Genomic DNA, 576,716 nt, shown 5'->3' with positions numbered 1-576,716 from the left:
CACTACAGCTCAGGGGACAGAATTAAGGTCTTTCCAGAGACATTCTTTTTGCAGGTTCCTCCCCAATACCTTTGTGATTCTCTCTCCCTCATGCACGCACACAGAAAAAAACCTAAGCAACTAAATAAATAACAGACTGACATGATGGCAGGGTTGAAAGTTAATCTGACACTCGGTTTGAGGCTAACCATAACTGATAGCTCAAGGTGAGAGAGAGGCAGAAAGGTGACAGGAGAGCTGGAACACCCGAGAAAAAATTTCATTGCTTCTTCTTCCTGCGGTTTCTGGAGGGCTGATGAGTCAAGCCCTGGGCAGAGCACAATGAAGGTCTCTGGAACTGCCTACATGGAAATGTCCAGAGAGAGAAACTGCCCTCAAATGACACCGCATCAGAGCTGAGGAAACCAGTGCTTACACTGAGCAACATCAATATCCCACATGCCTTTCTTGGCAACCTCTGCCAGACCAGCCTAAGATAAACACAAATCTGCTGAAGAGATTCGGGTCAAGAGCCATGAGCATCAAGCACATCCCTGGCGTGGGGATGCTCGTTCTGCAGCCTCGGAGCTGATGAGCTGTAGGTGGAGACCAGCCTTGGTGGCTCCAGGGAACATCAGCAAGCCCTGCCCTGGCTGCCCCTCCACGAGACTCAGCTGATAACCCAGCCTGAGTGAAAATGAGACCAGGAAGAACAACAGCAGGGTGGTAGGGAAGAGGCCAAGGAAGCTGCTCAAGCAACAATTTAATGATGGAGGTCATCAGTCTTCTGCTATATCCAATGAGCAATGAATATGTGCATCTGCTGCCTTGTCTGGAGTAAGCTGACACTGGATAAGAAGTTTCTCAGGAAAAAAAAGATAGTCATTTAAGAAAGACTAATCTTTTATTTTGTTAATTGCATTTCATTTTAACTCATTCCATTCTCCACTGACATTTGTCTGCCGTACTTGAATTGCTGTATCTGAATAAGCTTGAAAAATAAACAAACAAAACAACAACAACAAATAACCTTACATATTTTTTTTTGGCCCAGGCAGTTTTTCTTGTCTCTTTTATGTTTCCTCATTGGGATGAAAGTTAATTCAGAAGTTAATTTTTCCACCTATCCATCTAGTTACCTATCTGCTAGTTAACAAAAGGCTACCTAATAGGTAATAGAGTTGGTTAAGCAAACTTATTTTAATGGAAAATAAAGCACAGGGAATTTTAATGACATTCTTTGTCTCTCTGCATTCCAAAAAGTTAAATCTGTTGAGCAATTTTGCAGCTTTTCATTATTATTATTATTTATTTATTTTATTTGCTACCAGGAAACTATGGAACCTGTTTAATTTGGCTGGATTCCTGTTGTTGTCTTGAACAATGTACAGAGGAGGGTTATGCAGATTGATTGTATTAATTACAAAGCACTGAAGAATATTTGAACTTTTTTTTAAAGCAGTGGAATCCACTGAGATATTTTTAGGATTTTTGAAACAGAAATACTGTCTGAAAACGCAATTGAAAGAAGCAGCCAGAGAACCTACTGGTTTCTATTAAGGAGACTATAGGCAACAGTCCTCCAAATAATAATAATAATAAAAAAAAAATCTCATTTATTCACTGTAAGTCATTCCCCAGCTTTCAGTGATAGTACTCAAATGATGTAAAATTAAGCGCATATATAAATCTGGAAGCAAAAAGATCTGTGTGCTGCAGCACAAAAGCTTTATACTTATAGTGTTTCCTGCAACCTCTGGCATGGGACCCAGAAACTCAATGTGAGTCCTTACTGCAGTATGGTGAATAATGGTAACCTGTGTAGGTTTATCAACTTGAGCTACATTTTTTTCACCTGTGCATTGAAATAGACATTATCTAGTGCTGAGCACAAACAGAGCAACATTTTAGCCTTGGAAACCTAATGATGGGCAGATAAATCCAAAGCAACAGCTGTAATGGGAGAACAAGATACATTTCTGATCTGCTTTCCAAGGTACCTGCATCATTATTCTGTTACTTAAGCAAGTGTCACCTCACACAAGGAAGGAAGAATGGTGAAAAGGATGGGATTAAAGGGTTTTCCAGTTCTTTGGGGAGAACACCTATACCGGCACAGATGTCAGCCCTGCATCTGGCACAGCTAGTATTTTCTGCTCCCTTCCTGGAGCAGGAGACAAAATGCAATTATTCAGGGATTCCTGCCATTCTGTGATACTTAATTGTTGCCATATTTTTCACAGGGAGTCACTCCAGTCATCTTATGCAAAGCATTAAAAATGGTGTTCTCCAAACTACTTCTTCAATGAGTGTTTGAAGGAGAAGGAAGGGGAGGGGGGTAAAAAGAATTGTCACAGAACAATTATGAAGGCAATTTGGAAGCAAGTCTGGAAACAATCTTGTAACAGAGCCAATAGCTGATGTTTAAATTGCTAGTTTTCTCCTTTGATCACCTGTTCAAACACACTTCCATTTAGCATTTAATTGAGTCTACAGTTTAGCACATTATTAAACACCTGCTTGTGGATATTAATTTTTATTGCTTGTTAACAGAAGGATATATTTGACTGTGTAAGAACCCTACTCCTACTCCCAAACACAATCCAACTGTTTTACTAGCATCACACTGTGTTTTCAATCCAGAGTATGCATAAATGTATAAACACTTAAAAAAGACTAAAAGGTTGAAATTTTTCATATATGTCTTTCATGGGTTCTGTCTACTTAAAAGACATTGCACTTCTTGTTATCATACACCTTACATTACTATGCAGAATTCTGTGACCCATGCTTCAAAGATAACATAAAAGAGAGAGGAAATGCCGACCTTACCTGTCCTCGAAATGGACAATTTCAGATTTTACCTATTCTAGCAAAAGGAGAGATTGCTAGTGCCACCTCTTGGTGAAAAGGGCACAGAAAACCATTTATTTGCATAATCCCAAAGCAAGGCGTAATGGGAAAAGCAACATGTGCTTCCAAGAAGTGCTGCCTAGAATTTACAAGCACCCTTAATTTGAAATAAGCTGATTGTCCTATTTAATCGAATGAGGTGTCTTGTAGCCCCAAAGTTAAGCACATACAGAAATGTTTGTCTGGATTGGTGTTAAAACTCAGTCCTATGAAAGTATTAAAGAAGTTAAATTCTATGTAAAGTGATTAACTTCAACTGAAATTTAGACTATTTTTTCCTTAGCTTTCGTTAGGTTCTTAAACATCTTTGTTGAGCTATGCTCCAAATACATTAAATGTTGAACTCTTCAATAGTAGCTTAATGCTAATGCCATTGTGGATGTTGAGTGTTAATCATTAAGATTGTGTCAGATTTTGAGATCCAGGAAGAGCTTTGGATAAATGAGTCAATATGCACAAACTTGTCATCATCAGTCACAAAAAGTTCAAAAGAAATCTTAAATATAAAAGAGGATTAGTTAAGTGCCACATCAGCATCAAGTAGGCTTGCACAGTGCCATTTATATTTTGCCCTGTTGAAATATTATCTGGAGAATGCTGGTCACATTTGTCTTGCTGAACTAAACCTATGAGTCACTGTATTGTAAGAAAGATTTGATCATCATAATAGAAAAAAATCTTTAAGATTATTTCCGTTGAATTTCAAAATAAACCTTGCAGTGGAATCAGTGTGGTGACAAAAGCATGGAGGAAAGCAAGGAAATCTCCTTCTTGAGAAAGTACGAGCACTTCGCAAGACATTGCCTGCAAGTCTTCCCTCATAAAAATCAGAAAGCAATTATGGCCTCTGAGCATTGCATGCATGAATAGTAATGAACTGTAAATAAAAGTAAGCAACAATACAAAACAATGACTCCGCACCCTATTTTCAAATAATGATGCAGAAAAAAAAATGCATTTTGTCTGCACATTTACTTAAAAATAAAGCACACATACTCTACTAACTACCAATGTCCATGGTAAGCTTTATTCTTAAGTTAATATTCAAATATAATAGGAAGGGAAGACAAGGTAAACGTAAGTAAGGGAGCTGTCCTACCTTGTTTTGGAATGGTTTTGTTTGCAGGGGTACCACATCCATGTAATTTTTGGCTGAGGAACACCATACACAGTGCATGTCAGCACTTGTTTACTGCCCAGTGAATACAGATTGGGATCAGGGAATGATGATACGGCATTTTCGTATATCTGGGGTTTCACTGTAAAGAGTAAAAATTGGAAAGCTATTAAAAGCAACTCATTTCCAATGTATTACATGATCATTAAAATCCTACATTCCTGCAGGCTGAGTAACAAAAAAATCCCCAGGAGGACAAAGAAAAACAGCAGGAATAAGTTGAGTCAGATGAGCAGTTACTAACACATTTAAGTCATCAGGAACAAGTATGTGACCGTGAAAGACAGAAACCCTTCTAATGAAAACCAGTGTCTGTCTGCTGATTTTAAGAAGGGTCCGTCACCTCACGCATGGGGCCTGGATTTGTGTCCATGAAAGTCAGTAAGAAAGTGCACAATGTCCTGGACCATGCAAGATCAACTGTTCAATGAAAATTTGATGTTTATGTTCAGAAAAAATGTGGGAATGTGCTGTAAACTTACCATTTACTTTAAGAGTGACTGTAAGATTCTTAGATAAGTTCCACTGTCGTATGCTCAATATTATAGTGTAGTTTCCAGCATCTTCCTCAGCAACATCTTTGATGATTAATGAATAGTCTTTAACCATGTACCGGGCACACTTTTCAGCAGCAGGTAGCCCATCTTTTAACCTGTTTAAAAGAAATCCAGAAATGAAAAAAAAAAAAAAAGAAAAATAGTGCTGCTTTAACAGTCTGTGCTTCTTGGTTTCTCGACATTTCTTGATCTTTGAGCAAGTTTTGAATTTACTGTCCAAGATTCTGCTTATCAGAGGATTATCCTTTCCTTACAGATTGCTGATATTTATGGAGATCTCTGAAGAACACCATTCTATACATTAAAATTTATAAGGATATAGCAGAGTTCTATAACATCTGAGAGTTGCTAAAAATCACAACTCTACCTCTAAAGATCCCAGCCTTCCATACTTCTGCTGCCATTTATTCAAGAAGACAACCATTTTGGCCAAAAGTCATTCACACAAATAAAGGTTGCGTCATCCAGCACTGACCATTTCTTATGAGCTCAGAATACAAACCCAGGACAAAGTATTACTGTAGCCTAAGCACAGTTGTGATTTTAGGAAGAGGAAGAGTAAGTAGATTAGATAAGCACTTAAGAATCAGATGTCCTGCTATCAAGTGAATGTTTTTAAAGATAACAGAAAATCAACACAGAAAGTACGAAGTGTTGCTCACAAACAGATTCCTGAATAAGCAGAACATTTCTTTTTTCTGAAGTGTAAAATATGGCATAAACCATATTTTTGTAGGTTGCTGTATGAAGCTCAATGTGAGTGCAACTGAAATTCACTGTGGTGATGGACTTAATTACATTGATTCCCAAGTTTTGGTAAATATTTACAGAAAACATTTTCAGTCATTGAAGGAGCATTAAAAGTTATGTCTAAGGGCCGTAGATTTAGACATTTCACTGCACATATGTTTCACAGCACCACTGAATATTTGAGGCTGAATGGGCCTCTGGAGATTGCCTGGTCCAACCCCCTGCTCAAAGCAAGGTCAGCAAGTTGCCCAGGACCACGTCCAGTGAGATTTCAAACATCTCACAGGATGGAGAAACCACAGCCTCTTTGGGCAACTTGTTCCAGTGACTGACAAACCTCACAGCAATAAATAAGTAAATAAGTATTCTTATTGTCAAATGGTTGTTTTTTGTTTTTGTTTTTTTTTTTTGTATTCAGAAGTTTTATATCTAAGTGTATAGTCAACAAGCCTAATCATTACAGAGAAAAAAATACCATATAAATGGCTAGTATCAGCTGCACTTTTGCCCCTTAATTTTCCACATGGAGCTGCAAATGCAGAATGGAGAGTTAAATAAAACAAAATATTTGGAGCAAAAATAATTTCTGTCTCTGAGAAGCAAGAAAACTTACTGTTCATGTATGTATGGTCTGTTTTCTTAATCATTCTTGTCATAGACTTCTTGTTAAAGTGTAATGAATTGAACCAGAACTATTACTATTTAAAATTATATAAAAACAAACAAACAACAACAACACACACAAACACACACACAAAAAAAACACCACACCACCTTAAGATCATGAATAGATAACATTGTTTTCTAGAAAGGTGGTTGAGTTAATGCAAAAAAAATGCTTAAAAGATTTGTTAGCTCAGTATACTTGAGCCAAAGTGAAAATTCTGGTCACTAAAGCAGATCTAAAACCTACAGATCTCCATATAGTAAAGCAATCTTCCACTGGTTTTCTAGTAGTGCATGGTTGTATGAATAAACTCAGACAGTTATTTTAATAAAGACTTTCTTTTCTCTTTCTTTTTAAAAGACAAACTAATTTCTCATATTTGGGTCTGCATAAAGTTGGATGAAACAATTCAGAAAAGATTGGTAGAGGGATTTATCTGTAAAGTGTCCATTGATTTCAACAGGAGACATATCTAACATATTTGAGGGTCTGAACTTCAAAGTTTCCAGGCATCCTATTTCATACTTGCAAAATGAAGATAATGGTCTCTTAAATTTTTAAAACTCAGGCAGACCCTGAAAAGTTCAATAAAAATCAACAACTGTACTGTCCCCAGTTTGTTGCCATTTTAAGGGGTCTTAAATTGAATATTTGACCAACATATTAATTTTCATTTAAGTGTAGGTCTAGTGTGCATATGTGGAAATAACTTGTCCTACCATATAACCTCTGGAGAAGGAAATGCCTTCACTTTCATTGACAGACGATAGGACTTTCTTCCTGCTACAGCCTCCAGCACAGTTTTTCTTCGACGTTTCAAATTAATGAACATTTTATCTTAAAGAAATAAAAGAAAAAAAGTGTTCTCATGTTACTGATTTTCAGCCTGCAAAAAGAGTCACTCTTCTAAAGAGAACAGGAATTCAAATAAAAATGATCTTTAATAATTTTGGTGTTCCCACAAGATAACAGCAAGAATAAAACCCACCACAAACATACAAAAGTGAGATACAGTTCCCAGGCCATGAGTCTGCCTAAACAAGATACACCCTAGCCAAATTCACATTGTGCTTCAGTCAAAAAAAAAAAAAAAAAAAGCACAAGAAAGAGAAGGTGGTTTGTGGTATGTGGGAAGCTGAACTAAATGAGCAGGTGACCCCACCACCCCTGAAAGGCCGAGAATCAGTGGATGTTCCAAAAGAAAATATTTGGCTGGGGATGATTTAAGTGATCTTCAGAGAAACAGCAATGGAAAAGACAGAAACTTTCTGTATCATTGGTAAACAGCTGTTTCATCGAACAAACAAATCTTTATCACTTCATTGGAACAGTCTCAACCTGCTGGAATTCATTCTTCTCCAGTTGTACTGCCCAGTATTTCAAACTCTGACAAATCGATGGGTTTCACCAGAAGCAATAAAACCACAATATTTATAGAGTATATTGGAAATATTTTTTTTCTTCCCAAAATGCAATTAAACAAAACATTCAAAACATGAAAAAAGGTTTCAATGTCCTTTGACAGTACACATAGTACAACATTTACTCACATTATGAATTGTGTATAGATATTGTATATATATTAAGTGCAATATTTAGTTATATTAGTCATATTTGCAGCATACTTTGAAACTAACATGTGCAAGATAACTCAGTAGTTAAATTACACAAATTAGATTATACTTAAAGATACAACCCTGATTCTGCAAACCATTGTTCACACTGGCTCTGTCTAATGAGTATCCCATAGATGTGGCTGCTTATGTGAGTTTACAGGCTAGCTTCAACAGATCCAGCCTCTCTGACTTTAATTTTAATCTAAAACTCAGTTTTTGATAACTTCATGCTTATTTATTTCAGAACAAAAGAAGTGAATATAATGATTCATCCTATCTTCCCAGTGTCTTAGTCCAAGGGCTAAATAGAGAAAAAGTACTTGAAATACTCTCTGAGAATACCACCATCTGGTGCTTAGACCACAATTACAGATGAGAGAGAAAAAGTAGACCACCTGAACTGTGGAACAAATCAATATTCTGCCCATGAATTGTCTGTCATCAAGGAGCCACCAACCGTTTGACTATTAATACCAACAATGCTCCGAATATTCTACATAATCATAATTGTAACAGGATGCCACAAAGATGGTAGCTTCTCATGGAGTCCCAGTGCACAGAAGTCCTAATTCACATAAGCTTGAAACAGCACAGGGAATTTCCAGATCTCACAGGAAGCCTGGGCAGACCACAGAGAACTCATTCAAAGCTCCCACTGTAAAACCACATTGATGAGCTGCAGTGTTATGCTTGTTTCGGTTTTGTGAATGGTTTACCAGCAATCTTTTCCATGTAGAGCTAGCTTATCTGTTTGGTTTTTTTTTTTTTTTTTCTTTTGCTTCATAGGGAGCAGTGGATAGGTATTGTAGAAGAGGAACTGGAACAGACAGAACTGAGGATGGAATCATCGCAGGACTTAGCAAACAAGGGTGATCAAACTGAACATTAATGTGTCTATTGCTAAACAGGCAAAACAGTCATGGAAGAAAAGGTACACGTTCTTTCTTTCTTGTCTCCCTCCATTTTCTATCTTTGATGATCATGCTAGAAATTCGTTTCCACTTTGTGTCAAGATATAGATATCATGTGACTGAACTTGGTAAATGAGCACTCAGTATTCTACAAATTCAAGGTATTTCTTACCGTAAACGAGGACTGTTGTGTTAACTGATTTGATTGAGGGCCCACTCTTCACGTGACAGGCATACTGGCCTTTATCAATATCACGCACTTTGTCAACAACTAGAATACTGTAAAAAATATTGGCTTCTGTATTCTTCTGGTCAATGCGTTGTGTTATGGAGCCTCTCTTCTTTGTCTATAAAAGCAAAAATGAACGAGAAAGAGCTTAATCAAATTTTTATGAATATTATGATTTTCATTTTACTGTTCTGCCACCAAACCTCCAAAATATATATCCAGATCCCTTTGCACATGACAAACCTGAAAAAAAACTAATATTTCCAAAGAGTCAAAAATAAGATAGAGAAGTAACTTTATCTGGCAATTCATTCCTATCTCCATTCAAGTTGTAGAAGTATCCAAACTCGTTCTTTCCAGAGGAAGGCAACCAATTCTGCATGACCTACTATAGCAACATGCCAAGCTCCCCTCTGCTCCTGGTACAGCATTGTTCATAAAAGTCCTTGGAGCCAGCACATGAAGGGCAGCACACAGTTTGTTGCCTTGGTTCAGCTTCCATAGGCAGAAGATGTATAGAAGACGAGGGCATTAACATCAAAAGGGGAGAATTCTGGAAACGCTATGGACGGAAAAGTGACTAGATTTGGCAAAGGAGTAGCAGGGTGGAACTGAAGATAATGTGAGCCTGAGGAGTTATTTCCTGCAACTCCCCCTCAGCCTTTGGCCTCAAAGTTTATTTAACCCAGGACATTGTTGTTGTCTTACAAACACTGAGCACCCTTCAGTTACCATTCAAATAAAACCCAAGCAGAATTTCACAAGTGTGGTGCTCAGCTAGGGCTTGGTAACGTAACAGTGACCAAACGTAAGATATTTGGAGTGTTTCTTGTTGCTAGGTTGTTTACTTCTGCAATGAAAAAATGCCAAGGAAAATGGCTACAGTATGCAAGAAACGATTGCATTAATCTTCCTTATATAATGTAATCATAATTTCAGCTTGTGATTAGACACAATGAGTGACATAATAAATGATCTTGACTTGAATCACCAGCATAAATCAAACTGACATGAAAGGAATGGGAGTTGTAAACCTTAAACTAATGTCAAATTTCTTATCAGCTTTACACGGGCTCCCTGGCAGATATTTTGTAAGCGACAAATATTTATGAGGATGCTCCCAATGTTGGGGGAGGAGAAGCACATTCAAGATCATTCCTGTAGTTGTCAAAACAAGCGGATTGTTCATGTGACACTTAACAAATGAGATTTTGGCTAACTAAATCAAAATATCTTTTCTAAACATGCTTGAGTCGGGTGCCTGACTGTCTGCCAGTCTTTTAACTGAATGTGTTAAGAAAGACAGCCTCAACGAAAACTTTTTTGTCACGAGAGATCCCCTGCCTGGGACTAGGTGATAAATTTCTGTCATTTCCCCAGGTCAAAAAGAAGCTCCCAGGGATGAAATTTTTCCAGCGCTCGCTCGTGGTTATGCAATATAGCAGAGTGCATTGTGTAAACTTGTTTACTTATTCAATTAAGCACCAGAAGAAAAGAAAAAAAAAAAACAAAAACCACAACTTAAAAGCCATGTCAGCAAGGTTCACAATGGTGGAATGAGAAACACAGCAAGCATTTTGAGGCAGAATTCCTCACGGGATGCTAGATGCAACGCGATCAATGGGAACCCTCACCCAGTTTCTTCCTTTTATCCCTGGCACTCACCTGTCCAGGGTAAGTCCATGTCATCTGCACACGGGTGTTCCAGGCTGCTGTAACGGTGCAGTTAATTGCCAGGCTGTCTCCTTTCAGCAACTTGACGAGGCGAGGGGTGCTCAACTGAACATCAAAAATTGTGTTGGCTGCATGTCACAGAGAGAAGGAAATGTGAGTAACATCACCAGGGCAGAGGGCTTTCTGAAAGATTTGGAGTGGAGAAGGCTACTTACTTTCTCGGTGCGTTAGGTACTTCGTGCTATACTTGTGCCCAGCAATGGTTGTCTCACAGCTCAGGAGCCCTATGAATCTGTAGGTTGCCTTGGGTATTCTGAAACCTTTCGTGCTGTCCCAGATTATCGTCTTGCCATCAGGAATTAGGGCTTCTCCGGGAATCTGGAAGTGGAAAACACACATCATAAAAACAACTTATCCTCATGCCACACTCTAATCAAAACAGCCTCATAAAAAGGAGTGAAAAAAAAAACTTGAAAAAATGCCAATCAAAGTAGAAAGGATGACATTTAATTATGCAGATTTTTCAAGTCACGTTTTCACCACAAAATAGAGGAAAAACATGGGTGAAGAATGTGAATGTTTTATTTGTTTCCAAGATTTCATTATTTATAACAGGATGTAATTTATGACACAATAGATTGACACTATCATTAGCCTCAGTGCTTGGGCTGCTATTCTGTTGGCTCCCAGTTGGCAGCTAAAATGCTCATCTTAGAGAACCTTTGCAATTAAACGTCCCGGTGTTACCACAGAGATACAAATACACTTTTTTCAATGGAGGTGACAAATGGACTTGATATGCTGTCATTTGGTGGCTTTAACAAATTCCTGCCAGGATTCAAGCTGAGGCTTCTCATGTTTATGTTGTCTAAAGGACTAGATTGTTAAAAAAAAAAAAGTGAAGCACATGGATGCTTATTCCAGAGCTGACAGATCACAGAGCACGCGTCTCTAAGTCATTACATACAACATAAAGCACAAATTTTAAATCCGCAAGGCTACCTTGGGCACTTTTATTGAGAACTACAGATCATACTGAATGAGGAAAGTCATATCGACTACAGATTTTGAAAGGATGCCTTGAAACAAAGTATGTCAAATTTCCAGAGGAAAAGAATTCATCACATTTTAAAAAATTGGCACTTCTAGGTCCCTCAGAAGTTGAGAACCCAATAAGTCATTAGTGCACAACGATCAGATGTTTTATAAACTTGTGACCTGAAATCTAAAATTTTTTTTCAGACTAAAGTTTTGCCATGTGGGATCAAGTGTCCGCTTTGTCAGCAGGACAAGTGATATTTTATGTTGGCATCCTTTGAGTTTTAAGCCCCACTTTATAAAAAATAAAAGAAAATAATTTTTTAAAAAAATGAAAAACAAAGCATGACATAGGCATTGAGGCCCAGGCAACGCCTCTTTTATTTTACATCGATTCTCTTTTATCATTATTCAGCCTTATTGATAGAATAAATGCCACTGTTTGGATAACACAGAGATCAACCACCAGTACAAATCCTGGCTGCGACTCTACTTTTATAAATCCCACTATTATTTTGAAAAAAATATATATATTTTAAAGACACGTTATAGCAGAACTTGAGTGAATCAGTGCCCTAAGCAAAGAGCATTTCTATGTACTTCCATCCATGGGTCTACCTAAGCACCTCGCAGCCCATCACCTCTCTCCATGCTCCCAGCCTCACTGCACCCCTTTCATCTCCTCCTTACCCCTTTATTTGAGCAGAGGGCTGGTGTGCTGGCCAGCCCTCTCTCTTCCTACAGCCAAAGCCACTGCAGGTGGCTACCAGTGGCAGGGGGAGGTGCAGCTGCCTGGCACCTTCCTGCGTGGCTCAGCTTTTCTGAATGTGGCACCCTCTGTGCTGCCTGCTCAGCACACACTGCGAGCTGCCCTTGGGATCACCTCCTCTCATCTCACACCATTTCCTCTGACTGAAATGCAAGGTGAATCAAATGGACAACAATTACAGAGAGCGTGAAAGTGCTGCGGTAGAATTCCTCATCTTTATAACAGCTGATAAGATTTTATAATAAGCATGCAAATCACAAGCAAAACCCACTACGTTATAGCGTGCTGGCTATCATTCAATGATGTCTTGGACTCTAAGAGCTCTGTTGCCATTCCTGTCTCCAAATAAAACAAATATTCAAGCTTTGGTTTAACTAGTTCATAGTTATGCTTTCAAGAGCTTCAGCTGCATTTATCCTCTGCTGCTTTGTTAGAAACTAAACTGCTTCATAACATACTCCTTTATAGGTTTTCATATATAACAAGAAAAAAAAGAGTTAAGTTAGAGTGTCAGAGCCTAAACTGAAGTCACCCAGGGAATAAATTAACTCCACATTAATAAGTTAATTGATGGGTTACCAAATTTGTATTAGTCTTGCTTGAGGAAAGGAAAAGTAGTCAGAATACCCAGGAAGTGTCTGGATCTTGGAAATAAAGTGCTTATAAATATGGTCCTGATTTGCAACATAGAAAGCTGTCAGTTTTCTGCGTGTCCAGCAGGCTCACCTGCCCTGGAGGCAGACCCTTACCTGCACAGTTTACTTGCCTAACACCAAAAACCAGACAGAAGTACACCTGTGGCTTTGAGAATAAAAAGTTGCATGCACTCACGTGTAAAAGTGCAAATTGACACATTTCAGTTGCTGTAAGGAGAATTTTAGAAAACTGAAGTCCATACACTAGAAAAAGATCCTTATGGCATAGCTGTTCTCTGGCTAAGATACTGAAGATATAAAGGTACCAAACCAAGATTCTACAACAAGTCCATTTCAGGGGGCAGAAATGCCAGGATTTTGTCTCAGGGCAAAGGCTGGGTGCTCACCCTCATGGCCCTTCACAGCTCAACCCTTCCTCCTTATGTCTGCTTCTTACCCAGTTCTCCTCCATGCTGCTCTCTTCTGCCACCCCACTGTTTCATGTGACCTGTTTCCCACTCTTGGAGAAATGTTTAGGGCTTTATTCTACCCTAAGCAGAGACACCAGCTTGTAGGCCACCACCTAGTGATATGGCATCATCACTGTGACTATTACTGCATGGATGGTACAGGACGAGGATGACAGAACCACACAGTAATTGAGGTTGGAAGAGACCTCTGGAGGTCACCTGGTCCACGCCAATACCAAGGCAGGGCCAAGCAGCTCAGGGCCTTGTCAAATACTTGGGCATTCGGTCATCACAGACAGAAGCAGAAAATCCGTGAAGCAACTTTGTGCTGGAACAGCACCATCTCCATTGAAGCAGCAGAGGATAAAACCAGCTGAAATAATAGGTTACAGCAGATAGTGAGAGGCATTCAGAGAAGCAGTTTGTTGTGATGGCTGCAGTAAACTGGAATTTACTGTCTACATACTTATCTGCATGAGCCACGGCGCTGTGGCTCCCACAGCAGTGTTGAACTTTGTTTCTTTGAAACCTTCTTTGTTTCAAACTAGATTTCAGTTTCTCTTGGCACAGCCTGGGCCTCCTTCTTTGCTCAGCACTGGCCACTGAACCTTTTTGGTTCCAAGTGGCATTAACATAGTACTACCACAAGGTTTTGGGTCAAGACATAAGGTCAAGAGTACATAGTCATGTTTTGGTTCCCCACATCTCCAAAGACAGATCGTGTTGGAAAGAGCTAGCTGAAAGTATAGCAAAAACTGTACATTAGGCACTGGAATATTAGGCACTGGAACAGGCTGCCCAGAGAAACTGTGATGCCCCATCCCTGGAGGTGTTCAAGGCCAGGCTGGATGGGGCTTTGGGCAACCTGGTCTGGTGGGAGGTGTCCTTGCCCATGGCAGGGGTTTGGGACAGGGTGGGCTTTAAGGTCCCTTCCAACACAAACCATCCTGCGATTCTGTGATTCTATAATTAGAGTCTTGAATGCTTGCTTTTTCTTTCTTGTTTCCCTTTCCACCAGCTTGGGAAGGATGATGTGGCATTATTAAGAATTAGACTGTCCAGGTGTCTGGCTCTCAGCATCCTTGGGGTTCCTTTTTTATTATTATTTTTTAATCCTTTTATTTAATACTGAAACATATTTAGTTCTATTTCTATGAAGGGCATTGCTGATTTTATGACAGAGAATCCAAAAGGGGAGTGAACAGAGGAATCAAATCATTGTACCAAAGAAAGATTATTTTCTCTGTTTAGTAAGACAAGAGCAAACGAAGAACCAAGGGAAGTGCATACCTTAGTTGCAATAAATTTTATCATATTTTAGGGATCTTGAATGAGGCTGCCAGAATCATATTGATAGGGATGATGGTTTCAAAGGCTCTGGATATCTTTCTATTAAATATTATAGCAAAATAATTAATTGATTTTACAGGTCATCATATGGTGAGGAATAGAAAGGGCCACCAGCTGTTGCAGATATAGATTGTAATAGGACCTGAAGGCTGGATTTCTAACAGGAATGAAAAGTTTTATCCTCATTTCCTTCCGGACTTTTAAGACTTTTTAGATGTTGCATACGATTACAATGCTATACCATACAATTTGTAGAGATGTTCAGCCTGGAAGTTAGAACAGCACAGTATCTCAAAAGGGTTGAACAATGTAAAGATGCAGTTTTAGTAATAAAACCATGTGTAATGTTGAAAATGAATAATAAAACTTTCCCACACTAGTCCACTACTGCTAAGAACGTGCTTTTCACACGAACAAAACGCTGGAGGCAGTACTCACGTGACTTTACCAATGAGTTCTTTCAGAAGAGAGATATTACAAAAAATATTCCATATTCTAATGGCTCTAAAGCTGGGTCTTTCTTTCCAGCTCCAGGGGACTGCATTATGGGGACACTGACTTCTTCCTTTATTGCTAAATGGAAAACACAGAATAGCTTTTGCCAGCTCTACAGAAGCAGTATGCCTGCAGCTGGGAAACGCATTTAACACATCTCTTAATTGCTATGAGAGCAAAAACTTGATGGAATCTTCATACATGGGTGTCACAGATGATAAATAAAGTAAGGTATGATGTAATGCATTGTAGCTTACATACTTCAGGAAATTCTGGGATGAATTAGGGAACACATTTATTTTTCCTGGAATGCAAAACATGTAAGCAACCAATCCTTTCTTTCAAGACTTGGCTCCACCTCCTCTTTCTTCTTCCCAGATTACTACATCTGGTTTTGATGGTGTAAAGATGCATCATACACTGCAACCCCAAGCTAAAAGCAAGCCGATAATGAGAAAAGACAGTAGATATGCCTCAATCTCCTCCAAATAAGGAGAAAAGTTTGCTTTTACATTATTTCATAAGAGAGAACGCTGATGGGAATTTTCTCATTTAGGAATTGAACATGCTGAGATTTCAGATGCAACACTACAATGTCCAGATAGGCTCTTGCTTTACATCCTGCACCTTATAAAAAGCCAAGCCTCATTTACTTTTGATTCTATAGCCACAGAATCTTGTGCATCATCCATCTCTGATACAGTTCTTGCTAGAAAATTGTGTGTTTGTGTATATACATGCAGATACATTTCTTAGGTCAGATTACTTTCCTCTCTCTGCATTTAGCTTGCTTCCATGTGATTTAACAGCTGGGAACAGAGATATAATCAGTATCAATGTTAGCAAAACACAATGTTAACAAAGGCTGGGTAAAACTTTTAAACCCCCATGTCAAGTTCAAACACATGACCAAATCCATGGCTGGTGTAAATCTCTATGGTCAAAGAAGAATCAAAGTCTTTTATTGATCTGGATAAGCATTGCAAAATGATATTGTTTGGCAATTGCATGCTATTCTATAGAAAAAAAAAAATCTCTTCCTTATATCAAAGCTGAACATTTATGTTACTATGCACAGATTTCTGTTTGTTTCTGTTAGAAACAAAACATCACTGGCACCTCTGCCTAACTTTTAAGCCAAACAAAGCAACTTTAAAAGAGAAGCACCTCTCTGACTTGGCGCAAGGTACTTTACTGCATACATGAAGGTCAGTTAGCTCTCCAAGTAACTCTCAAGCAACTTAGGAAAGAAATGAAAACATGAAAAATGTTCCCAAAACATGAAAAATATCTAGATTTTCTGTAACTGCTCACACCATCTCAAACTCTGCACAAGTTGCCCTACAAAGAGAAGCCATCCCCTGTCTGATAAGTGCATTTGTATGGAAAAGTAGGCAGCAAAGTTGCTGAAGGGAGAGGTAACAGGCAAAGTCTTGAAGAAATGCCTTGTGCAGCCCCAGCACATCTCCAGCCTATTCCAGAGAACAGGGGGAGAGGAAAGGGGAGGAAGAGCAGGGGAAGAAGTGGGAGCAAATCTCTTCTCCTAACAAGAAATTCCCTCCTGGGTTTCAGAAAACTTTCTCTTGAGAAGTTAAACTTCAATAAAGATGAAACTTTAATGAAATGATATGTAAAGCTTAAATTTCTTTAGAAAATTCAAATCCAGTGTAAGACATGAAGCTTCCAAGGTTGAAATATTTTTAGACACACTGACACCTAGGAACCTCATTTAAAAACAACTAAATGGTTTAAATGTTCCAAAATCACCACAATAGCTGTAAACAAAACCAAACAAAAACAAAGAAGCAGCATCCATAATAGCAATAACACCTTCAGAGTATTCTCAGATCGCAGTACCTTTTTTAAAGTGACAGCAATGTTTGGTGCTGTGACTCTGCATGGAATGATCATCTCTCTTCCCACAGTCATGTGTATTATTTTAGGTATATCACTGTTCATCTCTACAAATGGATTGCCTGTATCTGCAGGAAAAGAAAAAGAAAAGGTTAATTTCTGAAATTTTGCAAGAGTGTGTGGGAATTGGAATGATGCATACAGCTTCACTGATCAAGCCTATTTATAATGAAAGCTAGACATCATCCTCAAATTATTCCTTTGTTTACTTTCATCTAAACAACTTCAGTAGAATACCAAAAGCAGGAGTTTGGTACCTCCTTTAAAATCCAGGGCAGTTCAAGTACCTTTTTCTCATTACAGCATCACCTCTACTGCTGGGAGATGTGGTTTTATTTTCAGGACATTTCAGGAGAAGTAGTTATGGGATATGAGCTGAAATTCTCTTATCAGGAAACCCTTACACAAGACATGTTCCTGCCTTCAACAAGGAAATCGATGGGAAAAAAATATATGTTGACTTCACCAGGAGAAGGACTCTACTATGATTATTCAGCCATATTTTCAACCACGTACTCTAAGAAAAGGGACTAGCAAGAGTTAACTATTCTTCTCCTTCCTACTATCACAATACCTATATGTCTCTTTTGTAAGTGACAAGGTAAATGAAAATGCCAGGAAAACATTCATTCTGTTCGACTCAATAACTAAAGCTTGGCAGAGTAATTTACCGTCCCTTGAACAATCTCTTTAACAAAGGGCATTGTCATAAATAGCTTGCGCTGGGAACAAGGAACATTGCTGCTGCTATTGTTTGAACCAGTTAACAAAGAGGGGCTCAAGCCACTGACTCAGGCTCCAAATCTTCTTTGCAGGTGTTGAGATCTGGAGGTTTGGTTTGACTCACAGTTCAGATAGGCTACCTCCAAATTCACATAAGGTCTGGCTTTTAACTCTTGAAAAAGTGGAACATTTAGATCTCAATTCCATGCTTATCTACAGCCCCAATGTTTTTTCAGGCAAATCCTATTATTTTCACTGAGTCAAAAATCTTACAAGTAACAATGGAAATCTTTCTTGGAAAAGAAAGAAGTAAAGCTAGCAAGAATTGACCCTTTACAAAACCTTAAATTGTAATGTTTTGCTAAAGTTCTGGTCCCAGAATTCTGCACGTTGACCTATGTTCACTCAAGTGGTTCTTTAAATACATTGCTTTCGTTTCTCCTTCAGAAGTATGATCTGCACTTCCCAGTGTCATAAAACTGTTCTGCCCTTAAGATCTTTTTTATTATATGCAAAAATATTTTTGTTTGAGACATAAAACAGGAAGAGAAGCAAATTCCACCCTAATTTATACTGGGGAGAATCCTAAGGACAAATATCTTAAATATACAAAAATGTACTAAAAAAGTGTTCCTAAAGAGGCTTAATGAATTTGTTACACAAATTTTCTGAAATGAAAGACTATCACAATGTTTTACTTAATAATAGGTGTTAAATGTCCACCGAGATCGCAAAAGGAACTTATGAGTAATAGAGGATGCGCATGTAATAAAAAATACCCTAAGGACTTGTTAGGCTAACATTTCCTTTGCCATATGATTCAAGGAAAGACCAAGAAAGAACCTGTTTGTAGCATGGCGAAAAGAACCTTTTTTGTTTTTCAGGGGCTGCAGCCGTGGAAGAGGTGACCTGCCCCTTAACATCACCAGACAAACGGATTTACAACTCCCCGAAGACTTGTTCGTCTTTGTCACAAAATTAAGAGCTCCTGCCCAAAACCAGCAAGCTTTGCAAAGTAGTTTCCTGTATTATAATCTCGAGATCATTACAAGTGCGAGGAAGAGCTGCTCTGGAGATTACCGGTGCTGTCTGCAGACAGAGTGTCACCACTGACTGATGCCAACAACGAGGCCACGGGGGCTGTGCAGCTCAGACCTTGCAGGATTCCTGTCCATCCGAAGGCAGGGACAGGAAACGAGCACAAAACACCACGCTTAGGCTTTTTTTTTTTTTCCTTCTTCTTCAATGGAAATTAGCATTTGCGCCTGGAGGAGTCAATGAAGTGCTGCATAAAAGTCGACAAAATGCCCCAGCTCCTCTTGGTAGGCTTCAAATCTCGGCGACAGCCTTCCTTGCTACGTTCCCTGCCATGGCATGCCAAGGCACCAGGACACCAAGGGCTGACTCCATGCCCCCATGATTCGCGTGCAGAGCTCCCATTGACATCACCGGGGACTTCCGCCACGGACCAGAGGGCAATTGATGGCCCCAAGTGCTCCAAATGTCTTCCTGCTTTTGATTAAAAGGAATACGCATCATGTTTCCTAGCACAGTTTTGTTTTCATAATGAGTGTGGAGGCTTTTCCTGATTCCCTTTGATTTTATTCTCCTTCTGCCTTAATGGCCTTACGTGGATATTTTCGGTGCTTCAAGACCAGGATCTGTTCAAGCTGAACCCACAGCAGCACCAGGGCAGGGTATGCCAACAAAGTGGAATCCTTCTGCCCCTCAAATAACAACACTCTTTGCTTCTTTTTTCCTCTTTCCCTCCCATCATAGCCATTGGCAGTGGCTGCTGCTACATTTCCTCCCAATTCCTTCCTGAGGGGAGGTAAATGCCAGCCTTCCTTGACCAGCTGGCTGGGAGAACATCTAGGATGACCTAACCTCCCACCCCAGCAGTCTCTGAGCCAGCTTCACACACATTTGTGTTCAGAAAGCTCTACCTATAAGAGGAACATGGTAGATTGACCAGTCTTGAAGACCACATCCAAGTCACACATTCAGTTTCATCAGGATTTGGAATACAAGACCTAAGTGAGCTGACCTTCCTTTTTTTGGTTTTGTTCATTTATTTGTTTTGTTTCAGAGCTGCTTGCAAGGGTAAGGAGGTGAAAGAGGGATTGCCAAAATGTTTGCGTATGCCAAAGGTTGCTTTAAAAGTCACTTTAGAATATTTTTAATTGTGCCTGGAATTAATGACTGTGTGCTGGTTTGACTGTGTTCCTTACAATATCTCTCACTTACAATCAACATGAAACCACAAAGAGAAGTCAAGAAATCAGAAAATCCGAAGGTCACTTGCTATATTGTTAAAGAACGTAAATAGCAGCTTTTTATTAAGCTGGTTGGCAGCCAGATACAAACTTGATAAGAGACTTAACACAAGCAATATTATGTCTGGTATCAGTAACCTGTCTAGGCTATTTATGGGTTTTGCACAAACAACTAATAAGCCAACACTGAAATGTCAGATTCAGAAAAGATGGGGAGCCTCATGCTTTTTTTCTGCACTCTTCAGCTACTGTTCTTGCCTTTTTTTTTTTATGACTTGAACTATGTAAGTCAGAGTACTTATACATCTGCAGGAAGAAACATATCTGCAGGGAAGTGTGAGCTTCTTGAAATCTCTGCAAATTTGTCCTAAAAAGCTCTTCCAAAATACCTATACTTACACGTGGCTCATCATTAACTTTTTTTTTTTTTCATGCTAAAAGAGCCCAAACAGTCTTTTCCCCCATGCATATGCACTAAAGTACAGACATGAACTTTGCTAAGCCTAATGGGCCAATTGCCAAATTCCCCTTCCCTTTCCAGGGATTCACCCTGACTAATTGCTGTTATCCTGGCTAAATTAATAGGCTTGTTCAAAAGTTACTCAAGGAGAGCTTTGCACACTGAGAGTGGATGTCACCTCACACATCTGAAACACATACATCCTTCTCTGAGCTATGTGGACAAACAGTGTAGATACTGGAGAGCACGGGTTTTCTGGCATGGGATTCATCTGACCTGGTTTAGACATCTGTTTGATGGTGAGATGAATCAAGCCCTAGGAAAGGCACCTATTCAACCTTTTCACACGTAGATGTCTATGTTCATTAAGAAATAAAATCCCATTTTGCATGCATGGAAGCACAACATCTTTCTGCAATAAGGGCTTTTCCACTCTTCCCTCTTCTTAGCCTGTAAAATAATACTCTCTGAATACAAATGATTTCTAAATCTTGAAGGAAAACAAGAGCTATAAATTAATAAATGCAGAATTCAGGCAAAAAAAAATAAAAAGGAGGGGAATACTTTATAACTGGAGCACATTCAGAGACAAAGCATTGCTAGCATAATTGTACAATGATTTCTAGGCAGGGTTTGTTTGTTTTCCTTTGAGGCTAGTTACACTATGCTATCATTGATGTAGGTCCATCACACATTTAAAAAGTGGTTAAAGCTCTTAAGAAAAAATACTTTAACCAGGAAATTCACAGTGCAGTAATTACTATGTTCAGAAAGTTATCTCTAGAAAGGCTAACAATCATTAGAAACACTTTTTTGGCTGTATCCCTCCTTCAGGATGGGTCATCTTGGAAATGTATTTCCATTACAGTGGCAGCTATAAGGCTTGGTGAGGAAACAGGAGGAAACAGGACCTCAGAGAGCTGAGTGTGCAGCCTTTGATGCTGCCAAAGCTTCCATGCATGCTCTGCCCAACACAGTGAAGTGCGATGTGAAGTCCATGTACATGCAATGACACTACTCGAAAGTACAGCAATTATAGGTGATTTACGTCAAAGGCTCTTAGAGGGCTCTGTTTTTTAACAGGAACCTCATTAGACACTAAAAGTGTGTCCACATACTTGATACAGCTGTAACATAGTTTAATTCCAACTAGTTTCCTTTTCATAATAGAAGTGCTATCATACCAATGACTTTGAGAGTGTAAGCCAAAAAAGCACTGCTCATAGGTTAGAACTGTGCCAAAAACAAAGGCAGGGAAAAGGCACAAGAGAAAGAGTTTCCTAGACCTTGTCAGGTTCATCTGTTGGTACATTACGTCTGAAGAAGAAGAAGAAAAAGGAAAAAGAAGAAAAAATTCTCCTTTACTGTTAGCTTTCCACATATTTTGTCTTCCTAGTGTTTTAATCAGATTTCTTTTGACTTTGAAGCTTCTTAGATCTTAGAGACCCTTTCAGGTAACTCTTTTAATGCCCTCCCTGTTCTGCAAAATGGTACCTTTGGTGTTTCAGGAGTCAGTCTATTCAAGCTAGACTTTAAATCTATGTCAGTTCAGGGGCTGGATACAGCTAGCTGTCAACAACTGGACCTCCCAAGGAGACATCATACTTCTAGCACTTGCTGGATACAACTCTAGAGTTTGAAAGTGCACTTGAATCCCCGGATGTTTTGGCATTTCAAAAGCTTACATTTTGAAGCATTCAGTGATGATAAAGCCCTTCATTTTGGGCTGTCATTTTGGAGAAATGACATTTAGAGACATTTTCTTTTTGGAGAAAAAAGTTACTTTTTTCTCTCTGTTAAGTACGGAAAGAGAACAGACAACTGACTTAGCACAGAGGTCTGTTTTTAAAACAGAATGTTTTAAATGGTGATCATTTGAAGTACCAGTAAATGTATCACTTTACAACGAAAAGTGTGTGGTCAGATGATATGCACCATGGGAGTGTGAGGAGAGACAAGGAGAAGGAGAACTGCGGCTAAGCAATGGGCTAATACCTAAAGTCAAGTACAACTTCATTTAGAGAAAAATTCTCTGCTGCAGAAGAACTAAAACATTGTTCTTGTATATTAATAGCTGAAAGCTATCTTCATCACAGGAAATAGCAATGTTTAAACTTGAATAAAAATTTGTTTAAATTCCCACAAAAATCTAAGCTTGCTATATTAATGTAATTGAACTTATTTGCTTTTCTCTGTTGTACCATGGGAACAGGTGATCAAAGGCAAAGGAAGAAAGAGATGAGAGTAGAGAATGAAGAGGCCTGCACATTCTTGAAGAAGAAAGAAAATGAATGAGCTCCAGCAACTGGAAAAGAGTGTCTTGGAGCTACCGGAACAAAGGCAGACAGAAAGAAAAGCCTTAGGACTGTCCCTAGGGAAGTCTGTGTAGGTTTCAAAATAGCCTGCTGATAATCTGGTGTTTCTTAAATGTCTTTATTCCATAATGATCTCTCTCCAAGCAGAAAATTCCCTCTGTCTTACTCCAATGTATGCAGTCACTATTCATTACAAATCTTTCCATTTAACTTCCAGGCTGCAATTGTGTAACAAAACAGTTCTGGGTCTGCGACAGTGGATAAATTGGCAAAGAGGCATATGCTTCATCTCAGATTTTTCCCATGGCTCATGGTGGAAGTCAGGACATCAGTTTTCTTAGAGCAAAGTCCAAGGCTCTTGAGAGAATTCACTTCCCTCGCTTGATGTCTCAATTCCTGAGCTGTGTGTGGTCAAGAGTTGCTGCAGGGCACACTGCACACTCACTCCCCTGTGCAACTCAGTAGTGACCTCTCCAGCTGAAAGAAGGGTGGTGTCAGGACTAGCTCCTGAGAGAAAAGTCACCAGCCTGCAAGTTCTTGAGCACCCAAACTCCACATTTCAGAAATGTTTTAAATCGTCCAGGGGACCTTGAAATTTGCAGTCTCCTTCTCATCATCTTGCATCTTATTTTTACCTGTAGAAGCTCATCTTCTACAATAGCATGCTCTCATTTCAAAACCAAAGGACTTACTGGGTTTATTAATTCTTTATTTATTTAATTAATTTTATCCAGTTCATTTTCAGTATCACTCTAATTACGGAAATGAATATCATTTTTGAAACAATAAGTGATGACTTCCTGTACAAACAATATCAGCTTTCCTGATTTGGATTCTGTGTTTGTAAATAGTAACTATTTGTTCTCATCTGCAGCATACTAAGACATGGGAAACAGGCACCTTGGTGATCCACATGCAGCTAATATGGGAAATGGACTGACACAACGTCCTGCTACAGGAAACAATACAAAACTGGGAGGGATTCAAATTTTACAAATGTTTATTTCCTAAGCACCCACAAATCCCTCTAAGATAAAACTAAACTCAAGAAAGTTAGTCTTGACAGAGCATTTTCTTTTCTCATTTTCACCCCACTCAAACCAGGTAATCAAATTCCTGTGTGTTCACAGAAACATTAACTTGTTTTAAGAGATTCCTTATGTATTTTCTTTCTGATCAGTGTAGCACTAGCATTGGAAAGTATGAGTTTCAGTACTCTGAATCTTGTTTCTTTTCAATCTACTCAACATTTCTTCCTGAAGTTGTAAAATTTTGAAGGACCAATACACCTTTCCTCATCTTGGGACAGAGTGACACTTTCAACTGTCCATATATGAGCAGCTACATCACAGCCTCCCTTGTCATCAGTAGATTACCATACTTTTATATGTCCTTAGTAGGACACAACATTTAACTGTTAAGAATTTGGCTTTCAGACAAAAAGATTGTCGAATTCTGAAAATTAAGAAGCTGAAGATGTCTAAGCTTAATACAGGATTATCCCTTTTTGGCAAGTAAAGTAGAATGAAAAACACAGTCTAAGCCTATTTCAACACCAACATCAACATTTAATAACTGTCCTTGAAAAATCAACATAACTAAAGCACTCAGGCACTTTACCTTATCTTTAACTGATTTGGGGGAAGGTAGGGGTTGACCAAAAACTATTCTCTAATGACTTGCTTCTTTTCTGACATGTGAATTAGGCAGATTAGCCGATTCACATTTATCTGATTAAGGCTATCTGTCAGGTGCAAAGAAGACACGTACAGCTCAGGAAACAGTGAAGAGTTAGGAGGACTGATTGTGTTTTACATTTGCAATAATTCAGGATCCAGAAAAATTAGCACTTCAAATGGGAAAGAGACCAAGGGAACATGAAGGAATCTCATATAATATATCCTACAGAAGGTTTAGCAGAGAGGTTCTCGGCCAAGGTCACTATCATCCTTGCTCTTCTCGTGTGGTGAACAGAGAGGACTGTGGGTAGATCTCAGCTAAAGATGTGGTCCAAGATGATAGGTTCAAGAAGGTCCCAGGATGGGAAATTCAAAAAAAGTCATCCAAGCACATTGTAATTTTTCCTAGGCAGTGGTGAATGTTGATTGCTAAGTTAATAACCTGCTACTTTCATCACGCTTCCTTGGATGCACCAGTAGTTGGATATCCAGAGGATTACAGGTAAATAGCTGGGTGAGGAAAATACTCTGTGGCGTATTCCAGATGAAGCAAAGCTGGATGAACAGCATGAATTGTTCAATAATTCTCAGTAAGGCAACACAAATAATGGGTGAGCTATCTTATTTTCTGTCACCACAGTGAAAGGTCCACTTCATTCTGTTTTTCCATAGCACCAGTCCCACTCTTTGTGTCACAGAATGAAAACAAAGGCTAATTCACTCTGATGAGAACTCGTTAGAAGCAGCAGACACATCATTTGGAAAAGTTCCAGTTGCACATTCTCTCTAACACAGGCTTCCAAAATCTGTGAATCCTGATACCTCACAGTAACCTATTAACTTTCTGCTGTAAAAATCAAGAAAAGCTATAATACAAAATTGAATGAAAAACCTAAAGGGTTTATAATTTCTCCCTTTATTATTGTTTCTATTGAGCTGTTTTGAGAAGAATCTGATTGATATCCTGGAAGAAAACAGGATCAGAAAGTAATTTCTGTTATAGCCTAACTGACCTAATTCCAGCATTTCCCATATATTGCACAATACTTGTTTGCTGAACACAATTCTGTATTTGGATTGAATCCAATTATTCTAGATTTTTACAATTGGTGTAACATGAACTGCAGAGTACTTTTATGAATGTGACTTGCATACAAATATTAATTTTCTACAGCATGAGAAAATCAGTGATCTAGCAAGACTGTTTTGGTGTCCGTCAGCTGTCTGGAGATGTACAGTCTTATACAGACAGGTTGAAGTGGACGTTGCACCAGAAAAATGGTTTTCATTAGTCATCGCTGGATTAAAATATGATTTCTATAACATCCATTACACAAAGTCACTTCTAGTCTACTTCTATGTGGAGTTCTAGTTACTCCGGGGGGCTGGCTGGATTTGGTCTTTTTCCTTCTTCATTTTTTTTTGTAACAGAGAAAACACTAGCATTTGCATTTAGAAGCTCTGAGAAAGCAGGTTTTATACATAAATTGGTAAATTATCATAACATTTTCCAAGGATGAAAATATCATTCAAAACCCTGTATTTAACCACAGCTGATGTTCATTTTTATCCATTTTGCTGTACTGAAATGAAAGTACCAAGAACTGTTAAAAAACACGATCTTACCATTAATAAATACGTAGACCGTAGATTCCTTCTTCTTTTTCGCTGCACTTGTTGGGTATTTGCAGCTATAGTTTCCAGTGTCACTTGCTTGAGTTCTGCTCAAGGTCAGACTGCTGCAGGACTGCTTCCCATTCCTTCCACAGGCATACTTAATTACTTTCAGCCTTTTGCTGTCCTTACTTAGAGTTTCAGGCAAAGACCATGAATGAACCATTTCCCCCCTGCAAATACAGATAAGGAAGCAGAAACAATTATGTTGGGCTGCAATTATATAGCTCCAGTTCCCAAGCTTTCTTTTTTATTATATCAGGCTATTTCTGGGGCTCTCTTTTATCTTGTTTTCCAAAAACAACAACAGAAACAACAAAGAACTACTAAACAATTGCCATTGAAGTTCACTCCCCACCTTTCCCCACAACATAAGCTTTCATTTTTTTCTAATTTCAGTTACAAAAAAAAAAAGTATCAGGTGTATGAATTCCCAGCCAAATTATCAGAAGCCAGCTCAGCTGGTTACCTGCATGTGAGATTTAAAGTCTGGCCTGCTTGAACAACATGCTGTGTGCCATTTATGCTCAGCTCAGGAACTTTTAATTTTGATCCTGAACTGGATCCTAGAAAAACAAAGAAGAAAGTCATTAACAATGACGAATCATCCAGCTCCCAATCTGCTCACATTTATGATGTTATACTGGAAGGAGAAAAGAAAGCAAAGGCGTGCCCCCCCTCACCACACATACACCTTTTCTCTGGACGAAATCCTGCTGTCCTGACTCAGGACTGACATCCTTTCTAATGAGAATTACTCAGGAAAGAAAGAAGAAATGGAAGCTATGCAAGTTTTGGTCAACAACATTGGTCTCAAGTTGTTCGCTGAGTGTACCATGAAGCTCAGGACCTTGTGGCTGCACACCTAGACAGGGAAGTGTGTCCTGCAGCACTGCTGCTGCATTTCCTTAGGAAACACTACCATGGCAGCCGCTTGAATGGGAAGGGCAAAAGTCAGACACAATCACAGCAAGAGCCACATATTGATCTCTGAGATACAGAACTCTCACTCATAAAACTCACTGCAAAGCTGGAACTGCTTTGGAAGGAGGCAAAGTGGATTCAGGACCTTCCCTTCCTGACCAAAGCACTGTTACCTACAGTTGCTCATTAGCTTCAGGATTCCCTATGGTAAAGTGGTGCCAAAAGGCAACTGGACAGCTCTGCAGTACATTTTAAGTAAAAGTTCAAGGCACCCTCCAGATCAGACCCATTGCTTATTGGGGCCAACAAGGCCCCAGTCATGACCAGACCATTCTGGTGTGATGGGTGACACCCTGGGTACCCAGTATAATGCGGGGTGGGTTAGGGTGTTTGAAACATTGAGGCAGGTTTATCACAAGTGATGTGAAGGCAATTTTTAGGAAGTCTATGAAAAAGCATCATGGTCAGAAGTCTAAAGGACCACAGGACCTTTCCTTGCATTAAACCAGCAAGTGCTAGGAAAGCATAATGTCTTATCTTTGCACCATAACGGGCTATGGCCAGAAAAGCTTTTGTGTCAAGCAGACAGAAAGGCATGCCTTAGAGAAGAAACAGTCCTTGATCCCACTGACCTCGCACCAACAGCAAAGTGTTCCAGAAGTGAGGAACATAACAAGAAAATGTTTTGAAACATTAAAAACCAGTTTAAGTCTAAATCTGAACCCCATATGCAATTTGTGAAGATTTGAGTATTGTGAGAGAAGATCAGGGAGTGCCCCAGATCATTTTACTCCAAGAGAAAGTATTTCATTGTCAACATATGAGAGAAGCAGCATCGTGTAAACAAGAGTACTGCGGATTTTCCCCTACAACACAGTCAAGCACAGTTTGAGTTTAGCTATTATAAGCACTTCTAAGAGATCCCTACCACAGCTGAATATGAACAGCTGTATGTACCAAACACAGAAGACATCGCTAATCCTTGCGTGGCTGCTATGAATCACCTCTGGAAAGGCCTCTCTCTTTCATTGACTGTAGAAGGAACTTTGAGACACCACCTCTGGCTGAAGCGAGCAACTAAATTTTGAGTGTATAAACTTTCCCAGGTCAATTAGTTACTCCAAATTCAGCAGCTTTCACCCAGCAGTATATGCATCTGAGGACATATCTGAAGATACGTCTACTGCTGAATGTCAAAACTTTGTCCTGAGATGTGAACTTGTTCAGTCCAAGAAAGGCCTAGAAGCCAAGTCTACATTTTTGGAGAGAGATGCTAAAACTACGAAGACTTGGTACAAAAGGTAAGGAAGCGCGGCCCTCATCTGCTCTTACTTAACTTTTTTGGAAGCGTCAGCTGTGCTCCATTTGTCAGTAAGTATTTCCTACTGTGGCTGTGGCTGTCATGCTGCTCCTGTATGTACTAACATCCATGCTTGTACAAAAGAAGATTTAAAGCGTACACTTAAACAGATGCAAACTAAGTTATAGCTCACTTGAACAGGCTTCAAGCAAGAGCAAAACAAGTTTTCAGAACAAAGCGATTCTTTGAACTTCACCACAAATATTACCAGAAACTGAATGGTGATACTGTACAAATACACAGACTTCCTCTGTGATTTGTCTAGACAATCATACTTTTAACTAGAAATTATATATTCTTCCTGCTGCTAACAGGGGAGAAAAAAAGACAGCAAATCTTTGAAGAACAATTTGTTATGTGATATATTCCAAGCATATGTTTTTCTCACCTACCATTTAAGGATCTCAACTCTGAAGCGTTGGGTCTGCCAAACAGCGCATTGTGCTTTTAGGGGATGGTCTCTTGTAGATGCATACGGTCTATGAGCCTACTGAGTTTCAGTTCTGTAATAATGTCCCTAAAGGTAAACACTGGGAACTTGAGATAAGACGTTACAAGAGCTCAGGCAGCTTCAGGCTCTTTGGTTGACAGTGTTTGTCAGTGCCCTCCAACTAAGCTATCCGACATGAAACTACCACATTCCTGCATTTCCTTTATACTTCTCTTGTCATCCTGTCATTGGAGGCTGAGAATCTCTGAGCTGAGTGCTCAGCTTTGCTCAACACCACCAGCAGCACCCTGCCCAGGAGCAAAGTCAGCCAGACACCAGCATGACCATGCCTGAGACATGCTGGGAGCAGAAGACCAGCCCTGGGAATATGGGCTGCTGTTGTGTCCAAAGTCTGCCAAAGGTGAAGGGCAAGAAAACATTATAAAGGTTACAGACTTCTCTCTTGGTAACTCTATGTTAATATAAGACATCCACGTGAAAATCTCAAGATGAGTCTTAAATTAAACATATAGAACAAGAGAGCCTGGTAGTGTGCATGTCAGAAGACCTGCCTTAGAGTTATTAAAATCGAATGAAAAGAAAAAAAAAATCTTTTCACCCCCATCCTGTAGGCAAAAAAGAAAGCAAGATATGCTGGATAAATATTGAAGCTTTTGCCTTTTTACACGTATTACGTGTACCTAAAAGACACCACAGTATTTGTAAATATTATGGGTGGGATCGTAAGGAGTGTTTAGTGTTTGTCTAACTTTGCTCCCATTGATATAAGCTGGAGTTTCACCATGGATTTAGAGCACATTTTAGACACAACTCCAGTATTTAATCATATTAATATTCAAGACCTAGCATCGGTGCTTTTGGGATGACATATCAGATTTGTTATACGTTCATTCATTTAGTTTTCCACTGACAAAAATCCAAAGTAAAAGATCTTATTTCTGGCCAATATTGGTTCTTTTGCAAGTCTGCTGGACAGTATTTTTACCAGCAAAGATGCTAGGTCTGAAGTAAAATAGCTTTATTTGACATCCTATCTATTCATGGGTAATTAGCTTCCTTAAATTTTTAAATGCTACAAAACTGATGCACAGTACAAATGCAATGGAGTTTGACATGCTTACCAGAAAAGAAAAAGAAAGGAGAATAGCAAGGAAATTCCTACTGTCAATATTTAGAAGTGGGTTATACCTTCTCTGAGTCTTCTCCGGGCATTTTACTTGACACTGTCTTTTCTGAAGGGTCATGGCTCAACAGGACATGTTCACTTATCACTATGCCTGTCACTAGGCGACCATCAGCAACCTACCCTCACACTGACCTACATTGGGGGGTGCAACTTCTTTTTGTGTGATAACAAGAGAACTAATTAATCCTGATAACTGAGGAATCTCCTCCCATAGGGGAAGGGGTGATATTTTTTTGCATATTCTATTTGTTTCGGAAGGCTTATTAGATACATGTGAAAGGCAGACAATAGGCTTGCTTAATTAATAAGCAAACATCAATTTAGACTGCAGAAGTTAGTCTATATAAAATGAAGGAAGGAAAAATAATATTTTCAGAAAGTAGAGGGAATAACCTGTAATTTGCTAAGGAACAAAAGAGCAAACTTTCTTTAATTATTTTCTGTCTTGCAAAAAAAGGCAGTGTTTTTCCTGAATTAAGTAAACAAATTTTAATTATTTTTTAACCAAAACCACTGATTACAAGTAATTAAAAAAAATAAATAAATAAAATAAATGAACCTGTATATATTTTCCCAGTATGATGTGTGAGTTCATTTCAGCAGATAACCAAGTAACCATGCATATATGATGTACCTTCCACTAAACCTTGATTTCTCTTAAAGGGATAGATCTGCTGAACTCAAAATCAGGCCCATGTTCTGAATTGTTACCTCTGTTCTGATTTTTCCAGCTTCTTCTTTTGAATTTCCTTTTAAAACTTAAAATTTCTGCTACCCTTGTCTAAAGAAAGTAAACCCAAAATCTAGCTCTATGTCTTAATTTAAAGACAAATACTACATTACAAGTTATTAGAAACTGCCTTGAGGTTAACACGTTTGGTGGTCTTTAACTTCTTTTTCATAATTTGAGGCTAAGTGATTTTCCAGCCACTCCAGATATCCTGAATATGTTGACTGATTTTTTTCCCCTGCACTACGAGATGTTAAGGAGAATGATCAGTTTATCTTTGCAACTTCAGTGTATACAAGGAGTCTGACCTTCTGTGTTTAAAGTGCCATCTGTGGGCAATAAAGTTATCCATCAAGAAGTAATTGTTTCGGTCACTGTTGAGGTTGCACGTGTGTTGAAGCTTGTTAAACATAACTGATCCTTTGTAATTTTTACCAACAAATATGATTTCCTTCTTTCAAGCACATTCAGCAAAAATGTCTTTTGTATAGGACAGTCTCGAAGTAGAAAGGGAATGCACATGATTTCTTAATAGGGTCTTCACCTCTCTCTGTTCTTTAAAATGTGGGTCATTTGGTTCAAATGCAGCCCAGGACTTTACTCTTGTTTCTGAGCACTTCCTTGTGAGTCATCTCATTGAAGGGAATGGTGACACCCACACGTGTGCAACTAATAAGCAACCACAGGGTCTGGCCAAAATGGTTAGGAGCATGGTAGTCACCCAGAGGGTTGACCTTCATTGTGTCCCAGTGAAAACCAGCTGACTGATCTGAAGCACCTTAAGCAGAATACAGCCACCAGCTAACCTCATATGCAGAGAATAGGTTTACTCCATTTTGTAAAATTAGAGATAATGGTAGTTCTCTTTATTTCAGGGTTCTTTGTGAGATATTGTATTACCATCTCTTCTAAAGGTACTTTAGGCCATTTTATGGTTAAATACAACTTTTTTTTTTTTTTAAACATCATTATGCCATATCACTCTATTAAAAGAAAAAAAAAATAAAAGAAGAAAGGGAGAAAAATGAACTTGTGGTGAACTTCGAGGAGCTATTTAAAGTTGTAATTTACATCTGACCATACGGAAAAGTATTGACCAACACTTCCTCCTAGTTTAATCAACACTGAAATTCCCATCAGCTTCAATAGTTGCGGTTAGAAAGAAAGAATTGCAAGAAAGTTTCCGGGCAGAATTCTATCAAAGTTTCAGTAGTGACCGGAAAAAAAAAAAGATTATTTTCCTGCCCCAAATGTGAAAGTCCAGCCTGTTCCTTCCACAGGACAAGAGGGAGAAAGCATCACCCCAGAAAATGAAGCTTTCTACTTCTGTGACTGCTGGTAGCTGGGAAGAAGCTACTTGTCCCTCCCCATGGCATCAATATCCCCCACCTCATCTGCATTGACTGGTTCTGGCTCCTGCACACAGAGGTAAAAGCGCTGTATCCACTGCCTACACTGAGAAGCAGCATCCAGGGAAGACTTAGAGTGCCAAACCATCAGCCACCCTGAGGGTCAGAGCAGCATCTCCAGGTCTTTCAGGTGCCATCGAGGCCTCTGTTCTGAAGGAAGCCTCACAGCCCTTCATACACCTAAGTGCACAGCACGTCTCTGAAGCAAATCCAAATGCCACACCTACAGTTGGCAGAAGAAAAACCAGGACAGATTATCTGCAAGGGAGCATGGAGGTATGCCTGTGACACAAGATAATTGTCCAGCCGAGGAGGCTGATGATCTGAAGCAGCAAAATGTAACCACTATTTTGGTCCAAGCAGAACTCTGCAGGGCAATCCGGGGCCATGGGGACCTGGAAGGGTTAACAGACATGGGTCCATGGGCCATAAGTGGCTTTGTCCTTGTTTCCTGCTTGCTCTGGTGCAAAGAGAGGCTCTGCATGTGCTGGCAAAGAGAAACACGCTGTGGGCAGAAGAAATGGTTCATGCTGTCTCACTTCTCAACAGATCCATCACTGCCACATGCCTCCTCTGTGACTGAAATGTGTTCTCAGTGCTTTCAAGATCAAGAAAGTTGTTAAAAGCTGTTTACTAACAAAATATGCACTGATTCATAAAAATCATCAATCTGTTGATTCATCCCTTTCAGGACCAGAAGGGACATTCCAGTTATCCCGTCTGATTTTCTGCACAACACACACCCAGTGATTTCTGAATTGAATACTTGAGAGTGATGAATCTCAACTATAATTTAAGAATTTAAAGTACCACTGGGATGTAACATCCAGCCCAGAAAATGTATAGATTAATGGATGAAAGAACTGGGATCCTTTATGATACAGTATTGTAACAGAGTCTGAAAAGCATAAGGTTTATCACTGTAGACTTGAAGAGTCTTGTGCAGGCTAAAATGCCCTGACCCTGACTCCATACCCTGGAATTAAAAATGACAGCAGGGCAAATGGACACATTACTGACCAAGAAATGTCTTCACAGGCACAGAAAGATGTGTGTGTCCAATTTTTCAGCCAGTGTCCTTCCCCGCTCAGTACTGGATCTCAGAGCAAGTGATAAGAGTTTATTTACTGCATGTGTGCACTTACTGTGCACAGATGTGTAAACACGCTGATACAGGATTAGGTGCTATAGAGGCGAAGCATAACACCGGGTACCTAAAAATAGAGCGAGTACAATTCTGATAGCACGTCATCAGTGCATCTGAGCAGCACACACTACCATGCCAATGTGGCCAATAGCTGTAAATATAAACAAACATATATTCCCCCAATATTTGCCACTCAATTGCCAAATATTTTGCTGGTATTTCACCCTAGATAAGTAAGGCTCAGCTTAGTGTTTACAGATGCCTGTGGTAAAGTCTTTTCATTTCAGTTGTTCATTTAGATTTTTAGAAATTTAGGTCTAGAAATGTAAAAGACTGAAACCACAGTTGGTTATCTGAAATAAATGTGACTCTGGTTACAACCTATTGAAAGCACTACCATTTCCTGTCATAGCCAGGCAGCTGGAAAGCCACAAAGATGGCCAACACGATGCAGTTCAGTGCACTGTGCCCCAATTACTGCTTGAAAGCACCTGCTCCACCAGCTCACCAAAACCTTGTGTCCCATCTGCGCTAAAGTTACCAGGTGACAGTTGTGCATGGTCACGGGCACTTTAAAACCAAAGCCTGTTAAAATCAATTTCAAAATTCAATATTCAGGGAACCTGAGAAAAATAAATAAATAAATAAAAATCTTAGTTTCATCTTTTACCCATTCAATCTAATAACATCTAGACACTTAGCATCTGAAATAAGCACTTTTGCCACCATGTAGCATGGCAAAGGTTCTTGTTTCATTAGCTATGTAAAGAGAAAGTCATTAGCAAAGTAAAATCATCCGCGGTCAAAAACATTTTTCCCCATTGAGCATATGAAATTGGAAGTGTGAACCTGAATGAATAACCTAATGCCTCCAGTACAACCCCCAATGGGACCATTGCTGGAAAACCAGCTAAGGCCATTGTGGAAGAGAAGCTGTTCTCTCTCTACCAGATGGTGAAGCTGTGTGGTTGGCCACTGGAATTCACCCGGGAGGACGTTTTCACAACTCCACACATGACTAAGCCCATGCTGCATGCAGGATCCTGTGTGGCCCTACCCACAATAGGTGCAGTGGGCGACCAGGTCTATCTGTCATGTGCGGACACTTGTCTGTGTTCCCTGCCCCTCTGCTCCAATTCCACCTTGAGAGGTACCAGCGCGTAACCATCAGTTCAATACTTTCATTATGAGGAAAGTTTATCCCATTAACTAGTGCGGTAGGAAAGTACTGATCTGATATAAAGGCAAAGCAAGCATATTAAAAACACACACAGAAATTATTTTAATTCCTATGTTTAGGAGCTAAGGGGGTAAATTTTTTTGACCAAATTCTATTTCTTTACCAACTTGATACTTAAGACTCGTTGCAGATTCTCTGGCAAGACAAACTCAGCAATAAAATAGGATTGAACATGAAGATTGATTCATATAGAAGTCTGAGCAGACAAACTGCCTGGCTGCCAATAATCTGCCGGCTCAGCCAGCAGCACAGGCCTACCAAATCCATTTGGGACTGTACTGTTCATTAAGCTGTGCACACAGGAATAAATTCAGAACTAAATTAAATAAAACTTAGAGCAAACTGCAGGATTTCCACTTTGCTCAAGGCTGCCAATTATTATTTCCTATGCTCCATCATTACAGCTGAACTGTCCTATAACGCTCCAAGAAAGAATAAAAAGAAACAGAGTTGAAACTGACTTTCCATCCACCCTACTTTAACCTATAAAACAGAGTTACAGAGTACAAAATAAGAGAAAATAGCTAATGCAGAGGGCACCCTCCATCTTTCTTCATTACAGAAGGCATCCGTCTTGCCAAGGGCTGGCCTGAGGACTAGCCTGAGAGCTTGTCTGAAACAGGTCACTGCTCCATTTGGCCTTGGTAGGCTTGTGGATTTTAAACCAGCCAAGGTGAGGACAACACTAATGAAGAAAATTGGACCATGTTTGGCTTTTTTGGCATGCAAGAAGTGCATCTTGATGAATGGGTCAAGAGGCTAAACCCTTATTACAGTTAAATGTCATGTAAAATACAAAGTTTATGGTAGGTACACATGCAGAAAGTTTCTGGCAAGCATGTCTATGGCTCAATTTACACTGAGAAATTATAACCATTAGTACTTATAGATTAGGACAAATGTGAATTACAGTGCTGCATAGAACAAAGAAAAGTAAGTTTCCACCCCAAACTCTACCAGCATAAGAAAAGAAGAAAATTCTCTATATTATATAGCATAATGCAATATAATCTCACAATGGTATATCCATTTTCCATAAACATAGACAAGACCTAAATTTTGTCAGACTCTAATTTATTACCTTGACCCTGAGACCTACTGTCTCTTAGTAAGTCATAGTGGGTTTTGGATCGCACTTCCAAAAAAAATCATCTCTAGAGAATGTTATGAGGTAACTACTTTTCTTGCAAGGTTTCTTGAATCTCCCCTGAAGTCCAGATGTTGGACACCACCAGAGACACAACACGGAGCTACAGAGAGCCTTTGTCTGTTCCAGGATGGCAGCTCTCACGCCTCTGTTAACATTGGTCCGCAGTGACTCTGACGAGAGGTTTTTCCACGAAGGAATGACAATGGGAACAAAGGGAACAAATTCCTTCATCCCATGGCAGAGAAGAATCCCACAGGAAGGACGCTTAAGTGAGCTATGTGAAATTGTGGAATTCCTCTCACAAAGCGCCCTTGTGCTCATCCCTTGCTGCTCCCCACGCACTGAGCAGGGGGTCCTGTTCCCAGGACACGGGCTTCCCAAGGGAACTTCCGAGGAGCAGAGGACATCTGCTCACAGGTCCCCGGCTCTGCTTTGCCACAGCATCTTCAACCCACTGAAATCCTGGAAACAGCTTCTTCCTAAGCATTTCCTCATCCTCCAGCTGCTAGAGCAGTAAAGAACACCTTGTTTCAAGGCAATAGCTCCAAAGGTGGGAATAAAACTTAAAAGGGATTTTAATAACAGGGCTTAGAGTCACGGATCAGTGGGTGCTAGAAGAGTATCTCTACCATCTAGAGAAATATTGGAGTCACACAAACGTAAAACTATGTCTATCTTATCACGCTGGACTGTCTTTGGGTGACTTAACACCATGAGTATGGACAAAACTATTTTGCTATTTGGTAGAGTTGATTTGATGGAAAAACAGCAGTGACAGTAAAATCATGTCATCTGAGCATGAACCATTTTCTTCTCCATTAATGGAAACCAAACCAAATTCTGGGAAAGATGATGAATATATTGGTTAACTGTTGTGCAAGAATCAATCTCCATCTTGAGCAATACAGATGCATCATCAGCAAGATCCTCTTCCTCGTCTTCTTTAGTGGCACATCAAAAAGTGGTATATCTCTACCCAACATGCCACCAAAGAAAAAAAAAAAGAAAAAAAAAAGCCAACAAGCCCAAACATCACCAAACATGGCATAAAACAGAAGAAGTAGTCATCTACAGTCCCAGTCCAAGTTCTCCGTACATCCTGATGGTTCAGGGCTCAAGGTTCAGGCAAGAGTGCCTCTGACATATAGTTTCTAATCTTTTCTCCCACACTCTTGTATTTCTTAATCTGTTACAACTTTGCTTAGCTCCAGCATGAATTTGTTCTGTCAGTCACAACAGGCAGGATATAACCACAGAGACTTTCGCAGTGCTGACCTCCAGCCGCAGCGGAATGAAACTGAACTTCTGCATCTTGATAAAACTGTGGGCACCTTCCTGTCCATCCCTGAACCAACTCTAGGATAAGCAGTTCCCACATGGTGGAATAAAAAGTCAGGCCATTCCTAGCCAGGAGTGCTTGGGGAAGCTTTTTTCCCATTTGAAGGACTGTGTAGTAAGGATGCATCGTAAGGACCAAAGGAAAAAGAGGCTGGTGCTGTCCACGGGTGGAATTCATGCTCAAATATGCACTGAAATGTTTCCACACGCTCTTACAAATATTGATAGAGAAAAAAAAGAAAAAAAAAGCTGCTGGGGGGGAGAAGTAGGACAAGAAGTTGAAGCACGCCTGAAGGGAGTAGGTTGCTGCTTGAAGGTGTCCCACCAAGGGGAGAGGCTTGCCTCCAAGAGCAGAGGTGGCCGTGGTGGCTGAGCATCCTATTCTTCGCAGCAAAGCTACTCTTGCAGCAGTCTGGTTTTCCGTGCCTTCTGGGGCTGCAACAGGAAGCCTCAATCCCTACTTTTAGGGGATTCAAAGGAGGAGTTTTGCTGATAAAGCCCCACCACTGCCCCACTGGATACGTATTTTTGAGACACCGAACCTTAACCTTCATCTGCTGAGCCTCTTCCTTTCCCAATCTCAGTTGGACACAAAAACTAGCAACTTGATAAACATTTGTGCTTGAAGTTTCCAAACCACATTAAAGTGTAAGGACTCAGCAACTGCCATGAAAATCTGGACAATTTCCTTTTCTCCTATACACCCACACAGTGTGAAGGGCTACTGGTTTGAGTCTTTGAAGCATCTGACAAAAATAGGCTCAGCTTGTTTGCTATTGTTCACATGTAAAAAAAAAAAAAATCCAAAAAAGCACCATCAAACCACAACCAAACAAATCTCCAAATCTCCCCAGTAATGATTTTTTTAGGTTTTAAATATATTGAGTGCTTCTAGATGTGAAGATCACATGTGAAGGCACATGCCAAGTCCGGATTTCCTCATGCATGAACCATAAAGCTGGAACGTGCTAGTTTAGCCCAAAGGAATTGCTCCAGATTACACCAACTATAAGAGGAAGAAATCTAAAATTCTGTAGAGTTTATGAGCAAAGCACCTGTCTGGTAAGGCATTCGTAAGTGATGTAAGTGATTTTCTTTAGTAATGCCAAAAAGCATGCCAGTACATGCATCTTTTTAAAAATCTCTTATACAACAGCATCTAACTCCTCTGCCTAACATGAATGTAGTTTGAAATTTTTCAGGGAGCCCAATTTCCATGAAGATCCAGAATAATTGGAATAACCATTTTTTCAGCACTCTGTTGAGATTTCTAACCCTAATCCTATGTTAGACCACTGTAGCTGTGCATCTGCACAGCTGTTTCAGCTGAGTAGTCAAATCAGATAGAAACCTTAACATGTGAACTTCAATCTGAACAGCATTTTCAGGGAAGTCAGGTTAGTTATTGTAAGAAATTAACCTCAACGCTGTTTAGATTTGACCTGGAATTTCTTCCTTCATTTTTTCCAGCTGACCATGAAATTGAAAAGTCCATCATTTGCTGGAGATTTTGATGATCTTCTTCCAACTGGAATAACTCAGGTTTGTATAGCACCGTCCACAGATAAGATTGTAATAGATTCTATTTATCTTCTAGCCACTAATTGTGAGGTATTGCCAGTGTGTTGACAGCTGGAAATAAAGCTGATTTATCTGTCTCTAGTTTCTGGAAAAGAGGACACATAATCCTTGATCCAGCCTGCAGAATCTGATCTTTTTGAGGTTTAAACCCAGTCCTTCACACTCCCAAGCATTAGTGATTGAAACTGTTGTGATATAAAGTCTGCAATTGGGAGATCAAACCTAAATAAGGCACCAAAGTTTTTATGTTGACCATTACATATCCAGTCTTCAGCATAAATGTGTGCAATATAATTTGTGGAGTACATATATACAAACAATAAAGGAAACATATGCAAGAACTATGAAAAACAGAGACAAAAAATATTGTTCTTTCCGCGATAGCTAAAACGCAAATGTGCATAGAAATACCAGAGGGCTGAAGTGCCCAACACTCCCATGTCAAAGCATATCTCATTTCTCGAATGGGAACTCTTTTTGTAATTTTTTGTAATTTGCATGTTGCTTTGGGGAAATTTGAATTACTAAATAGCCGTAAACAAGCTAAAAGATCTCTTTCTCTCTCTTCCTTATGAAACTCCCTGTGGTAACTCCTGAACCACTGACTCATTTGTGAATCTTCTCTGGTACCTATCAGTAAATGGAAGCTCAGCAGACACCCGCAGACTGAAGTACAAGAGTAGTCCATCAAGAACACTTAAAAGGGGAAGTGCTGAACAGCCTCAGTAAGAGTTTCGGGTAAGCAGTGAAGGAACATGAGATGTGAAGAAGCACATAGAAAGACACATAGCACAGAACCTCCCACCACTTCACCGATAGTTTTGAAATGCTCCATGCAGATGCAAGTGTGGAGAGTTTTGCTACTGGATTAGAAGAAATATGACCAACCAATACGTGATGTCCAACCAAACCTGTGCAAGGATTACTATCCAAGAAAGAAAGAAAGAAGGAAAGAAAGAAAGGAAAAAAAAATCAAAGAGGTTGGAAAAGTCTGAATTCTGACTTGGAGCTCAATCTCTCATAGTTTCAAGGGAGGAAAGAAATACAAGTTTCCAGCAAACCAGTTGCAAAGGCACTCAGCTGAACAGCAGAGAAGCTCATGACCCCAGGATGTGTGTCCCCACAGCCCAACATCCAGAACACCAAAGTTTTTTCGCTAACCAAGCCGGGTTTTTCCCATTGGATTTAACGTAGCGTGCTCATGCCCCTGACAGTCCCTGGAACAGGAAGGTGAACCAGGGTCTCGTACAGCTCAGATCACGGAGTCCACCTTCTCCCAGGGCAGTGGGTTTGCCACAGCTTGCACAATGGGAAACCTTTCCGACAGGAAAGAGGAAGCCGGTGCCCCAACGCGGCTCGGCACCGCGGGAGCCCTTGTGGGAGAGGGACACTGAAGTTCAAGCTCAAGCTGTGAAGGAAGCCAGGCAAGGATTTGAACCCACATTTCCTGTAGCCAGGGTGGGTGTCCCATGCCTGTGTCTATTTCAGTGTTACTCCAAGGAGGGCACAGGAACCTCCTTGGCAGAGAAAAATAATGTGGGGAAATCGGCACTTTCCTGAGGAAAAAAATATAATAATAATAAAGACGACGACGAAGAAGAAGAATACCTATATATCTATACCAAAGTTGATGAATCAGCGCTTCCCGAGCCGGAAAATGTCCCGGCGGCGCGGCCCCGCCAGCTTCCCCCCTTGGGCAGCACCGGCAGCGCCCGGGGAGCGCTCCGTCCCGGGGGGGCGCGCCTGGCCCCGCACGGCACCGGGTCGCTCCCACGGGCTCAGCAGGGCTCAGTGGGGCTCAGCAGTCCCAGCCCACGGCCACCCGCTCGGGTTTTTGCCTTCTCGCCCCCTCCCGGGATTTGCTCACATGGCCGAGAGCGGAGATGCTGCGCGCAGCCCACGCGGAAGAGCCGGGAGCACCTGGGGAACCCATGCGGGGAAAGGTTGTGGGGACGCGGATCTGGTCCCGGAGGGCTGTCCCGAAGTGCCGAGGGACCACCCTAACGCAACCTTGCTCCCAGGTGACCGGCGAGGCAAAGCAAGGGGACACGGTTCCCATCGCGGCGCTCCGACCCTTCGGGGCCGGCTCCTCTCTCAAAGTGGGAAAATAAAAAAGAAAAAAAAAAAAGGAAAAAAGGAAAAGGAAAAACAACTCGGGGAGGAAAAAAATAAATAAAAATTGAAAAAAAAAAAACAGCTCGAGGAGGAAAAGCAAAGCTTTGCGCGGACCCATCCCGGCACACGCAGCCTTGCGGGATGCAGGCGCGGCGAGTGGCTCCATCCCGCCCGCGGTACGGCCCCGAGAGATGCCCCCGGGTCGGGTCCGTGGGGTTTTTGGCCGAGGAAACGGGCACCTTTTCCGCCTAACGGGCAGGACTGGGAGAGGCTGACTCTCGGAAACAAAGCGGGCTGGAAAGGAGCCTGCCCTGCAGCCGAGTCTTGTTTGCTTTCCGCGATGCACCGGCTCGGACTCGACTCGGGGGAGCGGCTGCTCCCCGGGTTGCCTTGGGATTTGGGAGGGGGGTCTCTCCAAACAGCCAGCATCTCCTTCGGGACCCTTCCCCGGGGTGGGGGGACAGGGACAGGGGCAGGTGCCCTCCGACCCCCGCGGGGGACACGTCGCGGCGAGCCGGTGGCCGTCCGGAGAGGGGTGTGGGGGGGGACAACGGGGGTCGTCGGAGCCTTACCTGCGAGCAGGAGGGCGGCTGCCAGCAGCACGGTCCCTGAGAGCGGCTGGCGGGGCATGGTCCTGCCCGCGGCCACGCAGGGCTCTTCCCCTGCCCGCGGCGGCGAGGCGGAGGCGGAGGAGCCGGCTGGGCTCCGACGGGCTCTCCTCGGTGCCGGGCTCCTCCCGCGGTGGCGAAGATAACGGCGAGGCGAGGGATCAGCATCCAGCGGCCCCACAGCCCTCCCCGCCCGCCCCGGCCCGCGGAAAGGGAGTGTCCGCCCTGCTGCCAGCTTCACCTCCCGCGGACATCAATCCCCAGCCAGCCCCGGCCCCGCTGATTTATAACTTCTCCACCCCTCGCCGCGCACCCCCATCCCGCCCCTTCTCACACCCCCTCGCCCCCGCCCCACATCCTCCGCCGCCAGCACGCCCTCTCCCCGCCCGACGGCAGCCGCCGGGGGAGCTCCCCCAGGGTCTCCCCGCACGCCGATGGGGGGCTCGAAACCCCCGGGGACCCGGGGTTGCCCTCCCCGTGAGCAAATGTAGCTGAGGATGTGCCAGGAGCCCGCCCTGCCAGCTCCGGTGCTGGCTCTCTCTGCCCCTGGGACGCGCAGGTCTGAGCTGGGAAGGGAATTCTCCTCCCTGCACCCTCACCTCGTGTGGTCCGTATCTTTTTTTTTATTATTTTTTTTTTGGGGGGGGGGCGGGGATGGGAAAGGCCAAGGGGAGCCTGGCAGCAAAACTCAAGTCCCATCTTCCCGCCCGTCCCCAGAGAAAGTCTATGGGGTGAAAGGCAGGTCTTTGGCCTGACCCATTTCACCCCTTCCTATATTTTTACAATATGAAGTAAGCCTCGAGAGCATCTGCAGGAGGCAGGTAGATGTGATCACCCCCAGTTTAAGGAGAAGGAAATGGAGGCACATGCAGCCAGTCCAAGGTCATAGGAAGCTGGTGACAAGAGCCAGAAATAGAACTCAGATCTCCTGTGTCCCACCAGACCATCCTGTGCAACAAAAAAGATGAGAAGTTGGTGTTGTTTTTAACTCTAGAGCTGTTTAACTTTCAAGTTTAAAGTCGGTGAGAATGTTTCCTGCATGCTTCTGCCTGACTCCCATTCAAAAGTGACACCCTATGCTAAGAATTTAAGGCTGCGTTTTCCAATCTTCCTGCTCCCAGCTGAGACCTTGAAAACAAAATAGCGATGGATACCTTCCCCCTCATCTGCTCGCACTGTGGGGGAAAGAACCCAGAAGTTTCTTTCCCGAAGAGGATGACTCATAAGACATCACCTCCTCCAGAGGAGAGGACAGCAGCTGGGAAAACAGCCGACCAGAGAGGACAGACCAGGCAGAACTAGGACACTGGGCATCCTGACAGCTCAGACCCCCTAGGAGCAAGGTCTCCCTGTGGAAGGAGCTGAGGGAACTGTATGTCCCTGCCTTTGACCTACCCGGTGCTGAGTACGTGCTGAGTCTGAGATGATGCAGACCCCATCACGAGCCCGGCAGCCATGCCACACCAGCTCCCCACCCTCTTCACACCTCCTACATCACAGCTGTGTTCAGTCACGGCCCTCCAAAGACCACAGCGCTTTGGCAAGGTGTACCTCCTTCCTTCTCCAGTGGATGTCATCAGCTCCTGACCCACCCAAGGAGCCGAGGAACGGGGAGGGCAAACCTGAAGATCTGCTCATAAACCCTTATCATGCTTCATATGCCAAAGCCAGGGAGAGAAGAGTCGTGCAGCCTGCAGGAATGCTAGGAAGACCCCAATAGGACACAGGGATGAAAGAGGATGCAGGCATTTCCATGAAGCAGAATGAAAATGCAGAGGGAAGCCTGTGCCTGGATGAAGGACATCCCTAAACATGCAGGCTGAAGCAGCTGGACAGTGCACTTATGAAGGTCAGGGCAGTGTGGAAGTCGTTCGCCCTTATTTTTGTGTACCACGGCATAATGGCAACACCTAATAGGGTGAGAACGTATTCTGAAGAGCAGCTTCGGTGCTATGGCCATACAGATCCCAGCCAGCCACAGACCTGTCCCAGGCAAATGTTCATCCCACAGGCAGTATGAGCTCTTCACACCCAGGACCTTAGGCCTAGGTGTGATGCTAGGAATTGGGTGGCTTATGTGAGGACAATTTTTCTCCTTGGGTGTTTTAGGGGCAGTTATGTTTCCTTCAGCTGCGAAACAGGGTAAATTTCCTTTTCCTAGCATATGTTAAAAAGACTATCACTAAATACTCAAAAGGAAACCAGCCAAATTTAGCAGCTGAGAGTGAGCCCCCTTTGAAATGTATCAGGCAAACATCTTTGCTGTTCATCTGCTCAGCCTCCAGCACTCCAGAAGCTGCGACAGACGGGGAAGGAGCAGCCTTCACAGCAGACAACATCAGCTTGTCATGTTTCCTCACAGCCCTTGTATTGTGGATGAATTTTGCCCTGCTTGGGAGGAGGATGGCTTCTGCTGAGCCTTTTGCTTGAACAACCCCTACATCTGGCACCTGGATGGTTGAGTTGTCAAGCACCAACTCCCTGGTATGCACCCCTTGCCCCTCCCTGGCTAGCAAGAATCACTGGCACAGCACAGAAAGTGAGCAATGGGAAATTTGATTGAAAAGACGAGTAATCGGGGCATTCAGCTGGAAAAGGGTCAAAACCAGCTCCTAGGGCAGGCTGCAAAGGAACACAGGCACCACCCAGAGCACATAGGACCTGTCATAGCTGAACACTTAACCAGCACATTCCCTCTCATCTGCTCTCTGCCAGTCTTTATGACTCTCGTGTGTCTGGTTTCAAGAGCTAGGTGGGGTGGAGAGTCCTCTCAACCCGGATATGACTTAGCCAAGTCACTAAGACACATCCTGAGGCTGTGGATTCTGCTCCCCGTTGGAAGCAGGACACTTGGAACATCCTGAGTTGAGGCTTTAGCCAAGTCTCTTGGGAGGAATCGTGTGGACAGTTCCCGCGGACCTGGCAAAAATAAAGAGCCTGGAAAATCCCACTCACACCAGTAGCTGATACCCTCCCAACCTGACCTGACTCTTTCCAGTCGTGGAAGCAATTTTTTTAATTACACTGGTGCTCAGAATAGCTCCCAGTGGCACCAGTTGCAATGTTCAGAGCATTACACAAAAGGTTGCCCCAGCACCTGTGCAGCAGGTGCCTGCCCTTAGAAGAAGACTTCATGGGCTGGAGATGGAGCTGGGGGACCTAATAATTTCTGTGTGATCCCTGTACTCAGAGCAGAGATGCAGAGACCTCGCAGAAGTGGACTAAATTGTCTCAGAGATGTTCCCCAGCTCCAGCTGTTGGAAGGGAGGGAAGGATGTCAAAGCAGAGCAGATTGGATCTCCCTCTGCAGGTCTTCCACGGAATCTGCAGCTGCCAAATGACTTCTTTTAACAGACAGAGTGCTCCCGGGACTGAAAATTTAAGCAAAGCAATATTTCAGTCAATCACCTGAAAACATTTACACTTCCCAGAGCCAGCAGGCAAGGACCCAAAGCTCCCTGCCCACCGGTGGGATCCCCGTCCTTCCCCATGCTGTAGTGCCCTGTCCCTCAGTTACACAGGCACAATAGTTTCCGTGGCTCAGTGGAAAAAGAGTTTGGTGAAATAATCCAGAATATAACTTGGATTATAACGTGGAGGGCCATTTATAACCCAGGTCATTTCATGGACACAGCTTCCAGCACACCCACACAAAGGGACACAGTGAACTGCGGCAGCTGGAGGAATATCGGAGATTTTTACAGTGATCTACTGGGAGACTGCAACCTGGAGCAAGATCCTGGGTGAAAAGGACTGGGCATGCTCCACCCAGCACCTTTCTCTGTCTCTCTTTTCCTCTCTCTTTTCAATGTGTTTTCGGTCAGCAGTATTTTAATGTCCTCGAGCTCCATCTCCCTATGGCTGGCACAGTTGAAACAACAAGTCAATCATTGCCATCATTATAATTCTAGCTGCTGTTGTTCAGATTAACCATGGATGAAGAAGAGGTGCCCACTACATTCAAAGCTGCATTTAAACCAAAGTAAGGTTCCTTAAATTTCTTCAGTACTGTGGGAAGAGAAAGCTGAAAGTCCTTTTCCCTGCATCACAGTTTTGATGTAACATCTACTTGCTCAACAGGCACGTGCTTGGTAGGTGTATAGGTAGACACCAACTGCAGCCGTGGTTGGGCTTTCCCAGCCTCTTTGCTCCATATCTGGCCAGGGTGTGTGGCCAGGTCAGCCGAAAGGATTAGTGCTTGCAGGACAAGCTCACAGCACTGCTGCCCAACGGGGTAAGACAGCTCAGAGCACGGGTTGTGTCACCTCTTCTCTCCTGCATCAAAGCCAGGTCTAATTTTGAAGGCAGGCAAAACAGGCAGCTGTCTAACCACAGTGAGAAAGGAGAGGTAACAGGAGTTCATAATACATTGCTGCTCTTTTTTTTTTATTATAATCAGTCAACTGGCACGAGCAATTAATCAGAGGTATTATTGGGAGGTTAGGAAGCTGATTAGTAAGACCTCCAACAATCCCCTGGGGCAGGCTCCAGGACATCCCATCATGGCCCGGAGGATACCTACATTGAGGTTTGTTGGCTGAGTTCAGGAGTTTAGCTGGCAAAGTCGGACCCGTTGCTGGTAACAGCTGTTGTGGGGACAGGTAGAGGTGAGGGGCTGCCCCTCCGGTCCCCGGGGGCTGCTTTTGAATAGAGGCCGTGCCATCAGTCCCTGCTCATGCTGCGTGGCTGCCGTGCAGCAGCAGCTGAGCCAGGTCACGTACCTACGTGATTTTGACTCTGTCCGTTCCCCTGTTCCCCTGCCTCTCGGGTCCACACAGCAGGATGCCAGTGATTTCGCTCCCCTCACTGAAAGCAAACTCCATTACAATACAAGTTTTCTTTAAAAATACTACACAATTGATTTTATATGTGTATTCAGCAATATTTCGCTAAACAGGAAAAAAAAAAAAAAAAGAGTGGAACGAGATTTTTTGTCCCTGAAAAAAAAAAAAAGGCAAGCACAATAGAAGAATGCCAGTAAGCATTTCCACTACATGAACACGTACGCGGGCCGGACCCCCCTTGCAGGCAGGCACACCTGCATCAATATGGGGTTGACCTACTTTGGGACCGGCTGGGGCAGTGATGGGGATGTAGTGCTGTCAGCTGCACCCTCCAGGCTCCTCACATCCAGTCTCCAACCATCGCTTCTTCCCATTATCTGGGAGGATATATATAATATATATGCCTTTCCTGAAGCCATCGCTACGTGAACATACCAAGCGAAGTGTTTAGAAAGAGGCAAGACCACATGAAAGGAGCAATTGCATCTCATCCATGTGGAACTGGGCCAAGGTCACTGCATTTCAGTGGGAAGACAACCAGAAGGTCAGCAAAAGAACCACAAAACCAAACCAAAACATGTCAAAAAGGGAAAACTACCCAAGAAAATATTGGGCCATGAAAAGAAAACCAGCCTTACAATGAAGAGCTCTTTTCCTCTACCACCCCAAACACTCGCCCCTAGAGGCTGCGTTTCCCTCCCCATAATATAAACCAGGCCCCCGAGCCAGGAGCCCGTGCAGCTGCTGCTTGCAGAGGAGCTGGTGACTCAGGGATGTGCATGAATGCCTATGTCCTGATTATTTTGGAACAAGTCGGATACAAAATGTGAACAAAAGCAAACAGCTCTCCGACCGCAGAACCAATGTTCACAGGAGCATCCTGGGAGCCGTACTGGGAAATGTGGGATACATGCAGGGCTGTCAAGGTCCTGCAGCACTGGCACAAAGCATGTGGTTGTCCCACGTGTCCCAAATAGCAGGGCTGGTGTGATCCTTGCTCCACGTGCTAGTTCACTTACACACCTGCAAAGAGAGCAGTTGCAGGAGGGATGATTCGGGATGCAAGTTTGGAGCTCTGGTGACATCCAACTAAGCTAAATCATCAGTGATGTAAGTCCACCAGACAAGCAGAAAGAAAGAAAAGAAGAAAGGAAGGAAGAAGGAAGAAGAAGAAAGAAGGAAAGATGGAAAGACAGAAGGAAAGAAGGGAAGGAAGGAAGGAAGGAAGGAAGGAAGGAAGGAAGGAAGGAAGGAAGGAAGGAAGGAAGGAAGGAAGGTAGGAAGGAAGGAGGAAGGAAGGAAGGAAGGAAGGAAGGAAGGAAGGAGGAAGGAAGGAAGGAAGGAAGGAAGGAAGGAAGGAAGAAGGAAGGAAGGATGTAGAAGAAAGAAAGAAAGAAAGAAAGAAAGAAAGAAAGAAAGAAAGAAAGAAGAAAGAAAGAAAGAAAGAAAGAAAAAGAAAAAGAAAGAAAGAAAGAAAGAAAGAAAGAAAGAAAGAAAGAAAGAAAGAAAGAAAGAAAGAAAGAAAGAAAGAAGAAAGAAAGAAAGAAAGAAAAAAGAAAAAGGAAAAGAAAAGGAAAAAGAAAAGAAACAAGAAACAAGAAACAAGAAACAAGAAACAAGAAACAAGAAACAAGAAACAAGAAAGAAAAAGGGAAAAGGGAAAAGGGAAAAGGGGAAAAGGGAAAAGGGAAAAGGGAAAAGGAAAAAGAAAAAGGAAAAAGGAAAAAGGAAAAAGGAAAAAGGAAAAAAAGAAAAAAGAAAAAAGAAAAAAGGGAAAGGGAAAGGGAAAAGGGAAAAGGAAGAAAGAAAGAAAGAAAAAGAAAGAAAGAAAGAAAGAAAGAAAGAAAGAAAGAAAGAAAGAAAGAAAGAAAGAAAGAAAGAAAGAAAGAAGAAGAAAGAAAGAAGAAGAAAGAAGGAAGGAAGGAAGGAAGGAAGGAAGGAAGGAAGGAAGGAAGGAAGGAAGGAAGGAAGGAAGGAAGGAAGGAAGGAAGGAAGGAAGAAGGAAAGAAAGAAAGAAAGAAAGAAAGAAAGAAAGAAAGAAAGAAAGAAAGAAAGAAAGAAAGAAAGAAAGAAAGAAAGAAAGAAAGAAAGAGAAAGAAGAAAGAAAGAAAGAAAGAAAGAAAAGAAAGAAGAAGAAAGGAAAAGAAAGAAAGAAAGAAAGAAAGAAAGGAAAGGAAGGAAGGAAGGAAGGAAGGAAGGAAGAGAGAGAGAGAGAGAGAGAGAGAGAAAGAAAGAAGCAAAGAAAGAGGAAAAAAATTGGGTCTGCTGCAGGAGTTTGCCCAGAACTACGCTGGCTCCAAGTGTAAGCAGCAAGGAGGAAGGATGACGCTTTGCAGGGGAAGGCTAACAAGAGCTGCACCAGCCTGGGGGAATTAAAGGAGCTTCCCTTGTCATGCACAGAGATTTGTCTTTTCTTTCATTGTCCAGACATAAACAAGATTTTATCAACTGTTTCAAGATAGCTATTTTCTGTGATGGTTTTCTTGAAAGTAATTTTAAAATGTAGAGGGTAAAACAAAAAAACGAACCACAAAAAAAAAAGAAAGTAAAGAACTGAAACTGGCAGATAGGAAAAGTTAAAAGGCTGCTTAACTTCCAGTTCCACGAGATACTTGTGGTGACGAGGGAGGTTATTACCTGGGTGATGCACGCTATGAAATTAGCATCTTCAACTCCTTCGGCGCAGGAAAACCATAACTGGCAGGTCAGCACAACGTGGGGGCAGAAAAGGGCTGCCTGCTGACTCTGCAAGCCTCAGGACTGCCCATCTGGAGCTGTGAATCCCTGCCTGGGAAAGCTCCCTTGTCACCAGGTCCAGCAGACAGGACCCAGAGCAGGTCTAGCAGGGAGAACGGTGTGTGCCTAAGCTCAGCTCGCAAGCGCTGGGAGTTGCTGGTGCAGTTTGTGTGTGTCCTTACCTCTCAGAGCTACCGACTCACCTGAAGCTGGGGTTTAGTTCGTTTGTGCAAGAAATAAGGCCAGCAGAGCGGACCAGAAGCTTTCGGTGGCAGGACCATTCCCGGGCTCCCCAGAGCCTGCACTGATTTCTCACCAGCCCCAGTTAGGGGCAGCCAGGGAAGGCCGAGAAGCCAGCAGCCAGCTGCTACCAAACCCACCCTCAAACATCGCGGGGCAATGAAGAGCCCGTCCTTGAAGGGCGGGCATGCCATGGGATGCTCATAACACCATGGGATGCTCGTAACACATCATACACTCGGAGCTGAAACTCCCCCTAAATTCTGCACCTCCACAGGCCCTGCTATACCTCCTTCCCCCCTGCAAACCCTGAAAGCCCCTGCCGGCTCGGGAAAAGCTCTTTCCCTGCCCCATTACCACGCGTGGCCGGGGCGGAGCGGGGCGGAGCGGGGCGGAGCGGGCAGCGGAGCCGGGCTCGGGTCTTCCCCTGCTCCGGGAGGATGCGGAGAGGAGGCAGTGCCTCTCCCCTTCCCGAGAGCCTGCGAGCCCAATTTCCCGGGGTGTGGACGATTCAGCAATAAAAAGAGAAACGCACGATCCAAGTTAATTTTCCACCCCCGAAAGGAAATGCTGCTTCCTGTATTATGCAAGGCCGGTGCCAACAGCACTGACACAGGAGTCTATTGTCCTGTTCACAAAGCCGTGGTGGGGAAGGACGCCTGAGAAAATAGTCCTTGTGCAACAGCAAGGAGCTTTTGATCTTTGGGGGAGGAAAAAAAAAGAGAGAGAGCTGGAGGCCGGGAGGGAGGGATGCTGCGGGCGGGCGGCGGGTACCGGTCCCGCTCGGCCCTCGGGGATGCACCGAAATGCCTGCAGATGCTTTTCCTTTTCCACAAAAAAAAAAAAAGCCATCACACTACTTCAACCCCGCTTCCGACGTGTGAGAGCCGGAACAAAGCCACCGGGGATGCGGAGCCTCTTCCTGCCTGCCCCCCCCCGGCTAAGTGCGGAGGGGACCCGCAGCCCCTCCAGCACCGGGACGGAGCTCACGGGGCCCCCCCGCTGCTGTCCGGGGTGTCCCGGTCCCCCCACAGTCAGCCCCGGCCCGGGGACACCGCGGCCCCCTTCCTCCCGGGGGGAACCACGGTGCCAGGGCCAGCTGCAAAGTCCCAGCAGCTTCTTAGCAGGAAAAGATCAGTAACATCTGAAGAGGAGCCGCGCTGTTTGCAAAGGCACTTTGGGAGGCATGCTTTCCTGCCAGAGGCTTTAAAAATATAATGGCTTTCTTTCCCTTAAATAAGTAATAAAGGCTGAAAGACTTTATTCCTGCTCTCCAAGGATCCATCAGTCCGAAAGAGGACATTTGGATCCTTGGCTATGTGGGTTCATTCAATGCTGCTGATGCTATCCCTTGCTGCTGATTCCTTGTTAAATAAGTCCTGAAAAGTTAATCTTTCCTTAAAAGAGCTCTCAAAAGAAGAATTCGCATTCTTAAAATAGCTCTTATAAATTTTCTTATTAGTTCTTATTAAAGGTGTAACTGTTCCTGCCTTTCCTAATAGGATAAAGAACCCATTTCCAAGGGAAGTCTATGCCCAGCAGGAGCAGCAGGGTCAGGCTCCTGCTCTGACCGTTTTCTGGCAGCTCTGTCTGCAGGATGGAGTTGCTCTGCCCGACCCATTACAAGAGAATGGAAATCATTTTCTTTAAATGTGTCTGTTTGCCATCAAAAGGAAAGCCTAATGTCCCTCTTCACACATGTAGATGGGCTGCTTTAATGGCATTTTAGGGAAAGAGGGTACAGGAACTTTTAAGGATAATTATGTAAAATAGAATGGGTTTTCTCAGGTCCAGGAGCAGGGTTCATTTAAAAAAAATGCTAAATCTCACTCAGTTTTTGTGTCTGCTTTGCTGTGAAAACAATAGAGAACAAAAACCCCAAGGCAGAATAGGTCACCTGGGTTTGCAGCAGCTTGCAAGGTGCTGACTGCTGAATACAGCTGGTTGGGAACGATGGTGAACATCACCGCTGGCCCTACAACACTACAGCTGTCTTTGCACACCCTTGCCTCCCTCCACCAAGACCCAGGTTTGGGTCTGCTGTTTCTAACACTATGCCCTACTCATGTGTATGGCCCTCAGCCCCCATGTAAGCCCAGCTCCAGCAGTTTTTAAGGCTGTCAGCACACCAGTTGCCTGAGAGCAGGCAGGAAAAGCCGTGCTCCTCCTGCCTGCGGTGCTGCCTCCCTTCCCCCAGCCCTCAGATGTGGGCAATTCGAGTTTATCTCCCACAGACTCCGCCATAGACTTCTGTTATCTAGAACGAGCCCCAGAGGCACAAATCCTTAAAGGCATTGAAGTGCCTAACTCCCATCAGAATGAGGGATAGAGTTGTCTAAAGACCTCTGATAATCGACAGAGTTGCTCACGATTTTTGGAACAGAGAGCACGTAAGTGCCTACGGGCTGCCACGGGCAGGGTTTCCCTGGTTATTGCTGCTGCTGTTGCTGCTGCCGTTGTTCAGCATCTGTGCCGTGGTGTACTCAAGCTGATCACTGGGTATCAGACGATCCGTACTGAAACCGCTATCACCAAGCCAGGGAAAAACACCCAGCTCAGCTCAGGTCCCAGTTGGGAATGGGTTGGAAGTGGGAGGGATGCCCTCCTTGCACCTGGCTATGTCTTACGTGCCTGAACTCTTCGTGGCAGAATACGAAGTGCTCTTTTGAATTTAGAAACGTGGGAACCAGCTAGCCTCTGCTAGTCATCTCCGGCTTTACCGTGGATTCAGCCAGCAATGAAGTTAAGATGTCCATCATTTTGGTGAGATGGATGAGGCTTATTAAGAGAGGAAATAGGCACAGCCCTATGGGATAGGATATACCAAATGAGCACCTAAAAATAAACTCTTTGTTTTTCCTGTTCCATGAAAGCTATTGTTGAAGTTGCCACAGAAATATTTCATAACCATGAAACAAAAAAACACACCCAGGAGGTAATCTCTCCTCTACCTGTGATTTCTTTGTACAGTACAAACTATGTAAAAAATTCAGTGTGTTTGAAATGATCAATATGTCTGGATGGGGAAAGATTTGTAACTGTTCACGATCAATATGACCCCCCAAAAAACGTCACTGCTATTAAAAGATCTAATTCAAACACTGTAGAACATGATCTGGCTGTCGTTGTCAGCTGTCTGCTTTGTGAGAGGTAAATTTGTGCTAACGTTGTAGTTCTAGAGGTCCCATACAGACAAAATGATGTGCCCAGTTGCACACGGCATGAGTGACGGTGTCAGAAAATGAATTCTCTCAGTCAAATCCTCAAAAGAACTCCTCCTGCAGACAGACACGTTATTCAATCCCTTTCAGTATATATCAGGCTCCAGCGTTAGAAATGCAGTGCTGTGACCACAGGCATGACGGAAACCTGGTTTCCTATGTAGCTTGAGGTTTCGGTGTTTGAGAAAGTGTGAGCTCTGTTCGATGCTTTTCCCATGGGCGAGCGTTCATACGGCATTTAAATGCCCAGGGACTCGCTGATGACTAATGGGGTATGACCCCACACCAAAGACTTTCCCTCGGTTGTTTCCCTTATGGGTTGTTGTCTTTACTTTACCTGGCCCTCATTTTGATGAAATCTGCAGAAATATAATTAGCCTTAAAACCCATTCCTTTATATCAGCTTTAATTAAAACTGGAACACATATTCCAAAGTGCTTTTTTGGTGAGGTAGGAACCGTGTGGGTACACACAGGTGCTCACACAACTCTCATTTCTTTAGAAAACGGTGCTATATGTTTATGTTTTCTGCTGTCCCTGTTCTTTCTAAGCTGTATCAGAACCTTATTCCCTCACATTAGAGAAATTACTCTTATTTCCAGCCTAAGTGAATTAATTCCAAGTTTACAGTTTTCTGTTTTTATGCTCACTTTGTCTTTCTAACTTAAATACCATCTATTTACTGGTATTTATTCCATGATAAATATTTATTTCAGATGTAATCAGTTTTATTTTTATTATAATTGCCTCCTTTCATAGGACAGGATTGCTCTAGCAGATGCTCCCTACATCTATCCCAGTTTTAACTCATTTTTCTTGAGGATATAAAATCACCACATCTTTTCATGGAAATTTCATACTCATGTGTTGTGACCATTCTGAGACACTGACTACATCCAGATTTTTTTGCTCGGTCATTGCCAATGTACGTTTGCCAAACTTACAGCAGATATACTTGAGGAATCAAAGCAGAGCTCACTGAACCATCCTGATTTCCAGTCTCATGGGGCTGTGACTATAGCTTGGCTCAGAGATTTTGGTGAGTTATTTTAAGTGTTATGTACAGAAATATTTCACTTTGAAATGTGGTTTTATTGGAGATCTACTCTCTCCTACATATCTACATAGCAATTTGTAATGCTAGGTAAGGATCAAAATGTTTTGTTTCACCTTGCTAAGGCAAGAGATGGGTACTCTGCAGAAAAGAAGAGCATATTGCAAGGTAAAACAAAATAAAACACACGGTTGTACTGTAACAGTCTAGAAATGTATCTGATAGTTTCCAACCATCAGAACTGCATACTGTTTCAGAAGACAGCTGCACAATTGAAACAAGAAGAAAGGTGCCTGTGAAGCTCCAATCTATTCAAAACCAAATACGTGGATCTAAAAGTGAATGTTTAGTTTTGTGACTCACAGGAAATGTACCTGCTTGTTTTTCTGTTTCTCCTCCCACCGGAGGATCCTGAAGCTCTTTCAAAGAATCAGCAGATGAAAATGTGCAACATTTCTGTGAGGAACATGCTTTGTTCTGAACCAGCCTGCTTCTCAGTGACTACATCCTGCTGAGGGCATCGAAAGGCTTCCCCAGCCTCTCTATCCAGGATGGAGAGCTCCTTGAAGCTGAAAATAATGTGATGTGAAATATTTTTTCCCTGAACCCTGCTGAGGAGTGGAATACTTCATGTTCCTTCAATAACCCCCACCATTCTGGTGGACATGCAGGGTTCAGTTTGGTGCCAAACATAGGTGTCTAACCCCACCTCTAATAACCTGGGGCATGAAAGTCGTTCGCCAAGGGATGGTATAGGTCAAGGATGCTCAGGTTCCTCAGGAGCAATGTCTAGAGTTCACTGGGGCCTCCACAACCCCACTACATCTCCGGATGCCAGTGTTTGGGCAAGCGAATTGTCCCTCAGGCTTTCTTATCAACATATCTCAGAAAGTTCCATCTTCCCTTCTGGCTCATGTTAGAGATAAGACCCTGCTGAGTTCTTTTGAAATTTCTTGTAATTTAATACCACTTAATACCTGATACTTTCTAAGGAATTTACTTTCAAAGGCATTTAGGCCTAGATTTAGACTAAGTCCTTGTAACTGATGTTTTCTACTGTCTGCACACCTTTGAGGGCCTATAGAGAGACAGCAGGAAACACAAGGCACAGAGACCAAGTGGGCTTTGGCTTGCCTGGCTCAAGGATGTGATCACTCCACTGGGTGCAGACAGACCTGGCCTCACAGAGGTAGTATCATTAACCTTAGAACTGGAAATACCAAGGAGATGAATGAGTTCAAGTGACTGAATAGAGCCTGCTTGGATCTGGAAACAAAGCAGACATGTTCGGTTGAGGCTGTTTCTGAGCTAAGACACCCTACTGCAAACTGTTGCATGGACTGTGCCTGGCCTCAAGGAGGATCTGCCTTCCAGGCTCTGGAGTTTGGTGGAGATATGATTTTTGCATTCTCTCAGTATTTTCCCCTAAGTAAAGGTGGGACAGCACTTAAGTTGGAAGGACTTTAGGTTGCATTTCAGCAACCAAGTCATGTCAAAGATGGTGAATGCAGGTGCTTCATTGTCAACTAGTGGCATTCTTCCTGGGTGGCATGAAAACTGAAATTCTTCCTGAACTTTTTTCCTTTCTGAGAGAATGAGTTTAAAAGCTCTGGCATTGGCTCTCCCATCTCTTTTGCAGTGATGAAGAATCTTCTTTTGTGAGTTTATTACACTATCTTGCCAGCACCATCAAGATCTTCTAGCAATGTCTATTCAGTAGAATAGACTTTTTCTCTTAGTGAAGTCAGCATCAATACAAAACAGGAGTGGAAAGTAATTGATATTGATTTTTACTCCTGCTGAAATCTAAATTGGATGTAACTTCTAATCCCTGAATCTTGACATAAACCACTGACAAAGTTCGTCAATATAATGGCATACCACAACACCTAAAATATTCCCGAATGTATTGGTATGGTGGTTGCCTAAACATCATTTTACACCTATAAACTGAATGAGTACTGTCTCCTTTTTTTTTTTTTTTCTTTCCCATTTAACACTCTGTTTAAGGGTTGTTAATCTTTTGTTAATGCAAAGAATACTTGTCCTTTTAGAAGAAAAGAAAATCTAAAGAGAATTTCTTGGAGGGTTGTTACATTTTTTTTTTCCACTTCAGTGAAAAGTAGGCTGAGATGCTTTTATGTTCATTTTCCCCTGATTCACTTGGCTTCCCTGCTTGAGTGGAGAATGTGTGTGTGTGTGTTCTTCTGGCTGAAATATGGAAATTAAAATTATTCTGTGGTTTACTGTTTCCAGAATCAAAATTAACTCACAGGCAGTAGCTTGAGGAATCGCGGTTGAAGAACTGATCTTCCTTATTTTGAAATTCAGTCTGTGCTTCCCTTATTTATTGTAAGTTGTTTCCTTTATTCTGCTTTGGATAATATTGCAGAAAGCTCATCTGTCTCTGAACAGAACATAGCACACACTTAGATGCCACAGTCACTTTGGTCACCTTTCTTTGTCATTGTGTTTACAACTTCCTTTTATTTAATAGAACAGAGACTTAATGATGTTTCCTCATCACTGCCATCCAAACTTTTAAGTGTTTCCCCATAAGTTAATCTTCACCTGCACCATTCTTGTGAAAAAAAAAAAAAAAAAAAGGCATCTTTCACTTCAATTGTGGTGGGAAATATTACAGCGTCTAGTACGGTGTTTCATTTTTGGTTGGCATTCTTTTAGAGTGTTCCTCCCACAGTCCCTCCCTCTCTCTCCTCTCTTTCCAAGGACTTGTTTAGTATGGATTTGCAAGCCTGGAGGCTGCAGATCTGACAGAACATTTCCCTTTTCTCTCTTTCACAAGCGACTTCTTTGGTTACATTTTCATTATACTACTTCATCTTTGTTTTTTTTTTTTTTTTGTAGTGCTTTGCTATTGTTTTTTGTTGTTGCTGTTGTTTGTTTTTTATTTTTTATTTATTTTATTTCATACAGACTTTTAAGTGCTTTTTTACCTAAAAGGGATGATGCTTTCTTTCTTTGGTTTTCCTTAGTTCGCACTGTTCTTAGTTGTCTAGACTTAAGGTGTACTTACCCACTTACCCAAAAACTATTATTGTGGGGTCAAACCTATCAGTGTCAGCTGAAAGAGACCTGGCTTTTTTTTTTTTTTTTTTTTTTTTTTTAAGGAAATAGAAGAACAAGAAGAATAAATGTCCATGTAATAAAAAAATATCTGTCATATACCAGAACATAGAGCCCGTACCATCTGGATAAAGTATCATAAGTACACATTTACCTTTTCCTCAGTCTCTCTTTCAAATTGCTACAATTACAGAAGAAAAATGTCCAGGTCATAAATCACTTCACCCTTTTAAATGTTAATGATTTAAATCTTTAAAACTTTTAAATAGCTTTACAAACTACTTCCTCGAAGCTATACCACAGCCACTGCTCCAGAACATAGCAATACATCATTTTATGCTTTTCTGCATGGTGTTTTCAGCTACTAATTAAAAAAGAAAACATGAAGTATGCTGGCAAACAGCAGTAGCCCTGGGCACAGAGACATAAAAACAATAGTAACATGATTGCTATGGAAATGGAAGTAGTCATTAAATAATCACAGGGAGAGAAAGATAAGACTAGCATCAGAGTCAAAGAACAGGAGAGAAACTAATGCTGCAGAAACAGGAAAGATGTAAAAAAGAGTCCCATAAAAGTCAACTGAAAATACTCTTTAAATGATTCGATGGTTAATAGCAGGCAGATGAACCAATCCTTTGTCAGTACACTTTTTTCCTGAGATGAACTATGGAAAATATACCTTAAAATCTACCTCTTCTGAGCTGGAAATTCCTAGAGACAGCTAAGCAAGAATTCATATTTTCCTCTTCCAAATCCCAGAACTTCATTTAGCCAGCAGCAGTTAATAATGTCCTTCTGAGCACTGTGAGCAGAATGTGCAGAACAGACATTACAAACAAAGGAGGAAAGCAGATTTAGAAAAATATCAAAATGTATACAAACACCATTTATTTAAATATCTGCTTACCCACATTCATTTGCACTTATCTTTCTTCTTTTTTGAAGAAAAAGGCCAAGAAAAAAAGCTATTTATCCTTTTCTAGCCAAGAAAGACTGGAGATACCCACAGACCCATGCTGCTGTTGAACCACCTTCCCTAACCTAACACAAGCTTCTTATTCAACATGATTTTATTCAACTGGCCAGATTCTTGAAAGATGTTACCTACCTCTTGTGCCTTGTAAATAAAACAATTTATAGCAAACCCAGATTTTGGTAAATACAGAACCCGGTAATAAAAAATCAGAAACTCACATGCCTCTCCTGTTCTGCTGGCAGTGTATCACTGCTAAAGGACCCATAAAGACTAGAGCAGAGCTTGACATTTTTAAATGGGTTTAAAAGCTGGGAGGAAATTGATTTCCTTTGGGTTAATTTCAATAATAGTAGTATTGATCTGAGGTTCCTTTAGCTTTAAGTTCACTTTAGCTTAATTTCTGAATTATAATGGTGAAGAACTTAATAATATAGAATTTCAAATAATGCAGTGCTCTTTATTGAGTAATACCAAGTAAGTTATATTACCATTGTCAAAGATGCTTCTGCAATATTTTAGAGTAATTTCATACTTGCCTGTATTTCACACTCACAGGGCCCTCTTCCAGCTCTGTGCATTCTGCCAAATGCAAGTAATAATTCAGAAAAAATACTAAACATATCCTAATTCAGACACGACCAACACGGATTTAGTTTAAGGACATGTCCATGTCTCCCTAATCACTATTACAGTGCTGGAAATGCATTCTACATCAGCCCCTTGCCAAGATCTCCACCGAGCCAGCTCTGTCACCCTTGAGTGGATCCAGCTCATGCCACCAAACAGGAACACCCAGGTGGCTGTGTGAGTCCATCTGATGAATAGTTCTTCTACAAGGTCCTCCATGATGTGGAAGTAGCAGAACAGGTCAGCACCAATTTTGACTCCTCTGTGCTCTGTAATCAACAGCTGCACTGCATTTCCTTTTCTCTGTTGTGTGATTATATGCTCTTATAAGCTAACTGACCGATGTTTGTATTAGGTGTGGTTTTTTGTTTATTTTTTATTCTATTTTATTTTATTTTAAATCTGGATTATCTCCCCTTCTCTCTTCTCCCTCCCCCCAGTTAATCAAATATTAACTAGAGCAATGGATGACCAGTGGATTTTCCTTTGGGCTCACGAAATTCAGTAGAGGAGCTGCAAGAACCTGCAAACAACAGGAATGCCTTTATAGAAAAGGAAACAATCAAATGATGGGCTTCTGGATTCTTGCAGGATCTTGGCAATGATAAAGCTGTTCTACGTCAGATGCTCAGTCAGGAAAAAAATAAATACCCTAAAACTTGCTATCAGAAATGTTATAGAAATAGATCTGAAAACACCTTCTAAAGGAGATCAATGTTATTATTGAGCTTCCTATGCTGCAAAAGTTAAGAAGACAGGAAGAAGGCTGAACTGAAATCATCATGAGGTTTTCTTCCTGTATGAGAGAGAAAACACCACTAATGCAGTGATTATGGTCAGTATAATAAATGTACCTGGACCATAAGAAAAGTAAGATCCCAAATCCAAACCTCAGCTTGGATAATGTGAGAACACAGATAAAAGCGAAACCTTGGCACACAGTATTAATGCGGTGAGGGAATGGATGCACCCATTAGAGCCAGAACTTCCACAAGCGAAGTAGTGGTGTTGGATGCTCCTAATTATGAGTGTCCAACTAGAATTATATTAGGTGGACCCGATCTTCAAAAAGTACCACTTTCTGAAATTCAAGATTTTTGGAGACTATCCTGTAAGCTGCCTACAAAATTAGGCAATAAAACCATCTCTGACAATCTGTAAACACTGTAGTTACTTCATAACTTGTTGAGGAGCAGCAGCAGGAAAGACAGAGATGACAGTAATGTCAGGAGATAAGACTGCAATAGTGGAAAAGGGTAGTCCCTAGCTGTAAAACAGAGATATTGGCGTCAGCCAGGAAACTCTTGAGCTAATGAGGAAGAAACTTAAGCAGAAGCATAAAATCTTCTCTGTGGCAGCCCACACAATGACTGTAGAATCGCCCTTTCCATTCCTGCCAGCAAAAGCAGTAAGCTCTTCACCTTAGACTTTCCGGCAATTAACAAAATAAAACAAATCAAACCAAAATAAAAGTAGAATGGAATGGAAAGAAATGGAGTGCATGGGTTTATCAGGGGACCCCAGAGGGTTTTGTTTCCCTGGCTAGCACTGTCTGGTACACTGTAAGCACACTGTAAGATGTGATATTTTATCCTGTAACATGGCTGCAAAAGCTTGACATCCTTCCAACCCTCCTGAAACCCGCTTGTCATTTTGATAATTCCTTTTCTCCTGTACTGCTGGTCTAAAGGGATAGCAGAAACATTTCCATTAGATGTAAAATGCAAGTTATATAGAGAAATTTGTAAAAATATTCTTTAAAAGTCCCAGTATCTCCTGCCTACCATTTTTGCTGTCAGAGTGACTATATTATTTATTATTCAGTATGACTTCACTCCCTCTTCCCCTTAATTTAGATAACATAACTTACTGTATATGGTCTATCTGACTATTTTTATTTTACCTTTCTGTATGATCCCTAATATGTATAAAATTGTGTGGCATCTCTGTAAGCACTGTGGAAGACCTTTAGCAAACCTCTCTTTGCATTCCTTTTCTCATTGAAAACCATCCAAGTGGAGCCTACTGGAGCAGCACTGCAAGAGGCAGGTAGCAACACAAGACTTCCATTGAACTTCTTATTTTCTAAAATAAGACAAAAATCTACTTTGTAGCCTGAACTAAAGGATTAATAGAGTTCTATACAACTTTTTCTGCTTGTGCACCCTTACCTTGTGACAAAGACTTGTAAGAAGAGGCACAGGCTAAGAAGCTCATACTGAGGTTCTTGTCTTAGCATGAAAACATTTCCTTAGTTCGAAAGGTGCTAAGAATTGGCATTGTTAAATGAAGTTAACGGGAGGTGCAAATGTTCTGCATCCTCTGGAATAACAGGACACAGTTATCCCCTTGGTTGTCTGGTTTTAGATATCTACGGTTGAAGCAGTTTTATACAGTATATCTTGCAGGGTCAGAACTTAAAGAAGGTAAGCCAAAAGGAAGTGGCGGCTGAAGTAAGAGGTAGGATATAGCCTCAGAATAAAAGGGATCAGTGCAGCATATTTTTAGATGCTTGGGAATGAGGCCCAAAAAGAATAAAACTGTGCAATCAAGGACACTGCTTCCCCTTCCAATCACACACACACTCTCTATATTGTATCTAATCACTCACAGTTATGGAGTCATTTCCTTAGGAGTTCTAAGGGAACCACGTTAGGATTCCAAAATGTGTAAGCAACGCATTAATCTTATTCTATAGAAACCTACATCAGATGTCCACGATCAAAATATTCAACATTTAGAGTATGGTATCATTCTTCCAGTCCCTTCACAGTTTTTCACCTGGTACATTTTCCAAGGATATACATTAGCCTAGAAAATAAAGAGAATATATATTAAGTTGGACCTAAACTGACAGTGAATTCTTGCATGAATTCATAGTCACATTAAGGAATATATTTAGAGACAAGTAGAAAGAATCTTGACTAATTTGTTGTTTCTGAGAAAAGGATTGTAGAAGGAAGAGTGGGTGGCTGAATAAGATCCCACAAAACATTCAGAATTTATGACATATAGGCAAATGAGTTGAAAAGTGAAGTGAAAACTCAGTGTGTTATCACTGAGTCACACATTGAGAAGTATTTCTGTTGACACATAACATACAAAATATCAAAAGAATAGAGCATAATGCCAAGAAAGCCCTTACAGAAGCAGCAGAATGTAAGAGGCTTTAAAATCATTACGCATAAAGAGTAAAATCATGTAACATCCACACAATCTGGTACTTATGCTGTCATAAGAACAGTCAGAACCAAAAATACAAAACCGTTTAGAAGCAATCGCTTGTGGACGGAAGCAAAGCAACCATATCTTTGTATTTTTTATTAGTATTAATACCCCAAATTCCACCTTGTTTGAAAAAATCAGTACAATTTTAAATGGCTGCCCTCTGAATGTCTGATGATATCAACTAGACGTATGCTACAACACAGGCATTTCAATATATATATTATATGTATGTACATGTATATACAGGGAGACATAACGATTGTTATTTCACTTTTAAAAGTCACTGTGCCCTAGGGCACAATTAACAGGCAATAAATTCCTACATGCTACTGAAGTTTAGAGATTAGTGTTTGCCAGTCAGAGCATGGAAAAACATTTACACCTAATAAAATAAGGCTGATTAGCTGTTTAAATAATAGGAAATGTCAATCACGGACCACAAAAGGCTACGAACAATAACTCAACCCATCACCAGAAAATTAATGTGTGTTTAAAGAAAAGTCAAATACTAAACATCTAAAAGAGCCTTAAGGGTCATCCAAAAGAGAGGGATCTGTACATAAATGATGAAAACAGTGGAAGAAACTCACTGGAGCACGTGTCACTCCAGCCTGTGTAGTTCTCTTCCGTTTGGTTTAGGAAAATATTTTACATACTAGACAGGAATTCGGTGAGAGTTTGGAGCACAGTCCAGCTAATTAGGACATGTTTTGGCCTTGCCCGGTTGTAGGACTGCAGGTGACATCAAAGGCTATGTCTGAACCACAGGGCAGACGCGCTTGGTGGTGTGCCCTCTACTTCCCTCTCCCTGCTACCCGCAGTGACCAGGAGACATACACCTCCCCACCACATGCAGCCCTGCACGTCCTCCCTAGGGAAATGAAGTCACAGAAGGAAGGTTAGATGGCTGTGAAGTCTTGCTCGAACATGAAGTTAGGATGTATGAATTCCCAGGTGCAAAAATCGGAGAAGTCCAAGCCCCTCATTTAGATATACTGACAGGAAAATATGATTTAGGAGTGCTCACCTAGAAGACAGGTAATGCAATGGTGGACGATAGCACTGGTGCGATATGCCATTCAAATGGACACATGATTTCTCTGTGCTTTTGTGTTTCGAATCTCTGCCTCTTCCTGAAGAGACACAGAGGGGACAGATGCAGGTCTTCTCTCCAGTGAACAGCCTATTTGGTAGCAGTTAGGATCAAAACCCAGATCCTAGCTGCTGCTAATGTTGGAATTTGTCCACTCAGGTATCTGCTTAGTTCTAAAAAATACTTTCAATACTTTTCTGTTAGTTTTTTAACATCTGGCAGTATTCTCATTCTGTTTTCTCCTATTTTTTTCTCTCTAGCTTTGAATTTTAGAGGGGATGAAGCAATTTCCCAGCACCTATAAAGAGACTAAAAAGATATTAATAGCATCGTTTCTGATTGATTTCATGATTTGGTCTTCTACTGAGCACCTTCAATCTGACAAGCTTAAGCTTTACCACTCAAAAAAGAAACTATGCCATGAAAACATTTTTTTTTTCCTGGCATGAAACCCCAAATGTAAAATAAGGTACAACAATAGTTACTTTTTGCCTGGCGTATTTGTGTTTGCCATAATTTCACTGACTAAAACCCTCTCCCCAAAGCATTCAGCACTTGTCAAGATGCTATTGCCTTACAAGAGCAAGACAGTTTTGCATGGAGAACAATTCACTGTTCAGCTGAGACACTGGAAAACATGCATTAAAATAATGCATTGCATTAAACATTGACAAAACAGAATAAATCACCTAATATGGTTTTGAAACCAAACAGGGTTTGGAACTGAAGTCCAAAGGCAGGTAGCATGTGCTGAATTTGTGGAATTTTCTCATACGAATTTCTTGTTGCCCATGGCCGGGCTATAGTCCTTCGACGACAAAGAGAAATGATCTCACATGGTTATGAATAAAAACAGGACCTGCACAGTACTTGTGGTATTTGTGCCGTATTGTCCACTCTGCAGCAGTGAATGACAACCATGTGCTGCATTAGTAAGAGCATAGCCCATAGACTGAAGAAAGTGTTTTTCCCCTCTGCCAAGCACTTATGAGATAAATCTGAACCACAGTGTCCAGTTTGGGGATCTTCAGTACAAACACACAGACAAGCTAGAGACCAGTATAAGAGGGAACAAAATTTTTAAGGCACTGGAGAACATGGCATAGGAGGAGAGGGTGAGAGAACTGGATTCGCTCAGCTTGGACAACAGAAGGCTAAGAACGGATCTGATCTCTCTCTCTACAACTAATTAATTGGTGGTTACAGAAAACAGATTCTTCTTGGAGAGGCAAGTTGCAGCAACCATGGAAGATCCTATTAGACATAAGAAAAAAAATCTTCCCAATGAGGTGCTCAGGTAGAACAGGCTCCCCATCTTCAGAGATACTCAAGGCCATAGGCAACGTAGTGCAATTGCAAAGTTGACTCCATTTTGAGTGTGGCAAGGGGTTTAGACCAGATGAGGTCCTTAAGACCCCTTCCAAGCTAAATTATTGTATTATTTACAACATTGTGACAAGGGCATAATTCAGGGAAGAACCTAAGCCACGTGATGAAATCCACTTTAGTTTCAGTGGTATTTAACCATGTGTTTGAATCAGAAGTAAATACAGCTGCATAACATACAGAGATACATACAGAGATAAAGTTCCTATATATAGCTTCAAAAATTCAGGAAGAAGGGAAGGATGTTCTGTCTAGTCTGCAAGGTTGAAGCCAAGATTTTTTTTCATTTCCAAAATTTCTTAAAATATCTTTTGTGATTTGGGGTAAATAACTTAATCTCACAATAAGTCAGTTGCTGATCTATTAAGTAAAAGGATAAAACCATTAATACTTAGATATTTGTGGATCCCACAAATAATACTAAAATGACGTTCGCAAGTGGAATCCAACAGGGCAAAGGATAGGATGCATTTCCTTAAGTTTTTAGTCATCCGTCTTAGTGTAAGACAAAATGTTCCATAAGAATGCCATTGACAGCAAAGGTAGGGGGATTAGCTCCGGGGTCATGCATCATGTAGGCATCTGCAGTTGGTTAGAAGGATCTCACCCAGGAAGATATAATGTAAAACTGCTTCCTATGCCAGAAGACTTCAGATGCAGCATTAATCAGAACAGAGTTAGAATTGGAATGAATATATTATATTACATTGATAAAAACACATGATAATCTCTGCATTAATATATATATATACATATTGCAATCACAAAACTATCTCAGTGATTATCAAGAAATAAATTTGGGCTAAATCTGAATAATGGTTGGGAAAAATACCTTTGGAATTGGCTTAAGACAAATACGTTGACTGCTACATATACTGAGGAGATCTTTGCTAGTTCTTTAAATGACACAAATCCCTTGCAGTCTTAAATTTGCACTGCACTATTAGAATGCCAGGATCACCACAAAAATGAGATGACGTCTTCCATATGCTTAGTAGAGACTGCATCCTTTTTTTATACCTGGCGGTCTGGCTGCCTGCACTTTCCATAATCCCACCTTGATTATTACTTTTCCAGGTGTGGGGCAGTAAGCAAAACAACATATACGAGAAGCAAGAGTGCACCTCTACCACAAGCTTGAGTTCAATAAAAAAAAAAAATCTTCTCCAACTACTTTATCTTTGATGTAAAGCTATTGAGTTCTCTCAAAAGCAAACTGAATTTACCAACTTGTTATCTGCTGCCAAGTCTATTTTCCTAACCATGTTTCTAGAAAGTCCCAGCTCAGCTCTCTCTTCTGATGTCTTCCATTTGACATTCTTCCTGGAATCCCAGTTCCTATTATCCCAACTTAATTTAATCAGCGTAAAGATGATGCACACACATTCTACTGCAGTATTGCTTACATTCTTATAAACATGTATCTCTGCCTCTAAATGCATCTTAATCTACACCTAGGGCATTTTAAATCCATGTCACTCACTCAGCTATAACATAAAAAGATTAAAGGTGGTAGGGCTGGTCTACAGACTTCGCCTCTTGACATTTTGCTTATGCTTTGACTGTAAACATGTTACAGTAGAAAAGATGTTTTCATTCTCTCTGTGTACACCACCTCGCACAAGGCAATCATTGTCCAATATCTGATTGCCTGCATATTTTACACTAATACAAATAATTAATAACAACAAACAAAATCTTTGTCATGTGTCTGTGTAACAGGGAAAACCTGCATGGGAAGGAAATGGCTTACAGTTTAAGAAACCAACAAAATCTACACATACAAGGATAAATCTAGGAGACAAAATTATCAACATTTGTTGTCATTGTTGGCACATCCTAATGACTGGATGCAATTTAAAATCATTAAAAACAAAACTGATTGGGCCTCAGGAAAGTCATAAGGTAGATTCGAGCAAATAAGAGCAGCAAATATATCACATTTTGGGCTGATACAAGGCCTTGGGCAATCCCCTTGGAGTCTGACAGAGTCCACCGAGTGCACGTTTGAAGCGTGCGTGCTTCCTCACGCTGCTGCCTGGTTTCCTCCTTAGGGTGTCTGAGAACAATGAGGCGAAGGGGGCAGAGGCGGCAGGGCAGCCTTCAGCCTGGAGGACAGCTCGAGCCAGCGGCCTGTCAGCATTTCCACTCTTTCACACGCGCCTGAACTTCAGACGGGGATTACATCATTTTGACCACTTTTCTCACATTTAAAAAAAAGTCAAAATTAGTCAAAACAAAAACAGCAACCATGTGTGCTCAGGGATGTGAGCGGAGAAATAAGGATAAACAAATCTGCTGTCTTGCATATCCTACCAGCAGTTCGTCTCAGCGTGATCCTTAAAAACAGCAGGGTGCCCAGCCTCAGCTTTTATCAAATAACATTTATAGGGCACCCCACATTCCCTACCAGTGGACCACAAAGAATCAACAGGGAACTAATGGGTCGTCCTTTATTTTTGAAAAGCTAGGGTCCAGCTTACTCAAAAAATACTATGATGTGTTTTGTTTTGTTTTGTTTTGTTTTATAGCATGGGAAAGAAGGAATGAGAAGTGACCCATAGAGGCTTACATATTAAAAATTAAGGTTTGTATTACATGCATATTTATGAAGAAACTTCATAAAAATTGTGTGACAGCATAAAGACAAATACCTTTAAAAATCACAGTTCTGCACCATACTTCTTGGATACATGAGGTTTTCTATAAAGCCAGTTTTAAAGAAATGACCATTATTGAGTATAGGAAGAGGGACGTAGGCTCTAGTGTGTCTAGACAAATGTGTCCAGGGGTGTTGTCCCTAGACAGCAGAGGATATATGGCCTTTAAAGAGGACAAAGATTGGCTTTGCTATAAAAGAACAAGCCACTTCCTGGAGAGGAAGATGCACTGATTTTTTAGGAAAATGCAGACACATTGTGAGCGCCAAGGAACAGTGATCTAGTGAGGAAGGAAGAGGCTGCGATGTGAGGACTAAACATCACCTACCTATAAACTTTGTAATTAAGGCTCACAGCCTGTTATAAATGAGTCTTTCTACAATCTTCACCTAGATGACAAGAAGCAAATGCTTTATTTTATGTCTTTATTGTTTTCCTCTTCTGCTTCTCTCCTGCTTGATGAAAAAGTCTTGTAAAACACACCTGTAATACAGATTTCACTGCTGGTAAGGAGGAAGGCCAAGGCTGAATATGGATTCTAAGAGAAGAAAATGGCTCTGCACTCAGGAAAAGAAAAAGAAAGTAAAAGACTATAGAGATATCCCTGAAGTGGGATTTCCCAACAAAGTGCCATGACTCCATGCTCAGACACTGATTCCCTCAGTGTTTCAAGGAAAAACTGGCACTGTTACATTCACATAATTTGTACAGAAAACAGGAAATGTTTTCCAAAATTTTAACAACATATTTTGCAAAGTCAGCATCTTACATTTTGCTACAGGAAAATTCTCAGAAAAACAAGAAAAATATGTGAGACGGAGACAATGGAAAACTGTTTTCTAGCTTTCATATTTCAGTAAGTGAGCACGTAACATCCTCCCCTTGGCTATAAAACAGTTAAATTCTCTAGTGTCTTATTGTGAATAAGCACAGATACAGGTTCAAGGAGTTCTCTTCTGCAATTCCTGCTGTGGCTTTTAACTTCTCAGTCAGCTTACTGAGCTTACTTTCCTTCTCCATCATTTTCCAACTGATGAAAATATTTTAGGAATAGTATGAAGATTGATTCTGTGATATTTTGCCTATCATCATTTCATAGCTTGCAGTTTTAAAATGCTAGGAAATGTGTGGGGAGAGGGAGTGAGTAGGGGTAAAACAGGCACAAAATCTTTTGAACAGAGAAATAATCCTGAAATCCACTCTTCTCTTTCTTATCTCCAACCATTCACCTCTTATTACATTCATATACACCAGACAGTAATTAATAACAGATAAGTGTATCTAAGAATGAAGGACAAACACATAATTTCATGCTCCTTATCTCTGTAATCTTCATTCAGAGGAATTCTCTTCTTCTGGAATCTGGGGCAACTTCTCTGGAAACCACAGCGATAACAAACTGCAGGGAACTCGGCAAGTTTATCAGTCCCCACAACATATGTGAGTTGTAGCTGAAAGCAGTGCAGATGAAGATATCAACCAACAACAGATTTTTCCATAATATATGTCATTAGACTAAAGAAAGCATAAGCTCGCAGCACATTGGGCATGAAACTAAGGATGAATAACTTCACAAGTCTTTAAGGAAAACTGCCAGAAAAAGGCATGTGGAAATGAGGCATTAAAAAAGAATATTAATGTATTGGCTTCTCATTTTCAGACTAGCAAGAAGCTATCTGGGATTTATTAATGAAATTAACCGGTGATCTCCTCATAGTGGACGTTTGGGTGCATATCTCTAAGATGCATTGCGATTTTCAGTCTGTCTTCAACAACCACCTAGTGAAAATGCAGGGACACATGTTTTAGGCTGGATCCGAGGACTGCTTCAAGGAACAAACTAAACTTTTGGCAGGCAGAGCTAAACATGGGTGATGTAAAATGCTAAAGTACACCCGATGTCTGCAATCTTTTCTTTATTTAAAGGGTAGGCAAATGCTGCTCTGTAGAGCTTTGGAAGCGTACTGGATATATTTTGTTTTAAGAATTGTGTGACTAACACTGGAACGGCACAGCTATCGCCTCTGTATGGTATCTGCATGTGAGGCCTGGTCTTTAGTCTTGCATTTATAAAAATGGGTGTGAAATGACAAAGAACATAAGCATACTCAGAAATCTCTCCTGTACTGAGGGAGAGAGAAGTTGAAACATCTTGCCACCCAATCTCAATGCTACTTCTCAGCATATAATGAAAATGAAGCTGTTTCTCTTGGACACAGAGCAGATCCCCATGTCACCTCATGACTTTAAAAAGAAAATTTTGATCTCCCAGAGCAAATCAGTATTGCACTGAGAAGCTACAATACTGCACACCTTCTAGGGTAGAGACCTTATTTATGCTCTTTAGACAGAAGAATCCCAGAGGAGATGGCTCCAGACACTCTTCCTTCCTTTCTTTTTCAAAGGATTTTTTTCATCTTTTCAGGATGGTCAGCATGATATTCTCAAACAGAAGCCAAAACCTGTAGCTTTTACTACAATTAGATTTAGTAGGAAACCAGAGGGAAAATTAAATTTGGAAAAAATAATAATCATAGTTTTAATGTAGATATAGTTGTTCATGAGATCGGGTAGAGATCCAACTTCTATCTAAAGCAGAGCCCCAAAAATGAGCATTCTGACTCAGTTTTCAAGCACAATAAGAAGGTAGAACATAGTAGTAGGGCTGAACGTTAAATTTGAAGAAAACATAGAACTGGAAATGTCTAATTTCCAAGATGGCAGAAAAAAAATAAAAGCTGAATGGGCAACATTTAATCATCTAAGTAATCATCCTCAAATACTCAAAGAACAAGCACAGCAATCACAAATCTTACAATAAGAATGTTCAATAAATTGTACAAATCTGTTGACTACTGGTACACCTAGGAGCAATATTTTAGAAAGAGAGGGAAAGGGTATTCTAGATAACAATAGAGTCAATAATCTGAACTGCCTTGAAATTGGATGAATCATGATATATTGGAGTTCCTCAGGGAATGGTTTTAGGGCCACTCTTCTATAATATTTCCATAACTGATGGTGCCACAAGAAGTAGAATCTGTTAATTATAGTTAATGGTTGCCCAGAGAGTCAGGAGATCTCAAGCCAAAGGGAAGAACATCAGACCAATCACACACAGATGGCATTAGAATAATAGCAATGTAACAGAATAAAACAAGGACATTGTCAAGAGGCTAAGAACAAGAATCTCCTTCGCAAACTAGGAGTTACCAATTAAAGATCTCAGGTGAAGAGAACGTTTGACACTAGCCTATGAAACACCAGTCTGATGCAAATGTGATCCTAAACTGTATAAAGAGAATTGCATTAATGAAACTGAGTAGGCACTGATGTGACCTCATTTGAAGCACTGTACAAAATTCTGATTACTCATTTTCAAGATATGTAAAATTGGAGCATGTTCTGGGAAGGGTTACTGGGATTAGTAGGGGAACAGACAGCCTAGAGGCTTCATGTCCCCTTCGTGGAGGAAGAACCATGCAAGCTAAAAGCCAGCATAGCCACAAGAGCAAATAGGTATAACCTGGCTGTAGAGGATTTCTGCCCAGACGTGAAATTTTTGTAACCAGAGCAATGAGGTTCCAGCACAACTTACCAGAATAAGAACAGTAAGGGAGGTAAGAAGAGGAACGGGATCAAGTTAACTTAATATGGAAGTTTATTAACATGTTGTGAAAATAATTATATAACAAGGCTCTTTGTAACAGCAGTGGACAGGACTCAACGAGCCAAGAGGAGCCCTTGAATCCAAATGCGATCCTATGTCAACCTCCCTTCCCCCTCCCCGTCTCCCTTGAGCCTGTATATTACTTTGATCTGCCCACTCAGATCCTCCACCACAAAGGTATTCACACAAATTTACTCTCAGAGGAGGATATGACAGTCTCTCATGAAATGTCCACTGTATATTTTTCCCAAACCCTTTCAGGACTGTTTGCCTCTTTGAATAAACGACTTGGGGTTTGTTTTTCCGGTAATCTTTTAAAACTTAAAAAAGTCCTTCCGAAGAAGAAACCACACAAGTTTTCTCAGTTCATTTGCATCTTCTTTGTTCCAGAAATCTAATTCTTCAAAATATTTGCTTTAATTTTTTATTTTATTTTATTTTATTTTATTTTATTTTATTTTATTTTATTTTATTTTATTTTATTTTATTTTATTTTATTTTATTTTATTTTATTTATCTTATTTTATTTTATTTTATTTTACCCAGAAGGTCCCTCTGAACCCAGTTCACAATCCTTCTTTACAAAACAGAGCTACAGATTTCTTTTGGAACTGAAATGGGGAATTTTCCTGGTGGTACTATCTTAATTTGCCCCAATTCCCTTTAGTTTTAGTTCAATATGTTAGCTAAAATTACCTCTACAACACTGTAATGCCGTGCTGTAATACCTCAGTGTAAATAAACTTATATTGGCTATCTGCTGCAACATTGCCCATTCAATAAATATAGGGCTGCCACTGTTTAAATTCATTGACAGTTTCTGTCACAAGCACTTCCTAATGATGCTATATAAACCGAATGGGAAATCTCATTGTAAAGCACAGTTTCAGCAGCATATTTTTAGCATCTTTCAACCATACATCTGAGCACAGGAACATGACTTATGTGATTAGTATAACAACAACAACAACAAAAAGTAACTAATTTCATAAAACAGGTAGCTGTAGAGACTCAGAATGAAGAGATGCACTACAAAGAGCAAAAAAATGTTAAGGCCATTGTGCGGAAAACCTACAGTAAGGAAGTATGAATAAAATCACCCATGGAAAATGTTTAATCATAGTTTCCAGAAAAAAATGAACAAAAAATTCACAGTACATATTTTTCTCCTTAGAAACAACTTATTAACCACTGATACCCTTCAAAAATATGAAAGCTTTGAATTTACTAAAAGCTCTTCCTGAGGAAACACGATAATTCCTCTGTACAAAACCAGCCTTGCCGTTTTGCTCCCATCTTGACTCAGTGAATCAGTGGGATCACTGCATCTGCGTGAAACCCTCGGAAATTCAAGAAAGCTCCCTGCAAGTGCCAGGCTCGGCGCACAAGCTGCTTACTGTAAGCTACTACTTCTGTTTATGTACATGCAATCAAACCATAGTTTTCTCTCCGAAATGAGTCATCAGATTCAGACCTAAGCTTGGCCAAAATTCAGGAGGCTCTAGACCCACTTCTGCTTTTGCTGGCTAAAAGTAGGCACTGTTGGCTCACATCCTGGGGAGTTCAACACATAATTACCTTTCACGATTAGCCTTAACTATTTCTGAGCCAGCCATCATCTATGTGACTAATTATAACATTCTTAAGAAGCACTTTGTGGTTGGATCAGAAACTTTCGTCACTCTGTTGTTTTATTTTTAAAGTGACAGAAGAAGAAGAAGATTTGGAAAATTTTCAGTTTACAGTTTCTTATGGTGAAAAGAAATATTATTTTGAGTGACACATATCTTTTTGCTGAAAAATGTCTGTTTTCTGGCAAAATATCGGCTTTTCAGTTTGGCGGTTGCTGGCTCACGTACTGCTTTCAGCTGTAAGAGGAAATTAGGGTTACTTCTGATTATCTTGATGCTTAATGGATATGGTTATGACTCAGAGCAGTCTCAGACTCCCCTCTTGCAGCTAGGCATTTTGGCAAACTCTTGGGGGATTTTTTTTTCCTGCACAGCAGCAGGAATGGGAAGTAATGTTCCATTCAATTCTTTCAGCTGTGACTACTATTAATTATTTTCAAGGCTTCCCTTAGGAAGACACTCTCACAGGAAACGTGCTCTTAGTCTCACCTATATGTGCAGGGCAGTGGGGTTTCTGGGAGGCTGAGGGGGCAGACAAACATGTCTTTCTGTGAGGTCTCAGGAGACACTTGGTTTTGGTGCCAAAAAGAGTTTACAGAGCAGTGAGGTCCTGGCTACATGAATACTGGATAGGTTAAACACTGGACTCGGGCTGAAGGCTTAATTTAAGATTAACAGTATCACAAGGAGGTAGCAGAGCTCACTGAAAATAGTTCATTCAGCCATTAATAGAGGCATTTCCCCTGGTACTGCCCTTGTAGCTTCAGCTGTTTCATACCTTGCTTTTCCCCTTTTGACCCTATTTTTTCATAATCCTCATAGCATTGCGAATAAAGGGGAAAACTACTTAAAAAATGCCACAAGCACCTAGCTGCCGGCTAGACTGAGCTGGCAAGCAAGGAGAGGGAAGGCAGGGCCAGGGACTTTGGCTCCGGAGCATCCTCTAGCGACTGGCTCTGCCCCTTGCAGCCTCCTCCTGCTTTTTTGGCTCCACATCCGCAGCACAGAAAAAGAGAAGCCTGGATTTCTCCGAGTCTCAACAAGGGATTACTCCAAATAAAGAAGAAGGAGTACAGATGCCAAACCCGGACTTAAAGGAGCATCGACATTCTACAAAATAAGCCACCACTTCAAGACAACGAGGACCTCTTTCCAAGAACCTAACTTGGATTAAAAACAGGCAGCCCCTGACTGATCCACCAAAACGGGAACTAAAGACACTTCTAAAGATACACTTTATCTTTTCATTTAAAATTAGTTATGACTTATACATCAAATAAGGAAACAGAGATTGTTGGCATCATTTTCCCACTAGATCCCAGAGCACATTAACAAAGTTAACTTTTCAGTGAGAGATAACAATGAACTTTTTTGTCATATATTGGACTGCTTGCTGCATGTGAATGATGAGGATGGGTAAGTTTTGACTCAAGAAAATCCTGCAAGCTGTAGAGTTTGCTGGTAAACAAACAGGAAAAAATCATCTGCTTTGGCAATATGTGAGATTCTTTTTTTTTTCCCCCTGCGACAGTAACTTTTTTTCTAAATACTTTCACCAGCTTCAGGAAAGGGTGGGTTAGAGTCAGGGGTTTCCTGAGCCTTTTCAGAACATGGTTTTAACGTAGCCGTGTGTTCAGAAGAGCCCCTAGAGAGTCTTGTTTTGGAACACTCTGACGCCTACACATTATTATCTTTGCTACGTTTTGCAGTTTTGTGTGAAATTTATTTTTAATCTTTAACAAAACATGCCCCTGTTTATCTTAATTCAGAAAAGGTTTAATAATTTAAAACAAAATAATTTTTAAATAATTAGATTTACAATGAATGACAAAACATAAAAGTATAAAGCAAGTTAACAAGAATGGACTTCTTAAAGATCAAAGAAAATGTGTTTATTTGATTTGATTAAAAACAAATAAAAAGTACTTTCACTTTAACAGGTTATAGCTGGCTGTTGACAGAAACCAGGGAAAGAGTTTCCCAGAACCACAGGATAAAGGTTTTCTGCTGGTAGAGGTTCACGTACTCAGAACAGCTTGCCCACTGATACGTCAAAAGAATTATATTTTGAAAAGAGACAAAGCTGCATCAATATTAAAGGCTATGGATAAAAGGCACGTTTCCTTGGACAACATACTCCTTTTGCTCTTACTAAGTAGGACTGACGGTGTACATAAATGGTTATCTCTATACCTTCCATCCCTTCGTACAAAAAAAAAAAAAAAAAAAAAAAGCTCTGGGAATGGGAGAGATGGGAGAGGTAAAAATTTAATTTACTGGAGGTGCAGGATATATTAGCTCAAAAACTGCTGTAACATGGCAGTAGAGTTCCCAAGTAAGAGCTGCCTTCCACAGGTCTGGGCAGAAGCTTGGATGTTCCAGCCTTTGTCCAGCTGGCCATGTTGTACCTCTGTCATCACAAGTTTCCAATCCACCTGGAAGGTCTCTTCCCCGTGCTTTGATGTGACCGTATAGACCTCACGTGAAATGATGCCATGCTGGGATCCAGGCAGGAAAAAGCTAAGTAATTGAAACAGGAATTTACCTTAAGTCAGACTGTCTAAAACCTAGCTTAATGAGGTTTTATGTTTGTTAATACCAATTTAACTGCTAAAAGAGCATTAGAAACAAAGTATGTTTTTTTAAAAAAGAATAGGTACTTTCCCCATTTCTAAAAGATAAAACAATTCATGGTCTATATATCTCTTGTAACCTTAGGGAAGTTCCCCAGCTAAACCAAAGAGACCATATTTGACATTCCAAAAATGTTGAGGTAAAAAACATGCAGGAAAGAATTTAAAACATTCACACATTTCAGACCTTCCCTATGCAAAACGTTGAAAAAAAAAATCGTTCTTAAAAAATAATAATTTTCAGGTTATCTTTAAAAGCAACACGTGAAGTTCACCACCTCAACTTTGCAAAAATAGTAATTTTAGAGGAGCGGTAGTTATTTCCACACTAATTTTAGAGTGTCCACAAACACTAAAAGAATGGCCTCTTGAGCAGCATCCCACTTTCCACCCTGTTACCATCAGCCTGGAAGATGCCTTCAGACAGACAGACAGACAGACAGACCTGCAGGCCAGCAACTTGCCCCAGCAGCCTGGCTTCAGCACATGGCGCCTTGTGCGCGCCTGGGGGCTGCCGTCTGCGCTGCGGTGAGCCTGGCTTTGGGGCAGCCTTGAAAACATCTGCAGCACTGAGGACAGCCATACCCGTTGCTTTTGAGTAGCTGAAGCACTCGTCACTCACCACATGCTCTTTTTTTTTTTTTTCCATCAAAGGCTTGGTCAGCCTGACAATCACTCACGTAACTTCTGTTAACTGGCAGCAGAGCCACAGATAGGAATGCGATACTACTACAGCCATCCACCGTTGAGATGCTCACTGTAAGATTCATTAAAAGAAGCCTTACTCAAATCTGAAATACTTGATAATTTGATGAGAAAATATGTGCACAATTTGTGTTTATGTCTGGAAGTTTTCCCTACCGTGAAAGCCTGTCTTTAAAGGAAAACCAGATCTTTCTTGCAATGTACGTTCTTTTATGTTATGCAGCCTCGACTGGATTGCAGTGATGTCAAAAATGTACATGGAGTGACTGTATCCTGTCTGTGTCCTGCAAGAATGACTTTGAAAGTTAAATGTTTCATCTCTAGTCATATCCTGATCAACAAACTCAGTCAATAAATAAATACATTTAGTGACAAACCTAGCTTTTCTGTAAGCTGCAGTTAAACAGGAACTTGATTTGTTTTTTTGTATTCACGTCTGTTCTATAATAATGAATCCAGCACCACAATATCTGAGTACCCATTATAAGATCAGAGAAACCTTTGTGGTACCCATTTTCCTAAAATTGATTTAAAAAACCCAAACCTCCATTCCCATTCTTTTGAAGTCTGTGCTTTAAGCCTCAGACCTTAACACAAAGGGCCAGAACTTGGAGAACTTGGATTGTTTTTTTTTTTTTTTTCTTCACTAAGCGGTGATCTGATTTTGCTCAAGAAAGAGGAAAGCTGAGTTTAAAGGGTTTGTATTTCTGAGTAATTATTATGCAAAGCTGTGTGACATAAAAACATATATAAATTTCTCTTGTTGATATCATTTTTTTGCACAAAATTTAATGTTTAATTGTCACATATGAAATTTATGGCACCTCATCAATTTGGGGCAAAACTGTTAAGGGCTTCAGTGAACTACATGTCTCAGAAGAAATATGTAATATAGATAGGTCAGATGCACATCTGGAGCTTTGCAGGAAAAACTGCGGCAAACTTTATGGCTGTCAGGAAGCTTTTTAAACTTCTTTAAGTACAAGCTAACATTAACCGAGTTACCACACTGTTATCGTGGCTATTAACGCCTACTAACCCAGCAGCCTTTACTGAAGTTGTCAAAACCCCTTTGGTGCTGGTGTCTGACAGTGGTCAACCGAGGGCTGCCCACGGGTGGGCAGCGCACCCTGACACCCCTTGTTCACCCTGTGCTGCCCCCCGGGGGTCTCCCCAGAGGCCATGAGGCCATGTTTCCCCCTGGCAGCATCACATCAAGCATCGCTGCCTTGACGCACTCCCTCAAGCCACCAGCATTGACGGGGCTGAGGTGACCCAGGAACGGCCACAGAGGGGCGAGGCAGGGTGCACTTGCCCCTCACGGCACCTAAAGGCCTGGCATGGCCGCCCCTCTCATGGCCGCCCCTCTCATGGCCACGCCAATGCCTCCCCAAGCAGTGGCTGCCCCTGTAATGGCGGCCCCCCCCCCAACGGCCGCCATCAACAGCCCCGCCCCCTGCGAGGCCCCGCCTCCCCTCCACAAGCCCCGCCCCCTCCACGAGACCACGCCCCCTTCCATGAGGCCCCGCCCTCCCCGTGCGCGTGACGGGGCGGGGCGGAAGTGGCGGGGGGGAGGAGGCGGAAGTGGCCGGGATCGCGGAGCCAAGATGGTGAGCGGGAAGGGTGGCCGGGAGCAGCGGCGGCGGCGGCGGCGGGAGGAGAGGGGAAGGAGCTGGGGGTGCCGCCGCTGCCGCCTCAGTTCCCTTCCGTGAGGGGATGGAGGGCGGCTGACGGCCTGCCCCGGCCCTTGGGCTGCCCCGCTGGGGGGCGGCGGGGCCGTGCTGAGTCACGGGGGCGGCGCGGCCTTGGTGGGGCCTCGGGGCTGGCTCCGAGGGGTCCCTGCCCTCGTGAGGGGCCCGGGGCTCCGGGGGGGCCTCACAGAGCGCAGAGGGAGAGTCCCCTCCCTCACCCTGCTGGCCTCGCTGCTGTTGGCTCAGCCCAGGGTACGGGTGGCTTTCTGGGCTGCAAGTGCATATTGCTGGCTCGTGTCGAGCTTCTCGACAACCAACGCCCCGGGTCCATATATATTTATGCATCTTATAACAGGTTTTAGGGGTTTTCTAATAACTGTTAGGTTATTGGCTATTATTCGTTGCTCTCTTGCTGAGGCACGTCGGGTGAACAATCTGAAAATCATCTCATTAAAACCAAACAGGTTAGCTTTAAATTGCTGGTGTGGGTGAAGTTGGTTTTACATTGTATATCTGTGGAGGCGTGGTGTTCTCCTTTTCCCCTACAAGTTACTGTTTCTCCTCTGTTCTTTCAATGAAGTAATACTAGAATGCTTGAGCACACCTTCCTCTTTATGTGAGCCTTAAACCATTTGTCCATATTCAGGTAGATCTTGCTTGATTTTGCCTGTACTGAAATAAATGAATGCTCAGAGCTGTCTGCTCCATCAGCTGAGCATGACCTGCAATCTTCTTTTCCATGCCCACAGCCCAGGGTGGGAACAAAGAAGGGGTAACTGTGAATTTCTGTTCTAGCCATGTCCCCAAAATGTTTCATCACTACCTTTGTCCATCATTAGACTCTCCAAAAGAATTTAGTGGCAGTTTTTTTGTAACTGTGAAGTCTGGGATTCGTGTGTGAGTAGTTTGGGAAGCGTTTTAGCAATTTGTTTCATTTACCTGGTCTAAGCGCATATGCAAAAGGAGGCTGATTTTGTTGAAGTAATGCTCACTTTGTGTTCCAGGATTCCCGAGGAGCTGCTTCTCTGTTGAAGGACAGTATCCCAATTACTGATTTTTTAGCTTCTGGATCATTTGAAGGTCATAATCTTCTGCGCAGAGGGTACGCTTTGCTTTTTGTTGTTAAATTCTGACATAGCTGATGTTGAACTTTAGATAAAGGAAGAAAGCACGTATTAAATCTTCTGTTTTTTAAAGAAGGTTCTTGGCAGGTATATTGCAAATGCCATAGCCTAAAGCCCATGTGTTTAGTCAGATTGTCCTTCAAGCTTAAAATTTCTGTTGAACATCACTTTGACATCTAGGTAGTATTAATGGATTTCCACCCGTTTGCTTCCTTTTTAGAGAAGTGATGTCCTAATGTTAATCAATATGAAATATATCCTAGTTATACATATATACAAGTGTTCTGTAGCAGTGCATGAAGTGGTTAATTTCAGCACTGATACAAAAATTAAAGTTTATCTAAATCTATATATCTAAGCATGCCTAAAACACACCGTGTATTTCAGCTGCAAAAGCTTGGTGATGTCTAAAATCAGATATCTAGCTGGGACATAATTAAACCTATACAGTTTTCATTTATTAATGGACTTCCCTTTCTGAAGGGAGTCAAGGAAGAACAGCTGTTGCTCTATTTTGTTGAACTTAAAACCGAAGGAAAAAAGATGCCTGAAGTTAAACATTTTCTGTCTTCTGACAGTGCTGTAGATAGCTCTTATTTGTTCTTTGCCATTAAGCATTAATTCTTTTTAATAGTTCAAACTGTACCAGTCCTGTGTCTCTGAGGATTGATGCTTGTATCTGGGGTTAGTTTGGAATACAACTTAAAAATTGGTGTCCTGATTAATTTTTTGAGGTTCAAATTATCCTTGTGTTTTTAGCTTTACAAGTGTGAGAAGTGAGTTGTTGCCCAGCCACCCCCTGGAGTTGTCAGAAAAAAATGTAAGTACAGTGTTACATGTACTGTAAGTAAATGTAAGTACAGTCTTCTTCACACTTAACTAAATTACTGATTGAATTAGCAATGTGGTTGATTGGGCTGCTTTGTGCAGCTGCAAGTAATGAGCGAAGTCTTGCCTTTAAGAAAATAAAGGTGTTTAGCAACAGTAACACTGTATTTATGGAAGTAACATTGCTGGCAACTGTGTTTAGGTTTTAACCTCCCACTTGTGACTCAAGTTTGTAGGTGGGCTTCCAAGTTGTGGTTTACTTAGTAAGGTGTAGTCATTTAAAGGTTGTGTATGCTGCCTCTCATTAGGTGGCTGGCACTCCTGCCACATCTGGAAAGCTGATCCTCCTATTTTGCCGTTAGGTTTGCCATAAACCTTCATTTTCAGGCTTTCAGACTGTGAGCCCATAAATACTTTTCACTAAATTACTAGATTCCATGTAGAAATTTTACACATGCAATTTGTTGTAGATGTAATCTTATCAAACTTAGCCATCACTTGTGGGCTGCTTAAGAATGGTCTGTGGATCGCAGGTTCAAGGTTTTGTCATGCTCACTGAGTACAGGTTTGAAATAAGACATTTGTATTTTTTGTTTTCCTTTACAGTAGTGTATTGCGTTAGCATTACAAGTGTGTAGTCAGTGTGGCAAAAGCCAGAGCTGAGGATGAATTATCCAAGCTTCAGAAGCATTGAGCAGAAGTTTCTTTTGTATACTTGAGTAGTCACAAGACAGCACTTTTTCACTTAAAAAAATACTCCACTGGGTAGAAAAGCACATTTTCTTCATGTTATTGATCAGTTTTTGAGCAATTGGTAAAATTGAGCCTTTCTTTGTTTCTTTCTTTGTTTCCTTCAGAGTTGTACAGAGTATATATGATGCTGTCTTCCCATATGATCAGAAAATAAATAGTTCAAGTGATTTTATGTAGAGTCTTTTAATAGCTAAAACCAACATAAATTGTGCCTTTCCACTTTGTGGTCTGTCTTTAGCCCAGACTTAGCTTTCCAATTTCTGTGCTTGTAATATTGTAGCAAAGTAATGCTCAACTCCACCACTTGGTGGAGTTACATGTCCTGATTGTTAAAAATAACAAAATAAAATTGCCACTTTTGATTTATAATCAAATCCAGCAAAACTCAATTTTAGTTCTATAAAACAGATGTTAGTGCATCACTACCCTCCATGTGCATTTCAGATGTATGTGATGGTATCCCTGAATTTGTACACGTAGATGTTCATTTAAGTAAATGTTTATTTAAGTAGAATGTCACAAATCTGTTCTGTGGTTGTACTTGAAAATAGCTATTTAAAAAAAAAGTGTTGTTTGTGATAGTTCCAGTTAAATCAAGACAAAACAAACTTTGCCACACTGAGAAATATTCAAGGACTCCATGCACCACTAAAGCTGCAGATGGAACTCAGAGCAGTGAAACAGGTAGGCATTCTTATCTAACTGATATAACTTAAAAATATTGGGGGAATCTTTATCTAGGAATATTTAGTTTCAGAAAGATGCCTTTCTGTCTTGAAATACAACCACTTTGTTTCCGAAAGACTTTCATGGAACTGCTTTTGTTTAAAAGCAAAGTTTGCAATTAATAATTTCCAGATCAGTCAATATGCTAAATGCTTTCAGCTGCAGTTCTTTTTCTTGGTTGTGTGGTGAAGTGGTAAGCACTCTAGGTTTTCTGTGGACAAGCTTCCTGTAAGCCTTCAGAGAAAAGCAGGAGGAATTGAGTATGAATTCTACAATTAATACTTCCCTGTGTGGAACATGAGACCTTCATAGGAAGGAATCTCTGCATCTGTAGAGAAAGGAGACCTTAAGGGTTTGAAGCAGGTAGTGATGTGGGAGTGGATACAGAGGTTATGTAAAAACTGAAGCAGAAAATTTGTCATTATTATTGTTCTGCAGCTGTTCTTGTAAGATCGGGGAGGTCTACTGAGAGCTAAGTTCAAAGGTTTTAACTTTTAATTGGGAAGCTGAGGCTCCCTCCTCTTCCTTCTCATCTCCTAGGATGGAGAGTAAGTAGAGGGTGGGTGACTTGGTCCCTTAGGATACACAGAAAGCTCAGTGGTCTTAGTGAACTTCTTGTTGGGGCTTGTTGAGGGTAGTCCAGCTGTTAGTTGTCTCTCCAAGTGAGTGGGAGCAATTTTACACTTCCTTTCTGCGGATCAGTTGCTACTGAACCACAGGGAGTGATACTAAACTTGGTAGAAATTTCTTGTCCTGAAGATGCAAAAGGCAAACAATGTAAGAAAACATCCCTTGATCTCAACATTGCTCTCCTGTGAGGAAACATCTTTTTCTTACCGATGTTAGCATGTGGTAGAAAGTGACGCAGGTGAAGACAAAGATCCTTTAAGTGTCTCCAAAATGTGTTTCTGGGGGTGGTGGGGTGCAAATTGGAGATTAGAAGATTATTCACCGCTGGCTTTTATGTATCATGTTAGATATATAAGCTCCCTTTTGGTTTAATTTCACCTTTCACCTAAAATTTAAGGGAATAAATAGTATGTGTATTTGAACTTCTGACAATGGTACTGTTAGTTATTATTAGTTATTATGGAAATCTTGACAGTTTGTGTGTAAAGAGGTAGTTACGTGATACTTGTTTGTAAAATGCATTCATGGTATAACTGAGGTCTCTTTATTAGTTGTACTACTAGTAGTGAATGTAATTGTGAGGACAGATATGCCATTCTTGGAATACTCAGTCTGAATATTGTATGTAACCACTGGATTTTGTTGTTGTAATACTGTAGGTGAAGGGCACAGAAAATAGGCTTTAAAGTAACTGGGAGTGGACTTAAAGCTTAAAAACTGTAGGGGATCTGAGAAATAGATTTAGTTTAATTGTAAGGAGGATTATGCTTAGGTATAAAAATTAGTATAGCTCTTTCATATATATTTCTGACTTGTCAGAGGTAGGAAACTTAGAATGTAGTTTCCAAACATTGCAAGGTCAGTCTCCAAAACTGACTTCAGGGTGTAGATGTGTTGCAGGGATTTGCCAGCTATGTGGGAGCAGATCAGGGAAGGGGACAAAACCAACTTTTTTTTGACTGCTGCACTTTTTTTAGCTGCACTGCAGTGAAACCTGCAAATCTAGTGAAAGGCTGTTCTCAAAACAGCGATAAAAAACAGGATGGTGGTGTTGGGTAGGTTTTGATATTGTTGTGTGCCAGTAATTCTTATTTCATCATTGTGCTCAAAGGAGGAGGTGGCTGTCTGTCTCTCTTCTCAGCCAATTCAGACAGAAATCCAAAAATCTCAATTTCAGTTTTGCAAAAACTTAACTCTTGTTGTCTTTTTACAGGCCCAGCGTCTCCCCTTTCTTCACAGCTCAAACATGGCAGTGGATACTCTGAGGGGAAATGATGAATGCATTGGCTTTGAGGATATTCTTAATGGTAAATACTTTGTTTTAATGTTATAGAAACATTTAAAGGTAAATTTTGGGAACTGTGAAGTTCTTTGCCTCTAGGGTGTAAGACCTTTTAAACACATAAAATGCAAATAAAAAATTGAATTCCTAAAGGCAAAGAAACACTGGGGGAAGGAGGAATAGATGTGGTTCAGCTGCTAGTTGTGTGGAAATCACTCTGAAATACTGAATAAATCTGTTTGCTTCTGGTCTGGGTTTCTTAAGGAGCAGAAGACTATGTATTGTAATGTGTAGCTTACGTTATATGTGTGGTTCTCCAGAAATTTTTGAACTAGTTACACAAATTTTGACAGGCAGAGGTTATAAAGATAAAAGGTTTTTGTAAGTTCTATTATTAGAAAGAAAGGCAGAAGGAGATACTGAAATAATGCACCACAGATGAGGGAGTCTTCCCACCACTGCATATTAATTCAACAGCTAACAGCTGTGTGATGGGCTACTGACTGACAGTATGTGTGAAATAGAATAAACCTGGAAAAATAGTTTAAAGGGGGGAAAAAATGACTTTCTGACTTCTGTCTAGCCAGCTGTTAGGGACACAGGAGGAAGCAGAGGGTGTTTTGAGGTAGGATTGGGGAATGGAAAAAGACAGGGATATGGGAAACTGGGAATAATGGAGGAGCAAGTGGGGAATCTAGAGACATGAGGTAAATCTGGTGTTGTGTTCTGGGGTGGATTTACAGGGAGCAAGGGAAGGAATCTCAGGTGATTGCGCTTCAGGGGGTGAAGCGATAACCAAACTCCTATAAATTGCTTGATGTTTGCAGTAGCTCGTAACAAAATGTTGCATGTTTATAGAGTGCTATGGAGTGAGTAGTTAGTTAAAATCCTTTATAGTAAGGCTATATTTATCACATGGAGCTATATTAGGTAATTTTGGTGTCTCTGGACGAACATCAAAAAGACATTAATATACCTTAGTTACAGGGGAACAAAAGTAGTTAAGCACACCTGCAAAGAGAGGTACCTTTCTTCCAAGGTGTCTTTTTTGGCCTTGGTTTTCATATGGAAATGAAGTTCATACTGTCAGTAATTGGCATGTCTTGTGTCATCTGCATGTTCCCTGCTAACCTTTGAGTATAGTGGCTAATATGAACCATACTTTATAGAGTGGAGATCTCAAAGATACTTAAGGGCATATAATTTTTGTGAAAACAGGCAGTTAATTGGAGAAGAGAAACCACAAGTATGTCCCAACTAGCAGAAGGGCTGGAGTGTGAGCTCCTATTGTGCTAGACCCCAGAGAAGCTGCATTGGAAAGATGTATGGCACTTATGGGAAGAGCTTTGGTCAGAGTTGCTTTTTATTAGACACAAAGCTCAGCCTGGAGATTCAGGCTATAGGAGACTGTGCTTATGTAATAATGTTTGGTTTTACTTGAATTGTTCTTTCCCCTACCCCTTCACAAAACACTTGTACCAGTGTTCCACTGAAGGTGCGTTGCTTATCTGATTATTGCTTTGGACAGAGGCTTACAAGTTAGAGAGACCTGCACTACACAGTACTGTCAAGAATCAGTCAAACAACTTTTGCACTAAGCATTAAAATGGAAAAAAAAATGAATGTGGTTATCTTTGTAGTCCCTGTTGGTCTTTGGGGCAAAGTAAAAGCCTAATGCTGTTTACTTTTTTTTCAGATCCTTCACAGAGTGAGGTTATGGGAGAGCCACATGTGATGATGGAATACAAGCTTGGTTTATTGTAACAAAATGTACTCCTCAAACGCTCTGTGCATGTCTTTATACCGCAGATCTAAATACACGATTACTAAATTGACACTCAGTGTTAAGCAGTCATACAGGTATCATTTGCCTTCCTTGATGAAGAGGCACATTAAATGTTTAAAGTCTATAAATTGTTCTGTGCTTGTTGTCAATTATATAAATGTCCTGTAACTAAATAGTTTAAATGTCTCTTTGTACACTGCTCAGGACAATAGCTTCTTAACTATGGAAATCCTGTGTATACAAGAAATCCAGAAATACCCATGCATTTTAAAACTGATTATTGTAGGTAAATGCACTTAATGGATGTTCTTGCAGAAGAACTTTTTAAGGGGGGAAAAAAGGTGTTTTCCATTGAGTAACTCTGTTCGTGAAAAACTTCCATACACTTTTTTAAAGTATTGAATAAAGGTTTGCTATAAATACTGTTGCGTTCCAAAATATAATTACTCATAAATTAAAAGTCTCTTACAGAGTACAGATTTTACAGACCAGGGTTTTAAATATTCATCTTTTCCAGATTTTACTGTATTGCTTGTGATGGTATCTGACACTATACTGACTATATATATGACACTGGTGACTCCCTTCCCTTCTTTTTTAATGGAGAAAAAAAAGTCTGTGGTTCAAAAGGACCAATTTCTTGTCAGCTACAGGGAGCCTGAAACAATATGTGTAAGGCAGGAACTATGTTTATCCAGCAGCTTTTAATTATTCTTAGGTAGAATATTAAGTGCACTTAGTGTCCTGTTGTAGATCATTTTAGCAGAAATGTTGCCATAACCCTCCTCTCACAATCCCAGAATCTCAACCATCTCTTGTACTTTTCAGTACGCTTAAAGCTGCCACCAATTCCCTACCCATGTGCACCAAAGCCTCTAGCCCCCCCCCTTGTAAATTTTGCAGTGCTTTTTTGCATATTGATTGCAAAACAAGTTAAAAACTGAGATGACACAAGGTACTTTACTGGCTGTTTTATTTGTTTTATATATATTCATTTAAAAGTGAAACTTTAAAATTCTCTATTGAGAGTTGGGTAGATTGGAGGCTTTTGCTATGAAATACAAATTAAGACTTTTGTATTTTTTGCCTCAGTGAGGTTAAACAATAAGACTAATAAATTTGGCATGAAAGCATAGACCTGCTCACTATCTTACGTTGCTCTTCTTTCAGTGAGCTGGTATACTTCATTGACGATTGGGATTGGCTGCTAATTTATAAGTGGCTTAAGTTTCTTGGCAGTTATGTATAAACCAAGAGTAAGCTGTTGTAAAGCAAACTGGCTCAGGGGTCAGGCCAGAAAGGCTAAGAGATTACCTAGGCAGGTCTGGGATGATTTAAGATACTGTAGGAGGATTTTCAGGTCTGCCTTCCTACTGACGCTGTTCCAGGAATGGGTGTGCAAGAAGCAGTTGGCCCACAGTTGTTCAATGACTGCTACTTTGTAAACTCCCTGCCTCTGCGTATGTAGCTGGTCAGCCTTTCCTAGTGAGGGTTGAGAGATGGATGCTGTTGCACCTGAGCAAAACTACATAAGACTTCGTAGAGTTTCTCATTAGTGAAAGCAGAGTGGACATGTTAGGAGACCTGACTTAATTTCTAGGTGGCTTTGTTCAAGGTTTAGTATACTTTATCTTTGGTGAGATCAAGCCATAGTCAGAGCAAGGAAGCTGCATTGTTCATCGTATCTGTAAGGAAGCTGCTTTTAAGGGTTAGCAAGGCTGGAAAGCAAATGGTATATTTAAGAGGCACATCAAGAATTTATGTGGTATGCTGTTAACAAAGTTATGGGAGTCAAACAGGACTGACGCAAAGTGCTTTCAAGACACAAAGGAAGGGCTGCACTTGCTAAATGTTGCAGTGGATTGATGTGAGGGCTGGTCATCCTGGCCCAGCCCCTTCTCCCTATTTCACACAGGCTTCACTGTGTAAGGCAGGTGCTGAAGGAGCAACCCACAGCGCATGGCCTGAGCAGAGGCATGCTAAGCAAGGTGTGCAGGCAGCTGGGTCTCGTGCTGGCCCCAAGGTGGGCCATGGGATGGAGGTGCTTCTGAGCACGCAGGTGTAATGTGCAGCTCCGAAGCACCCCCATGCTGAGTTCTTGCTGACTGCTTGCATGCAGCAATGTTGTCCCTGCACTGCACTCCTGTTGATGGATGTTCTGGGCAGCAGCCTTGCCTCTCCCCCAACACTGAAGGAAAGCCGAAGCACATCTTCCTGCACTGCTGTTTATCACTGCAAAAATAGATGACACCATAGTGCTGCTGCTTCTGTTTACATAACATTATTCCACCTGTCCTCCTGTCGACCATTTGTCAAAAGCCACATCAAGAACTACATACAACACAGTTTACAAGACCAAATTTCACTATTAATTCATCAAAATAATTGCATTTATATAGAAATAAAACAACTACAACAAACTTTTTGATTTTGATTTAATAATATGAAGCACATTAGTACCTAGTTTCCTCAACTCGTACCATACACTTTAAAAACACAATTTGTATCGATGTGCTTTGATCTGAACTCGCAGCCAGTCCTACATTCTGTCTACCAGAAATACTCTGCAAACAGCCAATGCTTCATACAGCAAAATCAAACCTCATCAAAGCCACTTCCAAAGTGCACGTGCACCTTCTTGTTCTCGAAATGAATGCTGCTATGGAACTGACTTGTTTTGTTGCTACCTGTAGAGTGCTGGCAGAGGTCTGCATTGAAGAAGTGAAGGCATACACCCTTTCACATGCTTTACTTTTTCCAGGCAGTTTTGTGCAAAATAGTTAATTTCATGAAATCTTACAAAACTGCATAATGAAGAGGAAAGGATGACAATGTAGTCTTTGTGCTGAAATCCCTTACATCAGTGTATTCTTAAACTCTTTACAATTACTTACTATGTTTTGGACCCAGTGATTATTCTAAAACTCAGCTCATTTCAACAACTTGGCAGTAACTCAGAAGAGGAGAGTTCAGCAGTTTTATTTACTGGCTAGTATATAAACTAGCTAGAAAAAGCTAACGACCTTTAATTGCCAACATCAGCCTTGGTCCATGAGAACAGAAACGTAAGGGCTAACTGTTTAATAGCAGTCCCCTGTATTCAGAGGGTGGTGAGGCCCTGGCACAGGCTGCCCAGAGAAGCTGTGGATGCCCCATCCCTGGAGGTGCTCAAGGCCAGGCTGGATGGGGCTTTGGGCAACCTGGTCTGGTGGGAGGTGTCCCTGCCCATGGCAGGGGGTTGGAACTGGGTAGTCTTGAAGATCCTTTCCAACCCGAGCCATTCTGTGATTTCCTGGATAGTACATACTCTCCCTTACCTTCTTTGACCCCTCTTCCAAACTTCTCAGTGATCAAGATGTACAGTATGGAAACGATCTTGTTCAAACAGAAAGGATCTGCAATAGCATCATAGCATCATCATGATGAGGTGCTAATATTTGTTGGTGGAGTACCTCTGAGAAGTACTCTGTTGATGTGACAAGTATTAATGGCTGTAAGTATATCTTTCATAATACAGCATATGCTATGGCTGGCCTCATTTTTATCACGCACTATGTGCAAGCGAAGTCAGTTCCCATATCACAGTTGCTTTCCTAGAGCTTTCCACCTGTGAATGTCAGCCACTTGCTGTTCTTTTGATTTTTCTACCTAATCCTCTTTGGGAGTAGAAAGTCACATACTACCTCCCTGTAATTTCAAGGATCAGGGCAATATTAGCTGTAAAACTCTCCTAAAATAATACGTGGCAGTGGTCTTCAACATGGTGTTTACATTCACACTTCTGCTGTGCTGTGCATTCCAGAAGCTAACGCTCTGGCTAGTTTCTACACATAGATCTCAAACAAAAAGCTGAAGAATCAATACAGAAATTGATTTCTAGGTTTAGCGCTCTCACCAATTTGCACTGTGGCCCAGGGCAAGTCACTTGTTCTCTCCGTTGATTCCTCTGTCTCTGAAACAGGGAGGATAGTATCTATTGTGGAGGGAGGTTCTCAATAGCATTTTTAAAGTGTCTGGGAGATAAGAAATACTATTCAAATGCTAATAAATTATTGCATTCATTGCAAATGCTTAGATAAGTAGTTCAGATTTTTGATTTTTTTTTAATAATTTAAAAGATCTTCTGAAAATAATGCTATTACAGCCTTTCACTAGGAAAAAAAACCACAAAACTTCAGTAAAGCCAGCTTAGCTGGAAAACATCTATGGGACAAAAAAATAGAGGTGTCTGGACGTAGTCCCTAATATATAAAAACAATGAGAAATTTATAATCTAAAAATAAACGTGCAATATGGCCTCTGTAAAATGTAGGCATAGGCCTAACTTCACACTCTGCAAGCTGGAAATTTTCTAAGTATGACAGTTCTGCGTGAAAATCCATTTTAAGAACTAAGTCACAGGCAAGGTCCACACATCATACATTAAACTTGCACAAACATTCTTCGCTAACTGCAGAGCAGTAAGTCTCCTTACAGTAGGTACAAGTACCACTTCCAGTTTGTTTGCTTCCTGAAAAAAAGTACCTTTAGGTTTAGTAATTTTAGACAGATTTCTGGGCTTCCACAGTTAAGACAGACCTTTTCAGATGTACACAGTGGACTGCACGCACAGCTGGCATGAGCTCCAGCAGCTTCAGGAGAATTACCAACACCCTCTGGCTAAGGGGCTGATAAACTTATCTCTGTCACCCCACTTAGAATGACACAAGATGTATCACAATCCCCAGCTGATGTTTTCAAACGTGAGAAAGGGTAAGTGGCAGAAGAGTATCATCCTACCTTACTACTTCTCCATGCTGAAAGCAGCATGAAAATCTCCATTGCCAGCCTACTTGCATAGTTAGGTACAGGAGATTGCTTTATTCAAGTGCTAAAAAAGAGACTGGATATAGAGTGCTACCAATTCAGTGCTAGTTGTAGATTTCATCTGCAACTTTTGTGTTATCTCTGTGGTCTCGATATGACATGTGGTCTCTGCCGCTGCATGTCAGATAAAAGTCAGGTAGCTGAATCCTTTGTTCAACTATCAACACTGTCAATGCTGGATACTTCGTCAGGTACAAGCAGAGCCAAGTCCTCCCCATTCCAGCTTGTGCACAGAAGCCAGCTGCAAGACACAGATAAGACAGATATCTTTAGCTGAGATACTTCAGTATAGCGTGCTGATTCAGCAACAACGAACACACCCGATAGTTCTGTTACAGCCATCTTCTGCAGCACAAAGCAGCTGACATATCTTAGTAAACAAAAGCAATGACAATTCTTCCCCCTTATTACTCAAATTAGGTGAAGTCATTTCTGCTGTCTGTGAAAGGCACCAAACTACCAGGCCTTATATATTACAGACGGGAACTAATACCATTCCTGCTCTCAAACAGTAAGATTACATGACACGCTCAGAAGAAAGGTTTTAGAGAGAGGTTATTGAAAGGGTGGCATATTGGAGACAATAATGATGGAAGAAGAAGATAAATAGCTTTCCAAAATTTATGATGATGATGGACTAGTTTTCATTGCAGGATGGTGGTGATTTCATAGTAAATAGTTGTTAACTTTTGCTCAGGACATTCTCCGGAGAGAATACTGATTTAACAGAAACTCTTTTATACCATGCAGCACTGAACTAAACTAATATTTCATAAAACAAAAATATGTACAGCCATATAACTGAACTCCTCTACTTTTATTACCTTCCTAAAAAGTATTCTCAACTCGTAGCCCAACGCCCCTTTGCTTCAATTCCCTCAGGTATGAGACCCATCACTATCTTAGTCTTCTTTTAAGTTGCCATTAGTATAACTTCTCTCAATAGACTGAGTAAAATACTGGGGGCAGGCAGGCACAGATTTGGAATTATGTGAAATGTGCTAAATCTACAGCATAATCACTTCCTATTTAAAACTGAAAATGCAGCTAATGTAGAGATAAAAGGTGACTGAGGTAAAGGCTATGCAAGGCGTTTCTGCAAGGTAAATGCTTCTGCTGCAGATACAATTCTCTAGCAGAAGCACCTTCCTCTTAAAAAAAATAGCTTTTTTTCTTTTTCTGAATATAAATCTATTTAATGAAGTGATCCTTTTGCCATTTAAATCTATGTTCCAGCATCATAAAAAGACATAATTTATACTCAAATAATGTAAAGTGAACTCAGCTTTTGTGAATACTCATGAAAAATGATCTTTCACTGACTAGATGGTCATTAAATATGATTATATGCAAGTACTGCAGACTAACGTTTTTTAAACACGTCTAGAGGTTTATTCATATGGGGCTTAAAGTTAGTGCAGATCTTTTACAGGTTTCAATGGCTCTACGTCACAAGGTATCCATGACCAATGACATGGAAAGATAACTTTGCATGGAATTCACTGGGTGTTTGGTCATATTTATAACCCCCTTTAGCATCTGTAAGGGCTGCAAAACTACGCTCGTGGCCTTAAAGCAATCTGTTACTTCAGTTCTGTGTGGAAGGCACGTGTAAGTCTCAAACCAGTGGAAGGCACACACATGCAGTCAAGAGTACAGCGTATCCATCTCGTAGTGAATTCAGGACAGATTTCAGTTTGGGGGAATTAGGTGACAAATTCACAGCGTGAATTTGTGAGGAGGTAGCTGGATCATGGTTCAAACTGGACCGATGGTGGGAAATCTCTAGCTAGGTGTTGGAGGGTAGGTGTTGAAGAGAGAAGCAGCATGAACTACAGCAACTGTTAGCAGCTCTTGGAGAAGCGATCACAAGCTTCATGAGACAAAACAACTCTCCATAGCCTGGGCTCCCTCCCTCCTGTCCTGTCCTGTCCCCCGGTCACATCTTACCCCAGTCTCAGCTCTGCCCCACTCCAAGCAGCTCCCTGCGCACAAGTCTCAGAGTACCTTCCATAGGCCTGATGTATATAAGCTATATATAACTGGGTGGGAACCAGAGGGAAGGCTACACAAAATACATCCAGTACATTACAAAATAGGGATGTTTGTGAATGTATTATGTCATTCAGCTTCAACTCACATCAAAACAGAAATCACCAGTAAAAGTAGCCAGAAGGACCCTCCTGACATGTACTCACCACAGTGCACTCAGTGGAATTAGACAAAGGCCTGCTGATAAGAGGAAGCTAAAGCCTGAAAACCATGCAACGGTAGCTGCATAGAGAACATTAAAAACTGAAAGTGAAATAGTGCCGGTCACAACTTCTAAACAGGCAATACAAGCAAACACAGCACCTGCCAAAAACAAATGAATGGATTACAAACAAAACAAATTAAAGCAGAAACCCTTTCAAAGTACTACAGTTTTAAAACTTGTTTCAAAAGATCTATCTGCAATATTTTAGCAAGTTTGCAAGTAACAAGCACCTGAGTATAATGTCTTTGCTATGTGTATAGGAACTCCTATAAAAGACTTCTTAAATGAAAAAAAAAAAAGTTTTGCTAGTGAAAACTATTCTTCTTTGCTGCTATCCTGTCACCATACCTACTCTATGGAATCTACTTATTACATGAAATGCAAGCTGTTCAACCTCACTCAACATCCTCTGCACAGCTCCATCCTTTACCTGTTCCAGTAAGCCTCTCTGTTCTCACTCTCCCCTTTCTTCTTTCCTCCTTTCCTAATTTTTGTCCATATATATGGAAGAAGCTCTTTGGAATGAAAAGTAACAAAGACTGCTGGTTCAGCACATAACCATATCCCTCTCATTTTTGAAAGAAAAGAAGCAAACTTTTTTTTTTTTTGTGCTGAACACTGACACTGGGGTGTCAGTCTATCCCATCAGTGGACTTTTAAACATTTTCCCAAGCCGTGTTCATGTTCATGGGACTATAACAAAAATCACAATAGGTAAGCAGAAAAGGACGGCAAGAGGCAACCTGACCCCTGCATCAAACTACTCAAGAATCCCAAGCTCTGAAGAATGCCAAGAAACTGCAAAAACAAGTGTATGTTAGCATAGTTCAGTACAATGAGATCTTTGTTTCAGCGTCTAAAGAAATGCTTTTTCAAAAATAAAACCAAACAGCTCACAAGAATGCTTCTAGACAGCCTGTGCTCCTCAAAATCTGGTCACAGCAAAATATGAGACACGAGAGGCACATTTTGAAGCCCCACATGCTTTTTTTTTTGTGTTTGTGTTCCACTACAGAAAGTACCTCTAGAAATAATATGTTATATCCTTTGGGACAAGTACAAGTAGCCAAAGGCCCTTGCTAGTAGCCACCTAATGCCTACCTCTCTAAATTATAAAGTGTGACAGTGATTAAACAACAAGGGCGTTATCTTTCTCTGCCAAAAATCTTGTGAATGTAGAACCTGTTCTACATGTCACATTTACAATGAATATCTGTATAAATCTTGAACATCTTTCTGCTTCGTGTTCTCCATAATCTTTATTTCTAGATCAATAACTCCTTTCAAGGTTGAAACTTGCAGTAGTTTTAAACACAACTTTTTAAATATTAAATTCAAAATCAAAAGCCATCAGTAGCATGATGTAGGGTCATATTATATGGAACATAAAGAAAAAAGAAAGCAGTCTTAAAATACCAATTCTGTATCTGTTTGTTTAAAGGTAACCTTGATGCATCTCTGTTCTGAAATACCATTATTGTATTTTTTTTAAAACAAATCCCACTCACCCTGTTCACTGGCGAAAACCACTTTTGACAGCATGGATCGGAGAACAGGAACAGGCATAAGGCAGAATAAAGATGGAACTCTTACTGTAAAGCAATGAATCAGTAGTGAGACGTTAAAGTAATAAAAATCCAGGATTTTACAGACACACAGTAAATGAATTGTAAATTCCTAAATCCAATATATCTATATGGCACTAAAACCAAATCATAAGCAAGTAATTAGCTCTCCACACTATTCATTTTTTAATTAAATCCTAAATCAGTGTGACCCAACCTTGTATATTTTACCTCATTATGACCCTTTCAAGGTGGTACATCCAATATCTACCAACAACACTTGCTAAAGATAACATAGCACTATTTTCTTTTATGTTTTTGAGCATGGACTGAATGATTCTGAACTCACCTAGAAACATGAGCAGGGTCGTTTTGGCAAAGGCAGCCATGATTATTCCTCCAATGTAAGAAAATATCCCAATAAATACAATATAAATGTCTTTGAGACGTTTTGAAAAAAAGTAAACTCCTAAAAAACTGGTCAGAGAGACAGAAGTGAATGCAGCTGCTCCATATCCAATGTATACTTCATTCCAGCAGAGTGGCTCATCCAGTTCATACAGTGTAAAAAGTGAACTCCCACCAAACACAGTAAACAAGTAAGTCATAAATGTAAAAAGTAACACAATTATTAAAATTCTCTTTTTAGAAGGGGCAGTTTTAAAAAGCATGTACACTCCAGAAAATGTTTCTTTTAGAAGTTCTTTATAAGATACTTGTGCCTGTTGCTGGGTTTCAGATATGCTTACTGTGTCTTCCAGAAAAAATATAATATAGATAATATTAACAACATGAAGCAGAGATGCTGTCACAAATGTCCACGTAAAGCCTATTTCTCTTAAAATGTAGCCAGAAGACAGTCCTGCCAATCCGGATACAACTCCAAAAATCAAGTCGACCACAGCTATTCGCGTTGTTTTCTGCTTCTCATCGTGACACAGATCTGCTATGTAAGCAAAGCCTCCTCCAAGAAAAGTTGCCATACTCCCAAACAGTCCAGAAATAAACGTAACCGCAAATAGGATAGAGAGTGACAAGGAAAAATATGATATTAAAGTCCGGAAAATATCTGCAATCAAAGCTCCCATTGATGGTAAAACTAAAGATCTTTTTCGTCCCTGGCGATCGCTGTTAGCTACAATGATAAAGGCAACTATGAGGCTGGGAACTGCCCCAGTTAAGTCCAGCTGCATATTAAATAGAGAAGTCTTTTCTTGAACTCCCTGCAAAGAGAAAACAAAAAATAATAGTTAACACTGTAATACATTGTAAATATATATGTGTAATACTACACTTAAACAATAACAAGCATGCAACGGATTCAGATCATGCTTTTAATATATTCATGCAGGCTACACAAACAGCAGTCCCAGCAGCCCCTTCAAAGAGAACAAGCAGATCAGATAAAAGAGCAGCAGCAGAGAAGGCAGTAATTTCGTTCGCACAAACCCTTCCTCCTGAATCATCCCACAAAATAAAACCTTCAGATGCAGGGAGTAAAGTCACTCTCTGACATTTCTCTGAGGTATCACACGGAGCTGGGCAGGGGGCTGCACTCTCCAAGAATCAGGAGAAAGTATAGGCATGAAAGTCTTTCCTAGCTTTCTAAGCTTGTCTTCAAGCCATCTGTTTTACAAGTTTCTGGTGTTTCCTCTATAGCCAACTTAATCCCCACCAAGCAGCATCCAAATGATGGAAAAAACACACCAGAATTTTAAAGAATGTACTTAGGGCAATTTTTAAGGCTGCTGAAGACCTTATTAATTCTTATTTATATTTACAGGCAAAGACCATCAGTTTCTAGTTCAACATCTTTCTTTGTTTACAAGATATAAGGTTTTATTGCAAGAGGAAAATTCAGCTGATGCTGAGGCACTCAGGGAAACCCTGCAAGTCCCTTAACACTTTGGAGTCATTTACTTTCTTCTCTGATGGTATCTGACTACCTTAGGATTCATGATGTCCACTGGCCAGCACTGTTGCCACCCTGGAATGGTCTAAAACATTTAGACTGAACAAACTGAGACGGAAAATGATATTCTGATCTTTAACTCCTTCCCTGCTGACAGATTTTGGGACAAGTAGCGGATTTTGGGGGACAAGCAGTGGATTTCATTCTGCATTCCTGCTGGCTGTGCTTGAGAACAAGGAATAAAATGTGGCCTACATGCAGTGGGTAAGGAAGCCATCGGATCATAGAATGGCTCGGGTTGGAAGGGACCTTAAAGATCATCGAACTCCAACCCCCCTGCCATGGGCAGGGACACCTCCCACTAGATCAGCTTGGCCAAAGCCCCATCCAGCCTGGCCTTGAACACCTCCAGGGATGGGGCACCCACAGCTTCTCTGGGCAGCCTGTGCCAGGGCCTCACCACCCTCTGAGTGAAGAATTTCCTCCTAAGGTCTAGTCTAATTCTATCCTCTTTTAGTTTAAGACCATTCCCCCTTGTCCTATCATTATCTACCCAAGTAAAGAGTCCTTCGCCATCTTTTTTTGGAAGACCCCTTTAAGTGTTTAAAGGTTGCAACGAGGTCACCCCAGAGCCTTCTCTTCTCCAGGCAGAACATCCCCAGCTCTCTCAGCCTTTCATCATAGGAGAGGTGCTCCAGCCCTCTGATCATCTTTGTGGCCCTCCTCTGGACTTGCTCCAGCAGGTCCATACCTTTCTTGTGCTCGGGGCCCCTGTCTACAGAATATAGCAGTGCAGGGGGGAAGCTGGACAGCCCAGAGAAGAAAGCTGTAGGAAAGGTAGCAATTTAAACTCCTAAACTCAGAGGAGAAAGGCAGCAGGACTAGCACGGGATGGGACATTATTTTCTCTGAAAAGATAGTGCCAATGGCAAGGGAAGCGACTCAGCAAATGGGGCGTAGCACACAAAGCACGGGCAACTCCAGGGCAATGAGCAATTGCATTTATGAAGCCTGAAAAAAAACCAAACACATTCTTTAACAGGTTGTGCTTTTTGTACAGTTTATCAGGCAAAGAGAACTCTTGTGTTGTCACAGGCATTGCTTCTTTACTAGTATCAGGTTCTAAGAAAAGACCATCATAGAAATGCTAGTATACTGGAAATAAAACTAAATCTATCTAAATCTATCTATTCTAGACCATGTTAACCATACTAGACAAATATCGCCAAAACATAAATAAGTATGAAATGGGAGGAATAAAACAACAAAGACTTGGGTCTTTTAGTTTAGGAAGTAGGTGTGCAACATAAAGAACGTGGCTACAAATCCAGATACCCCAAGTGACCAGAACCCTGCTGACATAAATGACTCGCTGTCTACTGACAAGATGACTAAAAGACAGAAGTAAAGAAAAACTCCTGTTAGAGTGTAAGGAACCTGCCTTCAAGTTTTTATAAAGTCAATGGAAACGAACACAGAAAATGACTGCTCAAACCCTCAGCTCCTTTACAATCCCGTAACTATTAAAGTCAATGTACCTAAATAAATTCAAAGGCCTAGTCTTTCTAATCTGTAAATTCACTCTACTCTGAAAAAAATGTTCACACTGCATAGAAGTAATTCTCAAAAATACAGATTTCAAAATTAAAAGCAAGAAAATGAAGAAATGATTCACTTATATAAGAATTAATTTACGAGAGAAGAGTTTTGCCTGAAGCTACAATGTACAGGATAAGATAAACAGACAGGCTCATAAAATTAAAAAATATTAGTGTGTAGCGACAGAAAACGCATGTTCTGAGTGATAAACAAAGTTTAATTAATAGTACAGCTCTTCCTGAGCTAGAAAAAGGATTATTCAAGCCAGTGATTAGAATGTTCCAGCTTGTATTTTAATTACTTTTCAATTATTATAAATGACTATGGTTCCTTCAGATCCAAAAAAATAATCAATTTAAAAACTGCCAAGACTATCCATTTTGAATTACAGTCTACTTTTTTTTTTTTTTGCAGGCTTCAATTGATTTTGACTTCAATTTCTTTTTACGTTTTGTTTTGAAACAGATGAGATTAGTAAAGAGCTTCTCCATTCTGAAAACTGAAGGACTTAAACTAAACCAACCGATAAAAGAGTTGTCCCTCTAAAAGTTAACACCAAACACTCCCACCAGTAAAATTTACAGTATGTGTATATATAACCCAGTTAGGAGGGTCTTGGAAAATCCAAAACACCTACTTATATCATCGGCAAAGGGCATGGGACTGCATTACTGGATCTACTCTTTTCACCATACATGGGATTATTGCTCAGCACAGATACCAGGTTCTGCTGAAATTAATGGGCGTTTGGAGAGTTTTATATTCACATACTATGGTAACAAGTATGGTACAAAAATACAGGCTAGTCATCCAGACAAGAGCGTGACTGTTCAATAATTCATGGCCTGTGGACAATCGCTTAAATGAAGGGAATGGAAATTTGTCAGGAAAGGGAAACAAAGAAGTTCTATTGGCCATTACTCAACCACCATCCTGAAGGACTTTTCTTCTCAAGTATCGTTTCCTTTGTTTATGGAAAACACACTTTGTTTCCTTTATGCCGCAACTACTGTAATTTGTAAATAATAATGACAGACACCATCTAAAATTCATGTGAAATTAAGTATTCTGCTTCAGTGTTTTGCCAAAACAGAAGTCTAGTCTTATATCCCGAAACATCTGGGATCACAATTTGAAGATCAGGCTGAATTTAGGGGGTACTAGCAAATGTAAAGTGCAGAAATGTCTGTGAAATGTAGGTTTCTTGATGGGATCTGTGATTGGAATTGCAAGCACCACGTATAATTCTTACAGTTGCCCTTTGCATTGACACAATACTGTCTGACAAAATGTTCACATAGAGCACCAAATGAGGAGCCGACACTAAAGAAAAACACTTTGGGGGAGGAACATACAAACATTATGGAGCCAATAATTGGTTATTATCTCCAAGTCAGTTCTAACGAGTGGCATATATTACCTTCCTTGGCTGATCAGGCAGCCCAGAACCCATGCTGGACTGGAATTCTATTCACCATTTTATTTTTAAATTCTTTCTACTTGTGTCACCTGAGGAAGAACCAACTCCATGCTAAAAATTCTGAACTATTTCTTTAATCACCTTCAATGGAAGCATGAATCATTTAAAATTTTCTTTTATATTTGACAAATGAGGTTGACAAGCTCAGCTGTTCAGTCCTGTGCATACGCAGCACGTCAGATTCAAATCTCGGATGTGACTAAAATTTTCTAGTGCCACCTGTGACACTGCAGCAATCCCTTTCAGCAGCATAGAATACTGGCTGATAGTTTCTATAAACTTCATTTTCTCTGTAATTTAACTCCACATTCTGTGTAATTTACAGTCCAAGCCATCTACTTTTCTGACTCTACTGTGTAGTTTCATATTGCACTTAATCCAGTCTAAGTTCCAGTTGTTGTTGCCAAGGACAATTCTGCTGTATTCTTCTGTAAATACATTCCCTCTGTCATCCCCGTGCTAGATGCTGCAATCATGTGGCTACAGAGTGTGTCAGAGCAATTCGCTGCTTCAGAAAAACAAACATGAACTTGAAAAATGATGAGCCTTCTGCTGAACCAGCACTCTGATCCAACACAAGCTGTAACCTCTAACTGTAATAATTAACAAATACAACATGTGGGGAGAACAATGGGGAGAGAGGAAAGGAAAAGTGGAGTATGATCACCTCTTCTGTTGACAGCCCACAGCTAGTTGCGCTTACACGAAGCATTAAAACTGAACTGAACTACCACAGCAGAGATTCCAATCAACATCTAGTTATCCAGCATGCTAGACCATGAAAAAATGCTAAAAATGTAATTGACCATGGGATGCCGTCATTGTGCCATCTTTGTATTTCAACAAGGCAGACACGTGATTTTCTGACTGGTTAAACATCAATTGTATTTGTTTGTGCAAAGATTAGTGGAATCATTTTTCATATTTTAAAATCAGAAAAAAAATATTTTGGCCCCTATCCTTTCGTTCTTTTAATTCTTCTGACATACATACATTGTAAACTAGACCTGAAAATTACGGGACAACTGGTAAACTACATACTTAGCAAGAAGACTAGAAGTCACAGTCACTACCGGTGGTGCATAAACACTTGCACAGCTGTTACTGAAGTTATTGGAAGGGGAGCCTTCAGCTGTACACTTTGACAAGCAAGGCCAGTGCCAGCTTGGGCCCGATCCTCTAAGATGTTTTTCACCCATTAAGAGATGAATTTATCTCAGTGTCTTCCTGGACATACTTCATAGTCTAGACAACTATGTACAGTGCAACACAAGAGCAAGGAGACAGTAAAATGACAGCAGTTTGCAGATCTATTGCTTTTCTACATATACAAGGTTAAATAAGTTTATAGACAAGGAGGTTATGTTGAGGCAGTACCTACTGGCTGAAAGTTTCATTTCATATACTTACAACTGTAGTTTTTCTTCACTCTTACCTTCTGCTTGATATAAGCTGGGCTACTTTTGTTTTGCTCGCAGTAACTAGTATTGCTACTGCTAATGAAAGTGGAATTGTACTCCTCTTCCCACAGCCTCCGGTAAATAAACTGCTGCACCACCGGGCTGGTCAAGTAGGAAGCAAACATGTAGATGAAAATGACCGGCTCCACGAAGAAAACCTTCCTCATTTCGGGATTCGGCTTTTAAATCTGTGCACCAGAAAAGAGGGAAGAAAATAAAAAAGGTCACGAGAATTCACTGAAGGAAAGCAAAACGACTGTCATACCTGCAGGCTCAGCTCCGGCGTGTGCCAACCACCCCGAAAGGGCAGAAGTCCGAACTTCACCCACAAAACACCCACCTCGAGCAGCACCCGGTAATTTTATCTCCCTGCAGGAGCCCCTCGGCCTGCGGCCGCTGCACCTGCCCGCCTCGGCTGCCTCCCGGCTCGGCGGCTCCCCTCAGCCGGCCGCCCCCTGCCCTCCGGCGCTGCCCCCCGGCCCCGCGGCCCGCTGTGCCGGCGCTGCCCGACACCGAGAGGCGGGCCGGCGGGGGCGGCCTCGTCCCTCCGCCGGAGGAGTGTCCTCGGCGGGGACGCCGGGCCGCTCCCGCCCCTTGCAGCCGGGAGGAGGAAGGCGGGCGGCGGTGGCGGCGCCGCCATTTCGGGGGCGGCTGGGGGCGGCCCCGCCGAGGCCGGTGGTGGCTGAGGGGGCCCGGGTGTTCGCCCCGCTGGCAGCCTCCTCTAGTGGGCTGAGCGTTACTGCTGCTTGGGCTTCTCCGCTTTCACGCGTTTGGCTTGTCATGGTGTGTGCCAGCAACGTTTGGTAGCCACTGGTCCGCCTCTGGTTCATACGCCTCATTTTCCCAGCAGTTGGGTGTTGGTGGTCTCTGTGGAGCTGTGGTGCTGCTGTTTAGAGGGGAACTATTTACACCTTCAAGGGCTGGAGCATGCTAATGTGGACAAGGACAGGAGACATAGTTGCAAAACTGAAGCCCAAAGGACCTCCTTTCAGCCTTAAATACTTTGGGGGCTTGGACCCAATGATCTCTTGAGGTCCATTCCAACCCCTACAATTCTGTGAATCTGTGATTATTGATGACCAATGTTGCAGAAAGACGTATTTGCTGAAAACATGTCAAAATTTCGAAGGTTTCCTGATGTAGTTTTTCTCTTAAAACAAGAAGCAGGGCTTCATTACCTCACGAGTTTTCAGTTCCTTCATAAACTTATTTAAAAACAGCAACATGGGTCATAAGACCTCAAAGCTTGAATGTGTTTCACTGGCACGTGACACATCAGTCAGCCCCAAATTTTGGGGCAGCGGTGGGCTGTTACATCTCTTAGTGCAGGATCACCCCAAAGTATGAGCTCAGTGGCCTCGATCATTTATTTCGGATGGTTTGGTCTCACATGAAGGCTTGCTCACAGGCACAGTGATTCAAAAGAAGTACGGCTGTGGCCTGAGATCAACTCTAGAGAGTGCTGTCCTCCTCTGCCCATCCAGGTCCAAAGTCTGATCGGTCCTGTGACAATGTTTTGTTCACGAGATAAAGCAAAAGTGATCGCTTGAGGGTTATATGCAAACAGGCTGCAAGATGAGCGGGGCTGTTCGGGTCACTCAGCCAGTGGTTAACATTTCTTTGGATGGGGTGAAGAAGGGATTTTAAGTCCATGGAAGCTTCGTGTTGTTTGCACAGAAGGATGCCAGAGCCCCACTAGGTTTCTCGCTAGGTCCAGCATGTCGTTCATAAATGCAGCAGGCATGATTTTAAACCTTTAAGGTCAGACTTTGTTGAGTGGTGTTTATCCTCTGAAGCAAATATGTAGCAAAGTAGCTGCTGCTCTCCCCAGCCACCAGTAGTCAAAATTTGGCCCAAATCTGAGTGATGTGCCAGTGAACAGTCTTCCTGAAGGTCACAGGCATGTGGTATCTGTTCTGGAGTGTGTATTGTTTGTTTACTGACATCCTCAGTGCATGAAGAATTGAAGCAGTGTGTGTGGCATTCATTGTAGAGGTCACCTCTCTGGGGGCACTTGCTAAGCTTTCCGTCAAACAATCTTAAAAAGCAAACAGATTACTGATCTTTGAAGGTGGTACCTCGCTTGTCAGGGCACAGAAAAAAAATGCTAGAAGGATTTGAACCATTTTCATTGCAGGCAGAAATATGTTACAGGAGAGGTATGTAATGAAATTCAAAGTTCAGAACATTAGGAGCCTTTTAAGAGATCACACCGGCACTGGTCAAAGGGCAAAGACAGTGTTAGAAATCTTCAAAGAAAGCCTCCTGCACTTCAAAAAATTGTGCATAATTTCTGTGGCAAGATCTTGGCATTCAGTGATTGCTATGATTACACTCACAGATAGTTTTATGAAGAAAGGTATATTTTCAAAAATCAATAATTCTTTAAATGCATTTATTTTTTCTAGCGAGTTCTTCCAATGAAAATTAATTTGGAGGTATTTGGGTCATCTCATTTGTTGAACTTTTTGCTCAGAGAATTAGTAGTGATTTAATAAATAGTACTGCCATGTAAAATGTGACTTTAATTGCCTTCTAAGATATTAAGTACTTCTTTAAATTGAGGTGACTTTAATTTTCCATGTTAACAATCTACTGAGTTCATGGAGAACCTTAGCCTTCTACATATCATAAGTGGATTATACAATGACAGTAAAAAGTACTCTATCTGATAGTATTCAGCTCATATTTTCAAGACTGTCTTGATAACAATGTTTAGCACAAATTAATAAAAAAAACCTCAAAGAGGGAAGAAAAAAGCACACTTTCTGCACAGTCAATTTTACAGAAACTCAGCTCTGCAGAAACCTTGCATACCTTGCATCTTGCTCACTAGTGTGGCAAATGGAAATACATGACAGAAGTTCTCCAAATAGTACGGCTGCAGAAAAGGAGAAGGGAATAAGCTGTGTAATTCTGCAGAGGCATGCAGGGTTTTAGGTGCAACTGTTCATTTTGTGTTTATTATAGCATAGGTGACTGATGAAGCTTGAATGCAAGCCATAACAACAGAGAGTAGTAATGAAGATTTAAATAAGAGGCTGAAAGAAAACATGCTAGAGAAAAATTGTGCAAAAAAAAAATCCACACATTTTTGAAGTAACTTTCTTTTGTAAAAAGAGATAATTAATTACCATCATCCAACCCAGAGTTTCAACCTGTGCCAGTTTCACGTTGCTAATTTTCATTCAATGCAGTTCATCACTAATTTTCATGGTTTAAAGCCAAAAAATGGCATCTCCGGTCTCTGACTGTTTACTAACGGCATCTCTCCCATCAGGTGGCCCTGACCTGCAGCCCAAGCAGAGCAGAGAGGCTCTCACCTTCACCCCCATCTTCTCCCAGAGCCAACTGGCTCCATCCACACTGTGTAGCATTTGGTCTGAGTCTCCTTTGGTCCCAGGGTATAACTAGATGTAAATAATCAAAAACAGTAACATTTTTGTCTTTTCGCAGTCCAGAATATCTGAAACAACATGACTGAGTTCATCTGGCGTGGAAGAAGATGCCGGAAAGGTAATACCTACAAACGAGGGCATCCCACCAAGCCAGTGTTGCTGACTACAGAAGTGTTGTTCTGAACTCCTCTGTCACAGGTTGAGCACTAGGATTCACTGTAGTTTCCACGTCACATGGTACTTGTTGCTGTTCTTAAATACTGTGTTGAAAATTTGTGCGTGTTTGAGTCCTCAGACATTTGTAAGGCCTCAGGATATATTTGTTTTCTCTGAATTAGATGATCTTAACAAAGCAAATTTTCTTGCTGGCTTCTCGTTCACGCACACCAAATAACAGCAGTCATCTCCAAATCTATTCAGTATTTCTGCTTTTTAGTTACCTTTCCTCTCATACTTAGGTATTTACAAGTCCTCAGTTCTTATTTCTGATTATGTCATATCTCAGATTCAGGTTTTTGCCTTCAAAGCTGTTCACTCTGGTGGATTTTTTGTTTAAATAACTTGGGGCAGAATTGTTCTTTAAACCGGGTTCAGGTGTGTCCTGCATAGATAGCCCTTTGTGTTTGCATCAAGTCCGAAACAAAGCTTCATGGAGCTATGAAACCTGCTGTGGATGCCTTTCAGACACCTCGATGATCTGAAATTTATTTTATGCAGCTGCTTGGTTCTGCTTGTGGTTTGTTTGTTTTCCTTCCTATGTTGCTTCCGGTTGCATAGAAGTAGTAGACATATATGTTTTTTTTTTTCCACTGTATGTACATGAGGTAGGTTGCACAAGTCAGACTGCATCTCTTAATTTCTCCATTCCAGCACCATCTTATAAGGCAAAACCACTGTTAAAAATAAACATTGGTATTGCTGCCCTGCCTGTCACTCTCTGCCTCCTCCCTGCTAAGCTACTCGCTGGGTGGGGTTGATCAGCAGCGGCTGCTGGCATTCCTGCTCAACGTGAATCAGCAAAGTGCTTTCTCTTTGGGACTTGCTCCACTCCACCCCTTTGCAGAAGTGGACAAAGGCATTCTGCTTGCAGAAAAATTTTGAACTTGATGGGTTTCTTTTTTTTTTTCCCCTTTTTTCTTTCTTTTCTTCCTTTTTTTTTTTTTTATTTTATTTCATGTAAACAATACCTTGAAATGAGGAACTGAAAACAGGCAGCTAAAGCAGGGCTGGAGTAGCTGCCACTGAGTCACTCGCTGTGCTGCTGCAGAATGCCATTAAACTTTATCTGCTCTTTTTCAAACATCTTGCGTGCTACTTTTGAGTTGGTGTTCCTTGTTACCTGATACAAGCAGAGACCTAACTAAGGTCTAACTAAGGGACTTCATCTCCCATACTCCACAAATATTGCAGTTTGCTAGAGAAAAGTGCTCTTCACTCCTAGCAAACTTGGTGGGCCTGGCTGGCTGCACTCCCTCTTCAGAGACGAGGACTTACTGTCTCCCATCACCCTTAAGAGAGGCACATGGATCCAGCTTTAGGCATCATAAGAAGTGAATTGCTTTTACAATAGTACTGAAAGCTGTTTACTAGCCCCACAGGGAAAGTAAATAGTAGATAGAGCAGCTCCATTCCTGGGGAAACATTGCTACTTGTTACTGGGAGGTCCTCAGCTTACCTGGTTTAATAACAAGTGTGACAGCCAAGTTTAAGCACCTGGTAACACGTCCTCTGGGGACACATTCGCCACGGCAGCCTAACCGTGACAGATGCAGCTCCTGGTTCAAACTGTTCCTGAACTGCTGATTCCTAGAAGCAGGGAAGGTACACCGAGAACAGTCAGTACAACATTTGCTTGGGTTTCATCCCGTTTCCTAAGCAGCTCTCGTTAGTCAGAGAGGGGAATTTGAAATACATTGCCTTCTGGCTACTCAGTATGCGATGGGAGAGGGTCGCCAAGTTGTAGCACACAGCTGAGGTGGGCGATAGCAGACTGGAAATTTCTCCTTTAAGATGTACACATCTTGCTCAGAAAACCATCTTGTTATTTCATGCCCTTTCTTTTTATTCCATGCTAGGGGCTGCCTTATTTTCGTCAAGATACAGGCTCTCAATCATATCCAGAGAGCGAGTAGAGATCATCTTCTATGACTTTTTATGCCTCTGGGAAGGGCCAAAAGGCTCATGCTATTCAGTGGTTTGACTGTGGATGTGATAGTATGTGAATGGGAAATCTCCCATTTTATACTCAATTTTACATATTAACTTGGCACTGTTAAAATTGGGGGATTTGTTACAGTAGGAGCCAGTGTATTTTTTTTTTAAATGTGGTCTAGAGCTGTATTTTTTATTTATTTTATTTTTTTTTTCCTTTTTTTCCAGAAGGCTGGTGAGAAGTTGAATGGCAATACTGGAGAAACTTTTAGCTTTCTGCATAGGCCTGTTCGAGTTGCTTTTTTCTAGGAGAAGGCACAAGTATTTTCCAGAAAGCTTTGCAAGTGGCTCTCTGAACTTGATCAGAACTTGCTGAGCACGAGGTTTGCCTCACTGTGGGCAGCAAGTTTTGCCTTCTGTCTATTTTTGAGGTAAGGTTTGTGGTGGGGAAGCTAACAAGGGTTTTTGCAAAACAGACTTGACAGTGACCTCCTGTTCAGAGCTGTGCTGTCTGCTCCCCCTGACTGTGTTTGAATATCATGCCTTAACTGCTTAATGCGAAAAAGGATTGCTAGCAAAGCACTTTGGGACTTGATTGCAAAATTTATCCAGCCTTCTTGAAAAACAACCAGGAAAAACATCGTCTGACTCTTTCAGCTCTTTGTTCCTTTTCTTTCCAGGCAGCTGTTGTCTGCTGCTTACTTTCTCATTCTTGTTGACTATGTCATGAGGGTTTTCTTCATGACTACTTCAAGATCCCTGCTATCCTGTGCCCTCCTTTGGTGCATCTTCTGCCCAGCTTCGTACATCCCTTCTGCTCTGACCACTTCTCTTTGGCTGAGGTCTTGCAATGGCCTCAGCAGCTCCTGTCCCTCTGGCATGCCTGTGACCTGGGAATAACTCCTGGTTTTCCCATGCCTGATTCCCCAGCACTGACACCTCACAGAAGCAGCTGGGTGCCCTTGGTGGAGGCAGGAGGAATACAAAAAGGAGCTGGAAAGCAAAAAGTCAAGCTGTCACCAGCAGGTCTGGCTGTTCTCCACCCCCTCTAGGTGGAAGCAGTAAGGTTTACTTACCTTCACTTTTGTTTCGCACCAGTTTCACTTTCTGTCTGTCCTGCTCCATCCGCATGCATTATTTCGGCACTGGAGATTCAGCCTCAGTATTGAAGTGGTTATACTTTCTTGTACCTTTTCTTTTTAGAATTGACAGAGTTTATTCAAGTTTATGTTGAGAAAAATTCCTCTACAAGAAGGATTTTTTGAGCACAAACTTGTATTCATTCTCTGGGACAATGCAGGAAAAGTTTCTCTTACAAAACTGAACATTTCTGTTATTTTTAAAACAGAAAGATGTTAGTGAAGACACTACTAAATGTCTTCAGTAATTCAAAGAAAATAATAAAATTGATTTATAAGATCACATAGTGTATTTGAGTACAAATAATGTGCATCTCAGAAGAAGCTGGCCATGTGAGACTGAATACTTGAATTTTCCCTCATCTATGGTTTTAGGCTTTCTGATGACTTGACTATAACATCACTAGATAGATACATTGCTATTTTTTTTTAAATACATAAATAAATGAAAATGCTGTAAGAGTTAAATGGAGACATGCTCATTCAGAAATATCACAGCTTGAAGCTTGTCTTTTCTATTGCATATTTCCTGGCTGCGGCTTTCATTTAGTCTTTAAATGACTGTGCAGAAATTGTTGGAGGCACCAGCTTCACACCTGGCTCTGCCTTCTCGAGGGCCTGGAGCTCCTCTGGGATGCCCCTGGAGCTCTACCAGCCTCTGCCCATGTGCACAGCTCGGGTGTAAGCTGCTTGTGTCGGACTGGCAGGCTGTCTGACCTGACTTTTTGGCATGTGCACAAAGTATCACTGATGACTATAATTATTTATAAGATATTAATGGATTTACTGTGAGAATAAAGCAAAACATTATCTTACTTTTTGTCATCTCCCCTCCACCCTTAGCTATTTTTTTTAATCTCTAGTCAGGAATAACATTTCCAACTGGCACCGGTTTTGTCCTTAGGCCTTGGGCTAACAAAACAGGAAATCCAATTTCAAGGGCTTCATCCAGGATCCAAACCACCAACGCTGCTTTGGCTGGTTAGATTTATTGCAGGTCAGATGGTGCCTGAACACACCACTGCCGTGTTGTGCCTACACGACAGCTACAGGCCATCTCCCTCTGCCATGCAGAGCCAGTATGAAAACACGACTTCAGGAGAAAGCCTATTTAAGTTGATTTAAGTGTGATTATAATGCCTGCAGCTACTCTGGATCACATTTCTCCTGCATCATGATCTGGCAGTCGGTGGCAGAGCTGCGAAGGAAAACCCCTGCCTGCTGCCCATCAAGATGCACCTCTGCTGCTTTCCCCTGCTTCTGCAGTCACTTGTCCTCTACAATTATTTTTCTGTCCCTTAATAAACTAAAGTAGGAATTCAATTTGCCTAAGCACTACTATTTGTCATGCTGTGGGACATGCAAGCAACAGGATTGTAGTCAAAAGTAATGGAACATCAAGGTGTTCAGCCCCATGAGGTGGGGTTGAATTGTTTTCTGGAGCTTTCAGAAACCGGTCCACACTTGTTTTTAGTGGTTACAATAAAGGCCCTACGTGAAATATTCAAAATACTTTTATTCACTGTGAGGATGAGAAGATTCTGCAATTTATCAGGTCCATGGGCACACAGAGACTGGCCAGAAAAGACAGATGACAAACACTAGTTTTCCTGAGCAGGCATCTTAAGAAATACATGGCATTTGGACCTGGTAGCTATAAATCAAATTTGTCAGTGCATGCATTAGGCTGACACTATTAATTGCAGCTGTAATCAGCACATCAGGATTCTGCATTTTCTGGTGAAAATTTGGTATTCTAACTATTCTGCACTACACGAGTCTTCCTGCTTAGTAAGATTGGTATTATTTACATGTCTTTGAAGAGCTGCTAAAATGAATATAGCCCCAAGACTGCTTTAATTGAGAGGAGCAAAATACATTTTAAAATAAGTATCCCAAAATTAGCGATCAAAGACTGAATTAATTTTTCATTGTAGTGCAATTCTTCAGCCTAAGCCCAATACAATTTCGCAGTTCATTGCTGATGAGTTCCGTATAAAACACTTCACACTTTTTTGGTGAAATCACCTCAGACTTTTACAAACCCATTATACTAATTACCTTTATAGCAAGAACAACTGAAGGAAATGGGTGTACTTTCAGGGTTCAGAGAACACCGCATGAAAGAGAGAAGGCTATTATTCTCAGCATTTCAAGAGCGAGTGGATTTTGTTCCCAAGCTAGTAGAAAATTCAGCTCAATTTTGGGATCACATAGTGTGAAATATAATGTGAAGTGGTAGAAATTTAGAGTAAATTTTAAGATAAAAGAATCACACTGCCTACCATAAAGAAAAGCAGGGCATATTTTCCAGAAAGTCCCATTTGATTACATCCATTTCTGTGGTCAGATTTGTTAAAAGAAACAGCTTTTGTGAGGGCGCTGGGAGGTCAGAATGGTGAAGGCAATTCCAGGGAGAAGCCTCAGAGACAGAAGCTGCTCTGCTGGTGTTTCTCTTAAGTTATATACTTTATATTAGCGATAAAGATTTTCTGATGAGGTAATCTTGAGGTCACAAAGCTAAGGCCACCTGCATTTTGTTGGTTCTTGTTCAGCTGAAAGGCTGCAGTGGGCTCTAACTGTGATGAAAAGCCATTCATCTTTGGGAAAAAGGGAGGGAAGGCACAGCCCCAGTGTCGCTGCTCACCACCCTTAGGGGCTGGTCCAGAGCAGCCCAACGCAGGTGAGTGAAAATATCCCAGTTCCAGGGAGACCTGCCCTCTGAGCAGCTCTGCTCAGTGACGTGGTGTTATGGTCCTGTATGAAGAAACCATCTCAATTCAGGTAGAAGATACTGCATGAAAAGGAAGGAAGGACTCTCCTCTCCTCTCCTCTCCTCTCCTCTCCTCTCCTCTCCTCTCCTCTCCTCTCCTCTCCTCTCCTCTCCTCTCCTCTCCTCTCCTCTCCTCTCCTCTCCTCTCCTCTCCTCTCCTCTCCTCTCCTCTCCTCTCCTCTCCTCTCCTCTCCTCTCCTCTCCTCTCCTCTCCTCTCCTCTCCTCTCCTCTCCTCTCCTCTCCTCTCCTCTCCTCTCCTCTCCTCTCCTCTCCTCTCCTCTCCTCTCCTCTCCTCTCCTCTCCTCTCCTCTCCTCTCCTCTCCTCTCCTCTCCTCTCCTCTCCTCTCCTCTCCTCTCCTCTCCTCTCCTCTCCTCTCCTCTCCTCTCCATTTTTTATATGGGTACAACTCAATATATGTAATTATGAGCCGGAAACTCATATATGCTGTAGTTTAGGAAGGGCAAGAGGGAGATAAAGAATCACTTGCTGTGAAGCGAAATTTTTCTCTTCCCGCTTACAACAGATCTAAGGAGGCTAAAGCAAAGAAAGCCTTGCTGAAATCAGAGCATTTCACATGACATCCCCGTTATTGCAGACACGGGGCATCAGATAATTGCAGACATAGGGCATCAGATACTGCTCGTGTCCCTGCAGCAGCTACACCCCAGCTGTCCCATGCCGCCTCCAGGTGGCTAGAGAAGAAAAGCAACACACTAACCCTCTACTGAACGATGAAAAATCAGCAGGCTGTTGAACAGTAATATTGTTTTTGAGCAGTGTATGGGAAAAATGTTGTTAAAAATGCAATGAAAATTCTCTTCAAATATGACTTTGCAATGGAAAAAACGTGAACAAGGTGGGATTTGTAGGACTACTGATTTTATACCTCCTCCCAAAAGTGCTTTGTGATGTTTCATGGCAGTTAACAATAATACCTGTGCAACGACCATATCGTCACAGCCCGTAATGGAATGAATGCCACGGATGCAGATTAGGACATGAGTGTAGCTATTATAATAAATTAATGTGTTCTGCAGTGATAAAGGAATTTAGGAAGACAAAGCAACTAGCTGTTTGCTTGTTATGACATCTTATTCATTCCCCCTCGATACTGGGTGTGCTGTAGAAATATACGCTCTCAGCAGGACGACAAGGTTGCAGGTAAAAAATGGTTGCAGTTCCTTCAGAAAGGTGAAAAGCGATGGATGCTCTAACATCCCCCGGGAATCTGCTGCATGCAGCTGCAGCGAAGTATTAAGGGCTTTGCTTTCCTCATCGCTGGCTCTTGTGAGATGGTATGAGTTAGTCCTCTATGTTTCAAGCAGTCATGAGAAAATAAGCTGTCAGTCTCAGAGCGTTGTGACACTGCTGGCATTATCAGAGCAAGCCTGTCGCAGTCACTGAGTCCTACCAGACAGCACATCTGAAACTGAGATAATAATTACCCCCAAAAGCCATTTTTTCCCGACATTTTCTTCAGCTAGTAAAAACTGACGGGTGATGTTTATTTTCTGATTGCATTTTGAGTTTTTATTTTCCAAATTACTGCCTATAGATCTTTTTTCCCCTGCTGATGAAAATACGCAAAGTGTTGAATGCGATGAAATTTACTCCAACAGTTTGCATAAAAGCAATAGCATTTCAGCCACGACTAAGCTGTAAATTTCTGTGTAATAAATCTCCCTCCTTCCCTCCCACCCTGTTTTTCATGCTGATCAACTTTCTGAATGCTATGCGATATCACACGGCACATAAAGTTGCTATTACGGAGCAGTGGTTATCATTTCCACCATGCCTTACATGTGACTGCGGTGGCATAGCTGGCAGTATTTGATTTCATGCCTATCATAATATCTTGCCTATCCCCTCGAGGCTATTATTATTGTTGGGAGTGATCTGCATGCAGACCGATATTTGTTGCAAGTAGACGGCTCTGAGAATGTTTTGCCTTTTCATGCTTTGAAGCTTTGCTTGCCAAAGCTCTGCTTTTATCCCTCCTTTTCCTTAGAGCTGTTGTCAGCTATCCTCTGCAGTTCCTCAATTTGATGGGAGAGTGCCAAGCAGTGCCCCAGCCTTATCTTCCCGTGGCAACTGCAGTCCTAACAAGCTGTAGACCGTCCTCTAGGCAATATATTTCTTCCTATTAGCATCTCATTGCCTCCTCTTCCTTCTGGCCTTCCTGTAGCTTAGCCACCGAGGCTGTGCAGGATCCCTCACCGGGCTCTGCCTGACTCTCTGCCCTGACCCTTGGCAATTCTGCTGTAATAACTGGTACAAAGTACGATGGCTGGTGGTGCCCAGCTGCTGAGCACCTTAAATAGGGTGAGGCGGGTTGTGCCAAAATGTCTGCATGCAAGAAGAGGAGTTTCTTCACCCTTGTGGTGCGTACATCTTTTGTGCCCTCTGTGCATCGTCTGGGTCCAGCTGTGGACCCTTCAGTGGGGATGGATGGCACAAAAGTAAGGAAACACCAAAGTAAGCCAGGCAGGGCACACAAAAAGAGGGCACCAAGACAGCATCACGGACTCAGTGATAATAGTGGTAAAATCAGCACCTGGTTGTTGGGTATTATTTGGCCATCGCTGCCCTGCATCGCCCTGTGGTTTACAGGAGCCACTGTCCCGTGCTTTTCTGTTGTAGGTGTACAGGGAACGTATCTGGCAGCTCTCTGGGTGCAACAATATGTACAGCTCACTGATGCCCCTAACTGTTTTGCTTCCCAAAAAATCACTACCCGCTTTCAGAAGGAAAAATCTAGGTATAAACCAGAGCTGGCATCACTGGATCACCTAAGATTTACTCTCACCTTTGCCATTTTTTTTGCTATTTAATAATGGGAAAAACAGGTAGGCTAATACTTTACATTTAAATTCTAATAATAAATTATATTCATATCAACTGTTTTCTGGTGTAGACGCCAGAAGCCAGCTACATCAGAAAGTGATTGGTGTGTGTAGGTCCCTTTGATTTGATAGTTGGTATCCATCAGTGCTGGGGATCTAGAGGGTCTTATAAATTTTAATGTAGTCATCACAAGTTGTTTTAGATCGCTTGACCTACAGCCTTATTGAAATCCTTTCTATTTCAGGATTTTCCCTACATGACTAGTATGAACGTGGTGATATTCTTCTGGTACAAGCACTATAATGCAAGTTCAATTGTGCACAACTGCTGTTCTAGAGTAAGAACATAAAAATTATCACCAAACCAAGGGAAAATGATGCAAGAGAACCACCTTTAATTCTTGTCAATTGATGGGAGATATTCAGCTGTCAAGTCATACAGAGCAAAGTATAGTCCCACTTCCTCTTTAATATATAGAGAATAATTTTCCACACTTCCCAATTTCAGTTTTATGAGTAATTGTTTTATTTCTGCCTACCAAATCACTTACTGTGGGTTTTACCTTCTTGTAAAGTGTAGATTGCAGCCACAGCCTAAAAGTTCCCTTTGAAAGGAAACTATAGTGTCCCAATCTGCCTTTTTGGCTTTATATCATTTATAGACAAAATTAACAGGATCAAACCACAGCTTGAAGAATCGTGGCATTTTTAGCTAAGGAAATGTTCTTGATGAAAACCCAGATTTTATTAGTGATACTACAATTAAATAAGCCATTATCAACTTCCTACAGATCTTGTAAGAGCAGCTCTCTTTCATTCTGGAGCCCAAATTACGGAAGCAATCTTCATAAAGGCCACTTCCCCAGCTATAGAGCCTGCTGTGATATGATTCATGCCTTTTGTCTTCTGCTAGGAATTTGGGGATGTTTATGAAGGGCTGTTATAAATACCGCATCTAATTCCTCTTTTCACAAGATGCTTTATTCACAAGAAAAAAGAAAAAAAAAGAAAATCGCATCACGTACGTACGTCATATCATTTCCATTCCCATTGCCATCTGGCACTATTCTTGTTGCCTCCTTCGTATACATATCGAAAGGATGTGACAGCAGTGTCAGGCAGACACTCTGGAGCACACGTTGCAGTGCTAGAATTGGTTGTTGAATGGCACACAGGCACTTTTCTTACAGCGAATCTGTGAAAATGCACGTATGAAGGCAGGAAGTGGAATAATAAATGTTCAGGAGCAGGAGGAGAAATACTGCCTCAGAATCCTACTTGCACACTGTGCATTACGTGTGATCGTATAAAGAAACCCTGAAGGTGAGCAGTACAAATATCTCAGCTCTTTTGTTTACTTTCAGACTTTTATTTCCAGTGGGGCAACAGCAATACCACCTGCACTGGCTGTTGATTTATCTTAAACTCCTACCTAAAAACACGGCTCAGATCTTTTGGGCATGACAACATCTCTGGGACAATAAAACACCGCAGTATGTCAGGGCACTGCTACTTACAGTAGGATCCCTTCTCAAGCAAATAAGGGTTTGCAAAGGCTGAGCAAATGAAGATGAACAATCACTAACAGACCCACCGCATTCGTCATGCCTGCTGCAGGTGAAGAGCGACAGCCATGGCTGCATTCATATTCAAGCAGTCTATTTATGTGAACCATTATGCTAATACGCGACAAAATTATCAGTTAGGAAATTCAGATGGGTTTCCAGGTTACAAAGCAGCTGTGGCCACGTGACAGGAGAAAGCGATGAATTTAGGAGTCAGGGATTTTTTTTTATTTTATTTTTTATTTTTTTTCTGTGCGAAACACTTCTTTGAAAAGCAAGAGAAGTAGTGGCCAGAGATTCAAACACAAAGCTGATCCTTTTAGAAAATATACCCAGGTGCAGGTTGCACAATCACAGCTGCCTCCACCATTTCATTTCTCTGTCCACCCTCGAGTCAATGATACCTAGCAGCTACGGCAGAGCTGGACGTGGGTATCAGCAGGCACCCAGTGAGCAGACGGGTTAATGGTCCATGTTTGCTGCCTCCCGCACCTGACTTGGGGCTCCAGAGCATCGATTTGGAAAGGCAATTCAGCAGTACCAGCCCACGTAGCCTAACAGTTCTCAGGAGTGGGTCTGGGTGGCCAGAGTCTGGGAGGAGGTGCGTGGAGTCCCACTCAACATGTCCCATGTCCCACCGCTCTCTGGTGGGATAGGTCACGAGAACAGCATTTGCCTTATCCCAAGGAGTGAAGCTTGTTTAAGCAAGAAGGTTGAAACTCCAGGGCCTGCAGGTGAACAAGCCTCAGCAAAGAGCATCAAGGTGTTTTTTTGGTTTGCTGTGATTTTTTTTCCCCTCTGGCTGAATAAAGGATTAGTTGGATTATTACACATCCTGTTTTGTGGTCTGGCATTAAGTCATTGACAGGATTTATTTTTGCGAAGGGTGATTTTTAATCAGCTGAGTACAAATTAACCAAACTACAAGAAACAAAACAATAACTTCTGAATTATTCATAGTTTGTGAGCCAAAGGCTGGGTTCTCATCTCGGTGTCTCCATTTTCTGCCCTGAGACCTTGAAGAAGAACATGTAGTGCAAACATGCCCAGTTCTGCGGTTCCTCTATCTGATGTGTCAGTCCTGATACACAAGGCATGTACTGCAAGAGAAACAAAGGCTGAATAATTCCAGGAAAATAAAAAAAGGTAGCAAATGTGTCACAGGGAGCTGCACGACCTCTGATATCCTTAAAGCATCATTTGGTATTATCAACTACAAAGGTATTATCAACTACAAATGAAAAATTTGTGATTAGCCAAACTTCAGGAAGTACTTATGGAGAGTCCCCAGAGTTTGGGTTCTTCATTTGCAGACTCTTGCAATGAATAATTCAAGATGTGGAGTGCCACTCAAACAGCAGCAGCGCGTGCATCTTAGGGCAGAGTCTGCTACGGCGGTGAATGGAGCACTTTCTGACAGCACCTGTTGCTCACCACGGCCCATCAAGGGAGCACTGGCAACAGATATACGGTGGAGGCCTGTTTCTAGAGGGCAGATTAATTCTAGATTTAGATTAATTGGTTTTCCAACTGCAAAACAAACTTTCCATTCATTAGCACTGATGTGATTAGGAGCAGGAGCAATAAAGTCGGTCTAATCCACAGCAAACACATTTCCATCCCTGAAGCTGTCAGTAACAGTTCCCCGTCAACTGGATAACATAATCTACATAAAAAAAAAAAAAGAAAAAAAAAGAAAAAAAAAATGTTCCCGAATTCTCTTTATTCTGCAGGAGTTGCAGGGCTCGATACACACATTCTCCTTTTCCAAATGACTTTAAAGTATTACCAGGCACGTTGTTCCAAATAGGGCAGGAAATCACAAAGCTCCCGCTGGTAAAACAAAGATGGTTGAATAAAGTCTCTTGCTCTGAATCAGTTCTAAGAGTGATACTTTCCCTTGAGTTATGGGGGGAAACAGAGAGGATTTCAGCTCGGGCAATGCAACACTGCCTCCCTGCGCTGCGCCGGCAGAGGATGCGCAGCTCAGGACATGCGGCTCCTCCGAAGCCACGGCTGCCCTTTGGTGGGCACAAGCCCACTAGCACACTCAGTAAAAAGGGAACGGGACACTCCAGGTGAATGCTGGAACCTTCCTAATGTGATCTGTTGCTGTTGCTGTTTTCCCGTGCTGTTTATTCTAAATATTCACAAAGGTGTTTCTAGGTCCTTGTGCTGGGCATAAGCTGGCAAACATCAGAGCACTTAAATACCACCTCCCCTAGTGAAAAGGGGATTTCAGGGAGGGAAGACATCCAAATTAAACGTCTCCCAGGGACAGTACAGGAGGGGGGTTCTTATTTTTTTCTCATCAAAGGACCATGACGTCTGCTGGGAGATCACAAGCACACACCAGCCTCCATGGTGCTGACACAGTTTTCACATACAAACAAAATGCTAGGCCACACAGGGTATTTCTTTTTCACCTTAAATAGCCAGTGTTTTGTGTACTTCCAAGCATCAGAATGCAAACCTGCGTTCTTAAATATATCTGTGCCTCCTCACTGACCATGCTGGGGGGCTGATGAGGACCCTCCCACACCAGCAGATTGCTGGAAGGGATTTTCACGCTCTGCAGCAGTGCAGTGGCTCCCTGTGGGAATTAGCTGCTTTGGGGAATTTGGGGCTTTCCTGGCCCCATGGCAGGCTGCCTAACTAACCACAGCGATGTGTAACCACATGCTCCCAGCTCCCAGGACAGCCCCGTACACCCCCACAGATCTTCCCACAGATGAGAAGACACTGAACATACTTTTGAGCCCAGCACTGACCAAAGTCCATTTTTTTTAACAGGGATTTCCATCCTCCTATATTGATTTGATGGAGCAGATTGGACGATATCCCATTCCAATATTCCAAATCTTTCTTTTGACCTACCTAGGCTGTAACAAGCAAATCCAGAGGTGCTCTTCCAAATCATGCTTTCCAGGTTCAGCCCCAGTGAGGGAAGGACTTCTGCTCCTCTGACTACCACCACCCAGCCTGTGGGCGGCTGGCAGGCATCACAGAACTTTACCCTGGTTTGCCAACTCATTATTCACTCAAACAGGTCCAACTTGTTTTGTCAGATAATGATTATTCTTGTTTTTATTTAATAAAAAAGCACTCACATTACTTTCACTATTTTCTATCTCTTCTATGACAAAATCAGTGTTCTCTAGTCAAGCAGATGCTTACCAGCTGAAAGTCTTTTCTCTTACACTGAAGTGAGTGCTAGCCGAGTGCTAGGGTGCATCACTTTTACACATTTTGGGTTGGAGCCTGATATTTTGACCCTGCTAATTTGAGTAAATGTCCCCTGACAGCCTCCAGTTTTCTTCTGATTTCACAGGCGGCTCTGCAGTGACATGCAAGAGGCAGTCCGCTGTGTCTGGTCATCCTTTGGCGAGGCTGCTGGTTCCTTTGACCCAGTGGGATGCTATATTTTCCCTGGCAGCCAACAACGTAAGAGTCACAAATCAGTTTTTAAACTCTCCGGCATCAATTCAGAGATAGGGTTCAGTAAGCAGCAAAGGGTGCTGTGGTGTTTGCAGAAATGCTTTTGGCGGCAGTGAGCAGCCTGGTAGCAAGCAAAGCTACAGATTGCATTTATGCCTTTTCCCGTTCCAAAAATGGAAATTTCTGTTCAAAAATCTTCAGTAGCTCATCACGCTTCACAAAGAGAAGAAGAAAAAAAAAATTAAAATGGGTGGCTGTTTGGTCAGAACCCCTATGGAAAATGAGAATTGGGTCATCAAGACCTGAAGAGGCACCAGCAGTTGCCTCTGGTGTGCCAGATGCTGGAGACACTTCCAAGCCCTGGCCATCGAGAAGCATGCTGCTAAACGAGCAAGAGCCTTTAACAGCAATAGAGAAGCTGAATTCCATAGCAACTGCATTATGTCTGAAATGCTGGCATGGCACAATTCTGAGGAGAGCAGAAAAGCTGTGCATGGCTTGGAAACTTGGAACTGCCGCTCCGACCACGGGAATGGGATGCGAACAGATGCCATTGCGGTAAGATGCAGGATGCTGTGTCGCAGAATGGGAAAGAAGGCGGTCGCTTGCGAGATTTTTCCTCTCCAGGATGGGGAATAAAGAAGGAAAGATAAAGGTCTCCGAGAGTTTAAAGAGTCACCAGGGGAATCAGTGAAGGGCTGGTGAATACCACCCATCATGCAGGCAGTCCCTGATGCCAAATCTAGTACTAGGAACTTAAAGGGGATAGAAACCATTCCCAAATTTAGGAAAAGCTCATGGGATAGTTACAGTTGTTTTCACCTGAATATCTAGGCTGGAGATTGACAGAGAACATACATGGCTGCAGGATATTCTGGGCAGTATCTCTACAGAAGTTTCCTTGCCTTACGCATGTATCTAGGTGTCTACTTCTGGTCATTGTCAGAAAAACATAAATGGGCACTTGATCCAAGCTGATATGGTTTTTATGTTCTTTAAGACTTGGCATACAGACAGCGGCTATTTTTAAATAAATAAATAAATAAATACAAAAGCCCAGAAATCTCCCATGGATGCCTCTCTCTTGCCACGTTTCCTATCTGCCATTTCCTCCTTTTTCCACTGAGCATCCTCACTGCGGACGTGCCTGCCCTCACCTGAACCCCAGTGAGGTCCGTGCTCCAGGAGAGGAGCATCCCGGAGTTGTACCATTGCCATCAGTCGTGAAAATTGCTTTCTTACAATTTCTTTTCAACCTCACACCAGAATTTCCATTCGTTTGCTTCTCCAGCTTAGCGTCTGCCCCATTTTCATGCAGTGAACTCATCCTTAAAGTGCATGCAGCCGGCTCACAGTTTTTGCCGTAGCCTGCTGCTGGTTGGTTATTACAGACAGAAAGTCTGTAATATTTTACTGGGATGTTGATAACTGTATGCAGTTTGCTTATGTCGTGCTCTTTCGTCTGTTTATCAGCTGGAAGAACGAGTTTTTACTGATACAAAATGTTTCGTTTGCTGCGGTAGATTGAAGCCTCATCCTTACTCAGGTTAGCAGAGGGAGGTGTGGGCTGGGGCTGCGCATTCCCTGCGAAGTTTTCCCGTGTTTTTTGGGATTGCGTTGCCCCCTGCTGACCGGGGACAGCCTGGAGGAACAGCAGGGTCCCTGCGGGGTTCCTGGGGTGCCTGCGGACTGCAGCTTTCCCCAGGGACCACTGCTGTGGAAGCAGCTGCAATCCTCCCCGAAGTCAGGTTTATTCTTGGGGATTCCCCAATAACTCGACAAATGGAAGACCATCCTCCCCGCAATGACGTTTGCAGTTTAGTTGACATTTTACTGAAGTTCGGGTTTTAATCAGCAAGTTAAATGCCATTGGAAAGGCTTTAAAACAAGCTCCTTGTCATCTGGTGCCTCTCATCAGGCGGTGTAAGAAAAGCACAATATGACATGCCGCGTAATGGGAGGCTGGAATCTGACTTTATTTCATACAAGAGCTGGTTTTCAAGGACAGGAGAATGAAATTACAATTATTTGAGAATAGATGCAAGTCTGTGCAAAGAGAGAAAACCAGAAGGAAATGTGAAGCCAGAGGCAATTATGTGCTCAGTGTATGAACCACTCCAAACTCATTTTCAGAACTGAAAAAAAAAGCCAATACTTGGTTAAAATATGCTCTCTCCATCACTCCCCGAAAGTAGCAGTCCCGAACCCACACCCTTTCTCAAGAGGTGACCAAGAAGTGGCATTTATTAAAATGCTATCAGGAGATTTGTGTCAGAAGCAGAAACACAAGCTTGCTCTTTGACATGACAGGTTCCTATCTTAAACACGGGATCTCACATGAAAATTGCTTTGAATAGCCCTACCTAGATTTCAGCAAAATCTTGTTAGCAATGCTTATCTCCTATTTGTTGCCAGCTTTAAGACCTGCAATTGAAAAAGCACAGTTTAAGCTCAAGGCAGTATTTACTGTATTTATAAGAACTGAATGCAGAAAGCACAGAGATTGAATGGCGCTGGCAGACAATGCAACTTCGAGTAACAATACAGCAGGCACAGATGCCCTAGATCTGGCTTGCAATTTCAGCCTGGATCATAATCCTTTTTAAATCATCCAGACTCAGGACAGGCTGAGCTGAGCATATATGACCAATTTAGCCGAGATCTAGCATCTCAGCCACATTGAGAGAAAGAAAATCCCTGCAGAAACAACTGTTAGCTCAGAGGGTATTATTCACTCTTGCAATTGAATAAAGCTGTACAGAAAAGCCCAACTTTTACAGATTTAGGCGGTTGGTTTTGTGCTCTAGTTAGGCTATGAAATAGTTTTTTGCTAATAAGTGCCATCTAAATACTAAAGGCAAGTGCAGCTGCTCAGCCATTTGATAGCAGAATGGCTATGAAATTCCAGCTTAATAGCAACATTATCTCTTCACAGAAGATTTCACCTTTCGGTATATAATTTCATACCTGACTTCAAAAATGGAGAAACAAAGCTAAACATAGCTCCCTACTGCTGCAGGCAATGCTGAATCATACTCGGACAGGCAATAGCTGACTGATGCAGGGCAAGACCCTACTGCCACCAGGCTCAGCATTGACGTAGCTTTTTCAAGGGTGAGTTCTTTCCCTGTGAGCATCCGAAACATGGGGGTGAGGCCCCCTATAATGAGTCTTACCATAGCTGCAGCTAGCAAAAAAATCAAACTGTTTGATGCTACAGGCTTTTAATACGTTTAATACAGAGAGAGGGGCTTTAGAGAACTGTTTTGGCTGTGGTAGCAGAGGAAGAGATGTGCTTTTGGAAAGACGAACAGTGTCAGTGTCACTTCAGTTAAAGAAGTTTATTTAAATATGACACAACGATTCTCGCTCTCTAGATGAAGATTAACTCCTGTGTTAGTTTTACTTCTTATTTGAAATGTGATTATCACTAATTGCCTGCACATTTTGGAATGACTTCTGGTTATGTCAATACAATGCACATTTTGGGGGGAAGAGACATTTTCAGTTATCACTCATTAAGGACAAAGCAGATGTCACTGCAGTTGGGAGCTATACATACTGCTCATTTTTAAGAAGATCAAGATGAGCTTGCTCAAGTTTGTATAATTTCTAGCTCCAAGACCACTCACAGGGTAAGAACTGATGCCAGGTCCTCTCACCTCCTGCTCCTGATTTATATGTATATTTTTAAATACAGATGTTCTCCTTACAGGAGATGTTTCTCACACTTTCTTGACTTTTCCACAACTTCCCCGCCACCACACACACTCCCTGCTCCTGTGCTCAGTGCACTCTCTTGGTGCGGATCTCCTCCAGCTCCTTCCTGCCCCAGCTGAGCTGCCTTGAGCTCCACCAGGCCCCATGACCCTTTGTGGGCACCTGGGCATCATCAGGGGTGGGTGGGCAGCAGCCTGGGCTGGAAATGCGGTCGGTGGGAGAGTGCTGGTCCCCCAGAGCCCCCGTTGTCCCCCTGGCCCAAATGTGTCGCCCCCAAGCTGCTGGGACACGGGGGCAGAGAGACGGCAATCGTCTGTTCTGAGGGGCTTAGAGGTGGATTTGGTTAAATGCAGCACCCAGAACAAGAGGTCAAGTGCCAAGAATGAAAACGGGTCCACCTCTGAGGTTGGTGGAGCAAAGCTTTGCAAAACCTGGGTGTGCTAATTAACCAAGGAGGTAAAGAGACGAAGAGGGGGAGAAAAATCCATTTCAGACCTCTGACCCTATCAGACTTATAGAAATATATTCTTTACAGAAGAGCAAGTGCATTATAGTTTTTTAAATGTGGATTTCTTTTTTTTCCATTGCTTCATTGCTTCAGTGTTCACTTAGCCTTGTTACAAAGCAAGGTCAAGTACAAAAGATTATATCCTAAGGGAATGTCCATTGGGAAGGAGGTGCCAGGTGGGCCCCCTGGGGAGATGCTCTGTAAGATGGGCTTGCCCCTTGAGCAATTTTTTCCCCTTCCCCTGGGACTGTCCCTCTTCTCTGCTGTGGAGGCTGATGATGCCCCAGGACTGGGATAATCCCAGACAAATTCCAAAGAGGCTGAGAGAGTTGGGGCTGTTCAGCCTGGAGAAGAGAAGGCTCTGGGGAGACCTTATTGCAGCCTTTCAATACTTGAAGGTGGTTTATAAGAAAGATGGACAGGGACTTTTTACAAGGGTATGTAGTGATAGGACAAGAGGTAATGATTTTAAACTAAAAGAGGGGAGGTCTAGATTAGATATCAGGAAGAAATTCTTCCCTCAGAGGGTGGTGAGGCCCTGGACCAGGTTGCCCAGGGAAGCTGTGGGTGCCCCATCCCTGGAGGTGATCAAGGCCAGGCTGGATGGGGCTTTGGGCAACCTGGTCTGGTGGGAGGTGTCCCTGCCTGTGTCAGAGGGGGTGGAATTAGATGAGCTTTTAGGTCCCTTCCAACCCAACCCAACCCATGCTGTGACTCCATGATTCCATGAAACCATCAGCCATGCATCAGCAGGTAGGCAGGGATTCAGCTAGTCCCAGCCACCCCCTCTTCAAAGTGAAGTCCCTGGTAGCAAGGAGGTAGCCTCAGCGTCCACAGGGAAATCTTGAACCTTGTGTTGTCTCTGCAGCCTGGTGAAGCCTTGCAATAGTGGATAGCAAGTGAGGGAAGCACCTCAAACATTCCTCGAATCCTAAGGGAGGTTCAGCTCTGGTCCCAGTTGCTGCTCTTTGGTGTTTGAGGCAGTGTGAGATTCTAAAATCTCCCAGTAAAACACTGGAGTGTTACTGCATGGTACCACAAACCCAGAGATGCCTGACGGATAAGAAGATAAGAGGACAGCATGAAAGAACAGGCACAGGTTTTAATATAACCACTGTGTAAATAAAGGTCCTTGCTGTACAGCTCATAGCACAAGATCTTCAGTTCCCTGCAGCATGAACTCTATCACAGATGGGCTCTTTTTTTCCCCAGCTCCCTCTCTGCGTGGCTGCTGTGCGGAGCCACCTCCATGGCAAGGGCTGCAGCCAGCACATCACTGCTGCTCACCAGTCTGTTTAAGCAGTTTCTGAAGCACTCTGCTGCCTTGAAGCTTGTCAGAGTCACTGACATGATTTTTTCTTCTTCCACTTCATTTGCAGTATTGCTCCCTGGAACAGCGTCCCTGCCAGGCAGGGAAGCTGTAAGCCCCCCTGTCAGTCACAGCTCCACCAGCCTCATTATCCTGCATCCACTCCTTCAGGATCTTACAGGGTCGGTTCCCTTCCCTTTCCTGGCTGTGACTATATGACTGTTGTTTTCTACCTGTTCTTCATCTGTGCCTGTGTTTTCCCCCCTCAGATACCTATTTCACACTGAGCTTTTCCCTGCGAATTATCCATACCACAGGTGACGGCAGCTCTACTGTAAACCAGCTGCTGCTTTCTTCACTGCTATAATTTAACACACTCAAAGGAAATCTAGCTGACACCATGACAAAGCTGAGATTGTCATCTTTTCAGTGCATTCTTCATTTTGAGGGTTTCCAGCTCCCCAAGAAGGAGACAGGCATTGACAGAGCTGCAGACCTAACATTTCCCCTGCTGTGCTGGCTGAGGCCTGCCAGTCCTTGGGCATGTTCTGTTTTCTGATCACTCTTTACAGAGCATGCTGAGCTGTGAGGCTTCGGAAGAGACAACTCTAACCGAAACTAATGTTAAGAAACTATTCTTCTCTGTGACTACAACACATCTCATTTATCACAGGCCCAAACAGTGACAGCCAGAAGGAATTGGCTGCAGCTTCCTGCTGCTCACGTGCAAAGCCCCGGTGAAAATCAGACCGGTAGGAAATGGAAGAGTTTGTCCTTGAATGCCATTCCGCAAGAACCTGCTCTGAGCATTGCATTGCTAGTGACCTGGATGATGGGAATGTCCATGGGTCTGACAAGGCCCACAACCCCTCTGCACCAACACCTCTCCCTCACTGCAGTGCACCCTCAGAGCCAGCCTTCCCGAGTCCCCAAAATCAGCCTCGCTCCCCCACAGTGCAAACACCATCAAATACAAAGCTCCATTTGTGGATGTGCTTGGGTTGTCCTGTTCATCCTGCAGCAACATTCAGTACCTCAGAAACTCAGATCATGAGTCTGGAGGAGCTGTGAACTGTCTTCAGCCTTACTCTGGCTAGCATGAAGTCATACCTCACTTCCCACCAAGAATGAATTCCTGAAATGTGTGAGGTTTAGCCCTGCAACGGATAGCAAAGCAGTTTTTCCCACCAGAATTAATGAGCAGAATACTACTTGAAATGATCTTGGCTGCTCTGTCTGAGAGACTGAGCTCCCAACCATGATTCACCTTTCTGTCCTTCACACTCGACTGACCTCACTGATCTTGATTCAGCCGAGGAAGATGATGCTGAATGTGACTGTTCAGAAAGAGGCACTGAAAACACTCACAGGAAAAGATTTGTGCTGGGTGTTCATTCTCAGAGATAAAGCATCCAAGGCCTTTTTTAACACTGAACTGCTCCAGAAAGCCTGTGTCCCCTCCAGGGGATGATCTGGAGGATCCTGCTTTTGCCTCTTCATCTTCTGCATCATCATACACCATCCCTATGTATTTAAGCTGTATTTCTGAAGTCCCTGACACATCCTCCTCTATGTCATTAATTCTGATGGGAAAAACTGCTTCACTGTCCACTGAACTCAGTCATTTCTCCTGCGAGGCTGAATGCTTGACGTAAAATTTTTGAGAGTGTTGAACTGCTTCTTTGTAATAGCCACACTTTCCTCCTCTCCCTCATCCTCAGACAAATTAAGAGCCAGTCAAGGTGAAGGATGGAGAACGCGGTAGTGAGGATGGTGAGTGGAGCAGGAGCTTAAATGACGGACCGTGGATCTCCAGAGTGATGGACAGGGATGTGATGGACAAAGAGATGCTGCTGGAGGACAGCTGGGTGTGTGCATGTCCCCAGCTTGACTTTAACACATTGTTAAGTTTAGATCCAGGTCCTTTCTCCTACCCATGGTTTCTGAACAGGGTGGTATCTGCTTTCTGCTGGTCATACAAGACAACTCTGCTACATGTGTCCTTTCTTCCTGCCCTTTGTTTCTGCAGCGTGGACTGTGGGTTTAATGCTTGAGCTACAGTTTCACAACCATTGCCAGGTGGAGAAGGAGCTCTCCCTGCTCATCCATCCCCGGCCTCCCTCCAGCCCATTTCCTCATGCAGCTCTCGAGCTGGGTGCTCAGGGAGGAAAGAGAGCTGGCCTGGCTGGCTGCTACGGCAGGTTTTCTGTGGGACCAGCTGCCTTCTAGCCCCAGAGCTGCATGATACAGCCGAGATAATCTAACAGCTCTGCCAGCTACAGCAGCTGGGAGAGAGGGGTGAGAGCTGAGAGAGAAGCAGCCCTGCAGCCCCCAGGTCAGTGCGGCAGGAGGGCAGGAGGTGCTCCAGGCACGCAGCAGCAGTTCCCCTGCGGCCCGTGGAGAGGCCCCTGGTGGAGCAGGCTGTCCCCCTGCAGCCCACGGGTCCCACACGGAGCAGATCTCCACGCTGCAGCCCGTGGAGGAGCCCCCGGTGGAGCAGGTGGATGTGGCCTGGAGGAGGCTGCGGCCCATGGAGAGCCCCCGCAGGAGCAGGCCCCGGGCCGGAGCTGCAGCCCGTGGAGAGGAGCCCACGCAGGAGCAGGGGGTCTGGGGGGAGCTGCTGCCTGTGGGGGACCCGTGCTGGAGCAGTTTGCTCCTGGGGGATGGACCCCGTGGTACGGAGCCATGTGGGAGCAGTTCTTGAAGACCTGCTGCTTATGGGCAGCCCCCGCAGGGTCAGTTCGAGAAGGACGGCATCCCGTGGGAGGGACCCCATGGGGAGCAGGGACATGAATCAATGAAAGTTCATAAAATGTATAGAGTCATATTGCTCAGACTATCACAATATTTTCCTTCACTATAACGGTCCCTTAATAAAAATCAGAAAGAAAATTGAAAGAACTGTGTATTTGTTACTTAAATTGAGCAGTCTTATTCATAATGATTAGAAATCACTCACATGAAAAGTCCCCTTAGTCCAAGCAAATGTATTCAATTTTATTTGTTCAGACAGGAGGTCGATGCGCTGAGCAAGCTGCCATTTTTATCTGACTGCAATTGCTCTTCTTCATGACTGGGATTCCTTGGCTCTCATGGGACGGATTTCTTCCATGGTGTCATTCACAAGAACTCACATCAAACTGCTTTATCATCTGTCTGCAGTGTTTTTGCTGCTGTTATCAAGCAGTAACACAGCTCAGAGAGGCAACTGTTGTGATCCCAGAAGACTTTGAATTTACAGCTTAAAATAATCAGAGCCATTTAAAAAAGAGTATTTGCACTCATCCTCACCACTCGGTTGTACTCCACTCAAAAATGATCAGGTTATTGCTGTTTCTGTGCCTAATGCAATACGTTTTAGCAGGGTATTCAGTCACTAGTAATTTCAGTGTACAAGATATTCCTCCTCATTTTGAATCAAGGATCAATTGGCTTGATGGATGAAGCTGGTATTTTTCTGGCCAGACTGTTTGCTTTACATGATAGATTTGCTCTGGCTGCAACATTTTATTTCTCATTAAATTAGCCAGCCAACATTCACAGATGAGGGAATCAACTGATTTAGCTGTAAATTATATAGAGCTCCACTACATCTTTCCAGCACAGGTTATGTAGGGGTTTGCGACGAGCCAGGTTCTCTCCTGTTGAAAAGAGCAACAGCCACAGTCCAAGCCAGCTCCTTGGTGTTTATTTCGGCACAGTATTTGTCCCACTTTAATTGCACTGATAACAGTTTAAGTGTCATGCTCACCCCTCATGCTGATGCAATATAAGAGAGCTTATGTTTTTACAGCTATTCACGACCAGAAGATGCTTAAGTCAATATCAGATGGCTTCATTCCAGCACAAGAAAGTCAGCACTCAAGTTTTAGCTGGTGAAGTTTAAGGTGACATTTAAACAAACATAGCTGGCCCCAGGAGCCACACTGGGTCCTTGCCCTGTTTGTAGCATGCTCTGCTTGGCACCCACCTGCTCACTCACCATTTTCCTTATGCATGCTTTGGCAGTGCTCGTGCTCCTGGGGAGGCATCCCAGGAGCTGCTCTGTGCACCCTCCCTCGTGCAGATCTGAGATGCATCTTCGCTGGTGCAGCAACCTTTGAAAAGTCTTCCAGGGCTAATAGCCTTAATATGGTGCTGCAGCTTGGCCTAAGCATGTGGGGAGGCTATGTATCTATGCATCTATCTATCCATCCATGTATCTGTCTATCTATCTATTTTTTTTGACTCGTGTTTTTCCCCAGAGCTCTGCAAAGCTGAACTCTCTCATTCCTCTCACTTATTTCTGCAGAGAAATAAGCCTTGTGCAGCTTTCTGGCACCACCAGCTCTGTATTTACTACTAAGTAAACACAGCCAGGAGCCGCTCTGTGATCCCAAGGCCAAATGACACAGACTGGCTATATCCACGCTACACATTCCTTGATCCTGCTCTCCCATCTGGTGCCCCTGTGGCCCTAAGACAGTGTTATTAATGTGAAGATGATTCCTTTTTTTTTTTTTTTTTTTAATTTATACTGTCTAAACTAATAGCTGTGCTTCAGCCCGCGGGCACAGTGGTTTATTGCATGAAGCAGGGTATATCTTGCATGCATTGGGGTGCTTATTTGAACACGAGGGATGAAGTCTGGGTGCCTCCACTGTGCCTTCCATCCGTGCCCCTATGACAAGAGAAGGAAGGCTTGGGGGGCTCATTATGGCCATGACGTATGGCCACCCAGCCCCATCAGGGTCACATCCAGCCGCGATCACACCCCGCTCACTCACAGGCTGCTCTGGGCCACGGGTTCCTCACTGCATTGTATTTCCAGGTCCATGTGTGAGGCTATTCTGCCACCTCTCTGCAGCTGCAGCAGCTTGCTCTAAAATGCACTGACAGTGGTTTTGGCTTGAAACGGCACTGGACAGTGCTCTGCCCAGTTTGTTAAAGTCACCCGCTGCTTCTCATCACTTTCTTTTACACTTTACAATGCAATCAGCATATTTTTGTTTGTTGGAGTCGTGAAATATTTCACTGTTTATTTGTATGGGCTACAAATCTCTCTCTCAAATGCTTAAGAAAAACAAGTTTAGGTGAATTATCTCCAGCAGATAATTTCACCTCTGCATGGAATCTAAAAATAAAGCAGAGCCCACATTCTGCAGCTAAGTAGCTTTTAATTAGGTGTGATAATAGCATGAATTATCTTTTAGAGTGCAGTAGCTCTGTGATCAGAAGTCAAGCGCTCGGTGTGGTAATTGTTTGCTAAAATGTTCTTTTGAGGGGAGAAACTCAATGCCAGCACAGATTTTTTTTTTTTTTTTTTTTTTCATATAATAGGTCTTGGCAGTCTGATTAATATCTTGTGTGAATTTGGGCTTCCACAGTTATGCCAGTGTTTTAATATAGCCAGAGGGTCCTTTCAAGCTCTAGTGTAAAATGAAGGCAGTGAAAGGCTGCTTCCCATGTAAGTCTCTGACATCAGGGGTCTCCTGGCGATGCCTTTGGACATGACAAGCAGCCTTGCTGCTTTCTGAAAGTCAGCGGCTGAAGTGCTGGGGGAGTACAAGGTGGCTGGGTAGCTGGGCTGGAGTAAACGAGAGGGAAACATCAACGGTGAGATTTCTCCATCCCTAAACCACCACAGCTAAAGCTGCCAGAGCCTGTTTTGTCAGGGTCCTCCTTCGTGCCGGCCAGAGGGATGCTCTCAGCCACTTCACCAGCTGAGATGTTTCATCTCCATTGTTTTTTTAACTCCAGCATATCATTTAGTCCACACGGTGGTGGCGGTGGGGGTGAGGGTGGTGGATACAACTAATTTTTTTCAGCAGGGAAGAACAAACTCTAAACGAAGGTCCTTTAAGGATAGAAGACAGACTGATGGTGCCACAGGGATGTACTTGGCACTTTAAACTGCAGACAGATGCAAGCACAGTGTGTTTGAGCACAGGCAGAAATAAGGAAGCTATTGCATTCCTGGGAAATAAGGATACACCCTGTGATACGACTGTCCTGCCATGTGAGACCATAACATCAGCCTGATCAGGTGGGCACCAGGCAAGGGACATTTTTCAGGGATGTTCTCTCTACTGGATCCCAGCTGCCAAAGGGCTAGGTTTGATTTGGGATGTAGACCATGGATATTCCTGCCCAGGTCTCCCCAGTCTTCCAGTTACATGTCATTTCACGCCTCTGAATGCATGTCCTGAAGTCCTGGCTCTTCTCCTGGTGTCTCCAAGAGCCATCACAGGGGCTCCTGGGCAGGAGGAGGCCGTGTGGCATCTGGCCAGCATCCTCCTCTTGAGCAGCTCCGCATGCATCTGCCTGGAGGACTTTGTAAAAATTAATTGAGTCGCCCAGCATTAGACACAGGTCATAAAACTCCCATCTGATCTCGTGCCTGCTGCTGATTTTAACAGCTGATGGATGCAATGAGCACTAGCTCATCAAGAATACTACAATACTCACCGAGATAGCTGTAACACAGTGCAGATAAGGCTTTAAACGTACAACAAAGAGACCCTGCCTGCACCACGAGGCTTACTCCACTAATAGGAGTAAAACCCTGGGGCAAGAATTTGAACATAGCAAAAGTGATGGGGGTTACTGTTCGACTTGCAAGTTTCACTGACAAGCAAATTTGTGCCTCTGCTTATTCCTATGTTTTATTGTTCATTTTGAAGTGAAAGAGGTGGGAACTCAGAGAAAGGGAGAACTGGAGAACAGCCAGACAACGCATGGGAAAACTTGCCATGGACAAACTCCATTTCTGCCCGATGACATGTGAGGCCTCATCGTGCCTTCCTCGGCAGATGCTGACCTGTGCCTGGATTCCAGACCTGAGGGAATGACAGCGCACAGAGGCTGGTTTTCCCTAGAAAGCATGGAAAGTGAGGGCCCAAGGTCCCCACTGAATAATCCGCTATGACCCATTTATGTGTTACAGAGCCTTAATTTCATAGAATCATGGAATCATAGAATGTGTTGGGTTGGAAGGGACCTTAAAGGTCATCTAATTCCACCCCCCTGCCATGTGCAGGGACACCTCCCACCACACCAGGTTGCCCAAAGCCCCATCCAGCCTGGCCTTGAGCACCTCCAGGGATGGGGCATCCACAGCTTCTCTGGGCAGCCTGTGCCAGTGCCTCACCACCCTCTGAGGGAAGAATTTCTTCCTAATATCTAATCTAAACCTCCTCTCTTTTACTTTAGAGCCGTTGTCCTTGTCCTATTGCTACATGCCCGATAAATATCCTCCCCATTTTTCCCTGTATCCCCCCCGCACGTGTAATTTTCACGTGCAGCTCCCACCACCACCCTGCTCCCCACGCAACCCCGCTAACTTTCCGCCTTATCTAGCCCCCCCCCCCCAACCCCGACGCCCTCCCCTCACCTCGCGGGTTCCCTTTTTTGGGGACCAGCTGCTCCTTTTTGCTTTGAGCATCCCGGGGCCCGAAGCGGGGTGCGTTTCCCACGCGCCCCCCACCCCCCCCCCATGGTCGGGGCGCGGGGGCGGCGCGGGGGGAGGCTCGGGCCGCGGGGGGGCGCTGCGGCTCGGCTCGGCTCGGCTCGGAGGCTGCGCCCCCCCAGCCGCTATATAAAGGAGGCCGGCGGCGGCCCCCGCTCCGTCCTGCCGGCAGGAGGAGGAGGAGGAGGCAGAAACGGAGGCAGGTGAGAGCCCAGCATCGCTGCCCCACGCGGGGCAGCGCCACGGGGGTGCCTGGGGTTTGCCCTCTGTCCCTGCCCCGCATCCCCGTGGGATGGGGAGGCTGGGGATGGGATGGGGAGGTTGGGTGGAAAAATCCGCCGGGGATGCGGAGCGGTCCCCACGCCGCCAGGGATGCGCAGCGCTTCCCACGCCGCGGTGCCGAGGAGGCAGCGGGTGCGTGGGAGCCTCCCCGTGGGGTGGGAGAGCAGCGAAGGATGAAGCCCTGCTGGCCGGGGTGGGCGCTGTCCGGTGTCAGGTCTGCTCCTCCGAAAGTTTGGAGGATGCTGATAAGCGGGGCGCCGCTGCCTGGGGGCCTCCGGCCGGTGGGTGCGAGCGGGGCAGGGTGAGAGCATCCTTCTGGGCACGGCCCCAGCCCGGTGACCCTTCCGAGGAGGTGCACCTCGACTTTCCTCACTGCTGAAAGGCAAATAAAGCCTCTACTGTGACTTACAAGTCAGTGCTTCCCCTCGGTGCGAAGGGAAAAAGCAAAACTGTGGAGGGCAGGGCAGTGAGCGCAGCTCTCCCTGCTCACATAAGCACCTCTACTTGAAGAGCTGTTCATCTAGGCTGGCAGTTTCTAACCCCACTTATGCTGCTCCCATTCCCCTCCTTGATAGGGAGCAGCTAAGCCCAGTTGCTATGAGCGTGAAAAGAGCAAGGCTCTTTTCAAGATCCTGATCATTCATCATTGCATTAAACTTCAAAGATCAAAAACCTAATAAATATTTCCCAGCAAGTCAAGCATTAGAAATATTTACGGGTATTCAGGTAGCGGTAGCACAATAATTAAATGTCAAGTGTTTGCACGCAGGTTGTAACTTCGCAGTGGATGGCTGCCTTAAGGAAGCACTCGGCAGCAGTTGAACTGGATGTAATGTGATGCATAAATGCCTTGCTCTGGTTTGCGTGATTTCCTACAGGAATTATTATATGCTCTCTATGTTCTGCATAGTATCTGTGGGTCTTACTGTTTCTCACCCCCAGTCTGAAGCAGGGGTGTGGGCTCTTCTATATCCTCTACTCTGTAAACTCTTAGCCAGTCTGTTGTTTTCCAATGCCATTAAATATACCCGACTGCTTGTCTCCTTCCATCTCTGCAATCTGCTGGGGAGAGCAGCACAGCCTGTGCTGCAGGAGTGTGGTAGCAGTGAGCTACGTGTACGAAGATGGAGATTAACTTCTCACTCTTGCTTTATTTATCAGTGCCTTAATTCGAGCAGAATAGAGCTGCATCACAATGTACGAAAGGGGAATTTTGTAAGTGAGCCTTTCAGCAAAGTATCGTGAGTTTGGAAATCACTGCATGAGACTGGGGGGGCTGAGGAAAGCTTTGCAAGGCTGTGTCCATGTCATTAATTTGAAGTAACCTTTGATATGATACCAAGTCATTCTATATGTTCATCTCTTTAGGGACAGAGCTGATATTCGGCTACTGATCTAACAAATGACAGGTAGAGGTTTGGGTCTGATAGAAAAACTACTTCTCTTTACAGCAGAGTGTTTCTTATGGTAAAGTTTTGTAAGGGGTTGTCTGTAGTGATAGTGACTGTATAAAGAAAGTAGCTTAACACTTAACACTTCTGGGCTACACTTCTGGAGTGTGTATTTCTATGCAAAATATATTTGGATATAGCAAGCAATGCTAGATACTTAATGAGATAGCAGACAAGAGTTAGCAGCACAGATATTGCAAAATTGCAGTTTTTCCACATCTGTAAAGCGCAGCAGCACATCAGAGGCTGGGCAGGGAATTCAGTACCCTGTGAAAAATAGTCTTCTATCACCATAAGTAAAACTTCCAGCTTCTTTATCTCCTAAGTTCCTGAAGGAGTCACCAGAAATCAGCATAGGACAGAACTGCAGACCAAATAGCAGGCTCCAAAAATGTGTTTTCTAGAAAGTCATACATTGGTGAATGTGAAGCACTTGTACAGTGGTTTAATATTTGATTGAGCACAATGGAGGAGAAAAAATTGAGGCATAGTAATGGACATGTCAGTAAAGACGTTGAAAGTCAGCAACAAGTGGTACAAGAGGATATACCTTGGCTGGATGCTGAGGTTTGCTAACAAGAATTATAGAATATCTGAGTTGGAAGGGATCCACAAGGATCATCGAGTCCAACTCCTAAGACTACTGAAGCACATCAGATTTAGCAAATGCTTTCCTGACAAAAAGATTGTGCTTTATCATGTTGTTTATAATTATATTGGCCTTGCTTAAATGCAACTTTTGCTGAAAATTCTGCAGCCAGTTTTGTTGAGGAGGTCATAAGTAGCTAAAAGTGGAAAGTAACAAGCAGCAAAGCTTAGGTGCATGATGATTTTGCAATAGCAAGCTCCTTACAAACTCAAACCCATTGGAACAGTCTTCAGGAAAGTAATTCAGATGGATTTTTGTAACTTATTCCAGCACTATCTTACTACAGCCGGGTATGCTTTTGATGCTTTGCTCTCCAGAAGCCATATTTGTTCTGTCCATTGCCATTATAAGGGTGTCATCTGCTGTTCTGGATTTTTCAGTGAGGAGCTGATTTATGCCAACTAAAGATCTGTTAGTCTGTTGTGCTATAGAATCAGATTACCATTGTGCAGCTGAAAGGCATGTCTGAAAAACATTGAAGACATCTAAAAAGTACAAAGACTTCCTTGAGTACAAGGAAGGGCAGTCTGAAAGACTTAATTTAAGCAGTCATCTTAGTAATTTATTGGAAGAACTGTTATTGCAATTAAGTGGCTATAAAGCTGGCTGTTGGTCAAACAGGTTCAAAGCTCCTGGTCCTGTGAACCTTCACATTTCAGGGCAGAAATTGGGTTTTGATAAAGGTGGAAGTTACTGCTACTCTTTTGGGCTGATGTTTAAAGGTGCTCTGCAGTGCAGAAAGTGGCCTCTGTAGCACCCTGGCTGGAAGACAGCAGATCTAAATTCCTCTGTAATTGTGTTAAAGTTTAAGACTGCCTTTAGCTTCCTCTCCAGAAATGGGAGCAGCATGCCGGCCCACTCTTGCAGGGCATTTGGGAACTGCATGGAGAAGCCCACTTTGTTCCAGCGGAGACATCTGCATCAAAACTCTGCAAATAAGTTAATCCTTAGAAGCATCTGGTGTAGCAGCAGTTCCCAGGCTTTGCTGGTAGTGACATCACATGCAGATTAGTGATTTTATGCAAGCCCTAAAACTACCAAAAGCATCAGTTACAAAATTCCTTGGATTCCACTCCCAGTCTGTGACTGTGACCCTTAACTGAGCTGATGGTGTGCTGTACAGGTTGCTGCTCCTTGTGTGAGCCTTCAGGCTGTTCTACCCAGAGATAAACTTTGAGGCAGCTATTGCATTGGATGCAGGGCTGGAAGAAAGGCATAACTTGTGCTTTTTCTCTGTGCAGCTGTGAGTATCACTTCAGCAAGCACTTACAGGAGAATGACTTCCCTTTGAAATCATAGCTTAAAAGTAAACAAGCATCCAAAACACATGCTGGGCTAATTAGGTTCTCTATTAAGTTTTGCTTTTGGATTTTAACTGTTTGATAGCTTATCCTAAATGAGTTGGCTTCTGTGGTTATTATCCCTCCAGGCAGCTCTAAGTTATGGCAAAATACTAAGGCTGCCAAGAAGCCAACCTGGCAGGCAAGGGTAGCTTGAACAAAGATGCTCCAGTAGTGCTGGATGTTGAACAGAGATGCTCCAGCCCTCTGGCATGTTGTCTCTGCCAAGCTTTGCACAGGGCATGTGGAACTACCCTTTAAGCCACCTGAGATTTGCTTGCAGTCCTCATAATAATTCTGAAGCTTATACTATTAGAAAATTTCAGAGGGACTGGATGACTCCGGAGTAGTGTACTTCTATGCTACAGGGTGCATTGATGTTAATGAATAAGAATTAGATTGATGGGGGAAAAATAAAGCTTTGTATTCAACATTTCTGAGTCTGATGTAATTTGTTCATGCCAGAATGCCAGGAGGAATCGCGGCATGCTGTGCACAGGGAAAGCTGGCAGGATGCTGTGCTCAAAGACATTCACAAGTAAATTGCAGTCAAGTACACCCGGCAGAGCCGTGCTCTTGGAATGAACATGTTTGTTCTGGTGTAGCAGCCCGCTGGGATCTGAGGTTCTTCTCTTGCTGTTACGATGAAAAGGCTGCTTAGCTGTTGGTGCAATGTGATAGAGCGAGGCTTTAAAAAAGGGAACAGTAGTCAAATAATATACCTGAGCCTTGGTGAATTCAAACTGCTGTACGCACAAGGCAGGGAACATTGCAGAAACAGGAGCTAATAGCTAGGACAGTGTTGCTTTGTCAACACAGCAAAGTTCAGGTCCAGGCCCTCTGCCTTTATTTGTGTGAGTAATCCTTTAATGTCAGCAGAGCCAGCCAGCCACTGATACTGAAGAAATGAAAGCCCTGAGGCTCAGGTCAGAAGACACAGAGCTTTGCGCTCCCCTGAGGACCTGGTGGGAACGTGGGCAAATGTTGCTTTATTTCACCTTCTGGATTTCGATGCCTTGGGCGACGTGCGAGCTGAGTCGCTGTGAGCTGCAGCAGCTTTCAGGTTAACCTGGTAGGAGCAGAAAACACCACGGCACACTCATTTTTAGCTGCTCAGCAGTTTTAGAATCAAATCTCTGAAAAGCTGCCTGGTTTGATTGTTCCTGTTACATAACAGCAGTGTCTTTGGGATTTGAGAGGAGCTGGGAGCAACATGTCTCTTGCATAAATCCCAGTGGCTGTGATGATCTGCCCTGACCCCTGGGCGGCCAGGAACAGCCTCGGCAGGGCTGAGCTCCTGGGGTGGAGCTGAATCAGCCTTTACACCCTCATTTCCAGCTGGAAGCAGATAATTGTGTGATTTTTGGCACCTTTGTTTGCTCCTGTGCTTGCTTTAAAAAAAAAAAAGGACTGAAGGTTAGGTCAGACCCTTGATTAAAGGCTGCTGGAGAAGGTCTTCCTGAGGGTTTCTGTCTTGTGGGGCAGTGCTGTGTCCTGTTGCCTATGAGGAAATGGTCTCACTTGGGGGTGCTTTGTGGGAAAAGCTGCAGTCAGGCACAAATCCTAAATTCAGGGGTCTCTGATGTACCCCTGACTCCAGTGGGGTGGCAGAATCTCCTTCCTGCCCTGTGTTTGTGTGCTGGGTGTGAAGGTGGTGGACCAGCAGGTGAGCTCATGGAGCTGGAGGGGAGCTGCAGTGAGAAGTCAGCTCCACATGCTTGGGGCTTGGTGTCTGTGCAGCAGGTTTGAGTCTTCACTTGAGCCTATTTCCTGATCTGTTGTCTTGGTTGAAGTGGGTAAGACAGCATGGAAGAGCATCTAAATCCCTAGACCTGCCCAAAGGGTGCATGTGCCTCACCACCTCCAGCGCTGGCTGCACCTCCTGGCTTTTCCATGGGAGAGCTCTGCTCTGATAGTGCTGGCAGCCCCCAGTGTAATTAGGAGCATTTGAAGAATGATACAATAAAAAGCAGCGTTACGGGATTGTTTGGGGGAAGGATTGAGGTAACCATGCACAACGACTTATCTAACTAAAACTGCAGGAAGATAGAGATAGTGGTTAATGAGGCTGAACATGCAACTTAATTTAACAGTTATTTGAAAAGAAGCAACCTGCCTTGTTGGGGAATGGAAGGGGAGGAATAGAACATACCTAGAACTTGTTGCCAAAGTATAAATTTCACTGTAATTAGTACAAGTTTTGCTACGGGCTTTTTTGGATTTGGGATTTTACCACATTTATGTGAAATGCATCAAGAATGGTGACCACAAATTGCATGTGAATAAAATATTTAAAGACTGCTATTTAGCTAAATCTCTTACCTTAAATCCCATCTGTGTATTCATCTTCTAGTATGTAAGTTTTCATCCAACTTTTCTTTGCTTGCTTCGTACCACAAGGAAGAAATTGTCTTATGACTTCACTTCTTCCTCAGTTGTCCTTCCTTCTTTCTCTGCCCTGTCATACAGGTCTCTTCTGTTGTCCAACTGGTCTGCTTGTCCTACGGTCACATCCCCCTTCGTGGTCTCCCTTGCACTGGTGCCTTCTCTAACTCTTCACTCTAATCTCTTCTGCCTCCTTTTCTCTCATAATACAGATAAATATAACTGCACTAATGAAAGAAGCTGGAAAAGCTTCTTAATTTACGGGACTGATCAGTCCTACTTGGAAGATCCTCATCTAGTTTCACCTAGGCAGCTTGACTTTAGCAGATTTTACCACTTGTAAAAGTACATCCCATGACCTCTTACCACATCTCAGGACTGGCTTTCTTTCCTTCCCTGGCTTGAGCTGTCATCTCTGGTACCATAACCACTGTTCTGTGATGTCTGTTTCTTGTGACTGCAATCTTCTCTTGACTTATGTTTTCTGGATGATCTTCCTCACCCTGGCTTCTCCTTCCATCTCTGCTCTTCCTGGATTATCTCATCAGAAACAAATTCAGTTAAATCTCGCGGAATTAGCAATGCATCACTCTTATCCCGTTAAAAAGTGGCATGTGAACAAGGGGACAAATAGCACAAAGTCCTTTAAATGCTGATCTCTGTAAATACGTCAAAACCTGACTAGGCTTAATCTGTGCTTCCCCTTCAGCTTGTGCGTCTAAACTTCACTTAAGAGCATTGACTTACTTTAAAGGTCTCACAGAGGAAGAGGAACAGAAAATGTAGTGTTTGTTTCAAAGCTTTGTAACTTTTCCCTTTTTCCAGAGTAGGTGCACTGCTTCATTTCAGTCACTTTTAACTAGGATCAACTTATCTGTGAGTTCATGTCAGGAAATTGAGACAGGGCGGCAATCAGAAGTGCAGGATGTTTGATCTTTAGCAGAGTGTTTACAAAAGGTTTGATGGTGTTTGCCCTTGTTACCTGCTCTAATTCTAATGGGCCTTTTGTTTGTTTTCTAAAGGTTTCCACCCTGGGACTGTCTTCTAGGGTAAACTATCACCAATGGAAGTAAAATTTGTTTTTCCAGCATTCTGGGTAAGTGTCTTCTGTTTTTTTGTCTGATTTGATCTTATAAATGTTTGCCACCAAAGAACTCTTTTTGCAAGTGGTCTTTGATTTTTATATTAGTGTTATTCTGTCCAACAAAAAGAAAACGCCCTCCAACAATTTTATAAGCAATGTAGATAAAGAGGTGACTTCAAAGTGAACCATGAGGCTCTTGTACTGGGGGAATTATCAAATGTAAATAGACGTCTTCCCTAATGATTTTGAATTTTGTCTGGTATGTATAATGTATATTGGAAAACATGGCATGCTAGTTTAGATTCATATCTAAACTAAATCTTGTTACTTCCTTTGTGTAATTCTTTGGACCGGCAAGAGTTCTTTTTTAAAGATATGACAATATTTGAAGCTGGTCTTTTATGTTGGGATGGTAGGGAAGGTATAATTCTGCAGGCTGGGAGATGACTGACACAGATCCTAGTAAAGTCATGTTACGGTGACATGAAGTTGTGCCTGGTCATTGTGAGCAATAATGGTGCTTGCTGAAGCCTCTGGGAGGTCAGCAATGATATTATACTGTTCAAAAAAACCCAAACCTTGTGTGTCAGTAGGGCAAGACAGTCTAGTGGGTGACCCTGAAGGGCTTGGTCAAATTTTTGTGCTATGTCATTCCTACTACAGTAGCTTGAACAGCAGGACAAGGAAAAAAAATTGTCCACATAATTGTGTGTGACTTCCTGGGTATGTATCTCCTGCAGGCAGGTCTGATCCTGCCCCTGAAGTGATAAAACAGCAGCCTGGCTAGAGAAGATCTGGTGACCTGGCAAAAACATTGCGCTCTCCTTTGGGGAGACTTGGATCTGGTCTGGCCTGGAGTCGGGAAGGTCTGAGAGCTGCCAGCACTGGGAGATAGCCAGGAGTCGAGCAAAGCCTGTGGGATTGGCTCTAGCATGCAGCATGGTGAGGAGTCACTCAAGGGTGATGACTCTGTGATATCAAACTGAGGGAAGAAATCACAGGAGCAAAAGACACAAGCCCAGGTCATTGCCAAGGGCATTCCCTGATCCCACTCATTGATGTAGGAAATGCTGTCATGTCCATCTTCTTCCACAGCCTAGACTACAGGCACAGTAAGGACTAGTAGGGCTTGGAAAGGTGAAGTAAGCATCAGAGTCAATCACAGCATGATCTTGTCTTCCAAGGGGTTCTTCAAACGAGCAGATGCATGAGACAGCACTGGGATAGGAACTGTATGGTCGCAGGAGCCTGGGGAGGAATAACCCACCCTTTACCCAAGCTGAAAGCTACTCCTCTGGAATGTCATGCTCACTCACAGATGTGCATTTGGCTGAGAAATGGGTGGTTGGGTTGGGTGTTACTGTCTCTGGGTGGCATGTGCATCCTGGGTACAATCCCACAGCAGTCAGACAGCTTAACATGCAACGGGGGAAAACACCTGCTGGGCTTACAGGTGGCACATAATGCTCCTGCACTGTCTGACACAGAAGGACTTTTCTGAGGACATTTGAAGAACTTTGTAGTAAAGGATGCACAAATGCACATCACTTACACATTTCCCAGGTACAAATTATTTCATTTTTACAAGCAGATAACTGTTTTTGCCTTCTCATTAGTGGGGTTGTAAGCCTTGTAACTCTAGCAGTGAAGTTAAATCCGTATAACTCCTGTGCCTAGGAAGAGCTGCTGCTGAGACCCATGCTCAGCTCTCACTGCCACTAACTGGACCAAGTTCAGGGTTGGACCCTGGCTTGGAATTTGGCTATGGAGCCAAAAAGCACAAGTGACCTGAAGTGAGGAATACATACGAGTCCTGTTGAGTGGTCTTAATTCTCTGTGCCTGTGAATTTCCTAGTTTGAGGACTCCAGTGTTTAGAAGACAAGTACAAAAGACTATATCAATATATAAAACAGGAATTGTTTTAGAAATGTTCCAGTATTGTGTAATTAAGTTTAAATAAGATAAAAAAGAGCAGAGCAAGTAATTTCTTAATAGGTGTCTCCAATTTCTTTGTAGGTGTCTCCAAAATGTCCCATTAAGGTGTTCCCTTCCCTTATGCATGTTTCATTATCAGCAGGTGTTGAGTCCTTGTTCTTAGTAACGTCTTCCTTTCTGAGCTGACATGTCTACTGTATTCAAAGTAAGACTTTGAATGAGAATGAAGTTTAATAAAGAGAATAAAGTAAGAAAAATAAAGAGAAAGTAAGACTTTGAATAGTTTCCTGGCTAGTTTCAAACTCCTCTATTCTTTTCTTTCAAGAGGACCAAATGTTGTGTGTTTGGAGACAATATGCTTTTCACCTTTCTCATACTGATCTTAGAGCTTTGTGTGGGAAGATGCAGGGTATACAGAAGCATAACCCCGCTCAAGAGATCTGAGTTTACAGTGCATTGCAATGGCTTGATGGGAGGTATCTTGACACCACTGCAATGCTGTCCTGATAGGAAACTATTTTCAATAATGCCAAGGAGTAGCTTGAAGTGGTCTGCATGGGAAGCTGTGATCAGATGGTTGATGCTACACATCTGTATTTATACAAACAGCTAGTGAAATGCCTCAAATAATAGTTTTTTTTACTGCTTTCAGCTATAAGCAGAAACTCAGGAAAGCAACTTAACAATATTTAAAGTCACCCAGTAATTTAACATGGGATTACCATTGAAATCTCATAGAAATACTCAAGACATCCTATGCTATATCAGATGGATTATGCATGATTCACTTATTGCTTTAAATTCCAGGGGGATTATTAATGTCTGGGTCATTGTTTCCTAGATTTACAAATTTAAAGGCCAGAGGGGACCACGTGAATAAGTTCTTTCTGCCTGCTCTGCACAGGTCAAGGAAATACAGGATATATCAGTTGTCCTTTAATTCCTTTGTTCAGCATATCTTCCTGAAGGAGATCAAGGCCTTGATTTAAAGGGTGTCAGTGGTAACAAATCTGCCATGTCGCAGGTAAATTGTTACAAAAAATAATGAGCCTTGCTCTTGGAGGCAGTCTGTAGCTCTCTTCAGCTTGCAAATGTTGCACCTTGATTGTTTTTCCTGCTGGACTGACAAGGTATCTGTTTTCTGGGATGCTGATTCTCCATTTAGTTAGCCACCCCTAAAATTCATTTAGTAGGAGCTGTGTGGAGGTATGGTGGATCTTTGAATTCAGGGCTTTATGTACTGCATGACTTTAAATTGATGTATGGTGTGAAATTAGGAGTAGTAATGTGTCATGTCAGCACTCTGCACTGCCATTATCAAATGATGATGTAACTGCATACAAATGATCAGATTTACATGACCAGACCTATTTTCCATACAGCTGTGTTGATTGGCGTTAATTGTGCTTCTGTCTTTCAATGCCTTATTGATTGTGTCCCATGATAACCTTTCCCTGATGCTGCTTACTGCTGATGTCAGTTGAACTGTTCGATAGCAGCTTAGGTTATCCCACTTAACCCTTTTCAGTATTGCTTCAATTTCAACTCTTTCCAGTCATGTTGTTAACAGCAGTCATTGCATCATGAAACTTATTGGCACGTCTGCCCTGTGGCAGTGAATTCAGGTTTTTAATTGAGGGGCTATTTAAAGCTCTCCAATTACTGATGGCATGGGAGGTATGTCATTATCACTGAGATGTGAATGTAGCATCCTGCATCTTGTCGAAAACAGAGTAGAAGCAGTTGTCGAGTACATTTTTTTTCCTGATTTTTTTGATAGTTAGTCTGGAATGATTAGTTATTGAAGCCATAGCTTGGAATGCACTTCTTGTTACATTCAGGGTGGTGCTCCTATTGTTGTAAACCTTACCAGGCTTCTCTATTTTTTTGCTTTCTTTCATCATTTGTGTGCATTTCTGCAATGTTAATTTGTATTCATTGCTATCAGTGTCTTTTCCCCATCTGTTATGTACTGTGGGTTTGTTTTACAGATTTTTTTTGCTGCTGCTGTCATTTTCCTTAGCTAGAGTTCTTTAACCAAAAAAGCTTTTATGGCTGTAGCACAGTGATTATTTTTTTTGACATGTAATAAAGTATCCCTAGTTAAATGGTTCACCTGTATCCAGTAGGAGTTAATATAACATTAGCTGGAGCTCACTTTACTACTTCTGGTGCTAAGCCATGGACTAGTACTTGTAGACTTTCCAGAAATCTTCTAGTAAGTGCTTCTTCCAGAACAGATTCTCTGCTAGAATAAAATTCAGTGTGACAGTATTTTTTGTAACTTTGAGTATATATGCCTGAGGAGTGCCTCATTATGTTCTTACCTCAGTTGAAGGACTTCTAGCAGACTCCAGTCTGTCTCATCCTGTGACTTGCCAATAGTCCAGATCTTGTTTTCCTTGTACATGTAGTATCCATGGCTTTTATCTTGTCCATACTGTTTCTCTTAAATACAGTAACTTTTTAGCATGATCATACCATGTTTTTTATTACCTTCTCAACCTTTAGTAGAATTAAGCTTCCTTTTAAATAGGCAATTCTTATTTCTATTAAAATTGAGCCCTGTCATTGCAATTGTAAGCAAGTATTCAGAGGAATGAATAGTTTGCCCTTTTTAAAAAAAGCTATTGAGATATCAACTGGTGAAGGCATTGTTTTCTGTTAGTGCTGCAATACACAAGTCAAGTGTTTTGAGAGTTCATATTGAAGTATATTTGAAGAAGTACATAGAAGTTATTTGTCTAACTTCTGCAGTCAGCAGCTCCCAATCCATATGGTCTTTTGTAAGCCTGTGGTTGCTGCTGTGCAAAGGTGGGAGAAAGCAGACGTGGTGAACTTCATGAGATGGAGTTCATGCTGTGGTCAGCTTTGGGGCTCACTCTGTACGCTGGCAGAGGGAGAGGAAAGTAGCTGAGGTTAAGTGATTTTTTGTGAAACAAGCATTATCTTAAGTGGTTGCTTCTCAAATCACTAATTAAAAAAAAAAAGGTTTTAAAACAGCATACATGCAGAAATTAGCTTATGACTATTTGACATAACTTGTCAATGTAATGGTGTTGCTATCCCCAGAACTGACTCTTACTGATCTAGCCTTGGTAAAAGCTTGTTCCCTTGGTGGAGGGCTGCACAGGCAGATGATGGATGTGACCATCTCATGCAAACCAAATACCTGGGAAAGATCCACATCTCCCAGTGTTATACTGTACTTAGCACGAAGGTGTCTGGTTAGCAGAGTATCTTGAGCAGAGAATTTGCAGAAGGGCTTAGTGAATGTGTTCAGGCGGATTACAGAAGTTACCAGGTTCCCACACTGTTCATGTATTGTTTCTGAGGTGCTGCATCTCAACTAGGATCGAGTCTACGGAGCAGGAATCAGCTTGTAAATGCTTTGGGACAGGAATAAACTTTTATCATTGCCTTGTAATGTAGTTATGAGGGATCCTACTTTATGGCATGCTTTCAGTACATCAGGTAAGTCAAATAAAATGGAGGGTACGGACAAGGGCTAAGAAATGATCCTTCTGCAATGACAAAATAGCAACAACTTCAGAAGCCCTTGGTTTAACCCACTTAAAATTACTTGTGAAGAACCTTCTGATATGATAATCACATTATTCATACTGTTTTTTCTGAATTTCAAAACAAAGTGTGACCTTGATTTCAAAGGAAAAGTGCATGAAAGCATGCTGTGCTTATTTTTTGTAATTAATCATATATAAGCCAATTTTATGGCAAAACAGATAAATGAGATGTCAGAGTATTTGTTTGTAAATACTTTGCTTCAAGATGTTAGAGCGATTTGTGTTTTAGCTTTTTAAAAAAAAATCCAGAAATCGAGTGTTTCTTTCAGTTTCACAGCAGGATGAAAGCGCAGCATGCAATGTATACTGCAATTAAGCTCTAAATGGATACACCATAACTGGTGTATACATTCTGCTTAGCTATTGCAGTGTGCACTAAAACATAAAACTTCCTTCTTTCTGTAGTGGGTCTGGGGGGCTGTTACTTGTCCACAGCACCCCTGTCCATCTCACTGGTGCAGCTCTGCTTGCATGAGAATCTACCTCGGCAAGCATCAGTAGTTTCAGGGCTGCTGTGAAGCAAACATCAGAAGGCTGATTCAGAGGTGGCTGTGGCTCATCAACCCAAGAAATGCCAGTAACCTATTCTCTGAATGCTGGGGGCTCCCGAGCCTGCCTTGGAGGCTTAAACCAGAGATGGTTCAGAAGATGAGTCACCATCCCTAGAGGTCTTTAAAAGACGTTTAGATGTAGGGCTTAGTGATACGGTTTAGTGGAGGACTTGTTAGTGTTAGGTCAGAGGTTGGACTAGGTGATCTTGGAGGTCTCCTTCAACCTAGATGGTCTTTCAGAAGAGATAAGCCTAACAATGTCCGCATCTCTGAAGGAGAGTGTGTGCATTGATGATGGCCCTTGGTCCTCCCTGCAGTGGTGAGGTAGGTTAGGCTTGGGGCCAGTGCAGCCTCCTGTCCTCACCCTGAGGATGATGGGGTTTCTGTGGTCCCCTTGAAGGGGACACTTTCAGGGTGTACGTGGCCTATGACCTCAAGCCCACGCATGGATTTTGGCATCACACGAGTCTGGGGATGCTGCAGGACAAGCACAGGTGTGGGATGGCCACTTCCAGCCCTGGGGTGGGTTTGCACACCAAGTGGTTTTTGGGCTCGTTTCTAGCCAGGGCTTTGATTATGCACATCTCCACCAGGAGAAGCAGAAATGGTGTTAAAATGGATAGAGACACTTAACTTGTAGCAAATGCCCATGGACATTGGTTATGGGTAACTTTGCATGACAAAGTTAACACTGGCAGTTGTGAGTACTGTAAGTGCCTCTTTACAGTAGAACTCAGTAAATCCTATTAAAAGTACCACAGGACAATATTAAGTTACTTTATAGCTCACTTGTCTCTACCTCTAACAAGTTCTGGCATTTAGTGTCTGTTATATATGCAGTATAATAGGTTTCAGAATTAGGCTGCCTTCAGTGTGTAAACTACTATTTGAGTCTTTTAGCCCTTCCTCCTAAGCTGCCAAGTGGTGGAGGATATAGCTTGGATAAGAAAACAATTTAAACTTTCTCAGTGAACCAGTTTTAAGAGTTTCTTCTCAAATGCAGAGTTTCACGCTGGAACTGTGTGATTAAAAGCCTATGGGGAATCAAGCATTGGGATGGTTTGAAGGAAGATCAAGGGATTGAATGCAATTTTTCTGCAAATGATAATTAAAGAAACAGCATTCTCATTAGCATAATACACTAAATGATAAAAAGAATTGGACAGATGCCTAATCTTGAAATGCTTCTTAATTTACAAGTACACATTTTAAAAAGGAGGCAATTGAGGTCTGTTCTTCCTGGCTGCCTCTCTGGATCATCAAAACTACTTCTTATATAACTTTACTTTTTTTCCCTGTATTTTTCCTCTTCAGGGCAATACGTTACACATTCCAGGACCCCATCCATCCAAAGTCAGTTGCACTTTTACAGATAATACAGCATCCGCAGTACTTCAGGATTTCTCAGGTTGGATGCCTACCAGACAAAATTACACATTTAAGCAGAGTTTCTCAACTGGGGCCATATGCAGTCCTGAAGGGGTCCAAAGGCATCTACTGCAAAAATGGATAGAGAATGGTTCATTCCTGACTCTAATCCTTTGTCACCAGTCCAAATTTATCATGTGGGTCCACAGAGAAATGTATTTGAGAGCCCCATCAAGGAGTTAAATTGTTAAGAATTTCTGAATTCTTGTTAAGGGCAAAAATGACTTTCAGATTTTAATGAAACTGTGAATCAAAAGTTGTAATGAGAAATAGGTGTCATCTGTATTGATGCTGTTGTCTGACCTATATTCTGTTCTTGTCCAGAGATGCAGCTTCTCTGTTTCACTTTAAATATCATGCTACTTCTGTTCTTTTACCATCACACTTATAGGCTCCCAAAGGGTTTTGAACCAAAATATCATGTAATCTCAGAACTGTTGCCACCTGCAAATGTGGGATGGCCCACCAGGTCCCATTAAATTACATCTACACTGCTGAACGAGAGCCAGGTATTCATCGGGGAGACATGCTTGCACTGCTCAGTGCACTCAGCTCAGGGTCTCTTCTGGGACCCGTACAGAGCCCTGTAACAGAGTTACACTATCTGCATTTTTTCCTGTTTGAAGCTTATGAAATATGGTGAGCAAAAGAGTGCTTTTCACACTGTGAAAGGGGGTATGTGGTGTTGGTACGTGGGGTCAACAAGAAGGTGCTGGAAGGGCTTAAACCCACTGGGTTGGTGATGGAAAACTGTGCTGGGGTGTGTGTGTGGGAGCCAACCCTGATTTGGCCTTGTCCATTCTGCTACTGAGTGACCCTGGAGTGAATGGTCCCCTGGACCACACTGGGGTGCTTCCAGGCTTTTTAAAGAAGACTTTTTTATTAATTAAATGAGCCCCCTTTTGTCTTGTGAGGCTAGGCTGTGCCTCTCAGACTGCAGTGGGAATTGCACTTTTAGTAAGGTTAAGTATATAGAGGAGAAAATGTTGTTTTAGGAATGAAAAAGATTTCTCAGTGGGAGCTGACTTCTGAATTACTCCAGTTACAGCCCCAATGCAAGGTGGAAGCTGACTGCAAATGGATGCCATATTTTCTAGCTGGAAGTAACCGTCCTTTTGCCAAATCCTAGAGCTTCTCTTCAGATAGAGAGCTAGTAAGCACCCCTTTGTGAAGGGGTTGTGACAGCCAGAGCTGAGAGGTCAACTGGAGTACACCATCTCTACCAAAGCAGCATCCTGCCTATTTGAAGTTAACATATTTTGATAAGTGCAAATCCCAAATTAATGTTGGGCAGTAACATTCTCAGCTGATGAATAACTTGACAGCTACACTCCAAAAAGTCAAGACACTTTTCCACTCTCTGCGAGGTGGTTACTGTAGGTGATAGTGTCTGCTCTGCTGCAGGCTGGGTCTCTATTTTGACTTGAAGACAGTTAAGAAAAATGTGGATGATTTAAAGCTTTACAGTAAATATTAATGTTCAGAAGATGTTATGGCAGGAAACTTGTTCACTTTTCACCTCAAACTCAAGTTGTTTGGAATCAATGTCCCCTCTCCCTGTTTGATTTTTTTTCAGTGCCTTAACACATCAAGCTGATCCTGATCCCTTTATATCCTGCTAATCTCTTATATATGCTGAAGTAGCAGCTGTGGAGCCGGAGACTTCTGATATATAAAAGGCAGCGCTATTGATCTTGCTGATATAAACATTCCCATGTAGGGCTTTGAACTTGTGATAGTACTGGAGAAGGAATATATTTCTGTACATAGTGGTACAACTAAAGTGTGTGTTTTTGAGGGAAATGGTGTATCTCATCCAGCTGTATAGTAGCCACAAGTGATTATTAGCACTAAAACACAAGCATCCTCTGTGTTAGCTGGTCTGAATGTTGTTGGTACTTCAGCTATACAAAATCCAGCACTGTAGTTTGTAGGGCTCTGCAGACTTCCTTGGGGTTCTCTTTGCCTGCATCACTGTTTTCTGCTTATTGTGCCTGCATGATACGGGATGGTGGGTGACCCTTTCTCACCCAATTCAAGGACTTTATACACTGGGGCCCTGTGCTGGTGTTGTATCTTTTCTTTCTCGGATGAAAATGTGGACAGTGCATCATAGAGGTGTGTTGCTCCTCTGGAGGCCAGGGGACTTGATTCTTCCCAAAGTGTCTCACTTTTATCTAGTCCATATTCCTGGAGAGCTTACTGTGGCTTGTGCGTGCTACACGGACTAAGGTCAAAAGTTTTCCCCCAAAACAGTTTTTCCCGTGTTCAAGTTTCCTAGTAGATTCCTAGTATTTCACAGCAATGTTACTCAACATTTCTTGCAGATCTTCTGCTATGTAATGGGGTTTTCTTTTAAAGACTGATTTACATACATGCTACTCATATGCATACATTTTTCTTCTAACCTCTACAGTCTGAGGTCAGGTGGTGGTGGGGGAAGCTAGAAATGCTAATGCAACTGCTCTCAAAGGCTAAACTAACACTTGACAAATAAATGCATTGTAATTTACTTTTAATGATGAGGTTTGGAGGAGGGAGTGACTCATAATTCTTGAATTGCAGGGCTTTTCAAAGATAAATTTCTTCTAGTCATACTTGCCTTAATGACTTTTACAGGTAAATTAATGTGGGCTAGGTTATTTTTCCTGGTGGAAATAAATGGGATCATAGTCCAGCATTTATACCTTTTCTAGCATTTAGATAATTCATGTCAATTTCATCTGATTTGTCTGTGTTCCTCTGCTGGGATCCATCACTACAGTAGCTAAGAAAAACCTCAGCAATGATTCTCCTTTCTTCCTTTAAAGGAGCTTTAACTTTTTTCTGTAGTGTTTTGATATTACATCACTGAATAGTGCAACACCATCCTCTATAACTTTGATTTTTTGGAGATTAAAAAAAAAACAACACCCCACCTAAACTTGCCAGATCTAACTTTATTGTAAGCCTTTTTGTCCACCCAAATATTACTCCTGGTGTGAATAGTTATGTATAAAATTATGTATAAAGGTATCTCTGAAGGAGAGATTGAGGTTGCTTCTTATATGAATTTAACTTGTAAGGAAGAGGCCTCTGACACAAATCATTCAAAAAATAAATGTAGTAAACTTGTAGCCTGTCCTTAGTTTTGATTTGTGAGAACATTGCCTCTGATACTGCTTAAAAATCATTCCTGTAAATTGCAGTGGTATATTAATCTGACTTGCATTCAAAATGCTGCTTCTGTGGAGTCAAAAGCATGCTTTGCATGCTGGTTCCACAAGAAGCAGAAGAAAAGTAAATAGATCCATTTCTGAATATGAGAAAAGATAGTGTACCAATAGCCTTTTTTAAAAGAAAAGAGGGAATCTCCAAAGTCTTCCTGAAGAATATATTCTGACATTAATTGATATGTTGCTTATGTTGAGGATTTTTCTCAACAGGGAAAAACCTGAGTTTCCTCAGGTGTACATCTTTAGAACATGTATTTCTCCCTTTTTGCTCATAAGGGTAATATAAATATTTCATGTATTTAGGGATCTATGCTACTTCTAAGTTAGAATAGAATACATGAAACCACGAACATGTCACAGCTTCTAAAAGAAACCTACATTGTTCTATTTTTGCTGTGAATACATGTTCCACTCATACTAAATTTCAAAGACTACTCTGCTAAAATTTTCTGGGCAATTGGCTTGGCATCTGTTAGTTTAATTCCCATGTAACACTAACAGGATACAAATTAGAGCTCTGGGGACTTCTGATAATGTTCAGTGAAGATGAAACTTTGAAGGGTATGAAAGGTGTAGCTTTGCTAATGGTGCAGGCAGTGACAGAGGCAGAGGAAAGTCTGGAGGAGCAGGTAAAGGGGCTCAAGCTTTTTTGACTATACCAGCCTCAAATATGAAGAATTTATCTGTACTAAATTTTTAATCTATCATTTATATGATAAAGAATAAGCTTGCTGTGATGAGTGGTGGTGGTGGGAAAATGACAAGTGTTGATTGTCACCGCATTCTGCAGCCCAAAAGTCAGCAACCTGTGTCACTCATGCTTTCTTACAAATTTCTGGCCTCCCTTATCCTTCTAATTTATTTTACTATCAGCAAGTCTTCATGTGTTGTCTCTTTGATTCCCTGTCTACCTGGTCATTTTTGTCCCTCCCTTCACCTTGTCTGCAATCACTAAGGCTGTGAATGTTCTGGCAGCTGGAGCTCCTCCTTGTACCTCCCTATCTGTCTGAGTCCCATTCCCTTGGGCTTTCTTCAGCATGGGTCTCCAACAGCCTCTCAGAGCTTCCTAGCCACTTTCCTTTTTCCTTTTTTTAGCCTAAAACATGGGAAAAGTATCAAAAATGACTGCACTGCTTTTTACAACTATTGACGAATCTCCTCAAACTCTGCCCTACTTGACACTTCCTTCCTCATTTTTTTCCAGCATTTTTGCTTGGAAGAATTAATGTTCTTATATTTAGATTCCTGCTGTTGACACTGCACTTGCTTCCAAATAAAATGTTTTTCATAACACTGATTTTTGCCTGGCCACAGCTCATAAGTCCATCCCTGGGCAGGTTTTTTTGTTCCTGACTGGGGCTGACCTGGATCTACCACATTTCACAGCTGCAGTTACCACTGCTCAGGTCAGCTCTTTCTGAGACTCCTTTTTTAATCCTGACCTGCCCGATCTCCTACCGTGTTCATTCTGCACCTCAGCCTGATACCTTTACGAATTGCTTGTAAGTACTCAAGGCATGCAACCGAAATAGACTTCTTCATCCTCTTCTGTGCACTGAGCAGAGGGCACAGTTGGCTACTTACTGCCTGGGAGTTAGTTACCTGCAACTCATCCTACTTCAAATTCTGTCACTTTTCCCATAATATCCCTTAGATTTTCAGCACCAAATTTCTGGTGTTTAGCTCCCTGCTGGACCACCTGTGCCAACCTCTGCCTCCCCTTTGTGGTCAAGAAAGTAGATGGTGCTTATTCTCAGCCCTGGACACCTTTTATGTCTTTACTATATCCTGTGTATTTGTTCTAAAACCATTCTTGGCCAATTTGCTTCTCATCAACCACTTCTGTGCCTCTTGCAGATTTTTTTTGTTACACTTCACTGCTTGAATCTCCAGAGATGCTAACTGGTGATGCTAGGTGTGGAGGATGATTGTGGATGATTTAAACTCTTGCTGTATACTATTTGTGCTTTTTCAGCAATGATGAGTTGGTTCTACTTTATTTTCTAATTCTGCAGAAAATTACTAGCAAAAAAAGTTTAAAGAATAATTCTATTTTTCTCCCCTTTCAAGTAAGTCTTTCCTGGTAATGGCTATTCTCTTATAAAAGATGAATAAATTATGTGAACTCTATGGATTCACTTCAGTATTTTGGACTTAAACTAATTATTTCAACAGAACATAGACCATGAACATAAAAGGAAGCTGCTGGTGCTTGAATGCCTTCTGATACTTGCTATTGAAACAGCACCAGCAATTTACCATGATGACCTGACTTGTGTAGTGCTCAGTTATGTACTGACTTACTGGGCAGGGGAGCGTCTTTGCTTTGAAATGGTATGCTTTAATGTGTAGTGCCTGCAAAGGGCTTTTCAAATGCAGGAAAATTATATATAATGTGACATTCCACTCTGAGAAGTGGGATTTGCCAAGAGGCTCAATTTCACTAACTGCTTGGAAGGACCTGACCCTTCTGGTTCTGCCAGGGTTTGCTGGCTCTTCCCACCCTGCCTGTTGTAGGGTTTGTCATTGGACATCCTGCCAGAACTAGTCTTTTCCTTCATATTCGTGATAACATTTCGAAAGGATTTAATGTCTCCATACCATCATCCTGTCTTCATCAGTGAAAAAAGATATTCTTTGTCTTAGAGTTGCTGCTTCAGAGACTTTTTTCTCCTTTTTTTTTTGCCAGGGGCTTCAAAGGCATCTTGAATTGCTTGGGAATGCAGTCTTCACATATTCCATAAAAAAGTCTGTGTTGAAGAGTATTGGATCTTCATTGTTTTATCATATTGAGAACACAATCTGTGCCCCTGGGATTATAAAATCCTCAAGGATCCGTTTTGTAAATGTCATTAAAAGGGATTTGGATTTAGTTTTAGACTGCTGGTTTATAGCAATGCAAACTGCATTTGGAATGATTGTTACAGTAGCAGTATCCTTTAAGCTGGCCTAAACTATATTCCTGGAGTACAGTTTTTTGCTAGAGATACAAAAATTGCTGTGGCTGCTTGACCCATGGGAAGTATTCATTGTACTAATTCCAAGGAAATGTCTGAATCACTGATAGGATGGTGTCCTGAAGAAAATGCTACAGGACATAGTGGATCTTATGCTCCTTCAGTCTTGTCTATAGATATAAAAGTTTCCATGACTCAGAGCTACCCTTTGCAGGACATGTGGCTGCTTACACATGGTTTAAGGGCATTATAAGGAATATCTGTTTCCTGAGTCTCTGAGGAGCAGCTGAGGGAGCTGGGATTGTTTAGTCTGGAGAAGAGGAGGCTCGGGGGAGACCTCATTGCTCTCTGCAACTGCCTGAAAGGAAGGTGTGGGGGGCTGGGGGTCGGCCTCTTCTCACAGGTAACTAGTGATAGGACTAGAGGGAATGGCCTCAAGTTGTGCCAGGGGAGGTTCAGGTTGGAAATGAGGAGACATTTCTTCTCAGAAAGAGCAGTCAGGCACTGGGACGGGTTGCCCAGGGAGGTGGTGGAGTCACCGTCCCTGGGGGTGTTCAAGGAAAGGTTGGGCCTGGTGCTTAGGGACATGGTTTAGTGGGTGACATTGGTGGTAGGGGGCTGGTTGGACCAGATGATCTTGGAGGGCTTTTCCGACCTTAATGATTCTGTGAATCTAGTCATCCAGCTGAGCTGAGGGCTGGATCTGGCCCACCTAGTGACATGTCCTTCATGGCAGGAAAGGACAGAGTAAAGCAGTGAGGTTCCTCTTCGCCTTTGTGGCGTGAGCTTAAAGTTGTAAATAATTGCTATTCACAAGAAGAAAATGGCTGGTCTCTATTCCCAGTGTGACTGCTGGGCCTTGCTGCTTAGTCTGCAAGCCCTGTTCCAGACACCACTTCCTTCATCCAACTCTATAGTCAATGGAGGAACTTATCTTCTGCGGACATCATCAAAGTGAGGTGGAAGAGTTTATGCAGCCTTGTGTTGTTGCAATGATGAAATAGGTGCTCTGTAAAATAGCTTTAGATTGTCAGAAGAGATCTTTGAGAAGTCAGCTTCCCACAGACTTGACAGAACTCAGCCCTCTCTGCTGCTTATTAACTTCTATATTCTAAGAGTTCATCTTGAGTGTTGCGCTTCTGAGTGACCAGAGAACTGCGTGGGGCGTGCAGAGGAGTGAATATGAAAACTTCTCTGATTATGTGCAATATGTAATCCTCTTATTAAATATCAGCATTAAGCAGAGCCTTGATTTGTATATGCTATGGTCCTTTTTGTAGTTAAGATGTTCTGTTAGCGTGGTGACTAATGCTTCACTTCCCAGTTACAAGCAGGCATCTTATTTGCACAGCTTCAGCTCTTTATTCTCACTTCTAACTGATCATTTAGCAGGCTGGCTGCTGGCATGGCTGGGCCCTCCAGATTGCAGGAGGGTGCTCAGAATGACACACATCATTACACAGGCACTGGCCCTGTCTGCAGGGAATTGTGCAGAAATGTATTAATGTCTGGCTTACTAAGGCTGATAAAACACAACACCACTTGCACTGGCTGTTAGTGTCAGTGTCTTTGGGCATGATGATATGCCACAGTAGGTGTAGTGAGTAAAATGAAATCTATTAGTGTTGCAGGTCTATCATAGCTAATTTAACCTAATTATGTAAGAACCTTGGCAGCTTCAACTGTCTTAAAATGGTACTTATCATTTGTTTTCATACATAATTTAATGAAACAGTACAGTATGACCACAAGCACGGTTTAAAGCTAAGTAGAAATATAGAAGGGAAGATGTGGAAACGAGGTTAGAGAAAACAATCTAAGGAGAACAACTAGGTGAGAAAACTGGAAGGAGACTAAGGGATGGATAGGCAGAGGTAGGATTTAGAGGGTTGAAGAGGAAGTAAAATCCAGGAACCCAACAGAAACTTTGAAAGAGAAAGGGAAAATGGTCTGTGATATGTTAAAGTCTGTGAGCACTATCTCAATGGTGTATTTTGTAGTCCCAGATCTGGAAGGCACCTCAAGACATTTTTATACTTCTCTTCCCCAGGGCAGGGTCATGTGCACACTTTAAAATGTTGCTGACCCATTTTCATGTGCACTGAAGAGAATGCATGGCACTCATTAATTGCATGGGTACTCTTTTAGACTGGCTTTGCTCAGGCATCTGGAAATATTTAATTGATACCAAGCATGACTAGAGGCTGAATCCAGGTACTGGAATAGTCCCCTCAATCCATGTAACTTGGTAAGTAGCCACGTGTGCACAGCAGATACCAGTAACAAAGGAAAAAACAGTTCTGGGTATAATTTAGTCTTCAATGTCAGTAAGTGAATTGAGGTTGTTTTTCTTTGAGGATGCTTTAGGTTTAGCATCCACAGAAACGGCAATGAGAGGTAGCTAGAAAACGACACTAAACTCTAGTTCTCACCAGAGATCTGTTACTGGTGCTTCATGACACTTTGTCAGGTCAGTGCACATCTCTGCTTCTGTTTTGCTACTTGCCCTATGTTTGAATTATAGGTCTTTAAAGCTGGAACTAGAAGAAAAAGTCCTGCGCTTGTAAATGAGATTTCCTATGTAGAGTTTCCAGTACTTATAAAGCTTTTCTTGCACACAGCATGTGCTATCATGTCCAAATAAGAGTATCAGTAAAAACAAGGAAAAGAAGAACAAATTGTCGCTGAACTGACTAGAGTTTCCACTATGTTCAGATAACTTCGGGGAACTTGTTTGAGTATTAGGAGCTCCAGTTCTCCCTACTTTCTAACCCAAGCAATGGGACATTATTTAAAATTTAGTTGGCAAATCCAAACTGATTCAGGAAAAAAATAAATCTAAATCCCTTTCATATACAGATGCAACCGAGCCATTCATCAATTGTAGCTTGTATGTGAAGTGGTATACACCAGAAATCAGTACAATTAAATAATTCTGAAGTTTTGAAGCCCATAATTACACTAGTGATCACAAAACCTGCAGCAGAGCTAATGAAGGTTGGTTTCCATTGGGTTTGTCTCATGACTAATTCGTATTTTCCCTGGGTTACACTAAGCCCTCATGTATCAGAAACCACATGCAGGAGGGCCCTTAGTGGTACTGTAATTGGTGGGGAAATATCAGTGACAGCTGCACCTTATTAGGTAACAGACTGTCACAATGGGAGAAAAACCTTGATGAAGAGATGAATCCCTTGGTGTCTCAATCTTATTTCAGTTGTGGCTTTCCCATCATTAAGGAAGAACTCTTTCTAACAGAGGCTTTATTTTCATATGAAGTTAAAACTTACAGCCTTTATTCATACTATTTTTATAGAGTTCTCTTTTCCATGCTCATCAGCTTTCACAAACCTTATGGAAACTCAGCTGATCTATCCAAGTTGCTTGAAACAGGACAGGAGGTTGAAAAGGACGCATGGAGCATATACATGCTCTAGTTATTTACGACATATTCAGAGGGATGTGAAGTAAAACCTCATACGTAGGAGCTCATTCCATTTTTAATGGTGGAATCTGCGATGGGGGAGTGTTTATTCCTTACATGTCTTTTACATCATCCTCAGAAGTATCATGTTCATATTTCATTCTGCTTCTGACCGCGAGGCAAGATGAGCATTCTGTAATCTGAGAGGACAACTGCCATGAAAAATAACTTCAACTTTCTTTATAGGAAGATGATCAGAGCATGAAATACTGGTGATAAGCATCTGAATACAGTAAATGGCAAACAAAGTTAATCCTTGTTGGCAGTTTTCTCAGAAAAGCCGAAGATGAATGTGCATGAAGAAACTGAGGAGCATTTCTGGACCGCACATTGGCTGAGGACATCTTCTGTGACAGTTTTCCAGTTTTAGGAGGACTTCCATCTCTACAGCCTCAATCTAGCAGACCCTACAAACACCAAATTAGCTTAGATTAAAAGAAAAAAATCAAAACAAAAATCTTCTTTTTAAGATTCAATGTTAAAATACATTATAGACAACTGGGCTCTCTTCCAGACTTGTTATTCTGTAGTGGTAATTGTATGTATTGTTATCAGGAATACTGATTCTGCTGATGATCTTAGCTTGTTGCATGTGTTGTCTGCAGTAGACAATAACTATTATTTGGGTGCCTTTACATTAGACAAAAGATGATTAAACATGCAAGTGTATTTAGCTAAAATAGGGTTTTATGCAGCAAATCAGTGCTGATGTTTTTCCAGAAGCTATACTTACAAAAGCACTTTAAAATGTAGCATGTGATATTGGTGAGACAAGTTCTTTCCAGGTGAAGAAAGCCTCTTAGATTTTTTTTTTAGTGCTATTGCCTCTGTTTTCATGAGTTGCTTGGGGTCATGGTGTTCCTGTTGTCTGATTTCTTACTTACATGATTCTCTGGGCTGTATTCCTGTTTTGGTTAAAAGAAGTTTTGTATGCTTTTGTGTTGTTGCAGTCTGGTTCACGAAGATTGCTGGTACTTGTCACCAGTTTTTCCTAGAGGTAAACTGGGTACCCTCTCTTTTAATGACTTGGTACTGTTTGTACAGGATTGGAATTCATGGTAGCTCAGTAGGTGGAGGAGCATCTGTTGCTTCAAAACTGTGCTGATAAATAAGTGGCATGTGTGTCCTTACTTACAAGGAGATTCCCAGCTACTGTTATCACAAGTCCTTATCTGGAGTAAAACAAGGAGCTTAAGATGGAGCTTAAGATGGTTCTCTTCCTTTGGAGGGGGGAGAAATTGCAGATGTCCAAGGCAGGCTTTTAACTGTTATAAAAGATCAGCAACAAAAGCTTTCTAAAAGGGTATAAGGTTTTAATTGCAAGTAGCCCTCGATTCATCAAACTTGGGAACTAAAAGCACAGCAGTAAGTTGTATTAACATACCTCAAATAGGACTCCAGTTCAACGTTATTTCAAGAAATTTAGGTGTTAAATTTCAGATGAAATATGTATCGGGGAGGCACACTGCTTACTTTTCTGGTGTTTTTTTAAATCATAAATAGCTCATAATAACTTACAAGACAAGCTTTTAACTAAATGTTACTGTTCTAGTTTTCATATCCATCATTTGAGTGATAAACACCAAACCATAAATACTTCAACCAAGTTCTCCCCTTTAACAAAGAAAATGTGATTAACTGATCACCTTACTGTGAAAGCCTTGCAAAGTATGTACACGGAGGAGTGAAATCATGAGCTGCTTTATGCAAAATAACTTTCAATAAATTGTCAAATGGTTTCTGGTTCATACTTGCTTTTCAAACTTACCTTCTTTCAGATCAATGTAGAAATAACCTTGACTGATATGAGTATTTAAAAGGGGGGGGGGATTACACCCTGCATATTTTTCAGACAAATCTTTGATTTTACTTATCCACACACTTTCTATTTAGTGAATTTTAATTCTACAATTTAAACTACAGTGGGTTGCTGTAGCACCACCTAAGTACTGTCATGAGGCCCTGGTTCTTGTCTACCAAGACAACAATCAGAAAAATGAACAATAATTCTTCAAAAAAATTTAATTTCCCTAGAAAACAGCAAGAAATGTGCCTGAAGAGGGTGTTTCTGGGCACAAGTTGTTTAAAGGTAGTTATCGCTGTTGCAGTTATTTGCATCCAATTTAAGTTTCCCTTTGTCTCTGCTGTCATTCAGTACTTTTTCTTTCTGGACCTCAAGTGTCTTGTTTTCAGCATTATTTCAACAGCAATTTATTTTAGACTTTCAAGTTTTGCTACCATAACAAACATATCTTACTGATTTTTTTATTATTTTGAGGTAGCTGAGACAAGTGAAGGGAGATAAAGACAGTAGCTTTTGTGAAAACCATGTCATGAGCTATGGCTTTGGCTGTGTTAGCAGATGAGGAACAGGGGATCCGGTCAAAAATGTGCCAACCACCTCTTTCCCAGTTACTTTCCAGGCTTGTCTGGGGAGTTCAGGATGTCCTGTTAGAGAGTTTGCATGTAATCACTTCTTTCAGTTGTACCTTGGAAGGTAGGAAGGTAACCTCATCTCTTAACTTCATCTCTGGGAAGCTCCCTGGGCATGTTTAATTTACAGGGATGGATCTGGACTTTCTCAAGGGACCTGAGCTTGCAGCACTGGCTGCTGTCCTATTGTGGTCACTCAAGGCCATGACCACTGCCCTGGGGAGCCTGTCCCAGTGCCCGCCCACCCTCTGGGTGCAGAACCTTTCCCTAACCCCCAGCCTGACCCTCCCCTGTCCCAGCTCCATGCCGTTCCCTCGGGTCCTGTCGCTGTCCCCAGAGAGCAGAGCTCAGCGCCTGCCCCTCCGCTCCCCTCGTGAGGGAGCTGCAGGCCGCCATGAGGCCTCCCCTCAGCCTGCTCTGCTCGGGGCTGAACAAACCAAGGGAGCTCAGCTGCTCCCCTCTAGACCTTCTACAATCTTCATAGTCCACCTTTGGACACTAATAGTTCACTAATAGTTTTGTCTTCATACTGTGGCACCCAAAACTGCACACAGTACTGGAGGTGAGGCTGCACCAGTGCAGAGCAGGATAATCTCTTCCCTTGGGTGGCTGATGTACCCCAGTCTGGCCTTTTGTCTGCCAGGGCACACTGCTAGCTCATACTCAACTTGCCATTAACCAGTGATATACCACAGGAGCAGCTCTGCAGCAGTTAGAAGGGAGCAAAGAATGAGGGATTTGGGCCGTGTATCAAGAGCATGACATTTTCAGGCTCAGGAGACTAATACAAGTTTTTACAAAGGGGCTGGCTTTTGAGGGGGCTGCCTGCCCCTCTCAGGACTTCTGCTTTATCACTTAGTCACTTGTCTGTGCATTGGTCCCGATCTCCTAAGGTCTGTATTCTTTCCCGTGAGCACCTTATCATGCCCCCTCATTGCCCTCACCCCCCAGTAAGAAAACAGCAGTGATGCTTGCACCTTTCTCCTTTCTTTATTTTACTCCATCACTTCCTTTTTTTGTCCTAATCTTTTGTTTCCTCACATTTGCTTAGGATTGCCCCTCCCTAGACTGAGCTCTAGGTGAGCTCAAAGGGTCCCTGCCTGTCTCAATGTTGTCCAAGCCATGGGGTTTCTCAGGATTGTCCCATTGCACCAACAGCTGCAGACCTTGGTTTCCTGGGACTGATAGCCCACAGTGGAAATGCTGGCTTGTTGTTTCTGCCCAAGCAGCATCAGAAAGTATGATTTTTAATCAGGGTTTTTAATCTTTCTTTTGTCAGCACAGGTGCAATTGGGTGAGGCTGTTTTCCAGTTTTAGAAGAAAATTATCCTTTGCCATGTAGGAGGAGGAAACAAAGGGTTATTAAATGGTGGCAGCTGAGCAAAACCCTAATGTCTATTTTGTATTTCTGCAGATAAGTTGCTTGAGTGACAGGTGACAGCTCTATTTGTCCCTGTGCAGGCTGGTAAGAGCAGCAGGGAGAACGAACTCACGCTGCTCTTGCGGGAGAGGTGAGGGGCTGCCCAGGTACCTCGGGCTGGTGCTTTGGCAGCATTTTGAGATGGAGTTGCAGGATTTCCCTGGCAGTGTGGGGGATTTGCGAGCAGCAGCTTCCCAGAAGGATTTCTGGGAATAGCACCAAACCCCACGGCACACAGCAAGAGCATTTTCTCTTCAGTCAGAAGCAGGCAGAGATGATGCAGTTCCCCACACCTCCACCCAAGGCAGGGATGGGATCTGTGTGAGAAGGTTTTCCATGTGAGGCTCAGAGCCTGGGGTGACCTTCCTGCCAGCATGCTTGGCGAATCTGCAGCTCAGCTATTGCTTTTGGTGAAATCACAGGAGAAGGAAGATCACTGCCATTCACCAGCACCCTGAGCCAGCTCATCCTTCTAGCTATTTCTGTCTGCACTTATCTATAGCATCATTCCCCTTGCGCCTGTGTACCTGCCAAGCATTCAGAACATGCACGACTGTGGCAGCCTCTTCCTTTCTCTACAGCCTGTAGGTTAAATGATCGGATTTTTTCTTAAATTGTTTCCCTGCATTGAGAATTTACCGTGGGAAAGCTAAGCTGGAGAAATGCTTTCAGGAGCAAGTGGGCAGAGAGCTGCTCCTTCTAAGCCTCTAGGGAGGTCCTGCAGCATCCCTTTCTGCGCTGTGCATCATCTCAATCTCTAAAAGTGATGGTTTTCTGGAGTGAGATGTAGTCACAGGTAACAACAGCCTATCCAGAATTTGAATGCAAGAGAGAAGGCCTGGATCTGACTTGCTTGCAAAGGGACCTGGAGCAGAGAGCTGGGTACTCAGGTGAGTTCATACAGCTGACCTGCAAAGTGCAAGGCACTGTGCTCTTCTTTGTTATAGACTTTGAGTTATTCAGTGTAAAAGATGGCAGTATCAAAATCCCAGCATCTATATGCTATCAATGTACTATACTTTCTGTATGCTGTGTGTGTTGTTTTTGTTTAGTGTTTCTGGGCAATGAAGTAGACCACTCTGAGTTTAGTACATCTCACTGTGGCTTGTAGATTTGTTCCTAGCTGGGAATCTCAACGTTCGCATCTGGAGTTGTGCAAACACGTGCAGACTTGCAAAACTTACACACTGCCTGAGTCTCTGTGGTGATATAGGTTTGAGCCAGTGTATTTCACTTAGATCGGAAAACTGGAATTATGGTATGTCTCTTTCACTTCAGTGTATGACTTCAGAGGCAGAGAAGCAAGGGTAATGTGTATGCTTATAGCATAGTCCTTCTGATCCTTAAAATACGAGCTTTGGGCTAAATGAGATCTTCTTTTAAATGATCAGGTTCTAAAGACAAAAATTGTTTTCTAGGTTTTTTTTAATAACCAAACTGTATTTCAATATGAGGCTGTCAGGACTCCCCAGATATTTTCTTCTAATCTTCCAGTGGTTGAAACTGTCTTTGTAATATTTGAAATAAGACTTGGATTCAAGTATCCTACATTAATATGTTTGTCAAGCCTGTGATTTATTTAGGAATTCTTATGAAAATACCTACGCCTGCAGTTCTTTTGATGAGAAAGAAATATCGCAGAAAGCGGAGTACCTAAATATGTAAATTGTTTCTTTGTGTTTGTAAAATGCCTCTGTGCTATAGACAACTGTTGATTTGCAAAATTTAACTTTAAAACATCAATATTTTCTAACAACTTCCACAATAGTGTAAGGTTATGTGTAGTTGGCTCCTGCCCAGATAAGACATTTGGGCTGAAATTACTTTGCCTTCCTAGCTATGGTCTGAATGATGCTTCTGGTCTGAAGGTGAGTCTTCAGCTTTTTGGCTGAGTTAGCTGTGGGATGATGAAGTTAAGCCTAGCAGATCCAAGGAACAGTGTGTGTTTTACTGATTGTTTCAATTTAGGTCTTAAGACCAGTCAGATTTGAATACTAAGGGTTTTTTTCTTATAAATTAAACATACAAACAAAACAAAAACCAAGTTCTACTTTTATCTCAATCATAAGTACAGGTAACTAGTTCTTACACATCACTTGTTATGAACTGATGAAAATGACAGTGATCCCATTTGTAAATGACACTACACCATTGTACATATTCAAGAAAGTGCAGGAAATGGAGTCATTTAGCCTAATTTTCACTATCTAAAAGTAGAGCTGGTCATTCAGGCTCTTGCCAAGTCCAAGAGAGAGGTGCACATCTCATCTCACGTAACCACTCTGGAGGAACTTTGTCCCCTTTGGGTACATGATGTCTATGCAGTTAAATAGCTTAATTCTCCGGCTCAGTCCCAGGTTCTGGTTTCCCGGCTGGATGCATGTTTCATGCTTCATATGCTTGTCTTCTGGAGCAATCTAATTATCTCCTTCTGGGACAAAACCTGTTCTATTTTTGAGGACAGCTTACTTGAGGGGCTGCTTACTGGAGGACTCCTGGGTGACACATAGCAGGTCTGTTTCCCCACAATGTTCATGGTTCTACCCCCTGTGCGAGGGTTACCAAACACACCCACATGCCCACACCTTGCTCTAGGACATGCAGCACTGCCTTCATGCAGTTAAAAGTACTGCTCGGGAGAGCTGCAACACAGACGTGCTGCTGTGTTGGATGATATTGAATGGAGAAAAAGAATCAGTTGCTACAGGGCACCTTGCTGTGGGCAAAGGGCTTGACGTGTGGGTGTAACCAAGGGAGTATAGGCCAGGGCAGCTGGGTGGGTGCTTTGGGTTGAGAGATCTCTGTGGGGTCTGTTTTTGGCAGGTTATATGGTGTCTGTTGGCCAGGGAAGTGCTTACCTGCAGAGCTGGACTAGATACATCAGGCAGCCAACAGATAGAGCAGATCTTACCTGGCGTGCCTTGCACAAGGTTGCTCATCAGGTGGGTGCCAAAGATGGATGTAAAAGCCCAAGTAAAAGCCAAAGATGGATGTAAAAGCCTAGTACACACCACCTCTCCAGTATCCACATGATCCTGCTCTTTGAGCTGTCCTCATTCTCACGTGATTCATGAAATGCCTGGTAGAAACCCAGGTGCCCTTCAGCCTGCTGGTGGGCCTGGCTGGGCAGTGCTGAGCACCATGGCTACGGGAGGATGTGAAATCAGTGTCTGCAGGATGAGAGAGAAAAACAAGGGGAAAACAGTACTTTTCTGAGATTTTGCAAACATTATAGCTAAGGTTGTGTAGTGCAGCAAAGGTAGCAGGTACATGGCGCTGTCAGAGTGGTCACGGTGGCCATAACCAACCCTTTACAAGCCACTAAACCATGTATTTGTGAACACAGCTACAGCATGCTCCTTTGCATTCCAGTTCCTATGGAAACATGATGTAAGAATGTCTAAAATAGGTACAGTGCTTTGAAACTATTATTTTGATCTTTTTTTCTCCCCCAAATCTCCTTCATTACCTTTCTAGCTGAACTTTAAATACACTAAAAAGGTCACTGTTGTCATCCGTCAATGGTGTGCTACCCTGGGTGCCCAGGTCTCTGTGTCCTGGGACCTGATTCCCATATGGAGATAAATATTCACTTCCCCATCCTTCTTGCTCAGAGTGGGGGGTAGGCTCTGTCTCTAAGTGTTAAACATACATATATATGTATACAAACATATGTACATACATGCTGAAGTGGGCTTGGCTCCAACTCCACCTCTTACCCATGAACCAAATGAGAAATGTATGTCTTATTTACAGCAACAGGTGAAAGTACGAGCTTTTTCCCAGCTCCTGTTAGGATCATGACATTATGTTGGCTGAGAGGGAATGCTGGAGGTCACCTCGTCCAGCTGCCCATGGAAGCAGAGTTGTCTTCAGTGGTGTTGCAGGAGGTGGCGATGCACCAGACGGAGACATCCTGCAGGTCTCCTTTGCCTCCCTGGGAGGATAAGCGTTGGAGCAGGCCATGGGCTCTTGCTAACAAAATTGTTCTCCCCATGATGATGTGCACCCTGGTAACTGAAAAGGGGACAGTGTCTTTTAAAGCATGTTCCCACAGAGCTCCTGTGGTTTCTTTGTACATGTTGTAAAGCCATTGTCTCTTTGAGCAGTCTCGCTGACCTAAGTAATGTCAAGGATTTTCAAAATAGACAAATCCTGTTTTCAAAAGCCTCCTTTGATGGGAAAGCCTTATGAGAGCTAGGGCTAAATCCAGTAAAGGGCTAAAAAGCCTTGTTTAAAACCAGGTGCTAATTTTTCCTCACTTCTAGGTTTCTGCCCTCTTGCAGTACTGTGCCCTAGAACTCAGTGTAAGGCACCAGGAGAAGAGCTGGAGACAAGTCTTTGGTATTCTGGGGGAAGCAGGTACTTATATCCAGAAAAGTGATTCAGAACATTTTGGGCAGTGACAAAATGTGATCCTGTATGCTGGATACTTATTTCCCTTGGTATGTGTCATCTCTGGACACCTTCTGATCTAAGGAGCTGCCCACCTGCCACTTCTGTCTGGCCCTGCTGGATCCCAGCAGTGGAGGCAACAAAAGCTGGGTTGAAATAAAAGGGAGTTGACATTGGAGCAGTATTTTTCCTGACTGCACATCCTAGACAAAATGTATTACAAAGGGTTCTGATGGTACAGGTCTAGCTGACGTTATGCTTCAGTATTAAACTGTTTCATCCATTTGAGAAATGTGGCCGTCTATCTGAATCCTATTCCAAATCATCAGGCCAGATTCTGCTCAGGGTTGCATTTGTATATCTGGAGGGCAGCAAGCTGTGAGTTGTGCAGTGTTCCACTTTGTTGGGTACGTAGCCTTTGCACAATGCTTTTACGTGCTTGTGGCAAGTATATACTGTGTTGCCACTCTGTTTTATTTAGGTGCAACACCGAAGGCCAATACAAGTGGTATTTCATCTTAAAGACAGGACAAAACTTTCCAGACTTATTTCAGGGTTATTATAGTGGAGTTTGAACCATTCATTAACCAAGCAGACAAATTCAGATGTAAATACTGGCCAGAAAGGTATTCTTGAGTGTGGTATTTACATTTTGTGTCTGCTAAGGTCCTTACTTGCTCGAATAACATTTGCTGGCTCCAGCACTAAAAGCAAATACCAACAGAGATCAGAATCATGAACTCTGGAGATGCTGTAGATTACAAAGGGAAATTGCTCTGTTCTAACATGGAAATGCAAGGGTGAAATTTTGATTGTGAAGTCTCTTCTCTAACTGCTTTGAAGCTGGGCCAATGTAGATGTAACCTTTATAACCTAACCTATCAGTTCATACACATGCACAGTATGTAGGTTGTTCACATTTATCCTGAATAGCCCAGAAATGAATGCAGAAAGACTTCAAAATATATTGCCCTGCAACTCTTTCATTATATATATTTCATCTCTTTCCCACTCCTTGTTCATCTACTCATTTTATACTGAAAAAAAAAAAAGCAACAAGATACCTGCTAATATGCACAAATAACTGAGAAATGAAATGCTGAATAAAGACAGCTCCAATGGCTAACAAGTAAGGGGCAGTTGGAGAGGCGTAGACTTGCAAGTATGAGTCAGATGCTCTGAAGCAGGGAAGTATTTACACTTTTACTAAGTCACTGCAAATTTTTAACAGTGTTATAAACTTCGGAAATGACTTCAGTTTGAGAAAATAAATATTGCAATGATTTAAAAGAAATTATTGTGGCACATGTCATTAAGATTAATATTAAATTCAGACCACAGTCAAATAGTTGTTGACTTGTAAATTGTTCTCTTAAGAGATTTTATCTTGAAGGTAACTGTATTGAAACCTGTTCCTGTATTGAAACACTTTCTAGCCTCCCAGTCTTGCCTACTGCATCAAGTTTTCTTGGGTCCCGGTGCTGTCAGACATGCTGAACGTGGTGTGAACAGTAATGATGGCTTGGCAGACCTGTAATTGAGACATGCTGTCCATTAGGTTCCCACAGGAATTCGCATTAAGTTTGGTCATAACTAATGATCTGCAGCTACAAAAATCAATTGAATTCAAAGGGAGCCCTGGGCTGGGAGGCAGTGCAGGCTCTGATGAAGGCAGAATTTTATAGCTAGGGAACTGAAAATGGTAGATTTCCTGTCTAAACATTTCTGAAAATATATAAGCAACAGAGCTAGGAAAGAGGTGATAATGTTCAAGCTGTAAGCAAGCACCTTAGCAGTGGAGAAGTGTTGACTCTTTGTCCATTTGAAGGCAGCCCGGGGCAGGGAATGGAGCCAGACCCTGAAGAAGGGCACTGTCCAGTTGAGCCATTTCTGAAGCCACGATTCTGTTAGGTCACGTTGGTTAAACTGGGAAAGCCAAGGGACAGCTGTCAATACGGGTTGTGATGTCAATTAATTTTTGCTGATCAATACACGTTGCCTAATCAAATAACTACATGCCGTCAAGGATTAACACTTTTATATTGAATTAATCTGTCCCTGTTTAGGGTCAGAATTGGGGTAGGTTATAATAATTTCTGGTTTAGCTTTGATCCTGCATTTTCTCAGCTAAAGCATGATATGTGCTTTGTCTCAAATGCTTTTGGACAGACCTAGTGCACGTGTGTGTGGTGTGTGAATTCTCCCCCTCCTTTCCTAGCCACAAAGAAGGTTTGTTTGCATAGATGCCCTGGGGATTTACATTTTAGTGTACCATTGTGTTTGAAATTCCAGCTTTCTTAAAGTGAGCATACAGTGTAGCATCTCTTCATAACGTATATTTTTAGGAGAATACCACACAAGGTATTTTTTTTAAGGAGAAGGTTGGTGTGCTTAAAAGAAAGGAAGCAAGCTTTGCAAGTAAACAGAGCATTGGGAGGTCATCATCACTTCCCCCGTCCTGTTATTTATCTGTTTGGTGATCTGGGACAAAGCATTTCACTGTTTTTTCCACCTGACTTTGCATTTTCCCTGTGCTTTATCTCAGCCTACTGTAATCTCTTTGAGGTTGTCTGTTTCTTACCATGTGTTTGTGTAAACCCTACCGTATCTGACTGTCTGCCTGTGAGCAATTGAAAATGAGGGCATATTCTGGAATGACCAAAACCAGAGTAGAAAATGCATGTCTCAGGAGATTAAACATTGAGTAATTGATATGAAAAAAATATTTTTCAGGTCTGAAATGCCTGGCCTAGTTCTAGAAGGAAACTTTCATTTCTGTGAGCGGGAGTACATTGAGTGTAACCCCCAGGAATTTAGCCTGAGAGAAATCCAGTTGCTAAGAAATAATTGTTTTGCTGAGGTGAGTTTCTACATGTTAATATGAGCCATAACTTCCCACCTGATTCTTTGGTGGTGGTTTTCTAAAAGGCATGGTGGACCTGCACTCTCTGGGCTTTGCCCCCTCCAGCAGGTCCCTGTCCCTCCCTGCTGGCGTGGGGCAGCTGGGGATGGAGCAGGGATGAGGGTACCACTCCTGGAAATCTCCCCCATCCCTCTTCTCTGCTGGGTGGCTGAAAGCAGTTATATGGCAAAGACTTGAGGGCTGCGAGAGGGAAATAAAGACTGCATCCAGACCAGAGAGGCTATAAGAGTCCGTGGTAAAAACTCTACCTTTTGTTTCTCTCTGCCTCTGGAAAGGGCATATCAGGATATTTTGGGTTGTGTCACCTTACCTTCAGAGCACTGCAGACACTACTGTAAGTGGCATTATTGCATTGTTGCATATGGGGAGAAGCTATGGTAGAGCTTGGTTGAAACAGTATCTTGCTTCAATCTGATCCCAATAATTTCCTCAAATCCGGTTGATAAATCAAGGCCCAAACTACCCTTAGCTCTCAGAAGTGCCAATCCACCTCTGAGTATGCGCAGACCAAGCCCTTAAAAGAGTTAAATTTCTAAGCTAATTCCTCTGGCCTGTTTCCTTCCCCCAAGACCTTTCGTTATAGGACAGGTTGAAAGCAGGGGAGAGACTAGTAGGTTTTTGCAGTTTTGATGGCATGCGTGTTTGGATCAAACTGTTATAACATTTGTTGTGAGATCTGCAGATTGCTTTTTGAAGTATATTTAATCCCTTTGAGCATACTGTGCACTTTGTAGCTCTTAAACAGCGCTTAAGCCCCAAGCTCTGCCATTGTTTATGGAAACCAGGTTGTTGTCATTTGTAAAACGATGAGCATCTTCTAAGCCCACTGGCTCCCATTGCAGTCAATGGGATGTCGCTGCTTTGGATGCCAGCTGGAAGAGGATCAGCTCTTTGCCTCTGGGAAATGTACCTTTAAATTGTCCTGCATCCTATTTCATTAATTAATGCATTCTGCACTAAGCCGTGACATTTTCATTTTCTAAACTGTTTATTAATTCCAACACTGAATAATTAAAAAGAAAAAAAAGAAGCTCAAGGAAGTGTACAATTGAATACCCTCACAGAAGCTGTATATACCAGAAGGTATGCAGCGTGTAGGGTGGATTGTGAGAGTAAACCAAGAGCTGTCCAAGAGCCAACATAATGCAGAAGTTGTACCCCCCCAATTATGCATGGGTAGTGTTTTTAAACGAGTGCTGCCATATCCTCAGAGTGCTTGTTTGTTGCTTTTAACTACAGAGCTTGGTGTAGAGTTGCAGGCTTGATGTAGCAAGGCGGCATCATTAACCTCCTTTCCACTATAAGATGTGATAAATGCGGGCCAGAGTATTCCCTGAACATGATTTTTTTAAATGCTGTGTCCCTAGATAAAGCACATAGTGGTGTCCTACCGTATTTCTGCAGCAAATTTCAATAACAACAAAGGAAACGAGGGAAAAAAATAAAAAAGCTGTACATTTTTAGGTACTGTGAGGAAACAAACTGGAATTTGTGAGTTAGCTGCCAAGAGCCATCATTCTGTATCTTTGAGAGAACAGTAAGCATTTTAATCTTTTTTTCTCTAGTGTTTCACTTTTTTAAAAACACAGCAATGTGTTTTAATCTTTTGCTTCTCCATGTTGCACTTTTTCTTTTCTCCTTAGGTTCTGAGAGAAAGCTGGGTTCAAAAACTTTGATAGAGGAGCAGATCAGATAAATCTGTGCAGGTTTTCATCTGGTTTGTACTGAAATGACACTGTGGTGTGGCAAAAGCACTGGGAAAAATTAAGAGTGCGCAGCCCTCAGGAAGTATTAAGATTTAATAACAAGACTGAAACCTGATGTGCCATTCCTAGCCCCGTGGAGCTTTGCAGCGTGGCATTTGGATGTTCTTTTAAGCATGCTTCAAAATGAGCCTGAGCTTGGTTATGCAAATTATTCGTGTATCAAGGAATCACTGTGTGCTACAAAATTAAAGCGGGGAGGAAAAATAACCACCGTGGGATAATATGCAATAAATCCACTGAAGCTGCTGGCTCTGGTGAGGTAATGTCTTGTCCCTATATGGGTGGAACATTTCTCTGCGGAGTCATTACGGTTCTGCTCAGAAGCATCCAGCTGGTTGAACCACAGTGGGAAAAACAGCGATGCCGTGCAGCTCTCGGGTTTTCCCAGTAGGAACGCCCTGCTGGGAAACGGGGTGCGCTGGCACGATGGTCTGAAAGGCTCAGCTGCGGCGGCTCTTTGTAATCGCTATCCCCTCCTGATTTCTCTGCCGAATGCACAAAAATGCTCCTTGCAAACAGATCTGAGAACAAAATACTTGACTTGTCACCAGAATAATACTCGGCATGCCAAGCTGTGGTTTGCGACTCGGTCACCTTCCTTGTTTCTCGGGAGCGCTGTTTGATACCGCATCTCTCATCTGCTGTTGTGGTGCCAAAGCCCGACACTGAGACGAACGCATCTGTTTCAGTCGGTGATGTTTAATATTTTATGACCCGAGCAGCTTAGTGCCTCCCCAGGTAGGAGGCTCCGATGCTAATGAGCGAGGAAGTGTTTTCTGGCTTCCCAGGACACACGTGCACTCCGCGTTTTGGTAGGTAACCACACCACGAGTGGTGCTGGTGGTGCTCGCTGCTGCCTGCACCGAGTAGCCTTTTCCTGCTACTTCTGCTGGAAGAATACGTTGCTTGGTTTTCTCTTCTGGCCCCCACAGCTGCCAGAGGAAGCCTTTTCTGCACAGAGGCTGAGACTGGTGGAGGAGCAGCGGAGTCCTGCTGGAGGTTGGTAAGCATTGCGCCCCAGAGAAGTGCGGTGTGAGCAAAGGGCAGCTGGGGATGCTCATGTTAGTGGCTAGGGTTTTGGTCCTTTCAATGGTAATGATACGTTGCACAGTATTGTTTTCACTATAGAGCTACAGCAAAAACATCTCAGGTCTTCTATGATCAAGTTTTGTTTTTCTTTTTTCTTCTTATTTTGGTACACAGTTTAAAATGACTGCCACGTAAGATCTATTTTCTATTGCCACATTGGGTAGAAAAGAATGGTAAGGTACCTTCCTGTGAGCTTATATCAAGGCAATGGCATAGCACAGCAGTTGCTATATCCCATTGAAAGGCTGTTATATAGAGTACTCTCAGCATTGCTTATAAGGGTTTGTTTTGAATGCATACTTACTCTTTGCATAATTTCCTAAGCTGTTGTTTAACCTTACCATTCATTTTTCAACAAGTCATGCTAAATTCTGTTTTTTTCTCTTTGATCTGGTGGTGTTTGTCAGGAGGACTTTTCGTGGCAGTGTATCTTAGACTACTGCACACAGAGACTACTGTATTAACAAAGAAATGGAAGTTGATGAATTAGAAACATGAAGTGATGGTTTTTTTGTTGTCTTGTGCTGAAAACACAAGCAGAGGTGGGTCCTGTGACCTCAGAGATTCCCTTTGGCCTTGATGCCTGTGGGGCATGGGATATAGGTTTGACTTTGGGGGGGGGGCTCTTGACACATCTTACCCCACTTTTTCTCTGTTTCAGGGCAGACAGATGACAGAGTAGGTAATGAAAACCCATGAAAACATTAGGGTGTACGTGCTTTCCACAGAGGTTCTCAGAGCTGCTATAATTAAGCTTAAGAGATTCTTAGTCTGGAAAACAGCAATTTAACCTCAAGTCTAGGGCTGGGATTGCTCACAGCAGAGATGCCTGAAACCATAGACTGAGTGTGGCGGAGCCCTGGCACAGGCTGCCCAGAGAGGCTGTGGGGTCTCCTCCTTGGGGATCTCCAAAAGCCGCCTGGACGTGGTCCTGGGCAGCCTGCTCTGGGTGTCCCTGCTTGGGCAGGGGTGGGAACAGGGGCCTCCAGGGGTTCCTTCCAACCTCAGGCATCCTGTGTGACTCGAGCAAATCCTAAAGCTGCACCTTGAGCAGAGTTAGGGATGTTATGTCTGAATGTACGCAGCAGATCAGAGCCTTGGGACTTTAATGAGGCCCTAGAGGACTTCCTGAGCTAAAACACCAGGTTTGTGAGTTCCAGCTGGCTTTACACGGGAGGTAGGTATAGACAGGGACAGCCTCGTTTTTCAGCACTGAGTAGAGCAGGATTATGAGTACTTAAGAACACGCTGAGCAGAAACCTGAGTTGTGCATGGTGTGCTGTTGCCCATACCTGGATCAGTCAGGGCTTCTTGGATCACTGCCCTCCCGAACTCCACCTACACAGTTCCTGGGGGTTTGTGCCTGCTCCTCCAGGTCGTACAATAGGTTTTGAAACAAAATAAATAGCTCTAGAAATGACTCTTCTTCCTCCACAAAATTACAGGGAGCTCGTTAATGTCTTTCAATATTTCAGATTTTTTTGTCAGACTAGAAAACTTGAACAAAAATTAACTTTTTTTCCCAAAACAAAGCATAATGATTTTATTAAAAAAAATCTGATTTTATTAAAAATAATGTGAGTACCACACGGGCAGTGGTAACATTTTCCCTAAAATTCTGCAGTTTGGTGTGTTCCCTTATGCAGCCAGGCATACCTACAAAGGTCCCACCTTAGCCTGATGACACAAAAGTCAAGGCCTCATAGCGGAAAAGTTGAAAATATGATTCACAGGCCCCCAAAGCTGGTTAAATAGAAAGTTGTCCCAAAGTGTGTTATTGAAAATAAGGAAAACTTCACTTTTAAGGCAGACTATGAGCTGAGCACTTCCTGGTTGTTGGGCTGTGACATGCTGATGCAAGGGGGTTTCAGAGCTCTGGGGAGCTTTTTTTCTGCAGTGATGGAGGCAAGAAATTTCTGTTCTTTTAAATGAACATTTTGGTTCTTATTTAATCTCATGCCTCCTGGAGTCAAGTTCTTTAAGAAAAATACTATCATAAAATTCATCAATTCGTGGCTGTTCCTCAGGGATTTTTTGGTGGAATTGGTCTTTATGTTCTGTGGAAATTAGCGAGCCTCGCTTGCCACAGAAAACCAGAGGGATTTGCCAGCCCCCAGCTCCAGCTTTGGGCCAGCTGAGTTCCTGCTCCTTGTTTTTTGCCTATATGGACCATTACCCAACAAAAATAGTTGATTTTTTTTTTTGGCTGTTTCTAATCAGTGTTTCCTATGCTCAAACTGTAGGTTGGAGAGGTTGCTTTCAAATAAGCCTGCCTTTCAGCTTTTTGTCTCTGGGAGCTGCCAGCCTTTCTCGCCAGGGACTGAGGACCAGCTCCACCAAGCTGTGCGAGGTGTGCAGCTCCCAGACGAATCAGGAACTGAGACAACGTGGTTTTGTAGAAGTACATTTTATTATTGAGTCATACGATGTGCACCATGTACTTCAGCAGAGATAAGCATCCTGTGCACGGGGGAAACACTTCCAGCAGCAGCCCTGCGCTGGGCAGGTTTTTCTTTCCTGTAGCCAGGAATGTCTGTGTGTCATTGATGGATTCTGTCAGCTCACACATCGGAGTTCAGGGTTTAATATCTAGATTTCATTTCCAAAAGGGTTTACTGCTTCAGCGCTGCTGTGGATGGGGAAGCACGTGGGTAAACACGGATTAATTGGCTCGGGAGAACCGAGCTCCTTGCTTCGGATGAGAGCAGGATTGTGCGATGGATGTCCTGCTGTCTGGCTAAAATATTGATCATCATTTCTGTGGTTCAGCGGATGAAATTGTATCTTACAGAAGAAAATAATTTTGCATTCATTCCTGTATGGGATGCACAATTAAGTAAAAAAGCTGTTTATCAGAAGACGTAGTGCTGTCTCTTTGCTGATTACTGTAATATTTTGTGTGCTCAGTTTCTGCAGTATTTTACCTGGGACTTTTTAGAGACATAAAAAATGGCTTTCATAAGTGCAAGAATGAGCAAAACAGTGAAAAAAATAATCTAATCTCATGTAGTATCTAAAGTGGCAAACCTCCAGGAATTGAGAATTAATAATACTTTGCAGCTAATACTGGCTTGTTGAAGATTTGTGACTTTAGAGCATCCTACTGCATTATGTAGGGACAAATAGGAATTTCAGTGCTAACTTGTCAGAATGCTGATTTGACAATCTATCTCTCTTTATTTTTAGGTAAAAATGGCCAAAAAATGGAGGGTACTTTTATTCAAATGCACAGTGAAGTAGTTAGGCCTGTTTCCTTTTTAAAGCATTTAATATTTCATGTCTCCTGCCAGCCCAGCTGGGAATCTTTAAAAGCACATCTTTACAAGAGCTGACCAGGAATTTTTTGGCATATTTTTTCTTTTTTTCTTAGAAAATGCTGATGGATCAAACTCAAAACTGTAAGGTTTAGATGAATTTTTCATTTTACAGAAAGTCAAAATATGTTTTGAAACTAAAATAGGGCACACCTTCATTTTCAAAATAAAAGAATCCAATTTTGTTATTTTTAGTTTAAATTCCAGATAATAAATACACCAGAAATAAAAGCGAAAATGAAGCAAATATTTGGTGCTGTTCAAAATATTTTATTCTCCCAAATGCAGATTTTACAGTTCTTTTCTGGGGAAATAACAGCAAGAAAGGCTTCAGCCCCCAGAACTGGAAATAACAAAGACCCAGTCCATTGGGACTCTGCGTTTGCCATTGATTTGACATAGAAGACAGGCTGGGGCCACTGTGAGGGGCGGCCTCATGAAGCTTGTGGCAATTATAAGAAGTATGCGATAATGATAAATGAATATGGAAACATACAGATGGTACCTGGTGGTCCATGAAGGAGGCAGGGAGCCACATCCAATTTGCTATATTGGTTAAAATAGGTGTATTGCCCACCAGTGTACTGCATGTAGTGCATTGCCAGTGGCTGGCTGCTGCATGTTCCTTCCCCAAATAAATCTTAGACATGCTCTGCTAGTGACAGATAATTTTTTAAGTACATAGCTTATTAGCTATGCATTTCCATCATCCGCTTTTAGAAGGCCATGCCCCATTTCCTCCATAATAAACCTTTCTTACCAGTCTCCTTTCTCCCCTCCTTGAAGTGAAGCAATCACTAGTGTTTTTCATGGGTTTTAGTCCTTCTAGGAACCACATTTTCTATTTTTCCTTGGTTTCGGCAGTGTAATGAGCAGGAGAAGATGCTGTTTCGGTATGATGCTGTCAGACCCTGTGGTACAGGGGTGTGCGTGGGCAGAGCTCTCCCAGGGCAGCCCGTGGGCCCTGGCAGTAACATGTTCCTCTTGCTGCGGCACGGTTGGTGTGAGCAGCTTTGGAAACTTGACACAGGATCCAGTTTAATGAAAATGGACATCAGTCCTCTTCTAGCATCTCAGCACTCTGAACCATTTGAATAATTGAAGGTGGTGAGCTCCTGGGATTAAACGTTTGTAATGACAGCAGTGATGTGGTGATGCAGGCGGTGATCTGGTATCGGCAAGATTTGCTATAGCATTTGCTAGATTTCTTCTTCATTTTTTTTCTTTTATTTGCCTATCTGATTTCTACATAGAAAATAAACTCCTAGAGACAACTCGAGCAGCAAAATGGAAACTGTAAGGTGCATTTATCTTACTGCTAAACTGCTCTAGATAGAAGTCCTTCTAGCCTTACTTGGGTAAGCCACACTACTTCTCCTTGACCTGCAGCTACGAGGAAAATAAAATGCTTTTTGTGAAAGATTTTTGTTCTGCTCAGTTTCTTTATCCAAAAAAATATTGGAAGTGTCCTGCTTTTTCTCCCTTCTCTAGGATCTCAGAGGTCTCAGATGTGAGTATCTAGGGTTTTTCTTTTCCTCCTTTAATTGAAAGCCTAGAAAGTTTTGATCCTTAATAAGCATATCTTTTCTTCCGGCTATTTTTATGGTGTCCATACAAAATAGATTTTACCCTTGTGGGAAAATGGTTTTAACCCATTTGATCAAAACAATTCCTTTTCCTCAAGCAGAGGTCACTGTTGTGGTGTCATAATTCTCCTTGTTCCCCACTCATTAAGGAAGTTTAAGTAAATAATGCAGGCAAGAACTGAGTTAAAAGAAGATGTGTCAGCCTACTCTTTGAAGCCCTCTGCACATTTTAAAGGAGTGTTTCAGTCTAAGCAATTACTGTTTCTGCTGCAAACTATCTTTAATACAGCTGCTCCAAATATCTAAACCTTGTGGATGACATCTTCTGAAACAAATGGGAAAACTCCCCTGGGGAGCAGGGACTGGGCTTTCATCTAGTACTGCACATCTTGATTTCTCCCGGCATGTCCTCTTCTTCTTTAGCACTCAGGACACCTCAGATGCTCACAGCTGGTCTCTGGCTGCTTATTTGTACACCCTGGGTTTTCTTCTCTTCATTTTATCCCATACCCCAAGTTCAGATTCTTCCTCTTCTTGGCGAGTATCACCATTAGTCAGGGTTGTTTAAGCACCCATCCTCTCTGCTCCCACCCTCTATCTAGCGGCTAGGAGCCCTGGCCAGGCATAGTTCCCTTCCCTTCCCTCTTAGATGACATGCAAGTTTTGCTATAGTTAGCTCATTATTATTTGTCTGTTTGGGATGAATTATGGCATTTAAATTTGTGTCTTCATCAGACAGGGTGTCGTAGTATCAATAATAATCATTTTGGAGCCGCTGTTTGAGCAATAATGGAAGTGTTCTGGTCACTTGGGACTGGGTTGCAAGCAGGGAACCAGCAAATGATCCTCATTTTAAAGGCCCTACAAATTCATTTGAGAAGTATCCTTGTAGGGGAATGGATTAGCTGCACATTCACTAAAATTGGCCTTGGATGTGAGGATGTGCAGAGCATAGGTCATGGTAAGATTCAAATGTGTTCACATTGAGCCTTCAAAACATAATAGCTTCCAATACCACGCGTTCTGCTTCCTGCAGCCTTTAGCAAACAAATGCGAGAGGGGAAAATTAGTCTGAGGTGATGCCCACGTTTTCCTTGGAGAATCAGACTGTTCATTTTATTTGAGCCACTCATTTTGCACAGGTGTCTGTGTTCTGTGTGTAATCCCTTACTTGCAGAGCCAGTCAGGCAGCTATTGTTCCCTGGAAAAGGCAGAAGCTAAAATCTGCTCTGGATTTATGCCTTGCTGGTTCCTTCTTGTCTGACTGACTACTGTCTGGGTTAATACATTATACATTCTCGTGTGTAATTTTGTCACACCTTCCTGGATTTGGATGGCCAGAACTTTCTGAAATGTCTGCCCTTCTGGGTGAGATATCCCAAATGTGGCTTATGTCCAAATATGACAACCTGGTTTTAGAAATTTTACAGATCTCCTTGCTATTCTTGAGGGAAATTAAGGTGGAAAGGGAAGTGTTTGTGTTTTAAGTAATTTTTGAAATGCGTCCTCAGGCAGGTGAGGATCATGCGAGACTTAAACTGGGTGGACTGATCGTGCTCATACAACTGGGGGTTTGGCGTGCTGCAGATTTGGGGGAATTTGTATTAATGATCATTTGAAAAAACAGCTGAGGTTCGTACACAGCACAAGCCCCACGAGTCCTGATGTAGATCTCCATATGTATCGAGTGTCCATGCAAAGTCAGTCAGTTTTATAATCAGCCACCTGATCCGATGCTGTCTCAGAAAGCTTGCCAAGCGTTTCAGGGAACGCAAGGTCACGGCAAACAGACCCTCCTGGAGCAGCACGAGCCCTTCTGCACCCTCTTGGCTGGAGGGGATCGATGTCCTCAGAGTAAATAAACTTGGCGACATGCAGGGAGCTCGCGGAGGAGCCTTTGAAGGTTGAAGCGCTGTCATCTCGGTGGGGGTGTTGGAGCCCCAGAAGCTTTTCGTAGAAAGGTCTCCAAACAGGCGTCCTCCATCATTGTCCCCCCAGGCATACACAGAGCTGTGTAACCCCACTGCAGGGAAACTACTGAAGTTGCACAGTGGAGCACTCAAAGCCAAATATGCGTCAGGAGTAAGGTTAAAGATACGGTTCTGCTCCCGCTGTTCCCTTCCCACCCCACATTTGCTATGTTGCAGGTGCCTCACCGCAGTGCTTTCTCTCTGGGAAGGCACGCGTAGGTTTGAGAAAGAGAGTGCCCAGGGGAAGCAGGAGCGTGCAAGCAGGTCCCGTGCGGTGAGTGGTGCTGGCCCTGGGGACAGCCCTGGGGACATCCCAGGGGACGGAAGTGGAGCAGTGCCATCGCAGATTTAACAGTGAGTGCTCCTGGTTGTTTTTAACCAGGAGTGAGAACACCTCCTGGGACAGGTTGAGAGCAGAGCCAGGATGGCTGCTCCAGGGGGGCAGAGGCCAAGACAACATCGGCACAGGATGCTGAGGGCTGGCAGCATGACTGGAGACAAAGCTGAAGGGGATGTGCGGTGGTAGGGACCAAACTGAAATGATTTATTGCTGGAAAGGGACTGCACACACTGCTTTCTAGGGGGAGGTTGCACCAGGCTGGGTGGTGCGTGGGCTGGGTTTGTCCCTACCCCTGCCTGAAGAGTTGATCTGCAGAGGTCTGGAGGTAGGGTGACGGTGGCATCCTTTGGGAACAGGTTTTCCTGCCACTTAACTAGCATGATTGTTTCCCACGAGACCCAGGAGAGATGTCAGCCTTTCCGTAGCTGCCACTGCAGATGGGGAGGCACGTCCCCACCACGGCAAGTCCCACCAGCAGCAGAGCTCTGCATTAGCCGGGCACCACGCTAAGGAATAAGCGAACAAGTAATGAGCTGCTCCATTCCCCAGGAAATTCCAGAAGCGGCTTGCTAACATTTAGCCTGCAGCCCTCTGCATCACACCTTGTGTGTTGTAAACCTGCTTTTCCTGTCTCCTGACACCTGGCGCACCGGTTCGCTGTTCCCCAGACTATTTGTCATCCAGCAGCAAGCTGCAGGAGCTGCCTGGGACCTGCGGATTCACTCCAGGAACAGTGGCTAGAGCAGCGCAGGTCACATCTGCTTCGTTTCTCCCCTTCGCACGGTCTGTGTGCATGCTGCCTTGCTGTGCCAAGCGGGGGAATTTGCTATGGGAAAGCACCTCTGTGCAGCTGGCTGTGAACACTGCTCAACTCTGCAAGCAGCGCCTGGTTTTTCCACTGATGCCAACAATTTCACCACTAAAAGCTAGAGAACGTGAAGCTCTACATTCATCTTGTCAGAGTCGGTTTCACGTCCTGCAGATCCCCTGCCTGCATGGGATACTTGATGCCAGTTGAAATTCTCCATCAGATATCCACAGAGTTTCCTTGGGGAAGCCTCAGACGGAGGAAGAGGCATCGTTTGCTTTCCGTGAAGCAATCCACCTGCTTTTTGCTTCCTCGAAATATTTGGGGTATAGCTGAAGCATCTAGTGGTATCCCTTTTTGTCAGATAGCCAAAGGGTGATTGCAGTCTTTAGGTATATAAACCAAGGGGCAGCAAGAACGGATGATTTATGCCTTTCTTTAAAGGCTTTATATTCTCATTTTAAAAATAACATCAAAAATTGAAGAAGATGCAGGAAGGAACCATAGAAATAAGACAAGAAAATACAGTGACAGGCATTAAACACTTCAATATACTGAACAGATCTAAAAAAGCCTGAGAGGTGACTTGATATCATATATGAATGTGGCCATAAAGGACTAGAGGAGAAAAGATTGTCAAGGACTAATAACTGAAAGCTGATACTGTTGAAATTCCAGGTGGAAGTAAGTCACCACTTTTGCAGCTCAATAAAGGGGCTAATGAATGAAATTTAATAACTCGTGATGTACAGAGGTCAGACCAGATAATTGGTTCATTCCTCTGGGCTTACGTTCTGTGAATCCAAGATTTTATTGATGTATGTCCTGCAATTACATGAAGGAAAAAATATGTGCTAACTAGCATACACAATTCTGTAAATTTGAACCAATCTGAAAATGTTGTCTACAATCTAGAAGGCAATATCAGAGGCTTAGAAGTTCAGAGGCATTTTTGTTTCACTTTTTTTTGGGGGTAAAATTGTTCTGAGGTCAATTATCTCCAAATTATTACTGTGTGTAATTTGGCAATTACTCATGAATTTAAAAAGATTTAAGAAAGTCTTTCCAAAATAGTATAGATGAAGAACTCAATAAAAACTAATGTTTCTGAAGTGAATGGTATTTTTGTCCTTCGTGAAAATAAACTATTTTTGCTTTCATACTGGTATAAATTAGGAGGAATTAAACTGAAGTCAACAGATTGACATTTGTCAAATTGGATGCAAGCAAGTTTATACTGTAGTCCACTGACAAGGAACCTTGTAACATGTGCTCCTTGTGGGTTTTCTGATTTCAGCTGTTTATTTGGACTGCTTGAATTATTTGTTCTGTATAAATTATCGGATAAAGTTAAATATTTTTCCTGTAGGTGAAAAATTTGCAGGCTGCCTCCGAATGCTGGAAATACTGTGAGTGAAGTGTTTTCAGCCCCTGCGTGTTTGTGGATTTCACTTGGAGGATTTGCATTTTGCCACCTGTGGGCTGGTAGCGTCATCCTGTGTTTTTGTCCCAGCTTGTGTGGAGAGCTGAAAGCTCATCTCCTCTGCAGGAGATGCACAGGGAGTGAAATTCCCTTTAGGGTGCAAGGCTCTGTCCCAGCCCCTGTGCTCAGCTGGTCCTTATGTGCATGTGGAGTAGCCAAAGTCTGGACAAGAGAGGAAAAGCCTCTTCTGCATGGCCCTCCTGGGAGCCTTTTCCATAAACATTACTCCTGAAGTGGAGAAAAATGTTGGGAAGAGCCACACACTCATCAGTATGCATTTAGGGAATTGGAAATGCCGGTGTGTTTGAGGTAATATAAAGATTAAAATGTGGTTTTAGTTTCATGGAATGGTTACAGTGAAGCTCTGCTTTTCCTGTGTCCTTTCCATTAGCCTCTGTCGATTTTATCCTAGAATAGCCTCAGTCTTGCAGCTTCTGAATTTAATTAGTGTTAATACTGGAGATATTTAGTCCCATTCAAGGGAGGGGAAAAAAAAAATCAGAAAATTTGGAGATAGCTTGTAAAGATAGCAGCATGGAGAAGTTTGTTAGCTGGCCTGTAGTAATTAAGCTTATTTCCATAGCAACATTATCAGTTCAGCTCTAGAATTTAGAGATTTTTGTGTACCCGGTAATTAGAACTAATATCCTAATTTTAGCAGAGAGATCACATTTGTATTTGGCGAGTCTTGTAACTAAGCACACTGATTGGGGAGTGCAGTAATGTTCCATTTTCCTTGATTTCTCTTGCTCGGATCCCTTCAGACTGCTTAAGTAGCTATAAGCAAAGCAGTGCAGTCTGTTTTCTCAGTGCATTAGGCTGCTTTTACCTTTTGGGGGAATCGATGCCTACACGCACACACGTGCGATTACTCGCATACGTATAATTTACTTATTTATAAATATAGTGAAAATCTTGCCCGTCTGTGCCATCCTTGGCAAAACACAAAGGCAATGCCAAATTACAGCAATTCAGAGAACCCAGATAGTCCTCATCTGAATCGACTCGATGATTTTAGCTGTCATTTTCCAACCTAAATGATTCAGCGATTCTATGCTCCAATTTCACACGGCCATGGCCTCTTTCCCTGATGAGGGTTTTGCATGGAGCCCAGGAGGGCTGGGTATCCCGCTTGCTCACAGGCCTTTCCAGCCATGGGGTCATGGGATTGGCATCTTCTGGGAAGGGAATCTCCCATCCCATCTTGGTCTCGCCCCCACCTGCTCGATCTGCTTGGCTTGACCTCCATTCCCAGCCTGGTGGGCGAATGTCAGCCCTGGCTGTGGCTGGTTTGGGGTTACAGGTGTGGGGACAGCCAGCAGGCTGCTCCTCATAAGGTGAGCAGTGTGCTGCTCTGTATCATCTGTACACAGCCTTCAACTGCCTCAAAACTTGTCAAACTTCAGTTTCTGAGACCTCTATCTTCCCTGTCCCACAGCCGTCATGTTTACTAAAAACTGGCCATCAGGCTCACAGGTTATTAGGGAAAGATAGTGTGATCATATAAGCCTCAATTTTCTTAGAAGCCAGGCTAGAAAATGAGTCTTCAGTGTTTCGGAAATAAATCCCCATGTCTAGGCAGAGTCCACGAAGACCCATTATATGATCCACCTACTGTGTCAGTCTTGTTTTGATTTTTCTTCTAAATATTTTCCCCCAAATTTTTATTCCCTTTTCCATATCACTCTTTTAAATAAGGATAAAGCTGGAAATACAACAATCTCAAGTGGCACAGCAGGTTCAGCATATGCAGTGGCTATGTAGTGGAAAATAGCATCCAAAGAATTGCTCCTGTTGCTAATGAGTTCTGAAGGTAAGAGAACAGTTAATGTATTCATAACAGACTTATACTCAAAGATTTGTAAATAATTTATGGCTTACCGTGAGTGGGAAGCCAACTACCATAAAGCTTGGACCCAAACAGAAACTAATTTTATATCAGCAAAGGACTTTGGATTTTGCAGATGCAGCATCTCAGCTGTAATCCCCCTGGCAGGGAAAAAAAAAGTAACTTAGTAGACTACGGTAGAATATCTGGGGATTTATAATTTAGTCTTTGTGGCCTCCTGGGGTTCTATTACAGTTTGGCATCTACTTCCCCCTAAGGAAAATGAAACTCCTTGCAGTTTGACCAATGTTTTGCTAAGCTGTGTTTATCTGCAGAAATTCTATTATAAATCTAAATTAAAGACAGTGGAGAAACTCATTGTTGGCACAAGAACCCCCCCGCTGGTGATGGATTTGTGTGTAAATTGGCAGATAGTAACTATTCATAGGAAATACTAGTGAAATAGGCATACATACTTCACATGTGAATCATAGTGGCCTTTGGGAGTCTACAGCACCGACTTCTCTGCCATGGATTGAAATGGCTGAACTAATGTTTAAGTACAAAATATTTTGTGTAGGTGCTTTTTGTAAGATTGCACAACTGCTCAGCAATTGGCAGTGGCATAGGGGATACCATATGGGAGGCAGAATTGCCTTTGTTCCCACCTGAGCTGTTTTTATAGCTGTGAGAGGAGTGCACTGCAGTAACCAGGACCTACCCAAAGTCAGGGCTGTGACCACAGTCTTCCTAGCTGCAACAAGGCAGCATTTCTTGTGGCTGCTCTGTCCATGAAAATAGAATGACTGCAAACACATGTATGTCCTCACCCTTCTCAGGGTCCCCCAGAGACAGACCTCTGGCACCCTGCTCCTCCCCGTCTTGGCACTGCGCTCCCTTCCCTTTACATGAGCTCAAATTTTAGCTCTGAGAGGGAAGTGGGTTGAGGAGGGTCACCGTGGTGAGAGATGAGACAGTCTAGTTGTCTTTTCCATTGTTAGCAAGCTTGGACATGGGCACAGCAGTTCTCTTGCTGGTCTAGTCCATTCAACCAGGCTTCGCTTGGGGAAGCTCTCCTGTCTGCTGGGGGCCAGCGACAACCTCTTGAAGGAAATGCAGTTATAAGCCCCTTACTAACAGCCAGAATATAATTCTTCTTATATTCTCTATTTCTTTCAAACTTATTTGGGCTTTTGGACACATCTCTACTGAATAGTGCATTTATCTACAGCTCATGTGAAACTGGAGAGTGTTTTTCAAACATGTTAATTGCTGAAGAAGTAAGCAAGAGTTTTCTTTTTCCTCCTTTTCCTCTTTTTTTTTTTTTTCTCAATTTTAGTATGCAATAGAGAGGCATTTTATTTTTTTAATTTTTTGGGGGCCTTTTTTTTACAGTCCTTTGGGCTTTGAGGACATCGGTTGAGTTGCTACTAGAAAGTAAATTGTCCTGAGGTGTGATTCAATGTCCCTTGACCCCAGGAAGGGGGTCAGCATGAGGAACAAGGAGATCTCTTTCCACTGACCTCACATTTTGATGAGGCCATTATTCATGGGCATACGGTAGAATAGGCTAGTGAATCCTATGGATTTGTTTGATCCTTTCTTTAGTGAAGACTTGAGATCCAGAAGAGATGCCTATGGCTGCCCATAAGCATAATTTGCAACCTTTAATTTTAAAAAGATTTCATGAACCATTTATGGGCACTTTCTGATTTCCAACAAACAAGTAATTGCTGTTTTTAAATTTCTGCTTTCCTAGGAGACTGTATCCAAAGCTACAGTTTTTCAAGCTCTGGTGTCCCTAGCAGCAACACATAATTTGCTGAAATGAAAGAACAGCTGAAAAAAATATATTCATATATTTATTGTTTCAGCTATTACAAAAGAAGTGGGTCAAAATGCTATTGTACTAATTAAACGTGGTACTTGTTTGCCTTTATGATCAAGATAAATCACGTTGGCTATCTGTCGGTGATGCCTATGTATTAGGGCTGACATTTAGGTACAAACTGGTGGGAATCTGGTTTGCTGCACACAGATGAGGAGTCTTTGGCTTCTCTTCGTCTGATTCTTACACCTCAGGCATGAAGAAGAGGATAGTGGAAGGGTTTATAAAGGGTGCAGTGTATTGTGAGATTTATTGCAAGGAGCAGCAAGAAGTGGAAAGCCAACAAAGTGCCCTGTCATATTCTGTCTGATAAAGGGTTTTGTGTGGCCATCTGCTGCAACAGACAGGACAAGTGGAGTAATATTTCTGACTTACTGGGTAGTGCGTAGCAGTAAATGTGAAAAAGAAGAGACAGTAGTGTCTTTAGTTTAGCCACCCCATTTAAACTTTTCCTTTAATCTCTAGTTGCATAATACGTCATCATAATCTATAGTGCAGAATCAAAGTCCTCCCCTAAGAAAGCTTCCTGTAAATTCATGGTGACTGCGGGGTTTAATTTTATAAAATATGTTTAATAGATATTTTTTCCTGCTCCCTCTGCACTGTGACCCAGCGGACTGAAGTAGTTAAGTTCTCCTGTTAGGTGGGAAGATGAACTTTTAGGCATAGTGAATGTGCACCGAACCACAAGGGAGGCAGATGGGTTTGCAGGTATCTGCTCCTTTCTTAGAAGAGTTTAGAGGTGATCAGCAGTTTCTGTTGGTTGAATGGCTATTACAAAGGGAACAGATGATCTATGCTGTGATCTGCCAGAAGAGTGATAGGAAGAAACGGTGATACCCAGCTAAAGATAGGGACATGGTCTGAGAGGGAACATTTAAGCTTCACAGCATGTTGGAGTTGTGTTACGCTTAAATACAGGCCTTCTGGCCACACCGATTAAGCACCTGAATTAAGAGTGTGCTGTTGCTTATTGTTATCGAGAACTTATCTGGGTTCTCTTTCTGGTTATTTTTGTTTCTAATACCTCATATACAACATTATCTGGCAGCTTACTTTCATTGCAGTGCCTTGTTATCCTGGTGATTCATTGTCCAAGATAAAGTGAAAAGGAGATAAATTGTGTGCGTGTTTGGTGCTTTTCACTCTATGCGGTCTCTGAGTGCTCAACGTGAGGATGACCCACTTCAGACACCGGTGAAATACAGACACCAAACAAACACGTAGTGATGTGCAGGTGCACTTGGCAGCAGGTTCAGAGTGTAGGTGAGAAACACCTAGGGTAAAGAACAAGTAGGTTTGTATTCAGCTTACCAAGAAATTGTGTGTTCACTACTGGAAACAAATGTTACAGGTAAAACTCTGATCATAACTATGGTTATTACTTCAAAGCAATTACACTGGTATTTATAAAATCAGTAATGTAGATGTAAAAGAGTGTCTCCAGCCCAGATATGATTTGCTATAAAATAGTTTTATTATACTTTTATAGAAAGCAGCAGTTCTTAGTAACATGAGTTAAATCATGCAGAGGAATTAAAGTGCTGACAAGCTAAAACTAATCCTTCTAATTATTGAAGGGATTAGCATAAAGGAAATAAATGATGCATTTCTGGATTTACATATGAAGGTTATTTTATTAGAATGATAATTTCTTGAATCTAGTTGTCTTTCAATGTTCAGGTGTGATTTTCTTGCAGCTGGCAGTGAGAAATATACATAGAAATGAAAACGTATTTAAGAAAAGAATGTTTTATATATGTATTTTTCTTCTGTTTTACCAGTCATGTGGAGTTGGTCATGGACTTTGTAGATTGCCTTCTGCTTGCATCAATTGCACAGCTGAAACTTACCCCTTTTGATAGAATTTTGCTGTTTGACTCAATTAATATATTTCTTTTCAATTAATTCCTGAAGACAAGTGTATTTATAGAAGTTTTTAAAAGTTTGCCTTTTCAGACTTACATCACTGTGTTGCTTGGATTAACAATGCACCCACATTCCAGAAGTCCCATTTCTTCCAATAAAAATAGATGAAATCATGTTGACAGTGTGGAGGGCTACAAAAGTCACAGGATTCTTTGTGTAAGCTGTATTCTGCAGAAGAAATTATAAAGTAAAGATGACCATTTTTTTAACCTCCCCCCCCCCCACCTGCAGTTAGCTATGTTTTCTGCTGCTTTTTTTCCTGTTTTGTTAAATAGGCAGGGTGCTGAAATAGCTTAAATAGGGTGCTGAACCTGGTGCGAGCACAGTTCTGTGCAGGGTGTGAGAGCAACAAGTTGGCTTTGGTAGTTAGACCATGAAAGTCTCATAAATATCAGATGTTTTCAGCCATGCACTGAAAGAGGGAGAGGAAATGAAAATAAATGAATGTTATCAGACTTGCCGTTTGGTTCAGAGGACCCGAATTAATTTGAAGTCTGCGCACTGATCAGTCCTGTGCTTGGATGACTGGCACTGTGTTGCAGATAGCTTTAAAAACTGCTGAGCATAGTGTATAACCTTTCCTTCTAATGGTGGAATCAATCACCCTGGGATTAGCATGCTCACAGGCACTTTTTTTCATCTTCTGCCATAGTATTTCTTCCAGTAAGAGGATGGATTACCCACTGAACACTTGAGGAAAAGAGAGGAGTCTTCTCTGAAGGAAACTATATGAAAGTCCATAGAAAAGCATAATTTGTCATGTGTCACTTGATATAAAGCACAGAGAAATACCCTCCTCATCTTGCAGAATTGATTTTTTTTTAAATATAAATGGAAATATTTAACTACGAATTTGTCCAGTGAATACCTATAACCAAGTTAAGTAGTAACTTTGATTTATAAATGCATTTTTTGGATGGGAGAGATCAGTCTAACCATATCATACTTTCATTTCAACAGTCAAATTCACATTTGTGCAGTACATCAGCCACTTGCCTCTTCTCACAACCATGTCTTGAGTATAAATAGTTACCTAGGAAGATACAGGAACAGAATGCATCAAAGGAATCCAACTGCAAATAATTAGATCAAGCAAAGAGAGAAAAAAACTTTGCTTACTAGAATACAGCTTTCTGTTTGTTAAGTTCACAGAACGTCCTCTTGAAGAAGCAGTCGGTTTACATCACTGCCTGTACTCTAAAAAGCAAACACCATACACAGTAGTGTAAAGGATGCTTTCTTTTTCTGTACTGGCAGAATATTTTATTGGTAATTAATCTAATAGTGGTCTTTCTCAGTACTGTCCTAAGAGAGGCTATACAATAGTTTCCAGAGCCAGTAGAGTTTCCAAAGCATGTGTAAATTTTTCATTAAAACAATTCTGGGAAGTAGGCGTGTGATTTACTTAGGCTACCTCCATCACACAGAACTTCAGGTGGGTCACAAACCCAAAGATTGCATCCTCTAGGGGTGCAGAGTCACTAAGCCTCTGAGCTTCATTTTCTTTGACTTCTAAGACCCAGAAGTTCATGCTGCCACAAAGTGCCGCATCCACGTTTGAGAGTTGCTCCCAGTGTTCAGTTTCCATAGCACTGGACAGGCCCAAAGCTTGTGCTGTATTGCAGCCAGCAGCTCAGGCAATAAAATAAATAGAAAATGTTTGATAAGGTGGTTCAAACGCAATCTAGATTGGTGCTTTTGTGAAAAAAAATAATAGAAATGAACTGACAGTTCAATAAATATTCTATAATACAGAGAACCTCCCTATTAGCCTAGGGTGAATTTTTTTCTTTTCTTTTTTTTTTTTTTTTTTCCATTTTGATATCTTTTCAAGGCTTTTGATGACCAGAGAGCAAGAGCCTTCCCTCAGGAGCATCTTCAGCAGAAATCAAGTAAAAAATACTGTAATACAGTAGGCTTGTGAGGTACACCTCGCAGCTACTGGGTAGCACACAATCTGACAGATTCCCCCAGAAATAATCCATATGTAAATGGAAAATAGCATGTGATACCCAATTTACAAACAGCTCCATGCTCTGTTCTTGGATTTGCGCTGTTGGGCCAGTAATCAATCTTTCACAGCCAGCTTTTCGTCTCCTTTACTCTTTGTCAGATGTACAAACTAAACAGGAGATTGCGAAAGGGAGATATTTTATAAACAGCTGATCTCTTTTTTCCCCTCTTCAGCTGGCCTGGTTTTAGGTGCTTCATATTAGTCACTTTATAAGAAACAAGCAGCCATATTTAAATAGAAACTAGGTCCCCATTTTAAACTGAGTTCTTAATCCCATCCCTAATTTCCAACCAGGGAAGCCTAATCTTTCTGGATGTTCATGTGCTGAATCTGTGTGGTGAATAAGGGATTTCTGGGAATTTTAGAAAAAGAGATTTGGGTAAAATTGTGGAAGTTCATCTAAGTTCGTAGTCAAAAAGTCTCTGTTTGGGATCTTTGTGCTACTTCTGGAAGAGCTGGCCTATATATTCCATGTGAGCTTTGCTTTCCCTGTCTTAGGAGACTTCCTCTGGGCTGTGAATGTCTTGTACGAAACAATAGGTCACTTGCAGAGATGTACAATAGACTCAACACTTAAAGTGCAGAAGGAATGTGATCAATTAGATTTTTTTTTTTTTTTTGAAACTTAGCTGTAAAGGTTTGTCCTACTTTGTGACTGACATTTTATGCAAACTATTTAGAGCACTTCTGTGTATTAATTAGAAGTTGTATATATGATCATATTTATTATCTTCTTCTTGACAGTACATGTTCTGAGCACTGTAAAAAGTCTAACTTGGCACTTCAGCTTTGTACTAGAAGTTGGCAAGGTCACTGGGGAATTTCAGAGTTGTCAGTAGGTGTTGGAAGTATTCAGATTCTTATGGGAAGCGTGTGTGTGCATTGATAAATTATGCCCAAACTCCTGGTATGGGTGAGAAGGACACGGGAGTCATGAAGCCTGTTCCCCCATAAGAGTAAGGGCTGGTGTGCACCTTGCCTTCTTGATTTTCCTACCTGGCTGCTGTTTTCCTGCCGTGATCCAACATGGGAACAGGTAAAGAGATGATGTCTGGCTCACCAGCAACTACAGCAAACGTCTGTCATCTTCTGTTTCTTAGCTAGCCCTAAAGAAGTTCAGTTTAGTGCAGCTGGATGCAGCAAAATCCTTGTATCCTACCTGGGATACATTCTAGATGGGTAGACAGCTAGACAGATGAAAAGCTGGCGTGTTTTTTGGGCTCACAGAGTGGTAATTATTGGTTCACAGTCTATCTGCAGGCCAGTTAGGAGCTGAATTCCCCAGGTGTCCATGTGGAGAGGTACCTTGTTTAATATTTTCATCAGTGACCTGGAGAAGGAGACTTAATATGTCCCCTCATCAAGTCAGTGGGTGACACAAGACTGAGGGGAACCACATGATATGCTGGGGGGCTTGGCTGTCTTCCACGGGGACCCGGACAGGCTGGAGGAATGGGTCAGTGGGAACCTCATGAAATTTAATGAAGACAAACACAAAGTCCTGTGCTGATGGACTAAATTCCCTGAAGGGTATAGGCTCAGCATCCTGGACTCTATTAAGAGGAGCAGAGCCAGAAGGAAGGGATTATCCTCTCTACTCAGTACTTGTTAGACCGTGTGTTGTTACTGCATTCAGTTTTGGCCCTCCCAATACAGCAAAGACATTGATGAACTTGATATTTGAGGGAGTTTGGCAGAGACCAAAAAGGTGGTGGGGGCTAGATCATTTGTCCAGGGAGGAAAGGCTGGGGAAATTGAATTTGTTCTGCTTGGAGCACAAACAGCTTGGTGGGGGACTTGAGAGCAGCCCCCAGTGCATACAGGATCACTGAGGAGATACAGCTGGTATCTTCATGATGGTATGTGGCAGGAGGACAGAAGATAATAGGCATAAGATGAAATGAGAGGTTCAGACCAGGTATAAGGAAAACAGGAGACTGTCCCATGAGACAGTCAAGCTTGTACAGTCTCACTGTCATTGGAGGTTTTCAGGACCAAGCCTGAACAACCTGGTCTGAGTGCAGTGTTGACCCTGGACTAGAGACTTCCAAGATCCCCTCCAGCCTGAATGGCTCAATGATTCATTGACAATGGGCCTTTAAATGAACTCAAAAGATGCTGAAGGATGGATCTTTGCAAAAAAGGGAAGTAGGAACCGCCTGCTTGTATCTGCAAGAAAAGAATACGTTTTTTTTACATCTGACATTATGGTATTTTCTTTCCCATTTGCTTTGGGATTTTTTTTTTGTCGGTCTTTCTTTTTGGATAAAAAATAGAATTATAGATGAGGTTTTCCAAATTTAGGAGATGATTGCTCTCCAGTTTTGGTAATTATTTTATATACCAATTCTTCCAGTCTTTAGGCATAAATTGCAGTACTTCGCAAACAGAAGATCTGACTTATTGTCTGACCTGACTAGTAATGAAGCATTTTGACAGCATCTGGGCTAATTCCCTGCTGTGTAAGCATATGTAGCTTCTTTGAAGTGAATTGCACTACATGTAATTGTACTAGTGGCAAGTTTGGCCCATTTTTAATAAAATACAACTAATAGGTTTTGTGCTTGTAAATTATTTAAATATTCAGACAAGGTCTTGCTGATGAGCAATTATAAGAAAATCTTTCCTCTGACACAAGGAATGTCAGATATTGCCAAGAAAACCAAATGGGTCTAATCTTCAACTCCCAAAGTGTTAAACTGCAAGGCCATCTGCACAATAGATGCAGCACCCTGATTGATGCAAGATCCTTCACCAACTCCACTGCTGTTAAAACACAAAGGCTTTAAGAAGCCTTTTCCTGTCAGTGTTCCAAGATCATAAACCAATTTTTGAGTGGCACCATAGAGCAGGATAGAAATATTTTACGTGTTATTCTCTTCAGGAGCTTGTCTGTTCTGACACTTTCTTTGGATGTTTCTTCCCACCTTAATTACACAACTAAAATGCTTTCAGAGTAGTTTCAGTTTATAAAATCAAAAATGTTTGGATCTCAGAGCTGTGTATGAGGAGAAGGCAGTGCAGCCTAAAAGGCTGTGGAAGTACTTTCCTTCTCTTGGGAAGTACCTCAATGAAAAGTTCATCATCAGGGTCAGATTTTAACTTACGTGGTATGTAGATTGCTATGTAGGTTGAGAAACTTGTTGATCTGTTTTTTTTTTTTTTTTTTTTTACACATAAAAATAGTAGATTGTTTCTGATTTTTGAGTTTTACATGGCACATTATAGAAATTAAAATCTGACTTTCATATTGTTAATGATCCTGTTTTAAAATCAGTGAGTTTTGTATATGCCACTTGTATACTCTTCATTGATGGTAATTTGAGTATCACAAGCTAAACACATATGCAACTTGTCCTTACATCTGCAAAAGTATTCATGTCACTGTCTCTAGCTCATCATATCCAAATCACACCTCCTCAAGTGCACAGGAGAAGGAACATCACTCTGAATTACTGTCAAATCCTGTTTACCATTACAGCAGTAAGATTAATTATTTAAATGTGCAGATTGCACAAATTATACTAGAAAATTGGAATATTCCCAGGCATTGGAACTTGGTCACAGGTACTTTGGGGCACAGTTTGTGAACTAGGGAACCAGGGAAATGCTCTTTCAGAACTTCTCAGTATCTGAGTGAAAATGAGGGTGGGTCCATGCCAGTTATCCTCTGTGTGGCTGAGGACATAGTGACGTGTATTGAAGTTAGGAGTAGTACACTGAAAACTGAGCTTTTACCATACAAGACATTTTTTAATGTCACCCTACCAGTGACCCTCTGTTTAGCTGTCTCAGGAAGCTGTGATATGAGCATAGCAAAAAAATATATAAATAAATTTAAAAAAAAAAGGAAAATGTAGTGTGAAGAGGCTGTAGCTCCGGAGTGCTTCCAAACCCAATGCAGTGATAGTCACTTTATGATTGACAGCTGGGCATATAGGTTGCTGTAGTAACTTCGATATATCAGATTCTCCAAACTAAACCTTTCAATGATACCCAGACGACAATTATGAGCATAGAATATGTTAAAAATCTGTAGCAGATCTATGTGATTCCATTTTAAATGCTATTTTTTGTTTGTGTCTGTACTGCTCAAGGTACTGGGAGTATCCATGGCTCTACTAACAAATGGCACAGGCAAACTGATTTCCTCTTGGCCACATGTTTGTCCCAGTTGGAGCAAGTCGGAGTAATCCACACATTACCAGGGAGTTAACTAATGCTTAAGCAGCGTGGGCAGCTTGGTGCTTGTGCTCATGCCCTGGTCTGTTCCTATTTAGTAGAAGAGAGTCAGCCTTTATTCCTGGCAGCTGTGCTGTTGTGTTTCACTGCATTTCATGGCCAAGCAATTGAACATTAGTCCCTGAAGTGTTTCCAGTTTGCTTTTTGAGTTCGTGTTTTGGTTTCCTTCAGCAGAAACGAAGGCACTTTTTTCAGTTCTACAGATATGGTTTCATCTCACCTGACTTTAAACCATCCAAAAGTTAGGTATCTCCTCCGAGTCCATCATCTAGACTGCTGTGATATTTGAGGCAAAGCATGATGCATTGCCATGTCTTAGAGACCTATCTTAGGAGTGGTTGAATCCCCCATGGAAGTGGCTCATGTCTCTGCTCACTATATGGAGACAGTTAAGATGATTAGCTTGGACTAGACGCCTAAGTTTTAAAATGCTAAAATTAGCTGGGATAAGTCCTACTCACAGCTACTACATTTATCTTCAGCTTCTCTTTTTCTATTTTGTTTCAAATTTCATGCATGTACTCATCAATTTTCCACGTCTTCTAGCTGTTTTTCTTTACATTCTTTGTCCCACATGTACATGTTATTTCCTTCAACTTAAACCTGATCTCTGATTCTGGAATGGCAAATGGGATTCTACAATACTTCTGCTTCAGTCAATTTGCTGAAGCACTGACTTTCTTAAAGCATTTTTGTACTGAAAAAAAAAATAAATCGATAAGTCAATATACGAGGCAGAAGCAATAATGTAAAGGCATCTTGCTAACCTAAAACAAAAGAGCAACATCCAGAGTTGAACGTCATTCAGTGAAAGGGAAACTTCTGGTTTCTAGTTGAGGGAAAATGATATTGGGAGTCTCTGACACCCTGCATTATGCACCCATCCATCAAAGGTAGCCACAATTCAACAAGCTGCAAGAAAAGAGAACAAACTCAGGAGAGCAAGCTCTAGAGAAAATAAGGGACTCTCACCTACAGCTTGTTGGCCATAGTATTTTTCAGTACATAATGAATATGCAGAATCAATCTTTTTAGATGAATGCAAGTGTGAACTTCTGTTGAAATCAGTAGATATTTTTGGGCTTTTTTTAGTGGGGTCAGATTTTTGTGCAAGGTCTCTATCTCCCCTGAAAGAGGGAAAGACAAGCTAATATATCATTTTGTTTGTGGAACAGCCACTAAGTTTGGAGCGTTTCAGCTGGAAAAAGGATATTGGCAGAATGTGGCATTCTTATGGATGAAACTTTATCAGTTCAGTGGTGAATCTCAGGTACACTGTTCTATGATGGATGAGTAGCCAAAGAAGATAGAGTTTGTTTAATGCTTATTTTGGACCTCATTCTCTGAAACTGCTTGACAGTAAATATCTGTTTAACTATATGCAAGTAGTGCTTGGTGAGGAGGAGAAAGGCAGTACTTTGGGATTTAGCTTGCAAGTTTCCTTGTTTCCCATCTATTTTTGAAATGTTATCAGCCAAAGGCAACTAGAAAAAATGGTTTGGGAAGCGTGTAACATAGCTGCAACCATGTTTTTATATAGTGCTTGTTACCGACTTTTTCTGTGCACCATTGTAGCTTCTAAAGGGGTCCTTAAGACATGCTGCTGAGAAATGAGTTGCATAGTTGTTCATTCCAGTCTCATTAAAGACTGTTAGCCAGGGAAGGAGGGAACCCCACAGAGGGGTCCTGGGGAGACTGCAGGTGTTACAGACACTGCAAATTAGACAGGCAGGTGTCTAGGGGAAGGCTTTATGTATTGCAAGGGCTGTATGTGTTGGAGGGGATAAGTGGTGAGAGATCTCACTGCCAGTGCCCTGAGGCAGGCCAGCAGCTGAGGCAGGACCTGCAGAGGGGTTTCTTTACAAAATGGGTCTTCCACCCATCTGCCCTGTGCACTTGTGTGTGCTCTTTTGAATGCCTGAGCCTCTCCCCCCTCTCAGGCACCGTGTCTGGCCTCCAGGTGGGCTGTGGCATGCGCTAGGCCAGGCTACCATAGTGTCCCCATCAGGCCTTTCAACAGGGATAGCCCAGCTCCTCGTAGAGGAGCTTTTGAACCTTCACAAATGGCATGTTGGGGCAGGAGGTAAAATGGAAACCAGCGCCTGACGCAGCCAGGGAGGTGGGTCACGAGATGTTCCTGTGGCTGGCACCTGGGAGCTGGGCCTCAGCAGAGGCTACGCGCTGCAGGGAACCGTTTGCCTCATGCCTGGCTGCCTGTGTGACCTGGAGAGGTGCTACACCTCACGTGTTGCTTTTGCTTATTTGTTTTGGAGGCCTAATATTTGAAATTTGTCATTAATGACACAAAAATTCAGAAACCACAAAATAATCTGATGTCTTAGAGTTGTCTTTGTGTCATTTGTTGCCCGCATTCTGAATGCAAAGGCAAATGTGCAATATTTTTGATCAGTGAATCTGCTGCCAATGTCAAAATATGTTGTGAACCAATAGCCAAACATTGCACAGATGTAACTCAATATGATCCAAACTTCAAGGCCAGAAATACTTGAATGCAAAGATAACTGATGCTTGGAGAAATACCTTAAAACTTTGTTTCCCAGTGCATGTAATATCATTTTCTATCTGTTTGCTGCATAGCTGAGGAATACAAAAGCTAACGTACTGTAAGATTATAATCACATTCATTTGTTTTTCAATTACTGGTAGGTATATTTTATTTCTGATGTTGGGACAAAATCCAGTATTTTTAGTGAGAATGTGGATAATAAAGGTTACAATGTATTCCTCAAAACGGGGGGCTTCTTATTTTTCCTATATTTGACATACAATCACAGATAGCATAACTAGAGGTGTTCTTTCTTTGCAGTGGAATGTGACTTGTGTAACAACATTCTTTAAATGGCTGTTTCTGTTTCAGTGAGAAATAAACATTTGGCAGTGTCCCTTTGTGCCATTTAATTAACTTGAGTCATGTGAGATAAGTGAGCTGGGAGACTGCTACAAATTCTTAAAGCCCACAGCACATGAATAGGACATGCGTGTTGTGGCGCAATCCTGATATTAGGGCAAGTGTTTTTGATGCTGGCTTAGAGGAGCTCTAGTAACATAGGAAGACATCCAGGCAAGAATAAGTTGGCAACATGAGGGAGATGTTATAATACAGCCAAACACACCAGCTACCTCCTCGTGTCACAGTCAGCCTGACTGAGTCCAGTTGTGGTAGACCGGTGGTAGGAGCTAAATGATGTCTTTGCTGATGGATTTCTCATCCCACAAAGGTGCATCATTAGAGGCTTCGGTTATCTTTGCAACTGAGACAAAAACCTTTCCTGTTTTCAAAGTTCCTTTCAAAATGGGGATAGAGACAAGCAATTTCTGGGTGTGGATTTCTTTGTTGGGAAGAGGTTTTTTTATTAACTTATGAGCCAGAGTTTTATTATTTATGCAAACTCATGGAAGCATGTGAACCCCATAATGGAAACAAGCTGACAGATTTCACTCTGTTTGACACCTGCAGTTTGCTGTACCAAAGCTCTGTATTGCTTTAGATCTTGGAGTGAACACCTGAGAAGTTCTTACAGAGGCTTGCTTTCTTCTTGTAACATGTTTTCTGTTTGCCAGTCTCAAATCTGCTTTTTCTCCTGTATCTAAACCCAGAAATCAGGTATGGGAAGGCTAGTCAGCAGTACTACGTTAAGCAGTGAAAAGTCTTAAAGGAATATAGGCATATATTAATATAGGAAATATATAAATATAGGAATATATATTTTTTTCAGGTATGCTCTTCTTTTTGCTTCCTTCAAGGATAATGCTTGATGATGCTTTGCTCCAGAAAACATTAAATTATTAACCTCGCTGATGCAGTTCCCTGGGATACACTACAGGATCCACGTTTGGACATTTAGACAGATAATCCAAGCATTACTCTGTGGAAGATTGTCTGTAAATAATGTAAGAAGAGTAAAGCAAAAGATATCCTCTTACACACATAACTGGTATGAAATGTCAGGGTGGAGCTGGGATGTAGGTGCTTTGATGGCATGTGATTTTGCTTCCCTAAGTCATTTCTACATAGTTTTCATGAACTGATATTATGAAGTACTTTGTGATCTTCTCCTTCCACATATACTTGCTACATGTCATTTTCATCTTACCCCGGGACAGAGCCTCAAGCCCAGTGCTGGAGGGAGAAGCTTCCCCTAAACGCTCAGTAACTCAAGGCTTAGGCATATACAACACTCCCATTATAAGCCAGGCAGAAGTGAGAAAGGGTAGTTGTTCTGGGAAGGAAGTGCTGTTGTTGGACCTCCTGATGGTGCCCCTGGGAGCCTGACTCAGCCAAGAAAACAGTGGCATTTCTGCGAACAAGGACCCCCTGCTATTTGTTGGGATATTCCCATTATATCCCCATCACCTCCCTGCCTGGTTGAGTGCCTCTGTCAGGCAGTCTTCCCCAGCCAGAGCAGCCATCCTGCCCTTTACCAATGCACTTTGTCTCCTTTAGCAAACCTGGTAGCCAATTCATCCCTTCGGGAGGCCTCACCACTGGACTCTGCATTGCTCCTCTTATATCGTTGTGGTTGTCTTAGCAACAGCAAGACTTTAGGGCAGGGGTGAGCTCTGATCTCTCTTCTGTACAGTGCAGTGCAGAATCCACACGGGCATGCAAATGTTTTATGACAATCATTTCCCTTCCTTCAATGTATTATTCTACTTTTCTTTCACCAGCTGAACCTCATTTTGTTATTTGTTGCCCATTAGGATTGCTTCTAGGGAGGCCTGACAAAACTGTTACTGAAATTGTCCACTTAAAGTTATAAATGGTGTTCAAAGCACCCGCTGATTTGTTGAAAAGTGCAGTTTGGTAGTTTTCTAGCCTCGCATTGATTGTGGGATGCTGTCCTGGTGACAGCAGCGTGCAACAACATAAGCACCACTGCTTGTACCAAATGCAATCATCAGTGTGGCATCAGAAATGAAAACCAACTAAGAAAATGTTATCTAGTGGTAGAAAAGTGCTGTTAATAATGAAGGACAAGTATGGGCAGAGAGCAGGACATTATTCCTGAGAGAGCTGGCGAAATGGAGACATAAACTGCCTCTTACGAAGACAGAAATCTCTGTAAAAATAGGTCACATAAGATTGTTTAGTGGGGAAAAAAATAAGTGAAGATGAGACCCAGCATAAATGCAAAGGAAGCAGAATTACTTCAGAGCAGTTTCTGACTTTCATGACACATTTCACTTGCAGTGTCCCCTGCCTTTTCTTGCACCTTGTAATTTAGGACCTCCACTTCTTGCCCTGGCCCTCCAGCCTAGGGGCTAGGCTGCCTCCTCTTGTTTCTACCATTAATAGCTTTCTTCCTGCCTCTAGTCATGCCAGCATGGAGATTGTTTGCCCAGGGTAACATCAGATGTTGGAAGTTTGGCTGGGTTGGCTCGTTTGGTCCAGCATCACCTGTGCTCCTTGCTTCCCTCAATGCTGGCCCTCAGAGTGTAGCACACAGCTATCCCAGCCAGGTAAAACAAGTTACAGGGCTGCTACTGCACCTCACTGGTGAGATGTAATTACCCAGTTGGGAGCCATGGCTCCAGAGAAAATTTTTGTCTTTTTGTACAGAAGAAACAATATTTCTCCTGAGGGATTTCTTTCTTGTGTTGTTCTTCAAAGACGGTGCCTGTGTTGTCTAATCAGCAGTGGGAGTTGCGTAGGGACAGAGAATGTTCAGAGAAGATTAAATCTTCACAGTTTCCAGCTGCTGAAATCTCTCTTTAGCTGTTAATATCTTGACTGAACATTTGTGAACTGTGGTGTGTTTTTTTTTTTTTTTTTTAAGATGCTCATAAATTGGCTGTATTTTGACCTCAGAAGGACAAAAATTACATGCAGGTCGCAAATCATCCTCTGCAAAATGGTAAGAAAGGACATTGAATGAGAAGTTCTAGTGTCACAGAGGTGTCTCTTAGTGCGCGTTAGTCTAGGCTGAACCCTATTTCAGTGAATATTTTTGTAAGGCTCTGGCTGAAAGGGTCACCCACTGCTTAACCCCGGCATCCAAGTAAGCCCTGGGACTTCCCTGAGCCAAGCCCTTGAGTGCTGCTCGCTTTCACCTACCTGGCACAGCAGAGCTGTTGCTCACAGTGTTTCGGATTGCAAGAACTGAAACATTTCTAAATGTGCTGTTCAGGTGGTTTTCCTTTTGGGGCCTCAGTCAGCATGGAGAATGAAAATTGGCTAATCAGTTTTGCTTTTGTTTACAGTCAGTTACTCTCTCTCAAGTGGTATCAGACCTCTCCAAGGTTTGAATTATAAACATTGGGAGACCACGTTTATTTGTTTAGAGAAAGCCATGACTCATATAGAATTAAAAAAAAAAAATCATATGAACATTTGTATTGCTCTCATGGAGTGTAAATTCAAAGTTTTCCATGAGAGCATTTTTTCTAACCATAGCATCTGTCACTCTTTGAAGTTATGAAGATATGTTCATATAGGGAGATAAATATGCATTATCTACGTGCCACTTATGATACTCAGTAGATGATAAAAATAAACTAGAGAAAAAGAAAAATAAATTAATAGAAGATGGAGAAGGTGGGCTGGCAGGTATATTACCGGTGAGAAGAGAAAATAGCAAGACGGGATGACAGCTGAGGACATGCTGCTTGCTTTTTTCAGAACAATCGTTATTTCTGCAGGGAGTACCCGTGCTGTGAGAATCCTCTGCAGCAGATCCTCCGCAGAGGTGAACAGCCCCAGATTACCTCGTCTTCAATGTATATTGCACTACATCCATGTTTCATTTGATTGTGGCTCCTTCAGTTTTCACATTTAAATACAATTCTGGGGGTGCTGGCTGAAGTTTCCTCTGGTCTGTGGACTACAGGTGCCGTGAAACCAATGGGATATTTGTGCCCAAGTTGGCCAGGACACACGGATCTGCACGGCGCAGCCTCTGCCCCAGGCAGGGTTTTGAGCTAGGTCAAAATGTTGAGCTGCAGCAGAAGAGGGATGCTGGGGGCTAAACTCTGTCCAGGGATGATTAGCACAGCATGTAGCTGTGCACGTGAGGAAGGTAACCTTATTAAAGAAAGGTCACTGCTCACACAGGAGTGGGATCACATAACACGACCATGTTCCCTTTTGAATAATGAGAGTTTGGTAAGATGGTCAGGAGCTATTCCAGGGCAGCCTGCTTCAATGCCAGGGAATGGTTTCATGCATGTTTAATTTAATTTTATATTAAAAAAATGGTGTGATTTTACCACTGCATAGATGTAGTCTTGGTGGTTTATGTATAGAACTGCATAAAGGAGCACCATGTGCCAGGTGCTCTTGGACCAAAGCTGTGGGAGCTGATGGTAGTGGGCAGCACTGGTGCTCCACGTAGCAATCCAGTGAGGGAGGGTCACCGTTGGAGCAAGCCGAAACAAAAGCAAAACAGAAGTTAATCTGCACAAACAGTGCTGAGGGTACAAAACATGGGATTTATTTCCACTAATTAAAATCATGCGTAACACAGGCATCTGTACCAGAGCTGTCACCCCGAACTGTGCACTCCCTTCCTCCCCCTACATTTGATGAGGAGACATTGGCAATTTTAGAGCCGCATTCATCTGTGACCTATTTTAGTTAAGAAGAGATGACTCCCACTCCAGAAGTTACTGCTTTTCCCTCATGTGGACAGAGGGAGTTTAGCCAACTGCCTCATACATATTTACCTGCACTGTAAATATCTAACATGAGTTCAGATTAATCCTGCCCTGGAATATCTATTGATTGTGTCTTATGACTCTTAGCTTAGGAGTTCCTGAAAAGCTGCCCAGGTCTTCCTTCCAATCCTGTATTTCTCAAACTCTGTAGAAAAATCCAGCCCGTTAGTTTTAGGTTACAATTTTACTTACAGAGGAGAAAAGGCTTTGGCATGCTGAGCACGTTAAAGGCTTTCTCGCCACCTGAGAAGTTTACATAATGATTTTTATTTGTTACATGAATTGTTCTGTATATGAAGGCACTTCCTCAAACCCACGTAAAACCAGTGTACCTAGCAACAAAAACACAAATACCCTGCCTTTGATATCTGCAAGGGAGTTAAAGCAATTACTGTTAATCACTCACAGATATGGAAATGACTTATCCAAGCAAAAGAGAAAAGCCATTTCCCAGTCAAAGATACAGTGCTTGAGTTCCTTTTTAGCTACACTGGTGCAAATTGGGAGTTTTTGGTGTCAATTACATTTTGTCTGGATTTTCACTGACTTAACAGAGATAACAATCAGGCCCCCTGGCTTCTAATCAAGTTTGATATTACCCTGGTGAGTTGTTATAATCCCTGAAATGGCACCATGTGTTAAGAAATCAATTGCGTTATGAAAATTACTCAGCTTTTCGGTGGTGCTAATGTAATCTGGTCTAATTGTCTAATTTTACCTACTAAATAAAGAAAATATTCAGAATTCTCTCCAGTGGAGATTCATATTTGTAATTATCAGTGTAAAAAAGAAAGACAAATATTTTCCATCAAGGACAAGAGTTTTCAATGTGCAACATAGAATAACTAGTCACTAGTAAGTACATTGTCTTAAAAAATGTAGTTAAATTAGCATAAATACTCTTTGATTGCAAACATCTGAAGAGCATTATGTAAGGACAGAAATATGTAAGTTACTGTACCAGTGAAATAACAGAGAGAATTTATATAGCTGGTGTAAGAACTCTGTTGCTGCTATCTTTGCATGGCACTCATTGTTTTAAGTTAGCACTACAGCTTTTGTGAGTTGAAGTACTTAGCATTATGTTTTTTGGGGGATATATTGAACCAGAAATAGTAAGTAAATAACAAATATTTACTTTTATGCTGACTGGTTAAAGGTGAGTTGCCTTCTTCTCCATAAGTTGTTCTTGAAAGTTATGTGGAAAGTGCAAAGATCTGGTTAAAGTATTTACTGTATTTTTTTTTCTTAGCACTTATGAATATCTATCTGCTTTGATTACTTAAGAGGGGGATTCCATACTTAGAGAGGTCTTGATGTTTTGGAGAATTTTTTCAGAGTTTGGGCTTCTGAAGACAAAATCTCATTTTTTTGCCTTTGTATTGTTCAACTCAAAACAATTGGTAAAGCCTAGAATGAATCTTTTCAGAATTTTAGTAAAAATAAATAGAAAACAAGAAGTTGACAAATATTTCCACCTTTTCCTGTTAGACGCTTCCCAGAGAGCAGAACCAAGCTCAGAGTTTTTTAATTCAGTACCTTGAAATAATGCACTATATGAAATGAGCTGTTTGAAAAAATAGTATTAATTGGTTTATGGTTCTCAAAATCTGGTCCAAAAGATCACACACGATACCTCTGAATTAGGATTTTTCTACTTGGATCATGATTTGATTGAAAAGAGAAAAAACAGAAGATTTTCATCTTTTCTTCTGTAAGTATATAGCCGGACTGGTTTTGCTTTCATACGAGTACACAGGTGGCTCCAGAGACACTCTGTTTTCCTGTCTGCTCTACTTTGTGCACAAATGGGGATTTTTTTCTGACAGGAACCCAGCGCAGGTAGCATGGGTTATTTCTGCTACTGCATGCCTGTGATTCAGCTGGTGGAAGATGAGCATAATTGAGCAGTAGTCCTAAAATTCTGCTATGCCCAGAAGTTGTGTGTGTGCGCTTCTCAGAAACAACTGCATCTGGAACACATTTTTGCACACTAAAACTTTCACGCTGGAAGAAAATAGCAAAAATAAGCATGCTCCCATACATAGTCAGTAGGCAGCTGTTCACTGTTAGGGCTAACAAAAATGCAAATTTTGGTCATTTGGGAATATCTTGTTATCCTTGTATCACAGATTTGACTGTGTCTCTAAAACAAAAACAGTAGATGCAGTTCACTTAGGTGTGGTTGGCTATCCTGCAGCTAAGACGGATAGTTACGTGTTTATTTTACAAAGAAATACCAACGTGAGTCACTGGACATTTTACTTTGTGCTTGGAGTACTCTCTGCGGTGCAGAAATGCCTCAGAGCACAGTGAGTAGAGTTGCTTGCATAAGCCCTGAAAGGTGACTGGGGCATTCAGAAGTACTATGAAGTGAGAAACTTGCAATAGTTTCTTTTTTAGAGAGCCACATTACGTTGCAAATGACCTGTCATGCTTTTCACTCTGCTGGTGGGTCACAACACAGCATCATCCTGCCTCACTGAACTGCTATAACATGTACCAATTGACTGCCATATATGATGTAAGGTGTGGCTGCAGGATATTAAAATGACAGACAAGATACTGTCTGCTTACTGATGTGCTGGATATCCCATTGGATTTTTCAGAGAAGGGAAAAGCTGTTTTATTTCTCACACACATTTATTTTATGTTGAACTAATCCAATCTATAAGAAATGCAGAAGAAGAATTTCTGCTCTCAAGACTGAGAACAAGGTGAGAAGCAAGCATACCCACACATTAAGATTCTTCTGTAGTCGTGTGTGTAATAAGAAAGACCAGATTTGTTGCACTGGGGAAGCCCTTCACACAGATATGGATATACACATTTTCAAAAAAAAAAAATCGGTATTATTGGCATCACAAACCGTTTGGACAAGTTTGTGCTTCATAAAACCTGTCAAAGCATACCATCAAAACAACAGATATTTCATGGACTTTGGATAGTATTTTGTGATTTCTTAAATCCTTCAAGGCACAATCTGTTTGTAGAACTAGACCTGATAGGAGCTATTAGGAGTAGCAACTGGTAACGTTCTTCCCCCATATACTTCTCGCACATTGATCAGTTTATTATCTGCTTGTGTTGTGTTTTTTACTTTGTTTCCTGTCTTTTTTTTCTTTTTTCTTTTTTTTTTTAATGAGGAAAAATATGGTGTGTGGGAAGGAGACATTAATACTACTTCAGAATAATAAATTTAGTATAATTACTTTATTGTGGTAGAAATGAAAAGCGCACAACAAAGAGAAGGTGTTTCAAGGGAAAAAGACAGTTGACTTTTTGCTCTGCTTGCCCATAAAATACCTCTTTGTCACAACTGTCTCTGAATATCACACTTTATTTTCCAGAGAGAAAACTCCAAGCTTGGGGCACATTTCATTAAATCTTTGCAAACTACCGATGCCTGGAATGTTCTGCTTAGCATAATCATATTAATTTCAGTTTTCACAAATGTATGTGTTCCACCCTCCACATCTCTTAATCACTAATCCCACCTCCATGAAGAGCATTTTGGGAGCAGCATGCCATGAAAGATGAAGTTAAATTGTTCGGGGGGTAGTTTCTGACTGCTACATGGAAGCTTTTACACTGGCATCAACTTGCATTTCCTTCATATGTGGTCTAGATACAAAGCAAAAATCCATGCTCCTTTAAAGCCTGATACATTGACAATGCAGGGACTAGGCATTTTCTCAGTGTTGTTTCGTCCTATTCACTACTGGGAAATCTGAACAGGGTGGTTGCTCTGGACGGGGCTGGTTCCACTGGTCCCATCAGTTCAATCCTGGACAGGGATTAGCCCTAACGCTGAGCAGTCACGGTACTGACACTGAAAGTATTGACTGACACTGCAAGGAGTCACTTCTTTTAAAAATGCTTATGTGTTTATATTTACAATTGTCACTCATAAGCTTTCCCTTTGTTATTTTTTTGGGGGAGGGGAGCAAAAACTTAAGGGTATGGGTGAGGAGGAAAAAAAAGATAAAAACAATGTCCCAGGCTGGGACTGTTAAAATAGGAGATAAGCATTTATAATAATGAGGAGGCATGGTGGAAATCAAGTCCAGAAAAGACCTTCAGGACTGAGTATTCCAGTGACAGCTAGCTCCTCTGATGTCTTAGGATATTGGGCCCAGGTAGAGGATTAATAAAATATTAACCTGACAATAACTACTACTGCTGAATGCAATTGTTCATTATCTGAAAAACAGTCCAAAGAACTTAATAAAAAAGAAAATATCATTATTTAAATTGTCTTCCTGAAATGATTTGCACAGGGAAGAATCATCTAAGGATCATTTCATCTTGATTGTGCGCCATGCCATGTATCAAGTTACATCAGATTTATGCTGTAAGCAGCCATCCTTCAGGAGCATCTGTCTGGCAAAAGCTTATTCTAGCCAAGAGGCGATGCAATTGAATAAGTCATCACATTTCATGGATACAATTCTTCAATCAGTCAGTGGAATGGAAAATTCTGAATGCATTGGCTATAATACATCTATCTAACGGGATATTTTCCCCTTGTATGACAGTGACATTTGAAGCTGTACGGGGCAACTTGTTTATCTGTGCAGAGCTGGATCCTGCAAACAATACGTTACTCCATCAGTAAATATAATGGGATTGCTTGAAAAATGAGACCCTGCTTAGACTGAAAAAAGTTAGTTTGTTCCTGAAAAAGCTGAACGTCAGTTACAAGAAATTTACGTAATGTACAAGAAAAGATAGCCCTTCCTTTCTGATCTCTGAAAACTTTTATTAGCTTGCAGTTCGTGACTAGTGTTTCCATAAAAGTTACATGCCAACTCCCATAGACCCTGCTGGAATTTCCCATTCCCTTCTCATACATATTGTGGCAAGAGATTTTGTATGGAAGTGCAATAAATTGTTAAAGGTCTTCCATTTCATGTACAAGTTTAATTACTGTAATTTTCTTTGTGCAATTTTTCACTTTCTGCTATAGGAATAATGACATAGATAAGTAGTAATAAGATAATACAATGAGGACAAAGGATTATGACATGAAACAGGAATAAAAAAAATCAAAGTTTCTGTGTCAGCAACACAGCAATAAAAAAGACATTAAGAAAAAAATCTTGGTCTGAGAGGAAGAAGCAATTTCTCATCTGCTGAAGCTTTAATCTAAACTATGTTGAATAATGCAGGGATTTCCCCACGGATTTTGATAAAGCTTGTACAGGTGCCTAAAACAGTATACGTAATCTTCAAGACAGCAAGATCTATTTGTCTGATGTTGGCTTCTCTCCTTTCCAGTTTCTGTATGCATGGTTTCCAAAGGTTGATTGGCTCGCAGGAGAATCTGGGGTGATCCATCTGGGTTAACAGAACTAATGTTTGATTGTTTTGCTCCACATCTTCTACTGGCACCACCAGCATGCCTCAGCATGAGCCAGGTGGCCAACAACTGCCCCACATCATTCACTCGTCTTCCTTGCCTGATACATGTTCTTTCTGAAATTAGAATCACAGGATGGTTTGGGTTGGAAGGGACCTTAAAGCCCACCCAGTTCCAACCCCCTGCCATGGGCAGGGACACCTCCCACCACACCAGGTTGCCCAAAGCCCCATCCAGCCTGGCCTTGAGCACCTCCAGGGATGGGGCATCCACAGCTTCTCTGGGCAGCCTGTGCCAGGGCCTCACCACACTGAGTAAAGAATTTCCTCTGAATCTAATCTAAATCTTCCCTCTTTTAGTTTAAAACTGTTACCCTTTGTCCTGTCATTACACTCCCTGACAAAGAGTCCATCCCCAGCTTTCCTGCAGGCCCCCTTTATGTACTGGAAGGCCGCAATGAGGGCTCCCTGAAGCCTTCTCTTCTCCATGCTGAACAACCCCAACCCCCTCAGCCTGTCTCCACAGGAGAGGTGCTCCAGCCCTCTGATCATCCTTGTGGCCCTCTTCCCTCCAGGGTTCTGTCCCATGGTACTCTACCAAGCAGATCCCTGGAGAGGCAAAAGCCTGCTCTCCTGAAAAGCTGGGGTTGCACCTCTTCCTCTTGCTCCATGATCCCTTTTCTCCTCTTGGGGGAACAACCCTGAGTTTTCATGAAGAAGTCTTTGATTCAGTCTTTGCTGAACTTAACTCATAAAGTAGAAAGCAGAAAGTTGTCATCTTTTGATCACTCTAAACACTTACTTTCATTTTTATTTATTTATTTATTTTTAGTTGAAACAAAAGCCATAACTGTTCTGCAGCACATGGTTCAGACCCCCCTGGCAGTCACTGCCCAAACTGGGTGTTTCCCTGTGTCACACTGGTGCATCAGGCTGGATTCAGGAACAGGCAGTGTGTTACACTATGGCACTTCCATACTAAGTCTTACCTTAAGAAATTCGTAGACAAATCTCTTCCAAGAACCTATGAGAGTGTGTAACCCAGCTCTTGTTGCCCAGAGAAGCTGTGGATGCCCCATCCCTGGAGGTGCTCAAGATCAGGTTGGATGAGGCCCTGGGCAACCTGGTGTGGTGGGAGGTGTCCCTGCCCATGGCAGGGGGTTGGAACTGGGTGGGCTTTAAGGTCCCTTCTAACCCGAGCCATTCTAGGATTCTATACTGGACTGAATTTGCTTGCACAGAGGCAGCTGTTCAAACCTGCCTTCCCGAAGGTTCAAACCATGCCTTCCCAAACCTTCTGGCAGTGCCATAAGCTTGGGGACCAGCCACGTGAGTGTCTCAGCAGCCACTGTGCAGAGAAGCCCAGTGCTCAGCAAGCCTAGTGCTGTGTATTGTCAGGACTCAACCAGTATTTCTCATTCATTTCAAGTGGGGCTGGAAACAGACTGCACAGTCTTATCTCAGAACTTGAATTCCTTATATTCTGGGGAATGCTAGGTGATATTTGAGGTTTTGAAACAGAGTTAAAATTCTATGTTCATTGTGCAGAAAGAATTAGGGTTTTATACAATACAGCGTATCTCTGCCGTAAGTTCAAATGTAAAATACAGTAAATATGAGGAAATAAACAGGATTTTTTTTTAAACCCAGTACAGATCTGAAAAGTGATTTTTTAAAGTAACTGCTCTGTCCATCTTTACTCTGAACATGCTATGAGTTAGAGTCAGAGGGAATTTAATATACTTTATTTTAATGCAAAGTTTTTTCCAAAGGGGTTTTTATAGAACCAATGTGGGTCCAGACAGACATAACGAGTCCTCCGAAACATGCTAGCCTCTTTCTTGCCTAACTGATGTTTGTCCAGGAGGGACAGATGATGTGTGTCTACCACTCCCTGCAGCTGTTCTCAGGTGACACTATGCAATATTAATCACCCTGCTGTATTTACTGAGCTGTCAGGAAGGTTTCATGGATCCCAGAGGGGTGTGAAATCCCTTCCCCAGGGCATACAGTCCTCCTCCCATTCCTGGGGCAGCAGAGATGCTGTGGGGTGGGGGATGTGAGCTTCAGACAGATAGATTTATTAAAGGGAGTTACTAGCCAGCTTAGTTATTCGGGGACACAGGCACCCCTACCTTCCTCACAGATATCACGATCTTAATCAGAAGAGAAGATCCTAGCCAAGAGTGGCCAAAGGACTACAGAAAAGTGCTGTCTGGCTTCCGTTTCTCAAGGAGCTCCGAAGCACAGGGTGGCATGACCAGTTTGAGGCTACCAGCTCTAGATAGGGGTTTGCTGGGAACCTGAATGCACCTCAGGACTGGGGAGGCAAGGACAGTGAGAGATGCCTTTCATTTCTTTGCTGTTCTTTGTCTGGAATGCCAGTGTTGATCAAACTAATTTTTGTATCATCTCTTGGCAGATTTTCCCAGTGTGCAGCTGTTGGTAGCGTACAACAGAACGTTTTTAGCAATAACTGTAACTGACACCTGATTAGTTGTTTGTACTCGTTTAAAAGCGTGATCAATGCAATAGTTAGGCAAGGTTTGCAGGATAGGTAATACTGCTTGTTGTAATAGCTGATGTAGTTGAAAAGGCACATCCACGTTTCCAAACACCTAAGCCCTTCTCAGGATTGCTGCAGAGAGAGAAAGATCATAGAGAAAAAAAAATCGACCACATCCCTTTTAAATGTGACATTTCTAAAATGCCTTCCAATGCTGCAAATTAGTACAAGTTTAGAATAAGTCTGATTTATTGCCACAGCATATGCTGTGAGTCTGGAAACTCAATAACATTTTATTACCTACTGGAGAAGTTGTTTATTTAAATGATTACTTCTAGTGGCATATACCAGGAGATAAACAACGTATAAATGAATAAGCTGTGTGACTGAGTGCTTTGTGACTAACCTCTTCTGTTCATTGTATGCCATTAATTTCTGAATTTATTCCACAATAAATACAGATACTGCTACTGTGTGTTCAAAAGAAAAACAAAAGTCTCTTCAGCTGAAGGAACCAGTGCACCTTGCAAGCGCCATGTGTTTTATCAGATTTTCTTTCTGATAATCAGTTGCAAATGAAATACGGAAGTTCCCATTTTCAGTGTGAAAAGCACTGACAATTCATGAAATAATTCCTCCAGCTAAAAACAAACAAACAAACAAACAAACAAAAGTAGGAAGCTTAATGCAATATGAAGGGAAGATGTGTCATTCCATGACCTCACATTTCCTTCCCTGTTAGCATAATATATATAGGGGTATAAAGGGGAAAAATCAGTCAGGTTTCTGACCTGACAAAATGTATTTGTTTTATGCTTATAATCTTGAACTAGCTTTTTCTCTTCCTACTCTGTTCTGGAAAGTACCATTCAGTGTAAGTTCATATCATCATCTGTTGTGTAAACATAAAAATTTGCTCTGCATTTTTTTATAATCCCCCTTTAAGTACTGAAAAGCTGAAATGAGGTCTCCCTGGAACCTTCTCTTCTCCAGGCTGAACAGCCCCAACTCCCTCAGCCTGTCCCCATAGGTGAGGTGCTCCAGCCCTCTGATCATCCTCGTGGCCCTCCTCTGGACCTGCTCATAAACAAGTCATCTTTAATTATATCCTCTTTGACTGCTTTGTTGCCTGAATTGTTCATTGCTCTCTCAGAGAAAATGAAACCCCAAATTTCCCTGATGGTTATTGTAGATGTCAACCACAGCGTGCAGACTCTTCAAAGGATCCCTGCCATGACCTAATCTCCGTGCTCTCCAAAGCTCGCCAGCGATTACGGTGTCATTTTAGTGGTGACTGTGAGGTGAGAAGTGCTCACTGCTACTTTTCATTATCCACAGAAAAAAATCTTTGTACCACTGAAAAATGCAAGCTGCATACTGATTAATTTACCAAAGGCAACTAAGGTTATGGCTGCATATAAAGTGGAGGCTGTAGCATGGAAAATCCCCGAAGCTGTCTGGACATTACCCGGCAGGGTTGGATGTGTCGGTCCCTCTGTCACTGACTGGCCAGGCTTCGTGCTCAGGCCAAACTCTGGCAACACAGCAAACCTCCAAGGCTAACTCTGGCTGGGACTAGGCTGGCGCACAGCTGAAAATGATTTGTCTTGTACCAGGCACTCGGTGACTGTCAGCATTGAATCTGCAAAATCAAAATTCTTTTTCCACATTCAGACCCGAGATGACTTTCTGCTGAAGACAAACTCACCTAAAGAACCCTCTCGCTTTTTGTAATCGCTGTCCGCAGGAGAGTGTGCAGTTGTGGCATTGCTGTTGACAGCTGATGAAAGCCAAGCAGACAATGCTTCCACTTTCCCCTCAGCCTCCACAAAAATAAAAACCAACAGATTTGTTTTTTAGAAATATATTTGCACTAACACTAGAGATTTTCTTCTTTCCCTATTTTTTTTTTAGCAACTTGATTCAGTCTTTCATTCCTAAAGGTGTCAGGTAAACTCTCTGGGCCAAGTTTTAACTTGCAGCTTGTATTTATAATGGAGAAGTAAGACGTGGAAAACCCAGCTTTGAAATGGAAATTCTGCCACAGCTACAGCCACAACAGCGCTGCTCACTGCCCTATTTTGTTTTCCTTTTCCCATCACCAGCCAAATCAGGCTCGTTGCTCCTTGTTCAAAGAAGTGTTAACTTTCCAGAATTCCCTGTGCTGCTACTTATGAGCTGTCAAATGCCATATCCAGTATCCCATGTGTCTGAGCATGAGAAAATACTATTCTCTTCTGACTTCCAGAGCCTTGGAGCTAGCTCTAGGATGCAGGGAACCCAAACAAAATAGAAGGTATGTTATCATCCAGTGCTTGCATGTTATTCTTAGGCCAGTGTATGTACTTCTGCTGGATTGCCCTACACCAGTCGAATGCTTCTGCTGTACCAGGCATCCACTGAAATCAGTAGCTGATCATATAGCATGTGTAGAGTAAAACAGTATTGTATACTTGTGGGAACAGTGAATATGTTTCTTAAATCTTTGCGCAATAGCAAAGTGAAGTGAGGTAAAGCAGAGGTTAGCTGAACATAAAGCTGGGCCTGCTACACGACTGTACAGCCACCGTGAGCTATAATTAACATATTTCTCTATTTAAGCAAGTATGCTGTTTCTTTTGGAGTCGAGTCTGCTTCTAAATATATGAATCCTGATCTCATTCCCTTCAGAGAAGTACTATTTTTTGGCAGATGGCAAAACTTTCTGCAGAGCGGCTTGCAAATTTCGGGGTGTGAAGCGCGCTTGGCGGCGATGCTTGGAAAAATGATCTGATGTGATCTGTGAAACATGCCGTACCGGTATGCAGTACCTGGGAGACTGAAACCTCTTGCACAGTGTAGTGTGCCCAGATCTCACACAGGATGGCATAAAGTGCAACTCCTTGGCATTTTCTCCAGTGCTGAAACAGCGTGATTTTAGCTGACGATCTTCCCCGGCCATCTGGTGAAAGGGTGTGAAAGAACTTTGCAGGGACTAATTATTTCCTAGATCAATGTTGCTGACAAGTACTCCATGAGGCAGTGTGTATATTTGCAGGGTGTTATGCTACTAGAAATGCCATTAATTATTTTGCCCGCAATTCACCGAACGCTGTGATTCTGTACAGTGGCATTCTGCCCCTACATCACCATTTGTGTACATCACAGGATATACCATCGCATTTATTTAAAATCTTTCCCGAGATTTTTCCATTTTAAGATTTAAGAATCTGGTTAAGTAATTTTTAATGCAAGGCATTATAAAAACCTAACTTTTTAATCCAGTTTTCCTCTCAAAACTTGTGAAAATCTGTTTACTAACAATATACTAAGTAGGATGTGCTCTCAGTCTAACTGCTTACAGACATTGGCATCTAAACTGAATTTAACAGTTATGCATTGATTAATTTCTCCCTTTCTCCACAAAAAAAAATACTATGACAGTTCATATTTACAAAAGCCTTCTTAATACATTTAAAATAATGTATTATATTTAAATACATTGTAAATATGAAAAATATGATATTGGCTATCCATATTAAAAATGCATATGATGACATGCCAGCAGTTTGATCAAAGATATCAAAATAATTAGTGTAACTGTCAGAACTGTTAAAACAGTGATCGAAATTTTCCTGGTTTCAGACTACTTGAAATATTTTGAATAAGTTTAAATTGATTTTGCTTTTACAGCTTCACCCAATTCTGACTGATAATGATCTTCTTCCCAACACAGAAGTCTAATACAATTTCCCAACTAGTCCAATAACTCTTGCCTTTTCATTGATATATCTGTAGAGCTCTTATCGAGAATAATTTCAGATTAAAACGTCTGTAGGTTCTTTTCGACCTTCTGTGTTGTTTACTGTGGCTTCAAGGTCTTTTAACACTTGAGGTGTACAAAACCAGTCTGATCTGACAAACTCCTGTAGGTTTTTCTGTTGTTAAAACAGATGCCCTGCCTTATTTACTGTAAAATGGAACAATCACCCGGTGGAGCAACACATATGGTCTAAATTCGCTGACCTATATTCACTGGTAAAGAAAAATCTCTGGTAAAACCTCAGGGAGGGAAGAAGCATCATGTTATCTCTTCATAGAGAAAAAGAGGAAATCAAAGATTCTATAGAGCACTACAGATTTTACAATAAAGAAACATATTTTGAGGATTGATGCCTGTATGGAAAAATGGAATGGATTTTAATCTCTTACAGTGGAAACAGAGGGAAGTGGTGAAGTTTGGGAGTGGACAGTGGGTAACAGAAAATGGAAAAGGCAAGATTTACGAGGGGGCAGCAAGAAGCACCTTGTTAATGGAGCAGGGATGTGGTCCTCAGGGAGAAGGGTGTTCTTGCTTGGAAGAAGCCTCTGGGCTCTGCAAGCTGTGTTTGGAAGAATCACCCCCTCAAATCCCAAAGCAGGTACATGAACTTTTCAGTAAAAATAAAATGTTGCTGATTATCAAAGATGAACAGGTACGATGAGACTACACAACTCAGTATCTTAGATTATTAAACTGCTTCTGTTTCTTGTCATGAGGACTAGTGCAGTCAACCTAGAAATCTCTTAAGAATGCCCAAATAACACTTTTATCATTTTTCTTTTGTTACCTTTGCATTTGGCAAAGGTTTTCCTTATTTGTATTAATTTCTTAGAGCTCTAATGCAACATGGCTCAGGAGCTTGCTCTTAGTGTAGTCCTGCCTAACCCTGACTCCAGCTGAAGGGGTTCTTTATACTCCAGCAAGGGGACCTGTGGGCTAAAGCCAGAGAGCCACTGACGCAACTATTTAGCAATGGCACAGAAATCTGCTCTGTTCCTTGTGCAGTAACCCTCTGCTCCCCGTGTGGTGTTTCGCAGTGAGTCTGCCTTCCTCTGTGTGATTTTAACTCCGGAGCAGGGAACGTGAAGAAGCTGAGTCACTACTGCAGCAGAAGACAAACTCTTGAGCAGTGTGAAGTGTGAGACAAGTGGTGTCACAAAGCAGGCTGTAGGATTGCAGTTTACTTTTAGCTACCAAAATTCTAGGTGGAGGTTTTCCTTGAAGGAGTCAAACCTGTTTTTCAAAGGCTTTTCCAGAGCCCTGCCCACAGGATTCACCACGCTAACTATAGGAAATACTATTGCAAAGCAGGGAGCCAAGACTTACCTGACTTTAACCGTATGAAAGAGTCAGGATGATTCAGGCCACAAGTCCAACTTGAATTTCCGTCGAGAAAAGCCTCTTTCTCTCAGCAGGCTGGGGAGTGTGCCTGCATGACTTGCCTAAGCTCAATCCTTCTGTTTTAGGCAGCTAAGGTTTGGAGAAAAGAAACCTCTGTCTGCAGAGGTGAATTGCTTTGCCCACCTCTAAAACGGGCTGGGGTCCAGAGACCGGAGTTCAGGTCTCCAAGTTTGGGACTCTGGCCAGACTGAGGGCACCATAGGTGTCTGCGCCTGAAGCCCTCAAGCACCACTCAACTCAGCAGAGAAAAACATCTCATCTCAGTCTAAGCTAGGTACATGGAATAATCAGATTAATCGTGCCCTGAAAATACTACATTTTCTCTGTTGTTTGTGAAAGGACCTTGAGGTGACTAGTTCAGTTGTAGGTGGTTGCAGAAAAGTGAGATGAGTCCAGCCCTTATGCCACAAATGCTGCCTTTAAATACCGTCAGCAAGTTGCAGCTTCTGTTGCATCTGTATATAGGGTATGCTGGTGTAGGGATATCCTTGGCTGGCCAGCATACTGCAAACTGGGACTTCAGTCTTAATACTGATGAGGACTGTCTGCTTCTATGTGTTTGTTGGTGGTGATGACTCATCGATAAGCTAATTCCTAAATCTTGATTCTAGTCACTTTTACCAACAAAAAAGCAAAAGGTAGGTTGTTGCATGTTGTTGCAGATAGAGCATGAAGAAATAAGAAACCGCTTTGGTGCCAGTGGTTAAATTTTGAGATAGACAAGGGGATGAATTCATTATAGAGATATCAGTGTTGTTTAAATTTAAGATCCCCATCCACACATTTTTCAATAGTCTTCAGTCATCTCACTTTTTGCCCAGCACTCTGGAGACCCCTTTTATCACTCAAACGTCCTCCTGCTGCCCCTTCTCTGGATTAGAAGACTGGGACTCTTTCTTCCATTTGTATGTTTCTCCTTATTCTGGGAGCTTTTTTCCTTTCATTTCAGGACCAGCCTGTTGTCACAGCAACTTGGGTTGGCTTAAGCAACATGCAAGGCTAGAAAAATTGAAATACAGCTGAGTTGTGTAGTGTGAAATGTCTTCCTACTGAAGGGCTGAATGACAGAGCATTAGACAGAATAAACCTGAGCATCACAGATGATTTAAATGTTGCTCTCTCACAGCATTATGGTGCCCTGTGTGCTTGAACTGCCTGTGTGCAAAGGTTGGACCTGAGGTCTGAGTGTCCTGTCTTAACTTTCCAGCTGCTATTTATATTACATTAGCTCACAGAGGATCCAACTAAGAACAGAACCTTGCTGTGTGAAGTACCGTACAAGGAGTTTTGTACAGTCTTTGACCAAAGACCACAGTATTTTTGTGAGTCTTGAACAGTCTTTGAATAAAGAAAAATATGCAAGCTAGACACACAGGGCAAGCAAGGGCCAAAAAGGAAGAAAAGTCTGTGGGGAGCTCACCATGGATCAAAAAGGGGTGTAGTATATACACCTCACCTGTTTTGGGGTGATTGATCTTATGCTTCCGTCAGTTTTTTCTCGGGTAACCTTCAATGGCCCATGAAAGTTTGAGGCAGGTGAAAGCCACCTGTAACATGAGAGTCAAACACCAGGAATGAATTCAAAAGTGCTCCAGGAGTAAAGGGTCTGGTCTTATAAATTACTTAGCACACCTTCAAGTTACCCCTTTTAACAAAGACTGAGCCAAAGCACCCAAGAACGCGTAGGCCCAATATCACTGAAGATGTAGCTAACCTCGTCCCCACTCCCAGGCCCCGGCTCCGTATTGCAGCATTTCAAGAAATACCTTCTCACCGGATTGCACTTCTCACTGGAATATCCGTAGTGTGTTTCATGATATTCTTCTGTCCCAGCTGGGTTGTGTCATAGCTGAACTCTGAGGTCTCTTCATATTAATGGGATTAGGCTGTTTCTTTAATGCTGGATATTTCTAATCAGGCTATTCAGTTGCCTTCCATACTCCAAATACTCTGGTGTTATCTCCCTCTCTTAGTAAAAGCTGTGCCTGTTAGATTCTCAAAGACTTACACTGAGCCATACTTATTTCTTGAGTAGTTTTGCTTGCATAAGGTGCTTCTCCACATGGCTTAAACACTGTCTCTAGTTAGGAGATGCTTCTTCCCAAACTCATTTTACTGAACTATGTTGCTTTGATTTCATTTGGGGTGGTGGTGTACAACTTCTAAAAAAAAGGCATAAAAGAAGATGGAATGGCTTCTTGCAGGAAATAATCGTTTATGATAGTGGGGAAGGTTCATAACAATGTGTCTCTGTAACTGCAGATTGACTTTGTATGGCTTGGAAACCCAAATCTGAGCCTTGTTTAACTCTTCAAGGGAGCAGTGTACCAGCCACACAAGAAAGTGAGTTCCCAAATGGATGCATTCATGCCGAGAACCCAGCTCCCATCAGGAGCTGTGTACGAGGGTTGTTGTTGGTTGCGGACGGGAAAGGACCCCCAAAAGCAGGGTCAAATTGTCCACTTTTTTTCTTAGCGGAGCATCACTGTGCCACTTACTTTTATCTGGAGGGCGTTTTCTGGTCTGTGAGTCTTGTCCTACATGCCACACTCATCACATCATGTAGTTGTTTCAGAATTTACCAGTCTCCCTTTTAGAAGTAACTGGCTACCAAGAGCTCTCTTTTGTAAGGCTAGGAATTGTCTTCTACTTCCCACATGGATGTACTGATTGCTAATTTGTACTCTCTTCCTTCTGTGACTGATTTAAGTACCTCTTCTCAGCTACCATTCTCATAGTAAATATTCTTAGTTTACCGTAGAGAGATCAATCTGTCTCAGCTTTTTTTTTGACTAGGGTAAACAACCCTCATTCCCCAAACAGTTTTTCATTTCAGTTACCTTAGATGCCATCACCTGTGTGCTGCACTGAATGTGACCTGCCAGAGTTGTGTTGCTGTCTCACCAATGCTTTATACAGAGACACTCGTGTTTGTGAATCTGTGTTGGAAATGGCTCCAGAACATTGCATTTACCTTCTTTATGGCTGCTTTAGGTCCGAAGCTCACTGTGGCTCTAAGATCAGTTAGTTGAAGAAGTTGCATTTCCAGCTGAGGAGTGCTCAGATTTTAGCTAGTACTTCCATTATTAATCCATTAGGACAAGACAGAAATGCTGGGGGCTTACCGACTGCCACAGAAAGCAAGTGCTGGAACGAGGATGGACCTGGACAAGGCCCGGACCCACCAGAGCCAAATGTGACATCAGACTTTGCTTGCAAAACTTTCTGGTTTTAAGCAAGATAACACTGATACCATGAAAGTCATGGGAATAGATTATTTTATTATTGTCCTTGTCTCCAAGATAACATACTAGATTTGTATAACAGCACAGAATAAGGTGAAGTCACATTCAAAACAGTCACTTTGCTTATCAGAAGGAAGCAGTATTATTTCTGTAGGCCACAGTCATGGCTAATCACTTTGCTTGCATTTGTGTTTCTCAAAAATCTCCTACGGTATATGATAAGGGTGATGGCTTCGTGCCACAATTTCTCACACAGAGATCCCTTTTCCAGGGACGTGGAAGTGGCTGATGGCAGGAGAGCTTTGGACCCTTTGCTCGGGAGGTGTCTGTGGTAGGTGCATGTGCTGCTGATGATTATCCAGTAATTACAACAGGAAGGCAGAAGCCAGCCTGAGTGCTCACATGCTGTATTCAGATAGGAAAGCTCTTAGTATAATCTGCTGCTGATCAAACAGGGCTCGGGCTAAGCCAGGGCTTGGCTGACCGTAATATTCCTCCTGCCAGGGAGGTCAGGGCTAGGCCAGGCTGGCTGGGAGCTGGCGGAGAGACACCAAGGTTATTTATTAATGGGGCAGGGCTGGCTGAGGCTGCTCAGCCTGCTGTAGGACCTCCCTGAGCTGAGCAGCTCTCGCTTTAGGTTCCCAGGTACGTGCAAGGGGCACAGGCTGGGCCTCATTGCAAAGGAAATGGATTAAAGTGAGAGAAGTCTGCTTTCTAGCTCGAGAACAAAGAAAGGGAGGAATATCTCAGTGTGTAGTTCAGAGGAGAAAGGGGTATGGTTGCCCTGAGTGTCTCTCTTTGCAAAATACTAGGAAATGAGATGAAAGAGGGAGTTGTTTAACCTAACTCCATACTTACTTCTTCACTCTTAATTGCATACCTTGGGCATTTCTCACTTGTGAAGCTTTCCCAAAATATGAAGGGTTGCCTGGGAGTGACAGTTCTGTCTGAGAAGGACCAGGGCTGCTACTTGCATGCTGGTACAATTTCCTCCTCTTCTATTCTTACACTTTTCTGCTGTCTTCCTGTTATTCAGTATATTTAAGTTTCTTTTCTACTGATTTTATTTTCGTTTTTATTGAAAATAACTGATATCTCAACACTTTTCTGTCTTCCAATTTTTTATAATCTCTTTATCCATCAAGATTGATTAACTGTTTCCTGCCTTCCTGCTTTCCCTCAGCTTTCCTTTCATTGACTGTGCAAATATTCTTCAGCACTCTGATACTGTCCTCATGTCCACTGTGGTATGATGCTAATTAATATAGCAATATCTTTGCACTTTCTTTGTAGGCCATGGTGGGGCTTCATGCCAGCTGACTCAGACCCTTTTGTCCTGAAATGTTCAATAAAAACAGGGAGTCAAAAAGTGTTAACTATATTAAGTGAAGAATGTATAAAAAGCTCTTTAGATTTTTTTTATCTATTCTTGATGATCTTTAAAATAATTATTCGTAATTAATTTTTTAAGTACTTATTTTTTTAAAACATCTCTTGGGCATTGTTATTGCTTCCTTTTTCACTTCTCTCCCTAGGAAAAAAATAAATAGAAACTTCCCCACAAAAACATATTGAATTTTTATGGAGCGACAGGTCTATTTTGATGAAAAAAAATATTAACTTGCTTTAATAACCCCACAGGTTCTCTTAAAGGCAGCAAATGTTTTGCTGTGCATGTTTCTTGCCAGGAACTTATGCAAGACTCAGGTGCATCTGGAGGACAGAAGCCAGCACTGCATAGTGCTCCAGGCAGTTGGGCGGAGAAAGGCATTTGCATTCGGAAGTGAATGGGGTCCCACCAGTGCTGTGTTCCCTCCCCACAGGGTTTGGCTCTAGCCTTGGTACCATGTGAGAGATAGGGGGATTCCACTGACCATATATGTTTTTAAGAACTGAAGCCACAAACACCATGTGCATGTATTTACTGTAGTATTTCTTACATAAGCTGTTTTCCAGAATGCTCTATGTTGTTAAATACTCGCTGCTAAATGCAGAGTGAAGGGTCCTGAGGACAGAGAAAAACAGTTTCAGGTCCCAGCAGGCTCTGAAGAGGACAATAGCCATCACCATTCAGTGGCTGATTCGTTCCTGCCAGGCTTAATTCATTGGGGTTGGGAGCCCAGGAGTACAGTGAAGTTTTCCACAGAATTCCTGGAAGTTACAGTTTTATTGGCAATATTTTCTTATACTTGCCCTGGCCATGTCTATGTAGGTAAATTAAATAGGGAACCTTCTCCTTCTCCTTCTTCTCCTTCCCCTTCCCCTTCCCCTTCTCCTTCTCCTTCTCCTTCCCCTTCTCCTTCTCCTTCTCCTTCTCCTTCCCCTTCTCCTTCTCCTTCTCCTTCTCCTTCTCCTTCTCCTTCTCCTTCTCCTTCTCCTTCTCCTTCTCCTTCTCCTTCTCCTTCTCCTTCTCCTTCTCCTTCTCCTTCTCCTTCTCCTTCTCCTTCTCCTTCTCCTTCTCCTTCTTCTTCTCCTTCTCCTTCTCCTTCTCCTTCTCCTTCTCCTTCTCCTTCTCCTTCTCCTTCTCCTTCTCCTTCTCCTTCTCCTTCTCCTCCCTCTCCTTATTGCTCTCTCTTATCTTTCCTGGCTTAATATTCCTTTTTGAATCAAAATATGCAATTTTACCAAGAGAGCAATGCTATGAGAACACAAATGAGTATATTTTATGAAAAACTGCATGTCAAGGGGCATTTTTGTTGTTTGGAAAAAATCTTGCCAACATCACTTGTAAAACAATACAATTAAAACAAATGGGTGGAAACATTTGCACAAATAGCAGTAATTGCAACTGAAAGGTATAATTGTTGTATCTTTATCTGACAAGATGAATTTGAAATACCATTCATTATAAAAAAATTAAATGGGACATTCTGTGTAAACAAAGTAACCCAGTTCACACACGGTAATTTTCACAGATAATTTCTTTTTATGTGCAAAACCTGATCCAGAGATACCATTTCTGGTGATAAGAGATATTGTACAGAAGAGCTCACATGTGCTTCCCATAGGAGTGCAGTGTAGTCATTCAGCTGAAGCAGGGCACTTTATGTTTAACAAGTAATCTGGTTAAAAAATGTAGGCATTTTGTCCCCAGAGTACCTCTGAAGAGACTTTGCTTTGTACGAATTCATCTGTCGCTTGAAATTATTTCAGTGCTTGATTTGGATGCATTTTTGTCTCCAGATCCTTACTGAAATACTCATTATATCCTCTTCAGTACGCAGGGCTCAAACAGGGCACGTTTGAACTTCTTGTGAGCCCTGTCTTACCCAGGGCTTCTGGCTGCCACGTTCAAGACTGCTCACATGGTGGCTTCTCCCACCACCTGCACTGTAATATTTAAAGTCAGAGAGAGAGAAAATTAATTAATTCCAAGTGATCTCTGAGCACTGAGATGTCCAGGCATTCCCAAGTAGCAATATACAAACCCAGGGATATAATAGCTTAGAATTTAAATTCCCTTGACATGAATATGGTAGAGGATTTCTGCTAATAGACTTCATTGATCTGGTGGTACTTTTCCCCTAACATGCCATTTGCCACAAGTTTTCTTGATTTATTTGCATCTGTGATTGGGGTGGGAGGAGGAATGCAGGTTGCTTTAACTTGTGGGGTTTTTTCATTCTCTGAAAAATCAGGGATGAAACATTGGTGGAGATGGGACACAAGTGACAGAGACGAGGTGCAGACAATCTAAGTTTTTAATTACTTGGCTTATGAGTCTTTGTTCAGATGCTCAGCTTCCAAATCCTGACCAAATTTTGGACTGAGAAGAAATCAGCATGATCAAATTAGCAATGACCCGAGAATTCATCATTTTTTCTCTGCACCAGGGAGCACCACTGCCTGCTTGGAGCACTGAGGGGCAGCATATCAGCTCCCTGCGTGGACCTCAGGCATCTTTATACCTTAATCTCACGTGTCTCTGCTTGGTTTCTCAGGGGTTGGAATTTCTCAGAGATTTCAGCATCTCTGAATTGCTTTAATTTATCCACAGTCTTGCTATCAACATGTAGTGTCTTTATATAGATGAGACTGGACTGTATGATCAAGTACTATGGACTCTGTGATCTAATATTCCCTTTATCCTTAAATCAATTCACAGAGTCCCAGCCAGGTATGCCCTAGCACACGTAGCCTGTCAGTTCTGAAATCCATACCTTGTAGTTCGTTGTTGCAAGCTGATTTAACTGAGCCTTGTGTTTTAACAGAGGTTCTTATTTAATCATATAACCATATAGAACATCCTAAAAATGTAAGTATGTGCAGTACAACTGTAACACAGAAAACTTTGATTGCATTTCATTTGCTGCCAGTGCAGTTGTATAGCTTTTGCTTTTATGTCTGTGACAGGGGCATGGGCTTCATATCAAGTAGCAGACATTAGATCAGAGACACCATCCGATGCTTTACGCACTCGCACCACTAGATTTTTGCCCGTTCCTGCAAAATATGAAACTGGATGGTATTTCTCAGTTAATAAAAAGGATAGATTCTGAAGGGACCTTGTTACCTCTGGTTGATGCTTTGCACTTTCCCCAAGGATAAGATAAAAGAATTTTGCTTGCTCGTGCTTTGAATAGAACATTAGATGTCAAGACTATGGGAGAGGGAAGAGAGAAGATGAAAGCTGAAACGTGATTAGGTGTACATGTATTACAGAGGAAGCAATTAAGGCCTTGGATAGGTTTTGCAAGGATTCAACATCTGCAGAAGAGTCCCCACAGTTTGTAACATCCTACTTTTGCATTATAGCAATGCCCACTACCATTGTACAGTGAAAGGTCTTTCTCCATTTGTCTTTTTAAAAATCATTCCGTAAATGGTTTGTAGTCATTCATAAAAAATGAACTCCGGGATGAAATTTATCATGTAGCATGTCGTTCATGAAAATATATTTTGCCCAAGATAGCAATCATTTTGACCATTTAAACTTGCAAATGAGAAGAAAACTTTTCATGTGGCTGTTCCACACTTCTCAAATTTCCATGTATACAGCAATTCACATGCCCAAATTCCTGCATACACAGTCTTTTTTCAATGCTGTCTGTAGCTTGTGTAAGGTGCAGCTCTGGAGTGCAGTGAAAGAAAAGGGGGGAAAAAGTATTTCTAAATGGCAGCATGGCTAATAATTGTGTGCAGTGGCTTCTGTCAGAAAGCTTTCCAAGGGTTTTCTCAAGGAAGATGTCAGCTGCGTATATCTTAGTTGCACTGAAGTATGGGGAAATATCTCCATGGCAGCTGTTACAGTATGTCTTAGCAATTGTATACATATTTCTGCAATAAACAATAGATTCTCCATTCTAAGAAGTTTTTAATATGTATTTACAGTACAGTTTTAAAGTCTCTGCAGATCAGATAAGGCTACAAAAAGTTTGCCAAATGATACTAGCGTACAGATTTTGGCAACAAACTGTTGGAAGAACAAAAATAGTTAATACAGTGAGCACAGAGAAGTTATTTATAAATAGGTCTTCTTGATGTTTTTTTTTTCAAACCCAGCAATAATACATTAGCTGATTGAGTCCTTGTGAGATAATTTAATATAATGCTACAATGGTATTTAGATAGTTTGCCAAATAAAAGAAGACAAACCACAGAGTTATTAAAAATGCATCCTTGCAGTTTTTGCACAGTATTTACTGCCATCAATGTCAGTTAACCAGTGGAAACTTTCTCAAAAGATAACTCATTTCCAGAGGGGTGGAATAACCAAGAGGCACTCTCCTTCTTTAGGTTTTTACTCCTGGCAAATGGCTATTTCTTTCTTCAATTATGCTTTTGGATATTTATATTCCCTTATTGCCTCAAATAGTTTACTGTAAGTAAACAATGAAACTAGATGAACAAACCACTAAGCTCTCCATACCTAATCCATTCTGTAATGTGAGGGCAATAGTTTCCTAATGTTTATTTTCCAGTGCTCTCTCTTAATCAATTTTTAATGATTAAAGCAATAGGCTTGATCCTGCTCCATTGGAGTCAGTAAAAATGCCCACAGTAATGCCTGCGGTGCAGAGCTGAGTCAAGGCAGGAGACATGCTCATTTAGCTTTATTTTTCCTTTTCTCATTTTCATTCTGCTACCGAGTATTGTCCATTAGACTCAATTTAAGTGCTATTTCTTTTTCAGATTCAATCCTCTAAGCAATTACATAGAAGTTATTAAAGCAGTTATCGGACGTAATGCATATTAGTCCATTAGAAATAAACCAGGTGTGACTTAAAAGTCTTTATGGCTCCTTTCGTGTAGGCATTCCAAGAAAATCCCTAGCAGCCTGGCCTCACGTGTACTGTCTTTGCTTTGGCAAAAGAGATAACAGCCCCCAGAGGTCTCAACCTGGGAAACAAGCCCCGGAGTAAAGTATGTAACCAGTTGGATATATACCCCCAAATCATCACATTGACTCTCCCATTTTTAACTAGATAAATGTATTCTGTAATATTCATCAAGGTTACCTCACTTCACTTCAAGACTGACAACACTGAGGTCTATTGAGAGATCATGGTAAGAATTTGCCAGTATCCTAAAATATTTGGTGTCAAGACATCCTGACTTCACCAAGCGAGAGCTTCTAATACTAAATCATCCTTACTATTTCATCTCCATACGCTGCAAGTGAATGTACAAAAGCATTGCAGTGCTTATGATTCATTGCCCCATTACTTTTTCTGTGTCCAAAGTCCTAGAAATGTTCCTTGTACAAACTAACAAAACTCTTCACTGGCCAGTCTTTTCCAGACATTAATTATTTTGATTTGAAGGCTCTCATACAGGCAGCATAGAAGTGTAAACAGTTGTCTTTCCTCATGCTGTACAGAAGTGAGAGTTATGGCACTTGTAGTGCAAACACTTCAGCACGTACATAATTTTACTGTCCTGAGTCAGCCTCTTGACATCTGTAAGATGACTTAAGATAGTAAAGTTCAGCATGTATGGAAGCATTTGCTGGACAGGAGCTTATAGTTCCCATAGTCATTATTTATCCATGTTGTGTATATTTATTATTATTTTTTTCCCCCAAAAGTTTCATAGATGAGTTAAAAAATAAGACTGGAAGGGAGGTCACAGTATCCATTCATCTTCCTCAAGGCAAGATAATCTAGAATTTCATCATTTCTAAGAGAGGTTTGTCTAAAGTGTTCTTAAAAATGTCCAGAGATTGTTCCACATCTCCTATGAAATCTAAGTGCAATGATTAGTTACCTACCTTAACTACGTACAGTTATTAAATATGTAACCCTGCTATTCTATTAAGCACATTTCTTGCTTTTTCCTTTATGTCCACCAATTTCTTATTGAGCTTCTAAAAATGGCATGCCCAGAGCTGTACGGCAGGTGCAGATCTCTCCAGTTTCAAGAGAAAGTAATATTTAGTTTTCCTGTTCATGTAGCATTCCTACTTCCAAGCGTTGTGTTACAATCTGCCTAATGCTCCTAACAGCATTTATGCATATTAAAAGTACTCAGAATGTGTTTCTTAGTCCATATTCATGTCTTCTGTAGTTCTCTGAGAGCACGTAGGTAACTTGAGGTCCTCTGTTTTCCATTGACATCTCTTTTTATGACTGTTTGCAAGCATCTACAGTATCTTTCTAGTTAAGGTAATGATGGGTGAATATTGCTGACGATGTGGCTACTGGTGCACTGTGGATCATGAGGTGGAAGGAAGCCAGCTGACAGCAGACTTTTTTATATGTAGATCTCATTTTTTTCTAGTTGCTGAAGTAATGGAAAAGAAAAAAGAAAAAAGAAACTTTTTATCATTGATACTTTGTTTGGGGAAAATAAAAGGCATGGTCCCACAGACCTCCTGAAAGATTTTATATTGCCATACTTGGAAAGTGTTTTGTATAAAGCATTAAAATCGTAGTTTTAATGGCATTGAAATAAGTGAAGGGGAAAAAGGCAGATGGGATGGCTGCCTTACTGCAAGTTAGACCAAAGCCTGGCCATCTCCAGCAATGCATTCTTGCTGTAGGAGTCATTGCTTTGCTATCGTCTGTATCATTACATATTTATTCAGATTAAAAAATACTTCTTACATTTTGCAAGTGGTAGAGATGGTTGTAGTATTAATTTTTCTCCTTCTAATGAAGTGAAATGGTCCGCTTTATTTTGTTTGGTTCTTTTTCATTTTCCGCTTATTTTCATCTGAGAAAAGATTTCCCATTTGGTAACATACAAGTTGTCTTAAAACATGGAATTTATGTTTCTAATCAAATTATAATCTATGGTTTAATTAAAGAAATACGCCATTGAATCGGGTAGAATGTTTTACAGAATTTTGCCTAAAATTTACTGGCCTTGCAAAGGTGAGGGTGAGCAATTCTGCCCTGTATGTCATTGAGAGAATGATTAATTTAACATATTAAAGGAACTGGGCAATTTTCCCTATGGAATAATATGCTGACAAAGAAGTCACATGTGGAATGGAGGGAATTGCTTGTCCTGCTTCTCTGACACTTTTTGCTGAAGAAAGATCTCAGTGTACCAGGTTCAGCAGTGCTGATATTTAAAGTTGGGAGCCATTTTTACCTTCCACACAGATGTTAGCAGGATCCTGGGACTTCTGGCTGTTGTTAAATGCTTTTAACATAAATCTTTAGTTTAGGATATGAATATATGAGATGAGTCTTTGGAGTGTTCTTCTTGTTCCATGGAGGTTCCAGCAGTGTGTCATGAAATAGTCCTTTGTTTGTCTTCCTGTTTAACAGTTTAACAGTTTCTATTAGAATCATGCAATAATTTGGTGGGAAGGGACTTCTGGAGGCCACCTAGTCCGAACCCTGCTCAAAGCTGGACCAACTTCAGGTCAGGTTTCTTGAGGCCTTCTTGAGTGAAATTTTGAAAATCTCCAAGGATGGAGATTGTATAACCATTCTTGTTGACCTGCATCAGTGCTTCACCCCTGTCATTATGAACGTTTTCCCCCCTTATATTCAGTTTAAATGTTCCTTATAGCAACTTGTGTCTGCTGCTTCTTTTCCATTAGCTGTGCATTTATGAGAGGAGTCTGACTGTCTTCTCTGTTATTCCCCTTTTTTTGGTCACTGAAGACAGCTGTTAGGTTCCCCCCAGACTCCCCACTTCTAGGCTGGACCAAGCCAGGTACCTCAGCCCCTCTTTGTATATGATGTACTGAATGATGTACGCCAGATCTGTAACCATCTTGGTGACCCTCCTCTGGATCCTCTCCAGTACCAGCATTGTACTGAGGCCCCAAACTTGGACACAATGCCCCATATGCCTTATGTATACTAAACAGAGGGGAAGATCACTTCCTTAACCTGCTGGCTACCCTCTTGCTAATGCAGCCCCACATATATTTAGCCTTCTCTGCCACAAGGACGCACCACTGACTCATGTTCAGCTTGTCTTCCACCAGCAGTTGTCCTCCAACCAGCTCCACCAGCAAAGCTGGAAAGTCCTGAGCAGTCCCTTGGGAGACTACATCCTTCTCCTTTCAGTTTGCAGACACAAACTGGAGCAAGAAGGAAGAGAATTTGTGGATGCTTCCTTTGCAGTACCCTATTCTTTGGAGGTCATTTCTTTGCTTTGCCTAAAAGCCTGTTTGGTCCTTTGCACAAGCTGCAAAACCTAAACTTCTTCCTAGCTCCTGAAGGAGGGAAGAAGATTGCATGGTTGAGGTAAGTAGAGAGTGGGGTGATGGTAAGGTGAGGTATGCAGTTTAGAAGAAACATCCATTTCTTTTTGGGCTGAGCTGCTGAGTGCTTGCTATTTTTAATGCAATGTATCTAGTACGCTTGCTAGTTTTCCTGTGTATCTGATATGTGCAAAAGATGCTTGATACACAGCTGTGGGTTCTAAAATAATCAACAATATCAAAAAATAAACATGAGCATAAAGATCTCAAATCCTATATGTTTGCTGTTAAAAAAATACAGTGTGTGAAAAATCCCCAAAACTCACAGTAGAAACATTTCTCATTTTCTGTATACATTGAAGGAGTGTGTAGTGATAAAGTGCCTGGTAAATAGAAAGGTGATAGAATGCTAAAACTGAATCAAGTTTGTGTTGATTTATGAAAAGGGGGATGCAATCTTTTGACCAAAAAAAAAAATATATCCTCCAAATGTTTTTGAGCAATATATACACATTTTTCTAAGCAGAACAAATGTAATTGTTTACAGAGCAGGGGTCACTGTGATGTATTTCTACTACCCTTTCAGGATCAGTAGCAGCAGGACGGTAATGCATTAGTTGTGCTTGACTTTTCTGAATAATAAGATTTTGCTGTTTGCCTTCTGTGCTCATAAATGAGAACTTCCTTGCCAGTTCGTCCTTGGTGAGCCCCCAGCCACGATGGACACGTGGTGCTTGTGGGGCAGGATGGTGTTACTGCTTCTGAATTGTACTACAGCTTCTAGGTCAGTCAGAGTGTCGGGAGTGTGATAATTACACACATTCCTTCTGCCTTCCTCACACCTGGAGTTACACCTAGAAATCTACTTCATGTACTTCACAGATCCTGGTAGGAAAGTATGACTGTGAATAAAAACACACTGAGCTTTATGCCCTTGAATAGGTTATTGTGACTGGTGTAACCAGGGTCCTCTAATCCACAGTCCCGTCTGGATTTTACCAGTTTTCATTTCCTTGTCCACTTTTTTTTTAACAGATTGACATTGTTTTTTTCCCCTTAGGTCTCAAGTCACGAGGAAAAATATTCAGGGAATGTAGATCAAACTAATTATAGAAGATGTTTTTTGCTGGAGTTAAAGAATATACATAGAATTTCTGATAATCCTTTATATTTGGTTTGTTGTTTTTTACTGATGAGTTGCCCCAGTATATCTACAGTGATGTTTTTGAAATTTTGACAGCATTATAGAACTGATGCTAGTTCAAACTCAAATGTGCAAATCTAGCAATCTAAAACTAGGGTCCTAAATTCATATTTAGGTATTCAGTTAAGAACTGATGCATTTACCTGCCATTGAATTCAGTAGAATTCAGAAAATGATGTGGAAAGACGGTTTACCCTTGGATACACTTGAAGTTAAACTGAGTTCAGCTCCAGTTATAACTGCTTTATCAGCAGTGGGTAGATTTGCTGGAGTAGACAAAGCTTCTGAGTTTCTGGTTTTGCTCAATAGGAAGCAAATTTATGAACTTTTTGAGTGTTATAACTAAATATATTTTTTCTGTCTCCCAGATGTTTTTTTGGAAAGCAGGAAAGATTTAGCAGTCTTAGCAAAAAAACAATGATCATTTTGGAAACATTTCACAATCTCCTCTCTATGTCAAAATTTTGTGCTGTACAGAAATAAATTAAGTACTGTTTTGGGGCCCAGCACATCCACTGTCCAGCTGTTGCAGATTTTCTGATAAGCTGCTTGTTTGCATTTTTGGGTAGAGGGGCACATGTTCAATTGCTGGCTTGGCTCTGCAGGGTCAAGGTGCTCAGAGAGGACAGGCAGGATCCCTTTGCTGCTCCCTCCCATCCAATGGAAGAGAACAACAGGAGCTAGGGGTGCATCTCCCACCTTTGCCATTATCGCCTATACATTTTAGGGGGACTTTTTTCTCTGCTGTGCTCAAGACTGCCAAGAGGCAAAATGGTGCATGCATGGAGGATGCCAATATCCAGGGACAAAAGGAAGAGTGCAGAGGGTTGTGTCCATACCTGGGCTCAACCCTAGGGTGGTATGTCCATACATAACTGGTGGGTTGAGCTGTGGCAGCACTGACTTGGTCTGATGTATCATTTTTCTTCCCATGTTTGGTTCCACTTGTTGGGGAGGAATCAGTTTTTGTCCAGACTACACTTCCCTCCAAGAAAACTTCCTTATTGTGTTCTTTCTTTCCATTTTCATTTGCTCTACAGTGCTTTTGGGTGTTCAGTGATAGATTTCTCTCCTTTGGCCCTCTGATTCAAGGTTTTCTTGTACTGCCTGAGTTTTGCTCATGGCTGTGACATTATAGATCTGTGTGGACTGAAGCTCTGAGCTGAGGTCCTGCCTCTCCTGATTTACCAGCTCTTACAACTTAAACAACCATTATGCCCTCATCCAATACCACCTCTCTTCACAGTGTTTTTTTCCCTGAGGTTCTGCTGTTTGTTCTTTGAAGTCCTGAATTGAATAGTATTGTGCTTCAGAAAGTATGAGCTGTTCCTATACCACTAACCTGGTATACTTACCTGAAATTAAAATAAAACCAAACATCTGTTTGAGATAACTTGCTGCGGTTATCAAATTGGCTTCCTGGTTGCCGTTACTAAGACAATCACAGGCCATTTGAAGGGGAATCTGATTAACAGGATTGCTTATATCAGAGTGTGTTGTCTTATCCAACAGTGAACATTTGAAAGCAAATGGAAATGTAAAAAAAAAAGGAGTTTTGAAAAACCACAACTATTAAGGCTTATGCCTTGTGGAGACTTGATTGATGTTAATAATTAAAATAATTTGTCAGTTTTGATAATGAGATTCTTTAATCCCAAATCCTGTACTCCTTTGAAATAGCAGTAAGCAGGATCCTTTCCACATAATGTGCTTTGGGAATTTAGCCCTCACAGGTAATAAATTATTAGGGTAGCTCTTCACATTTATATTACAAAATGCAGTTTTAACAAAAAAACATACATTTACAAGTTTCTTATGAAAAGGAAATAATTTATATACATTATCTGAGAAGGTTTTTGATCTGTTTGCATTTAAGATGTACCGATCCCCAGAGTGTAACTGGAGGTAAATTAAGATTTCTGCTCTTTGCATTGCCATGGCAAGAAAATTTGTGGGTCTGTTCCCAAGCAAGACCAAGCAGCTCCAGGTTGCTTTGGCCAACAGCAGTTGTGTGTGGTCATGGGTACTTCCCATCCACAGTAGGGACTATGAGATAAAGTGCCCCAGTTCTGAAAATGGGATATATAGCCAAAGGGAAAAGAGTGTAATCCCTTTGCTCTCCCTGCTGAGTTGGCATCCTCCGATTGCCATACATAGGCAATTAAGGATATATCTAAATGCTTCTAACGTGGTGTTTATTTTCCATTTTTCCATTTTATTCAGAAAGGAAAGTAAATCTTGCAAGCCAGTAAGGAACACATTGTGATACTGCCAGGAGCTACGGCTGCAGCTACAGGGTTTCATGGTGGCATGTGGTTCTTTGGTCCTGTTGCTTCAGGTCACGGAGATGCTGCCATCCCCCTGCCCATGGAGAGGAGATGTGCCTTTGGCTGTGCATCAGGCAGTGACACGCGGCAGTGATTACCAGCAAACAGGGAATTGTACTGCTTCCCAGCGATCTCTCAGGGGTGTCCTATATGGAAATTACATAGAAGGGTACTGTAGGCTGGACCCCAAAAAACGGGCTCAGTCTTCAGGAGCTCAGGAGCTTGGCGAGTGGCAATGTGTGTATCATGTCATAGCTGGCACGTTTGGTGTGTGCAGTACGCTTCATGTGACATGACACCGGGCAGGAAAAAGAAAATACTGACCCAAAAAAAAATTGAAAAAGATACACATCCTCATAGGCCTTGTGAAAGCAAGAACCAGAGCGCTACACTGGGCTTGTTATCACACAGTTATTTAGGAAAAGTAAGTTAAAATACTAATTTGCGTAGAGCATGTAACCTTTGTGTTTTGCCTAGGACAGGACAGCCTCATCCAGAGTGACAGGGGCCTGCTTTAACAGGAGATTTTATTTAGTAATGAAATGAATACTTATTTCACACTTTCTCTTTTAAAATTTTTAAAAAATGCAAACACGGAGTAAATTTGATCTTGAAATGCTATTTTAAACTGTAAAAAAAAAAAAAAAGTTAAACAGAATAAGTTTAAGTTGAAGCTAAATGTGGAAAATGTTTAAAACCTATTTTGTTACTAAACATTTTGATAAATTAGTTTAATAGAAGAGTATAAATTCATTAATAATTTCAATGATCTAAAACCTGTATTTTGGTGAAAAATAACTGAAAAGCTTTGCTTTTGCATATGAAACCTCTTACTCCTAACCAATAACTACTTTATATACAGTTTTTATATCTAAATTTATACAGATATGAAATAGGTAATTATGTAAAGAATGAAAAGATTAAAATTTATTGACCATAAAGGCATTAAACCAACTAAAACTGAAATTCTGGAAATGTTCAAGAATCCCGCTCTGCAAAAACCACTAATATTTTCAGGTCATTTCAGTTCCACAACTGAATAGGAATTGCCTTCCCATCATTTTCCAATGTGTAAAGACCTAGCATTTGCTCCACCATTTCTTGTCTCTGCCTATGTCTGAGTTGCTCTTCAGGCAGACAGTTGCCTGTCCTGAAGTACTGTCCTCTTCGTGATACACAGCAATGTTTCCATAGGGTCTGCCAATGATGAGATGATACTGTAATTTCCCCAAACAGCTGGATCTGCTTCTTTATGAGTAGAAACCAACTGGGGAGTCTATCCAAATGTTAGTTCTCAGCCTTCCAAATCACATTAACAAAATTATCACATGCCTGGGTGAATGCTTCTCCACAGCTTTTAATTAATTCTGATTGTAGTTTAACCACTCCAAGGAGTTTATTGGATTTTTTTTTTTTTTTTTTTTTTAGTGTCCTGGTATCAGCTTTCAAATTCCAGAGCCATTGGAAGAAGTAGTTCGTAATGATTTGGACTTTTCAGGAAGATATTCATGCCTCCTTCCCTTCCAGCACTGTATTTATTTCATCCATGTGGCTCAGTTCTTGGCAACTTGCAGCCCTGATGTGTGGTGAGGTGGTATCCCTTCTGCCAGAGAAGTCCTCAAATAGCATGTGCCAGGCCTTCCCAGCAGCATTTCTGCATATTGGGAGCCTGTTGTTCATGCCAGTTTTCTGTAGTAACTGTAATAACCACATCTCTTTCACACCTCGTACAAATGTGCTCCTCGTGTACTTTCATCAGTCTCCCTCAGCTACTGCATTGCTCAGACAAGGGGAACTTCTCTCCCATGAGCCGAGATTTCTTTCTTAGGACCTGTTTCTGCAGGAGTTTATTTGTGAATGCTGTAGTGCAGCAAAAACCTGTGTCATCCTCACCCCAGAGCAGCGCAGCTCACTATCCCCACCAGCTCAAGAAGATTTGTCTTGCAGGAACGGGTGGTGATGGGTGGCTGCTGGTCTGTGGTCTGCCCCTAGCTGTTAAAATCCATTGTTGTTTTTTGTTTGATTGTTTGTTTTTTAGGATAGTAGCAAACAGGTATGACAGAGGCATGAGTTCAGTGGCAGATGGTTAATAAGGTATTCAGGTGCTTCTCTTACTCTTTAGAATTTTAGAAATCAGAAAACGCAATCAGCCCAAGCTGTGCACAGTTTTAGCAGTACAGCCAGATGTTTTTAGCATATCTTGCTGTAAATATTCTGGTTTTAGTGTTTCAGTGCTGGGATGGAGAAGCAGCTGTGACAGTCTGAACTAGGAAATGTTTATACAGGAGCCAACCTACTCAACCCATTTTGGTTTTATATCTTTATCTCCAGTTTTACTTTTCCGTATGTTATGATCATTCTTTTGTATATCTTCTAGTTATTGCTGCTCTATTTTTTGTGGCAAATTGAAAACCAAACAACCAGCCAAAAGACTGATAATTCTTTACATTTTTCTTTTACTCAGTGCCTACTGAGAATAATATTTTCACCATTATTCCTACACTGCCTGTTTTACCAAAAAACTACTGTTATTATTTGGAAGAAGGCTGCTGCTTTTCCTTTCCAGGCAGCTATATTTTACAAACTTGAGTTCTGCTGCTACAGTCCATGCTGTGCAGGGGGCTGATATCATCCAGCTCAGCTTCATCTTCTCCCTAGGGTCTCCAGAGGCTGGAGTGGGACCTGCTGGCTAAATGTAGTTTAGGATGGAACAGAATGTAGCAATAGCAAATGAGAAGAAACTCTTGTAGGCTTCCTTCCTACAGCATCATTACATGGACTCAGGCTTAGAATAGAGGCTATTAAAGATGGTCATCACAGAAGGAAACTGATACTGATGAGGTGAAACAAAAGCATTTAATTATGTTTCTGGCTCCTTGAACTTTTCTCCTCCCTGTTGGATGCACAGTTTACCATAGTCTGGTGGATATCATTTTATTCTACTGTCTAGTATGCTCACTTCACATCTTCACATTGTAAAGGTTTTTTTTTTTTTTCATGAATATAGTTATTGTATCCTGCCAAGATGCAGTGACATGGAGATATAACTTGGCTATAACTTCATTTTTCACTTTCTGCAATTCAGAGGGGACATTTTTATGCTATACAGCATCAAGAAGTGTTTACCCATATCAAGGCTTACGTATACCATATCGAGACTTTTAAGACTTGCAGTCCTCTTTCTTGTCCAGGGTCCTTAGCGAGAAACTGCTAAGTGATGAAGTGGTGCCATTGCTGGGATCAAGTCTCCTCTTACATCTTGCTCCTGCTAAAGAGGGCATCTGAAGAGGTAGGAGGTTCACATATCCATCATCCCTGAGCCTTCCTGCACAGCAGGAAGTGACTTTGGGTGTGTTTATGTCAGCCAACATCACTCTAAAGAAGTGAGCAATAAAGAACAGAGGAAGAGGCAGCAGAACACAGGCTCTTCATCTCACAGTCTTTTCATGTCACTGACTCCAAAGAGCATAGCGAAGTTGAGACTAGACAGTGCCACTTAAGATAAACTTATCGGCAGAAAATCCCAGCAAAAGCTTCTCAAATAGAAGTTATATACAGAAAAAAAAAAAAAAAAAAGAAAAGATAAAATCTTCTAAGGTCCCAAATGTATCACAGAACCATATATCTTACTGCCAAATTTGCCTATCACAGTATATAAGTCTCTATTCCACTGAATGAACCAAAACCAAAAGCTTGTATTCTGCAACAGGGAAACTGAAATAATAAGGTACTAATTGACATAGTTGCTTGATTATATTTTTATATTAAATTAGGAGTCCTGTTCTATTAATATGTTTTATAGCAGAATGAAAAGTTAATCAGACAATATTTTGCAGAAGAAGAAAATAAATTTATGTAATAGTATGAATGTTAACTGTAAGGTTATAATAGATTCTTCAGGTCTGTGACATCCTTAATCTGGGACTGGACTTCATCTGGAAGAGTTAAACTTCAAATATCTGGTGTGTAGGCGTTAGTACGGGATGAATCACCTTTCCAAGGTGCCCATCCCTCCTCACTGACTCTGGAGGTAGCACAGGTACAATGCTAATGCTGCCTGAGATTAAGCTCTGCCTAGACCATATTTTATTGTGCCTTCTCTTAAAAGCAATGTAATTACATACACATTTGAAGTCCATGTCTCTGGTCAGCACTGGCTGCTTTAAGACGCTAATTTCAATCACACATAGAGACTGTGTAGTGCCCTGTATTTGAGAAGGGACAGATCTTTTCTCATCCTCAGGTTAATCAATTTGTACCAGCAACATTAAACCAAATTATTTGGTCTGCTTCCTGCTTCAAGCAGAACGAGCTCCCTGGATGAGCGTGTCCTGTCTCAGCATGTGGGAAGATGCTTTGAACAAATACAGGTGTTTCCACAATGTTTTTTTCAAACCTGTCTTCATTTGCGGTGAGTTAGTGCTAGTAATCATATTGGGGGCAAGTGTAGACAAGAAGAACAAATGACCTCTTATCACCACGTTCATAATCTTAAATGCCTCAGTTAGCTTTATTGTAAACCTGTGTAAGAGATTTCCAAACAAGCAAACAAACAATCAAACAAAAAAGACAAACTAATGTATTGCTCTCGTTGTATATTTGAAATGAGTGTGACTCCAGGGCAGGAGCAGCTGGTGGGACACAGGAGTCTCCAGCCCCGAAGGGCAGGCAGAGGGCTTGGGGCTGCTGTGAGCCCACCTCTGTCTGAGATCTACATTCACAGTTGACCCCTCTGCATTTCCACTGCAGCTCCATGGTCACAGCAGGCCTTTAGGAAACAGCTCTGTTCCATTTCATGAAAGAAACGGAGGTATTTGTATATAAAGATCAGTCCCCCAAAGGGAAGAGCCTTTCCTGAAAAGAGGGGAAAACCATTCTGCAGGTTTCACTGGAAGGGAATGCATCTCCGTCATGGAGAATCTGTGCTCCCACTGACTGACCACATGCCTTTCTCCATGCTGGCTATGAAAAGCTTGTCCCTTAGCTGAGATGAGTACATATGAAATCTAGCTCATCATTAGCTGAAAAAGATGCAGTTTTAGTGAGCTCAGTGGAGAATTTGCTTTCCTTAATCTCCCTCAGCAGGTGGCACGTCAGGAGGAAGATGTTGCTAGATAACCCCCCCTCACTTTCTACGTTATTGCCACCCCAAGTGCATCTGTGCGTGGTGTGTCCATGGCAAGGTGGTGGTGGTGTGGGGCTGCAGGGTGGCCTCTGTGAGGAGAGGCCTGGGCTGCCCTGTGCTGGCCCTAGCCAGCTCTAGCTGGCTCCAGCTGGTTTCAGCCAGTTGCAGTCAGCTCCAGCTGGTTCCAGACGGTTCCAGACAGTTCCAGACAGTTCCAGCAGCCCCAGGCCAGGACACAGCTGAGGCCCGCAGCCATGTTGGTTGACCGCTGTGAGCAGTTTCTAGCATTGCTGAGGAGGAGTTTCCATTTTTTTGTCTTTGTTTCTCACTATCCAGCTCTATTTTAATTGGCAGTAATATAAATTACTTCTCCCCAAGTCAATTTTTTTTTTGGCCCATGATGGTAATGGGTAAGGGACAAGTGACCCTGCTGCCTCTACCGTGATCCATCAGCTTTTTCATCACATTTTCTCTCCTTGTCCTGTGGAGGAAGGGGGAGTGAGAGAGCGGCTGGCTGGGTGGCTGGCAGCTGGCCAAGGTCAACCCCACCCTACACCCCATTAAAGTTTTGCATTGTTGGGTGACAGATTTGGTGAGAGAAGATGAGAAAAAAATTTGGCAAGAAAAACAAAAACAAAACGAAACGAAAAACACCCCACCACCATCACCAGAAACAAACAAACAATCAAACAAATAAAAAAACAGAAATAAAAATATATATTTAATTTAATAAATACTCCTTTTGTGTGTGTGTGAATAAAGACAGAACACAGTAGTTTAAAAGTCTTACTTTACAGTGCTTTGAGGATGAGATCTGCAATAACACATCCCTGTGGTGCTGAAGTGAAATTCTTACTGCCGTGTTCTGTTTCATGAATTAATTTAATTAGCTGTTGTTTGCTGAAGAGATGGACCTATGCCAGCAGCGCCAAATCCAGACTCAAACAGAATGTGTGTGTGCACCATGTGAAGGGACTGGGTCTGAGCTCGGAGGCAGATGTTGTGAGAAGAGCTGGGCTGAATGCGAAGGCAGGGAGGACCTGCTCACAGCAGGTGCTAGAAATCTGAGCCCAGACTCGCACCTAGATGCAGCAGACAGAACAGGGGACTTAATCAGCACTTCTCATTAGAGCCCCTGTGGGTGTCTGATCAGAAAACCAGCACAACTGGGAGCATCACAGGTGCTTTGAGTTCAGCCTTCTGGGAAATGTGGAGCATGTTCCAATTTCCACTGTCTGTACCATATTGTGAAGAGTACTGAGCTACTCAAGAAATATCTGAGAGTAAATTTAAGCAAAGCATGGACAGAAGATGTGTCAAGGGCCTTACAGAAGTCCAGGCAGATGATACTGGTTGGTCTTCCCTCGGCATTGATGCATCCTCACCTTGAACATTGTGTCCAGTTCTGGGCCCACAATATAAAAGTGATGTTAAGGTATTTGAATGCATCTGGAGGAGGGCAAAAGCTGGTAGAAGGGCTGGCAGGCATGTCCTGTGAGGAGAGGCTGAGGACACTTGGGTTTGTTTAGTTTGGAGGAAAGGAGGCTGGGAGGTCACCTACCTGCAACTCCCTGAGCAGGGGAAGCACAGAGGGAGGTGCTGGTCTCTGCTCCCTGGTCGCTGATGGCAGGACTACCTTTTGGTTATCCCTGAAGAGATCAGGCAGTTGGAATTGATATTTGAGGGTCTCTTCCAATTGAATTATCCTGTCCTGTCCTGTCCTGTCCTGTCCTGTTCTATCCTATCCTGTCTCCCCTTCATCTTGTTGTAGGTGACAGAGGGCAAAACTGGGGCTCCCAAAACCACAGGTGACAGGGAACCAAAAGGATCTGCATTGTATCGGGGCTGGTGTATAATCCTGTATAACTGAGTGTACACGTATGCAACTGTCTCTTAGAATAACATTGTTTTTCTTCGCAGTCCTCCGTCCATAGTTCTTGCTTTCTTGGCATCTATGGACCTGGCTGAGGAGTATCAAAGGGGATGGGAAGTCAGCACAAGCACAGCGGTGATTTGTACAAGTCAAGGAAAGAAACCCATAAATGTCCCCTAATAGAGCTGGAATTTTAATACTTATGGCTTGTCTTTACAATGGTGCTTTAAATGCATCAGTAGCTACTCTTGGTACAATAAAGACATTGTTATAGCAGTATGAAAGTGCTCAGATCCTTGATGTGGAGGTTTCATCCTCACCTAGCTATTTATGGCTATTTACAGTTGTAAATACAGTTGTAAATCTAAGTAGTGAAAAACAGTAGCAATTACTCTTCTAACAGGACAGTTTTAACTGCGTAACTTCTGAAGTCAGAGATCAGGATTACACCAGAAATCTTTGCTGAGGCCAAAGTTGTGACTGAAACAGCATCTGAAGTGTTTGAAAGTACTCTAACCTGTGAGTGCTGCTGATTTTCACTTTTTTTAATAAGCATAATTCATGACACTGGTGTAATGTCTTTTTTTTTTTTTTTTTTTTTCCTCACAGGTTGGCTGGATTAACTGGCTGTCATTCAGACGGAACTTGGCAGATCTGTTTTGCTTTCGTTGAACCTCTCTACTGCATGTCATAAAGATTTCCTGGGTCCAGAAGCTGCACTAAAGACAACTGAGCAGCTCAAAAATGTGACTTTGACAAGGGACTCCAAGCTTTCTGACAAGGAATTTTTTACTGATCAGTTTATAATTTAAACCTATAACTGAAGCATGCATAATAATTAGTTAACCTGATAGGGGAAAGAGGCTTTCTCAGTAATTGGGGCTGCCAAAAAAAGCAGTCACTTGAAGTTTCAAAATGAGTGCTCCGTTAATCCCAAACAAGTCATGTTATGCCCAGCTTCAGGACAACAACAGCGAAATAAAAAATAATAATGAAAGCACAGTGAGTATGGGGGATACGAATGCCAACCAAATTGTGACAAAAGTTAGAACCACTGAAGGAGATATCAAGAAACATGATTTGACAGATGAGAGTGGGAATATACACCGTGGAGGATCAGAAAAAGTTACTCATCTGAATACGGAGCAGAATAAACTGGCCTTCAGAGACTCTCGGACCTGTAATAGCAGTGTACAGGAAAGTAAACTGCCCTCAACCACAAGCAGGGAAATAGGGAAAGACTATAGAACCAGCGAAACTAAGGATATATCAAGGCATATCACGATTAGCCGAGGACAAAGTCTGTCCAATTTAAAAAGCAGCACAAATGATGCTAACCTGGAGGTTATTTCAAAAGGAGACGTTGACCTCACCCATAACTTTTCTAAGGGTAAAATGTCCAGGACTGTGGAGATGGAGAGAATAAAAAGGCTTTCTCTGGGCAGACCAAGTAAATTTTCTCCTCAATCTGAAACATTTGCAAAAGAATGTGTTGGCCGCGTGTCGTGTAAACGTCTGCTTTCTGCATCATTGGATTCCATCGACAGGTCACACCATTTGATTGGAAATACAGAGAAATCACAAAAAACATCCACAGATCATTTTCTTGGGATGGTGTTTCATCCACTTGACAATACCTCAGAGGAAAATATTGTGTTTTATTCCAAACCATCTACCTCAGGGAACAAGAAAATAAGTAAACCAGAAAATGTACCAAATGTTAACACTGAAAGCACACTGCATACTTCTCATACCAATCATCATTCAGCTACTAAGCCCAATGAGACTGCTAGTAAATCAGAAGCACAATTAGGTCAGGGTGATAAAAGTAAGAAAATAGATCTTAAGACTGCACCGTCTCTACAATCTAAAAACACGTGCCAACAGAAGATTGAGAGAATTATGCTGGTAGAGTTACTGGAGTGTCAAAAAGATGAAAGTACAATAGTGCAAGAACAGAAAAGGTCTGCGTCTGACTCATCAAAATTTCCAGCATCCCATTTTCAAGACATCTGTAATAAAGTAGAGGATCCATTGTCAAGCGAGGTGGTAACCTATCCTGATGACAAATTGCAAAGTGGTAACTTCACCGTCAATGGGGAAGGGAGAGGAAGTAATGACAGTGACAGCAGGGCAACTAGCCGGGTTAGTGAGGAATTTTCTACTGACAAAGAAGTGGAAACAGTATTCCCACTCACATTTGATAGTAAATCCAGTGGCAAAGTGACACGTAGACAAAATGAAAATTTACGTGAAGTTGATGCAGGTTGCACTGAAACAGTTGGCGAACAGATATCTCGGATACATAACACTAATATAACTGACAGCAGACCCTTGCAAGATAATGAGAATAAACTGATGCTAGTCAAAGGAGTCACTGAGGATGCTGCCATTCCTGTTCCTGATCTCTCAGATCAGCACAGAGCATGCAGTGCAGAGACAGTGTCGAACCAACAACCTGACAACCACGACAGTGATGTGGAAACCTCAAGCTTTTTGGTTCCAAGTACAAAGACAGCTCATGCACAGAAACTTCCTCCAGACGAAGTACCAGAGAGTTATAAGGTTTCAGCAAAGGCTGATGCTTTGTTATGTGTTCCCACTCCTGTGCGCCCAGTGGCAATTCTGGATGTCAATAGTCAGCCCACCCTATCTAACAGTAATTTGAAGGACCTTTATGCACTTCATGTTGACAAACTGTCACCCCCCTCAGTCCTACCTCCTGTTGACAGTACACAGTTGTTAAACATATCCCCTAAAGTGCCTCTCAAGATTGCTTGCAGCAGCGCAATCCCCAAACCTATCCTGGTCCACTCCAAGGGCTCCCTAGCAGATAAGGAGGACGTGGACAGCGACTACAGTGAAAAACTGGAAGAAAGCATTGAGGTGAAACCTGCAATACCCAAGCCCAAACATGTGAGACCTAAAATCATCACATACATTAGAAGAAACCCTCGCTCAATAGAGCAGCTTGACCCTTCATTTGCACCACCGGGTCTGCCTTACAGTACCCCTGCGTGCGGCGTGCCAATCTCTACCGAGCAGAAGGCATCCAATGGAGGGGAGGTGAAGCCCCCCACCATCCTGTACGACAAATTTAAACCCGACATCCAGAAGCCAAGGCTCTTCAGTTCTGGATTGGTGGTGTCAGGAATTCGGCCCCCGGGACATCACTTTGGACCGATGAGTGAGAAGTTTCTGCAGGAGGTAAGGAGGAAGCTTTGACAGCCTCATTTGTATGCCAAGTGGTGATATTTGCATACTTTTTGCTGCCAGAAGCTAGTTGTCAAACCTTAAATAAGAAGTATATCCTAAATCAAGGAAATATGTGATCATTAGAAATACACTTAACTGTTTCTGGCATCAACCCTGTTGTGGTGTCTGATCTGTGACTGGAAGTTGTCACTGTATTCCTCCAATGTTTCCTAGCAAGCCAGTCCCTTCCTAGTAGTATAAATAGAGATGTTTAAAAGGAGAAGACATGCTATTTGAATTTATCCATAAATGGGTCTTCTGTTTTTGTTTGTTTGTTTGTTTGTTTGTTTTTCCCAAGAACATCTTTGGGAAATGAATATAATTTGCTCACAGAGAGACTTTTCCTCCTTAATGGGAAACTTGGCAGATTTTTACAGATAGAACACCAGAGGTCTATATGCATCCTCTTCTGTTTAACTATACAGAAAACCAGGGACTATCAGAGTTGTTTTTAGATTATATATATAAAATGCCGGAAGAGATTCACTTTGACTCATTTTAAAGCAGTGTACTATATTGACAAGCTTCTTAAATACAAAAACTTTTCTGGGAAAGTTTTCCTGAGTAGCCAAAATGTAATAGAAGCCCCTCTACACAGTTCTGAGCCCTGACATCTCATTGTGTTTCCACCTTGGCAAGCTGGGCAGGAGTGCTGGTACCCTGCAATTCCTCCTGGGAGGTGAGCACAGTGGTTGAAGGTTGACCTTGCTTGGAAGGTAGACAAAGGACAGGGAAGAGGACATTATATTCAGGTCTGTGATGTGCCCTTGAGTCCACTGTTTTGGACCAAGGATAGCTCAACTAACAAGCTTTTTATGTAAATACCGAAGATCACACAATTGTATTTAATTTGAAACAGTCTTTAAAAAAAAAAAAAGTATATATATATATTTTTGCTGTGCCTCATGCCATGTTACTAAGGCTCTTTTAATGCCACATCATTCTACATACAGTATTTATCTAAAGAATACCATTGAAATAACACATTTGGTGACAGTGTTGACAATCAAAAGCCAGCAAATACCCATACTAAGATATCATGTGTGATTGTAGATTGATCCTTCTGGCATGTTAACAGGCAGCCTAGAGACTGTTGAATTGATCATGGACTATAGTTTTTAATAGAGTACCATCTCATCCCAAACACAAGAAGGACAGTGCTCGCTGCCCTTTTCCCTTCAGCTTCCAGCTCCATCCACTTCGCATTCAGAAGAGGAGTTATTAAAATCTTTGGGAGCTTGTATATGCCAGCCATTACTGTGGTATCTTCACAATCTCCCTGTAAGGTGGGGGAAAATTACTAGGTTATTACCATTTAACTGAAATTAAAGCCAAAATAATATTGACTGTGCAGCTATTTGGCTGGTTATAGGGTGACAAGACCTTCTGAAGACCATAGGTTTCTATAGCCCATACAGTTGGGTTTGGGAAAATCAGGCAGCGTCAGCAGACAGAGCTGGAAGCAAAACACCAATTTCTAGGTGCTGTGGAAGACTGTTCTTAACATGAAAAGCACTCAGGTTGTGGCAGCAGGTCTGCAATGTGGTTTATTTTAGACAAGAGTTAGAAAGATGACAGTTATGAGCTGCAGAAGGTCCAAAGCACCTTATGCCCCCAAGGAAATATGACTTTGGGTGGATATTTCAATGGGGTAGTGTGAGCCCAAGCATGCTGCTGCTTCAGAGAAGCTGGATTGTCTGGGGGAGACACTGGGAAAGAAGCCGATCAAACTGAAGTTCTGAGTTTGCATTAGCTCGGGAGTCAGGATTTCTAGGAGCAGCAGCCGATAGCAGGGGATGACATTTACTCTCTTGTGCAGTCACCCTAAAAGCAAGTACCTTAATCCTCTGCTGGTAAGGGGATGGCAAAGAGGAGTGCTTTGGGTCCAGAATGAATCAAAAGAATGGATAAAAAGGGATCTGTGCAAGTGGACAGATGCTTAGAAGAGTGACTTTGCACAGTATCTGTTCATGGCAGATGACTGATGTGTGATCTGAAGGAAAACAATTAGAATGGGCTGAGGCAGACCAAAATCACCCCGGCAGATTGACAGTGCTGAAGACTCAGAGCTCTTGTAGACAAGGAGGTGCTGGGGCAGGATGACTACTCTACATCACCTTTGTGAGGGAAAAACTCCCAGAGTACCCTATTTCACATGTCCAATTTGGGCTTTGGAGTGCTTTGATTAGCATTTTATAGATCTTTACATAGGTATGATAGGGAGTGTTGATAGCTGCTATCAATCAGACCAGTAATCTCCAAGCAGCCTTCAGCTAGCTAAACGGTAGGCATAGTTAAATACCCCTTTGGGAGCCATCAGCTGGGAAAGATAGGGAGGTGTTGTCTTGGACAGGAGACTGCAGGGCAAGACCTAGCTGAGGAAGACTCCAGGGCGAACCCTCAGGGCTCCTTGTGTTGCTGGTGCTAAGGCAGAGCAGCTTAGATGAAAAATCCAGCTCTTTGGAACATCAACATGGCATGGAGGTAGATCTTCTATGTGCATCTTCATCAAAAAAAAAAAAAAAAAAAAGAAAAAAAAGAAGAAAAAAAAAGTAGAAAACCCCGCTTAAAAATGCTAAAAAAAAATAGAAAAAAAAATGTTTAAAAAAGCTTATCAGCAGGAAGACATAGCTTTCAAGGCTCACACAAGGTTGTCGATATGGCACTGGGAGTACACTCCCCAGCTCAGCTTCCTCCTCTGCCAGCGTCTGCTCACCCAGAACCTGTTCCCAAGGGCCAGCATGGACAAGAGCAGCCTGGTGTGGAGGGAGAGAGTTTACCATATTGGTATGATCCATGCCTTGCTGGAGAGAGGGCCTTGGCCCATTATATTTGCTACCTTATGGCTGCTCCAAAGAGCCCTGAGTCCAGCAGGGGTCCATAAGGGGATCCGCAGATCGCCGGCTCTGCTGCCTTCCTTCCCAAGGTTGTGCCTGCCCAATTCAACCGTTTCTGGGACCGTTTGCCAACAAGGACATTTTTCTGCTCCAAAGAATATGGACTAAAGCCAAGTGAAGACATGTTAAAGGGGTAGGGGAAGTTGTATTATATTTAGGCAAAGCAGTGTTTTTATATTTAGTGTTTTATATTTAGGCAAAATTTTATTTTGGTTTAATTATTTAGGTTCCACCCCCCCACCCCCAGTCTTATGATGTGAAATGTCTGAATCAGTTTTGCTGACTCTTTTCCCAAATAATTGCCTGAAGCAGGCACTTGACAAAAAGGATTCTTGCTTGAGGCTTTAATGTTTGACAACGTTATAAACAAGTAACATGAAGGAAAATGTTGAGCAACCTTACCTGCTGGAAGCACTGCTCAGAATTACCCACATTGTGGAAATGCATGAACATTTCATGTATTTGCTGCAGACTTTCCAGCTTTTTCTAACAAGTTCATTAATTGTGGTGAGTGGGGAACTTGCAGACAGGGATACACACTACAGTTCTGAGCTGAGCTTCCTTTTAGCTGACAGGCTGCCAAAGATCTTTTCTCTAAAAATCCCTTGTACAAAAATCTGGTACAGGACACTAACAAGACTTATATGAATCCAAATCTCTCTTAACTGCTCTAAGATGGACTTATAATCAATAATTGCACATGATTCCATTGGGACCACTTGAATTCCACACTTGAGGAATTCACTGTTAAATACAAAAGAAAAAGGAATGTATCTTAGCAAGTTTATGTCTCCCTATGAATTAGGCTCTTTGAGAACCTGAACCTCTATTTCCTGAGAGATAACTGGGTAAATCCTTCTCACTTCTTCCAGTGTGAGAAAATGTTTTATCCTTCTGATTGGTTTTGTGTGCAGATTCCTGTGTTACTTGTAGCATACCATCAATAAAGATGTAACTGATGTGACTGAAGGTGTGGTTAAGCTGACCCAGTTTATCAAAGTTGCGTGGTTTCTATATTTAAAGATTATCTCTATTCCTTATACTAAAGTACTTGGCATTGGCAGGTTTGCTGCCAGTTAAATATGAGATGATAGGAAGAGTATAGTGAAATCTGTTTGAAATAAATTCATCAGGGAGAAAAGAAAAATAAAATTGAACCTTATCCAGGAAACAATCTCATATCCAGAAGTTGAAAATAAGAAGCTAAGAATCTGCTACAGTCCAGGCATAGAAGATCATCTGTACCGTAAAAACCTGCATCCTAACTTGTAGAAATAGGTCATAGAAGTGTAATAAAAATGGAAACTGGTATATCATATGGCAGGAAATAGTACTGCAAACAAAGGAAAAAATATAGAGCAAAAATGTAATACTCAGTGCTTGTTGCATCTGTCTTCCTAGTTCCTGTACAGACGCCTCAAAGATTCTATACTTAATAGTTTAAAGCTAATCTTGTCTCTTAACAAATTAAAGATTTGCTAAATTAGGATTAAAGCTCTTGCAACAGCTAGGATCAAAGCTTTTATAGCCAATGTTAAACTGCATATTCTGAATGCTCATAATTGCTAAATAGAAATTGATTTGGCATATTATATGCATCATAACTTGCAGCAGAGTTAATTAATTGCCAGTTACATTTCTTCCTAAGTAGCCTATGGCACTTTTTTTGATTAATTTTTAAAGAAATTTAGTTCAGATTTCATATTTCCTAAGCCATTTTTTTTGCACTGAAAATGCACTGAAAAAATATTCATGGGTCCTTGCTAGATTATGATGATTATGCATTTTATAAGGAAATGGTAAAGAAGTTGGACTCTACCCAGAAGAGCAAACAGTTCTTTGCAAATGAGAGAGGTGAAAGCTCAGAGAGTTTCTGGCATTGCTCTGTGCCCTCATCCTGAGATGGGGAAAGAAACATGCGGAGGTGAGGGTCAGGGCTTGGCTGGAGTATAGAGGGATGCATGGACTCAGCTGGGGAACCAGGTCATTGCTCGACTGCAAGCTCTCCACTAACAACCAGCTTGCTTGAAGTACATCCAGCGTGGGACTTACTGTGCTGGCCTCACAGAATATGCCCTGTAAAGTACTGAGAGATTTGTCACTGACTTTTAGGAAAGAAGCATCTATTTATGACTAGCAGTAAATGTTTCATATCTACAGATTTGCTTTTTTCACGAGATCAAATGGGTAGCTGTGTTTTATAGCTCTGATTTGGAATATTCTGTCAGCCCCCTGAGAATATAGCGTAAAGAAACATGCAAGCTTCCACAACTGTGTCTCTTCAGGAACTTAGGGGCACAGATTACAGTGCACGTTTTGCAGTAAGAGCACATGGAGTTTTTTTCAGACATAAACAATTTGACAATCCCATTTCTCTTATAAGGTGAATTAAAATAGCTTCAACTTTATTTATAACTATTGCATTAAAACAGACTCCCCCATATTGTGTCTATCTCAGTAAGAGTATTTTAAATAACTTCTAATAATAATTCCACTTGCACACTCTATGTGTGTATGTACCTCTGGGTGTATGTACCAATGGTCTGAAGCCCAGACTCATGAGGAGGGAAAAATAGCCTTTATAAGCAATTCAGAGATACATATTCTCTGTATATATTGATTTATTGCATAATATCTGTGTTAATGATTTTTATCTAGGTTGGGGAAAGGCCTGAAAAAGATGAATTTTGTCCTCCACCATATACCCACTATGAGGTTCCACCAAGTTTTTATCGATCTGCCATGATACTCAAGCCACAGCTAGGACTGGGTGCAGTCTCCAGGTTACCATCTGCAAAAAGCAGGATTCTCATTGCAAGTCAAAGATCCTCAGGTACCTGTCTTCATCAGCAAGGAGAAATAACAAGTGCTCCCAGCCTCTATCACCCCGATGCTTCAGGTAAAGTATGAACTTTCTTTCCTTTCCTTTAACTATAGTCACCAATAAGAACCTTTTTTCAGACATAAATGTCACAAAATATACAACATCTTAACATGACACTACAAAACTCCAATAGCACTCTTTGAGAAGTGTCCTTTTATCCTGAGGCAAGGCTGACTGCAGAATCTGGGGCTTGCACAAAGGTTGTTTAACAGGTCATTGCCAAAGGAGGAGGATCAATTTCAGTAATAATTCTCCTTGTGCTCTTTTTGATCTTTCTCCTCCTTGTAAATGCCTGAAAAATCTTTGCTTCTGTTGTATGGAAGATAATGGAACATTTTCTCCCATCATGAAGATCCCGTTTTTCAATCTATGACATTGTCCACCATGTTGTGCTATGAAAGTGTTGGTGGATGTCAGATGTGCTAGCAGAGATCTTGATTCTCTGAAACCCCAGTATACACCTCTTTGGAGACAACGTTTTTGATACCTTTTGATTCCCAACTACTATGCAGGGCACAGCATGACCCCAGGCTGAATTACAGGGGAGGGAAAAGTCAGAAGTGTGAAACACCAGAAGACAGAGAGAATAATCACCTCTATAGGACACTTCTTGGTAGCCTGGAATAGCTTGGACGTTTTAACAATGTACATTTAAGCAGCAAGTTCATGGACAAATGAAAATCAGTAATTGCCAGTGAAATGTAACAGCTGTTTAACAGTCTACAGCTCTGCAGAGATCTTCAGATAATAGTAAAAAAGGATATAGTTAAGTAATGACTTGGGTTCATGCAGTCCACCCTCTTGCCCCAGGACAGAATTCCTTTGGATAAATGTTTATTTAACCTATTAATGAAAAACTATTTATAAAAACCTCCAATATGAGAGATTCTACAGCCTCTGAAAAAAGAAAGCTGCTTCGAAGCATGGTGATGCTTTCAAGTTAAAAGTTTTCCCTAGTGTTTTGCCTAACATTTGTTGCAATTTATTTCCCCTCCTATCTGTAGTAGAATCATAGAATCATTAGGGTTGGAAAAGACCTCCAAGATCATATGGTCCAACCATCACCCTACCACTGATATCACTCAATAAACCACGTCCCTAAGTACCACATCCAACCTCTTCTTAAACACCCGCGGGGATGGTGACTCCACCACCTCCCTGGGAAACCCATTCCAATGCCTAACCACTGTTTCTGAGATGAATTTTTTCCAAATATCCAACCTGAACATAGGTCTCTTCCTTTTTGCAAGTATCTGAAAGCTATTTCTCTCCCTGGTGTCCATTTCCGCATACTAAAAACTGCATTAGATATTTAGGTACAGAATGGAAATGGGCCAGAGTATCTTGACTTAACGTGAAAAGGGAGTATCATCCAGTAATACAGATTACCAGGATTTGGCATTTATCAGAAAATAAAAGTTCTCTGTTATACAACACTTCTCTGGATTTTATCTACATTGATGCTGTTAGCTAAAGCTGGCCAAGCTCAGCTGTGTGTAACTTTTGAGACACTACAAGATTGTGCACTATGTAGCAAATAATAGTTCAGCCATATATGTTGAGTTCAGTCAGCACTGAATGTGGGAATACAGATGCAGAGAGCAATTGGCTCATGCTTTCCATTTAAGTGAAAATGCAAGAAGCTGCAAGTTCAGGATACAACTTGGGTAAGTCCTTGTGTAACATGAGCAAGTTTGGAAGACAGAAATGAGGGCAATATACAAACAGGTCCTATTAACAAATCCAGTGTCTTTTCTTCTCCTTGGAAATAATATCACCTTGATTTTTATTCATCCAGCGTAATTATCCTGAATCACTGATTATTGCAGACATGACTTTCCTCTAACCATTTGTTATCTATATAGGACCATACACTGTATATATTGTGTGTATATATGTATATATATATGTATACATACATTACATTTATTAATTTGCTGTCTTCCTGTACTGAAATTCTAAAATCAGTATCAGCCTACCCTTCCTATATATTGTCTGTAGTATCAACTTCAAAAATTCCAGTGAATGAGAAATATACATGAGGAAATTGCAATAGCTGTTAGTGTGATTCCTATTCCACTGAAGTTCCTCTTTCCTGAAGTTTCCCTATTTCTCAAAAGTTGGGGGATTTTTGAATCTTATCACTGATTATTTCTTGGACCTTGCCTGCTTTGGAGGTCAATTTAAATCAACAGCTCTCTGTAATTTCCTTCCTACAACCATTATTTTGTTTGTTTCCCTCTAGCCTGTTGATACCTCACTGTTTCAAAGATTCTATTAAAGATAACTCATGGTCGTCCAATAATTTGTCTGCCTTCTCCTTCAGGATCCCAAAGTGTACCTCATCTGGTCTTTGGGCTCTAACTGTTTTTATTGATTTGAAATTACCCAAGACTTGTTCTGGAGAGGTTGCTAATGTCTCTATTTTTTCACTGTCCACCCCAGGACATGTTTTTTTTTTCCTTCTGGCATCTCACTTTCCATTTTCCTTGTGAGATGAAGAACATGTTTAACTTTTCTGCAACATCTTGTTCTGCTGCAAAGTACTTCACATTGCTTTCTGGTGATTCTGTGCCTCCCGTTACCGATCTTTCATAAATTTCTGATACCTTTTAGTTAGTTTACATTACTTTTAGGTTTTGCATTTTATTTCCCATTTATAAATTCGAGTTTAGCTTATGATCACCTTTTCTTTGTTCAAAGCCTTTTCTTTGCATATCCTAAGTGACTTAATCTTTCATCAACATGTAACTTCATAAGTCAGCCTATCAGTCTTTTCATCTTTACTAATTTCTTTTAGGAAGAATGAATTGCTCATGAAAGAGGATCAAGTGACAACAGATAAGACAATACCGGTGTAAGATTGAGAGAGCAGCAGAGAAATGCTTTCTGCAGCTGTGCCTGTGCTGCTGCACAAATACAGACCAGTATCATTTTCAGCTTTTTGTCAACCATTTTCCTATAATTTGGCAGTTTATTGTGGTATTAAACTTTGATCTGCATTATTGGTTTTGATGCAGTATTTGAGAAACACGATTAAATGTACCTTAGATGGAATCATACTTACAAATATAAGGAAAAAAATGCATGAGCATGTGGTCAGCATGTTGGAAGTGGTGCTGGTAAGACCCTTACTCATGGATACTGTGGGGAGTAAGGGCTTGGCTGACAACACTGAAAGCAGCCGAGGACTAGCAGGTATTTTTCTTTCAAGCATACTAGTCCTGCCTTCAAGAATGCTAATCAGCATCTCTTGCAGCTCAGTCCTGAGCTTTTAATCCAGTTTTTAATCCTAGTGATTTCAGTCTTGCCCTGAGGTAATGGAAACAGGGATCTAGCCAGTTGCCATCCAGTGACAAAGTGTGGGGTACCACTGAGGATTTTAAAATTAAAATTGCCATGGCACAGTATTGAGGACAGAGCCAGGGCCTCATAATAAGGATTTTATTCCCCTCTGCCATGCCTTTCATAATGTAGCAGCCTGCTTAAGCAGCACTGATAAGATGAGTGGTTTGGTCCGTGTATAATGCTAATACTCATAAAACTGGCTGTAAGGTAATTGATAATTAAATCCCTGAACTGCTGTGATGGATTGCAAGTACTGCTAGTACATTAAGGGCTTTGTTAGTTTTAAGACATGCCAGGTAGAAAGTGAAATAATAATGAATGTTCCCACTATTCTCCAAGTGTGATGCCTAAAATGTGGCTGGGGCCACGATCATTCATCTGTACGACATTGAACATACACATTGACAGTGGCTGCGAGTTCTTTACTGACCAGTAATGCTGCTTAGGTGATGCTTTACACTGGATGGGTCTGGCAAGCAGTCTGACTTGTAAGGAGAGGCATTGTGCACTGTAGGTAAGATAGGAAGCCACTGAATTGGGGTGTATCTAAGGGTATATTAAGTATCTGAAAGCTGAACTTTTGTTTATCTTATGTAAATTGACTCTGCTCTTTCTTTGGGAAACTTGTAATTCAAAACAAGCATTGAAGGATATTGTGTCTACAACATATAAATGATGAATGTGCTTTCCTTGGTTATGAAGACTTGGAGCAAACATGTCAGGATTTACATTCATTAGCTGATTATTTTAATGGGATTAATGTCTGATTTTGAGAAATATGACAGAGGTCTCATCATTAAATCTTCACTTAATTCTACACTTTTTTGAGTAGTGTTTATGGTAATTTTTTCTCAAAGAGTGAGTTAATGAAATTTTGTTTCCTTATTACCTCTCCATCGATTGAATTTGCCAGTCCTGAGGGTCTAGCAGTTCCTTTCATTTCTCAACAAGTCAACTCTTGTTGAAAATTAAATTAACATGCACATCAGGACAGCAGTGTTTCTGATTTACTGAGACACACACAGACATATGTATTTGTGTATTTGCAAATATTTATTGTAGATTTCATCATTAATGCTACAATATGTCTTCAGCTTTTTCCTGATAGGCTTTCAGCTTTGCTTTTGTGCTGATTTTCAGGAATACCTAATACTTGAACAAGTAAATGAGTTTTTGTGATAGAAAAGAGGTTTTGAGGTTACTTCCTGAAGTATTTCATTACTGCTACTCCACCTGCATGCTCATTTTATAGGTTTGCACTCTGATGTACTTGGATTTGAGCTGACAAACTTAATTTTTTTTAAGAGAGGTGAGAAGTTCAGAATCAAAAATATTCCGTAACCCTCACTAATCTGCAATGGTTTCACTTGTCACTCTCAGCTGTCTTTGGGTGAGCAATCTGATTGCATTTCCTAAAGAAAAATGAAGTGCTTTGAAGGGAAACACACCTCTTCATCAAAGTATTGCTGAGGACATTATCATCATGCTCCAGATTTATCCATATGCCACCTCTCAGCTCCCAACAGTTACTGACTCTTCAAAGACTCAGAATACCTCTTATGAGAAGGGTTGTCTATGTGGCTGTTATAACAGCAATGATCCAGGTGTAGTAGCAGACAAATACCTCATCCCCTACCTCCTCCCTGAGGAGAGCTGATCGTAGCTGGCTGGGCACCTGCAGCACATCTGAGCAGCTGATGAGCAGCAGCTGGGTGGAAGATGTGGCTCCAGTGCACTGAAATATGTTCTTGATGCCCTGTACTTTGAGAAGAAAATGCAGTGAGCGTGGCTCAGGCACTGACATTTCCTGGGCTGGATGCTTCTGTGGGCTGCTTTGCACATCAGTTCTAGAAAGCAAACACAGATATTTGCAGCTTGAATGAAGCACAAGCTGACAAATTCTTGGGGCAGTGAGAAAGTGCTAAACGGCCTTGGGATGTCTGGAAGTTAGAAAGGCACAGAGCAGCTTTTGGGGAGGTTTAAATATGAAGCAGGTGATGCTGAGCATTTTCTGCCATGTGATATTCAGCAGGGACAACTGTTTTGCCTTTGGAACTGGCCAGTCCCAGGCTTGACAGTAGATGAGAGAGCATCAGGGAAGCTGGGCGTAATATGCTCACTGTTGTAAAACCCTCTGGTTTAAGGTGTAGGTAATTAAACCTTTTGTTTTCAGGCCCCTTTCCTCTGTTATTGTTCAAAGGAAAAATAATTATATCAATAACAGGGAGAACACAAGGGTACTGGGAACAGAATAGGTTTCTTATTTGGCAGATTTGTTTTTAATCTCTGAAGATATCAAAGACTGAGTTAACTCCAAGATGCCTTGAAAAACTACTTGTATTATCTCTGACTAATTCTGCAAACTTGTAGGTAATTTCTTTGCCCCAGATTCCCCAACACAAACAAGGACAACAATGTTCAGAGCACCATCTAAAAGAAGGTGAGCTCTTTGAGAGCAAGTCACACCTAGTGGTGGAAGTTTTAAGGGAAAAGCTTGTCCAACAAAAAAATAAATAAGAGGAAAAACAAACAAACAAACAAACAATAACTAAGAAAACAAAGGCTTAGCATGGATCCCTAAATCACAGGTGGAGTTGAAGTCTTGAACTGCTACTCTTTCTCAGATGAATACATCTATGGAATTCACTTCTATAGCTTTTCATTTGCTTTAGCTAAAAGCTATATCAGCTGCCACAGAGAAGTCACAGTAAAGGTGCTCGTTAGTTATACATGTGCATGGAGATGTGATTCGTGTGCAGTGCAGATGCATAAGAAGTCTCGCTCAGACTGTTTTTAAGGCTCCGCAGGCATGTCTGTTTTTTGTCAATCAGTTGTTACCTCAAAATGTTTTTGTCTTCCTAGATGGAAATAGTTTGAAGTGTCATACAAAATCACTTGTGTGCCATACAGACAACAATACTTAATTCTATAATTAGCTTCAGGCAGTGAGGCAAGCTGGAAAGATCTTTGCCAATTTTTTGTTAAGCTTATTTTGGCAGATTTTTATTAAAATGAAAGCTGCTCATTAAAATAACTTTTTTTTGTACTCACAGACCTTGTTTGCAGGAGTGCTTCTACACTTCTAAGAAACAGAAATAGAGAACAAACACGCATCATAAAACTTGATGATATTTAGAACAGAAAACAGGTACAATAGGCTGATGCCTCATGTATTTTAATGGGAAAGAAGACACAAACTGACTTAGCTTTAAGGATTTGAATGCATCCTCAATGAGGTTAATGTCCTGCCCCCAGGTTCTTGTGAGGCCCTTGTGGTACAGAAGAGCTGGATTACAAAGAAGGAAGGGAAAAGTAATTTAAGGAAGATGATGAGTTCAAGACACAAAATATTGTTAGTTCAGGGGAAATGTGAATAGGAGTCACAATCTGAGAAGTCCACAAGCACAGAAGTGTGAGAAACACCGTGAATAATCTCCACAGAACTGAGAGAATTAATTTGAAGGTAAAGGTAGAGATGGGTGGGCATTGTCTGCTGCAGCAAGGCGCCGAAGTTTGTCACTAATTTGTACCTCCTGACTTTATGAAATTTCCTCTTCAGCAGCAGCATTGGTGGCTCCATGCTTGCTCTGCAGTGCTCAGTGCCCTGCTGGCTGCAGGCAGGTGGTCGCGTGGTGGCGGAGAGAAGAGACCTTGGGGACTCAGTGCGGGCAGCCCTGCAGTAAAGCTGGGGACGTGGGAGTCCCACGTGGACCTCACAGTCCTAGGGCAAGTGCATTTCAAATGCTTTTTAAACAAAACTATTTCTAACCACTTCCCTCCTTGTCCCAGTGGATTTTCCCCTATTCTGCTGCAGGAAATCTGTGTTATTTATAGCTTTTTGCTCTAGAATGGAAAGGTTTCTCCTTCCACCTCGATTTTCAGCGGTTCTTAGGAAAAAGAAATCTCAACTATCAGCTTGAGTAGTGCAGGTCTAGTTGTGCACTTTTTTGGAAGCCTGGAGAACCCACAAGAGACAGCCCCATAGTTTTTCCCTGCTGCCACTGACCTAGGCAGGTTCGTTGCTCTGCAGTTGAGCTTACGGCTGCTTGCTGTGGGTCCTCGTGTTTGCTTCACATCAGGCTTGGGTTTGGCCCTGCCATTGATACAACACAGGGAATGTTTTGCACACTGCGACTGTGTTGTGTGCCTTTTGTCATACACAGTGTAATCAGTATAATTAGTCCTTTAGGTACATGGCCAATATGATGTTTGGTCATGCCCTTGCTGCAACATGTGTGTGGCTTGGTAAGCAGGACATCTGGCCCATCCAAAAAATAGCTGCAGTGCTCGTATCAGCATTTGTGAGGCCCTGGCGAGTCTGGCTGTGGAAGGGAGAGATCGTGGGGTCATCCTTTTGTAGCAAAAGTGCAATCTCACACTGGCACAAGCTGATCTGGATCCCACTTTGAGCATTTGTCAGTGCAGGAAGATACTAGTCCACTCAGAGGGATTCTGACCAAAGATAATAAGCGTGTAATTCCTGGCATTTGGGACTCTTAAAGCCTCTTGCTCTACACTTCTTATTATTCCTACATGAATATCAGTTGATGTGATTCACACCAAGTGCAAGCTGTGCTGGTAGCTCTTAGGGAAAAGTTGGGAGCAGGTTCTGTAGCACCTTGCTGTGTAGTCATTTAGATGTGAATGTCAAGACCCAGCAGCAGGGAGGGAAGAAGTCTAGCTTGGTTTTGCTTTACAGGGAACCATAAAACAGCTGTAATAGACTGCTGTCAACGCAATACTGCACAAGCCAGCAGGAATCTGTTATCTGTTCTCCTTGCTAATGTGCCTGCACTGCCCTTCACCTGCACCTGGAGCCCACAGCTCCCTCGGGGCACTTCATCACATAGTCCAAAGGAAGCCAGATTCAACATCAAAGTCCAACATCGTCTCTGGTGGTGAAAAAAAAATCATCAGGGAATTTTTAGACTTTTGTTACACACTGTAGGTATTTGTTACTTTCTTTTTGGTTACTCTCCACAGTACATCATCTTCTGGGCTGTTAAAGGTGCAGCGGTCAGACATCCAGTTCCTTGTGTCTTAATAGAAGCCTGAACTCATGAAAAGTGGCTGCAAAAATACATTTTTAAGAGTTTAAAGGATATAAATTATTTCATTTGTTGATCAAGAAGCATTTTCTATTTTTTTTTATAGGAATGTGTTTTATAGGAAAACCACTCTTTTTTTGCTTGGTGTTACAGACAGAGCTATTTCAAAAGAAACAGCTTAGTTCTGTAAAACAAAACTTAGTATTGTTACTGTCATGAGGTACACAACTATCTTTCAAAATCCCTGTAACATTTTTCTGCTGAAAGGAGTTAGTCTTGTTTTCTATAAACTCTCCTCGAAGTGCAATGCTTCATTAACATTAATAAGGCTGTGACCTACATAGTTTACAATAGAATTAGATACTGTAATAATGTGAAGACCATATTTTTACTCTGTGGTTAATTTTTATCTTTCTTTTATATTATGAATGTTCACTGCACCCTTTGAAGTATGTGTCAGGCTAAGGCATGAATAGCGTTGACCAGATGAGAATGGAAAGAAGGTGACTTTGTGGCTTTTTCTGGAGGAGTATATTGATAATTGTAATTCTGCCTTGTCTTCTAACCTTCTGGTCCTGGCTGTTGAAGCACTCAAGCATCAACTTTTAGAGAACTTATTTTTTTCCTCTTCTTCTCAGGATGCTACAAGGAACAGAAATCTGTTAGTGTCAAAAATACAAAGAATGCTCTGTCCAAATATATAGTTGAGTTATAGATCCACTTTGTATCCAGACCTTCCAAGTAAAACCAAACTCAGAGCTTTAGTCCTTCCATGAAGACAATTTGAGACATTTATGGACTTGTCTTCTGGATTTGCCTGAAAAAGTCTGCCTAAGCAAGAACAGCAGAATATGGATTAGGTGGACAAAGGGAGACAGATGACCAGTTGGTCCTTACCACAGGCACACATGGTAGCCAAACTGTTGTTGTTGCCTAATTTCATCCTTTATAAGCCCTCTATTGGCAGTTGTCTGGTACTTGGTTGATGTCATCCATGTAAGCTGATGATTTACAGTGAGTTGAACACTCTTGGTATAAATGGCTAGTGGTACACTAAAAAAGTACAACTTCACAGGGCAAGTTCTTGTTCCCAGGCATGGTGTGAGAGAAGGGCATTTTCTTTTAGCAAAATATGAAAGAAAGACCTCAAAGAAGTATTTTCTTTGATGGAATACAAAGAGGTCCTGTGTCCTTGAGGAGGTTGTTACTGTTCTACAATAGCTTCCAAAACTGGAGGCTATGCAATGACATGTTTGTCTCAGAGTGTGAGTTTCTTTTAATTGGCATGTAAGAAATGTAAAATTAGAAAGTGATACAGCATAAAATAAGATAACTTTTTTAAAAAAAAAGTAGCAGTCTTGAACTACATTACTTGCTGGAATTTTGACTCTGTGCCTCATGGGTTCTTGCTGTATTTCACATTTTAAAAATTATGGCAACCTGTAATTGTTTCTTAGAATTACTTTCTAGTCAAGCAAAGAATAAGACATTACTGCAGTTTGAGCAGCCCTCAAAAACTGTATTCAGTCTTTTACTGACTTTATGTAGTTAGTTGGTACAAGTAGTATTTGATATGTCCCAGTTGAGTTTGTTTAATAAAAGATTCTCTATTTTTCCTTCTTTCAGTTGATCTTAAGAAAGGCCCATGTCCAAATGCTGCAAAGTCAAATCTCCCCAAGCCGTGTCAGTCTGGACTTCGTCCTCCAAGTTATTCGCGGTTGCCAGCGGCTAAGCTGGCAGCATTTGGTTTTGTCAGGACCTCAAGCGTATCCTCCGTCTCCAGCAACCAGTCAAATGACAGTGCTCAGAGTGATCAAAGCAGGACAACCAACCGTAAGTTCAAAAAGTGGTCTTCTTTTTGGGGGGGATATAAAATAGATGTACTCCGGGATTGTCCAGACTGTAGTCTGCATACAAGGACTAACTTAATCTTTGCAGAATTTACTAATCTGTTCTGTGCCACTGAGATGTGGCTTTGGTATCTTGATTTCCCAGAGTAATTCTTTAAAATATTATTAATAATAGATGAATAGTTTCTGAATGTACATTGCACATAGAAGGAGTTACTTTCCCTTTTGCGGAGAAAATTGTGTTAAGAGTGAACCTGAAGCATTTTTCTATTTGGTTTCTATGTAAAATATCTCTTCGTACAAGCTGAAGTAAGTAAATAATCACAGTAAACTGTGTTTAGTAAGCACATTGCAGCCATGGAGAACAGTTTAGAATAAATATAATCCAAAATGAACAGCGGAGTCTTTCTCATCCATTTTTTTTTCTGCCTCTTAATATGCAGAATAATAAACATGTTTTAGAAAATTAATGCCGTTGGTATAAAATGTGATCAGAACTGGTGTCGTAGCTATTGTCTCATCTCCAGACTTGGAAAGATCCCATGGCTGAAATGTCATTTCAAATCCTATTTTCTGTAACGACTGTTAATTTTATTAAGTACAAAATAATACCCACCGGAGTGTGAAGTCCTTGGGAAGTGTGTGCGAGCCCTGGGCTTGGAGCAGAAAGGGGGATTGAGGGATTTTCATGCCCATTTTTCTTGCTTTGAAGACCAGATTGAGACAGAAGTGTGTCAATATCAAAGCAAGTGTTATCAGCTGGGGAGGGATGCAGACAGGGGGACCAGGTGACATAAAGCACCAGAGGAGACAAGATGCTGCAAGCTCCAAAACCTTTCACTGTTTATATTAATTCAAAATGAAAGACAATAATAAATAAAATGAAAGTAGTTAAAAACTCTAAGGATTTTCCCTCTCCTGTCTTATATGGAATCAATGAAATGCAGAAGTGTCAGAACTCCATTGAGTTCTGACTTTTCCAATGTTTCCAAGCAAGCACTTGTATCCTTGTTTTACTCTTGGACTGATGGCTCATTTCTGTTTAGTTCCTACTGAGCTTTACATTGAAAGTAGTCAATCTTTTTTGCTTTGCATTTTCACCCTTCATCCTAGGTCTTTGGAAAGCATTTCCTTTTGTCTGGTGGTATAATCTTTTGGTTACATAAAGCCATTGCTAGGGGTAGAATTACCTAGTTTCTGATTAGTTCTAAGCTACATGTCTGCAAGAAATGTTGTCTAGCAATTTCAGGTGTGAATCTGAAAAATGCACCATATGTAGTTGTAGGACTATCCTTGAACACAGCTGGTACAAACAGGTACATTTCATAAATTTGTGAATTCTCTAAAAGGAAAATGCTCTAAACTGTGGAACCTGAGTCAGCTGATTTCAGTTCAAAAACTGTATAAGAAGCATTAGTCGTCTGAGACCCAGAAAGCTACATTTGACTCTTCATTCATCTTAAAAGAAGTTGATTTCATTTGTATATTATGTTGTATTTTTGTATTATATTTGTACATTAAGCCCTTAAAATCTGAAATTGTATTTCAATCCCCACAAGTGGAAGTATGTGTTGCATACATTTTGTTCCAGTCCACCTAGTTGAAGGTGATAACCATCTTTAACTTATGATTAGGATTTCGTGACCAGCTTCTGCATGTTGCAAGAATATCTCTGGATGGATATGAAGATTACCCAGGGGAAGTGTTCTGCTTGTACAAATTCATGTAGACACGAGCTTGGCCTGTCACCTGACGAAAACTGGGACCTATCATTTCTGTTTTTGCACAAAAGTTAGATAGCTCATCTATGCAGTCTTCTAGTTTCCCATGGGAGAGCAAGAGAATGGACATTTCCAGAGGGCCATCTGTCTGACATGGTTTGTGACATGCACCGCTGTCTGACACAAAAGTCACAACTCTTTAAATTTCTCTTTAATTCCAAATGGATAATGCTTCTTCATGGAACAGGGTGAGAGAGTGAGAAGGGGCTTTTCCAAGGGGGTGAGTGCACACCCTGTATTTGGGGCGTATGCCCTTGGGTAAGTCATCACACAAGAAGTTACCAAATGTCACCCATTTTCTTTGTATTAAAAGCAACATAATTCCCATTAATCACTCCTGATAGGACATCTTTCTTTCAGGTATGGCAGAAGAAAATTTGTTTCCTTACTGTTGAATTAATAACTGTCTCAGAAATGATATCAGTATGAAACTAGTGGGTTTTTTTTCCTATTTATAGTCTATGTACCAGCAAGAGTTAAATTAGGTGCCCAACACCCAAGGAGCACAAATTAGTTGCCTTCCATTCTGCTACAGCTTATTTAACAGAGATCAGCAGCGCACTTCAACATGCTTGGAAAGCAACTGAAGAGTGGATGTAGGGAGAAGTATTGGCTCAGGAATCTTAGCATGACATGTTATTTCTTCCTTTCTCTGTCTGCTGGAAGAATGGTTTTATTTAAATTAAATAAATAGCTGATTCTGTAGTTACTATCTGAGATCGTGTCTTTGACTAAATCAGGCTTAGTAGAGGGCAGGGTAAAGTTTTACTGTTAATTTCCTAGCTCAGTAGGGTAGAAAATGCAAAATGATCTAGCTTCAGAAATCTTCAAAGATATATGATAACACCATTTCCTATTTAAGCAGCATCTCTGCGTGTCAGAGAGACAGAAGTAATTGAAAACATCTTACAAGTCTGCATATGTTAAAAATAGAGGGCCTGCCACTGTTGAAAGTGAAGGGGCTCACCTCAAGATCTTATATCTGCCAGAAAAAAAAATCACCATGTACTGGCAGTTTCTAAAAAGCAGATGGCTTTAGCCGGGTGGGAGGAAAACATAGGTTTATTCTGGGGGCAGAGTGTTTTATGGGAAACAGCAATTCTTGAAGAGGTCCTAGTGTGATCCTGTGCTTGCTTTTCTCTCCCCTGCCAGATGTCTCATGGTGTTAGCTCTTCCTGAACTCGTGATTCTTACATTTCTTTTCAGCAATCCCAAGCGGTGTCTCTTTTTGGTGTATTAATACTGATGAAATGCTGTCTAGAGAGCAAAACCACACTTAGAGTTTAGAGTAAGGAGACATGATATTTGTGTTGCAGGGAAGTTTGTTAAAGGAGTTGTGATGCGGCAGCTTTGTTTCTAACCAGACTTCTCCCCTTCCCCTGACCTTTCTGCAAGCAGTAAGCCTGGATGCGGTGTAGAGCTTGTGCTGTGCTCCTCAGCTGACTCTTCCTGGCTCGCATATTCTTATTGACTCAATTAAACAGATTTGCAGTGGTGAGACTGTGCTCTTTTAGCATGGTAGGGACAGGGCAGGCTGTGCAGCACTCGCCTGCTTGCCCTCTGCTCTTTCTTGGACTCTCGTCCCTGGGGTGCGGGTATAAGGGGGGCTGTGGGTATAAGGGGGCTGCAGTTTGCTGATAACACACCAACTTCAACTGCCGTGCCGTCAGCTGCTCGTCAGGATCAGTTGTAATGAGGCTTTGCTCCTAGATGGTCCTGCCCAGCCATGTGTGGGTCTGGAGGGACATCTGTGGCATCCAACCTGTCCAGCCCATCAGCAGCTTCTGGGTCAGGGAACTGACCTGCAATGCAGGGTCACTGCTCCATTCTGACATTTAAAATCCACTTTCTGGTGCTTACACACTTTGCGCACAGGGCAGCCAGAGTCCATAAAGCTCTGTAGGGATAGATGATGGTGGCATGTGAGGCAGCTTCTCACCTTGCTGAAGGAGGTGGGATGCAATGACAGAAGCCAAAGACTGCTCCATTTTGAGAGATGAAGCTGGGTGCTAGGGTTGATCAGGAGAGCTGACCACAGCAGAGCACTTGCTGTCCTGCTGTGTTCAAAATAAAATGGTTAAAATGGTTCAGGGTGAACACTTTGCTTCATGTGGTGAAGAAGGGCAGTTGTTTTTGAATAATACATCTCAAGCAGCAAGAGCTTGCTGTACCATATCAGAGGGGGTCCATTCTTTGTTGCTGCGAATGTTTCTTTCCACTCGGTGCAGAGCATGCATCTTTCCCTGCCACTTTCACACCTCCCATCCCATGACTTTCCACATGAGAGTATCTCTGTACCAACCCGCGGCAAGGCCCTGGTGAGGTCTTGACGTCTTCTGCTGGTACAAAGCCACAAGGTGTAACACTGCTGCACCTGGCCCAGCTCGCGGTCCTGCCAGCAGACCCCCCAGATTTGTACTGTGCTGCAAACTGGCTTTCCTGTAACATCTTTGTTCAAGGTGACTTGAAATGTTCATGCTGACCCTCAGTTCCTGCCCACCACTTTTGAGATTTAAAAATATATAATATTCTAAACTATTTTTCATTATTTATGCGGAGTTTTGGTTTTTTTTATGTGTGTGTATGTCAAACAACTTTTTGATGTTGTTCACTTTCTAAATTGGCTAGAATTGAAAAATTCAGATACTTTAAGAGGGCCATCACTGTTCTCTGCTAAATATGAGAAAAATATGTGCAGGGCTCCAGGTGGGGTCTCACGAGAACAGAGCAGAAGGGCACAATCCCCTCCCTCACCCTGCTGACCATGCTGCTTTTGATGCAGCCCAGGATACGGGTGGCTTTCTGGGCTGCAAGTGCGTATTGCCACGTCATTTTGCATTTTTCATCCACCAGCACCCCTAAGTCCTTCTCTGCAGGCTGCTCTCTATCCGCGCATCACTCATCCTGTATTCGTGTTTGGGATTGCCCCAGACTAGGCACAGGACCTTGCACGTGGCCTTGTTGATCTGCATGTTGTTCGCATGGGCTGACCTCTCGAGCTGCCAAGGTCCCTCTGGAAGGCATCCCTTCCCTCCAGCATCAACTGCACCACACAGCTTGGAGGCATCCACAAACTTGCTGAGGGGGCACTTGATCCCACTGTCCATGTCACCAACAAAAATGTTAAATTACACCTATACAGAGGTCCCAATACAGCCCCCTGAAGAACACCACTCGTCACTCGCCTTCCACATAATTACTTTTATGTACTTGATCAGAAGAGACAGTAATGTGGTGCAAGCACCACATGGGAAACACTTCATTAAGCACTGTGGAACAGTTTGATATGTGGAGCAGTGGAAGAAAGAAGGATCGTTTAGAATGAGTTAAGGTACGATAACTGCTATGAGTTTTGGAAATGGAAAGATGTAGCTATAATACCAGGAAATACTTCTTAGTCATGAGGTCTACTAGTCTGTTAAATAATCTTCCAACTCAAGTGATGAAAGCCACGTTGCTTAAGATTCTTAAAATAGAATAATAGCCTGGTGTTAAAGACAATTCTTCTCTGGTGAGGTGCTAGACTAAAAGACATAATGCTGTTCAGTATCTTCCCACAGTTCTGAATGCTGAAGCAATTTCTTTTCAGATAGAGCAAGAAAACTGTGACGAATATTTCAAAACTTGTGTTAGTGTCTCATGACAGATTTTTTTTTGTTTAAAATTACAGAAATATGAAACTGTGTGTTTTGTGTAAACTTCCACAATCCCTTCTTCATCAAATAGATTTCACACCGGTTTTGGGTCTTTTATTGCTTGGCCTTTCTAAATGCTGAGTTTCCATTCTAGTAAGCAGATGTCAAAGTATGTCAGATTTGGGTGGGTGGAGGAATGGGGAAATTAAAGTGAGCACAGAAGTCTTGAAAAGACGGCTAATTGCCTCCAAAAATGTAGAACATCCCAAATTGTGGCATGGTGGACAGATACACCAATCACATTTCTGTGACTGATTTTCTGATCATTTTTCTACAAAGTAAATTCGATTATTTCATTTTGATCTTATTCTGATATTAACATTTTGATGGAAGAATCACTTTATACCATCACTTCGCTCTGAACAGAAGTAAAATAGAACAGTGCCAAGTTAGGATTTTCAGCTTTGTGGGCAATGCATCTGGAAAAGTGCAGTGTGTCAGCCAGGAGGAGCAAGGGCTGAAAAGACATTTTAACTGCCTTCCAGACTCCCAGCATTTACTTCTCATACTCTATTTCTTACTGCTGTGAAAAAAACCTTCAAAAGTGACTTGGAGGTATACGCACAGCAGTCTCTCCATGTCTGCAGATCTTGAAACAACAGTGATGATGTATAAATTGTCCTTTAATTTGTGGTGCCTGTGAAAGTATTTTAAGTGTGATAATACTTTAATGGTTTAGATAATGTTTTTCCTGTTTACACTGTTAACCTCTTTCACTGCTTGTCAGAGCACTCAGGATGAGGGAAGCAGTACCACACTGTAAGGATCTGCACCACTCTTCCCTACGATGAACAAACAGGGGCAGGAAGATCAAGATGGTTTGGAAGTGCAGAACTATTTTTATATGAAGACTCCAACATGAAACATTTGAGGGGTTGGCAAATTTTCCTCTCCTGAGCTGAAACGTTTGTCAAACCTGAAAAAAAAAAAGTATGTAATTCAGTTCTGCAAAGTCTGCTTTTTATAAGTGAAGAACAGTTGAAAAACTTTGCCAAGCTCTATTGCCCACTCAGCTTAACAGAGCGCTTAATCTTGATGTTTGCTATTGTAGTAAAATGCAATATAAAATCTGCATTTTTAGAAGCAAGAAGGCTGGTCTCAGAGATGCTGTGCCTGTGTGCTAAAATTGTCCTGGCTCAGACCTGGCAATTGTAGTTCCAGTTTTTGGCACTTATTTCTGTCTGGCTTTTCAAAAGTGACTTAAATGATCCACCTCACTTTTCCCATTTGTGAAATGGGGTGGGAGGCTGCAAATGGTTATGCAGGTATTGGATAATGGAGTGACGAAGAAGAGATGGATAGTGACAAATCCTCTTTCCTGGCCCACTTCCACACGGGATTATTTGACTGATTACAAGTGCCTAATTTAGTCACTGTGACTCTTAGTGTTTAAGCTCTAGAAGGTAAAAACCAGTTCAAGCCACCGCACACCGGGCTGCCAGACACTGGTGTCACTGGAGGGGGAAGAGCATCACCCTGTGATTAGATTATTTCCATCACAGGCACCCAAACTGCCTCTTTCCTTTGACTCTATGGGGAAATGTTGGCAGCTTGATTCATTGATCAGTCTCTTGAATTCAGCTACTGTAACAGCCTGCTTAGGTGCCCCTGTTTCAACAGCCCCTTCTTTCTCCCAAAATGTGGCTGTTCTTGTTCTGCCCTGGTCTGTAGGAGATCCTCATCACTTTTTTGTTGCAATATAATGTGCTTCATTCGTTTTTTAGAGGGATACAAAGAAATGAGTGAAGCCATTTCTGAAATAACCATTTTTTTTATTTTTTATTTTTGGTATTTAAATCCAAATTTTCTAAAACATCTAATCTTCAGGGAGCCTGAGGGTAATGCCCTCTTAGAGTGATGTGAGGGGGACAGGAGGCTGCTCCCCTCTGCAACTGGGCTTAAAAGGGAAGTGCCGATGGAGTGCAGCTTCCAAGACTGGGGAAAAGCCGCAGTCAGACCAGAGGCTGTACCAGGGACAAACACAGCACACATCCTTCTGGGGAGCCACAGCACTTGCTTCAGTAGCACTTAAAATGACCTTTTGAAGATAGTAAGGCAAGCAGCAGCTGGAATATATCTGTCACATCCACATAAAAGTGCTTCTGAAGAGCAGAAAACTCATTCTAAATTGTCTCCTTTCCATATTCTAATCTTCCTTTCTATCTGATGAGGGGGGCAAATAGGCTTTTAGAAGTGAACCTCGTGGACATTCATTGGAATAGATTAATCTCCTTATTTAGCCCTAAGAAAAATGCAGCAAATTAAGAAATACAGCTTTGAAGAAGTGAGATCTCTCCCCACTCCACCCCCCTTTTATTTTTTTTGCCTTCTCGAATAATCTGTCCTCTAATCGAATCCCAGTTAAAAGTCTTCAGAGTCTCCCACTAAAGAAGTAGGTCTTTGCCAGGGCACTTGAGAAATTTTCCTCTTCATCTTGTCTCCATCATGTATTATCATTACAGTACATAAATCAATATTAGACAGGGTTAATTTCAGATACCTAACTATTGGGGCTTGTTCCTGGAGGCAGCTCTCACCTGGATATTTCATTGGATTCACCCGCAGTTTTTGTGCTCTTTCAAATTCAAGCTTTTGGAAATGTAGATGCATTCAAATCTGAAAAGATGCTTCACCAGAAAGCACTGCATCAGGTTAAATTCTGCATTTTGTATAATCCATGAGAGCAGAGCCACTGAACACAGTGAGGGACTCTGGTTTTAAAATACCTGAGTCTAAATGCTGCCCAATTAAACTAATTACTGCCAATGACAAAAATCGTTACAAACTTCTTGATAATAGGCTTTTTTTTTTTTTTTCCCCAAAGATAGCTTAGAAATAACCATTTATTTAAAGATACCAGAAGTTTGATATGGTAGTTACGAACCAATTCTGAGTCACAGTGAGGCAAAGAAATATATATGTCAGAGTTTGGAATTATGGAAATTTAAAAATTAATTTTGAAATGATATTTCCCCATCTGTAATTTTTCTTTACGGTCACATACCTGAGACTGTAAGGTCACCTACCCTTATTTCCATACACAAGAGGCTGATAACCTTGAGGTTCAGTGATTCTCTGAGCTCTTTCAAGAAGGGCCAAATTAAAAAAGTGAGGCTGAGATGATCTCATTGCAACCCTATCAGTAATAGCTTTTGTCAAAGGTGAAATATTATGAATTTGTTATGCACACAGTCCGATCCACTGTGTGCCTCACTGCCAATAAACAGGACCAAAGTTAAAAGTACTGTAAATATTACCGGCAAATCGCATTTAGCCCAACAGGTTTCAGAAGCCAGAGCTGGCCTCTTCACAGTGTATGAAAAATCAATTAACAAAATGTTATGCCCTTGCAAAATGAAGTGTGGATAATAGACATGAATAAATGGGGATGTGAAAAAAGCGTGTGTATACTTGTCCCTTTTGGGGAGGGAGAGTGACTGATTGGTTTAGGAGAACCGTGATGGATTAGTGCAGGTATGTATTAATAGTGGAGCAAAGGAAGACAAACTTCAAAGAAGTGTCTAATCTTTGATCCCATTATGAGTCCTGCAGAATACTTGTGAATTCTAATTTAGTAGCGAGAAAACTGGTACAGCCAAAAGAGTGCAGTGCTATTTATAGACCAAAAACTTTTCCCGTGTAGAGGTTGGGCTGGAATCTCACCCCTGACATTTTTTCCATCACACTAATCTAGTCCAAACAGGTTAAAATTGAGGTCATTTGTGTAAGTCTTCCAGGTGCTCTTGAGAATATCTGCAATAAAGGGAAGAAACAGCATCTTTTGCAGCTTTCAGTATTGCCACAAGTCTGTTAAGTTGTGATCCAAGAGCTTAAAAGTTGCGGCTTAAACTGACTTCCCTTCCAGCTTGCTGCTTGACAGCCTCTAGAGGCCTATGTAAGTTTACACGAGGCTGTAAACAGCTTAAAATGTTGTGGTTCTTTGTCTTGTGACAGGTGCAAGACCACAGGCTTTCAATTTGGGATTTCCTAAGTTAATTTAAATGCTAGAAGAAAGCTGACTGAGGTCTGAAGTTAGTAAAACAAGCACTGGCAGAAAAAAAAAAAAAAAAAAAGACAAAGTGAGGCCCTCCAACAAAGAACACTAAGCAGAATAAAATGGAAACAATTGCACAGTATTTTCATCCTGGGTGGCAATTATTACAAAATGTAAGTTATTCTCACTCTAGACATCAGCAATACCACCATCAGCAGCTAGCAAACGTTCAGCCCTTTGGACATGAATTTAACAAATTGTAGTATGCCTCCCATGGGGTAGACTTAAGGGTACACCTTTGATGCCATTGTTCTTGGAGGAGAAAGCTGCTGCTGTTCATTTTGACTGTGAGCTGCGAACAAGCCTTGGATCTGTGTTCCTTGTGGCAAGGAGTCAGTTAAGTTGGACTGCATGATATGTGTTTTTAATTTATGTTGTTCACAACTTCATGGGCTGCTGGTATGGTTTCATGCACTTCATGTTACCATCTCTGTGCTTACAGAAGGCTACACAGTCAGAAGTATTTATGGAGAAATATTAGCATTTAGGATGAGTGAATAAAGTGCTCTGATACATGGGTGTGAACTGGATCTTGTCAGAATAGCAGCAATCTTCCCACACAGACCTTGACGTCTGATCGTGTGGTGGTGAGGTCTGTCTTGCCCTGTGTGGATTCACCAAGTCATCACGAGACTGCCTTGTCATGTTAGTGCCCCTCCTCACACTGTCTGAACTGGGCTATCAGGTGTTGCATCGTGCATGTTTCTATGTAAAAAGGAAGATGTTGCTATCCAGAAGGCAATGGAGATTGTGCCTACACTGGCCAGCTGGTGGACTGGTGCCAGAGGCAACCACCAGCAACACCAGCTCTGTACAGTGCACCGTGGTGGCGCAAAATGGGCCCAGACCAGTTAGTTCTTGCATGTTGTGGACCTTTCTCCAGCTGAACATGAAGTTGGTCTTCTCTTTTTGTTTGCTTTTTTTGGAGCAACCTTCTCAAAGAAGACAAATTACATAATTTGTCTCCATAATTAAACTAATAACAAAGAAAGAAAATAGCTTCTAATTGGTGAACAAGAATTGGGAGTCACCCCTCTACCACACCATTGGAAAAAAAAGAGAGTCAATACAGTAAACCAAGGAACGAGTGGTTTCCTACTCATCTCAGAAATAGTGTCTATTTCAGGTGCTATGATAGCTTAGTTTTGCATTTAATCAGTGGCTAACTTCCTTTTTATCACACATTAGAGTTACGCTGTCTTCCAGTCAGTCATTTCTGGAAAGATATGTACAACCTCCAGGGAAAACTAACCAAAGGTGAAGGAGCGATGGTATATTTTGTATAAAAAGGCATGTCCTGTTCTAAATATCTTACAAACATGTCAGGACTACTTATGGGAAACCCTTCTGTTCTTTTCTCCTGCTACTAAACTGTATGGATTAGGAAAGGCCAGAGCTCAGTCTGTGCCCTGAAGCATGTGGTATGACCTTCTTGGGTTTGATGAAACAATTAAGAATGCATGATTTTTAACTAATATTTTTCTCCTTAAAAGGAATGTATAATTAATTTGGATCTTTTTGTAAATCTCTACTCAGTTCTTACTACAGAACATGAGGTGATCTAGGAATTAATATTACTTCTGCAATCTGAGGAAAGGGGATTTCCCAATGAACATTATTATAATAATTTATTTAAACTGGAGTCCTATTTTTAGATGCGTCCTGGGATAAAACGTTCCTTCTCTGACATGTTCTAATGTTGACTAAATGTATTATGTACTGCAGCTAGGTATCTAAGGAATTTTAATTGTCTCAGAGGTACACAATAGCTTTTTAGAATTAGGATATTTATCACTTGTCACAGCTTGTAAATTTAGATACGGAACAGGCCTGTACACTGTCAAGCTGTGTGGGAAAGTAAGAAGAATAAGAGGTAGCGTCATAGTCTCTGTATGCCATCCAAACACAGTAATAGCTAGTAAGTTCTAAAAATATCTAATATGTAGATTAAAAAAGCTTAAACCTGAAAGTAAGATGCATGAAAATAAATTAAAAAAAAAAAAAAAAAAGATGCTAAGAAATTCTCTCCTACACACACAGGTCAGTCCCACTCCTTTGGGAAAGATAGCTCCAAGAAATGTGCTGAATTATGCAGGGTTTACCAGTGACCCAGTGCAGGAGAGATGCTGGAGCTCAGTGGTGATGGTGGGAAGCTCTGGTGAATGCCTGCACTCCTGAACTGTGGTCCATCTGTTGTGTGTATCAAAAGTAGGTGCAGATAAAAAATTCAGACTAATTGAACAAAGCCCCAAGCAGCTCGCTAAGTGATATAAGCTTGCTATCAGTCACAGTTGTAAGATCAAACTATTGACTGTCAGGTTGAAAAATTTCCTGCTAAGATTAATTTGGTATTTGCCACTTCAGGGCATGCCTGCTATCATGTTAAAAAATAATAATAATAAATATATATGTATATATCAAACCTTGTCTAAAAACGTCAAAGATTGATACATTTTAAAACAGACTGGCTTTTTCATGAAGCCCACAGTAAGAGTGCTCCCAGATTTGTAACCACTTCATTTTTATTTTATTTAAGGTTGGTTAGGATGGAGGGGAAACCTTTCCATAACTGGTATCCTGCCAGCTGTCATAAGTTGGCTCCTGCCCTTCGCTGTGGGCTGGGGCAAGAGCTGCTCCAGCTCCACCTGGGCAGAGGTGAAGCAAAGCAGCAAGGTCAGGCCCAGCCCTGGTGTGGGTGAGGACGAAACATCACGGTCCTTGGTCCAGAGGGCAGAATTTCCTCTCACAACTTTATGGGACAGAAGCCATGCTGTAATAGTGTAAATGCCTCCTGTTCGTATTTACACAGTGCTAATTTGGGCAATAGGGATTTAACAACTATCGATAGAAGTGCTGGTTTCCTAATGACTATTATTGTTTCCACATGAGAAATATTTGCATAACAGAAGAATGATTAGGCATTAACTTCACTTTCTAATGCTTCTTGTGGTCTGATACATGTTTGCACAGAGCCTCTCCTTCATCTTCCTTTTCTCTCTGTTCATCAACAGTGACCCTCTACAATACTCTTTTAACAGCTTTAAAAATTTGGATGGTGTTTCATTTCATAATACTTGTGCACTGTCTCTTCTGCTGGTTTGTCTCATGCCTTTAGGCAAGGGACTCACTGTCTTACTGGTGCTGTGCATCACTTGCCTTGCACCACGCATGATCCCAGTCATGTATCTGATTTGGAAGACTGGAGCTAATGTGAAAATTGTGGTAGCATTTACCTCCACTACAGTAAAGCTTTTGCAGTTTGTAGTTAACTAATGAAATGTATACATAATTACCTTTGATAATGCTTACTGCATGCTTGCTTGAAACTTTTCCTCATTGTAAAGGTATTTTGGAGGGAAGTTTTGGAGGGAAGGAAGCTCCATTCGAATTTGAAAACATTTTTCTCCAGGTGGATTGCAAAGATGTCAAAGCTTTCTCCAGACTTGGCCACCTGAACTTTTTGCAGCTTGTCTCCATCACAAGGTTCCCCTATCGCTTGAAGCAATGCCCTGGTTCACCTTGCAGCAAGGCTAAGGTGTGCTGGTGTCTCACATTGGCAGCTGGGGCTGAACAAACCGATTGCAGCGGATAACTTGCTCAATCAAATTAGCCCTGCAGACTCTGAGCATGCATAAATTTTGCCTGTGGCTAACAAGCTGCTGATGCCACTGACGTGCTTCCTCTGCCTGACTGTGGGGGTGAGGAGCCGTGCTCGTATGGTGTTGATATCTGCTGCTGTTTCATCTCACACAGCCACAGTGCTCTGAGATGTCCACTGAAACTGGGGGTCCCAATGTGAGCAGGGTGAGGCTGTGGACCGAATGCTCTCCACTTTCTCAGCCCATGTCCTTGCCTTGGTATTGGACCTGATAATATTAATACAAATCTGCCTTGAGTGTGAGCGTTAAGATGCAGAAGCACAGCATAGTCAAATAAAACCATGAAAGCTAACCTGGTACAGCATTTAATGTATTTTATGCCCCATGTTATGTAGTTTATATTCCTGCTTATCAAGTGATATGTTATTTACAGCATTTTCGTTATGCTTAGAATAAATTTATTTAAATTCAACTTCTCTTTAACAGTAGCTTGCAGACTTGGGGCAGGGGAGAGATAAGCATGCCACAGTTAACATTGGACTTTTGTTGCTCAGCAGTCTAAATTCTGCTTGGCATATTTCAAACTGTTCAAGTGTAGCAACATTTTAGCAAAGATATGATAACAAAACGCCTTATAACTTATTGTTCATGCGGTGGCAGGCTCAGGTTTTACTCTCCCTTTTTATCTTTGTAGTATTGTGCTGTTGTTCAGGCAGTTTTTCAGGTAGAGATTCAAAGGAAGTGAATAAAAGGGTACGAACAGTTTCGGAGCGATGTGAGGGCACCGAGATATGGGAAGGGGTGGCTCAGCTGGGGGTGGCCCTGGGATCCATCCTGCACTGAGAGTCCTAAGCTGTTCAGGGGTCGCGGCCCTCTGCAGCACGGGCTTTCAAGGCAGACTGCCTGAGATCTCGGGGTGGTTCATAGGAATAAAAACAGTAACAGTACAGAGAGTAATTAAGGGCTTAAGGATCGCTTGCACTTTTATTAACATGAATAATTTCTTTAATTGGCTTCACGGAGCCTAATTGGTGCCAAATACCTTGGAAGGAGAGGTCTCTAACAGAGCGTGCTGCAGCACCAGCTGGCAATCCGTACCACTCAGGGGTTTGGGAACAAGGTGCTTCCACTGTGCTCACTAGTGGGAGGTCCAGCAAGAGCAGATAAGAAACAACCTACATTTGCAAATATCTCACTTTTGTTTTAAAAAAGTATCAAAACACCTACAACACAACAAAACACAATAGATTAGTAGCAATACGAAGTGTAACTTTTTTTACAGATACATGCAGTTCCTATTGGAAGGCATTGGTGAATATTGTATTCATCTGTTGGTTTCCTTTCAGGAAACTGCTGGATGTCAGGCAAGTGTTACCATTATTGTCTCGTGGAACGGAGAAGTGAGGAACATGTGAATGTGCCATGTTTCTCACGTGAGCCATCTTGGAGCACAATGGAAAAAGGTTTACATGGGATATTTGGAGCCCACATGCCTCCAGCCCTTTGGATCTGCTCTGTCTCAGCGTGGCCAGTCTCAGAGACCTGCAGATGAGCTTCCTGGGAGCACAAAAGGGAAAGTGGCCATCAGCTGAGGGAATGATGTGCTAGAAGAGATGATTTCCCTAAACCATACAGGGGGGAACATGATAACACTGCAGAATGATGTTTGAAGCATTTCAACACAAACGTCATATTTATCCACTTCCTCTCATCTCCAGTGGAATAAAGCTTTGTGTCCTTGGGGAAAGTTTTAAGAACATTCGTGCTTTTGTGTGACACAACCTTGTCCCCTCCAGGCCCGCTGAGGAGAACTTGCATGGAAGCATCTCAGCAGTGAAGTACGTGTAGTCCTTAATGTCTGTAAAGTTGGCTTCGGTATTTATCATATCAAAGTATTCAAATTTATGAAGCAGTTTCTTGGAGCTCAGTTAATCCCATGGGTGACTTTTTTACAAAGACTGGCAGCTGAGCTGCCTCTCTGTTAACACTGCGTAGGGAAAAGAGAGAAGTGTGTCATGTGAACTGCAGCGAAATTAGAACAAGCTAATCAAAGAACAGTGAGGTGAGAAGTCAGACATTAAAGGCACTTTCTTACAGACCACAGGACTAGAAATGTGGTCCTGGTGTGTATTATATTTTGGTGCACTAGTGAAAGTCTATACAGTCAGAATACAACCAGAGAGGACCATATTTGATAACAGTTACTTTTTTAATTAGGAAATTATAATGAATATGTAAAACATTTCACAAAGCTTTCTCAGGAAGATCAGAGATGTAGGATCTTTGAAAATAGGGCAGGAATGTGAGGAGAGGGACTGTGAGATATCCATGTCCCAAAGCGTGATCAGTTATCCTTGAATGATTTGGGGCAGATTTCTCTCTTTTCTTATTTATGACAGGTTTAAATGATGTAGGGTCCCCATCTTGGCTATGAAAACTATCCCTCTTCTCACTTTTTGAAAATCATTAATGTAGTCTACCCTATATTCCTCTAGCAGGAGTTTAGACCAGTTTCTCATGTTCTATCTGCAAAGGATGCAGAGAATTGTTTCTATTGGCCTAATACATATTTGAAGACTGTTGTCATGTCTCATCTCAGTTCCCTTCTGTAGAAATGAATCAATCCAACTGCTTCAGCTTTTCCCCCTAGACCATACTTTCAAAGACCTCTGGTCGTTTTCTATTCCTCATCTTTGGACTTTTTCTGGTATGTCTCAGTGTGGTTCCCAGAACTGGATGACTCACAGAGAGTTAATATAAACCTTATTTTGCACTTTTTTTTTAATTTTTATTTTTATTTTGTAACAGAAATCAGTCTGATCCCCTTCAAGGACAAGAAAATTAACCTTTTCAGAGTTGACATGACTTGCCCAAGGCTACCCAACAGGGACATAGCAGAGCCAGAAAGTGGACCCAAGCCTACAAACTCCCCAGTCAGGCCCGGCATTTCTGTGAAAAATGGTCTTCTTTGGCAAACACACAGTGTGCAAGTCTTTCACTAATGAAATGTACCAGGTATCATCACTAAAAAATCCAGACTGTCCCCAGTAAGTGATCCTTTTTCTTACAGAGGGTGAGATGTAGTACTGCCTCTTGTACTCATGTGCTTGCTGCTGTTGGAATGGCTTTAACCCATCTGAACTCCTACAGGCTTTGGTCTCTCGCAGGTTGAGGACATGGCACTTCTAAATGTGTTTTATCCTCTCTTCTGTCACCTTCAAAACTTTCCATAAATGAATATAAGCATCCAAGATCTCTTAAGCTTTGTTTGGAGTAAATTTGTTTGTGTCTTTTAGTGATGGATTAGCAAAGAAAACCAGAGCACTTAAAGAAAAGCGCTGGTATATTCCATGTGTTCCAACCAAACACATTTTACCCACCCAATCAAGTAAAAATACAAGTAGCTCTAAAATGAAGTTGCCCAGCGTGAGCTGCAATTGCAGAAAATATATTTCTCCTTAATTATTGTGCAGTAGTGAGTACATTGAAATGTTCAGCCTTTTCCTTAGTTGTGTGGTCTTTGCTGAAACACAATCAGCTCAGCTCAGCTACACTGAGTAAACACATACTTATCTATCTGATTTAAAAATATTCCAATTATTATTCAGCCGATCTATACATCATATCATTGCAATTGCTCAGACGTATTTATTTTTTTTTTTTCGCCTGGAGTACATTTGTTTTTTCCTCTGCTCTATTGGAATAGTTTATCTGTAATTTAAAACTCGGGAACCTTCTTACCAGTGGAAATCAGTGTGCTAATTTAATACCAGCAATTGCTTAACCTATCCAATGCCACAGGGACCCCAGTGCAAGAAAGGGCGTACTAATATAGCTTTATGAACATGCAGCACTCATACCAGCACACTGCTGATTAAAAAACACAAGAGGCATTTCTTCAAAGGATTCTGAATAAAGCCTTTGGTCCTATTTCCACACAGGGAAAAAGGATTTTTTTTTTCATTGTCCTAAATAAATTTGTTATACTCCCTCATTTTCAACTGAAACTACACAAGGGAAAGATTTTACATGTGGTTAATCTATAACTGAAAAGAATTGATATATATATTTGACCTGACAAATATTTCGGCATTTAAAATACTTCCAAATCCTTGGAGAGTGCTACTGAATCTCTCAAACATGCACTTACAATGATTTAAGGATCCAGACTCTGGAGATTTGGTGACCCACTTGTGCTCTGCACTGCTGTGCACAGGATTTGCTTTGGATTTTATTCATCCAAATAATTTTTGAACCCTGTAAACATACTCAAGACTTTGTGAGTGCTAACGAGCACTGCCTGTGACATAACAAAGCAATGTTCTCCAGCCAGAAGCTTTGTGATGGGTGACTGGGTGAGTGCTGGGCCCCGTGGTAGATTGCCCTGTGGCAGCCTCTGTGCTTGTCTTTTCATGGGCATGGCTCAACTTCCCCGTCTTTCAGGCTGCTAAACTGGCATCTACTCTCAGACATTGCAAGATCTTTTAAATGTGTCATGGTTACTGAACGTTTCACTTGTATTGGATACTGTGACTTAGGAACAGCCTGGAAGTTTTGAACTCAATTGCTTCTTTAAATGTTAATCTTCTCTATAGTTCAGAACAAAGCAAATACTTTTACTTCTTTTGAGGTACGATGATGGTTTTAACATGCTTTAAGCTACATTTCAGGGTTATATCAGTCTCTTAATGCTTTATCATGTGACACTAGCTAGGACCCCCTGATATGACTTCTTATCTTATAGATAATACTCTTATCTATGAATTATTTCTGTTCCAGAGAGGGAGGAAGAGATTATTATATGTGAAATGATATAACGGTTAGCAATTATCTCTCCTGAAGCAATAGAGGTGTATTTACTGGGATAAATGAACCAATCTTGGTCATCATAAAAACCACTGTATCAAGCTGTAAAAAATTATCTGTTACTGGCAAAAATAAGTGCATATTTATCAGCAACTCTCAATATTTTAACATACTGCCTCTAAACTAGTAGTCTTTAAGGAGACACACATTAAAAATTCATTCTTTATATAACAAATGGGACCTTTGATAGTTAAAATGGAAGAATGAAAAGTCTAAGATTACAGTTCATTTTCACCTATGACAGTCCTGCTATTTGGATTGATTGTTTACCATCTAATAAATGTAATTCCAAGCATCCTGGCAGGGTATTTCTGAAGTATGCTTCCCAGCTGCACACCTGTAGCAGCAAACCTGCTGTTTGTTTAAAAAGCTGCTCCATTGTTTATACCACTACCCAGTTTATTTGCTCCATGAATGCTTTGGGACCCCATGTGTCAGCCCTGTCCCTGGGCACTCTTAGCAATGATGCTTTTGTGCCAAGCTGGCTTCCCAAGCTGCTGCTGGGGGAAATGAAAGGGCGAGCGTCACCCCAGAGGAGCTTTGGTGGTATTGTGATGCCGGTTGCTTAAACAGCTGAAGCAGTTCTGGCTTTAGAAGGTGAGAGCCATTTGGGGCTCTGGTCACCGGCAGATGGAAGACAATCCTTTCTGGAAGCAACCTAACCAGTGAGGATTGCTAGGTGTCGTACACTGGAGACTTTGCATGATGAACAAGAACGATTTCTAGAGCAGCAAAATGCTCTTTTCCAGGCATCAACTGCAGCTGGCCGTACCAGACTAGTACATGACACTGCAGATAGACCTTGGAAAGCCCACCATGATCTGTGTTTGCCTACTGATAGCTGCTATAGGGTGCAGCAACCTATAGAAGGTTGCACATGCCCCAAATATTGCACCCACATACTTCCTTCTCTGAAGACACATCCGATCCTCCTCCCTTACACTGCAGGTAAAAAAATCATGCATTGTGATCAAGTATTAAGTGTATTTTTCTGGCAAGGGCAAACAAACCTTTTTCCTTCACATGTAAGTAGGCTTTGGCAGTGAATGATCCCTTTAATCTAGTTGGCAAATAATAATCTACACTATAGGACGGAGAATTCTGGTTTATGGAGAAAAAAATAATGGAATGGAACAGTGAGAATATATACATATGGATAGACTATATCTTTTTAGCAGTTCTGACTCAGAAACCACAGGTAGAGCAGGGCACTCTTGATTAATTGGACAAGCTCAGTTTACTTATGGATTTTTTGTTGCTCACAGGCCTCTCTTCCATACACCTCTGAAGGCAGCCAGAGTGTGGTCAGAACAAGTGCAAGTGCAGGCCCTTCCCTAGTGAGAGCCTTGGACAGCTCGCTCCAGCATAAGGGGTATTAAAAAACTCCATGTTAGATCTTGGCCTCCAAACCAGCTGAAATATAAACAGGATGTCTGTAGCACCAAGCTGTGTCCTTAAAAGTACCATAAACAAAACCCAGGGCCATGAACCTGCAGTGCCTTGGAGCTCTGCCTGCAAGTGCCAGGGACGGGATGCTGCTCATGTACTCGATGAAGCGTGGCCTTGTCAGAGGCATTAAAGTGACATGTTTAGCCAATAAAATGAAGTTAGAAGTTACAATGCCCTTAGCCACCTGCCCAGTCTGTCTAAAGATTTTCTGAGAACATCTGGTTCGAAAGAAACTTGTTTGGACAGGATGGATTTTGCTGAGGGATAGTTTAGCAATAATGATAATAATAATAATAATAATAATTCCCTCTCCCATCTGGAAATAAATGTACTTTTTCATTGTGGCAATTGAGATTTTGCAGGGTCATTTTGTTTTTTTGTGTGTGTGTGTGTGTCAAAAGAAAGGTTTCTGTCAGAAATGATATGTGCTGTATTGAACACACAGTGAAGTACATTGTCTGGATGAAGCACAAAGAAGATGCTGAGGCGTGAAATGAGTTGTGTGGCTGTAGGGGTCTTGTGCTGCCTTCCAGAGCCCAGGGGTTCCCCCCAGCCTTGCATTGCCCGTGCAATGATTGCAGAGCTATGCAGGTGTCTCGGGTGCATTAAGATGTCTAAAAATGGCATTTGGACACCTCTGATTGCACTGATGAATCTCATTTCAAAGATTCAGAAATTCAGATGCATAGACCCCGGTACTTGCAATGCTCTTTGCATGTGAGCTATGAGTGGCACTACACGTGAGCTGGCTCAGTATGGTCAGTGAAGCCTGCAGAGCTACCTGTCTCATCCCAAAGTGGCTGACAGTTTTAGGGCCATGCTGATCTGCTGCGGGTCCATACGCACCAGACACATGGGAGCCACATGAATCTGCCCCATTTCTGCATCCTGAACAGAAGAGCATCCTGCTTTTCTGTACCTGCACATGATCTATCCCTCTTAACTAATTCTTCATGATTCATTTGCCCTTTAAAACATAAGTTTTTACTCTAGCAGGTCACAGGGTCTGCTTCATATGCTATTTATCCATTTGAAGCCTATCTCAGTGACTCCCTAGATTTTTCTCCCTCATTAGAGTCATTACTATCTTGATCTATTGACAGAATGGAATCCAAAAAATGTTTTCCATTCTGATATGCTGTGTCATTTCCAGTGATTTTTGAACCTGAGGTACTCCAGCCTCTTTTGTGTTTTCAGACATATTTTGTAGAATGTGTGTTTATCTTAGTTCTCGGGAGGGTTTTCATGGATTTATGTCCCAAAGTGGTGCAACATGGGCTCTTGTGTCCTCAAACATGGCGTGAATAGGATTCTGAGAATATGTTGTCCATGTCTGACATCAAGAGTAACTGGAGGATGTCCTCACAGCCCATTCTGCTTCACTGAAAGGTTCCTATGTGTTTTCTTCTGTTGTTTCCTTCACTAGAAGATGGGCAGCACAAAATGGCCAAATCCTTACAGGTCTTGGGCATGGTTCTGGTGGGAAAACATAAGCAGGGCTGTGGTTCTTTGCTGAGCTCAGCAACATGCTCTGCTGGGCTCAAAGGGCATACTTGTCTATGAGCTAAACAGCTCTAAAGAACTGTGCTGAGGTAGAATGTGGGTGGCTTTGGAAGGATTTGAGGCCACATCTCCTGCCTGAGTATCTAGGTGGGCACCATCAGTAATGTCACTTCCTTCTCCTTTTCCTCTGTCTTGTTCTGTAAAAGGTGCTCAAACCTGGTCATTTACTTCTGCTGCTTTACTTTTATCCAGAATGCCCCAAGTGTAATGGCATTTGATTGCTCCCAAAGACACAGGAATATTGTTTAAAACCAAAAATGATCGATCTCATTATGTTCCCTATGCATTGGGCCATGCCAGAGCAACCTTGCACGTTCTTCATGAGACCAGTCGGGACCCACCCCTGCCACTTTGGGGACATTACCACGGCAGGAGCCACCCTCAGCACCAGGTGCACTCTAACAGCCTTTGTGCTGCCCTGAGCACAGTTCTGGAGCACCACCGTGGTGTCTCAGGGCCCAGGAGGCCATGAGGTACATCAGAGCCTGGCCGGGTTTTGCCACAAAGCACTTGGTCAATGCTGACGACGCCCAGTAGCCACCAGCAAGATGCCACTGAGAAATCATGGTATGACACAGAGGGTCACAGGAGATGTCACAGTGTGCTTTAGTGAAAGCTGCTGGTGGTAACTTCATCTTTTTCTTATTAAACACTGGGAATCTAATAATTTGATCTGAAGTGTATTTATTATTAGCTGATGGAAATGTGTTAGAAGAGCGTGAGCTTTCTCTTTCACCACCAAACAGCTTGTTTTCACTTCTGCTCTTAGAGACTGTGCCACTCAAGGATTTCATCTGGTGGCAGTAAAAAAAATAATAAAAAAATTAAAAAAAATAGGGAAGTAATTAAGACGTTTGAACCTGAAGTTTTGATATAAAATCAGCTGGATCCAGGATCTGTGTTGATAATGTGGTTTACAGCCGTGTTAATGTTTGGAAATAGAAGCTATTTTTTTCAGCTACACGGATTATATGATGGAAAATTTGCGCAAGGAACCCACTATTTCTAGTTTATTCTGTCTATGTACCATAATAACAGCATCTACAGACAAGGACTCACCTGCACGGATATGCCTGGAAATCATTGTCAACTTAGTCTGTCCCTGCTGTTCCTCTTACTAATTTATAGTTTATTCGACAAGCGCAGATATTTTGCTTAGGTGCCTTTGGGTCTCTCAGCTGGCTCCTAGCCAAGTTTGTTTGTCAAGTAACCTTTCTTTTTTTTTTCTTCGTGTGCAATACGTTTGTGCTGGTTGCTAAGCAGATTACTTCCTAGTTGCATGTTTAACAAGAATGAAAATGGTAACAGAGGGTTCAGAAGTGCCAGATAGCAGCATGGTATTTTTCTCAGTAAGGAAACAGTAAATAAGGGACTAAAATAATGATAGCTTCTGCTCCCGGGGATGGATTTTTTATGCATGAAATCCTCAAGATTCTGCTATTTGCTGTATTTCATGTTGTGTCTTTACTTCCATTAATGGCTGAAAATGTTTGCACAGACAGCAAGAAATTTCAGCTGAGAAAATGTAAGTAATGTGGTACTTATTATGAAATAGATGTGTTTGAAAGTTTTACTATTTCCCTCCAAAATCTTTTCTTCAAAATCCTTTTGGCTCTTGAGCAGTTTCACTTACCCTCTTTGTTTAACCCTTCCTTTATGAATGCCTTCAGGTGTAGGTTGTTATAATGAGAAGTTACCATGTTCTTTGAGCACAGTGAATCCTGATCATATTTCCTACTCACACTATTGCAGTATAAAAACATGATTATACTGATGGCAACTTCCAAGTCCACAGAGCTTCTATAAGGTGCATATCCTGAAGCAAGGGGAAATCAATCAAACAGTATTCTCAGCTTAATCTTGCTCTTGAGGTTGGTTTGAGGCTCTATCTGAGAAAGAACTGCAGGAATTTATAGTAAGACTCCACAGTTTGAGTATTATGCAGTACTAAGTCAGATGCTAGACGGATAACATAATAGCTTTATCCAATTGCACTTACATCATTACAGTGATTCCATATTTAATATGTTTTTGTTTTCCTTTTTTAATGTTCCTAAGCTACGATTGATGCAAATAGTTAATATTCAGTGACATACCTTTTCTTGTACTCCCTTTCTTCTCTTATTTGTGCCTAGATTTTTTCTTTTATGCTACAATTCAGCTAGGGCAGCAACTTTTTTTCCAGCACACGACGAGCCCAAGCCTATCTAATATGCTGTAAATACCATAAAGCCATGTAAAATCACCAGGGAAGTTAGTTTGGTGGAAATCCACGTTTTAGGTGTACTTGTGAAAATGAGGATCTTCTCACCGAACACATTGAACCACAGCAAGGCCCCAGGTTGACATGGAGTGATAGTAGCCTGGAAGTCCTCGAAGGGCATCTGCAAGGAAGGCTCTGAATTCAGAACCACACTCTTGTCCTGCTCTGTGAATTTCACCCCCATGAAAGGCACCTGTGAGGCAGGCAGAGCCACAGCACACTTCCTCCATGCATCCTTTAGGATGATGGCACCACTGTTAAATCAGCCACTCTTTCCACTAGAAATACCCTTGGGGAGACAGACCTTTGTGGACAGTTTCCCTGTAGAGAGGTGTGGTAGTTTGTGGATATGATCCACAAATGTTTTGGTATTTACCTCATCTAGGAGGCAAGATCCTACTGATCCTCTTACTGAGGTAAAGCCTGCAAGATAAACTCATCATCTTTAATAGCAAGAAACCATCATAGGAGAAAGTTGACAAAAGTGTTCCAATCAGCAGAAACCTTCATTAAAAAAACTAGCCCTGTTAGACACCACAGGGTCCAGGATGATACAAGGGACCAGGCTGCATTAGCTCCATTACTGATCAGACTTTTTATTTTCCCCACAAGTTTGGAATAGCCTAATTGCCCAGATACCACTTTATTCTTCACAATCCTGTTTCTTCCACACATATTAGAAAGCTGAAAAACAAAAATGGGATATATTAACTTTTTTTACATTCTCAGTAATTTTATTCTTCCCTGCTCTCCTTCTCAAAAGCTGAACAACCCTGTTTCACACAGATTATAGACACTAAACAAATTAACAGCATATACTGGGAGAAAATAAAATTAAAAAAAAAAATACACAGAGAAACAATTTTTTCATTGGCCTTTCCTTATCTGAGAAAACGGTAGACAATCTTGTCATTATTGCTAATGTATTTCCCCAAATGTGCTGGCTAATCAGTAAGTATAAATAGTTGAAATGAACAGTTTTACCTGCTAAGCATTGCCTCATGCCTACCTTCATTAAAATTTATCTACTGTTGTGTTTCCCAATCACCCACTTTGATTAGATCCTCCTGGAATTCCTCTTCATTCTCAGTCATTTTCTGTAACCTAAATAATTCTGTATCCTCAGCAAATTCAACACCTTGCATATTGCTTCCTCCTCAAGATTATAACTGAAGTTGTTGAGCTGTACAGAAGTTAAGAGCACCTACATGTTCAGCATGAAAAAAAAAAAAGACTATTTACTCTCCTTTATCACTTCTTTTCTCTTTTTTAAAACTTTTGCATTTCCCCTGTAGTTACAAACTTCCATTAATATTCTCCCATGGGTGACTTTGCCAGTAGACTTGGGTAAAACCAAGTTAATGTGTTGCCTAGTAACTTTGTGACTTCATAGAGCTCTGCCAGGTTTATTGCAGATAATGTCTTCTGACAGAAATTTTCCTGCTAATACTCTATTTATGTTTAACCATCTGAGTTACTTATGTCTTCAATGATTATTCTTATGTTTAGGTGAGTGTTTGTATTGTACAGTGCAAAGTGAGAAAAAGTGTATTCCAAAGCAGAAAACAGATTCATACATGTTCCTTGCAACAGAAATATTAAAGAGACAAAACCACAGTGATGGTCCTCACCATCATTTCTGTAAAAGAAAGGGGCATATTCACATATAGCTGAAAATCCAATTAGGAGAAGTCCCAGGTGCTCTCACTTACAAAACCGTCTTTATGTTTTTGCTCTTTTCTAAGAGTGTTTGCGGTTTGTCACCTAGCATTTATTCAGTTGTTTCCTTTGTGTAGTGATTAATGAGTATTAGGAGAATGCATATCTAGCTTATGTACTATTAAAGGAAACTGGGGCAAAGCTGTTTGAGGATACCCAGTAATGGCTAGATATGATTTTCTCTCCTCATATGTGGTTATTATTATTATTATTATGTGGTTACAAGTCATACAAATAGATTAGAATTAGAAAGTCAAATTATTTTCCTCCTTCTACAGTGATTATATTCATTGTAAGTGAAAGAGCTGTAGGAGCATGGATGGGCTATTTGCCAGCTGCATGAAAGGCAGATTAATATAGGTGGGTTTGTCCTGTGCTGACTTCCAAAGCTGTTGTTGCTGCCTGTTCTGCTGCAGCTGCATTTGAATTGTCTCATGAAAGCATGTTCTGGGTCACCAAAATAAAAAAGAAAATCCATCTTGGTATCCCAAAGATGGAGCCATCAGAACTGCTAGTTCACCAGTTGTTCCACACCAGAAAGAGATCTTCAAAGAGGCAAAAATCCCCAAACCATGTTGGGACAATTTTCTGCTTTTTAGTAGTTCTGTGGATCTTAGCTGCTAGAAATAAAACACTAGTGAACCAAGCCACCCTTCTACCTAGGGTGTACAGTGTTTGTGAGTCATTTTTCATCTGGAAAAGTTCTTAGAGCTTAGGTGGAAAAAGAAAATGTATGGCCACTGGAAGTGAGGTCAAGCAACATGGGAGGACTATAAGGATGCTGTTCTCCATTGTAAGGAGAAAATTCACATGGCCAAAGCTCAATGAGAGTTGAAGCTGGCCAGTACTGCGGGGGCTAATAAAAAGGGCTTTTTAAAATATGGGGTCTGATGGGATTTCATTCCAGGGTACTCAAAGCTGGTTGATGTTGTCATGAGACCTCTCAATTATTTTTCAATGGTCTTGGGAATCTGGAGAGGTCCCACTCAACTGGAAGATGGCAAATGTTGTCCCAGTTTTCAAGCAGGGCAAGAAAGAAGACCCTGGCAATTACAGGCCTGTCAGTCTCACTTCAGTGACTAGTAAAATTATGGAGAAGATTATTCTGGGTGTTACTGAAAAATACCTGAAAGACAATGAAATCATTGGTCATAGCCAACACGGGTTCATGAGGGGAAACTCCTGTTTAATGAACTTAATTTCCTTTTATGACAAAATTACCCACCTAGTTGACCAAAGGAAGCCAGTTGCTGTGATCTTTTTGGATTTCAGTAAAGCTTTCCATACTGTTTCTCACAGTATTCTTCTGGACAAAATAACCAGCGTAGAGAAATAGATAATACAATGGGTGAACAGTTGGCTGACAGGCCAGGCTCAAAATGTTGTAATAAATGAGGCTGTATCAGGCTGGTGGCCAGTCATTACTGGGATTCCACAGAGCTTCATTTTAGGTCCAATTCTCTTCAATGTTTTCATAAATGACTTGAATGTAGGTCTTTAGGATATACTATGTAAGTTTGTGGATGGCTTTAAATTGGGAAGAGCTGTTGACTCCATCGAGGGCAGAGAGATCTTGATTAAGAGGGCTGGACAATTACAAACCGCATAAAGTTCAACAAGAGCAAGTGCCAGATTCTTTACTTGGGCTGGAGTAACCCATGGATATATGTACAGACTTGGGGATGAGAGGCTGGAGAACAGCGACTCAGAAAGAGATCTGGGGGTTCTGGTTGACAGCAAGTTGAATATATGTGTCAACAGCGTGCCTTGGCAGCCAAAATGGCCAACCATACCCTGGGGTGCATCAGGCACAGCATTGCTAGCTGGGCGAGGGAAGGGATTTCCCTGCTCTGCTCTGCGCTGTGCGGCCTCACCTCGAGTACTGTGTGCAGTTTTGGGTGCCACAATATCAGAAGGATATAAAATTATCAGAAAGTTTCCAAAGGAGGGGTACAAAGATGGTGAAGGGTCTAGAGGGCAAGACATATGAGGAGCATCTGAGGCCCCTTGGTTTGTTCAGCCCAGAGCAGAGCAGGCTGAGGGGAGGCCTCATGGCGGCCTGCAGCTCCCTCACGAGGGGAGCGGAGGGGCAGGCGCTGAGCTCTGCTCTCTGGGGACAGCGACAGGACCCGAGGGAACGGCATGGAGCTGGGACAGGGGAGGGTCAGGCTGGGGGTTAGGGAAAGGTTCTGCACCCAGAGGGTGGTCGGGCACTGGGACAGGCTCCCCAGGGCAGTGGTCGTGGCACCGAGCCTGCTGGAGTTCAAGAAGCATTTGGACAGTGCTCTCAGACACATGGTTTGGTTTTTGGGTGGTCCTGTGTGGAGCCAGGGTACTCAATGATCTGTGTGGCCACCTTCTAACACAGGGTATTCTACGATTCTGTGATTGTATAAGAAAGCATCCTGCTCCTTTGCAAACTTTTAAAACGTCACAACTCAGAAAGACGAGTTTAGTGAAGACCCTGCCTCACAATTCCTGCTTAGCTTTGCTTGAAAACTGTAAGAGTACAAACACTTATGATGGTTCAAACTACTACTTTAGCAGATTTTTGCTGTTATGTGTGCCAGTGAGCACTGTAATATGATGTTTTCCTTTGTATGTTTATCACTGAGGAAATTACTTCTTGAAAAGTGTTTACTGGACTGTTTGTGATGTTTAGCCTCAAGTGATTCCCTGCTGGTTTGGGAATATGTCCCCTCAGTGCAGTTGATACTCACAGCTGCTCAAACAGCTACCATTTAAATATAATTGCAAATAATGTCTTAACATCATGAAAAAAAAAGAGTCAAGATTTGAAATAGTTACCTCCTTTGCTTGTAGACTAAGCATTTTACACCTGCAAAAAAAAAAAAAAAAGAGTACCCAGCAAACACATCTGTAATTGTCTAAAATAGCAAATAAAGGGGAAGTTGGTGTTTATTGATCTATGCTGACTTGTAATATTTGAATGGAGAAGGGCTCAGACTTTTTTTGTTGTTAAAAAAAAAAAAGGCTATAAAACTGGCTTGGGTTTCATACTGTTGTCTCAGCCTTCTCTGTGCAGTGTTGTGTAGGGCATACTGCCACTGATTTTTAACATTCTTCTGGTGTCTGAATAGATTAGAAGTAATTTTGCATTTCTGACTGGAACAAGATCTAATTGACTAACTGATGATGATAAATATGACTTCCCTTGGAACAGTTTATTAGTGCTGTCAGAATTTGTTTAAATTCCTTAATCTGCAGCATTTCTACCTGTTCCCATCCCATGCACTCAATGTGTCTTAGAAATCACAATAACTAGACCAATAAGATGAAGCTGTTGAAAAATGAATGTTAGAGATATATGGACCTCCATGCTAGAATTTCACAGCTCCCAAGATAGTTGGGCTTTGAAAATACCACTCTGTTTTAGGATTTCTGATCCTAACACTGAGGCACAGCCTGTTAATTTAAACAGTTTGTAGGTCCTGGTTTATTTAGGTAGGCTTTTGGAAGTAAATGGAGTAAGTTTTATACCAAGAGAAGGAAGAAGATGTTGTGTAGTTTGTACACATTGTGGGCTAGGTAGAGCTCTGGTTAGAGCTGTCTTGATAAAGATGGAGCAGATAGAGGTCACAGAAGCTGTAATGCATGGATGGTTATTTTTGAAGACCAGAAGCTGAAGAGTGTTCAAATTTGCCAGGCAGTCAAGGATTGTTTCTGCAAGAGGTTAAATAGCTGAAAATGGGTAAAAAGATACAGAGAAACAAAATAAAGCCCATGTTGGACCCTTTTCTCCCATTTCTGAAGTGCTTCCTCCTAGATAGATTTTATGTCCATTTGAGAACTCTTCATGTTGTATTTCGGTTGACTAATAACTAATGTGCTGTTTTTGAAAGCCTGCAATGTGCAATGCAATTATTTTCATTTATATCATTTTTTCTGAAGGGATTAATTTCTCAAAATATGTTACAGTTCTTTTGGGCTTCCTGTAGTGATTACAGGAAACCACAGGAGTGCTATAAACCATTACCTTAATTTCAGAGCTGAAAAAGTTTAGCAGCTCCTAGTTCTGCAGAATCTGTGCTGATAGTTTGCTTTAAAGGTGCACTGAGTCCACTTGTAGGTAAAAGTACTAAGTAGAACATTAAAAGATTTTGACAGATATTCCTCCTCTATCTTTCCAACCCATCCCACATTACTGTGCCACGTACATAATTAATCAAGTCCATGGTGATAAGGCAGGTCTGAACTCAAGGAAGGAACATAAGTCAGTGAGGCAGGGTCAGGATCAGGGTTGGAAACCATAACCAGGGCCAGATCCAGCCCAGTGATCACCAGGAAAGCCCATAGCAATGAGGCAACTCCAAGGCAAGCTGAAAAGGAGCCTGTTAGGTCAGGGTCCTGGTCAGAATCAGCTGGGCCCATGGCCAGGGATGGACATGGCTGTGACAGCACTGTGATGGAGCTCAGGTGAGGACCTCAGCCTGAAGGCAGCTCCCAAGAGGAGGAGGGCAGCCCTTGCCATGGTTGCCCTGAGCCTTTTATTCACAGCTGCCCTTGCCAGCTGTAAATACAGAGAAGCAGACAGAAAGAAAGTAAGGACTAGAAAGGCGAATTTTCAGTATATTGGGGGATTAAACTAGTTGCTTGTACTTGGACTACGTAAAACAAAATCAAAGGACATGAGGACGATAATCATTTTCCACAAGTATGAGAAAAAAAAGAAGGAAGTATTTCAGGATGGCACAACGACATGCAACTACTCTAAGAGATGTAAGTAATATTATAGGAAGAAAAACAAAAGATGCAGTCAGAGGAGATAACATACCCAAAAGTGACATATGTATTCCTGCAGGGGTGTCTATGAAGGAGGTGGTGAAAGTCTGTGGCTCAGAACCTTTTAAAAATGGCCTTGCTGAAGCTTTCTACCTCCTCTTCTAAGGAGGAACCTGTGACCAACCGTAGCCTCTAATCTTTTGCTCCTTTGTTAGTGCACTGGACAGTGATAGCTCTTCCAATTTCCTGTCAGAAAACTAAAACTTCTATTAGCATTGAAGCTCTATTAGAAGGATCCTCATGAAATATTGCTGAGGCTTGAAAGATGTTTCAGCTGTATACAGTGTCCTATTAGTTTCCAGAGTCAGTAACTAATAGAAGATGACTGAAAGTAAGAATAATTCTTATGCCTGCTATTTGAGAACATCTGTGAATAGATATTTTTATCCCCTCTTCTTCTAGTTACATTAAATTTAGTAACATCATTTCTTGTGTTTTGGTTATTTGTACAACCATAAATTCTAAAGATAAGAAGGAAGAAAGAAGAATAGGAAGTTTTATTTAGTTGAATGAGCCTACAGATATATGAATGAGCCCTTATAAGTTTCAGATTAGCATGAAGACATCCTGCAAGTGACTCCAATTGCAAACTTATTTAGAAGAATCAGAAGAATAATCACCAATTATTATTTTTTTTTTCTCAAGTCTTGAAGATAAGTATTGGTACACAATTAAGCATTATGTTTGTTCTGAATTACTCCATCTTAATAATTAAGATACAGCCTGGCGGTGAAGTGGTGGCAGGACAAATATTATCTCTGGTTTAATCCTTCTTTGTATCCCTTTTTCAGTATCAGCATCAGTATCAGCTAATTTTAAGCTTGCCCTTTGAATCTGACCAGCAATCAATTAGATATACTGACCTTCCTCCTGCTGGCACTGAAGGACTCTTTATTGCCTAACGACACTTCTTGTGATAAGATGGGAACACTGAGGAGCACTGGGTAGCAAATACACTGGGAACCAAGTGAAAGAGTGGCTCATTTTGTGTGAAGGGAAAAATAATTTTTCCATGTTCCCGTTTCTCACCTGTAAAGTAGAATTAGTGATGTATTTTTGCTTTATTGAGAATGGTTTCAATGAGAAATCCTCAGTATTTTGATGAGAAGGTCTTGAACTGTGTCTGCTCAGAGAGGAGGGGTAGGATTCTTCACTTATTCTCACGGTATTGCCCAGGGAAGCTGTTTTCACTGCTTACACTAGCTTCTGACTGTCAATAATTGCCATGCTCTTTTGTGGATAAAAACCTCTCACATCTGACTGATCTTCTGCTGTGGTGGAGACAAGCATTGTCCTAAATGCTGTTTTCCCATCTTGAGCTCCAGCCCCTGTGTATCAAAAAAAAAAAAAAAAAAAAAATCAAGAGCTGGAGCAACATAGTTCAAAGTCAGATCAAAGAAATAAAACTCCCCTGATTGCATCAGCTGATGATGTCCTACTAGTGAAAGATAGTCTGGTGTCTGCAATGACCATTTGACATCACAGTTGCCTGACACAGCTCATGCTGTTGATCCACAAAATTTTTATTGACACATCTTTAAACTCCCGTGGAAATCTGTAGAGATTGCCTTGGGAGGGTTCTTTCCTTCCCATTCAGAGGTACTACTAAAGGTGACAGTAGGCAACTATGTACTTACACAGAACTTTGTAAGAAGATGTACTTATTGCAGAGCTTTTCTATGAATTACTTTAAGCATCTGTCTTGTCACTTTGCCCCTACTGTGTATTCTGCCTCTACACCTGCTATTGTCTGTGCAAATGAATAATGAAAGTAGTAGGTATTCCTAATAAAAGCAGAATTCAGAAAAATTCCATATCCCTCCTAGCTGGGACTGTAAGGTTGTATGCTTATAAGGTAGAGTGAGCTAGAAAAAAAATTAACCCTGAAAGCTTTAAATATTTATTCAGCTTTAATCATTCTCAATGTCCTTGAGGATTTAACTCAATGTCATTGACAGACACATTGTTCTTACTTTGTCTTAGCAAATCTTTAAAACTGCTCTGTAAGTGAGAAAGACAAGAGGGCTGGTGATACATCACACTGCACGTAATGCATTTCTTTCCCTTTTCATGGGAGAATTTACAATTCAGAGTGACACTCCACATTTTTTATCTGTGCGGAAAGAAAATGCTGATAATATGCTATAGCAAATGAAGGAATGATTCAGCATTTGAACATGCTTCAGCAAAGATGACTTCATCTTAAAACAAACAAACAACAACAACAACAAAAAAAAACTTTCACAGATTCAACACCACCATGTAGACCAAGGTGGCCCACAACTAAATGGAGGTGGCTCATGAGCTGTTCAGGTGCAATTCTCATGGTCAAGGCCCTGGTGCTTGCTCTCTGGGCAGTCTCTTGTCTGGCTGTAGATTCAGTGAGCTGCAGGGGCCTGGGGAGTTTTACACAATACTAAGTAAAGGAGAGGCAGGGGCTGATTTATGTCTCAGAAGTCAAGTAGTATGAACCGGCACCATACTACCTGGAACTAGCTCCCTTCATAGCACGTCTGTGTTGGAGAGAGCTCATTGAAATAGCTGAAAAACAGATTTAGCAGTTGAGCTGATAGTAAGGATGAGTAGATACCCAGTGCTTGAGCCTGGTCTTTGGTACTCTTTTATTTCACTGTGTAAAGACACAGCCTACCACCCAGGAATACCCCCTTGAACTAGGTCTATCCCACAGTGAAGCGAGAGGACCTTTGGGAAAACACTGCTATCTTCTGTATCTGGAGATCTCCCCTTTTTTGCCTCTCTGAAGTGTGAGATCTCATCCACCTGGAGGTTTTGGTATGCCCATAGCCAGGAGAAAGTAACTCAGTTCAGGTTTATGCGGAGTGGCCTCTCTAAAGGGCAGCTCAGGTCAGCATGAAGTCAGATCACGTCTGGAGGAACTGTTTCCAGTTATTGCTGTCCCAGACCCTGGTGCGAGACAGCAACATTTGGAGGAGCAGAGCAAAAGTAGGCCCTTTTCTACATGTGGATGCACTGTAATAAGAAAATAACTTCTCTAACCAGTTAAAACAGATGGCACAGACTGCAAGCTGAGGACAGTCTAAAACGCTGTTCAGCTGACCATACATAGGTGTCTATTTGAGGCTGAGATGGATACCCACTAAACGCCTCCACCTGTGTTGGCCAGGTTGTCATTGATATTCTGGGAGCAAGCCCAGCTCACACAAAGACACCTGCGTTGTTACACCTATGTGCAGGTGTCTCACCTGGAGCTGAATCCCACCCTCCGCTCTCTTGCGGTGTAGATCTTCAGCTTTAGGTCACGTCTACTTCTGTGTTCACTTCCCATTGCTGTTCAAGGACGCTGGGATTTTCCCAAAGAAGGTTATTATTTGCTCATGATTCCAGCTATCCTGCCATCGGATGTGTGGTTGTCACGCAGATTGATATGCTCAAGCTAGCTGGATAATCATCATCTCGGCGCTGCTATTAGATTAAATCTAGCTTGGGCATGCAGATCAACTTCATCTCCCAGCTGCAGCACCGACATCCATCCATCCACCATAGCCTGGAGGTAGAAAACGGGGGCTTAACTGGAGCATTATTGAAATGAGCTCTCCTCCATCAAGCCACGTTCATGCTCAGTGTTACGGCTTTTGTTAGAGGGGGCTGGCGCAGGTCTCTGCTGGGGAGCTGGCAGGCACTGCTGCTGTCACCACACTTGTCATTGTAGCCGTTGTTAATTTTGAGGGAAATCTGGACACAAACGTTTTTCCTTTCTTTGTTTTGTTCCCCAGTAGTCACTTAATTGTCTCCATTTTTGGAAGATGTGCTTCACTGAGTCCAGATGTTTTCCTGCATCCTTGTAACCACAAGAGACATGCACCATTTATTTTGCATAACATAGTGTTTTTTGTTTTTTGTTTTTTTTTTCTCCACACAACAATGTTGGGGTGCATACTTCTCATACATTTTCTTTACCTTTGAGATTGTTGGAAACCAATTTACTGACAACAAAAGGAGAAGCGACCCTTTGTAGTTTGCACATTTTTATTTATTATGGTACCCTTGAGAAATCCTTCTCACACTTCAAGCAGTGCTGTTAAAAAAAAAAAAAATCAGTGAGCTATCAAAAATGGAGCAGCAAGTAGTGCGCTCCACTTATTTGTGCATCCAGACTCTCCATGTTGGATTAGGGAACATTAAATATTTTAAACTGAGGAGGCAAATGAATTCTGGGCTTGATGCTAAATCCTGACCATACCAGCAAAAGATGTATCAAACTTGTGGTGATACATAAATGCTCAGAGTAGTTTAAAAATGCATAATTTGACATTGTTATGGACTCTTTTGCCATTAAATTAACTCAGCCTTGAGGAAATAATTTAACAGCAGAGAATCCGAAATGCTGTCTCTCTAAAATTTCCAGTGCATGATCCAAGTCACTTGCAGACCCATTCCTGTTCTCTCCTTCCCTTGCTGTCATATCAGTAAAATGTTCTATGTATTTGACAGTGTTCTCTATTTTCTTTTTAAGTACGTAAGTCTACTGAATGTATTTTTAAACTAGGTTTAAATTATTTAAAAATAAAATATCCCAGGGATTACACAGTATTTTTCTGTGGCCCTCAAAAACATCCACCGAAGTTGATTCTGGTTGTTATATATCACCTGTCATAAGCCTTCCATGTATTTCTCAGCCTGTGCTCTGGTTATTAGTTATCACAGTGCAAACTGTTCATGCCTTCGTGCTGTTCTTCTGGCACACAATGCGGTCACTGTGCAGTGTTGTCAGGGTTAGAGTCTGCCTACATCTTTCAGATGGAAAGGAACAAAATTTAAATGAATTATATTAATAAGCAGTTTCATAGAATGAAGGTGAATAATTAAGTGAATAATTCACTTAATTACTTGTATGGACCAACTGCCATTGTTATCCCTCACTGCTTAAATGAAAACATTTACTTCTGCTCCTGCTCAAAAATATTGTCGGTTCCAACATGGCATAATACTGACAATAACAATAAGCACAGCAATAACTTGTAGCCAATGTGTAATCTGTGCTTGATGAGTGTGTAATTGATAAAAATTGCTTTCAGTTGGTAACAATAAAAGAATACACCATGCTCCATATATCTGTCACTACAGCTTTGTACTGGCTTTTGATGGTCTTTGGAAGCATTGCAATAAGACAGAAGGTCAGTGCACTTCATTCCTTTTAAATGAGTTTCCATATGGTCTTTAGTGTGCAATATAAGAGGTGAAGGCTCTCCAGGCTTTCTGATGGAGGCATCATTTAGGTGAAGTTAATGCTAGCATGTTGGGGCTGTTGTGAACCTCGAGTCCGGCTCTGTGTGTGAAGAAGGCTATCAGCCAGTATTCAAATGATTCTTGTTTGAATAAAGCTCCTCTGTCAGAAAATAAAGAAATAAATAAATAAACCATGAATTATAGATGAAAAAGCCACCATTAAGTGAGCATGCATGTGGTAGCAGAGTGCTCTGTCATACTGGCAAGAAGAAAAAGAGAGGAATCAAGGTATCAGGGTCTTTTACGCAGGTGGGCAGAGAAACATCCCCAAGGGACTGATTTAGGCACAGCAAGTAAAGGCCAGGAGTTATATTCCCATCTCCTCTTCGAGGCCCTCTCTCACAGGCAAACAGCAGCTCTGACCTCTCTTCCTGTACGTGGCTTTGTGATCGGAGCAGGAGGAGGTACGGCTGTCTGCTAGGGGCTGACACTGAGTGCTTGCTTTCACGTCTGGGAAAAGCTATTCCCCTTTCTTCCAGACTGACTAGGATGGGGTGATACTTTTCCCTGTGTTTCACTGGACAGGAGTGCAGCTGGATGTCCAGGAGGGTCAAGTTCTTGTTCTTGGTGCTTCCTTCCAAAGGGTTCAGCTGGCTCTTTGGTAAGACAACAGGGTTTATGGGCACAAGAGACGCTAGTTCCCTGAACTGCAGTAAATCACTGATACAATATCAGAGAGAAAGTGGGAGTAGTATAAAAATTGCATTTTGGGTGAGGAACTGGCCAAAGAAGAGACAAGACCAGGTGGTGCTGAAAAAGGAAGTATTAGGCCAAGGGGAAGATATTAATAGAGTCCCTCCAAAACTGTTTTGGGGGCTAATCTTATTATTTAGTATTTTAATTTATGACCTTGGTAGATGTGTGCTAATGAAATTTGCTGACCATCTCAAGTGTGAAATCTGCATCAATAAAGAAGAGATATGGTTATCGTACAAAGGGAGCCAGATGACCTTGAAGTCTCTACTAGAAGAAGTGGGGTGGAACTCAATTGTATAAAAATACAAGTACCTATAGTTAGGAAATAATAATAATTTTAGCTAAGAGATCATCCTCTGAAAAAAACTCAGCAGGTTTATTGGCTACCTAGTGGCCATTAGTATGATCAAAGGCACGTGGTCCTGAAAATATCAGAAACAATCCCAGAAAGTACTAGAAGAGACCTTTTCATCACAGGAATGTGAATTGCATCTAGTAAGACTTTGGGGAGACCTCCTTTAGAATTGCATCTTAATTGGAAGAGATTAACCCCAACCAGGAAAATGCTGCCAGTGTGGTCATGGGAGCAAACGACCCATTGCAGCAAGTGAGATGAAATTCCCTTCTCTCATTTGGTAAAGTGAATGCTCAGAGGCGATGTGGCCTGTAAATACGTAGATGTGTCCATTTAGCAATCAGTGGTTTCTTCATTATAATTCATCTGTTTGGTTTCACCATCATTTGCATGAGGACTGTTGGCAAATATTGTAAGGGAGTGTCGCAGTTACAGCTGAGTGAGCTTGTGGCTGGAGAGAAGTGACAGCCAGTCCTCTCTGGGCTTGCTTTTCTTTCTCCTGGCTTCTAGCATGAGTGTGTGATTCACTCCAGAGATGCCAAAAAAAAGGGCTACTAAAGGGATCACGGAAATGAAAAAAAAATGGCATTAAAAAAATGGGACTTAAAGATTTGGCTTGTTTTAGCATTGCAAAGCACTGCATGTAAATATCAGGGTGGGGGGATAGAAGTGAGAAAGAACAATTTAAACTAAAGGACAGTGCTGGCATGAAAATATCTGTGTATATATGGCTATGAGTAAATTTAGAGCAGAAATTTTAAGAGACTTAGAAATCAGAAGAAGGTTCCTAAATATAGGAGGAGAGAAGCTCAGGAAGACCTTCTACATAGAAGAAGCCAATAAGAGAGCCCCACAGCTTTTAAGATGGGGCTTGTTCAGCCTATGAACAAGCTGTGACATGGTTGCTTCCCATATCAAGACACTGAATTTCAGTACGGAGATTCTCCAGTCATTCCCTGCATTCTGTTTATTTTCCTACTCAGGTGTGAGATGCCTAATCAGGCCAGAGTAATTTTAAGCATCGTAGGAACATCTCTGCAGCAGTGAGTGAACAGAGATTCTCCTGCTCTGATTTTTACACATACATAATAGCCAAGATTATTTCATCAGTGCTTTCATTCATCTCAGTTTGCTCAAGTATAATGGAAGCTCCCTACACTTACACAATTTTCTTTTCAGAATTACAAATGTGTCATCATAATTGTAGCTGTATCCCCTCTCTTATTTTTGCACTCAGTAGGAATAGTTGCATGTTCATAACAATTTTTTAATATGCTGCTGTATACGTCCAACTTGTATGTTAAGATAGCAGAAAGCTACTGCTATTTTTTTTTACAGAAAATCTGAAAATATTTGTAGTTTCACATTTTTAAAGGAAAAAAATATTTTGAATTATTTTTGGCAGGCGTTTTCAGCTTTCTGAAATAAATTCTCTTTAGGATTTTAACTTTTGGATTCTTTTTTTTTTTTTTCTTCTTCACTGTTACTTTCACTGAAAGAGAAAGTAAAAGAGAAAAGGAGATAGGCAGAAAGAGAAATGAAATGGCTAGGGCAGTAGATGAAATAACAAAAGTTGTGAAGTTGTGTTGTGTTGAAACATGGGGAGGAGAAAGGCAGAAAAAGGCCATTCCTATATGATGTAAGTTTGGTGTCAGTTTGACAAGAATGGGGTTCCTAAGCCTGAGGAAGAAAAGAATGATCTGATACAGCGAGTCTACAAATCATAGAGATACATTGCAAAATTTGATAATCTGTTCTCCATGCCCATAGTGGATAAAACAAGTAATAACGGGTGAGAATTGCAGAATCACTCACGTTAGACATTGGAAAACTTCATTTTAAATAGAGATGTTGTAGGGAGGTTGTGGAGAAGGCTGTGGAAGCATTGTCATCCAAGGTCCGTGGTTGGATGCAACCTCTTCTGGTTCTGCCTCACCATGGTGAGATGGACCAGGTGGCCTTGCTGAGTCCCTCCTGTTTCTATTTATCAATTATGCTATTTGCAAAAAATAAGCCATTTTTAAAAAGAAATGAGGCTTGTCTTCAAATTTATTCATGTTCTATACCTAACTGTAGGGCATTAATGCATTTAAGGAAGATCAGTCTTGATACCTTAGACATTAATCTACATGTTTAACATTGCTATCAGTAGGGCTACTGCAAATAGCATAATTAAGCCTAAACCTTGGTTTTCCCAAAGGCATCTCACATGGCACATAGAGGTCTGAGAATACTTTTGTGTAAACAATAATCCTGCCACTAGAGTAGCTGAGTGCTTAACACTGGTACTGAGTTTCAGATCCCCGGTATCGTACAGATATTGTAGAGGGAAAAGATACAAGAGCTTTGAAAATATTTTGATTGCTTGTGAAGTTATATTTAGTTTTAGGCATATTGAAGCCAGAAGGGTGTATTTCCACATCGCTGCTCGGGGTTTAGACATGATACAGCTGTGCCACCCTTATTAACACCACCCAGATCCTTTAAAAGAGAGGCAAATGATCTGAGTATCTGAAGTCTTTGTGGAGATAAAAAGTCTGGAGAGTGTTAATACACTTTATTTTCTGAGACATTTAATTGAGAACTTGGAATTGATAACGCATAGCAACCGTATAATGCTTTCATTCATCGTGTGGAGTGGTTGTTCTTATGCCACAGGTGAATTTCTTGTTATTTGAATTGTTTTTGTTTCCCAGAACACTAAATTCTGACATTATTGCTTCTGTCAAATGGTACCTTACTCCTTTAATCATTCCAGTAGAGTCAGTGGGTAAAGTACTTCATCTTCCGAGCAAAGATAAAAGGATCTGGTCTGTAAGGAAAAGAAATCCCAGTCTGCTGCAATTGACAATCCAGTTTTTTTCCTCCCTTGCTCATTTTCTGATATATTGCAATTTTTCAGCAGTAAGCTATTCCTTGTGTAATTGCATTGGAATACCTCAGGCTCATTTTTCTAATAACACTGCATTTTGTGGGGAGATTAAATTTCATGGCTAGTTACAGCATATAATCTTTTCAGTTCTGAGAGAATATAACAGTCAGAAATTAAGCTGGAATATTGATGCCTGCTATGAATTTACTGTGTCATATTTTGAATTACTACCCTCTTTTCAAGTAAAATTTTGCCCTGACTGAACATTTGAAGTTCTACCAAGAGCTCTTCAGCAATTGCTGATGGTGATAATGCTGTCAGCAGGAGATACTGGTTTAGAAGTCTACTGGGATTATATCTGGTGCCAAGCAATTAGAAAATGAATGCATCTGGGAAATTAATTGATGGTTTCTACTTCTTCCCCGACTGGTATTGTCTGCACCGTCCATAGCTTGCAGACCACTTTTATTAACTGCTGCATTAGACATAGCTGTGCCTGACTAAGGCTGAGGCTCATGGGTGGACAAACACATCTCTGGTCCCAGCTGCAGCAGTGAAGGCAGGAGCATGCCTGCTTCCAGCATCGATCTGAGACAAGCGATCTGCTGCAGAAGTAATCTGAGCTGCAAGCCTTGAAGCACAGGTCGCAGCAGCAGGAAGAGAGCAGGCTTAGGTACCAGGCTAGACAAAACAAACAAATCGGTGTGACTGCAAGCCAAGAAGTTGACTTGAAGTTAAAAAACGCGAGGTCAGGAAAATAAGAGTGAAATAACGCAACACTGGAAAGGTTTTCAAGGGATAAAAGAAAGATGCTTAAGTAATGATACAGAAACTCTGCTCAGATAATTCTCCTGGTGGAAAGGGAAAGCTGTTCCTCTGGGCACTGTGGTTTTTCAGTCTTCCCATCCTGCAAGCTGTGTTTATCCCATAGCTCACAAACCATCTGCACCCCTGGGCTGTGCAGAGACACTGAATGTTTCCCTGGGGCTCCTGGGGCAGCTGGAGGCAACGGGCAACACTTCCCACTGCTGAAACCTTACTCCTCACTTCCCACTAAGGGCCTGTGGGAGGGATGCAGCACCCTCAGACCAGAGCCCTTCCCTTTCCCCGGGAAGGATGGGACTGACCTGGGGAATAGAGGATACAGGGAGACAAGAGAGGTGGGTGGGGATGCTCAGAGTCATGCCATCAGGCAGGACTGAAGGTGAAATGAAGTAGGATGGTGCATGGAGACCTCCACTCATAGCAGCTCGTCCTCCTTCCTCCTGTGTGATTTCCCCAGGACATCAGGAGAATGAGCCAAGTGCTGCTAATGATGCTCACTGCTGCAGTGAGCGGTCTGCAAAGCAGAGACACATGCTGTCCGTGCACGGCTGCTGTGAATTGGGCTCTGGTGTGCCATTCAGCCACGGGAAATAAATACAGAAGTGCTTAAAATCACACAGAATAATAGAGGCACGCTGTGAGGTGGAGAAATGTGTTTAATGATCCCAGTGGGGCATATAGTGCTGTGGACGGAGAGCTCATCACAGCAAAGACCCAGTGCAGCCCAGCAAGCTTCTTGGCACTCTTCATTCCCCTTCCCGTCAGACACCGTCCTTTCTCTCACCCGGGCTTCTAAGACCTGTCATAGTTTGTCCATGTCCCACCTCACAGCAGCCTAAATGTGTTATTCGTCACTGCCTCCAGGTCAGCCGTGGTCAGCTCTTTTCACCCACATGGCTGCATCTGCCACAGGCAGGTCTGGCTTTGTTCCGTGCCCTGTTTGTGCCTGGAGCACTGGAAAGAAAAAAAAGAAAAAAAGAAAAAAAAAAAAGCAAGAAAGCAAGCAAGCAAGCAAGAAAGAAAGAAAGAAAATCACTGCCTCCTGAGAGCCTCTGCTCCATGAGCACTGCTGTGACCTGGTCCTGCTGTCTAGGAAGAACTCAGAACTCACTCTTCTTGTACGTGCTTGGGCACCCAAACTCAGCACAGCACCTGTGGCTGAAAGAGCAACCCAAAGAAATGATAGGCAAAATTTTATTTACTGTTTTTCTTTATCGTAGTGAAATATATTAATTTCTCCTGAAACTGATGTGACAGGAGATAGCTTTTAGGAATCATTTTCTATTCTCCAATGCAAATGTGAGTAAAAATTTAGGTATTAGAACATAGTTACATATCTGGGCCTGGCCTAAGGAGAGTATTTTAGAGCTGAGTTGTACATACTTTTCTCAAACTTGCTTCATCATGGAAATTATTTAGACAGACATAATGATACCACTGTTGGTGGTACCAACCACACAAATACACACATGGAGTGAAGTGTTAGACAAAGCAAAGTATATCCTTTACTTTGTCTTTAATTACATTCAGGTTTTAGAATTACATATAAATATTTTTCACGGTGACTAACTAGTTGCTTGTGATTTTTCATGCAGAGAGTTTGGCTGGTTTGCTTTCTCCTCAACTGAAAATCTGTGTAAAGGGCAGGCTAAATAATTTACACATGTTTAATATTGGAGTGGGGAGCTATTCCTTAAAGGCCAGAATTCCCTGACTTCTTTTTCATGCTTGAACTGATCTCTCTGCACAAACCAAGAAGCCTTCACGAAGCACGCAACCAGCTTTCTCACTTAGCTGCAGTGCTTTTTAAAACAACAGAGATGGTGGTCGTTCCCACAACCTCAGCACGTTTCCCCACTCCCCTCCTTCCTTCTCATTCATAAATACAGTACCTGGTCATGCCAGTCACATTCACCACTATTTCCTTAGACGTGACGATGTATAAAACCAGCAGGAAGCTGGGTTTCACCCCCTGATGCTTCTCAAATGGTTTTGCTCTAGACCATAACCACTGATTTCTTTTGGATGTCTTAATGTTTCCCTTCGTTGGTTCAGTGTGAAGACATCTTTGTCTGGGCAGTCCTGTCAGAAAGATCTTTCATCCATTCTCAACCATCACGTTCACAAGGAAGACAGAAATAGTTCTTTCACTTGCAGCATTTATGATTGTTTTTTAAAAATACCTTGTGATATCTGCAACAAGAAGAACTGAAGATGTGTGGCACATCATTTTGATTATAAATGTGAAATCTGATGAAGACATATAGAGAACCTAAACTGTACATTGCCACATACACCTCTCTTTTCAGGACAAAGCCACCAGCCAAGGCACCTGCATGTCTGTATGGAGTCATGTACAAGTTAAATGATATCCCAGGCTCTCTTAAACTGCACAAAGGGGAAAAAAAAATGTGTATCCATAAAACACAGCTCTTGGACCTACACCAAACTGAGAGTCTATACCCACATCCCAGTCTGAGGTAGCAGATTTCTTAAGCAGTTCTTTATTTTGTTGTTCCAAGACTTTTGCCAGGCCTTCAGCTTCGTGTTTTCAGTCATGAGACATCTCATGATGCTCATGCTATGAGCCATGTCCGCACAGTATGGAGGCTCGAACCTTATTTCATTAAGTTAACACAAGTAAGGAAGCATCATGACCCATTGGCTGTCCTGCAGAAGAAAGGCTCGAACCTGATCTGATCAGTGCTAGTGTGGAAAGCGGCCTCTGCACTCCGGCCCTGGGGAAATCACACCTTCATCCTCACTGGGAGGTGGGAAGTGGAAGTCTTCACAAAAGCCGGGTACAGAAAACCTTATCCAAGCAGAGAGAGCCTGTGCCCATCCTCTTTCTCCACTGTGGGTGTCCTAGGGCAGGGGAAGGTGTCTCCCACCACAGTGTGGTCACCACAGCCCATGCCCACGTCAGACTCTGGAGGGGGGGAAACTTGCCATCCATTGTGAAGTGTCAGCTAGGGCTTTGTGACACGACCCCAGGTGATCCCAGTATCACCCTCATTACTCCTCACCATCTGATTGCAGCCACAACAAGGGTGGACACAAGGGTGGACACAATTTGTCGGGAATTGGTGCGGGCTCACAGTCTGCTACAGGAGGTACTCACTGTAGGAGCATGCTACCCATAAATACTGAGATTCGAGTGCATAAATGACTTTTTAGTGTCCTGGCTAAGCAGATAGATTTATATGATGAACAATAAGTCTGTAGAAAAGCTAGGAAACTGATACTGTACATCTTTTAAATAGACACAAGCCTGATTTACAGAGAACGTGTTTTGGACTGCACCATTCTAGTGTAGAAATGCTAGTGTCTAACTTCTTCTGGGTGTAATTTTCATTGACTTCAGGAGAGAAGTAAATGCACAAAGAAATGAATGAATACATTCAACAAAAATGCATTGCGCACGGATAATTATACTAGCTAAAGGTTTTCATGTTATGTCTAATTGCCCATGATGTATGGTTTTACAAATTTCCTTGATTTCAGCAGCTTTCATTGTTCTGTGACTCTTCATATGCTTGTAGATTTTTCTCTTTTTGTCTGCACTACTTCTTTGTGAAGTAGTTTTACCTATTGGCTCATAGTTATAACTTGTCTCCCAGTTTGGGTGTTTATTATATGCACACACCTCTAATCTCCTAAATATTGGGTACACACATACACAGTATACATATGTAACCCATGTGCATACACACATAGAAATGCTAAGATAATTCTGCAGCAAGTTGTATCCTGAAGAGAAAAGTTCACAAGGACTGTAAAAAAATGCAATTTGTCTGCAAAGCTCTTTTATTTTGGCCATTGATTAAAAATCAATGTTATCTGGATCAGATATATATACCCAACTGTTCCTCTGGATCCCAGTTATTAATTACCTGTTTGGCTGATGGTGAACCTTCCTGTTACTCTCCTGCTAATGACTTACCTCGATGTGTACTTGTTTGCTGTACAAGCATTGACTGTGCTCATAGAACTCTGAGAAATTACTGAGTGGCTTCATTTGTATCACAAATAAATTATCTGACATCTTCTCAGGGTATTTCCTTGTTTGTTCTTACCATTGATCTTCAATTTAATTATTTCTGTTGAACTGATTCTAGTTACTTCCCAAAGAAACTACTTACATATTAAACTTGTCCCTTCTAGCTCTTGCTTGTCTTTCTTGTGCAGATTCCCAGTCCCTAATGAGACGTTGCCTTCTTCTTTCTTAAACACTCATATAAACTCACAATCTACATTATCCATATGTGTATTTTCTCCTTTCTCTGTGAACTGCTGGATTAAGGGCTTCCAACTCCAGTCACTTGTACAGCAGTCTTTCTGCACAGTATAATTTTTGATTATTTCTGATCAACCCAACTGGGAAAGACTGTAAGGCAAATTACTCATTTTTTTTCCATGAGCTCTGATTTCTCCTTCAGGCTCAGCTTCAAGGGCTGAAACATGAAGCCATGCACTCCCTAGAATCAGTGCCTGTCGGGATGATCTAATAGACAGGCTGCTCCAGAAACCATTAAAGGCTTTCCTCGTCATTTGGTTGATGGCCTACAGGTGGTCCTAGGAACTGGGAGAACCCAGATGTAACAAGGCACGGTATCTTCAGATGGGCAGCATATGAAAGGGTATTTTTGTAATGCTTGTTATTATGTGGTGGGCTGCCTATGTTACAACTGCCCTGCAGAGAGTACCTCCCCCCCCCCCCCCCCCCCCCAAGGATGGGTTCTGGCACACTGCTGAAACTGGGATCTGAAAAGAGCAGTGGAAAACGAGGATTTGGCTGTGTAATTAGAGATTGCACCATAATCCCTTTGCACAGGAGGCCAGAGTTAATATTTCCTTGGCAACCTTTTATGTCTTCAAAAGTGTTCTCCATTCTGCAACTTAAACTGTTTGTTAACTTTGCTGCTGCTGCTACTTTCTGGAAATACATTTCTTCTTCTAAAGTCTCATTTTTGTACTTAAATATATAAGCATTTTAATTTAGAAAGGTTTTTCTTCATATGTCTTTTGAACTAGGCCACAATACTTTCATGCCATTTTCAGGCAATTGGAATATGAAAGCAAAGAAATATTTGACTTAAAAAAATATTTCTGGTGAAAAACACAAAAAATATTTTTTGTTGTTGCTCAGAAAGTATTCAGGGGAGGTTCATGTTGAGATTCTGTAAACTTGGCTGTAAATGAGCTGTGACTTTTTAAGGTAGAAAGAACCTGAGCTCACAGATAAAAACCGAGTAATCAGAAAAAAATATTGCTCACTACGGGCAGTCTGATGCAGTGAAAGGATAGTGATGGTATTTCTAAGGAAAGCGGTGTTAGAAAATTAAAATACAGCTAATAGAGTAGTTTAGCTGCATATCACCTTGGAATAAGCTGAAGATATGAGGGAATTGCCTGCCTTTTCATTGTTAGGAAGCCTTTCTTTCTGCACCTGGGAAGCAGTCAGTTCTGGGGTGACTGCAAAGAGCAGGCCATGCTTACCGCCCTGCTCTGCTACAGTCACCAAAGATCAGCTGTCCTCTGGGGTCACATCTGATGTTCTCAAGATGGGAGAGAGATACACTGGCCATGTAAAACAGTACTATTTATTGATATTTTCCTCCATCCTTTTGGGGGGGATTTAGCGTTCAAGTAAAACACAGTGGCGGAGGAGAATCAGAGTGAAACAATACTGTGGGAAGCATTTCATCATTTTCCAGTCACTTAAACACATCTTGTATTTGAAAACCCCATCTCTGAAGTGGTGACCAAGGAAGCAATTGTGTGATTGCCTCTTTTTATCAGACAGCTTGCTTTCTAGCATGGGCAATTTTCCACAGTAATCTATCACACCAAATCACTGCCCCTCTGAGCGCCACAAGACCACGGATAAGTACGGCAGCAGGGAACCCATATGTAATTACTAAAATGATATCCTCTACCAAATTGCATGAACTAGTCACAAAGCAAGGTCAGAAAATATATGTTGTTCCTGCTGCCTGCCACACTAAAAGGAGCTCAAACATCAGGACCCTTTTGTAGCTTGCTTCTTCAGCTCTGCAGTTTGCTCACAATCTCCCAAATTAGGCTAGTGTTTTAGCTATAATGTTTTCAAATCAAGATTTTATTTATCCACTTTGAAAATATTAATGTACTTAAATGAGGAAAACACTGAGATGCAAGATCTGTCTGTTCCTGTGCACACAAAAAGTACATGAAAGCCTTTCACACAATTAGCTCGATTTATTGTTGTTGTTGGGAGCTTTTTTTCAGCATAACAAAGAAAAGAGCAATCTAACAAAGGGAATCAAACAAACAAGATGTCCTTTATGAAGAGGAGTTGATAATGAATATTTGAAGACTTCTGTTTCCCTCTTTGCATTGATATGAAACAGCAGGTGATTTCCTTTAACTATGAATGGTGCAGTAAATTAATATTGCCAAGAGGCATTGAGGAAGACACGTACCACTAATGATAAAATATTGATAAAGATGTGAATTTTTTGTCACATTAAATATCCTTCACATTTAGTACTCGAGAAGAAAAGCTAAGAGCGCAGCGTTTAATCCAGTCACAATCCATTAATGAAAATTTCATTTCAAGAGATGAAAACAGTTTGGAGTAGAGGCAGTTTTTAACAGATGTGTATCTTTCTTTAGTTTTTAAGCAGACTTCATGCCTGTTTGTTCAAATGTGTGTCTGTATATCAGTACACAAACTATAGGTATAAGAATACTAAGGTTTGTACCCAAAAAAAAAAAAAATCTACTCTTCAGTAAACGCAATTTAAAGCTTAAAACTCAGAAGAGTTCTTCACCATTTCATGGCAGTTCCTTTACGTAAAGTGTGACCTCTGTCCTTATTTACTGTATGCTCTCGAACCCTCTTACAGATACACATTGACTAGCTGTCGTCAGCTCCAAACACAGATCCAGGAGAACTTCTTTTTACGACCCTCTTGTTATTTGCTGGAAGGTCATTTCTCACCGACCTCTTTGCAGAGACTGAGCAACCATTCCAGAAACCACATGAGAAGGTCTCGGGTCGGATGCTCAGAAGAGGAATGTGCAAATAACAAGTGCCTGTAAACACATGGTTTGGGCAGCACATCACCTTCCCGTGGGGACTGGGGCTTAGAGGCAAGGTTACAGCATAGCTCTGCAGAGCAGCAGCAGGTTGTCTTAACCGCAAAACTCTTGTCCTTTACTCATCCTTTAATCCCCTGCCGTGTTGACTGCCAGCCTTACATTAGAGTTGGTCAGTCCTCCCCATCCTGCTGAGTGCCAGGAGAAATGTGTTTTCCAGCATCTGCAGCAGAAACTTCGCACTGGGGGGCTGCGAAGAACAACGTGCTGTGCAGAGCTCTTTCTGTCTGCCCAGCCTGGATTTATTCCTTGAGTATAATCCATCCCGTGGGCTGGGAGACTAGAACTGCTTAGATTAAAAAACAAAACAACAAAAACTGAACTCTTTTAGCTTAAATTAAATGAAGTCTAATAAACTGGTTATGGGTGAAATAAAGTACTCCGAGATATTAAAGATTATTAAGTGCTAGATTTTTTAAAATAGGGATTTTCTGGAGAAGGTGTCAGCTCATCCTCAGCAGCACTGCCATCTTGGCTTATATATAAATTTTTTAGTTGGTGGGCAGCTGGGGGAAGAGATGTCTCTCTGGCAGAGTGCCCCTGGTATGGATACGAACATGCCTGGACACACCATTAGGCTGTGGCGGTGTCACGTAACCCCCTGCCCATTAATCCAACGTGTGTGCGAGTACAGTAGCATCGTATGCTCTGGGGAGCTTCAATAGGCTACAGTGATTTAAAAAAAAAAAAAAAGTTTGAAAGAAAACGACTGTCTAGAAAATGAGCATGGCCAATTCTGTCCCATTGCAGGGATCGAATGGCCCTGCCTGCTTTGCAGCCCTCAGCAGCCTTGAAGTGCAGACCTTGTCGCACACGGTGCGCTGGCCTTGCTCTGTGGTTCAGTGCCGACGGCTTTTCTCTGCTTCTCTCCTGTATTTTCAGCTCAAAAAGGCAGCCCACAGGGGACCCTGTTGATTTTCTGGGCATGCTTTGCATGTGGCACGTGGGACAAGTGCGCTCTCAGAGTGTGTGTGTTGCAGCGAAAGCACAACACAGTGAATACGCTGCCAAGGACCCCCTTTGTCGAACTGGGATGTTTTTCTCCAAGTGGAGTATTGACAAGGGATTTCAGAACATAATGGACCACTTGAGAGCTGAAAAAACACAGCTGTTAAAAGAACACCTTTGCTTAGTAGTCCCTGGGCTGTGAATACTGTAAAAACTGCAGCGTTTGAAACCCATACTTGGGAAATGTCATTTTTCCTTGTCATACATTCCATATCTGTACATTTTAGAAACCCCTGTTTGATTATGTCACGCATGAGTTATTTCCGTGCTCACAAAATTGTTTGGAGATTTGTTCAAGATTATATAGTAAATAATTGATTTGTCCCTCACACCATATTTTTCTTCTAACTGTCTTTTGGAGCATACAGGGAAAAAAAAAAAAAAGAAGAAGAATAAAAAAGGAAAAATAAAAACACGTCAAAAAAGCAGCAATTCTTATAACCTACTGCTGAAAGGTAGAATAGGTCTCTCATTTTTTATGAACTTTATTTTCACTATTTTCACAGCAACACAGTGTTACATTCCTGCAATCACAGATTCTGTACAAAGGCACTGATAAAAAACTGAAAGGAAACATAATCCAACATTTCTTCGCAAAGACTAGGGAAGCCCATAGGCTTCTTATGTGACTTTTCTGCTTGTTAGGGCTTGTGCGTGCCCTTGCGGGAATTGGTATGGGTTTTGCCATTGCTGTGTATGAGACTTGCTGGTGTTTGTCCGGGAACACTCCACAGATCCTGTACTGGTAGGAGCAGAGGGAATGAGAGGTTACTGATGATAATCTTTTGAAGAAACTGTGAGGAGAAAGAAGCAAAAGTCTCTTTTTGTTGTTGTTTCCCTTTTTTTTTTTAATTTATCATTTTTTAAAGTACAAATATTTTCGTTGTTTTAAACTGAAAGCAAAGAGGACCCAGTGGTGTAATACGTGGAGATGTTCACTAGGAGACTTCACGTAATATTAAAGCTATAAACCTGTCTTTGTTTTAATTAAACTACTAAAGCAGTTAATCTTTTAACCAGAAGAATTAGTGTTCTGAAGTGAAAGAATGGAAGAGAACAGGCAAAAACCATGATAAATTAAATCTCTCATCTTTAATTATTTAGCATGCCATAATATTTGTGTGAAGCTTCCGATTTTTACACATCTGTATGGCACGGTGCCGATAATCTATGACGGGATCGAGCATGGGGCACTGCTCTCATCTCCTTCCCCATGGCAGGCAGAAGGAGGTGGTTTTTCATTTCTCATTGACCGATGTCTTGGCTTTCAAGCTCTGTGTTGTTGCACCCATCCTCCAGACCAGCTCCCCCCCGCTCAGTGTTTGAGAATTACAAGGTAGTTCGGGTTACCATGGGAACCTTAATTCAGACTTTGGTGGGTTGTTTGCTGGTTAAGATTCCAATCTTTAAAATTGCATTAATTTTTCAAAGTGTAATATTTATATAAACACATTTCTTGTGCAGTGTTTAAAAGGGTTCACAGCTGACATTGTGGGAATCTAATTTAGAGTAGGGGTTTCATGTGGCTGGCAGTGATGATTAAAGAGAAGCTACAGAAGTGACCTCTACACCTATTTACCCTTGATACTGAAAGGGCTACATCTTGGTTGCTCGATATATTTTTGTAAGTCTGTGAACATTCTTATATTTTCCTGCAGAACAATTGATGTCATCCCTTCGGGATGTGCATATTGTCTTTGGAAATTCTGACTCGTAGCCTGTTGGGCAGCGAACAATAAAAGTCTAGAGAATTTAGCCTGAGATCTATTTTATATTTGTTATGGTTTTCAGCAACTGTTGTGAAAATCAAGCAGGTTTATGGTTTCTCAACCACATGCCCCAAATGGAACACTTTTCACAGTCTCAAGAGATGCAGAAATGTGACTTTTGGTAATTTCTCAACGTAATACTTTGCATGTTAGCAGCATGACCCATCTTCAAGTCACTGGGAGTTACTGTAAAAGAATGACTGTGGCATTTTGGAAATGCAAGGATCAGACCTGAAGAGACACACAGTTCTGGTTTAAATTCAAAGGAAAACTACTAAATAATTGTAGATATTTTAGATCTTGTGGCTTTTTATGAAAACTGAGTTTCATGTCTTCACGTTGAGAGAGGAAGGAAACAAAAACTCCACATCCACCATAAAATCAGACTGACTCCTAAAATAACAGTAGTTTGTAATTTATAGTGACTTTGATGCATATCTCCCATATCACCCATCTAGGAAAAAGGGTAGCAATACCCACCTCCCTTACAAACAGAAAAAAAACATGGGGCAGAAAAAATATCACAGAGGCCTTGCTAGCATGCCCTCCTGCACTCTCCCCGAGAGACTGAGGTGGGAGAGGAAGCAAAGCACGAGATTATTTTCCAGCTGTGATTTGCAGCTCATGGATATGGTCTCTCAGGTGCACAGAGCCATGGCAGATGATCCACGATGACCTCTTATGTCCCCTCCATGTCAATGCAGCCTGCTGAGAGAGACCCCCAGCCTGCAAAACCTGGTGTTGCACACCGCGATGGGAAACGTGGCCCCACGAGGAAGGGGACACCAACCCCATCTCTTCCCCAAGGCAAGCTTTGAGCTGCGTACCTGCATTCTGTAGCTGGCTGTGGGTTGTACTGTGAGAATAATGGTACCCACACGCATGTATAATGGGTTTGCACACCCTGGTGTTATCTTCCTTCTCTCCCTGTATCACATAACTGGCCAGAGACATCAGCATCTTAAGGGACAGTCTCCATCGCTCTGGTTTGACAGATTCACAGAATTCCAAATTATTCAGAAATTTCATGGTGACCTCTGACATCTCCATTTCATCCCAGCTATGATTATATTCATAGCTGAGGAGTATAGATGGTCATTGCTGCCACTTGCCACTTTTTTTCTGGTTGGGCATATCCTGCAGTACTGGATATTTCTGTGATCCATCTGCATAGCTGGCATGGTGTCTGGCTTGTGTCCCCTCGCCTGCTTCGCTTGCATCCTCCTGGCTTGCAACCTGCCTGTGTGGATCCTCAGGGAATGTGTGAGTGCATGGTCTGTGTTTGCTGTATTTCCAATGTTCCCTGACTGCTTCTCTGGCTAACTGATCTTAAAGCAAATACTGCATGTCAACACAAAACCAGTGACTAATTTTTCAAAAAGCTGTAAGGACAGCATATAATCTCCAAATCCTGTTCTGGACTAAAGATTGTGCTGTGAAAATCGGGGTAGTTATACGAAGTTTATTGAACGGTAAGTGGCTCAAAACCTCTAGTAATATCCTCAGACCGTTATTGATATTAAGTGAAGTGACAACCATGCTTTATTAACTTCTGCATAAGAACAGTGCTCTGCGGCAGTGTAATCCTCCAGCCTTACCTTCTGTTCTGCCATCGCGTGTTGATGAAATTGCCACTGACATTCTTCCAGTGAATCATATCGTGAGCCACCAGCTGAAAGATTATTTCAGGAAAGATGATTAGGACAGAAGGATCTTGAACAGTTTATCTGAGCTGAACGACATGGACATCGCTGATAGGATTAATTTGTATTGAAAATAAATAGTCTTTATTTTCTGGTAGCCTTAATAAAATACAGTCAAAATGACTGTGCTGTTTTGGTTTAATCAAGCAAGTAATATTTTTAAAAAGCATAATGGTATAAGAAGCCCTAAGTCGCATTTCACTGTAAGTGCTTGAAAGAGAAAAAAAATGAAATGCTATTTTCTGATGCACTGAAATATGTTTAAATTTCAGATAATTTTATTCAACCTAGGGTACATGCTTTTCCTGCACTTCATAAATATTTAATTTAATTGAAAATAAGTGAATTGTTGAATCAATGGTAATCTGAGGAGGTAGGCGATTACTCCCTCTCTTGTTCATGGCTTTGGATTCATTAGTTTGTGTATGCTCAGTTGCAAGAAGTGATTCACTTAGAATTGATAACTAAGTAAATGCTTTAAAATCTTAAAGCAGACTTGTCTGGTGGGACAGGCTCTGCTCTGCTCTGACAACTGGTATTCTGTGACTGGAAGTGTTGCCAATATCTGCGTCTTGAATCGGTCTTGAGCTTCCTGGGTTTCAAAATTTGGTGCTCATGGCTGCTGTAGGTGAGCATTAAGTGACCTCAGTGCAATCTGCAGATTGCAGCTGTTCTTTTAGCCAAAAAAAAAAGCCAAAAATTGAAAAGGTAACTGGAAGAACAGCAAATAGTCCTTTGAAGTCCCACATACAAACTGTGTGATAGTAGCTACATCAGGTGGAAAGATTCCTGAATAATATCGTAACATGCCAGTGTTATGCTCACATAGCACAGCTCATCCTGAATGGTGAGTTTGCAAGAGGTTTTCAGAGCCTGGCAGAGACTGAAACTGAATTTACTCTTTAAATATTGAAGGGTCAGAGCTAGAGACTTGCTGTGGTTAAATTGTGATATTCTCTTGATTTATATTAAATTCATAAAAGTGAACGAGGCTTTCTCAGCACTGTACCAATAGCAGAATTCATTGTGTATTTTTCTAATTGCTTTGCTTATATGAGACAGATTTTTAATTAAAAATATATATTCTTGCAAGAATCCCCGGAGGCAGGCACCAGCTGGGACCTGCGCTGAAGATTCCCAGTGTGCACAGTGGCACCCGAAAGCACACAAGTGTAGTGCATCACTCTAGTTTGTTAAGGAAGGTCTGATAACGTTTCATAAAATGACTAGCATATTTTTAGACGTACAGAAAAGCAAATGTAAATGGAATGTTCTCACACAGTGTTGCAAAGACAGTAAACAGAATTGTGTTACAGTGAGGAAAAATAATTGTCAAAGCTAAGAGAGAAAATAACACTATCTTTGACAAAACGGGCAGCAGTTAATTACTGGGCTCACAGGCTGACAGGCTTCTGCCAGCATCATTTTCCAAAACAATTTTCATTCTCCTTTATCTGTTTTCACACGGTGTGAAAGATGATACGGATGTAGCATGAAAAACGATGGAGTAAGAATCTCTCTTCCGATCACAAATGTCTCTATGATTCAACCCTGAAAGAAAAATTATGCTCTTTATTTATCTAGTACCCTAGCTACATGACTCACTTTTAAACCGATGTTATTCCCTGGTGTCAAAGCTGCCACAGGTTGCCTTTGTCCTCAGCGATCCTCTGACCTCTAGTTGGTACCTGCTCCTGCCAGCTGTGCCTATGCAGAATGCACTGAGGCCCTGGCATAGACCAGGCTGGGGAAGCAATGCCAGACCTGCACAATCTCTTGTAGTCCTGTCACCTGCAAGACTTTCCTAGTCTTTCCTAGTCCTAGCTAGCATGGAAACAAAGTTCTCTTATCTTTAACTTCACCAAGGATTTGCATGTTTTGCTTCAAATAAATAGACTACTGTAGAACAAATCTGGCTTTGAAGAGTTAGCTCTGCCTGCACAGAGGTGTTATAGGTTCTCAGCCCTAAGTAGTCATTGCATGTATTGCCTGTGCTTTGCCAGATGTGAGCACATCTGAAGTCATTCTTGTCTGCATGATTCTATGGTTTGAAAATACAGATGCTAAAAAGCATTGGAGTGTCTTAAAACCCAAGTGAATATAATTTTGGAAACGTGTAATTTGATGAATTTGTAAGGTGAAGTATTTGCATAGCTGTATTCTTATAGTGGTATGAGGATATAAAAAGGCAAAGTATTTACAGGGAATGGTAATATTATTTATTAAACTACCTAACAGAATTTGAAAACATAAGCAATATTGCAGACACATAAGGTCTTCCTCAGGTCTGAAGTAGATATCACGAACATTAAACTGTCTATAAACTACTTTGAGCTTACGTTGATTAAGTTAACAGATGATTTAAAAGAAAAAAGGTCCTTGTCACTTGAAGACTGGAGGTGGATATTAGAAAAGGGAGAGGTGAAAAAGGCATTAGTTCTTCTAGGACAAAAAGAAAGAAAAGTAGTAACCATCTGGGAAATAGCAAGGATCTAGATGAGAGTGAGAAAAATTGTCATGTGCCATAAAGCCACCATCCCCACTGAGTCCACAATTTCAGCTGTCCACTTGAGTTATGAATTTCAGTTCCCAAACTTGGCTTTTGAATGTATTTTTAAGACTTTCACAGGGACAAGGGCTTAGAAGTCAGAGATGGAGTGGCTATTCTGTGAAAACAAATTTCCCACTGACAACTGCATATCTCTGTCCTCTGTTGATTATCTGAAGTATCTTTCTCATGGTGCAGAGTGGCTAATTTTGGGGAATGTATCCGGAGCTTTCAGTGGAGGTGCATTGGCCATAGGATGTCTGGACAGATGTGTCTGGTGCGGGATGCAGTTACTGGAAGGGGCTGCATCATGCTGAAGGCATGTTGGCAAGTTTTGCATTTGGGGGTCTCTGATAGGGTCCTGTATTCTGTTCTGCAAAAATTGTGCTTTTGGTGTTAAGACTGATATATTGACAGTCAAGAGAGATAGTAGTAGAAAAATCACTTTAAATTATCATAACCTGTTACAGGCCAGATTGTTAATATGATTTACTCTTTCTATATAGGGTGTTTTGTGATGAACAGAAGTATGTGACCACTGGGGTTTTCATTTTGTGCTCTGTTAAATGTATATAGGTCTGTGCCCCTAAATACAAGTCCTTGTTCAGGGTAGGGGGAGCTTTCTTTAGAAAATGTAGATCAATGAGGTGGATGTTGCCAGTGTCCTCTGGGCACATCAAGGGTGATATATCATGACGTTTTTTGTATATTTGCAATGCCTACTGAATTTGTGGAGGTTGCATTGCTGCTCTGTGGGGACTAAAATGTTTAAACATTTAACACTGTGGTAAAATTGACACAAATGTAAAAATATATCCCAGCTGGATTAGAAAATAGCAGAAAGTAATTTTCAAACAGCTGCCTTACCTACCATACTTGTAAATGACAATGTAAGAATGCCCGAGAAACAGCTGGAAAAGAAAAAAAAAGTGTGATATTGGTCAAATCACACTTGAGAATTTTCTTATCATATATCTCTTTGCCTCCTTTATAACAAGCTATGATTGGTTTTTAAACTATCCTTACATCCTTACAGTTCAGACACTTTTATTTATTTATTTTTGTCTTGGTGAAAGCTTTATTCTTCATGAGAGCTGCTTTATTTGGGAGTTTCTTCATGAGGTGAAAACCAAAAATGAATTGGATAAAATTCTGTGCAGATGTCACTTCAGATTACAGCTTTCAGGTTAGCCAGTAATGTTGCACAAAGTACAAAATGAAAGTTAAAAATGTTTGAAGGTGGAATTGAGGGACTTACTCTAACAGGGTCATATCTAAGGATAAACACTGGAGGAAGAGCATGTCCTGGATTCAGCAGTGTCTCATCTGCAGCGACATGGGGACAGACCTTCCACTGGTGCAGTCCCATCCAGTACCCTCATACTTGCACCATAGCCTCTGCAGTCTGAGGAAGAACTATTCCCATTGTATATTTCTGGAATACATTTACTTCTTGCTTTCTCCAACAAATCCCTGTCTCTTGGATGAGCCTGTGATAGCTCTCTAGGTCCTGCTTCTGGGTAGAGTTACCCAAAGCCACTGTCCTGACGAAAATTTCTTCACTCAACTTTAAAAAGGAAATAACTAAAACATAAGGACGCTATATTGCTGCATCATCTTTAAGGTGCCTTCCAACCTAAACCATTCTATGTTCCTACTTCAGATATCAGTTCATGGACTCTCAGTGTGCTGGAGGTACACCATTTGTGGACAACTTGAACACACGTTAATTGGGAAAGATTTACTAGTGAGGATAACTGATGGAAATGAGCCAGCTTTTCCCCGTGTAGCATGCCCTGAAATTTAAATACATGTCAGAAGCATACTAAATATAGCTCCTGGCATTATTGTTAGCATAAGCAGAGCTGGTATTTATAAAACCAATATCCTTTCTGCTGTGGTATACTAACAGTCTTTGCTTAATTACTAATATTTTCAATTGAGGGAATTTTGATATGATGAATTGCCTATTACTTGATGAGACATTTTGGACGCAATTTAAATTGTGTCAGTGTTCCACCTTGGTAATATGCTGTATTCTCACCATGGCTGAATTCACTTTACTCAGTCCAACCAATTTATTTTAAATTATGACAAGACTACTGAAAATCTAGAAGCCATTCAAGCACTTGGCTATGATGAGTGGTGCTGGCTAAAGCCGTGTTACAGGTCACAGACTGTATGTATATGTATACTGCAGCATCCAACAACAGTACGACTGCCAAAAAATATTAATTTCAAAAGATAAAAAAATAAAAATCTGCAAATCATTTATTTTGCTCTGTAAAATGCTCCCTGCTGCCTTACACCCACATCATTCTACCTCGTCATATCCATGATTTTCTGTCTGCAGATGTAGTGTTCAATATCTATCAGTTTAACAAATATGTTTAAAGGTGCACAAGACCTATGTGGTTTGTATAGGTGCAGTGAATACATTATGAACTTCTGTCTAATTTTGCTTTCTATCTCTGCAAGGACTTTTTATTTTTTACTAAGTGTGAATTTAAATTAAATTTCTGGTGTATTTTGCAGTTGTCCAAATGAGTTAAAACCCACTCATCTACATGTAGTTCTAGGAAAGTGACTGAAGAGGAGGTGATGGTATGGTTATATGTTGATGATGTCCAAGATTGAAAACTACTAAACATTTTTAGCAGGGGCAAAGGAAATGGTTGGCTAAACAAGTGCTGTACCACAGTCAGTGGAAGAGGTTTTTATTCTCTGTATAACCTAAGACAGAAAAAAAAAGTGAGGCCAGGCACTGGTACAGGCTTCCTTCATGCCTGAGTACCTGACCAGTCATACAGAGCCTAAAGAAGTGTTGTAACAAGGGACATGAGTGCCCTCAAGGATTTCCATATTAACAACAATGCTCAGTAGCCCAGAAGGAGGAGGAACTACAGATAAAAGCCGTGCTGTAAGGAGAAATAACACCCTCTGTAATTTGGGGACATTTAGGTTCTTTTTTATTTTAATGCAATTGTAGATCACGTTATACCTGTGGCTGTGAGGGTTTCCCGAGGAAAATAAGGGCTGAGCCCAGGGTTGCTGCTCCCAGCTTTCAATACAAGCTGCCAACAGGATCGAATGCTCTGGCAGCACCCCTGAGGGGCAGCATCCTTAGGCAGCCTCAGAGGAAAGCCCTGGGAGGACGTGAGGGGTTGAGCACTTAACCTGACGGCCAGGAGCATCACGTAGCGCTGTTGGGACACACAGATTGGGCAGGGTTCGGTTTCTCCTGTCTAAAGAAGGAAAGCTCTGGGGACAGAGACGCTCCAAGGTGTTGAAGCAGCATCTTGGGACAGTTGCGCTGTCCCAGGGGCCTAGACCAACGACAGGAGGTGGAAGAGAGCCTGGGGAGGCAGAGAGCTGGGGAGGGGGCTCAGCCTGCTCAGCTGGGCACAAAGGCGTCAAGGAGCCCCGTTCTCCCTCAGTTTATCCTTAGATATGACCCTCAGCATTGCCCTGGCCAGCCCAGGCGTCTCCCCAGCCTCATCGCAGGCCTGGTGGCTGCGCACGGCCCCCAGCACGCTGCTTCCACAGGCAGGTTTTGCTTTACGTGGGCCTCGATGCTAAATGCTGCGTGAAACAAGCCTGCTGAGATGTGCAGTTCTGTCTTTGAGGTGCAGGTATCTGAAGGCCCAGAGCCAGCTGCTCAGCCCCGGTTCAATCTCTCATCGGAGCAGTGACTTTTGGGCCTGTTCTAGACTAACTGAACAAAACCCACACTGCGCAGAAAACCAATTCCCTGGTAGAAAATTTAGCATTGTCTTGCACTTTTAGGAGTAGAGCCAAACATTTGATGAGATATCCTCAGGAGGGCTACACCTCACTTGGGGATCCACACGCCTTCCTCCTGCACGTTGGGCGGGTGCCTGTATGATGAAGGATCAAGACTTGAACCTCATTTTAATTCCAAGGACTTTGCTCAGAGATAAACATACTTATTTGGCAGCACATTCTTTACTGTCTCTTTTTAAAATGCTTTTTCTTAGACGAATGCGCCTTCATAATAACACCCATGCTTTCATTGCAAACATGTATAGCTGACACACCAAGGAGTACAATGCTAGTATGAATCAAATGCTGTATCTGAAGGTTTTACCACTTTGCGGAGAAGTATTACTCCACTGCGAAAATCAGGCCAACCTGTTAGTGTATTGATACATGCAATGCAGCGATCTTACTTTGACAGAGGCCCAAGAAAATTATGAATTTGTTTATGATGCCTTCCCTATACCACTCCCAAACGTTTTTCTCCTCATTGACTTCAGTGACATTGTTCACTGTGAGTAAAGGGTCGCAGCTGAGTCCTTCGGTTGGGCCAAGAGGAAAATGCAGGCGTGTTTACCAAGGGCAAGGGATGCGCACCACTGTTACCATGTGCAGCGGCAGTGGGACAGTCCGCATGCTCACAGAGACGGCCATCTGGGGCATGCCCAGGAGGACAGGAAGGAAAACACAGGCAGGGAAACGCTGAAAGTCCGTCTCAAGCAGCCAGCAGCACACTGCTCCAACAAGGAGGCGTAGATCCTGCGACATCCTCCCTCCCCGTTCCCTGCGAGCAGCTGGCGAGTGCAGACCAGCCCTGCAGGAAGCATATGCTTGTCACCATCAAGCTGCAAGCTTGCAGCTACAGGGCAGCTGGTGGTGGCACTGCCAGGCACCGTGCCACCAGGCATCACAGCACGCACCCCAGCCACCCTCCTCCCGGCCCAGCACCTGCCACTGTGGCCACACAGACCAGGCGATGGGGAAAGGTGGGTGCATTTAAGCCTGCAAACTTGCACAGCAGCCCCAGGGATCAGGAAAGGGAGTTTTCACATCTTGGGATGTCTAAGCAGCTGTCACACCTTTTTTTTTTTTGCAGAAATGTGGTGTATTCACACAGGTACGGCCCCGCTGCCTACACACAGGGGACCGCAGGGCCAAGTCAGCGCAAGGTCATGCTGTTGGGTAGTGACTCAGATGGCTGGGGTGCCCTGCTCTTGCCTTGTCTTTGCCCTTAGCTTTCCAGCCTCCTTGAAAAACAAGTGCGTGTTAGTTTTATGTGCCTGTCTGCCATGCTGCAGTGCTCTGGCAGGGAGTGGGTGCTGTGTTCAGGAGTGCAAATAGTAACGACAGAGAAAATTTGCTTCCTTTGTTGCTCTGTTGTAGCAACATTAGCTTTTATTTTTTTTTTTAAACCTGCTTGTTCTGACTTTTTGGTCACTAAATATTGATGATGTCTACACAGATATTTACACAGTTTCGATGCCTCTGAGCTCCTGACTCCCTACTCTGGAAAGACAGTCACTGCTTTGAACCTTGCACACAATTTAAGAAATCAAACAAGAGCAAAAGAGTCATGGTAATGAGTCACTAGACACAAAGGTGGCTGGATCAAAGAGGCTGTCTCATCTTCTTTCCTGCCTGCGACCTTACATAAACACTTCACTCTCAGATCCTGGCTGTGCAGAAGTGTAAATTATTCAAACCAACAAACAAACTATATACTGTACATGCCAGAAATGGGAAACAGGTAACAAGAAAAGTCTTAGCTGAGAGATTTGTTTTGGGCAATGGAGGAAAACAAAGGGAGTAACATATACAACTGAGATAAGAGTGGCTGTGCAATGTAAGGTTTACATTGTTCTTGGATTTGGAGAGGCCATCTTTCAGTGTTAAGGAGGGCTCTGAGATGTCACCTGTAAAATCCTTGGCAAATGTAGTTCGTTTGAATGGAGAGTTATATTTGCTTAATCGTTTTTGTGTTGTTTTTTTTCTTTCCTTTTTTTTTTTTTTTTTTTTTAATGGATAGGCAGAGAGTTGGCCTGGCTTCAGAGATAACAAACTAAGCTGACATATACAAGTAAAACACATGTGGAATTAAGTCAGTAAGAACACAAAAGCTGAGACAGAGTGAATTCCTACAGAAGTTGATGTAGCATCTTTTGTTGAATTTGTCAGTGTAGGATTTCATCAACAGTCCTTACTTATGTGGCTGTTCAGTCCCCAGGAACCAAGTGATCATTAGGTGTGAGGACTTTCCCCAGATCCCCCCATTGACAGAGACCTGGGGAGTTAGGGCCAAGTGGTAGTTCCTTCCCATCCCTGCAGGGGTTTGGTGGCACCATGGTGTTGCCAGCTCTCCATTTATAGCAAAGTGTCAATGAGCTGAACAAAGAAATGTACTGTATGCCTGCTGTGAGTCCTGGGGTTTGGCATTGAGGCCTCTGGGTTGTGTATATGGGATCTCTAACATGCTCCGGGTCGATTTAGGTGGCCCCTTCTGACCTGAAAAAGTAAAACCCTAAGATTTGCTCAGCAGTTGGAGTCATGAAAAATGTCATGTTTAACAAAGCGCAGAAGGGACTGGACTGCAAAAAGCATCTACTGTTCATTTTTGTTCTGTGGATTGTTCTGTTATATTCTGGTTTTAAATCTGGATGGGATGTGGACTTCCATTGCTTGCCTTGCTGGACTTCCTGACTTTTGAATCAAGATGTCTGACTCAGGCTTCACCAGAGACATTTACAGGTCTAATATTAAACCACAAGTTTGGAACAGTCTCTTCTTTACTTTCTGCAATTCTAGCTGATGACAATTTTTTCAGAACAATGTATTTCTGATTGCACAAAAAAAGTGAAAGTCAACCACTTGCCCCAGCTAATGTTTTAAATCATCTTGGGTTTCCTAATGAAGTGGTTTGGAGCTGATCATGGCTTACATGTTGTGTACCTTAAGCAGTTTTCCTTGATTGTTGCTTATTTTAAAATAATCCACACTCATTTCAGTTGTAGCTTTCTAAAGCCAAAGCCTTTTTTTTTTTTCCCTGAAAACAGAGAAGTTGCTACTTTTTTGGTCAAATTGACTACATACTCCATGAATTTCATGCCAGCGAGAATACCATCATTCATATTACCATTTTTGCAAAGACTGTTTCCTTTTTGGAGGCATTTATTTATTTATTAAAAAATAACCAATTTTATTAAATGAACCTTTTTTTTTTTTCCACACAAGATGAGTGCCTTTCACTTCAAGTTTTTTTTACGGTTTGTTTAGCTTCCCATGCCTCAGAAGTTATTATGCAATTCTAGAATTCAGCATATGGTGACCTGAAATTTTCTTTCCTATGTCCCATCCATACTGCAGCATTAGCTACTTTTGCAGCACTTGGTACAATGTAAATGTAAGTCTGTGCACTTATACAAACCAAAAGTGTCATACCAGACCTCCTGGACCTTCTGGTAATTTGGATTTTTAATATCATGTTTTTAATTGGTGCTTAATGACAAACGCAAGTAACTTGGAAATAATCACCACAAATTATTTCCATTAAAAAAAAAAAAGTAGTTTATTAGAGTACATCAACCTCACTGAAATGTAAAGCAAAATACTTAATAGTTGACTCAGATTTTTTGTATGTGGCTAACAGCACCTTGTACATAGTTCATTTTGCTCTTCCTCTTTTATATTTATTGACTTCTTTTTCTCATTTATATGAGTTCTACATGCAGCTAGAGGGTAGAGACAGTTACTCTTTCTGAAGACAAAAAGAGGAAATCCACCAGAGCTGGTGGAAATGCTGAGGGCAGAAGGAATACCTGGGGCCACATGCATTCCCCGCTGGCCTGGCTTCCTACGGAAGTGCAGTGCAGGCAGTCGGTGTGTGTCTGCAATTCTCCTAGGTCTTTGAACCTTGAATTTGGGTTAAGAACTATGAAACCCCTACAAGTTTCCTGCAAGTAAATATCTGCGTAGAGGGAGAGTTACCCTGTAAGTGTTTGGACAGAGAAAAGGCAGAAGTATGTGCTCACACAGTTAGCCATCAGAGGATCTCCATGGGATATGGCTCTTTATAAATACTCCAACTGTAAGAAATCTTTCAGCTTTAGACCACAGTTTTGTAGAATAGGGATCCAAAAGAAAAAGTCTTCCCCTCCTTTGCTTATGAAGTAGCATGTCTTGCAAAGGTGACATTTTTTTCCGGTGGTGATAGCTGTATTTTCATTTTACTTACAGAATCCTTCTTCTGATAAGCCAGAAGCTTTGCTTTTTATTGCTATTTATTTACATGTTTCTCGGTTTGGGAGCAGAAACTACGTATCAATTTCAGTGAGACTCTTATAAGAAGGGAAATCGCTCTTTTCCTCTTTCAAAAATCCCCTTAATCAGATTATTGCAAACACATGTTTTTGTTACTTTTTAATCCCAGAACATCCAATTAATTGAGTTTAATCTCTTACATCTAATCATGCAATATATCTTCTTCATGGGTGGAAAGTAAATCATGCTTAACCAAAATTTTGAAATAAGTGACTGGTCATTTTATTCTACCCTTTTTTCCTAAAAAATTTGGTGCTGTTGATCAACAACTATGCAACTCCCAGTTAAGATACCGGTCAGTCACAAGTAGCTTGTGTTGTGCCTGCTTTCATAGTCTATAATTATGAGAGTCATAGCTTCAGTTTGGTTATTTAATGTTGTTTAGCTAAGAAAATAGACTTGTTGAATGAAACTGGATGCTGTGATTTCACCGGATGGCTTCACGCTTTAAAAGAATTAATCCATGAAATATCTTACATTTACAGGAAGATTGTCTCATTAGGGTAAAGCTCAGCTCCTTCAAATTGCCTTTGCAGGGGACTTAGAAAGCTTGCTAAATCTGTGGCTACAGTAGCTTTCTTACACTTGACAAGCATACTTTATTTGTTGAGAGAGAATAACAGATGAAATATTTTTATTTTTACAGGTAATAAATCCCTGTAAATTTCTTTGCTTTATGCGAATAACCTCTCATGACGTGGACATTTTCTCTGAATCTATTGCACACGTGCATGAATAAAAGTTAATACATCCACGGTGCCATAATTGTCAAAAGGCCTCCAGAATAAATGGGCTCTTCATGTCACACCACAATTCTAATTCTTCTTATCCTCAAATTGTGCATTATTGCACACAAACCCACCCAGAGCATCAATCTGACCCACTGTCACAGATCCTGTATTCTCATGGAACTGCAGTGACTTGAATGCCCATGTTCAGGTTACAATCCAGCAGAACACCGAGGGCAACACTTAGCTGTAAACACCTGAGAAGTGCCATTTAAATAAATAGCTTATTTGGCTTATTTTAGCTTTTGGCTAAATTATTTATTGGCTTAATATTAATTTGGCTAAATATATTATATTACTATTTGGCTTATTATAGCTTATTTTTAAATAGCTTATTTGGGCATTCATATATAAGCATGTGCTTAAGAGCAAAGCATGTCCCTTGTTGAAGTACTGTCCCCTGATGGTAAATGGTACTTACTTTTAGTCAAATCAGCTTCAAATAACCATTTCAGCAGCATGTATTTGTCCTCTTTTACTGGCGCTTCACAGCTTTTTAGTTTCTTTGTTACTTTACCAAAACAATGAAATCAAATAATACTTCACAGCTTTCTGGATCTTACGGTATTTTACAGTTGAATAGAGAGATACATTTTGTCGGTGCTGCATTAATAGCATCATTATCATTGCTTTTAATATTATGGTCCATTGTATTTTTTTGCAAATGAGAAATTAAAGGCACAAGCAAATTAGGTTTGGGATTCATCTGCCCTAATTAGATATCTTAAAGTTAGAATTTCTCCGTCTGAAGTATTCACCATAGGCTTCTTTTCTAATCAGCAGAGACAAATAGGCCCCTCTTGAAAGTGGTTCAGGTCTTCCTAGAAGAGAGGCTCTGCAGATGTCTCTTCTTCTGGGCTTATTGTAAAGACACTGTAGAGTGACTATTTCAAATTCCAATAGCCAGTTTTTTAGGGTGAATTAGTCCCATATTTGCTGAGTTAATAGTGGTCACAAAAGTGTCAGTGGCAAACACGAAAACTGAATACGTGTTTGGAATACAATACTTTTTTTCCATCTTTCACATCTAGGCTTTGGTCCCCCACTGGTCACAGGGTTTCAAGGTATTTCATCTAAGGACCCTGAGTTGGTCTTGTTTTGCTAATTCAGATTGAACATTAATGTGCTAATTATACCATCAAAGACCACAAACGATATAATTATACACCAAAAGACCACAAATGATATAATGTAACTGTAATGAGGTTTCAGAGACTGGTTCTTTAACTGTAGCCTAGCATAGAGATACTTGTAAACCATTGAAGATAAATACTATGGGAGAATCTCGTACATACACCCTGGATTATAACAGTTGGATATATCGATACCAAATGTCTGTGACTCTGTAATCACTACTAAAAACATCATTTTGGAGGCTATTTTTCTGAGAAATGGTTGGCTGTTCCGTTTGTTTTGCCCTTGTTTGTGTTTGATCATTTGCTAAACTTCATTTTTCTGATGTGTAGAACCAGAAAGCAACTTTCAGTACCCCCCTCACCCCCGCTGAAGGAGATGTTGATTTGTTTAGTGGAGCTGTGAAAAGGGGTTTTCCTTCACTGCAAGATACTGCTGAGCAAGCTGAGTTCAGAGTTACAGATTTCTCTTTTTGGACCATGAGCTATCTATTGTCCTCAAAATCCCCTTTACATCATGACATGGATTTGCAGAGTGTTTCAAACAGTTGATCCTAATAGTTGGCATCAGGTTTAGGGCTGGTCACATGTCTGAATATGGAGCCCCATCATGCCATTACCTATAGAGGCAACATCATGGCTCTGTGTCTCCTGAATTTGGCTCCTGTCAGGGCAGATTCTTCCTATCATCACTTTTTTCATGCTCTGGTAGGGGCTGAAGAGGGGGAAATCAATGGATATCACCTTTTTTCTTCTCCATTTTTTCTTCTTTCTTTCCTCATTCCAGCATCTTAGGCAAGTGTTCCTTCTAGATGTAACATGATGCTGGGAATGAAGAAGGTCTCTGCCTTTTGCTTAGATCGTCCTGAGCCACGAAACAAGTGGAGGGAAATGTTGGCTGGGCACTGACCCGCACGGGGACAAGGGCAGTGATGAAGCCATTACAGATTCATGGGGCAAGAAAAGGTCCAGTGTCCTCATCACGGCTTCTCTGCAGGCACTGCTGCACTCCCCACCCAGTACATTATAGGTCATTTTGTATTTTATGGTGTCACTATGCATATTGCTGTTCTAACCCATGGCTTTGATGATTGTGCAGCAGGAAATAAAACATGTAGCTTCTTGACAGCACTGATTTCCAAAAAAGCCAGTCACTGACCCACGGCAACACACTTTTTGCTTCCCTGCGATGTGCCATGTTGGGCTGAGATCTCAGTTCTCATGGGCGTGTTTGGTGTTGGGGCACAAACAAGGAGCCCTGCACAAGTCAGCAAAGCTGGGTCAGGCTGATCATTTCCTGGATCAGTGGATCAAAGAGACTGAACAGATGAATTGTTTGTATCAGGCAAATGACACCAGTTCATAAAATTACTCCTATTTTCTTCATAGAAATCTGAATTTATGGTGTAACTTGTAATTAAAGAACCATTTTCAGCACCTACAGGACTCTCCTACTTGGTCAAATGCTGAATTCAACTTCACTGAAAATATTTTACCCTCTAGCATTTTTACCATGTTTATTATCTTATTATCTACATCTTATGCCATTATCTAGGCAAGCAGCTTAATCTCAGTCTAAATATTTTCCCAATGTTATCAGTAACCAATTTAACAGAATTACAGATACACAGACAGAAGAACAGAAATAAATCAGGATTGACTACTCATCAGGAAAACAAATAATCCGGTGCTCGTTCCTAGGCCGAGCTCCGCCTCAGCTAAAGTAAGGTCTCAAGTCTTCTCTTAGGGTTGACTTGGTTTATCAGCAGATGTAATCTCGGAGGATATCACCATGGATTTTAGTCCCTGTTTACTGTAGGTTGTCAGGATAGTGCCTGACCTCCAGTGGTAACAGAAGCGAATTGCTCATGGTTCCCATCGGGTTCAGCTGGGAACCAAGGGGTTGGAAAACGTTTAGGTGATCATATATATAGCATATGCTTTTGGAAAATGGAAATCAATGAATGTAATGGAAAATATATTAAAATGGACTATGTGGCCAAACCTGAATTACAAATAATGTTTCCTGGAGGCACAGGTTTACAACAAAGCTTTCCGACTCAATCACTGATGGTTGTAACAAGTCAGTAAGGAGCTCAGGACCTGCAAAAAAATGCATTTCTCAGCAACGGGCTCTGTGTAGCCAGGTGATCTGTGCAGCTCTGCTCAGGCAGGTTGGTTCCCATACCATTTCCAACACAAAGGTCTGTTTTTCTTCTCTGTGCCTGAGATCTGCACAAAACAGGGCACAGCAAGGAAAGCGAATGACTCATCCCTTACACTCAGCTCCCCTCCATGACACACATATGCCTTCACACCAAGACAGCTGAAGAAAGGAAAGGAAAAAATAAAGTCAGAAGAGACCGCCCACCTTCTCTCCATCAAAAGTGTTTCCTGGTCATTAGGGCTTGGTCTTTATTATTGGACTCGCTCCAGTTGACGGGCAGCCAAGCATCTTTTCTAGAGAAAGAAAAGAAACAGCATATGGGGATCAAAATATAAGTAGGAACTGACTGTATAAATCAAATACTTGTGCATCATGCATGCACTGACTGTACACTTTGGCAGAGGTCTTTGGAAATGCCTGGATGCAGTTCAACTACTCATTTGGGATACTGCTCGAGGATTTGTCTTCCAAATGGTGGCATCGCACTGTGTGAGGAACCAGCCTCATCACACGTTCCAAACTGGGGCATCTGGGCCAAGTCTTCAATTTAAGAAAAACACACCCACTGCTGAAAGGTGGGAAGTACAGAGGTGGGGAGGCAGCAGGGCCAGGGAAGGTTACGTGGGCTTAAGCAGAGACTGGAGAAGTTTATAGAGGAGAACGCTACTGAGGGCTCCTTTGCACACAGAAAGCATCCTGAGCTCAGAAGCCCTCGAAGTGCTGTGCTTTTGAGGTTAGAGGAGTCTTGGGGCAAGGGGATAGTTCACTCTATTTTGCTCAGTTCCCATGCTTTTCCCTGAGCCTCTGCCGTTGATCACCACTGAGAGCAGAAACCTGAATTAGCTGGATGTGTTGCCTGACAGTAGGGCTGATGTTTTGTTCCGCGGTGACCTTCCCAAGCGCAGGGCTTGATGTTCTAAAAAGATTCAATGGCATCTTATCACCCTGCACCCACATTGCACTGGTGAAACAGGAGCACAGCCAGGTTCAGTCTCTTTGTGCTAAGGGCTGTTCAAAGCACTAAAGAGGGATGCTTCTCAGGAACTCACGCTTCTGCTTTGTTTCTCACTGAGGAGTTTGTTACCTTTGACTGCTCTTGTTTAAAACTGTGGCATAGATACATCTACATAGTTTTTGCAAAGCATTGCCATTGTCGTGGTTGTTGCTAGATATCAGATATCTTTGTAATTGTGACTTTCTATATCTGTTTCATGTTGTGACTCTGAGCTGTTTCAAGGCGTCCTGTCAGCCATGCTAGAAAAGACCTTTTATAAATACTTAAAGCACCTTACATAGACTGCTGTATTTTCAAAATTCCTTGTTGAGCAAGCAATTAAATGTTCACAGAAAGGGAAGTCATAAATAGAGAACTTTCATCTTGTAGGTTGGTAGAAGTTGTCAGATGCTGTGTTTGTGTTAAATATGGTTTGATAGTACTTGCTCATATAATTAATAGCTGTCATATTGCCTTATCTGATCTGGACCAGGGGAAGGATTACACCCTTGAACCAGCAAGTCTCTGCCTTTGTGACTGCTTGGCTAAGCCATGGCCATGGTGCCCCCCACAGCAACCTGCTTGTGGCTCTAAGCCTTGCCGCTTGGCAAGGGGTCCTGCTGGGGTCGTCTGCCACCTGGGGCAGCCCCCTAACACTTCATGCTCTACATCCCCAGCTTCAGGCTGTGGGCAAGTGGGATATTAGTTTTGCTATGCTGGCTCAAAAACCCAGTGGTGACTGCTGAAACACCAGGGGACGCAAACACTCTCCATGCCCTTTGTACCTTGGAAGAACACCAGGAAGGAGGACCTGGCAGCAGATCTCCCCCAGCTCTTAATGGCCAGTTTCGTTTTTCTGCTTCTGGGGAGCAAATGGAAAATGTGACTGTATCAGCTCCTTGTATGCAAGTGTGTGTTTGTTTACGTCTAATGGAGGATGCTGGGTGGTCCTGGTTTTATGGAATGAGACCCTGGGGAGACCAAGCCTCAAGGCTCAAGTAATCTGAGTCAGAGATTCATGTATTTACCTTCTGAAAAACAGTCAGGCTTTCAGAAGTAATTGTTCCACCACATAAAGAGTTTAACAACAACTTTGACAAATACAATGGAGGTTGATTTGGGGTCATAATCACATTGAAGGCAATCGTGAGGCTTTAAATTAATAAGACATGTATTAAACATAGCCTGAAAGCACTCGCCCTTCAGTAATCCACTCAGTCTTAGCTTCTGAAGGATTCATGTGGTGTTTAAGTTAATAATATATTTCTTAACAATAGTTCTTCTTTTAGTAGCAGATGTATGACAGCTGCATTTGTTGTCAAACCTCCTAATTTAGGACTGTTCTCCAGCTAAAATTGAAGTGTCCATACAGCATTAGAAAGGCTCCCCACTGCTCACCAGTTGGAAAGTCCAGCCCCAGGCTTCCCACCTGGTATCGCTGCAGCCATTTTGACAGAGGCAGCAAAGGGCTTTTCCCTCTTCCTTTAGGTCCCCAAGACCATCTCTGTCGTACCAGGTGGTGTTCTATTTTTAATTGATGTCCTAACGCATTAAGTGTTTGAGTTGTCTCTCTCTCAGAATTTTTTGGTGTGTGTATGGTTTCATAGAGAAACAGAACTTGGGTAATTCAGTGGGACTAGTCCCGTATTAATAAACTTCACTTTGTCCATTTCCCCTGTATCTTGAATTGCTCTGAGGGTAGAAGCTACTCCAGGTCCTACAGGTTTCTTAAGAATCCAGTGGTTGCTAAATTAATGTTTTTCTCTATGAAAAAGCCTGTCTTGTGAGCTCAGTTGTGTGGGTCTTGTTTGGCCTGCTGGCACAACACCTGCCACAGCACCAGAGCCTGCACACCAGTTAGAGGCTCTGAACGAGCCTCTTATTTATGGATTTTTTTATTAAAGGCTTATTTATGTAGCCTTTCATGGGGAAGGACTGAGGAGGATCTAAGGGTGTTCATGCTGTACCTGATGGAGCACTGGGAGCATTGCAGTGGGAGTAACTGGGACTTGGTTGTGCTGTCAACATCGCTGTAGTGGAGACTTATAAAACACACAGCACAAATTCAGAGGAGGCCAGATTTCATCAGTTTTTCTATTCACAAAACAGCTTGCTGAAAAAAATAAATAGATGACTAGAAGTTGGCAATGATACTGACATTGCTAAATCTTCCAGATCACCCAATGTGCAAAAATGTCTTTGATTTGTTGCAATTCCCTGCATTCTGCTAACAAGAACCAGGTGAAATACTCATGAAGATTCCTCCCAAAAAATTAATCTAATTCAGAGGCTTTTCAGCAGAATCTGTTACGTTTCCAAATTCACAGGAACCCTGTGTTCTTTTTCTCAATTCCAGAGAATTCAGAGGATGATAAAAAGTCTTGTCTGAGGTGTAACAGTTACAATTTCATTATCAATTTTAACCAAATCACAAACCTTACAGAGAAAATTTCGTGTGTTGACTGACCTGAAAAAGTCAGTATATTTTTCAAATTTTGCATTGTTTTTTCATTGTATAAACAAGAAAACAAGATCCAAAAACAAACCCAGAGGAAGTTCATGAAACTGTGTCAAAATCCTAAAGAAAAATTTGTTACCACTTACATAAACTGAAGCTATTTGCTTTTTCCCAGCTACTGACAAGGCACTGACTATTTGTGAGCATGGGATTCTGGTGGAGTGGATCTTAATTTCTAACGATGGTCATACTCGCCTTAGGAGACACATGGTCTGAAATACATTATCCTACATCAATGTTATCATTGGGGTTTCACAGTGTGCTTTCCATAACTTTTATTAAAATGAGTTGTTCAAAGGGTGTTGCATCACCAAATGAGGTTCATGAGAACACAAACTAGGAACAATGTCACCTGGGAAAGGTTTAAACAACAGGACCTGAATAGGTACATCCCCCTGTTCACTGTTTCTTGCACATGGGTCCATAACTACTTGCTCAGGCCATTTTTGGTGACTTTCTGAGCTCTGCTAGCCCCTGGTGCCATGGGGACATTATCATCTCTGAGGCTTGGCAATGTTGCTCCACATTGGTCATCAGGACTCAGTGTCTTGTTGTTCATGAGCTCTAAAAAGCTGTGAGGCTGTGTGTAGGGAAGGATGCCAGGCAGTCCCTTCGACTGGTTGTTTCATAGTCTGAAACAGTCCAAGATTTTTTAAGGAAGGGAGAGCAGAGCAAACTCTGCACTTAGCAATACTAGCAGGTCTGTTAACCCAGATTCACCTCAGCCCTGTTAGGGGAGGATCATTCTTGGTAATTCATACCCAAAGCTTTTGCAAGGGATTACTATGCTGCGGTAACATACGAAAGTCTGTACTTACCATATCAGAGGTCATTCGTATGTCAAGCATCTGCGTTTTGTAATGTGAATAACATCCCATGTGTAGTGCAAATGCCCTCCACCTACTGGGAACCTATTAGCAGCTTCACTTGTAGTGAAACGGCATGTGGCTTGGGAAATACAGGTCAGGAAATGGGGAGTTTGTAGCTTGGATTCTGGATGGATTGCTCAAAAGAAAGGCAGCTTTCACTGCTGCTCTGCCAGCTGTCTCAGGTCTCAAATTCCACCTGAAAACCTGCTCAGGGAGCTTCCACATTATCTCTATTTATATCTTTCTGCTAAAATAACACGACAATAAGCTCAGGACTGGGAACTAGAGGAATAAGTATAAGGAACAGTACTGCTACCAGACCAAGTGCTTCTGTTCTGTGTCATATATTTCTTCTTAAATCCCATGTGCAGATAATTTTAATTTTCAAATTTTTCCATGATTTTAAGGAAGTATTCTGTTTGTGGTTTATATATATGTATATATGTAAAAGAATTTATTTTTTATCCACTTTTAGAATGAGTAAAATTAGATAGGTGTTTTGCTCTGACAATTCACAATAGACCCCAGTAACATTTTATAAATATTTTAAAGTGCAATTTATTCCCTTCGTATTTAAACCCATGAATTACTCATTACTTAGCACATCCTTCCTCCTGTAGGCAAACAGCAGTAGTTGCCACACTGTTTTAGAATGAAAGCTGTCAAGATAAAGGTGGGTTTCGTTAATGAATTACTACTAGAATATTACACCACAGGCAGTAGCAGCATGGTTGGAGGTGGCCTTTACCAAAGATTTTTCACATTTACCAGAATCACATGGGTGCGAATAAAAGCAGAAAAAACTCACCTCGTCTGCAGATAAATTATTTTTTTTTTCTGAAATGCTCTTAACAACAGCAACTAATATTTACCTAATGCCTCTCATCCAAAGAAATTTGCAATTAATTAATCTTCATAGCTCTCTTGCTAAAAAAAGAGCACTGAGAAAATGATGCTGGAGAAGCTAGGCTGATTGCCCAGGATTTGCCTCTAATGCAGACAAAGTACTCTCTCACTAATCATCACAGATTTCATTCAGTTTTTCAGTGTGAAGACAAATTTTGGTTGCAAATACCTGATATATTGAATCCCTGCTGAAGAAACCTTCCAAGAGTGGCCACAGGACACCAGCTGTGGCAGTGGTACTGCAGGCTCTCTTCTCCCTTTCTGGGGAAAGAAAATGAATAGAGGGCACTGGTCAACCCAGCAGCATCTTCATTTATGTTAAATTCATTACCTACTGCCACTTAGGTCACAAAGAAATCGAATGCTGAGTACTGGCATTTCTGCAGTAGGAAACCTTCTCTGTCTCCTATAAGAGTCTCCTTTGACCCGGGGGCTGACCTCGGTAACAGTGCTCCAAAGCTGTGCTATTACCCATACATTTAAATGTCAGGCACTAGACCCCAAATGGCTTGAGATACTTGTCTACACTTAATGGAGAGGAGGAGCTTTTAAAGCACTTCTCAGAGCAAATACAACTTTAACATCTGTGTTATCACAGTAGTGTGATGCCATAGCAGTGTACCTGCCCTTTCAAAATAAACAATATATTTCTTAAAAAAAATATATATATATCTTGGAGATGCTCTCAGGCTACATTTCCCTGCTGAAGAAGAGGAAAAAAAAAATAAAAAATAGAAGTTTCTTTTGCAGTAAAAGCAGCTGTGATTTTCACATACCCACCTGCCTTCAGGGCCCAGGAGCATAAGAGAAACACCAAGGGCATGTGGTGGGCCTGTCAGATTGTGCCACCATGGACGGGAAGGAAACTCTGCAGAGCCAGCAAAGCTACATGGGAGTCTGCCAGGCAGATCTGCCACTTGTGCTCTCCTGAGGCCTCTGCTGCTCATTAGCAGTGCTAAGAGCTATCGAACTTATCGTCAAGAGCACAGGGCTTTGAAGACTTTTTCCTGCAACTGAAGTACTATGGAAATCACTTGAATTACAATTTTCCAGTAGGCAAAGCTCTGGCTTAATATTTCTGCACTTGTCTAGTACAGACACTGTTAATTAGATGCACCTGCAGTACAAAAGGCATTATATGTGTTAGTATAAAACATTACAGACCATACTTCTGACTGTACTTTATGACTCCTTAACTTAATTCCAACTCACCCGCCCACACCCAAATATATATACACTTTCTTAATCCTGTTAATAAGTTCAGGTATCTTCAAAAAATTCACTGGGATTTAAAATTGTACAAAATGAGAAGCTCTCCTACTTCAATAAGCCATGTACTAAGTATATGATTAAAAAGCTTTCATTTAAGTAGTCCCTTCAAGGTCTTAACTACAGGAGAATTCATACAGAGGTGAAATTAATAGGATATTCCTTGTTAATCCTGCAGTTCAGTTTTCACATGTCAGAGGTGGACAAGTGAATTTATCTTCAAAGGTCCTAATTAGGGGGAAAAACATCGGCAAGGGTGCATGTAATTACATCTCTTTGGAACATCAAAACCTTACTTCTTAAAAATGATGGATTTAGAAACATGACCTTACAAATAGAGACTTCTTGCAAAATTAAGTTACCTCTTCCCTCCCCAGTCAAAGCCCAAAATCCAACCAAGTGCCCAAACCCTTAAAAGACCATGGCCTGGAAGCACTGAATGGTCCCAGGGGGCCCTCATGGATGTGAATATGACAGAACGCAGAGTCCCAATTCACCAACTATGATTTTGAGTTCAAGTTACTGCCTACTAATCATTGCCTAATTTGAAACGACCTGAATCCCTCACATCCTGGCCATGCATTTTGTAGGCAGGGAGCCTCAGGGTTTTCAACTCTGCTGCGGGTTGCTGAAAGCAAGCAGAATCAAACGAGGCCTTCCCACTTGTTTTTAAATAGCATTCACTGAGTGCTTTATGAGTAACTAAATATTATTCATGACAAATCTTGAACACCTTTGGTATTCAGATTTGGGTAAAGCCTGGTAGGTAGTTTTAAACAGCCAGCTCCAAAGGGAATTGCATCTCCTTTTGACAGAGCTGGAATGATCCTGAAGGACCTTAATGCCAGTCCAACCAAGCCAACGTCTGATGTCCTGAACTTACTGTTCAGGCCAGGTGCAGGACAGCCCAATCTACACAGCCATGCTCTCCTCTCATAAATCATGTCCCTTCAGAGAGGATGCTGTGCTATCTCCTGCTCATGTGGCTGTTACCAGGTAACGTAAGCAGAGGCTGTTATAAGGGCTGTGGAAGGTTGATCTGCCCTTGGTTCAGTGACAAGCCGAGGGAGCCCAGGTGGCACGTACTCACCCTTCTCCTCTCCTCCTGACTGGGGACACAGGAAAAGGATGACGATATACATCCTAATTTCACTACAGACCATCAGCTACAAACCATTAGACTCCTCTCCTACTGAATTCAAAGTTTTGAGAAAGGGAACGTTTCTCTCAAGATAGTTGGTTTGTGTGAATGACGCTTGGTTGTCTATGCCTGACAATGTCCTAACAAGTTAACACACTGTCCTGACTAAAGCACCATCCAAGTTATTTTCAGAGAGGCCTTAAAGTATTGTTCTGACACAAAAGAATTAGGATGCTCCACTTAGGCATGTTAACGGGGAATGGCTTTGCTGTCTTAAAAATGAAGAATTGTAAAATTGCGGGAAATTGCTGACACTGAATGCTTGTAATAGACTAGAGAGGTCTTTTACATACGGACGTGTTGTTTTAGAACATCAAATCCTTTATCAAGTTTACCAGTCATTTTAGTAATAGTGTCAGTGTCCAACCCTAAAGAAGTTTTTATCTGCATGGCTTGGTACTATATCACATTAAAACAGATGATGCAGTTATGTGTCCAGCCTGGCAGCAACTTGCCCACTGATGCAGAAGACCAGGAAAGGTTTAATGACCTTTTTGTAACTTGTGTAATTTCAATGCCAGCAGCTAATACTAGTCCAAGAAACTGTGATGTTTTTGCCAGTGCCCCTAGATGTATTCATTAGTCTCTAGGAGTAAGAGTTATAGCCACAAATCCCCTCTGGCACCCTAAAGTATCTTCAATTCAGCATCCTTTGACTTAAGAGTAACTATAGCTTTAGTATAAAAGTAGCAGATATAATGATGTAAGCCAACGACATAGATTAACATGGCTCCTCCTGACAGAAGCCACTTGCTTGGAGAAGACTCCCCAAATCCAGGGCGCGTGGTGGGAGCCTGAAGGTGCTGCAGTCAGAGGGGGAATTTCATGTCTGCCTGTCCAGGCTGAGTTTGGTCTCCGAGCTATAGATTTCCATCTCCCAAGTAATCAGACTGGTGTCTTCCATACTTACAAACCCAGTAAAGAAAGTATGTCGAGAGCATAAATGGTAATATAATGCAATCAATTATATTACAGTCGTCTGAGCAAATAGTGGTGTATGGTCATTATTTGAAAGCCTGGCCTTGGAAATCAGGGTTCTTTGTTCATTATTCCCCTTTCACTGTTCTACTCCTGGCTCTACGCTTATAACTCTGTGGAAATCACTTCTACATGCTTCAGTTAAATGGGTTTACATGTTCTTACTTATTAGTGTCATTTATTAAATAAAGAGAAGCTACTAACTTGAAGATTGCTACTACCAGTCAGTAAAATTTGAATAGGAAGGGAAAAAGGAACTGTAGAAGGATCAAATGAACAAAATTTTTGATATTTTAAAAAGTAATAAATAAATAAATGTTTTTGTTCTATAAAAGCACTGGCAACTTTTAAGAACTACATCTTCTATGTATCCTCTGTAGGTTTCAACACAATTTTGATTTTATAAACTCTTAAGAGCTTTCATTTTGTGAAATAAATGCAATTTAACATCTGTTTTCTGCAAAATACTACGTACCAACTGGCTTAGATGATTTCAGTGCACAGAAATATAGCTAAAACACTTTGCAAAACTTATTTAACTGGGTAACTGGGACATAGCACTTAGTGCTGCTGACTTGTAAAATAACTGAATTTTGCTCAAAAGCATCTATTCAAGGCATTTTTTTTGCAAAGATGAGGAAAATTTGTAATAGGTCACACTGAAAAATGAACACAGTCTTCATGGATAATGCCATTTGTAAAAGACACCTGTTTTGCATGTGGTTTTCTCTCTCGTTTTTGAAAGGCAGATTTACTTCCAGGCTTCTCATGATTGAAAATATTTATTTTTAAAAAATTTAGTGTGATCAAATCAGTTAAGATGTTTTGCAAGGAAAACAATGCTTAATCAGCAGAGCTCTACAAGTCAAGCTTATTTTTGGAGACTTAAAAGTCAATATAGTCAGTGCCTGTGGAAAAATAAAGCTGTCCACTGAAACTTGCTTCCTGACTGCTGAAACTCTGGAATATATAATGATTTTTCTCAGAAGCTTATTTTTACAATAGATTTTTTCCTATATGACATCTAAAATAAAGAAAAATACATCTCAAGACATGAGCCAGCACAGAGCAGCACAGTGCATGTTGCACATTACTTCCAAAGAAGCTCATGAAAGTTAACTGAGAAAAGCAGGTTCTCATATGCTATCCAGAAGTAAACAAATGCTTGCAGTGGATATTGCCTACCTGAACTTCAGTAAGGCCTTCGACACTGACCCCAGTAAGATCCTCATAGAGATGCTGTTGAAGTATGGGCTGGATGAGCAGATCACAGAATCACAGAATCGTCTAGGTTGGAAGAGACCTCCAAGATCATCTAGTCCAACCTCTGTCCTAACACTAACAAGTCCTACACTAAACCATATCACTAAGGGCTACATCTAAGCGTCTTTTAAAGACCTCCAGGGATAGTGACTCAACCACTTCCCTGGGCAGCCCATTCCAATGCCTGATGGTGAGGTGAGTCAAAAAATGGCTGAATGACGTGGCCCCAGGGGTTTTGGTCAATGGTGCAAAGTCTATTTGGATGCCAGTGACAAGCAGAGTGCCACATGGGTCAATATTGGGTCCAGTCCTGTCTAACACCTTCACCAGATGACCTCCAGAAGTCAACCTTAACCATTCTGTGATTCTGTGAAGAGACATTTCTTGAAAAGTTCATACTGCTAGAAGGAAAATTTCCAGTAGAAAAGTTCAAGTAGATGAAAAAAGTTGAAAACATCTAATGGTCCAACACCTCTCATTTGTACTTAGGAGATATACCACTGTAGGAGTTATACCAGGGTGAAGGGGCAGGAAAATGTGCCCACTGTGGAAGCTTTTGCTGTTCTTGGCCTGAGGAGTGGTGGACATTTTGTTTCAGAAATCAGGCCCTGATTCTCATTTTTAAAAGACTTGAGAGTGGCTCTATGCACCTCCACTCCACGTGCTGCTGCAGTCTGTGGTCTTCAAGAACAGGACAGAGCTGTGAGGCCAGGATCAGTCTTGGTTGCTATTGGGGCCCATCTCACGTCTCTGCCCCCAAAGGAAACACGGAGGAACAGCTTGTAAGTCTCCCATCTTCCCATGCTTCAGCTGGGGCTTCATAGGTTTCACTTGACATGCAAGCACTCAGTCCTGCCCCTTGCATTTCCATGGGGAATTAGGCAGCTTCTTGGACATGAGTGATGAGGGTTCCTCAGCCTCTTTCCTTGCCCACTAGAGCAGAGGGGATCATCTCCACCAGGATGGATGACTGCACCTACTGAGGCCACCAGGGGTGTTGGAGAAGAGGGCTCGAATGGTTCAGGTCAGCCAGACTAACTCAAGCTGTTCTACAAAAGGTGGGCAAATATTTTTCTTGAGCAGCATGTTGTTCATGAGGATGTGAATGGCTGATCTGAGCAGCATATGTTTTTCCCTGACTGTCTCCAAAGCACAGTGCAGCTTTGGTGTCTGGCCCCACTTTTCTCCCCCAACCAAAGCACTGCTCAGCATTCACGGGAGGTTCTGTTCAGCTGCTTCGGGCCTTCATACTCTGAAATGGAGACATCTGTTGGTTTGAATCTCCTTCTGGGCTGAGAGGGTGATTAAGTCTACTGTGTGCTGAATTTGAATGTGAATTGAAATAGGAGTTAAGTTCCTAAACAGCTTTGAGGATCTGTGCCTGGGCTCATAAAATTCAATTAATTAATGACTAACTGGAGACCCTCTAGGGCTCTTCCATCTTAGAGGTTTCAGTATAGCATCTCCCCTCCTGGGCCCATACTGCATGCTCTGAAGGCATTGTTATGCCAAAGGAAGGAGGCAGACACATTTACTAACTCTTTAATCTATCACAATTCCATGTAAACTGTAGCACACACGTTATTGTGGCTTGGCAGGGAGGATCAAGACCGGGTGCTACCAGACGTTACACACTGGCAATGGTTAGTGCATTGCTTAACCTCTCCTAGTCTGGTGACCTGTGGCATCCAGCATGGATTGCTAAAGCTGATGGACATTAATTAACATTGCTGAAATGCCATTAACGTTTTTACCAGGGATTATACCTCTTTTAACTTTCCAAATATGGCACTCCACACCAGTGTTCAAAAAAAATTAGAAGCAGCAATTCCTGGAAAGAGGCAGTTATTGATGATATAATGCCCACAAGTGTCAGCAGATGTTATTCCTTATAAAAAGGCATGTGGCTCTAATTTGGCACTTCTTGCCATCAGGAGGAACTTCTTGCAGAGCAGATGTCACTTCCAATCCTATCTTTCAGGGGTGCCTGTGCCCTGTTAAAAAAGGCATATCAATTTAGAAGTAGGCATGGTGCCACTGGAGCAGATGGTTACGAGCACAAGTTGTGTTATAGAACTGGTGTTTGCAGAAATGTGGATGCTGGGAATGAAGTCCTACCCAGGAACATCAAAATGTTCTTACCCAGGAAAAATTCCTTCTACGTAGATTGATACGTGCTAATTAATGCTTTAGTACTGGTAGAAATGGATGTTGTCAGTACTGCCTTTATGGTTTTTCAAGCTTTTGGGCAACCACTGGTGATCCCAGGGGCCATTTTGGCATCTGAGGGCATAGGAGCATAGATGTGTCCTTGGGGAAAAATGCTACCTATGCTTGATGTTACTTCAACAGCTCTGCAGTGCCTGGAAACTGTTGCAGTGTGGAAGACTGCTCTGATGGGCAACGAGGAGGAGAGGTGGTTCTGGACCTGCATTCACCCATCTCCTCTGTAAGGCAGTGTATCACCCTCTACCAGCCAAATATCTGAAACAAAACTGTGCTTCTGTCCTGAATAGCATGTGCTTTTTCTCTTGCTTTGAAGTCAATGCTCCAGTTGCCCTCATTGGGATAAAATACAGTATTTCTTAGAAATACAGCCTTCATGAAAAAGTTCATTTCAGTAAATTTACTAAATGTGATTTTTAAAATGTTGCTTTTTAGATAAAGCTACTTCTTTTCTCTCCCAAAATGAACCTGCTGAGATGAATTTAAATGTTAAATTGATAAGTAATAAGTTCTTCTTAACTTGTATCTTCAAGTAGAGTTTCCAAAAGCATGATGAGTATTTTACTGCCTTGAAGTGTACCTCTGGCATTAAGAACCAGCCCTTCCTATAACTAATTGACAGACTTCAGTGACTAAACAATAAATCAGGTTACTCTTATCTGATATGATTGAAGTCTTCATCCATATGTCTAGAAGCTTACAGCAGATGTTTCTCTCTTCTCAGTTAGACAAGGAGACATTTCCCCCATATGCAGTCCTGTTGCATCAGCTTCTCACGGTACCACACAAGATACTTCACCGTGGTATTCATGATATGGGATGTTTCTTGTCACTCTGATCAGAGCTGTACACTGAAGAAGGAAAGTTTTTAGGAATGTTCTGGTTATGAATGACCTTCTTATTCTGTACTTTTTACCTGTGACAATTCAGCTCTAAGGTGTGCCAAGAGATGGCCCTTTCAGAAGGTGATTTTTCAGGCCCATTTTAAAATGTCTGCATACTGCAGGTATCCTTGGAGGCATTCCAATAACCTTATGTTACCATTTCTGACAAATATTATGATTGACCAGCAAAACATTTTGCTGCCTTCACTTTATACTCTGTGGGGCTTTGATTAACCAGCCACACAAATGAGCGCAGCTAGCCAAGCAGCTGTGCAATCAGCCAGCGCTAGGCAAAGCTACCAGCAACATATGGTGAAATTTTACTCCATAATAGAATACTCATCTTGCCTAGTGGAGTTGTAACATTTCCCAAGAGCCCCAATAAGATGTGTTGAGTAATCCAAAGTGTGGCACAGTCAGCAAATTGTCTGCAGTTTCCACTAACAGACAAAGAAATTTTATTTTGTGGTGAAATTTTCACCTTACCCAATGAAGCCTATAGCACTTCAGCAGGGAGCAGCATGTAACTCCACTCAAGTAAGAAATCGACTTAACTGGCTCCTAAAATATGTATTTTAATTGGTGAGATGAGATGAATAAGTTAGTATTAATACAAGGAGGTGCATCAGCAGAAGGCTGTATTTTTACTATCTATTATGTATGAAGGACACTGAAGATAGGTGAGTGCCTCAAAAAATAATCTAGATTTCAAAAACTCAGAGTCATCAAAAACAGTAAAACTTGTAAAGGTGGGAATTTCAGTTCCATGTCAACACAGAGAATTAGATTATCCATTTTGTTTATTTCTACCGAGTCAATTATAGAAGTGCCACAAAGCTCGATTGTTTCTACCACATTGTTGCAGACCAGCAGCTATAGGATTTGATCCACACAGTGGATGAAACCAGTGCAGGCATGAAAAATCGTCCTCTTACCTTCTGTGCCATGAAGAATTGGTCATATTTATGGTGAAAGAACAAAAAGAAGGGTAAATATTTATTCACGTAAACATAAATTTTATCTGTTAGCTTAAGTCAAAATATTACTCTTCTGAATTTGCCTTTCATCAGCTTTACAGACAGTGGACTCTTCAAATACATTTTGATTAATGGAAGTGGGGCTAAATTTTGGGAAATATCTATGTTCAAACTGCAACCTAAAACCATGTTTCTTGGCTCCAGGGTCAGCTGTGCTGGCAAACAGGGAGGGCCTGGACATCTCCTGGTCCCTTGCCCTGTTCTTTGCAGTGTGGGTGTTGTTGGCGCTGCTCTTACTCTCTCCAGGAAAAGCTGCTACAGAGGGAGTTAGCCTAAGCAGCACCAGGATTCAGCCAACATCACTAAGCCCTCTATTATTTAGCAGAGTAGACACAGCCCCACAGATGAACCCTCAGCTAAAGGCCGTGTCTGCAGAGGCATCCTGCTGTGAGTAGGGCTGCTGGTGCTACCTGGGCGGTGCACCTTCCAGTTGAGTTGGGAAGGCACAGCCCAAAGGGGTGTCACTAATCATCAGTGCTGGTGGGATTCATCTGAACAGCTCAAGGGATCATGAGATATGGAGAGGCACCATGCTCCTTCCCTTGATGTTGAAGGGGCTGTCTCAGAGGTATTCATCTGCACTGCAGAGACCCAAAGCCATCCGAAGCTCAGGGAAATGGTTCCTGTCCTGACAGGCACTGCAGATTTGGCTCCTCATTTCAGTGGCAGTTATCAAGCTCAAAATTCACAATGCAAGTTTCTGTTGAATGCTAAGACTTCTGAAAAAAACAGCTTTTATAAACACACGTGGGCTTGAACAAACCTCTAAAATAAATATGATAAGGAAGGTTATTGCTAAGACACCTTTGTCTGAGCTAAAAATATGCAATGGGAAAGAAAATAATTTGAGGTAAGTAAGCTAGGTTTAAGGATTATGTGAACATCAGTCCTCATACACCTCCTTTTTCTGGATAGAAAAGAAACATCACCAGCTTCTTCCTGATCTATTGCCCACTTGGCCTTGTGTATTGGGAAATACCAGGCACTGGCTCTCAGCAAAGACAAAATGACAAATTAACTGGCTAGTAATCTCATCTACTATCATAACTTCATAACAGCACAGTAAGCCCTAAGGACTAATGATCACACTGTACCACTTGGTCAATAGCATTGTTTCAGAGCTGTACATTCACTTGTGTCTGTTGATGATTACACTGCGAAGCATTATATTGAAATTTACAGTGTTGAGCTTTAAAACAGTAACCCTCATATCAGAGAAATAAAAAACTCAGCTGGCAAGCTGCAAACCTCGTAATCAATCTATAAAAATTACCATTTTACAGCTAAAAATTGGAAGTAAATAGCGGTCCTTGATTAAAGGATGGGCATATGTTACAATTGAGTGAAAAGTGTGTCTTGCATTTTTAGTTTTAAACATCGCATGATTATTCACAGTAGTTTAGACATTTTCCTTATCATAGTGTTACCCATGGCAGTGATTTAAAATTTCATTTTGAGCTTGTATTTGTGCTTGAAAACTGGGGCACAGAAGTGCAGCCTAGAAAAAAACAGCAACAACAACAATAACAAAACAGAGGAACAATACATCCCACTATTTTGCAGGCAAAAAAAATATATATAATTCTAGCCTCATTCATCATCAGGTTTTCCTGCTTGCTTTCTGTCTGTCTCTGCTGTTCCCTTGCTGTGTGAATTTGGAGAGCAGCTCAACTCTTTCGTCCTTTTGTTATTTGTAAAGCTCATTGAGTTCTGTGATTGGAAAGTGGTTTAAAAATGCTAAGTGGGGTCACCGCTGAAACAACTAGACATACCTTTGTTGTTATTAAACTTGGCGTCAAGTATTGTCCAAGGTTCTCTAAGATGGAAAAGGCTTGCTATTACTCTGGGTAAATGTCTGTGCTTCAGTCAACATTCATGATGCAACCACAGTTCCCAGTGTCTCGGGTGTGATTACAGCTGTGGTGGAGATCTAACGGCTCCAAGCCACATTTGACCTGCTATGAAGAGCTGGAAGCTTGCTGCGTTTCAAAAGGCTGCACATAGCAGCCCATGAGACAGGGAGCCACAGAAGCAGCTCTGCTCGCGCTTTAATACTCTTTGGGGTCTGTTTCTCAGCAAAACAGAGACCCATAGGGATTGTCAGACAAGCTATTTTTCTAGAAAGGACCTAAGCCCTCCAACAGAAGGAGTTATTATTGCCATCGAGTGCAGGCAGGACAGCTGTGGCAGTGCAGCTCCAGAACGCAGCCCTTCATCTCTCTCTCCTCTCGAGCAAGACCTGCCCATGCCACATGCTTTAACTCACATCTTGTCAAACACAGATTTCCCCCAAACCATGCTCCCACTGTTTTGCAGTCGTATTTATTATCATACCACATTTGATGCTTTTTTTTCCAATTTTGTAAGTAATTCCAGAAGAGGAATGGTTCCTGCTAGTGACACACACAAAAGAGCCTTCCTCTTCTTTCAGGGAAGTGGTTGAGTCACCGCCCCTGGAGATCTTCAAGAAACATGTGGATTTAGAGCTTGGTAGCATAGTTTAGTGGTGGACTAACTAGCTTAAAGGTTGGATTTACAAACTTAAAGGTTAGACTAGATGATCTTAGAGATCTTTTCCAACCTGAAGGATTCTATGATTCTATAATTCCAGGAGTGAGTAGCCCCTGAAGCAAGCTGCTTCAGGGTCAGATGCTGAAGGGGACAGTGGTGCATATGGACAGAGGGTGGCTCAAGACATCTGGGAACCCCTGGGATTTTGGTCATGGTTTTCTCTGAAACCATAGCCTACAACATGTTGCTGGCCCTGACTTCTGCATGTCTTCACTGGTATAACAGCATAGGGGATGAGTGGGTGCAGCTGGGACTCTCCAAAGTACTTGCAAGCCTTCAAAAACATTTTCTTCTTTCTTGTGTTTTTTGTTTGTTTGTTTGTGTGTTTTCCACAAGATGAAGAGTAGGATTCATTGATGCTCGTAGTGAGGAGGTGTTAAAAGTGAGACTGAAGGCCTTTGGCTCTAGCAGATCGTTAATGCTCTGTTAAATACTCTCCTACAAAGTCAGCAGTGCAGCTCTGCATAGAACACAGAGTCTGCAAAAATACAGGGCGATTTATGTAGGAGAACCTAAATGACTTGCCAGGTGTTTCAAAGGCAAGCAAGGAGTCTCCCCTGGTTCAGGTAAAATGCAAAAGTAGGGGAGTATGAAGGAAGAGGTACAATACGGGGGGGGGGGGGGGGGGGGGGGATGTGATCACCTGAAATCTGTTATGCACAGCACATCTGGTGTTTCTCTTCAGGCTCTTACTTAAAAAATAACAACTGTAAAGATTCTGGGAGGACTGATGCTACTGACTCACCTGCTGCAAATAACAGTGGAAAGCATTATCTCATGATGGACTGACAAGTACCACTTAATGAATAATCTTTCTGATTTTTTTTTTTTTGTGGATGTTGCCTACCTTGATTTCAACAAGGCTTTCAACACTGTCTCCCATAACCTCCTCATAGGCAAGCTCAGGAGATGCGGGATAAATGAGTGGACAGTGAGGTGGACTGAGGGACTGAGAACTGGCTGAATGGCAGAGCTCACAGGGTTGTGCTCAGTGGCTCAGTCTAGTTGGAGGGCTGTAGCTAGTGGTGTCCCCCAGGGGTAAGTACTGGGTCCAGTCTTATTCAACTTATTCATCAACGACCTGGATGATGGAACAGAGGGCACCCTCAGCAAGTTTGTGGATGGCACAAAACTGGGAGGAGTGGCTGGTACTCCAGAGGGCTGTGCTGCAACCTAGCACTGCCAAGTCTACCACCAAACCATGTCCCTAAGCACCACATCTACATGTCTTTTGAATCCCTCCAGGAATCCAGGGCTGGTGACTCAACCACTTCCCTGGGCAGCCTATTCCAATGCCTCACGACCCTTTCAGTAAAGAATTTTTTCCTAATATCCAACCTAAACCTCCCCTGGTGTAATTTGAGGCCATTTCCTCTTGTCCTATCACTAGTTGTTTGGGGGAAAATCCTGCCCCCCACTCTGCTACATCCTCCTTTGAGGTCATAGGGAGTGATAAGGCCTCCCGAGCCTCTTTTTCTCCAGGTTAAACAACCCCAGCTCCCTCAGCCGCTCCTCAGAAGACTTGTTCTCCAGACTCTTCCCCAGTTTTCTTGTCCTTGTTTGGACATGCTTCAGGGCCTCAATGTCCTTCTTGTACTGAGGGGCCCAAAACTGAACACAGTACTCAAGGTGCGGCCTCACCAGAGCCGAGTACAGGGGCACAATCACCTCCTTGGTACTGCTGGCCACACTATTTCTGATGCAAGCCAGGATGCTGTTGGCCTTCTTGGCCACCTGAGCACACTGCTGGCTCATATTCAGCCGACTATTGACCAATACCTCCAGGTCCCTTTCCGCCAGGCAGCTTTCCAGCCACTCTTCCCCCAGCCTGTAATGTTGCATGGGGTTGTTGTGCCCCAACTGCAGGACCTGCACTTAGCCTTGTTGAACCTCAAACCAATTGAACCACTTCTTCCTTGTCATGCTTTTCCCCTGCTCCAGCATGGGTTTCTCTCCACAGGCTGCTGTCCTTCAGGATAAACCTGCCCCTGCGGGGGCTCTCCATGGGCCGCAGCCTCCTCCAGGCCACATCCACCTGCTCCACCGGGGGCTCCTCCACGGGCTGCAGCGTGGAGATCTGCTCCATGTGGGACCCATGGGCTGCAGGGGGACAGCCTGCTCCACCAGGGGCCTCTCCACAGCCCGCAGGGGAACTGCTGCTGTGTGCCTGGAGCACCTCCTGCCCTCCTGCTGCACTCACCTGGGGGGCTGTAGGGCTGCTTCTCTCAGTTTCTCACTCTTCTCACAGCTTCCATGCAGCATTTCTTACCCTGTCTTAAAAACATTCAGAGGTGCCCACCAGCCAGGCTACTGGGCTCTGTTTTGTCCCAGGCTGGTGGCCGCTGTAGCAGCTGGAGCCAGCTGGAACCGTCTGTGCCCAGCACAAGATGGCCCTGGCCTCTCCTCACAGAAGCCTCCCCTGCAGCACCCAGCACCTGGCCACAGACACCCAATACAGCCACGCAGCTTGTCTTACAGAGCACGTTTTTTATCAAATGATCAAAAGCCAAATAGTTTTTTCCTCACTTTTTCCTCCTGGCATCTTACAGCAGGAGGTGTACAGGAGGCTCTCCAGGCCTGGGGGATTTCTGACTCAGGGGACCTGACCGAGTCCTGTTTATCAGCCTTCCCATCCACTCATTTCTTTAATCAGCAGACTTCGTATGCTGTGTTTTGGACAGCAGAGGTGTTTGTAGCTAGCTGCACTTCATCCTCAAGACCTAGAAAAGCTTTTTAATTTTTATATTTTTCTTTGTAGGAGTTTGTGTAACTCCCCTTGGAAGCTCATTCTTCAGCAAGAGAATTGCAGATTTGTGAACTGAAACATTTTCTGTATAATAAATTTTACAGTAGAGAATAAAAGATAGGCATATGAGGTTTCAATTAAAGAGCATTTGAACTGCATTTTTCTGCAAACAATAGGAATAATTTCCTCCTCAAGGTTAGCGTTTCTACAATTTAAACTTTAGAACAAAGAGCCAAGGAAATAAAAAAATTTCTACATGTGGTGCTACCCAGGCCAACAGGGTGACTGCATATCCAAGAACAAGGAGTAACTCTGGAGGAGGATGCAAACAGACTGAGGGAGACACATTTGCTTTAAGATACCTTGTCTTTGTGCACAGCTGCGGAGAAGCCTTGGCCAGGCTGGACCAGCCTTTCTGCTGACATGACTTTGCTGAAGTCAGCAGTGTTTCATCAACAGACAACTGGGCACATGGTCTTTAACGGCTGTTTCACAGGTCAAAAATCTTTGTAATTTGGGTGTAAAACAACTGTCTGCTCTGCTGAGGAGTTGTTATGTGTACAGCAGTGTAAAGATGACAAATGTTTCAGGTTTTCCTGTTCCTGCACAGAGTACAGCAGTCTTTTGTTGAATTTTTAATGTGGCTTATTACTTGAGTAAAGGTCAAATGTTTTTTCTAGAAATCCATGTATCCTGCAGGTATAATACTTTAAATTATGACCTATTATAATACTTTAAATTATGACCTATATGCAAGCAGCCCTAAAGACAGAGCAAAATTTAACACTGTTTTGTCAGAGCCAAAAGGTATATTCTTCCTTTGTCAGAAAAGAGGATTTCCTTTTCCAACCTGCACTTTTCTTCTAGTGGATTTTCAGTAAGAATAGCAAAAAAAAATCTCTTCTTTCTTGCACACATTTAAGAAGCCTATGTCTTAAAAATACTGGAAACTTGGACACGCCAATTATTTTAATAATGTTATCATTACCCTGCAGGCAACACCTAAACAGTATTGTGTTGTATTTTATCTTTTAAAATAATAGAAATAAAAATTATAACCCTTTTCTGAAATCCTATGTATTTCTTGCTACTATCTTTACTCATTTTCTCAAGTAAAATCTTCATCCTTCTGCAAATGTTCAAGTACAGACATACTGTAATTTTGCTCTTCTTAGGTTTCTACTCAATAGATAAAGAAAACACTCCAACTTTGCTTTTTTCAAATGTTAAGGAAAGATTGATTTCCTTATATCTACAAGAAGTCTAGGATGTGATTGTTCCCTAAATGGCAAATGCAGGAGGAAACCAAACCCGTAGAAAAAAGGTGTTGATAGAGGTCAATATAAGCTGGAAACCTTGGCAACCAAAAATTCAGTATGAGAATACGATTGAAGTGGATGTAAGATTTAAGGCAGAATTATTTTTTCAGTTTACTATTCAAATGTCTGAGTGTAATCTGAGGAAATGCTTGTGGGAAATCTTTCGTGGGTGGGAGAATTTGGTGCAACGCACCACTGAATCCTGCTATTGCTCTTTACTCTGAGAACTAGTAACATCCAAGTCTTTGGGTGAGGGTATAGGATGGCTTCTGTAGCATCTACAGAGCCCCAGAAAACTGCTACATCCACAGATTTAGAAAGTCCCTGATTTACTTAGGAGCCTTGCAGCCAGGTAACTATATGGAGCTAGCCCCAAAACAAGTTTTAAGATCCTGTTGGAGTCAGACTCCAACAGCTGCCAGCACTTAGCATTTAAGTAGGTTGCTGGGAACTCTTTATTTCTATATAACCATTTGTATTGGAGAAAATCCATGTAACTTAGTCCAAGTTGCAATGTGAATATGTTTTTGTAGATTATAATTGCTAGTACAAGCTTGGTCTGCATGCCACAGTTCACATACATTTTTTATGAGCTTATAATTATGGCAACTTTGGTCTCCTGCAGGTTCCAGCTTTGGAAATGAAGAGCAAACCACTCCTAAGGCATCTGCACCTTCTAAAGATGTACCCAAGGGTAGCAGCAAGAGCACAACGCAGGTATCGAGCAGCACAGCGACTCCACGAAGGAGCTTACTTCCAGCACCAAAAACTGCCACTGCACCTGCTGGTATGTGTTCCAAACTTGTGTACCTGAAATAGCACCTGCGTTAGCCCAAGAAATACAGAAACCTTTTCATGATGCTATTTTACTGCTTACTTAGGTAGTCCAGCAAAGTGAAAGTCAAGGGAGGGGGTGTCCATCACAGTCAGGAGTGACTGTCTCTTACTGTCAGAAAACTGTTTAGGTCCATCTTCTACTCTCACTAACTGGGAAGCAGACCAATCTGTCAACACAATATATGAATTTCTGATGACCAGACAATAGGTGGCACCATTTTTTTTCCCTTTTGATTTTCCTTCCTTTATTTCTTTATTTTTTTCTTTTCTTTTGATTTTTCTTTCCTCTCTGCTGGTCCCTAAGTTACATCATTTCAGGCTATAGCAGTAGTTGATTAGTATCAGATTTGCACCTACGTATCTCCAGCAAAAACCTTTCTTTTCCAGCTAGTGATAATGGCATGATAAGCTTTAAAGGGCTATTTTCACGTTTCTGTAGAGGAACTTTTCTGGCCTCCAGGGTGTTTTTGTTTTTTTTTTTTTGCTACAAGCAAGAAGACTGCTAGAAATCCTGTGCCTTTTACTACTTGTGTAGCTTCACAAATGAGTCATTGCCAGGGAGGTTTCATTACTGGGGCACTGCCATGAGCTGGAACCAGAGTGTTTGGTATGCAATCATGCTAGTGTGGACATGCAAAATCTAGTCTAGGCAGGACTAGCTAAATATCTCAGGCTGTCATCTCTGAGTTTGCACAGCTTCCAAGTCTCAGACCCACACAGAAGAGCAGAAATTGCAAAATAATGCAAACCAATATTGATCAGGAGGGAGGTTCCCAGAAAAATAGATGGTTTGCCATCACGTTGGGGAAAAGAATTACTGAGGGTGGCTGAAAGCTACATTTGATTTTTAATTTAGGTTTTTAATCTATGAAATTGTTTAATTTATGAAACAAAAGTCCAATCTTGTGCTAGATTTTAATTCCTCTAGAGACAAAGCTAAAAAATAAAAAGCAATACAGCATTTGGACTATTATGAAGAATTCTCCCAACATCTGCCATCCAAAGAACTTTTGTTTTCTATATCATCACTCAGTCTCTGTGTACTTTCCTTCAGACCATTTGTTATTGTCTCTGCATGACCCTCCATTAACCATGGGTATGTTTGTTTCCGTGGGGGCACCCAAATGAAAACTCTTCAAGCTGGCCGTGCATGAACTTGTGAGCCTCAGCCCATGTAAAGAGCTCTTACTGCCATACTGTGCCTGAGTTAATAGTCCAAGTGGAGACAAGGCAGCATAACTTCTGAATTGAATTTACTTCCCTCCAGCCTGCCAAGTGTAGTGAGGAGTCCTCGTGTCTGTGGGTGCATGGGTCCACATAGATGGGCCCTGTGTAGGACGTGCAGTGTTCAGGCTTGCATGGCAGAGCAGTCAGCTTTGTTCTTCCCATTACAAGGCTGTTAGTCTGACTCTGCTGTTGCTTCACAAGCTTTTTTTTGCAGCCAGGAAGCTGTTAGTGTGTAGAACAGGAGGCAAGTTACAGTCCAGCAGCCCACCATGGCCCTTCCGTGCTGTGGAGATAGCAGGTGTGATGGGGATTTTTCCGTATACGTGCTTTTGCAAGCCACAGTAGCAGAGAGCCAGGAGGGATGCTCCCAGAATGTGTTAGATCCATAACAACTGGAAAATAGTTGAGAGAGCAGCCTTGAAATGACTCTTCACTGCTCTGCTGGGCAGGGGCTCCAGTGGCATACCCAGCTTCCTCCCAGCAAGGCACTTTGTGCCAGCAAAGACTGGAGCCCATTGCCACCACCTCACTGGATTTACAGTCTGGTCTTGATAGGGACACTCAGTCAGGTGAGTACAACTGATTCCTGCTTCATTCTGGAAGGAAACTATGTATGTAAAGTAAGGGTACCTGGCTGTGTTATCAAACGCAGATGCAGAACAGGGACAGCTAGCAAGTTTGGAAGGTGGTTGTTGTACCCAGTGGGCAGAAGCAAAAGAAACTACGGTAGTCTGGTGTAATTTTTGTATAATTCAGGTACCTGCAGATGTATCTGTGGTCAAGTCAAAATTTTTTTTTAATTAGAATAATGTTATGGTTCCTCACAATGATAAGCATCTGATGGAAGCAAGGACCAAAATAAATCAAAGCAATGATAACGACAAGTATTTTTTAGCAAGTCTAATCCTGCTTCTCTTGCAATAATGTATGAATGCTGTCTGCAGATCCCACTGTGATAGGGAGCCCTACAGAATGTAAGGTCTTCTCTTTAAATATTGTTTGGACAGTTTTGCACATCTTTTAAATGATGAAGCACAAGACCATCTCCTTAAAATTGAACTCTTCATTAAATTGGAAGGAAGACGCTACAGATCAAATGAAGCAAGTGGATAAAGGGCAGTGAAGTGTTCATATTGCTTTGGGCTTTATGATCCCAGGCAAACAAAGGAATCTAACAAAAGCTCTTTACAACTCTGTAGACCCCATATTTTAAATATGTCAGAGAAAGCGCATTGGTGTGCTGAAAAGGCCAGTGTCCAAAAGGATGTCCTGGAACAGATTGGGTCTAAAGGTTGAAAGACTGTACAGATATTGTAAAAGGTCTGCTTGTACTGCCTTTGCAAAGTGGAAAGTACAACAGCTGGCACAGGCTGGCAGTCTGTGCTGGGCAAGTCTGGCATTAAAGCTGGACATCACAGAGCAGAAGACTGATAACAATAAGGGAGCAGAGAGGTAAAATCAGTGTTTAAAAAAAATTTGAAAAGGTACTAAAATTAATCCACCCCCCACCCACCATGTGTCTCTGATGCCAGCATGTTTCCTGTGAAATGAATGCCATGCTCGGGAAGGCAGTCAGCAGCAAAGAAACTTTCACCAGTGCTCCAAACTGAAAGGAAAGCAAAGGGAGCATGCAGCAGACAACTCTAAGCAGAGCAGGGATGAAATGTCTTGAAAACAGCAGAAATAATAAATTTATAATAATTCTACCAAGCTATTATCACATGATGGCAATTTCTTGCACAGAGAATCCAAAGGATAGGAGAGTAACTATGGCATAGGAAGATGGAATAATAGAAGAGAAAATACTCAAGATGTTCTCAAATTAATGGAACTACAGATTACCTTGTTCCAGTGATGCCCCATGTTGGATGCCTCTCTATTGAAAGTAGTCTTTGTTCTCAAAGGGAATGCAAGTACAAGAGACCCTGACTCCAGTTTTGAGGATAGGTATAGAGCGTGACTTTCCTGGTACTTTATCATTTAAATGCTGGATCCAGGGAAGATTCAGAGTGTCAGCAATACATCTCAAAAAAGTCTTAGCTGGACATGGGTTTAGTCTTACCATGTTTTATCATGTCCATGGTTAGCACCATCAGCCCTTCTTTAATAACTGTGTAAGATATCCAGCACTATGATGCCAGGGTAGCCTTGGAGGATGAAAGGGTAGGTGGTTAGCCCTTTCCTGGGAAGGAAGGCCTCAGCCTTGTGAGCCTGCTTGTTGCTTACCTTTTATTTGAAGCTGGCTCATCAGGACAGCATCTGCAGAAGGATGATTGGTGAGGCACATGTCTACCTCCCACCTCAGCGCAGTTTCTCCACAGCAAAACAGGCAGCAGCCCAGACCCCCATGGAGTCATGGCTGGAAGGAACAAAACCACCACAATTTCCTTTTCCTTTTTCACCCTGTGGCAGGAGACAAGACACTGCACAGAGGCTGTGAAGGAGGAGAGAGGGATGGTCTCTGCCATGGCTGGTCCAGGGATGAGTGCTGAGTGGAAGATGTAAGCTGGGTGTGAAAGACATGCACTCTGTTTGTACCATGTACCCCTCCTTATGTAGTGGGGAGAGTCCCTGCCTCCAACAGGAAGGACTTTTGACACAAACCAACACCATTGTGAAAGTAAGGCATATTTTCCCATAAGAGAAAGTGAATAAATAACATGACCTTAGGGTGAATCTTGCATTAAGTAAGAAGTCACCAGCCCCATTCAGTTGACATCAGAAGGCTAAGCTGTCCTATAACCAATGCTGCTGAAGTCAGCCATATAATAAAACTTTTGAAAAGCAGAGAAAACATGATACCTCTGGTTCTTCTATACTTTCTGTTTACGTGGAGAATAATATGATAGATATTCTAGGTAAAATAGTCTAGCAGTCACCTAGTATTAATTGCAGTAGAGCTTGATGTTGCACATGCATTTTATAAGCACATATTTCCAACCTCCTGTGGAAGATATCGTGGTTACTAAACTAGGGTTTTTAGTTTCTGAAAGAGTGGAATGTCAGGTGATGTAAGAAATGCATTTGTATTTCAGAGAGGTACATGATTTTAACTATGTATGAGTAAGAAATGAATTCAAAAAGGAGCATATCTACCTGTACTGATGAGTAAAAAATAACAAAAATCACACTGAAGCTTTCATGTGCTAGATGTTACCTGAGAAGAGCACCTGTGCTGCAAATTCTCATTAAAAAAAAAAAAAGACAGCTGCTTAAGAGAGATTATACTCCTGATATTGCACTCAAATTGCTTGACAAATAAATTGGACTACAGCATAGATCACCTTTAATTAATGAAAATGGATCCTTATAGCTGTTGCTTTGCAGTGATTCAGATGATCAAAAAAACTCTGGCAAGAGGCAATAGCAGTGGTAATTCATTGTCATGAAAATTGTTTTGAAAACATGAACTAAATGGTTTTTGACTAGTCTATGGAAGAATTGCAGTTAATTAGCATTCAGTGTCTTGCACAGCCATTGTTTATGTGTTATTAGACCCCTTTCAGATTCATATCTGTCAACATATAGAAGAAGGAAAAAAACACACACACAAAAAGAAAAACTACCACAAAAGAACAAAAAAAAAGAAAAGAAAACATACTTGAGAGGAAAAACTGAGATAGATCTTTTAATTTCACTTAAACTTCTTAACTGTTTTGAGAAATGCAGTGATAACCCAACTAGTACTTACCATTTCTGTTACTGCTTCATATTCTGTTTAAAGACTTAGGTGGAAGTAGCTCTCCATCTGGAACTTTACACCAGCTTCCACCTTAGAAAACATATAGGCCTCCTCCTTTCACACACTGATAAAAATATGTGATCTTTGAGGCACACACATACTGAATTTTCTGTTTTAAATTTATCTGAAAATGTGGGAATATCTGCAGAAAGAAATGTTCAGAGGCAGCAGATTAACAATTGCTCACCCTCTTGGGGATCTGTTTTACAAACCCCATAGGTTAATGCCCACCGTGGGACAATTGAGATTCTAAATCAAACCAGGATCTAATTCTGTCATAATTTGGACAAAAAAAGAAAAAAGAAGAAAAAAAGAAAAGGATGCATATGGCCTAAAACCTCTTTCTGCAGTTCCCTTTCCATGCTCAGGTTCTTCTGTGACTGTCTGGGAAGGTCCTAGAGTATCTCAATTTTCTGCAGACCTCAGGTGATCAATTAAGGTGGGTGGAAAAATGGCTAGAGCATCAGCATCAGGGTGTTGAGATCAGAGGTACGAAGCCCAGCTGGCAGATAGTTATTTTGGCATCCGTTAGGGATTGATACTGAGCAAATACTGCTTACCATCTTCATTGAAAACCTGAGCAATGGGATAGAGCACTCCCTCAGCAAGTTGACAGATGACAGCAAATCAGAGGGAGCTAGTCAGTATGCTGGAGGGTCGGGCTGCAGTTCAGAGGGACTTCAGCAGGCTGGAGAAACGTGTCAGCAGAAACTTCGTGATGTTCAACAAAAGCAAATGGTGGAGAATAATGCCATGCAACAGGACAGGCTGGGGCCAGCTGGCTGGAAAGCAGCTCTGCAATGTGCCCTTGCAGGAAGAAAGGCCAGCTGTACACTGGGCTATATTAGCGAGAGCGTGGATCAAGTCATTTCTCCTCATTCAGCACTTGAGACCACTCACAATTGTGTCCAGTTTGGGGAATCCCAGGACAAGAACGATGTAACATACGATGTGACATACTGAAGTGAGCCCAGTGGAGGGCCATCAAGATGGTAAGATGGTCAAGAGCAGGCTGGATCAGAGGACTGGTCCCTCCAGCACAGGAGGTGTGTACAATTCTGTGTGCCAAGAACATCGTAGGCCCACACATGTAAAAATGCTGTGCCACCGATATGTTATTGTGTAGTGTGGTGCTCTTTTGCACACTCCGGAGGAGTAACTTGGGAGAAGAGAGCTGAAGGGTAGGTCTTCTCTGGGGAACTGAGTGCCTGGCTCCCACGAGGACAGTAGGACTTGCATGCAATTCAGGGATAAAAAGGAAGTGTGTCTCAATCATCGTATATAAGGATTTGAGGTTTACATCTGACCACCTCTGCACAGTTTTTATTCTCTTCATGTAATACAGCTTCCTCAACGGCCTCATCCCTGTCCAGTCTCGTTCAGCCACATCCTTCTCTCAGAATACAGAACCCCACAGAACTGTGCTGTGCTTTGATAATTTGGCTTACCTCCAGATACTGATACAGCTCCGGGCTCCCCTGTGTGTGCCCACACTCCTGATCCAAACTCCCAGCCATCAGGTTGCCTCCTGTTCCAGACCTCAGCTCTATCCAGCAGGCTGGACTTGTCAGACAACAGTCTACAAAATTAGAGAGCTGAAGGGTTTTATATTCCATATGTCTTGTTGTGGGGTTTTGGGGGTGTGCGTGTTACAGAATGCCTATTTCAGCTTGGCTATTATTTAAGGTTTATCTCACGGACAAGTGACTGTTATTCCCCATAAGAAACATCATAATTCATGTGCAATGACAGTAGCAATAAAGAATTCACTTGAGCAGCTTGTTTCTACTTGGCCCATTAAATTAAAGACGATCAAAAGTATTGTTCAGAAACTAACCCAGTCAATTCCTGAGCTTTTATAAGTACCGGTAAATCATACGTAACAGGGCAGATTGCTAAATACAATCAGTCAAGATGAAAAATAGGAGGCCAGTGTTATCCCAGCCCTCACCGGCAAGCTCACAGTGTAAAATGTGCTTCTTTTAACCAGCCGCTGCAAAATGCAGACAACACAACCTCAACAGGAGGGAGAGGGATGAGCTCAGGTCAGTGTGAGGGGGGGGAAAATGAGCGCTGGAGGGCCTGCAGGATGGAGGGGAAGAGTCAGCTACTGCTGTGTTCTCCTTTGTAAACACTTTCCATTAAAAGCTGAGCAGTAAATACAGGGTGGTTCACATTTGTTCCTGTAACGGGTATAGGGATATGGAGCACTATGCTGCGTGTGAAAGTGGGACATTCAAATGCAAATTTTCCAACCTCTTTCCCAGGAACTTCACTCTGAAACTTGCCGTAGCACAACTCTGTGAGGAAGTAACAATAAAATGCTTTGGGATCCACGTAAAATGACAGTAAGAGGAAGAGTAGCTATCTTACCTCTGCAGCTAACTTCAGGCATTCTAAGTTAGTCTGAGTTTTTCTATTTAGTCCAAAGAACAGTTCATTTCTTCATTTTTTCCTTTATTTTTTTAATATCAGAGACTTCTCTTTTTAATAAAGAAAGAAAGCAATCACTTTGAGACAAGTTGCTGAAATAGCCCTTGTCCTTATCTTTTTTTTTCCTCATCAGATTGGCTTTAAATTTGAAACAAAAACAAAGGGAAAAGTACAAGCATTAGCAGTTTCTAGTTCAACAAATACGTAGTCTTTCTTCTACATCTGCTTATTTATTCAAAGCCTTTCAGTGTCTCATAGATCACAGGACATACAAAGTCTCTAGAGGAAATTAGACTGCTCTTATTCCACAGAATCCATCATATTTCCAGCTTTGCTCATTTTGTCTCAAGCAGTGCATGCGCGGATGTGTCATTACTCACCAAGGACATGACCGGCCATGGGTATCAGGGGGAAAAGCAGAAGCAAGCTCGAAGTGGCTATCTGTGTCTGTGAGTGACTGGAAACACTTCCTTGGGGTTTTTCAAACTCACAAAGTGCATTACTTAACTTATATAACACGCCTGAGAACAGCTGGAATCCAACCAAGTGCAGCCTGTCCCATTGAACTGTTAATGGTGTCTGCAGCATGTTAGGAGCTGTTTTGGAAAAAATACTCGATGTGTAAGGTAACAGAAAGTTTTCAATCTGAAGTGTGTAAGCAGATTGAAGCCTATCTCATTTTACTGGCTTTTAAAGACTCAGAAAGGTACGTGTACATACACGTACATACATACATTCTGCAGCAGCCCTGGAGAAGATGTCTCAGACAATGTGTGTTTAGTTCTGGTTCCTGGCTAGCGTTCAGCGCTGATGAGAGAGGGGACAAGCAGCTTTCTTTGTCTGCTATCTTCCAGGTGATTGCTGAATGATTTAACATGTCTGAAGTGTTTTTTACATTTATTTCTCATGACTTTTTTCTTTGCTCCTTCTGTTCGGTTTGAAGCAGACTGTATGTTAATTAGGAAATGTAAATACCTTTACAGAACTGTGCATTGGGATGAATTCGTAATCACAGCAGTAGAGAACACTAGCAAGTATTTATGCTCACAGTTACCTTATGGCCTGAAATTTCTATTTCTGCATGCAAGAATAGCTTTTAAAAGAGAGAAAACTTTGAGAGATTTATACTGTCATTTAGTACAGAGTTAACTGGAGTTCCACGCTTCCAGTCTGCAGGCAGTAATAGAGTTTGAAGTAAAGTTTGTTCTTGGTCAGAATGAAGACACTTTAAAAAAAAATAATCAAAATTCAAACAGTGTGCAGCTTCAAGAAATGTTACTTGTGATGCTTAGTTTCCTTTTTAAATCGTATTTTACTTATTTTCTATTATTTTGATTGTATGGCCCATACCTTTTGACTTTTCATACTCGATATGATGATCAGAGCATTATTTAAGGCTTTCCATGCATTCAAGCCCATTGTAATGACCGAAATGTTTGCCTTGTATCCTAAGTTGCTCTCTTTTTTTAAGCATTTGGACAGACTATTTTAGACTTGAAATTCCAGATTTCTGGGAAATGAAAAATTCTGAACCCAAACTCTCATCATTTAGAAATTAATCTTCCCTGCAGGAACTTCTCTTGAAATCAGCAGGGTTTCTGAATGTTTCTCTTTTAACAAGCTAACAGTTGTTACAAAGGAAAGGAAAAAAAAAAAAAAAACATTTTTAGGAAAACTTTCGGCACAAGTTTTATCTGAAGTCTGATGCCAGGGACATCTCTTTTCTTAAGATTTCCTCATGGGTGGTGAGTTTAGCAGAGCAATAGCAGTTTGCTCCTGGGGACTGTCCTGTCTTTTGCTTTCTGCACACTTCCTAAATCCCTCCCTGCTAAGGAGGGCCACAGAGCAGCCACCAGGATGCTTCAGCTTGGAAAGGAGAACCCAAATAACCTCACAAACTAATGGATGGCAGTTATCTCCATTTACTCCCTTTGTTATTAATCCTTCTCTCCCATCCTTGCCAAGATATCTACTTGCCTCTTTGTCGCAACCTGCTTGAGGCTCACTCCGCTGATCTCTCCTGTGCAGCAGCCCCTGACGGGCACCCCCATCCACGCATGGCGCTGGCTGCGATCCACAGACCTCACATTGCCCTCTGCAGAGTGATGGGCCTCTCAGGGCTTTTTTGCTGCTTTTCTCTGTTTTGTTTTGTTTTGTTTTGTTTTGTTTTGTTTTGTTTTTCACCTGAGCTCTAATTGGGGAATTGTTGCTCCTTGCTTTGTGATTAAGGTTAAGAGCCTGAACTAATTCCCCAGGTGTTCCTCATTCAAAACTTCTCAAAACCAAAAGTAGTTAAGTATTTGTATGCCCCTTGTTACTGCTGAAAGCAAAAGGAAAACATACTTCTCCTATGATTCTACCACTGTATGTGCTTGACATTCGCTGTAGAAAAATTTACAGAGGAGCTTGATGCATGGCCCATTTACACACTGTATTCTTATTCTGAAAACCACAATAAAACCAAGACCTTACATCCATGGAAAAAGTAATGCTCAAATCTGTAACCTTATAAACTATATCTTATAAAACAAGCTCTGTTTTCATCTCACAACTCCCATCTCAGGTTGCTTTCACTCAGTCCTTAGTAATGACATGGCACCATAAACTTGTTTTATGTCCTGCTCTGTAGTAAAGTGCGGTGTAGCAGGTGGCAGATGCGGGAAATTTATGTCCTCAGTCACTTCACTGCAGAAAGTATTCATCACAAACAAGAATCGCAGCCTCAACATCTCCAATTTACAAACAGCAGAGAAAACGGAGATGGACCAAACAATGAAGAGTTCAGTCTTTACCAGCTAGTGATGACTGATGGGGTGATTTTCCTGTGAAGGGTGGGAGGGAGTCAGAGAGGGTGTTAGACCTCCTCCTGTGCCATCCTCTTGAAAATACAGTTGGACTCAGGGCTTGTTTGTGTACCCATGCTCTTCCCAGGCATGCTCCACAAGCAAATGCTGAGACAGTGCTAGAAAACATGAACCACGGCTTGTGGTGCGTGGCGAATGCTGCATCTGCAGCTCGCTGCTTGCAAGTCCTGACCCAGGCAGAGGTGGAAGGGCGACCGAGGCATCAAAGATAAGCCTGATACTGCAGTTGTGACCAGCTGTGGCTTTACAGATGGGGGAAAGCTAGTCATCCAGTAAGTGTCCCTGAAAGTTATGAACATATAAAATTACCACTTTTTTTTTTTTTTACCCATATAAAATTACCACTTTTCTCCACTGTTGAAATAACCAGAGCACATTTGCACTGAGCAAAATGGAAGACACTGTTAGTTTTTGGACTGATGCTGTCTTTAGGCAGCATTAAAAAAAATATGGTTTTGTTTTCCTGCTTCAGATACTTCAGCTTCTGTGGGTCATTTTCCTGCAAGACTTCTGTGAATGTACTCGTGAGAGATGTGAAAGCTAATAAGGCAAACATTGTTTTTCCTTTATGAGAAATCTCTTCGCTTTTCCTCTGAATCCAGGGGCTGCCACACAGTCCTGCAAACTATGCAACCCCCAACAAACACTAACTGTTAAAAAGGAAACCAAACAGGAAAATACATTGATGTCTCAGGGATTAGCTTCTTCTTGTTGTTCAATCTTAATTCCTTGGGAGTGTTTTCTGCTTGAAATCCTGTGGCTGTGGCTGTGACTGGGCAGGGGTTTTGTGTTCACACACTCAGGATAGCCCCCACAGCTACTTTTGTGGCAGTTGTGTGGGCAGAAAGGGCAAGCTGAGTTTGTGTGGCTGCTCTGACTGCAGAGCTTGAACAACCAGCAGACCATCCTGAGCCTGTAACCAAGGAATCTCCCAGTGCAAAAGCAAAGGAAAAAGCTAGCACAAAGTTTCTGAAGATCAGAACCCAAGAGAGCCCTGGGGCACCGTGTTGTCAGTGGGAAGGATGAGTAGCTACAGGAGAAAGGAGAAAGGCAGAGGTCAGAAGTAGTCTGGAGAGTCACAGAGAGGAGAAGAAGGAGGGCAGGCAGCCTGGCACATGCCTGGGTCACAGGCGAGCACAGCCCACGTGCTGGTTCAGCCTTGTGGACAGCAAGGCAATGGTGTGGTCCCGCTGTGTCCTGCATCGGCACAGCGTGTTTTAGGTTTGTGCACCGGGTGTGTTGCACCTCTCTGTTCCTCTGCAGACATCGACTCTCCTGCCTGGGGCACCGCATCCAGCAGAGCCCTGACACCTCCTGCCTGCTTCTAGCTCTGCAGAAGCTCATGTCTTTACTGTATGAGATCTTCTTGGTAAAGCCAATCACTATGAAAGGCACTTTCTAACTGGGAAGGGTGATCTCTAGGGAAAAAGTTGCAGTGCCCTGCAGAAGAGGCAGGTGACTTAAGTCAGCTTTGCACAGTCCTACTCAGCTTCTCTTCCAGCCCAGAATGGCTGAGGATGCACAGCAGGGTAGAGACAGGACACGGAGCCCACGGTAGTATGGGCTACCTGTGTAGCTGTTTGTGCCTTAATGGCCACTGTGCAGATGGCCAAAGAACAAAAATAGTGTGTAAGGCTTTCTTTTGCCCTTCCCTATTGCTGTGCAAGTCAGCTCAGCCACATGCACACAGTCGTGCTTGCAGAAATGACACGTTGGCATCCAACACAGGAGTACTGTGTAGCATCGTTCTCTCCGTGCAAATGCCAGTATGTGTTCTGGTGAAATATTTGTATTTTGCCATCCTGATATGTATCTTAGTGATGTAGTTCTCTGCAATTACAAATTGAATTATAAAATGGGTTTCTTTCTACCTTTATGTATTATTTTTCTGAAACAGGTGTGAAGAAAGAAGTACAAAAAGATCAGGATGCTAGCAGACCAGCTGTCTCATCCCCTAAGAGATCAGCAGTAACAGCCACCAAGCTCCATTCACCAGGTATTTATGAACCCAAAAGCACTCTTTTGAGGAAGATTTAAAGTTGCCGACTTTGCATCTCTAGTTAATACACTGAAATCTGGGACCTACTATTGTTGAGTGAAGATTGATTATATCCAAGGTTCATTGAGCTGGCTGTGAGTACAGCAGGCTTTTTCATAGCAATGCATGAGCTGAATAGCTTTATGTTTTCTTTGTTACCACCTTGCAATCATCTCTCTTTCAAAACAAAGAGTTGTTGCTATTATATGTTTAAGGGCATAGGAACATTTCTTGGACCACTATAATTTTCTTATTTAAAAAGAGAACAGATATAGTGAAACAAAAAACACCTCAAACAATTACTTAAAATGATAGTTTTTTTCTTAGAATCTACTGTCACTGTTGTGCAGAAGCAATATATTTCCTGCATTACTTCCATGCATAATTAGAAAAGAGCTCATCTGTAGAAATGAGCTTCACACTGCTATTGAGGTGTTGTCAGTTTACCCCTTAATATTAGATGTAAACACGCGGTTATAGTATTTCTAAAGAATGCCATTATGCCATTGTTTAGGTACTAAAATGAAGAGAACTTATTGCTATTTATGTCAGCTAGTGCACAATAAGAAATATATACGGGACCTGAAGACTTTTGTAAGGCTGGCCTTTTGACTGATTTTAAATGTTTCTGAAATGAATGTGAATAGTCCCACTGATTTTGTTGTGCTTGCTGTCTTCTAATATGTTGCATCATTTTTCAGACTCTACTTAAATAATTTAAATGTCATATATACAACAGTGTGATACCTGAGTAATAAATATGGGGAGTAGAACTCCATGTTTTTCCATTTGACAGTGAAGAATAAAACATCAAAAGCAGCTCTTCAGCTCCAGTAATTTGCATCAAGTCTCTTCATTTTTACCAAACTCAGTGCCTATTCTACTTCCCAACCAACAAAATAAAAATGGAAACTTAAATTTAACCTTCCTAGACACCAACAAGACTCAGAATTCTCCTTCCTCAGATGCTAGGGTAGAAAGGTGAACTTAACGCTGTCCTCTGAAATGTATAATTTTCAGGCTATTTTGGATCTGGTGAGGTCACTAAGAGAGATCCAAAGAAAAAATTACTGCAGAGAGTGCCAGACTAGCAGCTCACCAATGTTTATAACAGTGGGAGTCCAGTTTAAGAACCAGCACTGATTCTGGTTGTAGAAGCATACTACAGAAGCATGCTGGTTTGCTTTCACTGGAATTAGAAAGCAAAATGAAACACAGGCATATTGGTATGGTGGATTTTCTGGGTTTTAAAAAGCTGAAATTTCCATTGATTGGCTGATTTTCAAGGCTTAGGACTTGGCAATTCCAATTCATGTTGCATCGAAACTTGAAATTAAACTTTCATGGGAGATGGGTACCTGGGAGGTTGAGTACCTACCCTCTCTCCATCAGATTCATTTAGGATTTTGTAAGTTTGGTTGTCTGAAATTCTGGCCTAAAATTGTTTAGCACTGTAAGGATCAAATAAGAAAATAAACCTCATGTTCATTTATTTTCTTTAGAGTAGCCTTGAGCATTCTTTGAAATAACAGCAATAACAAAACAATAAAGAAAGAGAATCTTTTCACCTATTCAACAATTTCACAAAATAATCAAAGAAACCATTAAACAGGACAAGGAGCAAGTGTAGCATGGACTAAGGGGCAGTATCACAGCCTTTCCCCCACCAGGGTCACTAATCCATGCAGCATTTATATTTTGTGGCCACAGGCATCTCCAGCACAGCTATAAGTGGCCTTGAAACAGGTTCTAATATTTCTGAGTGCCATTTCTAGATTGTTTTCCCTGTTATTGGCCTGTCCATTTGCAATTCCTGATCTGTTTCTGGTTGTCGTACTAACCCTGTTCCAGGAGGATTGAATATGGTTTCTTTTTAGCCTTGGATCTAATCTTTAGAATTTGGATCAATCCTCCTAAAAACTAGCAAAGAAGTTTTGAAATGCAGTCTTGTAAGGATCTTAAGTTTATCTATTGATTCAATACCATTCCTGAGATCTGTGTATGGACACAAGTGTACATAGATGCAGATGCTCTCCCTCCACTCCGTTGGAGGAATGTGACATCTAGTCTGATATCTTTCACTCTACAGATTACATGTCATCAGTACTCTCAAAGCAATGTCCTCACTTTCCTTAGCAAAAAGTTGAAAGTTGGACAATTGAGAGGCAAATAAATTGCATGCCCCACGTAAGTCCTCATGGACTGAGTTAATTATGACTGTCTACCTGTTATGGCACCTTAGTTCAAATGCTCAGGTAAATAAAAAAAACCTGGGAGTTTTGAAGCAGATCAAAGGCATTCAGTTATTTTAATGAACAGCGGATCTGCTCCCCTGGTCCCACCATCAGCACAAAGGACATTCAGGATCAGGGCCAGCATCATTAACATACACCCTGTTTTGTGCAGAGCAACAGAAGAGAAACATCAGTGGTAGAATAAGCTTAGTAAGCTGCTTTTCAGGCCCAAATGAACTGAGAAATTCAGATTCATCCCTAAGGAGAATATCACAGTTTAATTTAAAAGGACAGCTTATAATACTGACAAGGACAACATGGAGATATACACTTGAAATCTTCCACTGAACGGGAAAGCTAGAAAGATACAAAATAAAACAATAGGTTTTACCCATTGTTGTGTTCCTGTTTTAATTAAAACAGGACTGATTTCAAGGGCTTCCTCCTACACTTCTATCTGTGTATTCTCTTGCAACATCACAATGCTGCATAAACAAACAGAGATTTTTATACTAAAAACTAAAAACTATTTACAGCTGTTGTTTTTACAAATGGCTAATTTTGTGATAATACCTACGGTCCAGTTAAGAGCCTCTTTATGAAATAGACAGCCCCTAATGAAAGCCCAAAATGAAAGAAAAAATCTGTAAGAAAATATCATTCTTGGAAAGAGAGAAAGAAAGAGAGGAAGAGGGGAAGGAAGGGAAGGAAGAGAGAGAGAGAGAAATAAAGAAAGAGAGAGAGAAAGAGAGAGAAAGAGAAAGAGAAAGAGGAAGAGAAAGAGAAAGAGAAAGAGAAAGAGAAAGAGAAAGAGAGAAAGAGAAAGAGAAAGAGAAAAAGAGAAAGAGAAAGAGAAAGAGAAAGAGAAAGAGAAAGAGAAAGAGAAAGAGAAAGAGAAAGAGAAAGAGAAAGAGAAAGAGAAAGAGAAAAGAGAAAGAGAAAGAGAAAGAGAAAGAGAAAGAGAAAGAGAAAGAGAAAGAGAAAGAGAGAGAGAGAGAAAGGGAGAAAGAAAGATAGAGTATACAGGCTTAAACTGACATGAAAATAGATAGAGGGCAATGACATTGCTGGTTCTTAATGCCAGAAAGTCCTCTTTGACATCCTCTATTGTATTATTTGGGTCTTGCAACATCACAAAGTTAATCTTGACATCTTGCAAAACCTGGTATTCCTCTTTGCAAATATGGGTCATGGGCCCATAAAAAACTCTTTAAAAGAGTTTTAAAGTCTGTTTTGTAGTTGTGTCTCTTTGCAGTAGCAGCGTGAGATACTTGAGGACATGAGGGAGCATCTCTGCTGGGGCTGGCTCCCTGTAAGTTTAGCCTGGAGCAAGAACATAGTTGAGCAGGTTGGAGGATATGCTCCCAGTGGCTCCATGTAAGCTGGGAACGGATCTGAAATGGTAGGAATACACCCCTGGGGCATTGCTCTGACAAAGTAGTACTGCTTTCCTGCCTGACCTTGTAAGACTGCTCTAAGGATCCATTTGAACACCCAGGCCACAGTCTTAAAGATCTAAAATATCTAAAGCATGTCTGTGAAATTACCTGTGAACCAATGTATTTCCTTACAAATTGGCTCAAAATCATATCACCAGCTGCTTCCCTGTGGGAGAACTTTTTGTTCTTGTTTTAGGAAAGGGGTAGTTAGTCTCCATAGCAGGATACTGTCCCATGTTACATTCATTGTTGAGGGCTGATTGGAGATAATGTTTTTCTGTATTATTTTTCAGGAACTTTATACATAAAACTACAAGACACCTTTTCTCAGATTCTTGAATACTTAACCCTTCCTGCTAACACAGAATTTTTCAGCTTTTGTCTGTATTCAGGCCAGTGCCCATCATCTCTAATAACACCTGGAAACAAGGTGTCTGACTCTATTTTCTCACTTTTCCTTCCTGACTCTAGCTCCTGGGTTAAAAGCTTGAGACTAGTGGGAGAAACCAAGGAAGAGAACCAGAGATTTCTGAACAGTATTCAGGAAAGAGTTAAAAAGCATCAGCTGATGTGAAACTGAGAGTAGTAAGAAGACTGAGTAAGCTGTGCAAAGGTGTTGCCCAGCTGACCCTAAATGTTTTCAGGGGAGGCTTCTCAGAAAGTTAAGATTAAGAAAAAATACAATGGCCAAGTAACAGCTTGAGCAACTTGATGCCACCAGAGCACTGCCCCTTTTTTGCTTCATCCTTGTAACCAGGTATTAATCTCCAGAGAAATAGATAGTTGTCTCAAGCAGGATATGAACTTAGGATAAAAATATCACTTTCCTATAGCAGCTTATCAAGAGCAAGCACACACAGTGCTGTGATCCCTACCACCACTTGGTGTCTCCATGAAGACAGCTACACTAAGTGAAGTTTTATGGGGTTTTGTTCAATTAGTCATCTTCCCTAGCAATTCCAAGTGTGGTAGCAAAAGAAAATGTAATTCTGCTACATTCTGAGTGTAGACATGTCCAGAAAGAGAGGATGTGACCATACTCTAGGTTTTATTTTCTCTGCCTGTAGTGTAACATACCCATAACTTGGTACAGAAACAGTGGCTGCACCCAGAATTTGCTGACAAATATGGATATGCAAAAATGTACAAATTCAGCTCATGCTGCCTTGACTGCTCTGATTTTGTTAAAAGGAGTACAACCTTCTGGTATAAGATAGTCAGTGTCCTTATTGAGCTACCAAATGCTGGTAAAATTTCACACAGACCTCTTTATTGCTCTAGCTTACACCAGAGACAGAAAGGAGAAACAAAGCTCACTTTAGCACCTTCTTGGGGCAGCCTATTCCTATGTGAGGTCAGAACATATCTTCTTTCCTGCTACCAGATTCACTTTCCCATATACAGACCCCCTCAAATACAGTTATTTCATGGTCTTCTTTCTAGCACCAAGGGCTCTGGTAAGAATCTGTGGGTTTGGCCCTCATGGATGGTGAGTCAGTGCAGAGTTGATTACACAACAAGTGAGCAAACAAATGTAGTAGTTGCTGTGGGTTCTCTGCTGTTTGTTTCAGTGGGGATATAACATATGTCTCTGCTGAGGTTGCTGTGCCTGGCTTCAAAGGGGATGGAGCAGCAAAAGACAGAGATGTGCTGACCAGCTGAAAACTGCAAAGGCTGGTTCCACAGGGCAGTGACAGTTCTGTGAAGTCACCACGCTTGGAGTTCAGGTGGCCAAAGAAACCACGTGCAGAGCGTGAAGGTCATCTGAGTGTTTTCCACTTCCACAGTAGGATGAGGTGAATCTCAACCTGCAGGTGCACTTTTCTGGCATTGACTTTGAGGAGAATCAGGCATCACACATCAAGAGGCAAGCCTCAGTTTCTGCAGTTGTCTAACATGGATGAGCTGAATCCCGAATCTAACAACCTCAGTTCTCAGTAAGACACAATGAGGAGAACTCTCCTCAACTCCTAGCAGACCTTAAGGCTCATATCCTGAGTTGAAATGACTCCTACAAATCTTCGAGCTTTAGCCTCTAGGGAAACATATTTTGCTGTGCTCTTGCTTTTTTAGAAAATCATTACACATCTACGTGAATGCTACAGATGTTTTTATTTTGTAGGACTGATTCCCAAAGGCTTTAGATACACATAAAGATTATGTCCATACATATAAAGTAACTGACCTCGAGGATCCTTTCTTCTCTCTTTTGTAGGACACCCCAAGCAAAGGTCATCCACCCCAAAGAACGGATGCTCCCCCAAACCAGGAGAGAGCCGAGATGCTGAAAAGCAGTTCATCCAGAGACTGAAGGAAAAGTGCGATGAGCAGTCCCGGCAACTAAGCAATATTCGAGATGAGCTTAAAAGGGCCAGCTGTGGATTTGATGTCTTTGCTATAACAACACAGCACTTTTTCAGGCAGGTAGGTGAAATGGGTACTTTTTAACATTGGAAAGATATTTTGCCTTTACCTCAGTCACTTGCCCAAACGTATTTCATAGTCATTGAAATCCTGTTCTTGGAAGCAAAGCCTGTAATTTCTTTGCAATTGTTACTATGAGGAGGGAATTACATTTGATACCATGTATTTAAGAATTACAGTTCAGAAACCTGAAAGAGAAAGAATTGCAACTGAAGCCTTTGTTACAAGCATGAAGGACTTTCAGGATGTTTTTATGGATGAAGCAGATGTAGAAATGTAAAAGTCCCAGTCCCTGATTTATAAGCAGGAATAGGGGATGTAACTGAGATATTGACACTTGCAAACAAATGCAAAAATAATCCATGCATTTAGTCAACAAAAAGTGATGGATGAAGGAAAAGATCTGCTTTCTCACAGTACTTATCTACTGTTCCTCCTCACCACAGATCAGGCAGAATGGTCACTGTTACAAAGGTGCAGTTTCCAAAGTAGGAGTAACATTACTTCAGTATTTAGGAGACTACATTTAACCGGTATAGAGAACATAAAGAAAACATTGTCAATAACTAGAGAAGCTTATTTGTTCACTAAATCCAAGAAAGAATGAGTGAAGTTTGACAGATGACCACAGTGACCATGAAGGAATTATTTGTTTCACTCCAGACCTGGTTCACCTGATGCCCACCTATTTGGTACCATCTCAGGTTAAGGAGCTGTCCCAGCTGGCAAATAATCACCAGCAGCAGGACTTGTGGTTTTGATAATGTCCTTGACTGACTCTTTGTCTACTTTTGGAAGAGATGAGTAAACTTCCAATAATAAGTAAGGGGAAAAAAAAAAAAAAAAGAACAGAACTGAGCTTCAGTCTTCACAAATTCTGAAACACTTTATTCAGTTTTGTTTTGTTTTGTTTTGTATTATATTAGTGGGAAATGTTACCTTCAAACAAATACCATGGTTCATGCTTTTCCCTAAGTAGGAGCTGATCTTGCTGGGGGGAGCTTGACTGAACTGAAAAAACAGAGAATTTTTTAAAAGTTCTAAATATTTTACATAACTTCCCAAGGGATTTTTTCCCCTCTATTTTTCTTTAGTCTTGGCACTTCTGGGCCCGATGGGCATTTCTAGAGCCTTTTCTTTTTTTTTTTTTTTTTTTTTTTCCTGCTGACTGTGGAGTGTCCTTGATTAAAGCAGAGGGAAATAAATAAATAAATAAATAAATAAATAAATAAGGACACAACAGTGTCTGCACGGTTTTGTCTGTGCGTTGTCCACTGGGGAGAGATTTTTCATCTCATGCATCATTCACAATTTGCTGAAGGAATTCTGAAAGTTTGGGCATATCTCTTTCGTCTCCTCTGGATATGTTTTAAATGAGAACAGCTGCTGCAGCTGAGTTTTGAGACTCATCCTATTGGAGTGTGTTAGATCTGCCCTGAGAATGCCTCCTCAAGTGAATGTGTCAGGGGACTTTATTTAATAGAGTCCTCTCCAAGTCCTGGCCAGATATAGCTGTGCCTCATCTCCCCAGTTCCTCTGCACTATCAGAACCAGGCCAGCTGGGGCTTCACAGTAACGCTGCTCTGAATGCAGTATTACTGTGAAGAGCAGTCTCTGGGGGGACTTGGAGGTTTAAAAACATAATAAAAAGAAAGATACCTGTGAAAAATAAGCACTTTCAGGCTTAGGCAGAATGAGATGTAGATTTTTTTCCAAATCTACTGTTGGACTTGCTTACTTGTTCAGCCCACACATCAGTCCCTTTTGGGCTTGCCTGGCCATCCTGGATTATATATAAGGGGTATATCTATGGTTTATATATACATCTGCACATCACTGTCCAGTGCAGTGCAGGGCACCTGATCCAGCCCCAGAGGAGCTGCCCTGGCTGCTGGGAGATGTGTAACATGGACCCCTCCCAGTCAAAGACACCCCAGCTTCCACAGGTGATGAGCACACACAAGCCCAATGGTTATTATCTTTAGGCACTCAGGTGTGGTACCCACATTAGGAGGACAGGTGCCTTAGGCTTCATTTTTAGGGAACGGAGGTAAGTGGGCACTTCCAGAAGGCTATTTGCAGCACCAAAGCTCTGAATTCATAACTGAGGTACTTGCCCGTCTCATTTGAGAGCTCCAGGGAAGCCTAAAGGCTGCTGCTGCTTTTATTTCAGTGCTTGAGAGTGTATTTGTATTGGGGTGATCTGGGACTACTCAAGTAATTGCATAACTGCACAGTCCATTGCCTTGCAACATAGACACAGACTTCCAAGTCTGTGAGTGGCATTCGAAAATATGATCTGTGGACATTTTCTGAGATGGCATTATTGTCTGAAAACTTTAACAAAATCTCTTTGTCTGGCTTTGAGTTAGGGCAGCATGGAAAAAGAAACTTTTTTCCATTATGAAAATAATAAAAATTGCGTGTGTCTGTTTCTGAGAAGCCTGCAGGCAGAATGATTGAGGTCTGAGTAGGACTGCAGTTTGGCAAGGGGATAATATGCATTCAGGAATGAGGTGGGGCCTTACTCCAGAGAAGTTTGGGTTTGGTTTGTCCAAGTGACAGTTCTGTTCTGCTAAGCAAACAGAGGGCCCAATCCTACTTCAGTGCTAGGGAACCTCCTTGGGCTGATAGGCACCTATAGCCTTATCTTGGTATGTCTCTGTCTCCTTGCACCACACCAAAATAATGTCTGAAACAGAGATTCTTCTCTGTGCTGGAGATTAATTTCTGATGGAAAATGCTCTCCCAGGCTGTGAGGACTGGACTAAGTCTTAACAGCCCACCCAAGGACTGGTGTTTTGCCTACAGGTAGGAGTGTCCCCATGCCCATGATAATCTTGTCTTGCTTACACTATTTCTGTTCTCACTCCAAAGCTGGCGGAAACACCAATGCTCTTTAAAAGACTTCGCGATGTCAGCCCCCCAGTACAGTCAGAGGGACTGAGCTGTGCCCATGCACAGAGGTGGCTCTTGCACAGTCCTCCAGATGTGAGCAAGGATCCTTGCACAGACTTTAATGCAGGATTTGATCTGCTCTTACTGGTCCCACCACAGTTTGCCCCCGAGTGCCTGCAAAGTCCACCTTTAGCTGTGGGAGAAAGAGTGCCAGTTTGTAGTAAAGAGTGTTGGTCCACACTGACAGTTTCTTTGAGCACTTTCCAATTTTCAGCACTTACTGTAGCAACCTCAAGGTTGCCTGACCATTTTGTCTCGGTTTTGTTGGATTTGTTTTCTGGCTATTCCAGACCGTGCTGAATTGTATCCTGTAACCATCTCTCCTTCTCAGTTGAAAATTTAACAGGCAAGATTAATTTAATGGGCATCAAGGAGTGCACAGCATGTAGCAGAACTTCATACAGATCCATTAAATGTCAGCTAGACCAATTTGCTATTCTGGGGAAAAGCCTGAGCAATCAAAGCAGATGGTGACTCAGGCATTGGACAAAAAATGAAAGCAGTGGTTCTGACACAGGCATTCAGCTATCTATGAAAAGTAATGATTGCCTGTGGACAGCTGTTTTTAACTATTACTTAATTAGAAGAATAATTAGTTCAGGCCCTCAGATATGCACACATAACTCCTGTTGACTTTGAGAACCACTACAAACTTAGTCTGAAGAGGCGTACGCTGAGTTTATGCAATGAGAGATACTCCAAAGTGAAAACTGGCTGGTGGGAACCGAAGTGCTACCATGAAGACTCTTCATAGCAAGTATCATGAGCAGCACTGCTGACTTGGGTCACTCCTGACCTGCTCTGGCTCGTTATTCTGCCGGTGATAATGATGGTCCTGACCCAGCTTCAGCCCTGTTCAGCGGCATGGCCAGCAGCAGTCCCTCTTGGAAGTGGTAACAGTGCCACCTAAAGGAGAGTAGCCCAAAGTGACAAATTCTGGAGGGTAAATCCTTCCGGACATAAACAGGTGGGGAAAACAACAACGACAACAAAACACAATTTCATATCTCTGGTACACTAGGACACTGGTCCTAGGAAGGACAAGGAAAACTTTTTTGCCCATTCAAATATGTGTGTGTGTGTATTTTTAAGAGTGATGTTTCTGTCCTGTGAGTAGGCAATACACCAACCAGCGTCATGTAGCTACCCCATCGCTTCCCAAGGAAATACATTCTTCTACCCCAAAAAACAAAATCTGTACCAGTGGTCATAGCAGTGGCTGTGAAAAAGCCAGTGAGGGCAGAGGGAGAAGCCAAGAGCTTCCCTGCACTTTTTTTCCTTCTGTTTTGCAGGGGACAAGGCGAGCAGGCCATGCTGTCCTGGAGCAGTATAGGATATTCACAGTAGTCTGAGGCTTGCTGCTGACTTGGCTAGGAAGTTGGCAAGCTATACTTCTGGTCTGTCCCCAGCTCCACCTGCCCCAGGACACTTAAGTCCACTAGTGAAAAGCTCTATGCAGTGACAGGATAGCAGCATTTCATGTCTTATCTAAATGGACCCTCTGAGACTGCGGTGCCTGAGGATAGAGCCTGTGCGTGGGGTGGTATCATGAGCTTCCAGCTGGGCTTGCTTGAGCATCAGCCTTTAGCATTTTAAAACTCATCTGCAGAACCTTTGTATCTGCTCTGCAGCCTCACAATTTGAGTCAGGGAGATGAGCTTGCTGCGCTCCCTTCCTGCCCCTCCAAATGATGTTGCTCTTGCAGCCCACTGCTGCTTCTCCAGGGCTGAGTTACTCACTCCTACTCCTCGCCCCGCAGGACCGGGTCTTAGAAAACCATGGTGTTAGGGGCATGGTTGGCACAGCAGGTTTTTGCCTCTTTTTATCAGTTGCCCAGCCCTCTCTCTCAGCCATCTGGCCATAGGGAACGAGCCTGGAGCAGGGAGATCTAGCTAGACCAGGGAGAGGGGGTGCGCCTCAGAGGCAGAGATTATATAATTGCTGCAGTTTTGGTGATGAAAGAGCTTGTGCAAGTGAGTCCACATTGTGGAAGAAGTCCTGCCGTGGGCCTGCCCTACAAATAGGTACATCAGTACTCATTTCTGACTTTACTTATCCTTCTCATTCATTATCATAGCATCACAGAACAGTTTGGGTTGGAAGGGACCTTAAAGCCCACCCAGTTCCACCCCCCTGCCATGGGCAGGGACACCTCCCACCACACCAGGTTGCCCAAAGCCCCATCCAGCCTGGCCTTGAACACCTCCAGGGATGGGACATCGACAACTTATGCAGCCCGAGGACTCGTTCGTTACCCATGCCACCCTCTGTACTGACTGCGGAGTGATGATTTTCCTCACAGGCTGTCCTTTAGCTGTCCCACCCCATTTTTGGAGTGCTTCACAAATATATATTTTTTTTTCACCACACTGCCCTCATGCGATGGCAGTTCCCTGGTGTCCCCATTTAGCAGCTGGTCATGGGGAAATTAAAACACCTCTTAGATCCCGTGCTAGGGGAGAGCTGGGGCTTTGCTGGCAGACCCGGAGGGTGCAGTGCGGCAAGCCTCCAGCTCTGCAGTCCCAGTAGCAAAGCACTGAGCACTGGCGAGTGCTGCGCAAGCAGAAAATGAGGGACAGGCTCTGGCACAAAGGTGGACAGCTTGGATGTAATGATTTTCCTACAGACTCTGTGTATCAGGGCAGGAGCATCATCCGGTTAGCCAAGGGATGAGGAGGGGAAGCATATTCATCTTCTTTAAGATTTCTATTCCCACAGCATCTTACCTTTTCACTGCCCTCAATACCAAATCTTGTGCATTTCTACATAAAATCAGTTTGGAAAGCCTTAAATGAAGACAAAGCTTCTTTCTAATTTTTTTTTGTCTTACAATAAAATATTTTGATTTATATCCCTACACTTATAAACTTTGGTGACTCCCAAATGGATTTTTTTTCCCCGGGACACAGAACGAAAAGATTGAGTTATTCTGACTGCTCTAGCCTCCAGCAGGAGACAGGAAAAACTGAACTTGATCAATAGAGGAAATCCATCCAAACTGTAATAGTAGTGAGGGAGAAGAGGAGTGAATCTAAGGATTACTTTTGGGTCAAATTTGAACATATTTTGCAAATGTTGGGAAATTGTTACCCCTGAAAGCCAGAAAGTCAATGCTTCTGACAAGGGCTAGGTTTTTACCATTGTGACACCACCAGGCACAAAAGATATGTATTTTTTCCTTGAACTCTCTCTCAGAGACAGTTGTGAAAATAAACAATTTCCAGCTCAGCCTGAGATAAATACTTGACATGCTAGCCCAAATTACTGGCTTGGAGACAACGGCAAGAACTGCTGAGCAGCTTAAATGTGGCACGACCAATTTTGCTTCTAACACAAGAGGTCATTGGTGTTTAAACAGTGAGCCTTATATTGAAATAACCTACAATTAGACTATGTTTGTATGCCTTGGTTGGAGAAGCATTTTGTTAGTGATACATAACTATTCTGAATTTCAAGATGAAAGATGAAATAGCCTATCTACATGTTGTCCTCAAAGAGAAATGCATTTAAGCTGGGTGCCAAGCATCAGGTAAAGGAGAACTTATTTTCCATTATGATTTATTAGTGATCTCCATGTAAACAACCGTCCTTGACAGCCTTGATTTTATGTTGCATGCAGAGGAAAAGAACAGAATGAGGGTCAGGAGTGGATCTTGTGGAGACGACAGCCTCCAGGTAGAGTGGTTGGCTTCTGGTGGGCTTCAGAGATTTAGCGGTGCAGTAGGAATTATGTGAACAGCAATGGTGAGTAATAGGCTTCAGTGGTAATGCAGCCTTTGCTCATGCAGGAGGCAGGGGTAAATGCAAATCTCAATGTTTTCATGTTGTTAAGTTTAGCAAAGAAGTTAGTGGAAATGTGTCTCTGTTGTAAATCCCATGCATCTTAATACCTGTTTCACAGCCAGCCAAAATTTCATTCTCTACGATTCATCGTTGCTTTTCCACTTCACACTGGAGGATCTATTTTTAGTCAAGGATCCCGTCTGCAAGAAATGATGGTTGTGCCATCAGCTGAGGTTACACGGACACCATGAGTCACAGCACCTGATCACTTTCCAACCTCTTTTTTAGGCTTGGCCTTTGTTTCATAACAGGGAGCTTGGAAGCTCTATTATCTATTTTTTTCTGGGCCTGAGGACAATATGAGGATCTCTGTCCAGCTTGGTCTTAGCACCACAGCCACTCAGCTCCACCAGTTGTCCAGGGGTGCTTGTGCTTATCAGGCTTATGTTTCAGAGAAAAGCCTTGAAAGCATCGTTGTCTATCCAAGGCAATCCAGTAGGAAGCTGGTCAGGTTTTGTTGGAGCTGTTGCTTCAAGCTGTCAAAACCAAAATCTTCCAAAGGAATTTTTCCTGTTTCATCAGAATAAAAATAAATAAATAAAAATAAAAACAGTAGTCAATAGTGATTCTGGCATCTGTAGAATTCAACACCTTTGGATTAGTACTTTGTGTCAGAAATGTATTAACTTTAATGCATTAATGTATTAACATTATTGTTTTTTTGTTTTTTTGTTTTTGTTTGTTTGTTTGTTTGTTTCATTTCCTTTGGCTGGCTCGTTGGTTGATTTCCACAGACACTGTATCAAGATTTCAAGTAAGAATGTGGCAAAGCAAAGACTTTCCAATTGGTTATAGGTCAATAAGTGCAAAATTCGCATGTATACAGAAACATTTAACAACTGAAGGTCTGTAGATACTTTTCAGGGAGTTTGGTGAGACTGGGCAAAGTTTTCACTAGAGAAGAGCAGACAAAGAAGCCGTAACTCTTATTAGCAGCAATGTGGAGGAGACTGCTCAGGTAGGAGGGATCCTGTCCTCTCTTCGGGAGTGAAAAAGCTGAGCCTCCCTTCAGAGACAAACCTTTTAGCACAGCTCTTGTTTTATGCACGTATTCAGAAGATTTCACTTTCATTTCAGTGTGTGATGGGACCAAATGTCAGCCTGTAAAGCTGCTGTGAAATGGCAGGCCATGCCCCCATTAACCTTTCAAAAGTAATTTCAAAACCAAATTTTTGAACAGAGGCCTAAGGGAGGTCACAGTCAACCTTGAGAGGGAGCAAATACCATGTTACTCACCCAGAAGAAGCAGTGACCACCAAGTTACCTGACACCTATTTACGTGCTAGTGTTTATTCTCAAGGTCCCCTCTGGGACCTTCCCGGTCCCTGTCACCCAAGGGGACAACCTCTGGCACCACCAGAGAGCTAAGCCTGGTGCTGCAGCCTTGCCTGGAGCTGCCCTGCATAGCAGCACACCGAAAAAAAGAGAGTGTGGGTAGGTACATGCACCATCGTACACATGTGGGTATGTATCATCTTTGTGCCTTTTCTTTCTGTCTGGCTCTGCTCCCTACAGGGATTGGTTTGGGTAGACACCTTCACCAGCCCTTGGGTGCTGCACAGCAGCCTTGCCTCCTCTGCCTTCTCCCTGCTTGTATTTTTAGACCTGTGGCAGAGCAGGTTTTATTTGGTGGCTTTATATTATCTCTGTGTTGAATTCGCATGGCTCCATTTATTCAGATGTCTAATGATTACATATATAGGCATCATAATAATAATGGCAATAATGGGCAGTGTAATAGATAGTCAGTTTGTTTATGAGATATTACTGTTTTTACAGCCTACAAAGAGGAATAATTTATTATCTGTAACAAATATCAGCTAAACCAGCTATCTGCCTTGATTTGTTTTTGGCCATCACGGTTCATCATGGGCTCATGAAGGGAAAGTCGTGCCTTATTTATTTAATCTCCTTCTATAGCAGTGTTGCATGTGCAGGAGGTGAAGGGAAGGCAGTGAATGTAATATTTCTGTATTTTAGCAAGGCCTTCAATGCCATCCCTCGCAGCATCTGTCTGGACAGACTGTCCAACTGTGAGATGGACAGGTTCATGCTACGCTGGGTGATGAGCTGGCTGGGTGGCAGAGCTCAAAGAGATGTGGTGAGTGGGCTACACCTGGCTGGCAGCCAGTCACTCGTGCTCCACAAGGCTCTCTTCTTGGGCTGGTCCTTTTATCACTGATCTGGATGCAGGAGAGGAAATCTTCCTTGGCAAGGTCATTGACGATACTAAACTGGGAGGTGCTGTCCCTCTCTGGAGGGATGAGGGGCCTCGCAGAGGGATCTGGATACCTTGGAGCACTGGGCAATCATCACCAGCATGAAGTTCAACAAGGGGAAATGTGGGGTGGGTGCTGCATCTGGGACGGAGCAGTGCTGGGCACAGGCACAGGAAGGGGGATGAGGCTGGGGAGCAGCTCAGCAGGAGGGGACCTGGGGGTGCTGGGGGCAGCAGGCTCAGCACGAGCCAGCAGTGTGCCTGGGGCAAGCCGTATTTTTGGGTGCATTGAGCACAGCACAACCAGACAGTCAAAAGGGTGATTCTCCCACTGGATTTAGTGTTGGTGAGGCCTCACCTTGAATATTGTGAGCAGTTCTGGGCCTACAATATAAAAAGGATGCTAGGGTACATGAATGCGTCCAGCGGAGGGCAACAAATCTGGTAGGAGGATGATGTTCTGGCCCTGAAGTGCTTAGCATCTAAGTAAGCAATAGCCCAATAAAAACTGGGCAGTCAATATGACCGAGTCTTGGAGATCAGCACATGCCCAGTTTATTCTGGGATCTGTGTGGAAAGATAGACAAGTGTTTGTGTAGCTGGGCACAGGTACACAACCAGCATGCATGCAGGCACACGTCTACAGTCTGCTCTGCTGCCTCAGATGTTTTCTGGGAAGACATGAGTTTTCAGTGAGTGCGCGGGGATAGGGCTTGGGGCAGTGTTGCCTGCCTCAGTATGAGCTGTAGAAGAGGCAGAGTTTCCCTCCTACAGACAGGGATATTCCACTGCTTGTCTTCATTTACCCCAGACCCGTGACGTCCCACTGCACTGTGGGCCTGCCCTTGGCAATGTACCCTACAGAACAGTGCATGCTGCAGATACAAGCAGCAGTGCATGTCCTGGGCAGCATCCCTGGGCTGATGGCTTCCTGCAGGGCAAGCGGGCTGCACAATCATTCTTATTATCCCACTCTGATCTCATCTGCAGGGAAAGAGAAGCTACATTTCTTCCTTTTTTTGATTGCTTAGTACACTGTGAAAAGGGAACTCGGTATATAAAGGTATGTATAGAGAATTCTGTTTGGAGAGGCATAAACAAGAGCTATGTTGTGTAATTGCATAGATTGAATACTGCTGTTAAAATAAGACAGGAGGCTGAGGGCTGAGATCAACCTAAGAGTTAAACCATTTATCTAAAAGCATTGTCCAAATGCTTCTTGAACAACATCAGGTAAATTTGCTATAAAGGAACATAGCATACCCAAAGCAGTGGATAAACACATGACCGTGATTGATTTTAAAATAAACATGGAACAGTTGAGTATATGCCATATATTTGTGTAGGTGCCACGCATTATGTTTATAATGTTTGAAGTTCTTACCCATGGACTTAGAATATCTTTTGTTGCATGCAAAACAGAATTTCACCTGTCTTTAGTTAAAACAAAGTATTGGAAGTTACTAGGTTTAAGTATTAAAAAAATGTTCTGTCTTCTCTCACCTCCCCTCAAAGGTATTTTTAAATGTCATTTGCAGAAAGACTTCAGAAATTATTTACTGTCTTCCCTCACCGCTGCATATTCCTAAGTTAGAAACTTCTGCTGATTTCATCCTCTGTCTCTCCAAAATTACTGCTGCAGTCCCAGGAGGTGAGAGTGTAAATATCATAAGTCTTCTTCTGTGGATCCATCAGCAGACACATTTTGTGCTGATGCACAACAGGGACTGTACAGCAGCGTAGTGGAATTTTTCCTGTTGCTGAAAGTTCCTGGCAGATGTGAGGTTGCTTCAATGCAAACTAAGGCTTGAAAATCTGGGCAGACGATGAGTACAATTCCTAACTTTAAGCCCTTCAAGACTATGTGCCGCATCTCAAAAAGATTTTATACAGATATGGTATCAGAAAAGGAGCACTTTCTTTATTAGCGAAACTGATTTGATCTTTAATTTTGCAGGTGCAATTTCATATCCCCATTGCATCCCACGTGGATTGTGGTTACAAATTTTAGCAGATAAGTAGCCACGTATTCAACTCACAGGCTGCAAGCTAGCTACTCTTTTGATTAATTAAAATGGTATACTTGCATTCCCACTGATTCCTTCTTGGTGAGTGACAAAGCAAACCCAGGCTGAAACCAACTCTGCCTGGAGTTTTCTTTCAGTATGACCCTGACTCACCGCTGTACAAAACAAAACTCAGGACTTTATCCCTTCATCCGCATCATCTAGAGACAGGATAACTGCAGGGAGAGCCTGGCTCAGAGAGGGTATTTGGACCTGGCAGTAGTTTGGAGGAATTTGGACCATCTAAATGAAATGTGTCGTAATGCAACCAGAATTTAATGAATAAATACAAACACCGAATACAGGTCATGCCTACTGAACTGTGGCTTGGGTGTCAACTGGAAAGCTGTAACTCCAGGGGTAATTAGGGTTTCTACTGTCAGAGCAAACCAAATGAACTCCTACTGTGGAAGTGTTAAGAAAAGTGGTCAAGACCTTTGGGTGAATAAGGAGAGACCTAGCAAACAGAAGTAAGAGCGTGATACCACCTGCATGTTCAGCACTATGGAGATTGATACTAGAGTTTGACATTTAGCATCAGTGCCCACAGTTCTTCAGGTAACAATGAAAAAGAGAGGAGGAAACAGGGAAGAGGGATAGGCAGCTGTGAGGGCTGGAAATATCCTTTGCTGTGAGAGACTGCAGAGTACAATTGATTTTGTCTGTAAAAAAAGACAAAGTGACTTAAACCCCATGCAGAAGTGTCTTCATAAGAAGGTACTACTGCAAACCAGAGGGCTCTTTACTCCAGCAGAGGAAGGTTTACAGAAACCACTGGCTGGAAGCAGAAGCTTCAACGTGTGAAGGAAGGCAGGTAGTTTTGCCTGTAGAGGTGATTGGTTATGGGAACGAACTGCTCTGAGAACTAGAAGCCACTCCACATCTTTATGTTTGTGGTTTACAGCCAGGTGCCTTTGTAGAAGGGATGCTTTCATCAACTACAGCTGCAGAACGGTAACTGTGTAAAATACAATGCCCTGCAATACAAAGATTGTGTCATTTGATTAAATCATCTTTCTATCCTTGAGTTCTACAAGGCTTATTGGCAACAGGAATATCCAGATGTGTTTACTGCAGGGGAGGTACCTATTTTAAGGTCAGAAGCTTTTTTCAGGTAGATATTAAGACGAGATTTCCATGCAGAACAGCACACTCTCTAATGCAGAGCTTCTTGTTCTTGCACCTTCTGAAGTTTGTGGAAATAATCACTGCTAGATGCAGGACCTGGATTAGATGGATCTTTACTACATGAAATAGCCACATGGTAATAACTGTGTTACAGAGACTTTGGCATTTACTTTAGCTATACTTTCAAGTGGACAGTATATCCACATGATATTCTTTTTTGTGTCCTCACAGCCATCCAAGAGCATGTAGCTATGCTTTTGAATCAGATACCCAAAACACAGCCTGTCTCCCTCTCACCTCCCCTTCAGGTCCGAGCCCTTCATTTCTAGAAATTAATTCTAGATTTCTCAGCTGCAATCTCCTGGAATTCCCTGGCCTTTCTCTCCCCTGAGATCTGATTCAAATGCTGCTTCCTACAACCACTTTTCACACACAACAGAAATAATTTCAGAAGGTGGCATTTGTTGGTGGTTTCTCGGTTGGTTGGTTGATTTTTAGTAATGATTTGAGAAGTGTTTGATTTCATCTTTAAAACATCTATAACTACACAGATGCTGGAGACAGAGAAATTAATATATAAAATGCATTTTTAAAATGAGTTATAAAAATTATCTGAGTTAGGTTTTCTTCTCATAAAAAATTCCCAAGCTCACATCTGATATATTGCATTCTCATTGTTATCAGTACGCATGTTCCTCTCAGCAGGACACTGTGGGGAATCTTTGTTTCCCTATAAGAGAAACCATGGTCCATGCAAAGCTGCTGACATTGCTGTCGCAGGATGTCAGCATTTGTCCATGCTTTGCCAAGCCGCAAAAAGGGGCAGCTTGAAGCTGTTGTTGGCTTTGGGCCAGAATAACTCAGTGACAGACAAGAGAAGAGAAGATTCCCAGGTCGTTGGGAAAAGAAGAGGATATTTTATGCAAAGTTGATTTAAGAAAATGGCCATCTGCTTCCAGCTACTGAGAGGTTTGGAATTCAGCCTGGGAATTGTGTACTCCTGGGCAGAGGGCAGTAGAGGAGTTCAATGAAAATAGACTTTAGTTTCAGTTTCTTGTGATCTTGGTGGATAAATGATGTTTCATATGAGGAAACATGAATTTTTTGTCAGCAAGAACTAGTTGATTGGGAATTTGTAGCAAATGCTCATTTTGTACTACTCCAGACAGCAAGAACTAGAAAACCCAGTAATAAAGTTGTTCTCTGGTACATTTTAATCCATGGCCTTACAAGCTACTGCTGTAAAAATAGATGTAAGACTATACTGGTAGAAATAACAAAACTCTGGAAGAATACTATATAGATCCTCACATTCTTTTCATATGAGAAGTGAATTAAAAATTGAGTCAGCTGGCTGGGCTCTCACTTGAGAACAGAGAGCATGCAGTCTGTGTTAATTTGTTAAATTCTAGAGTAAATATTCTATTCTTCCAGATATACACTGGCGTAATCGTATAAATGAAAAACTATATTAAAAATGTTTCCTTCCATATAAGTTGCCCAAGGATCATTAAAACCTCATGGTTCTGAGTAATACACAAAATGTAAAACCTTAGTGTAAATCCAAGTGAAACTGGTATTTCAGAGACATCTGGCATGACCTTCAGCTCTAACTGAATCGTCTAGCTGAAAGTCGTGACTGACTGCTCATATGTTCAGAAATCCCCAAATCACTATATTTTGTTTTCTGTCTTTTTGGTTTTTTGGTTGGTTGGTTGGTTGGTTTGGTTTTTATTTTATTTTTCTGAAGTTAGGCAAGAGTAAAAATGATAGACTTGACCTGGAAAAATAATGTGTTACATGTGTGACAGACACAGTATTACCAACAGCAGAGCTGCACCAAGGAAAATTTGTAATACACCTCCAAGAGGGAAGATGTCAGCAGAACAGGGATGCTGCCGGCCCAGCAACACAACTGGTTTTGGCCCAGAGAAGCAGGTCCTGTGCTAGGGAGGCTCTCTTCCCAAGTTCCCCACTATCCTATTGGTTTAGTTTTAACCCCAATCTGATTCACTGCCCAAACACCTGTGTGGCCATAAGGAAGGAAGGGGAAGAAACAAGAGCCAAATGAAGTGAGCAGGGAAGGGAGGAGAGGATGAAATCACCTTCTTTGACAGCAGCACTCCTTTTCAATGGTTTCAAGCACTTGCAGAAGTACAATGAGACTATCACTATGGGCTTTGAAAGAATTTAAGACTAGGTGAAACTGTTTCCAAATTATGCTGCTTGCAGACTTAGAAAAATTAACAATGGTGATAATATCATTAGCAACTGGATTGCATGCTTCGAGGCCCACTCTTGGCCTAATGAAAAATAAATTCAATCTCCTCAGTTGTCTGATATTCTGACAGTGGACTTGACTTTTCTCTTGTAGAGACAAAAATTGTGAGAAAGCCCACCTGCATGTTCTGTCAGACAGTATATAACTAGCAGTATTTGAAAAGAGTGTGTGAAAAGAAACAGGCTGCTGTAATCACATAGGCAGAGCTGGGTCTTCTTTCTCTCATCTATGTCATGAATGATAATTCAAGGCATGGCACTCAACAACCTCCTGAGCCTCCTGTTCAAATGCATGACTGGAATAGCTTTGTTCTACCCGACCCTGGCACTGCCTTAGACAAAACCCTGGCCCCTGCTGAATGCCACGCCAGGCTTCTCCTCACGTCATCCTTCGGAGGTGCTTGTTGTCAGTGTCATGATCACTTCTCAGCAATGACTGCAGGGAATGCCAGGAGGTGGCAGTTGCTGATAGCCTGACTTGTCCTGTACAGCTGAGACATCACAGAAGTTGCAGTGTCTCAGTTATGCATGAGGTCATCTGAATCCAAATTTCACCTCTCTCCTTATCTCCTCATTCCTGCAGTCTCCTGTTCCCTGTCTACCTTCTCTGCTGCACAGCCCTTCTCTGCAATGCAGTCTTCACAATGATTTTTCTTTCCTCTGTTCATCATTTGTTTCAATCCATGCTTTGCTTTCTTTTTCAAGGGAAGCAGTTCTTCAGCTTCGTGGTATTCACCTCTCCTGTGAAGACAGGCTGAGGGAGCTGGGGTTGTTCAGCCTGCAGAAGAAGGCCCCGGGGAGACCTTACAGTGGCCTTACAGTACCTAAAGGGGGCCTACAGGAAAGCTGGGGAGGGACTCTTTGTCAGAGGTACAGTGACAGGACAAGGATTAATGGATTTAAATTAAAAGAGGGTAGATTTAGATTAGATATTAGGAAAAAAATCTTTCCTCAGAGGGTGGTGAAGCCCTGGCACAGGCTGTCCAGAGGAGCTGTGGATGCCCCATCCCTGGAGGTGCTCAAGGCCAGGCTGGATGGGGCTTTGGGCAACCTGGGCTGGTGGGAGGTGTCCCTGCCCATGGCAGGGGGTTGGAACTGGGTGGGCTTTAAGGTCCCTTCCAACCCAAACCATTCTGGGATTCTGTAATTCCCCACCTCAGCCTTCTCTCACCATTATCTCTCTCCATATCCCTATGGTGTTGTCTTCAGTATTCTTGGTCCTCACTTCTAAATGTTGTCTTCATCAGCTTTCTCCTAGTTTCCTATGTTTACTGCCATAACCACTAATGATGTCCTATCAACCTATTTCCAGAGCTGGCAGTCCTCTTGAAACAAACAAACAAACAAAACAAAAAAAAAACAGCAAACAACAACAACAACAACGTATCTCTTGAGGTCCTCAGTGCTATCTTTTCCAGATCTTGTCCTCAGACTGTTTTCCATTCAGCTTAAGTTAAATATTTGTTTGACATATTTCTCATGGTATGCTTCTCAGCAGGCATTTTCAGTGCTTCATAGAAGATGGATAATACACAGTTCACTTAAGGATTCTCCTGCTCAGTGACATACATAGTAGTGTTACTACCATTATCTCCCTTCAGATGCAGTAAATGTAACAGAAATTTTTCTCAGTACTTTGGCTCTGTTTTTCATTCTCTTGTCTTACTCCATGAATCTCCATCTTCACAGCAAACTGTGCTTGCTAAGTGAAAGAAAGATTTCACTGTGGAAATCCAAGGAAAGCACTATGTATCTCCTAGGCAGGGCAGCCAACCTCCATGAAGTAGGGAATCATCAGGTCCTAAGAGTTAAGAACCCAAAGCTGCTTATATATGTTTCTCATCTTAGAAAAAAATTATTGCCGCTGCACCAGCAGCAAAGACATGCTGTCTCTACACAGCAGTACACAACCTTAAGGTCTTGCTTGCCACATGCGAGTAAAAAGCAGATACTGGAATCAGTGAAGTTGTAAGCTGGTGTGAAAATTTGGCTTTCTGGGTTTCATACTGTGGCCTCACTGCGTTACTTAAACTCCCATAAGCATAACAGTCAGACAGCAACAGTGGTAATAATTACCCCAAAACTAAAACTCAAAGTGCCTGGTGACCAGAGTCATTATCCAAACAGCAAACCCAGGCTGGTGAGTGAATCAGCACAGCCAGCAGTAGATGCAAGCCCTGCAGACCACCCAGATGCTGCTGCGCTCGTATCCCTTCACCCAGTGGCCATCTCCAGCCCCTGCATTTTTCTCTCCTCCCACAGCAGGTGCATGCTTCACTTGTGGTGGTTTTACTTGGGTGGGCAGCCGAGCTCCACCACAACCGCTCTCTCACTCCCCCTCCTCAAAGAGGAACGGAGAGAAAATACGATGAAAAGGGCTCAAGGGTTGAGATAAGGACAGGGAGATCACGCAGTAATTATCCTGACGGGCAAAACAGACTCAGCATAGGGAGATAGTAAGATTTATTACCTATTACTAACAATCTAGAGAAGGGAGAAACAAAGGAAAGAAACCAAAAGCACCTTCCCCCCCCCCCTCCACCCTCTTCCACCTCCTCCCCCCGAGCGGCGCAGGGGAACGGGGGAATGGGGGTTATGGTCAGTCTATGGCGCTTCTTCTCCGCCGCGCCTTCTCGCTCACTCTCGACCCCTGTGCTGTGGGGTCCCTCCCACGGGATGCAGTCCTTGCCGAACTGATCCGGCGTGGGCTGCCCACAGGCAGCAGCTCTTCAAGAACTGCTCCAGATATGGGTCCGTACCACGGGGTCCATCCCTCAGGAGCGAACTGCTCCAACCTGGGTCCCCCACGGGCAGCAGCTCCCCCCAGACCCCCTGCTCCTGCCTGGTCTCCTCTCCACGGGCTGCAGCTCCGGCCCGGGGCCTGCTCCGGCAGGGGTCTTCCACAGGCCGCAGCCTCCGTCGGTGCAGGTCCACCTGCTCCACCGTGGTCTCCTTCACGGGCTGCAGCGTGGAACCCTGCTCCACCGTGGTACTCCATGGGCTGCAGGGGGACAGCCTGCTTCACCATGGTCCTCACCACAGGCCGCAGGGGACTTCTGCTCCGGCGCCTGGAGCACCTCTCCCCCTCCTTCTTCACTGACCTTGGTGCCTGCAAGGTTCCTCACTCCTCTCACTCTCCCAGCTGCTGTGTGGTGCAGCGGTTTTTTTTTGTTTGTTTGTTTTGTTTTGTTTTGTTTGTCTTAAATATGCTCTCACAGAGGCACAAAACAACATCACTTATTGGCTCAGCTCTGGTCAGCAGTGGGGCCCTTACCAAACATGGGGCAGCTTCTAGATCCTTCTCACAGAAGCCACCCCTATGGCCCCCTGCTACCAAAACCTTGCCATGTAAACCCACTACAACTACATAACTTTACTGTGCTCCAGATGTTCAGCTTCCCCAACAGCTTCTACATCTGACTGCTCTTACCTCCTGTGCTCTCCTCGTGTGTGCCTCCTCCCCAGCTATGCCAAGCCGTGTTACGTTGGCATCCTGCAGTGCCACCTCTGGGACCTAGGGAAGGGGAGAAAGAAAGTGAGGGAAGGGGTCTGGCACTGAACCTTGCTTGTTTTCCCCAGCACTCTGCTCCTTGCTTGTGTTGTCCCCTAAGGTTTCCAGGGAATTTGAAATCATATCCATTTGATATCCACAGAATTTGGCGCAATTTGAATCTTTTTACCATACAGTGCCCAGTACAATAAGGGTCTGCCTCTAGCTAAAGCCTCTGGCCCTTGCCATAATATGAGCAGTGCACGTTAATTACAAAAATAACCATGTTGCTAATTAGAGGAACACTGAGAAGGTATACCTGCTTGCCTGGAGCTGTTATTGTGGCAGTGATTTTATCACAGGCTTTGTGCTAATATGACTGCACGCACGTTTGGAAAGTTATGTTTGCAATTAAGATTTTCATTGCTTGTGTCACTGTTTGCACCCATGGTGAGCATAATTATAGGCTGCCTACAGACTTTTTATGTACTTTATTTAATGTTCTGTCTCACATGTAAAGACTTGTAACAAAGACCAGTCCCTGTCAAACACCTCATCAATCTCAGCTGTGTTTTTTGGCCAGAAGAAAGCTGAGTGTAGGGCAGAGATGCCTTTGGCAATGGAGGAGGCTGGTCCACTATGTTCAGGCATTGGGATGGGACTGGGGGCCCTGGGGTTTAATCCTTCCAATAATGGTTTAATCCTCCCTCTGTGATGCTGGCAAATTGCCCTGGCAATACTGTGAGAGCCCCATTTGCTTTGTACATATGGGAACTGGGAGGATGAATTCACTCGTATGTGCTGGCCTTCCCAGCATGAAAATAAACAGAGAGTACACACAAAACTAAATATAAAATTTGTTCATATGCACAGTTCTGTAGGCTCTCTTATTGTTATGTGTATAGACATTATAGCAAAAAAAAAAAAAAAAAGGATGCATGCACGTTTATTTATAACTATATGTACAGTTCTGTGCTATTTATATAAATACATATATACAGGCAAATATACATACACAAAGTTAGAGGCTATATGCATTGTAGGTTTACAGTCAATTCTTCACAATATCTTTAAGTATCTTATTTTAGGTATGTGCCTGTGTGCATTGCAGTACTATACCAATCCTCTAAATCATCAGTTAATTTAAACACAGGAAAAAGGATTCCCAATTGCCCCTTGCCCATGTTCATGGCTGCTTAAGGGACATCAGAACAGGATGACAAGGACTGCTGGTAGAGTGGGAACCTATTTTTTTGAAGGAAGTGGTAGGTGTGAACAGGGTGTCACATCAGAGCCAGGCTCCGTCACTACCCGTCATCTGAACCCACTTCCTGAGTGCCAGATCCATGGTCATGAAGTTGGACTCTCCAGTTGGCCTCCTGGGAGTTTCACATCCATCCTTCATCTTGGTGAAGGTATACTTTGAAGTACTTGGTGGAGTGGGACATGTAATATCCAGATGGCTATGCTCTCACTGGAGAATTCAACCTGATCTTTTGCCAATTAAATCAATTTATTTGATAAATATGCTATTTTTTTTTTATTTGGAATATATCCTGTAGAACATGTTAAAAAAGGGTAGGAAAAATATAGTATGTATGTACACTACTTATGTGTTCAATGTATTACCATGATTTAAAATACAAGGCGTATATACAGAACTCAAAGTAACAGCTTTCAGATTTTCTGATTATAGTTAAATATCTCATTGTTGGAAGAAGTCTACCGATTAGCTTGTGAATGGAGAAAAAAAAAAGATGAAGAAGAAGAAAATAAATTGATTTGAACCTGATCTTGGAAGGAATTCGGGTCTACTTCTGACTAGGATAGAAAACTCATAATAATAAATTATCTCACAAGATTTCCATTGTTTATTTTCTGTTGGGTATAAAACAAGCAGGCTCTTTACTGATGTTTTTATAGTAGTCATTTGGTAACTAATCTTGGGCTAAACAGTTAATCTTCAGATTTAAATCTCTGTTGAGATGATATTTTAAGGCATTGGGGACTGGAAACATTTAGAGCTCTGATTAAATGATTTATTGCTTATCCTCTACTTAATAGAGCCTATGGACTGATATATAAAGACCATTATGGAATTTAAATGAATAATGAGCTTCATTTGGGGATCTTAGTAAATTATACAAAAATAGCTAATTAAACCCTACCTCTCCCAATTTAATTTGGATAGCTGCAAAATGCCGTAATTGTTTGAACAGTAAATAGGAATTGTATTATGCCTGTTTTAGAGGAAAGCATTGATTCTATCAGTGTAGAAAAAAATTTATGCCCATGGGGCCTTTTTACGATTAAAATAGGTTGTTTATAGACAAGCAGCTCCCCTGGGCCATCTAAGAAAATGTAGATGTCCTTGGGTTTTAATTACCCAGGATCTTTACCCTGTGAGATGCTAACTACATTTTGTTGTTTCCACTGAAGTCAATAATTGTTGGAGTACTCAGTGCCTTGTAAAACATTTCCCATTAAGTAACGTGTTGAGTGCTACTATTTTGACGTTGTCAAATGTAACTTTAACATCCCCGTTGCTAATTCTATAGACAACAAGGAACACCTCTCTTTGTGGAGCTTATCTGAATTTTCATAGAATCATAGAATCATCTAGGTTGGAAAAGACCTTCCAGATCATCAAGTCCTACCATCAGACTGACCTATCAAATCCCTTCACTAAACCAGGTCCCTTAGTGCCACAATTTCTGTTTCCAATGAAGGATCAGAACAACAGTTTATATGTAAGGTGGGTTTTAACTGACAGCCCGGGTTTCCCCAGGCCCTGTTGGTCTCTGTCTTATCCACACACCTCTCCTTACTTGTTCTAGGTCATCAAATACAGTCCCTTCCCATTGTGAACAAATAAGTTCAATAATCTCTTCCCTAAAATGATAAATTTTAGCTTAAAAATAGTTATCTTTTCCTCTGTACCTGAGTGAAGACTGCTTCAGAACCTGTTGCAACTCAAAGACCTGTATTACCAAGTTCACATCCTTTTATTCTTATGTACCTGTGTTTTGACCTTAAAGTACTTCTCCATCTCCTAGCATTCATCTCCATGGTGTGTTTATAGAAAACTATCATATTTAAGCTTTATCACTGTCTTGTTAGGCAGAAGCAGATACGTGTACTTACTTGGCACCCCACAGTGGTACAAGCTGGATGTTTCCCAGGTCAGACATGATAGCCCCAAAACTTGGGTGATCAGAGCTGTGTTTAGTTCTAGATGACCTCTCACTGGGGCTTTCCATAAAGCATTTAAACTTCTCTCTTCTCTCTTTCCTACAGCCTAGGCTTATATTCGCTTTATTCAGAGCCGTATCATAGATATATCTCACAGTCATCCTTTGACTGAATAAGCAGCACAGTCCTTTCCTTTCGCTGTTACTCCCAGCTGATGAGTCTCCATCTTCCATTCAAAATTCCTGTTAATCGTGCCTAAGATTATGACCTTGGACTTCACAGTGTTTTATTTTTCTTCTTGTGTCCACTACCCTCGCCCTAAATATCATCCAGCTTGACAAGCATGGTGTTTTGACTTTCCCCTTGACAGATACATACTATTATTTTGCTGTGGTAGTTAAACGGCTTCCAGTCAGGATTTTGTCTGAAAAAGATCCAAATCACAGACATGTGGCAAAAGAAGAAGTTCCTGCAGTGAGGATGAAATGATTTCACTCTGTGGAAAGTCTCTTTTTACCTCTACTCTGTAGCTGTTCAGTAGCCAGCCAAATCAATTTCCATGTGCTGTAAAGAAAAATTAGACCTTGGACGTTGAGTGAGACCTAAAATTTATTTTTCACATTTACTTTTCCATGATGTTCTGAAACTTCATTTAAAACCCTGGCCAAATCAAGAAAAAGCAGGAATGAGAAGCTAAAGCGAACTGGGAAGTTACCTGAGCACTTAAATGTGATTTAATGCAAAGTTTCACTGGACGTTCTTGCTACTGGCTCCTACTATTTTCCTGATCACTTCATGTATTGCCAGTCACAGTAGAAGTAAAATTAAGCAAAAAATGCCTACCCGGAGAGGCACTGTTGTGAGCCATGGTAGCATTGCAGCCTTCCTACAAGAAGACAGAGCTGCTTCATTCTCTGAATCACAGAATCATTAAGGTTGGACAAGACCTCCAAGACCTCTGGTCTAACCATCCCCCTACCACCAATGTCACCCACTAAACCATGTCCCTAAGCACCACGTCCAACCTTTCCTTGAACACCCCCAGGGACGGTGACTCCACCACCTCCCTGGGCAACCCGTCCCAGTGCCTGACTGCTCTTTCTGAGAAGAAATGTCTCCTCATTTCCAACCTGAACCTCCCCTGGTGCAACTTGAGGCCATTCCCTCTAGTCCTATCACTAGTTACCTGTGAGAAGAGGCCGACCCCCAGCTCCCCACACCTTCCTTTCAGGTAGTTGCAGAGAGCAATGAGGTCTCCCCTGAACCTCCTCTTCTCCAGACCAAACAACCCCAGTGCCCTCAGCCGCTCCGCACAGGACTTGTGCTCCAGGCCCCTCACCAGCTCCGTAGCCCTGCTCTGGACACGCTCCAGGGCATCGCTGCCCAGCCTCAGTGTTTCTATCCCGCTTACGCAACCGATCGCGAATATCCACATTTTCTCTGGGGGAGGAAATAAGCAAATAAATAAATAAATAACCCCCCGAGCGTTACAAAACTCCCCGCGCACATTGCAGAGGGCTGTGCTTTTGCAGTCCCCGGCAGCGCCGCAGAGCTCCGGCGGGCAGCGGGCGTCCTCGGGATTTAAATCAACGACTGGGGGACGAGTCCTTGCTTCGGGGGCGGGTGTGGGGTGGGGAGATGGGGTCGCAGGGGACGGGCACGGAGCTCGGCGAGCCGCGGGCGGCGGAGGCAGAGCCGGGCGGGATGCGCCGAGCCCCGGGGGCGTCTGGCCGGGGTGCGGAGCAGGAGGGAGATCGGCATGAGGAAGACCCGCCTTTCGCCGGGAGCCCGGGCTCCCCGTCGGACCGCAGCGCTGCCAACTTGCCCGACCTTCCCCACCTCGCCTCCCCCGGCCCTGCCCGCGGGCCCCGCAGCGCTCCCGGGGCTCCCCCAGAGCCGGAGCATCGCCCCCAGGCCGGGGGGCGGCTCCTGTCGCCATGGGCCACTGCTGCTCCGCCGGCTTTCCCTGCTCCCGGGGCCAGGACGGGACGGTAACCGTGTCCTCTTCTTCCCCTTGAGGGGGGCGGTGGGGAAGGGGCGATGCTCGCCCCACAGGGGGCTGCGGGGTTTGGGGGCATCGCCTGGCCCCGCGCTCCCAGGGGAGGCTCGGGGGGGGGATGGCGCAGAGAGGAGGGTTGGGTGAGGATGGGTCCTGCCCAGCAGCCGCTTGGGTTTTTGGGGGGGTTTCGGCCGGTTTTCGTAACCCTGTGGAGCACGAGTGAGGAGAGAAACTTGCGGAGTTGGAGTTTGAAGCCTGTGGTTTACCTCTGTGCTGCTCCTCCTTTCTGGCGCATTGGAAATCCCATCCAGAAGTGAAAGGGGGGCAAAAGTGCATGTTTTCGTATGCCGTTTCTTATTTATGAGTCTAAACCAAGCAAATTCCCAGGCATCAAACGGGTCGGGTAGCAAACATCAGCACGGAGGTAAGGGCATAGCTACAGGTAGCAGGAGAGCAGCCTGTGCGGGAGCACAACGCCAGCACACAGCTTTCATGCGATTTTTCTGGGCATTTGCCTGGTGTTTAAGTGCCTACAGAAGACAGAGAGAATGAGCATATGCATTTAATTTGCTTGATAGAAAATATTTTGGCAGAAACACATCCTGGTGCAGTATATTTTGTTAGTTTGGCTTTTGAAAGTATTCACATACGCAGTCTAATTAAAAGCTGACATTGTCTCCTGCTTACCTAATAACGTGTTTAGCTTGGGATATGCTGTTAACCAGGTTAAGGAAAAGGTATGGCTTAATATACAACTTGTTAGAGTACATATGTAGGTGATCAGCTCTGCCTGTAAGCTTTACCAAAAGTAAACTACGGGGGAGGATTATCCGATACACAGCATGACTGAAACAGCACCCTTTTTGGAAGGATGGCAGCAGGTCATAGTGAACATCAGCCTCAATGGGAGCCAGTTATTGCTTCTACAAGTATCATCTGAGATATTTATTGACACAAGAAAATTCCCAATGTATATGCTTTTCTTCCCATTGATAATATACAGCATGTCCCCAGGGAACTCTGAATAAAGCACAGCAGTGACTAAGCAACACCTACAGGTCAGTCTTTTTTTTTTTTTTTTTTTTTTTTTTAATATTTGAAAGTGCTGGATACACACAAGTCATTCTGAAGGAGCAGTTTTAATAACAAGTGCCAGAGAGCATCTGCATGCAGTTCATTTTCTAGGCGGTATTGTAGGGAACTAGGAAATGTTTGTGGACGTACTGTACCTATATTTGGACCTAGAATATAGCACACTGCAAGTGTGTTAGTTAGCAGGGAGGAGAAATGTGTCGATTTGGAGATGTAAACCCAAGCTACGTGAACTTCCTAGCTGCAGGTCGACTTCCTACCTGGGTCAGGGCAATTCTCTGATCCTCCCAGCCTAATCTGTGTCATTTGTGAAACAGACCTACTATTGCTTACCTGTTGTCAAAAAAGTATGTGGAGGTTTAATTAATTAGGATTTCTAATGAATTAGTATCTCTGGGGCAGTTTGCAGTTTTCAGGGGAATCTCGAAGGCAAATCTCAGCTCTGCCTCCCTATCCCACAGTTATTCCTGGTCCAAAGCAAAGCCTTGACCTTGCTGATATATCCTTAACACCTCCTGATGTCCTCCTGTCTAGCTGTCAGCTGGGGCTCCATGCAACCAAAGTGTTCCTCACTACTTTCCTTTTAACTCTGTTCAGACAGCACCAGCATCTTGCACATCCTCAGGCATCCTTTACAAAATGAACTTCCCAATTCCTCACAGTTATCCCTAAATCCTGCATGTTTTCTTCTGAATTGCCCTGCTAAGTTATGGCCGCTGTCATTTAACCGGAGAAATTCCTCCTCCCTGCCTACCTGCCAGTTTTCCTGGAGCTGCTTGGATGCTGCACCAATGGAAGTCCTAGCTCCATCTGTCCCCAGGGAGTTTTGAATTGAATCAAGAATACACAAGCACCACCTTCAGTGTCTGTTTCATTTGCTGAAATGTAGTCCATTGCTTAGTCTTTCACAGGAGAAATATTGGGAGGTCTGTATGCTTTAAAGCTTATGATAGGAAAGAGTTGTTACTGAGGCTTTTATTCAACAGAGCGTTAGTCTAAGCACAGAGCAAACACATCATTCTACCTATTCTGTTCTATTTTTCTTGCTGGCTGAGGAGCTGGGACATATTGCAGACACAAGACTTAACCGTTGTGTTATAGAGTGAAATATGAGGAATAAGTTTTTCTTCATCTCCATCATGAGCATGATTTTATTTTATGAAAAGTACTTCAGTGTCAGAGTCATTTCTTGGGATGCAGCCAACGGAAGACCTTTCTCGTAGGTCTTCCAAGCAATAATTAAATCCATCATTCATTAAAAGTACCCCAAAACTAAAAGCAACATCTTGCTTTGTGCAAAAATCAGTCTTGCTTTCACATTTGTGGGGAAAAAAAAAAAATCCTGAGTCAGATCACATCAATATTTTCTTGCCTGCTCTTTAGCTGCTGCAGTGAAAAATTTAATATTTGCACAATCTTCTGATCGTGTCTGTGGCCTTTTCAGCCATTGGAAACAGCTGTGTCAGTAGAGTGGTAGCTGAGTCTTTTTAAACATAAGTTGGATTTGGCCCTCAGTCGCTCTGAGCGACTCAAATCCTACTTTGGAGCTCCGTAGAGATGCTGAGCCTGTTAGGCACAAAGCTCGTGGGAGGGCAGAAAGGGTCCTGCCTCCTCTGCTTTCTCTTTCAAATACTCTGTTGGGAGAGATATTAGTGAAGATTGATTAATTGAATGGGCTAGCCTGTTAATTTTGTTTCTCGCACATTTATTTTGGCAGACTTTACCTTGCGTGCTTGTGAATTTCCTAATTGATTTGATGTTTTGACAGCAGACCCCTGTGAATCTCTGCATTGGACCTGATAGCTTTTCGTTTTCACATCAGATCCCGTTTTGCTCTAATGTAACATTTGGTTTCCTAAGCACTGGCATTCCCAGTTCCCTGGCTGTACTGGAGCGCTGGTGATGTGCAGAGTCCCACTGATGATAACAAGGAGAGGCTTTTTCATTTCCTATTAGCGTTGCATTGACACCGGTCCCAGGAACACATGCAGTCCAAACCGATCACTTTGCACTGACAAAGCAGGTTATAGTACCAGAAAATGTCAAGGATTTGTAAGTGTACATCCAGGAAACCACAAGGCTGATAAAAAGATTAGCCAAAGCTACACCTTGCCTCTTGAGATAGCACGAGAGACAGCCCCAGCATGGTGGGAGCCCCACTGCCCCAGTGGGGTGCTGCCCATGCTTGAGGATGAGTTATGGGGCAGCATCTTAAAGCTGGCACCATGGTGACTCTCCACTCCTCTGGAGAGCATCCTCAAGGGTAGGACAAACCTTATCTAAGATAACGTAAAAAAAGGAGTCTGTAGTATTTCTTACATGGGAGCAAAATTGTAACAACTTCTTTTTTTTTTTTTTTAACTAGGATGTCTTTTATTATTTTTTTAACTTACTTTTTTGTTTTCTCTGTATAAGTAGAATAATATCAATCCCATTCAGCTCTGCTCATCTGTAGGTGCTGGCAAGGATTTATGCGGGGCTCTCTTGCCCTAACTTGTTTTAAATTCTGGGAGCAGGTAACCTGAGTGGATGTTTCCCATCTGCAAGTCCTGTATGCAGTACATCCCTGTGCACATGCCTTCAAGGGCACCCGTCCTGGCAGTCTGTCAAGAACACTTCCTAAAATGACTTCAGTGAGCTAGCCAGACAGCATGGGCAGATGCAGTGATATTCTCCAAAAGGGGAAACATTATCTCTGCAAGATTGCTGTTTTAGGAGTCTGTGTAAGGGGCTATGATTTTTAACATACCAAGCTATTTTTAGCTGGATCTTTTTATTTCTTTGTGGCTTTTTTTTTTTTAACTACAGGAATAAATAAATAAATAAATAAATAATAAAAACCACTGCATTTTATTCTGAGCCTAATGCAGTCTGGAGACTCTGCAGTCCTGGCACACGATGCCCTGTGCATTAGTCAGCAGTGTATGGAGCTGCTTGGAGAAGCCCAGTGCTGCTTGTCTGGCTTCTTCTCATACCTGAGCAAGAAAGACATCCACGTAGCCTGGTGCTCCTCGGGCACCCAGGACTCTCTGGTCAGCTCTGCTGATTGTTTGGTTTACAGCAAAATTTTCTGGTAAGTGAGGTCCTTGGAACTGGTAGAAATCGTCCCAAAAAGGACACTGTGTAAGGGATTACATTGAATTCCGGATTACAATTTCCTGGTATTACCAAAACCAAAGCAGTTCTGTATTTCTCTTAACAGCATTAAAGTTAAATGCAGGAAAAAAGTAACGAGAAACATTAGGCTCTGAAAACTTTTTTTCCACTTTCATTAGATTATTATTGGTCTTATTTGCTTATTGCTGAAAGGTTTACTTTCTAGGAGTCGATTTAATTCCATTTGCTACTACACTGCCTTGTCTCTTGAATGTGATTTTTTCTGTGGTGCCCTTTAAAGATTCTCAGCCTTTTCTAACCTGGGACATGTTTATAGCAGCCTGATCTAGTTTTCCTAACCACTGGGGACATGGCCAGAAGGATGGTATCCTTTGCCTTCTTCCTAACAGGAGTCACGATACTTCCCAACTTCAAGTGCCTTTACGCTTGTACCAGTAAGCTGGGATTTACTGCATTAAACCAAACTCCCATAGATTTTCCTGAGGCTTTTCTTTGTCAGTTTGCACAACACTCGTGAAATATCTACTGCCAAAGCCCTTGCATTTTGGTAGTAAAACCAAACATTGTTAATGTAATTATGTTTTATTTTTCCTTTGTCCAGCTCATGTTTTAATTCATTGAGTATTCAGATATCTTTCGAGACAGGTCAAGGAAAGGAGCTCTTGTTCTTTCCAGACAACAAAATATCAGAAGTAAATGTGGAAATAGGCATGAGCATCAGGCCATTAGTGGTGTCCGTATATGTAGGGTATGCCCACCGTGTCTCGAATGGTGTAAGTAGAGTAATCTGCTCTGCAAATTCAACTGCGTGAGCATATTACTATGTTACTGTGTTACTATGGTAAATGCAGGCACAAATAGATGGAAGATCTAACAGAGCTACTAATACCATCTTGTACACGCAGTCCAACCATGAATGGTTCACAGATTGAACAAATGCAAATATCTTTTTAGACACGTAGGAGTAATTCGTGTATTCTGTGCTGTCATGTGCACATGAGCATGTGTATTCTTACAGAACGAAGGTATTTGTGGCTAATGAGTGGTGGCTCCTAAGCTTGATTTATAAACTGAATGAGTTCATTATAATCCTCCCTACCCACCCTGCCACCCCAAAAGAAATCTGAGGAATAAATCTAATCTGCTTTGCTGAATGAACATGTGAAAGTGCTTATCTGGGATATACCTGGGGACTATATATATTTTTTCTCTCTTCTCTTCCTTAAACAGAAAGAAAATGCCCTTGTGAAAATAAACAATTTAGGAGTGGAGATTGCAAAGATCAGGGATGAAGTTGGTAAGTAGCACAAGCAAAGTAACAATAAAAGCATAAGTGACTATAAAAGTGAGAAAACACAGCGTGATGAGAAGGGGGAGCTTGGGACCGCTGCTCACAGTGACTGGGAAGGCATCGCTTACTTGTGATTGTATGTTTCGTAGTCCAGTTACAAACCAAAGGACAGCAAGCTCAAAACTTGAGTATTAAAATCTCTGAAGCCTCTGCCCAGTTTAAAGACAGCAAATGCAATGTGTCACATTCAGTATGTGTATTCCCTGTGTCTCCACATGTGCCACATTTCTGTTTGGTTTCTGATCAAGGCAGGAGAGACAGGGATAGGGTAAAGGCATCACAACTCTTGGAAGAGAAGGTGAGCTTTTGTGCTGGGTTCAGCCAAAAAATTGAGTTGTTTTTGGCTGAAATCTCCCAAGAACAGGTAAGATGTTGGGGTCATCTACCCCAGGGCAAATAGAGAGGAGGCAGGACACCTGGAGGGAGGATGGTCAGGGCAGGGGACACCTCAAGTACCAACGCGAGGTGCAACCACTGCTGGATCTCTGAGCAGGACCTCTCAGCTTTCCCTGCCTGTGGGACCCGGGAGCTGGGTCAGGCACTGAGCAGGGATCGTGTTGTGCGGCAGGAGGCTGGCCTGGTTAGCACAGAGTGGTTCAGGCCAACCACCATGTTGGGGGGACATGGCTGTAGATCCTTTCTGGCAGGTAGGGCTGTGCTTTGCCTTCATTTTGCCCATGGCAAGCCACCACAGAAGAGCTGAGCACAGATCTTTTCTGATGCTCCACAGCTTGTGCTGCCTGCTGTGCCCCTCTGAAATGTTTAGGCTGGTTCTCATTTCACAGAAAGCTTTATTGTCCTCTTGGCCAAAGGATACTCTGGCAATAGCAAAATAACTTTTCCAGTTATACCTTCCTATCTGCCTTCATCCTTCCCCTGCATCACCGCAGCTCTCACAGAGGAGCTGCTTCCACTGGTGCTTTCTTTGGCCAGGGCACATCCAAAACTCTCCGTTGAATACCCACTTCTCATTTGAAAGCCCTGCCTCTTTTAGCAGGCTGGGGTTGCTTATGTTCTCCACCCATCGGGTTTCCAGCAGGGAGCAGAGAGTTGGTCTGCTCCAGAAATTTCGACTGGTGGCAGCATGGGAAGGAAAGAGAGTGCTGGAGATGAAGAGCTCTGCTTCCATTTACACCACCAGCTGATGTGAACACAAATCATTGGTGTTTTTGCTGGAGAACTTTGCCAGGGTTATAACTCTCTGCCTGTTTTGGGGTCACAGAGCAGCGTATTCACTAACAGGAGATCACTGTACTGCCTGCCCTTGCCATTGCTCTTGTGCATGCAGCATTAGATATCTTCTCTGCATAAAGCCAAGTCTGAATGGAATATATGGAGGCAGTTTTGATAGGAACCCCAAGTATTTCAGACAAACAGCCCGTGGTTTCAGCTGATCTGTACTGCTTTAGAAGGGAGGTGAGCCAAAGATATGTATTGGCTTTCTCACTGGTCCTGTGAGGATGTGTGCTGGAGAGGAGCCACCTGCTCCTGAACAAACCACCACTCCAGGAGGCAGCGAGTTGTTGAGTAAAGGTGACTGGGATGGCTGGTAAGCCATCAGAGGTAGTCATCTCCATACAACTCTGAGACAGAAGATGTACAGGTAGAAGGAATCATAGAATCGTAGAATCCCAGAATGGTTTGGGTTGGAAGGGACCTTACAGCCCACCCAGTTCCAACCCCCTGCCATGGGCAGGGGCACCTCCCACCAGACCAGGTTGCCCAAAGCCCCATCCAGCCTGGCCCTGAACACCTCCAGGGATGGCGCATCCACAGCTTCTGTGGGCAGCCTGTGCCAGGGCCCCACCACCCTCAGAGAAAAGAATTTCCTCCTTATATCTAACCTAAACTTACCCTCTTTCAGTTTAAAACCATTCCTCTTTGTCCCACCACTCCACTCCCTGACAAAGAGTCCCTCCCCAGCTTTCCTGTAGGCCCCCTTTAGGTACTGGAAGGCCACTGTAAGGTCTCCCCAGAGCCTTTTCTTCTCCAGGCTGAACAACCCCAGCTCCCTCAGCCTGTCTTTGTAACATGCAGTGGGGGAGTACATGTTTTAAGCAAACAGAAACCCTGCACAGGTTCAGTCCAGGGGAGGTTTGAGGCAGCATCGTGGTCTTACCTTTTCTTATGTTTTTCAGAATACTTGTTGAAAATTTCTTGGGTCTTTTTTGGTGATTTTAAAGAAAGATTGGCAGGATATTCTGCAATTATGACTCAAAATGTGAGCACACGCAGGTGTTGCACTCTGCAGAAATTCATCAGTAGTGCACTTCCTGCTATGTATCAGTACATATGGAAGGTGAACAAATATGGACCTTAGTGTAAATCAAAAAATGCTGGACAGCCTGCTTTCCTTTGGAAGAAAATCATAAAACATTGTGAAACAAACCATGTTTTAAATCTACGAGCAAGGTGAGGTGGCCAATGCCATGCACATGGGAGCAGTTCTTGTAAGTGCAGCTCTTTACTGTCTGTAAAGCAGTGCAAGTTTTGGGTGCTAGTGGAGACGTGTAACCCACCTGCATAACAGAAGGGTTGTGTTGTTCTCATCATCAGATGAGCCTGTATGATGTACAGTATTTTACCCGTTCTGACAAGCTTTATGCACATAAAGAACAAAACAGTCATTTACCTGACAACAGCAATCACAAGCAATTCGAGGTAAAAATTTAGGAAAAATGTAGAGTGAACCAGCTACTTGGTTATTTTCACAATGAAGTTGTAGTTCTGACTTGTCTCAGTCACTTTGATAAGTAGTCTCTCATTCATTTAAAAATAATCAGCCCGGGTGAACAGCATGGGCGTCGGTCAGAAATTCTGGATTTCTCATGTGTTACGTTCACCATGTAAGACTCACAGATGCAAATGTCTGAATGAATCAGTAAAACTAGGCTAGACTAGTCAGGGTTGGTACAGGTGGTTGGTCCAATGTTTAGTTGTTTAGACAATAGCTCTAATTCAGAATTATTATTTAGGGGCTGAATGTGCCTTGCGTTGAAAGCACATAGTGTTTCATGGCTTCAACAGAAACTGATTGCAGGATTCTGGTATACAAAGCAATGAAACCATGAGATATAATCCACTGTTCAGAAGAGTCAGAGTGCATTTTTAAGGAAATTTTGTTTGGTAGATAAAATCATTGCTTAAGCAATAACAGTGATGGAGCTTGTGTATGAGGATCCTTCTTACCTAGCTTCAGATAGGGTAAAGTTGGATGTCTGCTGTAGGTTGGTCCTCAAGGTTCCCCATAGAGTCAATGAAGAGAGAAAAACACCCACTGAGTGGTCCAGCTCTGGCAGGCTGATGTCCAGAAGTGTCCCCCTAATCACAATTATTCACCTAATTTTAAATGTCTGCATGCGAGCAAGGTGTCAAAGCCCATCTTAGGCAGCAGAGATTGAGGTCACATATGGGTGACCGGTGCTGTTTGAGACACCCTAGGGAATCTGAGACATCCATGTGTATAAAATCCAGCCTATAGAGACCTGTACCCTTCTGGACCCAGGCAGGATATTTAGATTCGGATAACACCATCCACCTTTACCTCTAGCACAGCTGTGAAGTAACACACCTCATCTGAAGCCAGCATGCAGTGAAATAGGAAAGTGCTTCTCCCTTCTCAGCCTGGAGAGGAATGTGTGCGTCTACAGCTCTATAAGCTCTGAGGGACTTGTTATTTTATGCAATAAGATTTCCTCACGTATTTTGCTAGAAATAACAAGGCCAGAAAAACACTACAAGCAATTGTTCTATACTCAAGATGCCCATCTTTATAAATTATAAATATAAGTACTTTTCAGCTGCAGCACTGAGACTCCTGGAATAAAGAGGTTTTGAACACCTTCTGTTTCCCCTCAAACTAATGGAAATTAAATGCCAGAATTACGTGTTCCTTTGCTGTCAGACAAATGACATGTGAAGTGAGTTGAGAGAGGTCTGGAGACGCATAAATGCCTGGATGAATGGAAGACAATCAGATGTAGAGTTTAAAACCTGTACTGTCTGAATCTGCAAGAGTTTGAAAGCCCATGCGCCAGCTCCCTCTGGATGTGCCTCCTGATCAGAGAAGACAGCCTGAGCGAGGGCTCTGTGATTTGTCTTGACCCTGTGGCTAAGGGTCAGAAGTAAGAATACAGCCTGCATGGTTTGCTCTCACTTTCGGACGAAGAGCCCATTTCTCATGTCAGAAGTAGCCGGTCCCGGTACGCATGACATCAGCCCCCCAGTTCCCATGGGGCTTACCCTGCGGAATGCAAAGAGGCAGGGCTGCAGCCTCGGGCTGGCTTTGTGCGGGAGGATCAGTCCATTAGTGACATCTGCCTTTCCCTCACCTTCCCAGCCTGGCCTGAAGTGGGTTTTGCTCATCTGTTGTGCAGTGTAATGAGGCAGGGAAACGATCAGCTCGGGGAGCAGGGAGGCAGTGGCAGCTGCTCTCACGTAACCCAGCACGGCTGCAATCCTGGGAAATGCCATTTTCTGTTAGAGTCATTTCCAGCATGTAAGCAGCAATTGAAATACCTACAGAGAAGGAAAAAGAAAACCAGGCTGTTAACTCTTCTCAACAGCAGCTGATAGCAGCTGCATTCTGCTTGTCTTGTGCCTTTCCTTCCATGCTGGTATTGCATAGATATAACTTTTCTTAGTGATTTTTTTTTCCACAAAAGGAACTCAGTTTTACAGTACCCATATCCTGAAGTTTGAAAAAAAAAATTCAACATTTTCCAGCAAAATTAGTGGGTCTTCTGTTCAGGCCTCCTTGCTGGAGGCGATTCAGTCTGGTTAAAAGCTGGCTCCAGCATGGCAGGCTCTCCCATGCCATCATCTGCTCCCAAGACAGATAAGGGAATCACAGACCTTGTGGTTGTCTGCATGAGAGTCTCCCTCTGCTGGGTCCCAGCAGACCCAGACCCAAGGGACCATCCCCTGTCTAAGAAGGTTCGGTCTTTCCTCTCCACCTCATGCACAAGGTCTAGGTCTGGGAGACAGTGGTAGGGAACGCTCCTTCTGGTTAAAGGCATTTTATATTCAACATAGGGCAAATTTCCTGGGAAATTGCCTCATTACCTGCCTCCATTAGCATTTTGGGGTAAATGACACACAGACACACTTTTCCCACTTTGCTCTTCCCTCCACTTTACATCTATATCAGGGTTTGATTTGCAAGGCGTGAACACTTTTGTGTTTCAGGTTACGGAAAGCCTTTCAGGTCCTGGAAAGTGTTTCAGATTGACTTTCTTTTGGTTGGAACATGCCACTTCATTGCCTGCCCTCCCTGTGCGCTGGGTAATCTCATTAGAGAGGCAGCAGAGAGACAGGTTTCATTACAGCTCCAATTTACAGCCTGAGTAAGTTTCAATTATTCTGAATCCAGAACTGCAGGCTTTACCCTTTGTCCTCCAGCTCCATGGTAGCTTTGCACACCAAGGAAAACTGGTAAAGCAAAAGAAAGCGAGAGGGTGTACAACTATAATCCAAATGGCCAAGAGACAGGCCATTTCAGCTAATAACTATATACGTTACAGCTGTTCCAGGTCAGGTATGAGGCAGGTGGGAAAGATTTCTACATACCATTGCTGCTGTGCTAAGCTCACTGGTTCAGCCTCACTTTCTCCCTTTCTATAAGAAGGGGGAGCCTGAAAGGGGCACAGCATCCATTTTAATGCTCCGGAAAATGTCGGGATCAGAACAGGACCACATCAGTGATATCTGTCTAGACATACTGAGCAAGTTTTGGTATTACTGGCCACTAAGTGAGGAAGCAGAGCTGAAAACAAGATGAAAAATAGCTGTGTGGGAAAGGGTATGGTTAGCTTGGGTGCCCAAAGTAGCTTACATGGATACATCTAATATGAGCTGTGGTCGCAGCAGTAGGCAACTTAGACAAATGGTTGCTCTTCTGTAAAAGTGAGCTTAATCATAGAACGTCCTGAGTTGGAACGGACCTTCAAGGACCATTGAGTTCGACTCATGGCTACACACAGGACCACCCAAAAACCAAACCATGTGTCTGAGAGCACCGTCCAAACATTCTTTGAACTCCGGCAGGCTCAGTGCTTGACCACTGTCCTGGGGAGCCTGTCCCAGTGCCCGACCACCCTCTGGGTGCAGAACCTTTCCCTAACCCCCAGCCTGACCCTCCCCTGTCCCAGCTCCATGCCGTTCCCTCGGGTCCTGTCGCTGTCCCCAGAGAGCAGAGCTCAGCGCCTGCCCCTCCGCTCCCCTCGTGAGGGAGCTGCAGGCCGCCATGAGGCCTCCCCTCGGCCTGCTCTGCTCTGGGCTGAGCAAACCAAGGGGCCTCAGCTGCTCCTCATATGTCTTCCCCTCTGGACCATTCAGCACCATCGTGGCCCTCCTTTGGACGCTCTCTAATAGTTTTATGCCCTTTTTATACTGTGGTGCCCAAAACTACACACGCTACTTGAGGTGAGGCCGCACCATTGCAGAGTGAAGCTTATTCTGATGCCATAGAAAAAGACAGGAAAACATGTGTTTGTTTGTTTTTTCCTGCAAACCTTAAACATAATGAGGCAGTCATAGGATAAATACACTTTTTAAATAGTCAGAAGTTGCCTACCCAGAGAGACAGCTGCTTCCAGTACACCAATTTACAAAGCCATACATGTCTGTGCAGGGCACATGCATTTTGAAAGGCAAGGGAAGAATGAGTGGGTGATGGTGTATTTGAAAGCTCACTGTTTTTCTAAACCAGCTATGGGTCTAAATCAGAAAAAAAAAAAAAAAAAAAAAAAAGGTCTAGCAGTGCCATTTAAAACATATCTTTTCTCTAGTGTTGTTCTGAACGTTATGGTCATGATGATTTTAATCACATCTTACTTGTTGGACCTTTGCAAATGAGCAGACTTGCTCTCTAAATGCAGTCCGTCTGAACTTGCCCAACTTGTACCAGCCCTTCAGTATCTGAATTGATTACAGCCATTCAGTGGCAAAGTAAAAAGCTGAGGAGAGCTCTGTAGCAGTGCTATCCTGGGACTCAGGGAACGATACAGGGGAGGGAAAAAATGGGGAAACAAACTGAACATGCCTGACATGATGGAACTGCTGGAGTTGCACCTCTGGAAACCAGTTGTAGACACTCTTGTGAGTTTAGAGACATGGTCACTGGGTTAGTTCACAAGAGTAAAAAATTTGCACTTTCTGATTGCCTTTCCTGGGTGCTGTCTGATTCCATGAAGCACACAAGATAGTGGTTTGAATATGAAAATGTTTACAAGGATGCATTAATGGTTTTAAGAGGTTCTTGATGGAGCTGGTATAAGAGACAGGCCTATGAAATTCTAACACATGGAAAATGGGATGCATGAGATACATCTTCTTTCAGTCAAGTGGCCAATGATACTCCCCGGATAATGTGCACAAAATGCTCCGAGAACCCAGGGGTTTTCTGCTTCCCAATATGTCAACGCGCATGGGGCCGTGGCCAAGGCCATGTCTTGAAAGGATGAGATAAGGAAAATCTTGTATCACAGATGAAAGGCTTTGTGTCAAGTGATTGTCTCACTTGCCATTTCTGGCATCCAAGACAAAGTAGAAGCCCCAGAGACTTGATTTACAAATCCAAGACTGTGCTGGCCCGGAGAGCACATCCCTGCAGAGGGATGGAAGTCCATGGAGTTCCCTGCTTTTTATTATCATTATTATATTTAACCAGACCCCAGGTTTGCATGGGCTTTTGCAGGACTCTGCCAGTGCCTCTGTTTAAACAAATGCTTGTGTGTATGTGTGTTGGAGGGAGGGAGACAGAGAAGGGTCTGTGAGAGCCTGCTTATGACTGGTATTCATGGGAGACCCAGTGCTGGCGAGAACCACTGTGCTCAGCGCTGCACAGAGCTGGTGCCACCACTCACTGACTGTGTGGTCTGGTGTCCTCAGCCCTCAACACGGCGAGATGGAAGAAACTACAAAGCGAGAAAGAGGAGCTGGAGAGGCGCTTCGAGGAGGAGGCGAGGAAGCTTCACTGGCAGCAGCGGGAGGAGCTGCAGGTGCTGGAGCAGCGGCTGCGGGAGGAGTACAGCGCCAAGATGGAGAGCCTGCAGGAGCAGCACAGGCTGCAGCTGGAGCGGGTCAGGTCCCAGCATCAGCACCAGGTCAGTTCCAACCTGTCTGCTGTTGAAAAGCAGACCATGCCAGTACTGAGTTCAGGTAAAGAAACACATTGCTGATCTCCAGCATGAAGATACTGCTAACAAACTGATGACTAGAAGAATATATTCTAGACTACCTTTTTTGCATTTCCTCTTTATTATTTAATGGTATTTTTAATGGTATTTCAACATAGCTAACGTGTTACATTGCCATACCTTTTCTTTACATGCTTCCATATGCTTTACAGCTAACACAAATATTAAGACTAGCTCTACTCCCCACACATACTTGCTCCCCATTCCACCTATTCTAGTCAATTCTTATGACACCAATGGTTGACCAAGAGTCTGCTACACAGAGATAAGGCCAATAGAGCCCTGCCCCTTATTATTTCAAATGCTGGTGGTGGTATAGTGAAGTTATGGGACCGATGTAACACATAGCCTAAATATCAAGTGGGTGAGACACTCCAGGTGTCAAGATTTCTGCTCCAACATTCAATCTAATGTCTTAGATGGTAAACACCAAGCATTTTTCCTGCTTTGCTTTCTGTATGTAGGTAGGAAGGAATGCTCCCACATACAGCTACTTTAGTTGTATTTTTAATGGCTGAAGTGAATGATAATGATAACACACCTATGGGAACTCTCACAGTGACTGAATGCCCTGCTGTGGTTTATGCTAATAATGCCTGCAGCTGATCTTTTCTCATCTTTTGCATTGTACTCTGTGAACATTGGTTACCATTCTGATTTTTCCAGATGCAACTCTTAGTCACTGCTCAGCAACACGGCACACGAAGGTTTTTCTTACCTGAGTATTTGTGGCATTTAGGTACACTCTGCAAACCATACCATAAAGCTGTGACGTGCCACAGACCCCACTGCTATGGGCACAGCACCCAGCAAAGCCCTGTCATCTGCAAAGCACGATCCCAGCCAGCAGCCCCCCTGCTTGAGAGCATCATTCTCACCAGCCCCATGGCAGCTGGAGGCGGAGAGTGAATTTTTCCCTCTCTGAGGCCATGTAAATTGTCAGCAGCACTCTGTAATGCAGATGTGGTCCATGAGATGGAGAGATGTGAGTGAAGGTCGAGGAGAAGGCTTTATGTCCACAGGATCTGTGGGCATGCCCCATGCTGTTCCCCCCACCAAGGATGGTGACAGGGCTTGCTGTGGGCTTGGAAGCGAACCATCTGCATCAGCTGAGCCTGTGCCCAAGCTAATTTAGCGGGTTTAAGAGGTAAAGGCTGGTGCATCACCGTGCTGCTGTAGCTGAAGCTTCTTCAGGAGCCAGGGCTACCCTGCACTGAGCTCAAGGGAGGGGAAAGCATCAAGCTGGGGCACAGCAGAGACTGCAGCCCAGGGCCTTTAAGCTCAAGCATTTGTAAAAAAAGGGAGATGACACCATTTGCTCCCTGTACTTGATGTACTGTAAAAATCCTGGGATGGGAGCACAAATAGAAACCGAGATGATGACAGTTTTATGTCACTGGTGCCGTGGCTGCCTGGTGCTAGATTTACTGCGTAATGCCAATGATACAGCAGGGCTGGCCACAGCACAGCCACGCAGACACACAGACAGACACACAGCATCCCAGCCCGTGTCCCTGCTGCCCCAGGTGCCACCGTGAAAGCAGAGGGGACAGGAGTGCTGTGTGCATCTGGGCTCTGTGCAGCAGAGCTCTGTTACGGGCTCCTTTGTAGATTTCCCTCAAAAAGGAGCTGTCAGCAAAACCTCCCCAGAGCTCCCACCCCAAGATGCTGGTGGGTTCTTGTTTGTTTGCTCTGCCATCAATGGACTCGTAATCTTTGACAGCTGATTCCAGCGAATGTCTTTTTTGAGGATGTTTCTTCTTCTTTCTCCTGTGCAAGGTTTTGGGTTGATTCCTCTGTGGGGGAGTCTGAAGCACTCTCTCTGGATTTTATCCATTTTAATTGCTGTGCCTGTTAGTTGCTATTGATTTGCAGAGCTTGTAGAGTGCAACACAAAGGCTTTGTGTAACTGGGCTCTTCTGTCCTGGACGAACTACCTTTTTCTGTTACTGCATTGATTTTTAAAGATGTGTTAGAAGGTGCTGTAAAATAGCTCTTTGTGCCCTAAACTAGAGTTTTCAAAATCTTTCTTTATAAGTGTGTAGCATCTGTGCTGAGCCATGTCTCTTGGTTCTCATTTCAGTTTATAAAAGATGGTTTTCTTGCAAAACCCCTCAAATTTTCTGCCTTAGTTTCTGATATGAAGGAGGAGTGGTGTTCTCATAAGATTCATCTTTTTTTTCCCCTTTACTGTGTCAGTGTGCCAGTTTGTCTTTCAAGAGATGCTAGCTCTAGCTGCAAGCTTTGCCCCTCCTGGCTCATCAGGCATTAGCATTTGTGAATGAATTTGTTCTGCAAGTTATTTTCTTTGCCTCTGCTCCTCTTTGAAGTGTTCCTGTAAGCTCCCAGGAACACAAGGATGGATGGTGAGTTTTTTCCCCTCAGGCTGATCCCTGCAAGTGTGGGTTACACAAGTCACAATAGGACTTGTCTATCAGTGTGCTCATTTTTCTAATGTTCTCATCTTTTGTAGTTCTATTAATCACCACACTGAAGCAATAGACACATTTTTACCTTTGAGAGGCAAATGTTCTCCCTCCTCCAGTCCTCTAGTTTGCTCCACAACTCTTTGTTCCCAGAATTACAGGAGATAATGCAAACATTTCTCTCCACTGCTTTGAAACCGCTGTTGTGGATACCCTGGTATCTCTGTCTTTTCAATCCACGGTTCCTCCAGCACCTCACGAGGAGTTTTAGTAGTTTTTTCCTCCTAATTCATACTCAGCTACACCCATCTGGTGTTCGCCTCTCTCTTGTTGAAGAGGCTGACAGGGCTGGTTGGAAAGCTGCTCTCCTGCAGCACTTCTTGGCCTTGCTGCCCTTGAAAAGGATAAGGAGAATTGTGCTAGCCTAGGAACCGAGTTGCCTGAGGAGTAAGGATCCCTAGCAGCTGCAGACCCAGAGGGTTTGTAATCTGTGGTTCTTCATCCCCTGCTCCACTCGCAGAGCCGACCCTCTGGAGAGGAGAAGCCCCCGGCTCTGAGCATAACAAAACACACAAGGCTGCTTGAGGGACCCTTATTCAGCCCTGGTGCTGATCACTGGCCAGGTGTGCCAATGCATCCCAATTGTTCTCTGCCCTCCTTGCAACTGAGGGCAAAATTGGAAACATAAATCTGTGCTTCTGGATGGCCAGAGTTTCTCACTCGAGCTGCTCAGCTCAAACTGTTTTGTCGTCCTGACTATTGAACTTCTCCCCCTAGAGCCACCTCTTGATTTAAGTTTATCAATCCTTAAAAATCCCAGCTAAGCTTCTTTTTATAGCCAGGAGATGCTGTGACACAGTGTTTCAGTGAGTTGATCAAGCCTATAGAGTAAGTTAGTGGCAGAGCTGGAATGAGATACAAGGGATCTGCTTCCAGGTGCCAAGCAGACTGTTCGCTATGAAAAACTGCAGGCAGGGTGTCACGCTGGAAGATTAAAGGGAGTCATTTGATATGGGAATATAAAACATACAGAAGACAGAAAAATCCCTGAAGTCCATCTGAAAACTGGAACCTATTTAATTGGCCTTATAGATAAATAACCTGCCAAGGATGGTGGCAGAGAAAGGAGACCCCTTCACCTTCCGAAGGCGTCGGAGTTGAGCATAATCGTTCCTATGGGGTGCTGCTGAGCTGAGGAGCAATTAGTGCAGGAAAAAAGACTTAAGCAAGGGCGAGGTGAAGAACGTGGCAAGGCTCATGAGGCACGCAGACATCCTAAACGAGGACGTTGTGCTCGGGGAGAAGTCAAGTGAGAGTTCATATCCCGTAAGCAGCCCGTTGAGTGATCTAACCTCCCCTTGCCCTGCTCTTCCATGCAACACATCAGCAAGATGAGCCCCACGTTGTTTCGTGAACAGTTCTCCACCGCCGAGTTGTCTCCCATGGTATTATGAAAATGAGTTTGTATCATTTTAAATTTCATGTTCAGTGCCTGTTTTTCATTCTAAGAGAATGCCTTCTCCAATCTGATTGGAAACAGTGCTTCTGTTGGGTAATCTAACACGTGTTTGACAGTTAAATGCAGGGAAATAACATTTATTCCAGTCAAGATGCGCTTGGCTGAGTGTCTACCATTATTTAACATAACAGTGGACAAAAAAAGCTGTCTAAAGTGAAGTGGCTTTGCAATGAACAGCTGTTTCTTTGTAAAAGTAGAACAGCTTGACTCTCTGCATTGCCAGATATCACAGATAATGTCTCCAGTATCGGGAATAAGACCACTGCGATTACAAAACCTGGAAAAGCAAATCAGGTCATCCATGGGTAGCTCTCAGAAGCTGCTCTGGAGGTTACCTGAAACCCTAAGGAACTGGAGGTGAATTTCAAGGCTTTCTTGAAGTCATTTCCCTCTTTTCAGAGCTGGAAGTCCCATTTGGTTTCCTCTTGGAGAGCTGCTGACTGAAACAAAACGTGAGAGCGAAATCTGAGCCTTGGATCCTGGGTCATCTGAGCTGCTTCAAGGGTAGCTTACACCCAGCCTCACTTCTGGATCTCTGTCTGCAGGATGAATCCTCTCTAGAAAGATCACCACAAGCAGTGTGGAGGTGACCCCAGGTGGGCCGTGTTTGTTTTGCCACCTGGACATAGCTGCCAAATGGTGCTGCTGCAGGGCTGAGCTTGGGGTGAGCCTCATAGTCAGCACACACTGCAAGGCCACTGCCAGTTGTTTGCAGGGACCAGGCAGAAATTGTGATTTTTAAAATATTTTTCTCCAGTCTATAAAACATTTTCTTTCCTGTGAACTGCAGAGCTGGACTGGGGCTAGGAGAAGGCTGCAGGTGGGATGCACGAGGCTTTTACTGGTACTGGTGCACCCCTGTGAGTGTGGGGTCTTCCTCACACAGAATTTAAAGTTCTTGGTGTTGTATGTGTATTTGTCCGTTATCACCTCTAGTCTATCAAAAATATGAGCTTCTGCAGTTTGACGAGAGGACTTGAAAAATAAAAGCACACTTCTAGGGGCCACTTCATACTTCATCTGCCTTTGTGGGTGTTTAACCACAGGCTTAACCTTGATCGCAGCCTCTGACTGCATTTTCTTTAGTGATACAAATCAGAACACCATAACTAGGGATCTCGCTCTGCCTTTAGCCAAGTCCTGTAACAAGCAGCATCATGGAGAAGTCCCAAACCCATCGGGCCACAGGAGCACAGGCTGCCCACAGCCCTCTGACAACTGCATCCCCTGCTCCTGTGGTGCTTGCGGTACGGTGTGCGGCAATCTGCGGCAGCAGGACCTCTTTCTAGCCTCAGTAGGAGATTAGAAAAAAGCTTTCTGTCTGCACCATCATCCTGGTTACTTCCATACCAACCTGAAAACTCTCGAGCCTGGACTGAAAAAGGTGCGGTCACGTCTTTCATCTGTTTATTGGACGTGGACTCAAAATCCGTGCTTCGGGAGGAAGTTGGAATTTAGGTCCTGACGGCTTAGTGGGATGCTCATTTTGCAGTAAAAGGATGATAGATTGCGATTCGTTTTATATACTCACTGACGATAATTTCAATGTTTCTCTAGACATAAATATTTTACAACTATAAATAATTCATAGGCACTTTCCATGGAAGTTAATTCAAGACCTCGCCATAAAATTCATCGCAGTAGAGAGCCGCAAAGACAAAACCAGGATTACTCAGAACCGAGCAAGTTTATCTGACCATCAGAGGGAGTCAGGTTATGAATATCATTTAGGTTAATGGATTGATCAGATTTTTCAACATTTCTTTTTTCCACTAAAGGGTATTTTTGCCTTGTGCTTTCTTATGCACCTCATACACCACCGTTAAGTTGAAAGAGCAATAACACAAGCAGCTGTAACTACACGCTACCACTCAAGGGTTCAACATGCTGCTTTTGCAATGAATAAAACTGGCTCGTGTGCTGGGATCCTTTTTCTGTTTCCAGCTCACTGCAGGTGCCCGGCAGTGGCTTGTCGGGGTGCCACAGCATGTCTAACCGTGTGCCCGTGTCTCCGCTCACTGTCGTTGCAACAGGTGGCCGATATCACAGCTGCCCACGAAGCCGCAGTGTTGCAGCTGGAAAACAACCACACCGTGGCCATCGCGGTGCTGCAGGACGAGCACGACTGTGAGATTCGAGGTAGGCAACCTGTGTTGCTCTGGTGCTTTCATGCTGGGTGGCCCACAAGTGCAAGGGGCGAGGGAGAGCTGTATGCAGTGCGTGCAGCATCTAGCTGGCATCTGAGAGTGTCTGAGGGGTCTCCGGGACAAAGACGAGGCTTTCTGCATGGGTTGCTGAGCACGGAGTCCAGGTTCCACCTCACTTCACCAACAGGCTTTTCTCAAGAGCCAGCGTGCCTAATCAGGAGGCTAGATCTCATTTAACACCCCTCAATATCAGTGCTTAAACGCCTACACTGCTTCTGAAAACACGGCTCATCGTTTTCACCAGTGAAAGCCCGGCCGTGCTGAGCAGAGCCACACTGCTGCAAGTCTGCACCTCAGCACTGTTATCCTTACCTTGTCCTATGGTTTTACCGTGGGATTTGATGCTGCACCAAAGTTCAGTGTCTAAACACGTCTTTGCACATCGCTTAGCTTGACATTTACAGCTCATCTGTACAATCTCCCTTCTTTTTTTTTTTAATTTATTTTTTACAAAGAAGCACGAGGCCCTAATTTTGTATAGTTCTAGTAGGTTTTCCCACAACCTTCCCCAAACAGAGCAGCATTGCTTAGCTGTGCACTGTATCATTTAGATACACAATCCAGAGAGCAATATTGCATTATTAGCTGAGAACAGCCTGTTCCCCTCTCCTGCAGGCAGAGATGGTGTCGGTAATACCAAATATAAAATTAAAATATACCATTTTGAAAATTAAAAAAAAAAAATCCTTGCTTGAGGATATTCAGATGTTCTTATCTATTAATTTTTGTCAGTATTTTCTGATGATAAAACCTGGTTATGAGGGAGTTAGAGACCAAAGCGTGCCCCGTGCAGCTGCTGTGGGTGCGGAGTGCCCTCCTGTGCCTGGAAGGGGCACTGCAAACGCTGCGGGCTTAGCACCGGCATCAGTGCAGATCCCCACTGAGGTGGGGGAAAAGACGAAAAATAGGGTGTCTGTATGCTAAAAGCTAGGTGCTACTGCTGGACTGAATGCCAGTTTCATGCCATTAGGTTAGACATTAAACTTCATTCCACTTTGGTTATCAAACTTCTGGTTATAAATAAGCCCAGGGTGACTTATTCTAGTAGTGAAGCCTTTAATTGTGTAATATAAATAGAGGATTTGCTTTTTGTCTCCAGGGTCTGGCAGTTTACTCACTAATGGAGTAAATCTCACAGGTCCTCTGTCACAGCTCCATCATTTGCATTTTTGCATCGGAGTTGCTGGCTCCCCTCTCTATAACCCCAAAGAAATTGCACTCCAAACTTGTAAATATATCCAATATCAAATCCCTTGACTTGGGGATACTCACTCTGAAGTGGTAGGTTGCTCATTTTCAGACTGAACCTGAAAAATCAGAATTTGGCCACATAGAAATTGAGGTACCTGCCATCACTGAAAGACCTGGAAATTTTGGTCCTCAGAACAATTTGTCCAAGACCATGCACTATATTGCTGCTGGTTTCCTCCTTAACCTCCATGCCCTAAAATTGCTTCCTAAATTGTGCTTGTCTCGCCGTCTCTGTGTGCTCAGATCCTGACTGCTGGACTTCACTAAGCAATGTCATGTCTGTGTATCTTCCGCAGAACTGGTTGCTGCTCACGAGCTGGAAAAAACACAATTAAAAGAGAATTTTGAAAAGCTGCGGCTGTCACTCCAGGTTAGCAGTTTCATTATTTCCCACCCCGAACTGATGTTGCAGAGCTAGGCAAACCTAAAGGGAGGGAAACGCAGCTGGATAAAGCTGAGAAACATCCTTTTCACCTTGCTGACTCTTGCAGCACTGAAGCCAGGAGGAGCAAAGTCGAGATCTTTCCCTGCATGACGGGGAAGAGCTGGCCATGGCCAGGGTGCACCCCGCATATTGCATCTCTCACACCCACTAACACCAGGCTTAAGATCACTGCGGCTTTTCTAGCCTTTCTGATAACTCCCTGCAGATCTTGCTCCCTAGATGAAGCAGTCCTGGGGAGGGCAGAGCCATGTCCCCATCATTCATGCTAAGTTTGGAAAAAAATTGTGAACGAGTAAAGATGCCAGAGCAAATAATGTGAGCTCTGCTTGACTTTGTAAGGAGAGATTAATTACATTTTTTTTTAACCCTCACTAGTGTGCAGTGTTGCATGCAGCAATTGTCGCTGCCTCCATGCAGCTTCCACAGTTTGAGGCGTGTCAGCAGTTCTGCAACAAGCACTGATGTAATGCTACAGCTTAGAAATTACAGACATAAAATATATACGAGTAGTGGCCCCACAGCAACTGTGACATTTACAGGTGTGGTCTGTACAGAAGTAGCAGGAATGTCTTTCATGGTAACAGAAATGCGGTTGCTTAAAATAGCACGTTGTTCCTGCGGGTAGCTTTGGGACGAAATGGCTGTCACTCAAAGCCCACACCGCTAACTCATCGTCACTTATTATCGTGCTAAAAGCCCCCGAGTAGCCTGGAGTTTTGCCTTTGAAGGTGAAGGAAGCAGGAGAGGGTATCTCTACTGCCTCGTTCAGACTCTAGGGGCTGCACAAAAGATCTCTTTCATGCCTGCAGCATAAATGCCAGCTGTCTCAAGAAAGGGCATGGCTGTTCTTATCTGTCCCGAGGTGATGGGGTGATTTAGCATCAGAGACATTTCATGAAGTTGTGCCAGCCATTGTCAGCTAGCCGCAGGCACTGCAAGGATTTCGGGATTCCCTGAGGCACTGGGTTATGGAAAACCCCACTGCATGTTCATGCGGCCTTATGTAAAAAATATCCACCTGGCAGTGGTTTCTGAGCCTTGTTCAGGCTCTCCGATGGTTTCACGGTGCAGAAGGACTTGTATGAGTGTTTGAGGGGTGATAACATGGTGGTGTGGTCATTTCTCCTCCCCTGCAGGACCAGATCGACACCCTCACCTTCCAGAACCAATCTCTGAAGGCCAAAGCTGACCGGTTTGAAGAGGCTTTGAAGAAAAGCACTGAGGAACAGCTGAAGGTAGATGGCCTCTATAATTATACAGTCATCAAGATTTGTGCTCCTTTGTATGGCACACATCACATGGTTAACAATGGGATCCCAGCACCAGGGACTGGGGGACGGGCCCCAGCCAGGACCCCAAATCTTGAGCTCTGGGGAACAGTCAACAATGTTAGCCTAGGTCTGAATACACAGAGCTCTCCCTCAACATTGGGCCATTTTCAACTGTCTTTTGAGTTTATTTCTACCCTGCATTCTTTCACCCAAAAGATGTAGCTCAGGAGGGGAGAACTCCTAAGGAAAGGAGTGCAGGTGTCTGTCTGAAACCAGCTTGGCCATGGGAAACAGGCAGCATCAGGCCCTTCCATCCCTGCTGCAGTATTTAATTTACATGAAAGGACAAATTCTGCTGTGTCACAGTGACGTGCATGCCTGTAACTCCCAGACAGTTCACTGGAGTGAGTAACAGTCAGAAAAAATACAGAAAAGCTTAAGTCAGCAGCAGTATTTCATCAGTATCATTCCTAGCACATCGTCTGCCCGTGAGCTGAATCCCAGTATTCCCTACATCCAAAGTTCCTGAGCAGAGAAGAGAAATACCTTATTGACAGGAATCACTGCTCTTTCTCCCACCACAGGCTTGATCTTTGCTTCCAAGCACCGTGAAGCAGTGCAGGCAAGGCAGAACACCAACATTTTTACCTCCAGCCCCCTTGCCCAATATCTGGCTCTTTCTGCAATTTCATGGTTGCACTTTTTGCAAGGAAACATCTCTGCCCAGTCGTAAAACACCTCACCAGTTCCCGGGCTGTGAGTAGGAATGAAGTTTGCCAGACAACCTGGTATCCCATCCTTCTAGCCATGAGGCTGGTCAAAAGGAAGGTACCATTGGCTGTCTAGGATAACAGGATGTGCTAGGAGACAGTATGAGGGTTCAGATGGGCTGGGGAGGCCCAAGTGCCTCTGCCTTTCACAGCACTGACACTCCTAAACCATTGGGTAGACTGGGAAAACCTTACCTTATGACTCTAGATGCATTTATGTCCAACGTATACAAATTACTGGTTATTTCCTAGATTGCACGAGCTCCGTATCTGCACTTAGAAAAAGATCTGAAGAGCTTAAAACATGTTCTGGAAATGAAGAACCACCAGATTCACGAACAGGAGAAGAAGATTATGGAGCTAGAAAAACAAGTGAGTTGTCATTTTTCCTCCAGAGGAGACAACCCAGAGGTAGAAAAGGAAAAAGTTTGGTTACAGGAGATGAATTTAAAAGGGGTAAGAAAAACACTTGGGGTCGCGGAAGATACAGGCAGAGGGGTCCGTAAATGTCTATCTGTTTTTCCACTGCCAAACATATAGCTTCTTCTACTGTAATGTCTCAGGTTCCCCCTCAGAAATTGGGATCTCTTCCCATCCCTTTACCCACCCATGATACCCTTGACTTCTCCCACACATCTGTTGGTCTGTGCTGCATTTCCATGTGGTCAGCCCGTGCGTTAGACAGGAAGGTGAGTGGCAAATGGTGGAGGGGGAGCGCCGTGGTACTCCAGGGCTTAATTCTGTGCACCAGCCTGCACCCTCCTGCAGGAGCCAGGTGGACATTTAGGGCACGTGGAGGAAGGTCCAGCCACGTGTGTCTTGCTGCTGGTCATGCAGAAATTTAGGGAGCTCCCAGCCACGGGTATGAGTTAGCAATATTCAGCAGTCCCTAGCAAAACTCACTCTAGGAAAGCTCTCTCCAACCCTGAGGTAATGTTGTCCTGCAGACTGCACTGTTTTCTCATCTTTTGCTTGTGGGGGTCCCTGAGGAAGAACTCCCCAGTTCACCGTATATTACACTTTTTATTGGAAAGGGGATTCATTTTGTGAGGGATAACCTGCAGTGACAGTGAGTGCAGAGCGTGGTGACAGGATGAGGCATTACCTCAGCTGGGGAGCCAGGACAGCTGGTTCAGCACAGCGTTCAGCAAGATTTGTTTCCATTTACGGGGGAATCTGAGAACTCAGATGATTATTTTGCTGAACAGATGCTTGAGTAAGTGGATGTAGAGAAAAAGGTCTCCTTACAGCTGAGATTTGTTAACTGTGCTCCTTTCTCCTGGAGCCAAGCCAGCATCTGAAAACACACTGTAGAATTATACCAAAAAAAATAATATATATATATATATATATAATCAATGGCCTTTATAGTTTCTGGTCATTTAGTTGCTTTTGCTAATTAACCACATACAAGCGCACAGTCCTGCTCCTGCCCTTTATCACAGTGAAACACTTGGTCTACTGTGGTCCAAGGGTACAGCTGCTTTCTGTTTGAAGATCTGCCTTTATAAGTGCCAGAAACCTAGAGAGCTTCTCCAAAGGCTCTGGGAGATGGGGAGCCTCACGAGGGAGCAGGAAGACATTTCTAACACAGGCTCAGTTGGGTGAGAGGGTCCTGAAAATGCTGTGCCCTGAAAGAAGCAGGGTTGGTGAGATTGGTGGCCTGCCAGAACTGACTTAACCATTAATGGCTTTAAACTAAAAGAGGTTACATTTAGGTTAGATATAAGGAAGAAATTCTTTATTTTGAGGGTGGTGAGGCCCTGGCACAGGCTGCCCAGAGAAGCTGTGGATGCCCCATCCCTGGAGGTGTTCAAGGCCAGGCTGGATGGGCCTGAGAATCAGCATCATCCTTTACTGTTACCTGCACAGGCTGGAAATCACTGCCTAAAACTGATGCCTCCACCTTAAAGTGTGAGTTATTGCTAACCCCAGTGCACAGCATTTTGATTCTTTCTAAAAGGCAGGGAAATTCAATAACCGAGCTCACATAGAGGTAAGGTCGCCCTGCGATATCTTGTTTTCTTCCAAAAGTGTTGGACTCAGCAACATTCAAACTGCTGGGGGGCTAAAAAATAAAAAATAAATAAATAAAATAGAGAGAAAACTACAGTGATAAAGTAAAGTATGTCAAATTCAAAACTTGTGAAAGACAGGGCATCTGAGGCCATGGTGCGTGCTTACGAACATCTTCATGATGTTTTAATACACTGCTGGTGACATCCTCAAACTCTGTCCTTGGGCTGTCCCAAGTACAAGCTACCTACTCTTGGGAGAGGATTCATTTCACCTAATTGCTGCTGTAAGGTAAATGTCTAGTTTAAGGCAATCATTTAAGCTGATGCTGTCAGCAGTGGAAAGAAGTGTCTCCAAAGGGCAGCCCACCTTATGCAAAGGCAGCAGCAGTCCAAGGCTGTCCTGGTGGGTAACTCCTTCCTCCCCAGACCCAGGGAGCTGTAATTCTGGTAGTGCTGGCTCCCAGGGGATGCAAGTTATGGGGGCATCACGGGGGGAGATGTTTTATTCGTGCTGGCCAAGGCTAGGACCCTCCTCCTCCTCGGTTACAAATAAGGGCTCATTCAGCTCTGCCTCCCCTCGGAGCTCTGCTGCTGCCCTGCACGCTTCACCAGGATGATGTTCTTCAAGTCAGACCTCATCTGCAGTCAAGATGACCACCTCCAACTATCCTCAGATTTTAGAAGTTGCTCCAGGGGACAAATAAAGATAAAGAACAGATCTTCTTGCAGTAGGCTTTGGGATTTCTTCAGCCTTTAAAAAAAAACACCCTTCTTTTGTTGCAGGCTGAAAAAAATTTAATCCTGGAAGAAAAAATCACTGTGCTGCAACAGCAGAATGAAGAACTCAGAGCCAGGATTGAGCAAAATACTGTCATAACAAGGTTTGTGAGATACTTGCTGTCCATGTCAGCTTGGAAGGAGACTGCAGATTTAGCTGCCCTAGGCTGACACTTATTTCAGAAGGAGAAAAACTAAGTATATTTCTCCTGAAAGTGTATTTTTGTCCTGATCTCCCTGTTTTATTAACAGATCCTTTTTATATCCGGGCTTGCTTACTTTAACATAAGGCCACATGTCTATACAAAATCATTCTCACGATTCTGGAATGGTGCTGAGAGCACAGTTGCCAGTTGCTTCTTATCCTGGTGCCAGTGCCACGAAACTCGTTGGTCAGGAGGCAGCGAGGATGGAACGAGATGACCTTTGAGGTCCCTCCAGCCCGAGCCTATATCTATAACGCACGCATCACTGAGGTGGTCACCTTTCCGTGACTGGGGAAAATAAATTTTTAAGGTCTGGTTCACCAGACCAGTTTGAGCCGTCTGTTTTGGGCTGGGTGAGCTGTGCTCTGCAAGGGCCGGTCTCTCTCCGTGCCTATGACAATGGCCAAGGTGCCACTCGGTTTGGTGCTTGTCTGGGTGAAGGGCACCCTCCCTTCTCTGAAATTTGAGGTCAGCCTGGAAAGTCAATATTTTTTTTTTATTTTTTTTCCTGGTCCTTTGGACTAGGGACACTTGAAGAATGGTAGTTTGCAGCACCCTGGAAGTAAAGACAACCAGGACAGTGTCTGGTCTCCATTGGCACAGCCTAGGTAGGTGCTTGCTGACCTCTGGCCTTCACGAGAGGCCTCAATGTGAGCCAAGGGCACAAACCAAGCACCTTCCCCCACATCTTTTCACATCAGTGTGCCCCTGCACACCTCTGTGGTTTTATTGCTGTGGTTTCCACCGTGATTTGTCACAGCTATTTAAATTGTCAGGAGAGGAACACGAGTGATCATAACATCTATGGTGATGGGAATAAAGGATTTCCCAGTCGGGTTAGGTCTTAAAATAGAAGATATATTTCAAGGTATAAACTTCTGTGCTGAGAACACATTTGCCTTTACATTGCATCTCTTCCTCCGTCTGCCTGATCAGTGCAGAGGGGCCGAGTGGCCACGTGGCCACTGGAGGATGCTGTGTGAAGGATCCCGGCACTGGCACCGCTGGCTGCACCAGCTGCCTTTGTCTGTGTCCAACTCACATCGCCTCAGATGACACAGCACAAATTCCCAGCACACGAGGCTTAAAATTAAAAAGATTTATTTCTATGGGGGGAGCTCCCCTGTGGGCTTCCTCGCGCCGCTTGGACTGTGAGCTCATGCCACAGCTGTTTCCCTAATGGGGCTGTGAATAGGACCTTCCTCCTCTGCTGGGCAAATAGCTGTCCAAAATCTTCCAGCAACTCCTATCTTTCAGTCCTCTGACTCTGTGAGCTGCTGCTTTGTGGTTCCAGATTTCCAGGGGAGTGGGAGAGGAACAGACACATGCATGGTCACCTAAGCTCCTTTTCTGTAGGAAACTAGGCTAAACAAGCAGGAAACCTTTAAAAAATGTTTTTTTTAACAAAATCATAAATACCACCCCAACCCTCTAGAGCCTTCTGATGACACAAGAACAGTGAGTCAGCAGTCCATGGCAGCTGCTGCAGGCTTCGGGCTGTACCCAGGAAAGGAGCTGGGCAGAATTTAGTGTCTGCATCCAAAATCCACACCCAGCTTCTACAACCCCTGGAAAAACCTGGTGTGTATTAGGTGCCTCCCTGTTTATTTCTAAAAACTCGAAGCTCTTGTGCCAGTGAGCAGATACTGCAAGCAAGGGCTACAGCACCGTGCTGGGCAGCTGCATCCTCCACGTGCTGAATGGGGGCAGATAACACGCCAAGCCCCTTCATTGCACAGTCACTCTCAGCCATGAGCAGATTTTGATGAGAAGAGGACACCTGAAGTCACTGTATCCCCAAGCTAGGTGTCTGGCACCAGCTCTGAAGGCCTCTCCAGGTGCTGGTGCCCAAGGCCAGGTGCAAAAATGGGACAGGCACGGACCAGGCATGCTCTGCAGCCCCGGCTGCCCACCATGCAGCACGATGGGGGGTTCTTCAGCTCCCCCCTACCCCAAACCTGCATCCTCCCTTCACGGGGCGGGGGCTGAGCACTCGCCTCAGCCTTGCATCCTAGCTCCTTTTGGATATCCAAAGACAGAAACAAATACACATTTTTCTTTAGCAATTTTTGCTGTGCTGTCTGTATGGGAAAATGGCCAAATCTTAAGTGCCCGGACTGTGCGGTCAGTGGCGGTGAAAGGACCCTGGGCCAGCTGTGCCCAGCTCGGGCAGCTCAGCTGCAGCCCTGGGGGCAAGGTGGGATGGCACAGAGGGAGGGAGGTGGGCAGCATCCTTTACCACCGCCATCTTCCCTCTGCCGAGCCTCACGCGTTGTCTCTCTCCCCCCTCCCCAGGCAATTATCGGAGGAGAACGCAAACCTTCAGGAATACGTCGAGAAAGAAGTGGAGGAGAAGAAGAGGCTGAGCAGGACGAACGAGGAGCTCCTCTGGAAGCTGCAGGGGGGAGAAGCCGTGAGCCCCGTGAAATCCCCGCCCGCATCCTCCACGTCTTTCTACCGCTGCTCGTCGGGGAACTCCTCTCCAGCTAAAGCCAGAACCGTGCGGCGATGATCCGGCAGCCATGTGCTGATGATCCCCTGCCTCGTACGCATTTCCACCCTGCTGAATTTCACCCTCCGAGGAAGCATCGACATCCGTGGACGCCCAGGGTTCGTGGCTGCAAGCATGCCCCGTAGCTGCATAGCTTTACACTAGGCAGGGCACCCTTAGGGTCCCCACGTAGGAGCTCCTGGTTCTGGCACGTTGATTAGGATAGCAAAGAGGACAGCAAAAATTAAAAAAAAAAAAAAGGATAGCAAAAAGTTAGGGTAGCGGCGAGTTAGGGTAGCGAATGTTTAGCTCGATGTGTTCACATTTTAACTGTGGTTAGAGCCAGAAGTTGGAAAATACTAAATTAATGGTTCGTCGGACTGAACTTCTGCTGCAGTATTTCAGGGTAGTCACAAATAGAGTTCCGGTTGTGAATATTTCTGTATGTGTGTCTGTGTTTATATACATGTATGTACTGTACCTTTATACCTATATATAGACGCACACACATATATATGTAGTTGAAGATGTTCCGAATTGCATTTTTTTATATTCTTGGATACTACGAAGTGCTGATATATTTTCATTACAGTCAGCAGTTTTCTAACTCGTGCCTAAGACTTGTGTCTAAACGAAACGCATTTCTGTTTAGCCTCCCAGGAATATTTATACCCGAACTAGAAGAAAGTTACACCGAAGTAGAAGCGCCTTCCAAATGACCACCAAGTGGTACTCTATGTAACGTGAACACCAGCGACTTTTCAATTCCCAGACAGTACTGCCTTGAACACCGTCACCTTCGCATTGAACACCCGATGAGATACGCATACCATTCACTGCTTTTTAACTCTGCATCAGTATTGTAGGTGGAGATAGGCTAGAGATGAGAAACCTGAGGGTTTTAGTCGATTTGGGAGAAGTTACTGGTTAACGTGCGTCAATTTTAGAGTCTTGAAATCCTCAGTGTCTTTTATCTTGACCTGTTTAGGAAATAGTCAGAATCTCTGCTTGGAGGTTACTGCCCATTTTGATTTATTTCAAGTCCCATAAGCAAGAAGGAGAAAATTACTCCTTCGGTCCTTGACCTTTGCTGGCCAAGAGCGTTAGGATGAGCTGTCGGGGCCTGCTTGGGGCCCCTGAAGCACCAGCCGAAACACAGAGGACTGCATGGGTGCAAATGAGGTCAGAAGCCTTTTCCTTCCATATATACCTATTATTTCACACCTCTAAATTTTACCCAAAGTTACAGAGCACTTTTGAGATTCATGGAAAAGTCTGGCTAAACTACCTTTAGCTTCTCTGCCTGGAAGCAAAAAAAAAAGCTCGCCCTGGCTGAGCATTGCCCCTGCTTGCCCACGGGGGCAGGAAGGGCTGCGGGGCCCTTTTGGGCACCGACAACAAGCAGGGGGGAAATGTCCCATAGCGTAAATGAAAAAAAATAATAATAATAATAAAAGGGAGATCTGTGGGATGGTTTTACGTTCCGCTAGGGGCGAAGAGCCTGCACGCGGTCCTGCCCTGAGCACCGGGGTGCAGGGACGCGCCAGGCAGTGCGTGCAGGCGCATGGGTGACCGTGGGCAGCGTGGGACACGGGCACGGGTGGGGTGGCACGGCCGTGCTGCAGTGCCCGGCGGGGAGCTGCACTCCAGCTTCCCTGGGACGCCCTCAGGATTCACGGGCTGCGGCTCAGACACAGCTTCAATCACCATCAACACGCCCCCTGGCCCCTGCCACGGCGCTGACGAGTAACGGTGATCCTTTTTTTTTCTCCTTTTTTAGAGAAATTTATTTTTGTAGAGGCTTTTGCATGATACTGTGATACCGAGTACATTGAGCATCTTGTTAGAATAGACCTTTCCACACCGACTGGCTGTTGAAATGCATTACTAGATTTTAGCGTGCCCAGCAAGTACGACCTGAAAATAGAATAGCTGCGTAACACACAGACAGACACAAAGCCCCTCCTTGCCAGCACGAAGTTAAATCACTTTCATCCTTGCTAAGTGCACAGGCACCTGCAATACCTACTGCCTCGCCGTGTCTCACTCTGCTGATGCAATCCTGACACGATCGGAGTTGGTACCACGATGCTGAACTTCTCCAAGCTAAACACGGCAGAGCGTATTATCAGCCCGAGATGGGTTGGCCAAGCCCATCTTTTTATTTCCGCATTGTTTTCCTCTATATCTGGTGCTTTCCTTCTCTCTTTGTTGGCTTAACTTCATATGCAAGAGATGCTTCCAGCAGTGAATTGGGAGTGGGGCTTCAATGGTGGGAGAATGGGGACCGATCCCAGCTCCACCATCGTTTGGTGTCGTTGCCAACCCCTTTCCCATCGAATTTTTGCCTCCCAATCCTGCCTGTCACTGGGTTCTTCCTCGGTGTGGCCTCTGGGGCCTGCCCGATCGCTAGCAAAGCTGTGAGAAGCTCTGCCTGGCCGGGAGGGATCCAGCAAACCTTCCCTGGGGGATGCAGCGGGTGTCTCCTGCTGCTGCAAGCGCAGGAACAGAGAGTTCTTTCCCAAAAAAAACAATTCCTTTTTTCCTGCTCTTCCTCTGTCCTGCTCCTCTTTATCTCTGGGGAGAGGAGCGTTCCCAGGGGACGGGGACCCCGAGTCACCCCACTCGTGCCACGCGGGTGCAAGCCCAGCTCCAAGCCTTTGTTTTTGGGGTCTGGCGACTTCCCAAATGCCAGAGCCGCTGTGGCTGCTTGCCCCACTTCACAGGGCAGGGCGGCCTCGGGCAGGAGGCAGTTTTATGACAGGAGGAGGAAGCAGCACGTGCCATGGGCACCCACCACCAGGCTGGCCCCAACGCTGCCCTCCCGCCTCGCTAACACACGTCTTCCTCGGGGAGAGGGCGCCTGCCAAGTGCCTGGCGAGGACGGCGGCGGGCTCGCACACGTCCCTGCACAATACGAGCAGCGGGGAGGCAGAGCGAGGACCCCGTCCTCCCTTGTTCCCTTTTGGGAGTCTCCAAAAACTCTCACAAAGGTGGAGCTGGGAATTCAGGCCTGGCATCTCCCGCTGCGAGGGGGCTTGGGGTTAGCTCGGCAGATGCACGGCGGCAAAGGCTGGTGGTGGTGGCGGGGCTGGGGGAGGAAGGTGAACGCTAACGGGTGCAAAATCAGGTATTTTACGTCTCTGCACTGATTGTGTTTGTGTCCCATGGACACGCCGAGGAGCCTCTGTACAGTTCCCACGCAGTAGGAGTCCCATGGTCCGGTTTACTCTGTGGCTAATGAGTACAGGAAGAGTTTGTATTATTTCAGTTACGATGTACAGATAAGTGTAATATATTCCTGATAATAAACACGAGCGCCAGCACACGTAAGGGGCAGGCGCATAAAAACCTGGTGTGGCCTGAGGTGTTTTCTGGATGTCTGTGTGCACAGAAACTGGGGTGAACGAAAGGCAAAGCAAAATCCCATCACGGCGTGGTAAAGACCTCTCCGAGGTCGGTGCTCGCGGATGAAGGGCGTTTGCCCACGTTCAGCAGAGTTTGGGAGTTTGAGACCTGCTGGAGTTTGGGGATAAGCTCACCTGTGCTGGACGTATCTCAGCAGACGCTGAAACAAGCTGCGAGGCAGAAGAAGGCTTAAAAATCAGGATAAACGACAGGCACGATTTATTTGGTTACCGAGAAAAAAAAAAATGTTTTAATGCTGTACCACATAATTACAAGTGAATTTCCAAATTCCAAAAGCTTCGTTTGGGGGAGAAGTATTTACAGTATCGGCAGGATTAAAAGTACGCTGCACGCTCGCGCTGTGCTCTGGGGGCAAGTTTCACATTGTAGAACTTAAGGCTTTAATTGCTACGTGAACACAGCTAAAAAACAAACCCAAACGAAACCAAATAAAAACCCCAAAACCCAAAACAAAGATTAAAAAGTAGATCTGTTTGCGGAACAAGCATTAAAACTATTTACCACGCCTGTAAGAAATATTCTGGGAAAATCATTAGGAAAATAGACCATCAGACAACAGAAAGGTATATACACTTCGCTTAATAATTAAAAAATAAAAATATACAGACTCTTCCATGGCTTCAGTCAGTAAAAATCGCTTCGCTGAAGGAACGGCCCTCGCTCACCACTCATTTGGTAGCACGCCGGCTCCGGGGTGGGCAGCGCCGTGCTTCCTGCCCTTCTCCCAGCACGGGTGGCTCGAAGGCAGGGCCACAAAGTGTGGCACCGAGCAGGCTCGCCCCGCGTCTTGGAGCAGGAGCAAATACCCTGAGAAAAGCCCGTGAGGCTGCCGGTGCGAGCGGCTGGGGACCCTCAGCACCGTGCCCTCGTGGGGTGCCCTCCCTTCGCCCGCCCCGCAGCCCCGCACCATGCTGACACCGCTCGAAGGGGGACCTGCCCTCTTCCTCCCCAAAAACTCAAGCCCAGCGGGCAACGGGAGGTTATCCGAGGATTTAGAAGCAGAGATGCTTTTTCCACGAGAGGGAACAGGCGTCCTTTAAAAGGTGATGGTGCTGAGACGCAGGGGGGGACTGCGGGGAGCCTTCTGCTACGGGAACCGGCACGGCGCGTCCTCCACCCCTCCGAACCCTCTCCGCTGCCTGCCAGGCCGGCGTGTGCTCGCTTATTCACCGGGACGGACGATAACAAAAGCTCATTTGTAAGTGGTTTTCTGGGGGTGGAAATGCTTGTGCTAGCAGGAATTCGAGAAATCCCACTGGAATCGGTTAATACGTAAAACGCCACCGCTAAAGAAGCTGATCTTACAAAACACAAGCATAATACCCTAACAATATTGCTTGCTGCTCCCCGAGCCAGCGGGAGAGACGCTAGCTCCCCGCAGGCACGACGCAGCCGGCGACTGGCACCCCGCAAACAGTTCTTCCCAAACCCTGCCCAAAAACAAGGAGCAGGGCCGCAGGGGCTCCCCTCCCCGTCCTGCTGCACCCCACGGCGCAGAGCTGCAGCCGCCGAGGGGCACGGCACGCACCGGGTGCTGACGGCTGCTGCCCAAACCGGTGGCAAAATCCACCCCGAGGGGTGAGAAGAACACAAAACGAAGCCAAAACCCAGCCAGTAATGACTTTCAGCAACCAGAGAATTAAATTTGTAAGCAAATAAGCAAAATCTAGTAGTTTTTGTTTTGTTTTGTTTTACGCCAAGCAGTTAGCTCGGGGGAGCGCTGTTGTGACAGTTTTCCTTGGGGAAAGGCTGGCTGGCTCCGTGTCGGAGGGCTTCTCCGCAGTGAGCAAACTGCGACCGACCAAACAGGCTAAAATAAGGTCAGACCTTCGGGCCAGATCCTGCTCCAGAGGACCAGGCAGGCTGTGTTTATCACAGACACAAAAGGATCTGTTCTTGCACCGAGCAAGGCATCACTCCTCTGCTCCTCCCACCTCCTCATACAGTGAAATGCTCTGCGTCTGTACAAAACACTCTTACAACAACAAAACAAAACAATTACTGAACTATTTACAAAGAAAAGCTCAAACGAGTGAAGGCATATTGTTCACAACAGCGAGGTTATAGCAGCAGCTGCATGTCCTCAAACATACCTGGCTTCATCTATGTTACATGCAGACATCAGCAGGGAGGCAGAGACAAAAATAAACCAACAAAATAAAATTAAATAAAAAATAAAAACTCACCTATTCGCAAAGTCCTGGGCATCATCCTAGAAAGAGGGAGCCCAGTTTTTTTTTTTTTTCACCTTTCGGGTTACGAAAGAGAAGCGAGGGGGGACGGAGCCACGAGGAGCCCATGCCAAAACCGCTGTCCCCTCCTGCCACTCGTGTCCCTGCGGGCACACCGTGCCAGGGACAGCACGGCTCCGAAAAGTGGCAACAAAACCTCCAGAGAGGTGGCCCAGGGTGGGCTGCAGGAGCCTGAGATGGAGAGAAAAGCCCTCAACTCCCACAGCAGATTTGCAGCAGGTGGCTCTGGGGCTGGGACGGGTAATGGCACATCTGAATGCAAGCTCTGGTGGAACAGAAGGGTTTTCCTATGGAACCTCCTCGGAGAAAAAAGAAGCCAAAGAAAAATGGCCCCAGCCCAGACTTTCCCTTTCTTCTAAGTGCTGCAATTACATGCCACAAAAGCTGAAGTCAAGTTACGGAATATAAATACCAGAACAGATCCCTAAGCGGACAACAAAAAATAAGTTAACATTTATATTAAAAAAAAAAATACATACAGCAAGAAATCTGCATATTTTTAAATAATTCTCTTTGGAAACACCCTTCCAGTCAGAATTCATATCGTCGATGCTGAATGTCTTAATTGCTCACAACCGGTACCCAAGGTAGAGAAAAATGTCCTTACATTTTTGGTACAATGGGAAACGTAAATCCCCTCTGAGTTTTCCTTTTTTTTTTTGCCCTCCTACCACATCTTCAGTTCTTTTCAGGAGGCTGTGGAGTGCATCGAGTTCGCCCGTGTTTAAAATAAAACAGATCTCAACCTCATGGGTTTTAATTTTGATATTCTTCTCTCCCTGCTTGAGCAAAGACTTCATATGTGCAGAAGGAAAAAAGGCTTGGCAGATGGTCAAGGCCATCTGCCGGTACAAAAGCGCCCTGAAAATGCACCCAGAAAGCAAAGCACAGCTTCCAGTCACTCCATCCAACTCCACCCCGGCAAGCCCCTGCTCAAGTCAAATTTAGGAGCCTGTTCCTCAGCCCTCCGTCAGTACGACGGGGACAGGAGCCCTTCCCTTCATCCCCGAGAGCTGTGCCGACAAGCACATCAAGCTGCGGAGGGCGCCTAAGGCAGCATCCAGCCAAGTTAGGGAAGGGGTTTTCTGCAGTATCTGTTCAGGATTTGCTTTTCAGTACAAGCTAAAACGTGAGTTTAAATCAGTGGCGTTACATGGGCATGACCCACCTTTCTAATGCTTTAGCAAGCCTTTCTTAGCACAAGGAATTTGGCTGGGGAAAGATATTTGAGGGAATTAAGAAAAAAATTGTCCTACAGCAAAGCCGAGGCGACCTCTGGATTGCCAACTCCACGCAGACCCTGGCCTCACCTCTGAATGTCACAGAGTCGCAACATGCATTGGAGCAGGCAGAGACATCTTTCACTAGACCAGGTTGCTCAAAGCCCCATCCAACCCAACTCCGAACGCTTCCAAAGACGGAGATTTCCCACCTTTCACAGCGGCCAGGCTCTGGAGAGCAAGCCCACAGCAAGCCCAGCCCTGGCACGGCGCTGAGCACGGCGCAGATGCACCCAAACGCTTTGCTTAATTCACGTGGCCCATGCTGGGGCAGCTCTTCTGACTTCCAACCAACCTGATGCGCGGAGAGGAAAGCGGGGCCCTACTTATTTTCTGACCCGGGCTCGAGAGCACTTCTGCCACCCCACCAGCTGGGCCCCACCGCTGGCAATTTTTGACGCGAAGAGGTAGGAAGGCTCTTTGGAGACACCCGTGCTATTAAAGCCATTCAAGTATTCGCACCAGCTGGTTTTACGACAAAACCTGGAAACCCCTCTGCTGAGCACAGAGTTAGCAGGAACATCCGCCTGCGTTATCTGCACGCTGGCAGACGACCACTCACCCAACAAGCAGCAACCAGAAACCCTCCCAACGTTCCACAGAAGTGGTGCGCTTTAAAGCATACGAATACTGAGTTTAAAAAAAAAAAAAAGTTAAATACAGTAAAAACTATGAAACCCAACACTTTAAAGAAAGTAAATCTTGCGGGTGCTTTCTTAACCAGGTGAAAGCTTGTGATTGGCAAGAGCCTTTTTGGTTTTTTTGTGCGTACGCAAGTGGTACAGCTCGCATCAGGTGAAGTAACGATCTGGTCTAAGCACGACAGTAGCGTTGCGGATCTGCTCCGTGTATGATCAGGTAGAGTATCTGGGGGGAGGTAATTCCCAGGGCTACTGAAAGGAGGGCCTTTGGGAGGCCTGGTTTCATAGCAGCATTTAAGGTTAACTGGCACACAGAAGCCGTTTTCTTTCTACACGCACTAAAAAATAAAAAATAAAATTAAAATAAAAAACAGGAGAGGGAGGAGGGGAAGCGCATAGCCCCGGGTTAGCTGACAGCGCTGCCGGGAGCACGCCAGAGGTGCGGCTTTTTTCCTTGCCATCCCTTTTAACTGCGCTACGAAGCAAACTGCAAGCTGCAGCAACAGGGCCGGGGATTCCCACGTTATGCTTCCTGGTTTCTGCGTTACTGCTTAACCGGGGGCAACGCTCCGGGACCCCCCTGGCACAGCTGCCTCGGCTGCAGCGGTTCCCCAGGTGCCCGCGAGCCCAGCGCGCAGTCATTTGCAGCTGTCCGAGCCAGCCTCCGTGGTTCTCTCCGCGTCCGCCGAGGCTGCGTACGTGGCTTCCACGCTGTGCCATATTCCGTAGGTGAAGTAGATGATAAAGCCTGCGGGAACCGAGGGGAGAGAGCAAGGTTAGCTCTGTAAGGGAACACCCGGACCGGGGTTCAGCTCGGATGATGTCCACCGGGAAGAATACAATCTAGGTTTTAACCCAGGTTATAAAACCCGCCACTGGAACAAAACCAAGAAAAAGTAAAAGCGCGAGCACAAGGACTGCTCCTTTGAACACCTTGCTTGCTGGCTCACAGCCATCCTACTGCTCTGTATCTTCTAGGACGGATTTCTCTCATGGTGACATAAATCACACTTTCCTCAGCTTGTTTTGATATCCAGTGGCATCATAAAAGAAGGCACAGAGGCGATTTTACAAGTTAAAGAAACAAAAATGCTCTGGCCATCTAGGAGGTTTGTACAGAAGGGGTTAACTTTTGGATGAACCTGTCTGCCCCTGCATAAGGCAGTGCTGTTTTAGCCTTGGGATGTCCTCAGGCCAGGACTTCTTAGGAAAGCGTTGACATTCATGGGTACATTGGAATGAGAAAGGAAATGGGAGAAAAATGAGATGTGGGCCAAAAGGAAGCCATCTGGAGCATGGTTTTGCCATGACCAGGTTCAGAGTAAGGTGAGCAGTTGCTTCAGTAAGCCCTAACTCTTCAACCCTCCAAATCTCCTTCCATTACAGGAAAAAGTTATAAAGCAGTAGCCTGGCAAAGCTCCTGAAATCCTACAGACGACAATAAAGTGACCAGACAATCACAATCCCATGCCACGTACTTCTCAAGATCTCCCCCTGCATACTCAAGTACGCAAACTAACAAAATGGCAAAAAAGGTAGCATTTGCTTCCGTTTCTATGTAGCTGTGCACCAAGACATTACAGAAGCAATGCATAAGCTGCAGGATGGGCGGTTGTTCTGAGCTCACAAAGGCTTCATGACCCCTAAATTTAAAACAAAGCTGGAAACACACTGCCTAACTGGCTTCAGTAGGTTACCTGGAGGTTAAAAGAGAGCAGAATCCCTCCCTGGGATGCTACAATAAACTTACAGTTAACAAAATCTCATAACTTTGAACGCATGCCTTTTTTCTCTCTTAAACTCACCTATGAGCATCCAGACTGCAAATCGTATCCACGTGCCAAGGTCTAGCTGCATCATGAGGTAAACATTCACAAAAATACTCACAATAGGAAGAAGGGGCAAAAGAGGTACCTGGAAAAGCAAGAGGGATACATTACATAGAATGGAGAGATTAATGGGCAGGTAGTAACACTGCAGCCCGGGTTAAATGGGCAGTGACGGCTGTCACCAAGGCTTCAGCTGCCAGATCTGAGATAAACCAAGGTTAGATCAACACTCAGGACATCGACCCCCTGCGTGAGATGGATGTGAACACCCCCACTCACATCACTCCCCTCTGTTTTAAGGATGGGTGTCCTTGTTTGGGGTCTGGAAGGAGGCAAGAAGCAAACTTTAACTCCAATACTGTGAGGCGAAGAAGAAAAGAGAAAAACTAAGGACAGCATCAAAGCAGGCACCTACTGAAGACCAGGAGAAGAAACTAAAGGTATGTTAGAGGATGGACCTGAAGAAATTCATCCAGCAAGTACCAAGGAAGTTAAGGAACACACATTAAACTACTCCAGAGCAAAAGGAAAATACAAAATATTGTAAGAGACCAGTGCAGCTATACCAACAGTGATCTGAAAAGCAGAAGAATAATACAATAAAGCCAAAATGCAAAATCAGAATATGAAAAACAGCACAATGTAGAGACAAAATCAGGAAGGACTAATTTTAAAAATAGAAAAGTCTGTGAATATGGTAAAACTGAGAGGAAAGTGAAAATAATTCTCTTCACTTTTAAGGAAAAGAAGATTTACAAATACAATTTTTAAAAAGTCTGAAATATTTTAAGCCTTTCCTGGTTTAAGCTTCAACAAAAAACACCCCACACATTCATGGGGGCCAGCCATTCCCTTCATTAAGGACGGGATGGACATACAAGTTAGAAAAAGGAAGAATATTTTCCTAAATTAGGCGCTGTCAAGTCAGTAGGAACAAATGACATTGCCCAGTGGGGGTAAGGTATGTATCCAGAGACTGCAGAAATGATCTCTGAACTATTAGGCGTCTCCGAGAGCTCTTGGTAGACAAATTACCTATTAAAAAGAAATATGGGAAAACAACTGGGGAACAAACCAGTCAGCCTTGGATTCCTGGGGAGATTTTGGAGAAAAATCACTAAGCACTCAGGTTGTAAATGTCTAAAAGACAACAGGGAGATAAGAAACAGCCATTACAGATTCAGCAGTGACAGGTCTAATTTTCTGTTTCGGACAGGGTAGTGCCTGAGGGCAAAAAAGGGAGTTGAAATATCCTGAGTGTCAGGAAAAGAGATCTCCTCAGAAGTAAGTTCGGAAAATGCAGCCCAGACAACAGCTCCTAACTTTTCTGCTCCTAGGCACTTTTTTTCCACTTGCGGGACCACAACCCAAAGATGAGCTGCAAACGCTAATTTGAGAAACCGCGGTTGGATTAAATTTATTGAAAAACTGTAACTTAAGAGCAGTCCAAATGAGAGTACTTTGGAAGACAGGATTAGAATTCAAACCTGCCTTTGTAGATTGAACAGCCTGTAATCAATACGAGGAAACGTGACCTGCAGGATTACACCAAAAAAAGACTGGTATTTTCTCAATACAAAAAGGATGGTGCGCTTGGGCAGGGCAAGGGAATGGCGAGAGTTGCTCTTACTTAATTCTGTTAACGAGAGAATGGTCATCCCTTAGTCTGCATGGCCAACAGCAGGACACTAAAATATCAGCTAAACGTGCACCATGGAAATTTAGACTAAGCTATTGGGAACAGCTTGCCAGCTGTCTGGGCAGCACAGCACTGAAAATGTGACAAGGAGAAGGGCTGGCGTCTTCTGCCAACCACCTCCCAGATGGCTCTTTTCTAGCTGCACCTCCCAGGGCACTCACCTTAAAGGAAAGCTTGGTCTTGCTTTCAGGCTGTTTCCATATAACGAAGCTGACAGCGAGAACCAGTATCGCAGCAATAATCCACACGGCCTTTATCAGAATGCTTGGCTCGAGGGCAGTCAAGATACAGCTGCCCACGATAAGGAAACCTGTGAACGGACACCAAAAGCTTACTGATGCTTTTTTTTTTAAAAAAAAAAAAGAAGGAAAAAAAAAATACAAGCAGGGCAAAGCAAAATCTGAAAGCACAGCAAACAAAACTGCAAAACAAGAAAACTAACGCCCTTCCCTTATACACCCCCACACACCCCATCTGTGTATTTCTCTTCAAGTCATCGATTTAACCTGCAGATCCTCAGTTACCTTAGCTGTTACAAGAGCTCATTGCAATTACAGGTAATTGCAAACAAGCAAGGAGATGAAATTTCCCTCCACGGTGAGCACAAGGACCTGCCAGCTGTCTCGCTGCCCCCGAGCAGCGCTGCCCGGTGCTTACCGATGATGAAGGTCGAGACGTTCACCACTGAGCCGGAGAATTTGGAAGGGTCTGAATTTGGGGGACACAGTATGGCTTTGAGGGAACATTTCTCCTCTTCCTCTGGCAGAAACCCAGCCTGCGACTCGCTGGTGCTCACAGACTCGTTGTTATCTGTCTCCTCTGTTGTTCGAGCCATCTGGTAAGCCAAATTAGGCTGCTCTGGCTGATACCTAGGAAAAGGGAAGCGAGACAAAGAACGTATGGGCTTGGCATAGGGTAACACACAGAAAACCATGACTGCACCCCACATCCCTATAGCCTCAGAACAGGCACACATAATGTCTACAGACTTGTGTTTCAGGGGAAAATCTGAGGATTTTTTCACTACGTGAGCAAATACTATCAGCTATCACCACCTAAAGCTTGGTTGTAACGTCCATGTTTTAAGCTGGAGAGCGATCTCTTCCATAAACCCTGTCACCCACATCACCAAAATATTACCAGGTGATAGCAGGAGGCCTGGAGAAGGACATGCCAGGAGAACAGTGAGATGGTCGTCAACAGGCCGTGGGTTTATCTGTGGCAGCTGGGCTCTCGTGATCTGGTGTGGAGGCAGTTGAACTAACAGCTCAGCACATATCACGCCCTGGCAGCTGCTGATCACACCACACAGTGACATTCCTGGTGTGCTGTCCCCCTCTGGTCCAGCCTCTTGTTACTTTGTCTACTGCTACACAGCAAAGAAATGTAGTTTTTTTATCGCACATGTGGACAACACCTCATTTAACAGGGCCCTGACGCACAACCACATGGATCCATACACAAAAAACACTCTTCCAGCCCCAGCTCTTTTTTTAAGGCTTCGCATGTGGCTCTCAGCTCCAAGCCTAGCTAAAGGAGAGGAGCATTTTGCCAGACCCCTTAAAATCACTTCTGTGGGGATACGTTGACAATGAGAGCTTTTGTGAAAGATGAGTTGTGAAACGCAGTGAAATCCTTGGGTCCAGCCGTAGCAGGGTATTAGTCACAGCACCTTACAGCTTTGGAAACAGTTGAGGTTTTTCTTCAATAGGCAGCCAAAGCAGCTGCCCTGGCTGCTAAAAGGCTGGCTGTCAGCTCTGCAGATCTATGATGGGGAAAATGCCACATGATAGGTACTGCAGCGTGCAAAAGCAAATTAGGAAGACATTTACAGCCATATGGAGAAGAGAGGGCTGGGAAACCAGAGGAAAGGTATGAAGGGCAAGGAAAATCCTCTAGCTCTGTGTGCTGGGGCAGGATGGACAGCACAGGCACAGAGCACCAGTATTCAAGTACAGTGTCGGCCCTTCATCAGAGCGTAGTTCAAAGCATTTGCTGTGAACGGGTAAAAAGCATCCACTGGATTTTAAATAACTCACTGAGCACAGAAGGGTATTTTTCAGCAACACAGTCTTCAAAATCCAGCCCTTCTGGGTAGAGTGCTGTTGCCTGTGAGGTGCCAAGCAATTAGGACACTCCATTTTCAGCTTATGCTCGGGAAGCTGTGCGAGTTCAGCCCTCATAAAAGACATGCGCTAAGGTACTGATCCTGCAAACCCACGCTCAACTTCACTACTGCTGCTAGACTGTTCCTACCGCCCTACTTGGGTGACTGAGCACAGGAACAAGCTGCCCAGAGAGGTGTGGGGTCTCCTCTCCTGGAGATATTCAAAAGCTGTCGGGACACAATCCTGGATAAAACGCTCTAGGGGACCCTGCTTGAGAAGGCAGGTTGGCCTACACGATCCCAGCCCCAACCATCTGTGATCCTGTGATTACTTCTGGGACAACCTGCAGCAGTTTGCTGCTGACAGGATGGTATCCTTGGTGACTTTCTGTAGGACGCAGAGCAAAGGCAAAAGTCGTGAGCAATACAGCCCCATCTGGCTTTAATGCTCAGGTGAGAGCTGAACTCCCACTCTCACACCTTCTCACAGAAATGATGGAAGGAGATGGAATCCCCACGTGTCTGACCATGAGCTGGCTCTGTTCTTCAAACTCCAAAAAGGAGCCAGATGTCCGAGAACCTTCAGCCCTGCTGCTCATGATAGCTCCTTCCTTCCCACTGCTCTCGTCATAGTAGGAGCATACTGACAGGGACCCCTTTCAACAACCTATTTCCTCTTGAATCCTCTTTGAAAAGCTTGAAACTCTATCCCCAGTAGGAACAAGAGTGATGAAGCAGGCGTCCAGGACCACCCATCTCTCACTACTACCCATGGGCACATCTCCTAGGACATGCACGGCCTGACAGCTGCAAAGGTGGCGTGGACCAGGGGCTAAGCAGGTCCTGAGGAACCCCTCGCACCTCCAACGAGTATAAGAGCCCACGACCTTAAAGAAACAAGTCTTTCGCACGCCTAGCTGGAGATGTTTGCAGTTTTACTGGGTCTGTGGAAATTATGAGGGCATCTGACTGCCGTGTGTGGATTTCTGTCCGTGTGGTGCAAGAGAGGCTCTTTCTACATCCCTACCTCAGCACCAGCACGCAGGCTGCCACCAAGGAGTAAGCCAGGAGGGTCCCGATAGACATGAGATCCACCAGATCTTTCAGGTCGAAGAGAAAAGCCATAACAGCTGTGGGGGGAGAGGAAGGTGAGAGGGAAGGAAAACATTAACACAGCAGAATATATACGCACATCCCCGGAGTGTTATCAACGACACGGCACAACTGTGACTGTTGCTCGGGACTTGGCAAGGGGAACGCAGGGAGCTTGTGTCATCGTGAGACGGGGAAAGGCAGGACTCACTGAGCACCGATGGCCTTGTCACTCCCTGACTCTCGCGGACAGTCACAGTACAATCTCACCAACTGGAAGCAAAGGAACCACTTATTACTGTAAATGTCACCCTGTTTTTCTCATACGGGGATGCTGAAGCTAGGACACCCTGTAATACACCTGTAAGAGAAGCGAGGCTGGGGTAACACTCATCTCTATCAGCAATGAGCAAGCATTTAAGCCACAGCCTTGTTGCCTGAGTCCCCTAGCACAGCCGCAGCACCTCTGAGACCACAGTTATCTCCTAGAAGTACTAAAAAAAACAAAAAAAAATAAAAAAACTACAGTCTGCCATCTCTTACAGATTACTTTGCTTGCACACTCTCACTAGGCAACTCTGCTGTACAGACCTTTGTATAAACGCCTTCAGAAGGAGAAGCAGGAAAATGCAGGACAGACCTGCAGTCAGAGATTTGGATAACACTTTGACACCACCGGTCACATGAGACCAAAGGGGTTTCAAAGCTGAGCCTGACCCGGTCTGTCTCTAATGCGCTGCCTCGAACTCAAAAGCCAAAGCAATGCTGAATCTCAGGTGGCAAGTGCTCCCCACGCCTGCAGCTTCGCTTGCATGCTATCGACCACACTGGGGTGACCAGGAGACACTGCAGACTAGGTTTTCTCACTTTATCTGGCTCTTTACGCCCTGGTCTGGACTCAAGGCTCCCTGAAGACAAAAATGTGAGGGAAGTAGCTGTGTGAAAAACTCCACGGGGACCAGGCTGCAGCTGCAGGAGGCTGAGATGTTTCACTGGAGCTTAGAGCCCATCGTGACAGTTTGGCAACAACTCCTCAGAGGTGGCACATTCTTCCACCAGAGGCTTATCCCCGATTTGGACGGCAGAAGGTAAAGGAGAAAGCAGCACTTCTACTCGCGAGGCACTGCAAGGAAGGGGGTGGCTGTGAGAAGAGGATAAGCCACACATCTTTGCTGTCTGGTTTAATTCCTGTGTTCCTGGGAGGCAGGCGAGGGAAGGGGAGGACAGGACCGCGACCAGCTGCGACTAACTGATTAACAAACGCCCGTGCCACGGGGTCCATCTGCTTGTCTCCGGCTGCTCTGGCATCTTCCACCGAGCAGCTACCTACGGACAGGGCAGGATGCAGGGGCCGCAGCCAAGCCAGGCCAACAGCCCCAGGGATGCTGGGGCACAGCTGGCTGCCACCGGCGGGGGGTTAATTATTTCTGAAGCCGGCAGAGCACCCAGGGAGCGGATGAAGGCAGCTCTTGGCATGAGACAGGATGCCTGCAACGAGCTCTGAGCAAGAGGTACAGATGCACAGCGAGCTATTCACGTTCACCCTGCCCTTGTGCTTCCAGGCCTCGGAAAGCCAGGGCATGCTCTGGGAAGTCACGCTGTGCGGTATATCCGATTAGCAGTGAGCGTCAGGCAGGCTTATCTGCCCCCAGGATGAGCTTATGTCTCTGCTCCTCTCATTCATGCAAGTCTTAGGATCTTACCTGCAATGGCTCCTGATGTCACCGTTGCAATTATTGGAGTTTTCCTCTTCTCGTTGACTTTGGCCAAAAATTTAAAGAGAAGCCCGTCTTCTGCCATAGCATAAATTATTCGAGGCATTGGAAACATGGAGCCGAGGAGACTAAGAGCAGAGAAAGGGGAAATAATCTACTTACAACACCTCCTGCTGAGCACAGGAACACAAAAGAAATCAAGTTTATGGCAGTAGAAACACGGAACAGGTGGCTTTCATTCACTTCAGCTTCTCTTTCAAGAGCTCCCTCTGAACAGCCCTGTTGCAGATAGCTGGCAACGGAGGCACAGCTCTGCGATTTTGGATAACTCAACTCAGCCTTGGGGCACAGAAACAGCCTGGCTTTCGGGTGTCAAAACACCTGTAACTTCCTTCAGCCTCTATGAGTCGCTCACCTAATTGCATGTGTCTCAGCTGAGCTGAAACAACAGGTCTCCGGGGAGAATAAAGACCAAGACAGGCTCTGCCTCCAGCCTGCCCTGCCTCGCAGCCAGATGGCTGTCCTGCAGGCAACCCGCAGCCAGCCAGCCCTGGCTACTGTAAGCCCCACACGCTCCGGAGATGCTCCCTGCTACCCGACATGAGTCTGCTCTCCACCCAGCAGGCCAGGATACCTTGCAGGCAAACTGCACAGGCACTGTGGAGCTGTTTCCGTCACTCACTGATCCCAGGTTCGTATTACAGACACACACCGATTGGGTTTGCTGCCAAGATGGGTGTTTCTGAAGTGACACCGGTCATGTGCGTCGCTGAAGTTTATCGCAGGTTGAAATCCTGGGCTTTTTCAAGCCAATAGCTCTGAATTTCATCCCTGATCCCAGCTCCTCTGCTAATAAAGACCCAGGGGAAGGTGATGAAGGGAAACAAGCTGGGCCACTACACAGCCCTGACACGCACCGTTTTGTAAAGAAGCTGGAGATAAGTGTTTGCTTTGAAAGAAGCACCAAGGAAGAGCAGCGTCTCACCTTGTAGAAAGTGCACACAAGGAACCAACCGCTACTGCATAATTGGCTCCATCCCAACCCACATATTTAAAGGCGTTGGGCAAAGGGCTGTTGGTATCCAGCTGGTAGTAAGGCATCATGAGCGTCAGGGCAGCTGACACACCAAAATAAGCCACGAAGCAGATGAGCAGAGACGCCACGATGCCGATGGGAATGGCCTTCTGAGGGTTTTTTACCTCCTCACCTAGAAGAAAGAAATTGGAGCATCAGCTCAAAGACGAGCAAGAACTTTATCCCAGTCTAACACTTAATGGCTGGAGATTTCAAAGGCTCTGTGGGCAGCAAGGCTGCTGTGTGGAGCTGCACACTCTCAATGGCCTAAGGAGCCCTTCACATACCTCAGACTGGCTGTTTTCCCCCACTTCTGCTGCTCCTGTCATTCCTTCAGACAAACATTTGTGGATGACGTGTAAACCCAGACATAGAAACAATCAGGATTAAAGGCAGTGCCTTCCCCAAAAAGGGTTATTTTTATCTCCAACTGCTCCTGCTATCCCACTGATAGTGCAGCCCAAAACAACTCAAACTCACAAGTGACGAGACAAAAAATATCACGCAGTTGTGGGGCAAGTATTTAGGTCAGAATTTCCATCAGCATCTCCACCAAAGCAACTGCACTGTGACCAGACCACTCTACAGGCCCAGTTCCCGGGAAGGTCAGGCTTTTCATTTCACATGAAAATCACAGGGCTCTTTGAAAATCCCTTTCAAAAAAGGTCTCCCTCTGTTTTTTATAGACTTTTTTGGACAACTAAGTTGGGGCAAATGTGTAAAAAAAAAAAAACCCTCCAAATGCAGACAGTGATTAATTAAGAAACAGCTTTGAGGCTTCCTTGTTCTCCAGAGCTGCTTCTGTCTCAAAGCAAAAGCTTCTGAGGCTTGGCATTTCAGGAGGATGAACCAATAAGCAGACTCATACCTATAAGTCAAAGACAGATGAATGTGTTTCTCCTCCAAGGAGAGGCCCTAGGGCTAACTGAAGTAATGGAGCCAGCATTTCTCAAACTCCTTGGAACATGAGGCAGTACTGTTTTATCTGTCTTTGTGATGATCTCCTCCCTCTGTTCCAGCTTTGAAGCAACTCATTTCTTGCCAAATGTGAAATTAAGGGTAATCCTTCCTTTCTCCAGGGGAATTAGATTCTTCTAAGCCAGGAGAAATGTGACAACGCTGATGGTTACTCTCTCAGAAGGAGATCTCTGAACCTTTGGAGATAAAAACTCCCCTTCATTTTGAGGCACTGCTTTAGGTGGAATACTCTTCCTTGGAGGCTCCCTCTTCCTCTGGCTCTTTAAATACTCCAAGCCAGTGGAGCTTGGAGTATTTAATAACCTGATTAAAGCATCATCTAGAGTTAGAGGTTCAAACTCCACCAGTCACACAAGAACCTGGGTTTTACCTCATGCCTGTTGGTAAAACTGGATGTGTTTTCTACTGAGTCTGATCTGGTTATTATCAGCAGTGGACAACCATGGGATTGAGCCGTGGAGGCAAAGAAGGAGGGAAAAAGCTCTTTTTATAGGTTATATGATCTAGCCACCTGCCACAACAGCCAGAAGGCAACATTCGTGCACCCAGGGACTTGGACGTACTCAGCAGTTTGAGTATTAGGAGCAGCTGAGTCAAAAATGTATTTCAGGCTGAGGTTCACAGGGAAAATGCATGCAGTGTCACGGATTACTCATCATCTGTGCTGTAAAACATTCCTGAAAGCCAATCAGCCAGCAACCAGGTTCACATCTGGAATGGAAACATAGTCCCTCTTACCTGTAGTAGCAATACAGTCAAATCCAACGAAAGCATAAAAGCACGTGGCTGCCCCTGAGAGGACTCCTTTCAATCCATAGGGCATAAACCCTCCAACACCATAGAGCTTTTCTCCCTGGGTATGACTGAAAAACATGACACGGGGTTAGAAGGCATTCTGCCCCGATGGCAGCAACAAGACTAGTCATACAGCTCATACCGACGTCCACAGCTGGAGTTCAAAGGAACACGCTCTCCTTTTCACATGCCAGCACACAAATGCTGAGGAAAATGCTCTGCCCTACCCACTGCTGAGCTTTGGACTGGCCTGCAGCAGCCTGGGGAATGCAGGGAATAAAAATGGTTCATGGTTTATTCTCTCCACCTGTATTTATGTTGGGATAAAAATGTCCTGGCTAAGACAGGGAGAAGATAACATGAATACTAAAATTTCTCTCCTGATAATATTGTATGTGTGTAGATACACAGGTTCATTTCAACAAGCTTTTGAAAAAGCACAACATGTAATTCTGAAAACTGAAGACAGGGAAAAATGTAAACCATCCACTGTTCACCTAAGATGAACTCGGACAAGGCATGAGGAGACATCAGAGCAACGCGGGTTGCCATGACAGTCTAAAACCTACCCAATGCTCCACCTTCAACATCAAAACTCCCCTCACCAACCTTGTATCCAAATCCTGCGTGTGAGGTGAGGTGCAGGCACCTCTGACAAAGCAAATAATTTGCTGAGCCTGAGCCAAAGCTCATTATAACAGACAGCTAACGACTCCAGTGCACTCTGGATCAAAGCCTGAGATACACCTGCCTGTGTACATGTACAGAAGATCCTTCAGTTAAAGTAACTTAGGACACTCAATTTTGAGGAAGAAGCCTTCTAAAGATGAATTAATTCAATTAAAGCAAATCCCAAACCTGCACGTCTTATCAGGTAGAAGCATCTGAACTCTCTTGTAGGAGTTCCACTGAGAGCTGAAAACTCACCTTTTATTTGCAGAAATAGCACAGCCTAAATGTGGATTACTCTGGAAATAATGATAAAGAGAAGCAAACCCCAGACAGACTTTACAAAAATAGCAAGAGCTACCGGTGAAAGAGCTACAGTTACACTTTGAAGCTATTGCACTAATTGCTACTTGCATGGGAATAGCAGGAAGGAGGGAGGGGGGACCTTTCCTACAGAAGCAATTTGTTCACAGGGAAGAAGATCACAGCAGGTTGAATTTTTCCAGAGAAGCTCAATAAGTGGCTTGTATACAAGCCAAACTAGACCCATGCAACATTTATAAATCTCTCCGGCGTGTGCCAGCCTGTGTTCCCTTGCAGGCCAGCATGAAGGGTTTAGATAGTGAGCCAGGACTGAGCTGATGGACGTGGGGACATTTGAAAGCCAGGGAGCAGTCATTCTGTGTCACACAGTCTCAAGTCAAAAAAAAAATAACAGCCTTGTATCACTGGCTACCTTTGCAAGCTCCTTATTTTTGGTCTTTTGTGGGAACAGAGGATTTTGGCCAAGCAGCAAAATGTCATTAAAAATGGATTTGTGATATGCTTGCTGCAGTGCGTTAAAATAATCTGCAACTTGCCTTCCACTTTCTCAGGCATCTGGGACAAGGTCTCCCAAAGGCACAATGGTTCTTCAAGGAAGCTGCCCAAGTGTCCAGAGAAACCACAGAGCTACACTTGGTCATGGCTTAAAACAGGCACCAGAGCCAGCCTGCTGTAACCTTGAGCTTGAGGTTATCTGAAAAGCTCTTTTCTCTCAACTTTGGCTTCCAGTCATGACACTGGAAATGGTCACTTTTGCACAGGGCCCATGCTGACCCAGCCTAACTCCCACCAGTTTCACCCCAGTAGAGTAGCCCACATTCAGCGAACACCCACCAAAACCGTCTCTGCCCCCGAAGTGTTTGGTGAAGGAGGAAGCTATCCCATTCACTGATCCTCTGAATTGCTCCACAAACCCTCCTCTAAACCTGATGGTGAAAATGCATCGATTTTATGTCTGAGAGAAAAAGGTACAACCTACTTGTCCCCAAAAATGCCGTGGCTGGTGTTGTAAATGTCCTCTTCAGTCAGCTGCCAGTTTTTTAGCGATCCTTTCACAAAGCCAGAGACCATGACGAAGCCAAGGACGAGGATGTTGATGCAGGTGAACACTTTGTTCACCAGGGCAGATTCCTTCACACCAAAAATTAAAAGCCCTGCAAAAAGAGCAAACGGGCAGTCAGGTATTTCACCACCAGCAGCGTGCGCAGGGGCATTGGGAAGGAGACACAGAACAGCTCGCTTACTGAAAACATCAGCGCTGTATCAACGCTGAGCTCGTCCCAGCTTAAAATTTCTTGTTTCTCCACGAAGCCAAGCAGCTCAGGTAGGCCAGGATTAAGTCACTGGGAAGGACAGGGCCTCCGGCCCACACATTACCCCTGTCTGAAGTAACACACCTTCCCACACAGCGTGCCCGTTTGGGACATGCTCCAGGGAAAAGTGCTTTACTTTACCTCCTGGCGCTGTGCTGTGCCACCCAAAGCCAGCCACAAACTCCAGGCAGGGACCGGGAGAAAGCCAGGTGGGTTTCCATGAAGGAACACTGTTTTAGAGGTCTTGGCCAAAGGCAGGTGTTATCAACAACATTCACCTTTTCTTGTGAGCAGGGGAAATTACGATGCCATCCTCACAAGGACTGAAGCCAGGAGGTCAGCTGTTTCTAGCTTAAGGCACAGAACAAGGTGGCATCTTGAGATTCCTGCTCCCGTTGAAATCAGTGGGAGCTTTGCCTACGAGTTCAGCGAGAGCAGGTTTTCAACCTCTTGCCCATTAGGAGAAAAGCATATTTGCAGGCTTTGGCAACCAGTGCTTTGCTGAGGCATAACTCAGCTTCCCTGAGCGACAAGCTCTGGTAAATCACATTTGCTCTTCAGGTACCTGATTTTCAAGAACCCAAACCTTGAACTCACATATAATAAGAAGGCTGAGAGAGAAAGAAAACAACTTCACGTGGGCTTGAAGGACAGAAGAAGCACTAAATGGTGTCCTTACTGCTACCCCAAGGCACTTCGAGGACAGGGGAAGAGTCCTGTGCACTCATGTTTCCTTATTTAAGATAGGACAAAAGCTGAGACAGCCACATAAGAGATCCAAATTCTAACTCAGATGCCAAAGCATCACTGGCTTATGAAGCCTGTCCCCTGCTGCAAGATGCCCATCCAATGCAGAGTTTGAAATGTTGGGATAACCCTGTTGGGGCAACACTGCATTTCTGCATGCTGGAAACCACAGAGGGGGTACCTGAGTAATTTATTTTTTTTCCATTTGCATAATTTGGGAGTGTTTCACAAGATCCAGTTGGAGTAGTTGGCAAAAGTTCAGAAGGTTTTTAATTTCACAAATTTTCAAGACTTTTCCAAATCCTGATCAAACCCTTGGCACGTTTTTAGGAAAAAAGGAGAAGGACCTGACTGCTTTTCATAGGTTTATTTCTCTGGGGTCTTACATTCAGTGCTGCAAACTGAAGTCCGTATATATTTCCATGCTTTGACACCTAATATAAAAAAATAGTACATGAGGTTGCTACTGAGTCCCATATTTTTGCCTCTCACTTTTCTTGGCCCCAGGCACTGAAAATTGGCAGATTATCAAAGCGGGAATAAAAGTAGTAGAGTAACAGAATGAAATCCTTGTATAACAGGATTTGTGGGGGGAAGGATTAGACTCCCATACCTGATTGAGGATAACAAGTCATCTTTTCTTTCCTTCCTTATATAAAATTTGATTGAAGGCTTTAAAAGTGGCTCGAAAATATCAACAACGCTCCCCTCTAATTAAAAAGCTTGTAAACAGGATATGCCCAGCGCTAACTCCACTGCAGCTATATAGGTCAATCCAACCCTTGTGGCAAGAAAGAGCCTTCAGTAAGTTGTCCAAAATAAATGAGGACTTTGTGCCTATTCCAAAAGCAAACAACGAAATTACAGAAGAGGGAGGTCCAAGACTCCCAAACCCCTCCGAGGTTTTTACCTGTTAAGATGATGATTATCACCACAGCGAAGATGTCTGGGTATTTGGCTAGCACTCCCGGAGCATCCATCGTCATGTATTTCCTACAGAATTCCTCAATGTGCTGGCCGATGATTTCATCGAACGTCGCGCTCCAGGCTCTGGCCACGCTGGAGGTCCCTGTCAGAGGGCAGAAAGGACGTGGGTCACCTTCTGCAGCTGCCAAACACCCCAAACACAAGGCACTTCGCGCAGCTTTTGGCCACGGGCAGGTCTCAAAGAGCACCACGGTGCCCGAAGGCAGCCGTGTGTTCAGAGCTCAGGTGCTAGCAGCATTTCCTCTGCAGACCCAGTCCATTGCTGCACGAAGTGCGAGCACAGGGAGGTGCGGGACCTGCCTCCTCCCAGACCTGGGGAGTGGCCGTCTGGGACAGGCTGAAGGTCCCCATCCGGCGTTTGCCCTCTGGAGCACTCCAAACCTCAGCCTCTATTCACGCTTAGCACCTGCTTTGACGGCAGCGAAGGCCATCTGCTGTCTCAGACTCGTGCTCTGACAAGGTAAAATTCCTTAACGGAGTGCTTTGGCTTCCTAGGAAACCTCAGCTTTGCCTTAAGTTGCCTAGAATGACCTTTTCCTCCAGCCCCCAGCAGCCTGAGCTGTATGCTATATATAACAGCACCTAATTGCATGACATTATTAATCCTGTACATAATTGCCTAGTCACAAAACTAAAAGAGGTTGGCTTGCTTTTGGTTTGCAGAGCAATTCCTTAGAGGGCTCTGGGCCCACTTATACCTAGAGCAGTTTTTCCCGACACAGGCACCTACGGGGAGGTTTTCAGGTCCCAACTCCAGCTCTTGTGACTGTGTCAAACAACACCAGTGCCTGCCACAGCTCAGTCCTCTTCAGCAGTGCTTGGCAGCACCTGTAGCGACGCTGGGAACGTTCCCTGTGACGATGTGGCTTGTCAACAGCGTGATAATAAGCTACAGATCAGACCTGTCTGGATACTGTGCTGCCCACTGAGATGCAGAGGTACGTAGAGCGAATGCGTTTAAAGAGATGGGACATCAGTGCCATCCACTTCATCCCAAAAAACTCTGAAAGTTGCTAGGCACTACATCACAAATTTTCTGCTTTACCTCGAGGCAATTCAAGGGAAAAGGCTATCTCTTTACTGCTGGTTTCTTTTTTTTTCTTTTTTTTGGTCTTGGCTGTAGTATTTCACGTTCTAGGACAGGAACAACCAGCTCCTGCACGCTTTATATTGGACGCCAGCTGCTTGGAAGCCAGTTCCGTATCACTATCAGCTTATCCTGAACTCTCTGTAACCAACAGGCTTGAGGAGTGGGGGTAATCTGACATTCTTCCAGCGCTGCAGGCACCTGGATAATATCTTTATTGTTGCTGAAGAGCTTGGTGCAAAGGCATTAGGCCTGTACCCAGGAGAGTTGTACCCGTGGCCACCACGATCCTGGGACCCCAAGATTTCACTTTTTCCCCACAATACTTTCTGAACACGTCTGAAAGCCTCAGTGACAACATCAGGTTGGTTGAGTCCCTTACAAATTTAAGCTCCCGCCACCTTGGCTGGCTTTGGTGGCACTGCTTAGGATTTTCTGCTGCGCAACGGAAAAAAAAATTGGCTTTCTGCCCCCTCTCAGGCCCCAGCTCTGAACTGCAGAGTGTGCCTGCCAACACAGCTTTCTCTCCCACGCCCCTGATGCTGATGGGAGTTGTCCTTGCTCACAAGATGGGCAATTAGCACAGGGGAAAATGTTGCATAAGATAAAGAGAGACCTAGTACAGCTCGCATCCTCCTCAGGATGATTTTTAACAGCCGCCCTTCTTCCCAAATTGTGAGGAAGCCAGTTGCAAACATTTATTTTTGTTACAGAGCTGAATTAAAAGCAACCAAGTTGTGTTAGAACTCCTTCACGGACAACACCTACATAGTTTTTAATGAATTTTCTACCCTCTGGTAACACGATAAGCAGCCAACTCAAAACTAAAGGCTGAGGCCATGGTTCAAAAGCCATTTGGAGAGGACAAAAAAAAATATCTCTCAGCTCAGATTGGGAGCGTATCGCTAAGTATACAATCTTTTCATGGTGAAATTGCAGAATCAGGTTTTGGGACCATGCCAAGGCTTTTCCATGGCTATGTAAGTCATTTTTGTGGTCCAGTATCATGGTAGGAAGGCCACCATGTAGATAACAAGACAAGGAGCACGAAGAAGACTGAGTCATTACCCTTTTGGATGAGATGATAAATAACCAAGAAATCTGTTCCATTTTTCTACATGTAGCCTAAACAGAGTCCATTTGAGAAGTCTGGAGGAAATCAAATGCTTACTTTTTTTTTAAAACTATTTTTTATCTCCTCACTGGAATGAGCCTGATTCACAAAAGAACCACAGGATTCAGATTTCCTAAGGAGATGAGGTTAATTAACTCTGGTTTTTCAACCTCTCATTTGTTATTAAAAAAATAAATAAATAAAAGAGAGAGGAAGAGGAGGAAAAGGTTTCAGGGAGCACACAGACCAGAGCCAGCACAAGCAGCTGTTACATCACTTTATCACTCTTGATACGATCTTACACTTCCCGGCTCCATGGGAACTGATCTCCAAGGTAACGGTTGCACATCCCATAAAATGCAGGGTTTTTTTTTTTTTTAAAAAAAAAACTTCCTTTAATCATTTAGCATAACGCTGTTTTTCATTTTAATTCGTTAAGTCTTCACTCTCAACTGGCAAGTTGGTTGCAGCCTTAATTATGGGCATGATGACAAGCCCAGAATGTGCTTGCAAAGACCCGGATCCTTAATTGGCAAAGTGTGCTTTAGTTTTTAGTGCATCAGTGGGGCTGCACGCCGCGTGCTCAGAGCATGATGCAAGGCCTCTCCTAATGGGAGCGAAGGGCTTAGAAGGGATTTGGTTTGGACCTTTCAGAGGCCGCGAAACTGCAGCTCACCCTACGCTAAATCCTGCCACCACTCACGAGACAGAATTCTCATCTCCTGATCCTTTGAGCAGGTCTCAAAGGGGCCAGAAATTAATTCCTAATCAGGCGGGAGCACCGGAGCTGCCGTGGAGAAGCATCCTTCTGCCAGCCACTTCTTTCTCAGCAGCCAGCGCATGCCAAACGGGTGACGTGGGAGTTCAGGGGAAGTAGCTGCTGTAATAATTTGGCTTCAGGACAAAGCCCACAGTACAACACTCACCTTGTGGAGTGACAGCAGCCACTGTCGGTGCGCCCTGCTGAAGAAGCCTCAAACCTTCGGTCGTTTTTTAAAAAGTCTAAAAGGACTAAAATGGACCAAATGTCTTACCACACACCCGCCGTACTCACCGATAACATAGGAGAGGATTAAATTCCACCCCGTAATGAAGGCCCACAGCTCGCCCACGGTCACGTAGCTGTACAGATAAGCTGATCCCGTCTTAGGAACGCGGGCACCAAATTCTCCGTAGCAGAGCCCGGCCAGCACAGAAGCCAAGGCGGCGATCAAGAAGGAGATCACGATGGCAGGCCCCGCGTTTTCCCGTGCCACGGCCCCGGCCAGGACGTAGACGCCTGCACCCAACGTGCTGCCGACGCCCAAGGCCACCAAGTCGAACGTGTTGAGGCACCGCGAGAGCCGGCTGTCTTCTCGAGTGCAGTCCACGTTTTTCCGGCGAAGGAGCTGGTTTCCGAAATTGAGAATTTTCTGGCACTCCATCCTTGTGGTTGGGCCTGCGAGAAAGAAGCTGTCATCGTTAGCTGGCCCAGGCACATCCCACCAAACAGCACTGCTGCAGAGTTATAACGCCTCACCCCGCTACGTTTCGAGGGAAGAATCTTCCCACTTGCATTCCTCATTTTCACGGGGCAAAACGTCTCCTTCAGCACGTTTGCTAGGCTTATCGCAGGGAATCAAAGCAGAAAAAAAAAATACAGCATTTTCTGCTTCCTACTCCCATTCATGAAGCCTGGGCAGCCCCAGGAGAAGGAGATGTGCTCTCCTCAGCTCCCACCCGCTTCACAACCACGCAGCTCGTACACAACTGGGCGAGCCAGAAAAGCGAAGCCTGCCTTCCAGATCTCAGGGCACTGTTCCTGGGCTGGGAATTTAAAAAAAAAAAAGCAGATGTTTATATGTAGTTATATATCCTTTTAAAGTCTCGGGGGTGAACTAAGAGCAAAACTTGGGAGCATTACGTCCCAAAATAAGGCGCCACACGTGCTGCCGTCCCTAGAGGGAAACGTGACCACGTGCAGCGGCGGGACGCCGTTTGCAGTAAAACAGACCCACGTTTCTCTCTCGGAGCTCCAGCTCCTGCCAGCAGGCAGTAGCACAGGCTGGCAACTGCCCACAGGCTGGAACAGACAATTTGGGATAAAGGACACGCAGAGCCGAGCTTTATTTAATTTGGTTACGCTGAGGCAAAGGCTCAAGCTGTTTTTTATTTGCATCAGCTGCGTGCAGCTCCCTGAACTTCTCAGTCCCAGCAGGACGGCAGCACTGCAAGAAGGGGGCACGCAGTGAAACCGCGGGGCAGCACTTCCAGCTGTGGTCCCACGCCAGCAACATGCTTCCAAAGGCACACGAACGTGTAATACTGTCCATGAAGCCTTTTAGATCACCCATATATTCTAAGATGCGTTGCAGGGAAACGCACATCTTATAACGCAGGACCAAGTTTCAGAGGACCACAGCTGCATGCGTCACACCTGGAAGCAAACGGAACACAAATCCCAGCACAAAGCGATGTTTACCTGCCTGTAACCGATGCCCTCGCCATCCCTGCGTACAGACAGACGTGCTGGCACGGCCAGGCAGCGGTGTGCAGCGGTTTCAGCTTGTGAGCAGCTCGGGTGCAGCTCCCTGCTTGGGACTTTACGACGGGATTAGCAGCGGGGTAAAGCAAACTCCTCTCTGCGGACAAACCATGCCCTGGTTCCTCCTCATGGCTCGCCCCTGAGCCTTCTCTTCCGAGCGTTGCTCCCACTGGTTGCAGCCATCCTCCTGAGCCCGCGCCCCGCCACCCCACCTTCATCCCAGCACCAACATCCTCAGCCAGCTGGCAGTCGGGTGCACTTTAGACCACTGAACACACACTGCACTCCGACACCAGCGCTGGGAATAACGCGTGGACAAAATATTGCTACGTGCAATTTACAGCGTGGAGAAGTGAGACTTGTGCTTCACTGCTCCAGCTATAAACCCAGGGTGAAAGGTGGGAAAATACATGCTAAGAAACTTAATTGAGGCAGCTTTTAAGTCCAATGCTTCAGTTCTCCCATCACATCATCAACTAGAAAATGAAAAAACTCTTTGTTTTTCCCAAACACCAGTTGTAAACCCAGGCTTAAATCCCTCTCCCTTGGCCTTACGCCTGCCTCCCCTACTATGAGAAAGTAATTACAATGGCAGGAACAAGGCTGAGGATTGGGAAGTCCCACCGTGCCAGGAACCGTCCCAGTTCCACCAAAAGCTCTCGTATAGCAGCCGCAGTCCAGAAAGACACTGCTTCAGACCCTGGAGAAAGGCAGGTTTCAGGCAAGTCTTCGAAAAACCTCATTTGGTGAACTACGGGAACTCCTGACGCACGTGGACAGGGAAAGCTATGTTCTCCCTTCCCAAGGACGACGGGTCTGTTTACCAAAATTTATCCGCATGTTGGTTCTCACCTGCAGCCTCTTGCACCATATGAAAAAAAAAAAAACCTTCCAAACCAAAACAAAGAAATCCCTGCCACAAACTGCAGCCAGCTACGAGCAAGATACCCGCAGGAAATGTGTCAGTGGGTTTGTTTCCCAAAGCCAGCCTGAGAGTCAAGACCGGTTTGACTCAGAAGCAAGCCCCGGATCTCAGTGCAAGCACAGCTATGTTACGCCGCGCAGAAACACCCAGAAATGCCAAAGGACTGCTGAAAAGAGTTTGCCTCTTGCCAAGCCATTATTTATGGCAAGGTTGAGACATCGAACGGCCCGAAGTGTTTAGGGTTGCCTGATTCAGCTGATAGGGCTGCTCGAGCACGGCAGGGACCCACTGTGAGCCGCACAAAGCTCCAAGGAGGACGTCTCTGCGGGGAACAGAGGCAGTGTGACACTCTTTTGTCTAATAAATACCTCCAGGTACTGGCAGTCCCCGCGATCCTGAGCCCTTCTCCCTTCCTCTGCCAGCCCCACGAGGAGCTGTGGACCCTAATTTGCTTTCAGGCTTTGGTGCAAAGCCTCTGCTCCAAAAACATGCTGCCTAATAACGATTGTAGACCATTTATTTTCTACGTAGGCTTTTCATTTAACTAAACCCGGTGTCCTGCCAAACGAGCACAAGTCAGCGGTGCCAGACAAACGGTGGTTTTATCTCCGCACTGAAAATGAAAGCCTGGTACCTGAGAAACTCCTCTGCCACAGCTGGAATCATGGGATCGTTCAGGTTGAAAAGACCTCTAAGATCATCTTGTCCAGCCTTTAATTGTGTTGTGACAACCTTTGGGCAAAAAGTGGGCTGGGGAGGAGCAACGTCCCCAGGAGAGAAGCAGCCCCTCGCTGCAGGGATGCTGGACCAGGGCAGGAGCTTGGCCAGGTCTTGGGGGCAGGGGGAGGTAGGATTTATTCATTAAAAAAAATACCTGGTGAATTATCTCAAGCTCATACATAAATTCAAGAATGCCACTAAAAACATATTTCAAAATAACTTAATCCTGAAGCTTCCTCGGGCACACCTACGGGTGTTTTTACAGCTGCGTTGTGGTCATCAAGAGAAAAAGCAGAAGGGCTTTCGATGGATAACTTGGTTAGAGGAGGAACCATTTAATTACGACGGACCTAGAAATTAAGGCCGCCGTCCCGCCGGTGGCTCAGTGCCAGCAGACGGCTGGCTGTCTTCTGGCCGAGCTGAAAATCAAGACGTCAACGTCATCCTGCCCGTAAAGCGCCAGAAAGCTGGGGTTTCTCTCCCGAAAACAAAATGCCACCTGCAGCCTGCCCACTGCCACGAGCAAGCAGGGGGCAGGGCGCCCGAACCGCAGCCGTCTCCTGCGTCCCCTCGCACGCGGCGCTGCCTTTCATCGTGTGGACGACTGATGGCAATCCTGAGCATCTCTTGCCCATTTTTGTTGCTTTTCAAGCAGCGGGTAACAAAACCAAGCTCTCACTTTCAATTATACTCACGATGACTTGGCAAAGTGACTTTCAGTAAGGACGAGCGTGATTTTGTTCTTCCGTCTGCAGCGCAACATCTCTCTGGATGCAGCAGAGGGGCCATTACACCTCTGCCCCAAACCTTTCCTCTGATATCATTTGTTATCTTTGCAATTGCATCAAAGGGTGACTTCGGCAGAGCTTATTTTCCCCTCCTTAGAAGTTGGATCTGCCTGTGATCTCGCTTTTTGAAGGCTTCTTGCCTTTGAAGTACGGAAATGTGTGCTGGGCTGGCTCCTCTCACTCCCACTCCTCACCACACTTGAAACGATGACCCTTCATTTTCAACGTATGGTCAGTACTCCTGCGGCATAATGCAGTCCTAATCGCATAAAACAATATAAATTACTCTAGAAACGCTGCCAAATGGCACATAACCACCTTCGAGTCGAGGAAACCTGACCTGAATGAACCGAAATGAGCTCTGCGTGCCCTCGCGCGCCTGACTCTCGCCCTGCTTGAGCAGCCTGGCAGTGCTCAGGGCACCGAGGTGTTACAGAAGACCTCTGTGACCCTGGGCACGAGCTCTTGGAAGGCAAGGAAGAGCCCCTTGGAGCCTGGGTGCTGCGGGGAGCACGGCTGGACACCACTCACCTGCTGCCAGGACAGCTCCTGGGACAAGTTCTTGTAGGACCGACCCTCCTCCCGCCTGGAGCCCACGCTAAAGCTACGGGACCAAAGCAACACGGAGAGCTTTATTAAATGCCAACCCTTCTTCCCATCCTCTGACTTAAAACCACCCCAGGACGCAAGGAGCTGGCCTGATTTCTACAGCTCACCTTTATACGTGCTCCAGTTACCCTGGGAAGTGTGGAGAGGCAACTTGTGCCACCCCAGGTGGCTTCGCCCCAAGGCCCTGGGCACCTGGGGGCTTCGGCAGGAGCCGAGGGAAGAGTGACCCACCTCGATAACCTAGCAGGGCGGCTCCCGGGGCAGGGTTCACATCCTCCGGTGGGATCCTGTCGGAGTCAACAGCAAAGCTCCCACCGACTTCAATAGGGCCCAATTCCACCTATTCCTACTGGTCCTTGTCCTTTATTTACAGCGCACTGTACGTTTGTTCTGCGTCCAAATTCTCGTGCCTCGGCTGCATTGTATTTTAGAGTAAAATAAGATATTCTTTCTCCTCTTATCTAATGGTTAACATACCTATTATATCAGGTTTGTAGATTTCCTTCCCCATCAACAACATTTCAAAAAGGGACATTCTTCAAAACAATCCCGTAAGAAAACAAGCAGTCTTGCATCTGGCTACCGGCAAGAAGTAAACCATAACAAACATCTGTCCAGCCGAACATGAAACACCACGTGTAAAAATAAGCTGACACGGCACCGTTTTACAAAAGCAGTACTACCACTTCCTAAACAATCACAATTTGTTTCAACTTCTGGAAACCACTCCTTATCTATTTCAAGGCCCTGCTGCTCCGGAGAATTTTCTTCTCAGAAGCCAACTCCGGCACGCAGAAGAGCATGAAATTAAAGCCAATTAGGCAGAACAAGGAGTTTTCTACCAAAACAAAGAGAAAACCCGAGCCTAACCCTGCTGCATGTCCAATGAACTGCCCCGGCACCTCTGCAGAGGAAGAGTGAGCAGAAAACCCTACTCAGCCTCGTCCCATATATGCTTATGTTCATTTTGAAACCTTTGCTGCCGATACCCCTCCTTCACAGGGGTGCCATCCCATGGTCAGTTTTATTTTTCCTCAGCATCCTTTTGGTCTTCAGCAAATGTCTCCTCATGCAGCTACAGCATCACTGCTACCAATCTGCAGGAGAACAAACAGCGGGTGCTTATGACATGTTGGCATGCCTGGCAAACAACATGGAATGGGTTTGGCCCTCTGTTTTTATTTTAAACACACACTAGCTTCCTGAACAAGCACGCGGTGCTGACTTTTTGATGGACATACAGGTAATAAACCCCTCTGGGTGCCCTTTCTGAAGGGCTGGCTTTGTTTCTTCCATCCCCAAGGTAGCACCATTCACAGAGAAGCCCTACTCAGAAAAAGAGATGAAAAATCCATACACCTACTATTTCTAGTAGCACGACAGATATTTTCAGGTGTCAGATTTAACTGCAGACTCCTAGATGCAAAGAGGTTACGTTTTAAGGGACCACACCAGAACCACCAACTGCCTTCTGAAACCTCATTCGGAAATACACAGAGGAAAGCAAACAATAACTGAGGCACGCCAGCCTCAGGTGGAAAGCAAAACCTTATTTTGCTGCACTAAAGGATTAAGCGTGTCAGATAACGCACTTTGGAAGGACCTCTCTTGGAAAACCTACAAATGCTTTGTTACGTTACCTTGCAACGAGTGACAGGGCAGAGACGAGACAGCTACAGCAGACGCTGAGCTTTCCACACAGATGCCTGCCCTGAGAGAAGAGGCTTCACAGCTGATGAGAACAAAGGCAGGACCATGCACCAGCGTCACGTGGAGCTGGAAGATATCCCAACACGGCAGCAGCGACGGCTGGGAGCCCAAGCCAAAAGCCAGTGAAAGTAACTGCGAATCTTTGCATCAGTTTCACCGTGCAGAAAAGGATGCCATCCTGTTTTCTTACGATAACCAGGTAAGGTTTGTCCATCTGCTGTTGAGTTGTTCCCTTGATTCACATAATTCTGTATTTTTCACGTCTGTAGAAGTATGTATTTATGTAAATATACACTGCAGAAATGTAGATTACATTGGCACATACGTATGTGGACACTAAATGTTACATTCTTTGCCAACTCTGTCATTAAAAGCGGGATCACCCACCAGTAAGGCATTTACTACTCAGAACGAAGTCATCCAGTTAAATATAAACCACTCGCTACACACAGATCAACAGCACACGCAGCAGTGGGTGTGCAGTGTGTACAAAAACAATCTTAACTACCTGCCTGAAGACACGCTGCCCAAAAAAAGGGGACCATGTTACTTTCCTCTTTTGAACGCAGCTGTCTGAATGGCACGAGGAACGTGCTGCCCGGGAACCAGCCCTCTGCCACTCGCGGCTTCTGTTCTTCCAGCTCCTGAACGTCACGGGTGTCTCAGAGAGATTTCTTCCACTGTTCTGCAGGCATCTCACAGCCCTGGAGGGTTCCTTCTACTGGAAAAGGCGCAGCGAGGCGCCCTCTCTGATCCCTGCATCATCCATCTACTTACCATCAGCTGCTGAAAGGGGAATACCTGGTGCCACTGGAAGAGCACGTGCTGGTGCTCCGCTACTGCCTCGGCGTGCTGTGGTTCACCAGCCTGTCTTCCGAACCGGCACAGCTGCTGTCCACAACAAGGAACAAGTTCATTTCCCATCCCAGAAGAACTTCCAAGACGGCAAAGATCATCCTTTGCCCAAGACCAGACAAGATCGCCTAACTGCAAAATATTTGTGAGCTAGGAACTCCCCCAAAATCTCAGAGCAGGCAAACTTCAATGTTTTGCTTCAGTTCCTGCATAAAACTTGATCCGGGTTACTTGATACACATCAAAACTCGTTTTAAAACAAATAGTGATTTTTGACCAAAATAAAAGGAGGGAGGTCCCTACTCTGAAAGTTATAAGGGGAACGCTTCAACCTCTCACAACACAAGCTTCAGCGTCCTAAATGGAAGCTCGCTGGAGTCTGGTCTTCTCTACAAAGCTTCCACTGTGATTAACAGCAAAGGATGCCCACAGGGAGCCATTCAGCAGGTAAAAGGTTGGACAGACATTAAAAATCTCCTCCTGTACAAACAGATGATGTATTGCGATTAACTTGCAGTGGGGAAGTTCACCAGTAGGGTCACTTTCTAGCTGCAGGCACGTTGAAACACTGGGATGGGACACAGGAAAGATGCAAGCCTCCAGCACCCAAACATCTCATGAACAGGTTAGAGAAGTCCCTCTTAAACTGATTACAGAGCATCCTGCCTTACAGCAGGGAAGACCCAGGTGAAGCTGGCTAATATGCTTGCTCCTGTAGGAGGGCAGCCCTGCGTTTGCTGTCTGCAGCTCCTCAAGGATCAAAGCGTTGGGGAGATGCCTCCCCGCCTCGCGGACAGAGGGCGTCACACCTCTCCCGTTATGGGGATCGCTATTTTCTGATGAAAAACATTTAATTGAAATATCTCCCACCAGCTCGACCAGTCTTCTCAAATACTTCCTCAGCAGGGCTTCAAATTACATTCTGTGAGAAAATGGCTTGATTTAACTCCCTCAATTTGTCATAAAACCTGAGGGGATCTCCACTGATAATTAGGCTTGCCAAACCAGAGCCTGAGACAGATTGCCAGGGATCGACCCCAAATGACAAACTGCCTGGAATCTGCCAGGGGTTCAGCCTTGACAGCAAGCAGGAAAAAAAAAAAAAAAGAATTATGCTCTGGGAAACGATATTAAATAAGCAAGTTTCTGTCTTCTTAAATCTAGATAAAAGGGAGACAGAGCTTTGCTTAGCCCAAACGTCCGGCCGTGCCACTCAGCGAGCTGCAGGCACGGCCTTTAGACAATAGTCCTTGGGAGACGGTGGGAAGTGTCCGTGAGGAGATAAGGAAGCAAGCTAGACCGAGACAGAAGTTGGTTTGTTATTAAAACAGCGGTGGGGAAACAATCAAATAAGAAATTAAGAGCCCCGACGCTTCTGCGGAAGAACGAACGCCATCCTGCACCGAGGTGGGCACGTCGCCACGAGCCCGGCAGATGGATGGAGGGAGACTTCCCCAAACGCTGCCGTTCCATCAGGAAGAAGGGCCCAGCAAGCAGGGATTTTCAGGTACATCAATTTTGGTACATCCCTCAGAGGCAGGGAGGCCAGCCGACAGCTTGTGGCGAGCAGCGGCAGCTCCAGCTGGAGGCAGGGCCACCCAGCAGCAGCACCAGACCCGTGGTCACCCCTGGGACCCGAGGGCTCACGCCTACACCCCACAGAGAGGGTGCTCACAGGGGTGTTTCGCAGCATTTAAAACAGAGCTCTCACCTCTTCTTCCAGCTCTGCAGAAACGCTGCACCGTGCTGCTAGCAGGAGGGAGAGAGCTCAGCTCGCCCTGGGCGTGCAGGGAGGAAGGAAAGCAGAAATCCCGCGTGGCAAATCGTGGGGCTCCCGCTTACCAGGACGACTCCGGTCTGAAAAAGTTCCTCCCGTTGAGGAAATTTCTGCTATCCTTGGGTAACTGTGCCTGCAAACGTCAAATTATGCTACAAAGCCTACATCATCCCTCAGGGCTTGTGCAATCTAAATAAAGCAATTAGACTACGTTCTCATTAATCCAGGAGTTTTTCCCAACGATTTGGAGGCCGTTCTCCAGGGCCTGCCACGCACAGCCCGCCAAGTCAGAGCTGTCAGCCCTCCACCTTGATTAGGTTTTGGACAGGGACTTGACATAGCGCAAGAAGTACAAAAAAGAAAGGAGGACGGGGAGCGCTGTCCCTCCGTGCGACAGGGCAGTGGCCACACGCTTCTCACCTGCCATCAAACCACCCCAGCCTGGCGAAAGCCACTACCTGTGCCGATCCCCAGGCTTGCAACGCGCTACTCGAGTTGCGTCACCTTCCCACCTTCCTCCCCTTCCCAGGCAGCCGCTTCCCGCAGTATTCCTGGCCACCTCGAGTGCAGAGGGCTGCTGAAAGCAGCCCGGCGGTTAGGAATCGCAGCAGGGCACGGTTTGGTCGTTTCTGCAAACACTACGAGCAGTTGCCATGGCAGCTTCGCCCACGTACTTGCCCGCTTGCTGTTAAAACTTCTTGTTTCACGAGTCGCTCGCTTTCCTTCCAGCAGTTGACCCGACCCTGCCCAGCTCGGCAGTCCTCCAGTCCCTGACACCACAAGCTCCAGTAAAAATCCAGTATTCAATGGGACAGGAGCACCTGAGTCATAAAAAAAGGCATACGAGATGGGATTGCTGCTCTGACCGAGGGGAAAAAAAATCAGTCTCGGAAGTGATTTGCAAATAATCCCGTAAGCTTTCGCTGCAAAGACTTCACAGCTCCTGAACGCTGATGGATTTACAACAGAACGCCGCCAAAAACCACATTCAGGTTATCCAGACCCAAAATAGGTACAGAGCAACCCAAACGATACGTGTGTGAGGTCTGACTGCTCTGATCGCACCGTCATCAGGTGCCCCTGCTGTCACACGGATATCAGAGGCCAGGTTCGATGTGTTCCACCGAAATAAAACTTATCGAAGCCAGGCAGGTGTAAGGTTTGTTTGCTTTTGGTAAACACTCTTTCTTTTAGCCCAGCTAAAACTCACTGCTCAGCTCTCCCCTGCTCCTCCACGGCCGTGCTGCAGGAGGAAAAAGGCAAAGTGAATGCTTTTCTCTGCGGGCTGCGTCTCCCTGCGTTCACACGCAGAAGGGCAGGACCTGACCGAGCCTCCTCAGCTTTTGTCTGGGGGTTTGTTGCAAGCCCCACGGCCTGCCAGCAGATAAACGCCAAAGACTGGCGGATTTGGCCTGAGCCGAGCCGTAAGGCTGCTGCAAAACCGAGCCCAGACCCGGCCCCAGTCCTGCAGGCAGCAGCACCTTGCAGGCTGCGTCGCCCTGCCCGTGCTGCGATCCGGGCTGCGGAAAGCCGGCGCCCACGACCCGCACGGCTCTGCAAAGGGAGCTTGTTTTTCCACTCAGAAACGCAGGTCAATTTCAAAAAAAATAAATAAATAAAAATAAAAAAATAAAAAGAGTTGCCATCTATTTCTCATTCCCCTCCATCAGCCTGGCAGCCGACCAGTTGCACAGCACAGAGCCCTGTCGAGGGAAGTGATAAGGTTGCCCTTAAAAATAACTGTCCCTATAAGCAAAAGTGTATGGTTTGGAGTAAATACACATTTCTTCTTACTGGGAGAAAAACTGCTATTATCACCCTATTATCACCCAGTCTGCTAATACATGTTATAAACCTTATTAGAGTTTCCCAATTCTGATATCAAAAGAAATCACTTTTGATTACATTTATGGGGTTGGAAGCGTGCAGAGGCCTAAATACGACAGTCTCTGAGAGGTGCTGCATTAAACATCTCACTGCAGCTCTTCCAGCACGCACAGTGCCAGCTCCCCCCAGTCCCACACGTCACTTATCTCAAAGAAGAAACTTTGAAGTGTAATAAAATGTGCTGCTGCTGCGAGGCTAAGTGACAGCAGGAAGGAATCCAACCACTGGCTGTAAATATTCTGTTCTGCTTAGTTCCTCTGCCCTGGGACTTGGGGAAAAAAAAATATGGGTGATTTTAGAGCAAAATAAGTATGAAACAAGTGGTGGTTAGTATTCCCCCAGCTTCCAAGGGTCTGAACAGCAGCATGAAAGTGCAGAACTGCTGCTGGCGGTGCTATGCACGGGACTGCTCTGTTCTCCAGATACTTCCTTCTAAGGAGAAGGCAGGTCCAGAAGGGCTCTCCGCCTGCGACGCTCTCTCTGGAGCAGCCAGAGCACAGCCACGTGGCCACAACACTCACCCACGTTTCCCCGGGGATCCCCTGGCGTTTCTTCACAAGCCTCCCAGGTTACGAGGGGCAGGATTCCTCCCAGCTAGCTGCAGCCAACCCCGAGACAGCGAACTGAACCTACTGACTTCAGAAACAAAGACCTCCTCACAAGAACGATGATTCCTCAGAACAACTGCATTCCTCAAAAAATAAAGAGTCTTCTGAAGCTGCTGAACTCTCGTGTTTTCACTCTGCTGCTTGTGTTGGAGCTTTCCTGAACTGAAAAGGCGCCAGAGGCCAAACTCCCAGCCCAATCCTTGCCGTTCCAGCAGGGATAAGTCTCACACAAGTTCTCATTTTCCAGCGGGAGCTCAAATACCGATCTTCCCCTATGTGCCACCTCCACCCTCATCCCTTGTCCAGCTGCAGAGGTCTGGGTGTTGCCCTTCGTCACGCTAAGGGTGCCAGGACCCTTTTGGCTCCTTTCTTCCTCTCTTCCAGCGGATTACAGAGCCTGAAAGGCCCTGCCTGCTGCACCTGTGGTCAGCACCAGTGGATACCTGATGATACAGCATCATTTCATGTCACAACCGTATCAGCTAAATTCCCAATACCTGTTTTGATCGCTTCTGCTGCTGTTCCAAGTCAGGCACTGAACACAGCGGGGCTGATTTTGCTTTATTTTTCCTTAACTGCCTGCTCTAAGCTTTCGCAAGCTGCAGGCTCACGAACCAGCCTGATGCAGGGCTCTGCTGCAAAGAGAGACAAAGCAAAAGCCCTTCACAACGCGCGTCGCAGGTCCCCCTGCTCCGTGAACTTTTGGAAGGGGGAAAACAAACAGCGCAGCGCTCGGCAGCATCCTTTGCTTGGGAACTATCTCACACGGGTCATCAAGCAGCTGTCAGGCAGCGAGCAACCCGACGCGGAGTTTAATCAGCAACCTGAAGATGAAAGACTGTATTCTGGTCACCCAAGCCAACTAACTAATCCCCTCCGTAATATTTTCTGGAGATAAATCACGTTATTTACTTTGCCAGCTGAAACGACGTCAGCGAAAGAGTCGCTTCAGCGAAGCGACCTCCTTCTATGAACGCAACAGTTTTTCCAACTGGTTTATTTTAAGGCTCTCCCACTTGACGGAGGCAAGCTTTTCTTCAGCTTAGGGAAACAGCTCATTTATCAACTCACAGTGAGCTCTTGCGTGCTGCGTCTACTCCTGCCACATACATACCCTAATAAGCCTCCCACGGAGGCATTCCCGAACGAAACTACTACCAGCATTAGCAGCGTTTTGATTTTGTTGTGGTTTGTAGTTTGTACTGTTTTTCCCCCCCCCTTCTTGTTTGGCACAAGTTGTCTTCTTGCCTTCTGCTGCCCCATAACCCGGAGCTGCATCACTTCCCGCTGCGGAGGCGGTACGGGGAGGTGGATCTCTGGGAACCAAAAAGCCCTGATCTCAGCGTGCTTCACCCATAAAGTTATAAAAACGGCAATTTCACACGGTCCTTCTTTTATAGCAAAGGGAAGCGGCGCTGAACCACACCCCACAGCCCCAGCAAACTCACCTGTGGTTTACCTGCCCCACCACCCCGATGCCAGCCGTGCGGTGCGGACACGCGGGGCAGCACCGTGCAGGTCTCCTTACGGCTGGCTCGCAGAGCTCCGGCCGCAGAGGGAAATATCCCCAGACGGATCCTTCTCACCATAGCGAAACGCCTGGTGCCGTACAGCAGCCGGCCTCGCGCGCTGCCAGGAATAATACGGGGCACGGCGCACACCGCTGTTTATTTTGAGAACACCTCCTCGTTTGAGGGAACGGCTTCCAGGAACAAATAAATGAGCTGGTACGGGGGGTTTTAAGCAAGCTGCATGAATCCGTACCAGGGACAAACCCAGTTAAATGAAAAGCTCATTGTTCATTTTTTTATTTTTTTTAAGAACATCGGTGTGGCTTATAATAAACTTTTAGAAGGGGATGACTACAAAATAGCCACTGAATTACGAAAAAAACACAGCTTGCTCAGAAAATACGGGTGGCAATTCATTGCAAACCCTCAAAAAACAGTATACTAATTAAAATCCTCATTCTTGTGATTTATAAATTAAACAGCCTAAAAGATCTACAAGGGAAGATACAGGAAATGACAAGGGTCTGGAAAACAACGAGGCAGGAGCGAGATGCAAAACCTGTCCAGCTCAGAACAGACAGCTGGGACCTTTCTCCAGAAGCCTGGGGAAAGAGAACCCAAGAGTTATTCCTCAGCCCAGAAAAAGGCAGGAGAAGGAGCTGCAAGAAAATAGGAAGCTAAATGCTACCGTTACTGTAATAAACGTAGCATTTTAGTAAACCTGGGAATCGCGTGGATTTCTCAGAGGGGTTGTTGAGACATGGTATGGCACACACTGAGGACCAGGTCAGATCAAGAGGAAAATGTAAGGAGGAATGCTTAGCCAAGGAACTAGTAGTGTATTTTTTCCCACAGCAGTTACCCCAGTTTCTGAGCACGGCCGAGTTGCACCTCTGTGAAAATGACGTTTTCTGAACTGGTTTTCACTCGAGGGGAAAACTGGAAGCTCCAAAACGCACCAAGAGCCAAAAATCTCGTGGCATTTCATCCTGGAAACTCCGAAACAAGGCACTTCTGTACAAGATACCGCTCACGGGACTGCTGGGCAGCCACCTCGGTGGGTTTAAGGCAAGTCAGTAGCGCCGGAACGAGGGTCCCGGGGTTTGCGCAAGCCATGCTGGCAGCAGGGAGGTGGGAACCCCAATCCCTAATCGCTGACACTCCCAAAGTGCCCAGGAACCACAGGGAATAGTTGGGAATCCTGCACTCAGGGGGTAATCACTGGGAGGTGCTAGTTAACCCCATGTCTTGTTTGACCAAGGGATTCAGCTATGCCTTTTTATTTTTTCTTTGTGGGTTTAAGCAGGCAGTGATATGGGAGCAAAGGCACTAACAAGGGAGTGCTCAAATACCAGAACAAACTCACCCCCAGTGCAAACAGCCATGGCTCTCCCCAAAGCCGCCGAGGAATCCGAGAACCTCGCAAGTTCACCGAGATAAACATTTAGACATTTGCAGCGCAGACGTTTACATGGGAGCTAAGCCTTTTATAGCCAGCAGGGAGCGACCTTCAGGGCGCGAGGCATCTGTGTCGGTGCCGCAGGAATGCCCAGCCCTCCTCTGCAGGACCGTGAGGGACGTGGGGACTCTCACCTTGGACGCAGATGACTACGTTTGGCCAGCTGAATGTTACCTTCAGCACAGCCAGGTTGCCAGCTTTGGGTTGGTATTGACTTGAGTTGACCCAGAACAACCTCCCAGGTCTGCTGCTCACCTGGTTAAGGCAGCAGGACTTCTCAGCTCAGCCTCCGGCAAGGGCAAAGCAGCTCTGCCCCACGGGGCATCAGTGGCAGTCACTCGCCTCCTCCTGCCCCAAACCGCACGTGGCTGAGCTTTGGGCATCGCCGATGTGGGCCAAGAGAAGAGAATTAAAGGTGCCGTGTCGTCTCCTGCTCTCTGAAAGATGGGGTACGACTGGAAGTGGCATTTCTGAAAGGCTGCTGAAGTCTCCTTAACCTGTCATGGTGGATCAAGGTCGAGGAACTTGACAGATCAAGAGTGAACGAAACATCGTGCAGGCAGCGATTCTAACAAGATCCCTGCTCTCCTCCGCCTAAACCACATCTCTTCCCCGTTGGAGAGGAAACAACGAACACTACACTCTTGCACAGACCAGACCAGCCGCTGTGCTCAGCACCAGTTAGATTGCCACATATCAGCCCTCACGTATCTCATAACCTAAAGCAGAGACACGGAGCTTAGGTGCAACATTACCTGACATTTGTTAGTAGACTGGCACAGGAAAAGGAAAATAAAAATAAAAAGAGTGGCAAAGATTTCAACAAAAACGCAGCTCAGAGCTGGTTCCTCTGATAACTGGTTAGGTTACAGGAAGAGCAATGCTACCACTCATGGGTTCCCTCTTGTCTGAGCTACGCTCCCTCTGTCTAGCAAATCCAGCTCCCTTTTCTCTCCTTCACGTGGATTCATGAGCACGTTGCAAACGTGTAATAACACATTTTAACCCACATTCACAGCTGAACTGCTTGAATTAGAAGCCTAGCTGGCCTCAGTTTCCGTTACAGCCCACCCAAAACTCGGGGTGCCTCCTGAGCCTGTCTTCTCACTGATCAGCACAAGCCTACAAGGAACAAGCCTCAAAACACACCCCGGTGAAATGGCACGAACCAAGAACGCAGCCCAGGGAACAGGGTCATTTTGGAGCCAGTTTCACTAAGGCACACTAGTGGAGGAGCACAGTACAAGAGCCATCCCCTATGCAGCCTGGACAATTACACGATTCCTCCTTTTTTGCATCAGATACAAACCCTGTCTAAAAGACATTTAGGCTGACTGCTGAAGGCAACGCAAGTCCACAGAGTATTTCACCAGCCAGGAAGGTTTCTCCAAGTCAGAGGCAAAGACGGTGAACACACCGGTGCGACTGGGAAGCTGGGTGTGGATGCATGCCTAGCCGTGTGCCAGGCGTTTCACAAAACAAACACACGGTGAGTGCTGAAAACCAAAGCGAAACACGCTTCCCTGTCACGAGGCTCAAACGCACTACTGTCAGAGCAGGCTTTACAAACCCTTCTGCTTTACTACTGTTTCTACATGCTGCGTCTTGCCCTCGGGAGCTTAGCACAGGGACTACCCACGCCTCTCCCTCGATGGCAGAGGCAGCCAAGTGTCACCGAGTAAGGGATTTCTAAAGGCAGGGCTGTCCCACAGCACCTACAGGTGCAAACACATCTTCCCCACATGCCCTGGGCTTGGAACAGGGGTGCTGAGAGGTCCGTGTGATGGCAGACATCATCACGGGGTCGTTGCTCGGGGCTGCTGCTAATGTTTGCAAATGGCCGTGAGTGCCACGCATGATAGTCAAAACTGCCCAGCTAACAGACAGCTAACTCATAAAGCCCACCTTCTTTCATATCCTGTGAACTCCTCAGAGCTGCAATGGTCTTCTTGTCCTCGGTCCGTGCAGCACCGATGGTAATTATACCCTGCTCCAAAACCAAGACTCCTTGAAAGTCCTAACCCTTCTTTTCAGCCTGTGTTGCATACAAAAACCCTCTTGAGGTTTTTATTTTTCCCCCCCCCTCTGCCCTGCCTGCCACAAATGTTCGGACATGAATATGCAAAACACGAAGAAATCCATCTGTTAGTCAAACCAGCTGCCCGTGAAATGCTGACAAACACAAAATGGGAACAAGCCCCTTCCCTAATCGCAGGTGGGAACCAGCGACCGGGGCAGGCTGAAGGACAGCGGACAGCAGGAACTTGTGGGCTGCAGCGTTGACTCGAGCGCCAGGAGCACAAAGCTGGCTTCTCAGTGAACTCTCAGCCTCTTCTGTAATTTTAAAAGAAAGGAAAGCACTGCACGCTGTGGCTGCTGCGGTCCCAGACGAGGGATGGCCATCGTGGTCCGAGGTTCGCTTCTGCTCAGCGCTCGGGCCTGCACCTCCCAGAGAAGCACGTCCTCCGCCACCCCGCTCGTCTTGTGGGGTGAAGAGAAGCGCGTTGAGCCAGGCCAGGCGTGTGGGGCCGGATGGGTTTCATGGCTCTGGTGCCCTGGCTGGCTCTGGGGGACGGCGGGCAGGGTGGCAGGCGGTGGCGATGCCCGCCTGGGTGGGTGCCCGCTGCCACCACGGGAGGCTGGGCACCATCCCCCTGCCACCACAGCACAGCCGGAGCTGGGGGTCCCGGCGTGTTGGGGGGCACGCCGAGGGGATGGGACACCCCGAAAGCTGGGGAGCAGGGAAAAGGGGACTGAGGAGGGGGGGAAAGGGGACTGAGGAGGGGGGGAAAGGGGACTGAGGAGGGGGGGAAAGGGGACTGAGGAGGGGGGGAAAGGGGACTGAGGAGGGGGGGAAAGGGCTGGCTCCCCCGCCTCGGAGGGCCCTGCTGGAGATGTGCTCTGCGGTGGGGTGGAAGCAGAAGAGAGGACACGGGGGAGAAAACGGAGGGGCCGCGCAGGGCACGGTGCCGGGCAGCCCCCAGCCCGCAGCCCCCGATTGCATCATGCAAAATGGATGCCCCGCGCGTGGCGCGGCCCCGGCCCCGTCCTTCCTTCTCCCCGTCCCTATCCCCAGCCCCAGCCCCGGCCCCGGCCGAGAGCTCCCGCACTCACCCGCGGCCCCCGGCCGGCGGCGGGCTCAGGCGTGAGGCGAGGCGGGGCGGCGGGCGGCAGCCGCGGCTGGCATCGTGGCCATGGCAGCGCCGCGCTCCCCGCCGCCGCTTTACACCTCCGGCAAAGAGGCCGCGCCGGCCCCGCCTCCGCGATGAATGGGGAGGCGGGCGGCGGGCGAGGCTGCCGGGACGGGGCCTTTTCGGGCTGCCGGGAACCCCCCCGGGGATGGGGAGGGCGACGGGGTGGTCTCTGGGGACACCCGGTGCCGGAGCCGCCGTCCCCGGTGAGCCCCGGGCCCCGCCGCCCTCTGCCCGCCATCTCGGTGCTTTCCCGCCCGGCGCCATGGCGGGCCCGGCCGGGGGCAGGGCCGGGGAGCTGAAGGGGGGGAAGAAGCAAAGGGGGACTTTGAGCCACGGGGAGAAGGGGTGCTCGGCCAGATATCGCGGCAGGGAAAACAAAAAAAAAAGAGAGGGAGGGAAAGGCCTCGTTGGTCCGGCTGGGGAAACATAGCCAAACCGGCGCATGGAAGGGGCTTGGATGAGAGCATCTCCTCAGATCACAGGGAGGTTGCCCCCAAAAGCAGACTGTAAGCAGAGTTTGTGTCCTTAGCGCAGGGGAACGAAAGCTTGTGTTGGAAAATGTTATAAATTACTCTTTTAGCCAGAACATCACAGAAAACTGCTTACTTTTTCTTCTTGAACCCAATGGAAATGAGAACTGAGGGGCTGTGCCGCAGTGAACCGCCCAGCTGTGGTGTTTGCCCCACTCAGATCACCGACAGCACACCAAGTGACACGGAGACAAAATCACAGAATCATTAAGGTTGGACAAGACCCCCAAGATCATCTGGTCCAACCGTCCCCCTACCACCAATGTCACCCACTAACCCATGTCCCCAAGCACCACGTCCAACCTTTCCTTGAACACCCCCAGGGACGGTGACTCCACCACCTCCCTGGGCAACCCGTCCCAGTGCCTGACTGCTCTTTCTGAGAAGAAATGTCTCCTCATTTCCAACCTGAACCTCCCCTGGTGCAACTTGAGGCCATTCCCTCTAGTCCTATCACTAGTTACCTGTGAGAAGAGGCCGACCCCCAGCTCCCCACACCTTCCTTTCAGGTAGCTGTAGAGAGCAATAAGGTCTCCCCTGAGCCTCCTCTTCTCCAGACCAAACAACCCCAGTGCCCTCAGCCGCTCCTCACAGGACTTGTGCTCCAGGTCTTTAGGTGCAGATGTATGCAGGCAGAGCCCAGCAAGGTTTTTTACATTGCCGGTGTGAAACACTAACCCCAAACCAAGGGAATAGGCTGTTGGTGAAATCTCCATGACTGCCCCCACAAATGGGAGAAACGAGCAGTCCGCGGGAGCTGTAGGTGTCGCGAGGGGACAGCATGGGATCTTTGCTGGGCTTGGCTCAGCCCCATTTCCATCAGTGTTCATAAAATCTGTGGTGTGACCCCTATGGGAAAGGTTTCAAGTGGGCTGCGGGATGGGACAGCGTCTGAGCACAAATCTTGAAGAAACTCTCCAAAATAAAGTGGAAATCTAGAAAGGTGTAGCACATTTAGAAAAGAAATACGAATTAGCAGTGCAGAACAGCTGGCTGAGCAGTAGGCTAGAAAAAGGTCTGGAGATTACAATGAATCTCAGCAGTGTTGTAAGACTCCTATGTAGTAATAGCAAAAAAAAAAAAAAAAAAAAAAGGAAAAAACAAACCCAACCACACCTTTCTTCTAGAGCATTTTAACGGTAATGTTGTATGCAGGACATAGAAAGTAATTACAAAGCTGTAGTGAATAGCGCTGAAACCTCAGCTGGAATACTATGCTTATTTTGACATTTAACAATAAGAACTAAATACAGTTACTTGGGGGAATACCAAAATAGAAGCCTGATAAGAAACACTTATTAATGAAAAGCTGAAGGAATTGTTTATGTGGTTTTTTTTTGTTTTATTTTTGTCTCAGAACAAAGGCAGAAGAGGAGAACAGGCCTTCAGTGAATAAGCAGGCATAAACAATAAAGAAATTGCTTAATGACACTTATGACAGATCCACACTCATTAGTGATTACAGAGGAAGGCTGGAGCATTTTGGGGGTAAGCATTCAGAGAAAACCTTTGAACGATGTTTCACTACAACATTCCTTCAACAGCTGCCCTACGTGAGACAAACAGCTATACCTACCACCTTGCAGTCCACTTCTACCCGTCACTGTCATAAAGCTCTGGTTCACCTCCTGTGCACATTAAAAGACGTGGCTATGTAAATAAGGATAACAGTGGTCTCAGATTAGGGCCCCTAAACCAATCTGTTCAGGAAAAAGAAACTCTCTTTAATGCCAAGCTGAGGTACCCAAGAATGCCAGATACAAATAGCGTGCCAAAAATAAAAATAATAATACTCATTCTGGTATTTCTCTTCTCTTTGCTATAATTAAGACATTCTGTATAGAAAGATCAACCACTGCACCTTAATAATGCATTGCTGTTTTTCTTTTTGTTTTTATTAAGTAGCCAGTCAGCCCGTCGTAGTTCATTTTATTCTGTGGTACCCAGGAATGGCATTATTCACAGCATTCTCTTCTGCCCTAGACATCACTGGCATCAACACCCAGGTGAGTAAACTCCAGCCAAAGGACAGGCTGCAGACCTGGCACAGATTGATCATGTATCATGGGCAGGTTGGATGTCTGCATCTTGGCTATTTAAAGAGGAAATCCTGTCTGCTGATGGGGCTACAAAGGTAACACGTGAACAAAACCAAGGAGGATCTGGAGCTGTGAGCAAAAAGCTTGGTGGTGAGATGGGCAGTTCTCACGGGTTATGTGAACTTTGTGCAATGTGAAAGGAATGGAAGAGGAAGGGAAGAAGGGAAAGATTATTCATTCTGCAGTTCAGGTTCCTTGGAGAAGATGTGGCAACACCAGGAGTTGAGCAAGTGGAATTGTCTACATCCAAGCTAGTCTCCCTAGGCAGGTTTCATAGCCAATAGACAAGGAGAATCCTAAAACAGGTCAGCTGAGTTTCAAGCCCAGGAGTCTCTGGTTTACACCCCAACACTACTGTTTGGGGGCACACCTACAGCAATGAGCTTAGATGTTGGTATCTGCATTATAGATATCCACAATTAATTGAAATGAGTCCCATTCCGGCACTTAGATGTGTGAAATTAGGGGAAGGTGAATACCAATACAGGGCCTGTCTACCACAACAGCGCAGTAAAACAGGCAATGGGATGGACATTATACTGTGACTAAGCAGTTGGCAGCTTACTGCAGAATGTACATAGTCAAAAGTGAACCTGTAAGATAATGTGTACCAGGAAAAAATAAAATAAAATAAAAGCAAGACTGCAGAGGTAGATGGGAATTTTACAAGCTTGGTTTTGCAAAGGCCAGGCACCACCTCAGGCTGGACTCTCAGAGCATCATGTGGGTGGGAGACTGTCATGGCTACAGTGACTGAACACCTTCCCTTCCATGAGCACACACAAACTAGCCAACTGCATGGTGCCAGAGCGAGGAACTAGGACCTGCTTTCCAGTAAAAGGCACTGCAACCTCCAAAGATGTGTACAGTGTGTGCCCTAGAGGAAAAACATCTGAGCGAGAGAGGAGGGTTGAGAAGCTGCACCCACTTTGCATGCTCAGGAGCTGAAACAGGGCTCTCTTGCTTTTCAAGAGCAGTGTGCCAGGCTGGATTTTCCTTTTCCCAAATTAGTTAAATGTGCCAGAAGAAAATAATGGAACAAACAGACACTGCCTTTCAAAGAACCAAAATGCTGGTGGTATCATTACTCTGGGTGAGGTGGCAACTCCCAATTCCCACATTTGTGTCTTCCTGGGAGCTGGTAAATGCTCTCTCATAAATGCTTCTCTTGTTATGCTCTGGTGGCAGTCCTGGCAGGTGCCACCCAGTTGTCCTAAGCCAAGTATTTGCCACCTATGACAGAAGCCTCTCTCCCAGTGGTTCCACGGTGCTGGTTACAGAGAAGACACGCTGCAGCCACCGAGTGAGTCCTTGGGCTGTAGGGTGGAATTCCACCCTGGGACTTCCCAGTCCCATCTGGGGATGTATGCTGTGTTTGAGAGAAGTGATGCTCAGCCCATACATTTTAGTTGCTCTTGTGTTTTTAGCTCACAACAAGGTCACTGACGTGCCCTACTGACAGGTAAGATGAGCCTTTGAGGCAGTTTTTAAATGCGCCTCATTGCAATATGCAGAATAAGTCAAATGAACCCTGATGATCTTTTAATCTGTTGCTTCCTTCTTCTTGCTTGGCTGTGGGAGTGACTCGCTCCTTTCCAAGCTAGCAAGTCTTACAACAATAACCTCTGGCAAATAAAAATACTGACGGATAATTACAAATGGGTATTTCCATTTCACTGGAAGGATCTTCTTTCCTACCTTGCCGAGAGTGAAACTCTCATTTTTCATCTCTTCTGGTTTATTCCGTTTCTTTCTTCTCTGCTCGGTCATTGATGAATTTAGCAATAGTTCAGGGACCCAGGAATAAAAGGAAGTGCATCAAACAAAGCTGATGCAACAAGAGCTGGGCCAAGAGGTCACCTTTGAATCAGACAGTGGATTTTACAGTCTTCTCGGCCAAGCTTTATTCCTGCAATGCTGAAAATAAGGCGAGATGCAACTGCCAAGAATGGAGTCACTCCAGGCTTGTGACAGTAAAATGGCAAGGAGAAGCGTGCTCCATGCATTTTCATAATTTTCCTATAAATCTAAAGGGACACCTTGGAATGCACTCAGACAAAGCTGTGGGAGGTGGTGGTGTTATGTGAGGCTTTTTGTACTCATTTACAGACGACTTTTATCTGAAACCACCACCCTCAATCCCTTTTCTTAAAATAACCAGAGCTAACATCCTGTTACTGCTTTGGGTCAGTCCCATTCTTAACAAAGTTGTTCTTTCACCTGCTAATGTGCTTGGATTACTATTCTCATTCATCTTTTCTCTCCTTTTTTTTTTTTTTCCCGTTAGGTTTTAATGGGTGTAGCGGACTTCCTTCAGATCCTTGTGTTTATTTGGGGGGAAGCAGGCCATGATTTTATTGGAAATCGTTAATATAATTCATGTGTTTTGTGCTCTCTGAAAGCGCTGGAGATGAAAAAGACTTTTGTACTTTCTGCTCATGAAAGATCATTGTTTCTGGCAAAGTCGTTTAGCATTTTCCAAGCTGTGAAATGATATCACTGACAGGCAAGGCATTGAAAAGGGTACATCCAGACATGCCAAAGGATACCGAGAAAAGCTAAGGCAATTTTCTTGGGAAAACCGCAGTGTCTGTGACATGCATATGTTGTCCTTTCAGCTTTGTACATTTACAAAAATGTTGAGGAATAGGCTTGATTGAAATGGACTTTCCATGTGTTCTGGAACAGGTGATTTAGTTTTCATTTTGATAGAATTTTGGTGGGTCTTTTTGTTGCCTTTTTATTTTTTTAGTGAACTTTGAATTGCTCATTTAAATTCAGTACAAAAATAAATCCTCAGAAACAAACTATTCAAGACGTATAAAATATACAGATATACACTCTTACCATAGACTCCTCTTGACTCCTGTCAACACCCTGTAAATCATGTTGCACTTATGCCATCTCATACACAGCAAGAACCTGCAGCTAATCACCTCCTGGACCCAGTTTGTCTGTAGCTGAGCCCGTCAGTATCTCACTCATCTGTAGGACAGGACCAGACATGAATGCCCCTGATGGTTCCTGACAAGCCATGACCCATGGGAGAAGGAGCCTCACACAAGAAGGACCCTCACCATAGTCCTTTGCAGGACTTGCCTTGCCTCCTTTGTCACACTGTTATTCTCTGTGATGGAGACAAAGACACCTGAGAAGGATCCTGGGAACGTGCCGTAGTTGTGATTTATGGGTAAGTGGATAATACATTTATTTTAACACCTGAAGAGATACTCCGTCTCCAGTGAACTCAATGCATAGTACCCACCGAGTAGTTTTCAACCTGAATTTTCAAGTTATATGTTGGGATTTGTCCATTCTACTCTGCTGGTCCTTTGTCCTCCTTCTAGTTGATGGAAAACCTCTTTCACCAGGATTGGGGAAGAATTAAATCCTATGATAAGCAAACAAGAGCAAATATAATTCCTACAATTTATTTCAAGTCAGGATTCAAGGGGATCCATAAGATGTCCAGGTTTTGTTTGTTAGTTGGTTGGTTGGTTGGTTGGTTCTATTTCGTTTGGTTTTCCTTTCCAAAGAGTAGTAAAGCCAGGAAAGAGGCATCCCTATGTTCAGTCTCAGTGAGAAAGCATTCTTCCAGATTCAAAATATTGGTTCAAGTCAACCTCAGACAGAACTGTTGATATTCAGGACCTCAAATAAATATGTTCGGTTACAGATGAAAGGGAGATTCTAAATGTTGTGTTTTTTTTTCTCTTTATCTCAAGACCTAAATCAATTTCAGCCCAGAATTATGCATGGGAACAATTTTGAGTTGGCCAAAACACTGTGTTTTAGGATGAACTAAATAATTTTAACGACAGAAAGTGCTTCCAGACCCAGTTTGCCTCCTTGTTGACACTTGGTACCCTGACAAATTTCAACTGAATTTGGAGAAGAAAAAATTTTAATTTTCTTGTTCCCGAATCACACATCCAGGCTACATCCAAGTCTTGCAGACTCTTTTTTTTTTAACGTATTTCAGTGACTTCACTGAAAGTGGAGGTGGGAGGTTTTCCCACGCCATCTCTGCAGGTAAAACTCTCAGCTAGGAAACTGGAAGAGGATGGAAAGGGTGGTTTGTGTTTTACAGTAAGCACCAGTGTTTACAGAGTGTCTGCGTGAAGGCGGAAGGTGTTGGTTGGGTGTTCTTTGCATTCCTAGACCAAACGACTGGTGATTAAGGAATTTTTTTCTTATGACTGGGAGAAACGAAAGTCCACGACACATTTGGTTTCTTGCACTTTTAGTTTCCTTTCTTATGCTTTGGTTATTGTAACACTTTTCTTGTGCCTTGACAAACTCTGGCATGCCCTGCTCATATCCACACAAAATGCTGCAAAATTATCTCCCTTTCTAGCCTGGTGTAGACTACATGATTCTCTCTTTGCAGCCTTTAACTAGCTCTCTTTGTAATTTTGTACCAATCAGCATCTTCTTGTCTGTACTGTACAAGGCTTTTCAGGTCCCCATATTCCCTTTAATACCTACAGACTGATTTCCACCTCTGATGCTCCTTGGTGCCACTCCACAGTAGCAATGGGGCAAATTCACAGACTAACACTTCTGAGTTTCCTTCTTAAGTGTGCAAGAAATCGCCACAGTCACCTTCTTTTCATCTTTTTAGGTGTGTCCTTTGCAGCGATGACTGAAGATAACTTTTGAGAAGGGAGGTTGTAAGTGTACTGAGTTCACATCCTCTCCTCTGACAGATTGTGTCTGCTTGTTTACATATCACCCCCATTTGTCTCCAGCTGTCTCTTAGGATACAGCTATGCTGCTCGAAAAAGAAGGCATGGGAATGAGCTCAAACACTCAGGCCTAGGCATTCACACCACGCACTTATTAGTTCACTTCTTGGCTCTGTTTTGGGTCACTCCAGCCACTCCTCTAACACAAACCTAGCACGGAGAGAGAGATCCCAAGATGTGTAGACATGAGCCAGTCAGCACCAATTGGTTTCAGGCCCAAAGACTCTCCCTTTCTCATTTTATGGTATAGATACGGTTTCAGGCAGTCAGTTCTTGGAAGAGACAGTTGCTGTGTACAGAAATTAAAACAACCACATCGTACTACCAAGTCTCTTGGTGCTATAGTAATAAAAATAATGAGGATGGTTCCAGCTAGGAAGTGCCTTTCTTCACAGGACGTTTCATTACCAATCACTGTTTATGAACTTGCCTAGCCCAGCTGTTATAGCACCAAGCTGAATAGCTGCAGCATTAAGGAAGTCCAAAAATCTGGAAACAGAAAGGCCACAACTACATCTAAAGGCATTCTTGCCTCTGACTTGGACAATTGTAAACAGTACTTGCCTAACTTACTGGAATAACTCCTTTGTCTCGAGATAACAAGTCTCAGGCTCACAGAAATTCATCTGGCTATCCTGAGGATCTACATAATACTTCATTTCATCTTAGCCAAATTAATAGAGTTGTAATAAACTCCAAGACATTCACCTGCTGATATCTCCCAACTTTGATCTAACAAAGTTTTGCCAACCCAATCTGTTTTTTGGTGCTAAATGCATTAAAAGAAATACCAAAATAAAACTGATCCCAAGATCCTGAAGGATCTCATTAGTAACTTTCTTCCAGGTTGGTAGTGAATGTCATCTTCCTCTCATTAGCTCTACTGCTTTTCACCCTCCTTATCACTTAGTTCATGTACTAACCCTTTCTTCAAACCAGTCTCCAAGGCAGCACTATATCATTTTCTTTGCTGAAGTCAAAGCAGATTAGAAATGCTGCATTTCTCTTGTCTATAAAGTTACTTCCTTTAATCAAAGAGACTACATGGTCTCATTTTGAACTCTCACCGGCCTTTGTGTTCCATTTTTCATTTAAATCCATACCTTTGCATACTTTTTCTTAAAACTACATCTTAGTACCTTCTCTACTGCTAAAATCTGAGTCCCATCCCATCTGCCATTCCCTGCTACTCATCTGGTTGTGTTGTACCACCTGTGATTTTAAAAACCTGTGAAAAAAAATCTTTATGTCCAGATTTTCAATTATGTGCTCACATCTTTTCACAGTCCTGGGATGGAGATGATCTGCTATTCAGCGAGTGTACACTAAAGTCTGTGGGTTCTCTTCCAACAGTTTCATCATAAATTGTGCACATTCCTGCTCCAGTGCTGATTTTGTCCTTCTCAATACCCTTGCTGGAAACTTTGGCCGTTTAGGACAAAACCTAAAGAAGAACTTGACAACCTAACATGCAACTTTGGTAAAGGCCTCTAAATTCAGAGCAGTGGTCCAAATCCTCCTCCAAAGTGGAGGATGATTTAGCTCAGATGCCATCTGATCAAATGGCTCCCACCTTCCTGATAGTACTAAAGACCTAGTTACACCAGGAGTTAATCTGAGAAGGGCTGAAGATTCAGTTATATACAAGAAACCCAGAACATACTACAAGGGGAATTCCTACCAATTTAAGAAGAAACAGTTTTGTAGTTGTTAATGGCCCCTAACAGTACATTACTGAGGCCATCCAAGATATCTCGGAAACACCTCCGTCATTTAGATCATCCCAATCTCAGAAGCTAGCTTTATGTTACTAAATAAAATGGACTGTGCCCCATTCTCTGTCCTTAAGGGCAAGCTGCACATCGCAGCTTGAATCCACACAGGAAACCCCTCTTCTTCTCCAAAACAAGTCAAAAACAAGGTGGCCACCTTCAAACATATCACTGGGAGGAGCAACCCCATGCTGTCCCATGAACTGTGCCCCTTCACTGCTGGGCAGAAGGCTGTCTTGCACAAACTGTACCTGAAGCAGGAACTATTAAATACCACCCTGGGCCCTAACCATGCCTTATGTACTAACACAGGTGTAGCCAGGGAGGCTGACACTTTCTTACAGACCTAGAACCTCATGAGCAGCTCAGGCACCATACAGGTTGCCCTATATTCGAGTCATGGGAATGTTAATTTCTCTCATTTACTAGCCAAAGGACCTAAGGCATCTTCCTCAGCATTGTGAATTTTGTTCCCAGAGCCAAATTAACTTCCTGGCATTACATCCCTGCATACCCTCTTGGGTCTGGCCCTTGATCTAAGTGTGAACCAAATAGTGTGTTTGATCTCAGCCTCCTACTCTGTACACAGCAGCCCTACTTCCTCCTTTTTTATTTCGTTTCTATTTATACAGATACCAAACCTTTCAGCATTTATCTTCACAGATCTTTGCAGGGTCTAACGCAGCTTGACTTTTGGCACTTGTTGCTGAGTTCTTACGTTTTCTGACCTTCAAGATTTAGCTGCCTAGATTGACTGACCTCTTTATCCGTTCCCATAGACTGTTTACACCTAATATCCTTTCTTAGGCAATCATTCATCCAGGTAACTCAGAAGAACTTCCTCATTAGTTTTTCCCTTGCCTAGCATGCAAATTCCAGAAAGATTTTCTACCACTGATATAAACTCTTACACTCCTTCATGTGCAACTCCTGAGCTTGTCAAACCAGTTAATTCCACTCAGAGCTTTTCTTAAATTTCTTGACAATTTCCCTGTGGGGAAAAAAAGAAATCAGAAAGATAAATTTTATCCTTTTTATCCCATTCTACTGAAACACCATCAACACCTTGGTCCAAAATTCCTTAGTGTAACCAGGTCTTCTATAATATGTTCACTACCAAAACTACACCCAAAATACAACCCCTTTTTCTTGTGGGGATAAGCAAGTGTGCTATCACATCTCTTTATTCTTGAGTTTGCAGCTGGAATATTAAACACTTGCCTACTGTCAATTGCCATTAATATTTATTCCTGATATTGAAGACACACTAAAGGTTTAGAGTTTTATATAAAAATAAAAATAAAATTTAAAATAAAAATAAAAATAGAAATAAAAATAAAGAAGCCCTCTAACACCATCCTGTTTTTCTACTTTACCATCATTTCCCCGAGGATTTTGACTCAACTCATTCAGTTTTCTTCCTGCTTGGTCTCAGTTTTCTTTATTATCTGTCACTATATCATCATTCATCAATGCTCAAGAAAACAAATCCAATGATCCAATGCAAGGGGTTATTAGGAACGGAAGAGAGAACAGTGCAGAAAGCATTGTTATCACACTGGTTTGCCAATCTTGAGAACTGTAGCCACATCTCAAAAACAAAGATACCAGAACCTGAATGGTTCAGAGAAGGGCAGGATGAACGTTAAAGATAAGCAATGATTTACATTTAAGGAGTCACTAAGTGGGACTGAATTGTTGAGTTTCAGAAGGAGATGACTGAATAAAGTTGTGCAAACAGAGCTGTGAAATTATGAGTGAGAAAGACAAAGAATCACAGAATGGTTGGAGTTGGAAGGGACCTTAAAGCCCACCCAGTTCCACCCCCCTGCCATGGGCAGGGACACCTCCCACCACACCAGGTTGCCCAAAGCCCCATCCAGCCTGGCCTTGAGCACCTCCAGGGATGGGGCATTCACAGCTTCCCTGGGCAACCTGTGCCAGGGCCTCACCACCTTCTGACGGAAGAATTTCTTCCTTATATCTAATCTAAACCTACTCTCTCATTTTAAAGCCATTCCCCCCTTGTCCTGTCATTATCTGACTGAGCAAAAAATATGCTCACCATCTTTTTCATAAACCCCCTTTAAGTAATGAAAAGCTGCAATGAGGTCTCTCTGAAGCCTTCTCTTCTGCAGGCTGAGCAGCCCCAGCTCTCTCATCCTGTTCCTATAGGAGAGGTGCTCCAGCCCTCTGAGCATCTTTGTAGCCCTTCTCTGGACCCGCTCTAACAGCCCCACATGTCTCATGTGCTGGGGGCCCCAGCCCTGGACGCATCACTCCAGGTGGGGCCTCACGAGGGCAGAGCAGAGGGGCACAATCCCCTCCCTCCACCCGCTGCCCACCCCTCTGTTGGTGCAGCCCAGGACGCAGCTGGCCTTCTGGGCTGCAAGTGTGCACTGCTAGTGGAAGAAGTGGATCCGATGAGTGAATAAGGAGAATGTTCACTTGTTTCCCCAAGCAAGAACTAGGAGCCGTCAAATGACACTGAGGCAGGTTCAAAATTAACCGAAAGGAGTGGTCCTGCTGATATTGCCTGGTAGTTCTGTGGAACTCTTCAACAAAAAGTGCTCTGGATGCAAAGAGTATGCAGGGGTACTGGACAAGTACTTGGAAGAGGGGTCTGTTCAGAGCTACAGACAAACCACGGCGGGCTCAGCAAATCCTTGGCACCGAGAAGAAGTGGAGGCTGGGAGAGTATTTCTGGGGAAAAGGGAAAATTAAAGGGAAAATAAATATATGTATGAGATGATTATGATATGATATGATATGATATATGATATGATACGATATAACATGAATAATAAAATGTTTTATTAAAAGGGAAAATTAAAGGGAAAATTTAATATATATATGATATACGATGATATGATATGATATATGATATATGATATGACATATGACATATGACATATGATATGATATTATATGATATGATGTATATGATATGATATGATATATGATACGATATGATATGACATGGATAATAAAAATATTTTACTTTCACTGTTCTTAGTTTTCACTGTACCCCTCCTTACAGCCGTTGCTGGAAGCAGGACACCTACCTAGGGAGATAAATGCTCAGTCTGGGTCAGCACGGATGTTTTCACGTGACAAATCCTTCCCTACCCAGACCTTGTTTCTGTGTTGTTTTTTTTTCTCTTGGCAATGTGTGCCCCCACACCCTGTTCTGCTGCTTCCCAATTTTCTATTTCAACCCCTGCATCAATACACAGGTTTTATTACTTCTGCTTTCCAACCCGAATGAGACACGGCCCTTCCTCTAAGAGGACCTCGTGTCCGCCTTTGATGGCAGCACCCCACACGCGTCTTGCGCACGGAAGGAACAAGGAGCCTCGCTTAATACGCCGGGCACCCCATGAGAAGTGAAACCCCAACAGGTCCCCTCAGCCCAGCTTTCATTCCCTGCATGCACACTGAGGTCCGTGAACCGAGCCAGGAAAGCCCCAGCCCTGACAGGGCCCCGGAGGCCGCGGGGAGCCCCGGGGCACAGCCGCCATCCTGCGGCGCCCCCGTGCGGCCTGGCCGGGCCGCGGGGCCTCCCTCGGTCCCCTCAGCCCCAGCAGCAGGATCCGGCCCCCAGAGCTGGGACTCTCAGGGAGGGGAGAAGCCTCCTGTCCCCGTCCCGAGTGGCCAGGCTTTCACAGCAGTGGGGCTTCGCCGCCCCCCGGGCCTCCCCTGGTGTCCCCAGGGGTTAGGAAGGAGCCACCGTTGACTGTGAAGAGAGCAGCAGACCCTTAGATCAGCCCAGCATAACCTTCTGCAACCAAAATCTTCCTCTGTAAAGGCAGTGGTTCCTCCAGAGGGGGCCTAAATCCCGCGATTTCCGTGGGTTATTAATACCTAAATATCTGTAGATCTTAATTTCTTTCCACCTCGCCTAGCCAAGGTGGAATTTCCCGTTGGGCTGATGGAGAAACCTGTTAAATCCCTAACAAAATCCTTACAAAATCCCCTTTACTGACATTAAAATCAAGCAAAGAGAAAACCCCAAACCCTGCAAGTGTTGAAGATTTGAATTCTTTAGAGGTGTTGGTTTTATTTCTCAACCAGAAACTATGTCACATCCATGATGCAATGTAGTAAACATGTAAGGGGAAAACCATTGCCACCCGAATCCTGTACTCGGGTGAAACTAGACGTTTTGGTTGGCTTAAACAAGATGCAAACAGTCTGAAAACTGCTGGTGGGGCTACTAATGTTGTCTCCCTTGTCTTGGCCAGGTCAGATGCTGAGCAGAAAGACTGCCAAATCCTCCTAGCATCTCCAGCATGGACAACACAGTGGGACACCTGCTGGAATCCAGCTGCTGGCTCTTGGTGTCAGGAGATCAGCCTACCTAGATGTGACCCTGAAGAATGCTCCTGAGTGAAGAGAATTCTCCTTCTTAGTCAAAAATTCCCAAACGCAGCATATTACCTGAAAAAGAAGCCATTACTGCAGCTTTTGCTTGAACCTGCTTTATTATACCATAGGACACAGAGAATTTGAATTTTAGCATATATCAGAGGTCTCCTCCACAAAAATGATATACACTCCAGACCCTTTTGCTCCATGAGGAGTGGGGTCACTGCCCTCCACAACTCAGATTCTTGCCCCTTGCTCCTGGTTCTCACATACCTAAGCCATAAATTACCTTATAAATTTGCAATCTGTTCCTGGTTCTCTGATCTTTGTTCCTCTGAGCTGATCTTTCTTTTACTGCATTCCCTTATCTAGACCTCGCTGTCTTTCAGAAAACTTTCAATTTCCTGGAAAAAAAAAAAAAAAAAGGGAAAAAAAAAAGTAGCTTTTCCTGTGTCTACAGACTCACCATGACCTAAGACAAGTACTTTCTGTTCTTGGCCAAAACCATGTCAGCTAGTGTTACCAGCTCACAACCTTCAGCAGCCTGAACCTTCCCAGCCTTCCTGGTCATCTTAGTCTGTATCTGAGCAAAGCCACCCACCTCGTATATGTCATTGCAATTCCCGTCACCGAAGGAGCATCATCCCTCCTTCCTCTTCAGTGCCTGTGGTGCTCTGTGCTCCCAGAAACCCTACATCCCTTTCTGTTTCTGCACTTACTCCACAGACTGGCAGCTGGGAATCCCTCAGTTTTGGCTGATGGCCCATACCTCTTCCAGGAGCCAAGAAGGGGGTATTTTGGGCTGGTTGTTTCGTAGGGTCCCACATTTGCCTGGGTAGAACCACCAGCAGGTGGCCCTGCAAGGATCCCGCTCCCCTAGGATCCTTTGTTTTAGTAGGAGCACAGAGAAGCAGATATGGCCATCTTTCCCAGACAAATTTTACCCACAAAATTTGTTCTTTTACTTGTTCCTAGGTTTTCCCCAGCCCCTTCTCCTCTGTCTCCTTGTCCCGCTCTGATATGGTTAACTCCGACCAGGAAATCAAAAAGGAACGTTTTGGTAGTCTTCAGGAAGAAAATACTACCCTCACAGTAAACTTGAGGATGACAGTGAAAACACAGTGTGGAGTTGTATACAGGTGGTGATTTCTCTTTTTCTTCCCTAATGTGACCCAGTATTTCTACATATCTAACCTTTCCTCTGCAGCCTTAGGACACTCTGGGCATTAGTCATTTACTTCCTACTTCTAGGTTTGCAATATGACTTTATTTTAATGCTCAGGTCTTGGATGTAGTCCCCTGAAATGTCATGGTGGTTGGCTGTTAGTGTTTTTTTTTCCAGAGGAGTTACTATTTCCCACCCCAATCGTGGTGTCATCTAGAAATCCCCCAGCCCTTCCCTCCTGTTGATAGTTTAATACTTTCCTCCAGAGCACAGTGTCATCCTACAGTCTCTCAATAAACAACGTTTGCCTTTCTGACAGCAAAAGCTGTCATTACATTGCTCAGATCTTTGCCCTTTCCTCTTGGACCCTCGCTGTCTCTGCAATGGAGGAACTCAGTGTTCGCTCTCTGTCTTCCTCCACTGTTTTTCCTTTCTCATGTTCTGGCAAAGGGAAATTCAGTCAGAAAATACCTAACCACCTTATACGATGTTTTTACCCAAAACAAACCTGCTTTTAGCAGTCTTTGGAAGCCAAGGCAGCGTTGTGTGAAAACAAGCCTCCGTCAGCGTCGGCTGCTGGGAAAGCCTGGGCCTCTGGGGGCCACCGCCTGGCCCCTGGCCTTGCCCTGAAGCGGGGTTCACTGAGCCTGACAAGAACATCCCTGTCCCTGAGCAAGCAACCCGACGACACCACGGTTGTGGATGTGCTGGGACCGTGCCCACACGTGGCACGAGGAGGAGCCGTGTCCTGGGGGACCACACATCGCAAGAACGTGCTGGAGATGCAGGAGACGCAGCCGGGAGGCCAGCACCGGCTCGGCAGCCCTGGGTCTGGAGGGCCACGTGATGAAAATCAGACCAAATCTGCAGCGTTATATGGGCGTTAATAGTCACAGAGAGCCGGCTTTTGCCCTTCAAGGGAGACAGGAGGCCAGGAGCACTGGAGCTATTAATTGAGTCACCGAGCAGTCATTTGTACATTTAAATAGTAGAAAGCTAAGTGTGTTCTGCAGTCACTCCGAGCAAAGGACAGTGACAGGACACGCTCCTTTCAAAGCCGGGGGCTGTGTGACACAGATCTCTGCAAGCACAGCTCTTTCTGGCTGGCTCTCGCCAGGCTCCCTTAAAGAGACAGCTCTCCACGTCTTATTTTCTTCTTATTTTTTTTTTTCCCAAGCCAAATGTAGCAACAAGCCATAATCAAGAAGAGATCATAATGCGTAGCTTCCAGCATAATTAAACAACTTCACTGATTAAAAACGTCCTCTTAATTTCTGAGGTGAATGTATTGTGCCCTGTGCTGAAATACCTCCTCTGGCTAAATCCATCCTCTGGCTCTGCCCACAGCCACCCTGCAAACCTGCTTTTGCCCTTATAGCTACATCACAAGGAGCTTCAGGTGAGCCCTTTGGTTTCTCCACATGAATAAGATTTGCATCTCATTTTTTCAGGCATCTCTGCAATGTGCACCCCTCGGGTATTGCTAGAGGAAGACAAGGCACACATTTTCCAGTAGATCTGTCTGGTAGGACGAGCATAGTGCAGCTATCTTCCATCACCTTCTCTTTGCCTTAGCCGGAGTGCTCCAGCTGGTGCTAAAGTAGCTTGCTTTGCAGGCTCATTCCCTTCTGCTGTGAGGGGGCCTTGTGTCAAGTTCTTACCCCAAACGCAGCCTCAGCTTTACCAGTGTTGCACCTGATAGCTGTTTGCTACATGTGCTTTTTCAAAGACCTGCGAGGACAGTCTCCATCAGTCCCCACAGTAAGAGAAACGGAAGATGGTTGGCCTGATGGAACATCTGGGCTGCTGAATGCAGATCCAGTGGCAGCTGGAGAACATAATATCTCCCAAAGAGAGCGCTAAATGTGAACATGCTGGGTTTTATGGCCTTGCCAAGACCTGCTGAAGCTACAGCATCATGTGTAGAAAATATCTGGCATCAGGGATGCCCTTAAGAAAACATTTCCCTCACATGCAGTGGAAGTCCTCCCACCCAACATGTTTACTGGAATCCTTTGAAATCTCTCCATCAGCAGAGGATTTTGTACACTACTCCTACAGTTGCCACTGCTGCAGACAACGTGGTGCTTCTGTCCCTTCTGCTTCCCAGGCTTGTTCTTGCAGGCCCTGCCAAAGGGCCAGGGAACTTTCCTAGGACTCAGAACACCACGAATGAGTTGGGCTTCCCCAGGTCTGTCCTGGATCTAACCGAGCTCCCCAGTTGCTCTGTTCTGATTTCTCACTTGTTTCAGTCTCCTCTCTTCAGTACCTATCCTTTATGTTGAAATCCAGTACATAAGATTGTCCAAATAGTTTCCTGTGCATACACGTCCCTGAATATAACAAATTTATATTCTATTTGGTACTTATCTGAGCTTGCATTTCACACCCTTCCTTGGTGGATTAGTTCATGTGGCTTCTGGTTTTTGCTGCATGTCTTGTGTTATCAACAGCTTCTCTTTCTGTGTTAATAAAACTCTTTCTGCCACCGTGTAGATTTGGGCATCCAATTTAAAATAGACACCCAGCTCGGTTTGGAGCTGATCACCAGTGTATGCTCTGGAGCTGCTGGCAGCCCCTGTCAGTGCTGCAAAGTGCTGCAGACGCTGCAGGTTTTGCGTCTCCTTCCAAACTACGAGCGTTGCCTCTGTTTGCTGTGCTTGCCACAGAGCCTGCAGCTCCCTGTGCTGCTCCTTTTCCTTGAGTGGCTTTCCTCTTTCACTGGGGGTATTTTCCATTTTATTTCATGTGTGACACCGTGTGCAGTTCAGTAAACTCAGAGAACTAAGACAGCTGACAGACTCCGCTCCCTTCAGCATTAGCTGATTAGCTTTTTAGCACTGTGTAAGAGGAGCTTCTGCTCAGCGCAGCAGCAAGCCCTGAGTAGCTCTGTCGAGAACCTCTAAAACTGTTATTGCTGAGGAATGCGTAATCAAGAGCCTCCTCTTATTATTATTCTCAGTGTATTCCTGGGATTCCTTCCCCCTGTGCATTAAACCATGCTTGCACCCTCCTGCCAGAGGGTGTTGGAGCACGAGCTTTTGATTTATGGGTGAGCGGAGAGGGCTTTTTGCTGGGATTTTTTCCCAGAAGTGCTGCAGTTCCCCAGGCTGGACTACTAAAAGCTGATGAGAAACATGCTGCAGAGACCAGACCAAGATGGGCAGCTTGTGTTTAAATGAGAAAACACTGCATGGTGACAGTGGGGAAACAACAGTGGAAACTTAGGATGAGAGTGCTCTGTGAAGAGTCTCCGCAGGAACCCAGCTCTAACAATGCCTGCAAGGTCTGGGTGCTCCTGCTGCCAGATCTTGGCTCCAGAACCACCCATTTCAAGGCTGGAGATGATTAGACCAAGTGGAAAATAAGATTCAAGCAGTTTAGGCAAGGATCAGGCTGACAAACAACTCCCAGAACAACTCTGTTCTGTATTTGATGGGCCAAGGGCTGAAAATATGTTTTCCATCAACCTGACAACTCTGAAAAAGCAAAATCCTAGAATGCTGATGCTGGCAACCTGAATTCATATTTTATCCCCTTTCAGGAGAGACAGGATTTTATTTTTTCCCAGTGCCAGGTTGATTCTCCTGAAGAAGCTTTCACAGCCCTGCGCACACCAGCACCGAGCGGTGAATTCACCAGCAGGTTTCATGATTAAATGCTACGGGATTTTTATTTTTTTTTATTTTTATTTTTTTTTGCTGTGAGAGAGATCACTGGGTGTCAGCGAGGCTGTAACTCAACGCCGATTTGATGCCAGGGAAAGCAATTACAGCAGATACGCAAGCCAAAAGCACCAAGAAACAGCAGGAGACATCGCAGGGTCCAGCTAATCCCCTAGGCAACTTCAACCATGTTATTACTTGACGCCGACCATTAAAGAAACATCAGCATTAACCTGCTTCTGCGGCAGCTTTTCCAAACAAGCTGAGAGCAGGCTGCACTGACAGTAAGGCAGAACCAAACAACCTTTTTATGTTGTGCGGCGGTAGCTGCCTTATTTCAGTGGCTGAGGTGATAAAGGACATAAGAGCAATTAGATAGTACATTTGCCTCTTGGAAGAGGGGGGGATACATCACAAGAAAACCCAGATTTCATACTGAGACAGGACAGCCTGTTCCAAGGCTACAACAGGGACAGGTACTCCTGAGAAGATGTACAAACCTCTTCTGGCTCAGTTCAAGCCCTGCCCTTTTGGCAGGAAATTGTATGTACCAAAGAGATCGCTGCAGCCAGGGTCAATATCCACAGCACTGGCATGGTTTGAGATGGTGTCTACATGAGAAGACATCTGTTGGGTTTAAAGCTTTATAAATACCACAGCTAAGCTGTAATTTAAGCGAAGAACCTGGCTTATGATAGAGGCTTAATGAGAATCCCAGCTCAAGCTGGGAAGCTAAAGTCAAGGCACGGCTCGCCAACAGACCCTGTGTGGCTTCGGTTTCTGCAGGAGTTCCTTACAGCACACCGTGCTACTCCGAGCTGTAATGTGATGTGATTTGTCGTCACAGGACTTAAAAGTGTGATACCCATGCAAACAGCCAAGCCTGGCAGGCCCAGTGACACCCAGATCCTCCTCCCTACTCCTTTCCCCACTTGCCACCCAGGAGATTTGGCAACAATTAGGAAAAGCATCTTTTTTCTTTGTAGGTTATTTACTATAGCCTACCTGATTTCCCTCAATACAAACCCTGCACAGTAAAACTCAGAAAAGGAGACAGGTCCATGGCAACAAACTTACTTGAAAAAACATCCCCCTAAATGGCTGGCACCTTGCAATCTTCGAATTGCTTTGCTTCGACTGAAGTTCAGAAATGGAAGCGAGGGTGGGCATAGAAGGAATTACGTTTCAAGATGACCATGAGCTCTACTTAGAGTTCACGTCTTCTCAGCCAGCACCAACAAGCCCTTGTCATTACACGGAAAGTGTCCTTCTTTCTCAGATCTCCTCTTCCATGTCATGACTCACCCAGCGAGCCTGGATGGATGGGTTATGAAATGCAACGCCACAGAGAGGAAAGCAGTTCTGTCATTTGACTGTGTTTTTTAACTGATTTTGAGATTTCACCACAGGCTCCCCTGTAGCTCTCAAAGCTGACCACAAAGAGCTCTTCCTGTTGGGATGTCCCAGCGTGCTGTCCCTGGGAGTGCCATGAATCCGGATGTGTGCAATGAGGCTGTAACTCTTGTTCCTCGAGGCCCGGGTTGAAACTTTTGCCTCAGCAGGTGCCCTCTGAAGCAGCCTGTTGCCTAAAGCCAGAGGCCAGCATCTGGCTGAAGGGTTGGCTGCTGGCTAATTCGGACTGCGTTACCAGCCACAACCCAAAAGCTGGCTGGGATCTGCTCAGCGAAGCAAGCTGATCGAACGTGATCCAAGGAGCGCTGCCCTTCAGGACATCGAGCAAGTCTCAGCTGGGAACGCAGACAAAGATCATCCCATCTGACTGGTATCACGCTGCTCCGAGCCAGCCACGTTTGGTGGGTATTTTTTCCTAATATTGGTTTTAATCACATCAAGTCTGCCTTTTCAAGACACGGCATGCTAGAAGAGAGCTGACTTTTCACAAGATGGTGCAGCCTTAGCCACATCACTGGCTGAGTCTTCCCTGTTCTCAGAAACATTGATGAAGACTGTAAGGGTCTGCCTAGGGGGAACTGATTGCACGTACAAGCTGTTGTTGAGTCATCATGGCCTACTGTGACAGGGAAGGCTCTCCTCTCTTACAAATGCATTTATTGCAGCTTATCACAACTCTGTGAGCTGTATATACATACATATACTCATCAGGAATAGGAAAGTAACCAGAACAGGAAAAATATGATGGATGATTTGGAGGCCTCCTGAATACCATCAGTCTTTGGTGCTGATTTGTACCTTCAGACACAAGCCAAAGAAAGATCCCATGTGTCTTAGTTTCTATCTGGAAACTATATACTCCTCTCCTCTGCTCTCCTCTCCTCGCCGCACCTTGCCTCGCCTCGTCTTGCCTTGCCTCACCTCACCTCCTCCCTGCCACCCTCCTTGTGTTGTAGGAAACAGGACCAGACCAGGCCCTTACCCATCTGCTGTCCTCCCCCATGACCCTAAGGAGGGAGCACAGTGGTTTGCAGCAACTCCCCTTTCCCAGCGTCTTCACCACAGACCGACACACCTACCTTCACGGCCATTCAGAATAGGGAAAATCCTTGGGTAATCCCCTACTTTGTAATGTCAGCAAGTGGGAAATGAGCCAGCACAGATATATCCGCCCCCGCCTCAGCCTTCATCATGCGGAGTGGAGGCACCAGCAGCCACAGAGCCTTCCCGTGGGATGGTGGTTCTTGAAAAGCAGATGTTCTCATTCCTTGGGTATCCACTCGTTGCGATTTGCTTGGCAGGGACATTTCCCCTTATGGGAATCTCTCTCCCAACAGACATGGTGTGAACAACTTTTATGGTTATGCCTTTCTCACCCAGTGACCTTGCACCACAATACCAGCTCCTGTGCCCAGGCAATCGGTCGTTGCAGAATGGAGGTAGATTTCCAAGCATCTTCTCTCCCATGTCCAAAACAGGACGGGGACAATTCTGACAAACACAAAAGAAAGTGGGTGTCTGTCACATTTCTTCTTCATCTGGCTAGTGAATCATTTGGCACTGGCATCTCAGAGATTGAAATTTAAACTCAAATGAGTTCCAAATTGCAACCTGTAGAAGGAGGCATTTTCCCCTCTCTGTTCAAGGACTCTCCCAGTAGACTACAAAGGGTTCAGCAAATAGAATAATGCATCTTCTCTGCTATGTATAATGAAATTATATTCACCACAGTTCCTACTGGGAGTTTTTGAACTCCAGGTTTATTTCTTAAACAGACACCAAAGGTTTTATTGCCAGAACAAATAATTAAAGAGAGAATGGAGAACGTTGTTTAATAGATGTAAGTATCTCAATAGAGATAAAAAGATTGATTTTACTCATCATTTTCTAGGGATTGTATCACCTATATGGTTATAGGTCAAATTTATATGAAGTGATTTTTTTTCAAAGTTACACGTGATTATCCATACCAGCAATTCCTTGAACCGCTCCAAACTAGACTAATCACTCCATTAAAATAATTATCACTTAGAAATGCCGCATTAAAGAAAGGTAATAGCATGTGAGCTGTCAGCCTGTAGGATATGTGTATGATTGAGCTTAGTGGATCCATTTTCCAATTACAACGAAGCCTATGCTAGAAGCAACCCTTCTTAGACAGACGCTGATTTTAAAAGACCATCCAAAAATAGCTCTATTATTCACATTTTCTAAGAAGATTCTCTCCAGCAATTCACTAGTCTCCAGGGCGGTGACTCTACCCAGGCTTTGGTGAGTCCTGCTTGATATTTTTGGTATATCAGAACTTGGATTCTCATTTTGAAAGAAACTTGACAACATTAGGAAAGTAAATTAAGCACAATGAGATGGGGGATGACTGTAATAAGAACAAATATAACTGCAGTCAGGAAATCTTTCCCCTTAAGGAATAACACTCATACCAAGAATGCAAAACAAATCAGCTCATGCAAAAGTGGAGCAATCAGCTCATTCTGCGGCATACAGATAAGTCCAGTCACATGAACTAAGGCTATGTGACCGTGCTATATCCCCACTGCTTTAAGCACCGCTGCGTGAGGAAGGAGAACCATCCACAGGAGCCAAGCAGGGTCTCGGACCTCTCACTAGGGGACACTGAGTTCAGTAGGAGTTAACTCAGGCCCCTGCATTGGCACGTCATCCAGTTCATGGCTGAAATAGGGCAGGGTACACCTGTACGCACAAATGGAAAGTCAAAGAGGTAAAGTAGTATCCGCGCATGCTGCCAAATCAAAGCACCAGCTGACAAACAAGGCAGGGGTTACTTTCAGGGAACTTTATTCCTTACTGAATAGCCCAAAGTCCCATTCCAAGAACTGATACTTTAAGTAGGAATCACTTCACGTCGTCAGTGATTCATCATTACAGAGCTCGGAACTGGTTATTTAGCCTCTGTTTAATACTTTAAACCCAGAGAAGACCCTTCCTTCCTTCCTTCCTTCCTTCCTTCCTTCCTTCCTTCCTTCCTTCCTTCCTTCCTTCCTTCCTTCCTTCCTTCCTTCCTTCCTTCCTTCCTTCCTTCCTTCCTTCCTTCCTTCCTTCCTCCCTCCCTCCCTCCCTCCCTCCCTCCCTCCCTCCCTCCATTCCTTCCTTCCTTCCTTTTTTCCTTCCTTCCTTCCTTCCTTCCTTCCTTCCTTCCTTCCTTCCTTCCTTCCTTCCTTCCTTCCTTCCTTCCTTCCTTCCTTCCTTCCTTCCTTCCTTCCTTCCTTCCTTCCTTCCTTCCTTCCTTCCTTCCTTCCTTCCTTCCCTCCTTCCCACTCAGATAAACATAATACTTAACAATATCCACATATATAGAAAATCCAGCTTCAGCTATCTGCTTTCCTCCTGTCAAAATGTGTTTCTGTCGGTGCCTTCAGCACTGGACCTCGTGTTCAATCACAGCTGCTACCCTTCAGGTGCGTTAATCAAGACACGACAGAGGTAAGCGGCTCAATGCATCTTCCCGTTGTTCCCTTCTTTTCTCATTGCCCCCTGTCACAATGGAGACATCTGAAATATTGTTCAAAGTTGTCCAGGGACCTTGGATACTTTCCTCCCTTTAATTTTGCCAGGAAATGTTTGTCCGATCAGGCAGTTTCACATATATCATTTCATGCCTTTCATCTGCAACAGCAGCACCAAGGATTTGTTCGGACAAAGCCTTTTGTGTGCAAAGCTCCCATGGAAACTTGTCAGCTGCAGAAGATTTTAAGACAAGGCACTTCATGAACTCTATACAGAAATAGAAACGAAGCTCACAGAAAAGAAGAAAAAGCTCATTCTAGATGACTCCAAAAGAAACATTCCAATATCTTGACTCAGTTTGAAAATAATTAAGATAATCTGGAAATCAAATTCAAAGTCTAGCAGGAAAGAAAGGCTCCCACTGCTAAGAGAAACAGCCTTGCAGGAGACACTGGCGCATAACACATAGTAAGGTGTAACGGTGAACAACGGGGTTGTTCCTGGGATGTTAAATTCGGTGTTAGTAGATAAACCCTACATTTTCACACATTTACAATTCTGCTTGCTTTCTTTTTTCCTTTCGTGGCTTGTCTTGTTCTCCTCATACACATTGCAGATAGATCTGCTGTAAATCCCTTCCATCACACTGTCATACTTACCGACGTTTCAAGGACGTCTCATTTAAGACGTTGAGAAAAGCAGCCCCTCGCAGCCTTCCAGGAAGAAGCATCAGCAACTGGCAGCGGTCGAGCTCACAGCGTCCCATCTCCAGATGGATCCAAACCCTGAGAAGCAACATCTGGAAGCAAGATTGCAGGAATACTTCTACGAGCTACCTCAGGCCATTTATTGCCTGGTCCCTCCTTGGTTTTACCCTTCCACCTGCAGTTTTGTTTAGCCTTTGTGCCCCTTGTTCCCTCCTCAGCACACAGCTCTTCCTCTTCCACTGCTGTTCGTATCACAAACTCACTTAGGAAACTGCATTAAAAACATATTGCTTCTGTAAATTATCAGCGTTGAGTCCTCACTTGGTGTCATATGCAGTAGTTCTTGGAAATTAATAGCTCTAAAGCCACTTTAGGCCCTGGAGGATTTGAATCATTGTTCTCATAGTGTAAGTTCTTTGAGATAGGGACTAAACCAGCAGTAGGAAAAAAATAGATCTAAATAGATGAAAAGATGTTGGTAGAGGCTATGTTCAGTCTGAACACTTAGGAGGAAAGAGAAAACTTTTGGCCCTTGAAATACGAGACATGTGGCTAGGAAAATAATCAATTGTGGCCACTGGTAATGGAGTGTGGTAATGGAGTGTGTGATTTGGGATTTTTAAAGGCTTGCAGAAGATGGCAGAAGCAAAGGGAAGCATCTCTGTGGCTGACAAGCAGAGAGAGGCCAACACAAGTGTCGGAGGGAGGGGAGGAACAGCTGCTCTCGTGTGGGCTGGATGGTGGCTGTGACACCGTGCGATCCTTCACGAGCTGATGGGTTTGTCGTCTGCTGCTTTTGCTGCTCAAGACATACCACTTGCAAAGCAGAAACGCGTTGTGGCACAGAGTAAAAGCCATTATTCAGTTTTAATCTGCTGGAACATCAGTGTTTGGCAACTGCAAAGGAAAAAAAGATCAAGAAAAATATACTGTAGGCTGCGTCGGATACCTGTGACACTACTCATTGTTTCTCCGTTTAAAAACAACAACCCAAGTGCAGGATTCAGACTTTTTTGGTCTGCTCATAAGTCTTTTCCCTGATGATATTTTGCTTTTCCATCTTAGTCCTCGTTGGGGTGAATCCTGCCTCTGTGACGGACCAGCACCAGCCGCTGTTGGTATCAGGAGGGACCGGACCATGGGCTCTCGTCGCTTCCTTGCTCTCCATCACTGTTCTCTCTCTTGCTTTGTTTCTTTTTTTGGTTCAAAAAAGAAAAATCACACAATCAATGATATGCCAACATGAGATTCACTTTACTACCCACCCTCTGGAATTGCAATGAAATTGCAAAATCAGCCTTCAACAATATTTGATTGATGGCCTTTGAAGGCTGGATAAAAAAAAAAAAGTCAATAAAGTCTCATTTCTTACGAATGTCTTCTCTGCTGCTTTTTCATATTTGCCCTGTGGGATATTTGGCAATTTTTCACACAGCACATAACCAAGTTGACTTATCACACGCAGTTCTTTAAAATAACACTGGAGGAATTTGAGGATTTTACTTAACACAATATTGTGAAGAAATACATCTCAGTTCTGTTTGCATTAGCTATAATCCCCAAATGTCCCAACGGGTCTGCTCAGCTGCAGCTGGTAATTTAGCTGAAGTTATTTAGGCAATAATTAAGGTTTTAATTGTGGAATTTTATTTGGAATTCTTTTTGGAGAAAATCATCCTTTAAGACCCTCTATCCAGATCAGCAGTGCCCGGAGTTAGAGAAATGTCTCACAAAGAGACCGAGAGGATTCACAGGTCGTCTGGCGCTGACGACTGGCACTGGTGCCTCCGGTGGAGTCACAGTTTGAGAGGAGGGAGCAACTCAAGCCACAATTATCCATCCTTCTGCCATGGTCAGCAAAGAGAAGCCACGAAAGGCCCCCAGGACGGTCCCTGCCATCTCTAAGGACCGCTACAAAACCCCTCGCTTCCCCCTGGGCATCGTGGAGGGAAGCCAGGAGCTCGGTGGGCAGCTTTATGGCATTGCCTCTGCCTGTGCAGCAACAGCAGCAGGCCACATCCTCAGCCCCGGCTCCGTCTCTGTTCTGGGCTTGTTTGAGGGATCGACTGCTGTTTACAGTAAGAAATAATGAGCAAGAGGCAGCCTGCGGGGCAGCCAGAGCAGAAGCAGCCTCTGCCCTGCCTTTGAACAACATGTGAAATCACAGCGTCCTGGCCCTCCCTCACGGAGCTGGTGTTATCCTAGCAAAAGTAATTATCCTAATTGCTCGCTTTAAATATTCCAGGTGCTGATCATAGGTGTGTCTTACACACGGAAACATGAAATGAAAAAATAGATGAAGCAGCTAGTCTTATAATGAAAAGACTTAATCTAAGCATGAAGCCCCCATCACAGCAGCAATCCACGAGGAAGATGGACCTACAGCAGCATCAGCCCCAACAAGTGACAGGTCTTTGTCGAGCACTAAAAGCTTCATCAGCTCACGAGCATTTTGTGCCCTGATCTTCCCGGAGAAAGCCCATGTGTCCAGACAAGGACTTTCAGGGTCCATGTGCTGAATGGGGCTGGAAATAACGCAAGGGGCAACCCGCAGCCACTGGAGGACATCCAGTCCTGGGGGAGAGGCTGGCGTTTCCAGCCTGATGAGAGGGGGCTGGAAGCACTCTCCAAATACCTTGGTCACTGAGGGATGCAGCAGGCTCAGAGCAGCCTCTGGGCAGGCTTACAGGGACCCCAATCCAGTCGAGCCTAAAGCACAGTAACTTTACAGGCAGCACTCAATGGTGAAGAGCTGGGGGCAAAAGGAGGTCAGACGTGGTGATCCAGGGCAGTCCTACAGCCCTCAGTTTCCCTGATGCATTTCTACAAGGGAGCAGAAGTAGGGCTCATTAGCCCAGCCTTATTTATACCCATCTGAATCCGGACTCGTTGCCTTGCTGCTGGTGGCTGAGTGCTGTGCACGTGTCTTGCAGGGGAGCTCCTATCTGGGACAAACTTTATGAGTCCCTAATTAAAGCACAGGTTTGTGTGACTTCAGCCCTGCCAGCTTGTTCGTGCTTCTCTCCATACCATGTCACTATGATCCAGCAGTGCAACAATAGAGACCCTAATCTGAATTTTACTCATTATGAAAATTTCAGGACATCGTGTATCTTGAAGAATATATTGCTTCGTATAACTGGCAATGGACTGATATGAGTCAGTCTGTGAATCACAGGAGATAAAACTAGAAACCAAAGTAAACCGTTCTCTGTTTTTCAACCACGTAGAATCATTTTTCTGACAAATCAAATGGATTTATTCTTTTATTCCATCACTTTCCCTCTTCCCTCTCCTAGCTCTTATTTGACGCCGGCTGGAGCACATCCTGCCCCAGGCGTGGGTGCTGGTGCCTTCCCCTCATCCCTGAGCGCTGTGGCTCAGTGCAGTGCAGGAGAAGACCTGCATGCAGGACCAGCAGGGATGCTCCCGAAGGGCATTACACATTTTGCTCTCCCACGTGTTGCAACACTGCCCAGAAGGGTTTGCCCCCAAGTGCTTCAACTTCTGTCTGTCCAACCCGCACAGGGCGAGATACCTGGGATGGGAGCAGTCCCGGCCATTTGGTAGACACGGATGTCCAGGTGGAGAAGAAGAATCATGGAAACAGAACCACAGAGGGCTGAGGCTGGCGGGACACCCAGAGCAGGCTGCCCAGGACCACGTCCAGGCGGCTTCTGGAGATCCCCAAGGAGGAGACCCCACAGCCTCTCTGGGCAGCCTGTGCCAGGGCTCCGTCACCCGCCCAGCACAGAAGTGCTGCCTGGTGCTCAGAGGGAGCCTCCTGGGTGCCCGGCTGTGCCCATGGCCTCCTGTCCTGGCACTGGGCACCGCTGAGCAGAGCTTGGCTCCGGCCTCTCTGCACCCAGCAGGAGGCACGGCCTCTGCGGCCTCACTTCAGGGAGTCCCGGTGAAACGGGGACAGTGCAGGCAAGAGCACAAAGCCCGTGCAAGAACCAAGTGCCGTGCGGGAGCTGGAATTTCCATCTTGCAGGGAATTCCCCAGTTTTGCAACGGGCTTTTAGTCTATGCTGGATCGAAACCAGCAAGTTTTGGCAATTCCTGCGAAACTCAACTTTCGAAAGACAAGCAGATCCTTTGATGCCTGTCAAAGTGTTTGTTGTCATTTCAACAACCGACAGGTTTTTTTTACATTAAATGAATTTCAAAACAACACGCTGCCTTACAAAACGCTAAGCCAAGCATTTCGCTTTGGAAGGGTTGAAGCAAAGTATTTTATTGCTTTTGTGCAATTCTTCCCTCCTGACTTCCAGGATCTCACTTGATTTTATTTTAGCTTATTTTTTCATTTAGTTGTTCCCTTAAAAAAAAAAAAAAATCCCTTTATGGTGAAATCATACTTTTCCTGGAAAAAAAGAGTAGCTCATCAGCTGCATTACTACTGCTGAGAAATGTAAGCAATTTTATCACCTCTGCAGCCACAAGCCCACCCACAGCACACCCTGAATGCTTGAAAAAAAACTCCATGGAACTTAAAAATCTCTTTTTCCTTTCTCCCAGGTTTTCCTGAGTACTGAAGCAAGATGAGGCGATTTGCAAGACAGAAGATGTGCTTCATTCAGTCACAATTAGTCCCGGTTGGGCACCAAGCAGCCTTCGTGCATCTGCCCCAGCTCCCCTGCCAAGGGAAAGGTGGTGAGGGACTGCAGCAGCCATTCAGGCTGGGATTGACTCAAAATTTAATAATAACAGAATTCAGCCTCTGAGCAGCTGCCTTTGACAGACAGCTAAGTCCTGGGGACGAGCAAGCCCCGATGGCTCCATCAGTCAGAGCAGCTCTGCGTGTGTGTTTATGGCTACAGGTTTTTATCTGCAAGAAATACGCGAACGCTTTAGCCATGCCCTCAGTTTTCTGTAGATCGTAGCCCTCCTGTGATGAGGAGGATGCAGGATGCACCTCTGGTGCTAGCATAGGAGGAGGTTCGTGGTTTTGGGGTGTCTCCCAAAGGCAACTGCTAGAGGGAGATGCACAGCCTGCACCAAGGGTTACAAATTGCTGCTTTGGTCTGGTGTGTTTTAAAATGCTGTGCTGTCGCTCGACACATTTATTTCCATCCGTTTGCCCACGATAGCTGCACCTTTCTGTCTCTGCCCAGAGGTAAGATTCCCCCCGGGGGTTTGTGGGCACAAGACCCAGCACAGTGCAAGACGCCCTGCCAGAGGAAGAACACACCTTCAGCCGCGTAAATCAAAGCTCTTGCCTTCCTTCTTGCCCGGGTTTGTTATTTCTACTAAGCCAGACCCATCAGGATTCCTGAAAGACGTTCTTCTGACCCGCATAAAGAACGTGCTTTATCTTTATGAGAATGGTGATGGGATCATTTCTTTGTACACCCATGCTTTCCGTTTTGTGTCTGCACTAACTGCTTCTGCTCGTTTCATTATTCATTTAATACCCACCGACCCTTTGCTGCTACCTGAAGTACACTTCAAAGCTCCTAAACACGAGCTGGGTGCATACAAATTTCGATGCAAATCAAAGCGAAGAGGAATTTCAGAAAGCCATCAAAGAGCAGCAGAAAAAAGCCTCCCGAAATGTCATCCCTCCCAGCAGGCAACCACAATGCTCCATGGTTTCTCCCGTGCCTGACCTCAGGCTGCTCCGAGATCTTTGGCTGAGCCAAGTCATGGTTAAAGCCTTCTATAAAGTAGTAGAACCAAGGAAATTGAAATGGATTTTTATTATTATTTTTATTCGTAGTCCATTGGCTCAGTAAAAAGGTTCCTTTTTCTCCTGTTGGTCTTGGAGTTGCTTCACGTGTCTCCAAACCATTTAACTTGGTTTTACTCTTGATTCTGCCTGTCCAGTGCTCAGCATCCTTCTATTTCTAGTGCCTCGTGCTGTGATGTGTGTGGCCATGTAGGGAATCCTTTAGGGGCCATTCCTGACACACATCCAAGTCATCACAGCTGTCCTTCTCGACTCTTCACTCGCAGGGCAGTTCCTTGTCTTAGCTGTTTCCCTCATCACATCATCTTTTATTTTCTGCAGCCCTGGCCCTCAGAGCTCTTTCCAGACTGCTCACTTCCACGCTCCCCATCTCTGCCTTTTCTCGTGCACCCTGCCCCATTCAGCAGCCTTGTCTCAGGTGTTGAGACTGGCTCCAGCAAAACTTTGGGACCACCTCCTGGTCCTTGCAAAGTTTCTAGCCCAGTGCTTCTCCTGGTGCCCATTTCACAGCCTTGTATGTTCTCCAGAGTTTGCAAGCTTTCCAGATGAAACCTGGAACATTCTTCATCTCTCTTAATTGGAGAGAGGAGTATCTGAAGGGTGGACTATTCATGGCAGGGGGTTGGAACTGGGTGGTCTTTAAGGTCCCTTCCAGCCCAAACCATTCTGTGACCCTATGCTTCAGTCTTTGCCTCTTCCTGTTTTCTTCTTGACACGATGTCTACCTTTACACTGGTTCTCTTTCCAAACTTTTTGTTCTTTTGCACCCACCTCATCAGTTATTCACTATAGACCTTTCTCCATCAGGGACAGGAGGTCAAGAAGAGAGCCGAGCAGGGAAAACCACGCTGAACAATGCATCTGACTGGCACAGCTCCTTTGTGCATCGTGGCAGAGCCGTGAACACCTCGTGTCTCCCTGGCCTCCGTCCAAGCCCCAGCCACATTCAGGGAGCCTGCTCATCACCGCCGGCTTCATTACCACAGGCTCACCACCCCAGGGGAAGCCAAACCCCGAAGAGATCCAACCTGGATGTCCCCAAGCCCGGTTGGCCACCGGCCCCCTTGCTGGTGGATGGGTGACGCTCCTTGCGAGGGCGCATCGTGGTGATGGGCTCTGCTGGGGGCAGCAGGCGAGCTGCTCCCCGGGGACCAACAACCTGCCTCCCACGTCCCTGCAGAGGCAACTCAATGCCTCCCACCCCCAAAACATGAACACCAGTGGGGTTTGGCCATGGGAACGCTCGTGGCCAGCAGCTCCGGAGGGTTTCAGGGGGGCTGCTGGTGGCACGCAGCTGGTTCCCATCATGGGGCGAACGCCTTATGCAGGCTTCTTGATGAGGAGCAGTGTGGGCTTGCAGGTAATTTTAAAATCCAATTTCAGCATCGGTTGAGCGAGTAGGAAAGGCTGTCAGGGAGCTGAAAGGCTCGGGAAGCACTCTGACTCTCAGAAATGTCAGGGATTAATCAGGGGAAACCTGCGCAGGGGACACTTGCTTCCGAGTAATCCTTTTAATGAAAAATGGTTATATAAACTAATCCCAGCCCTTCCTCCGCCCGTAACCCCGGTCACAATTAAAAGACAGGCAGAGGGAGCGAACGCAAGCCAGAGAGCGCTCTGCGCATCGCTAATGGGTCGTCCTCCTTCCCTGCAGGGCAATCCCACTCCCAGCTCCCCGTGCCACCTGCCCAGCCGACTGCAGCGATGATTAGCGGGGAGAAGAAACCCATTGACCCAAACCTAAGCCTGTTACAGTAAATGGAAGCTGCTCATCGATTTCACCCAGCCCTTCCTCCGGCAGCACGGCAGAGCCGACAGCAGCGCGGCCGCCCAGGAAATATTTGGGCTGGGAAGGTGGGAAGGGGATGGCGTCTCCGGGAGCTCCTTCCTGTAACAGGCCCCGTGACGTGGGTGCAGCGGGGTGATTAAACGGGTGATTAAACTCCCCTGAGTGCACCGGATAGGTTTCACCCTGCTTCACTTCTGGGAAGGGCTCAGGAAGGGAAAAAAGCTCCTGAAAGAGCTGGCAGGCAAGGGGCCAGAAGGGCCCAGTGCCCGGCCGCACCGTGTGATCAGTTTCGTGCCAAGCTGGAGGCCAAAGGTCTTTTAGGGTGGCAAAGCTGGGTTTTGGGGCATAACTGCACCAGGTTTACGTGGATGTGAGCTCCTTCCTTGCAACATCAGCACGAGGCCCAGGCAGAGGACTGGGCACACATGGGGTAAGTGGTGGAGCTGCCGCCTCTGGCTGCAGTCAGCAGAGCCCCTGCTCTTGTTCACTGGGACTTCTGGCAGAGTGCAGCTCCCTTCGAGGTAGTGGAAACCTTGTCCAAGGTCATTTTTTAATAAAAATGTGACTACCCACTATTAAGTGCTTCTTACCCCCATAAAACCAGCAACATAGCAAAGCAAGTCCACGGTGACATTTAGGTGTGCTTCCCCTTGGAGCAACCTCACTGTGGGGCTTATGGTGCTTGAAGACTGAAAATACAGAGCATTTTGCTAAATGAGATTGGGAATTACTTCAGGATATCTCAGGAAGATGTTTTAAAGCAAGCTTTCATGTTTAAAGGACTAGAAGAATAGAATTTACTGTTAGCTATGCAAAATAGCTAATGGAATGGCAGAGGGACCAAAGCCCGATCTCTCACCAAGCTTGGCCCCAAAACTCCCCCCCTCAAACCACTGCCCACCCACCCAATTAATTAGAGCTGATCAATGACATCAGAGGCTGTGGTAAGCAGGGGACAGGCAGACGCAGATAGCTGGCTGGCAAAGCAGATGGACAGACAGCTAGCGTGAGCTTACACGCCTCATTTCCTTTAAAATCTGGGTTAAAATTAGGTTTCTGTGCTACAGCAGCAATGATTTCTGCGGTGACGCGAAAAGGGAGCTCTGGGGCTCGCTGCAGATCTCAGATAACTGAGAGCAAAAAGTCAAGTGCCACACGTATCTGGCAACACAACCCTGTTTTACCCTTTTATCCCTTTTCAAGTGGCCAGGAGCTGCTAGGCTGAGATGGTGCTGGCTCCTCAGTTTCCCTGCGGCTGACAAACACAGGGCATTGCCCGTAGCTTTCACCTGCTTTTGTTCCTCATTGCAGCTTTCTGGCGCTGAGGAGACACACGGTTTGTGAGGAGCAGCAGGGGTGGGTCCCTCCAGCCATCACACCCAGCACGAGCACCCAGCACCTGATGTGGAGCAGCCTCTGCCAGCATCAAATCGACATAAAATATTGCACGTGAGCATGATACATCATTGGGGTGGATTTCCTCCTCATCTCCGTGTACAGGAGATGAAACCCTGCTGTGAAACTCTCTACACCAGGTCCCTGCTCTGCCTGCAGGACGGGGCCGTGCCCAGCATCCAGACACCATCCTGGCTCCCCTTTGACACGAATCTTGGCCGACTCCTCACTCCCTTAACGGCATAATTATGTCAATTATGAGGGTGAGGGAAACCTCTCAAGCTCGTAGGTGTCAGCACGGCCTCCTGGAGCCAACCGTTCGTGGCACAGACACCTACAGCCTGGGAAGCCTTCTGCATCAGGGATGGGATTCATCCTGGGACACGCACCCAGGGGAAAATGGATGGAGCTCAGGAGGGTTTTCCCCAAGGGCACCACGAATGTTATGTCACGGTATAATCTGAAGGCTTCTGGCAGCTTCAAAACAAGGTAAGGGGTAGCCAAAACTTGCTGGAGGCAGTAAAAGCATCTCTGCTCCCTGCTGGAGGATGGGGACGCAGCGAGGCAAAGCGGGGGCCAGGACAGGGATGCAGAGCTGCCCCTGCTCGAGCCCTCACGAATTAACCGGGGCTGGTCCTGTAGCAAAGCAGATACGTGCAGAGGAGGTCTGATTCATTAGGAACTGCCTTGGCGTGTCACCACGTGGCCTTGCAGGGGGCTGCAGCAGCAGCAGGGGCTGCAGCTTCTGAGATGGGGCTGAAGAGGAGAATGCCTACAAACAGGGCTGAGCTTGGGCACGTGCTTTTATCTCGGTAACCACGTATTTTTTAGTGGAATCATCTGAATTGGAGACACTGCCAACTACAACAGAGAAGATAAATTATATATTTTCAGACTCGCCTTTCTCACCTTTATCTTAATGCGGGTCACTGCCTCATGCTCCAAACTAGAAGGTGAAAGCTTGTCAAGCACGGGGGCCCTGAGCACTACTGGTTTTATGGCTGCCCACTCAGCCATCCAGAGCAGTGTCCTAGTTTGGATATGAGAATACGTGGGACATGGCATCAAAAGCCCTGCTGAAGTTGAGGTAAATGACATCCCTTTTTCCACCTTCATCCACAAATCAGTCATTGCCAAGAAGGTAACCAGGCATGAGTTTCCCTTCGTAAAGCCCTGCTGACTGTTGTCTGTCACCTTCTCCTCTGTACACCCAGAAAAGTGACCCCAAAGAGGTCACTCCATGATTTTCCAGGGACCAGAGCAGGGTGACCAGCCTTTGGTCCCCAGCTCATCTTTTGGGCTTGTTTTTGAGCCTGCTTTTGTCCCAGTGTCCGTAACCTCACAAAATCTCCATCACCTTCCAGAGCACAGTCATCACCTCCAAACCACACTTAACAGACTCGTGACGTTACAATCAGGTGAGCATGGCGGCAAATCCTCCAAACCTCTTACCTTGTTCTCTTGAGACTTAACGACAGAGAATAAGATGATAGCAATTTTGCAAAGCCCTCTCTATGAGAGCGAGTATGTTTCAAAGCGAGTATTAATGGGTTTTCGAAGGAGGAACACGTGCATGACTGCATCTATTGGAAGATATCAAGGTGTAGGCTCAAACGGCCAGAACAACTAACCCCTTCTGCCCCTGCAAGCAGGGCAGATCGGTGCCCGCATTTTGCTCCCTTACAGCCTTGTTCTGAGAGGTGGCCAGCTTTCCCTCAGCAGAGGAGCTCTTCACTTTATCCACACCCTACGCTTACCTCAGAGTTTATCCATACCCTACACCAACCGCAGCTTGCAGCAACAAAGCATTTCGGAGGGAAACTTCCACCACAGCTCTCACCACGCTTGGTACAGCCTGAAGAAACTGGGGTCAGCAGAAACCTTTATGTGAGCTGCGGTGCGGATCAGGCTGGGCCCTGCTTCTCAGTGCCTTTTTCTTTGTACTGCTCCTGCCCATCGGTGAGCCTTGGAGACAGGCCAGGTCTGCTTCCCGTGCTGCTCATTTATCAGCACATTCCTGCAATCATTACCCTTGCACTTCTGCCAGTGCGTTATCGTTTCCTGTAACGGGGATATCTTGACAAAACGAAGTTTCAGCTAATTGCCATTGGAAATGCAGTTGTGTTGAGGCTGGGTCTCCAGCACCCTGCGGGGCTTTTCAGGGCCATTTCTTCTGGAGGAGGCTCCGAAGGCCTCGGGCCTTTGGTCGGGCCTTTGGCAGCGGTGCTCAGCGACTCACCTCGTGCTCAGGAAGCTGCCCCCATCCGCTAGAGTCACGGAATATCCCGAGCTGGGAGGGACACACAAGGATCAGCGAGCCCAACTACTACCAGAGATCCCTTTGATTTTTAGCAAGAATTACCTCTCGATTTGGTGCACTGAGACCCACACTCACAAAGGTGCTGAATGGCTCCATCCATGTGCAAAGCTCCCACCTACTAACACCAAAACCTCCCTAGGCCATCCCTCCTATAATACGTGGTCCAGAACAGAAATGAGAACCAGACCCTCTGGTTTCCAACACATTTTCGGCAGAGCAGACGCCTGCTCAGGGCTAACAAGAAATTGCTGAATTGTTCACGAGGGCTGACCAGAGCAGCCCAGTCACAGTTTATGGCCTTTGACAGGCCAGAAAGGAAATTGTACGGCAATTTCCAGTTTGCTGATAAGTCCCAAGGTCGCCTCGGCTGAGAAGGACAGAATGAGATCTGGCTGGCAGCCACAGCTCCCAAGCAGTTCAGCAGGCCAGGTACGTTTGCACAGATGCAGCAGTCCTGTTTGCATGCTAGCATCGTGTAATGTGAGCTTCTGTACTTACAGAAGGACCCACCCTGTATTGAAGAGTTTTTAAGACAAAGCAAAGGGACCAACACAAGGAGTGAAGCTAAACAGGGCAAAATCAGTGCAGCCTCCTTGTCTGCCTGCCCTTTTCCAACAGGGATATTTTATCAGGTTAGACTTGTAGTCACAGGCTGCTGGGACAATCTCCATTTCCTTCTCATCCTGTCCGAGTGTTGTCCTGCAGCTTGGCATAACTCAAACGCAAAGGACCAATCCGAGAAGATGCACTGGGAGAGGAAGCAGAGTAAGGCTGTGAGACTGCCGCGAGTGAGAGCAGATGCTACTCTTAGCTGATTAAAAGGGCCTGCTTCGGTCGAGAAGCAGGTTGAGAAGCAGGTGATTATTTGGTGAGAACTTATTTTTGCATTTAAGAAACCCCTGCTAACCACAGATGCTCAGAAGCAGAAGTGGCAGCAGGTACAGGAGGGGAATTCCTGACCTGCAGGCGCTGTAAGCAGCTCGCTGGCATCTGGCGAGGTCACACCAAAAGCCACCGCCTCTGCTAGCGACACCAGCCACCTCTGCACTTCCTAACAAAACCAGCTCTGCTCCCTCGTAGCGTTCCTTAACACAAATCACACTCATTTTTCCTCCCCCTCCATTAACCGCGCTGCCTTCTGCATGGCAAAGTGGGATCTCACTGCCATTCTGCTTCACAGCAGCTGAAGGCATGGTAGATATATTATTCCATGAATACTTCTCCTTAGTTTTGGCCACAAACCCTTTTGAGATATTTGGCCAAGCAGCACAGTCAGGGATTTGGTACACCTCTAATCTAAGCCTCATCATGCAGGCGGGTGTGCGCGGAGAGCTGTACGAGGCAGCTGCCCAGCCCCTGGCTGTCTCCCGCGCCGGTTCCAGCATGTCTGGGACTGAGGCAGGGCGAGCAGCACGTAAGGACTATCAGATTTCGTCCTCCTCTCCCTCAGCGGGTAGTGAGCTTCATCCACCACCTGCAGCTCCCACCACCCGTCCTCAAGGGAAGACCTGGCAAGGTAGGGGGTGTCCAAAGCCACCAGGGCCCGCCCAGTTTTCGTGCCCCCAGGGTTTCATATAAATTATCACCGCCTCTCTCCTCTTTTCTCTGTCACACACCCCAGTTCTAACGTTAAGGTCTCAGAGGCACAGTGACAGAAGCACTCACGTTTAAATATAGATACATACCTACCAGCAGCCGAGGAGGTGAGCTGTGCATTAGGTGCCAATGCTGCTGTGCCTCAGAAGCTTCACCACGTCAAGGCTCTTGCATTTTCTCAGGCTCACTGACAGGAAAGTGACTTCTGTCTCCGTTTTTCCACCCGAGAAAGGAGGGGTGGCTCCAGGTTTTGGCACCAGCCTGCAGGGACCAGAGGAACCCTCCAGGCTTCCTCCGGGCAGCAGCTGCCTGCCAAGGAGGGCGCGAGGAAGCTCCACGTTGGCTTTCTGTTGGCCAACTCTCGCCAAGAGGAAGAGAGGAAAGGTCTTTGCTAAACCAAAGCAGAGCTAAAGGCTCACATCCCACTGCACCAACCAACATTTTCAAGACCACATTTTCTTCAGTGACACATGCAAGCACGTCTTTCCTCAGTTGGATCCTCCCATACCCGCAGAGATCACGAGCGTGCACCGCTGGCAGGACAGAGCTCCCCAAGGGCAGGGAGGCTGCTTGGCACGTACACAGGCAGCAAGTCACGACTCCTTCCAAATGCCTTCATTCCCAGAGGCAACGAGACACTTCGTAGTGCTTAGCCTCACTCTCTGGAGCTTCACCACTACACGAAGGCCCTGGAGGCCCGAGTGACCTCGATCCTGCGGGTGACGGCCGCACGTCTAGTGGCGATCGCTGCGGTCCACATGATGAAGCACCAGGCCAGTGGAAAATCAGGCTGATGGGGAGCTCAAAGACTTTGGTGGCGAAGTAACAGATTGCCAGAGGACAAGAAAAATAAAGTTTGAGGCAGACCACGTCTGTTTGTTGAGGGAAGACCTTTCCTCGGGGTGTGGACAACCAGGAACCAAAAGATTCATCTAACATTTCTTAGTGTAGGGGTGCAAGATAAAGCTGCTGTGTATTTGCTTCACAGAAGGACACCCACAGGTGCTCATTCCACTGAAAGGCAGGAAACACAGCCGCTGGTACACCCACAGGGGCTTGGGAGCGTTCCCCTTGCTGGATCCTCGCTGCCTTGCCTCGGTGACATTTCATCGCGCGCAGGAGCTGTGCGCTGTTAATCCCGCACCGCTGTGCGCCACGGTGGCCCTGGCTTTTCATGGGCAAGGCTGCTGGGTGCCAGCTCCCCCCTGCTCCGCTTCCTGCTGCCGCCAGAGCTGTGGCCTTGGCAGCACCAGGGATTAGCAGCTGTTACTCAGGGACAGGCCTGAGTGGCAGAAATTAAGGAACCGAAAGCCAATCGTTCCTTAATTTAGCCAGCACAGCCAACAGACGTAGGTAACCCAAATACCTACTTCCCTGTCTTGGTTTGGGAGGGCAGTATCACCCAGCAAGCATACCGCTGACTTTCAGCACAACAGAGATTTTTTATTATTATTAAATCTAATATCTACAGGCAGTTCCACTCCATTAATTCATTAATTCCCCCCCCACTCCTTTTTTTTTTTTTTTTTTTTTTGTGCCAGGCAACATCTGAGAGCCTCATGAAACAGCCAAATATCAGCCCCTCCTGCCCCTCTTTCACAACCATAGCTACTTTGTCCTGTCCATCAGCATTGCCAAACAGCAAGCAGGCAGCCGTCACCTCCTTCCCACAGCTCTTTTTGCATGGAGAGCTGCTGGCAGCTGAATTTTGACCAGCTTTTTGATGGTTGACTGTAGGATCCAAGAGCCACCTGAAACTTCTCCCATTATTTCTTCCTGATCTTCAGTTCAGAAAACAGATTAAAAAAAAAAAAAGTAAAATTGTTTCATGTTCCATCCCATTACCCTGCCTCTATCCAAACAGAACAGTAGCTGCAAAGTATTTTCTGGTAGAAGAATCAAAATATTTACTACCTATAAAGTCAGAGTCCTCTGATAACAGCAGGGTACTTCGATCTTGCCCTGTGCAGGCTCAGAAGCAGCATTAATTTCTGCCCTAAAAATCTGCAGTTTACATTCTTCACCATCTAAACACAGTAACGTACTCCTTCAACCTTGCTCCAGGAAAGCACAAAAATCACTAACTCTGACTAAAAATTCTCCTCAGGACACAGCGAGATGAACTCTCATCAGGGCAGGCGATATGTTGGTCTGGTACAGGCAAGGGCTCACATTTTGCTTGTCCATAACAGAGGTGGTAACGTGCCAGAAGTATTCCCCCCCTAAGAGCTGGGCTCTCATTAAAATCTAGTGCAACGCCTGAAGGACAAGAATTAATACCCTGTTGAAAAAAAGGCTTAACGATTCTTTTAAATCTTGCTCAGCTTTTCTCAAATTATTGCAGGTGGAAATCTCTTCAATTGTTTTCAGGAAAAATATTTCTATCAGATTTGAATGTCACCTCTGCTTTAAAGAGGAATTTAAATTTGATGCAAAAGCAAAAGCTCTCCAACCATTTTCTCTGAGCTCATCACTGTAGATATTTTAATCCCTCATTCTCTCCAATCTAGTATTTCTGCTGTCTAATCATTTTTGTTAACATTTTCCAAACCCCAAGGAACTTGCAGTACAAAGCATTGGCTGTGATGCCCAGAACTCGGTTCCTGATGGATCTAGGAGATTTTAAAACTTATGAGTTGTGCAAGCACTTTGCCTTCTCCAACTATGCCTTCCTCTACATTAAAAACTGAACTTCGTTTCTCATTGTGATCCATTCAACATGCTTGATCAGGCACAGCCCAGCTTTCCAAAATTTGTGTAAGCTTCACGTTAATAACCTTCACAATTTTCCACTTCACTGGTCGTTCCTTGATCATTTAAAAAATTAGAAAAAAAGTCAATCATAACTACGTAAAAACAGCAGAAAGGTGGTTGTTTTTTCCTCCAGGTTTTAGTATAGTATAATAAATTGGTAATCAAATTAGCTATTGCATTGTAAACTTCTTCACAATCATGTACGTATGGCACAGGGCTGTTCCTTGCAAATACGCTACTACAGTATGAGGACTTTAATAACATACCATGAACTATATATTGTTGTCAGCCTCTTGAATAATAACAAAGGCCTTTTATTGTGCTCTGAAAATAAGCTTGATACAAGTAACAGCCAAAACACAGTATCTAGAAGAACACAGCTACTTCTGAAGAGATAAAGGAGGTAGGAATTCTTTAACACTCTTGAAAGATCTTGGTATTTCCTCTGATATAAGCACAGAAGCCCCATCAGTTTCAATGGTGCAGCTGTTAGTGGCCTATACATAAATTTTGATAGGACATACAACCTAAAATCTGCTTAAGCTTACCCATTTCATTAGTATAATATTAATGACAGTTTTAGATTGAGAAGTACATCCGTCTTCCTATTCACTTCTCCAGATAAGATTTGTAAAATGAATCCCTGAAGCATGAGGCACCTGGGATTCACTTCCCCAAAGAACAGCAGCAGAAACTCCTGACTTTCAGCCAGCCTAGAAACTGCTGCCTTCCTTCCTACCTACCTGTAAGGGAGGAAGAAAGCTTTCTCAGAGTGCTATACATATATTTTCTTCTAAATTAAATCGCTGCACCTCCTGTTGTAAATGCAAGGTACTAAGGAAATGTATTCAGACTGTGGAGATCACCACTGGGTTAATATTAATGCTGCATATTAGTAAAAGCTTTTTTTTTTTTTTAAATAAGCAGTGGTGATGCTTTCTCCCTCCATCAGCAAAATAAGTCCCTAAGACTGTTGAAACAGCTGTATTTATTCTATCATTTAAGTACAAGTTGGAGTGCTTTCATTACTATCAGATATGATCCCTCACATGTGCTAATATTAACTTACGACTGATAGCGCGCACAGTGGTGTGGGAGACAGATGTGGTCCCTTGGTGCTATTTCAGAATACGGAGGGTTCTGATTCATCTGCTGCTCTCATCCTCAGGGCCATCTATTACCTTCAAGAGAAAATATCATTTCTGTCTAACAGTGAAAACCAAATGTCAGGCTCTCCAATGTATTAGCACACTGTACAACAGCCTGACCCTGCAAAGATTCAGCCTTAATCTTTACGGTGTGCAAGCATCCTCTCAACTCCAATCAGCAGAAAAGAGAAGCACACACATGAGCTTTAGCAAGGCTGGGGAATCTGGGATGAAGAAGTGCTGCTTTTTTGTTTTTGACTAATATGCACTACAATCCACGAGACAAGGCATCCCACGGAAATGCACAGATCTTTCAGCAATTCTCCTCCGCAGTTTTCCACTACTCCAACAGAAAGGTCCTGGAATAGACTGAGCTCCAAGAATTCGCATGGAAATTAAGGCAGCAGCTCTGCATGGCTTCTGCAGGACTTGCATTTTGACAAGTTCACATTTTAAATGCCAAGCAGCATTCACAGATTTGCTTGGACAAGCACATACGTGTATTTTACTCATCTCAACAAGATGGAACTCTACATCACTATTCAAGCTTGCCAAGTATTTTATCCAGGAGCTACTGGATTTTCGTATATTCATACAGTATTAAGTACCTAGCTACTTTTAGAAAATATGCTTATATATAAAGCATTCATTTTCAAAAAAAATGCATCTTAGACTCGTTTAACTAATAAAAGGAGTCCTTCCTCAGCCCATTTCTTTTTCTTGTATTGTCATAACCATTCCCCATCTGAGCCTGCATTACTCAAGTGGCCAGCATTTTGGAAAAAGGGAAGCTTCGTTTTAGGAATAAAGATGACAAAACGCTCCTCATAGCTGTCTTAAGTTGATGGTTTTCAAACATTTTAATAATTTTGTTTCACTATCGTTGCCTATTTGTCAACTTAGCAAGAAAGAGAAGAAGAAAAAAACCCAACACCCTAGGCCACTTCTTTTCACAATGCAGAGGAAATGGAGGTGCACAAGTTACCTCGGTGCTTACCCTGAGAGCACACCCAGGGCCCCACACACGTTGCTGTGGTCGCACTCCAGGAACGCTTCCACTTTCCAGTTAAGTATTTGGTACAGACAACTGCATCCTTCTCAGAAGGGTTGAAGATTAGTCACTGAGCATTTGAAGTGCTCAAAATCTGAAGTCAACACGCTAGTGAATCAAAACTGAAGTGATAAATCCCACTAAGAGTCTTTACGCCCCCCCCCTTTTTTTTTTTTTTTTTAAGTAAAATGGAGTCCTTATTTAGCTTCCAGACTAAGAAGTATTATTAAAACTAGTTACAGACCCGACCACAACCCTTAAAACACCACCAAGATGCACTACAATATTCTTTTATTTAGTTTACAGAGGAGTCTATCAGTACAGGTTGCAGAAAGAAAATGTTTAGTGCTATTTACAATTTGTTTTAAAACTCTGCTCTATACAAATTTAATTCTGATCAGTATGAACAATATTTTTGTAAATCTACTGCATATAAAGCATTTCATCAAAGCAGTAACAATGGATAAAATAACCTGATTACATTTGAATGATGCCAATCATTCGAAAAAACGATTACACGGAACATCTGTAGGAGTTGTGGACACTTAAGTACAGAACACAATGTCAACCTGTGACTTTCTTTAAAGGCTAAAGCTATTTATATGGAATATTGTTCTATTATACTACACGCCAATCTATATTTAACTTCTATAGTTATGTATTTTATAAGATTTTTATTAAATATATTCTACACATATTTGTAATTTCAGCCAGGAAGAATTCCTCCCCAGTGAAAAAAATATAAAATCTTTTATTTTTTTATTTTTTTTTATTATTATTTGTACAGGTTTAGATGAAACTAGCTCATGCTTTAGTGCTGTGCAAATTTCTTTAGCATATCAATGTTTAAATTATTGATATGAAATAAAAGAATGGCATCCTTTTTTAATTATGTATGCCTTCAAAACTCAGCTTTTGATTTTAATACAATTGCAAGCACTAATACCAAATGCAGATTACGTAAAGAAACAAAACTAGTACTATGGTAGAGGTTTTTCTTTTTGCTTTTTAAACTTTAATAATTCTTTTGAAGTCTCTAATGAGTAAGCATGACACTGGACACTAAGGTACAGATGAGAAAGTGACTGAAAAACACCAATTGCCAATATTCAAATACATAAAATTGATTAGTAAATGATGTTTTCTAACATTTATGCACAATAATAAAAGCCTATGAACTACAGGAAATTACCCCTCCCATATTAAGGCTAGGAAATGCACTCTCTGCACTTGTTTGTGCTGTCTGAATTAAGCACTCACCTAACGCACGAGATAAAGAGTGCACGCAGTAACGAAAAAAATTAGTTTCATCAGCCCTCTACAGAGTGCTTTTAAATTACAGGCACATAGTTTTTTTGTTTGTCGTAGTGAAAATATATATAGTTAGACTTGGTTTAGTTAGTATTCTGTGCCAGTTCGGCCACCAAGGTTGACTCAGGTAGAATGGACTTAACAGTTTTTCCTTTGATTTGGCCATAAGTGAGATTTACTTTAATTATAGATATACTATTTTCCAGTGTTGCATTATACATTGTAGGTTATTACTAGGTATCTCAAATATTGTTAAAGATTGTTGATGAGAAATATACTGTCAACCATATTTAGTGCAAATTGCATCTAGAAAGCTTGACTATAGTTAGACCCGGTTAATGGACATTTCTGTGGTAGCAAAATGATTCCTGCTATGGAAAAGAACACATTAATTTTTCTGGAGATCAAATTTGTTCAAGAACTGACATACTGTAAGATTATTCAACAAACAAAAAGCAGGAATTAAAAAAACACAATGAAAGTGTTCATAGATCTTTCTCCTTAAAAAAAAAAAGACTAATGAGACAGTGTTCGTGTAATATTTCAGTTCCATGGATTTACAGACAGGCTCTTCCTACGGGTGTTTGAAGCAAGGTAGGGCCTCTTCTATTCCAGCAGCATGAAAGACAAAGACTATATTACATCACACTTAGCAGGTAAAGCTAACAAGGTTTACAGGATTACACAGCAATTGCTTTCTCCAGTTTTTTCACGGTTTCTTTGACCTGCGGAACAAGAAGAAAGTTTTGCTTAGAAACAGTTTCTAAAATGATTAGGTTGTTTTGTGTGTGAATAGGCTTGATAGAAGAATGTCTTACTATTTTTAGTGAAGATATTTATGTGTTTATCATTATTATCCCTATGTATACATAAAATAACGAAGTAATGAAAATAAATCAAGAATATTTTTAACAATAAAAACAGAAGCTTTTAAGGTTTAGGTAAATTTTTGTGTTTTACAGAAATGCTAGAAAAGAAAAGTGATTTTTTAGTCTTCTATAAGCAACATGTACAAAAGCACTATTACTTGCTTCACAAAACCACTAGGACCTTTCTCCACTACGAAATACTCATAAAGCCTGTAAGATATTTGACTACTTTGCCACGTAATTGAGTAAGAAGTACCTCTGTTGCACAGCGTACCTTGAGAATTTGGTTCTGGCAATGTCTCTCTAGCCACCAAATGCATCACTGTTGTTTTGCCAAAAGGAAGTTTTAATGCTGCAAAAGGAGAAAGGGAGATTTACTAATACATTACAGTAGACTTCTTTATTCAAAACACCCAACTGAAACTAATATTGATTGGATTAGCATCTGTTTGAAAAGTTCATACTGTTAGGTTTGAACTGCTTATTAAATAAATCTATAAAGGCATTCTGACTAAAGCTTTGTAAATTATAGTCTTAGAACCTGATAATAATCACTTGAAACATGGTGTTCTTGGAGGTCTGAGGTCCCTGTTATGAAGTTTAGCCTCCTTTTTCTGAGTAAAAGTGGAAGGCCAAGACTCAGGTGCTTTAAAGTGCCCTTTATTCATAAGGATGGAAAAAAAACTGCTAAGTCGACCACTAAATTGTTAATTCTAAGACATCCAGAACATAAAAACCACTGCTGAAAAAAAGGTTCTCCTAAAATATACTTAGATCCATGATGTGGATTTCTGAACGTTTGTTTTTACAAGTTCTTTATTTTAGTTACGTTTCCTCATGCCTCATCCTAAGACTAAACTTTCTTGATTATTTTTCTGAGAAACGCAATGTGAAGGCGCATTCTTTGAAGTTTGTTCCCCCATTTATAAAGGGAAAAAATGATAAATGTAACAAGAACTTAAGCTTAAAAGCACACAAATCATTTTGACTCGACTAGAGTTTTTCCTCTTAAATTCAATTTACAATATTTTCACATACAGTGCACCAAATCATTTTAAGTGAATAAATGAATAATGAACGTCCAATAAACCTGAAGGTAACTGAAGAGAAAATGCTTTTATTCATTTTAATCACTACAGCACAGATCCAGAATTCAGTAGTAAAATATACAACGTAATATTTCCTTACTTCATATGTTCAATACAAGTCCAGCTGCAACAATGCTACTGACTCATTTTTATTGTCTATGTCTTTGAAAAAAATCAAGTCAGGACTACAATACTGGTGTAAACATATGGAGGGATGCACAGATAAACTTCTCTGAAGTAGCTGTGCTGTGGGAAGACCCGTCTAGAGAAAAAAAATCAGATCTGAAAGTTGCTTAGTTTACTTGAAGGAATGCCTGTGCCTGCAACTAGAAGCTCTTGATAGCTTAAAGTTTGGCAAGGATGAAGTATTTTGGGTACCCGATTCTGTGGTACAATGAAAACTCTGAAAAGAATATGTTAAGAGCCCGTTAAACTCAGTGTAAAAAGTATTCTTTTCATTGCATAAACTCTTAGACCCAAGACAGACCAAGATTTTACAAACTAATCACATCAGGGACATCTTATATAATATCAAGACACTTGAGGAGACTTGATTAGTGAGCTGTGGAGATTAATTATTTACAGTAATCAAGTAAAAGTATGCTAATATTTTAATTAATTCATTTCAGCTAATAGTTTGCATAGTTCACACAAGTTCTTATTAGCAATTTCCAACAGTTGCTTTCTTTGGAGCACCGTGAAAGAAACAGAGCACCTTAACCTACGCTCAGTAACCCTTTCCTGCTATCATCTCTGCTCTTTCATCCCTCTGCCTCACTTAAAGTAAACCCTTATTTAATTCCTTTCTCATTTATGTAATTCTGCTTTTATTCCAGATTTTTTACCATCAGAATTTCCTTTTCACCCTCTTTTGGTATGTGTATACCATGCAAGTAAAACATTGCCTACTGCCATTATCTAACAAGACAAATAGGACTGTCACCTCCCTAACTACTTCAAATATATCACTTCAAACACAACCTGCAAACCATTTAACTGAAGGATAAAATTTCCTGTTGGAGGCTGAACAACAAACTCTGCCCTGCTACCTCCCCAGCCCTTCATGCAGGCAGGAAGCAATGAAACAGTGGTGCTCAAGCACCCCAGGCAGAGAGGCATGGCAAGCTCTGCAGAGACATCTCTATTTCCTTACCACTTCCAATGCCATTAGCTCAACTGCTCCCGTAGTGACAGTCCGTTCAGAAAGGTGGCAAAAGAAATGGTTTCTTTGAAATACATTTTTTTCCACTCAAAAGCCAGCCTTTCCTATTTTTTGAGGCTTCTCCCTTTAAAAGGGTCTCAAATTTTATCCACGTGTAAGGTTACAGCTAGAACATTACAGTATTATTTTAAATGGGATTGAAAACGGCCTCCTCTTTAAAAAACACACAACAAACTGTTTCCGTGGAAACTCTTGTTTCACTGGTTGATAAAGCGACTTTCAGTACACAGTAAGTCCAAATTCCAGTCAATATTTCCTAATCACCCAAAGCAAATAAAACACTATGTGCTACAGCACTTATACAGAGCTGCAAACAGAAAAGCATAATGGAACTGTATTATGACAGCACAAGAAACTAAATATTGTATTTAACAAGAAAGCTTTTTTCCCCCCTTCTTTTAAAAATAGCCAGTTCACTTGGGGTTACTGGCAGTAACTTTGGAGTCCCAAAGTCAGTCTTTTCAGGCAGCTTCATGAATCGCTGTTGCCCTTTTAGCTGTGTTATCTTACTCCAGATAAATGTGTTCAAACTGAAGCCAGTGTTTTAGGAATTTTTTATTAAAGCAACACAGCAACAAAAAGATCTTTGAAAAACATTAACATACATGTCTGATCCTCGGGGTAAAATCATGATGATTAAATTGCAACGCATGAATGATTAACAATGAACTAAAAAGCCCTGAACTCAAGTAAGTGTCCAAAATACAGGGATCTGAGCTCACGCAAGAGTCAACAGCATGCAGCTATTATTTTTCAGCCTAACTTGTTAAACAAATATTCAAGATTGCTTCAGATTTAGACAGATATCAGTAACGGCAACAAGCACTGGTAGTCAAGAACAACACCTAGAGATGACTAGTAAAGAAAATCCCATTTAGCTGTACTTGCTTGGAAAATGTAAGGTAAGACTCATGTCTATAAGTCCAGAGATGAAACAAAATTTAACATTTGTCTCAACTGCTTCCTTAACTACTACTAGCTGCACTCATTGGCACCAGGTAAACATAGAAATTAAAGAGTGAATAAAAATTACATAGTTCTCTCAGCTGAACTGACAATGATCTTATCAGTATATACAGTAGGATTAAAAATTGATTTATACGGAGAGTAAACCCATTTGAAAAATGTATCACCAGCCAACATCAAGTAACATCAGAAAGAAAATCAAGGGCTGAAACATCCCAGTCATTCCTTAAGGGACAGGCCACCATAAGAAGTCAAAAAATAACCCTTTCAGGTTCAGTTGGACTTCAGAAACAATTCATTAGTGATCCTATATTATATTAACTTCTCTGTACTGCACTCATGCATCAAATGCATCAACATACAAAGAAGGTGAGAGCATTAATTTCACAGAATCACAAAATGGTTTGGGTTGGAAGGGAGCTTAAAGCCCACCCAGTTCCAACCCCCTGCCATGGGCAGGGACACCTCCCACCAGACCAGGTTGCCCAAAGCCCCATCCAGCCTGGCCTTGAGCACCTCCAGGGATGGGGCATCCACAGCTTCTCCGGGCAGCCTGTGCCAGGGCCTTATCACCCTCTAAGAATTTCTTCCTTATATCTAATGTAAACTTACCCTCTTCGAGTTTAAAACGATTCCCCCTCGTCCTGTCACTATCTCACTGAGCTCTCCATCTTTTTTTATAAGCCCCCTTTAAGTACTGAAAAGCTACAGCAAGGTCTCCCCAGAGCCTCCTCTTCTCCAGGCTGAACAGCCCCAGCTCTCTCAACCTTTCTCCATAGGAGAGGTGCTCCAGCCCTCTGATCATCTTTGTGGCCCCCCTCTGCACCTGCTCTAACAGCCCCACATCCTTCTGGTGCTGGGGGCCCCAGCCCTGGACACAGCACTCCAGGTGGGGCCTTGTGAGGCCAGAGCAGAGGAGGAACAATCCCCTCCCTCCACAAACAGAGGCCACCCCTCTGTTGGCCCAGCCCAGGACGCAGTTGGCCTTCTGGGCTGCAAGTGCTCACTGCTGGCTCACATTGAGCTTTCTGTCCACCAGAACCCCCAAGACCTTCTCTGCAGGGCTGCTCTCACCCAGTCTGTGCTCATGTCTGGGATTGCCTGACCCAGGTGCAGCACCTTGCACTTGGACTTGTTGAACCTCACTAGATTCACATGGGCCCACTTCTCAAGCTTGTCCAGGTCCCTTTGAATAATTTATTTTTGAAATGGCTCAAAGAGGCAACTTTTATTGATAAAAGGAAAGACTGTTACAAATTTGTGTCATATTTCCATCCAAGATACCCACCAAAAAAGTACAATTGCATGAAAAAACTTGCCACAAGGGGGCATAATTGAATTGTATTTCCTTAGCATATGAAGCGAAGCCATTTACTTTTGTTTTCACATAACTATGCAATTGTATCCCTGGGAGAGCACTGGACATCAAGAATGCTTCCCCTCATTCTCATTCATAGGGTGTCTTCCTTCATTGCACTAAGGTTTAAAGTATTGTTTAGCCAATTATCATAATCTTAGGAAATATTTTAAAGTACTTGAGACATTTATGTAGTAACTTGCCCTCCAATGCAGTGTAAGAGAAGTGGAAAAAATACTCTATTTAGAAATACAACAGATAAAAGCAACATTACTGTTTCTTAATGCAAGAGGAGACTTAACTTGCCAATTGGTACATCCCAAAGTTTCACTAGTCATAACAAGATGGAAAAATATGCAAGATAAAATGCAATGTCATTCTATGCCAAAGAAAAATTGCATAAAGCAAGTCATATTGTGAACTTGAACACCAAATTAGTATTTACTGCATTGTGAAAAAAATCCCCTTTGCCTGGCTGTAACATGGATAATGGAAATTATTTTCGTACCTCCTAGTGTCACATTGCCATGAAGAAACCTCCCTTGATAAATAAGCCGCAAGATATTTGGACTGCTGACTTGCTCTTCTTCCCAATCTGAAAAGTAAGAGAATTTCCATGGTTAGGTTGTAATAACATATTTTGTTATTTCTCACCTTTACTTAGGAAGAAAACTTGGAAGAGGACTCTCTTGCATGACACACTGAAGAGAGCATAGACTAAAGATACAGGAAGACAATTCACTCCTGAAAGTTATTCTGAAATGTATTATTTGACGTTGAGCATTGAAATCCCCTAATTTTATGCCTATAAATATAAATAGTATGAACTCACTGATCACGTGAGATATTTAACATACATACAAGCCCCGCACAAGATACTTTTAAGGGCAAATGGCTTCCTGTTTACACTGAGGCTAAATACCCACTTTGCTAAAATTGCCTTGATTTCTTCCAGTCCAGGGGACTGATTCTCGAGCCATACTCATCCTCCCCAGTTCACTGCCTAACTCGAGCCTTTCTGCAGCCACACGCAGAGCCAAAGCGCATGTGATCGGTCATTTGAAAGAGGATTCCCAGATCACAGCGCTGCAAGCCTGGCGTGGGCAGCTCGGCGGTGCTCGATGCCGACCAGATTCAGCCAGCTCCATGTCCAGAAGCAGCAGTGAACTGAGCAGCCCCCAACAGTGGCTGCGGGGAGACTGCACAGAGGAGGCATTTACGGGTGTATTTTAAGGAACTTCTCCAAGAACAAGCTGGATATGGTTTTGCGGAGCAAACAGTGATTCGGGAAAAAACAAGCCTGCATTTTCCTATAATGCGTTTCCCATAACGCCTCAGCTGTAATAAATCATTTATAAGCTGAGATGATCGCTTCCTACTCCTTCACTGTTCCCTGTCACAATGTGAAAAACAAATACATCTGCACTTCGCTTTCAGAATAAGTACCATAAAACCTTTAAATGCTGAATTTAAATTGCCTCTCTTTGGGAGTAGTGTCTTCTGCTCTGTAGCTGACCAGATATCTGGGAACAGCTGTTCACAAACGTGCTCTTTTGCTGCTTTTGTAGCGTTTTTATATGAAAATGAATATTCAGCAAGGGATCATGACAGACAACAGACACCGGCCTGCTTACTGGGAACATACAATTAGCGCACGGACAGCGGCAACTGGCCCCACAAAAGGAGAAGAACTGAAAAGGGGAGATAGGGAAGCATTTAAAACAGAAGCCACTGCCGTGGGGAGCATAGGAAGAGGCCCCTGGTGCAAAGGAGAGCATGGGGGAGGCCGAGGAGAGGCCGGGGGCGTGAGGCTGCTGCAGTGGGCCTGGGTTAGCAGCTGGGGTAAAATTCGGCAGCCAAAGCTATCTGAATTTCAATTATTTCCACTCGTTGTCTGATGCGACTGTCTTGCACGAGCCATTTTTGCTGCGCTGGGAAGAAGACCAAGGATCGGAATTATCACACTGCTAGGACAAACTATTTATTTTTTGGAAGGTATTGGTTTATTTATTTATTTTTTACTCTATAGCATCTGAACTCCACAGAGACTACGGCTGTAAAGAGAAGCCAATTTACAGCACCATAGCGATATGAAACAGCAACCAGAAGACAACAGACTGTATTTTGGCACAGGTATTTCCTCACTGTTAACCTGCCAATTCACCCATTCTTTTGATTTTTGCTTCTTGGCTCACAGTCTGAAACATTTCTTTTTGACACCATTTCAATTTTTTCAAATTCCACTGATGACTAAAGGAAAAAATATTTACCTAGGCTTTTAAAATTTGTTATTTTTAAAAAATATAGCAGATAACCACTGTACAAAAAATATTTTTAATGTTGTCTAGAAGAAAGGAAGGCAGGGAACAGGAATCCTACCTAGATTTATACATGAAATTAACTCAGCGTTCCCCACTACCAGTCAGGAAATTCTTAATTAACAGTTGCATTACAAAAATAGGAGGAGAGTTTTGCCTTAAGCTTGCTAGGCATATGACTGAGGATATTTCATGAATTTTCTTCCTCACAAGATCATGACAAGTCAAAATGACACTAAAAACAATCATTTCCTCTGTTTCACACAAACTTTTGTCCTCATCAGGATTTCTCAGTCCTGCGGTACAGAAGAGTGCTCTTACTCTGGAAATAGCCTGTAGGCAAATAACATGTGAAAACCTACATACTTTCTGAAGTAGTTTTTTCCTGTGTCTTTTAAATTGACATTATTCTTCTTTGCACAGGCAATTAAATATTCATCAAGAAGATTCAGAGCACTCCTGTGGGATACCAGGTATTTGAACCAATGCTTCTATGTCCAGTTCTGTTTTTTTTTTTCTTTAAAGATGAGACCTTTAAGACTGGGTTTCCTCCCAAATATAAACTCCATCTGCAACCTTCAAGCTCTTCAGGTTGCAGGAGGAGTAGACCATAGTAGAAACAAACTCAAATAATAGATCACTAACGTGGCAATACTTTCATCTCTGGCGCTGTTCTGTCAACCTGTATTATGTCCACCAAAATCAATGACTTTACTGGCCTTAAATCTTTACTAGCATAAAGGAGAGCTGAACTGAGTCCACAACACACGCTCATTCCAATGCTAAAACCACTCAATGCATCTGTTTTGCTATAGTGGAATGAAATCACCTTTATTATTACTATTTCCTTCATTATTCAGTATTACTTTATATATCGCGTCACAAGCCTAAACTATTGAGTTTGCCAAAGGCTTCCTCGTCACACGCCCCAACACAAATCAAACGCATAAAATAACCTCTTGCTTCTGAGCTTAACGCCCTGCATATGCAGAGGTAGGATACAGACGTCAGATTGCAAGATCACATGCTCAGGAATGAACTTGGGTAAGGGAAAAACAGTTCTGTCTTTACTAATTCAGATAAATGTAACCAAAGAACTATTAATCAATCATGCCAATTACTTTTCAGGCTTGCATTAAAATATGTGCAGCAGCTACAACAAAATCCTACATCAACCAGATTTCTTGCTGTAAAAGTGTTATACATCTACATCTGATACTTAAGACTACCAACTTCTTCATTCATAACGTATTTTATTAAACACATAACAGCGCATCCCACCAAAACAAACAAGTTGCCCAAACCCCTGTTCTTCCTGACCTCAAAGATGGCAAGTTTAAGGCCTAAAATACAGACCATCAGCACCAGCTTTATGGCATAGATTATTATCCGTCCTACATCTTTGAGGAACTCACCACAGAAACAGATATTGCAGTGTTGTAGTTTGTGTAAATAGCAGTCTTTTTCACATCAAAATAGTAACCCAGATGAAGTCCTCTATCTACCAAAGGAAGGATTTTCTTTCATCATATATAAGGCTATGCCTGTGCTTTGGCTATTTTCCCACGAAATCATACTCAGGGAAAACAGAAGGACTTTGTTTTTGTGGAACTATTCACATACGTGAATAAACATCTTAGTTTTCAATTCCATTTTCCTGGTTTGGTATTCCTGAATAACACCAAATATATTTATATAAACAGCTTCAGTTTCCCATCTTTTAATGCTTCTTAAAATCTTCTTTTATATAACACTTTTTCCTGGGAAAATATCATTAATACAGACCTTTTCCAAGATAAGGTAGTAAGTGAGAAGAACTTGAGACTGAATAACAGTAATGTATTCCTGTGACACACCATGTTTTCCACTAGCTGTCCTCACATAAAAGGTTTTATATCTCCAACACTTCAAGGTCTTCCACTTACTACGTCCACTAACAAAACTAACCAAGAAAAATATCTAAAGATAGAGAGAAAGTAGTAACTTCACTCTGAGCAAGCAAGTTTTAGGAAAAAAAGGAAATAGTCAAGACATCCAGAAGTCTACCCAACCTCAGAAACAAGGAGACGACGACAAGATGACAATTGTATTTCTATATAAATCTCTGCCCATATATGAGTGTACTTAATCTGAATGTTGAGAACTGAGATAGGTTTATTAGGACTTCAGTCTGAAAGCACAGGGAAGCTTCAAACGCGCCAGTAAAATGCCAAAGGCACACAACTACTCACCCATTGGCCAGTTGTCATACACGTGCTTTGCAATATCTGCAGCAGAGTCATTTGGTGAGAACAAGAACTCTTTCGTTTTCCCGCTCACCAAGATGAGGCGCAAATTTATCTGTGAAGAAAATGCAGTATTAGGAAAGTAACTGGAAAATACTTTTTTTTTTTTTTTTTTTTTTACACAAAACTTTTTCTTAACATTATTAAAAACTTGTATGTTTTGGAAAAAGATTTTTCTAAAGTGATCAGACAATACACTTTAAGATGGTGTTAAATATAGGGACAAAGAGGTCAATAAAATTTTGTTTGTTTATGCAATCTAGGAAGATTAAATTCTTACAGCTGACATTTTTGACATTAACCACCAGAAGACTCCAACAGATAGTGATCAAATCAACTGCAACATTAAAAAGCTTTCAGCGGAGTATAAAGAAATTCCAGCCAGAAGCACTAGCAACGTATCATCTTGAATAAAAACAAACGTGAAGAATTAACCTTTACACACAGCACTGAAAAATATAAAAATCTGCATCTGAATAGTCTGTGCGCCCTGCCAGTCTCCTATCTGTATGATATTTATCAGCCCAGATCTCACCCACTGCTCCTCCTACAAAACACCAAGGAACTGAACATCATCTTCCCTTGGTCCCAGCCACCACAGATCTCTTTCAAACCCAAAACTATTCCATTGCTGCCATGATGCTACAAGTAAAACTGCTGAGATCCACGTGCAATAAAGTAATAACACATCATAGTTTAACATCAATTTCCTTTATCTAACCATCAGCACCTTCAGCTACAATTTTCCTCCCTTCTATTTGCAAGTTACTGCTTTTTTTTCCATATAGTATTAAAATAGTCTGTATAAAGAGCTCACCAGGAGACTACTTACAATGCAAAAGAGATTAAATTTTGGTTCTCAAGCAACCACTACAAAGTCACAAAATGTATTTGGGTAGCCAGCGCTTCCCAATGTCCATGACAAGGAGGAGTCTTGACAACCTTGTATTTTGGCCTACAAGCCTAAGTCCCACCAACATTTAGCAAGACTTGGGCATCCCAACTGCTTGGATGCTTTTTTCCAGATCAAACTCTCATATTGTGTCCTTCATTCTAGACAATTTTTCTCATTGGAATCCAGAAAATTCTTTTTCTGGGTCAAATACAAGAGGAAAAATATACAGCGATAGCCAAATTTTCATGACTTCTGCAGGGTCAAATACCTTGGTGCTTCATATCCACATCCAAGACAGATCATTTATTCCCTCTTAAATGCTTTGGCTTGGGTTTCTTACCACCTATCTTTAAGCATCTAGTGGAGGTATCCAAAATTAAGGTCTCTATCATACTGCACATTTCATCAAGGAATATGAGGAGAACAATCCCTCCAAAAAAACAATTCAGCATCTATTTCGTAATGTAGCGAGGGCAAATCCACATGAAAGGGCTCAGTTCCCCTCCCATGCCCCTGTTAACGTCCATCGGAAAACAGAAATTGTGCTGTTAGCCCAGGGAAGATGCCAGGTGGCTGATTTTTCAGAGGAAACGCCACCACCACCGTCACATAGCGCCACTGCGTTATCCCTGCCCGCCTGCAACACAGGAAGTCACAAGAAGCCTCCAAGGACTGAAGCTGCAGGAATGCCGTTTGGTCACAGAAGCTTATTCACAAAATTTGGAACGCACCTGGCTGGAAACCTTAAGGCTCCATTTTCTCTGACATTTCCAGAGCGATTAAGGAATTATTTCCAAATCTCCCCAAGAGTCAGCAGAAAAAGCAGACTAAGTCCCACTAGTCCCGTTGACTCCAAAAACCCAATTGCGACTTCAAATTTGACGCCTAAATTTAGCGGCGGCCAGACAATGCCCACTTGTTGTTTTGCTTATATTGTCTTTCAGCTGAAATAGCTTCCCCCCACCCCTCAGCAGTTTCCGCCTGTGTATTTATAGACAACATTTACGCAGACGATTTCTTTGGTTGGACTACACAAGACAAGCTCTTCAAGCTTTCTCTAACGAGATATCCATTTTCCCATTCACCCGAGCTGCCTGTCTCTGCATGTTTCAGTCTTTTTTTTTCTCCTCCTCAAAACGGATGACTGTTTCGGAAGCGTACCGAACGATGTCTCACCAGCTGCTTGTTATACCACCACCAGCAATTTCCTCCATCTACTGGAAACATCCTCTGTGACTGTGTCCCAGGAGTACATACACCTCATTCAGAGCTGCACCACACCGGTAGCTTGGCTACTTCGTACCCTGACCTGCCTTCATCCATACCATTATTTAGCCTCTGAGCCTATTATAACTGATATTTTGGTTTTAATGCCCTAACGCTCCAAATTTCACCCCATTTCTATTGCTTTATGTCCCCCAGGGAAAGCAGGAAGGAGTCCACATGGAAAGTTGGCAAAACCTTATGCTGCAGCACAAAAACGGTCGGCATCTCCCTCGTGTCTGGGCCTGAACCCTACGAAATCACTCAGACATTTCTGCATCACGCTTTTCTTTCTATAATAGGCATTTTTTGAACTTCGCATCATCCACAAATTTTAGCAGCAACATCCCTTTATGTTTACCTTTGTCACTGAGTCAGATGAAGCAAGAGCGATCAGAGAATTGATCCACAGTGACTCCAATAATGAGCTCCCCCCGATCCAGTTCCCCCTCCTCTGTTAGGCCATTTATGTCAGGCCCTTATACACTCGCATTTTCTCTATTAAAACCCAGTTTCCCCTATTTAACCAACAGTCTACAATCTGGCATTGCATCAGTTGCTATGTACATACTCAGATGAAACTATAAAAATTTCTATTTAGAAAATCAGCTCTTTTCATCGAAAGTCAGTTTGCCATCATCTGGCTTTCAGAAGTGCAGTGCGCTGCCTTCCACTTCACTTTCTCTATACCTCATTATCTTTAATTATCCTTTAAGCGTCAATGCATCTCATTACAACTCCAATATACTGCCAAAAATTTAGGAGGTTTAGACTGCGTCACAAGCTGTTATTGTACTTGGGAATGGGCTGCCTGTTTAACAAACAAACAAACCAACCCCAAATATTCAGCAGCAGCGTCTGCTGTATGCAGTCGGGGATAAAACGAGGAGCTTTCTTCTCCAGCAGCTTTCCTTCTTCTCCAGCAGCTTGCCTTCTTCTTCCTCACCTCCCCCCACATCTACGTCCCCTACTCTAACTAGCTCCTCATCGCCCCCAGCTTGCTCCCTGTAGCCCAGCAGTCCCCCAGCTCTGACTTCATGCAGGCTACCTGAGGATTTATTCTCATTTATCAGTGTGTAGTTCAGCTGTGGTGGAGATTACATGCTCTGAAGATGAGAACACTTTCCTAGGCAGTGAACGTTCCTATCACCAAACTATCAGCTCCTTAGAACTGTGGGATCTGCATCCTACAAGGAGATGATTAAAAGAAAAAGAATATTAGTAATGCTCAACACTTATAATTAAGACAGAGCATCGATACAGAACTGAAGTTATTCTTCAGCTAGCATAACATTAAGGAGACTCATTTCATTTTATTCTTGCTACTGTGTTGTGAAATTGGCAGGCACACTAAAGTAAATACAGAAAGGAAAAGTATATCACAGAGAACTAGCCAAAACTAGTGTTGCTTCCTGGAAAGTTTGATTAAATCATATCTCCGCAGTTAATAAACAATGCAAAAATCAATATAAGCACCAGGAAAAAAGTGAAAAATGTTGGTTCCTTCCCACCCCCACAAGATGGATAACCCAACAGTGCTGAATGTTTTTGTTGCTGCAGACTATTTCTTCCAGTCTTTTTATCAAATATAAAGGCAAATATCAATATGAACTAATAATTTTACAGCATATACTACAAAGTATGTCTGAACCAGGGGAAGAATATATTCATTAAAAAAACAAAAAGTATCGCCAAATATTAGCAGAAGCCCAAAATAAATCCTTAAATCAGTCACGCAGATGTTGCATCAAGTGCAAGGAAACAGCTGCTCTAATAAAAGGTTAAAGTATTTTCTTATTTATAGTACAGCATACCACTGACACATTTAGGTTGCATGTTTGTCTATATATATATGTATATGCATATATATAAGATAAATATATCTCTGTATTTATATTTCTTAATCTTGGCTTGAAGGAATCTTAATCTTCAGTTGAACATCACGTTACCTCAAAGGGTTTTAAACAAAGAATCCCAAAACTTGCCTTTAAATTTAGAGCCTAATCTTATTTCCCCTCAAGAGCACTGCGAAGTTAATTGCTTGCAACTGCTGCACTTCTCATTCTGTACGCCTGAGAATCCCACTTCAAACAAACTATAGGGGATCTGAAACAAACCTTTTGGCAAAAGGCCACTGATGAAAGTCCATATCTAAAAGGAAAAAAAAAAGAGCATATGTGCATACAATGGAAGGAAAGAACAGAGAAGTCTTGGTTTGGCAGAGAAGCTCTGACTCAGAAGCAGCCAATTTAAAATTTTCAAGTTTCAAAACAACTCTTAGGATACAGAGTAGCTCAAACCACTATTTCTTATAGATTCTTAACCTGATAATATATAATTCTTCCTCTGCAAGGAACTTGTGCCTCTATCATCTGAGATCACATGCTTACAGCCCCTCCGCCTTCCTTGATGTAAGAGTCTCGGTCCGAGATACTTGTCTGATTTCCATGGCCCTGACGAGTTTCTTCCCTACAGGGGATGTACCAGTAACTGTCCTGATTTCACTTTATTTATTTATGTATTTATTTATTTATTTATTTAGGACACCAAAGGGAATTCCAACCTTTTGCTATAGCAAACTATGTAAGGGTCACAAACTCACATTTCCACCTTACAGCACCAACTGCAACGCTAGTGATGAAAGTGGTTCAGAAGAGTATCAGAAGTCAGAGGAACTACAACTTGCGGACGACATCCCTCTGCAGGGTTATACAATAGCCCATTCTGCTTGGGATCTCAAGCGTGCAAACCTCATCTTTTCCCCCCACACACCGCAACCAGCACCGATTTCATCGTTACAGCTCCAGCAGCCGCCACGTCAGTTGCATTACAGACATCGTAAAGAACTGAGGTGCAAGATTATATACTACAAACTAAAATAATAGTAATAAAAAATGGCTATGCACAGAAGAATGTATTAACAAATGCTGTGCAACTGCATCTTTTGGAACAAAAATTTGGGTCATGTACATGCAGATGTAGAAGTTGTGTTTTCTGTTACAGGCATTTGCAACTGAGTTTGTTCATGTCACTGTGCTTCTAACTTCACAGCCCAAGTTAAAGAAATGGAAAGCCTCTTAAACATCAAGAAATGAGGGATATACAGCCAACAGAGAGTATTTCTTGATGATTAAGTGGCTTCCATCTAGGCAGTTAAATAGTTTTTTGTTATCAATTTTATGCCGCAGCAGCAGGTTAAGATTCCTCCCATCTTACAATTAAAATACACAGGAGGAAGGGCATCATATCACCGCATGCTATACAACCCCAAGTTTAAACTAATTGCTTTTGTTCAGCTGTTTTTAAGATTAAAATACATACACAAGACAATTTTTTCTCCTTTTTTTTTTTTTACGGGATGTAAACTTTAATTAAAAATTAAGAGTGGACCAGAGGGGGAAAAGATGAGAAAGCAGCACTCAGAAGCTTCACTTTTTAAAATCCAACACATTTACTTCCTATTTCAAGTTCATAATTGTACAAAAGAAGCTTGTTCTCCAAAGGTGTGCCGAAGTTTCTTCATGACTGTAGCCCAAAGAGACGCCTGCTAGTTCCCTACCACGTAGCACCACACAGCACCCTCCGCTTACCGAATTCCACCCCATTCACTGCAGAGGCTGAGCCAAGCCTGACCAAGAGCCTACACGAAAGGGCAGTGTTACATAGGCCGTGTCAGCAGGAACCTGCAGGTTCTAGACTCCTGTTCACTTGTAAGGTAGATACCATCTCATGTAACCCCATCCACAAATTGAGAATATCAGTTTTTAGGCTCACTGGCAGGCTGCTCCAGATCCCGACTGTCCTATTGAAACTTCCTTTCAGTTCCCAGCACAACTTTATTCTTGGACAGGGTACATCCATTGATATCAGACCTACTTTGGGCTTCAGTTATAATGGTGGGGTTTTGTCCCCTTAGGGTTTTGATGGTTTATTCTCCACCTGCAGATGAGGACGCCTTGCTAAAATAAACAAGCAAAGTCCTTCTTTGTTACCGGGCTGGCTTGGTGTGATCGCTGCCTTCAGGGCTCTGAAGCACATCAACAAGAGGTTAAGGAAACAAGGCTCAGTTAGCCTGGAGGCTTGGCGGGCACCTACTGGCAGCCTTCAGATGCTGAACCTATGGGGAAACCACCAACCTGACGACCATTTGACTGAGGAACAAAACAGAAGATCAAGAGACAAGAGTCTTGGGAACAACAGGTTTTCAAATGAGATAAGGAAAAAAAAAAAAATGCCCCGAGGACATCGAAGCAGTCAAAGAGGTAACTTGGAGATGCTCTGGGAGCTCTGTCTTGGGGATTTTTCAAGACCTGAAATGACAAAGCCCAAAGCAATCTCCTCCAAATTCAGTCCAAATTCAGAGGTGACCTTGCTTCCGGAGGGCTGGAGACCTCTCAAGGTCCTTTCCAAACAGAATGATTCTACAACTCACTTTAACCTGCATCTGCTTCAGTTTTGCTTCATCTTCCTTAAATATGCACAAATAGAACTGTACACAATGTTTCAGAGAATATCATCAAGAATTTATAAAGGGATACTAAAACCTTCCTAAATCTATTGCAAATGCCTCTCCGTTTTCCGCACGAAGACCACAACTGTCTCACATTTGCAATTCAGTAATTTTGCAATACTCTTCTCCAGTCCAGTCAATCCTGTGACACAGAACTTAATATCTGCACTACACTACGTTGCTTTTAACCACCCATTACGTACAGGATATTTTGATATTAATGCAATTAATTTTGTTCCTATTAATTCAGTCTTTGAGATAACCCAATCTTTTCCATACGATGGCACGATCCTCTTCTGTACTACTGATGCCTCCAAGTTTTCATCCTCAGATTTCATCAGCATACTGACTTTCCTTGCGCCAGTGGCAGAAATGAAAACATCAGAAAGAAAGCTGGTAAGCTCCATCTTACTGTCTTCACACAAGTCACACACTCCATCAATCCGTCTTCCCAAACTAATCCTCTCCTACACAACTTCAACTACTCACTGAATTCCAGACAGATTACTACCTCTTCTGCACTTTCCTCATTTGAAAAACAATCTTTCCAAAGAAAACTGGATAATGAATCTGTCATCATCTAACTTTGGTAAATATACATTGTGAATTTGAGTTGTTTCTTTACACTTCTCTGCTCCTTCTCAGTGTCCTGCCTGAAGTGGTTATTTACCTGTCAACTTCAAAGACTCTCCCTACATCCTTTTACTCATTTTGCATGCAGCTATTTTATACCTTTAATGGCTTCGACTTGAAGAAACACCAAGCCTGCAAACTCTTCAGATAATGCTCCTTATACTAACCCCACACACTTAGCCTAATCAGCATTTACACCCTTGGAATCCAAAGCCTTTGTATATCATAGATACATTTTCTTTTGTTTATTTTTCCTTTTGATATAAACTGTATCGGCTTGTGATTGTTGGATCTAATGTCATTTTCGCAATCAGTCTTCTGAAGATTTCCAGAGCTTTCTGGAAATTTAAAAAGACATCTAGAATAATAAATACTTGGTTAAGAATCTGCTTAGCTGTTAGACAGACCGAGATACAGGTGCATAAAGTGAGAATAAAGTACACGAGCAAGAATAAGTAATGTGTTGCCCAGCGATGCAAGCGCTCTCATGAAAGGAACAAGAGATCCTTGACTCTGGTCTCAACTTGAAGCAACTTGAAGGGTCTTCGGGTAGAATAAACAACTATTTCTTACGAACCACATTTCTAGATACCTGTTTTCACTAGATAGTACACAGAGAATACAGGCAATTTCTAATTCCACTGCGTCAACCGAACATCTACAATTTCAATCTTGCAATGCTCAGAATCCCTTCACTTTTGGTTGTGCAAAGGGGCTTTGCTCTACCCTTACAATTATTACCCTGCACCTATAATAAGTTTACCTCATATCAGGGCAAAAAAAGATATATGTTATGGAAAGTAACAAATTGACATAAACTGTCAATGTGGCAGAACAAAACTCTGACGTTTCATTGCCAGCTGGCAGACAGACCCGCATAACTCATCCAAAGCCGCACCCCTTGTGACAGCACGACGACTCCAACACGCGGCCATAGAAGTGTGATAATACCCTGCATCACCCTATTCGAGATTAATATGAACTTCACAACCAGTCCCAGCGACACACTCATCTTTAGATCACTACAAAGAGAAGCAAATACATTTTTTGTGTAAACAGTTTCACATCAAATAAGCACTGACTAAGACAACTTTGCACTGCTAAGAACTAAGCAGATTTCAGAGAATGCTGAAGTGATGGGAAAGAAAACCAAACCGAAGCATAATCAAATTTGATTTAAAGGAGGAAAAAGCAAAATCCTATAACCATTTACCTCGGTAGCTGTGATAGAGCAAGCTGTCTCTATAGAAACTGTGACATTCTTGAACTTGAAAATCATAGTGCTCGGACACACTTCATCCATTCCCTCACTTCAGCTCACGTAACACTGGAACAATGGCAATACATTAACTAGTGTCCTCCAGTGAGTTCAAAGGCTACCTTTTAAGAAGAAATATCTAGGAAACGTTCACTAAATTAAGTCCATGTGGATACCGTCATAAATAACCAGTAGAATGCAATGGATTCCAGTGGAAGACGGATACGCTTTACCATCTAATATTTCATAGGATCACAGGATGGTTTGGGTTGGAAGAGACCTTAAAGCCCACCCGGTTCCAACCCCCTGCCATGGGCAGGGACACCTCCCACCACACCAGGTTGCCCAAAGCCCCATCCAGCCTGGCCTTGAACACCTCCAGGGATGGGGCATCCACAGCGTCTCTGGTCAACTTGTGCCAGCACCCCACCATCCTCTGAGGGAAGAATTTCTTCCTTATACCTAATCTAAAACTACCCTTTTCTAATTTAAAACCATTACCCTTGTCCTTTCACTCCACTCCCTGACAAGGAATCCCTCCCCAGCTTTCCTATAGGCCCCCTTTAGGTACTGGAAGGCCTCTATAGGGTCTCCCCGGAGCCTTCTCTTCTCCAGGCTGAACAACCCCAGCTCCCTCAGCCTGTCTGCATAATCCACTTGTACAGGAAAGATTCAGATAAAGACCTGCTCTGATAACTCATCAGCCAGAGACAGGGCAATTTCATCGTGCTCATGCAAAACAGATTTCTATCGTGTTATGACAGAATTGCCTAATTCCACTGCAGTGATAAGATGTACTTACAAGATACAAAAGACCATGGTTTAGAATTAGGCTTTAGTATACACAGGTAGAAAAACAGGCACAGAGAGGTAACCACATGGCATCCAAGGCTGCTGTTTTCAAAGCTCATCCTTTCAAGGCACTGTTGGAATAAACACATTTTCACTTTGAAATAAACTGACTACAACAAGAAATGGAGAAACTAACGCAGTGCAAATTAACATGAAATTTTGGTAGAGATCACTTTAGCAATCCCTACACCACAGTGAAACAGTCATTTCAAAACACTGGAAATAATAATACCGCGCATCCTGTCACGACGCGTATGTGAGAAGCTGGTGAGTAGGAGCAAGAAGACAAGATGCTAGTTTCTTTTTTTCCAATCTTTATCTCCCTAAAAACGCCTTCTAGTGACACACATCCCGGCATTTGACTCCAGGCTTCAGAAGTGGAATCAGTGCGTACCATCTGTGTTACCCTCCTGCCGTGTTTTCTCAAGAGCTGCCACTGGATAAGGCCATCACCTTGCTTTCACCTTCTCCTATCAGCTGGCATTTGAAGCTTACAAGTTCGCTACAGGTGAATAATGATAACAATAGACACTTAAGGTTGGATTTAATTCTCATATAATTCAACATTTGGTCTAATTTATTCTACAGAGAGAATATTTACATGGTACTTTTAAAGATTATCTAGGACAGTTCAATCTCATCTTTAAGAAGAGATCTAAGACCATCAAGTCTGAATGCTTATTTTGTGAAATGCCTAACAGCTCAGATTTGAAAACAAATATTGCTCTAACAAAGGAAGAAACGCAATTCAAAGGAAAGCCCCAAAGGCAGCTGCTTTTTCAAGTCTAAGGGGCAGATGGGTACCTTCCACCCCTTCTTAATCCATTATCTATTCCCATCTTTAACCAATTTTGCGGGTCTAAATTTCAATTTAACTCACGTTGCTAGAAGTTTCAGATGCAGCTGTTCCATGGTTACAAAGAATAAAGAAAAACTAATGATGGGCTGGGGAAAGCATATTGAATGGTCTGTTTGTGCACTGTGAGAAAACAGAGGCAGAAATCTGAGTTTCCTGCTGCTGCATAATGAAAATTTGACAAAACCATGCACACCATAACTGGATTTGGAGGTATGAGGATTTTATAACCAGAATCGGTCAATGAGACAACACACAAAGCTCAAAGTAATCTTTCAGTTACAGTCAGCTACAGTTTGACCAGAATTTAAGTTCAACAAAAAAGTGAACATAAAGAAATCATTTCAAAATGCCCCAAAAAATAAACTGGACATTTGATGGGAAATGCTATTAACTAGAGGCAATCAAAACAACGATAATAGCAAGCAGCACACGGCCATTGACATTGTCTAGTTCTACATGCTAATTTTCAGGAGATAAAAGTGAAGCTCTCCCCAGCCAACTCCATTATTTCTGAGAGGAATGCTCACTCATCTGAATTCAGTATCTGGAAGACAGATTGACAAAAATAATAACCAAAGGAGGTAGGCAGGCATTTTGTCAGTAAAAGGCAGTATTCAAACTTCCTATAACACCCCACTGATTTTTGCACTACATGCTGGAGTAAGCATGGATGTGTATATTGAAGACTGCCACAAATCAAGAGATTAAGCTATTGGTTTTGTACTTTCCTCCCTAGATGCAGTTCAAAGCGGTATAGTATATTGACTACGATCTCCGTACTTAATCACAGAATGGTTTGGGTTGGAAGGGACCTTAAAGCCCACCCAGTTCCAACCCCCTGCCATGGGCAGGGACACCTCCCACCACACCAGGCTGCCCAAAGCCCCATCCAGCCTGGCCTTGAGCACCTCCAGGGATGGGGCATCCACAGCTTCTCTGGGCAGCCTGGCCCAGGGCCTCACCACCCTCTGAGGGAAGAGTTTCTTCCTTATATCTACTCTAAATCTCCAGAACCTCCAAGTACTTCTCGCAGGGCTGCTCTCAGTGAGTTCTTCACCCAGACTGCGTTCATGGCTGGGACTGTCCTGACCCAGGTGCTGCACCTTGCACTTGGACTTGTGCAGCACCAGGGACTCCACCTGACTGCCAGGACTTTTCAGATATGATAGGGAGAGGCTTGACAACTCCATCAGCCAGCTCCCTCAGGACCCTGGGATGCACAGAATCAGGTCCCATGGGCTTGTACACACTCAGTGTGTTTTTATGTACAGTAAACTACATTAAAACCATATTAATACAACAGGCATTGCAAGAGGAAACTGAATTTTAATTCCTATTTTAAAGGTTTTTAAACTTTAAATAAACACATCTCGGTTAATCGTTATTGTAGAACTCCTAAACCTTGCTCTTCCCCCTATTCCTACTCCCCCACAGGTACAATGCAAGACAGCAACAGCAATTAAGGATCACTTCAAAATTAGTGTATTAAGTTTTGTATTAAGCTTAGATTACGTTCTTCAGTTCTCACAAAAAGACACAACTAACCAATTTACATAGTTCTTTGGAAGAATCTTTAAGGGGAAAAACTCCATTTATTGAAAAAGGGAAATGAGGGGACCACCCCTTAGTACCCTACACAAGCATAAAGATTCCTGCCATGATAGTTCTCCTTGGAAACAAATCAATCTCCATGCAAAGCCTAATAAGATTTGCTGTTCTTCAGGCCTCAAAAAAAATGGATAGTGACAATCAAGTGCAAACCTGTTCCAAATCAGACTATAGCAAAAAGAAAACCAAGAAAACAACCTTCTGAATCCAGTTCTGTCTCCTGCTGTATTTTCTCTCACAATACCTGTTGCGTTACATGGTTTTAATGCAGTTCACTGTACTGTACATAACACGCTGCGACTAAACATGGGGATTATAGCTGATAGAGATGCTACAGCTTGAAAAGTTTGAGAAAAAAAACACATCACTCCCTAATGACAAATAAACAGTGACGTGGTCCCCTGGAAGTCCAGTCAAATAACATTCCCACAAACCAGCTCTAAGTTATTAATAAGACCAATGAATCAACAAAAACCATCCCTAAGACTATCAGGACTTACATCCCAATAAAAACACCCGCAACGGGAGACAAGTTTGCAGTTTATCACTGTAAAGTCATTTGGGGATTCTGCCGACTCCTCCTTGTGTGATTCTGCATCTTGGACAGCATGCAACTACTAAATTTTTCAAGCCTTGGGAGCAAGTATCAAAAATAAAATGGAAAAAGTCTTCAGTATTTTTAAGACAGGACAGAGGTGAAGAGTTGCACCTTGAATTAGAGACATATTACAGCTCACTCGTGTGGAAATACCATAAAATTAAATTTTTATTATTAGCTACTGATTCCTAGTTTCTCTGGGCTGTGTATCGTGGCAGCCAGCCAAAGTTTTGTCATTCCAAAGCACTATCTAAATCACTGAGCTGTGATAATTTAAGGCAAGAGACAGGGCACTATATATATATTTATTTTTGCCTCTGATGCAGAAGATAGTTTAAAATTTAATCAAAATGGATGTTTCACTGAATATAGATCTTGTTTATTCTTGCAAAAGCAATCAACTTAGATATGAATGAGAACACAACCTTTTCTAATTGTTTTTGTCCTAAAATAGCCCAGAGAAAACACTGAATCACGTGGTAAGAGATCAAGGATTGTGATGCTGGTGCCAATTTATTCAGAATAAAACTCTTCAGGAGCAAACAGCTTGACCTTGACCTATGTCTGCACTTTTCGGCTCAGAATAACGAACATTCCTTACCTTAGATTTTTCCCTCCTCAAGGAATTACCCTTAATATTCAACAAAAACGTAAAACTTGGTTATATAAAGCTTAAATACTGTTGTTCCATTTAAACATGGTGGTAAAAATTCATCCCCAGGCTAAGCCTGCTGAAGTCGACTGACTGAAGTTAATGGAAGATAAGGCAAATAAGGTTTGATCCAGTTATTTATTGCTCTAGGGAATAATAAATACCTGGATCTAGGGAACCTGCTCTGGCAGGGGGGTTGGACCCGATGATCTCTTGAGGTCCCTTCCAACCCCTACAATTCTGTGATGCTGTGATTATCCACCTTGCTGTTACTGCAAAGTAGTCACGTGCATGTGCCCTCCCAACCAGCTGGCAGCCTAGTAGTAATTCTTAGCCTGTTTCCACCATGAAGAGCACTTGCTAGTCCGGACTATCTACTAATGACTGGACAGTTAAAGCTGCCCTTGCATTTTGGCCTCCTCCTCCAGTATCGTTAAGCCGTCTATGGAGTAAGAACCGCACAGTTCACCAGCTGTAAACTTATTGCTCAACTTCCTTGGTAGATCCAGTTCCAGATGCGGTACCCCTGTGCCTCCCCGACGGCTCTGAGAAGCTCTGCCCACTGCGGTGGCCAAGGACATCCAAAGGGAACTGGATCTGCCTGGCAAGGTGCTGTGAAGTCACAGCAGGTCTAAACCAACCTTTTTCCATCTGGGAGAAGACTTTTCACCCAAAGATAGTTAGATTTTAATGAGGGAAATAAAAAATAATAATAATAATAAAGCTTTTTAGAGCACACATTTAATATCTTCTTAATATCTTCTTCCTTTCTCCATTTGTCTTTTTAAACTAGAGCCTATGCAAAAACCATCATATCATATCACACAAAAAAGCTTCATTTCAACCCTCCAGAAAAAAAATAAAAATCTATGAAACCCACTAAATTCAAGAACCAACTGATATTCAGGCATCTTCTAAGCATGAGTGTCATTCCAGTCTAGGATCTCACTAAACCCTTAGCATGAGGGGAAAATAGCGATGCCTTCTTGAAGACATTACAGTCTTAATTGGAAGCGATTATAAGCAACACCAGTCAGGGCTCTTTGTTCTTACTGCATCAACAACTACATTATAACGAGCCATCTGCTCTGTGTCAAAGCAGTGAGTAAGGTTGGTTTCTGTGAATCTGGGGCAACATGTGTTCTAGCTTGCATCTTAATTATGGCTTGCAAAACCCTATATATGGACAACTACACAGGCATGTTATTGAGAGCTCCCCAAAGTATCTCTGCTTCTTACTTAAAAAAAAAAAAAATAGCATTGCTTCCCTGAACTAATTGGTCTGAATCTAAATACACAGGCACCAGGAGAATTTAATAGGCTTCTTTCCTCACACACTATGAGAATAAAGTCATTTCAGACTCAAGTCATATTACAAACCCTCAACCCTCCCCTCCATGTTTTTGTGGTCAATACCGCCAGCAGATACTACTCCCCAGATGAGGACTGGTTGCAAAACATCCAGCGCTCACCTACGCCAGAAGAACGTTTCCTGGCCTTTTGCCATGGCAGGTCACTTGGCCTCCACAGGTTCCCTGAGGTATGGAGACGGCCCATCTCTCTCTCTCTCTCTTTTGTTTCTCATGTATTCAGATTGTGAGCTTTTTCGGACAGTTCTTGTTTTGCTTTACACATAACACTTCTAAGCTATAGCTCATTTACAGAGGAAATGTTTCAAAACTAAGGGTGTTTTATTAATAGTTCCACAAACTCTATGATGGGTTTTCAAAGACCCTCTCACCCCTTATTTCTTTAAAGCAAAAAGCATGACTGTCTGGCAAGATAGAATCAATGATGGACCACGTTATGAAAAACCTCACTGGTTATGACTAACTACAGTTAATGGAGAATTATTGCCCCAGACAGTTACTAAACTTTCGTAATTATTTGAAATGAAACATTACTTTGATGTTACAAGAGAAAGCACACACACCCCCAAAAACAAACAAGCCCAAATGTCTTCTCTTACTGGGACTCTGTGCGGAGTTGTGGACAGATGAGTGTTTTGGCTACGATGACTAATCCTTAACAAAACTAATCCTTAACAAAAAGGATTTGGAAAAAAAAAATCTATACTTTTCATTACAGCAAAGAAAGATGCCATGTCTTCACAGTTGCTGTCACGACCTTAAGAAGGTTGGTTCAGCCATGTGTTCGGAGAGAAAAGGCTTTAGCAAGCTCTCTGCCAGGAGATGCAACACCCTTTAGCATGAATCTTTCAGGGAAATAAGCACGTAGGTATTGACTGAATGACAACGCTGTGTACACAACCTCATGGTAACACTAACGTAGCTCAAAAGTTTCTAGTTATCAGCCAAGGGATTTTCCTGCTATTTACTAAGTCGTAATTACAGCACAGTAGCAGAATTGTTGATATAACTATTTCTTACAAAGGTTCAAGAACATACTCACAGGACAGCATAGAAAATACAGCTGCTCTACGCGAAGGGAACGCAAGTCCACGCAGTCAGAACCATTTCATTCTTCCCAACAGTTTGGGAGACAAATCCTTACACAAAGCTGAAAGGAGGATCTGGCATTTAGAAGAAGAGTGTCATACAAAACAGCTATCAAGACCACTATTGTCTTAAGCTACCCTCGGCCTGGGCAACTATTCAGCTGAAGAGTCAATCCGCATCAACCTGCGACTAGTGATACTGTCACGTAGTGGTGCCAGACACAACCATAGCATCATCTGCTTTTCATATCAACATCCTCACTCATAAATTAGTTTTCAAATAACGTAATGAATTCTCATGTGCATATAACTGTATTTCATTGATTACCTCAACAGGCAAGACTGTTTACTTAAATAAACAGCCTCTCAAATTATACAAAGTAAGTGTTGCATGAATACTGTGCAGCATTTATATTACAAGTCAAGGATTTGTATGCTGGATAAGCCTACGCTGTGCCAGATACTGTCTGGAATTTGAACATCCCCATGTTACAAGGCAGATCAACCCTGAGCACCACTTGGCACGGTTCAGTTCTGACTTAGTCTAATAACTGTAACCAGTGCGCAACAATTAATTTTGTTAATTGAAGACACTAATAGAAAGTTTGAAACCACTACAAAAAAGTAAGAAACTAAACAAGGCAGCCCAGAGAAGAAAGACAAATGAAACCTGTAGAAGTGGAACAAGATGACAGGCTACAAAAACCTGTGGAGCCTGGAAAGCGTCTCCCTCAAAGAACAAAACCAAGAGGAAACCAACAGAAACAGTTCCAGCCTGCACAGAACAGAGGAGCACGGGAATAAGAGCAAACAGAAGAAAATGAAGTACAACAGTGATGAACACAACATGAGACTGATGGCAGTCAGCTATAAGCTTTGTAAAGTTTAGGGAAGCCTACAAGGCTCTAAATCACAGCCAATCGGTTATAAATAAATAAAGCCAAGGCACCAATCGCCTCAGCCTCTCGAGTTGCAGACCTTTCACAGAAATATCAATTAAAGATACATAACACACCACGTCCCAAATAAAAGCTCGCCCAAAATGCCCCTGTGCCAAAGGTTTTGAAACTTTAACAGACGTCAAAGATTATATTCTATCCTTATAAAAAGGAGTTTCATATTTTAAGAACTGCAGCAGAGAACTGCATAGATAGCAAGTACAGCTTGTTTTCAAAACCCATGGTATCTCGGACCTTCCCGCTGCTGCACGCCTCAAAGGTAGGATTAAGAAGTTTAATTAGCTATTCATGCAAGTACTGAAGCAGCTGATCATCTTCACCTTCCTCCCCAAGTGCGTCAGTGAAGTCATCAGGGTGCTATTTGCGCTCCGAAGGAGAGACCATTACTGTGATTACCTGCAAATTCTCAAATCACAAAAGCCTCAGTGTCATGTTCTTAAAACCAAATGGGAAAGACCGCATGTGTGCTCCTATGTTAAACAGCATCAACCTCACCGCCTTCACCCATCCAAATTCTGGAACAGAGAACACTTCCTTGCCCCATAATCCCTCTTCCTTTCTTTAGATGTGAATAGAAAGGCACTGTCCATAGTAAGTAGTATTACATTAAGGAATGTAAAGACTTCATTTTATTACTTACATTGCAAACACTTACACAACTACAGTGGGAAAAGTAACAGACGTCACAGAACAATCTTCAACGTGCTCAGTATCGAAACAAGAACAGGCCTCTGGAAAGGTCTTTTAAAAAAATCAGAGCAAGAGAAGGGCAGATGACCTGAAACTTCAAAACAGGAATTGAACACAGGTGCTTGTAAGAAAATAGATTAAGTAGTGGAAAAGTGACTAGTTCTAACACTGCTTTTTAAGCATTACCTGGAATACATATATTTAGTCATCATACTGCATATTTATTATAGAAAAATAATTCACGTTCAACACCCCTATGAAAAATTTAGACACACTACCTGTAGAACCCGATTTTATTAATAGTGTGATTCTACCTACAATATTAGTAGTTTGCAGTGTCCTAAAAGGAAAAGAAAGCTGAGACAGTTCTTCAGTCCTACGTTCTAGCTTGCTTGTCAGTTCACAGTTTAGACTTCTGAGGCTACTGAGATGCCTCCTTTGCAAATTATACCTCTACCTTTCCTCATTACTCTGCAAACTAATATTAAAAATACATAAAAATAAAAAGGGAATGGTCATACATTATCAAACACTTCCATAATTCTTAATTACAATATTACTTGTACCTCAGTAAAAAACTACCTGCAGATGAAACCAACTTGCGGGTGGATCTCTGTACCATGTATTTCACCATACAGCAAAACAAGTCAACCCAACCAAATCTCCCCTAAATTGGAAAGTTTCCACAAACTGCAGTTTTGCCAGGCCTAAATTTTAATGCAGAGTTTAAAATTAGAGTAAAACAATATATAGAAGAGTACCACACCATTTTGTGATGTAGAACTGAAGTTAAAGAAACAAAACTGGTGAGAGTATGATCAGAAGTTTAGAGCTTTTCCGTCCTCTTTACATTAAGCTGAAGAAATACAAAATACCATCGAAGGTCAATCCAAGAACCTAACACAGCCAGAGTCTGATTTTAACACAACCCTGTTCTGCATACCTCAGAGAAAGGAATAAATCCTGGACGGGGTGTCTCGGTTCCCCACTATCACACCTGGAGGATGTTTTCCTGCCATTAATGACTATTTTTTGCTCTTGAAAATGAACAGCTCTGTTTGACACTGACACGACAATCATTTTCACAACGATTCTTATTAAGTTACATCTTTTGCCTCATTAAAACAAACCAGTAAATTCTACCAAGTACTTAAAACTTGACATCTTTTTAAACTTTCCTTGTACAGTGAAGTGCTGTAGGATTAAAAAGCTCTTAGAGGTTAACTCCTACAGCACTTTCCCATCATTTTTCTTACCTCTAATGAAGGATTAAGATTTTTTTTTAAATGTCCCAAAAGGTAATAATTCAGCATGTGGCCAATTAACATTTGATCTATTTTAAAAGACTGCATTTAGTCAAGAAAGTGTCATTTTACCCAAAAACCAGTATTTTCACCCTTGCATATATATACACATCTAAATTTCATGTTCCTTCTTGAATTTAATGGCTAATAATCTGTAGAAAATAATGTGCTCTGAGTAACTAGCGTTCAACAGTAAATATAATTCACAATGAAATATTTCCATTAGAGACAAAGTTGAAATCAAAGTGCACTAAGTCTAAGCTGCAGGAATTTTTGAAAGAACGTAACTTTGGTCTTTAATGAAATACTCATAATCAATATAGCAAAACATGGGGGGGGGGGGGGGGCAGGAACAAACACGTTTATTCAGGACTGTCCAAATTGCAACACAGAACCAAATGTCTCTTGCCTACTAATTATTCCTTTTGTGGTTTGGTAACAGCACTTTCACAGAGGGATGGTACTTGTGGTAAGCTAAATGAGTAGCAGGACGTAAATCAAAAGAGTATTTTAGCCTGCTTCTTCCTTCAGAGAGAGAGCAGACGCTCCTCAGCTAAAGGCTTCCAAAGTCTCCAAACAAAAATACAACGGTAATTAATACTCCCCTGTTATTACTGGTTGTTTCATCAAGGAAGGAAGCGTAACTGACATCACAAACCGCAGAAGAGACACAGTCAGAGTGATTTTTAATTCTTTTCCCCTCCTCAATCAACCAGCTATGCTGGGGATGGGTACGACAGCGGTTCCACGGGAGCTGAGGACAGAAGAGCCCCACAGCACCCATCTTCTCGTGGGGAACCTGGCCCTCTGACCACTGCTGCCCCAGAGCGAAGAGATCCTCTGAGAGCTGCTCCTGCTTTGCTGAAAGGCAGTCAGAAGAAAACCAAATGGAAATATCAGTGATGACAAGGACCTCCTGACGCTCCCCTCAGTCCCTCCAAAAACGCACGCAGCTTTCATACGATTTTTCTCCTGCACAGAAGCCAGCAGCAGATAAACACTATGAGGTACAAACGGGGAAAAGATACATAAGCTTATAGGACATATATCTTGCTTATATATATATATATATCCTATAAGCAAGACAGCAAGATGAATAGGCTTAGTTGGACATACCACCCCTAGAAATGGGTACAGAAGTATGCTCTAGGTACAAACCCTTGGTTTGAGCTTAAAAAAAAACCACAAATATTTTTCACCAGTTCCTACCACAGGCACTGGTTCACTGCACACAGCATAAAATTACTGAACCACCAGCTTCCAAAATTAACAGATTTTCCATCAACAGCTATAAAGCACCAACCCAATGAGAGCCACAACAAGCACTCTGCGTTCAGACACGTCCAAAGGTCTTACAGCTTCCGATCAAGAGAACAACCTTCGGTTACTCAATGGTACTTCAAGAATTTGAACGTGTTTCTGTGCTAGCCTTTTATTCATTTATTTCTATGTCAGAGCACGCTTTGTTATTAGTCCAAATGCTTTTTTTCCCCCCTTTGCAGCCATCCAACATGAAAGTAGCACCAAAGGCAGAACAAATATTTAATTTCTTGAAATAACACTGCTTTCTTCCCCTTTCCATAAAGGCAGGCATTAAGTTTGTGAACTATAAATAATTAATATCTTTTCACAGATTAGATCTTTTTATGTACAATAAAGGGTTAGCTGAGTTACTATATTTATTTTATTTTATTTTTTACTGTCACAATGATCTCAACTGCTCTTGAAATAATATTAGTACATTTCCAGGGTTTAACACCACAGGTTGTATTCAATGCTGACATGTCCAGAAAAACATTTTTAGGCAAGACAGACCCAGATTCTCTGCATTACTGATACACAGTGTTACAAGGAAAGGGATGGTTAACCTGACCAAGGCTTCCAATTTAAGCCTTCTGCCACTGATCACACTTAATACTCAGACTTCCACCTCCAAAGCCGAGATTTCCTACGCTAGCTCTCACTTCAGATAGCACTGGCTTTGGTTGTCAAAAGCAGGGCCAGAATGAAAGGACCACTTCTGAGAGCAGCGAAGATACAGGGAGAAAGGAGGCATGCTTCCATGTATTTTAACCAAAAAGGCTCATTTTTACAAAGTTTAAATAATTGTATCAAGTCAAATAGAAATAGAAAACTAGAAGGTCTAATGGTAAGGCTTGAGTGATTTAACGTGCAACATTTAGAGGTTATAGATGCATAGCCACCTTCCAACGTGAGAGGAAAATTAATCTATTTCCAATTATCTTGGCAGCCACGTTAGACCAAGCTTAACACATCATTCAGTCCTTCCTGAAGATGCTGTATCTTAAAGGGAAGCTTCACAAGTTGCTCCTAGCGGATGGCATTTCAGCTGATAGGTTTCCGATAATTAATTCGCCGGGCAACGCTGCTGTCTGCAGATAAGGTTTATTTCCTACTTCAGCTCGCCGTGAATTAGATGCAAATGACACAAAGAAGGAAAAACAAGTGAAGAAATCAGCCAGCCACCCACAGCAACACGGCGATGAATACCACTCCGAGGAAATCTTGGTATGAGCTTTACCTATCACATTCAGGTTCCCTCGTGAATCATCCTATACCATTAGCTTCACTTCTTCCTAGGTGGCTACGTTCACACTCTTTGGGAGCAGAACAGCACAGATCGCTAGAGAACGCGCATCACATCGCCTCCCCTGTACCACTGTGACTTGTCAGGAAGCCAGAAACTAATTTATTTCTGAAAGGTGAGCAAGAACTGCTAATAAAGCACTCCGATGACTCCACTTAATCCCTTGTCTTCTCTCAAACACTGTGATCCCGTGTGCTCTCTACCCTCCCCGCCTCTTATCAGTGTTCTTATCTATTTTCTTACTTTTTCCTCTTCTAGCAGCATGTTCTGCTTACCAACACCCAGCCCTGGGTGACTCATTTATGTTCATACAGTTACCTGACATTATACATCGAACCACTTTCCATCAATTTAGCCTCCTACGTACCTGACTACTCAATCCACCTGCAGGTAGCTTAGCCCAAACATAACCCAAAGTAGGCTTGTATTTTATTTCAAAACTCTTGCCCTCTCCATTTTCCCACTGCTGTGAGCAGCTGCCTACCCCATTTGCATCTTTCATGTCCATCTTGCAGTTTTCAGGTTGCCTTGAATATTTAACCCCTCTTAAACAGGGCGACACTGCACTTTTCATTACTAAAATATTGTTGTGGTCACGGAACATCGCCTATGTGCTGTCAAATTTCTTGCAAATATCACAAAAATTCAGGATGGAAAATGTTAATCTTACAGCTGGCGCGTTCAGTACTCTTTCTGAAAAGAACAGGCAGCACGGGATAAAGGTCAAACGTTCTCACTGGATCATGAGGTGCATATGCAGGAGCAGCTGCCACTGAAAGCCAAACAACGTATGACACGAAGTTGAGCAACCTTTTTCTTTCCCCCATGATCTAGGAAAGAAAGTGACAGTGAGTGGATATATTGAGGATGCCAGCATTACATCTGTATCTTTGCTGATTGTTTTGGAAGCATGTAAGGGGCCAGAGAAAAGGGTGCTGCAGTGACTGAAAGATGAGAAGAGGGGAACTCAGCTGGAGGGACAAGTAAAGAGAACCTAAGTTGCACGTAAAGAGAACGTAATCCAGGAGAAAAACCCAGACTAGAGAGGTTTTTGTACAAAGCAGGCCGCAGATTGTTGTGCCTGTGGGCAAGGAGGAGTTCAGTAAAGTCAAAGCAGGGAGATGGAGCAGAGAGCTGTGTACGCAAACATGACCGAGCAAAGTACCCAGCACAGCGTTGGCAAATCTCCCCAAGAAAGCTGGGAGTGAAACAGAGTTCATGAGTCAAAGGAGGACGCAATAAAGACGCTGCAGAAGGAACAAGAGAAAACAATGTTAGAGCATCCCTGAAGGACAGACTACCTCAAGTCCATTATCATCCCACAGCTGTAATTTATTGCCACGTCTGGTCCCAAATCTACAACCAACAGTGCAATATACCCGTTCAGCTCATTCAGAGGTTAGTAACAAGTGTGTTACTTAGCGAGTGCTGGACAAAAGTAAAAGTAGTAGTTGAAAAGGACATTTCTCTCAAAGATTTACAGGTTTGAAAGGGCACAGAATGAAGAACAAAGGTCTTACGTTTTCTTTAGTTGCAAAAAGCTGAACAAAGGCATAATAGGAAATGACACTTTACAGAACAAAATAGCATTTACATGTTCAAAGAAGCAAGGCAACACTTGTGTTAGCACAGTGAGAGACGTCCTCTTAAGTGTAAATAAAGCATTTCAAGTGAGAGATTAAATACGTTCACAGACTTCCAGGATTTTCAGAAAGTCCAGGATTTAAGAGATGTCCCAAGAGAAGCAAGTACATATATATGGAAGGTAACACAAAGGGACAACATCCCCATCAAGGTGGGTTTCTAGAAATAAAACATAACAAGCCATCTGGGCACAAGAAGGAGGTCTTCCAGATTCAGTCTCACTGTAGATCAATTAGCTGTAACCTCGCCTCTTTCTGCATTTGTTCTCTATCACATTTTCTACTTGAAATATTATCGCGTGGTTTTGAATTTTACCTCAACCTAGATTTAACTGACGATTATTTCAAGGTAACTTACTAACAAGAAAGCAGTCCTTCAGCTTAAGAGTTGGGCAAATTTATCAAGCATCTTGCCTTTCCAGCATGTTGTGCTGGCCAGCCGACAGAGCTGAAATACGCGCCTCACAGAAGTCACACAGGGTGGTTTGGTTCACCACACATCAGCAAAAGGAGGAAACTCTTTCACTAGCTTCTAGCAAGGTAACTTCCCGAGCAAGGAACAAGACAGAGGAAAATAAACTTGAACACAAAATGGGTTGCAAATTTAGGAAAGGGTTAAAGAAGTTTTATATGGAAGATGAATGCAAGAACAAAAAACATAATGCCACCAGTTACTGTTACAGTAATTTCTTCTCCTTAATTCAAGGTTTCTCCTGTTCCTACTTATGACCATTGCCCTTCATTCTCTCACCTTTTTACTTCAGCGAAGAGCCTGGCTTCACCTTTCAGACAACCTCCTTGTAAGTACAAGGGGGCTGGCGTAGGTCTCCCCAAAGCCACCTCTTCTCCAGGCTGCACAAGCCCAGTTCCCTCAGCCTTTTCTTGGGGGTCAAATGCTCCCCTGCAGACCATCCCGGTGGCCTCTGCTGACCATGCTCCAGCTGATCGATACAGCTCCTACCAGCATGGTACAGGACAAGCTGCCCAAAGCTGGGCACTATTCCAGACGCATACCAATGCCAAGTCAAGGGGCCCCTGGGGAGGCCAACTGCACCTCCAGCTCGGTGTTCACAAATTTGACAAGTGAGCCTCTGTTTCCTCCTCTAGGTCACTGATAAAGACATTAAATGAGCCGGGTCCTACAACAGACCCCTGTGGGTCTGCTTGGAGCCAGCCTCCGGGCAGAAACCCAACCACCACCTCTCGAGCTCAGCGATCCAACCATGAGTCCCTTCTGTATCCAAGTCACTCTCTCGGCTCATCGACTCATGCTCCTGACCCCCGGGACAGACCAGCCTCGTGCTTACTGGAACTGGAACCTGCAAAAAGCCCCGATGAAGCAAGCTCATGAAAAGCGAAGCTTCAGCACTTTGGCAAGGGGCGCAGCACAATTTCCAGCTGGCACTGTAGTAATCTACAGGACCTCCACCATTACATTATCTACGAAAAAACCAAAGTACATCTGTTTCTCTACCAACACATGGCTGTCTTCATTACACCTGAATTAATGCAGCTCTTCCCACAGCTGGACCATGGATTTTAGGACTCTAAGGCTAGGCAAAAGTACAAGGAAGAAAAGCATGTCTTATCAGAACTTCTTCAATAGTTGGTATATAAAACCACCCAAAAAAACGATTCTCCTTTTATGCAGTCATCCCTTGGCAATTGCAATTAAGCGTAAGTTTATTAAACCATCCCCTGGATCTGTTTAGAAATAAAACACATTGCAGGGAATAAATACCTATTCAGAAAATCATCTGGGGTTTGAAGTTTTTGTTGTTGCTGCTGTTTTGCTTTTGCGTGTTTTAAATCATTTTGCTCCTGTGACTAATAAGATTACTAAAAGGTCACTTTGCGAACTCATTAAATCAGCATCATCTTTCCTCCTCATAGTTTATATTTATAATAAATACATAATGCTATTTTCATTAAAGTGTGGATCTTCTGAAGCTTTACTTCCCTAGAATGCTACCCAAACCTCTTACTGAGCCTATAAAGCTTTACAGTTGGTCTGGGTGGTTTATGTTGTAATTTTAATTTTATTTCCAGTGCTGAAATTCCACCTTTGAGCAATGAGCATGGATATTTTTTTCGGTAAATCCGCAAAGATTGAAAAAGCCAGTTATAAGCAGCCATAAACATTCCCTTAACATGTAAGTACCATAAAGCATGCTTTTCTTCATTCACTCAGTGCATGCTTACACTTCGTACTAGAACAGAAAAGCAAAAGGGACACAAACAAGCAGTTATAAACTGGAGAACATCACCTAAAATACTACTCAGGAATTTCAGAACCTGCTGCAAGGATGACACTGCTTGCAAACATGCAGATGTAGGTAAGGTACGTTTAATGTGGCATTATCTTTAAGTGACAAGCACAGGTCTTGGTGCCTGGCCTTGTAGGGTGCAACTAGAGAACGGCAGTTGTATTTCATCATGCTTCAAAAAGCTGAAGTGTTTTTGAGATAAACAGAGCCAGGGGAACAGATATTGAAATAAAAGTTTACTTGTTAGACAGAAATAGTGAGGTATAGTTGCACATCCATGTAAAGCATCCACAGTGAAGCACAAGTCAAGTATTTGCCCAGCCAGGGACAAGCCCACTAAGTGATGCCGTCTCCTCTCCTGTAACTAAAGAAAAATACAAAAGTTGGTTCCAGAAGACCATCTTCCTTTCTAGCAACTACCACCAAATCCCACCAGGATGCATATTTTAGAGATGAGAACCTCTCTCGTAATACATATTTTCAGAAGTTTATCAAACACAATGCAGTTTTTTAAAGAACTTAAAGAGAAATTGCACCTTTTTTTTCATAAGTACTAGACATTTTGATGGTGCCTATGTATTTCCCTTTTTTCTGTTTGTTTCTTTCATCAGCCTGAATGCTTCAAATAAAGTTAGGAACACCAAAAACACACTAAACAGAGCATACGAGGTCACAATACAGAGGTTAATATAAATGCAAGGAACTAAAGGTTAACTTCTGGCCCCAAAAGACCAAACGGAGAATGTAACACTGTGCATATATTGTTAAACTACTTTTTTTCCTGCTACGAGCAACAAGAAAAGAAAAATCTTGTCCTTGTTTATAGCTTTTGCCTTATAAAAATCTCATCACTCACTCCTATCCAAAGTTTCAGACATACAAGAGGCTGTTCACCATTTGGGGAGAATTCTGTCCTTGGTTCAGCTATGTATTTTTAACTGAAACGTCTTGCTATTTTTTAAGTGTCTCTTAACCCCCCAAATAAATGCATCTCTCCCACTGTTACCTAAATAACTAAACGAGATGAAATACAAAGAAAAATTGTCCAGCTAAGCTAATTTTTCAATAAATATTTATACAACCAAAACTGTTCCATCTACAATGGAATGCAGAAATGCTAGCTTATTTTGATAAAACTTCACAGGTCGCTCTTCAAACTACTACGCACAGGCAAACTTGCTCTACACTAAGAATATAAAATCATTTAATTACTTACAGACTAAAGTGCAAGGAATCCTGAAGCAGTTTGGTTGAAAGGTCTTATTCAAAGACCTAAAATGTCGGTGTTTTGAAGCATCTTGATGTTCAGAGGCTGCAGCAAGGGAAATTCTGGCTGTATGCACAGATGAAGTCTCCAGGCAGAGGTGGTTTAAGCTCTGGCACAGGTTGCCCTGAAGGCAGTGGGACTGGCATCCTTGGACACCCGGAACTCAAGAGGACAAGGCTTGAGCAACCTCTCCTACCCTTGAGGACAGCCCTGCTTTGAGCTGCTCTTGTGGACAGCTCTGCTTCGGGCTAGAGGACCTCCTGAGGTCACTTCCAACCTAAATGGCTCTGTAACCTATAAATACGGACTTTCTGACTTTTGAAGACCATTTGTATTAAACACATTCCATATATGAAGACACTGCTAAATCAGTAGACCATCAAAGACCTTGTCTGGCAGCTCCACCAAGACGTTTAAGTCCAACTAATAACTTCTGGAAAAAGAACTTACGTTAGACCCAGGTATTTCCAGTGTTTCCCCAATCCCCCATCCTTCCATACAGCAGCACCGGTAGGAAGATGAAAGTCTGATAAACATGGCACCAGGAATGCAAGAAAGGATCGACTGCCACGTTTACTTGTAAAAACTGCATCAAAAAGGTATTAAGGTTAAATAGCTTTATTTCCTCAATTCTCTTGTTGGTTATGTTATACAATTTTGTCTGAAATTTACATCAAACAGCAAGAACTATTTTAAAATGAACATTACTTATGCATTCAGGTGGCCTTTACTATTAACATCCAGAACAAAACAACAACAAAACGATTTTTTCCCTGACAAGCAACTAATCCTTTAAGCCACGTTCACTGTTGCTGTCCTACTTGGAAATTAGTATTGTCTCAGTATGTCGGTGCTTACATAAATGCAAGCACGTGGGGATCTCCAGCATTCAGCTAGTTTGGCTGTCTGTAGAGAGCATCTTTTACATCTACACTCTTGTGACTGCAAGCTGTCGACAAGAGGCATAGTCCTACTTTCTGCTGTTTTTCTGGGATCATTGGATGAGTGGTTTTAAGTCAGATGTGGAAAAGCTTTGGGAGAATTTCTGCCAGATTGCTTCTCCATCAAATCATTCACTGACCGATTCTTGTTTTAGGCTGCATGACCAACAACTGAATCCTACTATTAAGGACATGGTGGAAACATGGCCATGGGAGGGCAGGTGTTACCTGGCTAGTCACGTCTACATAATGACTGAACGGAAAGTGCGTGGGGGGTGAGCTGACATCACAATTTTGTCCACTGGTTCATTAAAATGTTTGAATGAAGACATTAGTGCTTGCCGGGGCTGCCCCCCTGCCAGGAACACAGATAAATGGGCTGTCTTGCAATGACATTATATTGGCAGGTTTTAGCTACAAAGCTTCCAGTGAGACTTTGAAGACAGCGGCTGGGGCAAAGGAGATTTTAAAAGCATAGATTTGAGGTCCTTGATCTTCCTAGATTAAGCCTCTGATGAGTTGGGCCAATAAAGTTAAGCCAAAGCAAGCCACGTACAAACAGCTGAAGCTGGATGCGATTAATTCAAGCACAGGTTATCCAACCGATACGTGAATATAAGAGCAGGCATTTCGAGTATTTTGATACAATAGCTTGATTAGTATCCCAGCTGCCCTCCATACAATAGCTTCAAATTCTTGTTCCCACTTCTCGTGCCTATCTACACTCTGCAGCCACTGCAAACACCCCTTTGCCAAGCTGCCCTGAGACAGAGCAGAAAACAAAGCTCAACAGGATGAGAAGAGGCTGAAGCACGCATACACAATGCTGAATTCAGGGGTTTCGTGCTTTCCAGCAGTGCAGACACCTCTTGCTAACTCTGCGAGGAAGAAGAAACACACAAGGATTCCCACACTGAGTGAAGCCAAAGCCTCTCCCAGCCCAGGCTCAAACTGACCGCTCATGGATGGCCAGCAAAAGATTTGTCATCCTAAGGGGGAATAATCAGACACAGCCCGCAAGGTATCCGATGGAAATCCAAGCCAGAAAATACTGTGCCTTGCCTTGGGTAGTTTCCCCGCTAGAATCTCTGCTCGATTCTACTTGAGCTTTAGTTTGCAATTTTAAATGAGCAAAACTCCTGTGGGAGTCAGGAGGATGAATTTCCAGAATTACATTTTAAAGCCAGCTCTAAATTGCAGTCAGCAAAGAACTGGTTTCTAATTTTAAGCAATTTTCTGCAATTTATGATTTTTTGCCTCAATACAGTTTATTTTGCTGCAAACTGCTCAGCAAAACAGAATGATTAACTGACCTGCGGCAATTGTTTTCCCAGATTTTTGCAAATACTGACTTTTTTTCCTTGTGTAATTAGCCCTTCCATAAATTACAATTAAACATAACAGTAGCACAATACTGGAATCTGCCAGGTCAACCTGACAGCAGTATTGAGTCTCGGTCTTACTTATCACAAAGACAACATTTAAAAAGGAAAATCAGTAAACCCCAAAAATTCAGCCAACTCTACTGGTCTGCCATCACCGTCCCGAAACACTCATCTGAAAGACTCTAAAGTTACAAAAAGCTGCATCATCTCGCAGGGTCAGACGAAGTAAGAGGGATGCCAGACGGATTAACTCGGTGCTGCTTGGGTTAGATGTCAAGAGGATTAGAAAGGCCTTTGGGTTGCGGCTAGCAGGCGGACCCACGCGCGCCCGGCGAGAAGGTGCACGCCCTGTCCGGGGGAGCAGCTCCAGCCCCACACAGCAGAAGATGAAAGCAGTGAGACAGAGGAAAGATTTCAAATACACTCCTCGGCCAAAGACTAAATTTAAGGAAGTGTCAGACAAGCTAAAGGAGTCTTAGATTAAAAAGAAAGAAAGAAAGAAAAAAAAAAAAGCTCTTTTGTGTCAACTCACAGAAAGCCTACTGTGTTATTCTTACATGCACGCCTCCATCCAGGCAACAGAGCAAAATGGACAGCTGGCTAAAACCCATCCAGAAAAAAAATAAGCTCCTCGTGCATTTAACAGATGGTGGCACAGGTTATGAAATTGGTCTTTGCTTCAAGTCTCTGAAAATAGGCTTTTAACTAAACCAAGCTACAATATTTAAATAGCCTTAGAATATTTCTCAAATGAAACAACGCTAAGCATGTACTGTAGTGCATACACTAATATTGAGAATAAACACTATGTTTCTACAGATTATATCCTAATCTACATTTCTTATGTCTGAGACAATTTCCACCCTCAGAAAAATGAAAAGTTTCAGAGTTAACATATTGTACTTCCAGCCAAAGGAGAAAATAGTAATTCCAATATCTTTGCTTTGCATCACAGGGTTTGGGGTGGGAAGGAGATTTGTTTGTTTAAAATAATTCCCTGCAGCTACTTTGCAAAAAAACTTTATCATACGGCGTAGGGAAGAGCGAAGGTATCTCCCTCAACACAGCCCTCTTCAGCACTTCTCAAAGCCTTGCAGAGTACAGACAAAGTTTTATATTTTATATTTTGATGTGACAAACTGAAGGTGTGCAGAATAACGTCCTAGCTATTTTCCAGCACCTGAAGCAGAACTAAACAATTATTACGAGCTACCTATGACACGTGAGGTAACAACGTAGAGAATCACTTCAAAACAGATAAAAACCCACACAAGTGCCTGTGAGTGTCTTCGCTACAATAACGTGTTGCATGACCTTCACTTTGGAAAACCACACTTTGAGACATACATCCTCCTAAAGATAATTTCAAGAAACAACTACTCAAACCTGGGCTTAAGAAGCAATTTTGTACATTTTTAAACATATTCCGAGTATCGGGACAATTAATAAGTTGGGTGACAAAATTCTTTAACAGAAGCAGACCTTTATTACAAAACCACAGCAACTCCAGCTTCTGCAGTCTAGAGAAGATGTGTACATTAGAGAAGACAGCAACCTTCTTCCCTTACTTCTTTACTGACATTTTTGCTTTACACCGGTGACGTGCCATGCTAAGTTATTGTTTGCTTCCTACAGTTCAAAACCGGCCTTGAGTTGTAATTGGATTAAATCTGGTATCGGTTCTCATAGGATCACACGATGGCTCAGGTTGGAAGGGAGCTTAAAGCCCACCCAGCTCCACCCCCCTGCCATGGGCAGGGACACCTCCCACCACACCAGGTTGCCCAAAGCCCCATCCAGCCTGGCCTTGAGCACCTCCAGGGATGGGGCATCCACAGCTCCTCTGGGCAGCCTGTGCCAGGGCCTCACCACCCTCACAGTAAAGAGCCTCTTCCTAATGTCTAATCTAAATCTACCCTCTTATTTTAAAGCCATTCCCCCTTGTCCTGTCATTATCTAACCGAGCAAAAAGTCACTCTCCATCTTTTTCATAAGCCCCCTTTAAGCTCTGAAAAGCTGCAGTGAGGTCACCCCAGAGCCTTCTCTTCTCCAGGCTGAACAGCCCCAGCTCCCTCAGCCTGTCCCCACAGGAGAGGTGCTCCAGCCCTCTGATCATCCTCGTAGCCCTCCTCTGGACCCGCTCTACCAGACCCACATCCTTCTGGTGCTGAGGTTCTCATGGTTATTTTCCCTTCTAATCATTACAGAAAGCAATCTGCTTGTCTGCTTGATTACAAAGCTCCAGGAAGGAAGAAACGGTATTAATTCTTGAGTTTTATTTCCCTAAAGAAAAAAAAAGCACAGAGCCGTTAAACCTGAAGCGCTTCAGTAGAACGGCCCCTGCTTGGTGGCCACCTGACAAATGTTCGGAGCCACAAGCATGGGGGGGCTTCCACCCCACTGCCCCACCAGCAGCACACTACTGGGAGAAAGCCCGCATCCCAGTCTCTAAACTGAGACCCCTTCCGTTTCCACATTGAAATTAGGGGAATAGCACTCGTCAGGTAGGCGATGATGGACCTACAGAAGTTCCCCATTGCCAGAAGAGCTCCTGCTCATGCAACGTTACTTTGTATTTTTCTTAAGTTTTCTTAATTTTGGTGGTACTATTGGTGGTACTATTACAGGTGGTACTGTATTTCACCAGCTCAGAAGCAAAGCAAGACAAACTGCAACTCTTCAGTCCACTTGTAAAACTCTGTAATATTTGTGTGTGTTTTAATATTAAGTTCGCCCCTTTTCAAGCCTCAACCATTGCAGACAAATAAACGTAAACATTATTGAACCTGTAAGACCCAACTATCATTCCAGATTAGCAATGTGCTCCCAACCCACGCAGCATGGACACATACACGGTACCTAGCTGTGAGCCAGCATGAGCTCAGCTGGCTGACCTCCTCTAACACTGAAAAAATGGGTGAAAAATGGGTGAAGAATTCCCCTCTCAGAAAAATAAACCCCTAAAAATTAACACTGAATAGAGTATTATGCACGTTCTTCTCAGAGAATACGTAACCACTAACCTAAAAATAAATAATTCATCAATCTTCAAAAAGGAGGGAATGAATCAAACAAAGAAATACACATGCGTGGATTTGGCAATATAATGCTTTCCAAAGCACCCAAATCCAGAACTAGGTCACGGCTTTATCCCCCAGATCATTTGCAGTTTAATTTGAACAATAAAAGTCTTTTGAATAAACTGCCTGCATTCAACAATCATGATACACGCATCCCCAAACACGAGACAAATGTAAAAGCCCACGTACCCATAGCAGAAAACAGATGGACTTGAAGGAAAGGACATGCCTGTGGGTTGCTACCTCTGCTTTGGTATTCGGGGCACAAGACAGCAGGTAGAGCATTGCTTCCCACCCATACTGCATGCTAAAGCTTTCAAAGGAATACTGTAAATACTTTAGCAGAGTCTTCTGGCTCTTCAGGTCAAGTATTATTTCCAGGGTTCCCAAAATAGCAATTCTAATTCGCAAATTTTTGATTGATCCCTCGGTAATGAAATCTAGCCATCCAAAAGAGGTCTGCCAGAAGCCCAAGCACAGAGATTAGTCTTGTCATACGGATGGAGACTATATTTAGATAGGTACTATATAAAGACTCCTCCACTCCCCATGAAATTCCTCCAAAAATGAAGCTCCACTGCAAATATTAGACACGACTTTCAGCACGTGGAGAACAATGCGCCTTGTTTCAGCACTCATGACGTAGCTTGGCTACGTCAAGGCTTTCTTCTTCTACAAATACTACAACAACGTATGCTGGAAAGGCTTTATGTATGATCATTAGGTTTCTACTGTACCCGTTTTATAAAAAAAAAAAACTAAACAAATGTTTCAAGGATTAAATTGGGCCAAGAGCGAAGTGCTAATATGAAACACAGCATAAAGGCTTCATTCAAACTGCGACTTAACCTTTCACGATGCACAAGTATCAAAAACTGCCCTCCAAAACAGAAATGTAAAATGTATGTCTCAAGTCATAGGAAAGAAGTTTAGTATACAATAGAAATCTTGCTAGGGAAGTGATAAAGTTTTCCATATTCGTACCTTACGTAATGCTGAAAAACCTTCATTATTTAACTATGTATGTATAAATTTTCAAGCTACTCTCCCATTTCTGCTCTGAGGATATGAAATATCTTGCAAACATTTCAGGCCAAATGTCAAGAGAGACCTGTCAAGCTCCAAAGAGTAAGCTGCTTTCATTTAAACTAGTATAAAAAAAATCTGAATTTCTGAGACTATTATAAAATCTTAAGTATCATTAAAACAAATTTATACAGACAGCATTTTTCTTCTCCTGCTACGCAAGCATGATTACACACTTATGGACCGAAAACATATCGCATTTCTGCTGTGATATTTAGCGTAGACCATTCAAGTCCAATTTTATACCACAAATTACAAAGCTGATGGGTAAGACTTCGGATGATTTTCAAAATTAATCCAATAGCGTTCTTGTTTGATAGCTTAAATAACTTTTAAATTCATTGTAATACCATGTCTCAGCTTCCTTTTTTATTAGGAGAAGTTCTTCTGGGCTAAAAGGAAGGAAATGTAGTTTGAATACTGGAAAACTTCCTTTCTAGCGCAGTATTCACAACCATGGATATAAAAGTTTTTGTAGGAAATAACAGAACCAGTAGAAGTGTGATTTACTGTAAAAGAAAACATTTATTGATTCTGAAGCATTACTTAATGGACGTAAGATACGAAAAGGCAGCCTACCAAACAAACTACATTAAATTGTTGCAAACAGGACTTTGCGGAGCCCCAGCAGCTCCAACAAATTACCCGAACACACACCTCTGGTGCTGCTCTCAGGTGTTGTAAAGTGTTCCCCCATACACTGCAGCTGCTCCTCCAGAAGGGCACGCATCTCCCACACTCATGGGGCTGTCTGGGCACATCCACCAGCACACGCTAAATGGCACTAATGCCGTGCTGAGGAAACTTCATCAAGTGGTGGAAACCTTCCTGCTTTAGAGACTGGATTTGGTAATGCTAGATTCACTTTTACCAAAAGGTGGGAGAACATTTACACATTTTTCCACCCAAAGTAATGTACTCTACCGTCCTAGCTCCATTCAGCACCAATACTGAAAATGCAAACACAAGTTAAGGGATGGGTTTGGGTACATTTGTCTGTGTTTGGCATGCAGCAGGTGGGTGAGGATGCCCATCAGAAAAATGCTATCATCTGACACGTTAAAAGCAACACGTACTGGAATTTAATCACTAACAGTACAACCCTACGCACTGTAAGAACAAAAATCATGAGTTTGTTGCTGCCCAGCATGCTTGTATGGCAAACTACTGCCCATAAACAAGCCTGAAGGCTCTTACGCCGTGGTGCGCACTGCCTCTGCGCTCGCTGCTAAAAGATCATGTAGTTGTGATTTGGCTCCTCTCTGCAATGCTCTCAGCTGCTACCACCACCCACCCTACCAGCTACCCCACGGCAGTTCAAAATGCCTACAACACCAAGTGAGTGCCATTTTCTGCAGTAACCCAGCCAGAACGGTTTTGTAACAGCTCAAAAGACTTTTCTCTTCCCTATCCCAACAGCCCAAGGGACACTCGAGGGGTTTGCCGATACAGCTTCTAGCAGAGCGCCGCAAAACAACTGCTGTCTTTCCCCCAAAGTTAAAGACAGAACAAAAATAGGAGGTTACTTATTATAAGATTCTGAAAAAAATTACTTCTGTAGATGAAATTTTAAATTACTTCAACAAATAGCTATGGTCCCTCCTGAAAACTGCACCACAGTTTTCAGAACGTGTTGTACATCTGATTTCACGAGAAAAACTATTATTTGATACAAAGACTGCAGAAAATGATGGATTTATTCAAGCATAATCTGTATCTTACGTCTCCTGCAGAACAACATTTAGCAAAAGATAAAAACTCTGAAACTTTACTGTCAACAACTAAAAAGACCAAAACCTTAAATGATCTCCCTGTTAAGCACAATAATTTTCTTTCCCTCTGGGCTTCACCTCCATATGCTGAGAACTAGAAGATAAAACAAAAGTGGGGTTTTAGGGTTTTTTGGCAGAAGATAACAAAGGGGAACAAAATATCTCCTAACCACACGCTTATTATAAATAAAATACATAACCTAGGATTTTTTTTATTTTTTTAAGGCATCAAAGTCAGGACTGATATGCAGCAGCAGAATCAGCTGCAAAGGCAGGAAACTATTTACCTTCACTCCACCTTATCTGGCATTACTCAGCACTCTTAACTATTCACTTAGGCAAATTTCAAACCCAGCTAAAAAAAAAGCAAGCACCAACCAGCACATCTGCAGATAAAGGCACTGACCAATAATTACTCCGTTCTCCATGGATAAGTCTAGCAGCCTTTCCTACATGTTGTTTTCTAAAAGAAGTTACAGAAATCAAGGGAGAAATTAAGAATAAAACTAAATCCCTGCATCCTTGAACACAGGAAAGTGCTGCATATCATAAAAGTCTCAAGGTGAATTAGGACTTCCTTCCAAAAGATGTTAGAGCAGTACAAGACAGCAAGGCACTGATCCAGTCTTTGAACAAGAAGTAGGTGCTGAATAAGAAAGGGATACTGTGATAAAGAAACACACATGGTTCGAAGAAGAAGAGATGTTATCCATTTATACAACAGGATAAAGAAATAGTTAAATGTGGTGGTTTAACAGCTAATGGGCAGCTAAGCACCACCATGTCATGCTCTACCATCTCGATCCTTGTATTTCTGAATGTTTCTGTATTTCATTTCAGAAGTTCTCTTCTAACGTTAGTTTCCCATGTATGATATAATTAGCACTATAGTAATACACCATACTCACAGTTTACTATGTACATTTTGCCAGTGTTACTTGCTTAAAACACAAATTGGTATTGAAAAAGACAACTCAACTTTGAAGTTCTGGTCTCTTTATGTAAAGAGTTTTACACCCTTTATAGCCAATTGATGGAAATATAGAAGGCACACAGAAGTCCCATCACCCCAGCAGACGTGAGTGGTGAGAGTTCCCTGCAAAACCGTGTGCTTCAAGCCTCCTTTTTACAACAAAGGAGGAATGAAAGTGAAAAAGCAAGCTTGGAGGTCCATCCCCCTCTCCCCCTTCATGGAGATCCCTGCTAGCAAAGCAGCATTAAGCCCATCTCCAGAAAAGCATACTCCTATTCTTTTCCAAGCACCTACAGTCTCCCTCTGAACCACCTTCTTCTACAGGACACCCCCCTTTAGCGAGGAGAAAAGCACTTGACAAGACAATCACCTCCAAGATAAAACAATTTTGCAAATACCCACTGCCACCTTCCCTGGAGCCCTCATCGCGATCCCACTTGAGTTTACCTAGCATTCCACCCACTGCAATGGATATTTTAAACTACTAAATAATTTCAAGCATATGGAACTAGAAATGAAAAATCCCCGTTTCCAGATTTGTATGAAACCCAGATTCTTATGAAACTATACTGGCCAAAAGCAACCAGCAGACAGAAACGTTGTACTTTCTCTTTGACAAGAGCACCTAGCCATTTTGCCATTACTTACAGAAGGGGATCCTCAAGATCCTACATGGCTCAGTAATAAGCTGTTTTCTTGGTGCCAGGAAATGACATATTACATCTTGAAACTTTATTCTGGTGTCTAGATGGCTAGGAATACTCATTAGCATCGCTTGGAAAAAACCTTCTCTTCCTCATTCCTCTATTTCACGTTTGAAGAGGACTAGCTGAAACTCACCTAAAGCAGTTACCAAACCTTAAAAGTCGGTTGCTAAAATAGTGTTTCTTAGAAACTGACAACACAAAGAATACACATTGCAGCACACTTTGGTAGAAAACCTTTGAACATTCGAGTCAAATAGGATACATTTTTATGGCCTAAGGTAACACGCCTGGCAAGTGCCAGCTTATGAGCACAGGCTTCCTGACTGTGGGTACAGGCAAACTACAATGATCCAAAGAAGTATTGCCAAACCATCTGTGTAATGGGGAAAGCAGCGCACCTCCGTAGCTGTTCAGGAGAAGGGCTAAGCCACTGAGCCCACTGTTCCCACCACGCTAACCAGCAACAGGACAGCCTCTGACAGGGTTTTACCCGCGGCGCCCCCCACGCTGAGCAACCAACAGCCTGTCCCGCCCCTGCTGGGCTGGCGCAGTCCTACACTTAGCAAGCCAGAAAATTAAAGCAAGTGAGAACTTAGGAAGCCTTCGTAACAGACAGCACAACATTCTGTTGAGAGAACAGCTTCTTAATCATCGTTATAAACGTGATTGTCCTGCTCTGCCCTGTGCTGGTGCAGCCTGACCTCAAGTACTGTGTGCAGTTCTGGGTGCCACAATATAAGAAGGACATAAAACTATCATAGACCACACAAAGGAGGGCTACAAAGATGGTGAAGGGTCTAGAGGGAAGACATATGAGGAGGGGCTGAGGTCTCTTGGTTTGTTCAACCGAGAGCAGAGCAGGCTGAGGGGAGGCCTCATGGCGGCCTGCAGCTCCCTCACGAGGGGAGCGGAGGGGCAGGCGCTGAGCTCTGCTCTCTGGGGACAGCGACAGGACCTGAGGGAACGGCATGGAGCTGGGACAGGGGAGGGTCAGGCTGGGGGTTAGGGAAAGGTTCTGCACCCAGAGGGTGGTCGGGCACTGGGACAGGCTCCCCAGGGCAGTGGTCAAGGCACTGAGCCTGCCGGAGTTGTCGACAGGCTTGGACAACGCTCTCAGACACGTGGTTTGATTTTGGGGTGGTCTTGTGTGGAGCCAGGAGTTTGGACTCCATGACCCCTGTGGGTCCCTTCCAACTCAGGATCTGCTATGATCCTCCACAGTAATACATTACACCCTCATCACCACTTACATGCATGATACAGCTATTGGAAGCTACAAATTGTGTGATTTTATGTTAATTTCAGTATTAGGGAATCATATTGAACTAGTGAATGGGGATTTCCCCTTCCCCCACTTTAAATCTTTCAATAAAGCTTTCTGAAAGTTTTGAGTTTATTTCCAGAAATACCTGTGCAAATATAAACCGCTGAAACAAGCAAGCCCAATGAAGTCTGTTTCCACTGCAGATCAACGGATCAGCTTCAAAAATGAAATCTAAGCTCTTGTTATCCTACCCCATGACCATTATATCTAACATGCTCGTACTGATTAAAAGTATATTCACTCACAGCCAAAGTGACAAATATTCAGATTGGACATGTCCTAAGTAATGTGTTGTACATCAATTACAACCACAGAACACTACTCCAAGAATTAAATTTTTATGATCATGTTACTGTTCATACAAGTAAGACCTCTATAATCTAAAAAAAAAAATAAAATACTGCAACTAGGTATTACAGGCTTTTAAGAAGTACATGGCCTTCTAGCCAGCCACTTACAGTATCTTAAAGATAAGCATGTCTGAAGAATGTTCGACAGTATTTTATCTTAAAGGAAATACTGTAAAGTACAACTATCTTAGAATAATTGTGTTATAGTAATATAATTTAAAATAACTTTCCTGAGGCTTACTAACATACGCCACATATATTCACATGCAGACTGACGCTAATCTACTTTTAAAAAGAAGATTTTTAAATGTATACCCCCAGCTATGGAAGATTTTTGATTAACACTGAACTTCACTATTTGATCACTAGTCCATTATTTCCTTACATTAAAAACATAAGCCAGATTCCAGAGACAGATTAGGTAGTACCATCTAGAATATGTTAAGTATCAGAAACAGATTATAATGACGTGGATCTCTGCCAGACCACAAAATATTACCATATCGTAACCCCACTGAGGAGATACCAACCACTGCTACAATACAGGACTTTGAAGTACGATTATTTTTGAGATGAAACACTTCATTCTCTTCAGTCCCTGAAAGAAAAATCACATTTAGTTTCCTTGTGTTTATTTTGAAATTGGTACTGCACTTTTATCAAGTGCTCCAAGTTTCTTACGCAACACGAAACAACGCATGTTGCATAATGAAGATCACAGAAAAGCTTCCACGAGAGCTCAGGACACCACTTTATGAAAAATAAATAAGAAAATAAATAATATGGGAGGGAAGAAAAAGGAGCTAAGCGTTCATTCCCAAGCAAACTGCCCATAGATTTTCAGACTAAAGCCCAGATCCTCAGCTTCAGCTAAGGAGTGCTGCAGCATAAGGCCACCTTGGCTTCTCAGCAGTGGTCCAGGCCATGGACAGAAATCAGATCTGCCTGAACAGCAATGTTTTCAAGAGAAGCTGGAACTGGCACAGAAGGCAGCCACCAACCCTGGCTTTTCCATACTGCGTCCCCATGCTGTCGAACACGAAGTCCCATTGGGTACTCACGTCCCACGAAGGCACTGACCTGCTGTTTTGGTGGTTGAACACACCCATCAAACCAAAGGCAGCAACCTACTTGCCTAATTTGTATGGGATACACAGAACTCAAGGAGTTTCTTGCTTGTTTCTGTCTCCGTAACAACAGTATTACGGAACAAAATCTCAGCTAAACGCTGCCACAAAGTCTCCTTTTAATGGTAAACTCAATCACACAAATAGTTTTAATCTAAAAACAGACAACAACAAAAAAAACACAAACAAACCCCCAAATGTGGGTCCTGCCACTGGCAAGCTATTTTCAGATGTCTTTACCATACAGTAGAAATGTTACCAGACACTGATGGCAGTGTCACAATTCTGTAATCAGCTGAATCTGCACTTTACAAAGTTTCTAGCTGTGGAAAATACACACTACACTTTCAAGCCAGATTTCAACATACTTGCAGAGTCTTAACACACAGAGAAGGGTCTTCACAGCAGCTGCTTTACAAGCAGCAACTAATTTAGCCTCTGTTAGGGAGCTAACCACAATCTCAAGTACTGACTGCAAAATACCCCCATTTCCACAAATATGTCAGAGTATTCAGATGCAACAACATGTAAGTATTTCTGCAGGACTACACATTTGAGGCCCAGTACTCCTGCAAGTCAGGAAGTCTTAACTTGTTCTTTAAATGTTGCTCCCCAAAATAAAGACCTAAACAATTGTCTCTACGTTCTTAGAAAGCCCATTTCACAAGTTATCACATCCAACAAATTTCCTTTCAAATACAAAAAACACAGTGTTGAAGCACAGAAAGCTATTTGCAGAACCTCAACTGATGTCTCAATCTTATTTTAATGTTTTAATTTTTGTGGGTTGTTGATTCTTCATTTTCTTCCAGTAACATTCCTCAATATCATAGCTTGCAACAGTCAGTGGCACATCTGTGAATTTGTATTTCTCTAGAGGTATACCCAGTGAAAAATGATCTACTTATTGCTTTAAGATGTTCTGCAAAGTATATATATCAGAAACCATCAAAATTAATAAAGCTAGCTACCAGAGTTCATAGGGTAATTATTGTTAAAAATTCAATTGTTATTGTTAACTGCTAACTGAAAACCAGAGCTCTAAATTAAGCTAAAACTGGTGAAGAGGTGAGGTCTTGAAGTTCAGATCTGACATGAGAGCAGCGACATTAAAATTCCTCATTGACATTCTGCTCACCTCTGACAGCTTCTGAAATGAAAGCATCTCACTCAGTCACAGCCCTTTAATAACTATGGGGAGCTGAAGTTTATGCATGCAAGATTGTGGCAGGGAAGGCTTGCTCCTTTCGTGGGCTCAGTTAATTGCTGCAAGACACAGCCAACATTGAAAAGAGTACTGATCTGCAGCTCTGCCTGGCACTGCACTTGGGCTGAGAAATAACCAAGCTAGTGGATCCAGTACTGTACAAAGCAAAGGCTGAAAATAAGCCATACTATCTCTTTCACATAAAACCACAAGAATGATTAGTCACATTCCAGATATTTCTGGATTCCTGCAAAGTAGAGTAGCACTCGGGCTGAGTCACAACAGCTCTCCATTCTGCTCAGGATTGCATAAGCACATGCAGGGACACCACCAAAAGTTTACATTTCGACTTCTACTCAGAAACAACGCTGAGCGACCAGAAATATTAAACAAGTAAATCCCGCCTATTGCATACACCGTGACCACGGCTTCTGACGTTCACAGAAGTCATCCTTAGAAAGAACTCGGAGTTAAAAACAGAAAGGCTTGCCCTTAGTCATTTTGTTTACAGTACCATAAAAGCCTTGCCTATCAAGTCTGCTCCAAGGGCGGTATCCAGACTGGCTGATCTCCTACCACAGCCTTAGGCCAAGCCAAGGAAGAGAGCCATGGGCCTTGAGAGATCTAAAACAAAATACCAATGGGGCAAAGTTAAGTTTAGATATGCACCAACAGCAGTCATACACACGGGTGAAATACAGGCTACTGGTACCTGATGTTGGCTCTAACTCCACATCCAAGAGCCACAACTTGTCCCCACTCAGGCCCTGACTGTGCTATCAGCATTCCTCAGATGAAGTCTGGCAACTGTGTTGTTTTTTGTTTTTAAATGTGTAGAATTCAACATTCCTTTTGCTACAATCAGATACTCAGCTTTTTTTTTTTTATTGACTTTTACTCCTGCTGAAACCTGCCAGCAGCTACTGCTGGCTTCCAGCAATCCAACGAGGGAAGACTTGAATGTCCCTCAGTACCCGTTTCCTCCACTATTTCATGGGATTAGACAACAAAAGCAGAGCCAAACAAATTCAAGTAGCGACAACAGGGGCAAGGGGTGGGCAGGAAGCAGCAGTTCACACCACTGGCCTGCGCTTCTACCTGAACTACAGCGCTGCACCAAGCCCAGCACAAGCATCGGTCATCATCCCACCCAGAGGTTACAGCGGCCTGCCCCTGAAGAAAATGAAGTGAAGGCCATACAGACATTGTTAGTCCCCTAGGTTCTGCACGATGATATGTGGAAAGGCTATGAGGGATATAACAACTTTCAAAGCAAAGAAAAAGGTATCTACTGAAGGCAGAAGGAAAAGCAGTCAAAACAGAACCGAGATGCGTGGCTTTTTACATGTTGTTCCAATACATTAAAACCCTGAGAGCAAACAAAGCATTTTCTTTCTATATTCAAAGCATATTGTAGTGATAAAGGACTTATTATTCTTAGATGAAAGAATTGTTTAGACTGGATGACGGATGATAAAACTCAGCTGCCATACCACCAGCTACTCCTCTGAGCCTCATTCCAATGTCACCATTGCCCTGCTGCTTGTAGGATCAGCTATAAGTCCATCCTTTTCCTCTGCTAGCCTCCTCTAAAATGGATTCTGTATGGCATATATGAGTTACACCGTTCATCGCCATTCTGCACTAATCTTCCTATAAAGAACACACGTACACACACTGTCACTAAAGATGGTGACACTAACAAGGCAAGAACTGAGCACGGTTTCTTTCTGTTGGTCTTCCTCCACCTATTGCCCTCTTCTAATATTGTTCACATACTTACGGATTTCAGGCCGTGAACCCCACCCTCTTGCATGTCTGCAAATGTCTATCATCAAACGTTCAGTTTTACTGAAAAGATCTCTCACATAAAACCTACATCTCTTAAATTCAGCGTATGGATTCAATAGTTGTACATAATAAAAGTGAAAACCTTCAACTGTTGGATAGATGTGAGCACTCAACGCCACCCAAAAAAAAAGAAAAAACCCACCATGGGCCAAATACATCACTCTTGATTGCTACTTGACACAAAAAGAATTTGAAATTTGATATCCTAGAGGGCATGCAAAGAACTACACAGGAAGAAAGTGCTGGCAGAGCCTTCTTGTACCTAAATAAAATGCACCAACACAGGAAACAGCAGGCAGCATAATAGCCTTTAGTCACACAGGCCCCTCACTGCGAACTTCCAAGACCCCCGAAGAATTACATGTGTAGGGGGAAGCACGGTAGGACCACACAATGAAGAGATTCAGTTTCCCAGATTGTACTGATAACCCCACTGAAATAAAGGGAATTATTCAACTGAGCAGTAACTGCTGGACTGGGCCTAGCTGTCGGTGGTGGTTTTTGGTGTGTTTTTTTTTATTTCTTTAATAAATAGCTGTCTTTGACATAGTCAGCTACAGTTTTTAAAAAAATAGCAAACCATTTTCATTTGATTAACTTAAAAAAAAATACAGTGTCGGTTGACTGCAAGTCCGTAAACCACCTCACGTCTCCTCGTTGTTGGAAAAGAAAACTTGCCAACAGCTCCGCTGTCATTCACTCAAACCGTAGCTGCTACCAGATGGCAAAACCAACAAGTTATCTGATGAAATCATTCAACGTATTCAAATATCCTGGCCGCCACAAGTGCCAGTAATTATGAAAAAAATAAACAAAATTAAGCTGTAGATATGCAGCATGGTCTTGGAGCACTACTCCACACACGTCTGGTCCTCAGTAAGTAACGAACCCACACGAGTACAGAGGTCGATATTAGCAGGTTTCATTCCAGGAGTGGAGATTTAGCCTTTAAGTAGCACGGATTGCTAAGGAATAATGCAACACAAACTCACAATGCCCGGAATGTGGTGTGTCACCATCCAGTTTATTAGTGGAATGCAAATGATAAAGTACTTATGGTAATTACTTCAGATGTGATGTTGAAAGGGTCAGCAGGTAAGATCTGCTGGAGCTCTGGGAAGAAGTCAACCAAGCATCAGAGGAAAGAAGGCCGGATCAAGTTATGCCTACCTACCAGCACAAAGCTTGCTGAAGATTTGATCATTCGCTAGGAAATTCTCTATAGCAGGTCCTTGATGTTTCAAAGGCAGGACAGGAAGGCTGCGTTTTAAGAAGCATCAATTATAATAGTTTTACTATTATTATGAGAGGGTTAGTTCATGAATCTGACGAACACTTTGAAACAATTATTATAATACTTAAGCAATTCATAGCAGATTTAGTAAACGTGATGGAGTCTTCGTAACATGACACCCCACCACAGCGATGCCAACTCGTACAGAAATGGGGAATTATTATTATTTTTTGTAGATACAAATTACAGAGTGGGTGGATAAGAGAAATGCAAACTGCAAAATGATACAGTAAATAAAAACATATATAAACAAGGTGACAGCCTGGTAAGTGCTTCTCTTTAAAGAGCAATCAAATAACAATCCCGTTTTCCTTCCTGAACAAGCTCCTTTGAAATAAGGAGGACAGTTTTAAAAAGAGCCCCAAAATGAGTTTCCAAGTGCTCTTTCTACAAATTAAATTATTGATTGTATTTAGCAATTTGAATTTCTACAACACACTTCAGACCTGAAGAAACTGCCGCTAATAACGCAGTAACTCAGCAAAACGATCCAAAGGCAGACGGGAACACGTCCGTCCATCCAGTTAAATGATACTGACATCGGTAACATCTTCATCCAAATGTCTTTGTAATGACTCAATATTTAAACATCGCTAGGTCTAACAAGCTTCTTCCTGACGCGGGGAAACAGAGCATCTCCAGGCCTAGGTATCCCTGTCGGCGGCATCCTCATTACATCACAACTACGGCAAGAAAGAGTTGCAATAGGAACGAGCTGTTATTTCACCTATTGAGATTTGTATATTGTTATAAAATGGAGTCCTCAAACACGACAAGCGTAGCGGCAGCACCACGACTGCCCGGCAGGCAGGACGGAGGAGAGCGGTGGAGGTGGCACCGCGCTCAGCCCAGGGTAAGAGGAAAGAAGTGCTTCGTGTCACAGCCAAGGGGCTCCTCCAGGCAACTCGAGGAGGCTCTGGGAGCTGTGCATCCAGCTCTCCGCAGCTAAGCAGGGGACTTCTGCCCTGCAGAGGCAGACAAGTGCAAGAGAGAAGGGGCTTCAGAGTACTCTCACGGTCAGAGACCCTAAAAAGAAATGTATGGAACTAAACAATTGAAAGGATTTAAACACGGGGGCAGCAGTCTTGTCATCACCTTTTCTCCCATAAAGACAAAATATATTTTTCATATTTAGGAAGGGGGGTAGGGAATCTTAAAGCTGTGCTTGACCATCCTCTCTATCTCACTGTTTCTGCTCTTTTGGCAAAATTCGCTCATTTTCCCTGCAGTAGAAAAGCTGTGAATTAAACAATGAAATTAAGCAACTAGCATGATTTCAATAACCTGTTTGTCCTACATAGGCACCACTAATTGTATATCGATGGCTGAAACGAGGCTCAGTTTTTATATCACCACTACCACGGCAGGTTACACTCACAAAACAGAATTTCATCCTGAAAATAAAAAGCACAGACCGGTCTGCTGCTGTCAAAGTACCTTTAAACGCAAACAATCACGAGGGGGGGTGGGGGGTGGGAAGTGAAAATACTTTGCCGTAAGAATAAAGAGCCGGCATATCAAACCACTGCCACAACTTTTTTTTCTTCCGCTCAGCTAAGTGATTTATGGAAATACAGGCAAATCGGTGCAGCCCTGCTGAACAGAAAGGTTACCTAACAGACCCGATCGCCCTCCCTTCACGCCTAGCCGTACCTTCCTATGTTAAATGTACCAACGCAGGCTGAAGTACAGTCCGCCATAAGAAGTGCAAGGAGTGCCCTTGAAAAACGTCCAGATTGCAGCTAGTGCACAAAGGCTCTCCCTGTGCAAACAGGGCACGAGAATTCCTTTTTCGCTCTTGACCCGGCATCAGGTGAGGGGATTCCCATCAGCATCAGAAGGCACGGTGTCAGTAAGAAACGAGCAAAGTTTGAGAGACGAAAAAGAAGGCTGAGAATCAATTTCACAGCTGGTTTGGGGGGGGGGAAGAAAAATGGCTTGGGTAAATCATTCTGAATGCTCTGCTTCGCATTTCTCTTCCCCTAAACAGTGGTCGGCAGTGCTGAAGAGCACTGCTGGAGCAGGCAGGCAGGGTACGGACTGCCAGAGCCAGGAGACCGGGCGGCATCCACACTTGCCTGGCCACACGGAAGGCGACGCTGCAGATTTCCCCCTCCGCTCCCCAAAATCAAAGCTGAACCAGCATCGGGGAGGGGGAAGGAGGGGGATTATTAACTGGGAACTTTTCGTTCCTTAAATACGACACCGAGATTTCCCCCCCCCCACCACCCCTTTCCCTTCCCACGCCCCTCTTCTTTCCACCCCCTCCGCCGACAGAGGCCTCGAGCCAAGGCTGTTCCCCCCGCAACGCCGCGAGGCGAGGGGGAGCGCCGGGACTCACCATATCAGCCGGGACGCCGCTGGACATCTTGAGATTCCCCCCTGATGGTTTCCGAAAAACCGATTTTTTTTAAAAAAAAATAAAATAATAATATATATATATATATGCAAAGGTAGCAGCAGGTCCTGGGCTGCCACGCAGCAGGTCCGTGTCACCACCGGCGGTGCCAGGTAGGGCCGGCAGGACCGCACGGCGACATGGGCTGCCCACGGGCTCCGGGGGCCGCCTGCGGGCTTCGGGGCTGCGTGCGGGGCTTTTTCTGCCCGCACACCCCCTTGCCTTCCCTCCCCTCCCCTCCCGCCCTCCCCCCCCCACGCCTTCTCTCCCTTCTCTCTTCCTTCTCCTCCGCCGGCCTCGGCGAATAACGACGGGGTGATTCACGGCGAGGGCTGCGGCGTCCCGGTCACCTCCTTCATTAGCGCCGCGGACACCCGGCCGGCGGGCAGCTCGGGGTGGCTCCCGGGAGGCTCGGGGGGGGTAAGGCTGGATCCCGGGGGCCGGGCAGGATCTCCCCAGGCGCTGCCCGTGCCCGCCGCTGCCTCCCCTCAGCGCTCTGCGGGGACCCGGGGGGGGGGGGGGGGGCGTTCAACGGCTGCCGCCTCCCGCAGCCTCAGCGCTCCGCTCGCATCGCCTCCTCCTCCTCCTCCTCTTCCTCCTCCTCCTCAGCCCTCCCTCCGTCCCCCGCCTCGCCCCCCTTCCTCCCTCCCTCCTCCCTCCCTCCCTCGCAGCAGCCGGGGGTGCCGCTCCCTCAGCGCGCTGCCCGCCCGCGGCCGCCCCCCGCCATCTTCGCCTCAAGCCAACATGGCGGCCGCCGAGCCCGGCCAGGGGACGCGGCGGGGGGAGAGACGGACCCCCCCCTCCCCCCTCCGCCTTCACCCCCCCCTCCCCCGGTCACGCGCCGCAGCGCCGCGCGGCATCATGGGGCTTGTAGGCGGGCGGGCTGCGGGCGGGGCCTCCGCCGCGTAGCCCCGCCCCTCTCCTTAGCAACCGTTGCTAGGGCGGCGGGGTAGATTATTATTATTAATAATCGTCATTATTACATGCATTTTTTTTTCCACCCCAAATTCACAAATCGAAGCCTGCACGGCATTCCTTTGTAGAAATTCCTCATCGGTTCTTCAATTTTTTTTTTTTACAGCTTGAAATATCAGGGGTTTTGCTTGTGGGGAGGGGGGAACTGCCTTTTTTTCCTCTCCCTCCCCCCCCCCCCCCAAACTGTATGTTTTTATTAGTGATAAAGCTCCTGTAATTTCCACGGTGGAAATTACGGCTGCCGACTCGGCGTAGGAAACATCTGGAGAAAGGGCACTTAGCCTCTGAAATGCCCTCGCCAGACGCTTTCGCGCTCCCCGAAGAGCTCTGTGTTCGCTGAGGCACCGAGTGATCTGAAGTGCTGTCGGTGGCCGGTGTTTTATTCCTCGTCCCAGGCCGTTCCTCAGTACGCAATAAGTAAAGGCCACGTCTGATGAAAAATGCTTCCCACACAGACAAAAAAAAATATAAAATAAAACCCCATGCAACATGCAGATCTACCAAAGAAATTAATGGGCCTTTTGAGAGGGATGTGTGGAGACGCATGCATATTCCAGCACTGTAAAATTGTCCAAGAAAAAAAAAATCACAAAAATCCAGTAGACAGAGTTTGTGGCAGATGCTGTCTGGTTCCTTCAGGGACAGTTCTCATGTAAAACCACAGGAAATTAAGACAGAGTTGTTCCCTTTAATACTAAAAGTTGGAAGCTGTCTTTCCTCTTTATGACTTCCTACTGAAAGCAACAAAGGCAACCCCACTGTCCCTTATATCAAATTTATCATTCTTTTCTTCAAGAAAAGCTACAGAATAGCATGAGGCTATTGACTTTAACAGGCAGATTTGACAGCAAACATCCCAACTTAATTCCCAGGAAAAGAGTTAGGGGATCGATAGAAGAGACCTGTGCTATCGTGCTGCGTGACTTTGGGCTTGTCTGTCCCCAGGTCCTCTGCTTAGAGAAGTTGTTGTGTCGCTGTCTGGAGACAGTCAAAACCCATCTCGACATGGCTGTGGACAACCTGCTGTGGCTGACCCTGCCCGAGCAGGGGGGTTGGACAGCATGGTCTCCAGATGCACCTTCCAAACTCATCCCTTCTGTGACCGTGTCTTGGTGACTCTCCCCTGACAAATGCTTTTGTGGTACCGTACATAATCGGCCCCAGCTTCAGTCAGTTCTTCAAGCCACCAATAAGTCTTGTGTTTGTGGGAATATTGTTGAAACATCGCTTACATTTTTCTCCAAACAGATATCCTTGAGGGATAGAGGAAGTGTAAGGGTTCCTCATTTTTTTCATATCTTTTCATAAGGCTTCGAAATAATAATACTCATAGATGAGGGTCAAAGGGATGAGCTCTGAAGGATGTCTCCCACCTGACATAATATGCCTCCCTGGGCACATATGTCTCCCTGGTTATGTCAGTGACAGACTGAAGAATTATAAATAGGTCTTGCGGAACAGAGTTTATACTTAGAACATTATCAATAAAAATTCCTTACGGATTTGTTTAACTGTATGCCCAACGGCTTAAGTTTGGGTGGACACCTGAGCCCTGCTGTGAGGCCATCCTGCAGACCTAGCAGTTGCTCCAAGCAGACCGCAGCCCCGGGCAGGTGCCTTGAGATGATCTCAGGCTGATTCAGGAGCTGCCCTGCCCGTGCTCTCTGATAGCAGGGGCGAGAGGATAGGCACCGTGTCTGCTTCTCAGGCACTGCAGCTCCCAGCTGTCTCCTCATGTAGACTGAAATAGGTGGCAACCCAGAGTGATGTCCTTGTCCCCGCTGTGACAGCTGAGGAGAAGGCAGGGCAGACAGCAGGGGCGCGTAATCTTGCACAGCTCGCAGCGTGAGCTGCCAAAGGTTATATGGAAATACCCTTCGATCGAGCAGGGAGAGGTCCGTGTGCCCAAGCACGTCAGGAGAGTTAGGGCACCAACAAGCACCAGCAGATTGGATGAGGGGTCGGCCAGGCGAGGAGGCAGCAGCAGGGCACATCCACTCCGTCGGAGATGGCTCTTTTGAATTATTTAGACAGATGAGCTTGTCTGGTGCATAAAGATAGGCACATCCGTAGGGCAGAACCATAGGACAGAACGCAGAAGACTCAGAACCCAAATCAGCGTGACTGCGTGCTTTCTATTTTCCTACGTCTGGTTTAGCAATCTGCTAAAGGAAGGATCAGGCCTTTAGTGCTGACGAAGCAGCGCTGTACGTAAGGAATCGGGGACTGCCATTGCCCCTCTCGTGTATGCGGTCAGGTTGGCCGACTTTTCTGCCTAGCATCGTACAAGTGAGGATCGGTCGCTCTCTTTGACTCACAGCTGTGCTTTCCAAGAGATGGCACGAAAAACTACTTTTTTTGTTCTCCTTATTATTACAAATTTGAATCCACAATTATGACTGCAGGCCAGAATGCCTCTACATTAGGCACCGCACAGTACAAACACATAACAAAGACAGAGTTTCTGTCCTGAAAGGTTCACAGTACTGTGTTTACTCTACAGTTGACATTTGTATCACATTTGTGTGATTTTTTTTTTCCCCAGCTCTCAGCTATGATGACACAACACAAACGAACGGAGGACCCAGCACAGCTGGTACACACTGGAGATCGTTTAAGGATGATTGTGTGCTGGGCAAATGAATAAAAAGAAAAGCTGTGCAATGATCCTCGTAGGAGTAGTGCGGGTCCGTGTACTGCACGTGACAAAAGGGGTGAATTCCCACCGGACTTGTGGAGGTGAGGTAATGTATTTGAAATACAGTGTGGTCGAGTATAAAACAGAAAAATATCTTTTTCTCTTTGGCTTGCATTAAGAAAGGCTGTTCTGATAGCATTCATTTCACGTTCACACGGAGAGGAAATGAGAGTTGTGGTCAGCAGCAGTCAGCTGCAACAAGGGACCCTGCAAAAGCGCAGCTATAGCCTGCATATGGGACCAGCTTGCAGCTCAACACTGAGCAAGCGCTGCAGGCACACAGAGCTGAAAACAAACCTTTCCCACATCCAAGGATTGAGCAAAAAGGGAAGTGCTGTTTGAGAGAAGTGCTAACAACATGGAGAGCTGAAAAGGCTATTCTGTTTTGGGGACCTAACCCTGTACTCAAACACACAAATCTTTCCGTTAACTCTCCCTTGCAGAACTGGCATGTGAATTTAGCCGGCCGGGCACAAAATGTTTCATCGTCATTGCTTTGGCAATTTGCAGAGGAAAATGATGGAATATACTGCTGGTATTTTTCTCCTCATTTGAAAAATATGGCATGGCATGACTGGATGAGTCAAATTTTGCAATGCCATATTTGCATTGATAAAATTTGTACCCGGTCTCTGCGGGTGGGTTGGGGCTCGATTTTAGTGTTTCATGGCCATCAGTACTAGTTGAAACCCGACTCTGCACTAAGACATGCTTAATAGGAATAAAAGGTCTGTTATTCTAAATCAGATTAGTAGTCCAGCCAATGTGATATCCTGTCTCCAGCAGTGGCCAGCATCAAATACTTCAGAGAGACACACAAAACCCCACATTGGACAATCACGTTATAATCTGCTTATTTGGTTAAGTTTCCCCTGCTGCCAAGGATGTAGGAGAGACTGGTTTATGCCCCGAAGCACAAAACTTTGTGTCCTTTATGTCCTTAATAGCAGGACCATCAAAAACCCATCAATAACATGTAAAAATGATTGCCATATTTCGAAAGAGCAGTGCTATCTCCCGTCAGTTGTTACTGCCTGGGCTTGAGAACACATCGAGCCTACGCTCCAAGACTGACATTAAAAGCTTTCAGCCCCATAATGTACTCCGGTGTTTTTCATTTGATGCAGGCTGCGAACAGGAGCATCTTCGGGAGATGGAGCACGCAGCGATGACAGAAATGAAATTTCTTCCAAGACAAGAATATCCATGGCTTCTCATTTTCCTGCAGGTTTTTCAAGCAGCCTGAGAAGGTGAAAGGCTCCCGAGACAAAGGGTTTAATTCTCCGCAATTTGGCCATGGGACAGATCAGGATTCCTTCCCTCTCTGGCAGCCACAGAAGCAAGATACCCAGGGCAGCAAGGAGCACACAGGGCTACTCAGCAGGGTATTTCTAATACCTTTGTATAAACATGTGGACTTTTTTTTTTAACTCTTGCCAACCCAAATTCACGTTTAACTTGGTACCTCTGTAAAAAACTCGGATTTTGTGTTTGCAAATATTTTTTCTTATATTTTAATATAAGAAAGTATTATATTTAAAAGGATATTATCTTATATATGTATTTTTAATTGATTCTTTTCCATTGGGAAATACATTGATTTTTGCCACCTTGGTTCTTCTGAGTCAAACCAAAACAGTGTGGGTGTCCTACCAACCCCTCACCTGATGTCAGCAGACTCCTGGGAATAGCATTTAGTGGTTCTCACCTGCCCCAGAGCCAGCAGGGATAGCAAAAAAAAAAAAAAAAAAAAAACTTTTGAGGTTTTGTAGCATTTATAATACTGCTGGCTATAATTGTGGTTTGTTTATTTACTTTTTAAGCTACTTGTCATGCTGATCTTGCTGGAAAATGAAAACACACAGCTATTTTAACTCGCACTGTACCACTGAATGCCGCAATATGCTTTAATGATTTATTCCCCCACCTCTTGAGGTAGTGTCCACATAAAAATACAAGATGACAGGAAACAAGCAGGTAATACCAGAAGTTATTCCTGGCCTGGCCAATACAGTGAGAGCTGGTAGGAACAGTGTTCTGCCAATCTAATGGGTGTAGCAGTAGAAAAGGAGATAGGACATATCAGCGTTCCAGGTACGGGTGCCATAAATAGCACCGGGGAACTCCTAAGAGGGAGTGAGGATTGACAGAGGAAGGTACAAAGGTGGAATAAGGAGGAAGGAAGAATAACGTGAATGAGAACAAGAAGTTCCCATGCGTATATTAGAAAGTGCTCAAATCACCAGCAGTCTGAGGTGGTTTATCTACCCATAAATCTATGAATTAACAGATACATCGTCCAGTCCGTACAGAAAAATAGCCCTGAAGACAACTGAAAGAAGTTCCTTATTTTGTCACAGATGAAAAACAGGAAGGAGAAATTGTAGCAGAGAAGCATCCATCCTGGATCCATTTCCTGACGGCAGGGGGAAGCTAAGGATATGTTGAAATAAAACTCAACTTCTGAACTAGAAACTTGAATTTGGCAAAGGATTTACAAAACATAGCAATAAAATGGTATTTCATATCTGGAAATCAAACGTGGGAATTAAAGACTCCTATACAAATAATCAGAAGAGTGGTGGTGGCACCATCACTGCTGGACATTTAAAATCTGTTGGACAAGAAGGAGAGGGTGAAGAAACTCCAAAAGTGCAATGTGAAAATAAATGAAAGTTCTTCAGAAAAAGAAACAAGAATCTGTGACTTTGGGGAATGGCTGTCGCAAAAAATGAACTTCGCAACAGAAATTGTCTGGAAAATAATTACAGAAAAATACACAGAGTACATACAAATATGGAGGAACATTGGAGAGAGGATAGTAAAAGACCACCAGAGATCACACTCGGTCCAACCAAGGATGCAAACGGAAAATGGCTTTGTAAAAATGTTAGAGAAGGCAGCTGAAGCTCGTGCTGCCTGCTGGTGCTACCAGGCCCCTAGCCTTCCCATCACTCTTGCAGGAGCCGCCGAGCCTGCGGCGGAGCGCAGCCCATTAGCTGAGACCTGGAGCACCTCTGCCTTTTATCGTCCCTGCTTCCTGCTGACTCCAGCAGGTTATTTTTTACATTAGCACATGCAGAAGGTTACGTTCATTTATATATTTTTTTCTGTAAGCGTCTCCAGTGGGAAGCTAACCATTAGTGAGCTCCCGTTATAGCTCATATTTACTATTTATAAAATTAGTACCAAAAATACTAAATCGAAGCACAAAAGTGTTCTTGCTCATGTGATTTCCGAGTCTGTTGTCTACACCACTTTAGAATTCTTCGGGTTTTTTAATTTAAGGATCTTCATATGTCCCTAACTTAAGGCTGTTAATTATATGTGTGTGTGTATATATATATGTATACAAGCATATGTTTATATAGACTCTGTATCCGCACATGCGTATTAAACCTCTGAACATTTTTCAAGTTAACTGTAGCACTCAAATAAATTGCACTCAAATCTGATTGTATGCTACTTTAACTGAAACAAAAACCCGTCTCGGCATTTGTGCTGAGGACATAATTGTTTTTTACATACATTATGCCATTGTAATATAACATTTAATCTGACTTATTTTCTATCACTCGTTGGTCTCCAAACCAGAATCAATATCTGAATGAACCACTGTCTGGAAGCACTATTTTTAATTGGCTAAAGAGATTGCCTGACCTTTGGTAACTGGTTACTGCTGTTGGGGAGACTCTCCACGAGCAGCATGGCATTGTCTAAATATAACGGGACAATAGCCTCATCTCATCTATAGGATATGGAGACACCACCGTTTTGTGTTGCTTTTACTTTATTACTATACATGCTAGGCACAATCAACAAAGACTTCCTGAGGATGAATGTTGTCAGTATATGAAACACTGAATAACTGCTTTTTGTTTTACTGAATGGTCCCCTTTCTTTTGGATTTAAAGGGGAAAATACAGGAAAAACAACTCTGGGGAATGGAGTCTCGCATATAGGAGATTTTGTTTTTCAGTGGAGAGACTTTTGGCTGCACTGGGATCTTACATTAATTTTATAGGAGTTTAACTCCATTGACGTAATCTGAATTATTCCTCTTTTACAATAAGGTGAGAGAGGCACTGGGCAAATTAATAGGAGCATGAATTCCACATTATTTACAAGGTCACAGTCATCTGGGTCCTGAATGCTGCCAGTGTTGGGATTGATTTTTTTCTCTATTTTCACTTTCTCTCATCATGACCATAAAACCCAAGAGGGCCTGATTTAATTCCAGCCTCCCTTTCTCTTTCCAGTCCCCAGGCCAACATGTGCTGTAATAGGTGTTTGTGTAGCATAGCCGAATACTCCCAAAATAGCCAGCACTAAAAGTCGTCTAATTGGTTTACTGTCAGCAAGAGACTTGCTAGAGACAGCAAGAGAGCAGCAGAATCCGAAAGACTGAGCAGAAAAGTTTCACCACGTTTGAGTTGGTAATACAGATCTGTAGTCACCTGCTTCTGTTAAAGGGCTTCCTTGTTTTTTATTAATTTTAGATTTATTGATTTATTTAAATGACTCTAGCTAGAAGTTAAAGGAAAGGAGAATTCACCAGACCTCGGTCTCACTACTCACAGCTGTTGCATCCATCATTGGCAGTGGGCTGGCGTTGTGGGTGCAAGCTATGGGCACAACAAGTTCATGAGAGGCAACAGTGGAAAAGTTTGTCCAAGTGACACCACATTTTCCGATTTCATTTAGCAGCCACTAAGAGCGGGATTCCACTCATCTAAATAAAGTCTTCTAGAAATGTTGAATATTTACCCTAGGCTACTTGTCCAGCTTCCCTCTGTCATCAGTGGAGCAAGGTACGTCCATCACCTTGGCATCTTAGGTGAGACTCTTAACTTTTCTTTGCTGACTGTTGGACAAGCCCGCACAATTATTTTAGATGAGATGCTTAGTTTTTAGCCAGGTGAAGTTAACCAAGGTGAATCTCTCTCCAGTCTCTTCCACTTCTCCCCAACAACATGCAGTTTTCAGCTCCACGCGCCGTTTTTCTGGAACATGAACTATGATTTTGTGCTGTGCTGCACCAACCCACCAGACCTTGGCATCGTTCATGCTCCAAAGCGCTGAGATCCAAAGCCAGGGATGCTGCACGCAGTCATGCAGGACCTTCAACATGAAAGCAGGGCTGGAGTCGGTGGGTGCAGGCTGAGTGAATTTTCTAGCAGTAACCATGTGCAAGCACACTGGTTACGTATTTAAGCAAGTGCAAAACTTTGGCAGGATCAAGGCTTAAATATGATCACCTCAAGGCAAGAAAATGTTCTTCTTTTGTTTCCTTTGCAGAACAAAACTTTCTATTGTCACTTAATTAACTTGCTTTTCAAACTGATGAATGATGAAGTAACGTTGGAAAGGTTACAACCATGGCATCACTTAAAACGCTTTAATGCAATGCTGGGAGAAGCGAGAAAGTGATAGACTGGCTGCCCCGCTGTGTCAGGCTGCTCAGTGCTCACGGGGTGTCCTTTGGGGTCTGTGGCACCGGGCCCTCGTGGCTGCTCTGAGACTACATGGGCAGAGTCCACTGCATCCTCTTCTCGAAGATTCCTTATCTATGACACTGAGGACACGGTGCGGGAGTTGATCATTAAAGGCTTGGTCAAGGAGAACAAGAACAGAAAGGGAAAGCTCGGAGAGAGCATGTAGAGTTCTCTTCTTCCTAGCTTTATTAGGGCATTTAATACTAGTACATTTTCTAGCTCACTGTTGCAAATTCCTTTGTAGACGCATCAAAAGGTAGGTCTTAAACAGTGTCTGGTTGCACAGAGTATTACAGAGTATTTTCAAGAGCATTAAGTGCGCCACCAAACAGAGATCTTGTTCATTTCTCCTGCCCTTTCTGTGACAAATGACTGCAGTAAAATTGAACTCCTGCTTTTCCTTATTTATGAAACACCTCCTCCCTTTTGTATGAAAAACTAATTTTCCTGCGCTTTAAAAAGTGTCTAAGTGGCAGCTGAAAAAGCATGAGAAAGGTTTGCATTAGAGTGGAGGAACAATCCAAGTACTGTAAAACAAAAAGCTATTCAGTGTTTTTTTCCCTAAAAGAAATGGAATGAAAACTGTCATCAGATTAAATTGTTCTATTCCTGATTATTGTATATAGCACGATGAAACAAAAAATGCGTTTCCATTCTCGCTTTCACAGGCAATCTATGCCTGCAAACCTCTTGATAAAGAACTTATTTTGAAAGAAGCACATTTCTGCACTCTGTCAGCCATCCAGCAGAGCTCTCACGCTGCTTTGACTTTTCCAGCTCCCAAGAGCATCAGACCTTTACAAATTTTCTGGGATCCCAGCAAATTTAACAATACAAGCAAACTTTGCTATGGATTGATTGGGGACGTACAAGGTTTCTGGCACCATGTATTGCTTGCTTGCACAGATGTTACCACCAGGCAGAATCTACACACCGGTCTTGAAAAAGCCCCGTTTAGACAAAATAGATTTTACCCGTCATCCTCTCCACAGCTGAGACTGGAAGTGTATCACAATTGGCCACATTTCTTCAGGAAGGAACTGGTCTTAAATAAGTCAGCTTAAATAAGATCAGCAAAGCCATCTCCAGCGATACCATCTGGTGACTCTTAATCACATCCAAGCGTAGAATGTCGCAAACATGAGTCAGGTTAAAAAAGACATGAGAAAAACAGTGGGAGCATGGAAAAGCAAGAGTATTAAGTTAGAGTAGGTTGCAGCACGGGGAAGAGCAGCAAAGAGGAACATGTAGGTAAGCAGTCCATGAGCTCAGGCACTAGGGCGGATGGCAGGACAAAATGCAATTGAAAAGTGACTGCAGTACTGGAAAGAACAGCATTAGAGCTGAATTTCAGTCGCCTCCTAACGCAAAGGAAAGGAAAACAGCTTTGTGATGAAATTTGCAGATGCTTACATAGTTGAAGTTGAGAATATTAGTAGATCCTGAGGAAAATTCACAATGTCTGTAAACAATACACGAAATAATCCAGTACATGTAATTTCTTTTGTTAACAAGAGATTCTAACCCTTGGAGATCTGAAGAAAAGTGGGTTGAGGCAGGATTGCGTGGGGCAGCCTTTCCCTCTGGCAAGCCAAATGGCCTGGGGGAGCCATCCCCAGAAAAGGGGCCCTCAGCCCCCCAACCTTCCTCCTTCTTCCACATGAGGGCATCTTCCAGGCCGCTCCCAACCCAGCCGCCTTTGGGCCACTCATGTTGGGCATCACAGAGCCTTGCTGAGGTCACAGTGGCCACCGCTGCCCCGCCTTTGCCCCGGGCCCTATAAAACAGGACCCCTGCATCTGGCCCGCCACTTGCTCAGCTACTCGGTCCTCTGAGGGCCAGCGTACGCGGCAGGAAGAAGGCTAGAGAAAGGAGCAAGGCGAGCGGCAGCGCTCCTCGGTGTGAGGACAGCGAAGCGGTCTGAGGAAGCACCGAGAGGGATGGCAGCTAACAAGAGGAAGATGTGTCATGGGCAGAGGGACAGCACCTCCGGCACAAACGACACCAGTGCCCGGAGGATGTCCGGTGCCCGGCCCACAGACACGTATCAGCGATATCATTGGCACCGCAGCGATGCGGGGAACAGGCCGGCCCCTCAAACATCCAGCAGCAGGGGGCCTGGGCCTAACCAGTGGCGCAGTGGTGGTGTGGAGCGAAGGCGGGAGCATGAGGCAGACAGCCATGGGGAGCAGAGGCGTGCCTATCGGCCAGAACGCAGCGTGGGACCCAGCCATGGCTGTAAAAGCGATTATAGGTGGCTAATTTCTTATATTAGGAGTGAGTTTCTGTATCTGAGTAATTGGTAACGAGAGACATGGAGAAGGCTGAGGTACTCAGCAACTTCTTTGCCTCCGTCTGCACTGGTCGACGGGCTTCCCAAGTCTTTCATTTCCCTGAACCTGTAGGTGGAGGCTGGGGGATCAAAGTCCCACCCACTGTAAGTGAAGAGCAGGTTCGAGACCACCTGATGAATCTAAACAGGTACAAGTCTATGGGACCTGATGACATGAATCCCAGGGTCCTGAGGGAACTGGCTGATGGAGTTGCCAAGCCTCTCTCCATCATAGATGAAAAGTCCTGGCAGACAGGCAAAGTCCGTGGTGAGTGGAAAAATGGAAACGTCATGCCCCTACTCTTCAACAATTAAAGAATTGGACAAAGAGCACTACTCTTCGACAGTTAAAACAAGTAGGACACATTCCTTCTTAGAAAGAGCAGTCAAACATTGGGACAGGTTGCCCAAGGAAGTGGTGGAGTCACCGTCCCTGCGGGTGTTCAAGGAAAGGTTGAACGTGGTGCTTAGGGACATGGTTTAGTGGGTGACATTGGTGGTAGGGGAATGGTTGGACCAGATGATCTTGAAGGTCTTTTCCAACCTTAATTTTTCTATGATTCTATGATTCTACTTTCTCATTAAAACACACCCATTCACCAACACCACCCTGCCTGTTCTGGCCTCTGCTTTTTGTTTTGTTCTTATGCTCTGCCCAGGTGCTGATGCAGGTACAGATTGGGAAGATAACAGCCCAGCCCAGAGCTCAGTATCATGTGCTTGTCGCAGCTGTACCGGCACCGAAGCATCCCTTCCCTGCTTGGTGAGACGTGACAGCTCTATATGCCTCCTGACACTGCACAAGGACGTGGGAGAGCAACCCTTGTACTTTCTGTATTTCTCTTTTTTTTTTTTCTTCCTGCTGTTGGCGTGCATCGTTAGCTTCAGTTTCATTTCACTGACTGCAACACCATTCCTTTGCGGTAATGAGCACCCGGGCGACACATCACAGGACCACTGTACTGGGGGTTGCTTACAAATAAATGAACATGCTGACTTTCGCATTTAAGCCCTCCGCTCAATCCTCTAAAGACAGGTGTTTTCTTAAAGTGGATTTATGTGCTAGGAAATGTACAGAAGCACTGAACATGTTGGTAGAGACATGATCTCTAGAGACTCGGAAATTGAGAAAATGAAAAAGGTGAGTTCGTATGAGATATAGGCTGATAGTTTGATGGGAGTAGTTTTCCCATTTCAAAAATGTCTTCTGATTAGTTTAACAGTATTTGATGCAATGATTTACAGGCTTATAGACAAGTAGCTAAATAATTTGGGCAGCGTGTGTTTCATCCTGCACTGAATAGTTTGCATTAAGCCACTGGAAGACCGTGCACATCTCTTCATCACCAGCCTCCGTTCTCATACCTTTTCTTTCCTTCATCTGGCTATAATCCAGCAAAATATTTTAGCACATGCTTAATCCCAAAATCATCCCTAATCCCAGGCTGTGCGTATGTGGAAGCTAAGCACAGCCTGAAGTACTTTGTTAGCCTGTGCTGGGCCTAATCAGCACCCTGGGGGATCCCATTCTCTCCAGGAAAGCCCATACTAGGTGTGCTGTGGCGTGTGGAGGTGTGGGGTGGTGTCCGCCACCCAAGGGCATGGAGAAGGGACGTCTTTTCCCTATGGGCATGAGGCCACGCACGCTGTGACCCCAGAGTTCAGGTTTAAGAACCTGTTATGAGGACTAAATTCATGAGATTCATTTGCTCTTCAGGTGGTCTGTCTAAATACCAAGCCCAAATGGTCTGCTGAATTCCATCTTAGATATTTCAGCATGGTTTCTCCTTGTAAAATCTGTAGTGTGGCAGCTTTGGGCTCAGCCCTGGTTTCTCCCTCTCCTTTCCATGCAGCTGTGGAGAACAGGGACTGTCAGTCACTAGTGGCCCTTCTCTCCTGCAGGAGGTGACCGGATCAGTCGTAAGTCCCACAGGGACAGTCCCTTCCTGCTTAGGACCTTGGCTCACTGTCGGTGGAGCAATGTGTGATGGATGTCATCGATGCATATTGACCAGATATCTCCTAGGGAGAGAGCCCTTCCTCTTGCTGGGGAACAGCAGCTCTTGGAGAAGCTGAAGAAAAGTACTGATCAGATAGATGAGCATGCAAATATATATACACAAATATACATTTATAAACATACACTTGTGTGTGCATGAGTAAAAAGGGTTATCTCATTTTCCTGGAATCCCCTGCCTCTGAGTGCTAGTCCATGGTACATGGCCGTCTGGGCATTTTGGGGTCATTGTAGAAGTAACTGGCGTGTTTGGTGGAGTCTTTTAGTGAAAGGAGGGCATTTGGGGTGTTTTAGTTAGAGCTCAAAATCCTCCGGAGCCCCGGGGAAGTTTTATAGCTGCTCTCACTCTTTGTACAGAATCAGATATACATTGTGCAAAATAAAGCAGACGTATACAGTTACTTTTATGATAGGTTCAGCTTGACAAAGTACATTAATAGAGTTTCTTTGTCCTTGTACAGGACAGGTTTGTTGTTCTTCAAGCACTTTTGTGAGCAAATGAATGTGTTAAATTAGGTCCTGTAGAGACTTGTTGGCAATTTTAAAGACATGGCATAATGAAGCTTGTTTCCAGCTCTGCGGGGATAGCTTCTTTTGTTAATCTACCAAATTAAGTATTGGGTAGGCTCGTTTAGTTAGCAAATGGGAGAGGAGACATCAAAACCTCATTCTTTTACCCTCCTGCTCCTGGCCCTGTGACAGCCCCCTCTCCCCCGAAGGGGAACCAGATTTGTTTTCTGAGGGGTTGGTACAACCCTTTTCCAAAATAAAACCCATCTCAGATCAAACACTTCCAGTGAACTACAGAGAAAGAAAGGCAAGAGCAGAGGATCCGTTGACCCATCTACGCTGGCAGCTGTCTTCAGAGGGATGAACCAAGATTTGGCAACCCGTCTCTCCTCTGACCAGACAAGCAGCCAACGTGACTAGCTTAGATTAGATGCCTGCCTCCTGAAAAGCTAAATTTCGGTGAAAGGAACCCAACCTTAGATTTTTAATCTTTGGACAAACTGAGCAGATCTGACCCCCCAGCAGAACCTATTTTTGCTTTTCAAGAAAAAAAAATGCTTTATGTCATGCCAGATGGTTTTAAAAAGTGGTGGCCTCTTGGCCGGGATGTGGTACCACAGTATTGCTGCTGCCAGCACATTCCTGCTCTGCTGAAAGGCAAAAAAAAAAAGGAAAAATCCCCCCGCCAGCAGTGGGGAGCCTAGGGCTGAGAGCAGCAGCATGCTCAAGAGATTTTGGCCAGTGCATCTGAATAAAATAACCTTTGTAATATTAGAACAGCAAAATACTGTGCTGCTTTTAGCACAACAAGACACAGCAGCAAAGCGATCCTTGCTAGAGCACCATGATACCTCAACAAGAGAGCCATGCCTAACCTTTGAGGCATTAATTACTGGAAACACCCGCGCTACCGATGTGCTTTTACTTGTACATTATGGAAATAATGGTCACATATGTACAGGGCAAAGCCAATGAAAGGTCCATGGAGCAGAGCCCCGGGTAGCTTGTGTACCCTTTATAGCAAAAGCTGGCAGTGTCTCCTTAGGAGAGCTAAAATATTCTGCTCCGAAACGCAGGCAATAAGAAACACTCAAAAGCCACTTCTGGTACCCGTGTATTTACTGCTTCTCACTTTGAAGCCAGAAAGCTCTCATGCCTTTTAACAATCTAAACACACACAAAACAGAAAATGCAATTGCTTAATTTTCATTTTGCCATATGACCCAGGCACAGGAACCCGTGAGGAGCGAACTCCACATGTCACACCCAGAGCAGCCACACGCCCAGCCTGGCTTTGGCTCCTAGCTCTGTCCCCAGATGCCTTCTGGCTTGCATGGCAGAAGCCTCCTCTGGTCACCTGCAGGGTTGTCCTTGGGGTGCAGGAGGAGAGAGGAAGGAGAAATCTGTGTTAGCATCGGGAAAAATCTTGCTAGAAAGTGAGTGCGAGCATCCATCTCTCTGGAGACAGCAGCAGAAGGTCCACAGCCACTCCTACACTCCCATCAGGGCATGAAAAAGAGAAGGCAGTGGTGGTGGGAGCAGATATTCCCAACTTTTTTACTTTTTTACAGAGCATCTTGCCCCCAAAGCAACATCTTCATAGAGAAACAGTCCTCGCTCACCTTTTATCTCCACATGTGGTACAACTTGTGTGTAGAGACAAAGGATACAGCCATGGGGCAGAAGACCAACGTGCAACCAATGTGGGGTCTCTCCATTGACCACGTGGAGCATGATCCAAGCTGTCCCAGCAGCCAGCACCGGTCAGGGTAGCCAGGGAAAGCAGATGGAGGATGTTCAGGTTGAAGCTAGGATAAATGTATGTTTTAGGCATGCAAACACAAGCAAGAAACTCCACATGCTATGCTCAAAGTCATTGCCTCTCCTTCAGCATTGCCGGCTCCTGCCATCACCGTGTGCCCTGTTCGTAATGCCAAGGAAGGCAAGATATCCTTACACTTTCTAGCTTGAACAAAGGACTTATTGCTTCTGACACTGGCTTCCTGTGCCTGATAAACCTCTGACTTTTCTAACTCGAATAAGTGGTGTAATTCATAGCAGGCCTGATCGTGGTCATATTGAGCTGTTGTCATCACAGCATCATTCAACACAGGATAGGAAGGTGACTGGGAAAAACTGAAATTAATAGCGCTTTCATATGGCTTTCCTAAAAGAGCATGAAGAAAAAAAAGCTGTAACTGCAGATGAAATATTGCAGTGTCTATATGGAAAGGATTCATGCTGCCATTTGCTCTCTGGTTCATTATATTTGCTTTCCCCCGCTCCTCGACCCTTTACAGTAAGATAGTAACTTGTCAGAAAGCTCTTCTCTGTTGATGTTTCACCTCTATTTTATTGGCCTTGACAATCTGCAGTGACTTGGATAACATTTAGTCAAAGAAAATGCTCCGAATAAGATCAAACATTCTTTTATTTGACCGAACTCTTAAAAGCAAACCAACAATATATGAAATATAGTTCATACAATCATGCGCTCTTCATTTTGTTGGGCTCCTAAAGACACTGCTCGTGAAAGGAGACGTTATGTAAATCCCGAGTGAACATATGGCGATCCCTTTCCTTCCGAGGAGACAGCCTGAATCTGTGCGATCCCGCTAATGACATGAGCCTTGGCGTTTGAGGAGTAGCGCTTAATGGCAGTTGTCACTCATCACGAGGTACCACACTCATGGGACATCTCGGTACGTCTGTGACAGACAGATTAGATATTGTCTGGAGAGGGTTACGCGGCTGCTGGAAGAAAGCCCTAGCTGGGAGGAAATGAGGAGAGAAAAGGAGCGAGGAAATCAGATACAGCTTTTCCAGCCCCTCCTTCCGGAGCAGATGATCCTCCTGCTCAGGTATGAGCCGTGTCTGAAGCCAGTGGATAAAAGGGGGTGCCTGAGGGCAGCCCCGCAGCCCCCTGTGCCTATGGGGGATGCCTCCCAAATAACTCCTCGCCCCTCTCGTCCTTGAAAATTGGGAGCCAAAGAGGCGCAGGGGGCAGCTCAGGAGCCCAGGCACGTGCTGCTCTCACAAAGACCTGCTCTATATCTGTGCCTGGCCAGCGGCTGAGCCTGTCAAGCAGAGAAAAGGCTTTTCATGCATTTCTAGTAATAGTCACAAGGTCACTCCGTGCGGGGACGGGCAGCGGGGAACGGGGCTTGGATCCTCTGCTGCAGAAGTCCTTCATCTTCTGTCAGCCGAGGGCCACACGAGACTGCAGGGAGGGAAAGATGAATGGGACATGGTCCCCAGGAGAGCTGCTGCAGGAGGCTTCCCAAGACATCGGGTTGCAGCACACATAATGGTGCTCGAGTACAGCTGGGCGAGGCAATGGCAGTGCTCTGGGGCCCGCGAAACTGCTCCCTGCAGCCTCCCTGGGATGGCAATGATGATGAATGACACTGGCTGTGCTCCACAGGCTGCCCAGCCTTGGAACAGCCTCTGCACCTTGCTCCTGGATGCTGCTGAAACCTCCCGGTGCTCCAGGAGCCTCCTGCTGTGTCCCCGCGGCCAGCCCTCTGCCTGCAGCATCTTCCTTCTCCTCTCAAGTCAAGATGCTCCAGGAGAATCCAGAAGGTGCAACACAGCCTGCCTAATGCCTTTAGTCTTGACCTTGGTGTCCAGAAAAGCAGGCATGAACGGACACACTCCCGAACATTAAAAAGCATGTAAAAAGAAAGTAAATAAGTGACCTGGAATTGTGAAGGAATTGAGAGGAAATGCAGGGTTTGAAGTTAATTAGCCCTTGAACTGTCAGGCCCAATTACTTCCAGCAGGCTCTGACATTTCGAAGATTAATTAGGGAGTTAGCTGTCACGTCTCACAAAGGGCCACCACTGCGCTGGAGAAGATCTACCTGCTCTCTGCACACAATGTCTTGAGATTTTGCGATGTGAAATTGTATCCAAAAGCTAATTGGGGACCTTTGGTAAAAGCTTTCTGATTATTTCACTCGTCCAAGGAATGCACTGTATTTATGTGCTGAAATACAACCGGCTGCTCTGAGGGAAAGGTTTAACTGATAGGAAGATGATTTTAAATACTTGAAGCTCCTGGGCAAAAGCCCTTTATATCCATCTGTTTCTTCTGCAACACTCTGATTACATCCAGTATAGATTATAGCAGGCTGCTCTACTTGCTGTATGTCAGCTAATCAGTGTGTGTCCTCCCCAAAGGGATCCGAGCATGTTACAACACACCTGGCCCTGCGATCAGCCTCCCAGCCCATCTCAGAGCAGCACCAGCAGCACCCTCCTGGTGACGTCCCAGGTTCCTGCACTCTTCTCAACATTTTGCCAGCCCCAGCCACTTTTGGTGCCCCCAGCTCAAGAGACACAATGAAAAATGTCTGTCTGCATTGCAGCCTTAGAAGCTTTTTTTGTAAGCAGCTCCATAGACAAAAAAAAAAACACACACAAAAAAAAAACAACCTTCCCTGCCTCAGAAGAGCTAAATGTAAAGCACCGAAGTGGAGAGTTGTGCAAAGGCTTTTTCATAAAAAGTGGAACAAAAACAAAAGAAAGGAAAAGGAAATGAAAACCCGTTTTAGACACAGAATGGTTTCTGGCTTACGGCCACGCGGATATTTTTAACGTGTCCATCAATACCGTCTCTGTGCGCAACAGATCTGTGAATCCGTATTTGTGCTTCCACTTCTCTCCCAATGACCGGAGGCTGTGCTTAAAAGAATAATTTGGTCTGAGCTACTTCTATTTTCCTTTATCATCAGAGCGTACTTATGACATGAAAGCTGGGCTGTGAAGAGTTGGGACCTCTTGGGAGGTGGCTGCTTTCGTGGTCCTTCCGATGGCCTTTGGGAGGGGGCCTCCACAGCCCCAGCAGAGCTGCTCCAGCCTCCTGGAGTCAGCGAGAAGCTGTCAGATTTTGGCCAGCCGAGGTACCTGCCTACAACCAGCATAGCTGCTCTCCAGACAGTGCTATCATGACCTGTTCCCGCACTCATGCAGTGCTGGCCAAACCTTCGCAATCCCAACAGGTACATCCCATAGCCTTCCTATAAGATTACCGTAGGGATCTATCCTTTCTATGAATATCTTAAAATATAAAGGCGTACGACAGAAGGAGGTAGTGATATTCCCACTTCAAGGGCAGGCTCCTGAGGAGGCTGAGGCCAGGACTCACCCCACCCATCTTCAGCCATCTCAGGGTTGAACAGCAAAGCCAAGGCAAAAACCTCTCTTAAAAGTCTCCTTAGTAGGTTCCTCCAAAGAGCAATCTGTCTCCTCCCAAAACAGGTGGATTCACCAACCCTACACAATCCCCTCTGCTTCCATGGGGCCAAACCCCACAGCTCAGGGGATGGCTGTGGCCAGCGCCAATGCTTTGCTGTTGATGGGAGCTGGACGTGGGCTTGCAGATGCCTTGAAACAGGAGGGATGGGCTCTCCTTTTTCTCTCCAAGTGACCTGTGCAAGGTGACACCGAGCTGGCAACCAGACCAGGAAGCGATGTGCCCCAGCCACAAGCCTGCTCTTTCTCTCATGCTTTTCTAACCATTTTCAACCCTACCAGGAACAGATCAGCTGAAAAAAAAATAATAAATACCTGAGATTCCAGAAGCCTGCTAATCTTCTGTACCATCAATACAGTAGCTGTAAATACCTGCTGGAGCCAACCCAAGGCTGGTTTGCCGTTTCATCTTTCAAGAGCTTTTTTAAAGCCAAGAGAAAAACTAGTTGCTCTACAGACAGCAGTTAATCATTAACGGTATGCGCAAAACATAACATACTTGACCCTCTGATGCGCTAGAAGGAGCATGTAAGCGGAGCTGGCAGGGCGCATGGCCTTGTGTTCCCCCTAGACAAACCTGCCTCGCTGGGAGAAGCAGCAAGCTGAAATCCCCACCACCCCTAGGAAGGAGGTTGCGTTTGGAAGACAGCAGTCGGGTACTTCAGGGCTGCTCGCTTGTACCTCTGCCTCGTAAATGCCGAGTCATTGATACCGTTCTCCAGCGGAGAACTGCTGAGTCAGCCTTGTTTTGCTGACTCACTGACTTTGCTTTCGGAGGACGGCGGGCGCGGGGCGCAGCTGAGGAGCTGGCAGGCGAGCAGGACGCGGGCAGCAGCCGCCCAGTCCTCAGCCTGGTCCTCGCACGTGGAGATGCCGCTGGAGGGACGTCCTGCCGGGGCCTCTCAATGCACTGAGTCCCTTCAGCTCCTCGGGCTAAGGGGACGGCAGGGTATGAGGCATGTCACCCACCTCGCCCTTTATTTTCCAGCAATAAAAGGGGCAGCACTCTTCCGTTAGGTTTTCTGCACCAACAGACCTTTCAGAGAGCATCCCGTTTCACCAGCTTTCCCATCAAAGTGCCTTGCAGCTCTGGGCTCATGTTTAAAAAAAAAATAAATAAAATAAATAGTTAAAAAAAATGAGTTAGATTTGCCTGATTTGCTGTGGGGAGCTCGGCCAGCCCCCGGCTCCCACAGTGGCGGTGCCACCTGCTGGCCGCAGGCTGCTTGGGGCCAGGGGCTCGCCAGGTCCTGCGTGTGGCTGCCTCGCGTGTCTTGGGTAGGTTCGTTTTGCTTTTTTATTTTATTTTATTTTATTTTATTTTATTTTATTTTATTTTATTTTATTTTATTTTATTTTATTTTATTTTATTTTATTTTATTTTATTTTATTTTATTTTATTTTATTTTATTTTATTTTATTTTATTTTATTATTTCATTTCATTTCACTTCATTTCATTTTATTTCATATCATACCCTTCCGTTTCATGCCATTTCTTTTCATATCATACCATTTCTTTTCATTTTATTTCACTTTTTATTTCATTTCACTCTAATTATTCTATTTTATTGCATACCAGGGACACAGAGCGGGGTAGTCCCGCAGCCGTGATGATTCTGGCGGTGCTGTCTGGGCGTCACGGTGCCGGGCAGGGTGAGCAGGGCGGTGTGGGTGGGAGCTGCAGTGCACCCGGCTATGCTATGGGGTCATCCCAGTGGGAGCTGATGAGTATTTGGGAAGCGGATTTCCTTTCAGGTGTGAGGGGACATGGTGCAGGGCTGTTTTTTTGGTGGAAGGGGGCAACACTGGGCGGGAAGATGCTCTTTCTGCTCAGATCAGGAGAAAGGGAAGGTGGGCCACGTAGGCACGATGGTCACACCTTCACCTCCAGACCCCAAAGACCACAGGGACCAACACAACGTACCCACCTGGGCTGTGACCAGAAGCAGCCACTGCCAGCAGGACTTTGCCCTCCAGCAAGTGACCTGGCCAAACCCTCACGTGGAGGCAGGGTCGCAGCTGGGGTTGGCACAGAGGAGGTAGGAAGACACACTAACTCCAGAATTAGGAAGTTTTGATCCTATGCAGTTTGCAACACACCTTACACACAGTCTTGCTGAAGGTGGTGCGACGCATGGAGCTGTAGCTTGGGGGGTGAGGAACATTCTGGCGCAGCAAATGTTGCAGCTGCTTATTCGGAGCCAACGGTTCTGAAAGAACCACATTTTATCCTTGTCTCTAAATTGGAGAGACGTGGATTTGACAGATGGACCACTCGGTGGGTAAGGAATCGGCTGGATGGCTACACTTAAAGAGTTGCAGTCACAGGCTCAATGTCCAGGTGGAGATCAGTGATGAGTGGTGTTCCTCGGGGATCAGTATTGGCACCAGCACTGTTTAACATCTTGGTCAGTGACGTGGGCAGTGGGATCGAGTGCACCCTCAGCAAGTTTGCTGGTGGCACTGAGCTGTGTGGTGTGGTCAACGCACTGGAGGGAAGGGATGTCATCCAGAGGGACCTGGACAGGCCTGAGAGCTGGGCCTGTGCAAACCTCAAGAGGTTCAGCAAGGCCAAGGGCAAGGTCCTGCACCTGGGTTTGGGCAAGCACAAATACAGGCTGGGTGGAGAAGGGATGGAGAGCGGCCCTGAGGAAAAGGACCTAGGGGTGTTGGTTGTTGAGAAGCTTGACCTGAGCCAGCAATGTGCACTTGCAGCCCAGAAAGCCACCCATATCGAGGGCTGTATCAAAAGCAGCGTGGCCAGCAGGGCAAGGGAGGTGATTCTCCCCCTCTGCTCTGCTCTGGTGAGACCCCACCTGGAGCCCTGCATTCAGCTCTGGGGCCCCCAGCACAAGGGCAGAGACCTGTTAGAGGAAGTCCAGAGGAGGGCCAAGAGGATGGTCAGAGGGCTGGAGCACCTCTCCTATGGGGACAGGCTGAGGAATTTGGGGTTCTTCAGCCTGGAGAAGAGAAGGCTCTGGGGAGACCTTAGAGCAGCCTTCCAGTACCTAAACGGGGCCTACAGGAAAGCTGGGGAGGGACTCTTTGTCAGGGAGTGGAGTGATGATGATAGGCCAAGGGGTAATGGCTTTTAACTAAAAGAGGGTAGGTATAGACTAGGTATAAGGAAGAAATTCTTTGGTCAGAGGGTGGTGAGGTCCTGGCACAGGCTGCCCAGAGAAGCTGTGGATGCCCCATCCCTGGAGGTGCTCAAGGCCAGGCTGGATGGGGCTTTGGGCAACCTGGGCTGGTGGGAGGTGTCCCTGACCATGGCAGGGGGGTGGAACTGGGTGGGCTTTAAGGTCCCTTCCAACCCAACACATTCTGTGATCCTATGAAATATTAGATGGTAAAGTGCATATAGAAAATCTCCTGCGATCCAACTGCCGGTCCTCTGGCAAGACAGAGAACCCTACAGAGGGTTATAGAGGGGCTGTGTGGGCATGGAGGGTGATTAAAAAAAAAAAAAAAACAAAAAAAAACCAGTCTCCTTCTTCCAGCCTCCCTGTAAGTGATGCTCACCTGAGCATTGCTGCCATCATGACACACGCACACGAGCTGCACCTCTGGCAAAGTATTGCATGAGCCAGGTTCAGGCCTGGAGGGCGTTTACACCTTAATTTTGATGGAATG

General features: G+C 43.2%; 6 protein-coding genes and 6 long non-coding RNA genes across 24 annotated transcripts in view; 4 read left to right on the top strand and 8 right to left on the bottom strand.

Moving 5' to 3' along the window:
- Window positions 1-41,784, bottom strand: part of FLT1 (fms related receptor tyrosine kinase 1) — a 108,953-nt gene extending 67,169 nt beyond the window's left edge. Inside the window, 10 exon segments of the mRNA XM_080560893.1 lie at window positions 3,992-4,151; window positions 4,552-4,721; window positions 6,763-6,880; window positions 8,743-8,917; window positions 10,465-10,601; window positions 10,689-10,851; window positions 17,088-17,212; window positions 26,224-26,444; window positions 26,741-26,837; window positions 41,475-41,784. Coding sequence (XP_080417019.1) covers window positions 3,992-4,151; window positions 4,552-4,721; window positions 6,763-6,880; window positions 8,743-8,917; window positions 10,465-10,601; window positions 10,689-10,851; window positions 17,088-17,212; window positions 26,224-26,444; window positions 26,741-26,837; window positions 41,475-41,532 — 1,424 coding nt within the window. The 5' untranslated portion in view covers window positions 41,533-41,784.
- A 34,989-nt stretch (window positions 41,785-76,773) lies between these two features.
- POMP (proteasome maturation protein) lies at window positions 76,774-84,486 on the top strand. Its single transcript, XM_080560881.1, has 6 exons — window positions 76,774-76,854; window positions 77,940-78,037; window positions 78,819-78,879; window positions 80,223-80,324; window positions 82,210-82,303; window positions 83,975-84,486. Exons 1-6 carry the CDS (start codon window positions 76,852-76,854, stop codon window positions 84,040-84,042), a joined length of 426 nt encoding a protein of 141 aa, XP_080417007.1. The 5' UTR covers window positions 76,774-76,851; the 3' UTR covers window positions 84,043-84,486.
- A 1,996-nt stretch (window positions 84,487-86,482) lies between these two features.
- Window positions 86,483-100,703, bottom strand: SLC46A3 (solute carrier family 46 member 3). The gene is made up of 6 exons (XM_080560867.1): window positions 99,544-100,703; window positions 99,179-99,391; window positions 93,102-93,975; window positions 92,696-92,779; window positions 91,129-91,285; window positions 86,483-89,171 (listed from the first exon to the last, which is right to left on the bottom strand). The coding sequence occupies exons 2-6, from the start codon at window positions 99,368-99,370 to the stop codon at window positions 89,084-89,086; spliced, it is 1,395 nt and encodes a 464-aa protein (XP_080416993.1). The 5' UTR covers window positions 99,371-99,391; window positions 99,544-100,703; the 3' UTR covers window positions 86,483-89,083.
- A 28,905-nt stretch (window positions 100,704-129,608) lies between these two features.
- On the top strand, window positions 129,609-415,040 carry MTUS2 (microtubule associated scaffold protein 2). 12 transcript variants are annotated; one of them, XM_080560574.1, is made up of 17 exons: window positions 129,611-129,699; window positions 136,626-136,699; window positions 227,826-233,914; window positions 234,005-236,602; window positions 242,206-242,446; window positions 252,454-252,660; window positions 340,242-340,403; window positions 352,617-352,715; window positions 358,646-358,854; window positions 387,468-387,534; window positions 395,479-395,693; window positions 401,765-401,870; window positions 403,486-403,559; window positions 404,771-404,869; window positions 405,928-406,047; window positions 408,477-408,574; window positions 410,972-415,040. In XM_080560574.1, the coding sequence occupies exons 4-17, from the start codon at window positions 234,311-234,313 to the stop codon at window positions 411,186-411,188; spliced, it is 4,206 nt and encodes a 1,401-aa protein (XP_080416700.1). In that variant the 5' UTR covers window positions 129,611-129,699; window positions 136,626-136,699; window positions 227,826-233,914; window positions 234,005-234,310; the 3' UTR covers window positions 411,189-415,040. The 12 variants fall into 12 exon arrangements, 5 of the variants coding, with proteins under 5 accessions (XP_080416702.1, XP_080416700.1, XP_080416701.1 ...); XM_080560575.1 differs by lacking the exon at window positions 227,826-233,914 and adding an exon at window positions 213,531-213,590; XM_080560572.1 differs by lacking the exon at window positions 227,826-233,914.
- On the bottom strand, window positions 133,622-136,594 carry LOC308179958. Its single transcript, XR_013940695.1, has 3 exons — window positions 136,351-136,594; window positions 135,970-136,134; window positions 133,622-134,287 (listed from the first exon to the last, which is right to left on the bottom strand). It is a non-coding gene; the product is annotated as an uncharacterized lncRNA (long non-coding RNA).
- On the bottom strand, window positions 283,566-329,759 carry LOC308179962. The gene is made up of 2 exons (XR_013940697.1): window positions 285,694-329,759; window positions 283,566-283,797 (listed from the first exon to the last, which is right to left on the bottom strand). It is a non-coding gene; the product is annotated as an uncharacterized lncRNA (long non-coding RNA).
- On the bottom strand, window positions 414,794-454,929 carry SLC7A1 (solute carrier family 7 member 1). 2 transcript variants are annotated; one of them, XM_080560655.1, is made up of 12 exons: window positions 454,788-454,929; window positions 437,355-437,738; window positions 434,023-434,181; window positions 432,032-432,206; window positions 430,003-430,127; window positions 428,197-428,419; window positions 427,200-427,339; window positions 425,432-425,534; window positions 422,955-423,166; window positions 422,459-422,607; window positions 420,575-420,683; window positions 414,794-419,517 (listed from the first exon to the last, which is right to left on the bottom strand). In XM_080560655.1, exons 2-12 carry the CDS (start codon window positions 437,722-437,724, stop codon window positions 419,408-419,410), a joined length of 1,875 nt encoding a protein of 624 aa, XP_080416781.1. In that variant the 5' UTR covers window positions 437,725-437,738; window positions 454,788-454,929; the 3' UTR covers window positions 414,794-419,407. The 2 variants fall into 2 exon arrangements, with proteins under 2 accessions (XP_080416781.1, XP_080416782.1); XM_080560656.1 differs by lacking the exon at window positions 454,788-454,929 and adding an exon at window positions 437,820-437,970.
- On the top strand, window positions 453,585-471,807 carry LOC308179950. The gene is made up of 3 exons (XR_013940692.1): window positions 453,585-454,087; window positions 456,755-460,686; window positions 462,121-471,807. It is a non-coding gene; the product is annotated as an uncharacterized lncRNA (long non-coding RNA).
- Window positions 471,808-477,757: 5,950 nt separating this feature from the next.
- On the bottom strand, window positions 477,758-491,686 carry LOC308179956. The gene is made up of 2 exons (XR_013940694.1): window positions 481,456-491,686; window positions 477,758-480,013 (listed from the first exon to the last, which is right to left on the bottom strand). It is a non-coding gene; the product is annotated as an uncharacterized lncRNA (long non-coding RNA).
- Window positions 491,687-496,839: 5,153 nt separating this feature from the next.
- On the bottom strand, window positions 496,840-554,418 carry UBL3 (ubiquitin like 3). The gene is made up of 5 exons (XM_080560801.1): window positions 553,744-554,418; window positions 507,928-508,036; window positions 503,887-503,973; window positions 499,020-499,097; window positions 496,840-498,601 (listed from the first exon to the last, which is right to left on the bottom strand). Exons 1-5 carry the CDS (start codon window positions 553,768-553,770, stop codon window positions 498,549-498,551), a joined length of 354 nt encoding a protein of 117 aa, XP_080416927.1. The 5' UTR covers window positions 553,771-554,418; the 3' UTR covers window positions 496,840-498,548.
- Window positions 508,122-553,474, bottom strand: LOC308179953. The gene is made up of 2 exons (XR_013940693.1): window positions 553,056-553,474; window positions 508,122-552,367 (listed from the first exon to the last, which is right to left on the bottom strand). It is a non-coding gene; the product is annotated as an uncharacterized lncRNA (long non-coding RNA).
- Window positions 554,081-560,925, top strand: LOC308179949. Its single transcript, XR_013940691.1, has 3 exons — window positions 554,081-554,220; window positions 557,321-557,514; window positions 558,601-560,925. It is a non-coding gene; the product is annotated as an uncharacterized lncRNA (long non-coding RNA).
- Window positions 560,926-576,716: the final 15,791 nt, after the last annotated feature.

The sequence above is a fragment of the Anser brachyrhynchus genome (assembly GCF_964034855.1).
Source record: "Anser brachyrhynchus genome assembly, chromosome: 1".
Taxonomy (NCBI): Eukaryota; Metazoa; Chordata; class Aves; order Anseriformes; family Anatidae; genus Anser; species Anser brachyrhynchus.
This window is presented reverse-complemented; position numbering and strand designations above follow the sequence as displayed.

Bases quoted from the DNA above. Each gene is read 5' to 3' on its own strand.
- POMP (XM_080560881.1), top strand. The intron at 78,880-80,222 runs GTAAGTACAGTG...TGTTTGTGATAG, and splicing joins TGGAGTTGTCAGAAAAAAAT to TTCCAGTTAAATCAAGACAA. The intron at 82,304-83,974 runs GTAAATACTTTG...CTTTTTTTTCAG, and splicing joins CTTTGAGGATATTCTTAATG to ATCCTTCACAGAGTGAGGTT.
- SLC46A3 (XM_080560867.1), bottom strand. From the start codon at position 99,370: ATGAGGAAGGTTTTCTTCGTGGAGCCGGTCATTTTCATCTACATGTTT. The intron at 93,976-99,178 runs GTAAGAGTGAAG...TTCTCTTTGCAG, and splicing joins CAGCTTATATCAAGCAGAAG to GGAGTTCAAGAAAAGACTTC. The intron at 92,780-93,101 runs GTGAGTTCAGAA...ATTGCTTTACAG, and splicing joins GACCCTGCTCATGTTTCTAG to TAAGAGTTCCATCTTTATTC.
- MTUS2 (XM_080560572.1), top strand. From the start codon at position 234,311: ATGAGTGCTCCGTTAATCCCAAACAAGTCATGTTATGCCCAGCTTCAG. The intron at 236,603-242,205 runs GTAAGGAGGAAG...ATTTTTATCTAG, and splicing joins GTGAGAAGTTTCTGCAGGAG to GTTGGGGAAAGGCCTGAAAA. The intron at 387,535-395,478 runs GTAAGTAGCACA...TGGTGTCCTCAG, and splicing joins AAAGATCAGGGATGAAGTTG to CCCTCAACACGGCGAGATGG.
- SLC7A1 (XM_080560655.1), bottom strand. From the start codon at position 437,724: ATGGAGTGCCAGAAAATTCTCAATTTCGGAAACCAGCTCCTTCGCCGG. The intron at 423,167-425,431 runs GTAGGGATGTAG...CCCTTTTCCTAG, and splicing joins GCCTGCGTGCTGGTGCTGAG to GTATCAGCCAGAGCAGCCTA. The intron at 420,684-422,458 runs GTGAGTGCCCTG...TTGCTTTTCCAG, and splicing joins AGACCAAGCTTTCCTTTAAG to GTACCTCTTTTGCCCCTTCT.
- UBL3 (XM_080560801.1), bottom strand. From the start codon at position 553,770: ATGTCCAGCGGCGTCCCGGCTGATATG. The intron at 508,037-553,743 runs GTGAGTCCCGGC...TTTTCTTCACAG, and splicing joins GCGGCGTCCCGGCTGATATG to ATAAATTTGCGCCTCATCTT. The intron at 503,974-507,927 runs GTGAGTAGTTGT...CTTACTTTTCAG, and splicing joins GTATGACAACTGGCCAATGG to ATTGGGAAGAAGAGCAAGTC.